Below are 458,950 nucleotides of genomic sequence, written 5' to 3' on the forward strand. Positions count from 1 at the left end.
AATTAGCCAAGATCATGCCACTGCAATCTAGCCTGGGTAACAAAGCGAGACTCCGTCTCCAAAAAATAATAATAATAATTTAGGATTTCTGGGCCGGGTGTGGTGACTCATGCTTGTAGTCCCAGCACTTTGGGAGGCTGAGACAGGTGGATCACTTGAGCTCAGGAGTTTGAGACCAGTGTGGCCAACATGGTGAAACCATTTCTGCTAAAAATACAAAAATTACCCAGGGATGGTGGCAAGCGCCTATAATCCCAGATACTAGGGAGGTTGAGGCACAAGAGTCATTTGCACCCAGGAGGTGGAGGTTGTAGTGAGTCGAGATCGCACTGCTGTACTCCAGCTTGGGTAACAGAGTGAGACTCGGTGTCAAAAAAAAAAAAAAAAAGAATTCAGGATTTCATCCCAAGAGCCATGAGGAGACTTCAAAGGTTTGCCAGAAGCGGGAGGGGTTGCGCAACCTGCACAGATTGTACTTTGTAAAAGCCACACTGACCACCGAGCAGTGAGTGAATGTAGGAGCTGGGGAGACCAGAGGGGCTGCTGCAGTGTTAGCTGGAACTGTGGCATGGATTCTAGTGATGGTGACAGGGGTGGGTAGAAGTTGGTAACTTGGGAGAGATTAAAAGGTCCAGCTGGCAGGACCAGGGGGGCAATTAGACCATCCTAGGATGGAGAGGATCAAGAAAGAGTCCCTGATACAAATGCCACAGGGCTATCCTATTTTTCACCATTGCTTTGGGTTGACTTTCCCCAGAAGCAAACCCTGAGGTGAGAAAAGTAAGGAACTCACCAGAAAGAGTGTGGTATCAATCAAGTTACCACTATGCAGGGGCCATAACTGGCAGCAGCTCACCTACATTGCCCCTGGGGTTCCGCCAGTAGCGCTGGTGCTCCCTCAGTGTGGGGACCCCCAAAACAGAGCACAATGACTACAACATGAGACAGCCCTGAGGCCTGCCCTCTGCCCTTCATTTCTTAGTGTTGTGAGATCATACACGGTGTGTGGGGGGGAAAGGGGTTTCAGGCTCACTAATTACTTTTGTCCTAAACCCTTTCTCTAGTTAAGCTAAACTATGGGGCTCAGGAAGGGATAATGTGGCAGAGTGAAAACCAGGGGGCCCTCTTGGCTTTCAGAATACAACTGGGGCCTACCACATAGACGACAAGCAGCCTCTTGGAAGTGGATCATCCAGGTTGAACCAAAATGTGAATCACCTCTTCACATCCTCTAGGTTGAGACAGCCTCTCCCATTGCAGACACTGCATTGGAAGTTTCCCTGTGTTCCTCCCTGACTGCTCTTGAGCTAGGACCCTCCCCTCTCTGAGCTCCGGTGAAGGACAGCACAGATTCTGGAACCAGGCTGCCTGGGTTTGAATCGTCACTAGGCCACATACTGGCTGTATGGCCTTGGGCAGGTCATTTCACTTATCTGGGCCTGTTTCCCTGGTGATAATAATAATGCCCCCCACGTTAAGGTGTTTGGAGGATTAATTGGGTTAGCATACATATATAGGCCCTGGCACATGGTAAAAACTTGATAGGCTTTTTAAAAAACGTCCATTCCAGGCTGGGCACAGTTGCTCACGCCTGTAATCACAGCACTTTCGGAGGCCAAGGCGGGAGGATCCTTGTGCCCAGGATTTCTGAGACCAATTTGGGCAACATAGTGAAACCCACCTCTACTAAAAACAGAAAAATTAGCAGGGCGTGGTGGTGCACGCCTGCAGTCCGAGCTACTCAGGAGGCTGAGGTGTGGATCGCTTGAACCCAGGAGGTCGAGGGTGCAGTGAGTGAGGACTGCACCACTTCATTCCAGCCGGGGCAAGAGACTTTGCCCAAAAAATAAAAATACAAAAAAAGAGACAGGTGATAAGGAACTGGCATTCCAGGTGGTGGAAACAGCCTGGGCAAAGACCAGGAGGTGAGACACAGTATGTTTGCAGACCTGGCTTACAGGATGACAGGGCTGGGGCTCAGCGTACGTGGAAAGAGGGGAGAGGAGGAGGCAAGGCCCTAAGAGTCTTGAAGAAAGGCTTTGAGCGCCAAATAAAGCAGCTGGACTTTATCCTGGGGAGACATGGGAGATTTTTCAGCAGAATCCCCCATTTGTTGAAGCCCTCCAGAGCATCCTGCACAGCCACGCCTTTCTGTTTTGTTTTGGAGCTCTGCCGCCCAGGCGGGAGTGCAGTGGACCGATCTCGGCTCTCTGCAGCCTCGAGCTCCTGGGTTCAAGTGACCCTCCCATCTCTGCCTGCCGAGTAGCTGGGACCACAGGCGCGCGCCACCACGCCCAGCTTATTTTAAAAATTTTATTGTAGAGATGGGGTCGCCATGTTGGCCAGGTTGGTCTCAGACTCCTGGGCTCAAGTGATCCGTCCGCCTCGGCCTTACAAAGTGCTGGGATTACCCGCCCGGCCACGCCTTTGCTGACTGCTTAAAAACTTTTTCGAATTGACTTCAGTCATTACAGCCTAGCTTTATCCGTGCTCCCGTTCCCTTCCTAGAGTTTTCTCCGTTCCCGGAGGAGGCGCCTCCACGCCCATCTCTAGCACCCTGGAGGCCCGACGCCACCCCAGCGCGCCCCCGCGCCAGCCGTCACCGGGACGTGACTCGCGGAACGTCTGCTCCGGGCGGCGGCGGCCGCGGCGGCAGGCTGGCTTGTACCCTTACAACGAGCGTCCGGCTTCTGCCTGACATTCCTATCTGGGTTCCGAGCTGGGGCCGGGTGCTCTCGGTCCCGCAATCTGAGTTTTCGCGGGTTTCAGAAGTTTCCTTAGGCATCCTGAGGGCTTTCCTCAGCGGAGCCTCCATTCAGGCACTTATTCAGCCACCCATTTCCCCTTTAGGGGTCCTCGCTGCTCTCCCAGCCGCTAATTAAGTGACGGACGCAGTAGCCTAGGAGACTGCCTGATTGACGGGCATAATTACCAACCGACTTCCGGAAACTCCAGTCAGGGCCTGCCCCGCGCGTGGCCGACGGCCCAATTAAAGAAGTGGAAGTGCCAAAGGGGGAGGTAACGGGGCGGCCTGGGTTGTGGCGGTTCCCTGGTGATTGCACGCTGGGGTTGAGGCGTCTCCCGATATTCGGACGATGCCGTGACGCGGCATGGCGACACTGTTGGCTGTGTGAGCACACCCTGTAGAGGGAGCCCTTCGGTCCTGGAGGCGGCGCGGCGTGGAGACAGGTTGCTGTTTGAGAGCGCTCTCTCGAAGCCCCTCAGCGAGTGGGGGAGGGGCGGCGGACGGCGAGCGGTCCCGGTCTGCGCTTGCGCTGGCGCCTCTGCCGACCCGGCCTGCACGCACGCGCATGCCTGTAGCGCGCGGAGCCGCGGTGGCCGGCAGCACTACGCTTGCGCGGTGAGGAACCCGCTAAGGAGCGGCGCTGGCGGACGTCGGGCTGGCGGCCCGTGACGTCGTGAGGAGAGCTTTAAAGTGCGGGCCGGGCCGGGCGTCCGAGGGTCTGGTCTGGAGTCGGGCTGCGTCTCCACAGCAGCCCCCCGCGGCATGAGGCGCTGCCGGCGCCCCTGCCCCCCGGGACGTGGAGAAGGTGGAGGAGGAAGAAGCCCCGTTGTCGTTGCATGACCCGCCGCCCCTGAGGCCCGACCCCACGCCCGGACCCTCGACGCCCCCCGCCGGGTCCCCAGCTCACGTATGGGAGTTGGGCGCTAAGGACCCCCTTTCCCTCCGGGGTCCCCGGGGCGCGTCCCCCTAGAGCCATGCCCGGCTGCCCCGCCCGCCCCGGAGGACCCTAGAGCAGCGTCGTGGGGGCCATGGCGGCCGCCAGCGGCTACACGGACCTGCGTGAGAAGCTCAAGTCCATGACGTCCCGGGACAACTACAAGGCCGGCAGCCGGGAGGCCGCCGCTGCAGCTGCCGCCGCCGTAGCCGCCGCAGCCGCGGCCGCCGCCGCCGCCGAACATTACCCGGTGTCCGGGGCCAAGCGCAAGTATCAGGAGGACTCGGACCCCGAGCGCAGCGACTACGAGGAGCAGCAGCTGCAGAAGGAGGAGGAGGCGCGCAAGGTGAAGAGCGGCATCCGCCAGATGCGCCTCTTCAGCCAGGACGAGTGCGCCAAGATCGAGGCCCGCATCGACGAGGTGGTGTCCCGCGCCGAGAAGGGCCTGTACAACGAGCACACGGTGGACCGGGCCCCACTGCGCAACAAGTACTTCTTTGGCGAAGGCTACACTTACGGCGCCCAGCTGCAGAAGCGCGGGCCCGGCCAGGAGCGCCTCTACCCGCCGGGCGACGTGGACGAGATCCCCGAGTGGGTGCACCAGCTGGTGATCCAAAAGCTGGTGGAGCACCGCGTCATCCCCGAGGGCTTCGTCAACAGCGCCGTCATCAACGACTACCAGCCCGGCGGCTGCATCGTGTCTCACGTGGACCCCATCCACATCTTCGAGCGCCCCATCGTGTCGGTGTCCTTCTTTAGCGATTCTGCGCTGTGCTTCGGCTGCAAGTTCCAGTTCAAGCCTATTCGGGTGTCGGAACCAGTGCTTTCCCTGCCGGTGCGCAGAGGGAGCGTGACTGTGCTCAGGTAACCCACCTGGGTGGAGGGGGCGGCCCTGCGCCTGCTGCCTTAACTACCCACCCTGGCCCAGAAAGCAGCAGCCCAGTAGGAGCAAGAGAAGGGTTCTGTGTTTAAATACCTATAGCAAGAAAATAGGGCTCAGGGAACTGATGTGGAAATCCTGTGCCCGAAGGCAGGTTTGACGGGATCACTGACTTGGCTGAGAATTCATTGAACGCCATCTTTTCAAAAGGCTAAGACGTTTCCCTTTGATTTTTCAGTTTTCCGTTCTGGCCTTCCATTTCCAAATTATACTTTTGAAAAATGTTTTTTGAATTTGCTATCTAAAAGTCTTTCCTGTTCTGTCATTTTTGGTGTTCTTAATAGAAAATGTTCATGGATTCCTTAACAGAGAAAATAGTCACAGGCAAAGGCCCCAGAGATTATTTAATTGAAGCACATTCTCCATTCCCAGGAGGGGGAGTGACTTCCCTGGAGTTGGACAAATTAGTGGTTGGGCTAGGAATAGAGCTAGCAGCACACACTCAGAATTCTTCCCACTTGGCTGCAAAAGAGCCCATCAGTTCTCTGTAAGAACGTGTTACCTGTAGTCAGGACTGAATACAACAGAATACAGCTGGTCTCTTGACCGTCTGTTTGGCCTTATAGTTGCATGAGCAGCAGAACTTAGGCTTTTGGCCTATATTTGGTCCCAGATCCTACTGAGAATTAGCTCAGTGCCCTAGCCCCCAGAGGAGGTTGCCAGTGGGAACACCTCTGCTGTTTATGTGAAGTGAAAATTTACTTGGAAGCTGCCTCCTCCAGTCCTGAAAAAGGTGAACCTAATAATGTAATTCAGTAATCCCCAAAACCTCTTAGGTCTAGCCTGCAGCTGTTTTCAGAGCAGCTTGGTTGACCACCACTAAATACAGGATGAGGGCCCAATGGGCTTTTGTCGTGAGCAGCTCAGGTTCTGAAGTGAGTCAGTAAGGCCAAAGTCATGAGGAGCAGCAGGATCCCTGGAACCTTCTTCATGTCATAAAGGCAGGTCATCTATCTCATTTGAGTCGAGCAGCTGAGGCTGCTTCCATGTTGGGGGTGGCAGCAGAGCCTTGTGCTAAGACCTCCTGTCAGTAGTAGCAGAAGCGATACTTTGGCTCCTTAGGCATCTGAAACCTGGAGGACAACCTACCTGTCAGATGCCTTCTTACCATGGGCTTTTGAGCTTCTCAGATCTGCATGGCATTCCCAGATGGATGTCTTGGCAGAATGCTTTAAGATTTTAAGGGATTTCCAAGACACACTCTCCCACAGTGCTCAATGTGTAAGGCAGGTTGGGGTCTGACTCCATTGAAGAGTTGTCAGTGCTAAAACGATCTCACACAGGGACCATTTGGTCTCTTAGTGGGATATTTTCTGTGTAGTCATTGGCCCTCAGGGTGGTTGTCAGGAGGTCTAGTAGTGGTCTGGTACTTAATGAGATCACAAGGCCTTTTTGGTTTTGGGACTCCTCCTCTTAATACATGCACACCCTGGATTGAAGAACAGAAGTTTTGAGTTCTTAGTATGCAGGTCTGTTTGTGATCAGCAACAGGATTGCATCATCAGGAAAAGAATTTTCCTCAGAATAGTCCTAAAGCTTTCTCAGTCCCTGTCAACCCCTTCTGGATTCAGACTTGGCTGTGGAGTTAATGTGGGAGGCTCAGCCGTGTCCTGAAAAGTGCTGCCCCAGGCTTTGAATCCAGCTTTTCTCTCTTTTGCTTTAGGATCTTGTAGGCGTTCTCTGAGCTGGCTTTCCCATCTGTAAGTGGGGATGATGCCAACTTCCGAAGCCTATTAGAATGAAATGTGGTTATTTGTTGTCTAAGATAGGGCCTGGCACAGGGTAGGTACTTAAATGGGTGATTGCTTTCATATACAACCACTCAGTGATCCCCCGCTCTCTCATTGGGGAAGGAACTAGGGATTTGGTGGAGCCTGAAACATGGTTATTTCCCTTCATGGAGTTCAAGCCCTGTGGAGGCTTCAGCAGGTGGGTAAGTTATGGCCCAGGAAGGTAACTACAGAAGCACACTGAAGTGGGGGGGGGAGGACATCTTTCCCACTTTGGAGTGATGGAAGTTTTGGGGAGGAAGTGAACTGGAATTTAAAAAGTGACTAGGAATGAGCCAAGCAGAGAAAGGTGGAGAAAGTATACAACAGCAGTGTCTTTGGCTGCAGTAGCAGGAGTAGCCATAGGTAAGAGTGGCTGGATGTTGATGGGAGGCAGATGGAGTTCATTAGTAGAGACAGAGATTGTGGTTGAAGATGCTCTGGTGAACTCTAGATCAGGGCTTCTCAACAATGCTATTGTTATTTGAGGCTCAATAATTCTTCATTGTGTGGGGCTGCTCAGGCATTGTAGACTGTAGCCGCATTCCTGGCCTCTATCTCTTAGGTGCCAATAGTGTTTTTTTATGACAACCAGAAAGTCTCCAGACACTGCCAAATGCTGGGGCGGGGAAGTGCAGAATCATCCTTAGTTGAGAGTCACTGCTCTAGAGTCTGGACCCTTCCCCTAATTAAATCTTCTCACAGCTGCTTACCTAGCTTACCTGGTTTGCAGGTGGATGAACACTTGCCTATTAGTAGTGCCCTTCATCAAATCCTGCATGTAAACTGGTAAGAAGTGATGCTTTCTCTCGTTTCCTGGTGCAGATCCTAGCTCAGAGGTGATGAGCAGTAAAGCTGCAGATTGGAAGGGAGGAGTGGAACAGTGGTGCTGGTGAAAACAGTGGTGCCGTGCAGATAGGGAGGGATTCCAGTAGTAAGCGTCTTAGTCAGACTTCAATTGGTGGTGGTGGCAATGGTGTCTGTACCCATCCAAGACAACATGGCAGGAGTACAATTTTATATTTAATAGTAATCAGCATGGATGTTGGTGCGTCGCAAACATTGACTCAGCAGTGTCTAAACCTGGGCATTTAGAGCAAGGCGTCATGGCATCTTCTGGAAGTGTTTCAAATTCCTTTCCAAACCTAGTTGGCATTTGTTTTTGTAACCTTCCCATGTTAGGCCTGGGTGGGTCCCCTCTTATTGCTGTCCTCTAGGGAAATATTTTTTACCTTCATATCACTTTATCTGTCATTCCTTCTCCTGTTCTCTGTTGGCTGAATGGGGCAGATTAAAACAGGCTCCGATTGGATTAATTAGAATAATTACCTCAAGGCTAATTGCTTGCTTGCTGGCTTCTTTAATCATTGCTACATGGTCTGTGGTGTGGTGGCCACATGCCCAGAGACCCAGGCCTAGGCCAGCCGTCTGGAAATGACTGTGTATCACCCAGCCACAGGGCATGCACTGGTGAGCTCAGCCTGTGACTTTTCCAGTTAACAGTTGGTATTGGATGGAATGGGCACCCCTGTCAGTTCTGGGATAAAGGCTGATCTTGTTCAGCTGGTTGAAAGCAAAATTTAGCATTCTGGCTTAAAATAGTTGGGAAAGTAGGGCAGATAGGTCCTAGGCCACATCTCTTGTGTGGACTCTTTCTGATTCCACTGGAGGGGGAGGAACCACAGGATGAAGTCAGGGCTGTGCACCGTCAGGAGGAGCTCTGGGCCTGGGGGTTGGCTGCCCTTGCTGCTGCCGAGGCCTAACAAGAAGGCAGAGGGCAGCAAAAGAAAGGAAGCTAGCAGTGAACCATGGTCTTAATCGTGAAGCTCAGAGCAAGCAGAGAATAAATAGGCCATAAAAATTTCAGAGCTGGCTGGCACGGAGGCTCAAGCCTGTAATCCCAGCACTTTGGGAAGCCAAGGCAGGCAGATCACGAGATCAGGAGTTTTAGCCTGGTCAATGTGGTGAAACCCCGTGTCTATCAAAAATACAGAAATTAGCCAGGTGTGGTGGTGTGCACCTGTAATAACAGCTACTCAGGAGGCTGAGGCAGGAGAATCACTTGAACCTAGGAGGCAAAGGTTACAGTGAGCTGAGATCAAGCCATTGCACTCCAGCCTGGGCACTAGAGTGAGATACCATCTCAAAAAAAAAAAAAAAAAAAAAAGCTGGCTGGCCAGTTGGTGGGTAGCCATAGCTGATACAGTGCTAGCTCTTTGGGGATATGGGCTCATCTTTGCAAATCTTTTCCTTGGGGCTAGTAGGTATGCATGTGCCTTTTGGTGAGGCCAGCAAGGCCCCCAGGGCAGGGTTGTTACCAGGAAACACAGATGGGCTTCCCACAACAGAGTCCAGAAAGTTTGATGGCAAATTTGGTTGGAGTTACAGCACCACCGTTTTAACTTTGACCTTGGGCAAAATTACTCAATCTTTTCGGGGGCCTCAATTTTCCTTATCTGCAAAACTGGTCTACTGATGCCATAGAGTTGTTATAAAAAGTTGAATCTTTGTCATGTTATTGAATGGTTGAAATTTAGCTAAAAGTGTCAGGAGATGGGCTGTCTTCTGTGTTTATAGTACTATCTATACCTTGGTGTAAACAGAATTGGGACTCAGCAGGTTGACCTCCTTCCCTCTAGCTTCAGAAAGCCCCAGGATTTCTCATAAAGTAAGGCCATGTGTCATCTTGGAGGCTTGGATCTGATAAATAATTGAACTGGAGCTCACAATTCTACCCCTGTGTCCAGGTGGTTGGCCTGCTGCCCCCAAAAGCTGACCTTCTTGGTCCTGTGGGCCTGTCAGTAAGGCAAGCAGCCCTAGCCAGAGAGAACCAGTCACCAGGCTGGGATCTTGGCCAATCCCTCCATCTCTGGTTCATCCTGGCGTAGGCATGGCATGGAGTAGATGGGAAATGGTGGCCATCTTGGAAATGTGTCATAACAACTCACTTTCCAAGACTGTCCCCTAAAGGAGAGATGTACAGTCTTGTATAGTCCATTATAAAGAGTTTTTCAGACACTTCATTTAATCTGCACCTAATCTTCTGAGGAGGGGCTTGCTGTGATCTTTGTTCTGCAGAGGCAGAAACAGGTTCTAAGTGGTAGTATAGTTCAGCTCAACACACATTTCATTTAATGTCCTCTGTGCAGGGATGAGCAAGGCCTTTGAAGAGCTTTGTCTTGAAGGGAAAACACAGTCTCCACAAGGCCAGATGGAGTAGCAAAGAAGCATGAGAGGGTGTGGTTGAGCAGTGTAGGGGAAACTCAGCCTGGGGGATCAGGGCAAGACTCCAGAAGAGGAGACAGACATCTCAGCTCCTTTGAGAGTCACTGTGGGTGACAGAGCTGGGCTCTGTTGCTCTTGACATTTGCAACATAGTCAGTGTTGTGGGGGCTTGGGGCTCATCCCAAGCAGGGAGCAGGTAAGCTGGACAGCATAAGGTATTTCCTCCTCTCCTTTCACTGTGAAAACAAAAGAGCAGCAGGTCCTGGAACTTTTCTTCATGCCAGCAGTAGGGCTGAACCCAGGGCATATTAAATTTCAAGCTGGCAGACTAAGACTTTCAGACAGTTTCTCTTGTAGCAAGTAGGTTCCTTAATAGTAAATAATGCCCTGTGGTCTCTGCTCGACACTTTGCGAGGTTGGCCAGGAGAGCTTCCCTTAATCAGGACTTTGAGCTCATGTTGCCAGAGCTGCCCAGTACTCTGAAGAAGGGTCAGTGGGCAGTGTCACAGCTGCTAGGAAGTTCTAGAAGGCCAGTACTAATGAGCCTTCCCGGTTGGGTCAGTGCCAAAGTCATTTTTGTGGACCCGTGCAGCCTTACCTATACACCAATTCTTCCAAGGCCTAGGCTCCATGGCAGGAACCTGACATGGCTTATTGTTTGTTCTAGAGCCCTTTGGAGGGGGTGGGGGCAGGGATCATGCAGGCAGTCAGGCTTTGACAAACATCTGGATTTTCTCCAGAACTGCGTGAAGAAAAGTGGTTCAGGCCAGGTGCGGTGGCACACGCCTGTAATCCCAGCACTTTGAGAGGCCAAGGTGGGTGGATCACCTGAGGTCAGGAGTTCGAGACCAGCCTGACCAATGTGGTGAAACCCCGTCTCTTGAAATTAAAAAAAAAGAAAAAAAAAAAAAAAAGGCCGGGCGCGGCGGCTCAAGCCTGTAATCCCAGCACTTTGGGAGGCCGAGGCGGGTGGATCACGAGGTCAAGAGATCGAGACCATCCTGGTCAACATGGTGAAACCCCGTCTCTACTAAAAATACAAAAAATTAGCTGGGCATGGTGGCACGTGCCTGTAATTCCAGCTACTCAGGAGGCTGAGGCAGGAGAATTGCCTGAACCCAGGAGGCGGAGGTTGCGGTGAGCCGAGATCGCGCCATTGCACTCCAGCCTGGGTAACAAGAGTGAAACTCCGTCTCAAAAAAAAAAAAAAAAAAAGGTGGTTCCTTGCTGCAGATGGGAAGTCAGGGCTCTTGGTTATGCATTTAGCCAAGTCAGACAGATTGATAACACTTGTTAAGGGCAAGGAAGGTTGCCTATAGCCAGCACTGCAGATTCAGGACTTAGAAATGTGCCTTTGGGGCCAAGCACATATAATCTGAGCACTTTGGGAGTCCGAGGTGGGTGGATCACATGAGGTCAGGAGTTTGAGACCAGACTGGCCAACATGGGGAAACCCTCTTCACTAAACATAAAAAAATGAGCTGGGTGTGATGGGTACACCTGAGGTAGGATAATCGCTGGAACCTGGGAAGTGGAGGTTACAGTGAGCCAAGATTGTGCCACTGCATTCCGGCTTGGCGACAGATCAAGACCCCCTGTATCCCAAAAGAAAAATGTGCCTTTGGGACATTTGACAGTCCTTTGGGAAAGTCCTGTATGTGTTTATGGGACTGTCTTGCAGTCTAAACCCCCATTCCCCCAGTGCAGAATGACAAAAGCATTCGATGAGAACTAGAGTTTCTAGCTCCGGAACTGGGGCCTAGGAGGCTCCCACTACTGGCAGGGGGAGCCTGGACCATGTCTGTTGTGGCAGATGCTGAATCCAGGGTTCTGGCTTGCCCCAGAATAGTCCAGGGCCCTCTGACTTTTGTTAGAGTGCTTAGTAAAAATTGTAGAGTGTCATGTACCCTGGATTATCTTACTTAATTCCTGCAGCAGCCCTGCAGGTACACCTCTCACCACCATCAACCATGTAGTCCTGTACTACTGTAATTCTGCCTGGAAGGTAGAAGGCCTTGTCCCACTTTGTAAAATCTTATAATCTTTAGTAGCAGTAAAAGAATAGTTAAGTTACCAGGCAGAACAAAATACCCAAGAACCTACTGTTCTCCTTATTATAGATGAAACTGTAAAACAGGTTTTTAGGTTCAGCATCTGATTTAACAAAGGTCACAAAGCTAGTAGGAGACAAAGCTCACCTTTGAACCCAAGTCTCTTCAGCTCCCTAACTCCTTTGTGTTACTTTTTGTTGTGGGCTGACAGATACTAACAGGTATTATTTGAGAGAAGGTTCTTTGTTTAGTGCTCAGTTAAACAAAGTCTGTGGGTCCTTTTGCTGTAGTAATTCTCATGTGCTTTACATATGTTAATGCTTTTTTTTTTTTTTTTTTTTTTTTTTTTGAGACGGAGTTTCGCTCTCGTACCCAGGCTGGAGTGCAATGGCGCGATCTCGGCTCACCGCAACCTCCGCCTCCTGGGTTCAGGCAATTCTCCAGCCTCAGCCTCCTGAGTAGCTGGGATTACAGGCACGTGCCACCATGCCCAGCTAATTTTTTGTATTTTTTTTAGTAGAGACGGGGTTTCACCATGTTGACCAGGATGGTCTCGATCTCTCGACCTCGTGATCCACCCGCCTCGGCCTCCCAAAGTGCTGGGATTACAGGCTTGAGCCACCGCGCCCGGCCAATGCTTTTTGAAACTAATTAGTATTTTACAAATTGATTTGACTAGACATTTGTCTACTGTCTTTTTTCTTTTTTTTTTTTTTTTGAGACGGAGTCTCACTCTGTCACCTACACTGGAGGGCAGTGGTGCGATCTCAGCTCACTGCAACTTCCATCTTCTGGGTTCAGCGATTCTCCTGCCTCAGCCTCCCCAGTAGCTGGTATTACAGGCACCTGCCATCATGCCCGGCTAATTTTTGTATTCTTGTAGAGACAGGGTTTGACTATGTTGGCCAGACTGGTCACAGACTCCTAACCTCAGGTGACTTGCCTACCTCGGCCTCCCAAAGTGCTGGGATTACAGACATGAGCCACCACTCTAATCTCAGCACTTTGAGACACTCTGTCCACTGTCTCTTATGGGACTGGTGTTCACGGAGAATGAAAAATTCTTGTCTAAGAGCAACTTGAGGGAAAGGGTGGAATCTATGAAATAAAGATTTGGACTAGGCACGGTGGCTCACACTTTGGGAGGCCGAGGCAGGCAAATCACAAGATCAGGAGTTCAAGACCAGCCTGGCCAATATAGTGAAACCCCGTCTCTACTAAAAGTACAAAAATTAGATGGATGTGGTGGTGTGTGCCTGTAGTCCCAGCTACTCGGGGGGCTGAGGTAGAAGAATCACTTGAAACTGGGAGGTGGAGGTTGCAGTAAGCCGAGATCATGCCACTGCACTCCAACCTGGGTGACAGAGTGAGACTCTGTCTCAAGTCAGATTTCCAAATCAGAGGTGCCTCCTTAAGGCTGAGCCTGAAGCAGTTTGGGTTTTTATCTCTTACTGGCTCTTGCATCCAGTTATTAGATCCGAGATTTGGCCAACCTGGTCATCTTTAGGGATCCCTCCTAAGTTTGTGTCTGTACAACTAGCCCTTGAAAAGGGAGCTGATCAGCAGCCATGAGAGAAGGATTTGTGGTCCCGGGGCTGGTAGGGAAACTAAGCCATACTCATCCCATTGGGCCTGTGGCTGAGTGAGTTTCTGGGTGTGTAGAACTGCTGCAGCTCAGTAGAGAAACTTGCAGTGGGTGTGGCTTATGGTTGCCATGCTCCCAGTGAGCATGTCAGAGGCTTAGGAAGCTCAGAGCTTGCTTCCAGAGTTTCAAATTGGAATGACGCTAACTGAGAAGGGGACAGTCATATACCCACATTAGTTGGTCTTCAAGCAGTTAAAAGTCATATAACTTGTTGAAAATAAATGGATATCTGAGTATGATGGACATCTTTTTTTTTTTTTTTTTTTTTTTTTTTTAATTGAGACAGAGTCTTGCTCTGTTGCCCAGGCTGCTGGACTGCAAAGGCAATATCTCAGCTCACTGCAGCCTCTGCCTCCTGGGTTCAAGTGATTCTCCTGCCTCAGCCTCCTGAGTAGCTGGGATTACAGGCGCCCGCCACCACACCTGGCTAATTTTTATATTTTTAGTAGAGATGGGGTTTCACCATGTTGGCCAGATTGGTCTCAAACTCCTGACTTCAGGTGACCACCCACCTTGGCCAGCCAAAGTGCTGGGGTTACAGGCATGAACCACCGCGTCCAGCCAGGAATTCTTAAAATGTTAAAACATTTTGGATCCCCCTAAATGGAGGCTTCAAGTCTCTTTTGAAATTAGGCAGTCCTAGTTCTCCCTGGTGACTCAGTGCTGTCTGTGGCCGCCTTGGCTTTCTCTACCTTCTAAAGGAAGGGAGAATGAGGAGAGGAGATGAAATGTACTCTCTGGAGTACCCTTTTAAGAAAGGGCTTCTGGCCTGTTCAGGGAGAGTCTTACTTCAGGCCTCTGCCTTAAGTGGCCAAAGGGGTCTCCTTTGCTTCATACCAGGTTTTTCCTTGAGTATTACAGTTTCTGGGCAAAAGCATCCTGGAGCTTAATATGATATTCCCTTCCATTTAGGTCCTTGAACCTCTCAAGTAATGAGTAGAGAGCAGCCATAAGACCTAGGTCACATTCTTGTCCTGTTATATCCCCCAGGCACTCCGGTTGTCTGTCTGCTCTTGATGGTAACATGTTCTGTGTTTCTTTTCAGTGGATATGCTGCTGATGAAATCACTCACTGCATACGGCCTCAGGACATCAAGGAGCGCCGAGCGGTCATCATCCTCAGGAAGTAAGTGCCTTGATGTCTTGACCTTCTGCCTCATCTGCAGGCCTGTCCGGAGATGTATCTCTGGGTCCACTTAGAACTCAGCTCTTATGTATCAATGGCATGGCAGAGTAGAGAGCAGAACTGTTAAGTTCTCTTACTTTTTATTTGAATCCTGTGAGGATAAAGTTGTTTTGTCTTTTTTTTTTGAGACGGAGTTTCGCTCTTGTTACCCAGGCTGGAGTGCAATGGCGCGATCTCGGCTCACCGCAACCTCCGCCTCCTGGGTTCAGGCAATTCTCCTGCCTCAGCCTCCTGAGTAGCTGGGATCACAGGCACGCGTCACCATGCCCAGCTAATTTTTTGTATTTTTAGTAGAGACGGGGTTTCACCATGTTGACCAGGATGGTCTCGATCTCTTGACCTCGTGATCCACCCACCTCGGCCTCCCAAAGTGCTGGGATTACAGGCTTGAGCCACCGCGCCCGGCCGTTTTGTCTTTTTATCAGAAAATTAAGTTGTCTGGCTATTTAGGGAGTTTAGGACTGAGCAAAAGCATATGATCCCACTATTTGTCACAAGATTTGGGCAGCATTCTTCCAAACCCCACCCCACCCTTTAACCTCTATTCCTTACCTCCTTGGTTCTTGTCACACGTACTCTTGGTGATTATTTTTAGACTGTGCTTTTAGCAGCCTGCTTTAAAAATGCCTGGGTTTTCACTGCTGAGAGGAACAGGGAGGAAAGAGAAGAGACAAGGGTGAAAGGTTAGGATGCAGTATTCAGCAGAGTCATGGCTTGTGCCTCTTCTGGAGAGGGAATCAGGGATGCACTAATTAACATCAACAAGCTTGGCTTCAGCAGCATTTCTTTCATGGGTTAAGTGGAAGAGGCCATAGCCCCACAGACATTGGATCAAGACAAGTATGCCCCCACACCCTTCATGATTTTTTTTTTTTTTTTTTTTTTAAGGTCTTACTCTTGCTCAGGCTGGAATGCATTGGTACCGTCGTCTTAGCTCACTGCATCCTTAAAATCCTGGACTCAAGCTATCTTCCTACTTCAGCTTCCCGAATAGCTGTGACTACAGGCGTGTGCCACCATATCTGGTTCAAGCCTGCCTTTTAAATAGAGTCCCAGAGAGGATAGATGATTACTCAGAGTCATAGAAGTCAGTGAGCAGAGCAAAACATGCATGTAGACTTAGGCTTGACCAGTATAACTTGCTGTCTGTCTTCTTTTTTCTTCCTCTTCCTTTCTTTTTATTAAACTTTATTGTTTTAGAATAGTGTTAGATAATTGCGATAGTACAGAGTTCCCATGTATTCTGCATCCCATTTCCTCTATTTGTTAATTTTTCATTGGTTTGATGTTTATTACAATCAAGAATCTAATATTGATATGTAATAAACTAAAGTTCATACTTTAGTTTTCCTTGTTTCTCCTAATGTCCTTTTTCTGTCCCAAGATCGCACATTACATTTAGTTTGACATCCATCTTAGGCCCCTCTTGGCTGTGATAGTTTTCCAGACATTGCCTTTTTTTTTTTTTTTTTTTTTTGAGACAGGGTCTCACTCTGTTGCCCAGGCCAGAGTGCAGTGGCACCATCTCAGCTCACTGCAACCATCACCTCCCAGGTTTAAGTGATTCTCGTGCCTCAGACTCCTGAGTAGCTGGGATTATATGCATGTGCCACAACACCCGGCTAATATTTTTCTGTAGAGATGGGGTTTCCCCATGTTGGTTTCTAACTTCTAACCTCTAGTCATCTGCCTGTCTTGGCCTCCCAGAGTGTGGGATTACAGGTATGAGCTGCACTGGGCCTGCTTTATTCTTGATGATATTGACTGGTTAGGTGTTGTGTCGAACATCCCTCAGGATTTGTCTCATGTTTTTATGGTAAAGTTTGTGCCGTTTTTACTATATACGGAGGATACATTATATCAGTATAACTTAACTGTTGATACTGATCACCTGGCTGATGCAGTGTTTGTCAGGTTTTCCACTGTAAAATTACTGTTTTTCCCTGTCCATACTGTACCCTTAGGAAGGAAGTCATCATTCATGCCCACAGTTAAAAGAGAGGGGGTAGGCTGGGTGCAGTGGCTTAAGCCTGTAATCCCAGCACTTTGGGAGGCTGAGGCAGGCGGATTACTTGAGGTCCAGAGTTCGAGAGCAGCCTGACCAACATGGTGAAACCCTGTCTCTTAAAAAAAAAAAAAAAAAGAGTTGGGGAGTTAGCACCATCTCCTTGAAGGGGAACATCCACGTGAATTATTTGGAATTCTTCTGCAGATGAGATTGGTCCACTCCTTCATTTATTCAATAATTTATATATAAATACGGACTCCTGGGAATTTATTTTATGCCCAAGTTGTTCCAGCTTTGGTCGTTGGGAGCTCTTTAAGTTTTTTCTGGCTCATCAACTTTAGTAAACAATAACTTTGGAATCCTGGCCTTTGGGCCCGTAACTCCAAAATAATGTAGTGATGAAGTCTCTTTGGTGTGGCTTTGCCACTTTGTCAGGTCAAAACTTTTAGTCTGTGTTTTAACTATTGTAGATGGGTATGATTCAGACCTGTAGGCCAGTTCTATGGTACAGGCAGAGCACTGGACACATACGGGAGCTCCAGAAACTTGGGTCACCTTGGTGGATGGCAGCCTCTTTTCTAGCCTAAGAATATTCCCATAATTGCCGGGCGCGGTGGCTCAAGCCTGTAATCCCAGCACTTTGGGAGGCCGAGGCGGGTGGATCACGAGGTCGACAGATCAAGACCATCCTGGTCAACATGGTGAAACCCCGTCTCTACTAAAAATACAAAAAATTAGCTGGGCATGGTGGCGTGTGCCTGTAATCCCAGCTACTCAGGAGGCTGAGGCAGGAGAATTGCCTGAACCCAGGAGACGGAGGTTGCGGTGAGCCGAGATCGCGCCATTGCACTCCAGCCTGGGTAGCAAGAGCGAAACTCTGTCTCAAAAAAAAAAAAAAGAATATTCCCATAATTGATCAGAGGAAGGGAATGGTTTTTATCTGCCTTATACTTTATTTTTCTGTGAGTCCCAGCATAGGCCAGAACTCAGAAATAATGGAGTCCAGACTGTAGCACTCTTCCAGCCTCTCCTCCCTGGTTATTTCTTCACAGGCTATACCTGGTGCCTCCAACTGCAGCCAGGGATGAATGGGCCTGCCCAGGCCCGGAACCTGGAGAGGAAATTCTAATGTTATATAGAACCGGAGCAGTAACTTCCCAAGTGTTCCTCTTAGCCTCTCAAAATAGCTTATTTTGGGGAAATCTTAGCTGGATGTGCAGGTGGTAGTGGCCATAGCTGGAGTGTCAGTCTTCCAGCTGCTGCTTTTTTTTTTTTTTTTTTTTTTTTTTTTTTTTTGAGATGGAGTTTCACTCTCGCCCAGACTGGAGTGCAATGGCACAATCTCAGCTCACTGCAACCTCTGACTCCCAGGTTCAGGTGATTCTCTTGCCTCAGCTTCCTGAGTAGCTGGGATTACAGGTGACTGCCACGATGTCCGGCTAATTTTTTTTTTTTTTTTTTTTTTTAATAGAGATGAGGTTTCTCCAGGTTGGCCACGCTGGTCTCAAACTCAGGCAATCTGCTCACCTCGACCTCCCATAGTGCTGGGATTACAGGTGTGAGCCACTGCACTCAGCCTACTTTTTTCTTGAATGGTGACTCCCATACCTGGCTGCCTAGTCCAGCTAAGTCAGATGTTCCTCAGCACAGTTAGGAGTCTGCACCATTAATCAGCTCCCTAGGAAGCTTTTTGACCAGTTGGGCCACTGGCAGTGGCCTGACCTTGGGAATGGCTGTTGTTGGGTGACTTAGGCTCTTCTACCTTCTGACTTGAGTGAGCCCAGCAGCCATTCACAGACTGGGCTGGCAGGCAGAAGCACAGAACTTTGGTGTAAGGGAACTGGAGAAGAGTGGGAGGATGTCCCAGCTTCCCCAGGCAGCTGAGCTGGGGAAGTGTATAGCTGTGGGGAGCTCTAAAGTATCTACACCTTCTATTATGGTTCATGGACTTTTGTCCTGGACTCTTGTGGCAGTGTGGCCTCCGTTGGGAGTACCTTCTCATCAAACAAGTTCATCTTCTGATTCATACTTCAACTTCCCAAATAACCTACATGATAACCAACTCCTCAAATAACCTAGTCATTCTTCATGGCTTAGGTTGACCATTTGACATGCAGAAAGCATCATATAACCCTTTTAGCACACACCCACACACATCCCTGTTTGGACTGTCACAGCTCATACACTTGTTTGCCATTGTGAATTTTTAAATCTGCATTCTGTAGGAGTAAGGAGATCCCAGTTCATCTGGGGCCTAGCATTGGGTGCAGCCCAGAGGAGGCATCAGCTAGTATGGAGAACAATTCAGGCCAGTGAGGAGCAGCTCCAGAGTAGCAGCTACACGGGCTTGTCTTGGGAAAGCACAGGTTGTGACAAGTTAAAAAGGGGGAGCATTGGCCAGGCCTGGTGACTGACACCTGTAATTCCAGCTCTTTGGGAGGCCGAGGCAAGTGGATCACAAGGTGAAGAGATTGAGATCATCCTGGCCAACATGGAAACTCCGTCCTTACTAAAAATACAAAAACTAGCTTGGTGTGGTGGCATGCGCCTGTAGTCCCAGCTACTTGGGACGCTAAGGCAGGAGAATCGCTTGAACCCAGGAGGTGGAGGTTATAGTGAGTTGTGATCATGCCACTGCACTCCAGCCTGGCGACAGAGCAAGACTCTGCCTCAAGAAAAAAAAGGGCTGAGTGAGCATCTTGGCCCAGACATTGCCCAAAGATAAGTAGGATGTAGCCTTGGAAGGTACCTGGCTGATGTGATGTCTTCTGGTGAGGTTGTGTTACAGTGGGTAGAATCTGGGCATTGAGCTTGGCCCTGCTTATGGTAAAGAAGTTAGAGCCAGTCCTGCCTTCTTATAAGTTCAGATAAAGATTGCACAGGCTGCTGGGAGAGACCCAGGGGGCTCTGTCACCAGCTCAGGTCAGTCAGAGCTGGCAAGGTCTTTCTGAGGGCCTCATGGATCAAAATGGATGGGCAGCTGCCAAGTGCTTTCTGGTTGGACAAAATGCAGCTCCTGTGAACATGGGTGGTGCCAAGTCTTCGTGCACATAATGTGTGCCCTTGTTTCTCACAGGGAGGCTGGAAGTGACTTTTTTTGAGACAGTCTCTCACTCTGTCACCCATGCGGGAGTGCAGTGACATGATCTTGGCTCACTGCAACCTCCACCTCCTGGGTTCAAGCAGTTCTCTGCCTCACCCTCCTGAGTAGCTGGGATTACAGGTGCCCACCACCACACCCGGTTAATTTGTTGTATTTTTAGTAGAGACAGGGTTTCACCATGTTGGCCAGGCTGAACTCCTGACCTCGTGATCCACCCGCTTCAGCCTCCCAGTGTGCTGGGATTATGGGATTACAGGTGTGAGCCATCATGCCTGCCAGAAGTGCCTTTTTTTTTTTTTTTTTTTTTTTGACAAAGTATTTCTCTGTCATCCAGGCTGGAGTGCAGTGGCATGATCTCGGCTAACTGCAACCTCTGCCTCATGGGTTTAAGCGATTCTCTTGCCTCGGCCTCCCCGGTAACTGGGATTACAGGTGCTCACCACAATGCCCAGCTAATTTTTGTAGTTTTAGTAAAGACTGGGTTTTACTGTGTTGGCCAGGCTGGTCCCAAACTCCTGACCTCATGGTCTGCCTGCCTCGGCTTCCCAAAATGCTGGGATTACAGGTGTGAGCCACTGCACCCGGGCAAGTGACCTTTTAAGAGCCTCCCTGGAAGTGGAATTCTCAGACTGTCCCTGATGTTATAATGTTTGGGTTCACAACTTAGCCAGTAAATGGCTAAGATCTGTAACCTGGGTCTTGTGGTCCCTTGGTGGTTTGCACAGTGGAGTACCCCATATCCCACCTTTTCCCCCAGTATGTCATTGGGATGTATGCTTTGAGTTAGTAAACTGGAGCTCCGATACAGAAGGGCTTTCTTGCCTCTTCTGTGCAAGTAGAGAGCTGTGCTAACTGGGGAAAGTGTTTTGAGTATCTAGGGAGCACTCTACAGAGAGGGGGGTGAGGCAGCAGCTACAAGTTGATGGGCTTCTTGAGGTGCCTCAGCACCCCCAAAACCCCTGAATGTTGCTGTCTCCCAGCTAACCGAGAGCAAGCTGCCCAACATGCAAGCCTTTTCTCTATAATCGTTGGTAACCCTGGTGGAAGAAGCTGGACCTAACCTGAATGTGAGATTCAGTGGATAGATGCACAGTGGAAGAAAATGGAGGGCTCACTGGACCTTGTTCCTCGGCAGTGGGGTGAGGGGTGGCTAGCTCTTGGATTCTCTGACCAGGCTTGGTGTTTCTCCTTTTGTCATGATTTGTGTCTCCTGTGGTTAAGTTTAGCTCACATTTGTTCCCTGGTTCAGTAAGTCTGTGTCCACATGCATACACCTTGTCCATTTGGCAGCCTGACTGTTCTGATGTGTCTGTTTCTTGCCCAAGGAATATGAGGGCAATGGGATCACCAGGGAGGTGACAGCCTTGGGCTTCTGTCCTGGTTCTGCCACTCTTCTCTGAATCCAGTCTTACCTGAGCACCTGTAAATTGGGGCACTGATGGTTAAACTTGTGAATAGTAGGTTGTCTTCTAAATTCTTCCTGGCGGGGTGCAGTGGTCACACTTGTAGTAATCTCAGCACGTGGGGAGGCCAAGGCAGGAGTATCACTTGAGGCCAGACAAAAAAGTGAAGCCCCGTCTTTACAAAATTAGGTCAGGTAGGGTGGCTCACGCATGTAATCCCAGCACTTTGGGAGGCCAAGGCCATCGGATTGCCTGAGCTAAGGAGTTTGAGCCCACCCTGGGCAACACAGTGAAAACCCATCTCTACTAAAATACAAAAAATTAGCCGGGCACAGTAGCACATGCCTGTGGTCCCAGCTACTCGGAAGACTGAGGCATGAGAATCGCTTGAGCCCAGGAGGCAGAGGTTGCAGTCAGCCAAGATCATGCGACTGCACTCCAGCTTGGGCTACAGAGTAAGACTCCGTCTCCCAAAAAAAAAAATTTTTTTAAATTAGAAAATTAACCAAGTGTTTCAAAAAGTAATTAAATAAATATATTGAGGCATTTCAAAAAATTTAAAAAATAAGTAAGTTGTGGTTAAACTTGTGAATACTGGATGGGCTTCTCCTAGCCTCTTCCTCATCATACCTTCTCTCTTTCTTCCCATATCTACCTTCTTCCTCACCATACCTCTTCTCTGATTTTTTTTTTTTTTTTTTTTTTTGAGACGGAGTTTCGCTCTTGTTACCCGGGCTGGAGTGCAATGGCACGATCTCGGCTCACCGCAGCCTCCGCCTCCTGGGTTCAGGCAATTCTCCTGCCTCAGCCTCCTGAGTAGCTGGGATTACAGGCACGCACCACTATGCCCAGCTCATTTTTTTTGTATTTTTAGTAGAGACGGGGTTTCACCATGTTGACCAGGATGGTCTCGATCTCTTGACCTTGTGATCCACCCACCTCGGCCTCTCAAAGTGCTGGGATTACAGGCTTCAGCCACCGCGCCCGGCTTTTTTTTTTTTTTTGAGGCGGAGTTTCGATCTTGTTACCCAGGCTGGAGTGCAATGGCGCGATCTCTGCTCACCGCAACCTCCACCTTCTGGGTTCGGGCAATTCTGCCTCAGCCTCCCGAGTAGCTGGGATTACAGGCACGCGCCACCATGCCCAGCTAATCTCTTCTCTGATCTTGATGGTAGAGGTTGAGGAAGGCTGTGCTCAGTGGAGGTATAGTGTCAGCAGAAGCACATGGAGTAGGAGGGAAGGGAAACCCAGAGGTGTGGTGTTCAGTGACCCAGGTAGGGGAAAGCAAACTTGGTGTCTGGCCTCCAAGATGGTAGGATGACATTGATACCTTTCCAGGCCTAAGCTGGGGAGATGTGATACTGGTCCTCTTGTTGGGCTGGCATGGAGCCCTGGCTCCTGGACCCTGGCGGGTATGCACTGAAGTTACGACATTGTGTTAACTAGTCTGAATGATTTAGAAATGCTCCACTTGGGACCTGGACACCATACACAGATCTTGCTGGCCCTTGTATGGGTGAGATCTTCTTAGAGCCCAGGAGCGTGTACATGGGGCTCCTCCTCTGTAGGTGATATACTTCATGTGCTTTTAGGCTCGTCTGGTCATAGCAAGCTGTTAACACCTTTCAGAACTGCTCTGTGGAGAGAGCAGGGTAGGGGTCTGATGTTGGCAGGAGGCTGGTGGAAGATGGATGGGGAGAGTCTCATGAGGAGAATGGGTACTATTGCAGGAGAGCCGGCGAGGTACAGGCCTGAGCTTTGTGGGAGTCTGATATTCGAAGGTGCTGAAGCTTAGATGTTAGCCCTAGGGGCCCAGGTTACTAATTTGGCCAGAGGGTGCTTGGATAGGCCCACAACATTGGTCTCTGTCTGCCTCCTCTCTTTATTGGAAAACCAGGCATTTAGCACAAGGGTGCTTGGTGAAGGTGGAGCCAGAAGTCAGAGAGTAGTTGGTAGCGGACTGGGGACTGCCCTCGCTCGAGGGTCATTGTGGCCTGAGTGCAGGCTGGTTTTCCGTCTTCCCAGAAATAGTGGTGCTACCACCTGCACAGTGCTCTGCTGCACTGAGGAGGGCCCACCTGCACTTTATTTTTTAATTATATATATATATATATATATATATATATATATATTTTTTTTTTTTTTTTTTTTTTTTTTTAAGTAGATACAAGGTCTTGCTTTGTTTGCCAGGCTGGTCTGAAACTCCTGGCTTCAAGTAATCCTTCTACCTTGGCCTCCCAAAGTGCTGGGATTACAGGTGTGAGCTACTATGCCTGGCCCTAGAAACCATCAGTAGGTAGTAGCTTTATGACTCAAGTTAGTGACTTGCTCTAGGATTTAGCTTTGCTCTCTAACCCCTACAGGGGGAGTAATTCACCCCAGCAGCTTTTTTCGAGGACGTAGGATAGGATCAACTCCCTCCCTTCCCTTTGGTTCACATATTAGTACTACAGCCATCCTTTGTTGTGACCTCCCTTATCCCTGCTTTGTTCTGACACTGTGGGTGACCTCTCTGGGTATCATGGTCAGCCCTCACCTCACATGTCTGAGGTGCCTTGCTCTGACCTTTGAATACTGACTGATCTGTAAGGCAGGTCTTCATTCCTATTGCCACCTTAGAAGGCTTGGGTCCAGACCTTACTACTAGAACTGGGCCTCTTGAATCCAGATTTGTGGCTCTCTCTGCTAAACCCTGAGGACCTGGTCTGTGCCATGGGAGTTGGTTGCCTTTTAACGGGGATATGTTCTGAAGTTAAGCTACTGGTGGTCACTGGGCCTGGAGTTAAGCTCTAGCCTGGCATCATGCAGCTTAGTGAGTTTTTAGAAGTGTAGGGAGGGCAGGAGATTCTCCAGCTGTTATGAGATGTACTTGTAACATCCCAGGGGATGTGTCAAGAGCTCTCATCTTAGTGGCTCTGCTTTTTTCTTACTATCCATTAAGCACCCGAAGAAACAACTCCAGAGTGCCCCCGCAGGGCTTCACTGGGGCTTTTGGGGCACACAGGGGCCTTCCTGCCCTGAACATGGGCTGCCTTGCACCTATAGGGTCTTAGCTTTAGGGGTACCAGAGGAGAGACTTTCTTCAGTGAGGCCCTTAGAGTCCTTTAAGTCAAGCACGGCTAGCATTTTATTTAGTCTTACCTCTGCCACCTGGACCTCTCAACTTGGTGGCACAAGGCCTGGTAAAATAAAGGTCATTGGGCCAGACATGATGGCTCATGCCTGTAAACTTAGCACTTTAAGAGGCTGGAGTGGGCAGATCACTTGAGCCCAAGTGTTAGAGACCAGCCTGGCCAACATGGTGAAATGCTGTCTCTACTGAAAATATAAAAATTAGCTGAGTGTGGCAGCATGTACCTGTAATCTGACCTACTCAGGAGACTCAAATGGGAATATCTCTTGAAGTTGCAGTGAGCCAAGATCATGCCGCTGCACTCCAGCCTAGGCGACAGAATGAGCCCCGTCTCAAAAAAAAAAATTAAAATAAAAAGCTCATCAGGAGCTGGGCTTCGTGGTTCATACCTGTAATCTCAACACTTTGGGAGGCTGAGGTGGGAGGATCGCTTAGAGGAGTTAGAGACCAGTCTAGGCAAAATAGTGGTACCCTGTCTCTCCAAAAAATAAAAACCATTAGCCCAGCATGGTGGCCCATGTCTGTAGTCCCAGCTTCTTGCAAGGCTTGGGCAGGGGGATCCCTTGAGTCTAAAAGTTCAAGGCTGCAGTGAATTGTAGTTGTTATCATAACCACTGTCCTCCGGACTGGGTGACAGAGCAAAACACTTTTTTTTTGAAAGAGCAATTCTATTTCACATCCTCATCCTTGGTAGTTGCCCAGTACCACCTCTACCCAGAGAATTCCAGCCTTGAAGGAGGCAACTTGCCTTCAATTCCTTAGACTCTCAGCTGAAAGAAGACAGAACCAGTCCCATTTCTGTCCTTTGCTTGTATGGGGAAACTGAGTCCTGAGGAAGGATTGTGACTACCCTGGACTCTGAGTAGTAGTGCCAAGACTAGATCTGCCTCCTCTTGGTGCTAGGTTCTGCATCCATGAGTCTGGAGCAGTCTGTAGTGGAGCCTGAGACTAGAGGGCCACTTGCTGCAGCTGGGCCTTCTGGCATCCCCCTCTACAAGGCCAAAGCACAGGGATAGGGATGCCTGTCCTACCTGCCTACTCACCAGTTTGGGCCTGAGGCATCAGAATATTGGTTCCCAGCTGGAAGGAAGGAGATGACCCTGCTTCCTTTAGGAGAGAGACATCCTGCCCAGGTTCGGAGTAACTATTGCCTTTCAGGCTTTAAGTCTCACTTTGGCTTTAAACTTTTCCCTGAGACTTGCAGGATACATGACTTACTGCCCTTCTGATCCTTCCCATCTATGTACGGCAGGCCAGCCAGTGGAAGGTGGGGAGGCAGCCATGAGGAATGGGGGGAACTGTGTGGACCAGATGTAGTTGTTACCAAGGATGTCAAGCAGCTTAGCCCAAGGCAATTCTTGGATTTCCCTCCTGCTTACTTTCCCTCAGGGTCCTTGTGAGTAGTATCCTTAGAGTCCTGCCCTGACCATAGCCTCTGCTAAGTTACTACTTTGTGTCTAACAGACCCTGAAAAAGATGCCTTCAGGGCCTCTGCTAGTTGTGGCCCAACACTTCCCGCCCAGTCTATTACATGGGTTCTTCTCCTGCCCTTTGCTCCGACCTGCCTGACTTGCCAGCCTTCTCCATACCACATAAGGAGACTAAGGGCTTTTTTGAGGTTTTCCAGGCCAGCTCCCTTTTGGTCTGGCTTCATGAAGGACTTGGGTCACTGCCCTGAGTTATCTCTACCCAGCTTCTCCATCTCTACCCAGCTTCTCCATCCTCTTCCTCATCTGTATTTGTATGCCTTCCCTTTACTAGGCAGTGCATTCCTTGAAGCCTTGTACCTGGTGCTGGGTGGGGACTGTGCCTTCAGAAGCCCTCTGGCCTCTACCTTGTCAGCATCTTGGAATTAGCAGAAACTGCCAGGTAGCTGTTTATGATTGTGTGGTGGACCTAGGTTCCCCACCCTGGCTCTGCCACTCAGTCTCAGCATCCCTGTCTGTAGCTGTCTGAAGATAGGGTAGCTTCAGTTCTCTTTCTCTCCAGCCCCTGTACAGGCCTGGACCGGGGATCCTTCCTGTGTTGGGACGTACCAGTGGGGCCCTTGGTCCTCTGGCAAGTGAAGTAAATGGCCCCAGAGAACCTTTGGGTCCAAGTGGAGTAAGTTGAGGCTGCTTTGTTCAGCTGAGACCGAGCCCTGGGATCTTTCCCCTAGGGTAGCACAGCCTATCATTGGGAGTCTCTAAACAGAAATGTTCTCATTCCTTACTCCTAAACGTGGACTTGAGGAGGGTCTTTGAAAGTCGATTAGACAATCTCTGGTTGAACCTCAAGGAAACTGAGGTACAGAGCAGAGAGTAACTGGCTTCCAGGTCCATATGGCTCCCACTTGGCCTAGCCAGAGAATTGGTTTGATGGTTCCCCACACCTTCACCAGAGAGGCCCTTTGGTGACCCCATGCATGTTTCCTTTGCAGGACGAGATTAGATGCACCCCGATTGGAAACAAAGTCCCTGAGCAGCTCCGTGTTACCACCCAGCTATGCTTCAGATCGCCTGTCAGGAAACAACAGGGACCCTGCTCTGAAACCCAAGCGGTCCCACCGCAAGGCAGACCCTGATGCTGCCCACAGGTACTCAGCTTAGGACCCTCAGCAAAGGCCAGCAAAGCAGCCCCATGACCTGGCTGCAGGGTGAGATGTGTGGAGAAGCCTGGGGCAGACTGTTTAGGAGACTTGGCTTGCTCACCCTTTCGAAAGCTTAATGGTTCCCCTGGGTTGGTGGCATTGGTGACATTCCCACCTAACCCTGGCCAACTGCCTGTACTCCAAGAGAGAAGGGGTCAGGCAGAGACTGTTAGAAATGGGAATATCATGATTTTCCCATGATTTTCCTTGTTCAGTCTCACCCAGACAGATGCCCTTGTAGAATTATACTTAGATGTTAGGAGGGAATCTTGGGACTTGGATGATAGTGAACTAGGGACTTACTGCAAAAAGAGTTGGATAAAAGGAATTTGAGGAGATAATTTAAAAAAAAAAAAAAATTTAAGTGTTAGGGAAGATTTCTGAAGAGGTAATCTTTAAGCAGATTTCAGAAGGATAAGAAAGACATGGAAGAGCATTCTAGGGAGGGAATACTGTATGGGCTAAACCCTGAGACAGAAAAGAGCTTTGTGGTTTCATGGGGTTGGTGAGTAGAAAAGGGGGTGTTGGGAGGCCCGTGAGAGGGAAAGTGGGTAGGGTTGGGAAGTAAAGATAGGTTGCAGAACCATGCAGGGTCTTGAGGCTGTTGTAGGGAAGACATCTGTCCAGGAGCCCTTGCAGTGTCCTGGGGCACCAGACTCCAAGCCAGGCACACCCCATAGGGTAATTGGGAAATGTCCCAAAGACTGGGGTGGTCACTGGCACTTAGTGGGCAAGAACCTCCAATACCAGGGCCTCTGCCAGGACTACCCTTCATTGAGGACCACTGAGCTGGAATGACCCATCCCAAGGATGAGACCAAGTACAGCAGTAAAGCCAGGCCCCTTCTGCTAGCCTCAGATAATGCCCTACCTCCCTTTCCTCGCAGGCCACGGATTCTGGAGATGGACAAGGAAGAGAACCGGCGCTCAGTGCTGCTGCCCACACACCGGCGGAGGGGTAGCTTCAGCTCTGAGAACTACTGGCGCAAGTCCTACGAGTCCGCAGAGGACTGCTCCGAGGCGGCAGGCAGCCCTGCCCGAAAGGTGAAGATGCGGCGGCACTGAGGTCTACCTGCCGCCCTCCTGAGAACTCTGGCTAATCCTATGTAGTTTCCCCTCCTTTTGTTTTGAGGGTTTTGTTTTTGTTTTGGGGGGGGTTGTTTTATTTTTTGATTCTATATATTTTTCCTTGGTTTTGTTTGCCTGTTAAGGCTGAAAAATAGAATTGGCCAGGACCTAGGTTCTCATATTCTTGGTATTCCTCCTGGATGTAAAGGCTGTTGGCATCTGTAGGGGACAGAGGCTGATGGTAGAGTGGCCAGTAGAGGTGGTGGAGCAGAGCAGCCATCTTTAAGTGAGGCTGTATCAGGCTGGGTTTATTTAAAAGCAACAAATGTTTTGGTTAAGAAAATTATTTTGCTTTCAATGTAAATTTTCGCAGTGTTCTAAACAAAGATCAGTCTTCTGCCCGCCCCTTTCCTCCACTGATGTCTGCACTTGGTTGAGGTCTGGAGCCTTACGGGCTCTACATTGCGCCTGCTGTTCTCCACTTCTCACCTGCCGTCCGCACCCTGCAAGCTCATGCAAACACCCTTTCTTCCTCCTGCGGCAGAGTTGTTCAGGTTGCCTGGGCAGGGGCTTAAACAGTGCCAGCCCCTGACATCCCAAAGCTATTTGTTAAGCCCCCCAGGCTTCCTCCACCCACACCCACTAGCCTGCTCTGTCCACATTTCCTTGGGCTGCCGAGGGGCTAATGCAGTGGTCCTGACCTCTCTTGTCAAGAGCACACTTGTTTGCTGGTTGCTCCTTTTGAGCATATGTGTGTGATTATTTGGAACAGTTAGACTTGCCACGTTGGGTCAGTTTTAGGAATTGTTTCTAGCTAGAGGGACTGGTGTCCTTCCGAGTCTAGCATTTTGGGTATGGAAAATTGTTGTGGTGTGTGGTAGGGTTTTTGTTTTGTTTTGAGTTCCCCTTCGCCCTTTGGTCTCCTGGCTTCTTCCTTTTCCTTTCCTTCTCCATTGGCCAGCTTGGACCTCCTCCTCATGTCATCCTTCTAGGAAGGTGCCTGCCTGCTCTGTCCGCCAGCAGCATGCATTTAAGGCCAGAGCTCAGGCCTGCAGACTGGGCTGGTGCCTCTTCTGCCTCAGGGCATGGGAGTTGGTGGAGGGGCTTTCAAAAAATAATAATCAGAAAAAATGTAAAGTCTTCGGTAGTTTCCACTCACTCAGATCCTGGAAGGCAGCAAGGTTTTGTGGATCTAGATTCATTAGGAATGTCTTCTTGTCAGCCAGGCCAGGACCCGGGTTTGCCAAGAGCAGAGGCCCTCCCAGCAGCCAGGCTACCACCACTTTGGGGCTTTGTGTACAGAGGTCCAGGCCTGAGACCTCATAGGCTGCAGAAATCTGGGGCAGCCACCATCAAGAAGCCCCTCTCAGGGGCCAGAACTCCTTTGCCAGCGTGGATTTCTTAAGTCGGGACTGCATAATTAAAGCAGTTGCAGTTTTATTTTTTTTACAGCTTTTTTCCCAAAAATGATTTGTAGTTGTGTGTGCAGCACTTTGCCCTGATATGTGTGCTCTACAATAAAAACCAAATCTAATATATTTTGAAACAGTTGTCTGATGTTGTTGTAAGAGGGGACTTGCCTTTGGTGCTTCCTTAATCCCTTTACTTTTTTAACTTGGAACAGGGGTTGGGGAGGCAGATGCTGGTTGCCCACCAGCGTCCCAGAGGAGTTGATTGGTCATGGACACTGGGCCTCCTGTATGCCCATCCTTGGGCTTGTGGCTGAAGGTGGATTTGCCCTCCACCCACTGTTCTTTCTCCCACTCCAAGGGGAATGAACTTCCTAGACTATGATGTCCAAGTGCCCAGGGACCACACCCTCCAGAATTCTGGAAGCCCGTCTTACAGAGGCGATCACTGAGAGGCTGGTTCTGGTGAACAGGGAAATGGCAGGTATAAAGGCAAGGGAGAATCTGGCTTTTGTATAAAATATGCAAGTGATTTTGCTCGTTAAACAAATACTTAGGCAGGCGCAGTGGCTCACGCCTGTCATCCCAGCACTTTGGGAGGCAGAGGTGGGTAGATCACGAGGTCAAGAGATCAAGACCATCATGGCCAACACAGTGAAACCCCGTTTCTACTAAAATATAAAAATTAGTTGAGTGTGGTGGCGTGCACCTGTAATCCCAGCTACTCAGGAGGCTGAGGCAGGAGAATTGCTTGAGCCTGGGAGGCGGAGGTTGCAGTGAGCTAAGATCACACCACTGCACTCCAGCCTGGCGACAGAACCAGACTGTCTCAAAAAAAAAGTTCCTAATGTATACCAGGCCACACTGGGACCCCAGTAGTGAGCAAAACTCTGGTCCCTCATTATGATAGATGCTCATGATAGAGTGTGGAATATAGGTACTGGCGTGAAGCAGATGTTTTTCAGTAGGTAAGGCTTGGGGCCCAGAGAGCTTTAGTTCCTCCAGACCTCAGATCTGGCTCCCTATGACTGGTAAAGGGCTTCCACCTAGAATCTCTCTTACTCTGTTCTGGTGCTCAGAGCCAGTGTTTGACCAAATTCTTTCTGTGGAAGCTTGGATAAGCTACTTACCTCCTCATTTACCAGAAAAGAGAGCCTCCTGTGTGGGTCAAGTAACTGGCCCAGGCTTAGTCTGAAAACTAGTGCAAGGGTATGAAGAGAGAAGGCCAGAGTCTCATTGTGGTCTTGTGGCTAGTTGGGCCTGGAGGGGTAGACCCTGGGCTAGGCAGAGTGGACCTTGAATCCCTGGAGAAGGAAACACTGGATCTGAGGGAAAGTGATTTGCAGAATGTCATCCAACTGTGTGTGTGTGTGTGTGTGTGTGTGTGTGTGTGTGTGTGTGTCCCTCTTTTTTCGTTGCCGTTAAAAAGTCAGACTCAGCTCACACTGTGGTCCCAGCATGGGCAACATGGCAAAACCCTGTCTCTACAAAAAAAAAACCCAGCTGTGGTTGTATGCACCTGTAGTCTCAGCTACTTCACTACTTCGGAAGCTGAGGTGGCAGGATCACTTGAGCCCAGGAGGTCAAGGCTATAGCAAGCCAAGATCATGCCACTGTACTCCAGCCTGGGTGACCCTATCTCAAAAAAGATTCATCCTCTTCCCAACCCTGGGTAAAAAAGGCCCTTGTAGTATGGAGAGTTAGGAGGGCTAGGGAAGGGGGCTTTGGCCCTAGCAGTTCCTGCCGTCTCTATACCTGCACAGTGGTACCCTATCTCTGTAACGTAGTCCTCTGAGTAGTCTCTAGAACCCCACATCTGACTCTGAATCTGTCTGTTCCCAGCCATCTCCTAGGGCCCCAGGCCAGGTGCTGAGTCCTGTCAACCCCTGTCTCCAGCCCAGTCTTGTTCACAGTAGGTGCTCTGATAGCTTGTACCATCCCTCACCCCACTAGGAGCCCATTCCATTCCTCCAACTCTCTTGTGTGGAAGGGGAAACAGCCCAGAGAAGTTGACTGGTCCAAGGTCACATTCATGCATTCAAAAAATAGTGTCCGACTAGGTGGCGGTGTGGCTCATGCCTGTATTCCCAGCACTTTGGGAGGCTGAGGCGGGCAGATTACTTGAGGTTAGGAGTTTGAGAGCAGCCTGGCCAACATGATGAAACCCCATCTCTACTAATAATACAAAAATTAGCTGAGTGTAGTGGTGCATGCCTGTAGTCCCAGATAACTCGGGAGGCTGAGGTGAAAGAATCGTTTGAACCTAGGAGGCAGTGGTTGCAGCGAGCCAAGATTGCACAGTGCTGGCGATAGAAGACAGACCTTGTATATGATGTCATAAATGCATAAAGTTATAAACTGTACTGACGTGAAGTATAGCATATAAATTATTAAAACATATAAATTCCATATAACCAATCTTTTGTCACAGAAAGCTGTTCTAGTTCTTTTTGCTGAATTACTGTATTTGTAGTCTGCCTGTGGTTGTGATTCAACCATGATGTGACAAAGGGACTTGCATCGTACCTGCTTGTATTAGTTTCCTGTGGCTGCCGCAAGTTACCACAACCCTGGTGGCTTAAAACAAATTGATTCTCTCAAATTCTGGAAAACTCAAAGTCACTATCACTGAGCTGAAATCAAGACTTGGCTGCCTAGTAGATTTTCCTCTGACAGCTTCTGGTGGCTGTTAACATTCCTTGACTTGGGAACAGGCAGATTCCAGTCTCTGCCTCCATGGTCACGTGGTCTTCGTGTACCACGTCTCCTGCCTTTTTTTTTTTTTTTTTTTTTTAGACAGAGTCTCACTGTCACCCAGGCTGGAATGCAATGTCAGCATCACAGATCACTGCAGCCTTGACCTGCCAGGTTCAAACCATCCTCCTGCCTTAGCCTCTCAAACTGCTGGATTACAGTTGTGAGCCACAATGCCTGGCCTCTGTCTCTCTCCTAATAGGAGATTCATGATTGGATTTAGGGCCCCTCTGTCACCCAGAGTGGAGTGCAGTGGCACAATCTCGACTCACTGCAGTCTTGAACTCCTCAAGATCAGCATGGGCAATTTGATCAGTATGGGCAAGATCAAGATCAGCATGGGCAATCCTCCCCACTCAGCCTCCCAACTAGCTGATACTACAGGTGTACGTGCACCACTACACCCTAATTTAAAAAAAAAAAAAAAAAAGGCCAACGCAGTGTGGCCCATCTTCTACAAAAAAAAAAGTTTAGCCCAGGCGCAGTGGCTCACGCCTGTAATCCCAGCACTTTGGGAGGCCGAGGCAGGTGGATCACAAGGTCAACAGAGCGGGACCATCCTGGCCAACATGGTGAAACCCCATCTCTAACAAAAATACAAAAATTAGATGGGCGTGGTGGTGTGCACCTATAGTCCCAGCTACTCAGGAGGCTGAGGCAAAAGAATTACTTGAACCCAGGAGGCGGAGGTTGCAGTGAGCCGAGATCACACCACTGCACTCCAGCCTGGTGCTTGGGGACAGAGAAGGACTCTGTTGCCCAACTTGCCAATCTTGGCTCACTGCAACCTCTGCCTCCGGGTTCAAACAATTCTCCTGCCTCAGCCTCCTGAGTAGCTGAGATTACAGGTATGTGCCACCATGCCCGGCCAATTCTTTTGTATTTTTAGTAGAGATGAGATTTCACCATATTGGCCAGGCGGATCTCAAACTCCTGACCTCATGATCCACCCACCTCGGCCTCCCAAAGTGCTGGGATTACAGGCATGAGCCACTGCGCCTGGGCTAAAAGTTTACCCTGGGCTAAACTTTTTTTTTGTAGAAGATGGGCCACACTGTGTTGCCCAGGCTAGTCTCAAACTCCCAGCATCAAGTGATCTTACTGCCTTGGTCTCCCAAAGCAGGACATTACAGGTGTGAGCCACTGTAGCCGGTCCCCTATGTAATGATCTTTAATGACATCTGAAAGACTCGTTTTCCAGGATGAGAGTGAGCGGAAAATAAAAAGAAAGCCCCGTTTTCCTTATGAGGTGACAATCACAAGTCCCAGGGATAAAGACCTGTTATTTGTGAAGGCCATGGATCAGCCCTTATTGCCCTTCTCCCAATAAAGTTATTGCCGTAAAATCTGATATATCAGCCAGGCGCAGTGGCTCACGCTTGTAATCCCAGCACTTTGGGAGGCCCAGATGGCCGGATATCGAGGTCAAGAGATCAAGACCATCTTGGCCAACATGGTGGAACCCCATCTCTATTAAAAATAGAAAAAGTAGCTCAGTGTCAACGTGCACCTATAGTCGCAGCTTCTCTGGAGGCTGAGGCAGGATAATCACTTGAACCTGGAAGGCAGAGGTTACAGTGAGCCGAGATCACGCCACTGCACTCCAGCCTAGCAACACAGTGAGACTGTCTCAAAAAAAAAAAAAAATCTGGCCGGGCGCGGTGGCTCAAGCCTGTAATCCCAGCACTTTGGGAGGCCGAGGCGGGTGGATCACGAGGTCGAGAGATCGAGACCATCCTGTTCAACATGGTGAAACCCCGTCTCTACTAAAAATACAAAAAATTAGCTGGGCATGATGGTGCGTGCCTGTAATCCCAGCTACTCAGGAGTCTGAGGCAGGAGAATTGCCTGAACCCAGGAGGCGGAGGTTGCGGTGAGCCGAGATTGCGCCAATGCACTCCAGCCTGGGTAACAAGGGCGAAACTCCGTCTCAAAAAAAGAAAAAAAAAAAAAAATCTGATATATCGATACATCACCTACTGCTTTCTCACCTCAAACGTTAGTTGGATTAAAATTTCTCAGCCTCAGTAGTACTTTTAAATTTAATCTCATTAATATTTTTCTTCCTCACTTTCTTTTCTTTTCTTTTTTTAAAGATGGGGTTTCACCATGATAGCCAGGATGGTCTTGAACTCCTGACCTCAGGTAATCCACCCACCTCAGCCTCCCAAAGTGCTAGGATTACAGGCGTGAGCCACCACACCCAGCTTCATCACTTTGTTAAATCTAGACCTGTGCTCTTCAATACAGGAGCCACTGATAACTATTGAGCACTTGAAATGTGGCTAGTTTGAATTGAAATGTGCTTTTAGTGTAAAATGCCAGAATTTGAAGAGTTAGTATGAAAAAACAATGTAAATCATTAAGAACTTTATATTGGGCTGGGCGCAGTGGCTCACGCCTGTAATCCCAACTCTTTGGGAGGACAAGGCGGGTGGATTACTTAAGATCAGGAGTTCGGCCGGGCGCGGTGGCTCAAGCCTGTAATCCCAGCACTTTGGGAGGCCGAGGCGGGTGGATCACAAGGTCGAGAGATCGAGACCAACCTGGTCAACATGGTGAAACCCCGTCTCTACTAAAAATACAAAAAATTAGCTGGGCATGGTGGCACGTGCCTGTAATCCCAGCTACTCAGGAGGCTGAGGCAGGAGAATTGCCTGAGCCCAGGAGGCGGAGGTTGCGGTGAGCCGAGATCGCGCCATTGCACTCCAGCCTGGGTAACAAGAGCGAAACTCCGTCTCAAAAAAAAAAAAAAAAGAAAAAGAAAGATCAGGAGTTCGAGACCAGCCTGGTCAACATGGTGAAACCTCGTCTCCGCTAAAAGTACAAAAATCAGCTAGTTGTGGTAGTGCTTATCTGTAAACCCAGCTACTCAAGAGGCTTGCACCCAGGAGGCAGAGATTGGAATGAGCCAAGATCACACTACTGCACTCCAGCCTGGGTGAGAGATTGAGACTTTATCTCAAAACAAAACAACAAAAGAAGATACTATTTTGGACATATGTTAAATTGGGACATAGCAGGTCAAATCAAATAGGATGGAGCAGGAGAATCTCTTAAACCCGGGAGGTACAGGTTGCAGTGAGCTGAGATAGCGCCATATCACTCCAGCCTTCGTGACAGAGCGAGACTCTGTCTCAAAAAAAAAAAAAAAAAAAAAAAGCTATTTAAATTAATTTCACCTGTTTTCTCTACTGTTAAATCTGGATACTCAAGAATTAAAGTTACATATGTGGCTTGCATTATATTTCTATTAATTGGTACTGGTCTAGAAAACAATAGAGCTGGACACAGCACTACACCCTGTATTCCCAACCACTCAGGAGGCTGAGCAGGAAGATTACTTGAGCCTAGGGGTTTGAGACTAGTTTGGGCTGGCTGAGCGCGGTGGCTTACGCCTGTAATCCCAGCACTTTAGGAGGCCAAGGCGGGTGGATCAGCTGAGGATGGAAGTTCAAGACCAGCCTGACCAACAAGGAGAAACTCCATCTCTACTAACAATACAAAATTAGCCAGGCATGATGGTGCATGCCTGTAATCCCAGCTACTTGGGAGGCTGAGGCAGGAGAATCACTTGAACCCAGGAGGCAGAGTTTATAGTGAGCTGAGGTTGAGCCACTGCACTCCAGCCTGGGTGACAGAATGAGACTTTGTCTTAAGAAAAGAGACTAGCCGGGCGCTGTGGCTCATGCCTATAATCCCAGCACTTTGGGAGGCCGAGGCGGGTGGATCACTAGGACAAGAGATCGAGACCATCCTGGTCAACAAGGTGAAACCCCATCTCTACTAAAAATACAAAAATTAGCTGGGCGTGGTGGCGCGTGCCTGTAGTCCCCGCTACTCGGGAGGCTGAGGCAGGAGAATTGCTTGAACCCAGGAGGTGGAGGTTGCGGTGAGCCAAGATCGTGCCATTGCACTCCAGCCTGGGTAACAAGAGTGAAACTCTGTCTCAAAAAAGAAAAGAAAAGAGACTAACTGGCCGGGCGCAGTGGCTCATGCCTGTAATCCCAGTACTTTGGGAGGCCGAGGCGGGAGGATCACCTGAGGTCAGGAGTTGGAGACCAGCCTGGCTAACATGGTGAAACCCCATCTCTACTAAAAATACAAAAATTAGCTGAATGTGGTGGCAGGCGCCTGTAATCCCAGTTACTTGGGAGGCTGAGGCAGGGGAATCCCTTGAACCTGGGAGGCAGAGGTTGCAGTGAGCTGAGATCATGCCACTGCACTCCAGCCTAGACGACAAGAGTGAAACTGTCTCAAAAAAAAAAAAAGAAGAAGAAAAGAGACGCCGGGTGCGGTGGCTCAAGCCTGTAATCCCAGCACTTTGGGAGGCTGAGGCGGGTGGATCACGAGGTCAAGAGATCGAGACCATCCTGGTCAACATGGTGAAACCCCGTCTCTACTAAAAATACAAAAAATTAGCTGGGCATGGTGGTGCGTGCCTGTAATCCCAGCTACTCAGGAGGCTGAGGCAGGAGAATTGCCTGAACCCAGGAGGCGGAGGTTGCAGTGAGCCGAGATCACGCCATTGCACTCCAGCCTGGGTAACAAGAGCAAAACTCCGTCTCAAAAAAAAAAAAAAAAGGAAAAAAAAGAAAAGAAAACCACTGTCGCCGGGCGCGGTGGCTCAAGCCTGTAATCCCAGCACTTTGGGAGGCCGAGGCGGGTGGATCACAAGGTCAAGAGATCGAGACCATCCTGGTCAACATGGTGAAACCCCGTCTCTACTAAAAATACAAAAAAAAAAATTAGCTGGGCATGGTGGCGTGTGCCTGTAATCCCAGCTACTCAGGAGGCTGAGACAGGAGAATTGCCTGAACCCAGGAGGCGGAGGTTGCGGTGAGCCGAGATCGCGCCATTGCACTCCAGCCTGGGTAACAAGAGTGAAACTCCGTCTCAAAAAAAAAAAAAAAAAAAAAAAAAAAGAAAACCACTGTCTTGGTGAAAGACTGAAAGCTAGGGGCTGGGGTGGTGTCAGGGCCTCTAGTTAGGTGTGAGGCGCTTGCTGCTGCAGTTCCCCCTGTGTCCACAGTGTGGCAGCAAAGCCTGAGTGATGGTGCTTCAGCGTGGTGGTGAGGGGCAAGGGCCAGCAGCTGTCCCTTGGTGTGGGTGGGAAACTGAGGTCCCCAGAGGCCCCCAAACCTGCCAGAGGTTACTCAGAGCCAATTAGGTTCCCCACTGCTTCTTCCCTGCTCTGCCAGGGCTCTCAGGGCCAGTAGGTGTGGAGGGGCACTGGGACCTGTGGGTCAAGCAGATACCATCAAGTCTACCCCCAGGCCACAAAGAACAGCACCCCCAGCCTGGGCCCCACACCACCACTCAGCCCAGCTCCCTGGAGAGCTCTAGACATCTTTGCAAGTGCCAGTACTCTGCCTCAGGCAGCTCTCCTCCAAGCTACCTTCTCTGGCCCCCTCCCAGGCTCTTCAGGGGTAGGGTTCCCCCACCCAGACCATGGCCTCCTTTGGCACCGCCCTTAGTGTACTGTATGATCCCAGTGCTTCTACACCAGGCTGAGAAACAGGACTTTCGCCCTCTCCTGGACTCTCACTGAGTGAGGCCCTTTACTTACTGTCTCACTTAATTCTCACTGCAACCTCTGAGACCTCATGTGGGGACTAGGTTTACATCCTGATTCTGCAGTGTACTAGCTGTGCAACTTTGGGCAAATTACTTAACCTCTCTGGCCTCAGTTTCTTCCTTTGTAAAATGGGCATAAGATTAAAGGAATAACTGGTGACTGGCACAGACTAAGTGCTGTGTCAATAAATGGTAGCAATTAATACTAGCCCACATTTCACAGATGAGAAAACAGGCTCAGAGAAGTAAAGTGGCAGAGGCAGGATTAGCACTTGGAGCACCAGAGTGGAATGAAACACAAGGCCCCACCTTCCAATAGGTCTGTGGCAATGTTCACATACCCAGCCCCTCAGACCTCAATCCTGGCAGTCCTTGCAGGGAGGAGGTGCACCCAGGTCACCAGTCCTGTAGCCCAGCATGAGCCAAGAAAAGCACACTCAGCCTCCAGGCTCCACAAGTGTCAGAGCTGAGAGTCCTACCTCCAGAGCAGGAGCACTCAGTTAGAGGTCCAGGGACCCATAAATTATTCACATGTCACCTTGGGCAGGTCACTTCTCTGAACCTCAGCTTCTTCCCTTGTATAAAATGAGGACAGCCAGGTGCAGTGGCTCAAGCCTGTAATCCCAGCACTTTGGGAGGCCGAGGCGGGTGGATCACGAGGTCAAGAGATTGAGACCATCCTGGTCAACATGGTGAAACCCCGTCTCTACTAAAAATACAAAAAATTAGCTGGGCATGGTGGCACATGTCTGTAATCCCAGCTACTCAGGAGGCTGAGGCAGAAGAATTGCCTGAACCCAGGAGGTAGAGGTTGCGGTGAGCCGAGATCACGCCATTGCACTCCAGCCTGGGTAACGAGCGAAATTCCATATATTAAAAAAAAAAAAAAAAATGAGGACATGCTGGGTCACTCCCCCTACCTGTCTGGCCTTTCTTTCACAGAGGCACACAATACTATTCACTCTCTGTAAGATGAGGAGGCCCTAAATCCACTGCTTCTTTCTGTCCGATCCTAAAGAGCACACGCCCTTATCTTCAGCTTCATTTTGCATACCACATGGGATGAGGTATTCACTCCTTACCCCTGGCTTGGGCTGGCCTGCTGACCCCTGTCCTGGAGTCTCAGTAAGCCCACCCTTTTTCCCACTCCATCTCTTTCCTTCCATCCTAGGCCCTGCCTAGCCCTGCCCCAGCCTAGACCACTCCAGGAATTTTTCAGCCTGCCAGATCTGCCCCCCCAGGAGCTACCAGGAAGAAGCTGAGTGTGTGGTTTGGGCAGCTTGACAGGGTCATAGCCTCAGCTGGGATCTGGGCCAGCTCCTGAAAGCCAGGGCCTGCTTTCTTCAGCAAGACTCCTGGTTCTCCTACTTCCTTACTGCCCCAATCTACCTCCCTTGGAGCTTTCCCACTTGTCACTGCCTGAGATCACCCTTTCTCTTTCCCTCTGCAAAGGAGTAACAAAGTCACTTCTCTACACTTTCCTTCCATTTACTGTCTATAAAATGGGGTTGTCAGGCCAGGCGAGGTGGTTCATGCCTGTAATCCCAGCACTTTGGGAGGCCGAGGCTGGTGAATCACGAGGTTCATCCTGGCCAAGATGGTGAAATGCCATCTCCACTAAAAATACAAAAATTAGGCCGGGTACAGTAGCTCACATCTGTAATCCTAGCACTTTGGGAGGCCAAGGTGTGTGGATCACAAGGTTAATAGATCAAGACCATTCTGGCCAACACGGTGAAACCCCATCTCTACTAAAAATACAAAAGTTAGCTGGGCATGGTGGCACATGCCTGTAGTCCCAGCTACTCGGGAGGCTAAGGCAGGAGAATTGTTTGAACCTGGGAGGCAGAGTTTGTAGTGAGCCGAGATTGCACCACTGCACTCCAGACTGGCGCCTGGCAACGAAGTGAAACTCTGTTTAAAAAAAAAAAAAATTGCTGGGCATGGTGGTGTGCGCCTGTAATCCCAGCTACTTGAGAGGCTGAGGCAGGAGAATCGCTTCAACCCAGGAGGCAGAGGTTGCAGTAAGGCTAGATCATGCCACTGTACTCCAGCCTGGTGACAAAGTGAGACTCTTTCTCAAAAAAAAACCCAAAACCACGGGGTTGTCCTTGTATCTAATGAGATAAAGCACTGACTGAGCATTTACTGGAGCATCTACATCTGAAGACACCTTCAATGCATGCCAGCCAGGCTCAGGGACTCTCCCGTTCACTCCTGTGGGTACCTGCCTACTCACATCACATCAACCACCAAACCGCTTCCTGTGGACTCAGCTCCTAAACAGTGTGGATTATTTGTTACTGTTTTTGTTGGTTTTGGTTTTGTTGTTTTTTTTTTTTGTGGTTTTTTTTTTTTACTATTACAAAAGTTTATTTAGCAAAACGTCTAATATGAAAATGTACATGACCTAATTTTTACATCATAGTAAAACAGGCCCTATGGAGAGAAGACATGGGTTTCTCCGCTCAGTAGCCATTATTTATACTCGTTCCAAGGCTTCTAACATGATGATACTATTTCCTTGTATTACCACCATTCCCATATTGTTCTGTTGTCCGCTAGTCGCCATCTCCACACATTCATCTATCACAAGATTCATAAAGGGATTACATCCCCGCAATATTCCTTGGACGTGTCTGCCACCATTTAATTTCTTTTTTTTTTTTTTTTTTTTTTTGAGACGGAGTTTCGCTCTTGTTACCCAGGCTGGAGTGCAATGGCGCGATCTCGGCTCACCGCAACCTCCGCCTCCTGGGTTCAGGCAATTCTCCTGCCTCAGCCTCCCGAGTAGCTGGGATTACAGGCACGCGCCACCATACCCAGCTGATTTTTTGCATTTTTAGTAGAGACGGGGTTTCACCATGTTGACCAGAATGGTCTCGATCTCCTGACCTCGTGATCCACCCGCCTCGGCCTCCCAAAGTGCTGGGATTACAGGCGTGAGCCACCGCGCCCGGCCCCTCCATTTAATTTCAATGATAACTTCTTGTCCATAAATTTTTTCAACTCGGGAGGGTGAGCTTTGCTCATGATAGCTACTCCGCGGGCACACAGAGGCCTTGGAACGGAATCGATTTTGTTTTTTAAGACAGAGTCTCCGTTGCCCAGGCTGGAGTACAATGGCACAATCTCGGCTCACTGTAATCTCTGCCTCCTGGGTTCAAGTGATTCTCCTGCCTCAACCTCCCGAGTAGCTGGGATTACAGGCACGCGCCACCATGGCCAGCTATTTTTGTATTTTTTGTAGAGATGGGGTTTTACCATGTTAGCCAGGCTGGTCTCAAACTCCTGACCTTGTGATCTGCCCCCCACCTCCACCGCCCTTCGGTCTTCCAAAGTGCTGGAATTACAGGCGTGAGCCACCCCACCCATGCTGCTTCAGATCTTTAGTCTATTTTTTTAAATGTCTTGAGCAGACTATGTGCCAGGCACTGTTCTACTCACTGGGGACACAGCAATGAACAATAGCATTAAAAACCCAGCCTTCAGAAAGCTCATTCTCAAGCTTAGGAGACAAGCAAAATACACATAAAGAAGCCAAATAAGCGGTGGCTCACGCCTGTAATCCCAGCACTTTGGGAGGCCGAGGCGGGTGGATCACGAGGTCAAGAGATTGAGACCATCCTGGTCAACATGGTGAAACCCCGTCTCTACTAAAAATACAAAAAAAATGAGCTGGGCATGGTGGCGCGTGCCTGTAATCCCAGCTACTCAGGAGGCTGAGGCAGGAGAATTGCCTGAACCCAGGAGGCGGAGGTTGCGGTGAGCCGAGATCGCGCCATTGCACTCCAGCCTGGGTGACAAGAGCGAAACTCCGTCTCAAAAAAAAAAAAAAAAAAAAAGAAGCCAAATAAATGGTGTGAGAAGTGGTAGAGAGTGCAACCAGGCAGGGTGAGCATTAGGAATGGGGAGAGATCTGCAATTTTATTTATTTATTTATTTATTTTAAAGACGGGGTTTCACCATGTTGGCCAGGCTGGTCTTGAACTCCTGACCTCAGGTGATCTGCCCGTCTCAGCCTCTCAAAGTGCTGAGATTACAGGCGTGAGCCACCACGCCCAGCTGGAGACCTGCAATTTTAAACAGAGATCAAGAAGGTTTTCTTAAGCAATTGTCACTTAAATTAAGGGGACCAGGAGTTTGACTAGGTGGAGACCTGGAAGTAAGAATGTCCTAGGCAGGCCGGCCCGGTGGCTCAAGCCTGTAATCCCAGCACTTTTTTTTTTTTTTTTTGAGACGGGGTTTCGCCCTTGTTACCCAGGCTGGAGTGCAATGGCGTGATCTCGGCTCACCGCAACCTCTGCCTCCTGGGCTCAGGCAATTCTCCTGCCTCAGCCTCCTGAGTAGCTGGGATTACAGGCACGTGCCACCATGCCCAGCTAATTTTTTGCACTTTTAGTAGAGACAGGGTTTCACCATGTTGACCAGGATGGTCTCGATCTCGTGATCCACCCGCCTCAGCAATCCCAGCACTTTGGGAGGCCGAGGTGGGTGGATCACGAGGTCAAGAGATCGAGACCATCCTGGTCAACAAGGTGAAACCCCGTCTCTACTAAAAATATAAAAAATTAGCTGGGCATGGTGGCGCATGCCTGTAATCCCAGATACTCAGGAGGCTGAGGCAGGAGAATTGCCTGAACCCAGGAGGCAGAGGTTGCGGTAAGCCGAGATCGCGCCATTGCACTCCAGCCTGGGTAACAAGAGCGAAACTCCATCTCAAAAAAAAAAAAAAGAACGTCCTAGGCAAAGACACAGCAAGTGCCAAGGCCCTGGGCAGGAACTTACTTGGTATGTTTGAGAACCAGGAGGCCAGCATGTCCTGGACTGAAAGTGTTTTTTTTGTTTTTTTTGTTGTTTTTTTTTTTTGAGACAGAGTTTTGCTCTTGTTATCCAGGCCGGAGTGCAATGGTGCGATCTTGGCTCGTCGAAACCTCCGCCTCCTGGGTTCAGGCAATTCTCCTGCCTCAGCCTCCTGAGTAGCTGGGATTATAGGCACGCGCCACCATGCCCAGCTAATTTTTTGTATTTTTAGTAGAGACGGGGTTTCACCATGTTGACCAGGTTGGTCTCGATCTCTCGACCTTGTGATCCACCCGCCTCGGCCTCTCAAAGTGCTGGGATTACAGGCTTGAGCCACCACGCCGGGCCTGAAAGTCTTAAAAACAGCTGGCTCACTAGGAACAGACCCTGCCAGGCCCTGTGCTCAACTCTTGTTTTGAATCATCTCATTTAGTCCTTACTGCATTTTACAGATGAGGAAACTGAGGCCCAGGGTGGACTTGTGGCTTAGCTGAGGTCACCCAAGGAGCAAGGGGATGACTTGGGATTTGAAGACAGACTCCAGAGCTGGGTGAGAGCCCTGAGGGAGCCTAGAAGGAGGTGGGAGGAGGGGGATGCCCCACCCAGGAAATGCTGAGAAGGCAGCAGCCCCTCCCTGGCCTGAGATTGACCTGAGGCTGGGAGGCTGAAGGAAAGACCAGCTTCCCTGCCAGTGCTGCTGACTCAGGAACCCTCCTGCCTCCCCCAGCTCCAAGGATGGGTAGGCAGCTGAGATGACCAGGGACCCTGTGTTCAGTTGTTTGGGCTCCCCTGACCCTCAGTTTCTTGCTTCAAGCAATGAGCTGACTTGACATGGCTGCCTGTGCCAGTCTTTGCCCCCTGGGGCTGCTGTGGTAATCATAGGCCTGGGCTGCCCTGACTTGCGGGGGAGGGGACAGACAAACAGTCATTAGTGCCCCAGACCCTCCCAGCCTGGGAGGTGGGGCCCTCTCCAGTGCCATTCCTGAACCCTGCCTGACAGTGTGGGTAGGCTTGGCCTACCTGCCCAGGCCTCAGTTTACCCATTTGTATCTGTGTACTCATTTGACCCCTCTTAACCTGATGAGATGAGGCCAAGCTAGGCCTCAGTGTCATTTGGGAAAGGGGCTGCTTTAAAATCCTGATTCTGTCCAGGTGTGGTGGCTCATGCCTGTAATCCCAGCACTTTGGGAGGCCAAGGCAGGTGGATCACTTGAGGTCAGGAGTTTGAGATCAGCCTGGCCAACATGGTGAAACCCTGTCTCTATTTTAAAAGATAAATAAATAAAATCCAGATTCTGGGGTACCACTCCCCTGTTACTCACATTTGGATGACCTGGAATCTTCATGTATATGTGTGTGTGTGTGTGTGTGTGTGTGTGTGTGGTGGGGTAGGGATATTGACACTTTGAGAATCCCTGTTTGCCATAAGACTCTTCCTTGCCTATCCCCTGCCTACTTCCACTAGGTACACTTCCTTACCCATTACAGCCCATGTGCACTGTCCTCTCCCAGCAGGACACCGACCGTGGGCCAGATGCTGCTTCTGGGCTCCCAGAGCCCCAGTGCATCCCCCATCATAGGATGGTGAGCTATGGGGTAGCTGTGGTCTCCACTCAGTTCTGTTGCCCTGTGCCCCAAAAAACTGTGAGCTAAGGGTTGGGAAAGGCATGGCTGCTTACTGCCTAATAACCAAGACCCATTTAAAAATAGAGACTGGGCCAGGCGCGGTGGCTCAAGCCTGTAATCCCAGCACTTTGGGAGGCCGAGGCAGGTGGATCCCAAGGTCAAGAGATCGAGACCATCCTGGTCAACAAGGTGAAACCCCGTCTCTACTAAAAATACAAAAAATTAGCTGGCCATGGTGGCACGTGCCTGTAATCCCAGCTACTCAGGAGGCTGAGGCAGGAGAATTGCCTGAACCCAGGAGGCGGAGGTTGCGGTGAGCCGAGATTGTGCCATTGCACTCCAGCCTGGGTAACAAGAGCGAAACTCCGTCTCAAAAAAAAAAAAAAATAGAGACTGCAGCCGGGCGCGGTGGCTCACATCTGTAATCCCAGCACTTTTGGAGGCCAAGTCTGATGGATCACAGGGTCAGGCGATTGAGACCATCCTAGCTAACATGGTGAAACCCCGTCTCTACTAAAAATACAAAAAATTTGCTGGGTGTGGTGGCATGGGCCTGCAGTCCCAGCTACTCGGGATACTGAGGCAGGAGAACTGCTTGAACCCGAGAGGCTAAGGTTGTACTGAGCCAAAATCGCACCACTGCACTCCAGCCTGGGCGAGAGAGCAAGACTCTATCTCGGGAAAAAAAAAAAAAAAAAAATGTAGACTAGGCCAGGCACGGTGGCTCACACCTGTAATCCCAGCACTTCGGAAGACCTAAGGGTGGGGAGGGGGGCAGATCACAAGGTCAGGAGTTTAAGACCAGCCTGGCCAACATGGAGAAACCCCATCTCTACTAAAAATACAAAATTAGCCAGGCGTGGTGGCGTGCACCTATAATCCCAGCTACTTGAATTGCTTGGAACCCAGGAGGTGGGCCAGGCATGGTAGCTCACACCTATAATCCCAGAACTTTGGGAGGCCAAGGCAGGCAGATCAACTGAGGTCAGGAGTTCGAAACCAACCAGGCCAACATGGTGAAACTCTATCTCTACTACGAATACAAAAATTAGCAGGGCGTGGTGGCAGGCGTCTGTAATCCCAGCTACTTGGGAGGCAGAGTCAGAAGAAATGCTTGAATCTGGGAGGCAGAGGTTGTAGTAAGCCGAGATTGCACCATTGTACTCCAGCCTGGGCAACAGAGCAAGACTCTATCTCAGAAAACAAAAAAATGAAGACTGGGGACTGGGCATGGTGGCTCACACCTGTAATCCCAGCACTTTGGGAGTCCAAGGCAGGCAGATCACCTGAGGTCAGGAGCAAGACCAGCCTGGTCAACATGGTGAAACCCTATCTCTACTAAAAACACAAAAATTGGCCGGGCGCGGTGGCTCAAGCCTGTAATCCCAGCACTTTGGGAGGCCGAGGCGGGTGGATCACAAGGTCGAGAGATCGAGACCAACCTGGTCAACATGGTGAAACCCCGTCTCTACTAAAAATACAAAAAATTAGGTGGGCATGGTGGTGCATGCCTGTAATCCCAGCTACTCAGGAGGCTGAGGCAGGAGAATCGCCTGAACCCAGGAGGCGGAGTTTGCAGTGAGCCGAGATCGCGCCATTGCACTCCAGCCTGAGTAACAAGAGCAAAACTCTGTCTCAAAAAAAAAAAAAAAAATACAAAAATTAACTGATGGTAGTGGTGCATGCCTGTAGTACCAGCTACTCAGGAGGCTGAGGCAGGAGAGTCACTTCGACCAGGGGGGCTTAGGTTACAGTGAGCCAAGATCATGCCACTACACTCCAGCCTGAGCAATAGAGTGATACTGTCTCAGAAAAAAAAAAAAAAAAAAAAAAAAAAGGCCAGGCTCGGTAGCTCATGCATGTAATCCCAGCACTTTGAGAGGCTGAGGCAGGTGGGTCACCTGAGGTCAGGAGTTTGACATTAGCCTGACCAACATGGTGAAACCTTGTCTCTATAAAAAATAAGAAAATTAGCCAGGTGTGGTGGCGGGCACCTGTAATCCCAGCTACTCGGCAGGCTGAGGCAGGAGAATCGCTTATACCTAGGATGCGGAGCTTGCAGTGAGCTGAGATTGCACCACTGCCCTCCAGCCTGGGGGACAGAGACAGACTTTGTCTCAAAAAAAAAAAAAAAAAAAATAGAGACCGGATTAGGGCAGGGACTTACCCAGGGTGATAGAGGCAAAGAACTCAAACAGCAATTAATGGAAATTAATGGAAACCATGATAACAGCAGCTAACACTCACCTGGCTCTTCCTAGCTGCTTAGCATGTGCTAAGGATTAATTCATTTGTTATAGGAAATGGGTCCGGATCCAGACCCCAAGAGAGAGTTCTTGTATCTCGAGCAAAAAAGAATTTAGAGCAAGTCCACAGTGCAAAGTAAAAGCAAATTTATTGTCTAGGTGCGGTGGCTCACGCCTGTAATCTCAGCACTTTGGGAGGCCGAGGCGGGTGGATCACTGAGGTCAGGAGTTCGAGACCAGCCTGTCCAACCCCGTCTCTACTAAAAATACAAAAATTATCAGGGTGTAGTGGCACAGGCATGTAATCCCAACTACTTGGGAGGCTGAGGCAGGAGAACTGCTTGAATCTGGGAGGCAGAGGTTGCAGAGTGGAGATCTGCACTCCAGACTGGGTAACAGAGCAAGACTCCGTCTAAAAAAAAAAGGCTACTCCATAGGCAGAGTTGCCCCCTTTTTTTTTTTTTTTTTTGAGACAGAGTTTCACTCTTGCTGCCCAGGCTGGAGTGCAATGGTGAAATCTCGGCTCACTGCAACCTCCGCCTCCCGAGTTCAAGCGATTATCCTGCCTCAGCCTCCTGAGTAGCTGGGATTACAGGCATGTGCTACCATGCTGGGCTAATTTTGTATTTTCAGTAGAGATGGGGTCTCTCCATGTTGGCCAGGCTGGTCTCGAACTCCTGACCGCAGGTGATACGCCCGCCTCGGCCTCCCAAAGTGCCGGGATTGCCAAGTTGCTCATTTTTATGGTTATTTCTTGATGATATGCTAAACAAGGCATGGATTATTCATACCTCCCCTTTTTAGACCATATAGAATAACTTCCTGATGTTGCCATGGCATTTGTAAACGGTCATGGCGCTAATGGGAGTGTAGCAGTGAGGATGACCTGAGATCACTCTCGTGACCATCTTGGTTTTGGTGAGTTTTGGCTGGCCTCTTTACTGCAATCTGTTTTATAAGCAAGATCTTTATGACCTGTGTTTTGCTCCAACCTCTTCCTATCTCATTCTGTGACTTAGAATGCCTTAACCAAGGCTGGGGGCAGTGGCTCACACCTGTAATCCCAGCACTTTGGGAGGCTGGGGCAGGCGGATCATGTGGTTAGGAGATCAAGACCATCCTGGCTAATACGGTGAAACCCCGTGTGTACTAAAATTACAAAAAAGTAGCTGGGCATGGTGGCATGTGCCTATAGTCCTAGCTACTCAGGAGGCTAATGCAGGAGAATCGCTTGAACCCAAGAGGCGGAGGTTGTAGTGAGCGGCGATCACACCACTGCACTCCAGCCTGGGCAACAGAGTGAGATTCCATCTCAAAAAGAAAAAAAAAATAATGTCTTAACTGTCTAGGAATGCAGCCCAGTAGGTCTCAGCCTCATTTTACCCACCTCCTATTTAAGATGGAGTTGCTCTGGTTCACATGCCTCTGACACTTTTAATCTCCACAACAACCCTTTTATCACCATTTTTACTGATGAGAAAACTGAGGCACAGCGACTTTGAGGTAATTTGTTCCAGGTCACACAGCTTCCAAATAATAAAGAGGGAACGTGAATCAATGTTTTCCTTTTTCTTTCTTTCTTTCTTTTCTTTTTTTTTTTTTGAGACAGAGTTTTGCTCTTGTTGCCCAGGCTAGAGTGCAATGTTCTTGACTCACTGCAAGCTCTGCCTCCCAGGTTTAAGGGATTCTCCTGACTCAGCCTCCTGAGTAGCTGGGATTACAGGCGCCCACCACCACGCCTGGATATTTTTTGTATCTTTAGTAGAGACAGGGTTTTGCCCTGCTCTGTGCCCAGGCTGGAGAGCAGTGGCACTATCACAGCTCAAGGCAGCCTTAACCTCCTGGGCTCAAGCTGTCCTCCTGCCTCAGCCTCTTGAGTAGCTGGAATTACAGCTGGGCCACCATGCCTGGCTAATTAAAAAGATATGCTGGGCCGGGCACGGTGGCTCAAGCCTGTAATCCCAGCACTTTGGGAGGCCGAGGCGGGTGGATCACGAGGTCAAGAGATCGAGACCATCCTGGTCAACATGGTGAAACCCCGTCTCTATTAAAAATACAAAAAATTAGCTGGGCATGGTGGTGCGTGCCTGTAATCCCAGCTACTCAGGAGGCTGAGGCAGGAGAATTGCCTGAACCCAGGACGCGGAGGTTGCGGTGAGCCGATGTCGCGCCATTGCACTCCAGCCTGGGTAACAAGAGAGAAACTCCGTCTCAAAAAAAAAAAAAAAAAGATATGCTGGGTCTTGCTCTGTTGCCCAGGTTGGAGTGCAATGGCGCGATCTCAGCTCCCTGCAACCTCTGCCTCTCAGGTTCAAGCGATTCTCCTGCCTCAACCTCCTGAGTAGCTGGGATTACAGGTGCGTGCCACCATGTCCAGTTAATTTTTGTATTTTTAGTAGAGACGGGGTTTCACCATGTTGATCAGGTTGGTCTGGAACTCCTGACCTAGTGATCCGCCTGCCTCAGCCTCCCAAAGTGTTGAGATTACTGGCGTGAGCCAACTCACTTGGCCAGCTAGCCAGGAACTTCTTACTTCCTGTGTGAGGCAGGGCAGGGACCAGAACCCAGACCTCTGAGCTGTCCCTGCTGCCTGTGCTGGATGTGGCGTGGCCAGTGGCCAAAAGAGTCTCATCCTCCTCCCTCCAGCCGCTCTGCCAACAGCTAACACCTCTCGGTTTTGGCTGATGGTCTCAGCTTCCTCATTTGGGATGGGTAATATTGTTGGCTCCCTCCTAGAGCTACTGGGGGCACTAAATCAGCTGAAACCATGAAGATCTTTGAACAGTGTCTGCCCTGCGGTAGGCACTTAGGGGCTTTGTTGTCGTCTAACGTCCTCTTGCCTCCCCACCCACTCCTGGCCCCTCTTTCAGATCCAGCCCCAGCTCTGGGGAAAAGCTGAACACAGCCGGCCAGGAGTGGGTGGAGGGGGACAGCCAGGCCCCAAGGCTTGGCAGCTGCCTCGGGGTCAGAGGTCAGCCCCTCCTCCCTTGACATAGTTGGTACGGTTAACTCCTGTCCTACCTGCCCCACCTAAGCTTTTGGGACCTCCCGCAGCCCCATCTCTTAGCCTGGCGGCCTATCCTCAGCCTGGAAGGAAAGGTTCAGCCTTGAGGCCATTGTCCAGATGAGAAAAGAAGGCCTGGGAGGTGGGTGGGGTGGGGGCAGGGCTAAGCTTTGTTTATAGGCTGTTCCCCGGCGGGGGAGGCCCTTCCCCCATTTCAGTGAAGCCCCAATTTAACCCCAGAACAGTTCCAAATGCCACCTCCTGGGGATTCCGTCTCTTTCTTCGGCTAAAGAGCCTTTTGCGTTGGGTTCTGAAAGATGTGTAGGAGTTCCCCAGGGGCTGGGGGTGAGGAAAGAATTTCTGACTGACTACAGAGCCAAGGCAAAAGCACAGCGATGGGAGGTGCTCTGTCACAGCGGGAAACAGACAAAATGGAGTTCCGTGAAATTGGTAAAATATAAACTTGGCAATCACTTGACCAATGGTGTAGATGGGAAAACTGAGGTGCAGCGGGGCCAGGGAGTTGTTCCAGTCAGAGCTCTCTTGACTTTCGGAACAGGGCTGCCCCATTACATGAGTGGGCAGGTCGCTCGCTCTCTAGGAGAAGGAAAAGTCTCCTTCAAGCCCGGGAACATGCACCAGTCCCCTCCAAAGCGCTTCCCCAGCCGCCCGCGCTGGAACCCCGGCTCAAGGACTACAAGTCCCGGCAGGCCCCGCGCCGCGGCGCATGCTCGGCGGGCGTCCCTTAGCGAGCCCGGCCGAGCTCGGGGGCCCAGTTCTCCATTGTCTGACCAACAGGGGCGGGGCGGGCGGCACGGCGGGCAAGCTCATTGGTCGGCCGGCCCGTCCGTCGCGCCCCGCGCCCACCCCCGTGCAGGCCCAGCCCCGCGCGCCCGCGCCAGGGCCGCCTGGCGCCCCGCCCGCGCCTCAGGACCGGCGGGGCCGCGCGGCGCATCCTGCGGGCGGCGGCGGCAGCGGCAGCAGGCGCGGCGCCGGCAGCCGGGCGCAAGATGATGAAGTTTCGGTTCCGGCGGCAGGGCGCCGACCCGCAGCGCGAGAAGCTCAAGCAGGAGCTCTTCGCCTTCAACAAGGTGCGGCAGCCGCCCGGGCTGGGGCGGGAGGGGACGGGCCGGGGGCCCGGGCTGGGACCCCGGGGTCGAAGCCACGTCGGGCCCGGGGGGCGGGAGCTGGCGCGCATCGCGGCGCGGGGCGGGGGTCGGGCCGCGCGCCCCCTCCGCGGGCCTCGCTCTCGTTCCGACTCTGGGTGAGTCTGGGTCTCCGGCCGACTTTCTGTGTCTGCTCCCTTAGTCTCTGCGGGCCCCCCTGGCCCTGGCTCTGCCCGTCTCTATGTCTGGGTCTCTCTGTCTCTGAGATTCTTTGCCTGTCTCTGGGTCTCTGTCCCTCTCTCTCCGTTGCTGACCGGCTCCCTCGCCCCAGTTGTGCCTGTATGTGTGGGGGTGTCTGTCTCTGACCCTGCGTATCTCTGCCTGTCTCCCTTTATCTCCTTGCCTCTCACGTCTCTTTCTGCCTCTTCGTCTCTGAGTTTTATTTGCCTGTCTCTCTGCGTGTCTCTCTGTCTCTCTGGAGTCTTTCGGCCTCTTACTCTGTCGCTCACTCTATGATTCCTTTATCCTTTTTCTTTGCGTTCCTGCTCGGCCCTTGGGACAGCCCTGGGCCCCGGTTTGTTTTGTGCTTTGGCACCCTGGAGGGCAAGAGGGTTAGTGGGGACAAGGCAGCTGTGGGGGGTGCGGCTAGGAAATCCCTTCAAGGAGCCTCTCCTTGCTTCCCCCACTGCTCCAGGCTCTGCCTTGCCCAGCTCTGCGCTGCCCTGCTCTGCTCGGGGCCCCCAGTTCAGGGGACATGGCTGGCTGTATACCACACTGCACTTCAAATCGTGGGGCCTCAGTTTGCCTAGCAGTGAAATGAGGCTACTTTTCTCCATACTGTGGGCCCTGGCTCCCTGTGCCACATGGGCCAGCTGTCCTGCTGCTGTGCACCAAGGTGGAGCGAGGTGGAGGCTTTTCTTTCCTTTTCCCTAGTGGGACACAAGGGGCCAGAGAAAGAGGCCGACCCAGCCCCCGCCTCCCTCTGCACTGATGTTAGAGCAGGGCCTCAGCCTGCTCCTGGCTCACTGCTCTGGGGGCGTTGGTTTTGTCCTCCGTCTTACCCCAGAGCCTCTCACTGCTCTTCGAAATTAGAGTTATCTTCAAAATACAGGTAAGAAAATTGAGGTTCCGAGAGGGGTGACGACTTGCCCAGAGTCACAGAGTGAGCTCAGCCAGTATCTTTCTTGAGTTCCTGTGTTGGGGGGCTTGGATTTTAACCTTGGAGGGCAGGGATTTTTTCCAAGGGGCTGCTGTGATCCTGGGCCAGTGTCGTGCCAGGCGCGCTGGGCTGCCCCTTGTCTTGGAGGAGGCTCTGGGATGGCTGGACCTGGAGTAGCAGAGGCTGTGGGAGGGCTCAGGGTTTCCCTGCTGAGGTCTGCAGTGGTTGCTGGTGAGAGCTGCCAGGACCTCACATGGTGGCTGAGAACCTGCTGGGAACCTGAGAGGGGCTCAGAGGGGAAGCTGGTGCTCCACGGTCCCCAGATGGCGCCTGTTTTCTGTGCCAGGGAGGCTATGAGGGTGAGGTGAAAGGAGAATGGCCCTTCAGGGGAAGGCGGGAACAGGCACAGGGTTAAATGTCACTTTTTTTCTTAGACAGGGTCTCTTGCCCCGGGTGGTTTACAGTGGCACAATCATGGCCCACTGCAGCCTCAACCTCCCTGGCTCAGGTGATCCACGTCAGCCTTCCACGTAGCTGGGACTATAGGCTTGTGTCACCATGCCTGGCTAGTTTTTGTAATTTTTGTAGAGCCATGTTTCCCAGACTGGTCTTGAACTCCTGGGCTCAAGAGATCCATCCATGTTGGCTTCCCAGAGTGCTAGGATTACAGGCATGAGCTACCGTGCCTGGCCTAAATGCCCTATCTTCAGCCAGTGAATTGGGGTGTGCAGTTGGGACTGGAGACAGCTGGGGGCGAAGCTCAGCCCACTCTGGCTAGCAGAAAGTTGGTTTTGTCCAAAGCAGAGGTTGGGGTGGCAGAAAGTAAGGGCCCTCCACTGAGAAGTGTGGGTAGCAGTGGCAGGAGGTGGGGTGGTCTTGGGGAAGGGACTTAGTCACCAAAGGGGGCAATAGGTGATTGCTAGGGAATAGGCCCCTGGTTCCTGAGTTTGCGGGGTAGAATACAGATCAGGAGTGAGCAGGGGCTTTGGACTCCAAGTCTTGGGTTCAAATCCCAGCCCAGCCCACATGTTGCCTGTGGAATCTGCCTTCTCTGTTAACTAATACTGAGCCCCACTATGTGTGAGGTCTCCAAGGTGCTGAGGACAACAGTAGTTACCAAAAAGGACAAATTCTCTTAACTCAGGGGGCTGATATACTTGTTCAGGAGACAGTGAAAAGCCAAAACAAAACAAGTAAAATAGGCAGTAGTTGGGATGGTAGCCAGTGTGGTGAATCAAATAAAGCAGGGCAAGGAGGTGGGAGGTGTGGCCAGGGCAGCTTAGGGAGGCCTCTCTGAGGAGGTGACTCCCAAGAGCCACAGGAAGTGCTGGGGGAAGTTCGTTCCAGGCAGAGGGGCAGTAGGTGCAAAGGCCCAGAGGCACAAGCCTCCCTTAGCTGGGATCCCCAGGAGGATCCTGAGCAGGGGAGGGACGACAATCTGGCTGTGGTTTCCATAGGATCTCTCTGGCCTCTGTGGGGGAAAAGACTGTGGTGAGCACCAATCCAGGCAGGTGATGGTGGGGCCTGGAGCAGGGTGGGGGGTGACTTCTGTGTTTTGAAACTGAGTTCATGGGGCTCAGAAATGGGCTGGATGTGGGATATGAGGGAAGCAGATGCTGGAAAGTGAAAAAGCTATGGGGGTTTGTGATGCGGTGTCCTGTCTCTGGACCCTGGTTATAGTGAGGGACTGGCTAGACAATGTCAGGTGCAGCAAGGGCATGGCATTATCGGTGGGAGAGAGAAGCCCCAGCCAAATGGCCAACTCTGTCCTTAGGTGGGCTTACTGTCCTCAGGGCCCAGATGGGAGACTGAGGCTTGGAGAGTACTGTGAATTGCCCAAGGCCAAACAGCTAGGCCATGACCAAACCAGCTGCCCAGAGGTCTCAGTCCCCACCTGGATGGGCAGAGGCAGGCAGGGAGAGAGGTTGGGGTTACAGGCTGGGAACTGGGGTTTCTTAAAATGTGCATCTGCCCAAGTCAGTGGGTCAGGAGTTATCAGTGGTAGAAGTAAAAAAAAAAAAAAAAAAAAAAAAAAAGAAGAAGGAAAGAAAAGAAATGAAAAAGGAGTTACCAGTGGCCAACGTGGGGTGTCCTGTACTGGTGTTCAGGATGGGGCTGGAGCTCAGCTGTGCAGGCTTCCTAGGGAGGGCACAGCCGGCTAAAGACAGGAAACTGATAGAGAAGGGGCTGCGCTGTGAAAGGGGCAGGGGAGTGGTTCTGGACCTGCCCATGGACACTCTAGGTACACAAACCCCCTTAACACCGTCTCCGCCACTGATGGGCATGGGAATCATGTTGCCCAGCTGTTGCCAGGTGGGGAGGTGAGATGATGCCTTCAGGGTCCAGGCAGAAAGCTACCTCTTTCTGGGCCTGTCTCCCTCTGTCTGGGAGGAGTCAAAAGCCTCTGCCTGGCTGATCCTGGGTGTTCTCCCTTGACCTGTGACCTCCACTCAGGCCTGTGTTTGGGGCTCGTCATGGACAACATATGGGACTCCTCCCCATGCTTTAGTCTGTGCCTTGAAGAATGGAGTGTAGAGCCCTTCATGGGGCAGGTGGGGCCTTGTCGGTGCTTGCACCTCTGTGAGCCTTCACCTGTTGGTTGCTAGAGCCTACATGCAGTGGAGTCCACATGAGCCCGTGTGCATTGAGGGACACAGGGGCTTGGCAAGGGGAGGGCCTCTGTGGGCCATGCACAGAGTAGAGTCATGGTGGAGTCCAGGGGCTTAGCCACCTCCCCACCAACTGGAGGCATGATAACCCATTTCACAGTTGAGGACGCTAAGGCACAGAGTGAGTAGACCTGGCTCTTATCCCCAGTATGTCAGCTGCAGACCCTGGAGGCTGCCTTGGGGTGGGCCTCAGGGTGGGCCAAGGCACAAGTACCTGGGAGTGCTTACCCCCAGCAGCCCTCCCCTCCTCACAGACTGTGGAGCATGGCTTCCCCAACCAGCCCAGCGCCCTGGCTTTCGACCCCGAACTTCGCATCATGGCCATTGGCACCAGGTCTGGCGCTGTCAAGATGTATCCTTTGCAGGATAGATGTTCAGGATCTGTTCAGGACCACCTGCCTGTAGTTCCCTGTGTTCTGGGGTCCCAGTCTTGGCAGTGTCCAGCTCAAGAGGAGGACAGAGGTGCTCTGATGGGCAGTAGCGGGGGCTTCTGTGGACACTACAGTAAGTGCTGGGATCTTGGTGGAGGCTGGCATGGCTTCTGTACCTGGGACGACTGTGCAGAGATGAGGCGTCTCAGGGGTCCTTTTGCTGAGAGATGGGTGATGGGGGCTTAGTTTTCAGTAGCCACAGCTGTCGCTTGCTACATGTCAGCCAGCCAGTTACCTAGGCGACCCTGCCATCATCCCAGCAACTGTGACTGGGGAGGCCAGGCCGGGGGGCTGGGCTGTGATACCCATGGAGGGTGGCAGGTGGGCTGGGGGCCCTGGTGAGCTGGTGCACATACGTGTATGAATGTGAAGACACATGTGTGCAGCCAAGGGGGCTGGGGGCAGTGCCAGGCTCGGCATGGTGAGCGCAGCACGGCCCCCACCTGGATCCTGGCTGCTGCACAATGGGCTGTGTGAGCTGCACAAAGCAGGCATTTTCCCTGCAGACGCCGGGTGGGGGTGGGGGGCAGACCGGCAGCTCAGTGCCTCCTTGCTGGCCCTGGAGAGTCCCACCCTAACTGCTCTTGGGGAAGCCAAGGTGCAGGGTCTGGCTGATGGCGACTTAGTGAGGGGTGCCGACCCCCACCCCTCCTGTGTGGCCCTCTGGGTTTCAATACCCTGGTTTCGGACATCACTTCCCAGAAAATGTGTCAATGCTGGGAAAGGGGAGGGTGTGGGAGGGGGGTCTTCTCACCCCAGGCTGGGGCACTGGACAGGAAGGGGCGGGACTCCTTGCCTACTCTAGGGAGTGCAGATGGGCTGAGATGTCCTCTCCTCTCCCATGGCCCCAGCAGCACCCGTAGGGTGAGTGGGGCAGTGCTCTGGGCCCACATGCCCTGCTGTGTGCCTGCTGCTTCCACCTCTGCCGGTGCTACGCTGCATCCACACGTGTCCCTGCAGCCTTCAGATGTTCCTCCTGCATTGGGGTCTCCTGTGCACTTGCTTGTTCCTCAGGCTCATAAAGATGAGGAGACTGAGCCTCAGAAAGGAGGCTGGAGCCCGGGGTCCTCTTCCCTTCCTTGCTTCCCCTGACCACCACTGCCTGGAGCCCCTCAGGTTGAGAAACTGAGGCTGGAGAGGGCCAGCCCTGGTCACTAGAAGTTGTCCCTCCCCCTGCCAGGCCAGCTCCATCTCCTTGACGACCCTGGTTCCCGCCCAGCTGCTCCTGTCCCCTCTTTTGTCCCTTCTTCAGAGTTCCTTGCCAGGCTCCTGTAGGAAATCCCAGCTCAAGCTCTAGGCAACGGCTCCTGTGTTGTCACTGGGGCAACGTTGCTGATTCCCCTGCATCCTCTGTCCTGGGGGCCCTCAGACCCGCCCTGCAGTCCGCTATCAGCCCTGGAATTGCTGGGACTCAGGCACTGACACTGGGCACTTCAAGCACATCACCCAACCCCTCCAAGTCTGTGCTCATCTGTTGAGTGGGCAGGCTGGGGTCTCTCCTCCCTCATGGTGGCGGTTGTTGGCTGCCTGCCTCGGAGGGAGGTGGGTTTTCTTACCCACAGCTGAAGTTTGGCCTGAAGCTATGGGAAAAGGCAGGCTGAACTCTCCTTCCCTCTGGCTTTCTTGTCCAGGCCTGGCCTTGCATCTCTGGCCTGCCTGGTCACATCTGGCGAGGCACAGCTCCCAGAGCCCATAGACACACCCGAGGCTGAAGTGAAGCGGAGCCCCAGCCTCTCACCAGGTTGAGGCCAAGGCTGCTGGGTGTGTTTATTCTCACTTGATCTGCAACAGCCCTCCAAAGTGAGAGTCACTGACTCAGTTTACAGAAAGTGAAGGTCCTATAGCAACACCCGACTTGCAGGAGTGAGTGGAGCCTGCACACTGAGTTGGGGGATACTGTGGAGGTGCAGAGTGAGAGCTTTAGGGAGGGGACCTCCATCCTTCAGGGATGACTCCTGGATGGTCACCCCATGGCGGGGCCCACTGGAATAGTCTGGGTGAAGGAGGAGCCTTGGGTGTCTCTTGTTGTGATTTCCTGGTCCATGCCTATTTCCACCTTGACCTGCCACCCTCAGCTATGGTGCACCTGGTGTGGAGTTCACAGGCCTGCACCGGGATGCAGCCACCGTCACACAGATGCACTTCTTGCCCGGCCAGGTGAGCCTCTGCATCCCACTGGCCAACTCCCTGTGGCCCCCATATCCACTTACCCCTCAAGGCCAGCCCAGTTTTCATCTCTGCTCATATACCAGGGCCGCCTCCTGACCCTGCTTGATGATAGCAGTCTGCATCTGTGGGAGATTGTCCACCATAATGGCTGTGCCCACCTGGAAGAGGCACTGAGCTTCCAGCTGCCCAGCCGGCTTGGCTTTGATGGTGCCAGGTACTGGAAAACTTGGCTGGGGCCAACCACCGGGTGGGGAGGATCCAGGGGAGGCTCTGAGAGCCTGCTGTGTAAAGGCAGCATGGGGACGGGCAGCTGCTAGCGGGGGCTGGGTTCAGGGAGCGGTGCCTTGAGCCAGGCCTGGGACCTGGGCTGCAGCTGTTGGACCCTGCTTTACTGAGGTGTGCTCTGCGAACTTTTCAGGTTAAATGGGAAGTTTGGGCTGAGTCAAGGTGAGCAGGTAATTAACGTTGTGAGCAGCAGGAGGTACATGCATTATATGCCAAACTCCTAGGACCTGAGGCCTGGCACTACACTTACTGCATTGATGGGGGTGTCTAGGGGTTTGGAGCAGGGCCTAAGCCAGTTAGTAACAGCAAGTGTCCCCTGGCCCCTCAGTTGTGGGTGGGAGACAGGCCTTTCTGTGCATAGATGAGAGGACAGGCTTGAGGGCAAGGAGGGTCCCATGGGCTGTGTTTGGTGAGGTGCTGGCAGCATGCCCCAGCTGGGTGAGAGTAGGGGGCATCTCTCTCCCCAGCCCTGCCCGAAATAGCTGGAACAAGGAAGTCCTAACCCAGGGATGGATTCCTGGTGCCTCCCAGCTTTTGCAGAGGCGGGTATTTGAGGCCCTCCTGTGAACTGAGGAGTTATCTGAGGGTTGGCAGTGGGTTTCCTAGGTGGGGCTCGGGGAGGAGCTCCTGGTCCTGGCTTGGGCAATGCCCTGGTTCCTGCTGTGCTCTCCTGGTGGGTGGGAGGAGCTGGGAGCTCGGTCTGCAAGACCTAGGGAGCCTATTTTTATCTGTCTCCCTGCTGACATCCTGATGAATAATTGAGCGGCCTGATTATGATGCATGTCTTCCTGGGGTGGCTCTGTAAGTAGGCCCTAGTGTATGCTGTGGAGCCAGCGATGAGTTATCAGCAGTGGCCCAGCCCTTCACACCCCACCTTAGCAGGTGGATGGGCTCGCACCCTCACTCCCTTCTCCTTGTTCCCTGCAGTGTACCGCCCAGCCTTACCCGAGTCACAGTGGTCCTGCTGGTGGCTGCCGGTGACATAGCAGCCCTGGGCACTGAGGGCAGCAGTGTCTTCTTCTTGGATGTTACCACCCTGACCCTGCTTGAGGGGCAGACGCTCACCCCAGGCGAGGTTCTATGCAGGTAAGAGGCCGGTGGGCTTCCTAGCACACACTCTGTGCCCGGGAGGTTCTACTGGCTCACCTGCCTTTCTTCACAGCGTGCCAGATGACTACCGCTGTGGAAAGGCGCTGGGCCCTGTGGAGTCGCTCCAGGGACACCTGCGGGACCCCACGAAGATTCTCATTGGCTACAGCCGGGGCCTGCTGGTCATCTGGAACCAGGTCTCACAGTGTGCGGACCACGTCTTCCTGGGGAACCAGGTTTGTGGGTGAGGCCTGTGTCCTCTCAGCCTGGGACCCTTGTGCACGCCCACCATAGCTCATGCCTGCCTGTTTGCCCTTGCTTGCCCACAGCAGCTGGAGAGCCTATGCTGGGGGCGTGACAGCAGCACTGTTGTCAGCTCGCACAGCGATGGCAGCTATGCTGTCTGGTCTGTGGATACCGGCAGCTCCCTAACGCTGCAGCCCACAGTGGCCACCACACCTTACGGTGAGTGCTGGGGAGGCCTCAGCCAGAGGGTGGTGACAAGAGGGGGCACCATTGAGCCAAGCCAAACTGGCTGAGGAGTGACTCCCCCGAGGGCCTGGTCTGGGGGCAGTGTGCCTTCCCCTCCGCCACGACTTTCCAGGGAGGCAGGAGGCAGCTGCAAGGTAGAGAGCAGTGGAGGGCAGGGCAGGAATGGCAGAAGTGCTAAGAACCACCAGCGAGTCTGGTCTGATGCTGTCCCACCCTCCAGGCCCCTTTCCCTGCAAGGCCATCAACAAGATTCTGTGGCGGAACTGTGAATCTGGGTAGGTCAAGGGAGCGGGTGTCCAATGTGAGTTGGGTCTGGCTAGGGGGCTGGAAGGGTGGGCTCCGCCTCGGACATGCAGTATGTGCTCCAGACCCAGGTGGCTTATGGCTCTCACACCTCCCTCCACACATAGGGGCCACTTTATCATCTTCAGTGGTGGCATGCCCCGTGCCAGCTATGGTGACCGCCACTGTGTGAGTGTGCTTCGAGCTGAGACATTGGTGACGCTGGACTTCACCTCCCGCATCATCGACTTCTTCACTGTGCACAGCATGCGGCCCGAGGATGGTGGGTGCCCTGCCCTGCCCTACCCTACCCTTTCCCAGCCCCACCTAGCACCCTTGCCACCTGTGGCTGCACTCACCCCATGGCCTCTCCATCCCACAGAATTTGATGACCCCCAGGCCCTGGCTGTGCTGCTGGAAGAGGAGCTGGTGGTGTTGGACCTGCAGACTCCTGGCTGGCCAGCCGTGCCTGCCCCATACCTGGCCCCACTGCACTCATCTGCAATCACCTGCTCAGCCCATGTGGCCAATGTCCCTGCCAAGCTGTGGGCCCGCATAGTGAGCGCTGGCGAGCAGCAGAGCCCCCAGCCTGTCTCCAGTGCCTTGGTGTGTTCGGGGGTCAGGGAGTCTTGCAGGGTGGAGTCTTGAGGAAGGGGGAGTGTTCCAGTTCTAGGCCTGGAGGTCAGAACATGCCATACTTGGGATGAGAGGGAGAAGATGTTTGTCCTAACCTTGTGTGCACATCTCTGCCACCCCCTCCCAGAGCTGGCCCATCACTGGGGGCCGGAACCTGGCCCAGGAGCCGTTGCAGCGAGGGCTGCTGCTGACTGGGTAGGTGTGCATGCTTAGGTGGGTGAGGGGCCCCTTGCTGTTGAGGGAGAGCCCATCCTGGGCCTCGTGGGTGCAGAGGTGCCAGGAGACTCAGGCCTGGCCCCTGGTGGGACCAGGTAGTTCCTCATTGCCTAGGGTGGCTTGGGATGAAACCTCCCTGGACCTTGGTTCAAGGTGCTGGCCGCCCTGCTCTGCCTTTTGGCCTGGAACTAAGCTCTACCAAACCTGAGGGCTCCACCCACCCAGCCTGCCTGCCCTGGGACTGGAAAATCTGGGCTGGCCCACGCTGAGGTGCCCAGGGAAGGTGCCAGAGAGCCCAACCTGGGCCTGGCGGGCACTGACGTGCCCGGTGACTCAGGCCTCAACTTCCTGCCCTGCCCCTACTCCCACCTGTGCTGGGACCCTCAGGCCTCTGGCTCTGGTGTGCCCTTCCCTGCTGAAGAGCTTGCTGTGGCTTTCAGGGTTGCTGGAGTGAGTCTCAGCCAGTCACACACCTTTTATGCCCTGGCTCTGGGCTCTCACCACTGCCTGGGGCCCTGCTTGGGCTCTGCAGCTGTGTCCTAAGGCTGTGCCCTAGATTTGTCTACTCCTTCCTCTGCCCCTCCCTGCTTCCTCCCAGCCTCTGCAGTCTTCCTGCTCTTCCGCCTACGTGGCTGTCTTGGGCCCCAGGCAGTTCCTCTCCCTGGGATGCCCCACACTCTGTTCTGTGACTGCTTTGCTCTTGATCACCTTTGATCAGTGCTCCAGTGCGGACAGAATCCCTGTAGTCCTCTGCTCTCTGCATGTCCCCCTCTGCCACTTCTTTTTAATCAGGGTGGTCATTTCTACCCCGTTTGGTTTAAAGGACCCAGGTGTATGTGTTTCATGTGGCCTGGCATATAGCAGGTGCACAGTATACCTGTGCTGTATACAGTAGGTGCCTATTGTTTGTCATAACAATAGGATTCTAGTCAGTGTTTGGTACATGCGGTAGGTGCTTAGTTGTCATCGAATAAGTGAATGCAGGGGTTGTATGGGCCTCCCAGGAACCCAGGGGTGGCCCTGACATCTGCCCTCCCTGCAGCCATGAGGACGGCACTGTGAGGTTCTGGGATGCCTCGGGTGTGGCGCTGCGGCCACTGTATAAGCTGAGCACAGCCGGCCTCTTCCAGACAGACTGTGAGCACGCTGACAGCCTGGCCCAGGCTGCCGAGGACGACTGGCCACCCTTCCGCAAGGTGGGCCCCTCCCCTGGTCCTGAGGAGCTGATCCCCACTCTGCCTGGACTCATCGTTCCTTCCCCTCCCTCCAGGTGGGCTGCTTCGATCCTTACAGTGATGATCCCCGGCTTGGTGTGCAGAAGGTTGCTCTCTGCAAGTACACAGCCCAGATGGTGGTGGCTGGCACTGCAGGCCAGGTAGGGCTGGGTGTGCCCTGGGTTGGAGATGTCAGGGAGGGCTTTCTGGAGGAGATGGGTCTTAACTGGAGGGTCTGGTGGAGGGGGAGACGGACTGGCACAGGCAAAAGCCAAGGTGGGAATAGGGCTCCTGGTGGGGCTGGTGGGGCTGGCTGGGGTGAGGACAGATGGGAAGTGGCCCGTTGCTGGGGACCTTGAATCAGGTTCTGGTGGGGGGGCAGGAAACACAGAGTGTTGAGGAGGGGGCGGGAACTCGTGCCCGTTCTTGCTCAGGTGCTCTCATGGCATACAGGAGGTGCTCACTGTGTCCTTATTGCTAACTGGGAGACAGAGGCTCAGGGTAAGAATGGGTACTTCGCCCTTGGAGGGCAGGGACTAGCGTGTCTTGGTCACCACTGTGTTCCTTGGTGCTCAGCGAGGGCCTTGGTATACAGTAGGCATTCAGTGAGTGCATATTTGGCTGATGAACTGAAGACAGTCCTAGAACCACCTGGCTGGTACCTGGGGCTGCTTCAGAGGCTACAGGCCGAGTGGGGCCCAGGGCAGCCCCTCCCCTGTGCTGACATTCCCCCTGCCTGGCTGTGGACTCAGGTGCTGGTACTGGAGCTCAGTGATGTGCCGGCGGAGCAGGCGGTCAGCGTGGCCATCGTGGACCTCCTCCAGGACCGTGAGGGCTTCACGTGGAAGGGCCATGAACGGCTAAGCCCACGCACGGGGCTGCTGCCCTGGCCTGCTGGCTTCCAGCCCCGTGTCCTGGTGCAGTGCCTGCCGCCAGCTGCTGTCACCGCTGTCACACTCCACACCGAGTGGAGCCTCGTGGCCTTTGGCACCAGTCATGGCTTTGGCCTCTTTGATTACCAGCGCAAGAGCCCTGTGCTGGCCAGGTGTGTGGGGTAGGGGCAGCTGGGCAGCTGGAGCCCCCAGCAAGATGGGGTCGGGGCTTCTGTTTCTGCCTTTAGTGTTTGGTTTGGCAAAGGTCCCACTAATCTCCATTGCCCTGTAAGAAATAACCTGGCAGCGGCCAGGCGTGGTGGCTCATGCCTGTAATCCAAGCACTTTGGAGGCCAAGATGGGCGGATCACCTGAGGTTGGGAATTTAAGACCAGCCTGACCAACATGGTGAAACCCCGTCTTAAAAAAAAAAAAAAGAAAAAAATTTAAAAAAGAAAAGAAATAACCTGGCAGCTCTAAGAAGGACATTCTCAGTGCCACCAGCAGCTGGGTCCACTGGACCATGCCAGAGGGGCTGTGACTCCCTGACCTAGGTGCCTCATCAGGCCAGCAGGAGTGTGGTGGCCGCTCCAGGAGACTGCTGTGTAGCACGACTGGATCCTGTCTGTCCCCAGGTGCACTCTTCACCCCAACGACTCCCTGGCCATGGAGGGGCCGCTCTCCCGGGTGAAGTCTCTGAAGAAGTCACTGCGCCAGTCTTTCCGGCGCATTCGCAAGAGCCGTGTCTCGGGCAAGAAGCGGGCTGCTAATGCCAGCAGCAAGGTGAGCTGGGGTAGGCTGCATGGGAGCTGTGCGTGCGTCTTGTGCCTTGGCCCTGGCCCTGGCCTGGGACCCCTGGGGCCTGCTTATCTCACAGTGCTCCTCCCTCTGCAGTCCCTGGGCCCTCCAGAGGGATGGATGAGCTGGGCAGGGTGGTGGGGGAATGGTAACAGAATGTAGGGAGGTTGCTGGAGTGCTAGGGAGACGGTGTTCAGGAGCCCCTGCCCTGCAGTTGCAGGAGGCCAATGCACAGCTGGCCGAGCAGGCCTGCCCGCACGATGTGGAGATGACGCCTGTGCAGCGCCGCATTGAGCCCCGCTCTGCCGATGACTCCCTGTCAGGTGTCGTGCGTTGCCTATACTTTGCTGACACATTCCTTCGAGATGGTAAGGCAGGGGCAGGGACAGGGCAAGGGTTGGGGAGGTTGGCCTCAGTTGGCCACCTGGGAGATGGGTGGTGGCAGGGGAGGTGGTGGGACTGCACCTTGCAAGAGGTTTGAAAGTTTTACTGAATATGGCCAGGCGCAGTGGCTCACACCTGCAATCCCAGCACTTCGGGAGGTCGAGGTGGGTGAATCACCTGATGTCAGGAGTTTGAGACGCACCAGGCCAACATGTTGAAACCCCATCTCTACTAAAAATAAAAAAAATTAGCCAGGTGTGGTGGTGGGCGCCTGTAATCCCAGCTACTTGGAAGGTTGAGGCAGGAGAATCACTTGAACTGGGAGGTGGAGGTTGCAGTGAGCTGAGATCTCTCCACTGTGCTCCAATTTGGATGACAGAGCAAGACCATCTCAGAAAAAAACCCCTTACCGTCCAGTGCCCCCAGGGGAGTGCAGTGGATTTTCCCACTGTCTGGATGTGGCAGATGGAGCTGGAGGTGGGAGGTTCTTTGGCTTTTTGGTTTTTTTCTGACCACAAAGACCCAGAAGAGGACAGACTGGGGCTTTTAACTTGTTCCACTTGTTGCCTGATCACCCACAGACACCCTGGGGGAGATGGATGGTAAGGGATTGTTGAGTGAGCTGGGTGAGCCTCTCAGATCTGAGCCAGGAGAAGGGAGGTTGAGGCCTGGAGGATGACAGTGAGGGGCACCGGCCCTTGCCCAGGCCCTGAGGCGGGCATATGTGTGGGTGCTTCCCAGCCACTTGGCTGGAGTGGAGCAGGTGGGGGTCAAGGAGTGTGGCTTAGGGAGGTACTGGTACTGGCCAGAGGCTAAGGATGTGGCTTGGACTCTTGGTGGCTTGGGAACTCTTGACTAGGTCCTGGATGTGTTGACTCATTCACTTTGTACAATGGGAGACTTTCAAACATACACAAAAATAGAGAGGTGCAAAGTTGTCCCACCTACCTTGCCTGCCTGCCACCGGTTGTGTGCCCCTGCAGAGACTTTCCCCCTCCCCCATACTCTTTACTGTTTATCTTGCCGGGGTATTTTTTTTTTTTTTTTTTGAGACGGAGTTTTGCTCTTGTTACCCAGGCTGGAGTGCAATGGCACGATCTCGGCTCACTGCAACCTCCGCCTCCTGGGTTCAGGCAATTCTTCTGCCTCAGCCTCCTGAGTAGCTGGGATTACAGGCACGCACAACCATGCCCAGCTAATTTTTTGTATTTTTAGTAGAGACGGGGTTTCACCTTGTTGACCAGGATGGTCTTGATCTCTTGACCTCGTGATCCACCCGCCTCGGCCTCCCAAAGTGCTGGGATTACAGGCTTGAGCCACCGCGCCCGGCCTTGCCGGGGTATTTTAAATGAAAACCCAGACACGAGTACTTCAGCATGGGCCTGACAGATGTCACTGACAGCCACTGTTCACATCATGCCCTGTAGAACCAACGTGAATTCCTGAGTGTCATCTGCTTGGTCGAGCTCTGCTTTCTGACGTCATTTATTTGTCGAGGGTCTTTGTGTAGTAGATTTTCCCACTGTCTGGATGTGGTGGATGGAGCTGGAGGTGGGGGGTTCTTTGGCTTTTGTTGTTTCTGACCACAAAGACCTGGAAGAGGACAGCCTGGGGTTTTTAACTTGTTCCACTATCCCAAGGAAGTTCATGTTCGTGGCCACCTGGGGCTCCTGTTGCGCATGTTTTGAGTTGTGCAGATACTGCCCCAGGATCCATCAGGTCATCAGGGTGCAGGTGGGTGAGCTTTCGAGTCTGCCCTGGCTTCTGCGGGGCTTAGCTCTGATTCTCCACTAAAGCTCATCCCCCAGAGGTTCAGTTCACACAGGCAGAGCAGGGTCGGTGGATGAGCGTCCTAGTTGTCCCCAGGCTTGGTGGCTTTTCCTGGCTGCCACGTGGGGAAGACACTGAAGGCAGGGTGAAGCAGGGGCTGAGACAAAACGCACATGTAGGGTGCATGGGGGCCTGGTTCCAGTCTGTTGGCAGGACTAGCAAGGGGATGTGAGGCTGGAGAGAGGAGTTGGGCTTGTAGTGCTTGGGGGTGAGTGATGCTAGGATGGAGCTGCATTCACTGATATGGGGGTTAAAGGTGCAGTGGGACGAAGCTGGAGGGCTCAGGGTCTGGTTTGGGCGCCCATTGGCATCCTGTGCAGATGTGTTCCAGCTGTTGGGGCCTCTGCAGGAGGGCTGCATCCTGGACTCTGACTGCAGTCAGCAGCATAGAGCTGGGGTCTCAGGCCTCAAGGCTGGAGGTCACCAGGGAGGCATGGGACAGGAGGGAACCAGCCCGGAGTCCCAGGGTGTCACAGTTAGGAAGGAGGGGTACAAGAGAGGCCGGGAAGTGCCTGCAGTCTGTGGGGAGACTGCAGGGGAGATGCCTGGCCTGCAGGGAGCACCCTCTTCACGAGCTCGTTTTCTGCAGGGGCCCACCATGGGCCTACCATGTGGGCTGGCACCAACTCGGGCTCTGTGTTCGCCTATGCGCTAGAGGTGCCGGCAGCAGCAGTGGGTGGTGAGAAGCGGCCTGAGCAAGCCGTGGAGGCCGTGCTGGGCAAGGAAGTGCAGCTGATGCACCGGGCGCCTGTGGTGGCCATCGCCGTGTTGGACGGGCGTGGCCGCCCGCTGCCTGAGCCCTACGAGGCCTCACGGGACCTGGCGCAGGCACCTGACATGCAGGGTGGTCATGCTGTGCTCATCGCGTCTGAGGAGCAGTTCAAGGTGAGCCACTGTGGGCTGTGGGGGACTCCCTTCCAGGCCTCACCATTGGATCCTCTAGAGCCCCTGCCTGCCTGTATCCCCCACTGTTGGGACCCTAAGACCCTTGCACCCCAGCTAAACACCTAGCCAGCAGAAAACTCCCCAAGAACCCTGATGCCCCCTCAGCCTGCTGAGTTCCCCTAAGACTGTCCTATCTCACTGTCCCCTGCAAGGCTCCTGTACTCTGCCAAGACCCCTGAGCCCAGTCCCCAGGGGCGCTGCCTAGAAATAACTCTAACATTCTGTGATTGATTTTGTCACAGATTGAAAGCGGGCCTGGGAGGTTTCTGGAGTACAGCATCAAGTCTGGAGTTTAGTGGGGCAGGGCCAGCAGGGCCAGCCAGGTGTACAGGCAGGGGAGGCCATGTGGCGTGGGGGCTGGTGGGTCAACAGCCATGAGGGTGAGAGGCCCTGGGGATGAGGACAGGGCCAGGCTCTGTGCTCACCGGCCACCTGCTGTCAGGTCTTCACACTGCCCAAGGTGAGCGCCAAGACCAAGTTCAAGTTGACGGCCCATGAGGGCTGTCGTGTGCGCAAGGTGGCATTGGCCACATTTGCCAGTGTGGCCTGTGAGGACTATGCTGAGACCTGCCTGGCCTGCCTAACCAACCTGGGCGATGTCCACGTCTTCTCGGTGCCTGGCCTGCGGCCCCAGGTGCACTACTCCTGCATTCGGAAGGAGGACATCAGCGGCATCGCCTCGTGCATCTTCACACGCCACGGCCAGGGTGAGGTGGGGCTGAGGCCAAGGAGGCCTTCCTTAGGCGAGCAAGCTGAGCAGGGCCAGTGCTGCTTGGGAAGGGCACTCCGGGTGGGCACAGGCCCTGCCCACAGAGGAGCTGTGGTTGGTGGCACCTCCTAACTGCAGTCCTCATTCTTTTGTCCACCCAGGCTTTTACCTGATATCCCCATCAGAATTTGAACGCTTCTCCCTAAGTGCCCGGAACATCACAGAACCGCTCTGCTCTCTGGACATTAACTGGCCCCGTGATGCCACCCAGGCCAGGTGTGTGGATGGAGGCAGCCCCTAGTCTGGGGGAGCTGTGACCAGGGCCAGGTCTCATCCCACCCCCAAGATCTGCCTTCCCTGGGCTTGGGACTGGGAGGGCAGAGATCTAATATGCCAACCTCAAGGCACCTATGGTCCCCACATGCCTATCTCTGCACTTACAGACTCCACGAGTCACCCAAGCTGAGCCAGGCTAACGGGACCCCAAGCATCCTGCTGGCCCCACAGAGCCTTGATGGAAGCCCTGACCTAGCCCACAGCAAGGGATCTGGTGAGGAGGGGCATGAAATGGGTCCCGGCCCTGGCCTCCCTGCCCTGAGGGAGGGAGTCAGGATTCACATAGCTCAGGGATCGGGCAGGATCTATAGGAGAGGGGTAGTTGTGTGCCCATGGGTGTCACCTCTCACCATTGGCTGCCTTTGGGCCTGTGTCCCCAGCCTCTAGGTGCAGAGGGTGCTAAGGGTTCTGGTAGGGGCTGATCACTTGCTCCCTGCAGACACCCCAGAGCCACCTGAGGCCGCACTCTCGCCCATGTCCATCGACTCTGCCACCAGTGCTGACACCACGCTGGACACAATAGGGGACGTCACAGTGGAAGATGTGAAAGATTTCCTGGGGTGAGGCTGGTGGGCAGGGCCACAGGAAGGGTTACCCTGTCCCCTCGGCCTCCCTCCCCAGGGCTGCCAGGGGCTCCCCCGCCCCCACCTCTGAATATAACCCCAATCTCGCAGCTCCTCCGAGGAGTCTGAGAAGAACCTGAGGAACCTGGCAGAAGATGAGGCCCGTGGCTGTGCCATCCTGATCAAATGAGGTGCTGCAGGGGTGGGGCCCTGGTCCTCACCATTGGCAGCATCCACCCCTCCAGCCCCTGTCTGAGCCCCACTTGGCCCTGGTCTCCCACTTGGACCCTAGCAGGCCCCTGTGATGGTGGCACTCTCTGAAGCCTGGCTCCCTTCCAAAGTGTGTCTCAACTGGGGACTTTTGGGGCTCACATAGACACAAATATATCATGGTTGGGTATTAGAAAAGTAAGGTCAGGCCAGGCGCGGTGGCTCACACCTGTAATCCCAGCACTTTGGGAGGCAGAGGCGGGTGGATCACAAGGTCAAGAGATCGAGACCATCCTGGTCAACATAGTGAAACCCCGTCTCTACTAAAAAAATACAAAAAATTAGCTGGGCATGGTGGTGCGTGCCTGTCCAGCTACTCAGGAGGCTGAGGCAGGAGAATTGCCTGAACCCAGGAGGCGGAGGTTGCGGTGAGCCGAGATCACACCATTGCACTCCAGCCTGGGTAACGAGCGAAACTCCGTCTCAAAAAAAAAAAAAAAAAAAAAGTAAGGCCAGCCCCTCAGCCCTTGCATGTGACAGGTGGTGGCTAGGACAAGACCAGATTAAACCACTTAGAGGTAGCAGTTTGGGGCCTGGGAGCTGGTTTGGCCAGCCCATTTCATAGATGAGATCACTGAGGTGTACAAGGTCAGGTCCTGCCAGTTGGGCCCAGCAAGTGGCTGATACCCCACCTGAGTCTCAGTGTGGATACTCACCTGGATCTGAGAACCATAACATATTTGCTGCCTCGTGCTCCCAGCCACCTGACTGTATGCCATGGCCCCACCCTGCACAGCACATGGACACCTTCCAGCTCTTTAGTAACCCTCCCTGCCCTCAGTGGGGCACATGTGGCCTGGCACCCACCTAGAGACTCAGCAAGCCCATCTCAGGCAGTCACTGAAGAGCCATGCCTGCCCTGCAGAGGAGACTGAGTGGTGGCACCTGTGTGGCCCGGGTACTGTGGCAGTCCACCTGTCCTCTTTGGCCCTCCCTCACCTTCTGCTGATACCTCTTCTCTCCCTCTCCCAGGAAAGCCAGAACTATCCCGACCTCCACCTGCCCTGCTCGGAGTTGGAGTGCTGCATCCCTGGCAACTTCCTGGCCCCTTAACATAGACCCACACCTGCTAACCTGTAGGCTCCACTGGACTGCTGTCCTGTCCCTCGTGACCCAGGACCCTGGAGCAGCACCAGCCCTAGGGTGTGGGCCTGGGACTTGGCCCAGAGCCTCTGGGGCCAGAACTGAGTCCTCCTGCAGGCATCTGGCTGCCCTGGGTGGGGCCTAGCACCTCATCCCACCTCCCACTCCACACACCATCCTTCCCCCTCACTTTGCAAAGAGTATTTTTCTAGCACCTGGGCTGGACAGTTGTTTCTAAAACTATTTTGGTACTTGCTCCTGGGCCAGTCCCCAGCCTGTCATGAGTGTGTGTTTGTGTGTGTGTGTGTGTGCGCGCGCGTGGATGTGACTGGGAGCTCTGCTGGGCACCCCAGTCATATGTGTGTGTAGGGGGGTGGGGGGCCAAGATGAGTTTCCCTGTAGATTATACCTTGGGGTTTTTTTCTGTCATTTTGTTAAAATTAGTGCCATTTTAATATTAAAAATACTGATTTTTAATATTGAAAATAAAAGCATTTAATATCTCTTAAAGGGCAGCTGCATCTGCTTTATCCCTGGCAGGGGAGTGAGGGGACGTCACACGTGTGCTCACACCGGAGGGAGTCGGATTTCCCAGACCCCTGAGGGCACACCCCCATTGGTGCTGCTTGAGGCTGCTGGGGACTGTGGCACTGGGTGTGGCTGGGGCAGGCGTTGTCACCTGAGTACATTCTCTGCTAGCAGAAAGTGGACAGGGCCCCTTCCTCTTCCTCACCCAGCCTGGGGCTGTGCCAGTCTGTCCTAGGCCAGGGCCTTGCGGAAGGCGCTCCAGGCATGGAAGCACCGGGTAAAGGCGTGCTGCTCATTGCCCTTGCGGACCAGGCGCAGGCGGCGAGGCCGCTCATGTTCCTTGGACCGCATATGCTGGATATACACCTGGCAAGGGAGAGCCAGCCGTGAGCGATGACCCTGCTCTGCCCACAGGCCCCGCCTTAGCCCTCCCGCCACCCAGCTCACCTGGCAGGCCTTCAGGCTCAGCTTGATCTCCACCTGGCTAGTCTGGGTCCCCACCCACATGTAGACCTGTGGGGGCAGCAAAGGAGATGGTCGCATGGGTGCCTGGGAACACCCCCCTGCTGCTGGCCCGAGAATTCCCATTTACAAGCCTATGGGCATCTCCTCGGATGGGCGGGGCCGGTGGCAGCACCTCACCTCTTGGCCGTTGTCTAGTAACATGATGTCGTCATCTGCCAGGTCATCTTGGCAAAAGTCAGAACATTTCTCAGTCACTGCGAAGTAGCCCTTCTCATTGGAGCACCTGGGAGTCAAGGGTCAAGGTGAGGCCAGAGGTCGTAAGCAGCAGTGGCAAGACTGAGGGGGAGGGGTCAGGGCCCTGGCCTCACCGGAAGAGCCGTGTGTGCTTCATGTACTCGGCGTCGTCGTCATAGGGCTTTTGGGCCCCAATGCCCACCCAGAAGAAGTTCTCGGGCTCCTCGCCTTCATTGATCACCTGTGGGAAAGGCTGGTCCAGCCCAGGGCCCCTGCCTGCCTTACCCCACCCCCCCACCGTGTGTGCCCACCTGCCTGCCCACCTCCTGACCTGCTTGCTGTAGGAGGCATCAAACATGGTGTTCAGAATGTCTTCTGCCAATTTGGCTTCGTCAGGGTCTGATGCCCGGCCGACCCAGGCATACACGATGCCCTGGTTGTCCTCACTCTCAAAGGGAACCTGGGGAGTGTGCAGGGGTGGGCGTTGGGGGCCGTGTTCCAGGCTGGCTGAGCCACCAAATGCCCCACCCTTTGGTCCATGGAGTCCTGCCTCAGACCCACAACCCCACCTTGAGGATGAAGCAGAACTCGGAGTTGAGGAGGCTGGAATCGGTGTTGATCTGGATGCACCTGTGGAAGGGATGGGGCGTCAGCAAGGAGTCAGGCCTGGCTCCCTGACCCCTGTTCACCACTGTGTCCTCCCCCAGCCAGGCACCGGGTGCAGAGGGCGCTGCCATTGGTGCGGATCTGGTAGAGGCTGGGCTGCACGGCGCCGTGAGCTGCCTTCCTCTTGCCCCGGTGGATAATGAACTTCCTCTTGAAATGGGACAGGAACTTGGGGTTCTCCTGCTGCTGCGTCATGCGTACCACCTGGGGATACGGAAGTGTTAGGGGCAGCTCCCTGCACCCTCACCTGCCCCTCGGTACCCAAACCTCCACTGGGTCTGGGCCCCACCACACCCCTCCGCCTGGCCTCGAGCTGCCGGGCACACCTCCAGCTTGCCAGGGAAGAGGCTCTCGAACTTCTTCTGCAGGCTGAAGGTAAAGGTGAGCCAACCCATGTTGGAGGCTTCGCGGCCCTGCCAGAAGTACACGATGCACTGGAAGTCCTCCTCTGGCTGCTTCTCCTCTGCCTCGCCTGTTGCCTCCTCGCCTTCTTTGCCCTCGGCCTTCTCTTCCCCCTTGCCTTCCTTCTTTTCTTCCTCCTCGTACTCCACGGGTACCCAGTACCTGCCGGATTGGAGGGTTGTGAGCAAGGTCGAGCCCTCAGCACCTGGGGAGGGCCTCGGGGAAGAGTGTGTTGAGGTGGCACCTGCAGAGGAAGACGTAGCAGTCCTGTGTGTAGAAGTGGCCGAACTCCTCCTCCGGCAGCCGTGCGAACTTCTTGCCCTCCAGCACGAAACCCTCCATGCCGTCCAGGTCTTCATTCCACTCCTCCATCAGCTGCTCTGCCTGCGGGTGGCAGAGCCCCGCCCACGGCAGGTCTGAGCAAGCTCTGTGCATTGGACCCGTCCCCGACCGCCCCCAGGCCCGCCCCACCTCCGCCAGCGACATGGGCGGCTGCCGCGGCAAGAAGAGCGCAGTGAGGTCAGCCTTCATCTGGTCTTTCTTCTCGGCGTCGCGTTTCACCTTCCCGGAGAGACCCGGGCTCTGCAGCACAGCCTCTGCGTTGCGCGTATAGTCCACCATCAACACGTCGTCCCAGTTCTTGAACTTGGCCTTGAACACCTGACAGGGAGGTCATCAACTTACTACGATCAAGGTTCGGGTTGGAGAAGTAGCCTGAGGCTTGAGAGGCGGGACCCCAGGGAGATCTAGGGCGGGGCTTGGGAGGTGGAGCCTCGGACACAGAGGTAGTAAGAGGGGCAGCTTGCAGAAGGGGAGGGGCCTGGGCAGGGTCAGCAAAGAAGAGGTGGGTTTGGGCCCAGCTCTGTAGAGAGGTAGTTGAACCACAGGGATCAGAGCACGTCAGGGTGCGAAGGATCCTGGGGAGGGGCCTCCGGAGCGGCAAGCGCACCTGAGCCTCGGTGCCCTCGAGGCTGCGGCTGACTGTGGCATGGCGTGGCCGGTGCAGCATCCCGCACAGCTCCTGACCCAGCTTGAGGGCGGCAGCGCGCACCAGGCGCGGGGACTTACGGCCGAGCCAGATGAACACGTCGGACCAACAGTCCAGGATGTACACGCAGCGCGTGTCCAGCAGACTCTGCAGCTGCAGACCAGGGGCCTGGAGGTCAAAGCCCAGCCAATGGGGAGTGATCCAGGCCCGCGCCCTCCTCCTGCGTCTCTTACCAGCCGCATTCGTGGCATCAGCTCCACCTTGGGACGCTGCTTATGTTCCACGGAGAGCTTATAGTTGATCTGTGGCAGCTCCAGGTAGCCCAAGCCCAAGCCCACCTGGCACGAAGGATGGGCATGGCAGGGAGGTGTTCTGGAGACAGGAACCTCACCCATAGCCCCCTGCTCTGGAACCAGCCCTGCTCTGCAGCATGGCTCACTGCCTGCTCCTGTTTCTCTCTCCCCATCCATCAAGGTCTTTTTAGGGATATCCTTTCAGAAGGGCTTTTAAATGGTACTTTCCCTGCCTGCCCTCTCCAGGCCCTTCATGCCATTCCCTTTTTTTTTTCTTTTTCTTTTTTTTTTTTTTTGAGACAGAGTTTTGCTCTGTTGCCAGGCTGGAGTGCAGTGGCGTGATCTCAGCTGACTGCAACCTTGCAACCTCCACCTCCTGGGTTCAAGCGATTCTCCTGCCTCAGCCTCCCGAGTAGCTAGGACTACAGATACATGCCACCATACCCAGCTAATTATTTTTAAAAATATATTTTTAGTAGAGATGGGGTTTCACCATGTTGGCCAAGATGGTCTTGATCTTTTGACCTCGTGATCTGCCTGCTTTCGTCTTCCAAAGTGGTGGGATTACAGGCGTGAGCCACCGCACCCAGCCTTCATGCTATTTCTAATTCTCTAACTTGTCCCATTCCTGTTCACAAGAATCTGGTGGCTTCCTGGCGCCTGGATAATTAAGCCAAGTTTCCAGACCGGGCACTGGGTGCTTCGGTCTCCCCTACAGCCCCACCATCCTGGAAACACTCCCTCATGCACTTCTCAAAACCAGCCTCTGGACCTTTGCTCAGACTGTTCCTTGTCCAGAAGGTGGCACCCTCTCCCCACCAACGTCGAGATGGAACCCACAGCCACCTGCAGTGGTGTGTAGCCCATTCCCCCAATCGGTAGCCCCAATCAGTAGCCCTGACTGGGGGAATGAGCTACACACCGTTGCAGGTGGCTGTGGGTCAGGCCAGCCCTGCACCCCAGCAGCAGGGCTCACCTTGTACAGCTTGGGCTGAGGTGGCCAGAAGTCATCAGGCACGTGCTTCTTGATCTCAGAGGGCTCCCCACCCAGTGCCTCCCAGAACTCCGGAACCTCCTGGCCCTGCACCAGCAGTGTGATCTCGGCCTTCCCTTTCCGCTCATTCTTGTTAATTTTCTCTGCAAAGAGCCTGAGAGCAGGACGCAGAGTCATCAGTGAGGCTCACACCCCTTTCCTTCACACAAAAGACCGCACAGTGTCCTCGTACCTGGCCTTGGTGGTGCTGCTCAGCGTGGCCTGGGCCCCCCGCCACACGTAGATGTCTAGCCCTCGGTCCAGCAGGAAAACAAACCTGGACAGGAAGGGGCAAGAAGGAGCTGTGATGGGGCAATGATCGCCCCACACTCCTGACCCCACCAAACAAATCCCCCATTATGGGGTTTTTGGGTGAGTCTCAGGGACCTCCCACCAAGGTCATGGGCAGGAGTTAAAGGGGCTGTTAGAGGGCCTCTTAGAAGAGGCCCACACCTACCCCCACTGGTGGGGAGGAGGCTGAGGGTAAAGCACCCCCACCTCACATCGTCGGGGCTCACCTTGGGTCCAGAGAGGCCCCCTTGAGGGGCACAGGCTCCAACTTGATGTTCTTTTTCCCATACACACGATACATCCTGGGCCCAAGGCAAGAGTGGCTCAGTGTGGGCACCAATGGCCTAACTTAGCCCCAATATCCTCCTCTCCACCCCTTTCCAGCCAACTCCAGCTCCATGCCCCCCACTGCCTACACGTCTCACCTGGTGATGTAGTGTGTGTCTTCCACAGTGTAGAAGCCACTGGCTGTTCCACCCTCAATGTAGGAGATGTCATTGTCAAACACCTGTGTGTGAGGGTGTGGTTCTTCATCACTGAGCTGCCCCTCCCCCACCAACCACCACCCGTCAGGTGTGGTACAGAGTTGCGTACAGGTGAATTGAGTGCTACAAATCTACGATGTTTTAAAAAAGCAGATCTGGCCAGGCACCGTGGCTCACACCTGTAATCTCAGCACTCTGGGAGGCCAAGGAGGAGCTCAGAGGGCTCCCCACCCAGTGCCTCCCAGAACTCCGGGAGCTCCTGGCCCTGCACCAGCAGTGTGATCTCGGCCTTCCCTTTCCGCTCATTCTTGTTAATTTTCTCTGCAAAGAGCCTGAGAGCAGGATGCAGAGTCATCAGTGAGGCTCACACCCCTTTCCTTCACACAGAAGACCCTACAGTGTCCTTGTACCTGGCCTTCGTGGTGCTGCTCAGATCACCTGAGGTCAGGAGTTTGAGACCAGCCTGACCAACATGGAGAAACCCCATCTCTACTAAAAATACAAAATTAGCCGGGCATGGTGGCACATGCCTGTAATACCAGCTACTCAGGAGTCTGAGGCAGGAGGTTGTGGTGAGCTGAGATTGTGCCATTGCATTCTAGCCTGGGCAACAAGAGCAAAACTCCACTAAAAAACACAAAAACAAAAAACAGATCTGGCTGGGCACTGGGCGGGGTGGCTCACACCTGTAATCCCAGCACTTTGTGAGGCCAAGGCGAGCAGATCACCTAAGGTCAGGAGTTTGAGACCAGCCTGGCCAACATGGCAAAAGTCCATCTCTACTAAAAAAAAATACAAAAATTAGCTAGGCGTGGTGGTGCATCCCTGTAATCCCAGCTACTCAGGAGGCTGAGGCAGGAGAATCGCTTGAACCCTGGAAGCGGAGGTTGCAGTGAGCAGAGATTGTGTTACTGCACTCCAGCCAGGGCGACAGAGTGAGAATCCATCTAACAAAACAAAACAAAAAAACAGATCTGTGCCTATAAACATACACACACTGGGGTGTTGGGATGTATGAAAATATGGATGTGTTCACCCACGCGTCTAAAGATACCCACAGCATGTTTAGATGCACGCATATCAGGGCACACAAGCAAGTGGGTTCATGGAAGAGTGGAAATCTGGGTCAGTATGGGTAAAAACTCAGGGTGGGGGTGTGTGTGTACATGAACTCCATGTGTGTGTACATGCAAACATATGTCTAGGTGTAACCAGCTGGTGGCTAACAGGGCTTAATAATTTATTCAAGACTGACTCTAGTCCTGCCCTTGGCCCCGCCTCCTTTTTACCCAGATGTGCCCCACCGCTAGTAACAGGTTTTGGCCCCGCCTCCTCACTGCTCTTGGAAACACCCCTTCCACGCTGCTCTCCGGCTCCCTCTGCTCTGAGCTCCCTTGTCATTTGGTCTAGCTCCGGTGCCCAGCCTGCACCCTTATCCTTGCCTGACTGAATTCTGCCCTGTGTTCCTGAACTCTTCTCCACTGACCCAGGCTTTGGCCACCCTAGACCTTACCGTGCCATCTGCCTTAGGTCTATAACACAGATCAGGATCTGGATCACAGCATTGCTGATCTAAAGGGGGCTGGCACCTGCAGGAACTCCTCGCTCTCGTCGCCCATCTCTTCCCGGACAGTGCGGCACTCGGCACCCAGGTAGTTGCGCAAGTTGACGGCGTGGATGGCAGAGCACGCTTTCTTGTCGAGTGTGGCCTCCCCACCAATCCAGTAGTAGATCTCCCAGTTGAGGGAGCCGCTGTCATCCAGAAAGGTCTGGGAGGCAATGCATCGGCCACGTCAGTCTTCACCCCGGCTTTCTGGTCATCCCAGAGAGGCCACTCTGAACAGCACGGGCTTCCCAGCCCCAGCGGTGTTGTACTACCCCACCGGCCTGGACCACCTCCACCGGCCTGCCCACCTCCCACCTGGCCTCCTTGAACAAAACTCTGGAGTTGGGGACTCAGCCATCTAGAGGAGGCCCCTAACAACATGGCCAGCGCTCACCTTGAGCACGATGTAGCAGTCGGCCTCGTAGAACTTGCCGTGGAAGGCTTCCTCCACCAGCACAGGCAAGAAATTCTCGATCTGCCAGATGGTCAAGCCGGGCAGCTGGCCCACATCCTCCGTGAAGAACTCGGAGTAGTCAAGGCGTGGCTTCTCCAGGCCTTGGTCCCAGCGCCGTACCTTCCCGCCGGGGGCCTGAGCATCTGTGCTCTCCTGGGGGCGGGGTCACAGAGCATGGCTTGACTCTGTGAAGCCACTCAGGCCGTCTTTACTTGCCCACAGGGCCTTTGCAAGGGCCTTTGCACAGCTAATCTCGCTGCCAGTGCCTCCCGGCCCTCTTGGCCAGGATCAAGGCCAGGGTCAGCCTTGAGTAAAAGCCAAGCCTCCCTGCCTTGTCCAGCCCTGGCCTGGCTCACCTCCTGCTTTTTGTTCTTCTCCTGGGCAACATCTGACATGCCCTTCAGCACCTGCTTGGCCTGGTCATCCTGGGCTGAGTCCTTGCGCCTCCGCAGCCGCATCTTGCGAGCCAGAGGGTCCTTGGGCCCACTCCCTGCTTAGGGGAGGGGCGAACAGCTGAGCCCTCACTGGGCCTGCCGCCCCCTTCGCCTGCAACCAACCAGGGGCAAACTCCATCCCCCAGGGTCCAGAGAGCCGTATCCCACCCAATTTACAGAGACATAATTTGAGGTCTGAGAGGAATCCCTGCTCCCAGGCGAGACCTTTCCTCACTCACCAGCTGCAGCCGCAGCCACTGTGGCAGGAGAGGCGCCTGCCAGCCGCAGCTGGTTCTGCAGCGAGAAGTCGATGTTGTACCATTCAGTGGCATGGTCCACGGGCTTGGGCGGCATGACCAGGTTGGGGTTCTCCCGCACGTCCAGAACCTGCCCCGCAGGATAAACAGAGCTGGCACTGAGCCTGCGCCCCACCTCCCAGACACATCAATCCAGTTTCTTGCGCTTGTCTGCAGCTGCCAGGGCTGAGACGCCAGGGGCCGGGTTCTTGTCCCACCCATCTCTGGGGCTGGTTGGGGGTTTAAATGAGACTGTGGAGTGTGCTCTGGATACAGGGAGGCAGCCCACCTTCTCCCCATGGGTGGCCTGGCACTGGCCGCCCCCCCAGGAGGCCTCTGCTGGGTCCCCCCTGCTCTAGGGCACATCCTTTCCTCATCTCTGCTGAGCCCTCCCAAACCCTCCATGCCGGCCCAGCATGCCTGACCTCGATCTCCGTCAGGAAATGGATGGCTTCTGGGAGGGTCACCAGGCGGTTCTTGTTAAGGACAAGTTTCCTCAGCTTTGGGCACCTGGAAGAGAGAGTGCCAGCCAGGGCCTCAGGGAAGTGACAGACAAGGGGAAGTGGTAAGAAAAACTCCAAGTCCCAGGGGAGGAAGGCAGGCAGGGTCAGAGGAACTGGTGGGGGTCTCTATCCTCTGCCTGAAGGACTTCTCAGAGCCAAGTGACCATGTTGCAGACCCTGTGACCCCCAGAATAGGGAAGCAACACTGCCTTCCAACCGTGTGTGGCCTTGTCCCTAACAGTGCCCTCCCAAGGGTGCTCTGAGGAACTGAACTTGGGAATGGCTGTCATGGGACTGTGGGCTTCATCCACAAAGGCAAATTAACTGGGCCAGGCACGGTGGCTCACGCCTGTAATCCCAGCACTTTGGGAGGCCGAGGCGGGCAGATCATTTGAGCACAGGAGTTCAAGACCAGCCTGGCCAACATGGTGAGACACCATCTCTACTAAAAATACAAAAATTAGCCAGGTGTGTTGGCATGCACCTGTAATCCCAGCTACTCAGGAGGCTGAGGCAGGAGAATCACTTGAACTGGGAGACGGAGGCTGGGCAATCGAGTGAGAGACTCCATCTCAAAAAAAAAAAAAGGTGAATGAACCCATCTCCATTTCATATGATGCACAAAGACCACAGGGTGGGCTCTGGCTGCAATCCTGGGGTTCTCTATGCTGGGAGTGGCCCTGCTAGCCCCAGCCCTGCCCGGCACCTGCAGAGACTTTCGGGGATCAGTTCCAAGTTGTTGTTGGCGGCCATGAACTCCTCCAGGTTGGTGAGCTTGCCAATGCCCGAGGGCAGCCCATCAAAGTCCAGCTTGTTGGAGTTCAGGTACAGCTTCTTCAGCTTGCCCAACTTGCAAATGGCTGACTGGAGGGGGAATGGGCAGGGGTGGGCAGTCAGGGCCAGGCTCACGGCCTCCCTCCCATCCCCCCACAGATGGCCTCAGACGCACGGGCAGTGAGGTAAGCTGATTTCGGGACAGGTTCAGAGTCTCCACATGCACCCACTGGTCTATGCACAGGGACAGCTCCGTGATCTGGTTGCTGCTGAGGTTGAGGCGGCACAGGCTGGGGAGGGTGTACAGGCACTCGGGCACCCGCGTCAGGTCATTGCAGGACAGGTCCACGTCTGGGGTGCAGAATGGGGTGCATCAGCCGGGGCCCATACAGCAGGTGCCAGGGCAGCCAGCCCTAGTGTGAACCCCAGCTCTGCCACCCCTGAGCTGCATGGCCTTAGGCAAGTGATGACCTCTGTGAGCCAAAGTTTCTCCATTTGGACAAACTCTCTCACGTGGGGATTGTGGGGTATCGAGGCATACATTCAGTGTTAAAGCGTTATCATAATGGCAGAAGTCACTGTAACATAATGACAGCCTTTTACCTCCAGGCAGTGGTCAAAGGACAAGGGTTCAAATCCCTTTATCTATAAGGAAGCAAGAGAGCCCACAGGGGGCCAGAGCTCAGGGGGGCTCCCGGGGCTGCCTGACCTGCGAGGTTGCTCAGGCCCTCCAGGCTGGTGGGGAGGTTGCTTTGGGTGCGCTGGGTGTTCCGCAGGTGCAGGGTCTGCAGGGCTGTCATCGCTGGGAGCTGCCTGCCAGGGTGACGTGAGTGGTCAGGGCCGGGGCCCACCCAGGGGGTGTCAAGGGTGGGGCTTGGCAGGGCAGGACCAAGAGCGCAGGGCCCAGAGGGTAGGTGTGCGGTCACATTTGCCTGAAGGGACAAGCCCAAGGGTGGCTGCAGGGCATGTAAGCGGGAAGACAGGACTTAGAGGTGAATGAGATACTTAGGGCTTTGGACACTGAGGGGTGCAGCCTGCACAGAGGGATGGCTGGGCCTAAAGGAGAAGGGCTGGGGCCCTGGGAAGTTAAGGGGCCAGGCCAGACTCCTCAGGGTGGCTTCTGCAGGAATGTCGCCCGAGGGGGTGCTCACCGGAGCTGTGCATGCAGCAGGGGGTTCCCATTGAGCACAAGCGTCTGCAGGTGCACCAGGCGGCGCATCTGCGGGGGCAGGCTCTCCAGGCGGTTCTCGCTGAGGTCCAGGTACAGCAGGTCGGTGAGGTTGATGAAGAGCTGGTTGGGGATGGTGTCGATGCTATGGGTGGGGAGCAGGAGCCACCTGAGTCAGCACCAGACACCCTCCAGGGCCCAGCCGCCCCCTGCCCTTGGCTGGCCTGGCACCTGTTGTGACTGAGGTTCAGCACCAGCATGTTCTTGGCGTTCTCCAGCTCCCGCGGGCACTCTGTCAGCTGGTTGTAGCTCAAGTCCTGGGTAGAAGGGGCAAGGCCCAGGTCAGGGAAGTCTCCACCCTGTCAGGCCTCTGCCAAATTTGGGGATCAGGCAGGGCACTGAGTTGGGTGTGGGGGTAGATGAGGGGGTTCCAGGGCCAAAGGGAAACAGCCAGGAACTTGGGAGGAAGAATGCCTGGGTTAGGGATCTGACTCCACAAGTGACCTCAGACAAGGTACTATCCACTCCTATCCACTCCAAGACTCAAGTTTCCCCATCTGCAAAATGGCATAACGACAGCCCCAGGAAGTTTTACAGTGAGTGGGGAATGAATGGTCCAGTTAGCATAGGGGCTAGGTGAGTGGGTAGCCACTGACCAAGACTGAGAGATCATCCAGCTTGAAGATGTCATCGGGGACTCCAGAATTCTTCAGACTATTGGCTCGGGCCACGATAGCCTGGGAATAAATCGTAAGAGTCTATGATTCCTGGCTTCCACTCCCAGCAAGGAACAAAGAGTCCAGAGAGGGACATATCCTCAGGAAGCTCACCAGAGGCCAGGCCTTGTACTCTCTCACCTCTGGCCTTTGATCAAATAGCCCCCTCTCCTGGAGGGCTCTTCCTATCCTCCCAGTTAGCTCCTATTCACATCCCAAAACCCAGCTCAACTGTGCCCCAGGGCCCAGCACAGGGCCAGAGAACGGTGCTGTGGCTGCCCGACACTTCTCCAGCCCGAATGCCTGCGCGGGGCCCTCTTACTGCTTCATGGGGCCACTACTGCCCCTCCCAACCACTGCACTTGCAGATGAGGCCCAGAAAGTAGAAGAGACTTGTCCAAGGTCATATTGCCAAGAAGTGGTAAAGCCCAGCTTTGAACTCAGAGTCCAAGTCAGAGGCTGTGCCCTAAACATCTCCAGGGCTCTGACTTCAGATGGCATGGCCCTTGTTGAGGCCTGCAGGATTTGGCCAAGGGCCTGATGTTCTGGGCTGTTCTGGGTAGAAGGTACACAGTGCTCCCAGCCAAACCCCACTCAACCCCAGCTTTACCACTGCCTGGCTCTGACCGGGGGCAAGTAATCTGCCTTGGTGGGCAAGTTTCTCTTCTGCAACATTAGTGGAGGGCCAGAGTACATGAAAAAATCTTAACAGAATAGTAGGAACGTGGCTCAGCCTATACTGGTTATTATTACTGTAGTTACTGTTCATAATTTCTTTTTTTTTTTTTTTTTTGAGACGGAGTTTCGCTCTTGTTACCCAGGCTGGAGTGCAATGGCGCGATCTCGCCTCACCGCAACCTCCGCCTCCTGGGTTCAGGCAATTCTCCTGCCTCAGCCTCCTGAGTAGCTGGGATTATAGGCATGCGCCACCATGCCCAGCTAATTTTTTGTATTTTTAGTAGAGACGGGGTTTCACCATGTTGACCAGGTTGGTCTCGATCTCTCGACCTTGTGATCCACCCGCCTTGGCCTCCCAAAGTGTTGGGATTACAGGCTTGAGCCACTGCGCCCGGCCTGGATTTCTTTTTTTTTCTTTATTTTTTTTGAGATGGAGTCTCGCTCTGTTGCCCAGGCTGGAGTGCAGTGGAACAATCTTGGCTCACTGCAACCTCCGCCTCCCAGGTTCAAGCGATTCTCCTGCCTCAGCCTCCTGAGTAGCTGGGATTACAGGCACGTACCACCATGCCAGGCTCATTTTTGTATTTTTAGTAGAGATGGGGTTTTATATTTTGGCCAGGCTGGTCTCAAATTACTGGCCTCAAGTGATCCACCTGCCTCAGTCTCCCAAAGTGCTGGAATTACAGGCGTGAGCCACCGAGCCCAGCCGTCAAGATTTTGGATTTCTTTACCTTATTCCCAGTAGAATTCTCTGATCCACATAGGTTACTTTATACAGGGCACTGCTGTAACCTCTAACAAGTGACACCTCTTGTAACACCTGCGCCTCTAAACCTGACATGGAGTGGGCAGAGATGCTGGCCCAGCTTGGTGTCTAGCCCAGGCTTCACATCCCTGGCCGGACACTGGCCCCCACCCCAAGCCCAGTGGCCTCCTGGCCAGCACTCACGCGCAGTGACGGCAGGCTGGACAGCTCCCCATGAAGCGTGGTCAGGTTGTTGTGGCTCACAGACAAGTGTTCCTGGGCCGGGATGGGAAGCACAGGCTCAGCAGGGTACGTGGGGTGTCCAGAGTCCCCGCCTACCTCCACAACTCTGCACCACCCAGGAAGGCCTCAGCCACACAGGCCCAATTTCCCCTGCAGCCTCCCTCCCTCACAGACCTGGTCTCTTTTTGCATACCTCCCTGGACAGGGTGCCCACTCCCTTTCTGCTGGCTTTGCTCATAGCTGTCAGTGTTCTTCCTCTCTCTGGAGAATTTGTCTGCCTTCTCCACAAACTCTGCCCATCTGGCTCATCCATAGGGACCCTCCCTGCCTGCCCAAAGCCCCTTACCAGCTTCTGCAGGGCAGCCAGCTCCTCGGGCAGGTAGCAGAGGCCAGTGCGGTTCAGCTTCAGCCATCGCAGGCTGGTCATGGCCTTGACATTCTCAGGGAAGTAGCCGCCCTGGGGGAAGGATGTGATGGTGAAGCTGGCCTGGGATACGGAGCCCCCGCTCACCACCTTCTATGGCTCCCACTGCCCACACGAGCCTCTGGGGAGTAACAGAACCAACTCCCACCAGCTGAGAGAACACAGGTCATTTCATCACTGTGCTTCAATTTCTTCACCCATAGAATGGGACTAATAAAAACCTCCCTTTCACTGTGACAAAAGTGTTGGCCTAAGATCTGTCTCTGCTACTGGACTCTGGGCCCCGGGAGGACCAGGACAAAACTGGCTTGTTTCAGGTGAGAACCCAGCACCTGGCTTTGTGGGCAGCTCAGCTCAAATTCCTCTACCCAGCATTCCACGCTCTGACTGGCTGCCTGGGGCGGACGCTCCCAGCTTCAAGCCTTTGTGAAGGCCCCACCTGTGCCCTCACCCTGCCATCAGCACACAGGCAATTCATGGTCAGGGTGAAACCCTTGTTTGGGGAGACCATGGCTCCCCAGCCCACATCACTGCACTCCCCCCATCCTGTTAACGCCCACTTCGGCATCTCCAGCCCTGTGGCACCAAGTCTGGGCAGCCTTCCGTGCCCGCGGCTGGTGTTCCTTTCCTCCCAGGGCCACATTCCCAGCTGGTGACTCAGACTCTCCCAGCTCAGTGAAGAGGAACGGAGACCCCAGGTAAGGGTGGTGGGGATGGGGACAGGGAAAAGCGGTGTGGCCAACTGTACTTAGGGTCAAAGGTGTGTACACAAGCAGGTAAACTCAGGAAAAACCTGCCTCCTTGGCCCCAGCCCCAGCCCAACAGCCCAGCCAGACCCTGCTGGTCACTCACCCTGAAGGTGAGGCTGACCCTCCAGCCAGCTCTCCCCTCCCCTCTTTCTCTGCTTCCCCTTCGGTTGGGCAATGCCCACTTCATTCGGAGCCCTGGAACCACCTCCCTCCCCACCCACTGGCTGCGGAGGGCTGGGCTGCCATCCCTTGTCTCTCTCAGTCAACTGCTCAGACAACTGCCACCCAGCACCTGGCACGCCGGCCTGTCACACTCTCCACACCAACAAATCTCCTAACACCCCTTGCGTCCAAGGAGGCGACTCTGAAGCCCCTTCGCCGGCTGAGAAGGCCCGGGCTCTGCGAGGGGAAGTGATCTGAGAGGCCCAGGATCACACAGGATGGCGGGTGGCGGTGGCGGGGAGAGGGCAGTGATGAGTCGGTTCCACACTCGCCCCTGGGCAGCCAGGCCGCCATCCCTGAGTCAGGGCCTGGCTTGGGCGTGTGACCTCAGCAGGGCGGGGAGCCTCGCCGACCCCTAGGCCACCGTCCAGCCCAGGCGGAGAACGCGGACGCGGGGTTGGGGCTCCCGGCCAGGTCCCCGGCGAGACTCCGAGCCCAAGCGTCCGTCCTGGGCCTGACGGGCCTCAGGCTCCCGGTACAGGCACCGGGAAGAGTCCTCGGAGGTCCATTAGCGACCAGGGGAGAGACCCACCCCGCCCCGGCCGCGGGCCCGGGGACGCGCAGGGCCCGAAGCCGGGCGGGACAGGAAGCGAGGGCCAGGCTGGCGGGGCGGAAGAGAAGGCCGGCAGGGAGGCCCGGCCCGCGCCCGGCCCGGCTTACCTTGAAGTCGTTGCCGCTGAGGTCCACACCGCGCACGAAAGGCAGCACCCCGGTGGCCTCCATGGCGCCGCTCTCGCTGCCTGGCCGGGCCGGGCTAGGGGGACGCCCGAGCGAGGAGCGAGGGGAGCCGCGGGCTGGGCCAGCGCCGGCCCCGCCCCTTTAACTCGCCCGCGCCCGCCGCAATCCGCCGGGAAGTGTAGGCTTTAGGCCTCTTAGGGCCTCCGTTTCTCCGTCTTTTCGGGCACTGCAGAGCCATCAAGGAGTCCCGGCGCCCCCTGTGCTGGAGCTGGAGGCTTCCGCAGTCTCCAGGCTTAAATTCCCAGAGTCCCAGGGCAGGGGCCTTCACGGCCGCTGGTCCAGGCATGGTCCCCTGCGCTGCTGTAGCAGACGAAGCTGGCCCTGACCTCAGAGAGATTCTTAACCCCTGCCCTGGGCGCAGAGACGCAGGAAGTGCCTGCACTTGGCTGACCGGTGGTAGTGAGACGCCTGGGTCCTCGGGTCCTAGCTCTCCTGCTCTGGACGTAGTTTCCTCATGTGTTGTTTTTATTTTGTTGACACAAGGTCTTGCCCTGCCGCCCAGGCTGGAGTGCAGTGGCGTGGTCATAGCTCACTACAGCCTCGAACTCCTGGGCTCAGCCTCTCGACTAGCTAGGAGAACACCACCACACCTGGCTAAATTTATTTTTATTTTTGGTAGAGATGGGGGTCTCATATTGCCCAGGCTGGTCTTGAACGCCTGGCCTCAAGTGATCCTCCGGTCCCAGCCTCTCAGACTGCTGGGATGACAGGCGTGAGCCACTGTGGCCGACCCAGTTTTCTCATTTGTAAAATGCTTCCTAAGTTTGTCGCCGTAAGCAAATGAACAAAGAATGCAAGTGTAGTTTGCAGCATACAGCAGGCGCTCAGTGAGTGACAGGTTGTTACTCCGTTTTGTTTTGTTTTATTTTGTGTGCCAGGTTATTATTCCCACTTAGTGTCAGCACCCTTATGCTCGTGTCCTCCAAAGGGAGGCTCTAGAAGAGAAGCATCCGTCTTGGTCCCTGCTGTTCACAGGGGCTCGCCCTGGCCGACACATAGCAGGCCCCCAAAACATGAGCCACAGCTGTTATACGACTAGCCACCCTTCGCAGGTGTGGAGAGGGTCTGGTCTCCCCATTTTACAGGAGAAAAACTGAGGCCCATGTGGAGAATGGCCCACACAAGGTCGCACGGAGCAGGTGGCAGGAGTAGGCGCTTTCGCCACACTGTGTGACCCGCGGGCCCACAGATTAAGAACGAAGCCACCAAGACACTCTCGCAGAGGTGATCTAAAAAGTTGGATGTGCCAGGCCTCTGGCCATGTGCAGCCTCTCTACTCAGCCCCCGGAAGTAACGGGGGCCCAGACAGCTTCCTCCACACCCGACGCTCACATTACAACGCACAGGCGTCCGAGAAGGCCGCCTGTCACAGCACCCTGCTGCGGGCTCGGAATGCAGCCCTGCACCTTTAAATCCAGACTGCGTCAGGGAGTCCCGCCCCGAGGGAGCGCGTCAGTCGGCTGGGAGGCGGGGCCTACCCTTCATTGGCTGAGCCGCACAGTATTTTGGAACCCGTGTGCTGGATTCCAGCGCTCCGATTGGAGATAGGGTCTGCTTGTCTGCGTCCTGCGGCTTCCGCGGCCGCCCCCGGGGCCCTGGACGTTGGGTTCCAGGGTCCTTCTCGTTCCATTCCCAGGAGGGTCCGAGCTCAGGGGCTGTTGTCCTGCTGCCTCCTCCGGTCGTTGTGAGAACGCTGCGACGCAGGTACGGCTGGAGGGCGGCGGGGCGGCCCCCAGAGTCAACGGGCCCGGGGCTTGGTGCGCTTCGGAACACAAGTCGGGGGCGTGGCCTGCGGTCGCGGCTGGGGAAGGCGGGGAGGGTTTGAGGACCAAGGCCCACGTTCGAATCCCAGCCCGGCCCCCTTCACCTCTCGGTCTCTTGGTTTCCCTGCGAACAGGGCGTCACCCACTCACCTAGGACTGCTGCGCGGCCTGCTCAGCCCAGGCCCAGTGCAGGCGGGTTTGGCGGAGGAGGAGGAAGGCCAGAGGGCCTCCAGGGCCCCGGTGCGCAAACTCGGGTTATTTTCAGCCACCGGTGCCCTCTCCCGCTTCTAGGAGCTGGAAGGCTGTGGGCTGAGGCCTGCGCGACCCCGCCAGTGGTGGGTCTGAGTCCCAATTTAGACATGTTGGGAATATTTAAAGCGCTTTACAGTTTGCAAAGTAGATTCCTGGTCTCTCTGGGGTCGGGTGGCAGTATTGATCCCCGTGTCACGGATGAGGAGGCTGAAACCGGCCCTGGGGCCGTAGCGGGTCACCCAGTTGGCCTGGGATTGCCCCAGAGACCGTTTTATTTTTAGTCTGGGGCGAATGGGCGGGTGTCTGGGGCTGAGTCACACAGCACTTAAGGCTTCAGCTACTGCAGGCATCTGGTCACCTGGCAACTGAGCTCCTGGCACCCACACTCTGGCAGGGCAGGTAGAAGTCCTTGGTACCCGGGCAGGCTGTGACCTCATGGTCATTTGCTCAGGCCTCTCTGGGAGAGTTCTGCCTGGCGTCTAAATCATGTCCTAAGGTCACAGCCCCACTCAGCTCTCAGGACCTGAGGGCAGTGTCCCGCTCGCAGAACGTGAGGCTGGGGGTTGGACTGGGCCGCAGGAGATCTTTGCCTCCACCTCCCAAGTGCAGGGCCCCACCCAGCCACACACTGCTGCCTGTGCTGTCTTACAGGTGAGCAGACAGGCTGGTACCCAGGCCCTAATCTTACCTTCTCTGTTGCTTGGCCTCCTAGCAGCTGAGAAGCATCACCCACCACCACCAAGACTGAGAGGCCCAAAGAGCCCACTGTACAGAGGTCCTGGGCAGCCCTTTTTCTAAGTCTTGATCTTTTAGGTCACCTTGCTTGCTGCCCTTCCGGAGGGGCCTCAGCCCTGACTTGCACGTCTTCATTGGCCTGCCTGGGCAGCTTGGGCCATCTCACTCTGCCTGTGCTCTGACTTGGTAGCTCTGCCTCTTGGGGCTACCCCATCAAGATTTGGAGGGTAACTGGTCCCAGAGGTCCCCCAAACTGGTGGGGGCCCCAAATTGTTGGTCTTCTCTGGACTTTGGGGTCTTCTCAAGAGGTATCATAGAGGGCTGCTGTGTCCTCTGGTTAGGAACCTTCAGATGAGGCTGCTTATGAGGACCTGGCCACCTGGCACAGGGAGGATCCGTCAGACTCTGGGGGTGGATGAGAGTCTGGAGGCCTTGTAGTTGTGGGTTGGTAGGCCTTACCACTCACTGTGCAATCTGGCAGCCTGGAGCTCTGTAAAATACAGGTGGTGATGATAAGACCTACCTTGAGGGTCTCTGGTGATGTCAGAGGTCCTGGAGGATAGGCCTCTTCCTCGGCACAAGCCTCAGGGCTGTTATGAGCTGCTTTCGAGGGGGTGGGTTGTTTGCAGCTTTGAGAGAAAGGGCTTGGCAGCTCCCTCATCTCGTGAGAGACAGGGACTTGGGGCCCCAAAACCCATGTTCATATCCCCGCCCTGCCCTTTCTCAGGTAATTTTTTTTTTTTCTTTGAGACGGAGTTTCACGCTTGTTGCCCAGGCTGGAGTGCAATGGCGCGATCTCGGCTCACCGCAACCTCCGCCTCCTGGGTTCAGGCAATTCTCCTGCCTCAGCCTCCTGAGTAGCTGGGATTACAGGCACACGTCACCATGCCCAGCTAATTTTTAGTATTTTTAGTAGAGACGGGGTTTCACCATGTTGACCAGGATGGTCTCGATCTCTTGACCTCGTGATCCACCCGCCTCGGCCTCCCAAAGTGCTGGGATTACAGGCTTGAGCCACTGCGCCCGGCATTCTCAGGTAATTTACATGGTTCCCAGGACCTTGGTGTCCTCCCCTGTGGATGGGTCCCTTTCTCATGAGAAATTCTCAGAAAGCCCCCCTTATGGGCTCAGCTCTGTTACCCAGCATAAGGACAGCCAGAGCACCTGTCCACAGCAGCCCCTCTACCAGCCTGGCCACCTGCACCCTGAGCTGTCCCTTCACCCCTGGCTCTCTTACAGGCAGACAATGGCAGAGTTCTCCCAGAAACGGGGGAAGCGGCGTGGTGATGAGGGGCTGGGCAGCGTGGTGGACTTCCTCCTGGCCAATGCCCGTCTGGTGCTGGGCGTGGGCGGGGCTGCCGTGCTGGGCATCGCCACCCTGGCTGTGAAGCGGGTAAGGCCAGGCTGGTCAGGTCATGCCTGAAGCTCCTAGAGGAGGACAGGGTTGGGCCTTGCAGAGGGCCCTGGGGAGGGTTGGGGACTGCCCAAGGCCTTCATGGGAGCCCGGGGCACCTGCTTCTCTACCCCAGCATCCTGGTCTGTTTTGTCCCTGGGCTTTGCTCTGGCTGCCCAGACTTCGTCTACTCTGTATGACTCTTGCCTGCAGTTCATTGACAGGGCCACTAGCCCGCGGGACGAGGATGACACCAAGGGAGACAGCTGGAAGGAACTGAGCCTGCTCAAGTCAACGCCACACCTGCAGCCCCGGCCTCCACCGGCTGCCCTCAGCCAGCCGGTGTTGCCCTTGATCCCCTCTCCTTCTGCCCCAGGTAAGTGGCACTCCTTCCCCTCTCACGTTGGTGGGTACCCTTTTGTTGTCACGTTTGAGAGACAAAGCCCAGGCTCTGCCCTGACTGTATGACCCTGCGCAAGTCCCTGCTTCTCTCTGGGTTGCGGGCTCCTCAGACGTTTGATGGGGTGGTGTTTCTTTGCCCTGCTCCTGCAGCAAGGTGGCAGTGTTGTGATGGTGGAGAGCTTTAGAGGGGGAAACTGAGGCCCAGAGGGGCATGACCTGCCTACTTCCTCTGCATGAAACTGTTTTAGCCATAGGGCCAGGGTGTTGGACTCTGGGGCAAGGAGAACTCGTCATCAAGCGCTCACTATATGTGAGGACCTGGACTGAGTGCCTTCCCAGGTGAGGACAGCGAGGCCCCGGGACATCACACAGCTAGTCGTTCGGTAGCGTTTTCTTAACTAATCACAGGCTGTTCCAGTGTGTTCCCCGCCCCTTCACTCTGCAGAGGAGCCTGCAGAAACTGATCTTCAGGTGACACCAGAGCTCAGCTCCCCAGCACCGCTGTGTCTGACGCTGCAGGAGAGGCTGCTGGCCTTTGAGCGGGACCGTGTGACCATCCCAGCAGCCCAGGTGGCTTTGGCCAAACAGCTGGCTGGCGACATTGCCCTGGAACTGCAGGCCTACTTTCGGAGCAAGTTTCCAGAACTGCCCTTTGGGGTGCTTGTGCCTGGGGGGCCACTCTACGATGGACTGCAGGCAGGGGCCGCTGACCATGTGCGTCTCCTGGTGCCACTGGTGCTGGAGCCGAGCCTATGGAGCTTGGTGCCTGGCGTGGACACTGTGGCGAGGGATCCTCGCTGCTGGGCTGTGCGCAGGACTCAGCTGGAGTTCTGCCCCAGAGGGAGCAGCCCCTGGGACCGCTTCCTGGTGGGGGGCTACCTCTCCTCCCGCGTCCTGCTGGAGCTGCTGCACAAGGCGCTGGCTGCCTCCGTCAACTGGCCAGCCATCGGCAGCCTGCTTGGGTGCCTGATCCTGCCCAACGTGGCCTCAGAGGAGCTGCTGCTGGAGGTGCGGCACGAGCGCCTGGAGCTCACTGTGGCTGTGCTTGTGGCAGTCCCTGGGGCCGAGGCTGATAATCACCTCCTCCTAGCCTGGCCCCTGGAGGGGCTGGCGGGGAACCTCTGGCTCCAGGACCTGTATCCAGTGGAGGCTGCCAGGCTGCGAGCCCTGGATGACAGTGATGCTGGGACCCGCCGGCGGCTGCTGCTGCTTCTGTGTGCTGTCTGCCGTGGCTGCCCAGCCCTAGGGCAGCTGGGCCGGGCCCACCTGACCCAGGTGGTCCTGCGTCTGGGGGAGGACAACGTGGACTGGACGGAGGAGGCCTTGGGCGAGCGCTTCCTGCAGGCCCTGGAGCTGCTCATCGGCAGCCTGGAGCAGGCCAGCCTGCCCTGCCACTTCAACCCCAGCGTGAACCTCTTGAGCAGCTTGCGGGAGGAAGAGATTGACGACCTTGGCTATGCACTGTACAGTGGCCTACAGGAGCCTGAGGGGCTGCTCTAGGTGGGTGGGAACAGGTGACTGGCATGTTTTCTGATGTTGGGGAGCTGCACTCACCTCCCTTGCAGGGATTTGAAGAGTGTTTTTTTTCTAGCTTTCAGCCAGAACAAGAGGGTAACTTACTTAAACCCAGGGCACTGGTATGTGCTTGGGCTATGGTGACTGTAAACCTTGAGCCCAGAGAGCTTGGGTCACTGTCACCTGAGTGTGGCTGGGCTGCCTCAGGCAGCTTGGAGTGCCAGCCATTCACGGAAGCACCTTTCAGCCCTGGGGGCCAACCGCAGGACCTTGGCTCTATCCATCACCAGCAATGAATCCACTGATAAAATGTGGTTTCTGCCATCCTGGGCGGGGATGAAGGCCAGCTTCCCATTTCTGCTGAGAGGTGGTAACTTCACGCCTTCTCCGGCCCCGGCTCCAGGTGTTTTGAGGCGTCCAGTGCCCAGTGGTAGGTATGGTATGTTCTGTCCCCCAGGGCTGGAGTCACCTGGTGCCCCTAAAGGACAATTTTTTGGCTGTTAAAGGATGGCGTTTTCCTGCTGTCTTCTGTGTGTGTAGTTTTCTTGCTGCGTTCTCGAGCCCTGGAGCAGGAGCTCAGGGTCACTTGCCACCCACCTGATAACTGAGGGCAAGGGCCCTTTTCCCTCCGACCAGGTGAGTGTTTTCTTCAGGCAGCCGAGGGCCCTGGGGGAGCCCCCTCCTTCCTGGGGGAGCTGAGGCTCTGAGCTGCGCTCCCTACCCCACAGCTGGGGCATCCCACTGGAGCTGTTCCAGGCCCCACTGGAGAGCAGGGGACCTGCCTCTCCGCCAGAGAGGTCCGGCCCACAGAGCCGGCCTCCCCAACGTGCCAAAATGAACTGCTCTCAGCTGATGTCTGTATTCTGACTTTGAAGCCTGTTAGAGGGAGCAGAGGATGCTAGAGGAGAGAGATTCCACCTCCCCTCCCAAGTGACCCTCCTCCTGCCTCTGGTATCTTTCCTGCTGACACGAAGCTCTGCTTCGAATATGTGAACAAGAATAAAAGGAAAACATTCTGATGTATGTGTAATTCAGGCTGGATAAGGGGGGGGGGGGGTCTTGGCGTTTTCATACTCAGCTGTTTGGGGTTTTCTCTAAGTCCTGTGGCTTGTCCTGGCACCTTGGCAAGAGCACTTGAGGTCAATTGGTAGTGGTAGAGTTTACTTTAAAAAGTAGCATCTTAGGCCAGGCATGGTGGCTTATGCCTGTAATCCCAGCACTTTGAGATGCCAAGGTGGGTGGATCACCTGAGGTGAGGAGTTTGAGACCAGCCTGACCAACATGGTGAAACCATGTCTCTACTAAAAATACAAAAATTAGCTGGGTGTGGTGGTGTGTGCACCTGTAATCCCAGCTACTTAGGAGGCTGAGGCAGGAGAATTGTTTGAACCCAGGAGTTGGAGGTTGCAGTGAGCCGAGATCGTGCCACTGCACTCCAGCCTGGGTGACAGATGGAGACTCTGTCTCAAAAAAAAAAAAAAAGTAGCATCTTAGTCTGTCTGGGCTGTGATAACAAAATGTCATAGACAGGATGGCACTATAAACATCAGAAATTTATGTCTGACTATTTTTGAGGCTGGAAATCCAAGAGTAAGACATAGATCCCATGTCTGGTGAGGGACCACATCCTGGTTCATAGGTGTCCCCATCTAGCTGTCCTCAGGTGGAGGAAGCGGGGACATTCTCTCCTAGGGTCTCTTGTAAAGGCACTGAACCTACCCATGGTGGGGGTCCACACTCATGATCCAATCACTTCCCAGAGGCCCCCATCTCCTGTTAGCAGTGCCTTGAGGGTTAGGATTTTAGCATACAAGTTTTAGGGGGACACAAACTTTTTTTTCTTTTTTTTTTGAGATGGAGTTTCACTCTGTTACCCAGGCTGGAGGTTTGATCTCGGCTCACTGCAACCTCCGCCTCCCAGGTTCAAGCGATTCTCCTGTCTCAGCTTCCAAGTAGCTGGGATTACAGGTGTCCGCCACCATGACTGGCTAATTTTTGTATTTTCAGTAGAGACATGGTTTCACTACGTTGGCCAGGCTGGTCTCAAACTCCTGACCTCATGATCCACCCACCTCAGCCTCCTAAAGTGCTGGGATTACAGGTGTGAGCCACTGCGCCCAGCTGGGGAACACAAACTTTCTGTCCATGACAAGTAGGGTACGTGGAAGGAAAATTTGAAAAGCTTGTTGCTTTAGTAATAGGAACCAGCCAGTTTGGGCTGTTTCTTCCCGAAAAGCTGAACCGCCAAATGCTGCACCCTATTTTCTGGAGTTGGTGGGCCGTTCATGGCCCTTCAGCCATGCCCATCATTTTTTAGAAACCTGTGTTCTCTACTTCCCTTGCTCCTCTCTGTGGCTCCACAAGTGGGGAGGAAACTTGCCCCGCCTTGTGCAGGTGAGAGGCCAGGGCATTTTAACTCCCACAACCCTCAAGAACCAAAGCCAAGGCTCACTTCCTATCACCAGATGACAGATGTGGCCCCGGGGAGGGCTCTGTGTCATGGTGCAGGGCTGCTTCCAGCCAAGCTGTGCCACTTGCATTCTGCTGGTCGTTCCCCCACTTGTGTCCTGAGAGGACTACCCCTTCCGGCTGTGACTACAGGACCCAAGGGAAGCAGGAGCATGCAGAGCAAGTGGGATGGTGGTGTAGGCCTCTGGGTGTTGGGTGCAGGGCAAGGGGCAGGTATGAGGGCTCCTTGCAGAGGATATATATATATTTTTTTGAGACGGAGTTTCACTCGTTACCCAGGCTGGAGTGCAATGGTGCAATCTTGGCTCACCGCAACCTCCGCCTCCTGGGTTCAGGCAATTCTCCTGCCTCAATCCTGAGTAGCTGGGATTACAGGCACGCGCCACCATGCCCAGCTAATTTTTTGTATTTTTAGTAGAGATGGGGTTTCACCATGTTGACCAGGATGGTCTCGATCTCTCGACCTCGTGATCCACCCACCTCGGCCTCCCAAAATGCTGGGATTACAGGCTTGAGCCACTGCGCCCAGCACAGAGGATATTATAAGGGTCCAAGGTGGGAGACACATGGCTGAGGTCCACTCCAATCACTTGATCCTGGAGAACTTTGAGCAGTTTCCCTGGTGGTGGAGGGAGAGCACAAGACCAGCCTGGGGCAGAGCCTGTGCCTCAGTCCTCTCGTCTCTTACATCTCTTAACTGGGTGGGGATCATGCAATACCAACTGCCAGGTGCTTGTGAGGATTAATGGGTGGGCAGTGCTAACAGTGCCTAGGAACAAGGACTGATGGGCCTAGCTGTGCCCCACCCTCCAGCTACATTCCAAGCCCCAGCATGGCAAGGCGTTCCCAGCTGCCAGGCCAGTCCCTGGTCGGAGTGCAGCTGTCCAGGAAGCAAGCTGTCTCGAGTCACTGTTAGACGACCAGACCACAACACAAGCCGGATGTGGGCCGATCTGTAGAGGCCACTTGCTTCAGGTAGCTCTAAATTTCCCTTCTCATACCATAGCTTTGTTTTGTTGTTTTTTTTTTTTTTAAAAAGAAAATGTCCAGGATAAGTTAAGAGGGAGAGAAATGTTCATGGTTTCATCACCTAGCTAGGGTGATGTCTGGGTCTTCTGTTTCTGGCCAGAGAACTGGAAACAAATGTCTTGCTAGGAGCTTTGCATGACCTCATGCCCTGGGCGCGAGGTGTGGGCTTGCCCAGGCTTTGGTGTCTTAACACTCAGAACCTTTGGTTGTGGTGACTCAAATTCCTGGTTATACCTTCACCAAGTGACCCAGAGCCAGGAGCCTTGTTGACTGGCAGTGACTACTCCTGCTTAGAATGCAAGGATTGCTAGGGAAGATTTTAGAAAAAAGACTCCAAAAATTGAGAATCTAAATGTATTTCTTTGAAAATGTCACCCATAGATCCTCTACCCCTAACAACAATAAATTTCACCAAATAGCGTTTCCTTTGTGTAAATCCACTCATGCCCACTTCTTTTCAGGAATACTTAGCTGTGGGATTGTCCTCAGCGGGGGACCATTTATTCCTGTAGAGCTGACATGTTCAGCTCATTTCCACCTCTGCTGCTAAATTTAAAAAAGCAAACAAAAAAATAGGCTGGGTATGGTGGCTCATGCTTATAATCCCAGCATTTTGGAGGTTGAAGTGGGAGGACTGCTTGAAGCCAAGGGTTCGAGACCAGCCTGGGCAACATGGCCAGACCTCCTCTCTACAAAAATGAATTAGCCAAGTGTGGTGTACACTTATGGGCTCAGCTACTCAGGAGGCTGAGGTGGGAGGATGGATTGAGTCCAGGAGGACGAGGCTGCAGTGAGCCATGATTATGCCTGGGATTACAGGCTGGTCTCAAACTCCTGGCAATCCTCCCAGCTCAGCCTCCCTAAGTACTGGGATTACAGGTGTGAGCCACTGTATCTAGTCAACATTTGCTTTTTTTTTTTTTTTGGAAATGGAGTCTTGCTCTGTCACTCAGGCTGGAGTACAGTGGCCCAATCTCTGTTCACTACAACCTCCGCCTCCCTGCTTCAAGCAATTCTGTCTCAGCCTCTTGAATGGCTGGGATTGCAGGTGTGCACCACCACGCTTGGCTAATTTTTGTATTTTTACTAGCGATGGTTTGACCTATGTTGCCTGGGCTGGTCTTGAACTCTTGACCTGAAATGATCTGCCCACCTCAGCCTTCCGAAGTGTTGGGATTATAGGTGTGAGCCACTGTGCCCGGTCAACATGTGTATTTAAATCTTAATTCCTTGAGAAAGCTAAAAAGCTGTAGTGGACAAAACCCACATGTGTTCCAAAGACAAACACCAGTGACTCAGGTGACCTGCACTGGGTCATCTCTGCACTACTTGCTGAATTCCTGAGACAATGACACCAGTTAGTTCAGTGGGCTGGGGCCTCTGGCAGGCAGGGAGGCCACTGGGCTTGCTTGCATGAATTTCAGAAGGAACCTTCCACGTTCAGACTGCAGGCCAGACCCTGACTATATTCACATTCTCCAGAGGGACAGAACCAATAGGCTGTATGGATATGTAGAAAGGAAGTTAACTGGGGAGAACTGCCTTATAGGATTACAAGGTGAAGTCCAGAATAGGCCGTCTGCAAGCTGTGGAGAGAAGCCAGTAGCATGGCTCAGTCTAAGTCCAAAAGCCTCAAAACCAGGAAAGCCCACAGTGCAGCCTTCAGTCTGTGGCTGAAGGCTCCAGGAAGCTGCTGGTGCAAATCCTCGAGTCCAAAGGCTGAAGAACCTGGAGTCTGATGTCCAACAGCAGGGAGGAGGAAACAAGCATCTGGCATAGGAAGACTCAGCAAGCTGCCCATTCCCCTTCCACCTGCTCTGTTCTAGCCATGCTGGCAGCTGATTGGATGGTGACCACCCACATTGAGGGTAGGTCTTCCTCAGTACACTAACTCATGTCAGTCTCCTCTGGCAACACACTTACACCCAGAAACAATATCAGCCATCTGGGTGTCCCTGTGTGAGAGCTGATAGGGAAGGGGTACACAGATCTGTGCCAGGTAGGGATGGTCAATAGGCAAGTGGCAACATCCTGGTGAACATAGTGAGCTGGGACCACGTGTCCCAGTCCAAGAAACTTGGAGTTCCAGCTGAATGTGAATATCCCAAGTCCTCGGCTAGATTCTAGAGGAGGCAGGTGAATTCATCCCAAAGGGCAGTGGGGTCTCTGCCCAATGACTCAAAAACCAGTGCCAATGCTGCTGTTTGTGTCCCCATAAGCCTGGCTTTCTGGGGGATGGGGGTATTGGATGGTGGTGACAGGGCTTTTTATTTTTTTGAGATAGTCTTCCTCTGTTGCCCAGGCTGGAGTGTACCTCACTGCAACCTCTGACTCCTGGGTTCAAGCGATTCTCTGCCTCAGCCTCCTGAGTAGCTGGGATTATAGGCACCCAGCTAATTTTTGTATTTCTAGTAGAGATGGGGGTTTCACCATATTGTCCAGGTTTGTCTCGAACTCCTGACCTTGTAATTCGCCTGCTTCAGCCTCCCAAAGTGCTGGCATTACAGGTGTGAGTCGCCATGCCTGGCCAACAGGGCTTATCTTTAATTCTGGATGCTCTTAAGTATTCGGGGCGGGATTGGGCAGACTCTTCAAACACTACCAGTTGTGTGGGCTGGTCTTGTTTCCTCTGCTCTCAGTGCAGTCTCCTGGGGAAGCACGTGCAGCATGTCAGCCAGGCTTCCTCACCAAGAGATGGCAGGAAAGCCTCCAGTTAACCCATGGGCTCTCAGCGTTGGTGTGGAGAGCAAGTAGGGCTTTTTACAAACTCTGATGGGGTTAGAGGGGACATGGCATCAGAGACTAGGTTTCAAGGCCAGGATAGCTGCTTGGTAGGGGAAGACACTTAACCCAGCAAAGCTATGGTTCCTGCACAAAACAGATAGTAGATACTGTCTTGCTGGCAGCCAGGAGGTTGAAACCACTGTGTGACATCCTGGCCAGTGCCTAGTCTCTGCTAGATCCAGCAAGGTGGGGGAAGGGGGGTCATCTTCTTCTCCTTGGTTTTGCATTGCACAGGCTGCCAATGTGGCTCAACACAGGGACAAACCCTTCCAATCAACGTCGATGGGGTGGGCTGTGCTGCCAACCTGCGTGGGCCATCAAGAGACCTGGAAATTCCAACAGGTTTGATTTGTGAAACGTTAATTTGCAGTCGTACCTGACTGTAAGCCTTCAGCAGAGAACCTCAATATGAACAAGGACACCCCATTAGGGATGAGGCAATTGGGGCTCCAGGGATGAGGGCACAGACCAAGGGTGGCAGAACAAGCCAGGAAGCAGGAGCTGAGCCTGGGTCTGATCTCAGATGCCTAGCCCAGTTCATGGTGCAGCCCAATCCTGCAGTTTGGTTTTGAGAAACACAGCAGTTGCCTGCAGAGACACAAAAACCACAAAGGCATCTGGTATCCAGAAACTGTGAAGAACTCCTACAACTCAACAAAGACAACCGATTTAAAAATGGGTGAAGACACTAGGCGCAGTGGCTCATGCCTGTAATCCCAGCACTTTGGGAGGACAAGGCAGGTGGATCACCTGAGGTCAGGAGTTCTAGACCAGCCTGGCCAACATGGTGAAACCCCATCTCTACTAAAAATACAAAACAAGGCTGGGTGCGGTGGCTCACGCCTGTAATCCCAGCACTTTGGGAGGTCGAGGCGGGTGGATCACGAGGTCAAGAGATCGAGACCATCTTGGTCAACATGGTGAAACCCCATTTCTACTAAAAATACAAAAATTAGCTGGGCATGGTGGCGCATACCTGTAGTCCCAGCTACTCGGGAGGCTGAGGCAGGAGAATTGCTTGAACCCAGGAGGCAGAGGTTGCGGTGAGCCGTGCCATTGCACTCCAGTCTGGGTAACAAGAGTGAAACTCCATCTCAAAAAAAACAAAAAACAAAAAACAAATTAGCTCAGTGTGGTGGTGGATGCCTGTAATCCCAACTACTTGAGAGGCTGATGCAAGAGACCTCTTGAACCCAGGAGGCAGAGGTTGCAGTGATCTGAGGTCGCGCTACTGCACTCCAGCCTGGGTAACAAGAGCAAAACTACATCTCAAAAAATTTAAAAAAATTTTGGGTGAAGAACTTAAATAAACATTCTCCACAAAGAATGTATACCAACAGCCAGTAAGTAAGCCTGTGGAAAGATGGTCAATGTCATTTTCCCAATGACTGGGAAAATGCAAATCAAAACCACAATGAGATGCCACTTCATACCCACTAGGATGGCTATAATACAAAAAAAAAAAAAAAAAAAAAAAAAAAAAAAAAAAAGCCGGGCGCGGTGGCTCAAGCCTGTAATCCCAGCACTTTGGGAGGCCGAGGCGGGTGGATCACGAGGTTGAGAGATCAAGACCATCCTGGTCAACCTGGTGAAACCCCGTCTCTACTAAAAACACAAAAAATTAGCTGGGCATGGTGGCACGTGCCTGTAATCCCAGCTACTCAGGAGGCTGAGGCAGGAGAATTGCCTGAACCCAGGAGGTGGAAGTTGCGGTGAGCCGAGATCGCGCCATTGCACTCCAGCCTGGGTAACAAGGGCGAAACTCCGTCTCAAAAAAAAAAAAAAAGTGTTCACAAGGATGTGGAGAAGCAGGAACTCTGATGCACTGTTTGGTGGGTGTAAAATGGTGCATCCACTGTGGAAAAGTTTGGCAGCTCCTCAAAAAGTTAAAACATGGTATGAACCTACAATTCCATTGCTAGGCATATGCCCCAAATAACTGAAAACAGGTCAGACACCCATACACCAACGTTCACACAGTGCTATTCACAATAGTCAAAAGGTGGAAACCACCCAAATGTCCGACAAATAGATAAATGTCTGGTATATTCATACAGCGAACTATCGGCCATAAACATCGAGGACTGACACATGCTACAATGTGGATGAGCCAAGTCAAACCAGACACAGGAGGTCATGTAAGGTTAAGATTCCTGGTTTTTTTTTGGCAGGGGGGTGGGGGGGGGTGGGCGAGATGGAGTCTTGCTTTGTTGCCCAGGCTGGAGTGCAATGGCATGATCTTGGCACACTGCAACCTCCGCCTCCCGGGTTCAAGCAATTCTCCTGCCTCAGCCTCCCGAGTAACTGGGATTACAGATGTGCACCGTCACGCCCAGCTAATTTTTTGTATTTTAGCAGAGACAGGGTTTCACTGTGTTTGCCCAGGCTGGTCTTAAACTCCTGAGCTGAGGCAATCTGAACACCTTGGCCTCCCAAAGTGCTGGGATGAGCCACCGCACCCAGCCTGGATTCTTTATTAAGGCAGTGAATTCTGGGTGTCCTGGCTTAACTGAGATAGACAATAAAGCTTCTTCTGCAGGATCAATGTTACCACAGCCACCTCCTTGCATTACACCATGCTCCTCAGAACATCTATGGAGAGAAGTCCGGGGCAGCCTGGATAGGGCCTGCTCCATGAGGGCTGGCTGCTCACTTGGGGCTTTCTGGAGGTGCAGGAAGCAGCCCTGGGAGCTTCTTAGTTGGCCACTCAGTGGGCTTCAGGTGGGACTGCACCAGTCCTCTGCTAACAGTGACCATCTTTGGGGGGTTTGAGGGAGCAAACTTCTGACTTTTCAGCAGTGGCTATGATCACTCCTAAGGCCTGGGCAGAGAGTCACTGTCCAGCAGAGCTGACCTGGAGAGTGGTCTGGATCTTGTGCTTCTTAACACAGGAAGGCCCAACTCCAAAGGCCAACAGTGTTCTCCAAGTTTCCAGGACACTGAATGGCCACTTGGGCCTGGTTAACTCATTTCCCAACACAAAGGGGACAGGTCTGAGAAAGTGGTTTGCTCTACCCTATCCTGCCCTCATCTGTTCTGAGGACAAAAGGGACGGGTGTGTCCAGGCTGGTGGCAAAGGCTGCATTTCCGGGGTTTCTTTGCTGTGGATCCCATGTCTGAGGAACTGGCCCGGGGCCTTTTGCTTCTGGCCTCCAACCCTAGGGTTCCTCCTCTGCCTCTTGTCCAGGGCAGGGCTCCAGAAGTCCCTGTGGGGAGAGTCAGGGGAGGGCTGAGGTTAGAACTGACATGCAAAAGTAGCAAGTCACGAACGTGGTGACTTGCGCCTATAATCCCAGCACTTTAGGAAGCCAAGGCAGGAGTACTGCTTGAGCCCAAAGTTCAAAACCAGCTTGGGCAACATGGCAAAATCCCATCTTTAAAAAAATATAAAAATCAGCCAGGTGGCTGGGTATGGTGGCTCACACCTGTAATCCCAGCACTTTGGGAGGCCAAGGCAGAGGTGGGTGGATCACCAGGTCAGGAGTTTGAGACCAGCCTGACCAATATGGTGAAACCCTGTCTCTATAAAAAATATAAAAGTTAGCTGGGTGTAGTGGCACACACCTATAATTAGCTACTCAGGAGGCTGAGGCAGGAGAATCACTTGAACCCGGAGGTGGAGGTTGCAGCGAGCAGAGATAGTGCCACTGCACTCTAGCCTGGGTGACAAAGCAAGACTAAAAATTAGCCAGGTGTGGTGGTGCATGCCTGTGGTCATAGCTACTCGGGAGACTGAGGTGGGAGGATGCCTAAACCTGGGAGGCTGCAGTGAACCGTGATCACACCACTGCACTCCAGCCTGAGCAACAGAGCGAGACCTTGTCTCAAAAAAAAAAAAAAAAAAAAAAAAAAGAGGCCGGGTGTGGTGGCTCATGGCTGTAATCCAAGCACTTTGGAGGCCAAGGTGGGCGGATCACCTGAGGTCAGGAGTTCAAGAGCAGCCTGACCAAAATGGTGAAACCCTGTCTTAAAAAAATAAAAGAAAGAAAAAGAAAAGTCGCAGCAGATAATATGGCTAAATTGACTTTTACACAGCCACGTATACCCCACCGGCCAGCCTCCCTTCATACTATGTCCAACTCTGTAAGGTCGAGGTGTGATGTGCCTGCCGCCTTATGTTACCTGACACCTCTCCCTCAAGAATCCTAAGCTCTTGGAGACATCATCCCACACTCACTTGGTAAGTGGACACTGGCATCACTTTGTGCCGGCCCTTACTATAGAGGCAGAAACCCAAGCAAGCTGGCCTGTGGTAGGGCAGGAAAGACAAGCAGTGTGTGACCAGTGACCAGCAACCTGTGACCCACCTCCATGCAGCAAAGTCCAGCTTTGGAGCCCTCCTGTCCCTCAACAGGCCTTTCCAGACCAGGTGCCCATTCACCCAGGCCAGTCTGTCAGCCAGCGTGGGGGTCAGACACCATGTCTTTCCAAGTGGGGAGATGAGGCCAGACTGCATCTCACTTCAAGTGTGGGTCTGTCACTCCAGTGACCATTTCTGGGCCCCACTGGCACTCATAGCCAGCTCCAAGTCCCAGTTTTTAGCAGGCTGCTGGGTTCTTTCTGTGCATGCCAGGCTAGTGACATGTACGTAAGATCATAGTCTGAGACTACACTCCTTTCTAAAACAGGAACTCTAAGAATGTAGGCAGGGACCATCTTGTTGAGCAAACTGAGGCAGAGAGGCTGGACTTTGCTGCATGGAGGTGGGTCACAGGTTGCTGGTCACTGGTCACACGCTGCTTGTCTTTCCTGCCCTACCACCAGATTCACACAACTCCAAAGCTCCCACTAGGCCTTTGGGTCATTCTCAGCTATATAATTAAGCTCTGCTGTACATTGAAGCAGGAGTACACTGAACCATCAAAGTGCTTCCACGTACACCATCCACCTTGAAGCAATGTCTAGGTGCCACTTCTAATGACACTCCGTCCTGGACACTGGGCCAAGCTGTGTCACCCTGGGCAGATTCCTAAATATCACCAGGGTTGGCATCTTCAGCTAAAGAAATGAGGCTGGCCGGGCGCGGTGGCTCAAGCCTGTAATCCCAGCACTTTGGGAGGCCGAGGCGGGTGGATCACGAGGTCGAGAGATCGAGACCATCCTGGTCAACATGGTGAAACCCCGTCTCTACTAAAAGTGCAAAAAATTAGCTGGGCATGGTGGCACGTGCCTGTAATCCCAGCTACTCAGGAGGCTGAGGCAGGAGAATTGCCTGAGCCCAGGAGGCGGAGGTTGCGGTGAGCCGAGATCGCGCCATTGCACTCCAGCCTGGGTAACAAGGGCAAAACTCCGTCTCAAAAAAAAAAAAAAAAAAAAAAAAAAAAGAAAGAAATGAGGCTGATGCTCATGGTCTGGCAAGGGTCATGACAGATGCAAGGGGCACACAGCTATGGGACTGGGAAGGCCCATGTCCTCATCCTGGGGTCTGCTGCTATGTGATCCTGAGCAATGCCCACTTCATGTGTCTGGGTCTCACCTTTCTCACTTGTAAGTAAAATTGTGATCACAATGCTTTCCTGATGAGGATGGAAGATGCATAGGAAGTATATTTAGCCTAGTATCAGGCACAGGGCAAGTGACACCGTTACTGCAAGTGACACCTGCAGAGGTAACTACCCTTCAATTTGGAAGAGGACTGTGCAATTATCACCTTGCTGAAAGTGATCAAATGAGGAAATGGAGGTGCAAGGCAGCCCAGGTGCCCCTCCCAATCCCACCATGACCCTGCCTTGCCTTATTTCTGCTTTCCTAGTCTGAGGTAGAGACACCCTGAAAACCCAAGGAAGTAAATCACATGCCCCTCCCTGCCTCACCTGGAGCCATGTTCTCATCGACCCACTGGAAGAAGCCACACTGTTGCTCTCTCGGCTTGGCACATGTGTGGAACTGGCGCCCCTTATTGGGCCCATCCTTCTGCACAGTCCGTTTGACGGTGGGCTGGCTACACAGGCAGGATATGCCATTACCACTGCCATCACCAGGGTTGCCAAACCCACCCAGGTGGGTCCCTGGACCTGGTGGGCGTCCCAGCGAGCCACCTAAGGGTCTATATGCTGAGGTGGGCGGCTCTCCTGCTCCCAGATTGGGGCTGTCTGCCCACAGGAAGAAGTTGCAGCTACCCGTGTTGCACTTAAAGAATTGCCGGCCCTGGTTGGGGCCCTCCTTACGGACAGTGAGCAGCACAGCCTCCTGGCCACAGTTGCAGGTCACTGAGTTGCTTTCACCGGCAGCCGTGGGTGGTGGGAGGGTCCAGGCCAGAGCCCTTGAGGGCCCAGTCTGTCTGCCGTCAGAAGGCTGGGGGTGGTGGCTGCTGTCCATCCTGTTCAGGGACTGGTTGGCCTGCAGGCGGCCAGAGGGCTGGCTAGCCCTTGGGGGGCCCCGTGAAAATCTTAGGTCCAGGATCTCCCTCAGGGTCTCATCACATCCTCCGATGCAGCAAACAAACTCCAGAGGCATGGTCGGGGGAAGGCTACCACGCTTAAACTTTAACTTCAACCTAGTAAGGCCAGAAGATGAGAAAAAAATTAATAACCAGGTGCCAGTTTCTTCTTAGTCCACTGAGGGCTACTTTAGCCCTAGGCCTCTCTCCACCACTCCTTATGTATCAGGAAGCCCACGCAGGGCCCTGTGAGGCCCTCCATCAGCCCACCACAAGGCCCCGCCAGTCATCACAGGAGTGGACAGTGGGAAGCAGTGCAGATGAAATCTAAGATAATTCACCAAAATAAAAACACCTCTGGAAAGTTCCATGTCTCTATACCAGCAGTTATCCAAGTGTGGTTCTGAGGTGCCTGAGCCCTTTCAAGGAGAGGGCCAAACTATTTTATAGTAATTCTAAGAGGTTATATCTATTTTGCTCTCATTCTTCTGTGTGTACACAATGGAGTTTTCCAGAGCTTCTAGAACACACAATGACTCAGCAGACTGACTGCAGAAGCAGATATGGGAATCCAGCTCTCTCCTATTAAGCCAGACATGTGAATTCCAAAATGTAAAAAACAGTGTCATCCATGTCATTATTATTATTTTGCTTTGGAAAACAGGTATTTTATCACCCTAAAAAACATGTTATTTACAGTAGTATGCAATGCATTTACTAGAAATAGATTAAATTTTTTTTTTTTTTTTTTTTTTTTTGAGACAGAGTTTCGCTCTTGTTACCCAGGCTGGAGTGCAATGGCGCGATCTCGGCTCACCGCAACCTCCGCCTCCTGGGCTCAGGCAATTCTCCTGCCTCAGCCTCCTGAGTAGCTGGGATTACAGGCACGCGCCAGCACGCCCAGCTAGTTTTTTCTATTTTTAGTAGAGACGGTGTTTCACCATGTTGACCAGGATGGTCTCGATCTTTCGACCTCGTGATCCACCCGCCTCGGCCTCCCAAAGTGCTGGGATTACAGGCTTGAGCCACCGCGCCCGGCATTTTTTTTTTTTTGAGACACAGTTTTGCTCTTGTTACCCAGGCTGGAGTGCAATGGCGTGATCTCGGCTCACCGCAACCTCCGCCTCCTGGGTTCAGGCAATTTTCATGCCTCAGCCTCCTCAGTAGCTGGGATTACAGGCATGCAGCACCATACCCAGCTAATCTTTTGTATTTTTAGTAGAGATGGGGTTTCACCATATTGACCAGGATGGTCTCGATCTCTTGACCTCATGATCCACCCGCCTCGGCCTCCCAAAGTGCTGGGATTACAGGTGTGAGCCACCACGCCCAGCCAATTAATATTTTAAAAGATGTTTTTACTTTAATTTCACATGTGGTATATACGGATAAACCACCCACAACAAAAGTTCTTTTGGCTCCACAACGATGCTTCAGAGTGTTAGGGGTCTAGTGACCAAGAAGTTTGAGAACCACTGTATTGCACTAGTGCTGTGGGCTTTCTGGAGGAACTTAAATAATATATTTCTTTGCCCATGGCCCACTCCCAACTGGGTCATACCTGCCAAAGCAGTGACAGCATGGAACACAACAGAACTGGACCAGGCCTGCTGACCTGACTGCTGCAGAACACAGCTACACCCCTGCAGAGCCTGAGTGGAATCCCTGACATTCCCCTCTGGGTTCTGGCAGGAGCAAGGGAAAAATGGGCACTGTAGTGTGCACACTCCAAAGGAGGTGCCTGACTCAGGCACCCAGCTCACCTGTACACAGGGTGTGGCTGACAAACTGGACACACACTGCCATCCCTGCTGGCCTCCAGCACCGAGTCAGGAAACCACATGGCTGAGCGACACTCTGGGAAACCCATGCAGCTGAGGTAGAACCTGGGGACAAGGTGCCATGTCAGGTGGTAGGAGTGCAGGAGGCACTCTCAGGCTCTCAGCCGTTGGCCATTGGCCGAGGCAGCTTTCCTCAGATGACCGAGGACAACATTCCCTTTTCTGGAGGACAGTTAACTGGAGACACAAGCACTGATTTGAGAAAAATGAGCCTTCTCACATCCCAAACGCACAAAGCAGCTATTGCTGACCCTGCTTTCTACTTAGAAAACCAACAACCAACCAAGGTGACACCAGGGGCCCTGTGCTGTGCACTCACACATTCTCACCTTTCTGCCTCATGCCAAGTCTGCGCAGTGTCTGGGGCACCCTCAGTTTGCATGTGAGTAAGCAGTGGCTTGGTGTGGGCTGGAAACTTGCCCAGAGATGCGCATGCATGGGGGGACGGGAGCTAGAAATGGAAACCCACCTGTTTGTGACAGAGCCTCACCTGCAACATCTACACCCCACCCACTGCCCATCCACCCAACCCCATCTCTCCTGGCCAGTGTTTTTCAACACCTTGCAGCCACGAAACATTACGGTTTGACTAGCCAATATGCATGTGATTTACCAATTCCTTTAAGTGTGCCTGGGTACACTACAAAGAAAAAAAAGCCCCAAACTCCAATCATTTAAATAAGAAATTTACAGTCTCAGAAATGGAAATTATTAGATAAACCCTGGAGTGGCAAATCCCACAAAATAATCTCCTGACCTTCTGGAGTAACTCAGAGAAGCATTACAAGAGAATAACAGAATAACAGAAGAATAATAGTAATTCTCCAATACAGTGCTAAAACAAAAGTAAGTATTCTCTCTCCTTATACTCCAATGAGTACTAATCCAAAAACCTGCCGGTGGCAAGGAAAACCCATCAACAGCATTTATTAAGTGCTTAAATATATGCCCACGTATTGGGCTAGGCCTATAGTGGCTCTGGCTTCTGTCTGTGAGTGACAAGAGCTCTGACACCTGCTTCCAAGTCTGGTCTATGGACCTCTTGTTTCTGAGAGCTGGTGGCTTTCTCTTCACTGGGGCCAGCTGGGTTACTGATGGCTGGAGGTTAGGAGGAGTGGAGAAACCTTTCTCATTTAGCAGCAAGGAGCACAGCAGCCCCAGGTGGGCCAGGCAGGATGGAGAAAGGCAGTGAAAACCTGGTTTCAAACTCTGCCTTTGCTGCCCACCAGGGCTGCTTGACTTCAAGCAGGCACCTCTGCCCTCTAAGCTGCATAGAAATCCCTGCCTTGCAGGGTAGGATTATGAGAATGGAATGAGGTTTAAAAAAAAAAAAAAAAGGCCGGGCGCGGTGGCTCAAGCCTGTAATCCCAGCACTTTGGGAGGCCGAGGCGGGTGGATCACGAGGTCGAGAGATCGAGACCATCCTGGTCAACATGGTGAAACCCCGTCTCTACTAAAGGTGCAAAAAAAATTAGCTGGGCATGGTGGCGTGTGCCTGTAATCCCAGCTACTTAGGAGGCTGAGGCAGGAGAATTGCCTGAGCCCAGGAGGCGGAGGCTGCAGTGAGCCGAGATCGCGCCATTGCACTCCAGCCTGGGTAACAAGAGCGAAACTCCGTCTCAAAAAAAAAAAAAAAAGAGGCCAGGCGCGGGGGCTCAAGCCTGTAATCCCAGCACTTTGGGAGGCCGAGGCGGGTGGATCACGAGGTCAAGAGATCATCCTGGTCAACAAGGTGAAACACCGTCTCTACTAAAAATACAAAAAATTAGCTGGGCATCGTGGCACATGCCTGTAATCCCAGCTACTCAGGGGGCTGAGGCAGGAGAATTGCCTGAACCCAGGAGGCGGAGGTTGCAGTGAGCCGAGATCGCGCCATTGCACTCCAGCCTGGGTAACAAGAGCAAAACTCCGTCTCAAAAAAAAAAAAAAAAAAAGAGAGAGAATGGGATGAGGTAATGCTTACAGAGCACTACCATGCATCATGCCAGTGAGGGACGGCACCTGACGAATGATGGCTGCCACCCCTCCAGCACATCTTTCCCCATGAACTTCCTCAGTGGCCAGCCACTGGCTTGAACAATCTGATCTGAGGCTAAATTGCCCATTCGGGTCTACTATACTTAAAGCAAAAGGGAGTTAAGATTTTTCAGGCCCAATTCAGAACTCTTCTTAGAGAAGAAAAGTAGAATCTGCTGTGTATCTACAACATGTCAGTCAATGCGGCATACAGTCCTGACCATTTTCACCAAATCCTCATCCTTAACACAGCCTTGTGAGTACTGACCTTATTTTATAAAAAAAGAAATTGGGGCTCAGAGTAGGCTAGGAACTTGCTTCAGGCCATACTACTTATATGTCGCAGAAGCGGCATTTGAACCCAGACCCACCTAGATCTGAAGCCCATGCTCCTCCATGTGTTACACATTGGGTATATGATGTCCTATCCACAGAGGACAAAAAAACCCCATAATCACTCAGTTCCCCGCCTGCTCTGAATTCCCACAACGCTTTACAACTCAAAGGCCTGATCCCACCCAGGTAACCTTCTAGGCCAACACCTTGCCTGCAGGTTGGCAACCACAGGCCTGCCTTGAAAGATTCCATGTAAGTGAGATGGCAGGGCCTTTTAGAGCTGCGACTAACACCGCAGGTGCTGGAGAGCAGAGGAGAAGGCAGAAGGCAGAGCACTGACCCGCCGTTCTTCTTGGTTTTGAGGACCATGTCCTTGTTGCACTGTGGGCACTTCCTGATAGGCTCTGGCATGGCTGGGTAGATCTCTTCCTGCTGGGCCACCTCTGTTCCATTCCCAAAGTACTGGGCCAAGGCCTCATCCAATCTGAAGAAAAGACAAAGGTAGATACCCATCAGCCGGCAATTGCTGCAAAGGCACCTACAACATATGTGCACACAACAGGCGTGACCATGGGAACCAGCTGGTCAGTGAGCTGCAGGCCTCCTGCACAGAACAGACGGCAGGCAGAGAAGACTGAGCTCATCATGGGCCCTGGTGCCTAACCAACTCTGAGGAGGAGAGTCCAGATTCAGGCAGATACTTCTGCCTTGTCACCAGCCCCACATTAAAAAGTAAAACTGGGGCTGGGTGCGGTGGCTCAAGCCTGTAATCCCAGCACTTTGGGAGGCCGAGGCGGGTGGATCATGAGGTCAAGAGATCGAGACCAACCTGGTGAACATGGTGAAACCCCGTCTCTACTAAAAATACAAAACATTAGCTGGGCATGGTGGCGCGTGCCTGTAATCCCAGCTACTCAGGAGGCTGAGGCAGGAGAATTGCCTGAACCCAGGAGGCGGAGGTTGCGGTGAGCCGAGATTGCGCCATCGCACTCCAGCCTGGGTAACAAGAGCGAAACTCTGTCTCAAAAAAAAAAAAAAAAAAAGTAAAACTGGGCTGGGTGTGGTGGCTAATGCCTGTATGCCTGTACTCCCAGCACTTTGGGAGGCTAAGGACAGCAGATCACCTGAGGTCAGGAGTTGGAGACCAGCTTGACCAAAACGGAGAAACCCCATCTCTACTAAAAATACAAAATTTAGCCGGGCATGGTGGGAACGCTTGTTCCAAGCTACTCGGGAGGCTGCAGCAGAATTGCATGAACCTGGGAGGCAGAGGTTGAGATGAGCCAAGATCCTGCCATTGCACTCCAGCCTGGGTAACAAGAGCGAAACTCCATCTCAAAAAAAAAAAAAAAAAAAAGAAAAACTAAAATTGCACAGGGTCCATGCGCAAACTCCAGGCGTATCTGTCTGCATTAAGTTTAAACTAGCTTGCCAGGTGTAGTAGCTGAAGCCTATAATCTCAGTACTTTGGGAGGCCGAGGTGGGAAGATCTCGAGGCCAGGAGTTCAAGACTAGCCTGGGCAACATAGCAAGTAAGTGAGACCCCATCTCCATTTCTTTCTTTTCTCTCTCTCTTTTTTTTTTTTTTTTTTAATAGAGGGAGTCTCGCTCTGTCATCCAGGCTGGAATAAAGTGGCACCATCTTGGCTCACTGCAACCTCCACCTCCCGGGTTCAAGCAATTCTCCTGCCTCAGCCTCCTGAGTAGCGAGGACTACAGGCACATGCCACCACACCTGGCTAATTTTTTTTTTTTTTTTTTTTTTGAGACAGAGTTTCACTCTTGTTACCCAGGCTGGAGTGCAATGGCGCGATCTCGGCTCACCGCAACCTCCGCCTCCTGGGTTCAGGCAATTCTCCTGCCTCAGCCTCCTGAGTAGCTGGGATTACAGGCACGTGCCACCATGCCCAGCTAATTTTTTGTATTTTTAGTAGAGACGGGGTTTCACCATGTTGACCAGGATGGTCTCGATCTCTTGACCTCGTGATCCACCCGCCTCGGCCTCCCAAAGTGCTGGGATTACAGGTTTGAGCCACCGCGCCTGGCATTTTTTGTATTTTTAGTAGAGACGGGGTTTCACTGTGTTAGTCAGTATGGTCTCGATCTCCTGACCTTGTGATCTGCCCACATCAGCCTCCCAAACTGCTAAAATTACAAGTATGAGCCACCATGCCTGGCCACCCATTTCTATTTCTTTTTTTTTTTTTTTTTTTTTTTTTTTTTTTTTTTTTGAGACTGAGTTTCGCTCTCGTTACCCAGGCTGGAGTGCAATGGCGCGATCTCGGCTCACCGCAACCTCCGCCTCCTGGGTTCAGGCAATTCTCCTGCCTCAGCCTCCTGAGTAGCTGGGATTACAGGCACGCGCCACCATGCCCAGCTAATTTTTTGTATTTTTAGTAGAGACGGGGTTTCACCATGTTGACCAGGATGGTCTCGATCTCTTGACCTTGTGATCCACCCGTCTCGGCCTCCCAAAGTGCTGGGATTACAGGCTTGAGCCACCGCGCCCGGCCCCATTTCTATTTCTTTTAAGCACTCACTTCTTTGCTTTAGCCACTGCTTCAATGAAAACCTGCTTGTATTTTTGCACTTGCTGCCTTAGAACCACAAATTTGTCCTTCTTGCCCTCACAGATCAGCTTCAGATCAGCTTCCAGTTCAGCCCGGAGGTCAGGCTTAGACATCTCATAGCCCATGGAATCATAACCTGCAGGGAAAGAGTCGTGCTCAGTAAGGACCCACCTGAGACCCTCGGGGACTTGGGTGACACCACCCATTACCCACTGCAAGCTCCCACCTCCCTTACCTTCCACAAGTCCCATGCCCAGGTGCCCAGGGAGGAATCGCTTGTCTGGGGTGAGCCCCACGTACATCCGGGCTTTGATGGTCTCGATGTGCTCTGCGTGAGTGGCATCTGTACCTGGAAGCCATTTTCTGGTTATTCTGAGGTAATACAGACAACAGCTGCACCCAGGTGGCCCATGGGCACCTTGCTCACCCCAGAACCCCTCCTTTGCCTGGACAGCCCGTATGCTCATTCAAGAAATCACAATGGCAACCTCAATTCTCTTGCTCCCTCACATCCCATTACTCATGATAGCTGTCAATTCTAGCTTGAAAGCTCCTTTTTTTTTTGAGATGGCGTTTCACTTTTGTTACCCAGGCTGGAGTGCAATGGCGTGATCTCGGCTCACTGCAACCTCCGCCTCCTGGGTTCAGGCAATTCTCCTGCCTCAGCCTCCTGAGTAGCTGGGATTACAGGCACGCACCACCATGCCCACCTAATTTTTTGTATTTTTAGTAGAGACGGGGTTTCACCATGTTGACCAGGATGGTCTCGATCTCTTGACCTCGTGATCCACCCGCCTCGGCCTCCCAAAGTGCTGGGATTACAGGCTTGAGCCACCGCACCCGGCCTGAAAGCTCCTTTTAAAAATCTTCCGCCGGGCGCGGTAGCTCAAGCCTGTAATCCCAGCACTTTGGGAGGCCGAGGCGGGTGGATCACGAGGTCAAGAGATCGAGACCATCCTGGTCAACATGGTGAAACCCCGTCTCTACTAAAAATACAAAAAATTAGGTGGGCATGGTGGTGCGTGCCTGTAATCCCAGCTACTCAGGAGGCTGAGGCAGGAGAATTGCCTGAACCCAGGAGGCGGAGGTTGCAGTGAGCCGAGATCGCGCCATTGCACTCCGGCCTGGGTAACAAGAACAAAACTCCGTCTCAAAAAAAAAAAAAAAAAAAAAAAAAAACAAAAAACTTCCTCCCCATGTGTCCAAGCCATAGTTGCAGCTTGTATCCCTATTTCTAGTCTCTTCCTTGACCCAAACCATTCTTTAAGCTGTGGCCAGAGGGACCTTTCAAAATGTAGCTCTGCCATGAAGGAAATGCAAATTAAAATCGCAGTGAAGGCTGGGCGCAGTGGCTCATGCCTGTAATCCCAACACTTTGGGAGGCCAAGGCAGGCGGTCACCTCAGGTCAGAATTCAAGACCAGCATGGTCAACAAGGCGAAACCCTGTCTCTATCAAAAATACAAAAATTAGCCGAGTGTGGCGGCGTGTGCCTGTAGTCTCAGCTACTCAGGAGGCTGAGGCAGGAGGACTGCTTGAACCTGGGAGGCAGAGGCTGCAGTGAGCTGAGATCACGCCACTACACTCCAGCCTGAGTGACCAAGTGAGACTTCATCTTAAAAAAAAAACAAAAACCACATACAGTGAAATAGCAGTTCATACCTACCAACAAAATAAAAAAAAGAGATGATACTAAGTGTTAGTAAGGATGTGGAGAAACTGGAATCCTATTGCTTTGCTGGTGGGAATGAAAAATGGTACAACTGCTTCAGGAAAGTTTGGTGGTTCCCAAAAATGTTAAATGTAGAGATACCATGTAAACCAGCAATCCCACTGCTAAGTCTACCTAAGAGAAATGAAAACACATATCCACACAAAACTTGTACAAAACTGTTCAGAGCAGCATTATTTATAGCCAAAGAGTGGAAACAACTCAAGTGTCCATCAACTAGAAAGTAGAAAAAGACAATGTCTATACATACAATGGAATATTATTTGGTAATACAAAGGAATGAAGTTCTGACACATGCTACAACATAGATGAAGCTTGAAGACATCGTCCTAAGCAAAAGTTAGTTACAAAAGGCCAAACATTATATGATTCTCTTTTCTTATTTATTTCTGAGACAGTCTTGCTCTCTTGCTGAGGCTAGGGTGCAATGGTATAATCTCAGCTCACTGCAACCTTCACCTTCTGGGTTCTCCTGCCTCAGCCTCTTGAGTAGCTGGGATTACAGGTGCCTGCCACCAAGCCCGGCTAATTTTTATAGTTTTCGTAGAGAGACGGTGTTTCACCAAGTTGGTGAAGCTGGTCTGGAACTCCTGACCTCAAGTGATCCACCCACCTTGGCCTTCCAAAGTGCTGGGATTACAGGCGTGAGCCACCATTCCTGGCACTTCATAGGAAATATCTAAAGTAGGCAAATCTGGCCAGGTGCACCAGCTCACTCCTGTAATTCCAACACTTTGAGAGGTTGAGGTAGGAGGATGGCTTGAGGCTGCAAGTTCAAGACCAGACTATGCAACATAGGAAGACCTTGTCCCTACATAAAACAAAGATGGCTTGGCTGGGCATGGTGGCTCATGCCTGTAATTCTTGCACTTTGGGAGGCCGAGGTGGGTGGATCATTTGAGGTCAGGAGTTCGAGATCAGCTTAGCTAACTGAAACCCCATCTCTACTAAAAATAAAAATATTAGCCGGTGACATGCACCTGTAGTCCCAGCTACTCAGGAGACTGGGGAAGGAGAATCGCTTGAACCTGGGAGGTGGAGGTTGCAGTGAACCAAGATTGTGCCACTGTACTCCAGCCTGGAAGACAGAGTGAGACTGTCTAAAAATAAAAGCCAACAAAAAAGTTAGCTGGGCATGGCAACACATGCCTGTAGTCCCAGCTACTGGGGAGGCTGAGGTGGAAGGATCCCTTGAAACCAGGAATTCACAGCTGTGACCTAGCCTGGGTGACAGAGTAAGATCCTGTCTCTCTAAAAAAAATTTAGGGGCCAGGTGCGGTAGCTTACGCCTGCAATCCTAGCACTTTGGGAGGCCGAGGTGGGCGGATCACCTCAGGTCAAGAATTTGAGACCAGTCTGACCAACGTGGAGAAACGCCATCTCTACTAAAAATACAAAATTAGCTGGCCTTGGTGGCACATGCCTGTAATCCCAGCTACTCAGGAGGCTGAGGCAGGAGAATCGCTTGAACGCATAAGCAGAGGATGTGGTGAACCAAGATTGTGTCATTGCACACAAAATTTTTTTTAGTTAAAAAAAGGGCAAATCGGCCGGGCGCGGTGGCTCAAGCCTGTAATCCCAGCACTTTGGGAGGCCGAGGCGGGTGGATCACGAGGTCGAGAGATCGAGACCATCCTGGTCAACAAGGTGAAACCCCGTTTCTACTAAAAATACAAAAAACTAGCTGGGCGTGGTGGCGCGTGCCTGTAATCCCAGCTACTCAGGAGGTTGAGGCAGGAGAATTGCCTGAGCCCAGGAGGCGGAGGTTGCGGTGAGCCGAGATCGCGCCATTGCACTCCAGCCTGGGTAACAAGAGCAAAACTCTGTCTCAAAAAAAAAAAAAAAAAAGGGCAAATCTATTAAGTCAGAAAAATGAGTGGTTGCCTAGGGCTGGGAGGATTAGTGGGAGGGGGAAATGGGGAGTGACTGCTAAAGGGTATGGGATTTCTTTCTGAGGTGGTGAAAATGTTCTAAAACTGACTGTGGTGACAGCTGCACAACTTTGTGAATATGCTAAAAAATGTGAATTATTCATTTGAAGCAGGTAAACTGGATGGTATGTGAATAAAGCTGTTAATAATCTTTCTTTCTTTCTTTTTGAGACAGAGTCTTACTCTGTCGCCCAAGCTGGGAGTGTAGTGGTACGATCTTGACTCACTGCAGCCTCCACCTCCTGGGTTCAAGTGATTCTCCTGCCTCAGCCTCCTGAGCAGCTGGGATTATAGGTGTCAGCCATCACACCCAGCTAATTTTAGTATTTTTAGTAGAAATGGGGTTTCACCATGTTGTCTAGGCTGGTTTTGAACTCCTGACCTCAAGTGATCCGCCCACCTCGGCCTCCCAAAGTGCTGGGATTATAGGTGTGAGATGCCACGCCCATCCTGTTAATAATCTTTTTAAAATATTATTTTGGTTTGTTTTAAGTGTACCTCTATATGGTTCCTTTACTTAGAAATCCTAGAAGTCTGGCTCATGCCTGTAATCCCAGCACTTTGGGAGGCCAAGGTGGGCGGACTGTCTGAACTCAGGAGTTTGAGGCCAGCCTGGGCAACACGGTGAAACCTCGTCTCTACTAAAATACAAAAAATTAGCCAGGCGTGGCAGCGTGATTCTGCAGTCCCAGCTACTCAGGAGGCTGAGGCAGGTGAACTGCAAGAACCCAGAAGGCGGAGGTTGCAGTGAGCTGAGATCTCGCCACTGCACTCCAGCCTGGGTGACAGAGCAAGAAAGAAATTCTAGAAGTCTCCCTGCTGGCCATGTACCAGCATCTAAGCCCCTCACCTGGACAAGCCAAGGCCCTGCAAAGTCAGGCCTGAATCACTTTTCCAGTTTCCCCTTCTATGGCCACCACCCCCACTCCAGCTATAGCAGGCTTTTGCTTTCCTGCTCCTGTGCCCTTCCTCAGACCTGCCCTACACTGGGCTGCCCTGCACTGATCCAGAAGTCTTACTACGTGTTTTTGGTGCCGCTGAAATGCCAGCCCACCCACGACATTTTCTTCCCTGCCTACTCCCTGCAGAACCCATTGCAGTGTATTCAATGTGCTGGTTTGGTTTGGTTCTTCTGTTAGATTGAGAACTCAAAAAATGAGGTTTTATTCATTTGTGTCCCTGGTGCCTAGTTTATGCTCCCACTCTTGTGAGCCTTTTACTTTTTCCTTTTTTTTTTTTTTTTGAGACAGGGTCTTGCTCTGTTGCCCAGGCTGGAGTGCAGTGGCACAATCTCAGTTTACCTCAGCCTCTGCCTCCTGGGCTCAAGTGACCCTCCTACCTCAGTCTCCCTACAGGCATGTACCTAATTTTTTGTAGGAATGGTTTTTTTTTTGAGATGGAATCCCACTCTGTTGCCCAGCCTGGAGTGCAGGGGCGTGATCTTGGCTCACTGCACCCTCCACCTTCAGGATTCATGTGATTCTCCTGCTTCAGCCTCCTGAGTAGCCAGGATTACAGGTGCCCACCACCATGCCTGGGTAATTTTTGTAGTTTTAGTAGGGACAGGGTTTTGCCATGTTGACCAGGCTGGTGGTCTCAAACTCCCTACCTCAAGTGATACACCCACTTTGACCTCCCAAAGTGCTGGGATTATAGGCGTCAGCCACCACACCCAGCAAGATGGGGTTTTGCCATATTGCCCAGGCTGGTCTTGAACTCCTGGGCTCAAGTGACTCATATGTGTTAGCTTCCTAAAGTGCTGGGGGGCCGGGCGCGGTGGCTCAAGCCTGTAATCCCAGCACTTAGGGAGGCCGAGGCGGGTGGATCACGAGGTCGAGAGATCGAGACCATCCTGGTCAACATGGTGAAACCCCGTCTCTACTAAAAGTACAAAAAATTAGCTGGGCATGGTGGCGCATGCCTGTAATCCCAGCTACTCAGGAGGCTGAGGCAGGAGAATTGCCTGAACCCAGGAAGCGGAGGTTGCGGTGAGCTGAGATCGCGCCATTGCAGTCCAGCCTGGGTAACAAGAGCGAAACTCCGTCTCAAAAAATAAAAAATAAAAAAATAAAGTGCTGGGATTATAGGTGTGAGCCACCGCACCTGACCTCGTATTTATTAAATAAACCATGATGGGTGACCTCCACCAATTTTACCTAAACCTGCAGGGTTTCTATATGTCCTAGCGATGGTCAAGGACTCCACAGTGGAACACTGCTTCCTAAGTCAGAGGACTAAGAAACACCCTTTGTGGATGAGGCAGCTGCTTATGTAACACATGCCCAGGGAGCTCTGCTTCCCCTCGACTGTGCTGTGGGTGTGTCTGGACTAGGTTTGCCAGAGAAAGCCCTTGAGAGCCTTGACAAAAACGAATGGAGGGGACAGCAGATTAGTCACAAGGACCTACCTGTAAAGATTGAGCCATGGGACTTAATGGGAATAACACAATTTTGGCTCAGTGTTTTAGTTTCTGATTCCTAAGCAATTATGGGAAATGCTTCAACAAAAAGCTAAGAATCCAGCCACCCATAGCTAACAGCAGTGTTCTGCCACGTACATGAGGCCACTGTGAGCAGCCTGAGTAGTATGGGAGCAGGCCTGCAGAGACAGCTGCCACCCTCACCCACTGCTCCACATAGGAAGGAGGCTCAGGGATGCCAGATATGACACTTTAAAATGAAGACAGATTTTATGATTAGTGTCCCAAGTTTTAACAGCTGGTACCTGACATTCTATTCTTACTCAAAGAACAATAAATCCCCATGTGGCCAAAGGGTTCTCCCAGCTGGGCCTAGAGTCAGGGGAAAAGCCTCTGTTGCTATGTGGATAGCAGAGTGCATGGTTTAAGAGCACTGACTATGGAATTATATCGACCAGGTTTTAATAACACACTTTGTGGCCGGGCGCGGTGGCTCGCACCTGTAATCCCAGCACTTTGGGAGGCCGAGGTGGGTGGATCACGAGGTCAAGAGATCGAGACCATCTTGGTCAACATGGTGAAACCCTGTCTCTACTAAAAATACAAAAAATTAGCTGGGCATGGTGGCGGGTGCCTGTAATCCCAGCTACTGAGGAGGCTGAGGCAGGAAAATTGCCTGAACCCAGGAGGCGGAGGTTGCGGTGAGCCGAGACCGCGCCATTGCACTCCAGCCTGGGTAACAAGAGCGATACTCCGTCTCAAAAAAAAAAAAAAAAAAAAAAACACCATACAGTTTGTGACCTTAGGTAAGTTTTTAACCTTAGCCTTATTTCAACTATAAAATGGGGATAAGGATATAGCACCTGCATTACAGAATTGTTTGAAGACGAGAGGAAATCTGTGCCTAGTACACAGTAAGTGCTCAAGAGATATGAGTTACCCAGAGGAGCCACTGACCAATGCCGTGCTTCTCCATGAGGGCAATGAGGTCGGCCTCGGTGAGCAGCTTGGGCGGGCTGGTCTCCCCATCCACCATCTCTACAGTGCTGGGCTGAAAGCGGAAGCCTTGCTCGTAGACAGGGAGGATCTACAGGGAGCGGCAGGTGCAGCAGTCAGGTGATTCCATCATCACACTCACGCAAAAGAAACCCTCATTTCAAGGAAGATGGTCCCGCTCCACTAGAGAGCTTGGGCTGGCAGCACAACTGTCCTCCCTCTCCCTGGGCCCACCTCTTTATCACCTTGTCACTCCAGTGATCATATGGATACACGTCCAGATAGTTTCGGGCCAGAATCATGAGTCCATGGGCCACAAAGCGTTCCTGAGCGATGTCGATCTCCACTGTGGTCTCCTGCCCCTGAGCGTCCTGGGAGCAGCAAGCCAGGAAATGGCGAACAATAAACTCATACAGTCGCTGTTCATCTCCCTAGGAAGAAAAGAGGAGACTGAAATTATCCCTAGAATATCACATCTCAAGGACAGGAACATCGCTGGTAGCCTTAGCCTAATGTTCTGCAGAGAACAGGCCACACTGCTTCTCAGGCTCTGCACTAACATGGAGTGCCAGGCAAACAATAAAAGAAGGAGAATAGAAAAAGACTAAGATTTCCCCAGCTTTGTGAGAAGCCTACAGATGTAAACAAGCCTAATGGCTCCTGTGCTAGCAGAGCCTGCCCCCAGCTGAGGAAACGACTGAGACTGACAAGCAGAGCTGAGTGGGACACTGCAGTGACGGGGGTGGCACAACTGGGGTGGCAGCAAAGTTTCAGGAGGCAATCAAAACTGAGTCAGTCTTGGGAAGACGGATAGAACTCTAGTTCCAGGGACTGGAAAGGCCACAACGCTCACGGGTCTGCACAGGGGTATGCAGAGGTGAGGCACCTAGGTTGCCTATGAAGTACCAGCAGGAAATCAGCAGGAGCTGATGGAGAGTAGGGACGTGGGCTGGATTAAAAAGGGGGCCCACGATGGTGAGGGATGAAGCGGTCTTTCATGAAAGCCAGGCAGAGGATAGTGAAATGAGAGAGATCTCAAAATCACTTGTTTCTATAATCAGAGCTCACAGAGTAAATTCAAGTCCTACTACTGACCCCCGGCACTTCCATCTGGGTTCCAGCAGGCAGCACATTCAGGGAAACCAACCTGTAAGCTGTTGGTGTATTTGGTTGGGTGAATGGGAGGGTGAGCTTGGTCAGACTTGTTCCCATTGCGTGGGGTGGGACCACCCCGCTCTAGAATGCTCTGGGCAAAGGCCCCCCACCGTGGATCGGGGGTCTGCTGTTCCACCAACACCGTCAGGTTTAAGTCTCTGGGAAAAATGTTTGTTTCTGTTCGGGGATAGCTGATGTACCTAAAACCAAGGCAAACAAACAGAAAAATAAATTGCTAGGCTCACTGACTGGTCTATAAACAACTGAAAGCACCCACTAACACCTGCAAACACCCATCTGATGTAGCCAGCTCTACTGAAGGCAGTCTAGGTTACCTGATCCAGGCAAGTTGAGATGAGACGCACCCCTTCATGGGGTGAAAAGCAGCTAGCTCTCCTGCTAGGACACTCAAAGAAGCCAAAGGAGAAACAAAAGGGACAGCATAGCACAGGATAAAGGCCAGCCGCCTCATAGCCTGGGGTTTCTCATCACTGGCCGCTCTGAGGGTCAGTCTGACAGACCAACCTGGATGTAGCACATGAGCTTCACTGCTCCTGACAAGTTCCACCAGCGTGTGCTTTGAGACTTTTCTTAGAGGATACAAAGAATAACACCGTCCGATAAAACTATACTGTGAACTCCATTTGTTTTTTCTTTTTCTTTTAAGACAATCTTGCTCTGGCGCCCAGGCTGGAGTATAGCGGCATGATCTTGGCTTACTGCGGCCTCCACCTCCCAAGCTCAGGTGATCCTCCTACCTCAGGCTCCTGAAGGGCTGAGACTACAGGTGTGTGGCACCATGTCTGGCTAATTTTCATTTTTTGTAGAGATAGGGTTTTGCCATGCTGCCCAGGTTGGTCTTGAATTCCTGAGCTCAAGCAATCCTCCCACCTAAGCCTCCCAAAGTGCTCGGATTTCAGGTGTGAGCCAGCATACCCAGCCTCTATTTGTAATTTTAAATTGTCAATTAGTCACTTAAGTTACTGAGATAGTTTATATTCTATATTCATAAAAGTCTTCAAAACTCAGTGTTTATTTTATATCTACAGCACAGTCCAATTTGGACAACTTGAATTTCAACTGTTCAGTACATGCAGGCTGGACAGCACAGTTAGAGGACCTCAGTGCTGGGGTATGCATGACTGGGGCGGGGAGGGTTTCACAGGCAAACAACTCTCAAAGGTGCCACTCACTGTCTGCCGCTCACCAGGGCCACAGGGAGACGGCTGGGGAGTCAAAAGTAGTATCTGAATTCACTCTCTGGGTTCTTATATAGAAACAGCTTTTCCATATCAGAAAAGAGAAGTCAAAGTCAAAATCCTGCCTCAGAGCTCAGGTGCTATCTACACAATCTGTTTTTCCCCATAAACTCTATGTCTAAAATATTTCATCCTGATAAAGATGGTTCAAATTCTACTCCCAAATCCATAATATTTACCCTTGAGTGTAGAGCTTCTCAGCAATCCTCATGGTTTCTTTAGCATTTATTCTCAACTTTCGAGAAGCCAGTTTCTCAAGCTCCTGTAAAATGGGTCAACAGCCATGTTAGGTGTACTGCATGGGTCAGGCAGCATAACTCAAATACACAACTCATCTTTAGTCAAGTCTGGCCCCTGTCACTCTAGGTACTTCTGTCAAACGGAGGGGAAAAGACTGCCTGAGAACAATTCCTGGGTCTGCCAGGCAGAGTCAGATCTTAGTCTGGTTCTTAGACTTTAATGTGTGCAGGATTCACCTGGGAAGCAGATAGATTAGGGTCCCTGACCACTGGGGAAGCTGACAGAGCAGGGCTGGGACATAAGCTTAAATCTGCAGAGAGAGAGAGAGAGAGAGAGAGAGAGAGCGAGCGAGCGCGCACGTGCGCGAACACATGCACATGAGGCTTCATGCTAGGGTCTTAGGGTCTTGCTATCTTCAGGCTGATCTTGAACTCCTGGCCTCAAGCAATCCTCACACCTTGGCCTCCCAAAGTGCTAGGATCACAAGCGTGAGCTACCATACCCAACCCCAAAATCCACATTTTTTTTTGAGACGGAGTCTTGCCCTGTGGCTCAGGCTAGAGTGCAGTGGCATGATCTCGATCCGCCACAACTTCCGCCTCCTGGGTTTAGGTGATTTTCTTGCCTCAGACTCCTGAGTAGTTGTGATTGCAGGTGCCCAAACCCATGCCTGGCTAATTTTTGTATTTTTAGTAGAGATGGGGTTTCACCATGTTGGCCTGGCTGGTCTTGAATTCCCGACCTCAGGTGATGTGCCCACCTCAGCCTCCAAGTATTGAGATTACAGGCATGAGCCACCATCCCTGGCCAGAAATCCACACTTTTTTTTTTTGAGACGGAATCTCACTCTGTCGCCCAGGCTGGAGTACAGTGGCATATGATCTCGGCTCAATGCAATCTCTGCCTCCTGGGTTCAAGCAATTCTCCTGTCTCAATCTCCCAAGTAACTGGGATTACAGGAATCCATCATGGCTAGCTAATTTTGTGTTTTTAGTGGAAAACGGGTTTCACCATGTTGGCCGGGCAGGTCTCAAATTCCTGACCTCAGGTGATCTGCCCACCTTGGCCTCCCAAAGTGCTGGGATTACAGGCGTGAGCCACCACATCTGGCCAATAAATATACTTTTTAAACAAGGAGTCTAATATACTGTTCTAACACAGATAGTCTGAGAATCGAACTTTGGGAATACCACCCAGTAAATTCTCTTGGAGGGTAAAAACCCCAGGAGGCCTCCTGGAGGATAACCAGCTGTCCTTTTCCCTAGGTGACAAGCTAACAATGCCAATGTCACACTAAAGCACACTTAACCAGTGAGGACTAAAACATATATGCCTACTATATAAAATCAATGCCTAACTTCCCCCATGCAGTCCCTTCACACACATACATATTTACTGTGGCTTACCCAAGACAAAGAACGCACTGTCCACCAGTCCCTGCATGCTTCTTAGCCTCCATAATTGCTAGCCTGAGTGTTCTGTATGTCCAGCCTTCCGAGTGAATTCTGATAGTAATTTTATTCCAAATTTTCCTGCTAAGTGGTAATTGGGAAGGCACACTCCTAATGCTATTTAGACTTGTGTTCTGTTGGGGTGGCTCTTCCTGGAGTCAAACAATTTGGGAAGCCCTGTTCTAAAGTTGGTTCATATAGCAGATTATTTAAAGTAATATTTACACAGATTATGCAGCAACATGAAAAAAATGGTTGAGTGCAAGCTCTCTATCTAATTACAATGCTGTAAAAATATGCATATTAAAAAACAGGAAGATACCAGTAATTATGTAAGGATAGCAAAGTAGTAAGTTGTCTTTCCCTTTTTTTGCTTCCCAAACCTCATACAAGGCAGTTATATTGCATTTGCTAACTTTTTACCAGTAATTATGTAAGGATAGCAAAGCAGTAAGCTGTCTTTCCTTTTTTCTGTTTCCCAAACCTCATATAAGGCAGTTATCTTGCATTTAACTTAAAAAAAAAAAAAAGCTAAACAGTGGTTGGGTGTGGTGGCCCATGCCTGTAATCTCAGTACTTCGGGAGGCAGAGGCTGGAGAATTACTTGAGACCAGGAGTTTGAGAACAGCCTGAGCAACATAGTGAGAATCCGTCTCTACAAAAAACTTTAAAAATATTTAGCTGGTCATGGTGGCACATGCCCTACAGTCCCAGTTACTTGGGAGGCTGAGGCGGGAGGATCACTTGAGCCCAGGAGTTTGAGTCTACAAAACAAACAAACAAAAATAGTGAGGCTAAATGTGTCTTTCTCAAGTGTTTTTCTTGTGTGGCCTGCTGATGGGTGATATTTCCTTCCACCAGGTCAGAGTCTAGGCAGTAGAACCATGGCCCCAAAACGAAAATAATTGATCCCTCAGTGCCTGAAACAGCCTGTCCAGAACATACCACAGTGTCCAAAGCTTGAGGCCGCCACTTGCTCTTGGGCTTAGATCTGACCTCTACCACAGTTGCCATGGGATCCTAGAAAGCCAGGAAAGCAAAGACCATGTTAATTGTTAGTGCATTATCTCCGAACTTCCTGCGGACAGCACATGCCCATCCTTCCAAATCACTGATCACAAGCTGAACCCACAGTGACAGTCCAAGGGAGTGACCATTTAATGTTGCTTGTAGCTGACAGTATGGTGGACACCATCACTACTGTCCAAATCAAACCAAGACTGTGAAGGGCAATTTCACAAGCCTTAAGGTGCTTCCTCCAGAGCCTATGAAAGCCAACAGCCTATGCATTGCCTGAATATAGTTCTCTATGTACACATGCACAGTGCTCTTTTTGTTGTTATGTTTAAAATATAGAGATGGGGTCTTGCTATGTTGCCCAGGCTGGCCCAGAAGTCCTGGGCTCAAGCAATATTCCTGTCTTAGCCTCCAGAAATGCTGGGATTACAAGCATGAGTCACCATGCTTGGCCCAGTGCTCCTTAAAAAAAAAAAAAAAAAAATACAGTTAGAAATAGGAGAAATTATACAATACAAGCTGGAGACCTTTAATCTTAAAACCAGCCTCATAATTTGTATCACCCATCATGTGTTCCTGCACCACATCCAAGTGAAGGAGAAACAGGGCAGGTCTTTTTATTATTTACTTATTTCATATTTTATTATTAAGTTGGTCCTTTTTTTTTTTTTGAGGCAGTGTCTCATTCTGTCACCCAGACTGAAGTACAGCAGCACAATCATGGCTCACTGCAGCCTCAACCTGCCGGGCTCAGGCAATGCTCTCACCTCAACCTCCCACGTAGATGAAACTATATGCAAGTGATACCACGTCCATCTATTTTGATTTTCTTTTTTGGAGAGATGGGGTTTCACCATGTAACCCAGGCTGGTGATCTTTTTATTTTTTGAGATGGAGTTTCACTCTTGTTGCCTGGGCTGGAGTGCAATGGTGCCATCTCAGCTCACAGCAACCTCCGCCTCCTGCCTTCTCCTGCCTCAGCCTCCGAAACAGCTGGGATTACAGGTGCTTGCCACCATGCCCGGCTAATTTTGTATTTCTAGTAGAGATGGGGTTTCTCCATGTTGGGCAGGTTGGTCTCAAACTCCCAAGCTCAGGTGATACACATACCTCATCCTCCCAAAGTGCTGGGATTACAGGCATGAGCCACCATGTCTGGCGGTGGTCTTTTTATTTAACAAACAATTGTGCAGTGTCACAGAGACTCCCAGTGGTCCAGGGTCAAAAGGTGGAGTGAGAGAGAGATGGGGAAGGCAGTATGGTCTGCAAAAGGGTCAGGGACACACTGGAATCCAGTTGTGCCATGCCATGTACAGTCTCACATGTCTGTGGGTAAGTCACTCTCTCTTTAGCTTCCTCTTCTGGAAAATGGGGATGCTATTACTGCCTTCACAGGCATTATCAGGATTAAACAAAACGACACATAATAAAGTGTGCCTGATCCATACCAGGTGCTGCACAGTTATCACTCCCCTTGCCTAATTAGTAACAAATCCGCCAGTGGGCTACAGCCAAGAAGCACACATGAATTAAGCATAGAGAGCTCAGAATTTTACTTAAGCATGACTCTGTGCGGCCTCTGGGTCAAACCAAGCTGTTATGTGCTGACTAATAGAAAGTAGACAACCAGCCCAAGGGCCAGGAAACATTAGGGTGAGTCCCAACTCTGCCACCGACCAGCCTATGGCCTGGGCCAGTCTTGCTCCCTTCTATGGCACATGGGTGTCCCACCTACTCCCCAACCCTCTCCTGAGTCATTCCAACCTCTGCTCAAATGTCACCCTGTCCCTCCAGCCTTTCTCTATCCCTTTATGTTGCTTTATTTTCTTCCTAGCTTTTATCAATATATAAAATTAACCCATTAATTTGTGACTTTCACCTCTCTAGATTTCCTCATGCAACCAATAAAGAGGGGGCTGAACCAAATGCTGTCCACTCTCTCCTAGCTCTTTAAGTCCATGATCTGGACTGGTCTAGTAGATCCTTGCTAATTTCTGGTGACAGTATATGCCACAAGGTGGGAGTTCAACTATACATTTCTCAAATTTTCTGATTTTATCTAAAAATAATGCAGATCCTTCCATTCTTTTAGTGCTGTTTTCATGGGGTTCTAGTCTTATTGGTCCCCAAAAAGTGATCCCCCCTGAGATGCAAACTTAAAGCTAAATTCCAATGGGAGAATGTGACAGGATCGCCTCTGCCAACAGATGGGGAGTGGCTTGGGAGGTGTGCAGAATGTTTCCTAGATGATCAGGGTCTGAAGGACATCTTACCTCCATACACAACTGATAGAGAACTAGGCACGCCGTGTGGTTAAAGAGTCGATGCCTTTTCCAGTTGAATTCTACGATACCATCTTTGTGGTCATGAGTTACTGTATTAAGGAGAGACAAACAGAAAGGCTGTATCTCAGAGAAGCCACATGATGTGACAGATAGAAGGTATATTATGGTGAAAGTCAAAGGAGTATTGAATAGAGAGGAGTTTCTGGATAAGAAAGGGAACTTTAAGTGGATTGTAATGGGCCCGGGAAGACGACAGCAAGACTAAAATAAATCACATCTTTATTATTGCTATTTTTTTTTCTTTTTTTTTTGAGACGGAGTTTCGCTCTTATTACCCAGGCAATGGAGTACCCAGTGCAATGGAGCGATCTCAGCTCACCACAACCTCCGCCTCCTGGGTTCAGGCGATTCTCCTGCCTCAACCTCCTGAGTAGCTGGGATTACAGGCATGCGTCATCATGCCCAGCTAATTTTTTGTATTTTTAGTAGATAGAGAGGGGGTTTCACCATGTTGACCAGGATGGTCTTGATCTCTTGACCTCGTGATCCACCCACCTCGGCCTCCCAAAGTGCTGAGATTACAGGCGTGAGCCACCGCGCCCGGCTGCTATTTTTTTTTTTTTTTTCCCGAGACGGAGTTTCACTCTTGTTACCCAGGCTGGAGTGCAATGGCGCGATCTCGGCTCACCGCAAACTCTGCCTCCTGGGTTCAGGCAGTTCTCCTGCCTCAGCCTCCTGAGTAGCTGGGATTATAGGCACGCGCCACCATGCCCAGCTAATCTTTTGTATTTTTAGTAGAGACGGGGTTTCACCACGTTGACCAGGTTGGTCTCGATCTCTCGACCTTGTGATCCACCCGCCTCAGCCTCCCAAAGTGCTGGGATTACAGGCTTGAGCCACCGCGCCCGGTCGCTATTTTTTTTTTTTTTACAGAGTTTTGCTCTGTCACCCAGGCTGGAGTGCAATGGTGCGATCTCAGCTCACTGCAACCTCCGCCTCCCAGGTTCAAGCAAATCTCCTGCCTCAGTCTCCTGAGTAGCTGAGATTATAGGCGCATGCTACCACGCCCAGCTAATTTTAGTATTTTTAGTAGAGATGGGGTTTCACCACGTTGTCCAGGCTGGTTTTGAACTCCTGACCTCAAGTGATCTGCCTGCCTCAGCCTCCCAAAGTGCTGGGATTACAGGTGTGAGTCACTGTGCTTGGCCTAGCATTGCTATTAATGCTCACAGTCCCCCACCTTAATATTGGGCCTATAGGTCCCAGGCCATAACCCTTACCCCAGGCCCTACCTTTAATCCTGTGGAAGATTTCTGGTACAAAAGCCTGAATGGCTTTGAACCGCTCCACCACAAAGCCAAGTGTGGGGAACTGGCAGCTGCCATAACTGATGAGCTGCTCTGCCAGCACCTCAGGAAAAATCTTCTGAAGCCGCAGGGTCTGGAACCTAGTAAAGGCAGCTCCTGAGAGTGAAGAAAGGAGACAATTACGGATGATGAGAGGCCAGGGCTGGCTGAACACATCTACATCGAGCCCAGTTTTAGTCCCAAAACACAACATTAACATGGTCATAAGAGGGGTCCGCCCAGCTCCTCACCGATCCTCAGGTCCAGCTCCTGCCTCACATCCACAGCATCGCTCACCCTCTGATCAGGCTCGGTCAGGTTTTCACAGGCTGTCCTGACAGCATGGGGTGTAATCTCAGAGAATCGGGCTCGCAACACCTGCAGACTGGGCTTTACTGCAGAACACAAGGCGTTACCAAGGTCAAAGTCAAATCACACTGCCCTCCATCATACAGGGCTCACTTTTCTTAAACTACCTTGAAATAAAGGTAAAGTAGCCGTGAGGTGCCCAATTTACCTATTAGGTTAAATCAATGGTGTACAGTGATAAGGAGGAAAAACACCATAACCTTTAAACTGAGTGTGTCGTCAGAAATAGTGATGGACTCACAGACCAGGAGGGAGAGTATCTGCAGAGGAACGCATCCATGGCCCACTTGCACAGACAAAGGAGAATACTCTATTTATGGAATTCTGAAGTAGAGAAAGTCAGCAGCAGCAGCACTTACCCGCCTTACATACGTGGATAATCTCAAAACCAATGTTTTCACCTTCTCTATCACAGTCAGTCCAGATCACCAAAGCCTGGCACTGGCGAGTCTCTCGCTCCAGAGTTTTCTGAAGTTCATAGTGGAATAAGTGGTGAGAACAGAATTGCAGAACAGTGATTTGACACCTCTATGCTAAGGGGATCTGACCTAGGTTAATGCTGTTCTTGGACTGTGCCAATTTGGCGAGGGAAAGAGATCAGAGAAAACCGCTCTCATTGGTGCTAATGATGACACAACTCCTCAGAACCGTAAATGAATTTCTAGAATAGAGGATTTAATATAATTTCCCCAATATGACAAAACTTAAAATTCAGCTCTAACACACACACACAGACACACACACCCCCTTGAGAGGTTTTGATTATGAAATGAATGAAAATGAATCTCAATTGAGTTTCATCCAATGGTTTCTCAGTTCTCAGTAAATTAACTATGCATGCCCTGACTGCTTGACAACCGGTAATTTACTGTCAAACAGGTATTTATACTTTGTAGCCTCTTCCATCTAACGAGGCGGGGGAGATGGTGGCTACACTAATAATTTACAATACTTATTCCTAGGATCATTTTTTGAGATGGGGTCTCACTTTCTTATCAGGCTGGAGTGTGGTGGTGCAATCACAGCCCACTGCAGCCTTGACCTCCTCCTGCCTCCTGGGCTCATGTAATCCTCTTTCATCAGCCTTACTAGAGATGGGACTATAGGCGTACATCACCATGCTTGGTTAATTTTTTTTTTTTGGGGGGGGGCGGGGGAGAGACAGGGTCTCACTATGTTGCCAAGGCTTGTCTCAAACTCCTGGGGTTCATGTGATCCTGGCTTGGCCCCACAAAGTGCTGGGATTACAGGTGTGAACCACCATGTCCAGCCCTTATACCTAGGATTTAAACAACTACTATTCATAAAAAAATGCTTACTTCAGTTCCTTGGCCACTTAGCCATATTTATACAATGAGTGCAAACTAGCTTTTTAAATAATGGTAGTGAGTTTGGTGGAAAACCTTATCTCCAAATGCCAATTTATTGAAAATACAGAAATCATTCCATTTGACTCTTTGCAGTTGTTCAGTGCCATATGTCTTCCAAAAGATCTTACCTTGATGTCAACAAAATTCTCTGGGCAGTACTTTTCAATTTCTGCTTCAAAGAGGACAAGAGGGTTGCAGCTCTGCCTAGAAATGAAAACAGAGTCCCAACTCAGTACATGATGGACAGCCCTCGAACCTAATGACAGCAAACTGTTTCAATGGGCTCATGGTGGATCCCCAATAAAAAAGGTCCCGGGGAATTGAAATAAGGCTATGACCCTCTACATGACACACTGTGAATAGGACTGAGAAGATGGCATTCTAGAGTCCTTTCACAGGTAAATGCAATCCAATGGCTGCATAAAAAAGGTCTGGTAATTTTGAGGAAACACCAAAAGTAACTGCTTAAAGATTTAATAAAAATTCACAATGGATCAGATAATGCTAGGTCATCTTAGTATTATAAATTACCAAGGCACAGTGGCTCACACATGTAATCCTAGCACTTTGGGAGGCCAAGGCAGGGTTTGAGACCAGCCTGGGCAACACAGTGAAACTCCATCTCTACTACAATAGAAAAAATTAGCTGGGTGTGGTGGCACACAGCTGTGGTACCAGTTACTTGGGAAACTGAGGCACAAGACTCACTTTTACACAGGAGACAGAGGCTGCAGTGAGACAAGATTGGGCCACTGCACTCTAGCCCATAGCCTGGGCAACAGAGCAAGACTCTGTCCCCACCCCTCCCCGACCAAAATTACCCAGTAAGATCAACATGCCTCAAAATTCCTGTGCAATTTCACAACTTACTATAATCTGAAAGTCCTTCCCTTGAGAATTGTACTGACCATTTTCGAAACTGCATCTGGAAATCATGAGCCAGTAAATGTCCAGAAACTGAAGTCATTACCATGGTAACATTCTGAATAATGACAAAATTCAAAATTCAGTTAGTCTTTTTGCAGTTATATTTTGCCAAGTCATTCAAATGAGAGGGAGGAACTTCTATTAAAGGCATTTAAAACACACAAACAAACATTGGGAAGGAACAAACATTAATACAGCTCTTCAAAGCCAAAAGCCATAGGAATACAGTCATCGTTCTAATTCTAGTACCATGATGCCTTTTGTATCACTTAAATTTTCCTCAAACTATTGTATATTAGCTTTTTTTTTTGGCAATAAAGAGCTGAGATGAGACCATATTTTACTAAAAAGAGACTTCCTCATAAATTATAAAGTGATCACCTATAACCAGTTATCTTTAAGTTAACAATTGTTATTCTTTTTTTTTTTTTTTTTTTTTTTTTTGAGACGGAGTTTCGCTCGTTACCCAGGCTGGAGTGCAATGGCGCAATCTCGGCTCACCGCAACCTCCGCCTCCTGGGTTCAGGCAATTCTCCTGCCTCAGCCTCTGGAGTAGCTGGGATTACAGGCACGCACCACCATGCCCAGCTAATTTTTTGCACCTTTAGTAGAGACGGGGTTTCACCATGTTGACCAGGATGGTCTCGATCTCTTGACCTCGTGATCCACCCGCCTCGGCCTCCCAAAGTGCTGGGATTACAGGCTTGAGCCACCGCGCCCGGCAACAATTGTTATTCTTAAGACAGTGACATATTATATATGACTATGCTACTTTCTCTTGCTTATGATAGAAATATTTTAGCACCTACCTGGCCGTACAGGTGATAATCAAATTCATAGATCTTGTTGAATTTTGAAAGTCCTTCTCTCTATAAAACAAAAATAAGTAAAAAACATAAATTACATATTTAAAATAATGGATTCCTCAGCATAAAGATTAAGCAAAACTCCAGTAAGTGGGGATATTAAAACTGTGATACTCTTTCCTATAGATAAAAACTAGGCAGCTTGACAAGGCAGCTCACGCCTGTAATCTCAGCACTTTGGGACACTGAGGCGAGGATCCTTTGAGGCTAAAAGTTCAAGACCACCCTAGGCAACATAGTGAGACCCCATTTCTGCAAAAATAAAAATAAAAGAACTGGAATCCAGTCTACAAAGCATTTTTTCAGCCATGATTATGGACGAACGAGACCCTCTCTGAGTAGATCCCTCCCACCAAGGCATTAAAAGCAGTAATGCCTGTGAGTTTTATATCAACACTAAATGGAAGACAAGAGAAGAGCTGAGTAGGAACTGGGGAAACACTGAAAAGCAAAGAAGGATGAGTACTGGAAGATTCTCCCTTAGCCGCAAAAAAACAATTTTCTTTTCTTTTCTTTTTTTTTTTTTAAGATGGAGTTTCACTCTTGTTATCCAGGCTGGAGTGCAATGGCGCGATCTTGGCTCACCGCAACCTCTGTCTCCTGGGTTCAAGCAATTCTCCCGCCTCAGCCTCCCGAGTAGCTGGGACTACAGGCGTGTACCACCATGCCCAGCTAATTTTTGTATTTTTAGTAGAGACGGGGTTTCACCATGTTGACCAGGATGGTCTCGATCTCCTGACCTCGTGATCCACCCGCCTCGGCCTCCCAAAGTGCTGGGATTACAGGCTTGAGCCACTGCGCCCAGCAAAAAAACAATTTTCATATGTGTAACACTAAATGAGGTCTTCGTTGAGGCATAATGGCAATGCCCTTTTTTTTCTGAGACAGAATCTCACTCTGTCACCCAGGCTGGAGTGTAATGATGCGATCCTGGTGCACCACAACCTCCATCTCCAGGGTTCAAGTGATTCTCCTGCTTCAGCCTCCCGAGTAGCTGGAATCACAGGTGCCTGCCACCGTACCCAGGTAATTTTTTTTTTGAGACAGAGTCTCACTCTGTCAACCAGGCTAGAGTGCAATGGCACGATCTTGGCTCGCTGCAACCTCTGCCTCCTGGGTTCAAGTGATTCTCCTGCCTCAGCCATCTCCTGAGTAGCTGGAACTACAGGCGCATACCACCACACCTTAAGTTTTTACATTTTTTAGTAGAGACGGGGTTTCGCCATGTTGGCCAGGATGGTCTCAATCTCCTGATCTTGTGATCCGCCCACCTCGGCCTCTCAAAGTGCTAGGATTACAGGCATGAGCCAACATGCCTGGCCCTAATTTTTGTATTTTTAGTAGAGATGTGGTTTTGCCATGTTGGCCAGGCTGGTCTCAAACTTCTGACCTCAAGTGACCTGCCTGCCTAGGCCTCCCAAAGTGCTGGGACTATAGGCGTGAGCCACCACGCCCAGGCGGTCATATGAAAATAATTTTTTTTTGAGATCCAGTCTCACACTGTTGTCCAGGCTATATCTTGGCTCACTGCAACCTCAGCCTACTAAGTTCAAGCAATTCTCCTGCCTTGGCCTCTCAAGTAGTTAGGATTACAGGCATTCGGCACCATGCCTAATTTTTTTTATATTTTTAGTAGAGACGGGGTTTCATTATGTTAGCCAGGCTGGTCCCAAGCTCTTGACCTTGTGATGTGCCCACCTTGACCTCCCAAAGTGCTGGGATTACAGGCGTGAGCCACCACACTGGGCCATGACAATTCTTAAGAAAGAAATCATTTTTGTTATCTGTCAATAAGAGTTCATCTTGTTCCAACAAAAGAAAATCCCCTCTACAAATTCCATTTGCTAGTTAAGCTTTTTCAGTAACAGAGAATAGAAAAATCATCTAATCTAATGGTTTCTGAATTCTTTTTAAGAAAGCACTGTAGCCTTCTGAAATTCTGATAAGGACTCTGATAAGTAACAAGATCAAAGTACTGTGGCTGCAACAAGGCTGATTTCTGCTAATCCAACCTCTCCCAGTCCAGCCCTAAGTGACTCTTGAGAACACAGTATGTTCCCAATGGTCCAACCCTCTCCGGATACTTGTCTAATAACTTGTCTGAGATCATAGGTCCAGGGCTCTCCCAAGACAGCCCGTTGTACTAATGGACAGTCTTGACAACTTAAAATGTTTTTCCTGGCCAGGCGCAGTGGCTCACACCTGTAATCTGAACACTTTGGGAGACCAAGTCGAGTGGATCACTCGAGCCCAGGAGTTCAAAACCAGCCTGGGTAATATGGTAAAACCTATCTCAAAATAAATAAATAAATAAATAATAGCTGGGTGTGGTGGCACGTGCCTATGATCCCAGCTACTAAGGAGGCATGAAACTGCGGAGGTTGAGGCTGCAGTGAGCCACAATCGTGCCACTGCACACTAGCCTGGGTGAGACTCTTGTCTCAAAAAATAAAATAAATCCCAGCACTTCGGAAGGCTGAGGGACCTGAGGTCAGAAGTTTGGGACCAGCCTGGCCAACATGGTGAAACCCTGTTTCTGAGAAAAATACAAAAATTAGCCAGGAATGGTTGTGGGCACCTGTAATCCCAGCTACTCGGGAGGCTGAGGCAGGAGAACTGCTTGAACCTGGGAGGTGGAGGCTGCAGTGAGCCAAGATTGTGCCACTGCACTCCAGCCTGGGCAATAGAGCAAGACTCAGTATTAAAAAAAAAAAAGAAAAAAAAATTCACTGAAAACTGAAAAATTCTCTGATGTAAAATAGATTCCTCCCAGAGAGTTCTGGGTAAATGGGTATTTCATCTGCCATTTGGGTTTCTCATGTCTAATAAGGGCTTTGCCTGAAACGGCTACCTCCATCCCTCCCATTCCCTGTCCCTGCGCTGGGCCCCATAGGGGAGACAAAAAAAAAAAAAATTAAAAATAAATAAAGACTATACTTTCAGGGATCGTTTCTATAGTTTGTTACTAGAGAAGTTTCTCTGAACGTGTACAGCACAGAACGGGAAAAAATTTTTGCAATCTACCCATCTGACAAATGGCTAATATCCAGAACCTACAAAGAACTAAAATAGATTTACAAGTTAAAAACAAGCCCATTCAAAACTGGGTGAAGGATATGAACAGACACTTTACAAAAGAAGACATGTATGAGTCCAACAAACATGAAAAAATGCTCATCATCATGGGTCATTAGAGAGATGCAAATTAAAACTACATTGAGGCTGGGCGTGGTGGCTCACGCCTGTAATCCTAGCACTTTGGGAGGCCGAGGTGGGTGGATCACCTGAGGTCAGGAGTTCAAGACCAGCCTGGCCATCATGGTGAAACCCCATCTTAAAAAAAAAAAAAAAAAAAAAAAAAAAAAAAAAAAAAAAAACTACATTGAGATACCATCTCATGCCAGTTAGAATGGTGATCATTAAAAAATCTGGAGTCAACAGAGGCTAGAGAGGATGTAGAGAAATAGGAGCACTTTTACAATGTTGGTGGGAGTGTAAATTAGTTCCACCATTGTGGAAGACAGTGTGGCGATTCCTCAAGGACCTAGAAATAGAAATTTCATTTGACCCAGCAATCCCATTACTGGGTATATATCCAAAGGATTATAAATCATTCTATTATAAGGACATATGCACAAGAATGTTCATTGCGGCACTGTTTATAATAGCAAAGATTTCGAACCAACCCAAATGCCCATCAATGATAGACTAGACAGGGAAAATGTGGCACATACATACCATGGAATACTATGCAGTCATAAAAAACGATGAGTTCATGTCCTTTGTAGGGACATGGATGAACCTGGAAACCGTCAATCTCAGCAAACTGACACAAGAACAGAAAATCAAACACTGCATGTTCTCACTCATAGGTGGGTGTTGAACAATGAGAACACATGGACACAGGGAGGGGAGCATCACACACTGGGGTCTGTTGTGGGTGGAACGAGGGGAAGGACAGAAGGGGGTGGGGAGTTAGGGAGGGATAACATGGGGAGAAATGTCAGATATAGGTGATGGGGAGGAAGACAACAAACCATATTGTCATATATGTACTTATGCAACAATCTTGCATGTTCTTCACTGTACCCCAAAACCTAAAATGCAATAAATATATATATAAAATACATACATACATAAGGCTGGGTGCAGCGGCTCATACCTGTAATCCCAGCACTTTGGGAGACCGAGGTTGGTGGATCACGAGGTCCAGAGATCTAGACCATCCTGGCTAACACAGTGAAACCTCGCCTCTACTACAAATACAAAAAATTAGCCAGGTGTGGTGTCACATCACAGCTACTCGGGACGCTAAGGCAGAGAATCGCTTGAATCCAGGAGGCAGAGACTGCAGTGAGCCAAGATCGCTCCACTGCACTCCTGCCTGGGCGACAGGGTGAGACATTGTCTCAAAAAAATAAATAGGCTGGGCGCAGTGGCTCACACCTGTAATCCCAGCACTTTGGGAGGCCAAGGTGGGCAGATCACAAGGTCAGGAGTTCAAGACCAGCCTGGTCAACAGAGCGAAACCCCGTCTCTACTAAAAATACAAAAATTAGACGGACATGATAGTGTATGTCTTTAGTCCCAGCTACTCGGGAGTCTGAGGCAGAAGAATGGCTTGAACCCAGGAGGCAGAGGTTGCTGTGAGCCAAGATTAAGCCACTGCACTCCAACCTGGGCAACAGAGTGAGACTTTGTCTCAAAAACAACAACAACCATAAATAAATAAATAAAATAAAATGTTTATCCTGATATTTCTTTCTTTCTTTTCTGAGACAAAGTTTTGCTCTTGTTGCCCACGCTAAAGTGCAGTGGTATGATCCTGGCACTACAACCTCTGCCCACGGGGTCCAAGCGATTCTCCTGCCTCAGCCTCCCATGTAGCTGGGATTACAGGTGCCCCTCACCACGCCTGGCTATTCTGTATTTTTTTGGCAGAGGCGGGGTTTCACTATGTTGGCCAGGCTGGTTTCAAACTCCCGACCTCAAGAGATCCACACGCCTCAGCCTCTCAAAGTACTGGGATTATAGTCATGAGCCACACATAGCACCCAGCCGCCTGGCTGACTTTTATATTTTTTTTCTAGAGGAGTCTCACTATGTTACCCAGGCTGGTCTCAAATTCGTGGGCTTAAGTGATCCTCCTGCTTTAGCCTCTGAAAGTGCTGGGACTACAGGAATAAACCACTGTGCCCAGCCTCTCTATATATTAGATCTCTAATAATTTTTTTTTTTTGAGACAGAGTTTCGCTCTTGTTACCCAGGCTGGAGTGCAATGGGACGATCTCGGCTCACCGCAACCTCCGCCTCCTGGGTTCAGGCAATTCTCCTGCCTCAGCCTCCCGAGTAGCTGGGATTACAGGCACATGCCACCATGCCCAGCTAATTTTTTTGTATTTTTAGTAGAGACGGGGTTCACCATGTTGACCAGGATGGTCTCGATCTCTTGACCTCATGATCCACCCGCCTCGGCCTCCTAAAGTGCTGGGATTACAGGCTTGAGCCACCGCGCCCGGCAGATCTCTAATAATTTATCATAAGGAAGTATAATTTACTTTACCATTCCATTACTAAATGCTTGTTATTTCCAATGTTTCACTGTCATAAAGTGGAAGGACCATCACTTGATTCTGATTTGTGTGCGTCTCTAAGCCCTAACTCCTCGATCAGAACTTAAGTCCCTTAAAGGCAGGGCAAGGTAGCTCATGCCTGTAATCCCAACACTTTGGAAGGCCCAGGCAGGTGGATCATCTGAGGTCAGGAGTTCAAGACTAGCCCGGCCAACATGGTGAAACCCTGTCTCAACTAAAAATGCAAAAAAATTAGCTGGGTGTGGTGGCGAGTGCCTGCAATCCCAGCTACTTGGGAGGCTGAGGCAGGAGAATCACTTGAACCCAGGATGCAGAGGTTGCACTGAGCTGAGATTGCACCACTGCACTCCAGCCTGAGCGACAAGAACAAAACTCAATTTAAAAAAAAAAAAAAAAAAAAAGAGGCCAGATTGTGTCATTCAATGCATATTTACCATGTGATTTCTATAGAGTAGACTGTTTCAGGGATAAACAAATCAATGATAAATAAATGCCTGGGGTGGTTCGCTTGAGACTAGGAGTTCCAGATCAATCTGTACAAGGGTGAAACCCTGTTTCTACAAAAAAAAAAAAAAAAAAAAAAAAAAAGCCTGGTGTGTGGTGACATGCGCCTGTAGTCCCAGCTACTCAGGAGGCTGAGATAGGAGGAGTGCTTGAGCCCTGGGAGATGGAGGTTACAGTGAGCTGAAATCATGCCACTGCACTCCAGCCTGAGTGACAGAGCAAGACCTTGTCTCAAAAATAAAATAGGCTGGGAGTGGTGGTTCACGCCTGTAATGCCAGCACTTTGGAAGGCCAAGGCAGAAAGATCACCTGAGGTCAGGAGGTCAAGACCAGCCTGACCAACTTGGTGAAACCCCATCTTTGCTAAAAATACAAAAATTAGCTGAGTGTGGTGGCATGTGCTTATAACACCAGTTACTCAGGAAGTTGAGGCACGAGAATGGCTTGAGTCCGGGAGACAGAGGCTGCAGTAAGCTAACATTGTGTCACTGCACTCCAGCCTGCGTGAAAAAGTAAAACTATCTCCAAGAAACCCACAGTATTCCAGGAATAAGTACCCAAATTGCAAAACCATAATGAGCTTTTACCTTTTAAACTGATTGCTTCTATCATTGCCTTCCTCTCCAATCCCTCTGCTCCTACTCAAACCTACTTGGAGTTTAAGGTCCTGATCTCTCACATGGAGAGCTGTATCTCTAGCCTTTCACTCTTCAAACTCTCTACTGCCAGACTGACTTTATGGAAATACAAATATGAGCCAGGTGTGGCTCACAACTGTAATCCCAGGATTACAAGGAGGCTGAGGTGGGCTAATCAGTTGAGGTCAGGGGTTTGAGACCAGCCTGGTCAACATGGTGAAACCCCATCTCTACTAAAAATACAAAAAATTAGCCAGGTGTGGCGGTGCATGCCTGTAATCTCAGCTACTCAGGAGGCTGAGCCAGGAGAATTGATTGAACCTGGGAGGCAGATGTTGCAGTGAGCCAAGATCATGCCATTGCACTTCAGCCTGGGTGACAGGGCAAGACTCCATGTCAAAAAAACAAAAACAAAAGCCACACACACACACACAAATGACCCCATTATGCCCTAACTTAAAAAACCTACATAGCTCATCTTGATGCAGAAAAAGCGTCTGACCAAAATTAAAAACGCTTCATGATAAAAACACAACAAACTAGGAATAAAAAGAAACTTCTTTGATGTGATAAAGGACATTTACTAAAAACCCATACCTAACATCACACTTGAGGGTGAAAGACTGAAAGCTTTTTCTTTAAGATCAGAAACAACACAGGAATACTTGTTTTTGCCCTTGCTATTTAACACTGTAGTAGAAGTTCTGGCCAGAACAATTAGTCGAGAAAAAGAAATAAAAAATGTTCAAGTTGGAAAGAAAGAATTAAAACTATCTCTATTCATAGAACATGATATTTTTTCTTTTTTTTTTGAGGTCTCGCTCTGTCATCCAGGCTGGAGTGAAGTGGCACAATCTCCGCCTCCAGGTTCAGGTGATTCTCCTGCCTCAGCCTTCTGAGTAGTAAGGAATACAGGCATGTGCCACCATACCCAGCTAATTTTTGTATTTTTAGTAGAGAAGGGGTTCCACCATGTTGGCCAGGCAATCTCAAACTCCTAACCTAAAGTGATCCTGCCCATCTCGGCCTCCCAGAGTGCTGGGATCACAGGCATGAGCCACCATATTCGGCAATTTTTTTTTTTTTTTTTTTTTTTTGAGACAAAGCCTTGCTCTGTTACCTAGGCTGGAGTGCAGTGGTGCAATCTCGGCTCACTGCAACCTCCGCCTCCTGGGTCTCAGTCTCTGGAGCAGCTAGGATTACAGGCATAAGCCAACATTTCTGGCTAATTTTTGTTATTTTAGTAGAGACAGGGCTTCACTATGTTGGCCAGGCTGGTCTCAAACTCCTGTCCTCAAGTGATCCACCCATCTCAGCCTCCCAAAGTACTGAGATTAAAGGCATGAACCACAGCGCCTGGCCATAAACATAATCTAATAAAAAACTGTTAGTGCTAATAAACAAATTTTTTTTGCCTAGCAAAGCAAAAAATCAGTAATATTTCTACATACTAGCAATGAACAATCTGAAAAGAAAATTAAATTACAATAACACCCAAAAGAATAAAATACTTAGAAATACATTTTTACCAAGTTTGTAAGACTTGTACACCGAAAACTATGACACACTGCCGAAAGAAATTACAGAACTAATTAAATGGAAAGACAACCCATGTTCATGAATTAGAAGACTTAATATTGTTGGCTGGGCGCAGCAGCTCACACTTGTAATCCCAGCACTTTGGGAGGCGGAGGTGGTTGCATCACCTGAGGTCAGGAGTTCAAGACCATCCTGGTCAACATGGTGAAACCCTGTCTTTACTAAAAATACAAAAATCAGTCAGACGTGGAGGCAGGTGCCTGTAGTCCCAGCTACTCAGGAGGCTGAGGCAGGACAATCATTTGAATCCAGGAAGCAGAGGTTGCAGTGAGCCAAGATTGTGCCACTGCACTCCAGCCTGGGCAACAGAGTGAGACACCATCTCAAAAAAAAAAAAAAAGTTTTGTTGCTATTCTGGGCCCACTGCCTATACGGTAGCCCAACTTCACAAGCAACAGTATCTATTATTAAAAAAAAAAAAAGACTTAATATTCCTAAAATGGTAGTACTACCCCCAAACAATCTGCAGGTTCGATGCGATCCTTATCAAAATCTCAAAGGCTTTTTCAGCAAAAACGGAAAAGCTGATCCTAAAATTCACATGAGATTGAAAGGAGCATCAAATGGCCAAAATGATTTCTAAAAAGAACAAAGTTGAGGCCAGGAGAAGTAACTCATACCTATCATACCTATAATCTCAGTATTTAGGGAGGTTGAGGCGAGCAGATTACTTGAGCCCAGGAATTTGAGACCAGCCTGGGCAACATGATGAAACCCCATCTCTACAAAACATGTAAGAATTAGCTGGGCATGGTGGCACACATCTTTGGTTCCAGCTACTTGGAAGCCTGAGGTGGAAGGTCAAGGCTGAGTGAGCCATGATCACACCACTGCATCCAGCTTGGGTGACAGAGTGAGACCATAACAACAACGACGACGACAACAACAACAGAACGAAACTGGAAGACTCCCACATCTCAATTTCAAATCTTACTGTAGCTCTACAGTAATCAAAACAACGTGGTATTGGCATAAGAATAGACATATAGATGACAGAATAAAACTGACTCTAAAAATAAATCCAAACATCTATGTTCCATTGATATATATTTTTTTCTTTGAGAGAGGGTCTTGCTCTGTTGCCCAGCCTGGAGTGCAGTGGCTATTCATAGGTACAATCGCAGAGTACTACAGCCTTGAACTCCTGGGCTCAAGCAATCCTTTTGCCTCAGCCTCCCAAGTGGCTGAAACTACAGGCATGTGCTACTGTGCCCAGCTATGGTCAACTGATTTTTGATGAAGGTGCCAAGTCCATCCAAAGGATAGTCTCTTCAACAAATGCTGCTGGGACAACTGAATATCCACATACAAAATAATGAAGTTGGACCCTTACCTTACACCAAATAGAAAAATTAACTCAATGTATCAAAGCCCTGCATGTAAGAGCTAAAACTAAAAACTCTTAGATGAAAACATATAGGAAAATCTTTCTGACCTTGAATTTGGCAATCATTTCTTGGTTATGATACCAAAAGTATAACCAACATTGCTCCAAAGAAAGTAAGAAATGGCCAACAAGCATATGAAAAGATATTCAATGTTATCAGTCATTACAAAAATGCAAATCAAAACCATGATGAGATACCACTCCACACCCATTAGGATAATAATTAAATAGAATTAAAAAAAAAACAGTAAAATAACAAGTATTGTTGAGGATATGAAGAAATTAGACATCATCAGTGGAAATGCAAAATGCTTTGGCCACTCTGGAAAAGTTTAGTGAGTTATCATTGTTACACCAATTCTCCTAGAAATTTACCCAAAAGAATTTAGGCCAGGCGCAGTGGCTCAAGCCTGTAATCCCAGCACTTTGGGAGGCCGAGGCGGGTGGATCACCAGGTCAAGAGATCCAGACCATCCTGGTCAACAGGGTGAAACCCCGTCTCTACTAAAAATACAAAAAATTAGCTGGGCGTGGTGGCGCGTGCCTGTAATCCCAGCTACTCAGGAGGCTGAGGCAGAACCCAGGAAGTGGAGGTTGCGGTGAGCCGAGATCGCGCCACTGCACTCCAGCCTGGGTAACAAGAGCGAAACTCTGTCTCCAAAAAAAAAAAAAAAAGAATTCAAAACACATTCAAACATACTTTGGAAGGCTGAGGCAGGTGGATCACTTGAGGTCAGCCGTTCGAGACCAGCCTAACATAATGAAACCCAGTCTCTACTAAAAATACAATTAGCTGGGTGTGGTGGTGCTTGCCTGTGATTCCAGCTACTTGGGAGGCTGAGGCAGGAGAATCTCGAGCCCAGGAAGTGTACATTGCACTGAGTAGAGATTGCACCACTGCATTCTAGCCTGGGTGACAGAGCCAGACTCCACCAAAAAACAAAAACAAAAACAAAAATAAAAACAAAACAAAACAAAAAAACCCCCACAATAACAAAAACAACCCACATTCAAACAAAAACTTGTACATGAATGTCTATAGAAGTTCTATTCACAACAGCCGAAACATAAAAACAACCCAAATGTCTATCAACTAATGGACAGTAAAATGAAATGTGATCTATTCATACGATAGAATATTATTCAGCCATAAAAAAGAATGAAGAGGCTGGTTACAGTGGCTCAAGACTGTAATCTCAGAACTTTGGGAAGCTGAAGTGGGCAGATCACGAGGTCAGGAGTTCGAGACCAGCCTGGCCAACATGGTGAAACCCTGTCTCTTCGAAAAATTCAAAAAATTCACCGGGCGTGGTAGTGGGTGCCTGTAATCCCAGCTACCCAGGATACTGAGGCAGGAGAATCACCTGAATCTGGGAGGCGGAGGTTGCAGTGAGCCAAGATCATGCCACTGCACTGCAGCCCAGATGACAGTGAGAGACTCCATCTCAAAAAGAAAAAGGAATGAAAAATTAGTATTAATACACATTACAACATGGATGGACTTCAAGATTATGTTAAGTGAAAGAAACCTGAGACAAAAGAGCATGTATGATATGGGTCCACTTATAGGAAATGCCCAGAACAGGCAGATTCATGGCTGTGAGGGGCTGAGCAGAGGGTAGGGGAGTGTCTGCTTAATGGATATGAGGTTTCCTCTTGGGTGCTAAAAAACCTTCTGGAACTAGATAATGATGACGGTGGCACATTTCATGTACTAAATTCCAATGAACTGTATACTTCAAAATGATTAAAATGGTCAATTTTCTGTGTATTTTACCACTCAACCTACATGACTCTCTAAGACCCTTATGATCTGTACTCAACCGCTGCTCCTGCTTAATTAACTCACCAGTGCCTCCTCCCACCACATGACACCTCTAACTTCTCACTGTTTTTGAACATGCCAAGCTGTTTCAAGCCACTAGGTTGTTCTTTACAGTTTCTACTGGATGGTAAAACTTTTTAGGCTCAGGCCGGGCGCAGTGGCCCACGCCTGTAATCCTAGTACTTTGGCAGGCCAAGGTGGGCGGATCACCTGAGGTTGGGAGGTCAAGACAAGCCTGATCAACATGAAGAAACCCTGTATCTACAAAAATAAAAAATAAAAAAAATAGCTGGGCGTGGTGGCATATGCCTGTAATCCTAGGTAATCAGGAGGCTTCAGGAGGCTGAGGCAGGAGAATCGCTTGAACCGGGGAGGCGGAGGTTGTGGTGAGCCGAGATCACGCCACTGCACTCCAGCCTGGGCAACAAGACTGAAATATCATCTCAAAAACAAAAAACAAAAAAACCCCCAAAACCCAAAAGCAAAAAACTTTCAGGCTCAGCTCAAACATGTATTCAACAAGTATTAATTTTTTTTGAGATGGAGTCTCACTCTGTTGCTCAGGCTGAAGTGCAGTGGCGCAATCCCGGCTTAATGCAATCTCCACCTCCCTGGTTCAAGTGATTCTCCTGCCTCAGCCTCCCGATTACCTGGGATTAGGGGTGCCTGCCACCACATCCAGCTAATTTTTTATTTTTAGTAGAGATGGGGTTTCGTCATGTTGGCCAGTCTGGTCTCAAACTCCATACCTCAGGTGATCTGTGTGCCTGGGCCTCCCAAAGTGCTGGGATTACAGGCATGAACCGCTGTGCCCAGCCCAACAAGTATTAATATTTATTCAAAGTTTCGGTTGGGCACATTAGCTCATGTCTGTAATCCCAGCACTCTGGGAGGCCAAAGCAGGTGGATCACTAGGTCAGGAGTTCGAGACCAGCCTGGCCAAGATGGCGAAACCCTGTCTCTACTAAAAATACCAAAATTAGCTGGGCACAGTGGCAGGCACCTATAATCCCAGCTACTTGGGAGGCTGTGGCAGGAGAATCACTTGAAACTGGGAGGCAGAGGTTGCAGTGAGCCGAGATAGCATCACTGCACTCTAGCCTGGGTGACAGAGCAAGACTCTGCCTCAAAAAAAAATAAAAAAGAAAAAAGTTTCCTGGCCGTGCACGGTGGTTCAACCTGTAATCCCAGCACTTTGGGAGGCTGAGGTGGGCAGATCACGATGTCAGGAGTTGGACACCAGCCTGGCCAACATGGTGAAACCTCATTTCTACTAAAGATACAAAAAATTAGCCAAGCATGGTGGCACGTGCCTATAATCCCAGCTACTTGGGAGGCTAAGGCAGGAGAATCTCTTGAACCTGGAAGGCAGAGGTGAGCTGAGACCGCACCATTGCACTCCAGCCTAGGTGACAGGGCAAGACTCCATCCCAAAAAAAGAAAAAAAAAAAGCAAGTTTCCTGCATTCCAGATACTATATTAGGCACTAGGACATAGCAATTAACAAAACATAATCATTGCCCTTTGGAGTGTAGGGTCCAAGGAGAGGCAGTGACAGAAATCAAATAAATGAGTGTACATCACATTATTTAACTGTAACTAGTAGGTGCCTTTCAAGTAGAAGAGTACTATGACAGCATATCAGAAAGGGTCTCTGACCTAGTGTGGAGGAAGAGGTAGTGAAGGAAGGATTCCTTGAAGATGAGACATTTAAGCAGCCTCTCTCCTCTAGCCGCCCAAGATGCTGAAAGGAAAGAAGGCCAAGGGGAAGGAGGTGGCCCTGTCCCATTGTTACGAAGCAGCAGGTCAGTAAGGTGGTAAATCCTATTTGAGAAAAGCCCTAAGAATTCTGGCATTGGATATCCAGCCTAAAAGGGACCTCACCCATTTTGTCAAATGGTCCCGCTATAACTGGCTGCAGTGGCAGAGCTGCTGTCCTGTAGAAGCAGGTGATGTGCCACCTGGGATTGACTAGTTCACCCAGGCCTCAGACTACCAAATTTAAGCTACTCAACTGTTTAAGCTGGTCCACAGTACAGACCAGCTATTCAATGGCTTCAGCTGGCCCTCAATACAGGTAAGAGACAAAACAAGGAAAGAGGCAGAAACTGTTGGCCCAGGCTGGGAAGAAAGCTGCTGGCAAAGGGGATGTCCTCACTAAGAGACCACCTACACTTTGAGCAGGGTTTGACACTGTCATCAACTTGGTAGAGAACATGAAGGGTCAGCTGGTGGTGGATACTACTGAGCTGGTTGTCTTCCTGCCTGCCCTGTGTCCTAAGATGGGGATTCTTTACTGCACTGTCAAGACCTGGGCATCTAGTTCCACAGGAGGACCTGCACCACTGTCCCCTTCACGCAGGTTAACTTTCTGGAAGACAAAGGAGAACTGGCTAAGCTGGTAAAAACTATCAGGACCAATTACAACAACATATGAGATCTGCTGTCACTGGGGAGGCAATGCCCTAGGTCCAAAATCTGTAGCTTACATTGCCAACCTAGAAAAGGCAGAGGCTAAAGAATTTGCCACTAAACTGGGTTAAATACACACTGTTGCATTTTCTCTATATAAAAATAAAAATTCTCCTTCCAAGAAAAGTCTTTTCTTTTGGCTGGAATAACCATCTTACAGTAATTTGCCAAAATGACGAACTCAAAGGAAAAGAAGACAAGGTATCTCATATATGTTTTCCTGGCCTTAGAGAAAACATAAAGGTCAAGCTGGGCGCAGTGGCTCACGCCTGTAATCCTAGCACTTTGGGAAGGCTGAGGCAGGTGGATCGCCGGAGGTCAGGAGTTTGAGACCAGCCTGGCCAACACAGTGAAACCCTGTCTTTAGTAAAAACATAAAACATTAGCTGGGCATGGTGGCAGGCCCCTGTAGTCCCAGCTACCAGGGCAGCTGAGGCAGAACTGCTTGAACCCAGGAGGTGGGATTGCAGTGAGCCAAGATTGCGCCATTGCTCTCCAGCCTAGGCAACAAGAGCAAAACTCCGTCTCAAAAAATAAAAAATGGAGTTCCTCTGGCCACACACACCAGAATCTACAGTGAAGGTGATATTGAGGACTTCGTGAGAATGGATACTGTTCAAAAAGGAGTGCCCCAGCTGGGCGCGGTGGCTCACGCCTGTAATCCCAGCACTTTGGGAGGCCGAGGCGGATGGATCACGAGGTCAAGAGATCGAGACCATCCTGGTCAACAGGGTGAAACCCCGTCTCTACTAAAAATACAAAAAATTAGCTGGGCATGGTGGTGCGTGCCTGTAATCCCAGCTACTCAGGAGGATGAGGCAGGAGAATTGCCTGAACCCAGGAGGCGGAAGTTGCGGTGAGCCGAGATTGCGCCATTGCACTCCAGCCTGGGTAACAAGAGCGAAACTCCGCCCCCATCACACCCCCCCCCCCAAAAAAAAGAACAAAAAAGAATGCCCCATAAATGTTACATGGCAGAACAAGAAAAGTCTATGTTACCCAGCATGCTGTTGGCACTGCTATGACCAAACAAGGGATAGATTCTTACATTAATTAAGAGAATTAATGTTCCTATTGAGCATATTAAGCACTATAAAAGCCAAGATCCTTCCTGAAATGTGTGAAGGAAAATGATCAAAAAAGAAGCAAGTCATGGATTAGTGTGATATCTTCCAGGAAGAAAAAGAAAAAAGGAACAAGACAAAGAGAAAGGGCTCAACTGAAGTGCCAGCCTGTTCCATTGAGGGAAGCATAATTTGTGAGAACCAATGGAAAGGAGGTTGAGCCACTGGAATCTATTTCCTATGGACTCATGGCATGATAGGTTAAAATAAATAAATAAACACAAAACCCCTGGATTTTAAAAAAAAAAGGCCAGGCGCAGTGGCTCAAACCTGTACTCCCAACACTTTAGGAGGCCTCAGTGGGCAAATTATGAGGTCAAGAGATCAAGACCATGCTGGCCAACATGGTGAAAGTCCCTCTCTACTAAAAATACAAAAAATTAGCTCGGCTGGCGACGGGCGCCTGTAGTCCCAGCTACCTGGGAGGCTAAGGCAGGAGAATCACTTGCACCTGGGAGGTGGAAGTTGCAGTGAGCCGAGATCGTGCCATTGTATTCCAGCCTAGCAACAGAGCAAGACTGTCTCGAAAAAAAAAAAAAAAAAGTAGCGGGGTGAGAATGAATTCGGCAAGTCGGCTCATGCTTGCAATCCCAGCACTTTGGGAGGCCAAGGTGGGTAGATCATGAGGTCAAGAGATCCATCCTGGCCAACATGATGAAACCCCAACTCTACTAAAAGCACAAAAATTAGGTGGGCATGGCGGTGTGCACCTGTAGTCCCAGCTACTTAGTCGGGAGGCTGAGGCAGGAGAATTGCTTGAACCCAGGAGGCGGAGGTTGCAGTGAGCTGAGATCGCGCCACTGCACTTCAGCTTGTTGATAGAGCAAGACTGTCTCAAAAAAAAAAAAAAAAAAAAGATCAAGAATGAATTCAGCAGAGCCTTTAAGGATAAGTTAGTTAGGTGTAGAAAGACCATTTTTCAAGAGGCCCAGAGCCCGTAGACAAACCTTGGGGGGGGTCAGCAGGACTTCTAGTACCGGAAAGAGGAAAAGCTCTCAGTCAGCATTCACACAACCCTGGCTCCACTCCGACTATCCTTGAACTGGAATCAAGTCTTAAGACCCTAGGAACTGTAAAAAAGAACAAGCACGGAACTTCCACCCACGTGCTTAGAAAAGTTCTCCAGAAAACCAGTTCGGGGTCTAATTTTGTCATCTGAGATATTTTCCTGGACAGCTCTTTATGTCTCCGTGTCACCTCCTTTATGAAACTTTTTCGTAACCTCCTTTGTGTTTGTGCCTCCCGTGTGGGCAGAACACATTCTTAACACTTATTCAGAATCAGTGCATTCGGGTAGGAACAGGGATGACTTCATCTCTAATCCCCAAACCTTAGCGTATTGCTGTCAGTACGCACTGCGAGGTTGGAAAGTCGCAAGGGCTGCAGGACGCAGCGGATGTGGCACAGGATGGGGAGGGCTAGGTTGGCTGGGGAACGATCGGGCAGGGCTTGAACGCCAAGTTAAGGGAATCTGGACAGTAGTTCCCAATTGAATTTCTGAATCTCGAGGGAAGAATATTAAAACACAGACTTCCCCAGCCTCACCCAAAATCCAAAGGGCAACCAGTGCCCGCGGCGGTTCCGAGAATCAGACAAGTTTGGGAACCTGCTGTGGGCAAAGAAAACAAAAGTTTTCCAAGCAAATGAGTGAAATACCTTCACTACGTCTTAAAATGCACTCCAGTCCCAGAGCAGACAGGAGGCCACTGCAATAGTCCAGACGAGGGGCGGTAAGGCCTGAGAAATGGGAGATAATCGCCTTCATCTCGATTCCCGGCGCCCACCACGCTGTCCCGCTCCTTGGGCCTCCATTAAGGCACGCGCTTTCTTACCCGCCTCATGCGACCGTTGGACAGCAGATCGGCAATCCCCTTGGCCGCGTCGTTCTTCTCGGCCACACAGAGGACTTTCCGCACCCCTCGGAGGGCCACCTCCATGGCGGCGCGGGAAAAGGCACGGCCTCCGGGCCGTCTCAGACACCAGAGCGCGTAGCGAGCGACAGGGAAGATCATCCTTAGGCTTCGCGCCCGCAGCCGCTTCCCAGGTGCCGGCGCATCCCGGGGAGGGCAAAGGCGAGGCCCACCTGGCACCCACAGGAAGGGAACTAGAGCCTCCGTTCGGTCACGTCCCACCAGCCTGCTGGCCTTTGGAGCTTCAGTCACTGAGCTTTTTCCGTGCCGCCGCCGCCTCAGCACCGAACCCAGTACCTTGGTTGGAGCTTCCGCCCGCCTTCTCCAGCCACTTCCTCCAGGCGCGCGCCTCACAACGACCTGGAACTACAACTCCTAGACTGGCCGGCGCTCCTGACCCCTAGTCCAAGCACGTTTCCCCCTAGCACGCCCCCACGTCACTCCGCCCCGCTTTCCCCTCCTTCCGGGCAGTTGTTGGTTCATCTGACTCTTTCTCCGGAGGAGACGCCGGACACGCCCATCTAAGGCCTTCTCTTTCTCACGACTTTTTTTTTTTTTCTCTTGCTCGGAAGTCTACGAGGACGCTTCCGGGTCACGGGGCGCCGAGTCCAGGAGTCATGTGATACCAAGATGGCGGCGCCGCAGTAGCTGGATCCGGGTTGTGGCGTCCTACGAGTCGCGACGGTTTCTGCCCTCCGGCAGTAGGGGACGGCAGCGCTTGGCTGACCCCTGCGGCGGCCCGTAGCCTCGCTTTAAGCCTCGTTCAAAGCCCGGGTTGTTGCTGTCGCGGTGGGTTCCAGGGAGTGCAGGTGACCTCGCTGCAGGTTTCTTGTGCTGGCCGCGCTCGCCGGAGGAAGAAAAGGGCAGTTGGGTTTGCGGCCTTGGCGTTCATGAGGCCTCCGAGAGCTCCGGAGGAGCTACAATTCTGAGGGGGCGGCTAGAGTTCGAGTCCTCGGGTGTGTGAGAAGCAGCCTAGGACCCTGGGTTGGGGGAGTCGCAAAGAAGGCCGCAAGGGCTCCGCTTCCTCTCCGTAGGCCCGCCTTCTGCGCGTCGATTAACACCGCATTCTTTCCCACTTCCTCTCAATGTTTTCTTCATATATCTGGAAATATGATCAGCGCCCCTGACGTAGTGGCCTTCACCAAAGAGGAAGAATATGAGGAAGAGCCTTACAATGAGCCGACCCTGCCTGAGGAGTACTCTGTGCCGCTCTTCCCGTTCGCCAGCCAGGGTGCTAACCCCTGGTCAAAACTGTCCGGGGCCAAGTTCTCGAGGGACTTCATTCTTATTTCCGAGTTCTCTGAGCAGGTGGGACCCCAACCCTTGCTGACCATCCCCAATGACACCAAAGTTTTTGGCACCTTTGATCTCAATTACTTCTCTCTGCGTATCATGTCTGTGGATTACCAGGCTTCCTTCGTGGGCCATCCTCCTGGATCTGCCTACCCCAAGCTGAACTTCGTGGAGGACTCCAAGGTGGTGCTGGGAGACTCCAAGGAGGGAGCCTTTGCATATGTGCACCACCTTACCCTATATGACTTGGAGGCCCGTGGCTTCGTGAGGCCCTTTTGCATGGCTTATATCTCTGCAGACCAGCATAAAATCATGCAGCAGTTCCAAGAGCTTTCCGCCGAATTTTCCAGAGCTTCTGAGTGCTTGAAGACTGGGAACAGGAAGGCATTTGCTGGGGAACTTGAAAAAAAGCTGAAAGACTTGGATTACACCAGGACAGTGCTGCACACAGAGACAGAGATCCAGAAGAAAGCCAATGACAAAGGCTTTTACTCATCTCAGGCAATTGAGAAAGCCAATGAACTGGCTAGTGTGGAGAAGTCCATCATTGAACATCAGGACCTGCTGAAGCAGATCCGCTCATACCCTCATCGGAAGTTGAAGGGGTCTGATTTGTGTCCTGGTGAGATGGAGCACACCCAGGATCAGGCCAGCCAGGCGTCCACTACCTCTAACCCTGATGAGTCTGCTGATACTGACCTTTACACCTGCAGACCAGCCTACACCCCAAAACTTATCAAAGCAAAGTCCACCAAGTGTTTTGACAAGAAGTTGAAGACCTTAGAGGAGCTCTGTGACACTGAATATTTCACCCAGACCTTGGCTCAGCTCAGCCACATTGAGCACATGTTCAGAGGTGACCTGTGTTACCTCCTTACCAGTCAGATTGATAGAGCACTTCTAAAACAACAGCACATAACAAACTTTCTCTTTGAAGACTTTGTGGAGGTTGATGACAGGATGGTGGAGAAACAAGAGAGCCTACCCTCTAGGCCCAGTCAAGACAGGCCGCCTTCCAGGTCTCTAGAAGAATGCCCAGTTCCTAAAGTGTTAATTAGTGTTGGTTCTTACAAGTCCAGTGTGGAGTCTGTGGTGATCAAGATGGAGCAGGAACTTGGAGATGAGGAATACAAGGAAGTGGAGGTCACAGAGTTGAGCAGTTTTGACCCCCAGGAAAACTTGGACTACCTGGATATGGATATGAAAGGGAGTATCAGCAGTGGTGAAAGCATTGAAGTCCTGGGCACGGAGAAATCCACCTCTGTGCTTTCAAAGTCTGACAGCCAGGCCAGCCTCACAGTACCATTGAGCCCCCAGGTGGTTCGGAGTAAAGCAGTCAGCCACAGGACCATCAGCGAGGACAGTATTGAAGTCCTCAGTACCTGCCCCTCTGAGGCGCTCATCCCTGATGACTTTAAGGCCAGTTACCCAAGTGCCATTAATGAAGAAGAATCATATGCAGAAGACAATGAGGGAGCCATCCACTTCGAGGCAAGCATGAGCCCTCCGGAGCTGGGTGAGACAGAGGAGGGCAGTGTGGAAAACGCTCCATCACAAATAGACTCCTCCTGCTGTATTGGGAAGGAGAATGACGGTCAGCTGGTGCTGCCCTCCACTCCAGCCCATACACACTCTGACGAGGATGGAGTCGTGAGCATCCCCCCACAGCGCCATAGGCAGAAGGACCAGGGGTTTCGTGTTGACTTTTCAGTGGAAAATGCCAACCTTTCTTCCCAAGACAATAGTTATGAAGGTTTTCCTGCTTATGAGCTGGACCCGAGCCATCTGCTGGCTAGCCGGGACATCAGTAAGACCAGCCTGGACAACTACTCAGACACCACCAGCTACGTGAGCAGTGTCGCCTCCACCAGCTCGGACAGGATCCCCTCTGTTCATCCTGCCGGCCTGTCTTCCGATAGGCATAAAAAGAGGGCTGGCCAGAATGCCTTAAAATTCATCCGCCAGTACCCCTTTGCCCACCCAGCCATCTACTCCCTGCTCAGCGGGAGGACACTCGTGGTCTTGGGGGAAGATGAGGCCATAGTCAGGAAGCTGGTGACTGCACTGGCCATCTTTGTCCCCAGCTATGGCTGCTACGCTAAGCCGGTGAAACACTGGGCCTCCTCCCCTTTGCACATTATGGATTTTCAGAAGTGGAAGCTTATTGGTTTGCAGAGGTAACTGGTTCCAGGTGGTGGGGAAGGGCCTTGGCCAAATACAGATGGGGCATATTGGTGTGGTGGAGCCAGAATCAGGAGGCCTGGCTTCTAGATGGGGCCCAGTCCTTACCACTGTGTTACTTTTGGCAAATCATTCCCTTCTCTGGTTTCCATTTCCTTGTCTGTCCTGTGAGGGGGTTGGAGTTCCTAGGTGGTTGCCAATCCCTGTCTGTCCCCCAGCTGTGTCAGAATTATTAGGGAAAGTTTTTAAAATCATGGATTCCTGAGTCACACCCCTCGAGGTTCTGATTCGGTTGGTGTGAGTTAGGACATGGAATTTATCTGTGGCCCTCGCCAGCCAGACTGCAGGAGGCATCCATCTGTAAAAGCAGAAGGCCCATCAGAAGGGACAGATGACACTGGGGGAAAGCATTAGGCTGCTCTCCCAGTAAGTGCTCCTTCACCCTTCAGAGCACGTGCAGATGTTGGGCACTGGGAGCATCTGCCTCCGGTGTCCTGCACAGGTATGAGGTGAGGTGGGCAGGGGTGGGGAGCCCTGTACCTTGGAGGGTTCACTGAGGGGCCAGAAGTGGAATGGGATGGGCTACAGCTCACCCAAAGAATTCCTGAGGGAGGTGAGCAGTAGATGCCACCTGCAGGTATCATAAGATGAAACTGTTGTGGGCTGTGGCAGTTAGTGGGAGCAATGGGTGGTCTGGGTCAGGTCCTGGTGCTGCCACCACTCGCTGTGTGCATTCGGACCAGCCATCTCCTCTCATTCATTCAGTCATCAAATCGTGTTGAACGCCTCTGAAGGGCTCGCGGGGCCATCGGAAGGGTCCACATTTAGTGCATGTCCAAAGACCACAGCCCAGTGCAGTGCTGGGCCCTGAAAAGCACTCGGAGGGCGGAACTGGCACTGACACAGGCAGGCAGACTGGGGCCCACCTGAGGCCTGCCTTTAAAAATCACAAGCAGGAGAGATGTCTTGGCTGGTTGTGACCTTCCTGTCCTTGAAGGTGTTGCGCTGCAGAGGCCCTGCACTCCGAGCACCACAGCCCAGAAGTGTCTCTCCTCACCCAGGCCCCTCCTCAGATGATGGACTAGCTCTCAAGAGCCTCACTTCAGACCACCAGGCTTGCTGGCCCTTGATTTTTTTCACTCTGCCTGGAAATTCTTGTAGTCAGCTCAGCTATCTGTGGGGACAAGAGATGCCTAAACAGCCAAGCTGGTCCCCTGTCATTTGTGGAGTTTTGTTTTGTGGGGTTTTTTTTGAGACAGAGTCTTGCTCTGTTGCCCAGATTGGAGTACAGTGATGCCATCTTGGCCCACTGCAGTCTCTGCCTCCTAGGCTCAGGTGATTTTTGTGCCTCAGCCTCTCCAGTAGCTGGCATCATAGGTATTTGCCACCATGGCAGGCTAATTTTTGTATTTTTAGTAGAAACAGGGTTTCACCATGTTGGCCAGGCAGGTCTCAAAGGATCTGCCCACCTCAGCCTCCCGAAATGCTGGGATTACAGGCGTGAGCCATCACACCTGGCCCCACTGTCATTTTAAGTGAACACCAGGGATCATCATATTGCTTACTAAGCAGCAGTCACAAGCCCAGACTGAAAAGCAGAGCTCGCTTCTGTCAGGAGAAAATGCTAGCCTAGCATGTGTCAGAGGACCTGGGTTGAGTCCTGGTTTGGCCACTTGCTAACTAGGTGACCTTGCAAAAGCCACCGCCTCATCCAGTCCTCTGTGTCCTTATCAGTGAAGAGGTGTCCACCTGTGGCAGGGGTGGGAAGTGCAGTGTGAAGCTGCAGTTGGGGTGCTGTGCACCTGGGGGCTGGAAGCCTGGGGCTTGTGTTTTCCCATGTCATCTGGCCTCCTGAGGAGGAGCTTTATGGAAACAAGTGGAGGAACAGTTAGAATAGCCAGCTTCTTTCAAAAGAAGTGTTGTTACCATTGGGGCAGGTGTCAGAGCTGCATCAAGGGATTCTGGGCCTGAGAGCAGGTGTCCCAGCAGTGATAGAGGCGCAAAAAGTGGGAGGTGAGCCTGGGTGCCCTGTGGCGGCAGCACCTGTGGAACTGGATATGCGGAGCTTGGGAGGTGTTTGACTCTGGACAGCCCCACTTTGGGGAAGTAAGAGTGAAGGCAGTAGAGAGCTGAGAAGGCCCCGGAACACAGGGGACCCCACAGCATGGGTTGAGGAGAGCGTCTCACTGCCATCGTGAGTTTTCTTAGATGTCAGCCACTTGTAGGCCCCAATTCTTCCACGCCTGTGGGATGCGTGCAGTCCATAACCCAGTGTTGCCACTATGGTCAGGATGCATGGCCTTTGTGTCTCAGCTGTCCCATTTCTGTGACCTGGCTTTTGCCATGGTCTCCTACACCCTCACTCCCTAGAGCCCACGCTGCTTCTAAGGGCCCGCTCTAAGGCAACCCCATGAACCCCCCAGATCTTCCCAACTACGGCCTCTCTCAGGGAGAACGAGACCACATCTCCCTTCACTTTGCTGTACTTGTGCACATTTCTTTTCTTCCTAATCAAACTGAGCTTGTGAAGGACAGGAGTTCCAGGTCATTCTTCATTACAGGGTTAGCTCCCAGAGCAATGCTGGGATGTTACAGGTGCTCAGTAAATGATTGTTAAATACACAAGAAGATAAAACCCAGGAAGGAAAAAGTACTAGATTACCTTGGTCCCAAGTCACCGTCAGTCCTTTTTACACAATACCTGTCTGACATAAGCCCCAAATATCCAGGCTCTAACAGGGCAGTCCCTGCTGCTCTGGGGAAGCTGCTCCGGGAGTGTATTTAAGGAACTGCTTCCCTCACTGAGTGAACACTGGCTTTTCCTGGCTCTGATATGCCAGGCATTGGGGGCATGAAATGACGCAGTCCTGGGACTCTAGAATCCAGGAGCTTCTTTGTCCAGTGGGAGAAGCCAGTGAACAAACAGCAGTCACCCCACTGGTCATTGCTAGGCTGAAAGTAGTGATGGTGATGACAGTGCCCACTGAGGGCCAGCACTATCATAAACACAACTCATTTTGTCTCCACAGCCACCCCATGAGGGGTGTGATAGTAGTAACTGGTCCATACAGTGACTCATGCCTGAAATCCCAAATCTTTGGGAGGCCAAGGCAGGAGGATCACTTGAGCCCAGAAGTTCAAGACCAGCCTGAGCAACACAGCAAGCTTCCGTCTCTACAGAAAATTATCTGGGTTTGGTGGCATACGCCTGTAGTCCCAACTACTTGGGAGGCCAAGGTGGGAGAATTGCTTGAGCTCGGGAGGTGAAGGCTGCAGTGAGTCATGATCATGCCACTGCACTCCAGCCTGGGCAACATAGCAAGACCCTATCTCTAAATAAATAAATAAATAAAAATAGTAGGAACTGTTATCTCCATCTCATAGGTGAGGCTCAGAATGGTTAAGGAACTTGGCCAAGGTCACAGCAGGAAATCAGAGAAGATCAGGGAAGGCTGAATATGGTTTAAGTTGAGCTAAGTACAAGAGGGAGCCGGTACTTCAGGCAGAACAAAGAGGTTTGTAATTTTAAGGGTCCACTGAAAGCTTGCCATGGCTCCAAAAGAGAGTCCATTCCACAGGAATTGGACAAAGGGCCTTGTGGGTCACTTTGGTCCCGAGAGTGGTGAGGAGCCCTTTGAAGACCATGATGATCAGATTTGCCTTCCAGGAAGAGCTGGTTCATGCTGGCTGGGTGGGTGCTGGCCTGGGGACAGGACGCCTCACCTCCCAAGCTTCTGCCTCCACTTTCCCGGCCCTTGCCTCTCCTCCTGACCTTGGCCTGTATGTTTCAGAGTGGCCTCACCTGCTGGTGCCGGTACCCTCCATGCCCTGAGCCGCTACAGCCGCTACACGAGCATCCTGGACCTTGACAACAAAACCCTGCGCTGCCCCCTCTACAGAGGCACCTTGGTGCCCCGCCTGGCAGACCACCGCACACAGATCAAACGAGGCAGCACCTACTACCTGCATGTCCAGAGCATGCTCACCCAGCTCTGCTCCAAGGCTTTCCTCTACACCTTCTGCCACCACCTGCACTTGCCTACCCATGACAAGGAAACAGAGGAGCTGGTAGCCAGCCGCCAGGCGAGCTTCCTAAAGCTGACCCTGGGTCTGGTGAATGAGGATGTCAGGGTGGTCCAGTACCTGGCTGAGCTGCTGAAGCTGCACTACATGCAGGAATCTCCAGGGACCAGCCACCCCATGCTCAGGTTTGACTATGTCCCCAGCTTTTTGTATAAAATCTGAGGTCGGTCCCAGCCACTGTGACCAAGACCTGTGACTCAGGGTGTGGGGAGGGGAGGGGTTGGTATGACCAGTTACCTGAGCTGGACTGTAGGTTTCTGGTGTCTGGCAGCATGGTTCCCACATGGTTCCTGGTAGCTTTCAAGTTGGACGTGGGCAGAAGTGGAGCCTGGCTCCCTCTAAAGGCATCTGGAGGGACGGTGATAGCTACATTCAGCTCCTTGGTGAAGAGCGGCCCCTGGATGTGGAGCGGGCCTTGGTTTTCTGAGGACTGGCAGCCAGAGCAGAAGGGAAGCCACCAGTCCCTTGGTGGGGCAGGGTGAGGGCAGGAAGGCCAAAGCCTGATGGGAGGAGCACACGGGCCGTATTCAGCATTACTGGACACTTGAGTGGCAAAATGAGTGAGGGTGGTAGCTGGGTAACTGTCGTAGTTTGGTGGAAAACAGGAGGGCAGAACACCCATCGCCACCTTCTGACCCAGGCGCAACCCTTTATTTGGCCTCCTGGAGCCCACTGTCCCAGGGGAGGCCCTGGACCAGCCAGTGGGAGGGAGAAAGACTGCCACTGTCTGGGTCATGGGAAACATGCAACCTTCTGGGCCTCAGGGCCACAGAGCATGAGCAGCACCCTGTCCCCTGTTCTTGCCACCTTACCAGGGTGAGAAATGCCTATGAGCGGGCCTTGGGACTCACTCCCCATGCTTATTCGTCAGGAATGAGCAGAGCGTTCAGTAGTCCCAGTGTGAAGCGGCCCAGCAGTTCCTGCCGGCCAGAGCACATGAGCACTGAGTATTCTCATCAGGAAGGTCTGCAGACCCGAGTGAACATGGCGGAGGCCATACTCCAGCTCCCACCCACGCAAACCTTTGCAACCACTTCACTACCTCTCACTGGGTCTCGTGGGCATGGGACAGCACAGTTCTGTTCAGTCAGCTGGTGCAGGTGGTTGGCCTGGCCAATGAGAACTCAGATGGCATGGATTTCCTGGACGAGCTCCCACGTGGTACTCTTCAGGTTCTGCCTCTGGGAGACTGTGTGCACCTCAGTCACCACAGCTCACGGCCGTCCCCAGTTGAGTCATCCTCCTGAAGACAATTGAGACTAGAAAGGAGACACCCCCTGGTTCCTCCAGCACCTGTCCCACTGATAGTGATCCCCTGCCCTTCTTGAGCCTCCTTAGGCAATGGCCACTGGTTTGTAGACAGAGGGTTTCTTGCAGCCTTGAAAATTTTATTTCCTAAGTGGGGATAGTTCTGGGTATTACTGCTTCTTTAATTTGTTCCACAAAAATTGTGCTGAAATGGACCTGAATCAGCCCTGGGTATGCATCTATTGGCGCCTGTAGAACACCCTCGAGGTCATCAGAGCCAGCCAGCTTCTCTTCTCATCAAAGAGGCAGAGACCCCTGGTGGAAGCTGAGAGTGACCAAAGAAGGCTTGTATCACGTCACTCCAGTGGTTGCCCCCTAGTTCAAGTCCTCGATGTAAGGGGATGGCCTGTTGGCTCCAGCCATTGGCTTCTGTTCAGGGTCCTTGCTCCCATCAGAGGTGTGTGATTTTGTTCTTGGGGCTGCCATGGAGAACCTTTTGTGGCAGACGGCGCTGCCTACATCTCATCAGTTCTCTGAACCTGTGCCCATTGTGCATGTTCACAGACGGGAGAGTCGCCAGCGATGCCTTGGCAGGCTTTAAATGTGAAACGTCTGTTACTAGCACTAGAGGCAGGCTGTGCAGGGAGCCTGCTTCTCATCGTGGACTCCCTTATCTGTTATGGCTCCCTCCCCTCCTGTTCTGGATGCTGATTTGTTTTCTTACTGGCTGGCTAACTGCTGTCTACTTATGCCTCCAAGGCCATAACTGTGCAACATTTTTTCTGAGCAAGAAGGTCAGTAAGTGATCATTGGCACCACCACTGTGGCATTCCTATCACACCATCACAGAAATTCACAGCTCATACTCTTCTCACCTAGGAAACTTGGGAAAGGCTGATGAGTTCGGGGCAGATCATGAATTGCAGCCACACTTGGACTTCTAGAAGCTGAAGCTTTGCACTCTAGCGGTCCTAAGTGAAGTCCACTTGGTGTATTTGGTGGCACACATCCTCAAGGGTGGCTCAGAAGGTCCTGAGACCTAAGGCAAGAGGCTGCTGGGGTGTGAACAGAACAGACTGTCTCAGGGACAGCCATAGAAGCAACAAGCAGGGCAATCTCCCTCAAGGTGGTTCTTCATTAAGTAAAGATGGCTTCATGACTAGTGTGTGAGCTCTCTGATTTATATTTGAGTTAAAAACAAACTTTTCAACAAGGCCGGGTGCGGTGGCTCAAGCCTGTAATCCCAGCACTTTGGGAGGCCGAGGCGGGTGGATCATGAGGTCAAGAGATCGAGACCATCCTGGTCAACATGGTAAAACTCCGTCTCCACTAAAAATAGAAAAAATTAGCTGGGCATGGTGGCACGTGCCTGTAATCCCAGCTACTCAGGAGGCTGAGGCAGGAGAATTGCCTGAACCCAGGAGGCGGAGGTTGCGGTGAGCCGAGATCGCGCCATTGCACTCCAGCCTGGGTAACGAGAGCGAAACTCTGTCTCAAAAAAAACCTAACTTTTCAATGTGGCAATTTCAAAGGATTACTTGATGCTAAGTATGTTTCCTTTCAAAGGGATCTTGAAGTGGTTCTAGGACTGTCACAGCTTGGGCAGAGGCAGTTAACACTGGGAAGCCCTGCCCATCCCTATGCCTGCTCCATTCCGGGGAACTGAAACCTGCTCTGAGTCTCACATCTCTAAACTTCGGTGGTGAGACCTATACAGTGAGACTAATCTCATCAACAATTTCATTTGAAGCTGGGCACAGTGGCTCACACCTGTAATCTTAGCACTTTGGGAGGCTCAGGCGGGTGGATCACCTGAGGTCAGGGAATTCAAGACCAGCCTGACCAACATGGTGAAACCCCGTCTCTACTAAAAATACAAAGAGAGTTAGCCAGGCCTGGTGGTGCATGCCTGTAATCCCAGTTACTTGGGAGGCTGAGGCTGGAGAATCACTTGAACCTCAGAGGCAGAGGTTGCAGTGAGCGGAGATCATGCCACTGTACTCCAGCCTGAGCAACAAGAGCAAAAAGTGCATCTCAAAAAAAAAAAGTTTTTTTCATTTGAGGTATTTTCCAGTAGAAGGTTAATAGGTTTTTGATAAAACCATTAAAAATAACACTTCCCAGAAAATAGATGACATCAGTGTCCCTGCTACTTCCTCAGTCCTCTCTTGCTTTGAGGGCCCAGGTACTGAACCTGGTTGTCTGAGTTGTGTCAGCTATTCCTCCATTCCATTATCCCACTCCCCATTTCTGAAGCAGTCTAGGTTAAGAAACTAGCCAGGCAGGTAGCTGTGGACTGGTGATTTTCAGAAGCCCCACTTTAGAGATCAGGCCACAGCTTTTTATATCGCAAAGAACACATCAGCCTGAGCTGTGGCCTTACGCCTGTTTCCCGAGGAACGTCACTCCTTTGGGATTTTAGAAATTGTGGCTTTTCCGTTTATCATTTACTCCAACAGTTGAAGTCACACACATTGCTCCCGAATGTGGAAATGGACCACAGTATCTTACCTTTCATTCCCCATCTGGCCTTTACCTTCTTTGCTTCAGTGGTTGAAAACAGTTGCTATATTCGAAGTACAGTAGATTTCAACCTTACACAAATGACAAGTCTATTTCACAATCCTAGGAAGGCCCACTGATTTCATCTCATGTGCTAGGGTGGCTGCAATTGGAGGCTGAGAGCAGCCCTCTGCTCACTGAATGTCTTGCATACGCTGACTGCTGCCCGCAGTGCCGAACATGCCCTGTGGCCCAGACCCGGTACTGCACATTGAGTCAGTGTGTGGTGCTGCTGTCCTGTCTTTGCACAGCCGGTAGCACTGTCTCAGCCAGGGGGGTTATCAGAAGGTGTGCAAGGCCTTTGGAGGAGCTAAGCCCCTATGGTGAGCAGTCTCCTTTACCTTCCCACCTTCTGGTAAAGTGCAGAAGACAGTGCCTGGGTTTGTGCTTTGAAGCAAACCAACCACCTTTCTGGTTTTGCCCCAATATTGTGATGGAACATAATAAAACTGGAGATACGGTTTTAACTCTGCAAAAAGGAAAAAGCAAGTTTCTACTTCTGGCTGGAAAGCAAAGCAAAACCAATCTCGGCTGACAGGGCTGGGCAAACCAAGTTTTCCTGAGCCCATTTTCCTTCGAGCCCTGAACTAGTCTGGCCTTAGGTAATTAAGGTTTGGTTAAAGTTGTGAAGAGGAGACAGCAGGAGGGGATGGGAGTGTGGAGATGGGGATGAGCACTCTGCAGCTGATTAATCTGTTGGTAGGGGTCCAGCTTCCTGGGAGTGCCTATTCTGCCGCCCTGGAGTGGAGGCTGCATACAGCCCTGGAGATGGCTTGTTTCCCGCTGCGGAGGGGTCAGGCCCCTAAATTGAAGATCACTTTGGCAGCAGAAATGTAGGGACTGGTATTTCACCCACAACTCACAGATTCTGCAGCAGCTGCTCCACCTACAATAAAGCAAACGCCAACAAGCTAGACCCCAGAGTGCAGGGGCTGCCACCTACAAGGTGGGACCACAGGGTGCCTCACCCATATTGTCTGTCACTAAATAGCTGGAGTCACAGATTGGATTGAGATAAATGCCACCTTCGAGGTTGCAGTGAAAAGCATAGTCCTATGTGATGAATTCATGTGTTATTTTTTAAAAAGCTATTTTATTACTGCATGTTCCTGTCCGTCTTGTGAATGTGAGTCCCCACCACCACGTGAGCGGCAGTCGTTTCAGTGGCTGGTGCAGGAGTGCGACTGACACGTGTGTGATAGCATCTCGTAGGTGTTGCACAAGTTAACCAGAGTCAATGCCAAACTCATAGTATGAGAAGTGTACTTTTTAAGAAATTAATTTATTTGAGTTCAAATATTTTTGAAATATAAAAATTGGTTGTATTTTTTAAAGCTATAATTCTTGTAGACATTCTGTGGTTAAAAATTTGATTGTGCTTATTAAAAATGGTCATCTATGTTTTGCACTTCAGCTATGTGAAAATAAAGTTTCTTTGGGAAGGTGACATTTGGCTTCCTGATTATGGGAGGGAGTTGGTAGCAGGAAAGCCTGGTTGATTCTCACACCAGGATGGAGGGAGGAGAATACCATTTCTACACCATTTTTTTTTTTTTTTGAATCCACTAGAAAACAATCTACAGCATATTTTGAGCTACTGACAGCAAAACCTTCCCGCCATACGGGGTGCACCTTGTGTACGCTTGGCTAACATAGACTTCTGATTTACGGTACACAGCAGAAGCTTCAGAGGCTGAATTAGCTCTCCTTTGGCATGCCTCTGGATAACAAGATAGTAAGTGTGGCAGTGTTTCCAAGCTGCGGACATGGGCATTTCTTCTCTGTTGCAGTAAGGAAGAGCAGAGCCCAGGGAGAGTACAACGCTAGATTCTTTGTAATAGCTTTGCCCTACACCATGGTCTAAGTGATTATGGTCAAGAGGCTACACAGTATTTTAGTTTTAGAGAATAATTACATCCAGCTGTGAGAAGGCCAGGTTCAAATTTAAATCCTTTAATTACCTGTCCCATAATTACTAACAATGAGACTTACACAAATTTTGATTTGTGAAGAAAACTTGAAAAAAGTCCACAAGAAACCCCCTCAAAGGGCACAAGTAGTCAGGTCAATGGGTCCCCTGTGGAGCAGCTCATCCATCTCTCAAGGTCGGGGGTGGTCCTCCAGCAGACAGCTTCCTCTGTGGCGCAGGCAGGTTCAGAGTGGGCCAGCGGCTTTAGAAGTCGGGCATGCCAGGCAGAGGGAAGAGAGAAGCGAAGCTCTCGACCTCCTCTCGGAGAGCCTGCACGGCCCCCTTGTATTTATCCCCTGCCAGTCTCTCCTTGAACTCCTTCAGGGTGGCTCTGACGCCAACGTCGCTCTGGATCTGCAGGGTTAGCTCTATCCCTGTGCCACAAGACACAAGTGAGTCACCCCGGGGTTACCCCACACTACACACCAGAGTGGGGCACAATGGCTGGGGGCCGAGGCACAGCTTTCATAATATCCCCCAGCTGGGGAGTGCGGCAAGGCACGAGGTTTCAATGTTCACCTCAGAAATTACTCTTGGATGTACCCACCCTTGGACAGATATCGTAGGCAGTCTAAATTTATAAACCTCTCAGACAAGGTGATTTACCTAAGTGGTTTTTGTTGTCTCCCGCCCCAGCACTCAGCCTCGGTGCAGAATTGTCTTTGGCTGGCAGGGTCTCAGCTACTCATCACAATCAGAAACTAAATATACACAATAAGATGTGGGAACTTTCAAAATTTTATTCTTACCTCTGTGAATAAAGTGGGCTACTTTTTGGAAGTCTTTTTCCAAAAGTCCACGGGACGTCAGTGCTGGGGTCCCCAGCCGCAGTCCACTGGGCCGTAGAGCACTTCTGTCACCTACAAGATAAATGGGGCTCTGTCCCTAAGCCACACTCACCACTGTGACAATAGTGCATTTTAAAGGGACATGTGGGCAAAAGAGAACTGGCCTGAGGATACTGGTTGTCTCTAGCAAGGACACTACAACTGATTCAGAAACTAAAGGTAGAACCCAAGGCACAAGAGGGCACAACCACATTTTGGCCAATCTTATTTATTTGTACACAAAGTAGTCTGATGTGTCTCTTGCTCCTAAACATGAGGTTAACATCTGTCTGGATCTGAAATGTGTCATCAATATTTTGTTAACCCACAGAGAAATGCAGCCTCTGGATTCCAGAGGCCCTCACCTCCCTCATCTAATTAATATATCATCTCCAAAGGCTCCACATCAGTCTTTTTGCTCCCTGGCAGGATCAGGGCCAAGTCCAAAGGCACAGCCAAGAGACGGCCAAGGTATGGTCCCCACCTCCACTCCAGTTGTTTTTTTTAGACTGTCTCATTCTGTTGCCCAGGCTGGAGTACAGTGGTGCATTCTCTACTCACTGCAACCTCTGCCTCCTGTCTTCACATTAATTCTCCTGCCTCAGCCTCCTGAGTAGCTGGGATTATGGGCGTGCAGCACCTTGCTCAGTTAATTTTTGTATTTTTTTTTTTTTTCTTTTTTTGAGACAGAGTTTTGCTCTGTCACCAGTCTGGAGTGCAGTGGCACGATCTCGGCTCATTGCAACCTCTGCCTCCTGGGTTCAAGTGATTCTCCTGTCCCAGCCTCCTGAGTAGCTGGGACTAAAGGCACACACCCCCACACTCAGCTAATTTTTCTATTTTTAGTAGAGACGGTACAATTCAAGATGAGATTTTAAAAATAAAAATAAAAAATAGTAGAGACGGGACTTCATCATGCCAGGATGGTCTCGATCTCTTCACCTCATAATCCGCCCACCTCATGATCTGCCCGCCTCGGCCTCCCAAAGTGTTGGGATTACAGGTATGAGCCACCGTGGCCGGACAATTTTTGTATTTTTAGTAGAGAGGGTTTCACCATTTTGGCCAGACTGGTCTCAAACTCCTGACCTCAAGTGATCGCCTGCCTTGGCCTCCCAAAGTGCTGGGATTATAGGCGTGAGCACCTTGCCCAGCCCCCGCTCCAGTTTTTATCGGAGGTCTGTATCCAGTGCCAATATCTTCATCAGCTACAACTTTGGCCAGAAGAAATGCAGATGGGAGTGGGATGAAGGAGAAGGCCAAGGATGATTCTCACCTGGGCAGGTGTTCTTGTTGCAGGCAATAGAACAGGCTTCCAGTACCTTCTCAGCCCTTCCACCATCTGTGCCTTTGGAACGGAGATCCACGAGGATCAAATGGTTGTCAGAACCACCTGGAAACAAAGTTGGACACATAGAAATGCAGGCTAATTCTATGCCATGAAGGAATCTCTCTGAGAAATGGAGGTGAGGGTGAAGGAGGCCAAAGCAGATGAGGTCAGGAAGGTGAGCACACTCACCACATAGCCTGGGATTCTAATCACCCATGAGAGATGCCCAGGCCTGAGAGTGTGAAAGGAAGGCCAGAGCACTTTTGAAAGGTGTAACTGATCATAGAGAAGAGGGCCTGACACTCCCCTGGGGAAGAGACAGCTTCCTCAGGCTGCTCCTGGCTTGTTTTCTCTAACAAGTTGCTTGGGCAATTCCCTAACATTGAAGGCTCCCTGAAGGCAGCATGAGTATTGGGCAGTGGTTCAATTTACTGTGTTGGCGGGGTAAGGCGCATGCTCACAGAGCACATTAGGTGCCAGACACTGTACTAGCCTGTGGTGGGTTTTACTACCAGGATCCTGTGAGGCTGATGATACTATCAAAATGGTAAGGTGACAACAGCAAGGCTAACAGTTTTCTGGACCTGACCCAAGGTCACACAGGAGGATTCTACCACTTTGAACCTTCATTAAGCCAGGGTATTGCCTTGTTTGCCGACAGTGCTCGGGCCTCTGCCTCTGAGCTTTATGCAGGATGCCTTTGAAGATGAGGGTGAGCTAGGGCTCCAGCTTGGCTCTGCAGCCCCACAGCTGTGCCCACCTGCTTGCAGTGTGGCTTTAGGCAGGCAGCTCAACATTGTGGAACCTCAGATCTCAGATGCTCATTTGTAACAAAAAGACCAATCATTCACAGGGCTGTCGTGAGGTTTAAGTCAGATACTGAATACAGCGTTTCTTACTTTGTCAGGCACAAAGGGGCATTCACAAGCATTATCTGCTTCAGCCGTGTGCATCAGGTCCTCAGAGGGCAGAATGACAATGACAAAGTCACCAGGGAGAGGGCAGGCCCATGCCATGAGATGCCCATGGTGTCAGAGACTATGGCCTAAACCCTCACAACTCCAAGGGTGGCTTCCAGACCAGCATCACCCAAGATGTGGTCAGAATCTGCATGACACCAGCAGGCCCAGGGGTGGTATGCACATCCAAGTTTGAGAAACAGGGACATGGCCAGGTGGGGTGGCTCACACCTGTAAGCCCAGAACTCTGGGAGGCCGAAGCGGGCAAATCACAAAGTCAGGTGTTCAAGACCAGCCTGATCAACATGGTGAAACCCCATCTCTACTAAAAATAGAAAAACTAGCCAGGCATGGTGGCACCTGCCTGTAATCCCAGCTACTCGGGAGGCTGACTCAGGAGAATTGCTTGAACCCTGGAGGCGGAGGTTGCAGTGAGCCAAGATGGTGCCACTGCACTCCAGCCTGGGCGACAGAGTGAGACTCTGTCTCAAAAAACAAAAGAGAAACAGGGACCCACAGTGGTTCCTGTTTTGGGCACCAGGAACTGGTTTTGTGAAAGACAGTTTTTCCATAGATGGCGTTGGGGGATGGTTTTAGGATGAAACTTCCACCTCAGATCATCAGGCATTAGATTCTCATAAGGATACAGGTATAATCAGAGGGGGAAAAAAGGATAGTTTCTCAAAAGAGACCCAACCTAGCCTCTAGAACTCCCTCACATGTGCAGTTCACAACAGCTCCTATGAGAACTGAATGCTGCCACTGATCTGCCAGGAGACAAAGCTCAAGCGGCAATGATCTCTCCGCCAGCTCACTTCCTGCTGTGCGGCTGGGTTCCTAACAGGCCACAAACCAGTACTCATCCGTGGCCTGGAGGTTGGGGACTCCTGAGCAAAAGCACCTGAAGGTCACAGTCCACACTAGGACTTCTTAGGCTTTATTATTTGAAGACATGGAGGATAATGGGAGAACAGAAAGTGAGGTAAAACATAAAAGCGGGTGTGGCCAGCACTACTGAGGAGACGGCGGCGGCCCGGCCTTCCCAGGACTGCTGCACACACAGGGTTCGGTGGGAGCCCCACTCCTTAGACCAGAGGGCCTGTAATCCCCATAAAGGTCAAAGGGCATGGTGCAGGGAGTGGGCGCTTGGGTAAACACACAGCAGGACCCATATTCCTGGACCACACCACTGTTAGCACAATCAGCAGCCTCGTGGGCCCAGGAATAAAGTTGCCCTTCCTCAGGAGGATCGAGTATACTGCCTGCCAAAAAAATGCCTTCTCCCCGTGGAAGCCTGCAGACTGTGAGGTGGATGGCACCCCAGCGTGGGGCCCTGACCTGAGAAGTCCATCTCATTCACAGTCCATTGGCTCCAGAATGTATAGATCCAAGCAAACATGGCTATATATAGCAAGCCAACTCCCCAGGAACATGCGGCAAACCAGGAGGCCCCACTCCCAGTGGGGAGAGCTGCACCCCCACGTAGTAAGCACAGTGCAAAGCATCACCACAGACCACAGAGTCCTGGCTCTGCCACCTACCAGGTGTGTGACCACTACAGCCCAGCCTCTCTCAGGTGAGCCTCAGGTAGTCCTGCAAAGCTGTTCTGAGGACATGCAGTCCTCAGGCTGGTGACCAATGGCAGCCACTATTCCCATCATCTGTGGCTCACCCAAAGGGGCAGCTGGCTGGCCTGAGGCAGGGGGAGGCTTTCCAGCTGGAGGTGAGGCTGACCTCCTCCCAAGGTGGTCTCCAGTCATTGCAGCTCCAGCAGCAGTGCCTGGGCCACATCCTGGGTGGAAAAACTGAGGAGCAAGCCTTAATGCAACCACAAGAACAGGGTGTCTGTACCTGTGACTATTTTGTAGCCTAGCTCCGTCAGTGCTTCAGACAGAGCCCTGCAGTTGGCCACCACCTGGTGCTGATAAACTTTAAATTCCAGGGTCATAGCTTGCTTCAGGGCCACAGCAACCCCTGGACAGGAAGAGAATGGGTCAGGAGGTTAGGATAGAATCATAGACAGACGATGAATCCAACAACATTCCTGTTTACCCTCAAGCTTCCTTGCTTTTCTTCAATGGCCCCCCTTGCTTTTGGGGTTAGGTTACATTTTCTTCCAAAATGAAACTTACTTATTTTATTTTGTTTTGTTGAGATGGAGTTTCACTCTTGTTCCCCAAGCTGGCATGATCTCTCCTCATTGCAACCTCCACCTCCCAGGTTCAAGTGATTCTTCTGCCTCAGCCTCCCAACTAGCTGGGACTACAGGTGCGTGCCACCACAGCCAGCTAATTTTTTTGGTATTTTTAGTAGAGACAGGGTTTCACCGTATTGGCAAGGCTGGTCTTTAACTCCTGACTACAAGTGATCTGCCTGCCTCAGCCTCCCAAAGTGCTGGGATTACAGGCATGAGCCACCATGCCCAGCCAAAAAATTTTATTATTTTTATATTTTTGAGACAGGGTCTCACTCTCATTGCCCAGGCTGGAGTGCAGTGGCACGATCACAGTTCACTGCAACCTTGACTTCCTGGGCTCAGATGATCCTCCCATCTGTCTCTGGAGTAGTTGGGACTACAGGTATGTTCTACTACACGTGGCTAAATTTTTTTTTTTTTTTTGAGACAGAGTCTTGCCCTGTCTCCCAGGCTGGAGTACAATGACACAATCTCAGCTCACTGCAGCCTCCACCTCCTGGAGTTCAGGTAATTCTCCTGCCTCAGCCTCCCGAGTAGCTGGGGTTACAGGTGCCTGCCACCGCACCCAGCTTATTTTTGTATTTTTTAATAGAGACGGGGTTTCGCCATGTTGGCCAGGCTGGTCTCGAACTCCCAACCTCAGCTGATTCGCCCATCGTGGCCTCCCAAAGTGCTGGGATTACAGGCGTGAACCACCACACTCAGCCAATTTTTTTTTTTTTTTTTGAGAGATGGAGTCTCACTCTGTTGCCCAGGCTGGAGTGCAGTGGTGTGATCTCGGCTCACTGCAACCTCCACCTCCCAGGTTCAAGCGATTCTCCTGCCTCAGCTTCCCAAGTAGTTGGGACTACAGGCATGCACTACCACATCCAGCTAATTTTTGAATTTTTTAGTAGAGACAGGGTTTCACTATATGTTGACCAGGCTGGTCTTGAACTGATCTCACATGATCTGCCTGCCTTGGGCTCCCAAAGTGCTGGAATTACAGGCGTGAGCCACAGTGCCCATCTATACCTGGCTAATTTTTTATATTTTTAGTAGAAATCAGGTTTCTCCATGTTGGCTGGGCTGATCTCGAACTCCTGGGCTCAAGTGACCCGCCTGCCTCAGCCTCCCAAAGTGCTGGGATTACAGGCATGAACCACCATTCCCGGCCAATATGCTTCTCTCTGAGGAACTGCTGTTGAGGTAACCTTTCCCTGAGCACGGAAGTTCTGTGCTAGCATTACCATAGCAAAGCTGTTAAGCAAGATAGATTTGAAATCCTTTTTAATCTTGGTGTGTGAAAACGATTGCTTGGCGGCCCTATGAGTTGCTGCTCTGATGTCAGATTATGCAGCTCTCTCAGATCAGAGCACAGGTAGGAGGGCAGCCTTCGTCCGACCCGCACCATTCAGACTCAGCTGGTACCTCATGTTCAGTCCTGAGGGCTGCTTCAAGGGACACAGAGAATGGAAGACAAGGAGAACCCCTGGGCCTGCATCCCGCACAGGGCCTCCAATCAGTACTTGTGAAAACAACCAGTAAGGGCAGCCGGGCACGGTGGCTCACACCTGTAATCCTAGCACTTTGGGAGGCTGAGGCAGGTGGATCATGAGGTCAAGAGATCGAGACCATCCTGGCCAACATGGTGAAACCCCATCTCTACTGAAAAAAAAAAAATACAAAAATTAGCTGGGCATGGTGGCACATGCCTGTAGTCCCAGCTAGTCGGGAGGCTGAGGCAGGAGAATTGCTTGAATCCAGGAGGCAGAGGTTGTAGTGAGCCAAGATCACGTCACTGCACTCCAGCCTGGTGCCTGGCGACACAAGGAGACTGTGTCTCAAAAACAAAACAAAAAAACCGGAAAGGGCATCCAGAACAGCTGGGCATGGGGTGATCTCTGCATCCCAGAGTTGAAGCAGCCGTGGGTGCTGAGTGTGCAGGTGTGACGGGCAAACATGAAAACACACCTGGGACTCCAACTCCTCCTACCCCTTTATGCCTAATATCTCCTGATTGCTGCTGTCCCCAGGTTCCTTAGTACTCGTGCGTCTCCTGACTGAGAAGCTCTACCTTCATCCTGAGCCCTTTAGCAGGAATGAGCTCTATCAATGTCCTTGTCCCACAAATGCAGTAGGACAACTCTGAGTCATCACAAATGTCCTAAGCTACTTGTCCAAACAAAAAAAGAACACGTCAATGAGAACCTGCTGGGCAGTCATGGAATCCGACTCAGGAGTCACTGACGTGGCACTGGTGCAGGGTGTGAGGATCACACACAGGAGCCTCCACCCCCACAGGCCGGGTCCATCAAGGGCAAAGGGGCTCATCCTGTAAGGTTTGCATCCCAATCTCTCTCACCTGTGCTTTGCCCTCTCCTAACTGTCATATTTCTTCCCTAAGAAGGCTTCACATACTTTACAAAACCTGGCCTGGCTCACAGTTTTGCCTCCAGGTGCCTGTATGCTTGGAGTGGATGCCATTCCCTCCAGTCCCTACCTTAGGCTAATCTCAACCATGCCCTATTCTTCTGTGTTAGTATCTCCTGGACAGAGACAGTCCTCCAGCTCTTCCCCCAGCATGGAAGGCCTGGTACATGATCTTGGAGGACAGGTGAGACGGGAATTAGGGGCCCCAGGATGAGCAGAAGCAGATGGTGTTTTACCAGCAATGGCATGGTTGTGGGGACCTCCCTGCAGGCCAGGGAACACAGCAGAGTTGATGAGAGACTCCAAGTTGTACAGAATCTCTTTGCCAGTCTTAGGATCCACACTTTGCACTCCTGGAGGAAGAAAAACACCAGAATGGGATCATATGGGCTGTCCCTCTGTTTGTTTTTTTTTTTTCTTTTTTTTTTTTTTTGAGACGGAGTTTCGCTCTTGTTACCCAGGCTGGAGTGCAATGGCACGAGCTCGGCTCACCGCAACCTCCGTCTCCTGGGTTCAGGCAATTCTCCTGCCTCAGCCTCCTGAGTAGCTGGGATTATAGGCACACACCACCATGCCCAGCTAATTTTTTTTTTGTATTTTTAGTAGAGACGGGGTTTCACCATGTTGACCAGGATGGTCTTGATCTCTTGACCTCGTGATCCACCCGCCTCAGCCTCCCAAAGTGCTGGGATTACAGGCTTGAGCCACCGCGCCCGGCTCCTCTGTTTTTTTTTTAAGGCTCAAACCCAGACTGGCCAGGGAAGTATCGAGCACAGGCCTGGCCTTTACTCCTGGCATGGAGAACTGGTTTGTAACACAGCAGAGCAAAGGGGACCCTTGCCACCTAAGGGCAGACCAGCATGCTTATTCTTTGGAAATGAAGACATCATGGATGACTCTGGCTGGAATGCTGGTTTCAGCACCTCAGCTGTCCACCTGCCTCCTCTGATGGCATCTCTTCTTAACAACACAACTATAACAAGGCTTTAAAAATGAAAGGACAGAAATTTCCCTCCACTAATGTTGTAACCAAGAATTAGGGCCGGGCGCGGTGGCTCAAGCCTGTAATCCCAGCACTTTGGGAGGCCGAGGCGGGTGGATCAAGAGGTCGAGAGATCGAGACCATCCTGGTCAACATGGTGAAACCCCGTCTCTACTAAAAATACAAAAAACTAGCTGGGCGTGGTGGCGCGTGCCTGTAATCCCCGCTACTTAGGAGGCTGAGGCAGGAGAATTGCCTGAGCCCAGGAGGCGGAGGTTGCGGTGAGCCGAGATGGCGCCATTGCACTCCAGCCTGGGTAACAAGAGCGAAACTCCGCCTCAAAAAAAAAAAAAAAAAGAATTTGCCCTGGACATACTTCCTTAAAGAAATGTTAATGTGAGGCTAGGCGCAGTGGCTCATGCCTATAATCCCAGCTCTTTGGGGGGCAGAGGTGGGCGGATCACGAGATCAAGAGAACGAGACCATCCTGACCAATACGCTGAAACCTTGTCTCTAATAAAAATGAAAAAATTAGCTGGGCGTGGTGGCACATGCCTGTAGTCCCAGCTACTCGGGAGGCTGAGGCAAAAAGAATCGCTTGAACCACTGGGCACAGTGGCTCACGCCTGTAATCCCAGCACTTTGGGAGGCTGAGGCAGGCGGATCACAAGGTCAGGAGACCAAGACCATCCTGGCTAATACGGTGAAACCCCGTCTCTACTAAAAATACAAAAAATTAGCTGGGCATGGTGACACATACCTGTAGTCCCAGCTACTTGGGAGTCTAAGGCAGGAGAATTGCTTTAACCTGCCAAGTGGAGGTTGCAGTGAGCCGGGATTGCACCACTGCACTCTAGCCTGGGCGACAGAGTGAGACTTCATCTCAAAAAAAGAGAAATGTCCATGTGGCCAGGTGCGGCAGCTCACACCTGTAATCCCAGCACTTTGTGAAGCTGAGGCAGGTGGATCAGCTGAGGTCAGGAGTTCAAGACCAGCCTGGCAACACGGTGAAACCCCATCTCTACTAATAATACAAAAATTAACTGGGCATGGTGGTGGGCACCTGTAATTCCAGCTACTTGGAAGGCTGAGGCAGGAGAATTGCTTGAACCTGGGAGGCGGAGGTTGCAGTGAGCAGAGATTGCACCATTGCACTCCACCCCAGGTGACGAGTGAAAAAAAAAAGAAAGAAAAAGAGAAAAAAGGAATGTCCATGTCATCCCAGCACTTTGGGAGGCAGAGGCAAGATCACTTGAACCCAGGAGATTGAGTCCAGCCTGAGCAACAAAGGGAGACCCCAAGTCCACAAAAAAAATATAAAAATAAGCAAGGCATGGAGGCACGCACCTATGGTCCTAGCTACATGGGAGGGTGAGGTGGAAGGATTGCTTGGGCCCAGGAAGCTGAAGCTGCAGAGGGCTTTGATTGTACCACTGCACTATAGCCTGAGTGATAGAGTGAGACCCTGTCCCCAAAAATAAAATTTAAAGCATCCCCAAGATGACTGCGTTGGAGACAATGCTCATCTGGCTACATATGGAGAATAAGGTTCCTTTCTGAGAAAAAGTTAACCATCAATAATAGCTACTATTCAGTAATAATCAGTAACAATTAACATCAATTTGGAGCTTTTAGTGAGCCAAGAACTGCTCTGATCACTTTACATAAATTCATTTAATCCTCAAAACAACAGTCCAAAGGGACAGGTACGATTATTACAGTCCTCACTCTGGTGAGGAAATGAGGCGCGGAGAGGCTGCACAACTAGCCCAAGGTCACACAGTGAGTGTGCGGCAGAGCCAGTATTTGCTCTGATAGGCTGGCTCCAGAGTCCCTCAGCACTGGGTGAAATGAATCACATCAACACACAGTAGGGGAAAAAACAAATGAAACAAATGTCTCCTGGGCAGGTGGGGAATGGCTACCTGCCTCAGAAACATCAGCACAGCTAAAAACGGTCCTCAGAGGAGCAGAGAGGCAACAGGGTGTTGAGAAGCTGTGGGGTCATGTGGCTGTGTCTCGTTCTAGCCAGGGGCTGGGCAAGGAAACCCTGCATCGGGTTAAGAGTAATGTAGTCACCAGAGGGCTGGTGTGTCTGCTGATGCAAGGTTGGCACGTCAGTTCTCACCACAGGCTAAATGATGACCTGACCACTAACAGGCTTTCCCGGGTATGGAAATTCGAAAATAAGGGGAATGCCTAGGGGCAAATTATAAGGTGATGGAAAGAAAAACCTTCACTAAAATGCTATTCATGTATACATCCATGTCTTCTAGTTTGACTACTGTGAGTCTTTCTCTTTGAGAAGCATGATGGACCACTGTAAGTTCACCGGAATAATGCAGCCTTGTGAGGCCTCCGAGTAGCCCCCGGCCAGCCATGTATCCTCCTTTCATTCAAATGCCTGCCTCTTGAGGGGAAGATTAGTTGAGCAAAAGGACATTGGCAACCGGCATCATCCTAACGCATGGTGGTTGCTGATCCCCTTCCTGTGCTCCTAAGACCTGGATGCATAAAGGTGAAGCAGGAGCTGTGGCTGAGGGCTTCCTTCTGGATCCTTTCTGCAAAGCCTGTCACCCCTCCTTCCTAAGCAGCTCTTTAAGGGACAGAGATCTTAAAATCTTCGAAGGATCCCGGACCAGAGTTTTTCCCAGCTCCCTCAACCGAATCTGAACCCCCACAGGAGAAATGTAAACCACGGTACCCGTCTGTACCCAACACTTGGGAGCACACCTTTCCTGTAGAAGATCATGCCAGCTCGGCAGCCTCGCAGGGTCTTGTGAGTGGTGGTGGTCACCACGTGGCAGTGTTCAAATGGGGAGGGCACCACGCCAGCCACCACCAGCCCGCTGATGTGTGCCATGTCTGCCATGAGATATGCCCCATTCTCATCTGCAATCTTGCGCAGGCGGGCATAGTCCAGGTTTCGGGAGTAGCAGCTGGTTCCTGAGACAGGAAAGGTGACACAGTTGCATCAGAGATGTCCATGGGCCAGCTGAGTCGGCTTCACAGAGTGGCCCCTAGATACATGGATCTGAAAGCCCAGATTTCTTCCCCTAAAATCTCAGAGCAAAAATGGAGAATGCCCTCAAAAAGCATCTCTGTTAAGCAAACACTCTGACTCTTCAACATCTTGGTGGTTGAGATGGCTCCAACTACTACTGCCAACCCAGTCAGGGCCTAACATTTCTAGATGCCTCTCTGAGAACAGTCTCAGATCTTAATCCACATAGCACAAAAAGCAGCAAACACACATCTGTATCCTGAAAGAAACTAATCTATGTGGACCCCAGAAACTCAGTTATTCAGGGCAGAAACTAGCAGTGGGCTCAACAGGATGGGAACATCTTTACATCCTCATTCTGTAAGAGGCACCAAGCTACTGGTGAACAAGGTCATTTTCCACGCCATGCGTCACCTGCGATGATCAGCTTCGGGTGGAAGAGGCGGGCGTTCTCCTCCAGCTGGTCATAGTTGATGTAGCCAGTGTCTGGGTTCACCTGCGGAATGTCAGGTAGACAGGTTCAGGCTGCTTCCTCCAGCCGCACCTGCCTCCTTCCTCTCGATTGAACTTGCTCCACCCGCCAAGACAAGAGGAACAATGTCCTATATGAGGACTTGAGGGTGAGACAGGATATTGATGTGTTCAGACTGCTCAACCAGGTACAGCTCACAGACCCAGGAGGCCCCGAGGAGTCCCAGGGTTTTAGTGAGCCCTGCTGCTGGGGCACTAACCCCTGAGAAGGAACCAAAAAGCACTCGAAGAATGAAACAGAAGCAAGAGGACCACACGATGCAGACCAAAACAGTTACCTTCAGGAACAAGGCCAAAATGCCTGCTCATATCACTTCTATTCCAAGTATAATGAGGCAAGAAAAAGAAACAAAAGGCGTAACAATTAGAAAAGAAGAAATTTTAAACCTGACATGACACACAGACAACACAGTGTACCTAGAAAATTAAGATGCTAGGGGTAAACTGTTAAAATAAGCAAATTTAGAAAGGTCACTGGATATAGCACTGAAAAAACAGTAAGTATATAAAAGCAAGGAAGACAGAAAATGAAATTTAAATAACATTATATTAGCATCAAAAACCGTAAAAGGAAAGACATACCAGACCTCTACATAAAACATCATTGCTTTGTGTATTTCTTTTTTTTTGAGATGGAGTCTCGCTCTGTCACCTAGGCTGGAGTGCAGAAGTGCAATCTTGGCTCATTGGAACCTCTCCCTCCGGGGTTCTCCTGCCTCAGCCTCCCAAGCAGCTGGGACTACAGGCGCTTGCCACCACACCTGGCTAATTTTTGTATTTTTAGTACAGACGGGGTTTCACTATGTTGGCCAAGCTGGTCTCAAACTCCTAACCTTGTGATCCGCCCACCTTGGCCCCCCCCAAAATGCTGGAATTACAGGTGTGAGCCACCGCGCCCAGATGCTTTGTATATTTTGTGTCATAAAATGCCTGGCAAATTATAATAATTAAGCAGCATGCATTTGTGGAAGGGCAGAGCATCTGGCTTAACAGAAGAGAGCCTAGAAGCAGAAGCACACATGACATAGGTCATCAGATCCATGCCAATGGTGATGCCGCAGTGCAGTGGGGAGAGGATGTCCTTTTCAATCAATGGCACTAGGTCAACTGGGCATCCATTTCAACAAAAATGTTATCTGGATGCCCACCTCACCCACATAAAGAAATCAATTCCAGATTCAGCAATCCCACTTCTAAATATATATCCTAAGAACCTGAAATCAGTATGTCAAAGAGACGTGTGCACTCCCATGTTCACTGCAGCACTATGCACAATAGCCAAGTTACGGAATAAACCCACGTCTATCAGCAGAAGAATGGACAAAGAAATGTGACACATACACACGTGTATACACACACATACACATATATATACACAAATACACAAGCTCGACTGCCTCCAGTAGGAAACTGTGTTTGGGATCAAACTCACCATATAGTGAGACTCACGCCTTTTAGGGGTCTCACACGGGAATGTTCCCCACATACACACACACATAAAATGTAATTAATCAGCCCGAAAAAAGAAATTCTGTCATTTGCAACAACACAAATGAACTTGGACGCTAAGTGAAATATGCCAGGCTCAGAAAGACAAATACTGCATGATCTCACTCCTTTTTTTTTTTTAAAGATGGGGTTTCGCCATGATGGCCAGGCTGGTCTTGAACTCCTGACCTCAGGTGATCCACCCACCTTGGCCTCCTAAAGTGCTAGGATTACAGGCGTGAGCCACCGTGCCCGGCCTGATCTCATTTCTTTTTTAAGAGAGTCTCACTCTGTTGCCCAGGCTGGAGTGCACTGGCACAATCTCGGCTCACTGCAACCTCCACCTGCTGGGCTCAAGAGATTCTCCTACTCAGGGGTAGCTGGGACCACAGGCAGTGACACCATGCCCAGATAATTTTTGTATTTTTTATAGAGACGGGGTTTTACTATGTTGGCCAGGCTGGTCTCGAACTCCTGACCTCAGCTGATTCATCCACCTCAGCCTCCCAAAGTGCTAGAATTACAGGCGTGAACCACCGCACCCAGCAGTTCGATTGTTTTAGATTTCACAGAGAAGTGAGATCACACTGTGGGGCATTGGCTCATGCCTGTAATCTCAGCACTTTGGGAAGCCAAGGTGGGAAGATCACTTGAGTACAGGAGTTCAAGACCAGCCTGGCCAACAGGGTGAAACCCCATTTCTACTAGAAAAAAAAATACAAAAAATTAGCTGGGCACTTGTAATCCCAGCTACTCAAGAGGCTGAGGCAGAATTGCTTGAACCCAGGAAGCAGAGGTTATAGTGAGCTGAGATTACACCACTGCACTCCAGCCTGGGTGACAGAGTGAGACTCTATCTCAAATAATAATAATAATAATAAATAAACAAATAAAACAATCAGACTCTCAGAAGCAGAATGTGGTTACCAGTCACTGGAGGATGGTGGACAATGGAAACATACTGAGCAAAGGGTACAAAGTTGCAGTTAGGAAGAAAAATAATAAATATTTAAGTAGTGGGATATTAATTGATTCAATAATCCCACACTGTGTGTGTGTGTATATATATATCATAATATCACTGTGCATCTAATAATGATATATAATTTGTTAAAAAAAAAAAAAGAGTTCGGGCACGGTGGCTCACACCTGTAATTCCAGCACTTTGGGAGGCCGAAGTGGGCGGATCACCTGAGATCAGGAGTTTAAGATCAGCCTGACCAACATAGTGAAACCCCATCTCTACTAAAAATACAAAAAATTAGCTGGTCATGGTGGCATGCACCTGTACTCCAGCTACTCAGGAGGCTGAGGCAGGAGAATTGCTTGAACCTGGAGGGCAGAAGTTGCAATGAGCTGAGATCATGCCACTGCACTCCAGCCTGGGCGACAGAGCAAGACTCCGTCTCAGAAAAAAAATCAATTCCAGATAGATTGTAGATCTCAACATAAAATTTAAAATACTTGATTTTTCTTTTTTGGCAACACAAATCTTAGGAAGTTCATTTTATTAAACGTCTATTAAAACATACGGGTTAGCCAGGCATGGTGGTTCATGTCTGTAATCCAGCACTTTGGGAGGCCTTGGGGGTGGATCACCTGAGATCAGTTGTCGGAGACCAGCCTGGCCAACATGGTGAAACCCCGCCTCTACTAAAAACACAAAATTAGGCTGGGCACAATGGCTCACATAATCCCAGCACTTTGCAAGGCCGAGGCAGGCAGATCACAAGATCAGGAGATCAAGACCATCCTAGCTAACACAGTGAAACCCCATCTCTACTAAAAATACAAAAAATTAGCCAGGCTTGGTGGCATGCACCTGTAATTCCAGCTACTCGGGAGTCTGAGGCAGGAGAATCACTTGAACACGGGAGGTGGAGGGTGCAGTGAACTGAGATCACACCACTGCACTCCAGCCTAGGTGACAGAGGGAGATTCCATCTCAAAAAAAGAAAAAAAAAAGCACTTACAATCCAACCCAACTACAGAAGCTTCCCACAAGGTTTCAGGAACCAAGACCTCATCTAGAAATTCAAGCTGAAAGATGATTTGTGGTTTTGCTTTCTGTGTTTTGCTTTAAGGGTGTGGTTCTTTCTCAGCCACCTGAACTTGGCAAAGAAACTGTTATCCTGATGACCTATCAACAGCTTCCAGGAGTGGCCAACTTGGGCAAAAAACAAAGAAAAAAAAAAAAAAGAAATATCAACAGCTGACCTCCAGTAAAAAATGGACATAATTCACTGGGTACGGTGGCTCGTGCCTATAATCCTAGCTCTTAGGGAGGCAGAGATGGGAGGAGAGCTTGAGTACAGGAGTTCAAGACCCACCTGGGCAATACAGCAAGAAGGCCCTGTTCTCCACAAAAAGGAAAAAAAAAAAAGAGATTTTTTTAAAAATGGACATAATTCTAAAAACTTTTGTGCAGCCACAATTACAAAAAAAAAAAAAAGAAAGAAAAAATCTGTGCTGCTTTCTCCTTTTTTAATTTAATGGGTTCCCAAATGTTTTTCTTTTTTTTTCTTTTGTTTCTCTCTCTTTTTTTTTCCCCACCGCGAGACGGAGTCTCGCTCTGTCACCCAGGCTGGAGTGCAATGGCACAATCTCTGTGCACTGCAACCTCTGCCTTCCAGGTTCAAGCGATTCTCCTGCCTCAGTCTCTGGAGTAGCTGGGATTACAGGCACCCACCACCAAGCCTGGCTAATTTTTTTTTTATTTTTAGTAGAGATGGGGTTTCATCATGTTGGCCAGGCTGGTCTCAAACTCCTGACCTTGTGATCCATCCACTTTGGCCTCCCAAAGTGCTGGGATTACAGGTCTGAGCCACCCCGCCCAGCCATTATTTTCATTTTTTTAATCTTGGAAATGAGACAACAGAACAACTCCTAGAAGAATTCACAGGCATTTATAATAAACTGCAGATGGGATGCACAGTGCACAGAGGATAAGGAAGGAGGCCCCAGCAGTCTCTTAGGACCAGGGACAGGGAGGAATTCTCTAGTCACCATGGAATGGGCCCAAAACACAAAATAGAAGGTTAGTGTTGCTGTTGCCCTAGCCTGGCCCTGCCTAAGGCTCTTGCCATGGAGGTGGGTAGGGGCCAAAGGTGGAGGCAGGTAGTCTAGGGAAGGCGGAGCAGGGCAGTGGCCCTAGTATACCCCTTGACCTCCCACCCTGCAGCCCGGTGGGGTGGAGGTGAGCTGCCTCTGGCTGCTGGTATATGCTGATGAGGTCTGTCTCCTCCTCTTGTCCACTGAGGGCAGGACTCAAAGCATCCCCCAGCGGGTGAGCTGCACCTCCTGCTACCCCAGCTGGCCAGGGTCCCAGGCCCCACCTCTCCATGGCCATCCTGAGGTGGGTCCCCTCACTGCACCAATAGGACTGCAGCCTGCACAATGCACATCAAAGACAGGTGGTGGCTGGAGGGAACTGGGCACAGGACCCAGATTCTTTTTTTTTTTTCTGGAGACAAAGTCTCACTGTGTCACCCAGGCTGGAGTGCACTGGTGCAATCTCAGCTCATGCAACCTCCACCTCCCAGGTCCAAGTGATTCTCCCAAGTGCTTCTCCTGCCCCAGCCTCCTGAGTAGCTGGGACTACAGGCATGTGCCACCACACCCAGCTAATTTTTGTATTTTTAGTAGAGACAGGGTTTCACCATGTTGGCCATGCTGGTCTCGAACTTGACCTTGAATGATCTGCCCAAGTGCTGGGCCTCCCAAAGTGCTGGTATTACAGGAGTGAGCCACTGCATCGGCTAGGACCCAGCTTATGGATACTCAGAATAGACTCTTCAGGAAAGAGCATGAGGCTACCCAAGCCATCCACTAAGGGCCTAGAAAAAAAGTCAGGAAATTCTCTCTGCCACAGTCTCAATAATAAAGCAGAGAAACCCACTTTTATGCTCTAAGTCCAAAGGCAAAGTGGTTTGTTTTTTTTCTGAGACGGTTTTTTGTTTTTTTGTTTTGGCACTAGTAACACCAGTTTAATCTGTTTTTAAACACTTTATTCACATTGAAAACTCCCTAAGTATAATTTCTTTCTCTCCACTGCTTCTAAAACAGCTCAAGAAACCTTTTGCTTGCTTTCTGAGGGTTGATTCTTTTCATTAAAATTAGTTTCAGTGTTTTTTCAAGCTAGTTTGTTTTTTTTTTTTAAACAGAAAAACACACACAAACACCTGTAACTTTAGAAATGCTGAGCTTTGGGCTGGGCTTGGTGGCTCACGCCCATAATCCCAGCACTCCGGGACATCGAGGCGGGCAGATCACCCGAGGTCAGGAGTTCAAGACTAGCCTCGTCTCTACCAAACATACAAAAACTAGCTGGGCGTGGTGATGGGTGTCTGCAGTCCCAGCCACCCGGGAGGCTGCGCAGGAGAACCACCCCATACCCAGGACAGGGGAGGACGCAGAGAGCTGAGATCGCACCACTGCACTCCAGCCTGGGTCACAGAGTGAAACTCCGTCCCAAAACAAAACAAAACAAAACAAAAAAAGAAATGCTGAGGTTTTTTTTTTGAGACAGTCTCTGCCACCCAGACTGGAGTACAGTGGTGCGATCTTGGCTCACTGCAACCTCCGCCTCCCGGGTTCAAGCAATCTCCTGCCTCAGCCTCCCAACGGGCTGGAACTACAGGTACGTGCCATTAACAGACAGGGTTTTGCCATGTTGGCCAGGCTGATCTCGAACTCCTGACCTCAGGTGATCCATCTGCCTTAGCCTCCCAAAGTGCTGGGATTACAGGCATGAGCCACCCTTCCCAGCCAAGACAAAGTATTTTATTACTATTGTGACATGTTTCAAAATCTGGCTTCAAGGCCAGCCTTGGCCAATAAGGAGCCCTGTGACTACAAACACCTAGGCATTCTGTAAAAAGAAATGACTGCAAAAAAGAGCACCTGTGCAATCACCAGCACTGAGACAAAGACTGAGTATACACAGAACTACGGACAGCACGCACCTAAGACCATGAAATGCCAGTCAAGCAGAAAGATGTGCTGCTACCTTTTTTCATGGTAACAAACATAAAACTAAGCAGGATTGGCACATTTAATAATAAAACATGAAAAGAAGGTTCCTGGACACTAGAAAGAATTCCCAACACTGGACACTAAAAGAATAAGCAAATTACCTCTCCTATCATCCTTCATCTTTATAGACAAATTACCATGCCTGAAGGAGCCTATGCATCTTACATATATTTTTGACCCAACTGTTTATATAGACAGGGTCCCCTGCAAAACAAATATTTGCCTGGGGCCCTGCACACCCTAGAGGCAGCCCGTGGCACTGGTTCTGATGGTGCTGGTTCTGGCGCTGCACTGGCGGTGTATCAGGTATGTACAGTGGGGTGGCAGTGTGGCAATGGGATGTATATCTGAGCTGTACAGGTGCTCCTCAATTTACATAACAGTCTTATGTTCCGATAAACTCATCACTAAGCTGAAAATATCATAAAGTCAAAAATGCACGTAATACATCTCACCTATGGAACATCACAACCTAGCCTGGCCTACCTTAAACATGCTCAGAACACTGGCGGTACCCTACACTGGGCAAAATAGTCAAACACAAAGCTTATTTTATAATACGGTGTTGACTATCTCATGCAATCCACTGAATACTGTACTGAAAGTGAAAAGCAGAATGGCTACATGGGGGCTTGAAGCTCAGCTGCGGAACTCACGCCACTTTTGCACTATCCCAAAGTTGAAAGTCCTAAACCAAACCACTGTCTGCTCCTCTGTAGCCATTACACACAGGCAGGGGCTGGTCCTAACGTGGCCAAGGAGGACTGTGGCTGTGGATGGCACGGAGCTGCTGGTGTTGGCTGGAGCTGAAGACGTTACCACGCCTGTAGTTACTGCATCCTTGTGCTGCTGCTGGCCCACGAGGGCTCCAAGCAGAGATGTCACCAGGCGAGGGCAGAGCTGTGGACGTGGTGGCTGTTGCTGGGTCCAGCTGTAGCTGACCTGGCTGCTGTTCCCCGGCGTTGTTCCCACAGCTCCAGCAGTTCCCAGCAGTTGTCACTGCCCTGCTGCATCTGAACTCTCCTCAGTAGTTGCCTCCCTCACTGGTTCCCCTGTGGCCTCAGCTCAGACCCTTGTTTCTCCATCCCAGCTGCCCCAGCAGGTCCTGAAAGCCTGAGGAGTCCCCACAGCAGGGAAATGAAAAATGGTGCAAGGTGGGGACTTCCTATGGTGCCACATAAACAGAACTTATCCCTACAGGCACAGCCAAGCATCACAGGTTTTCCAAGGAAAGGAAAGCTACGGACCTTACCTTATAGGGCATAGATTCAAAGAAGATGGACGTGGCGGAGATTTTCTTCTTGTCTGTCATGAACCCATGGGTCAGGTGGCCGCCATCCGGCAGGTCCAGGCCCATGATGCGCCCATGGGGTTCCACCAGGGCAGTGTACACGGCGAAGTTTGCAGGGGAGCCTGAAACAAGTGGACCAGAGGAGACATGATTATTTCTAACCTAGGGACCAAGTGGCATCCAGGACCTTGGCCACTAAGCCTTCACCCAGGAGTGGTGGGAACAGGCTTCGTGCCTTCCCTGAGCTCCAGGAGGTGCCCCTGCACCACCAGCCTTGAGAGGGGAAGTTCAGAGAGAGGACACTGCCTAGGAGCGGGTGCAGAGCTGGGAGTGGGAGGGCAATGCAGAGGGATGCATGTACCCAGGAGGGCTTGGCTTCTCTTTAATTTATGGTAGTCCTTCTTAGGACTCCTCTTGGTGCATGTGAGCCCTGGGGAATGCACATGAAGGGGCTGCACCAGCCCATCTTGATGAGACAGACAATCACCTGAGTAGGGCTGGACGTTGACCCCCCAGCATTGTGGGTCCAGCTTATAGGCCTGGAGGGCTCGCTTCTGACAGAGGGTCTCCAGCTCATCAATAAACTCAGTCCCGCCATAGTATCTGTGGGAGGAGAGCAGAAGACTTAGATCCACTCAGACCCAGAAACTCTGTGCTTCACAGAGGCCAAAGCAGCTTAGGGGTGGGACAGTGACACTAAAGTGGAGGGAAGTAATGAAAAGCGCTTGTTAACATGCAGATGCTGAAGCCAGCACGATCACGTGTTCTACCAATGCCCTTGGAATCTAGACTCAGGAGACAAAACCAGCTGTGCAACTTGGAGCAGTATCTCATCTATAAAAAGAGGGGGTTTTGGTCGGGCAAGGTGGCTCACACCTATAATCCCAGCACTTTGGGCAGCTAAGGCAGGAGCATGGCTTGAGCCCAGGAGTTTGAGACCAGCCTGGGCAACATAGTGATACCCACACCTCTACAAAAAATTTGAAAAATTCACCAGGTATGGTGGTGTGTGCCCATAGTCCCAGCTACTAAAGAGGCTGAGGAGGGAGGATTCACTTGGGCCCAGGAGGTAAAGGCTGCAGTGAGCTGTGATCACGCCACTGCACTCCAGCCTGGGTGATAGTCCAGGGTGAGACCCTGTTTCAAAGGAAAAAAAAAGGGAAAGAAATCCTATCATATGCTATTAATATAACAGGGATGAGCCTGAGGACATTACACTAAGTGAAACAAACCAGTCACCAAAAGACAAACCCTGTATGATTCAACTTTTATGAGGTCCCTAAAGGAGTCAAGTTCATAGAGGCAGAAAGTAGAATGGTGGCTGCCAGGGGATGGGGGACCAAGGACTGGAGAGTTTGTTTGGTTTTGACTTTTTGCATTTCTAAAGAAATTTTATTTTCCATTTAATGATTGTGTATCAAAGTTTATCATATATTTATGCTTTTTATTATCTATTATTATTTCTCATATTGATAATATCTGAAGTACTAAAAATTACTGGGTTCAAGCCAGTAATTTTTTTTTTTTTTTGAGACGGAGTTTCGCTCTTGTTACCCAGGCTGGAGTGCAATGGCACGATCTCGGCTCACCGCAACCTCCGCCTCCTGAGTTCAGGCAATTCTCCTGCCTCAGCCTCCTGAGTAGCTGGGATTACAGGCACGCGCCGCCATGCCCAGCTAATTTTTTCTATTTTTAGTAGAGACGGGGTTTCACCATGTTGACCAGGATGGTCTCGATCTCTTGACCTCGTGATCCACCCGCCTCGGCCTCCCAAAGTGCTGGGATTACAGGCTTGAGCCACTGCGCCCAGCCAAGCCAGTAATTTTTAACTCTTAGACCCTGTGATCACTTCCTGCCTAGGCTCCTGAGGAGTTGGGACTACAGACCCGTGTGTATCACACCCAACCTTTTTTTTTTTTTGAGATGGAGTCTTGCTGTCTCCCAGGCTGGAGTGCTGTGGCATGATCTCAGCTCACTGCAACCTCCGTCTCCCAGGTTGAAGATTCTTCTGCCTCAACCTCCCAAGTAGCTGGAATTATAGGTGCATGCCACCATGCCTGGCTAATTTTTTGTATTTTAGTAGAGACAGGGTTTCACCGTGTTAGCCAAGATGGTCTTCATCTCCTGACCTCCTGATCTGCTGGCCTCAGCCTCCCAAAGTGCTGGGATTACAGGCATGAGCCACCTTGCCCAGCCCACACCCAACTATATTTCACTTTTTTGCAGAGACAGGGTCTCCCTATGTTGTCCAGGCTGGTCTCGAACTCCTTACCTCAGTCTCCCAAAATGTTAGGATTACAGGTGTGAGCCATTGTAGGCTGTCACAAAAAGCTTAAAAATTAAAATGTAAATGTATTTTTTAATTGTAGTTAAAAAAAACAAACATAAAATTTCCCACCTTAACAATTTTTACACACAAAATTCAATAATGGTAAGTATTACTTAACTTACTTACAATGGAGTTATGTCCCAAAAAACTCATACTCATCCTAAGTTGAAAATATCCTAAGATGGAAACACACTTAACACACGTAACCTACTGAACACCATCCCGGCCTACCTTAAGTGTGCTCAGAACACTTAACATTCATCTACAGTTGGGAAAATCACCTAACACAAAGCCTATTTTAAAAAGTGTTAAATATCTTATGTAATTAATACCGTAGTGGAAGTAAAAAAAATAGGGCCAGGTGTGGTGGCTCACAGCTGCAATATTAGCACTTTGGGAGGCCAGGTGGGCGGATCACCTGAGGTTAGGAGTTTAAGACCAGTCTGGCCAACATGGCAAAACCCTGTGTCTGCTAAAAGTACAAAAATTAGCCGGGTGTGGTGGTGACTGCCTGTAATGCCAACAACTCAGGAGGCTCAGGAGGGAGAATTGCTTGAACCCAGCAGGTAGAGGTTGCAGTGAGCCAAGATTGTGTCACTGCACTCCAGCTTGGGCAACAGAGTGAGACTGTCTCAAAAAAAAAAAAAAAAAAAGTAAATAAATGAAAGTAAAAAGAAGAATGGTTGTACGTTTTCTATTGAATGTATATTGCTTTTGAACCACTAAAAAACTGAAAAAAAAAATCATACACATAAGTATCATAAATTGGGGATCATCTATATATGCAGATTGTTTTACAACAGATCTCCAGCACTTTTTCATTCTGAAACTCTAGCCAGGTGCGGTGGCTCATGCCTGTAATCCCAGCACTTTGGGAGGCAGAGGCAGACAGATCACCTGAGGTCAGGAGTTCGAGACCAGCCTGACCAACATGGAGATACCCTGTCTCTATTAAAAACACAAAAATTAGCCATGCGTGGTGGTACACACCTGTAATCCTAGCTACAGAGGAGGCTGAGGCAGGAGAATCACTTGAACCCGGGAGGTAGAGGTTGCAGTAAGCCGAGATCGCCTATGCTGGGGGCAATCTCAGCTCATTGCAGCCTCCACCTCCTGGGTTCAAGTGATTCTCTTGTCTCAGCCTCCCAAGCAGCTGAGACTACAGGTGCATGCCACAATGCCTGGCTAATTTTTTATATTTTTAGTAGAGATGGGGCTTCACCATGTTAGGTCTTGAACTCCTGAGCTAAGACAATATGCACACCTCGGCCTCCCAAAGTGCTAGGAATTCAGGCATGCGCCACCATGCCTGGCCCTAATGTGATATTTCAATATATGTATACACTGTGAGACGATCAAATCAAGCTAATTGACATATCCATCATGTCATATGATTTTTTTTCTGAGATGGAGTCTCCCTCTGTTGCCCAGGCTGGAGTGAAGTGGTGCAATCTTGGCTCACGCAATCTCCACCTCTTGAGTTTAAGCAATCTTCCCATCTCAGCCTCCCAAGTAGCTGGCATTACAGGTGTGCACCACGATGCCCAGTTAATTTTTGTATTTTTAGTGGAGACGGTGTTTCACTATGTTGACCAGACCTGTCTCAAGCTCCTGGTCTCAAGTGGTCTGCCCACTCGGCCTCCCAAAGTGCTGGGATTACAGGCTTAAGCCACTGTGCCTGGCCCTCATATATGTATTTTTATATATGAGAACATTTAAAAATCTGTTCTCAGAAAATTTCAAGTATATTATATAGTCACCATGATGTACACAATAGATCTCCAGGACTTGCTCATCTTGTCTAACTGAAACTTTGTACCCTCTGACCCACATCTCCCAATTCCCTGCCAGCGACTCCTGCCCCAGTACCTGGTAACCACCATTCTACTCTCTGCTTCTGAGTTCAACTTTTAAAATTCCACATAAGCGAGATCACGCACCATTTGTCTTTTCGTGTCTGGCTTATTTCACTTAGCACAATGTCCTCCAGGTTCATCTATGTTGTCACAAAATGACAAATTTTCCTTCTTTTTGAAGGCTGAATAGTATTCCATTGTACATATATGCCCCATGTTTACTTTACCCATTTATCCATCTGTGGACACTTAGTTTGATTCCATATCTTGGCTACTGTGAATAAGGCTGCATTGAACACAGGAATGCAGGTATCTCTTTGAAATACTGGCTTCGTTTCCTTTGGATATATACCCAGAAGTGGGATTGCAGGATGATATGGCAATTCAATTAATTTTCTGAGGAACTTCCATACTGTTTCTCATAATGGCTGTACTAATTAATTTACATTCCCACCAATGGTGTACAAGAGTTCCCTTTTCTCTACATCATCACCAACACAAGTGTGATGTGATATCTCATTGTGCTTTTAATTTGCATTTCCCTGATGACTACTGATGTTGAGCATTATCCATATGTCTATGAATGCCTTCTGAGAAAGGTCTATGCAGATCCTTTGCCCATTTTATAAGCCAGTTATTTGATTTCTTGCTATAGTTTTTTTTGTTTGGTTTTTGTTTTTCTGAGATGGAGTCTTGCTCTGTCGCCCAGGCTCAAGTGCAGTAGTGCGATCTCAGCTCACTGCAGCCTCTGCCTCCCAGGTTCAAGTAATTCTCCTGCCTCAGCCTCCCGAATAGCTGGGATTATGGGCACCTGCCACCACCCCCAGCTAATTTTTGTATTTTCAGTAGAGATGGGGTTTCACCATGTTGGCCAGTCTGGTCTTGAACTCCTGACTTCAGGTGATCCACCTGCCTCAGCCTCCCAGAGTGCTGGGATTACAGACGTGAGCTACTGCATCTGGCCATCTTGCTATAGTTTCTTGAGTTCCCTATATATTTTGGATATTAACCCTGTATCAGATGTATGATTTACAAATATTTTCTTCCTATTCTGTAGGTTATCTCTTCACTCTGGAGTTTCCTCTGCTATGAAGAAGGTTTTTAGTTTGATGTAATCCCACTTGTCTATTTTTACTTTTGGAGTCAACTTCTCAGAATTTCCTGCATTTTTTTTTAATACTGGCCATCCTAACAGAGAGGTGATATCACATTTTGATGTGCATTTCTCTATTGATTAGAGATGTTGAGCTTTTTTTTTTTTTTTTTTTTTTTGAGACAGAGTCTTGCTCTGTCGCCCAGGCTGGAGTGCAATGGTGCGATCTCAACTCACTGTGGCCTCCACCTCCTGAGTTCGAGAGATTCTCTTGCCTCAGCCTCCTGAGTAGCTGGGACTACAAGCATGCCCCCATGCCTGGCTAATTTTTGTATTTTTAGTAGAGACGAGATTTCTCCGTGTTGGCCAAAGTGCTAGGATTTGGGAGCCATTTTTTTTTTTTTTTTTTTTTTTTGAGACGGAGTTTCGCTCTTGTTACCCAGGCTGGAGTGCAATGGCGCGATCTCGGCTCACCGCAACCTCCGTCTCCTGGGTTCAAGCAATTCTCCTGCCTCAGCCTCCTGAGTTGCTGGGATTACAGGCACGCGCCACCATGCCCAGCTAATTTTTTGTATTTTTAGTAGAGACGGGGTTTCACCATGTTGACCGGGATGGTCTCGATCTCTTGACCTTGTGATCCACCCGCCTCGGCCTCCCAAAGTGCTGGGATTACAGGCGTGAGCCACCGCGCCCGGCCTGGGAGCCATTTTTAAATGTGCTAGGATTTGGCCAAAGTGCTCCCAAGTGCTAGGATTATAGGCATGAGCCACTGCACCTAGCCAAGCGGTTTTCATATGCTGATTAGCAGAAGTTATTATTTAATGGGTACAGTTTCATTTCTGCAAGATAAAAAAGTTCTGGAGATGGGTGGTGGTGATGGTTACACAAGAATGTGAATACACACGACGTCACTGAGCTATACACTTCAAAATAGTTAAAATGGGCTGGGCAGAGTGGTTCATGTCTGTAATACCAGCACTTTGGGGACCAAAGGTGGGAAGATCACTCGAACCCAACAGTTCCAGGCTGTGGTGAGCTATGACTGTCCTACTGCACTCTAGCTTGGGCAACAGAGCAAGACCCAGTCTCAAGAAAAAAAAGGTTGAGCCGGGCACGGTGGCTCAAGCCTGTAATCCCAACACTTTGGGAGGCCGAGGCGGGTGGATCACGAGGTCGAGAGATTGAGACCATCCTGGTCAACATGGTGAAACCCCATCTCTACTAAAAAATACAAAATTAGCTGGGCATGGTGGCGCATGCCTGTAATCCCAGCTACTCAGGAGGTTGAGGCAAGAGAATTGCATGAACCTAGGAGGCGGAGGTTGCGGTGAGCCGAGATCGCGCCATTGCACTCCAGCCTGGGCAACAAGAGTGAAACTCCATCTCAAAAAAAAAAAAAAAAAGAGTAGAAAACATCACCCCTTGCCCAATACATTGCTGTGAGAATCCAATGAAATGTTAGTTGTGAAAAAACCTGGTGTGAGCTGGGTACAGTGGCTCACAGCTCTAATCCCAGTACTCTAGGAGGCTGAGGCGGGTGGATCGATTGAGCTCAGGAGTTGGAGATAAGCCTGGGCAAAATGGTGAAATTACGTTTCTACAAAAAATTGGCTGAGTGTGGTGGTGTATGCCTATAGTCCCAGCTACTCAGGAGGCTGAGGTGGGAGGATGGCTTGAGTCCAGTAGGCCAAGGCTGCAGTGAACCTTGATCACACCACTGCACTTCAGCCTAGGCAGAAGACAGACCATGTCTCAAAACAAACAAACAACAAAAAAAGAAAGAAATAAAACACCTGATGTTAACAAAATACCTTAGCCTGGATTTGAAAGAAGAAAAAGAAAAAAAAAAGAAAAAGAGAGAATGAAAGAAAGAAAACACCTGGTGAATTCTTCAAGGCACAATGCAAAAGTTATTCACAGTAGGAGAACGACAATGCCTTCGACTGATTCCGTCTCCTATACAGAGCTTCAGGGGCATCTCAGGACAGAATGGCAATTCATTCTCCAAGGGTGACCTTTCTGTTTCCTTTGGGACAAAAATGCACAAATTTGCAAACACCATGTCTAATTCTGTAATTTATTTTATTTGCCTGAAGATGACTGTAAAAAACAAAAATGAATATAACACTGTAATTTTGAAGGTGAAAGAAACTGAAAGCCAGTGCATGTGTAAATCCAACATTTATAATGCAGAAACAGCTTCCAGTATTCCAGATTCAGCCTCCACCCTCCACACTATTTCTAATACAGACTGGATGACTCACATGACAACAGCCATCTTCTACAACATCCCTCGGATGACACTGACCTTTTCTAGACAGAGGCCACACGCCCTCCAGTGGCTCAGTCCTCCTTACAAACTGGCCTATTAGTCTAGAAAGCCCTCAAAGGACTGTGAAATGTGCCCCTGGGTACACTTGCACTGAGCTCTTCAGTGTTACCACATGCCGGGAATAAAACAGTTATGTCAGAGAGCAGGCGTGGAACAGAAATCCCACAGTTGGGAAAGTAGCTGTTGTCTGAAATTTCCAAATTGTTTAGATCCTAGGTGGATTCAGTACTCCCTATCGCTGTGTCAGAATCATGCCTCTGAAAAGATTCACATACCTCTGGCCCGGGTACCCCTCAGAGTATTTGTTATTTAAGCAAGAGCCTAGGGCTTCCAAAACTGCTCGGCTGGCAAAATTCTCTGAGGCAATCAGCTCCAATCCAACCCTCTGCCGGTTACTCTCCTTCTTAATGATGTTGTAAACCTTATGAGAAGAAAACATATGCTTGGTATTTGGAAATTTTAGTTAAAAATTTTGCTCTGATCCAAATTACAACCTCCTAAATGGAAAAGACACGCTTTCACATTAATACTGTACCCTCAGAAGCTGACCGTGACACAAATAACCACATTGAGGACTCTCATAACAATTAGGGAATAGAACGAATCCTCCTCAAAGGTTTTAGTATCTGGGAAATCACTAAACAATGAATGAAGAAAAACAAAATAATTTAAGAGAAAACTGTGTTTCAGTCTCCCACCTAAGTTTTAACACCACAGTCTTGTTATTTTTAACCCTACATTTCACCAAGTTTCTCCCTCCCTAAACCTTATTCCTCGTTCCTCTTCCTTAAAAGATGCTTCAGGCCAGGTGTGGTGGCTCACACCTGTAATCCCAGCACTTCAGGAGACTAAGGCAGGTTAATTGCCTGAGCCCAGGAGTTCAAGACCAGCCTGGGCAACATGGTGAAACCCCATCTCCACTAAAGCCACAAAAAATTAGCCAGGTGTGGTGGCATGCGCTTGTAGTCCCAGCAACTCAGGAGGCCGAGGTGGAAGGATCACTTGAGCCCAGGGGATGGAGGCAACAGTGAGCTGAGGCAAGATCACGCCACTGCACTCCAGCCTGAGGGACAGTGTGCGATCCTGTCTCAAAAAAAAGAAAAGAAAAGATGTTTCAGCAAATTCACGGAGACAGAAAGCAGATAAGTGGTTGACCAGGGTTGGGGAGCTTGGGGTGACTGCTAATGGGTTCAAGGTTTCTTTTTGGGGAGGATAAAAATGTTTCAAAATGTACTATGAATATTCTAAAACCCACTAAATTGTATGATAAATGAATGTTATCTCAATGAAGCTTTTATAAAAACAAATAGGGGCCGGGCACGGTGGCTCAAGCCTGTAATCCCAGCACTTTAGGAGGCCGAGGCGGGTGGATCACGAGGTCGAGAGATCGAGACCATCCTGGTCAACCTGGTGAAACCCCGTCTCTACTAAAAATAGAAAAAATTAGCTGGGCATGGTGGCACGTGCCTGTAATCCCAGCTACTCAGGAGGCTGAGGCAGGAGAATTGCCTGAACCCAGGAGGCGGAGGTTGCAGTGAGCCGAGATCGCGCCATTGCACTCCAGCCTGGGTAACAAGAGCGAAACTCCGTCTCAAAAAAAAAAAACAACAACAACAAATAGGACAGGCACAGTAGCTCAAGCCTGTAATCCTAGCACTTTGGGAGGCTGAGGCAGGCAGATCACCAGAGGTCAGGGGTTCAAGACCAGCCTGGCAAACATGGTGAAACCCTGTCTCTAATAAAAATACAAAAATTAGCTGGGCGTGATGGCATGCACCTGTAATCCCAGCTACTCAGGAGGCTTAGGCAGGAGAGTCTCTTGAACCCTGGAGGTGGAGGTTGCAGTGAGCTGAGATCACACCACTGCACTCCAGCCTGGGCGACAGAGCGAGACTCTACCTCAAAAAGAAAAAAATAAATAAATGAATAAATAAAATTAAAATTAAAAACAAATAAGGCTGGGTGTGGTAGCTCACGCCTGTAATCCCAGCATTTTGGGAGGCTGAGGCGGGTATATCACCTGAGGTCAGGAGTTCGAGACCAGCCTGGCCAACATGGCCAAACCCCATCTCTACTAAAAGTACAAAAATTAGCCAGACATGGTGGTGGGTGCCTGTAATCCCAGCTACTCGGAAGGCTGAAGCTGGAGAATACCTTGAACCCGGGAGGCGGAGGCTGCAGTCAGCCAAGATCACGCCATTGCACCACAGCCTGGGCAATAAGAGTGACACTCTGTCTCAAGAAAAAAACAAAAAACAAATAAAGGTGGTTCCAGATGTCTAGACGGATCTATATTCCCTGTGAACTGTAAGGAAAGGGTCAACTGTATGTGATCTCTCTTCTTCTCTTTCCTCCAGAGCACCCCGCACAGCGCTCCACACTTGGTAGAAGCCCAGCAATCTTTAAATTTACCCTCAAAGAATTTGTAGCCATTTTGTCTGCCACCACCTCTAAATCCAGCAGGATGATACTCATTCCAAAGCTGTCCCTGTTTAACTTGTAATTAGAAATAGAGATTTAAATGAAGGCCTCCAACATAAAAACATCTGTAAAGACCCCACAAATCTCACCTCAACATCACTGTCTTTGAGGGGTTGCGCCAGCATCTTGTCATGTGAGGACCACAGGTCAGCATCCTTGTGGGCCCCATTGACTGGCATTGCCATTGCACTGGTTTGAAGCTGCCTAAAAAATGGGAAAAACATTGGTAGCTTCCAGCATTAAATTTATTTATTTATTTATTTTTATTTTTTCGAGACAGAGTCGCACTCTGTCATCCGGATTGGAGTGCAATGGCGTGATCTTGGCTCACTGCAACCTCTGCCTCCTGAGTTCAAGCAATTCTCCTGCCTCACTCAGCCTCTGAGTAGCTGGGTGTACAGAGGTGCACGCCACTACACCCAGCTAATTTTTGTATTTTTCATAAAGACAGAGACGGAGTTTCACCATGTTGGTCAGGCTGGCCTCAAACTTCTGATCTGCCTGCCTCAGGCTCCCAAAATGCTGGGATTACAGGTGTGAGCCACCACGCCCAGCCACCATTAAATTTACTCAAAGTAGGCCGGGCGCGGTGGCTCATGCCTATAATCCCAGCACTGTGGGAGGCCGAGGCGGGTGTATCATGAGGTCACGAGATCGAGACCATCCTGGCCAACAAGGTGAAACCCCATCTCTACTAAAAATACAAAAATTAGCTGGGCATGGTGGCGCGCGCCTGTAGTCCTAGCTACTCGGGAGGCTGAGGTAGGAGAATTGCTTGAACTCAGGAGGCGGAGGTTGTGGTGAGCTGAAATCGTGCCATTGCACTCCAGCCTGGGTAACAAGAGCAAAACTCCATCTCAAAAAAAATAAAAATAAATAAAAAATAAATTTACTCAAAGCTCAACGCAACCTGTTAGTTCCATGGAGTTGCTAAACTAACATTTTTTTTTACCTTTCCCTCAAAATTGCTTGGTAAACACAAGCACACTCTATTGCAAAACCACTGGGTGGAACTTCTGGTTCCTTTCAGAACTGGTAACATCAGCTCCTCTCCCTCAGAAATGAGAACTGACTCTCCCCGCACCTGCAGGGAGCCCAACTCCCTCTCCTCTTAGCCATTCTCATGGGTACAGCTTATTTCCCACAACTAAACTAAATTCCTTGAAGGTAAGGACTGAGTGGTACTTTTTAAAAAATCTCCTGCAGTACCCAACACTGCTATACATAAAGAATATTTTCCAAATGACTGAACAGATGAATCCTTGACGTGGAACAATTCCACTGGCAGGCTCTCATAAAATAGTAAATATTCACTATTTAGCAACTTTTCAAAAGATTATTTGGGACACACAAGTTAATGATGAACAGGATACCCGCAGTTGGGATCATCTTTCCAGAATGACCAGCAGTAGTATTTTATAAATGATAATGTAAGTACAGCAAACAGCACCTATTCATTCTGTCTGGACCCATTTCTCCAGACTCCTGCAAAATGTAAATGGAAGTTTTGCTATAAGAAGGGCCTCTACTAGGCACGGAATATAGAAGCGACCTCATTTTAATCCTAGCAACACTTTAATGTGTTAATTTCTTTCATATTTCAAGTAATGAAAATGAGGCTCAGGGCCAAGCGTGCAACTCACACCTGTAGTCCCAGCACTTTGGGAGGCAATGTGGGAGGATGGCCAGAGGCCAAGATCAGCCTGGGCATTAAAGCAAGACCACATCAGCCGGGCGCGGGTGCTCACACGCCTGTAATCCCAGCACTTTGGGAGGCCGAGGTGGGTGGATCACGAGGTCAAGAGATCGAGACCATCCTGGTCAACATGGTGAAACCCCGTCTCTACTAAAAATACAAAAAATTAGCTGGGCATGGTGGCACGTGCCTGTAATCCCAGCTACTCAGGTGGCTGAGGTAGGAGAATTGCCTGAACCCAGGAGGCAGAGGTTGTGGTGAGCCAAGATCGCGCCATTGCAGTCCAGCCTGGGTAACAAGAGTGAAACTCTGTCTCCAGAAAAAAAAAAAAGCAAGACCACATCACTACAGAAAAAAAAAAAAAAAAAGCTGGGCATGGTGGGATGGGCCTATAGTTCTAGCTACTGAGGCTAGGATTCTTAAAAACAAAACAAGGCCGGGCACGCTGGCTCAAGCCTGTAATCCCAGCACTTTGGGAGGCCGAGGCGGGTGGATCACGAGGTCAAGAGATCGAGACCATCCTGGTCAACATGGTGAAACCCCATCTCTACTAAAAATACAAAAAAATTAGCTGGGCATGGTGGCCCGTGCCTGTAATCCTAGCTACTCAGGAGGCTGAGGCAGGAGAATTGCCTGAACCTAGAAGGCAGAGGTTGCGATGAGCTGAGAGCGCGCCATTGCACTCTAGCCTGGGTAGTAAGAGTGAAACTCCGTCTCAAAAAAAAAAAAAAAAAAAAAAAAGCAAGAAAACAGAAGAACAAAAGAAAAATAAACAAAATTAGAAAAGTAAAATATCTTAGCTCAGGGCTGCACAGCAAGTTAGCCACAGGTGTAGGACTCCGAACTCCAAAGCACATGCTCTAAGTACTTCACAGAGTTCCTGTGAAACTGCTAGTTAAAATAGCATTCGGAAGGCTGGGCACGGTGGCTCACGCCTGTAATCCCAGCACTTTGGGAGGCCAAGATAGGCAGGCCACCTGTGGTTGGGAATTCAAGACCAGACTGACCAATATAGGGAAACCCTATCTTTACTAAAAATACACAATTAGCCAGGCATGGTGGTGCATGCCTGTAATCCCGCTACTTGGGACACTGAGGCAGGAGAATCGCTTGAACCTGGGAGGTAGAGGTTACAGTGAGCCAGGATTGTGCTGTTACACTCCAGCCTGGGCAACAAGAGCAAAACTCCATCTAAAAAAAAAAGAAACACATGGGCCCTATGTGGTGGCTCATGCCTGTAATTCCAGCACTTTGAGAGGGTGAGGCGGGAGGATCACTTGAGCACAGGAGTGCAAGATCAGCCTGGGCAACATGGTGAAGCTCCATCTCTACAAAAAATACAAATTGGTGCCGGGCGCGGTGGCTCAAGCCTGTAATCCCAGCACTTTGGGAGGCCGAGGCGGGTGGATCACGACGTCGAGAGATCGAGACCATCCTGGTCAACATGGTGAAACCCCGTCTCTACTAAAAGTGCAAAAAATTAGCTGGGCATGGTGGCACGTGCCTGTAATCCCAGCTACTCAGGAGGCTGAGGCAGGAGAATTGCCTGAGCCCAGGAGGCGGAGGTTGCGGTGAGCCGAGATCGTGCCATTGCACTCCAGCCTGGGTAACAAGGGCGAAACTCTGTCTCAAAAAAAAAAAAAAAAAAAAAAAAACAAATTGGGGCTGGGCGCTGTGGCTCACTCCTGTTTTCCCAGCACTTTGGGAGGCTGAGGCCAGTGGATCATCTGAGGTCAGGAGTTCGAGACTACCCAGACCAACAAGGTGAAACTCTGTCTCTACTAAAAATACAAAAATTAGCCAGGCGTGGTGGCAGGCACCTGTAGTCCCAGCTATTCGGGAGGCTGACACATGAGAATTACTTGAACCGGGCAGGTGGAAGCTGCAGTGAGCTGAGATCGAGCTGTTAAACTCCAGCCTGGACGACAGAATGAGACTCCATCTCAAAAACAAACAAACAAACACAAACCAAATTATTAGCTGGGCTTGGTGGCATGCATCTGTAGTCCCAGCTATTCAGGAGGCTGAGGTGGGAGGATTACCTAAGCCTGAAAGCTAGGGATTGCAATGAGCCATAATTGTGGCACTGCACTCCAGCCTGGGTGACAGAGTAAGATCCTGTGTTGGGTTTTTTTTTTTTGTTTTTTTAAAAAGGCACTTGCTTGAATATACATCTTCCTAAAGAATTATAGGTTGGGCTGGGTGCAACTCACACCTGTAATCCCAGCACTTTGGGAGACCAAGGCAGGCGGGCAGATGACAAGATCAGGAGACCCCTGGCCAACATGGTGAAACCCTGTCTCTACTGAAAATACAAAAATTAGCTGGGCATGGTGGCACACGCCTGCAATCCCAACTACTGGGGAGGCTGAGGGAAGACAATCGCAGTAAGCCAAGATCGTGCCACTATACTCCAGCCTGGGTGACACAGCAAGGTTCCTTCTCAAAAAAAAAAAAAAAAAAAAAATTGCAGGTCATATTTGCCTGAGTATTTTTATGGAGTCATGCTCTGCAGCACAGGATAAAGCACAATGGTGCAATCCTGGCTCACTAGGGCCTCAGCTTCCTGGGTTCAAGTGACCTCTCACCTCAGCTCACAAGCAGTCTTGCTCTGTTGCCCAGGCTAGAGTGTAATGGCGAAATCTTGGCTCACTGCAGGAGGCTGAGGCAGGAGAATCACCTCCCAGGTTCAAGCAATTCTCCTGCCTCAGCCTCCTGAATAGCTGGGATAACAGGCACACACCATCAGGCCCAGCTAATTTTTTTTGTATTTTTAGTAGCGATGGGGTTTCACCATGTGGGCCAGGTTGGTCTTAAACTCCTGACCTCAGGTGATCCACTCGCCTTGGCCTCCCAAACAGTTGGGATTATAGGCAGAAGCCACCACGGCCCATCAATTTTTTTGTTTTTTGTAGAGATACGGTCTCATTATGTTATCCAGGCTGATCTCTAAACTCCTGGGCTCAAGCAATCCTCCTGCCTCAGCCTCCCAAAACGCTGGGATTACACACAGGAGCCACTGCACCCAGCTCATGGTTTTATTTCTATCACAAAACTACATCCCATCGCCGGGCGCAGTGGCTCAAGCCTGTAATCCCAGCACTTTGGGAGGCCGAGGCGGGTGGATCACAAGGTCAAGAGATCGAGACCATCCTGGTCAACATGGTGAAACCCCGTCTCTACTAAAAATACAAAAAATTAGCTGGGCATGGTGGCACGTGCCTGTAATCCCAGCTACTCAGGAGGCTGAGGCAGGAGAATTGCCTGAACCCAGGAGGCGGAGGTTGCGGTGAGCCTGAGATGGTGCCATTGCACTCCAGCCTGGGTAACAAGAGTGAAACTCCGTCTCAAAAAAAAAACAAAAAAAACCCTACATCCCATCAAAATACAGCTGACTGGTTGTCAGACATGGTGGCTCATACCGGTAAGCCCAGCACTTTGGGAGGCCAAGACAGGGACACCATCAGGAACCATCAGGCAGTGGTGCCACAAAACACAAGGCAGTGAGGCCTGGGCTACAGGCCCTGGAAGGCATCTACAGCCTTGGCTGGCCCATCTGCTCCTCCTGGGTGATAAAAGCTGCTCCCAGCCAGAGCCCCTGCACCCCAAAACCTCTGTCTCGGCAACAGCCATGCCCTGAGCAGTGGAGAAAGCAAGAAAGAAGCACGATGGCCAAAATAGGCCTGCTGGTCTTAGAACCCCACAGAGAAAAAAAACCTTCCCTAAACATCAGCTACTCAAGGTTAAAAGGACTTGAAGGTGGTCAGCAGTACAGGTGGAAGATTTCTGAACCAAGTAACTCAAGTCCATTTGGAAACCTCCTCTGAGAAGGGTCAGCTCCACAATGGCTCTGTGAAAGGCATTTCATTCAGCTCTCTGGAACAACCAAGTCTCTACCAATTTCACTTCAGCCTAACAACATGTGCTGTCTTGCCTTTACCACAAACCCTTCCTGGTCCTCAACATGAATTCCAAGCCATTACTTTCTAATCCCTGGTGAGAGAGACAGCCCCAGCCCTCAGCCCAGCAGTCCCGTCCCTGAGCTGCTACCCATCCATTTAGGATCAAGGAAGCCCTCAATCTGAGGACATACTTAGCATCTCCTCTCAAGTTTGGAGGTTGGCTGAAAAACATACACAGTACCTTGAATCTCTCACTTTTTTTTGCCTTTATATTGTGAGAAAAATACCTAACATAATATTTAGTTTTAACCATTTTTACATATACAGTGGTATTAAGTATTCACGTTTTACAACAATCATCATTATTTATCTCCAGAACTTTTTCTTTTCTTTTTTTTTTTTTTTTTTTTGAGACAGAGTTTCGCTCTTGTTACCCAGGCTGGAGTGCAATGGCGCGATCTCGGCTCACCGCAACCTCCGCCTCCTGGGTTCAGGCAATTCTCCTGCCTCGGCCTCCTGAGTAGCTGGGATTACAGGCACGCGCCACCATGCCCAGCTAATTTTTTGTATTTTTAGTAGAGACGGGGTTTCACCATGTTGACCAGGATGGTCTCGATCTCTCGACCTTGTGATCCACCCGCCTCGGCCTCCCAAAGTGCTGGGATTACAGGCTTGAGCCACCGCGCCCGGCCTAACTTTTTCAACATTCCAAACTGAAACTCTGTACCCATGAAACAGACGCCCTTTCCTCTCACTGCCCAGATCCCGGTAACTACTACTGTACTCTGTGTCTCTATGAATTTGACTACTCTAGCTACTTCATTTAAGTAGAATCATGCAGTATTTATCCTTTTGTGTCTGGCTTATTTCACTTACCATAGTTTTCAAGATTCATCCATGTTGTAGCATGTATCAGAATTTCTTTCCTTATTCTTCTTCTTTTTTTTTTTTTTTATTGGAGACGGACTCTCACTCTGTCACTCAGACTGGAGTGCAATGGCATGATCTCAACTCACTGCAACCTCCAACTCCCAGGTTCGGGCAATTCTCCTGCCTCAGCCTCTCAAGTAGCTGAGATTACAGGCACACGCCACTGTGCCGTTAATGTTTGTATTTTTAGTAGAGATGGGGTTTCACCATGTTGGCCAGGCTGGTCTTGAACTCCTGACCTCGTGATCCACCTGCCTCAGCCTCTCACAGCGCTGAGATTACAGGTGTGAGCAACTGTGCCAGGACTTTTTTTTTTTTTTTTTTTGGAAATGAAATCTCACTCTGTTGCCCAGGCTGGAGTGCAGTGGCGTGGTTTTGGCTCACTGCCACCTCTACCTCCCGGGTTGAAGCAATTCTCCTCCCTCAGCCTCCTGACTAGCTGGGATTACAGGTGACTACCACCATGCCTGGCTAATTTTTTGTGTTTTTAGTAGAGATGGGGTTTCACCATGTTGGCCAAGTTGGTCTCAAATTCCTGACCTCAAGTGATCCTCCCAACTCAACCTCCTACAGTTCTGGGATTACAGGATGAGACACTGAGCCTGGCCTCCTTTTCAGGGGTGAATAATATTTCATTGTATGTGTATGCCATATTTTATTTCTCCCTTCATTTGCTGATAGACATTTGGGTTGTTTCCACCTTGTGGTCATTGTGAATCATGCTGCTATGAATACAGGTATACAAATTTCTGTTCAAGTACTCCATGCTTTCCATTCTTCTGGGTATATATTCAGAAGTGGAATTACTGGGTCATAGCGTAATTCCATGTTTAATTCAAAATAAGGCCTGGGCTGGGCATGGTGGCTCACACCTGTAATCCTAGCACTTGGGAGGCCAAGGCAGGCAGATCACAGGGTCAGGAGTTCAAGACCAGCCTGGCCAACATAGTGAAACCCCATCTCTACTTAAAATACAAAAATTGGCTGGGCGCGGTGGCTCAAGCCTGTAATCCCAGCACTTTGGGAGGCCGAGGTGGGTGGATCACGAGGGCGAGAGATCGAGACCATCCTGGTCAACATGGTGAAACCCCGTCTCTACTAAAAATACAAAAAAAAACTAACTGGGCATGGTGGTGCGTGCCTGTAATCCCAGCTACTTAGGAGGCTGAGGCAGGAGAATTGCCTGAGCCCAGGAGGCGGAGGTTGCAGTGAGCCGAGATCGTGCCATTGCACTCCAGCCTGGGTAACAAGAGCGAAACTCCGTCTCAAAAAAAAAAAAAAAAAAAAAGAAAAAATTAGCCAGGTGTGGTGGCAGGTGCCTATAATTCCAGCTACTCAGGAGGCTGAGGCAGGAGAATTAGTTGAACCCAGGAGGTGGAGGTTGCAGTGAGCCAAGATCGAACCACTGCACTCCAGCCTGGGTGACAGAGCAAGACTCCATCTCAGGGCCTGGTGAGGTGGCTCACGCCTGTAATCCCAGCACTTTGGGAGGCCAAGGAGGGTGAATAACCTGAGGTCAGGAGTTCAGGAGTTCAAGACCAGCCTGGCCAACATGTCAAAACTCTGTCTCTACTAAAAAGACAAAAATTGGCTAGGTGCAGTGGCATGTGCCTGTAGTCTCAGCTACTCAGGAGGCTGAGGCAGAAGAATCACTTGAACCCAAGAGGAAGAGGTTGCAGTGAGCCAAGACTGAGCCACTGTACTCCAGCCTGGGTGACAGAGCAAGACTCCATCTTATAAAAAAATAAAATAAAAATTAGCTGGATGATATGGTGATGTATGCCTGTAGTCTCAGCTATTTAGGAGGCTGAGGTGAGAGGATTACTTGGGCCTGGGAGGTCAAGGCTGCCATAAACTATGATTTTGCCACTGCTCTCCAGCCTGGATGACAGAGTGAGACCGTGTCTCTCAAAAAGAAAAAAAACTCCAAAATAAATGTTTGGTATCTAAGAACCTCTACAATGAATTCATTCAATCAGCATTTATTGAACAATTCTTACATCCCAGGCACAGAGCTAGGCACTATGAATACAGAAGTTACTAAGATAGAGGTCCTGCTCTTATGAGAAACAAATTATAAACAATTAAAAAATACAGCTGGGCCTGGTGGCTCATGTCTGTAATCCCAGCGTTTTGGGAGGCTGAGGCAGGCAGATAATAAGGTCAGGAGTTCAAGACCAACCTGGCCAATATGGTGAAACCCTGACTATACTAAAAATACAAAAATTAGCCAGGCATGGTGGCGGGCACCTATAGTCCCAGCTACTTGGGAGGCTGAGGCAGGAGAATCTATTGAACCTGGGAGGCAGAGGTTGCAGTGAGCTGAGATCATGCCATTGCACTCCAGCCTGGGTGACAGCAGAGCAAGACTCTGTCTCAAAAAAAAAAAAAAAAAAGTGGATCACAACTTCAATCTCAGTACTGTGGGAGGCCATGTCGGGTGGATTACTTGAGGTCAGTAGTTTGAGACCAGCCTGGCCAACATGGTAAAACCCCATCTCTACTAAAAATGCAAAAATTACCCAGTTGTGGTGGTGGGTGCCTGTAATCCCAGCTACTTGGGAGGCTGAGGCAGGAGAATTGCTTGAACTGGCGAAGCAGAGGTTAGAGTGAGCAGGGAGATCATGCCATTGCACTCCAGCCTGGATGGACAGAGCAGTGTGCATCTCAAAAAAAAGGAAAAGAAATACACAAGCTCAGGCATGATGGCTCATGCCTGTAATCCCCAACTATGAAAGGCTGAGGCGAGAAGATCACTTGAACCCAGGAGTTCAAGACCAGACTAGGCAACATGGCAAAACCCTGTCTCTACCAAAAAAATATAAAAAATTTTTTTAAAAAATTACCTGAGCCTGGTGGCATGCACCTATATTCTCAGCTACTCTGGGTGGTTGAAGCAGGAGGATCGCTTGAGTCCCAGAGACTGAGGCTGCAGTAAGCCTAGATGATACCACTGTACTACAGCCTGGGCAACAGAGCAAGATCCTGTCTCAAAAGAGAAAGAAAGAAAGGAAAGAAAGGAAGAGCTACTTCAGACTGTGCCAGGGAACATCCCCGAGCTGAAATCTGAGCTGTGGAAAGGAGCCAAGCCTAAGATCTGGGATGAGAGCAATCTACGCAGAGTAAGCAAGCACAGAGCACCCCAAGTTCAAAGCTCAGAGAAAGGAGGAAGTGTGACTCGCTATGAGTCAGAAATCAGACTTACACCGGGTACGGTGGCTCATGCCTGTAATCCTAGCACTTTGGGAGGCTGAGGTGGGTGGATCACCTGAGGTCAGGAGTTCAAGACCAGCCTGGCCATCATGGTGAAACCCCATCTTAAAAAAAAAAAAAAAAAAAAAATCAGACTTACACACCTGAAGTCCTGAAGTCTGGGGAGTCACAGGACCACAGGAGTCAAGACCAGCCTGGGTAACATACTGACACCCCTGTCTCTCTAAAAAGAAAAAAAAAAAGGGCTGGGCACAGTGGCTCACACATGTAATCCCAGCACTTTGGGAGGTCAAGGTGGGCAGATCATTTGAGGTAAGGAGTTTGAGACCAGCCTGGTCAATATGGCAAAAACTCATCTCTACTAAAAATATAAAAATTAGCCAGTCTTGGTGGCATATGCCTGTAATCCCAGCTACTCAGGAAACTGAGGCAGGAGAATAACTTGAACCAGTGAGGTGGAGGTTTCAGTTAGCCGAGATCACGCCACTGCACTCTAGCCTGGACAACAGAGCAAGACTCTGTCCCAAAATAAAGAAAGAAAAGGAAGGCCAGGCGCTGTGGCTCACACCTGTAATCCCAGCACTTTGGGAGGCCGAGGCGGGTGGATCACGAGGTCAAGAGATCGAGACCATCCTGGTCAACATGGTGAAACCCCGTCTCTACTAAGAATACAAAAATTAGCTGGGCATGGTGGCACATGCCTGTAGTCCCAGCTACTAGGGAGGCTGAGGCAGGAGAATTGCCTGAACCCAGGAGGCGGAGGTTGCGGTGAGCCGAGATTGCGCCATTGCACTCCAGCCTGGGTCACAAGAGCGAAACTCCGTCTCAAAAAAAAAAAAAAAAAAAAAAGAAAGAAAGAAAAGGAAACTTAGGAATCTTAGGGACGTCTTCATTAACATTCAGTAACACCCGGTAAGCACCCCAGCTAACACAGAGCTCACTGCAGCATCAGTCATTACAGCATTAGATATTTCTGTAGAGGCACGGTCGCTCAGTGTGGCCAGATCCTCAACACCAGGGAAGGAGACTCAGTAAGTGAGGTCACCGGCAAAGTCACCAGCCTCTCCATGCCTCCAAATCTTACGTGGGCCTCTATCACACAAGTGGATCCAACCAGGGGTCTGCTAAGGGAACTACCTTGTTGAACATCTTCTATCTCACAAACAGATTTTTGTGTTCTCTTGTTTACAGAGGAGGAAATTGAGACCCAGAGAGCTAACTTGTCTAAAGTCATATAATAAAAGCCAGAATCTGAACTCTGGTTTCTCTTCACTTCCAAAGCCTTGTCCCAGGACATTGCAACACTGCACTGAATAAAAACACAATTACCAACCTCCATTCCAAGTTCCCCCAGGTAATAAATTGACGTTATTTCTTTCTTTCTTTTTTTTTTTTTTTGGGAGATGGAGTATACTCACTCTGTCCCTGGGGCTGGAGTGCATAGGCACCACCTCTGCTCACTGCAACCTCCACCTCCTGGGTTCATGCAATTCTCCTGCCTCAGCCTCCCGAATAGCTGGGATTACAGGTGTGTGTCACCATGGCCGGCTAATTTTTTTGTATTTTTAGTACAGGCGGGGTTTCACTGTGTTGGCCAGGCTGGTCTTGAACTCTTGACCTAAAGTAATCTGCACAGCTCCATCTCCCAAATTGCTAGGGATTACAGGCATGAGCCACCGCGCCTAGCCTACAATGTTATTTCTGTAAGAACCTCAACTGGTTTATCCAGTTTATTCCCTGGGATAACTGCCCGAGTTTGAAGGCCTGCATCTGTGCTGACCTCAGCTGGACCAAGGGTCACTTAACTCCCAGAATCTCAAAGCTGAGGCACCGGGCCAAGAACTTTACAGTGCAACATTTGTCTCCTACAACAGTGGGGTGGCAGACTGCCGGCAACAGGAAGAACTCATTCCCCAGAGGGATCTGGTGGGACAGGCCAAAAGTGGAGGGACCCTGCGCGTAGCGGTTAGGGGAGCAGGCTTTGAGACCCGGGGTTCGATTCCGAGCTCTGCCATTTAAGTTGTGTCCTTTCTCCGAGCCCCACCACCTTGCTCACCTGTAAAATGCGGGAAACGGTTAACACTCGACTTGCAGCTTTGTCGTTAAGGAACAAGGCGAGGAGCTGTGTTTAAATCGAAAATGCTCAACGAGAAAAGTGCTACTCATATTCGGGGTAAGCCTTCGCATTCCTGCCAAAGGCCACCGAGGCCACCCCATCGCGCCGAATGTGCCTGGAACCGGGGAGCCGCGGCTGGCGGCCGCCCAATCCCCAGCCCAGGCGCGACCCAAGCGCTCCCCTCCCGTCGTTCCGACTGCAGAGGGTGAGGTAAGGCAGGGGACAGCGAGGACGCCCGAGCACCCCAACCCCGGGATCCAGGACGCCGCGGCCCTCGGACCCGAAGCCGCCCACCTACCGGAACACGGCCACGCGCCAGTGCCTAGCGACGCCTCGGTCCCACGCCGCCGCCGGTGCCACCAGAGTCTCAGACCCGCTGCCCCAACGCCCCGCGCACCGCCGCGTTCCAACCACGTGACCTGCCGCGCCAACCCCAAACGCAACTTGGCGCTGGACAGCTCGCGCTCTGCTAGGTGCACCCCGCGCGCCAGGCTTCGGCCTGGCCCCGCCCCCAGAGACGCCCAATCAGAGCGCGCAGCCAAGCAGGGGCCGCCTCCAAACGCGCCTGCGCTATTGGCTGCGGCGGAGTGGCGGGCAGGGCTGGCTCCTCCAGGGCCGGCCGGGGGTCGCGTGGCGCAGCTGCGCACCTGGGGCAGGAGCCTGTAGGACTGACACGCTTTGGCTGCAAATATGCTGTGTGGACGGGGATTTCCGGGAAGACTGCACAGGGTCTTCCTCACTTAAGCCTGCCGCTTGGGCCGTGGGATTATGAGTGAATTTTGTTCATGGTACTTCTTAGTTAATAGGGTGGTCATTTCAATTAGGACGAATGTGGGACCAAAGTGCAGCATTATTACCCTGTAGGTGTGGAATCCAAGAGCAGTCAGTTTATTATTACTGTTTTTATATATTTATTTTTTGAGACAGGGTCTCACTCTGTGCCCAGGTTGGAGTAGAGATGGGGGTCTAACCACGTTGCCCAGACTGGCCTCGAATTCCTGGCCTCAAGTGATTCTTCGCATCACTAGATTGAAGACAACTATCTGTCTGGCACAGCTGTCAGGAGGATTAATAGACATACATATCTAAAACACTGAGGGGCCGGCTGGGTGGCACAAGCCTGTAATCCCAGCACTTTCAGAGGCCGACGCGGGTAGACCAATTGAGGTCAGGAGTTCAAGACCAGCCTGGCCAACATGGTGAAACCCCGTTTCCACTAAAAATACAAAAATTAGCAGGCGTGATGGCGCCTGCCTACAGTCCCAGCTTCTCCTGAGGCTGAGGCACGAGAATCACTTGCACCCCCGAGGCAGAGGTTGTGGTCAGTCGAGATTGCCACTGCACTCCAGTCTGGGGAACAGAGCAAGACTCCATCTCAAAAAATAAAATAAAACGCTTATTGGCACACAATAAGGACTCAGTGAACATTAGCTATTGTTAAGAATGATAAAAACCGGGGGCACATGTCAGGAGCTCCTGAGGCTGTGTCATAAATTTTATTATTATTTATTTGTCAAATAAAAATGATTATAATAATGATAAAAACTAGGCGCAGTGGGTCACGCCTGTAATCCCAGCACTTTGGGAGGCCAAAGTAGATCGCTTGAGCCTAGGACTTCAAGACCAGCCTGGGCAACACGGTAAAACCTTGTCTCTACAAATAATTTAAAAATTAGTTGGGTGTGATGGCAGGCGCCTGTAGTCCCAGCTACTTGAGAGGCTGAATGAAGTGGGAGGACCACTTAGGCCTGGGAGGCAGAGGTTACAGTAAGTTGCACTCCAGCCTGGGCAGCAGAGTGAGACCCTCATCCCAAAAATGAACAAACAAACAAAAAATACAAATAGAAAAAACCAATATTTTTAAAAAGTGATCAAAAACCAAGGGGCTACACTTGGGGAAAGAGCCAAGCGCATAATCTTTGGTAAATTGCCTTCTCTGAGTCTCATCTTCCCCATCTAGAGGATGGACTCATTTTTCAGTCCTCAGTACTTTGCTCCCCTCTCATTAGCCATCGATTTCCAAAATGTTGTAACATATGTGGCTAGTGTGACAGTTAATGCATGGATTCAAAACAGATTCAGAAAAGTGCAGGGAGAGCTAGTAACAGTGTAGGATTAGAAGTTGGAGAAGAGGCTGGGTGAGATGGTTCACGCCTGTAATCCCTGCACTTTGGGACGCTGAGGTGGGCAGATCACCTGAAGTCAGGAGTTTGAGACTAGCCTGACCAACATGGTAAAACCCTGTCTCTACTAAAAATACAAAAATTAGCTAGGCATGGTGGCAGGTGCCTGTAATCCCAGCTACTTGGGAGGCTTAGGCAGGAGAATCACTTGAACCCGGGAGGAGGAGGTTGCAGTGAGCTGATATGGTACCACTGCACTCCAGCCTGGGCATCAGAGTGAGGCTGTTTCAAAAAAAAAAAAAAATCTGGAGAGGAGGCAGTTCTTTCTAAAACAGTCATTAAAAACCACAGTACATATACTCTGAATGATTTTGTCAAATAGCTTTTTTGCCTAGTGACGTGCCACCCTCCATGGATTTTTGGAATTTAGAACATCAAGCAGGAAGTAGATTATAAGGACAAATACAAATTAAAGATACTAGGTTTGGCCGGGCATGGTGGCTCACACCTGTAATCCCAGCACTTTGGGAGGCTGAGGTGGGTGGATCATGAGGTCAGGAGTTCAAGACAAGCCTGGCCAACATGGTGAAATCCCGCCTCTACTAAAAATACAAAAATTAAGGCCAGGCATGGTGGCTCATGCCTATAATCTCAGTACTTTGGGAGGTCAAGCTGCGTCTCAAAAAAAAAAAAAAAAAAAAGCAAAAATTACCTGGGTATGATGGCACTTGCCTATAATCCCAGCTACTTGGAGGCTGAGTCAGGAGAATCACTTGAATCTGGGAGGCGGAGGTTGCAGTAAGCCGAGATTGTGCCACTGCATTCCAGCTTGTGCTGTGGAGTGTGTGGTTTCTTTGTTTCTCCTAACTGGATGGATTTTAGGGGAATTATGCTGCATGAAAAAAAGACAATGTCAGGCCGGGCGCGGTGGCTCACGCCTGTAATCCCAGCACTTTGGGAGGCCGAGGCAGGTGGATCACTTGAGGTCAGAAGTTTGAGACTAGCCCGGCCAACATGCTGAAACCCCATCTCTGTTAAAAATACAAAAATTATCCGGGTGTGGCGGCACAGGCCTGTAATCCCAGCTACTCGGGAGGCTGAGACAGGAGAATCGCTGGAACCCAGGAGGTGGATGTTACAGTGAGCTGAGATCACCTCACTACACTCCAACCTGGGCAACAGAGTAAGACTCCAGCTCAAAAAAAAAAAAAAGGCAATCTCAAAAGGTTACAGACTGTATGATTTGATTCCATTTATATGACATTCTCAAAATGGCATAATTATAGAAATGGAGAACAAATTCCTCATGTCGGGAATTAGGGATGGTATGGAGCAGGGTTATATCTATAAAGAGGTGAGGGCCTAGAGTGGTGACTCATGCCTACAATCCCAGTGCTTTGGAAGGCTGAGATGTGAAGCTCGCTTGAGGCCAGGACTTTGAGACCAGCCTGGGCAACATGGCAAGACCTTGTGTCTACAAAAACAGTTGAAAAAATTATCCAGGCATGGTGATGCGTGCATGCCTGTAGGCCCAGCTATTCTGGAGGCTGAGGTGGGAGGCTCACTTTAGTCCAGCAGTTCAAGGCTGCAGTGAGCTATGATTGTGCCACTGCACTCCAGCCTGGGCAGCAGAGTGAGACCCTGTCTCTCAAAATTAATAATAAAATAAATGAAGGCCAGGCCAGGCGCGGTGGCTCACTCCTGTAATCCCAGCACTTTGGGAGGCTGAGGCGGGTGGATCACGAGGTCAAGAGATTGAGAGCATCCTGGCCAACATGGTGAAACCCCATCTCTACTAAAAATACAAAAAATAGCTGGGCATGGTGGCACATACCTGTGGTCCCAGCTACTTGGGAGGCTGAGGCAGAAGAATCACTTGAAATCAGGAGGCGGAGGTTGCAGTGAGCTGAGATCGTGCCACTGCACTCCAGCTTGGCGACAGAGCAAGACTGTGTCTCAAAAAAATAAAAGTTTCCGGGCGCGGTGGCTCAAGCCTGTAATCCCAGCACTTTGGGAGGCCGAGGCGGGTGGATCACGAGGTCAAGAGATCGAGACCATCCTGGTCAACACGGTGAAACCCCATCTCTACTAAAGTTGCAAAAAATTAGCTAGGCATGGTGGCGCGTGCCTGTAATCCCAGCTACTCCGGAGGCTGAGGCAGGAGAATTGCCTGAACCCAGGAGGCGGAGGTTGCGATGAGCCGAGATCGCGCCATTGCACTCCAGCCTGGGTAACAAGAGCGAAACTCCGTCTCAAAAAAAAAAAAAGTTAAAATTAAAAAATAAAAATAAATAAAAACCAAATGAGATATTTATGGAACAGTTTTGTATCTTGATTGCAATGGTCAGTACATGAATCTACATGTGATAAAATGGCATAGAGCCATATACACATATTTCATTAGTGTAAATTTGATGACTTGATATTATACTTATAGCTATGGAAGATGTAGCCATGGGGGGAACTGAGTGAAGAGCACGTAGGACTTCTCTGTGCTGAATGCAATTTCCTGTAAGTGTAAAATTATTTTGAAATTAAAGGCTGTGTGCGGTGGCTTTGGCCAGGTGTGGTGGCTCACGCCTGTAATCCCAGCACTTTGGGAAGCCAAGGCAGGCAGATAACTTGAGGTCAGGAGTTCAAGACCAGCTTGACCAACATGGCAAAACCCCATCTCTACTAAAAATATAAAAATTAGCTAGGAACCGGGCGCGGTGGCTCAAGCCTGTAATCCCAGCACTTTGGGAGGCTGAGGCGGGTGGATCACGAGGTCAAGAGATCAAGACCATCCTGGTCAACATGGTGAAACCCCGTTTCTACTAAAAATACAAAACATTAGCTGGGCATGGTGGCGCGTGCCTGTAATCCCAGCTACTCGGGAGGCTGAGGCAGGAGAATTGCCTGAACCCAGGAGGCAGAGGTTGCGGTGAGCCGAGATAGCGCCATTGCACTCCAGCCTGGGTAACAAGAGCGAAACTCCGTCTCAAAGAGAAAAAAATTAGCCAGGCGTGGTGGTACATGGCTGTAATCCCAGCTCCTCAGGAGGCTGAGGCAGAAGAATCACTTGAACCCAGGAGGCCAAGGCTGCAGTGAGCCCAGATCATGCCACTGCACTCCAGCCTGGGTGATGAAGTGAAACTCTGTCAAAAAAACAATAACAAAAACAAAAACGGAAATTATTCTCACACAGTTCTGGAAGTTCAAAGTCAGGAATCAATCTGTTGACAGGGTCATTTGAAGCCTTAAATGGAGGATTCCTTCATTGACACCTCCAGTGTCTGGAGGCTACTGGCCATCCTGGTGTTATGAAAACACGAGGGTTTGGTCCAGAGCCTGCTGCTCACTTCACAGAAAGCCAATCACTGAGACAATGGTTATTGCCAAGGAAGAAGGCTTTACTCAGGTGCTGCGGCTGAGAGGAAGGGAGGGATTTATCCCAGGAATGCAAGGGGGTGGCTCAACATAAGAAAATCAATTAATGGCTGGTAGCGGTGGGTCAAGCCTGTAATCCCAACACTTTGGGAAGCCGAGCTGGGCGGATCACGAGGTCAGGAGATTGCAACCATCCTGGCCAACATGATGAAACACCGTCTCTACAAAAAATTTAAAAAAATAGCTAGAGGTGGTGTGCGCCTATAGTCCTAGCTACTGAGGCTGAGGAAAGGGAATCGACTTAACATGAGAGACGGAGATGGCAGTGAGCTGAGATTGAGTCACTGTGCTCCAGTTTGGCGATGGAGCGAGACTCAGTCTCTTTCGCCCAGGCCTGAGTGCAGTGGTGCAATCTCAGCTTACGGCAACCTCTGCCTCCTGGGTTCAAGTGATTCTCCTGCCTCAGCCTCTCAAGTAGCTGGGATTACAGGCTTGAGCCACCGTGCCTGGCTACTCCATCTCAAAAAAAAAAAAAAAAAAAAAAAAAAAGGAAACAGCTGACATAGGAAGAGCATCTAAAAAATTCTAACATTTCAGCCTGGCACGGTGGCTCATGCCTATAATCCCAGGACTCTGGCACTTTGGGAGGCCAAGCCAGGAGGATCATGAAGTCAGGAGATTGAGACCATCCTGGCTAACACAGTGAAACCTCATCTCTACTAGAAATACAAAAAATTAGCTGGATATGGTGGCATGCGCCTGTAGTCCCAGTTACTTGAGAGGCTGAGGCAGGAGAATTGCTTGAACCTGGGAGGCGGAGGTTGTGGTGAGCCAAGATTGCACCATTGCACTCCAGCCTGGCAACAGAGCAAGACTCTGTCTCAAAAAAAAGAAAAATAAAAGAATTTCTAACATTTCATGATTAAACATATAATAAAACTATGAAAAGTGGGAAATTGCCTCAACATTATAAAAGGTAATTGTGAAAAACCCACAATTGTCATCAAACTTAACGGTGAAAGGCTAAAAGCTTTCCCCAGAAGATCAGGAAGAAGACACAGAAGTTCACTTTTACCACTGCTACTCAGCATTTTACCACAAGTTGTAGCCGGACCATTTAGGTAAGGAAAAGCAGTAAGAGGAACCAACCCGGGAAAAAAGAAATAAAACTATTTCTTTTTTTTTTTTTTTTTTTTTTTTGAGACGGAGTTTCGCTCTTGTTACCCAGGCTGGAGTGCAATGGTGTGATCTCGGCTCACCGCAACCTCCGCCTCCTGGGTTCAGGCAATTCTCCTGCCTCAGCCTCCTGAGTAGCTCGGATTACAGGCACGTGCCACCATGCCCAGCTACTTTTTTGTATTTTTAGTAGAGACGGGGTTTCACCATGTTGACCAGGATGGTCTCGATCTCTCGACCTCGTGATCCACCCGCCTCGGCCTCCCAAAGTGCTGGGATTACAGGCTTGAGCCACCGCGCCCAGCCAATAAAACTATTTCTATAAATATAGAAAATCCAAAAGAATACACTCACAAAAATTACTAGAACTAATCAGCAAATTCAACAAAGTTTCAGGACACAAGATCAACTCACAAAAATCAGTTGTTTTGTTGTTGTATTTTGAGGAGTTTTGCTCTTGTTGCCCAGGCTGGAGTGCAATGACTCAATCTTGGCACACTGCAACATCCACCTCCTGGGTTCAAGTGATTCTCCTGCCTCAGCCTCCCAAGTAGCTGGATTACAGGTGCCCACCACCATGCCGGCTAATTTTTTGTATTTTTAGTAGAGACAGGCTTTCACCATATTGGCCAGGCTGGTCTCAAACTTCTGACCTCGGGTATTCTGCCCGCCTAGGCTTCCCAAAGTGCTGGGATTACAGGCGTGAGCCACTGCGCCCAGTTCAGTTGTGTTTTTATACACTAGCAAGGAACAATTCAAAAATGTAATTTAAGGAAACAGCTGGGCGTGGTGGCTCACGCCTGCAGTCTCACCACTTTGAGATGCCTAGGTGGGTGGATCCCTTGAGCCCAGGAGTTCAAGACCAGCCTAGACAATGTGGTGAAACCTCCTCTCTACAAAAGATACAAAAAATTAGCCAGGTGTGATGGCATGTGCCTGTAGTCCCAACTACAGGAGGCTGTATGTGGGAGGATCATCTGAGCCCTCCCTGGAGGTCAAGGCTGCAGTGAGCCGTCATGCATCATTGCACTTCTAGCCTAAAAAAGAAGTGAAATTCTGTAACATGTTACAACATGAATGAACCTTGAAAACATAATTTTAAGTGAAATGAGCCAGATTTTAAAAAAATGATATTGCACATTTCCACTTACAGAACTACCTACAAGAATCAAATTCATAGAGACAGAAAGTAGAATAGTGGTTAAAAGGGTCTGGGCAGAGGGAGGAAAAGAAAGTTTGTTTTATGGGTACAGAGTTCAGTTTGGGATGTTGAAAAAGTTCTGGAGATAAATAATGATGATGGTTACATACCATTGTTTGCATGAATGCACTTAATGCATTCACATAATTGTATATGTGAAAAATGGTTAAAATGGTACATTTTATGTCTATTTTATACCATCCCCCCTAGAAAAATTGTTACTAAGTCACAAGATCTCACTCTTGCTCCCACGCTGGGGTGCAGTGTGGCAATCAAAGCTCACTGCAGCTTCGAACTCAGCCAGTTTCCCTGGCTCAAGCTACCATCCCTCTTCAGCCTCCTGATTAGCTGGGACTACAGGCGGCGCCACCACGCCCAGTTCAGTTTTGATTCCCGCCCCCCCGGCCCGGTAGAGACGGGATCGCGCTATATTGCCTAGGCTGGTCTCAAACTCATAGAACAAAGGATCCTCCCGCCTGGGCCTCATTGTGGGCTCTCAGAACGCAGGGATTACCGGATTGCAGGCGGGTTCACCACACCAGGAGCAAACACGGTCCGTTTTAAAAATTCAGGTTGTGATTGGCTGTCAATCAGCATTATGCTAATTAAGCACGCCTTTTTTTTTTCAACTTTTTGAATTTAAGCAATTTTTTAAAAATTACATTTCCACTTAAACTTTAAAATGTGTTGTCAAGTGACTGACAGTATTTGAAAAGATGATATTGCCAATCTGTTTTTCTATTTATTTCCCAATGGAATCAGAAAGCGAATGTATTTCGCCATCAGTGCAAAGTGTGCGGTGGATGAAGTCTGGGTGGAGGCTGTAGAACGAAAGTTAAGACTATACTTTCAGGGATCATTTCTATAGTTTGTTACTAGAGAAGTTTCTCTGAACGTGTAGAGCACCGGAAACCACGAGGAAGAGACGTAGTGTCCTCTCCTGAGCGTGAAGCTGACTTTTGGTGTTGTTTTGGTGCAACAGCCATTTGTCATTGATGATCGTTCTTCTTTTTCTTTCGGGAAAGAAGAGGGAGAGGACACTGTCTGAGTGGATTCCTTTTATTCTATGGTTTAAAGAAAGTTAATCGATGAAAGTTTTGTTAGTTTGTTTCAGCTGTGCATGGATGTTTTCTCTCGGTGTTAGCCAGTCTGTTCTTGCGGGCACTTTATTTCATCGCTCTTGAGAGTTTTGTGGTATGTTCTCTCTCTGCTGTATGCAAAGTAGCTAAAAACATGCACGGCTCTCTATAAAAGCAAGAGGAAGCAGTTTATAACTTATAATTTTTCCAATCGCTTCTGCATGCTATACTTACTTTTTAATTCTTGGTTTTTTTTTTATTCTTTGAGAGGAGTTTTATTTCCCAGACTAGAATGTGGTGGCGCGATTTTGGCTCACTACAAGCTCCACCTCTGAGGCCTCAGCCTCCTCAGTAGGTGGGATTATAGGTGCCCACCACCATGCCTAGCTAATTTTTGTATTTTTAGTAGAGGTTAGGGTTCACCATGTTGGCCAGGCTTGTCTCGAACTGCACACCTTAGCTGATCTGCCCTCGATGGCGTCCCAAAGTGCTGAAATTACATCGCTCCCAACCCCAAAATGTGTATCTTTTTAAACGTTGCTAATCTGCCTCTACAAAAGTGTATCCCAGCACTTTGGGAGGCCCAGGCCGGCAGATCACTAGGTCGGGAATTCAAGACCAACCTGGCCAACATGTTGAAATCTAACCTCTACTAAAAATACAAAATTAGCTGGCCTGGTGGCCCATGCCTGTAATCCCAGTTAGAACCTGGGAGGCAGAGGTTGCAGTGAGCTCAGATTGCACCACTGCACTCCAGCCTGGGCAACAAGAGCAAAACTCCATCTCAAAAGGAAAAAGGTGCATGTCTATCTCTAGACCAACTGATAGCCAAGTTATTCATTTGAATAGGTGCTTAACGCTTTGTAATTTGTGTGTAACCATAATTTATTCATCTATACCTGTACAGATGGAAAATAATTATTACTTTACAGTTTTTACCACTAGAAATAATGCTTTGATAAAATACCTTGTGGCTGGGTGAGATGGCTCACACCTGTAATCCCAACACTTTGGGAGGATGAGGCGGATGGATCCCCTGCGGTCAGGAGTTTGAGACCAGCCTGAGCAACATGGAGAAACCCTGTCTCTACTAAAAATACAAAATTAGCTTGGCATGGTGGCACATGTCTGTAATCCCGGCTACTCCGGAGGCTGAGGCTGGAGAATTGCTTGAACCTGGGAGGCAGAGGTTGCAGTGAGCCAAGATCATGCCATTAATACTCCACACTTGGCCAGGCGCGGTGGCTCAAGCCTGTAATCCCAGCACTTTGGGAGGCCGAGGCGGGTGGATCACAAGGTCAAGAGATCGAGACCATCCTGGTCAACATGGTGAAACCCCGTCTCTACTAAAAATACAAAAAAGTAGCTGGGCATGGTGGCACGTGCCTGTAATCCAAGCTACTCGGGAGGCTGAGGCAGGAGAATTGCCTGAACCCAGGAGGCGGAGGTTGCGGTGAGCCGAGATTACGCCATTGCACTCCAGCCTGGGTAACAAGAGCGAAACTCCGTCTCAAAAAAAAAAAAAAAAAAAAAAATACTCCACACTCCAGCCTGGGCAAGAAGAGCAAACCTCCTTCTCAAAAAACCAAAACCAAAACCAAACAAACAAAAAAACTTGTAATATATCTTTACATAATGAGTTTTGCTTTTTTTTTTTTTTTTTCAGATGGAGTCTCCTGTCACCCAGGCAGGACTGCAGTGGCAAGATCTTGGCTCACTGCAATCTCCACCACATGGGTTCAAGTGATTCTCCTGCCTCAGCCTCCTTAGTAGCTGAGATTACAGGCATGCACTACCACACCCGGCTAATTTTTTTATGTTTAGTAGAGATAGGGTTTCACCATGTTGGCCAGGCTGATCTTGAACTCCTGATCTCAAGTGATCTGCCCTCCTTAGCCTCCCAAAGTGCTGGGATTACAGGCATGAGGCACCTCTGCCTGGCCAACATAATAACCTATTTTTTTTTCCTTCAAGATGGAGTCTTGCTTTGTCGCCCAGGCTGAAGTGCAGTGCTGTGACCACTACCTCCTTGGTTCAAGCGAGTTTCCCACCTCAGCCTCCCAGGTAACTGGGACTACAGGCATATGCCACCATTCCCTGCTAATTTTGTAGTTCTAGTAGAGATGAGGTTTCACTATATTGGTCAGGCCGGTCTCGAACTCTTGACCTCAGATGATCCGCTCACCTTGGCCTCTTAAAATTGTGGGATTACAGGCATGAGCCACCTCACCCAGCTTGTGCATTTTTAATATCCAAATTCTGGGCCTAGTTTTTTTTTTTTTTTTTTTTTTTGAGACGGATTTTCACTCTTGTTACCCAGGCTGGAGTGCAATGGCGTGATCTCGGCTCACCGCAACCTCTGCCTCCTGGGTTCAGGCAATTCTCCTGCCTCAGCCTCCTGAGTAGCTGGGATTACAGGCACGTGCCACCATGCCCAGCTAATTTTTTGTGTTTTTAGTAGAGACGGGGTTTCACCATGTTGACCAAGATGGTCTCGATCTCTCGACCTCGTGATCCACCCGCCTCAGCCTCCCAAAGTGCTGGGATTACAGGCTTGAGCCACCGCGCCCGGCCAGGATAACTCTTTTTGTAAAATTAATGGTTTCTTTCTTAACCAACCTGTTGGTCTCTACTAGTTAATGAAATGAGACTTGGTTTATACTCTTTAAATCTGAACACAAAATTGTAGTCGTCATCTACTTGTTAAATGACCTAAAATGAACAGCAGAATCAGAATGAAATCCATCTTAAAAGAAAGTATATCAAATGAAATATTAGCCTTTATCTCTTTTACTTAGACATAAAATGAATACTTATTTTATATATATATATATATATAATTATTTTTTTTTTTTTTTGAGATGAAGTCTTTCTCTGTCACCCAGGCTGGAGTGCAGTGGCACAATCTCAGCTCACTGCAACCTACGCCTCCTGGGTTCAAGTGATTCTCCTGTCACAAGTGATTCTCCTGTCTCAGCATCCTAAGTAGTTGGGATTACAGACATGTGCCACCACACCGGCTAATTATTATTATTATTATTTTTGTATTTTAGTAGAGACAGGGTTTCACTCACCATGTTAGTCAGGCTAGTCTCAAACCCCTGACCTGGTGATCTGCCCTCCTTGACCTCCCAAAGTGCTGGGATTACAGGGGTGAGCCACTGTGCCCAGCCTACTTACTGTTTTAGTAGACCCAATTACTTCAGGCTACAAACTTCATTCCTCAATTTCAACTTCAATTTTTATAGCCTCAGAGACGTGCTTTTGAAAATATTCTTGGCCAGGTGTGGTGGCTTAACACCTGTACTCTCAGCTACTCAGAAGGCTGAGGCATGGGAATCCCTTGAACCTGGGAGATGGAGGTTGCCGTGAGCTGAGATCATGCCACTGCCCTCCAGCCTGGGCAACAAAGGGAGACTCTGTCCCCATAATCATTCTTGAATAAAAACACAACACCTTTAATTCTATGCGATTGTCCTTTATATGTTAACTTGTAGAAAAAGAAAACATTTATACAATAAAATTTATTATTCTACTTTTGATTAATGTTTCCCTTACTTCTTTTTTTTTTTTTTTTTTTTTTGAGACGGAGTTTCACTCTTGTTGCCCAGGCTGGAGTGCAATGGCGCGATCTCGGCTCACCGCAACCTCCGCCTCCTGGGTTCAGGCAATTCTCCTGCCTCAGCCTCCTGAGTAGCTGGGATTACAGGCACGCACCACCATGCCCAGCTAATTTTTTGTATTTTTAGTAGAGACGGGGTTTCACCATGTTGACCAGGATGGTCTCGATGTCTTGACCTTGTGATCCACCCGCCTCGGCCTCCCAAAGTGCTGGGATTACAGGCTTGAGCCACCACGGCAATTTACTTCTTAATCTCCACAATCAACTGCATATTTCTTTACAGACATTAAATTTGAAGCAATTGTCTTTTAAGACATCCTTTTGTCAGTTTCACTTACTGACGGAAACTTTCTACTTTGAGTAACATGATTCATCTCTGTTGTCAGGCATTGGGGTCACTGAGGGAGGAAGTTGTGTGTGTGTGTCTGTGTGTGTTTTGTTTGCTGACTGCATCTGTACTGTTGGCTAGGAGAAGAACACGCACAGACATCTGTCCTGGCAGTAAAGGAGGTGGCAGCCCTCTGGGCTCCATGCACTCCAGCATGGACGACTGAGCCAGCCTTCATCACAGAAGAAAGAAAAGAAAAGAAGGAAATAGGAAAAAGGAAAGAGAGAAAGAAAGAGAGAGAGAAAGAAATGAAAGAAAAAGAAAGAAGAAAGAAAGAGACAGGCAGGCTGGTTTGTGTGATATTGCAAAGGCAGGGACTAAAACAGGCTCAGGTGAAGGGAGGGGTCAGGACATTCTGGCAGGTGGGTAGGGATGGCGCTAAGTCATGGAGCATCTAGGAGACCAGGAAGAGAAGTGTGGACAAAAGAATCATGGGAAGTTTCTGCAAGGTCTGCAGCAGGATCTGCTCAGTGCTTCAGAAGATTAACCAACACAGAGAAGCAGGGAAGACATAAGAAAGAGAGGAAGCAGCTTAAAGAGGTTTGCTGTGGCCTGGGTGACCAGGTGCTCTGGAAAAGGAGAAGGTGGCAGAGGTATGGGAGCAAAGACCAGCTCTGGTGACCACCCTGCTGGCCTTGCAGTCCTCTTCCTCTGCCAACTCCTCCTTCACATCCCTGCAAAACTCCTCCTTAATCACCAATTTCAAAATGCCTCTCTAATACTTATATGCCACTGTTTTCTGATGAATCCCCCTTAAAATGCAAGTCCAATCTGATTATACCAATACCCAAAAAGAAAAACAAAATCCCAGAAACTTAGCAGTTCTCCAGTGCTTTACCAAAATAAAGTACAAACCTCTTCCTTAACAGTGAGGACTATTTGCAATATGTTTCCAATCTGCCTTCCAGCTGGAATGTCCTAATCACCTGTCCCTCCACCTAACAAATACTGACAGACAGCCTACCATGCATATATATGGTAGGGTCAGTCCCTGGCCTCAGGAAGCTCAGTCTAGTCCAGACACAAGACACCAACCACTTTCCCTGAACTTCTACTTCTCTTTAGACTTCTTGATCCAACTAATAACCTCTCAAGTACTTTGCTTATTCAGTATTGTTTTTACAGACTCTAATTTCATTTTGCACACTAATTTCCAGTGTCCTCCTTTTAGACTTACTGATGGCAAGTACTATATCTTAATCATTTTCATTCAGGAAATATTTGTAGAAATAAATTGGCAAAGGGATAAAATGAAAGAATAAAAGATGATTGACCTGATGTTTTTCTCATTTCTTTCTGTTTGCTTGATACCTGATATCTGAGCTTGCTTTGCGATTTCAACTCCCTGGTGAAAGTGCTCAGCAGTCTCTTGTCCCTGAAGCCCACAGAAGGGGATCTCTGCTCGGTGACTCCAGCAAGGGACTCTGGCAGAGGTGGAGGTCTGGCTTCAGGGCCTTGGCCTTTTCCTTTAGAGGATCTATGGGAACAACCATATAATCACCCAATTCCCAAAGAAGAGGCTCTTAATTGCCATCATACTTCATTCTCAAGTACAATACAATTCTCTTTATATCCTCAAGTATACACATATATGTCATTTCTCAAGTAATGACAATGCAATGGGGACATGGATTCTCCAGGCAGGACCACTACCATCCTTTGTAGAATCTAGCACTAAAACAACCCTCATTCAAAAATTATTATTGATTTCAAGATGACGTCATCAGAACATTAAACCAAACATATGCCCTTCTAAGGGCCTTGTGCAGGTGCCTGTGAAGTCAGGCCTGTCCCCAGGTTAATGTCTTGTCTTTTTTTTTTTTTTTTTTTTTTTTTTTTGAGACAGAGTCTCACTCTGTGCCTAGGTGCCAGGCTAGAGTGCAGTGGCACAATTTCAGCTCACTCCAACCTCCACCTCGTGGTTTCAAGCAGTTCTCCTGCCTCAGCTTCCCAAGTAGCTAGGACTACAGGCATGCACCACCATGCCCAACTAATTTTTGTATTTTAGTAGAGACGGGATTTCCCCATGTTGGCCAGGATGGTCTCCATCTCTTGACCTTGTGATCCACCCACCTCGGCCTCCCAAGGTGCTGGGATTACAGGCGTGAGCCACCGCGCCCAGCCATGTCTTTTCTTTTTGACTGATGAACATCTGAGAGAAAGTGGCAGGAAAATGCCTCATGTGATGATCAGGTGACAGGCAGCAGCAGACAAAAAGCGGAGAACCAAAAATAACTATTTTACAAGAGAAAAGGCCATTCCAGCCACAGGTCCTGGCTCTCTAAAAGTAAGAATCATTCTTTCAAGACTCTTTTATGCTGTCATATTAGTCTGGGTCAAAAGAGGTAATAAAATGGACTGAATCCTCTTGATGATTGATTTTTTTAAGAGATGGGGGTCTCGCTATGTTGCCCAGGATGAATTTAGACTCGACCTCTTAGACTCAAGTGATCCTCCTACCTCAGCCTCCTGAGTAGCTGGGACTACAGATGCCTCCCACAACCCCTGACCAGATGATATTTTGTAAAGGACCATCAACGTATTGAACAGTGAGGTAGGAAGCCAGATTCAACTCCAGAAGCAGGGTTTAGACACCAGACCAAACTGAGGACTAGTTAAAATAGGGCAGAGCAATATTGGAAGAGATAATGGCCAAGAATTTTCCAAAACTGTTAAACTATTAGATTCAAGAAACAATATGAACTCCCAAGTCAGGCAGGTACAAAGAAAATCACTAGACACATTAGGTCAACACTGCTAGTAATGAAAGAGAAAACATCTTAAAAGCACTCAAAGGGAAAAAAGACATTTTAATGTCAAAGGAGCAAGAGCAAAACTGACACCTGCCTTCTCAAGAAAAATGATGGAAGCCAGAAGACAATGCAATAGCATCTGCAAAATGCTGAAAGAAAACGTCTGCTTTCTTACAGTGCTATACCTGGAGAAAATACCCTTCAAAGGTGAACACAAAAGAAAGATGCTTTCAGTCCAACAAAAATCCATTTTTTCACTAGCATACTTGTAATGAAAAGACTGTTAAAAGGAGTTCTACATGAACTCATTTCCTATTCTTCTTTTCCTCTGTGCTTCAGTTGAGATATTTATACCAACTTGTCTTTAGTTTTTTAAGCCTCTCTGAAAATTTAATGGATTCTTTTTTACAGATTGTGGTTTTCTGCTTATATTTGCCACCTTTCTCACTTACTTTTTGTCGGTACTGATCTCAGTTGTTTAAAAGTCTTGTATTTAATAATATCAGTCTCTGGGTCTCCTTTGTCTGTTTTTATTGCCTATTTTTCTCCTTTTTTCATTATTTATCTATCTGTATACTTAATATTTTGTAAATTGACTACATGACACTGTATTTTTTTAATGTGGCTATAATTCCTACACACCAACAAGGTAGATACCTACCTTGCTTAGAGTTCATATTGTTTCTTGAATCTAAGGCTTGGTTTTTTTTTTGTTGTTTTTTTTTTTTTAAGACGCGGTCTCACTATGTTGCCCCAATCAAGAATGCAATCCCCTTCACAATTACCACAGAAGGCATAAAATACCTAGGAATATAGCTAACCAGGGAGGTGAACGAACGCTACAAGGAGGGTTACAAAACACTTCTCAAAAAAAATCAGAGATGACACCACAAATGGAAAAGCAATCTATGCTCATGGTTAGAAAGAATTAATATTAAAATGGCCCTACTGCCCATTCTGGGTAACACAGTGAAATCCCGTCTCTACTAAAAACACAAAAAATTAGCCAGGCATGGTGGCTAATCCTGAAGAGATTGAAAAAGAACAGCAGGCTGCTGCTGAAAAGGCTGCGGCCAAGGAGGAATTTCAGGGCGAGTGGACCGCTCCAGCTCCTGAGTTCACTGCTACTCAGCCTGAGGCTGCTGACTGGTCTGAAGGCATGCAGGTGCCCTCTATGCTGATCCAGCAGTTCCCTACTGAAGACTGGAGCGCCCAGCCTGCCACGGAAGACTGGTCTGCAGCTCCCACTGCTCAGGCCATTGAATGGGTAGGAGCAACCACTGAATGGTCTTAAGCTGTTCTTGTGTGGGCTCTTAACATACAAGATTCATGGAAATTAAACATCGAGTTTCTAAAAATAAAAAACAAAAAACGAGAAAATCATCTAAATCCAAAGCTCATGTTTCCATGAGTTTTAAGACTGAACAAATAGAAGTCTTTTTAAAGATGTTAAGGAAGAATATTTTAAGAAACTAATAGCTAGAAAGACATTTTAAGCCAGGAAGCAAAACACTTAAACTCGTAAAGAAAAACACTGAACACAAAAAGGCAACATTTCTCTTCAGTAAAACAGAACTATAAACAAAGTTAAAAGATAACAAATATATAACGGCACTACATATGAAAAAAAGTTAAAAACTACAACATATGGGCCGGGCGCGGTGGCTCACGCCTGTAATCCCAGCACTTTGGGAGGCCGAGGCGGGTGGATCACGAGGTCGAGAGATCGAGACCATCTTGGTCAACATGGTGAAACCCCGTCTGTACTAAAAATACAAAAAATTAACTGGGCATGGTGGCACGTGCCTGTAATCCCAGCTACTCAGGAGGCTGAGGCAGGAGAATTGCTTGAACCCAGGAGGCGGAGGTTGCGGTGAGCCGAGATTGCGCCATTGCACTCCAGCCTGGGTAACAAGAGTGAAACTCCATCTCAAAAAAACAAAACAAAACAAAACAAAACAAAACAAAACAAAAAACTACAACATATGAAGATTTCTAATAAACAGGAAAAACACCTCAAAAGAAATACAAGCTAAATATATGCGTTTCCATACACACATACAAAAGATAAATGGGCTCTAAACACATGAAGAAGTGCTCAACCTTACTGATGAACAAAGCTATACAAATTACCATTGTTCATTTACCTAATCTTTAAGATTATTTATAGAGTGTGAAAATTCTGGGAAAACAGTGCCTTGCATACTGTGAATGGGAGGGTAAACTGAAGGACAATGTGTCTATCAAGTTTTCAAGGTGCCAGGACAGATCAAATACAATACGTTTTCTAGGACTCCATTTTCCTTTTCTAGGAATCAATTCGTGAAAGATCTTAGGACAGGCTCTCTTGACTCCATCCTCGTCTCTGTAGGATGACTTACTGAATCATAAGAGACTGTGAAGCTAAAGGGTGTATTTGTCAGTCCCTAAAGTTGGCTCATCAGGTGGCCTAGTGTCTGCCAAACAGGCCCCCTCTTAGAGGATCTGCAAAGTGCAAAAGAGTGTAAGACTGCCCGTCTACAGCTTCTCCTGTCAAGCATGGGAAGGCATTTGTTGTTCTGTGGCAGGGGAGCGGATGATCTGGGGTCTGTTTCTTTCATCATCTTCTGGTCAGTGTGAGGTGGACCCAGAGCCTGCTTTGCTGGCATGAACTGCATCTGTGGCCCTGTGGTCCGGAGGCTTATCCTAGATGTTGGCAGCAGTGGTGGTCCTGGGCATGCACTTACAGAAATACCTCCTGATTCTGGCAGAAACAGAAGCTCCTTTAATGGGCCAGCATTGAGATGCTCTGGGAATCCTTGAAAGCTCAGTGGAGACTACAGCCTTCTCCAGCCCTTAGTGCCAAATGCCCTGTATTAAATTCCTTTCTGCTTAACTACAGTAATCTCTGATATTTGCAAATAACTCCTGATATACCCTTATACAGAAATCGCCCTCTATTTAACGGTCAAAAATTTGTACAAGGATCGTCCCTGTATTGTTTTCGTAACAAGTTAAATCCAAAACAACTTAAATGTTTATCAGTAGAATAGCGGCTAAATCACCACATACTATGTAACCTTTAACAAAAAAAAAAAAAGAATCATTTCTCCAAATACTGAAATCTGAATATGTCTTGGACATACTTTTTCTTTTCTTTTTTTTTTTTTTTGAGACGGAGTTTCTCTCGTTACCCAGGCTGGAGTGCAATGGCGCAATCTCGGCTCACTGCAACCTCCGCCTCCTGGGTTCAGGCAATTCTCCTGCCTCAGCCTCCTGAGTAGCTGGGATTACAGGCACGTGCCACCATGCCCAGCTAATTTTTAGTATTTTTAGTAGAGACGGGGTTTCACCATGTTGACCAGGATGGTCTCGATCTCTTGACCTCGTGATCCACCCGCCTCGGCCTCCCAAAGTGCTGCGATTACAGGCATGAGCCACCGCGCCCGGCCGTGGACACACTTTTTCATTCATTCAACAAATATTTATTGAGCTTCTACTATGATGTGACCATGTGCCAGCCCTGTTACAGACAAGAGCTACAACAGCAAGCACAATAAACGAAAGTCTCTGCCTTCACAGACCTTACGTTTCAATGATAAAGTGAAATGGATGTCGGAATAATGTGTAGTGTAATCCAATTTACAAAACTCTCTCTCTCTCCCCCCACTTGCATCTACACTTACAAATATATGTAAAGAAAAACAACTGTTACCTTAATCTATTTTTCTTTAGCCTGTAAAAAAGGAAAAAAAAATAGAAATAAAGAAAAACAGAGGAATACACAACAAACCACAAGCACTGGTTATTTCTGAGGCTGATCTACCTGACTGCAGAGACAGCAGCTGCTGGTGAGGTCCTCACTGGTATCCCACTCTGGGGGCTTCTAAGGATCTTATGAACAGAAATATTCAGTCCAGCTCCACCTGCCAAGAAAAGAGATGGGAACATTTATATGTTGATCCAGTTCAAAATAGCAAATAATACTTCTTGATTTGTTGTTACATTTTTGGTAACTTAAGAAGTATCCCGTGATGGTTAGCGTAATATTTATTATCCTTTTCTCCTCTGGAATAGAGCTGAATTGGAGAAATGAGAGGGAAGGAGGAGTTAGATGAGTGGAGGTCAGTCCTAGATGTAGGATAACTGAGGAAAAAGAAAATGTTTAAATAATGAGGTGCCTAGTGGAGGAAAGAATAGGAAAGTTCTTGTACAAACTGTTACTGTTAATTAATTTCCCAACTTCACAGACTAACTCACCGGGCTTTCATGTCTTTCAATATGCATAGTCTAATCTTCATCTAATTTAGCTGTAAACTATTTAGGTACATACTAAGATTGACTTTTACAACAATCTTTCAATACAAGGGCATATTTGTTGCAGTCCAGGGAAGAAAGGCATTGTTACGGTAGAGAGGTGTACATTCTGTTTCTTCTATTTGCTATGTTTATGTGCACATATATGTATGATGTATAGACATGCATCTTTCTCATATACAAAGATAAGCATGACTAAAGGAAAACTGTGAGTCCATCAGACAATTCCAGGAAAAGCTGGGAACACACCAAGATCAGGAGTGACAGATTAGCACAGTGCTCACCTACAAGACCAGGTGGAAAAACCTCTAGCAGGTTGCAAGATGGGGATGATCAGGGGTACCTACAAGAGGGCCAGATGCACATATGTGATGTCTCATTTCCTAGGAGATGAAAGCTCTAGCTGACCTTCGTAATTCTCATGAGACGAGAAAAGGCAAATAGTAGTGACCTGAATTTAATGGCTGTGAGAGGCAGAAAACAAGAGTAGCAAGGCAGAAACTAAAGGGAAGGAAGAGGTAGAGGGGAAGAGGCTGCATCTGTGTTATTCATGAGTCAGGCTTTCCATCAGTGCCTCCCCAGAGCCCCAGACAGAGCCAGGCTCCTGCATGCAAGAGCTCCACGTGGTAAGACCTGGAAAGCGCCCCCTTGTGGTTGTTAACAACCAACATGGGGCCAGGGTGGAGTAGACATAGTCGACATACCAAATGTCAGGCCAAAGTTTGAATTTGGAGGTTTGCTTATAGAAAAAAAAAAAAAAAAAAAAAAAAAAAAAAAAAGATCAAATACCTGGGCACCCCAAGTCAACTGACAAGTGACTTAATGGTGGTTGTGGACTCTGCGGGCACTTGAGATGGTCTGTTAAAATCAGACACCAGGCCACTGGCCAGGAGCATTAACCTTAGAGGACTCTGGCGCTTCATCCACAGGTCTGCATGGCAAAGAGCAAATCAGATTGAAAAGGTGGAGGACGTTCCTATGGGGAAAAAAAGACACAGAAGAAAATAGAACTGACGTGGAGAAAATAAACAAAGCAGGAAGGAAAATCTAAATTTAACATCCTGTTTTCTCTATCAGCTTTCAATCATTAGGAAATAAGGTCAATATTGCTCTCAATTAAAAAAAAATTTTTTTAGCCGGGCGCGGTGGCTCAAGCCTGTAATCCCAGCACTTTGGGAGGCCGAGGCGGGTGGATCACGAGGTCGAGAGATCGAGACCATCCTGGTCAACATGGCCAAACCCCGTCTCTACTAAAAATACAAAAAATTAGCTGGGCGTGGTGGCGCGTGCCTGTAATCCCAGCTACTCAGGAGGCTGAGGCAGGAGAATTGCCTGAACCCCGGAGGCCGAGGTTGCGGTGAGCCGAGATCGCGCCATTGCACTCCAGCCTGGGTAACAAGAGCGAAACACCGTCTCAAAAAAAAAAAAAAAAAATTTTTTTTTAAAGCTGTTTTCTTCAGCAATGGGCAGAAATAGCATTTTAATCTGTGGAGTGACTTTACGTTACCTGTAAACAAAAAGTATGTGCAGCTATGCTGCAAATTGTGAAAAATGCAAATGTTATTGATCATAACATAAATATCTCACACACTGTCAATGGTGGTGGCAGGGCTTGTCAATAAGTGCTCCAAACCGCCTGTAACACACAAAGGTTGGAAAGATAAAATCTCGGAGCTCTCCCAGCACTGGGATTTTGGGTGTGAATTAAGTTCCACCAATCAGAAAGACTTGGCTAAGACCTGGAGTGGGACCTAGGTCAGGGCAAGAGAGACAGGGCACAGGGCATTCACTAAGTGGACAGAGACTGTAGCAGAGATGACGTGTTTCTGGTGCTGGTAATTGCAGTGGCAGGTTTCCAAGTGCTGTCCTGGCAGAGGGAACAGGTTCCCTGGTGGTCAAGTTATGTGTAGACTTTGGGAGCCTCTTCTCTTGGAAGCTCAGCCTTCTCAACAATTCTGCAAACCATTTAACACCTATCTGCCTAAGCCAACATGATGTGGGATCCATTATACATGACAGAAGCCTGACTCAGTTACTCTAAGCATAAATCTTCCGCCTTCTAAGCATAAGAATGGTAAACAGTACTCTATAAAATAACACTGCAATTCTGCATGAGGTGAAGTGTCTGTTCCACCCAAATTTCTCGTGTGTTCTTTGGAAAGTTTTTAAATTTAAGCACAGACTCTTAGAAAGTCTTGGGCTGGGTGTGGTAGCTCACGCCTATAATCCCAGCACTTTGGGAGGCTGAGGTGGGCGGATCACAAGGTTAGGAGATTGAAACCATCCTGGCCGACACAGTGAAACCCTTTCTCTACTAAAAATACAAAAAGTTGACCGGGCGTGGTGGTGACACCTGTAATCCCAGCTACTTGGGAGGCTGAGGTAGGAGAATCACTTGAACCTGGGAGGCAGAAGTTGTGATGAGCCGAGATGGTGCCATTGCACTCCAGCCTGGGCAACAAGAGCGAAACTCCATCTCAAAGAAAAAAAAAAAAGAAAGAAAGAAAAAAAGAAAGTCTTTCATAGCCAGGCACAGTGGCTCACGCCTGTAATCCCAACACTTTAGGAGGCTTAGGCTGGTGAATTACCTGAGGTCAGGAGTTCAAGACCAGCCTGGCCAACATGACAAAACCCTCTCTACTAAAAATACAGAAATTACCCAGGTGTGGTGGTGTGTGCCTATGATCCCAGCTACTTGGGAGGCTGAGGCAGGAGAATCACTTGACTCAGGAGAGGGAGGTTGCAGTGAGCTGAGATCACGCCACTGTACTCCAGCCTGGGTGACAGAGTGAGACTTCATCTCATAAAAAAGAAAGTCTTTTATAATATAATAGATCTCTGACCCAATCCCCAGTCCTCTCATGCCTGGCTTCCTCATCTCAGGGACTTCAGCATGTTATGGTATCTCCCTGTGAATGGGCCAAGACAGGGACTCCCAACCTTCTGACTGCTAAATCACTGCTCTCTTCATTATATCATATTTCCACAGCTGTTTTGCAAGATGACTAATTTATGAGAATAGTTCAAACAGAATGTTTCTGGAAGTACATTTTAATAAGGTCAGTGGAAGTTAAGATATTATTTACTGATCATTTTGAAGTCAATCTAGCTCCTCATAAGCTTCTGTGGTGGAATTTACGTGTAGTTTCCTGAGCTTTCTTCTGTTGCTCTGTAAACATGAATACATTTGACAGAAACAGAACTTAAAACAGTTACCCCACACTGCCTTACACTCGTGACTTCACGGCCCCTTCTTCTGAGTGAGAAAAAAAATCAGTAGACTAAATACTTCATTGAAAAAAATTACCAGGAACTTTGGAAATTGTAGGGCTGGGTTTTTAAGTAATTTTTTAAAGGTTTACTGAAAGGAACTGGTTTTCGTATTTTCCCCTTTATGTTATATAATAAAATTCATATGCTTAAATGGCAAGGTGAGGCACAGAAGTTAGACCCACACTCATACTCTACAGAATAAAATCAGGTGGTGAATATCCAGAAAGAGAATGAAATCAGGTTCGATCTGAGTAGAAAAACATCTCCTCTGTCTGTGCCAGCCATTCTCAGGAAGGTAATCAGCAAACAAAATGGGTCACCTTCTTGCCAGTCCATTTAAATGACTTGGTACCCAAGATGTCCAAGGACAATCATTTTAAATAATTCATTTTCATTTCCTTCTTTGATAATTTAACAAGAACAAAACAGAGAAGCCTACATTTTGCTGAGGTATTCCTTTCTGTTATCTAAGTTTCTCTGGAATTCAAAGTATCAAATGATAAACAGACTCATTTAGACTTCATACAAAAAAAACAAGTCCACATGAAATCGATCCCTGCCTTCTCACGTCCAGAGATGACATTTCAAACAGTCTTCTTGGCTAGAACAGAGTCAGTATGAGAAAACCCTGTGTTATTTAAGCAGATTAGAGAAATGCCCACTAAATACCCACCATCTTATGTAACAGTGATACTGTGTGTGTGTGTGTGTGTGTGTGTGTGTGTGTGTGTGTGTAGGGGGATTTACAAAACAAAGACTGAACTGAATAACTAAAAACAAAAGGTTATTAATAATGCTATTGGTTTCATTAGTATGTACTTTAATCATAAATTAGCTTGAAATTCCTTACAGAAGCCTTAGAATTGTTTGCAATCAACTAATAACAGCCCTAGCAATAAATGATTTCATTTCCTCTGTTCCAACGAAGAATAAAAACTCTGTATTCTATAAAGAATATTAAAAATTGGCCGGGCGCGGTGGCTCAAGCCTGTAATCCCAGCACTTTGGGAGGCTGAGGCGTGTGGATCACAAGGTCAAGAGATCGAGACCATCCTGGTCAACATGGTGAAACCCCGTCTCTACTAAAAATACAAAAAATTAGCTGGGCATGGTGGCGCGTGCCTGTAATCCCAGCTACTCAGCAGGCTGAGGCAGGAGAATTGCCTGAACCCAGGAGGCAGAAGTTGCGGTGAGCCGAGATCGCACCATTGCACTCCAGCTTGGGTAACAAGAGGGAAACTCCGTCTCAAACAATAAATAAATAAATAAATAAACTTTAAGTTAAATGCAGGGGCACACGCCTGTAGTGTACTTGGGATGCTGAGGCAGGAGGATCACTTGAGTTCAGTAGGTTGGGGCCACAGTGAGCTGTGATCATACCACTGCACTCCAGCCTGGGTGACAGAGTGAGATCCTGACTCTGAAAAATAAGTTTAAAAACGAGTTATTTATATCTTCTGGATATATGTCCTTTATCACATATATGTAGTGTGAATATCTATGTCTTTTGATATAGGCAGTTTAAAAAAACCTGAATGCATTTAATCCTTCCAAAGGCTCTACACTGTTTTGGGAGAATGAGAGGGCTTCAATCTGTCACACACAGACTTAGAGTGACATGTAACAGAATTACATCTAGGTAAGAAGCAATGTGATGCTGGGCTCCATGGCTCACGCCTGTAATCCCAGCACTTTGGGAGGCCAAGGAGGGCGGATCACCTGAGGTCAGGAGTTCGAGACGAGCCTGACCAACATTGAGAAACCCCGTCTCTACTAAAAATGCAAAATTAACTGGCGGTGGTGGGGCATGCCTGTAATCCCAGCTACTCAGGAGGCTGAGGCAGGAGAATGACTTGAACCCTGGCCTGGAGGTGGAGGTTGTGGTGAGCTGAGGTCACACCATTGCACTCCAGCCTGGGCAACAAGAGCAAAACTCACTCTCAAAAAAAAAAAAAAAAAAAAAAGAAAGAAAGAAAAAGAAAAGAAAAGAAAAAAAAATAGAAACATGACGCTGGGCACAGTGGCTCATGCCTGTAATTCCAGCACTTTGGGAGCCCAAGCTGGGCAGATCACCTGAGGCAGGCGTTCAAGACCAGCCTGGCCAACATGGCAAAATCCCATCTCTACTAAAAAATGTAAAAATTAGCCAGGTGTGGTGGTAGGCACCTGTAATTTCAGCTACTCGGGAGGCCGAGGCAGGGAGAACTGCTTGAACCTGGGAGGTGGAGGTTGCAATGAGCTGAGATCGTGCCACTGCACTCCAGCCTGGGTGACAGAGCAAGACTCTGTCTCAACAAAAAAAAAAAGAGAGAAGCAATGTGTTAGGTAACAGGTAGGTAGGTGTGTTTTTGAAAAAAGTGGCGTATTGACTAAATCTGCGCGAGTTAGTCCTCTGAGGGTGGCCGTTTGCAGGACCGTAACATCTAAGTGGGAGAGAGCCAGGTGTGTGAGTCATCTGTGTGAATTTTTTTTTTTTTTTCCTTTTTGAGACAAGGTCTGACTCTGCTGCCCAGGCTGGAGTGAAGTGCTGCAATCTCAGCTCACTGCAAGCTCTGCTTCCCAGGCTCCAGTCATCTTCCCCAAGCCATCCTCTTGGTCACTACTGGTGACACTGTGCTGAGTCACAGCAGCACCTCACCCACCAGGACTTGTTTTTCATTTCCATAACTGGAAAGTACAGAATCAGGGGCAGATAAGTAGTTGGGACTACAAGCATGCACCACCACGCCTGGCTAAGTTTTTGTATTTTTTGTAGAGATGGGGTTTTACCACATTGCCAGGGCTAGTCTCGAACTCAGGAGCTCAAGAGATCTGCCTGACTCAGCATCCCAAAGTGCTGGGATTACATGCATGAGCCACCACACCCAGTCATGTGTGGATATTGAGTCACACCTGTGTGAGAGACAGCTGGGTGTGTGTGTGATGTGTGAGTGTGTGTGATTCATGAATGTGCGTGCCATCCACATGGGGAACATTTGCGTGTGAGTGATGTCTGCATGTATGTGTGAGATGCCTGTGTGTCTGTGGGACATCAGAGTCATTCATTGGACATTGCAAAGGACCCTGGTGGGGTAAGGCCTCTTTCTTTCTTTTCTTTTTTATTTTTTTTTATTTATTTTATTTTTTATTATTTATTTATTTATTATTTTTATTTTTATTTATTATTTTTATTTTTTGAGACGGAGTTTCGCTCTTGTTACCCAGGCTGGAGTGCAATGGCGCGATCTCGGCTCACCGCAACCTCTGCCTCCTGGGTTCAGGCAATTCTCCTGCCTCAGCCTCCTGAGTAGCTGGGATTACAGGCACCAGCCACCATGCCCAGCTAATTTTTTTTGTGTTTTTAGTAGAGATGGGGTTTCACCTTGTTGACCAGGATGGTCTCGATCTCTCGACCTCGTGATCCACCCGCCTCGGCCTCCCAAAGTGCTGGGATTACAGGCTTGAGCCACCGCGCCCGGCCTCTTTTTTTTTTTTTTTTTAAGACGGAGTTTTCGCTCTTGTTACCCAGGCTGGAGTGCAATGGCACGATCTCGGCTCACCGCAACCTCCACCTCCTGGGTGCAAGCGATTTTCCTGCCTCAGCCACCTGAGTAACTGGAATCAGGCACCCCCAACCACAACCGGCTAATTTTTTTTTTTTCGTATTTTTAGTGGCGACCGGGTTTCACCATGTTGGTCAGTGTGGTCTCGAACTACTGACTTCGTGATCCGCCCGCTTACGGCCTCCCACAGTTCTGGGATTACAGGCCGTCAACCACTGCGCCTGTTCGTGTTATCTGATTTAATCCTCACAACAGTCTTATGGAGTGGGTGCTGCTGTCATCTTTGTTTTTCAGATGAGAAAACAAGCTCAGAATGGTGAAATGACTTGTCCAAGGTTACAGGCCAGTGGAGGTTTGAACCCAGTTATTTGTAATTCCAAATGTCATACTCTGTCCATACTCATTCCTTGTAACGAGCCTCGGCTGTCACAGCTGGTCTCGGGCCAGCAGCTCCCCGAGGGCCAGAACAGGCGTATCCCTGCCCACCACCCAGCCAATCGCGCCAGCCCGAGCCTAATCTTGTGGCTACGCCCACTGTTCCGCGCCTTCCCCTCGGGTGGGCCACGCCCACAGCCCGGAGCCAGGTGGCTCCGTCTTCCGGGCTCTGGCCCCGCCCCGCCCCGTCCCCGCCCCGCCCACCGGCCTCGCAGTCGCCGAGGACGCGGATCTTGTGCATGGAGTCGCCATTTTGCTCCTAGAGACGCTGCCAAGAGACCCTGCGCTTTCTTCCTTCTGCAGCCGAGGCTGCGGCTGGGCCGGGGCTGGGGTCGGGGCCAGGTAGGCGGGCGGGAGCCAGTGGCGAGTGGGGGCGAGGACTGGCTGGCTCCAGCATTGCGGGGCGCAGGTGCACCGGGCGGGGAGCCCGCGGCGCCGGCCGGCGGACGGGTCGGGGTCCTGGGGTGTTGGCTCTCTGAGGGCTCACGGGGTCGACCTCGCACTCGCGGCCCTTCCATCCATCCCTCCCTTCCTTCTCTCCCGTCAGGGGTCGGCGGGGGCCGGGGTCGGGCGTCCGGCGCCTGGGCTCTCTGGGCTCCCTGAGGCGCCGCTAGGGGGTCGAGTGATGATGGGACCTGTGGTGGCAGCTCTGAATGCAAGCCCACCCAGCCATTCTCCATCCTTAACCTGACACGGAGCCCCTGATTTGATTTACTTGGCTTTGTTAGTCACGGATATTTCTGTCACCCCCTAACGGATGATTTTATCCAACTCAGAACTAACCCCAGCAGAGGTTGAGGGGGAACCGTGATGAAATTTTTAAGTATTCTGCTTGATGATAATAATTTTTTTCTTATGTTAATATTGGCCCCATTTGGGTGTTTAGCTTTTGAAAGGGTTATGAAAATGCGGACTGGGGCTTTGGGGCATGACGAAGTGTGATCTCTAGTGTTTAAAAAATTTAATTGCACAGGCCGGGCGTGGTGGCTCACGCCTGTAATCCAAGCACTTTGGAGGCCAAGGCGGGCGGATCACCTGAGGTCGGGAGTTCTAGACCAGCCTGACCAACATGGTGAAACCCCGTCTTAAAAAAAAAAAAAATTAATTTCACAAATAGAAATAATTCACCCACCTTATTGGACTCCACAAAAGCAAACCCTTCTTGTCCATATTCCTTTCCTGCTGCCCTGGTGTGTACCATTATTAGTTGTGATTTGAGCTCTTTACACTTTTCGTAGGTTCTTGCATAGTGTTGAATATTTATTGAATTTCTATCCTGTGTTTTACTTAATTACTTTATTATGGAACCTTTATACCGGTCTGGTGTACTTGCTTTTTAAAAAGTCTTCTGTTAACCATTATCATTGAGCATGTAGCTTTTTCCTTATTTCCTTGGGATAATTACCAGATGTGGAAATACCGAATCCAACTTCTGTGTTCTTTCTTTGGTACTTTATATAATTTTCCAAACAAGGCATGTTTACAATAGACATTTTTCAAAATCTGGGTATTTGTCCGATTCTGCTTTCTGTATGCAGAACTCTCAGCAGGATGCCAAGTCATTTTCTTTGTGGGTGAGAGACAGGCTGTGCAGCCTACTGCTGTATACGACTAACTACTACAAATCATGCTGAGACAGAGCTATTTCTGCTGTTTAGAGGTTTTGCAGCCTTGAGTAAGTTTCTTCATCTGGAAACCTAGCTTCCCCTTTCTAAAATGGGTCTCATTCTAGTACTGGCTTCACTGGGTTGTCATAACCATTGTGAATACTTCAGATAATGTTAGGCATGAGTTAACATTCTGTTGGAGAAATAAGCAGAGCCTGGGATCACAGAGGAGCGGAAGAGTAATTCGATTTAAAATTTGCCCTTCAAATTCTCATCAATATTGAAATTAAAACAAATGTTCTTGGAGTGAGGCACATCACTAATAAACATAATACGTTTTTGTACTTTTTTTTTTTTTTTTTTTTTTGAGATGGAGTCTTGCTCTGTTGCTCAGACTGGAGTGCACTGGTGCGATCTTGGCTCACGGCAACCTCTGCCTCCCAGGTTCAAGTGATTCTCCTGCCTCAGCCTCCTGAGTAGCTGGGGTTATAGGTGCATACCGCCACACCCGGCTAATTTTTGTATTTTTTTTTTCAATTTTTTTTTTTTTTTTTTTTTTTTGAGACGGAGTTTCGCTCTTGTTACCCCAGGCTGGAGTGCAATGGCGCGATCTCGGCTCACTGCAACCTCCGCCTCCTGGGTTCAGGCAATTCTCCTGCCTCAGCCTCCTGAGTAGCTGGGATTACAGGCACACGCCACCACGCCCAGCTAATTTTTTGTATTTTTAGTAGAGACGGGGTTTCACCATGTTGACCGGGATGGTCTCGATCTCTTGACCTCGTGATCCACCCGCCTCGGCCTCCCAAAGTGCTGGGATTACAGGCTGAGCCACCGCGCCCGGCCAATTTTTGTGTTTTTTAGTAGAGATGGGGTTTCACCATGTTGTCCAGGCTGGTCTTGAACTCCTGACCTCAGGTGATCCGCCCACCTCGGCCTCCCAAAGTGCTGGGATTACAGGCATGAGCCACTGCGCCGAGCCAGTTTTTATACTTTATAATGCCTTTTAGTTTATCTTTCAATTTCATTTGTGAATCACCGTGACTCAATGGGGTCAGGCATTATTCAGCAATCATTTGTTTAGCCCCTATCATGTACCAGATGCTGTTGTGGACACAGGGTATACAGCAGAGAATATCATGGCAAAAAAAAAAAAACACACACACAAAAAACAAAAAAAGAACTCTGCTGCCTGGACCTTAAATTCTGGTAGGGAAAGCTTTTTTTTTTTTTTTTTTTTTTTTTTTGAGACGGATTTTCGCTCTTGTTACCCAGGCTGGAGTGCAATGGCGCGATCTCGGCTCACCGCAACCTCCGCCTCCTGGGTTCAGGCAATTCTCCTGTCAGCTTCCTGAGTAGCTCGGATTACTGGCATGTGCCACCATGCCCAGCTACTTTTTTTTTTTTGTATTTTTAATAGAGACGGGGTTTCACCATGTTGACCAGGATGGTCTCGATCTCTTGACCTCGTGATTCACCCGCCTCGGCCTCCCAAAGTGCTGGGATTACAGGCTTGAGCCACCGCGCCCGGCCCGGGAAAGCTTTTTACCGAGCTTATATCTCTGCTATCTGGAGGGTAATGGCTGAGACCCAGCAAGGACAAGTGATGTGCACAAAGCCTAGTAACTGGAAGGCAAACCCGACTCTTCACACTCATACTTCAGCCACCTTTAAGTAGAAGGTGTTTTACACAGCAGACGCTTTAGAGGGAAGACAACAAACTTCAATGTGAGCCTTCCTCATCTGAAATGTGAGTGAGTGGTTTTGAAATGACTGCTAGTCTGTCCAAAGGAAATGATCTCTCATTGTGGTTTCTTCATTCATGAGAATTAACAGATTCTCAAATCTAATTCAAAAGAGGAGTGTGATTTGCTCTTTACAAGGTGCTAAGATTCTCTGAAAACGGTGTTTTCATGCATGTTATAAATAATTCTCACACATTCTAGAGTAAATTTAGAATAAACATAAAGCAATTATAGCTCATGGGGAAAATAAGGGAGTGTTCACATTTCACACTAAAACCTTGTGCTAACAAGCCTCCTGCCAGCCCCATCTTGATGATTACCGTTTTTGAGGATAATTTTTTTTTTTTTTGAGACAGAGTTTCGCTCTTGTTACCCAGGCTGGAGTGCAATGGCGTGATCTCGGCTCACCGCAACCTCTGCCTCCTGGGTTCAGGCAATTCTCCTGCCTCAGCCTCCCGAGTAGCTGGGATTACAGGCATGCGCCACCATGCCCAGCTAATTTTTTGTATTTTTAGTAGAGACGGGGTTTCACCATGTTGACCAGGATGGTCTCGATCTCTTGACCTTGTGATCCACCCGCCTCGGCCTCCCAAAGTGCTGGGATTACAGGTGTGAGCCACTGCGCCCGGCCCTTGAGGATAATCTTTACACCTCTTTTCTTGAAGCTTGGTAAAGAACACAGCCTTGATTACCAACAGGAGAAAGGATAACTAAAACTAGAAACCGCCCTTATGTTTGAACAACTTGTGAAATGAATAGTCGCAAAACATGACTATATTGATAGTCATTTCCAACTGGATGCTCCTCAATCCACCCCACCAATGTTATGTTGAGGGTGATCTTAGGTTAGGATTCTGTATAGAGGTCTGATCTGAAGCCTGGAATGTCAGAGATCATATTCAGGGTGATGCAGGACATTTAACCCATGAGAGATAAGGAAAGACTTCAGGAAATATCCTGGAAAAAATACACAAAGGCAGGAGAGCTATCTTGAAATAGTTTGGAGGCTGTCCTATGGAAACGGAATTTGATGTTTCCCGCAAATCTCTAAGGAGAGGACAGGAACCAGTGGGCAGAGGCTGCAGGGACAGAAATCTCAGCTTTTCTTTTTTTTGAGACAGAGTCTTGCTCTGTCACCCAGGGTGGAATGCAGTGGTGCTATCTCCACTCACTGCAACCTCCACCTCCCGGGTTCAAGCGATTCTCCTGCCTCAGTCTCCCAAGTAGCTATACAGGCATGAGCCACCAGGACTGGCTCATTTTTGCATTTTTTTTTTTTTTTTTTTTTTTTTTTTGAGATGGAGTTTCGCTCTTGTTACCCAGGCTGGAGTGCAATGGCGCGATCTCGGCTCACCGCAACCTCCGCCTCCTGGGTTCAGGCAATTCTCCTGCCTCAGCCTCCTGAGTAGCTGGGATTACAGGCACGCGCCACCACGCCCAGCTAGTTTTTTGTATTTTTAGTAGAGACGGGGTTTCACCACCGTTGACCAGGATGGTCTCGATCTCTCGACCTTGTGATCCACCCGCCTCAGCCTCCCAAAGTGCTGGGATTACAGGCTTGAGCCACCGCGCCCGGCTCATTTTTGCATTTTTAGTAGAAATGGGGTTTCACCATGTTGGCCAGTCTGGTCTCGAATTTCTGACCTCAGATGATCTGCCAGACTCACCCTCCCAAAGTGCTGGGATTACAGGTGTAAACCACTGTGCCTGGCCATAACATGTTCTAAGAAAGAATTTGGAATGATGGGTCCTCAGCAGATGTGGGCATCAGACCCTGGGGCTGTTCAAGCTTCTGTTGAGTGGTTCCTTGGCAGGATTCCTGCAGATGGGCTTTGAACAAAAGATTAAGGAGGGATGGGCTGAATTATTTCTAGGATCTCTTCCTACCTCTAAAATACTTTCATTCTAAGTGTTTCAACTCCTCTCAAGTACGCTGCTGTACATTTTTTTTTTTTTAAGGTGGGATTTCACCATGATGGCCAGGCTGGTCTTCAACTCCTGACCTCAGGTGATCCACCCAACTCGGCCTCCCAGAGTGCTAGGATTACAGGTGTGAGCCACCGCACCCAGCCGAACACTGCTGTACTTTAAGGAGCTTCTTATTTGAGGGTTAGGGGCTGTAAAAACATGCCCCTTCCCCATGCCTATTACTGTATGGTAGATAATCAAGATATTAGAAGTCAATTCATAGGTAGCACGTCCGATATGCAGGGTACTGTGTTAAGTGCCTTGCAGAAATTGACCACCTATGGGGTTAGTTTTTGCAGTTGTGTGGATGATAAAACTGAGGCTACGAGATTTTAAGTATTAGATAATTTATGTAAGTCCTCACTGTGAATTTAGGGGAAGTAGTTCAAGTTGCAAACATGAGTTTGGCTCTAAATCCTGTGTTTACAACTACAAGAAAATTTGTTTTTGTTTCCTTTCCTGGACCTGTAGCACCCTATTTGTTTATTTATTTTTGAGACAAGATCTCACTTCTATCATCTAGGCAGGAGTGCAGTGCAGTAGTGCAATCATGGCTCATTGCAGTCCTGACTACTGGACTCAATGATCCTGCTGCTTCATTTTTTTATTTTTTTAACAGAGACTAGGTCTTACTGTGTAGCCAAGGGTAGTCTCAAACTCCTGGACTAGAGGAATTGGCCCACCTTGGCCTCGCAAAGTGCTGGGATTAGTGGTGTGAGGTGCTGTGTTGGCCATACCTTTTGTTCTTTTTTTTTTTTTTTTTTTTTGAGACGGAGTTTCGCTCTTGTTACCCAGGCTGGAGTGCAATGGCGCGATCTCAGCTCACCGCAACCTCCGCCTCCTGGGTTCAGGCAATTCTCCTGCCTCAGCCTCCTGAGTAGCTGGGATTACAGGCGCACGCCACCATGCCCAGCTAATTTTTTGTATTTTTAGTAGAGATGGGGTTTCACCATGTTTACCAGGATGGTCTCGATCTCTTGACCTCGTGATCCACCCACCTCGGCCTCCCAAAATGCTGGGATTACAGGCTTGAGCCACTGCGCTCGGCCCACCTTTTGTTCTTAAACACAGGTGTTTTGGGTTGAGAGATGGCTGAGAGATAGCTTTAGAAATCATTTAAGATCCCTTCCGGAATGTTGATAATTAAATGTATTATTTCTTTCATTTATACTTGTAGCCTTTGCGGATGCTACATTGTCCTGTAAAAGGTTTTAGCAAACTTTTCCTGTAAAGGATCAGATAATAAATATTTCAGGCTTTGTGGTTGATACTCAGTGCTACTGTTGTTATCTAGAAACAATTTGTGAACAAATGAGTGTGGCTGTGTTCCAACCTGTGTTACAGAAATAGGCTTTCAAGGGACCTGATTTGGCCTGTAGGCTGTAATTGGCTGATCCCTGCCCCAAAGCCACTTCCATGGTAGATGCCAGTGGTCCACCTTGGTCACTTTGGGGCTTTGGTTAGTTGTGTATACATTGCTGTTGTAACTCATAGGCAAATTTAAGGTAAATTGCATTGTAGTCTGCCATATTTCCCATTGCAGATTCCTGGATTGTGCCAGCTGGAATGCCTCTGCAGGAAGTGCTAGCGGGACTGTGAAATTGTACCACCTGTGGCCTGGCAGTCTCACTGTACTCGTGCACAGGGAGGCCCCTTCAGACCTGGCTAGAAGTGGCATATCTATGCTATGGAAGACTAGGCGGCAGTTAGAGCAAAATAGGTCTCTATTATAATACCTTCTTGTGTTTTGTTGTTGTCATTTGTTTGTTTGTTTGTTTGTTTTGGATACTGGGTCTCAGTCTGTCCCCTAGGCTGGAGTGCAGTGGTGTGAACACAGCTCTCTGCAGCTTTGGCCTCGTGGGCTCAAGTGATACTCCCACTTCAGCCTCCCAAGTAGGTGAGATTATAGGCATGCACTACCATGCTTGGCTAATTGTAAAATTTTTTATAGAGGTGGTAACATCTCACCACATTACCCAGGCTGGTGGCAAACTCCTGGGCTCAAGCGGTCCTCTGGCCTCCCACAGTGCTGGGATTACAGGCGTGAGCCACTGTGCCTGGCCAAGTCTGTATCTTCTAACCCAGATTGCCAAAAGAGACTGCCTAGTGAAAAGCAAATTATGGATACATTTATACAATGACATCTTTTTGGGTTTGAAATATTATATATACATATATATTTTTATATACACATATATTTTTAAAATTAATTTTAAAATTATTATTCTTTAAGAGACGGGGTCTTGCTATGTTGTCCAGACTGGAGTGCAGTAGCTATTCACAGGTGCGATCCCACTACTGATCAGCACGGGAGTTTTGACCTGCTCCGTTTCTGACCTGGGCCAGTTCACCCCTCCTTAGGCAACTTGGTGGTCCCCCACTCCCGGGAGGTCACCGTATTGATACCAAACTTAGTGCGGACACCCAATCGGCATAGCGCAGTACAGTCCAGAACTCCTGGGCTCAAGCGATCCTCCCACCTCAGCCTCCTGAGTAGCTGGTGCCACAGGACTACAGGCACACGCCACCGCGCCAGCAAATTAATTTTTTTTTCTGAGACAGAGTCTTACTCTGTCACCCAGGCTGGAGTGCAATGGCATGATCTTGGCTTAGTGCAACCTCTGATTCCTGAATTCAAGCGATTATCCTGTCTCATCCTCCCAAGTAGCTGGGATTACAGGCACGTGCCACTACACCTGGCTAATTTTTTGTATTTTTGGTAGAGACAGAGTTTCACCATGTTGGCCAGGCTGGTCTCAAACTCGTGACCTCAAGTGATCTAACCACCTTGACCTCCCAAAGTGCTGGGATTACAGGTGTGAGCCACTGCACCTGGCCATTTTTTTTTTTTTTTTTTTTTAAGATAGAGTTTTGCTTTTGTCGCCCAGGCTGGAGTGCAGTGGTGCCATCTTGGTTCACTGCAACCTCTGCCTCCCAGGTTCAAGTGATTCTCCTGCCTCATCCTCCTGAGTGGCTGGGATTACAGGAATGCGCATCATGCCTGGCTAACTTTTTTATATTTTTAGTAGAGATGGGATTTTGCCATGTTGGTCAGGCTGGTCTTGAACTCCTCTCAAGTGATCCGCCTGCCTCAGCCTCCCAAAGTGTTAGGATTACAGGCATGAGCCACTGTGGCTGGCCGTATATATTTTTTATGGAGGTCACATGTATAAATGCATAGAAAAGGTCTGATGTTGTCCGTACCAAACTGATAAGAACCCTCACTTCTGGAGAGGACCTGGGATCGAGGCTTGTTACTTTAGCCTTAACTATCATGTTTTAGGTTTTTATAGGGAGGATGTGTTTGTGTTTTACTTGTATAATTAAAATTTGAGAGTAATGAAAAAGATTAGGTTAGTTTCAGCCCATTGATGATCTCTACCAGCCTTTCCAGAGGTCCCAAGTGAATATACAACTGTGGAAATGCAGTGGGCTTGCTAAGAAAGGGTCCCTCTGCCCACAGCCTGCTGGATTGTTGCTGTTCCTCCCATCTAGCACCCCATTATGTGATGAGGACACTCAGCACTGATGACTTCTAAGGCAGGGTCCTTTTTATTTGTGGCCCACTACCTGTCATTTTGATGGTCACTTACGTTTCCTTCAAGGTGATTATCTATCAGCCTGTGTTCTACCTGAGTAAAATGAAGATGACTAGGTCAGTTTTAGACATGACACAGGGCAGCTGAAAGGCCGGGAAAGGTTTTATGGTAAACAAGGATTACAGGGAAAGCTGGGTGTAGATGGGTTATTTATTCTTTGTTTAAGGATTAATCAGTCCTTGTTCTTGCTAATGGCTCTGCCATTTTTCTGTGTGTTAATCCAGGAGGAATTTTGTTGTCAGAGAATAAAAGGAGGTTGTCCATAATTGACTTTAAGCAGCAATCAGTAAAACATTGAGCTCTTCAGCTCCACCTTTCTTGTAAGTTTATCATTTCTTCTCAGTGGTTGTGAGCATCATGTGATAACGTATTTCCATAAATTTGGAACCCTGAAATCCAAGTGAACTTTCTGTTTGTCCATATATATTTATTTCTAATATTTTAAAAACACTGTAAGGATGGAAACTAATTTCCTTCAGCTGAAGTCATTTCCTTTAAAAAAAAATCCATTCAGGTATATTTCATATCACATGACAGTTTTTATATGTATTATATCCTTCTAGGCTCTGAGAATTGGAATACCAAGAAGGTTTTGATGTTTTGTGTGACGCCACCTGAATTAGAAACCAAGATGAACATAACCAAAGGTGGTCTGGTGTTGTTTTCAGCAAACTCAAATTCATCATGTATGGAGCTCTCAAAGAAAATTGCAGAGTGAGTTATAATTATACCATTAAAATCTGTATTCATTCTGTGATGCTTGAAAATTGATGATCAGGTGAGCAGTGATTGCTAAACTTGAAAACAGATTATTTTATAGTTCTGTGTGTATCTTGTTTTTTCATCATGCAGTATATCTCATCTGCATATATTAAGAGCTATTTTTTTTTACAAACTATCCCATCTCTCTACATATTCTTTCAGCAGACATTTATTGAGTGCCTCATAAGTGCCAGGAATTTTGTTATGTGCTATATACGTATAAAATTATTTGAATATAAAGAACACTGACTTGTATACTATATGCAGTAACTTATAGCTTATAGTTTAGTATAATTTTAGATATTTATTAAACAAATATTATGCCCCTACTGTGTACCAGACTTTGATCTAGATATTAGGGATTAACAGTGAGTCAAGATCCATCCTTTTTATGAAATTTACATTTAACTATGGGAGCCAAACAGAAATCAAGTCAACAAAACAAACAAGGTAATTTCAGATGATGATCAATGCTATGAAGAAAACAATGTGAAAGTAATGGTGGGGCAGGTTGTTCTGCTTTAGCCTGTGTGCTAAAGTGCCTTTAAACTGAGGGGATGGTATGTGAGTTGAGAAACCTGAATGAGCCACCAAGTGAAGGTCTGGAGACAGAGCCCTCTAAGCAGAGGGGACAGCAGATTCCAAGGCCCTGCAACATGCAGGAGTCCTTGATGCGTCTCAGGAATGTGGGCTGGAGTACAGAGTGTCCAAAGAAGATGGCCAGTGAGGCAGGCACGGTGGGACTGCGTAGTCCTTCCCGGGGAGACATGGGGTTGGGGTGAGGGGGCTGGGTAATGGATTGACATAACAATTTAATATTGACTTTAAATTTATAAGAAGAATAACTTTATTTTCACTTGGTAAATAGTGTACATGTTTAATATAAAAAAAGAGAAAAAAATAACTTTATTTTAATTTTATCCGTTTACAAGTCTCCTTAAATAGTAAAGAAACTGGGTTTCTCCTATTACCTTTTCAGCTTTTTCCCCCTTTTTCTTCTCTAGGCGACTGGGGGTGGAGATGGGCAAAGTGCAGGTTTACCAGGAACCTAACAGAGGTGAGCTATCTTGGACATGTGGAACACTGACCTTTTTGTGGAATGTGGGTATTGGCTCAGTCCTTCATCCTTTACTATTGAAACGATTTGATTCAGTTGTACAGTTCTATTAGCAAGAAGTCAGGCAGGCAAGGTAGAATAGAGTGTTTTTTTTTAGCTCTCACTGATACCAGCTAGATATATAACCCTGGTGCAAGTCATTTCTGGGGCTTGAACTCCAGTTCTGAGACTCCATTCAGTAAAAACTGCATATGTATTTGAACCAGCTAGTCAACTGAATGAACATGAGCTCAACCGTTGCTTGAATTTATGTCACCTTAGGCAGGATGAGTAAATCCTGTCTCCTTAGACATGATGAGTAAATCCTGTGTGACCACAGTTTTAGTTATTCTTTACCTGCCCCTAAGCTGCCTTGGGTTAAACTTCATAAAATATTGTTAAATACTTTTTGCTAATTGATAGATGTCATTACATAATCATCCCAAGTTATATAAAAAAAAAGTGTGTCATTTAATCTTTTTAGGGCCAGGTATGGTGGCTCATGCCTCTAATCCCAGCACTTTGTGAGGCTGAGGCAGGCAGATTGCTTGAGCTCAGGAGTTTGAGACCAGCCTGGGCAACATGGCAAAACCCTGTCTCTACAAAAAATACAAAAATTAACCAGGAGTGGTGGTGTGTAGTTGTAGTCCCAGCTACTGGGGAGGCTGAGGTAGGAGGATTGATTGAGTCTAGGAGGTGGAGGCTGCAGTGAGCTGTGATCACACCACTGCACTCCAGCCTGGGTGAAAGAGGGAGACCCTGTTTCTAAATAAATAAATAAATAAATAGTAATCTTTATAATTTCTTTGGCAATGGTGGATATTTGAAATTATTTTAGCAGGAGCGATTTATAGCTTGCATGGGCTTGAGAGTTATACACCTTATCGTTGACAAGTTATTTAACCTTTCTTAACTATAAATAAACTATCAATTAGGGCCTTTTGAGGATTAAGTGGGATAATTTGTGTGCCTAACACAGTTTTTGGCACACAGTAAGTGCTTAATAAATACTTATTCCTGCTCCTTTTCCACTAGAAGATTAATTTTTTTTTTTTTTTGGTAGAGCCAGAGTATTATGTTGCCCAGACTGGTCTCAAACTCTTGGAGACAAGCAATTCTTTCATTTTAGCCATCCAAAGTGCTGAGATTACAGTTGTGAGCCACCAGGCCTGGCCCCTCTACAGGATTTTATCAAATATTTAAGTATTATAAAGCTTACAGGAGGCTTTGACAAAAAGAAAAGTTTTGCTTTTCCCATGTTTATCTCCATCACTGCCTCTTTCCTGTCTCCCAAGATCCCCCCATGTGGCATCAGTAGGGAAAAAGTGAAATTAAAAAAACTCTTCAAGGATAGTTTGGAGAAGATTCTTTCCCTAGAGGGAATTGAATGATGTTTCTTGTTTGGAGTCTGAGAGGGAAGGTGAAAGGGAGAAGCGGTGGCATACGACTCTGGGAGGTTTACTCTCCAGGTTTCTGAATAAAGGGAGGGAGAATACTTGGTGTTTATTGGGAAGGAAGTAACATTTGTGGATTTCCTTTTTTTTTCCTTTTTTGAGATGGAGTTTTGTTCTTGTTTCCCAGGCTAGAGTGCAATGGTGCAATCTCGGTTCACCACAACCTCCGCCTCCTGGGTTCAAGTGATTCTCCTGCCTCAGCCTCCCGAGTAGTTGGGACTACAGGCATGTGCCACCACACCTGGCTAATTTTGTATTTTTACTAGAGATGGAGTTTCTCCATGTTGGTCATGCTGGTCTTAAATTCCTGACCTCCGGTGATCTGCCCACCTTGGCTTCCCAAAGTACTGGGATTACAGATGTGAGCCACTGCACCTGACCAACAATTCTTTAATCATCTAATATCTGGCCTATATTCACATTTCCCTATTTGTCCTAAAGGGTCTTTTATTTTTTATTTTTTGAGATGGAGTCTGGCTTTGTTGCCCAGGCTGGAGTGCAGTGGCGCGATCTTGGCTTACTGCAACCTCTGCCACCCAGGTTCAAACAATTCTCCTGCCTCAGCCTCCTGAATAACTGGGATTACAGGTGTGTGCCACCATGCCCAGCTAATGTTTGTTTTAGTAGAGACAAGGTTTCACCATGTTGGCCAGACTAGTCTTGAACTCCTAACCTCAGATGATCCACCTGTCTGGGCCTCCCAAAGTGCTGGGATTACAGGTATGAGCCACTGCGACCAGCCTAAAGGGTCTTTTATAGTTGTTTCCATGCTCCCCACCAAACCCCAAACCAGGATTCTTAGTTCAAGGGATAGGATAGTTTTTAAAAATTTCGCTTCAGGGGGCCGGGTGCAGTGGCCCACACCTGTAATCACAGCACTTTGGGAGGCCAAGGCGGGCAGATCACTTGGGGTCGGGAGTTCAAGACCAGCCTGACAAACAAGGAGAAACCCTATCTCTACTAAAAATAGAAAATTAGCCAGGTATGGTCACGCATACCTATAATCCCACCTACTTGAGAGGCTGAGGCAGGAGAATTACTTGAACCTGGGAGGCGGAGGTTGCAGTGAGCCGGGATCACTCCTTTGCACTCCAGCCTGGGCAACAAGGGTGAAACTCTGTCTCAAAAAATTTTATTTTCTCTTTAGTCTCTTCTATTTTATAGCAGTCCCCTCACCTCTTTTTCTTCCTATGACAGTGACTTGTTGAAGAGGTTGTCTTGTAGAGTGTCCCACTATGAATTTGTCTAATTGTTTCCTTGTGGCTGATCACACATATTTTGAGAGTGGGGATATTGGGTCTTATTTATCTTTGCTCTGACAACATACAATGTTTTGTACCTAATACATTCTCAATTGATGCTGATTGAATGAGCATATAATTTTCTATAAAGATAATATGCTCAGAGTGGTACAGCACTCACTGTTTGTATATATAAGGAGTGAGAATTCTAAGTTTACTTATTTCAAGTCAGAAATTTAATTCCTTCTTAAAGCTGTCGTGTTTTAAAAAGTGTTATTAATGGCAGTATGTTTATTATCCCTTGTAACAGCTAAAGCCCTCTGAGTTTTATAACAGCTCCAGTTTCCATATTTTATTACATTAGGGAATGATGCAGATTTTTTGTGTATTTTGAAAAATTTGAACTATATGCCTTTCCCTCTCTTCTTTTTCCTTTTCCTGCCAGAAACTAGAGTACAAATTCAAGAGTCTGTGAGAGGAAAAGATGTTTTCATCATCCAAACCGTTTCAAAGTGAGTATCCAGCAGAAATGTTGCTTTCTGGGTTTCTGTTTAGGCATGAGTGTTTAAAATAATGATCAATGGCTAGCCAGGCATGAGTGTTTAAAATAATGATCGATGACTATCATGATAGTCTTAAAATTAGTTTATCTTACCAATTTAGAACTTAGAAAACTACGTTTTCTGATGTAACTGCTGATTTTTACATGTTCTTTCAGTGTTATGATTTTGTATTTTTTGTTTGTTTGTTATTGAGATGGAGTCTCGCTCTGTTATCCAGGATGTAGTGGCACGATCTCAGTTTATTGCAGCCTCCATCTCCTGGGTTCAAGCAATTCTCCTGTCTCAGCCTCCCAAGTAGCTGGGACTACAGGTGCACATGGCCATGTGTGGTTAATTTTTTGAATTTTAGCAGAGACAGGGTTTCACTGTCTTGCCCAGGCTGGTCTCGAACTCCTGAGCTCAGGCAATCCACCTGCCTTGACCTTCCAAAGTGGTGGGATTACAGGCATGAGCCACTGCCCCAGGCCCAGTGTTCTTAATGGGTGGAAATAACCAAGTATTGGAGTAGAGGTTCTTAATGATAATCGTTTCTGTTAAGTTTCCTAACAATTAATAGCCAGAATTTTGTAAAACTCGAAGGGAATCATTTCTAGTTCCCTCCTCTCCCCAAAAGAAACAGAGGCTAAGGGAGGAGAGGTTTCTTACTTGGGGTTCTTTAAGCTTTTATTGCATATAAAAGTGAGCATTACTTATTGTTTTGTTGCATAAATTAGCTGGAAGGATAAAAGACTGCACTGAAGGAATGTGTATTCCTGTCTAGTGTGACCTTTGACATGACTATGTTCTGGAAATTGTTTAGTTACATATGTGTAAGCTGGTGTGTAAGATTCAGTGCAGTGAAGCTGTCTCTGGCACTCTGGAAGGGAGGGTGATCTTTTTTTTTTCTTTTTATTTTTTTCTTAGACGTAGGATCCTGCTGTGTTGCCCAGGCTGGAGTGCAGTGGTGAGATCATAGCTCACAGCAGCCTCAAACTCCTGGACCCAAACTATCCTCCTGCTTCAGCCTTCCAAGTAGCTGGAGCTACAGGGATGCACCACCATGCTCACCTGATTTTTTCATTTTTTGTAGAGGTGGAGGTCTCACTATGTTGCCCAGCTGGTCTCAAACTTTTGGCCTCAAGTGATCCTCCTGCCTGGACCTCCTATATTGCTGGAATAGCAATATAGGAGGTGAGCCTATTGCACCTAGCCTTAAAGTCCCACTTTCCATTGTGCGTTTGTCCGCAGATGACCCCAAAAGCTTCTGTGTATGAAGTTCTTTGCTCAGACAATTTTTAATGTCTAGAAATCAGTTTGTCTAGTGCATTATTTTTTAGCTTAGAGAGTCTGAAAGTTGCTGCATGCTTTATTTGTGTATATGTATATATAATAAATACCAACAAAAGGGAAGAATAGGGAAATTTCAGCTTGGAACACACGTTTTTTTCACCTAAATGTTGAGCATTTTCTGTCCTGGTCTTTGGTTCATTGGGATGAAGTCATAAAACCCCCATCTCTCCTTGGAAGAGGAGTGGCAAGGAGACCTGTCCTTGCATCCCATTGAACTGGTAAACAGGTCTGCTCTGAAGGAGACAGGATGTGGGGTGCCTTTGCCACGGTGCCCTGGCTTCACCTTCTGCTGTGACACCTGGAATTCTCAGCAGAGCGAGAGGTGGGGGCACTGAGTGTTAACTGCCCCTGCTGCTGCTGCTCTCCTTTCCCAGGCCTGCCACCAAGCCAGGGTGCTAGTAGAGGACTCACCTGTGCCCACATCTTACCCTTCACCTCCAGTATTGAGGTAGGGAAGGTGCAGGCACAGAACAACTTACACTGCTTCTGGCTCCTTGGTGTCTGTGGTACTTTTTTTTTTTTTGAGACGGAGTTTTGCTCTTGTTGCCTAGGCTGGAGTGCAATGGTACGATCTTGGCTCACTGCAACCTCTGCCTCCTGGTTCAGGTGATTCTCCTGCCTCAGTCTCCTGAGTAGCTGGGATTACAGGCTTGTGCCAGCACGCCCAGCTAATTTTGTATTTGTAGTAGAGATGGGATTTCTTCACGTTAGTCAGGCTGGTCTCAAACTCACAACTTCAGGTGGTCTGCCTGCCTTGGCATCCCAATACAAAAAAATGGCCAGGCGTGGTGGCTCATGCCTGTAATCTCAGCACTTTGGGAGGCTGAGGTGGGTGGATCACAAGGTCAGGAGTTCAAGACCAGCCTGGCCAACATGGTGAAACCCCGTCTTTAATAAAGATACAGAAAATTAGCCGGATATGGTGGCATGCGCCTGTAATCTCAGCTACTCAGGAGGCTGAGGCAGGAGAATTGCTTGAACCTGTGTGGCAGATGTTGCAGTGAGCCAAGATTGCGTCACTGTACTCCTGCCTGGGCAACAGAGTAAGACTCTATCTCAAAAAAAAAAAAAAAAATTAGCTGGCCATGGTTTCGAGTGCCTATGGTCTCAGCTACTCAGGTGGCTAACGCATGAGAATTGCTTGAACTGGGGAGGCAGAGGTTGTAGTGAGCTGAGATTGTGCCACTGCATTCCAGCCTGGGTAACCTGGGTAACAGAGCAAGACTCCATCTTTTTAAAAAAAAAATGGCCAGGAGCAGTGGCTTATGCCTGTAATCCCAGCACTTTGGGAGGCCGAGGTGGGCAGATCACAAGGTCAGGAGTTGGAGACCAGCCTGGCCAACATGGCGAAACCCTGTCTCTACTGAAGATATAAAAATTAGCCAGGCGTGGTGGTGCGCTCCTGTAATCCCAGCTACTTGGGGGGCTGAGGTCTGAGAATCGCTTGAACCCACAAGGCAAAGGTTGCAGTGAGCTGAGGTCGCGCTACTGCACTCCAGCCTGGGTGACAGAGTAAGACTACATCTAAAAAAAAAAGATTTAATTAGCTGGGCATGGTGGCGCGTGCCTGTAATCCCAGCTACTCGGGAGGCTGAGGCAGGAGAATTGCCTGAACCCAGGAGGCGGAGGTTGCGGTGAGCCGAGATCGCGCCATTGCACTCCAGCCTGGGTAACAAGAGCGAAACTCTGTCTCAAAAAAAAAAAAAAAAAAAAAAAAAAAAAGATTTAGGGTTGTCAGATACATCTTATACTTCCTCTTACTCCAGATTAGTGGTAGTGCCAAAAATAAAAGGGAAATTTAGAATTAAGAAAATTCCAGGCCGGGCATGGTGGCTCAAGCCTGTAATCCCAGCACTTTGGGAAGCCGAGGCGGGTGGATCACAAGGTCGAGAGATCGAGACCATCCTGGTCAACATGGTGAAACCCCGTCTCTACTAAAAATACAAAACATTAGCTGGGCATGGTGGCGCGTGCCTGTAATCCCAGTTACTCAGGAGGCTGAGGCAGGAGAATTGGCTGAACCCAGGAGGCGGAGGTTGCGGTGAGCCGAGATCGCGCCATTGCACTCCAGCCTGGGTAACAAGAGCGGAACTCCGTCTCAAAAAAAAAAAAAAAAAAAAAAAAAGAAAATTCCATCCATTAACTGAAGTTTTCCTATAATTCAAACAAGGCTTTCCTTATTTGAGTTCAAGCTCACAGAACAATGGTGCCCCTGGGAGTGTGGTTTGGGAGTGTTGGGGTGACTTCATTTCTATGTCAGTTCCTCTACTCTTATCCTTCCCGTAGAATACTTTTCTGAAATTCTTTTTTTTCTAAGTGAATTAACACAGGATGAAAGTCTTAACTCATCAGATGTCAGACTTGTTGGATAGAGACAGAGAACCTACTTACTCAAATGTTCTGTGTTCCCATTCACTTCTTCATTCATTAACAAATATTTATTTTGAATGTCTGCAATATGGGAGTTACAGTTAGCAAGATACCTTTATGATTAAAACAGAGAAAGATCCTTGTCCTGGTAGAGTTTATATTCCAATGAAGGAGAACATACAGTGAGCATAATAAATAAATAATCTAGAAGGTGATGAGTACTTTGGAAAAAAAAATAAGACAGCATGGTGAGATGATGGTGGCGAAAGGGCAGAGAGAGGCAGACAGGGTAGGCCACAGAGAAGGTGAGGGAGAGAGCCAGGTGACTAGGTGGAGAGGAAAGCCTTGCAGGCAGTGGGAACACCTAGAGCAAGGCCCTCAGTAGTGTGAGCTGCCTGTAGGAGGACTGACCAGAGTCCAGTGTGGCCAGACAGGACAAGGGTGGGGGAGGCGGATCCTCAAGTTTGGACTGGAGTTGTAAATTTGAGAGTTGCCACCATCTATGAAGCTGCAAAATTAAATGAGAAGCCCGAAGGAAGAGAGGAAACAGGAGAGTAGACATGAGCAAGTCTTGGGATATGAGGTTGGGAAGAAGAGGAATCAGCAAAAGAAACCAAGGGTGAAAGGAGGAGATGAGAGAGGGACATTCTGGAAGCCAAGTGACCATGGATGTAGATGTGGCTGCGTGGAGGCCACTGATGACCTTTGTGAAAACAAAGCTTCACTTGACTATTTGGGAGGGAATGAGAGTAGGTAAATTGGAGATAGTGTGGACAGCTTTCTTGAGATGGACAACAAAGGGGAGCAGAGGGGAGAATGGTTATGAGCCATGTTAATGGAAGTAACAGAATGTTTGTGGCTGATGGGTAATCAGTGCTGGAGGCAGGAAAGGAGAGAGAATTGCTGACAGGTGTGCCATTTGGAGGGATTAATTTTAGGGTGACTGGCGTGGAAATTTTCTCTGATGACTGAAGGCAGGCCGACTCCTGGGGCACAGATGCACGTAGTGGGAGCTTGTGGACACGCTACTCTGATGGAGTACTTACGTAGGGTCGTCAGTTGAGAGCGGATGGTGGGGGACCTTATGGAGGCCTGAGAAAAGAGAAATTTGTTGGTTGTTTTTTTCTGCCTTGTACCTTAGGTTGTGTAAAGGCATAAGTAACACACTGCTGACATTTTCTGGAACAGAAAAATACTGTGTCGTAGATCCCTTGATGGGGGATCTACGGCCACACTGGACCCTGGTCAGTCCTCCTACAGGCAGCTCACACCACTGAGGGCCTTGCTCTAGGTGTTCCCACTGCCTGCAAGGCTTTCCTCTCCACCTAGTCACCTGGCTTTCTCCCTCACCTTCTCTGAGGCCTACCCTGTCTGCCTCTCTCTGCCCTTTCGCCACCATCATCTCACCATGCTGTCTTATTTTTTTTCCAAAGTACTCATCACCTTCTAGATCATTTATTTATTATGTCTTGTTTACAGGGATGTGAACACCACCATCATGGAGCTCCTGATCATGGTGTATGCATGTAAGACCTCTTGTGCCAAGAGCATCATTGGCGTGATACCCTACTTTCCTTACAGCAAGCAGTGCAAGATGAGAAAAAGAGGCTCCATTGTCTCTAAATTGCTGGCTTCCATGATGTGCAAAGCTGGTAAGAATGGCAGATGTTTCACAATTAATTGGGGGCCTGGGAGTTTTATTATTCTCTCGTTTTTTAAGACAGGGTCTTGCAGTGGAGTGATCATAGCTCACTGCAGCTTGAACTCCTGGGGTTAAGCGGTTCACCTCAGTCTCCCAAGTAGCTAGGACTGTAGGTGCGCACCACCCTGCCTGCTAATTTTTAATTTTTTTGTACAGATGAGGTCTCACTATGTTGTCCAGGCTGGTTTTGAATTGCTGGCCTTAAGGGATCCTTCTGTGACAGCCTCCCAAAGTGCTGAGATTATAGTCATGAACCACCATACCCTGCTGGAGTTTTATTTTTCCCTTAGAAATATCAAAGTAGTGGCTGGGCACTATGGCTCATGCCTGTAATTCCAGTGCTTTGAGAAGCTATGTGAGATGATCTTTGAACTCCTGGGCTCAAGTGATCCTCCTGAGTAGCTGGAAACTACGGGCATATACTACTGTGCCTGCCTAGATAGGCATGTTTTATAAAATACCTATATTATTCTGTGTCAGGCATTTTCAGATAACATCCTAAGTATTTTTCCTGTGTTTCTTTTTTTTAATTATTATTTATTTATTTATTTTTAAAGATGGGGTTTCACCATGTTGGTCAGGCTGGTATTGAACTCCCGACCTCAGGTGATCCACCCGCCTTGGCCTCCAAAGTGCTTGGATTACAGGCATGAGCCACTGCGCCCGGCCTTCTTCCTGTGTTGCTAAATAACCTTCATAGTAGTTATTGTGTATATGTGTTGATACGAATGTGTGTGCTTGTATAAGTGTATATGATTGTTTTAAATTTTATTTTATTTATTTATTTATTTTGAGACAGAGTCTTGCTCTGTTGTCCAGTCTGGAGTGCAGTGGTATCATCTCAGACCATTGCAACCTCTGCCTCCTGGGTTCAAGTGATTTTTGTGCCTCAGCTTCTCAAGTAGCTGGGACTTATAGGTACCTGCCACCACATCCAGCTAATTTTTGTATTTTTTTTTATTTTTTATTTTTTATTTTTTGAGATGGAGTTTCGCTCTTGTTACCCAGGCTGGAGTGCAATGGCGCGATCTCGGCTCACCGCAACCTCCGCCTCCTGGGTTCAGGCAATTCTCCTGCCTCAGCCTCCTGAGTAGCTGGGATTACAGGCACATGCCACCACACCCAAATAATTTTTTTTTTTTTTTTTCAGACAGAGTCTCACTTTGATGCCCAAGCTGGAATGCAGTGGCATGATCTTGGCTCACTGTAACCTCTGCTTCCTGGGTTCAAGCGATTCTTCTGCCTCAGCCTCCTGAGTAGCTGGGATTACAGGCACTCGCCACCACATCTGGCTAATTTTCATATTTTTAGTAGATATGTAATTTCACCATGTTGGCCAGGCTGGTCTCAAACTCCTGACCTCAGGTGATCCCACCTGCTTGGGCCTCCCAAAGTGCCAGAATTACAGGTGTGAGCCACTGTGCCCAGCCTGGAATAAACTTTCTAAGATAGTTTTTCAAGAAAGGCAAATGTAAAACAAAAATTTAAAAACTAGGCCAGGGACGGGCGCAGTGGCTCAAGCCTGTAATCCCAGCACTTTGGGAGGCCAAGGCGGGTGGATCACGAGGTCAAGAGATCGAGACCATCCTGGTCAACATGGTGAAACCCCGTCTCTACTAAAAATACAAAAAATTAGCTGGGCATGGTGGTGCATGCCTGTAATCCCAGCTACTCGGGAGGCTGAGACAGGAGAATTGCCTGAACCCAGGAGGCGGAGGTTGCGGTGAGCTGAGATCGCGCCATTGCACTCCAGCCTGGGTAACAAGAGCGAAACTCCATCTCATATAAATAAATAAATAAATAAATAAATAAAAATAAAAACTAGGCCAGGCGCAGTTGTTCATACCTGTAATCCCAGTACTTTGGGATGCTGAGTTGGGTGGATCACTTGAAGTCAGGAGTTCGAGACCAGCCTGACCAACATGAAGAAACCCTGTCTCTACTAAAAATACAAAACAACCGGGCGTGGTGGCACATGCCTGTAATCCTAGCTACTCAGGAGGCTGAGGCAGGAGAACTGCTTGAATCTGGGAGGTGGAGGTTATGGTGAGCCGAGATTGCACCATTGTATGCCAGCCTGGGCAACAAGAGCGAAACTCTGTCTCGGAAAAAAAAAATTTAAAAACTCAAACTGCAGCAGTCTCAGGAGCCTACCCCATTGCAAACACCATAACGGGCAGCTGGTGAGGTGAGCAGGCTTGTGTGTTGAATCTTCAGGAAAGGGCCCGGCTTGTTTTCCAGCCTTGCTTGGTGGGCCACCAGGCTTACTTTCATGTTCTTTTGGGCAAGTAATCCTTTAAACAATTTTTTTATGTTAAATTTTCTTTACACTTTTCTGGTGATCGTTACAATGGGGGTGAGGTTTTCTATTTTCTCCAATTTCCAATTTCCAGGCTGATGCAGTTATCTGGTGTTGTTTTGTTTTGTTTTTCTGTAGGTATCAGTCCTGTTGCCCAGACTGGAGTGTAGTGGTGTGATCACTGCTCACTGTAGCCTTGACCTCCTGGGTTCAAGCAATCCTCCCACCTCAGCCTCCAAAGTAACTGGAGAATACAGGCATGCACCACCATACCGGCCAATTTTTTGTATTTTTAGTAGAAATGGGATCTCACCATGTTACTCAGGCTGTTTCCAAACTCATGGGCTCAAGTGATACTCCTGCCTTGGCCTTCTAAAGTGCTGGGGTTACAGGCATGAGCCACAACACCTAAAGACTTTTCTATATTACTATTATCTTTGCTATGTCAAGACTATTTTTTATTTATTTTTTTGAGACAGTCTCACTCTGTTGCCCAAGCTGGAGTGCAGTGGCATGAGCTCAGCTTACTGCAACCTCTGCTTACCGGGTTCAAGTGATTGTCCTGCCTCAGCCTCCCTAGTAGCTGAGCTTACAGGCACATGCTACCACTCCCAGCTAATTTTTGTATTTTTAGTAGAGGTGGGGTTTTACTGTGTTGGGCCAGGCTGATCTCGAATTTCTGATCTCAGGTGATCTGCCTGCCTTGGTCTCCAAAGGGCGCATTATTGCACTTGGCCAAGACTTTAAATTGATGTGAAAATCATGCATTTCATGGTACTGAAAAAAAAAAATCTGAAAAATACAAGTGCTGAGTTTTTATGATGGTAGAACAATTTTTTTTTTTTTTGAGACCAAGTCTTAACCTTTTGCCCAGGCTGGTGGAGTGAAGTGGTACAATCTTGGCCCATTGCAACCTCTGTCCTCCAGGTTCAAGTGATTCTCCTGCCTCAGCATCTTGAGTAACTGGGATTACAGGCACACACCACCATGTCTGGCTAATTTTTGTATTTTTAGTAGAGATGGGGTTTCGCCATGTTGGCCAGGCTGGTCTCAAACTCCTGACCTCAGGTGATACACCTGCCTCAGCCTCCCAAAGTGCTAGGATTACGGGCATGACCCACCGTGCCCAACCAGCAATTTTTTATTTTTATTTTATTTATTTATTGAGATGGAGTTTCACTCTTGTTGGCCAGGCTGGAGTGCAATGGCATGATCTTGGCTCACTACAACCTCCACCTCCCAGGCTCAAGCAATTCTCCTGCTTCAGCCTCCTGAATAGTTGGGATTACAGGTGCCTGCCACCACATCTAATTCTTTGTATTTTTAGTAGAGATGAGGTTTCACCGTGTTGGCCAGGGTTGTCTCAAACTCCTGACTTCAGGTGATCCACCCACCTTGGCCTACCAAAGTGCTTGTATTATAGGCGTGAGCCACCTCACCTGGCCTTATTTTTTATTTTTTTGAGACAGAGTTCACTCTATCATCCACACTGGAATGCAGTGGCTCGATATCAGCTCATTTGCAGCCTTGACCTTCTGGGTTGAAGTGATTCTTCCACCCCAGCCTAGGAGAGTAGCTGGGACTATAGGCATGTGCCACCATTTTTTGGTAGCTTTTTTAGAGATGGGGTTTTGCCACTCCTGAGCTCAAGCAATCTGTCAGCTTTAACTTCCCAAAGTGCTGGAATTACAGATGTGAGCCACTGTGCCAGGCCATGAAAGCAATTTTTAAATAGTAACTTATTAAATTTAGTATTATGTGTAGTATCCATTTCATATAGTGCAACTTATTTTAAACTATTTATAGGCTGGGTGCAGAGGCTCATGCTTGTAATCCCAGCACTTAGGGAGGCTGAGGCAGGAGGATTACTTGAGGTCAGGAGTTCGAGACCAGCCTGGCCAACATAATGAAAACTTGTCTCTATTAAAAATGCAGAATTAGCCTGGCATGGTGGCGTGAACATGTATTCCCAGCTACTTTTGCGGCTGAGGTGAGAGGATCGCTTGAGCCTGGGAGTTCAAGGCTGCAGTTAACTATGGTCATGCCACTGCACTCCAGCCTCGATGACAGAGTAAGATCCCATCTCAAAAAAAAAAAAAAACAAAAACAAAGAAAACTATTTATGTCCTTGTGTCTGCTTTATTTTTAAAGGTCTAACTCATCTTATTACTATGGATTTACACCAGAAGGAAATTCAGGGCTTCTTCAACATTCCTGTTGATAATTTAAGAGCATCTCCCTTCTTATTACAGTATATTCAAGAAGAGGTGAGCTAGCTCAAACTTTTTTTATTTCAGTATTCTGATTAAGGTTGAAAGATGTATTTCCATTTCCTTAGGGTATCCCTAAAGGATTAAAACTTGATGTAGTATACTTTATAGATATAGTCCTATGTATTTTAGAATTCTGAATTTGCAATTTATTTCTTTAAAAAAAAGAAGCTCCGTAAGCTCTTAAAATTGCTTTTTCTTTTGGACCTCAAGTACCTAGAATTAGACTATATGATTGTAATGAGTAATTTATCCTTATTACTAGTCTATGCTTGGTCCTGGTCCTGTTTTACATATCCATCTATCCATCCTGTCTCTCTGTCCATCCAGTTATGATAGTCAGCATCCATGATCCCACCTCCCAGCAAGAAAACTAGAATCATCATGATGACTTAGAGCTGCTCATGGGCTCCGTCTCTGTCCTATCCCCTGCCTCCTTCCACCCTAGGGAACCATTGCCCTCAAACAACATTGAATTTGTCAAATGCTTTTTCTGTATCAGTGGAGATGATCATGTTGTTTTTACTTCATTCTATTAATGTGGTTTATTACATTGACTTTTCTCATGTTGAACCACCTTTGCATCCTGGGATAAATCAGACATTTAATTCTAATATAGTTACATTTGTTTTTCTTTGATATGAGTTAGCACTTTTGTGCCTTACTATTTAAGAAGGCTTTTAAAATTTTAATTTATATTGTACTTAGCTATTTTGCTGTTAACCGTTTTTCTTATATAAATTATTTCTCTCTTTAATAACTTTTCTAGAGAACTTTTTGCAGTACTATATTTAAAAGATGGCAGTTTATAGATTTCTGAGGAACTTTCTGTTAAGAATACAGGGCTTCCTCATTCTCCAGCGACTGAAATAAGCCCTTATAGAGAAAATGAATTTAAGTATTTTTGAAAGAGAAAAATGTAAAATATTCTGGTTTTTTTTTTTTTTTCCTTTAAAGTTATACACAGGAAACGTAAAAACTCTAGGCTGGGAGCAGTGGCTGACACCTATAATCCCAGCACTTTGGGAGTCTGAGGCGGGTGGATCACTTGAGGTCAGGCGTTCAGACCAGCCTGACTAACATGGTGAAACCCTGTCTCTACGAAAAATACAAACTAGCCAGGCGTGGTGGCATGCACCTGTAATCCCAGTTACTTTGGAGGCTGAGGCAGGAGAATTGCTGGAACCTGGGAGGTGGAGGTTACAGTGAGCCAGGATTGTGCCACTGCACTCCTGCCTGGGTGACAGAGCGAGACTCTGTCTCAAAAAAAAACAAAAAAGAAAACACAAATAGTCTAATAAATTCAGAAAATAATACAGACTTTAATTTTACCTGGAAAATTTTTCGTTGTTTTGAGACAGGTTCTTTATCTGTCACCCAGGCCAGAGCGCTGTGGTGCCATTATGACTCACTCAAACCTTGACTCCTGGGCTCAAGAGATTTCTCCCACCTTAGCTTCCTGAGTAGCTGAGACTAGAGGTGTGCCACCACACCTAGCTAATTTAAAAAAAAATATTTCTAGAGTTGCAATCTTGCTATGTTGCCCAAGCTGGTCTCAAACTCCTGACCTCAAGCGTTCCTCCCACTTCGGCTTCCCAAGGCAGTGTGATTACAGGTGTGAGCCACTGTGCCTGGCCTAATTTTACCTGAATATTATTCTCAGTTGAGAGAGAAGGTGAGATAAAATTGGCAACTGTCTTGGTAAGGAAGGATGAAGAGGTTTAGGCAGAGAGAGGGTGAGAAGGCGAGCATTGAATGTTGTTCGGTTAGCAACTAGCAACGTGGAGAAAACTGTCATTTTAGAAGAAATAGAGCAGTCACTATAGACTTATATGGGTTGCTGTCCACATCTTGTGGTTTTAGGGGATGTTTCCACTCAAGATAAAGGCATGTTGTGTGCCAGTGTCTCAAGGCACAAATGGCGATAGCACCTCTTGAGGGATGCCCTGTGGGTGATCCTAAAGAACGAAGGCTGGGGCTCCCTCATGCTGGTTGCAAGGGCAGGCTGGAAGCCTAACCCTAGTCATTGCCTATAGTGCTGGCTTCTTCCTTAGGATGACACTGCCTTCTACCTGAAAAAAAAATACTCATTTCAGGTTCATCGTTGAGAAGAAGTCAAGGCTGGATGTGGTGACCCACACTTATAATCCCAGCACTTTGAGAGACTGAGGAAGTTGGATTAGTTGAGCCCGGGAGTTCAAAACCATCCTTGGCAAGATGGTAAAACACTGTTTCTACAAAGAATACAAAAATTAGTCAGGTGTGGTGGTGCATGCCTGTAGTCCCAGCTACTAGGGAGGCTGAGAAGTGGGAGGATTGCTTCAGCCTGGGAGATTGAGGCTTCCCAGGAGATAGAGGCTGCAGTGAGCTGTGATCTGAGCAACAGAGTGAGACCTTGTCTCAAAAAAAAAAAAAAAAAAAAAAAGTCAGGAATGGCCTCTCTGTCAACATTTATGAATCAGCAAACTAGGGAAAGGTTTTATTTTTGATGTTGAGCTAACAGTGATGACATTTTAATGATAACATTTTAGTTTTAAAATTTTCTGTCCTTCTTTCAGAAAAAATTTATTTAAACTATAAAAATTAAATACTAGATTGAGCACGGTGGCTCACGCCTGTAATTCCAATACTTTGGGAGGCCGAGGCAGGCAGATCACAATGTCAGGAGTTTGAGATCAGCATGGCCAACATGGCGAAACCCTGACTCTACTAAAAATACAAAATTAGCTGGGCGTGGTGGTCTGTGCCTGTAATGCCAGCTACTTGGGAGGCCAAGATAGGAGAATCACTTATATTTGGAAGGTGGAGATTGCAGTGAACTGAGAGTGAGCCATTGCACTCTAGCCTGGGCAACATGGCAAGACTCCATCTCAAAAAATAAAATAAAATAAATACTCTATGGGAACTTACTGTTAAAAAGGAATTTTTGTTGTATTGCCCTTTTTTTTGGAGACAGAGTCTCACTCTGTCGCCCAGGCTGGAGTGCAGTGGTGTGATTTTGGTTTACTACAACCTCTGCCTCCTGAGTTCAAGCAAGCATGTCTGGCTATTTTGTATTTTTAGTAGAGGTGGGGTTTTACCTTGTTGGCCAGGCTCATTTGAACTTCTGAACTCCACTGATCTGCTTGCCTCAGCCTCCCAAAGTGCTGGGATTTCAGGCGTCAGCTACCACTCCTGGCCTGTATTGCCTTTTTATGGTATGCATATCTTGTCTCTTTTATTTTCTTGTGTTAGAGCTTCTTAAAGCAGCGGGGTAGATACTCATGTTTCACTCAATCTAAGGTGCTGTCAGTCCGGCCTTACATTATTTTATGTCACCAAGAAAGAAGAAAACACTGCTAATTATACTGTGGCCCTGTGCCTTCTTGTCACTTAGTGATCTTATTCTTCAGGTTTTGATGCTGGCACTTTCCTCTCTGATAACTCTTACTTTCTGTATCTCTTGTGTTTGTCACTGGAATTTAAGCACCTTCTGCCAGACTCGGAAAAATTCTAGTATTAGGATGCTTGTTGCCTTGAAACTTTTGCCATCTATTCTGAAAGCATCTGGCAGTGTCTGTTGCCTTCCACTGCATTGCCGGGCATGTGTCAGGCAGTCCTCTTCCGGTTCAGTCCTTTTCACAGTTTCACCTACTGGTAGGGATCTTCCTTTCCTAAGTTTCATACAGCATTTGATTGTTGCCTTGCAAGAAAATGTAGAATTGTATCATTTTTCCAGTGATGAATATTTGATTCGTAAATATCAAATTACACCCTAATGGTCTCTTCCTGTGTCTTTCTGCATACACGATAATTTTTTTTTCTTTTTTTGACATGGAATTTTGCTCTTGTTGCGCAGGCTGTGGTGCAATGGTGCAATCTCTGTTCACCACAACCTGTGCCCCTCGGATTCAAGTGATTCTCCTGCCTCAGCCTCCCAAGTAGCTGGGATTATGGGCATGTGCCACCATACCTGGCTAATTTTTTGTATTTTTTTTTGTAGAGATGGAGTTTCCCCATGTTGGTCAGGCTGGTTTCGACCTCAGGTGATCCATCTGCCTTGGCACCTCCCAAAGTGCTGGGATTACAGTCATGAGGCATCGTGCCCAGCCAGTTTTTCATTTTAATGAAAAGAATCATAGTGATTCTTTCTGGAGACATTATTATTATTATTATTATTGTACTTTGGACTCTGGGGTACATGTATGTGCACATCCTGCATCCTGCAGGATTGCTGCATAAGTACATACATGCCACATTCCCCGCTCTCCATCAACCCCGTTGCCTATGTCAGGCATTTCTCCCCGTGTTATCCATCCCCATTCACCCCACTCCCCGCTGTCCCTCCCCTCCCCTCCCCTCTACCTCCTCACCTAACCCAGTGAATGTTGTTCCCTTCCCTGTGCCCAAGTATCACCTGCCTATAAGTGAAAACATGAGGTGTTTGGTTTTCTGTTCTTGTTTCAGTTTGCTGAGAATGATGGTTTCTAGATTCATCCATGTCTCCAGAAAGGACACGAACTCATCATTTTTTATGGCTGCATAGTATTCCATGGTGTATATGTGCCACATTTTCTTTGTCCAGTCTATCATTGATGGGCATTTGGGTTGATTCCAGGTCTTTGCTATTGTAAACAGTGCTGCATCGAATGTACGTGTACATGTGTCTTTATAATAGAACGATTTATAATCCTTTGGGTATATACCCAGTAATGGGATTGCTGGGTCAAATGGAATTTCGCTTGACCTCCCGGGCGTAAGTGATTCTCCCTCCCCTGCCTCCCAAGTAGCTGGGACCACAGGCTACTGATTTCTCTGATTTCTAGTAAGATTGAGTATCTTATGTATTTCTTTGGGGGCAGGGGGCAAGATTTCCCAATGTAAAATAGTTTTATCTTTTTTGTCATGATTTTGAAGTTCACCATGACATGTCTGGATGGATCTTTTTTCCATTTATCTCATTAGATACTCAGTGGGTCCCATTCATTCTTTGGGATTTTTTTTTTTTTTTTTTAGATTGAGTCTCACTCTGTCGCCCAGGCTAGAGTGCAGTGACCATGATCTTGGCTCACTGCAGCCTCCACTGCTTGGGTTCAAGCAATTCTCCTGCCTCAGCCTGTGGAGTAGCTGGATTACAGGTGTGTGCCACTATGCCTGGCTAATTTCTTTTTTTTTTTTTTTTTTTTTTTGAGACGGAGTTTCGCTCTTGTTACCCAGGCTGGAGTGCAATGGCGCGATCTCGGCTCACCGCAACCTCCGCCTCCTGGGTTCAGGCAATTCTCCTGCCTCAGCCTCCCGAGTAGCTGGGATTACAGGCACGTGCCACCATGCCCAGCTAATTTTTTGTATTTTTAGTAGAGACGGGGTTTCACCATGTTGACCAGGATGGTCTTGATCTCTTGACCTCGTGATCCACCCGCCTTGGCCTCCCAAAGTGCTGAGATGACAGGCTTGAGCCATCACGTCCGGCCAGATGCCTGGCTGATTTCTTTTGCATTTTTAGTAGAGAAGGCGTTTTGCCATGCTGGCCAGGCTGGTCTTGGCTCAGGTGTTCTGCCCGCCTTGGCCTCCTGAAGTGCTGGGATTACAACAGGCGTGAGACACTGTGTCTAGCCATCTTTGGGAATTGTTTTTATCTGTTAAGTATTTCATCCCTTCTATTTCTTTTATTCTTTTCCTTTGGGAACTATTATGTTTTAAAATTTTGGGTCTAGTCTCTATAACTTTTAAAAACTTATTTTACTTTTCGCATACTTATATATAGCTTTATGGGGAACTTCCTTGGCTTGATCTTCCCAGGTTTGTTCTTAAAGTTGTGTTCATTCTGCTGTTCAGCCAACCAGCTACTGAGTTTCTTTAGAACATAATCACTTCCTCTTCTTTAATTTCTGTTTGGTTCTTTTTCATGATAACTTTTTCTTTGTTGATGTATATAACTTCCCATTTTAACCTCTGTAGAGGCAATAGATCTGTTTTTGTTAGAGTGCTTTCTTTTAGGCTCTTTAATTGTTTTATTAACTGTTTTCTTGGTTCTGTCTTTTCTTGTCTGGGTTTCGTAATGTTTGATGATGTTTGATGAGACAAGGAAGTACATGAAACAGTTCAGAAAAATTGCCAGCAAAAATAATGCAAGTGCCCAAATGGAAATATATTTTACTGCCTTACTTCCTGAGAGTGTTGGATAAATTAGGCCTTCCTGTAGATACAGCTGAACCATGTGATTATGCTGGATGCAACTGTAGTAGATTCTTCACATTAATCATTTTTTTTTTGTTCATTTGCTAAGCAGGTATTATTTAGTGCTTGTTTTGTCGTAGGCATTGTATTACACATGGTGCTAGATGCTATTAACTGCTTATAGTAAAATTCATTGGTGTAATTGTGAGAAAAAAGCAGTAAGAATATAGTTAATTTTTTTTTGAAATAGTGATGGGCTGATTATCCTTTAACAAATTGGTTTCTTCAGCGTGTTGTGACTGCGATACGTTAAATAGCCATTTGTTTGGACTGCACTAATTTCGACTTTGACAGTCAGCTTATATTCAGATTGAATTGGATATCCTTGCACTTTGAAATTACATGTAATTAGGATTCTTGTTGACTAGATATATAGAAACATCTTTACACTGCATTATTAGTATTTGCTGGCAGAGATATGAGCTAATCACCAATTATTCCTCCTTTTTTCTTAAAAGAAATCTTCGTAGCTCACACCTTAGTAATTTATTTTTTCTTTTCTTTTCTTTTCTTTTTTTTTTTTTTTTTCACATTTGTATTGGGAGCCGGGAGAGGGCCCGCCTTGGTCAGTGGAGGTGCTGACAGGTTCTTCAGCCACTCCAGGCTGGGCCCCTGGGGATCCTAGGGGTGGCTTGGTATGTCAAGCATGTTCCCATCATCGCCGACAGGCACTGGGTAGTTGTAGGGCGTGGCCTTGTTGATCATGACAGAGTACTTGAAGTAGGGGCTGAGTGGGGTCAGAATTATAGCGAGGGTCCCGATGAAGAAGGACACGACCAGTACTGGCTCCTTGGCCCAAGCATTCGTGAGGAAGGCGCCGAGTCTCGCGGCCATCTTGGTCTTGGTGGCGGCGACAGCCAGTAATATTTTTTCATAGGTAGGTTCCTTTCTTCATTTTCCATAGGAGAATTTTACTTTGAACGTTTTCTTTTTTTGGAAAACATTCAACTAACCAAGCATTTTTGGGTCTGTTGGAATTTACCGTTTCGTTGATTGTTGGAATAGCCTCTTGGAGACATGCAGTAATGTCTGACTTCCTGTCCGTCACAGATCCCGGATTACAGGAATGCTGTAATCGTGGCCAAGTCTCCAGCCTCGGCGAAGAGGTAGGTGGGAATCTCACAACCTCTTTTTGGATCCACTTCTAAGTATTGTGTCCCTGATGAGCTCCAGGCATTCTAAATTGAACTTCAGTGGTTCCCAGTGATACGTCTTATTTTTCTTCCATGGATGGGTATTTTAAGATCGTTTTATCAACTCCATTTATTAAGTAAATATTTTAGTTTTCTCTCTCTCTTTTTTCTAATCCATGATTGCCAGACATATTTTTTAAGTTATCTTCTACTTACATTTTCTTTTATTTCTTTGTATTTTATTATTTTTTTAATTTTATTTATTTATTTTTGAGATGGAGTTTCGCTCCTGTTGCCCAGGCTATAGTGCAGTGGCACAGTGTTGGCTCACTGCAACCTCCACGTCCTAGGTTCAAGGGATTCTCCTGCCTCAACCCTCCAAGTAGCTGGGATTACAGGTGTGCACCACCACATCTTGCTAATTATTGTATTTTTAGTAGAGATGGGGTTTCACCTTGTTGGTCAGGCTAGTTTCGAATTGCTGACCTCAGGTGATCCACCCGCATTGGCCTCCCAAAGTGCTGGGATGACAGGTGTGAGCCACAACGCCTGGCCTTATTTTTATTTTTAATAGTAGAAACAGAGTTTTGCCATATTGTTTAGGCCAGTCTTTAACTACTGAGGCTTAAGTGATCCACCTACCCAGTTTAGCCTCCCAAATTGTTGGGATTACAGGCATGAGCCACTATACCTGACCTCAATCATATTTCTTGACCAAAGCCATCCAGGTTTGGGGAATATGTTCTAGTGTTTACCCCAGACCCAGATTGACAATCACTTGTCAATCTTCAAGTCTAGTGTTTACAGTATTGGTGAATATTTACAGTACTGGTGAATATTTACAGTACTGGCAAACAACTTTGTAGGTGTTTGGTGCCTCTTTTGAGGAACTCAGAAATTGATTAACAGAATTTTATTCAGCTGACAGGCCAGTTATTTGTCTGTGTTAAAGGTGACACTTTATGAAACTGGCACAACCTGAAGCGTACAAAAGGGGCAGCCTTGAGAGTTAATAGAGTGACTTATATGTAACCTAGAGTAACCAATGTGTCTCTAATACATACTTAAAATTGTATGTTGGTTGAGAGGATTTTATATACCAGTGTTTTGTGGAGAAACTACCCCATGGTAGAGGGAAAGAATGAACTCACTTGTAGGAATAAAGCCTTTTTCCTAAAAAGCCCTTTTAAAATTGTTTTCCAGTTAAATACCTTTGCTCACTGGATTGTTGCTGAGTCCTGTGTTATGAAAGAAAGCGTAGTGTAGGATGCCTCCACTCTAGGCCCATGGGCTGGCAGTATTGAAGGAGGGAGGAGAACTTGCACACAATAAGCCATTGATTTAAAAAGTATTTCACATAGGTCATTGGACATTATAAATTAAGAATAGCACTTTAATATGTGGACTTAGTATATTAAATAAAATAAATTGGCATTTGAAATAAAACCATTACATGGCTGTGTTCTTGTGGCTTTCTCAACCCAGCCAGGCCTGTGTTCACCCAAGTAGCTGTATCCTTCAAGTAGCTCTATCGTCTGGTCTCCTCTTGTCCATTTGATTAGATTGTAAGAAACAGACTGAATTTTAGAATGTAAACTTTTCAAATAGCTTTTCCAAACATTTATTCAAGGCTGAATTAATTTTATTTAGTAATTTTTCTCTGATATACATGCTTTAAAAAAATTAAAGGTGAAGAATCACACGTGTACAAACAATCATTTTAAAGTATGGAATTCACTGACATTTAGTGCATTCAGTGTTGTGTAACCACCACCTGTGTCTATTTTCAGAACATTTTCATCGACCCAAAAGAGCACCTTGTACCCATTCAGCAATCATTCCCTATCCCTTCACCCTCTGTCCCTTGGCAGCCACTAATCTGATTTCTGTGTTTGTTCATTTACCCATTCTGGACATTTCATGTAAATGGAATCATATAGTTTGTGCTCCTTTGTATCTGGTTTCTTTCACTTAGCATGTTTTCTTTTTTTTCTTCTTTTTTTTTTTTTTTTTGAGACGGAGTTTCGCTCTTATTACCCAGGCTGGAGTGCAATGGCACGATCTCGGCTCACCACAACCTCCGCCTCCTGGGTTCAGGCAATTCTCCTGCCTCAGCCTCCTGAGTAGCTGGGATTACAGGCACACACCACCATGCCCAGCTAATTTTTTGTATTTTTAGTAGAGACGGGGTTTCACCATGTTGACCAGGATGGTCTTGTTCTCTTGACCTCGTGATCCACCCGCCTTGGCCTCCCAAAGTGCTGGGATTACAGGCTTGAGCCACCGCGCCCGGCCTCACTTAGCATGTTTTCAAGATTTATCTATGGTGTAGCATGCAGTATCTCAGTCCTTTTGATTGCTGAGTAATATTGCATTGTATGTCTATACTGCAGTTTATCCATTCATCTGTTGATGGACACTTATGTTGTTTTTACCTTCTGGCTATTATGAATAGTACTGCTGTGATTATTCATGTATTAGTTTCTGTGTAGACATAAGTTTTCGTTTCTTGTGGTTATCTATTAGGATTGGAATTGCTGGGTCATATAGCAGTTTTGTTTATGTTTTGAGGAACTACCAAGCTCTTTTCCACTGCAGCTGCCCATTCCCACCAGCAGGGTATGATGATTCCAGTTTCTCCACATCCTCACCAACATTTATTTTTTCATTATAGTCATCCTAGTGGGTGTGAAATGATACCTTATTGTGTGCGTGTGTGTGTGTGTGTGTGTGTGTGTGTGTGTGTGTGTGTGTTTTGAGACGGAGTTTCGCTTTTGTTACCCAGGCTGGAGTGCAATGGCGCGATCTCGGCTCACCGCACCCTCCGCCTCCCGGGTTCCGGCAATTCTCCTGCCTCAGCCTCCTGAGTAGCTGGGATTACAGGCACGCGCCACCATGCCCAGCTCATTTTTTGTATTTTTAGTAGAGACAGGGTTTCACCATGCTGACCAGGATGGTCTCGATCTCTTGACCTTGTGATCTACCCGCCTCGGCCTCCCAAAGTGCTGGGATTACAGGCTTGAGCCACCGTGTCTGACCCTTATTGTGGTTTTGATTTGTATTTCCCTAATGATTAATGACATTGATGTTGAGTGTCTTTTTTTTTTCTTTTCTTTTTTTTTTTTTAAATGAGATAAGGTCTTGCTATGTTGTCCAGGCTGGGCTCAAACTCCTGGGCTTAATCAATCCTTCAGCCTCAGTCTGCTGATCATATTTTTATGTGCCTTTTGGCCATTTGTGTATCTTTGGAAAAATGCCTGTTCACACCTTTTGCCCATTTAATAATTGGGTTGTCTTTTTGTTGAGTTGTAAGCACTCTTTATATATTCTACATACTAAACGCTTGTTAGATACATGATTTACAGATACTTTATATCTTCAGATTGTCTTTTCACTTGATAGTGTTCTCTAACACAAAATGGTTTTGATATTGATAAGGTTCAATTTATCTTTTTTGTTTGTTATTGCCTCTGCTTCTGATGTTACACCTAAGAATCCACTGGCCAGGTGCAGTGGCTCATTCCTGTAATCTCAGCACTTTGGGAGGCTGAGACAAGAGGATCACTTGACCCCAGAAGTTTGAGACCAGCCAGTGCAATATAGTGGACCTCGTTTCTAAAAAAAAAAAAAAAAATTAATTGGGTGTGGTGGCATGTGTCTGTGGTTCTGGCTACTTGGGAGGCTGAGGTGGGAGGATTGTTTAAGCCCAAGAGGTCAAGCCTGCAGTGAGCTGTGATTGCACCACTGCATACCAGTCTGGTTGGCAGAGCCAGATCCTATCTCAAAAAAAAAAAGAATCCATTGCCAAATTCAAGGTCATAAAGTTTACCTCTATATTTTCTCCTAATGCTCTTATATTTAGGTTTTTGGTCTTTTTTTTTTTTTTTCCTGAGATGGAGTCTTGCTCTGTTGCCCAGGCTGGAGTGCAGTGGCACAATCTTGGCTCACTGCAACCTCTGCCTCCTAGGTTCAAGCAAGTCTCTTGTCTCAGCCTCTTGAGTAGCTGGGATTACAGGCATGTGCCACCATGCCTGGCTAATTTTTGTATTTTTAGTAGAGATGGGTTTCACCATGTTGGTCAGGCTGGTCTCAAACTCCTGACCTCAAGTGATCCACCTACCTTGGTCTCCCAAAGTACTGAGATTATGGGCATGAGCCACTGCACTCTCTTTAATCATTTTGAGTTAATATGTGTATATGGAGTAAGACTGGCCTCCAGCTTCATTCTAAGCCTGTGGAGATGCAGTTATTTCAGCACCATTTGTTGAAAGACTATCTTTTCTCCATTATATTGCCTTTGCTCTTTCATCAAAGATCAGTTAACAATATTTATGTAGGTCTATTTCTGGGCTGTCTCTTTTGTTCCATTTATATATTTGTTTTTTCTTTCACCAATCCCACACTGTCTTGATTACTACAGCTTTTTTTTTTTTTTTGAGACGGAGTTTCGCTCTTGTTACCCAGGCTGGAGTGCAATGGCGCGGTTTCGGCTCACCGCAACCTCCGCCTCCTGGGTTCAGGCAATTCTCCTGCCTCAGCCTCCTGAGTAGCTGGGATTACAGGCACGTGCCACCATGTCCAGCTAATTTTTTGTATTTTTAGTAGAGACGAGGTTTCACCATGTTGACCTGCATGGTCTTGATCTCTTCACGTCGTGATCCACCTGCCTCGGCCTCCCAAAGTGCTGGGATTACAGGCTTGAGCCACTGCGCCCGGCAGCTTTTTTTTTTTTTTAGACTTAAGTCCCACGCTGTGTCACCTAGGCCAGAGTGCAGTGGCTTGATCTCAGCTCAGTGCAGCCTCTGCCTCCTAGGTTCGAGTGATTCTTGTGCCTCAGCCTCCCAAGTAGCTGGGCTTACAGGTTTGCACCACCACACCTGGCTAATTTTTGTGTTTTTAGTAGAGATGGGATTTTGCCATGTTGGCCAGGCTGGTCTCGAACACCTGACTTCAAGTTATCCTGAGCTCAAGTTATCCTCCCAAAGTATTAGGATTACAGGCATCAGCCACTGCACCCACTCACTACAGGTTTTTATTTTTATTTTTGGGGATGGAATTTTGCTCTTGTTGCCCAGGCTGCATGATCTTGGCTCACTGCAACCTCTGCCTGCCAGGTTCAAGCAACTCTCCTGCCTCAGCCTCACAAGTAGCTGGGATTACAGGTGTGCCCACTACGCCTCGCTAATTTTGTTAGTAGAGATGGGGTTTCACTATGTTGGTCAGGCTGGTCTCAAACTCTTGACCTCAGGTGATCCACCCACCTCAGCCTCCCAAAGTGCTGGGATTACAGGCATGAGCCACCATGCCTGGCCCTCTATAGCTTTTTTTTTTCTCGAGACGGAGTCTCATTCTGTTGCCCAGTACCCAGGCTGGAGTGCAGTGGTGCAGTCTTGGCTCACTGCAAACTCCCCCTCCCAGATTCAAGCAATTCTCTGCCTCAGCCTCCCGAGTAGCTGTGATTACAGGCACTCACCACCACACCCAGCTAATTTTTGTTTTTTAGAGACAGAGTCTTGTTCTGTTGCCAGGCACCAGGCTGGAGTGCAGTGGCGTCTTGGCTCACTGCAACCTCCACCTCCCAGGTTCAAGCAATTCTCCTGCCTTAGCCTCTCAAGTAGCTGGGACTAGAGGCACGCACTACCACGCCCAGCTAATTTTTGTATTTTTTAGTAGAGACGATGTTTCGCCGTGGTGGCCAGGATGGTCTCGATCTCTTGACCTCATGATCTGCCTGCCACAGCCTCCCAAAGTGCTGGGATTACAGGTGTGAGCTACCGCGCCTGGCCCAATTTTTGTATTTTTAGTAGAGACAGGGTTTCACCATCTTGGCCAGGCTGGTCTTGAACGTCTAACTTCGTGATTCACCCGCCTCAGCCTCCCAAAGTGCTGGGATTACAGGCATGAGCCACTCCACTGAGCCTTAATAGTCTTAAAGTTGGGTATTATCACTCTTTCTAACTTTGTTCTTCAAGATGTGTTGGCTATTCTGGGCCTTTTGCCTCTTCATATAAACCTCAGAATCAGTTTTTGAAATCCACAGGATAACTTGTTGGGATTTAGATTGGGATTTGCATTAAATCTGTCAATCAAATTGGGAGAACTGACATCTTGACAATATTGAGTCTTTCTATCCATAAACATGGGATATCTTTTTGTTGTTGTTGTTGTTTTTGAGATGGAGTTTTTGCTCCTATTGTCCAGGCTGGAGTACAGTGGCATAGTCTCAGCTTGCTGCAACTTCCACCTCATGGGTTCAAGTGATTTTCCTGCCTCAGCCTCCTGAGTAGCTGGGATTACAGGCCCACAGCACCATGCCCAACTAATTTTTTGTATTTTTTATAGAAATGGAGTTTCATCATGTTGGCCAGGCTGGTCTTGAACTCCTGACCTCAGGTGATCTACCTGCCTCGGCCTCCCAAAGTGCAGGGATTACAGGCGTGAGCCACCGTGCCTGACCTGGGTTACAATTTTTAAAAAATTCTTCTTTGATTTCTGTCTTCAGAGTTTTGTAGTTTTGCTCATATAGATTTGTACTTTTTTTTTTTTAAGAGACAAAGTCTTGCTCTGTTTACCCAGGCTGGAGTGCACTGGTGCCATCACAGCTCACTACAGCCCTGAATTCCTGGGCTCATGCAATTCTTTCATTTCAGCCTCCTAAGTAGCTAGGATTCTAGGTGTGCACTATCATGCCTGACTAATTAAAAAAAAATTTTTTTGTAGGGGGGAGGGTAGAGATGGGGTTCTGACTGTTGTCTAGGCTGGTCTCGAACTCCTGGGCTCAGTCTCCCAGTGTTGGGATTGCAGGCATGAGCCATCACATCCAGCCCATATTTTGTTATATTTATACATAAATATAACACTGGGCTTTTTCAGAGATCATTCTGACATTGGGCTTTTTCAGAGATCACTGCTTTTTTTCCTGTGTATGGGCCATGTTTTTCTTTTTTAAAATTAAAAAAAAAAAACTTCTTACCTTATTTTAATTTAATTTTTATTTTATGATGGGGTCTCACTGTGTTGCCCAGGCTGGAGTGCAGTGGTGTGATCTCAGCTCACTGCAACCTCTGCCTCCTGGGTTCCAGTGATTCTCCTGCCTCAGCCTCCCGAGTAGCTGGGATTACAGGCATGTGCCACCACAAATAAATTATTTGTATTTTTAGTAGAGATGGAATTTTACTGTGTTGGCCGGGCTGGTCTCAAACTCCTGACCTTAGGTGATCCACCTGTCTTGGCCTCCCAAAGTGCTGGGGTTACCGATGGCAGCTACCGTGCCTGGCCAAAACTTCTTACTTAAAAAAAAAAAATTCAGAAACAGGATCTTGCTATGTTTCTGGGCCAGTGACAAACTCCTGGCCTCAAGCAATCCTCCTGCCTTGGCCTCCCAAAGTTCTAGAATTACACGTGTGAGCCACCATGCCCAGCCCTCTATAGTGTTTTGAATATCTCATTATTAGCTGTTTTAATAGTTGTTCTAAGTATTTCATTACATATACAAAACATATTACAATATACTGATATCATTTTATCAGTTTGAATGAAATATAAAAACCATACCTCTTTCTCTTTGTGTCTCTTTACTCTCCCTATTTTTAATATATTTGTCTTAAATATTTCCTGTACATACACTTATAGCAGTGTCAGGCTGTTGGAATTTTTGCTTTTTTTTTTTTTTTTTTTTTTTTTTGAGACAGGGTCTCACTCTGTCACCAGGCTGGAGGGCAGTGGAGTGATCTCAACTCACTATAATCTGTGCCTCCCAGGTTCAAGCGATTCTCCTGCCTCAGCCTCCCAGGTAGCTAGGACTACAGGCGCACGCCACCACACCCAGCTAATATTTGTATTTTTAGTAGAGATGGGGTTTCACCATGTTGGCCAGTCTGATCTTGAACTCCTGACCCCAGGTGATCCACCTGCCTTGGCCTCCCAAAGTGCTGGGATTACAGGTGTGAGCCACTGTGCCCGGCCAGAATTTTTGCTTTTAAACATCAAACATAATTTAGAAAATCAAGAAATGAAGGAAAGCTTATTGTAGTTACTTATATTTTTGGTTCCTTCTTCTTTCCTAATATTCCAAAGTTTAGTTTATTGTTTCTGTTTAGAGCACTTCCTTTTGCCCCTATTAAATGTAGTTCTGTTGGTTTTGCTGATTTCCCTTCATTTGAGAATGTCTAGAGTTCCTTTTCATTCTTGAAGGATATTATTGTTGGGTGTAGTATTCTGGAGTAACAGTTGTTTTCTCTCGACACCTGAAAAGTATGTATGTCACTTTCTTATGGTCACTATGGTTTCTGATGAGAAGTTAGTTGTCATCTGAATTGTTTTTCAAGATTTTTTCTTTGTCCTTAGTTTTCAGAAGTTTAATTATGATGTATCTTGAGATTGCTTTGGGTTTATCTCGTTTGGGTTTATCTTGTCTGGTGTTTGCTGCACTTCTTGAAGCTGTGGGTTTATGTCTCTGACCAATCTGGGAAGTCTTTAGCCATGTCTTTTTGAGTACTTTTTTAATCCTACTGTCTTTCTCTTCTTTTTCTGGGACTCTAATGACATAAATGTCAGATCGTTTGTTTGTTTTTGAGACAGAGTTTCACTCTTGTTGCCTAGGCTAGAGTGCAATGGCGCAATCTCGGCTCACCACAACCTCTGCCTCCCGGCTACAAGCAATTCTCCTACCTCAGCCACCCCAGTAACCAGGATCACAGGCATGTGCCACCAGGCCCAGCTAATTTTGTGACAGGTTTCTCCATGTTGGTCAGGCTGGTCTCAAATTCCCGACCTCAGGTGATCTGCCCACCTCAGCCACCCAAAGTGCTAGGCTTACAGGCATGAACCATCATGCCAACTGATCTTTTGTTGCAGGTCCATGAGATTCTGTTCATTTTTATTTTCTAGTCTTTTATTTTTATTTTTTAGAGGGTCTCACTATGTTATTCCAGTTGGCCTTGAACTCCTGACTCAAGTGATCCTCCCACCTTAGTCTCCAGAGTAGCCGAGACTATAGGCACATGCCACCATGCCCTGCCTCAGCCATTTTTCTCTCTATTGTCCAAATTGGCTAATCTCTGTTGTCTGTCTTCCAGTTCACTGATTCTTTCCTTGGCCTCTATTTAATTATTTTTGCTATAACTTCCATTCTGCTGTTGAATATATACAACTGAGCTTTTTGTTTTTTTAGACAGTCTTGCTCTGTTGCCCAGGCTGGAGTGCAGTGGTATGATACTGGCTTGCTGCAGCCTCCGTCCCCCTGGGTTCAAGCGATCCTTGTGCATCAGCCTCCTGAGAACCTGGGATTACAGGCTGATTTTGTACTTTTAGTAGAGACGGGGTTTTGCCATGTTGGCCAGGCTGCTCTCAAACTGCTTGCCTCAAGTTTTCTGCCTCCCTTGACTCCCAAAGTCCTGGGATTACAGTCATGAGATACTACGCCTAGCCTTGGCTCTTTTTTTATACCTTCTCTTTTTTTGTTGATACTTTCATTGTTTAGACTTCCTGTTTTTTATTTGTTTCAAGTATGCTCATAATTGCTGCTTATAGCACTTTTCTGATGGCTGCTCTGAAATCTTTGTTACACAGTGTCAGCATGTCTGTCATCTTGGTGTTGGCATCTGTTAATTGTCCTTTTTCATTCATACTGAGCTTTCACTGGCCTTTAGTGTGGTGAGGGGCTTCTAATTGAAATCTGGACTTTTTGATATTGTGTGTGAGACTCTGGTTCTCATTTAGGCCTTCTGATTTTGCTGGCTTCTCAGGACTCTGGCAGTGAAAGTGGTGGTGTGGGGGCTCATTACTGCTAGGTAGGGGTAGAAATCTAGGTACCCCATTGGACCTATGTGGACCACCCAAGGTGGTCCTTGTTATCCATGGTGTAAGTGCTCCCTCCATGTTCTCCACTGACGCCAAAGTAGCCTCATTCCCATTGGGTGGTGGTGAAATTCTTGACTCTCCACCAGTCTGCCTCTGACACCTCTGCAATGGAGAGGGGAAGGGCACCTCTTTTCCTGCTGAGTTAGGGGTAGAAGTCTAGATTTCACTCTCTACTGACTCTAGCAGTTGCTTCTTACTGCTGAGTGAGGGTGAAAGTCCCAGCTCCCTATTTGGCCTTCTGTGAGTTTGACAACAGCCTGGGGAACATGGCTTTTGCCATGTCTTTACCAAAGAATACAAAAATTAGCCAGGTGCAGTGGTGTGTGCCTGTAGTCCCAGATACTCAGGAGGCTGAGGTGGGAGAATCACTTGAGTCTGAGGGGTGAAGGTTGCAGTGAGGGCAGATCACACCACTGCACTTCAGCCTGGGTGACAGAGTGAGACCCTGTCTCTAAAAAATAAAGAATAAAAAGATACTGTGAGCAAGAGCTCTGTTGACATGGCATCTGACACAGTAAAGTCAACTCTGGCTGTCTTGTCTCCCATAGCTATGTGGTGGTGATTTTCTTGTGTTCTGATGTCCTGATAAGCACATTACCCAGACTTTGAGCAGGAGATGGCACCTTCTGGCTCAGCCACATACCAATTTTTGATCTGATTATTTCTAGTTTCCTTCTCCAAGTTTTTCATTTGGCAGCTCACCTTAGAAAATAGCTATAATCAATTTAGAAGTCAGACTGGGGCTGGCTTACCAGTCAGGAAGACAGTTAAATTAGCAGTCAGAAGACAGGGGCTTCCAGTTGTGCCTTAGCCAATCTTTGTGAGAACCTTGGTCAAGGCTGTCTCTTCAAATCTCAGCTTCCTGGAGATAACACCTGCTTGGCTTATCTTACAGAGTTAATAAGCATCAAAGAACTTATTGAAGGACTTTATAAATTAAATACCATTATGTACAATGGTGGTGGTTAGTGCCTTTATTTTTTTGAGACAGGGTCTCCCTCTGTCACCCAGGCTGGAGTGCAGTGGTATGATCTTGGCTTGCTGTAACCTCTGCTTTCCCAGATTCAAGCAATTCTCTTGCCTCAGCCTCCTAAGTAGCTGGGATTACAGATGTGCACCACCACGCCCACCTAATTTTTGTATTTTTGGTAGAGATGGGGTTTCACTATGTTGGCCAGGCTAGTCTTGAACTCCTGACTTTAAGTGATCCGCCCCATGTCTGCCTCCCAAAGTGCTGGGATAACTGGCGTGAGCCACTGCATTTGGCAGTTAGTGCCTTTAGAATCCTGAAGTTATTAAAAACAAAAACAACACAAAGAATCCTGAAGTTATTGATGAAAAGGTCTGTTTAAATGTAGAGCTATTGTTTTGGAGTTGACAATGAATTGTTTTTACTAGAAGGGATCATCTGAGAAAGTGTTAGTTTAATAAGGAACAGAACTTGATTGAATGAGTTGTTTGAAATTGTTTTCTCAGAATAACTGAGCAAATAGGAAACCAAAGGATAGCTGAGGTCCTGTGTCTTGTTCTTTCTAACCCATGATGTAAATTAACTCCATTATCAAACAATCAGGATCAAGTTGCTTTGGAATTCGACTGTCGGTATATGAAATAAAATGGCATACAGAAAGCATCCTGATTCATTTTCGAATCAGATGGGAACGCAAGGTATCTGATTATGTGTTATATTGGAGTAACCAGAAATTCCCATTATTGTGCAGGTAATGATTTTATTTTTTATTTTACTTGTTTTTTTTTTTGAGATGGAGTCTTGCTGTTGTCACCTGGGCTAGAGAGCAATGGCGCAATGGCTCACTTCACTGCAACCTCCGCCTCCTGGGTTTCAGCAGTTCTTCTGCCTCAGCCTCTCAAATAGCTGAGATTATGGGACTTGAGTGTTGGCCACATATGATTGAAATTGGGCCAGGTGAGGTGGCTCACGCCTGTAATCCCAGCACTTTGAGATTTCAGGCATCGCCACCACGCCTGGCTAAATTTTTTGTATTTTTAGTAGAGATGGGGTTTCACAATGTTGGCCAGGCTGGTCTTGAACTCCTGACCTCAGGTGATCTACTCACCTCCCAAAGTGCTGGAATTACAGGTTTGAGCCACTGCGCCCAGCCATGATTTTATTTCTCTTAAGAACATTGTGTTTCGTAGAGGTTGGTAGAATTCAAACACTACTCTAGGAATTGGCAAACCTCCACAGATCCCAGATGAAAAGACTTCCTGAGAGGACAACTAATAGGTCAGTTCTTTGGCACCAATTTTGTTTGCAAAGCCAATCTTGAATTTCAAGGAGGAACTAATAATCTATGTGATGCCAACTCTTTTGAAGACTCTGCCATTATATTTATCTGAAACTTTTTTCTCTTGAAAGTTTTTTAAAAACTATTTTGATATTTTTATAAGGATGAATTTAAAGTTATGTGAATACTCTTGGGATATTTATCAAATGTTATTAAAATATTCTCTGTTTATGATATTCCCTCTTTTGTCTAAAGACAAATATTCTGTCTTACACACACACATAAATACATTTTACTGACTTTACTGTTTTTGACCTGGACAGTCCTGTTTCTGTGAAGGTTTATTATTTTTTCCTTGAAATATAAATTAAATTCCTTATAGATAGGACCAGACCAATAAATGTTTACTTACATGTGTCAGAGATTGTTTGTTTGTTTGTTTGTTTGAGACAGGGTCTTTCTCTATTGCCCAGGCAGGAGTGCAGTGGTGCAATTACAGCTCACTGCAGCCTTGACCTCCTGGGCCCAAGTGATTCTCCCACCTCAGCCTCCCAAGTAGCTGAGACCATAGGCTTGCACTACCATATCCAGCTAATTTTTTTATTTTTGTAGAGACAAGGTCTCCCTGTGTTGCCTAGGCTGGTCTTAAACTCCTGGGCTCAAGCCATTCTCCTGCCTGCGTCTCAAAGTGCTGTGATTACAGGTGTGAGCCATCACCCATCTTAAAAAAAAGTATCTTGAAACAGAATTATTTAAGCATGATTTTTTTTCCCCCAGTAGAGATGGGATTTCACCATACTGGCCAGGCTGGTCTTGAGCTCCTTGCTCCAAGTGATCTGCCCACCTCAGCCTCCCAAAGTGCTGGGATTACAGGCCTGAGCTGCCATGCCTACCCAAATTTAATTTTTTTGAAATAATTGTTAACACTCTCGCAAAGCTTTCCTTAGTTGTGTAGTGCACATAGGAAACCTGGTTGATGTGAGATTTCTAACAGCTCATAAGAGTCTACATAATAATACTATTTAATATTTTCTAGTGCTCTGCTCTTCATATGTTGTGTAAATGGCTTGGCTGTATCTAGTATAGATAGTACTAGTAGGATTCAGTATAATCCCTAATTTTTTTGTTTGTTTTAGCAATTCTTATGAGCAGTGAGATGACTCAGCATGGCCCCAGGAATCAGGTCTGGTATGAAGTGAGGGATGGGCATGGTCTGTGGCCAGGGACTTAATGAGATAAAGTATAAGGTGGTAAGGAGAAAGGAATAGATTAAAAGTTAAAAAATGGAAAAATGCTATACTGTGATAACATTAGTTCTTTAAAAAAAAATAAAAAGCTAGAGTGGCTGTATTAATATCAGAAAAATCAGAGCAAGTAATTTTGCAAGGGTTGAAAAAGGTCTTTTTCTAATGATAAAGGGGTCAGTTCTTCAAGAGGACAAAACAGTTCTAAACATTTATGAACTAAATGACAGAGTTTGAAAGTATATGAAGCAAACACTGATAACTGCAAGGAGAAATAGATATACCCATAATGATAGTCAGTGATTCCATTATCCTTCTCTTAGTAATTGATAGAATAAGGAGACAGAAAATCATTAAGGATGCAGGAGACTTGAACAACACCATCAGCCTGCTGGATCTGATTGACAGTCATAGAACACCATCTAGGGACAGCAGAACATATGCTGTTTTTTAGTACAAACACTTACAAAGATAGATCATATTCTTCTGAGCTATAAAATAAGCCTCCAACTTAAAATTATGCAAGCCATAATAAAATATGTTCTCTGACCACACTGGAATTAAGAATAATTCTAATAACAGAAGTATCTTTGGAAATGTCCTGAATATTTATATTTAGTAACTAATATATTTGTAGATAACCCTTCTAGGTCAAAGAAGAAGTTAAAAGTGAAATTAGAATGTATTTAGAACTGAATGAAAATGAAGACACAGGCCAGGCGCAGTGGCTCACGCCTGTATTCCCAGCACTTTGGGAGGCCAAGGCGGGTGGATTACTGAGGTCAGGAGTTCAAGACCAGCCTGGTCAACATGGTGAAACCCCGTCTCTACTAAAAATACAAATTTACTGGGTGTGGTGGCACACACCTATAGTCCCAGTAACTCAGCAGATCAAGACAGGAGTATCGCTTGATCCAGGAGGTGGAGACTGCAGTGAGTTGAGACTGTGCCACTGTACTCCAGCCTGGGTGAGACAGAATGAGACTCTGTCTCAAAAAGAAAAAAAAAAAGAAAAGAAAATGAAGGCACAACACATCAAGATTCATGATATCCCACTAAAACAATACTCAGGGAGAAATCTATAGGGCTAAGCACTTTTATATAAAAGAAGACCTCAAATCAGTAATCTCAGATTCCACCTTAGGACACTAGAAAAAGCAAAGCAAATTAAACCCAAAGTTAGCATAAGAAAGGTAATAATAAAGATGAAAGGCCAGGCTTGGTGACTCATGCCTGTAATTCCAGCACTTTGGGAGGCCAAAGCAGGCAGATCACTTGAGGTCGGGAGTTTGAGACCAGTCTGGCCAATATGGTGACACTCTGTCTCTCTGAAAAAGAAATTAACTGTGTGTAGTGGTGGTCGCCTATAATCCCAGCTTCTCGGAGGCTGAGGCATGAGAATCACGCAAGGCAGAGGTTGCAGTGAGCTGAGATCACCCCAGCCTGGGTTTATAAAATGAAACTCTGACTTAATTTAAAAAACAAAACAAAACAAAACAAAAACCTGGAATCCCAGCACTTTGGGAGGCCAAGGTGGGCAGATCACGAGGTCAAGAGATGGAGACCATCCTGGACAACATGGTGAAACCCTGTCTCTACTAAAAATACAATAATTAGCTGGGCCTGGTGGCATGCGCCTATAGCCCCAGCTACTTGGGAGGCTGAGGCAGGAGTTGCTTGAACCCTGGAGGCAGAGGTTGCAGTGAGCCCAGATTGCACCACTGCACTCCAGCCTGGTGCCTGGTGGCAGAGCAAGACTCTGTCTCAAAAAAAAGGACAGATGCGGAGGGAAAGAGCTCCGCCGAGATGCTGCGGCCAGTGACGACCCACACAGCTGAGCTGCTGCCAAGCACACTCATGAGGACCATGACACTTCTACTGAGAATGCAGATGAGTCCAACCATGACCCTCAGTTTGAGCCAATAGTTTCTCTTCCTGAGCAAGAAATTGAAACGCTGGAGGAAGATGAAGAGGAACTTTTAAAATTGCAAAACTGTTCTGATTTGTCTCAGAGAAGGATCTCCCAGAATTGAAGGAGCGAGACATCAGTGTCAAGCTCCTGAAGCACAAGGAGAAAGGGACCATCTACCTCCTCATGTAGAGGGACAAGACCTTGAAGATCTGTGCTAACCACTACTTCACACCAATGATGGACCCCAACCCAATGTGGGTGGTGACCGTGCCTGGGTCTGAAACACCCGTTCTAACATCACCATTGAGTGCCCCAAGCCATAGTTGCTGGTCATCCGCTTCCTGAATGGTGAGAATGCACAGAAATTCAAAACAAAGTTTGAAGAATGCAGGAAGGAGATCAGAGAGAGAGAAAATAAAGGATCAAGCAAAATGATCATGCTGAAAAAGTGGTAGAAAAGCTAGAAGCTCTTTGGGTGAAGGAGGAGACCAAGGAGGATGCTGAGGAGAAGCAATAAATCATCTTATTTTATTTCATTTTCCTTTATTTTCTTTCCTTTAAAAAAAATTTTTTTTTTATCCTGCCTCTCCTTTTTTGTTTGTTTTTATTCTGTTTCAGTTTTCTTTCTTTCTTTCTTTTTTTTTTGAGATGGAGCTCTGTTGCCAGGCTGGAGTGCAGTGGTATAATCCCAATTCACTGCAACCTCTGCCTCCCAGGTTTGAGCAATTCTCCTGCCTCAGCTTCCCAAGTAGCTGGAAGTAGTTCTCTTCCTGAGCAAGAAATTGAAACGCTGCTTGAACCCTACAGGCGCATGCCACCGCACCCAGCTAATTTTTGTATTTTTTAGTAGAGACGGGGTTTCACCATCTTGGCCAGGATGGTCTTGATCTCTTGGCCTTGTGATCTACCTGTCTCGGCCTCTCAAAGTGTTGGGATTACAGGCATGAGCCACCACACCCTGCCCTCTGTTTAGTTTTTACAAGGGATGTTGTATAAAGAACTGAATTCAGCATTCAAAAAAAAAAAAGAAGATTAAAGCATAAATCAATGAAATAGAAAACAAAAAACAGAAGAAAGCTAAAGAGCTGATTCTTTGAGAAAATCAACAAAATTGATAAACCTTTATTTAGACTGGTCAGGAGAAAACAAGACACAAATTACCATACTACCATCTCGAGTGTTGGTGAAGATGTGGAGGAACTAGATCTCCCATGCACTGCTCATGGGAGTATAATATGGTATAACCACTTTGGAAAACAGTGTGGCCTTTTTATAAAGAGTTAAATATACATCTACTATATGATCCAGCCATTCTGCTTTTAGGAATTTATCAGGAAATTAGAAAGCATGTGCCGGTGTATGAATGTTCATAGCAGTTTTGTGACAGCCAAAAACTCGAAACAACCCAAAATCTCAGCAGTACATAAATGAATAAACTATGCTGTATGTTCACACAGTGGACTATTACTCAGCAATGAAAGGCAGTGAACTATTGATACATGTTACTCAGTAGATGAATCTCCAAAACATAATGCTGTGTAAAATAAGACAAAATGGCCAGGCGCGCAGTGGGTCATGCCTGTAATCCCTTCACTTTGGGAGGTTGACGTGGGTGGATTACTTGAGGTCAGGAGTTCGAGACCAGCCTGGCCAACATGGTAAAACACACTGTCTTCCAAAGTGGTTATACCATATTACATTCCCAGGAGCAGTGCATGAGAGATGCAGTTCCTCCACATCTTCACCAATGCTTGGTATGGTAGTGTGATAATTTGTGTCTTTTGTCTCTACTAAAAATACAAAAAGCCAGGCACAGTGGCTTGCCTGTAGTCCCACTACTTGGGAGGCTGAGGTGGGAGGATTGCTTGAGCCCAAGAGTTCTGGGTTGTAGTGTGCTGTGCCAATTGGGTGTCCGCACTAAGTTCAGCATCAATATGTTGACCTCCCAGGAGCGGGAGACCACCAGGTTGTCTAAGGAGGGGTGAACCAGCCCAGGTCAGAAACGGAGCAGGTCAAAACTCCTGTGCTGATCAGTAGTGGGATCGCACCTGTGAAGAGCCACTGCACTCCAGCCTGGGCAACATAGTGAGACCCCATCTCTTAAAAAATAAATAAAAATTAAAAATACAAAAAGGCCAGATATGGTGGTGCATATCTGTAGTTCCAACTACTTGGGAGGCTGAGGCAGGAGAATCACCTGAACCCAGGAGGCAGAGGTTGCAGTGAGCCAAGATCGTGCCACCGCACTCCAGCCTGGGCAACAGAGCGAGATTCTGTCCCCCAAAAAAAGAAGTCAGACAAAAAAAGACAACATACTCTATGATTTCACTTATGTGAAACTCTAGATAAGGTGAAACTATGGTGACAGAAAGCAAATCAGCTGTTGCCCGGGCAAAAAGGAACAATCACAAAGGGGCATAAGGAGATGCTGTGGCGATAACATTCCTTCTCTTGATTGTGCTAATGCTTCCATGGGCACATTACAGCCATCAGAGCTCATGCAATTATATGCTTTAGATATGCACAGTTTCTTGTATCTCAGTTTTACCCCTGTAAAACTTAAGAAATTTGTGCTTAATACTTTGGTGAGTATTTTATATCCTTTGCCCCATGTAGTTGGTTCTTACTGGTAGGTAGGCAGGCAGGCAGGTAGAATTAGCAGCTTCAGGTGAGAAAGAGCTGAGCGGAGGTTCCCTCACTCACACAGGCTTGCACGGCCAGCAGCTTGCAGACCAGGCCAGGCTGCTGCCCTTCTTTGGTACTGCTGCCAAGGGAAGTGGGGTTTCTGCAGTTAGTCCTGCATGTGAGGTCTCTGCAGTTAGTCCTGGGTTCTAAGAGTCTGAGGCTGTTTTATTCTCTCTTTATTCCTTTGGGAAACATGTTCTCTTAATGTTTTGCCCCCAGGCATTAGCTGCATGACTTGAATTTATGTCTCATGTTTTCCCTCAGGGCACAGTCTTTTGCTGAGCGCCTGCGCCTGGGAATTGCAGTGATTCATGGAGAGGCGCAGGATGCTGAGTCGGACTTGGTGGATGGACGGCATTCCCCGCCTATGGTCAGAAGTGTGGCTGCCATCCACCCCAGCCTGGAGATCCCCAGTAAGTGTGCTGCTGCCTCTTTCCCACTTTCCTCTGATTTTAAGGCTGACTAAACGGGTGGGTAGGTGGGTGGGGGTGTGTGTGTGTGTTCCTCATTTTTTTTTTAGTTGGCAAAAACTGAATACCTTTCTTGGCCAGATAGTAGCGAATGCACTTCTGATTACCCTGTGAATTATAGGGCCCTTTAGAAGCAGTCCGTCCTTCTTTGTAAGACCTATAAAATATTTGGACTATTGAGACAGTTTACGGTGCTTCAGGGAAGTCCATTTATTCGTTCAGCAATATATCCTAGAGTATAGTTTAACATAAACCAAAAGCTTTTTTGTGCACAAAGTTATTGACTGTGGTGTTGTTTTTAACGTAAAATATTAGAAAGGTTTAAATGGTTTACCAGAGGTTAGGGCTTGGTAAATTATATTGTGTCAGTACAGCTAATGATGCAGCCCTTTGAAATAATCAAGACTATCTGTAAACAAGAAAATCTATGGAATATATCTGAACAAGGCAGAATACAAGATTGTATACCTATTTGTCTTAGTTCACGCTGCTATGACAAAATACCCAGCTGGAGTGTAGTGGTATGATAATGGCTCATTGCAGCCTCAACCTTCTGGGCTCAAGCAGTCCAACCACTTCAGCCTCCTGAGTAGCTGGAACTACAGGTGCTTGCCACCATGCCTGCATAATTTTTGTATTTTTTGTAGAGACAAAGTCTTTCCACATTGCCCAGGCTGGTCTTGAACTCCTGAGCTTGAGTGATCCAAACGCCTTGGCCTCCCAAAGTGCTGGGATTAGAGGTGTGAGCCACCACGCCTGGCCATCTGGCCTCTTTGTATCCATACTAATCTCCTTATCAAATGTTTGCTTGGCTACACCCTTCGGAGTTTTGCTTTTTTGGTTTTTTTTTAGGCAGAGTCTTCATCTGTTGCCCAGGCTGGAGTGCAGTGGTGTGATCAGAGCTCACTGCAGCCTTGACCTCCTGGGCCCAAGCTATTCTCTTACCTCAGCCTCCCAAGTAGCTGGGACTACAAGGGTGTGCCACCGGGCCTGGCTAATTTTTTTTTTTTGGTAGAGACCGCATCTCGCTACATTGCCTAGGCTGGTCTCAAACTCTTGGGCTCAAGCAGTTCTCCCTCTTTGGCCTCCCAAAGTGTTGGGATTATAGGCCTGAGTCATTGCATCCAGTCTTGCTTTTACCTTCTTTACAAGATGGCCAGGCTGATAATTTTGCAAATATCTAAATTCTACTTCTCCTTTGATGATAAATCTCATCTTTAATTCATCTTCTTGCATTTTAGTATAAGCAGTCAAGAGAAGCTATGCACCCTCTGTTGCTAAAGATTCTATTTCACTACTTTTTTTTTTTGGAACAAAGTCACCCAGGCTGGAGTGCAGAGGCACAATATCAGCTCCCCGTAACCTCTGGCTCCCAGGCTCAAGCAATTCTCATGCCTCGGCCTCCTGAGTAGCTGGGACTACAGGCGTGCACCACCACGCCCTGTTCATTTGTGTGTGTGTGTGTGTGTGTGTGTGTGTGTGTGTGTGTGTATTTGAGACAGAGTCTTGCTCTGTCACCAGGCTGTTTAATCGATTCTTCTGCCTCAGCCTCCCAAGTAGCTGCGACTACAGATGCATACCACCACACCTGACTAATTTTTTAAAATTTTATTAGAGACAGGGTTTCACCATGTTGCCCATGTTGGTTGCGAACTTCTGAGCTCAGGCAAAACACCTGCCTCAGCCTCCCAAAGTGCTGGATTACCAGTGTGAGCCACCGTGCCCAGCCCAAATTTTTAATATATATTTTGTTGGAGACAAATTACATCCAAACCATAGCAGAGCCCTCACCAGAGCTACCCTTTACCATCTTTACAAGCAATATAGTCTTTTGCTAGCCTTCTCTTCTTCCAGCCTCTGCCCATTACCCAGTTCCAAAGCCACTCCTGCATTGGTAGGTATTTGATACAGCAACAACTCACTTCTCAGTACCTGTTTCTGTCTGAGTTTGTTAAGGCTGCTATAACAAGATACCTTAGATTGGGTAATTTATAAACAACAGAAATTCATTGCTCACAGTTCTAGAGGCTGGAGTCCTGGATCAAGTCACCAGCAAATTGGTGTCTGGCGAGGGCTCACTCTGCTTCTGAGGTGGCACTTGTTGCTGTGTCCTCACATGGTGGAAGGAGCAAGGCAGCTCCCTTTGCCTCTCTGTAAGGGCACTCATCCTGTTCATGAAGGCAGGGGCCTTGTGGCTTTATCACTTCCCAAAGGCCCCACCTGTTAATACTGTCACATTGGGTATTAGGTTCCATCATAGCATTTTGAGAGGACACCATCTTCAGACCACAGCACTCTCTTTGTCTATCCAAGGACCACGAGGGAATATGAAGAATGAACGTAGTTGGGTTGGGGTGGTAGAGTTATACATGAATTTGTTTTTGTGTTTAAGAAACTTCCTCATGCCTTAATAATGTCCTCTTAATTTTTTTAAAAAATGCTGCCTTTGAGTTGTTGGGGAGGAACCCTAACTCCCAGCCCTCATAGGTTCAGTGTTTGGCGGTCTATGGACTAAACTGGCAAAAGACAGATGAGGAAGAGGAAAGACAGAGTTTAATCATTATATACAGATGTGTGTGATTAAACTCTTGTGTGAGTCACAAAAACGTGACTCAAAAGAAGTGGTTAAAATTTGGGGCTTATATAGCATCTTAATAGGGGAAGGGGAGGTTCAGAAAGGCCGGTGTGGGAAAACAGATGACTTGTTTTGTTTTGTTTTGAGATGCTCTTTTACCCAGGCTGGAGTGCAGTGGCATGATCTTGGCTCACTGCAGTCTCTGCCTCCCAGGTTCAAGCGATTCTCTTGCCTCAGCCTTAGCTGGGACTGCAGGTACATGCCTCCATGCCCAGGGAAATTTTGTATTTTTTTTTTTTAGTAGAGATGGGATTTTGCCATGTCAGCCAGGCTGGTTTCCTGACCTCAAGGGATATACCCGCCTCTGCCTCCCAAAGTGCTAGGATTACAGGTGTGAGCCACTGTGTCCGGCCCAGATGACTTTTTTTTTTTTTTTTTTTTTTTTTTTTTTTGAGATGGAGTTTCGCCCTTGTTACCCAGGCTGGAGTGCAATGGCACGATCTCGGCTCACTGCAACCTCCGCCTCCTGGGTTCAGGCAATTCTCCTGCCTCAGCCTCCTGAGTAGCTGGGATTACAGGCACGTGCCACCATGCCCAGCTAATTTTTTGTATCTTTAGTAGAGACGGGGTTTCACCATGTTGACCAGGATGGTCTCGACCTTGTGATCCACCCACCTCGGCATCCCAAAGTGCTGGGATTACAGGCTTGAGCCACCGTGCCCGGCCCCAGATGACTTCTTAATAGGGGAAGAGGAGGAAGGAGGGGCCTGATGGGAAGGAGGCTAGTTTTTGACAGTGTCTGTTTAGGTATGTTCTGGACTTATTCTAGTCTTAGGTGATAAGAGGTTGTCTTCCCCTGTGTTCCAGGGAGGATATTTATCACAGTTGAGTTCTTTTGTGAGGCTCTGCTTTTCAGCATGTAAGGGACTTCAGGAATTCAAACGCTTTCAGCTCAAAATGATTTTTAGATCACAGAGGCATATTCTGGACTGTTAGTTTTTTTTCCTGTGCCTAGGAGTTTGCTCATTTATAAATAGAGGGGAAAACAAAACAAAACAAAACAGAGAAGAAACTATTGTGACTGAGATAGTGTGCCATGAAGAAGCTGGGATTCTAGCTGTACTTTGTAGATCCCAGCTGAGGTGGAATTGGATGGCCATCCGGACAGGGTTGAAATCTCCTCATGGGTAGGAGACTGAGCTTAAGTTTGTATCTGGCCCCATCACTTATCAGCTGTGTGTCCTTGAGCCTGTTGTTTATCTGAAAAAGAGTGACAAGAGGCTGTCCTCAGAGTTGACAGGCCAAGACAGTGAAGAGCCCAGGACGAGCCCTCAGGACCTAGCGCTGCCTGCTTTATATAAGTGAGACAGGACTGCAGTGATGAGACATTCAGTGATGGGCCATGGTGTGGCCAGGAGGATATCAGCCTGACTACTAGGAGGCCCCTAACAGGAAGACATGGACTAATGTAGCATATATCTTCAGGAAGCCAGCCAAGGAGGACTTTGAATACCAGTAAATACACTCACGTCCTAGAAGGCAGCCAACAAAGGCTCTCGATCCGGAGCAGTTAAGTGTTCAGCAGGCCAGGCCTGCATCTGTGTTTGGGATAGGTTGCACAGAAGAGAAGCTGGAAGTGTGGAGGCCAGATCCAGGAGGCTGATGAAGTTGAGCAGGCACATGGGAGGGGAGCTTGATCTCTTGGGCTGTGCTGTCCAGCCTGGTGGCCACCGGCTATGTGTGGCTCCTGCACACTGGGAATGGAGGGGGAGCAATGGGAGTGTGAAGGACACACAACCCTAATCTGAAAACCTTAATGTGAATATCTCATTAATGAAGTTTTACTGATTCTGTGTAAAAATGGTAATATTTTGATATATTGAATCAAATCAAATGTTATTAAAATTAATTTTACCTATTTGTGCTTTTATAATGTGGTTACTAGAAAATCTAATATTGCATATGTGGCTTACTTTTGTCACTTTGTGTTTCTCTTGTGCATTGCTCTTCTAGGGGATGGTAGCATGGGAATGAAAGTGACAGAGCACACTGGAAATGTTAAAAAGACGATGGGAGGGAGGCCAGATTCCTTGGCTCACTCCTTTAATCCTAGCACTTTGGGAGGCTGAGGTGTAAGGATTGCTTGAGACCAGGAGTTTGAGACCAGCCTAGGCAACATAGCAAGACCTTGTTTATACAAAAAGTTTAAAAATTAGCCAGCCATGGTGATGTGCCTATAATCCCAGCTACTTGGGAGGCTGAGGTGAGAGAATCACTTGAACCCAGGAAGTCGACGCTGCAGTGAGTCATGATGGTGCCACTGCAATCCAGCCTGGGTGACAGAGTGAAACCCTGTCTCTAAAAAAGATGGCAGGAGGGAGTGAATATTTTTAATGCGTTAGTCTCCAGGACAGCCCTTTTAATGAAGTGATGATTTTCCATTTTATAGATAAACAGGGTCAGAAAGAGAAAGAGACTTCCCCACAGTCACATAGTGACAAGCTAGACTTGTCTGATGAAAACCTGAGCTTTTTCTTGGGTTCTTGGGTCTCTTGGACTTAGTGATGGGGTTTTAAGGAGGAGGAAGGTAGGAGATAGAGACAGGGTTCAGGTTTTGGGGCTGGGAACGTGTTAATAAAGTGTTTGGCTCAGGGCCGCAAAGCCTTTTTGCTTGTGTGTGCACTTCTCACAACCTCATGTGCCCAGGCTGTTGGTGCTGGGGGTAGGCCCGGGGCTGCCACTCCCTTTCCAAATCCTTGTCTGGCCACAGAGGGGCTTGTGTCTAGGAACCTCAGCAGAACCCTGCAAGGACTGGATGGGACCATTGGTGAGATGAGCCATGCCCGAGAGCATGGAAGAAATTATGTTCCTCTTCAGTCCTGCAAGTGCGTGGGCTGTGATGAGGAATGTGTTGGCAGTCTTTCAGTGAACCCTGCTCCTTTGGAACTTGCTGGCCGTTAGCTTTTGGTGTGGCCTTACGGAGTGGACTCTGGACTTCGGCACTGAACTACAGGTTTCCCATCTAGAAATGAGGTCATGGGACTGGATGATCTCTCTGTTCTTTCTAACATTTCTTTACTCATTTGATCTTTATGTTTCATCTATAATTTTAATTATGATGTTCCTATGTTTATGTTTTGACTCAAGTAGTGATTACTACAGGCCTTCTTTGGGAGTGCAGTAGAATTTTAGTTTTACAGAACCTAAATATTGGATTGTTTTTATACATTTGATGAGTTGGCACCCTATATATAATGCTTTTTTAAGGTACTAGCAAATAATATATGAAGGGAAAAAGCATTATTCTTGTAGCATCTCAAATAAAGATTTTGTTATTTAGTATTAGATTTTAAAAATTACTTTGTATCTTCTGATTTCTTATAGATGAAAATCTGACCACTAAAAGCCATGAAAATACTTTTTCAGGATATAAACAGTGTGTATATTATATCTGAAAACATTATAATGCATAAAAGTTAGAAGAAAATAATAATTACTGGTTGGTCCCCCTATTCAGACACACTACTTTAATTTGGTGAGCCTCCTTTTAGTTTTTCACCCTTATTTTCATAGAGCTTAATTATTTTCATGCTTAATACATAATTATGCATTTTGCTGCCTCCTTCTCCCAGCTTCCTGACATGTCATGTCACCCAGGCTGGAGTGCAGTGATGCAATCATGGCTCACTGCAGCCTTGACCTCCCAGGCTCAAGCGATTTGTCCGTCCACCTCAGCCTCTTGTAAACAGCGTTTTTATGGCTCATATCCCATTGTATGAATGTGGCTTCGACTGCTGAACCACACCCTGATTTGGGGTTTTTATGTTTTCTTCTGTTCTTTGCCCTTATAATGTGGCAATGACTATATGTGGATAAGACACTTTACATACTTTGGCTTATTTTATTTCAAGCTTCTAAAAGTGAGATTAATGAGTCAGAAGGTATGAATATAATGCTTTTTGTCAAATTGATTTCCTAAAGGGCTATTCATTATACTTTTTCACTGGCATTGAGATCAAGGGTCCTGGGAGTAGGAGTGTTGAAAGTGCAAAATGTCACTTTGGTTCTGGAATTGATCTGGCTTTCCTTTGTTTCGTTATACTTTTTGTGCTCTCCTGATGCTCACCTAGGGTCACACATTGCCTTTGTTTGTCATATGGCTTTAATCTCTTTCAATCTAGAGTAGTGGTTCTCAATTAGAGAGTGAATATTGTCTCCTAGAGGACATTTGAAAATGTCTGGAGATATTTTTGTCACAGTCAAGCGGGTAGCTACTGGCATCTAGTGAGTAGAGGCCAAGCATGCTGCTAAGCCTCTCAGGGTACACAGGACGGCCCCTGGCAGCATAAAACATGTCTGCCCCAAGATCTCAGCAGTTGAGAAACCCTGATCTAGAACAGTCCTTTCACTTTTTTTTAGTGACATTGCCTTAAAAGGAAATCGAAGTCAAAGTCACAAAGCGTAGAATTAACCATTTTAAAGTATAAAGTTTACTGGCTTTCAGTGTATTCAGTTTTGTGTAGTTACCATTTCTTTCTGGTTTCAAACTTCTCATGACCCCAGAAGAATGCCCCAAACCCATAGTTTCCCGATGCCCCTTCCCCCAGTCTCTGGCAGCCACTCATCTCCTTTCTGTTTCTGTGGATATTTGCCTACTCTGGACATTTCATAGAAACGGAATCGTATCATATGTGGGCTTTTGTATCTGGCTTCTTTCTCTGAGCATGTTTTTGAGGTTCATCTGTGTTTTAGCACGTGTCAGTAGTACATTGCTTTTGATGGCTGGATAATATTTCATTGTCAGCATTTATAGGAATTTGGGTTGTTTCCACTTTTGGCTGTGCTGCTCTGTATATTCATGTTTGAGTTTCTATGTGGATAGGTGATTCATTTCTCATGGTCTCTACCCAGGATTGGAATTGCTGGGTCATCTGGTGTATTTTTAACTTTTTGAGGAGCTGCCAGACTCTTTTCCAGAGCAACTGCACTATTTTATATTTTATATTCCTACTGGTAATGTACAAAGGTTCCAATTTCTCCACATCCTCATCAACACTTATTTTTTTTCTCTCTCTCTCTCTCTTTTTTTTATAGCCAGCCCAGTGGGCATGAAGTGGCATCTGATTGTGGTTTTGATAAACATTTCCCTACTGACTAATCCTTGACCTCTCAGGCTCAAGTGATCCTCTCACCTCAGTCCCCCTCCCTACTACAGGCATGCACCGCCATGCCTGGCTAATTTTTGTATTTTTTGTAGAGACAGTGTTTAACTATATTGCACGGGCTGGTCTTAAACTCCTGAGCTCTGGCAGGCAATCTGTCCACCTCAGCCTCCCAAAGTGTTGGGATTATAGGCATGAGCCATTGTGCCCAGCCTACTTTATGTATTTTGGATACTAGACTCTTACCAGATACGTGATATGCAAATATTTTCTGCCATTCTGTGGGTTATTTTTTTACTTTTTTATTTTTTATTGAGACAGGATCTCACTGTGTCACTCTGGCTGGAGTGCAGTAGCCTGATCATGGCTCAGTGCAGCCTCAACCTCCCAGGCTCAAGTGATCCTCTTGCCTCAGTCTTCTGAGAGCTGGGACTACAGGTGCATACCATCATGCCTGGCCAATTTTTAAAAAAATTTGTAGAGATGGGGTCTTGCTGTGTTGCCTAGGCTGGTCTTGAATTCCTGGGCTCAAGCAATCCTGTCTCCTCAGCCTTCCAAAGTGCTGGAATTATATGTGTGAGCCACCATGCCCGGCCACAAAATATTTTAATTTTGATGAAGTCCAATTTATATTTTTGTTGCTTGTCTTTGGTATAATATTTAAGAATTCTATTTTCTTTCTTTTCTTTTGTCCTTATTTTTTTGAGACAAGGTCTTGCTCTGTTGCCTAGGCTGGCATGCAGTGCATGATCTTGGCTCACTACAACCCCTGCCTTCCGGGCTCTAGTGATCCTCCCACCTCAGTCCTCCAAGTAGCTGGGACTGCAGGCATGTGCCACCACCAAATCTGGCTATTTTTGTATTTTTTTTGTAGAGATGGTATATCACTGTGTTGCCTAGGCTGGTTTCAAATTCCTGGGATCAAGAGATCCACCCAGCTCAGCCTCCCGAAGTACTTGGGATTACAGGAGTAAACCACTGCACCTGGTCCAGAATCCTGTTTTCTGTCATTTCTTTTCAATAATGATTTGTAGTTTTCACAAATCCTTGGTTAAATTTTTTCCTAGTATTTTATTTTTTTTGCCTCCTTTTGTTAATAGAATTGCTTTCTTAATTTCCTCTTTTGATTGCAATGCTAGTGTGTAGCAGCTGATTTTGTGTGTTGATTTTGTACTTGGCAACTTGGCTGAATTCATATATTAGCTTTGGTAGGTGTATTTGTGGATTCTTGGGGATTTTCAATATGTATGATCATGTCATCTGCTAATAGAGATAGTTTTACTTTTCCTTTCTGATCTGGATGCCTTTTATTTCTTTTTCTGGCCTAATTACCCTTGCTAGCATATCCAATATGATAGTGGAAGGCAGTGGCGCAGCGGGCATCCTTGTCTTGGTCCTCATGTCGGCTCACTGCAGCCTCCGCCTCTTGGGTTCAGGCAATTCTCCTGCCTCAGCTTCCTGAGTAGCTGGGATTACAGGCACGTGCCACCATGCCCAGCTAATTTTTTTTTGTATTTTTAGTAGAGACAGGGTTTCACAATGTTGACCAAGATGGTCTCGATCTCTTGACCTTATGATCCACCCGCCTTGGCCTCCCAGAGTGCTGGGATTACAGGCTTGAGCCACCGCTCCCCGCCAGTGTTGAATGTTTTTATCTTGAGATATTAACTTCTTTAAAGCTTTGTTTTACTTTTAATATAAAAACTTTGGTGTGTGTATTTTATTCCAACAGTGCTGATTCCTAAAGAAAAGCCCCCAATCACAGTTGTGGGTGATGTTGGAGGAAGGATTGCCATCATCGTGGTATGTAGACCTTTTTTATTATTAATTCTAGTATTTGCCATTGTTATTCTGTTGACTGATTGACTGACTGACTGATTTTGAGTCTTGCTCTGTTGCCCAGGCTGGCATGCAGTGGTACAATCTTGGCTCACTGCAACTTCTGCCTCCTGTGTTCAAACCATTCTCCTTCCTCAGCCTCTTAAGTAGCTGGGTTTAGAGGTACCTGCCATCATGACTGGCTAATTTTTGTATTTTTAGAAGAGATGGCATTTCACCATGTTGGCCAGGCTGGTCTCGAGCTCCTGACCTTAAGATATCTGCCCGCCTGGGCCTCCCAAAGTGTTGAGATTACAAGCATGAGCCACTGTGCCTGGCCAGTTCGTAAAGATAGCAGTGTGGCCAAATAATTATCATTTAAGTTGATGCCTGGTGGTAAATGTTTGCTTTGGCCCAGAAATTGGAAAATTCTATTGTTTAGTTTTAAATTGCTAACTAGTAGCCAGGCACAGTGGCTCAAGCCTGTAAACCCAGCACTCTGGGAGGCTAAGGTGGGCCGATAGCTTGGGCCCAGAAGTTCAAGACCGGCCTAGGCAACGTGGCAAAACCCTGTCTCTCTAAAAAATGCAAAAATTAGCCAGACTTGGTGGCACATACCTGTAGTCCCAGCTACTCAAGAGGCTGAGGCAAGAGGATTGCTTGAGCCTGGGGCACAGAGGTTGCAGTGGGCTGAGATCATGCCACTGCACTCCAACCTGGGCAACAGAGTGAGGCTGTGTCTTAAAAAAACAAACAAACAAACAAACAAACCTGTCATAACATGAGATACTGTTCTGTGATAAAGTACAGTCCAGGTGCGGTGACTCACACCTGTAATCCCAACACTTTGGGAGGCCGAGGCAAGCAGATCACCTGAGATCAGGAGCTCGAGACCAGCCTGGCCAACATGGTGAAACCCCTCTCTACTAAAAATACAAAAATTAGTTGAGCATAGTGGCACATGCCTGTAATACCAGCTGCTTGGGAGGCTGAGTCTAGAGAATTGACACATACCTGTAGTCCCAGCTACTCAAGAGGCAGAGGCAGGAGGATTGCTTGAGCCTGGGGTGCGGAGGTTACAGTGAGCTGAGATCATACAATCCAGCCTGGGCGACAGAGTGAGACTCCATCTTAAAAAGAAAAAAGTAAAGTACAAAGTTGATTATAACTGTTTAAAACATACATTCTTTCACACATCTTAAGACCAGTATACAAAAAGAGTGCACTTAATGCCTATGCCTATATAGTTTAAAGAATAGAATGAACACTGGGTACCCGCTAGCTCACTTGAAGCATGGAACATCACCAGGTACCTGGAAGCCTCCTCTGGGCTTACCTTGGTCTCTTTGCCTCAGAGGTTGTCACTGATGTGAAGCTGCCCATCTTTATCCTGATAGCCACGAGTACATGTGTCCTTAAATGCTGTCTGTTTTTCTTGTCTTTGATGTTTATGTAAATGATGTCTTTGTGTACTTTGGGACTTTTTTGCTCAACACTTGTATTGAAATTTATTTGTGTAGTGGCAGGAAGTTATACATTATTCTTTTTCACTGCTGTGTGATGTGTCTTTGGTATAACTGCTACACAACTGATTGAGGCAGTGGTACTGCTTTGAACATCCTTGTACCTATTTTCCAGTGTATCTGTGTGAGTTTGAAGGTGCCTGGGAGTGGAGTTGTTGGGTCTGAAGGCATATACATTTTTAACTTTACAAGATGCTGCCAAATTGTTTCCAAAGTGGTTGCATCCATTTCCCAAGCTCCATAGTGTGTGTCCCATGTTATCCCCAGTGCTTGACAATGTTGTGCACACCTTCTTCAGGATAGAAAATCTCTCATGTCGGCTGAGCGCAGTGGCTCACACCTGTAATCCCAGCACTTTGGAAGGCCGAGGCAGGCGAATCACCTGAGGCCAGGAATTCAAGACCAGCCTGGCCAACATAGTGAAACCCCATTTCTACTGAAAATACAGAAATTAGCCAGGCGTGGTGGTGTGCACCTGTAATCCCAGCTACTCAGGAGGCTGAGGCAGGAGAATCACTTGAACCCGGGAGGTGGAGGTTGCAGTGAGCCAAGATCACACCACTGCACTCCAGCCTGGGTGACAGAGGGAGACTCATCTCGGGGAAAAAAAAACATAAGAAAATCTCTCATGTCACCCTTTCGGGTTATAGCTGTCTATTAATTATTCCTTAGTTGGCAAGACTATAGTAACAAGATGCTGTGGATTCAGTAGCACTTTTTTCCCCCTTCTATTGCCACTGTATTATTTAGAAAACCTTTTTATTTTGAAGTAATTACAGAGCCACATGAAGTAGGGGGAAATATACAGGGACATCCTGCGTATTCTTTACCCAGCATCCTCCATTTTGCTTAACAATAGTACAGTAACACAGCCTGGAAATTCTCAGTGCTACTGCCACAGAGATCCTTCAGACAGCACCATTTGTGCATGTACTGTGTGTGTGTGTGTGTGTGTGTGTGTGTGTGTGTGTGTGTATGTATGTGTGTGTGGTCTTATCATGGGTGGCTTTGTAGAACCACCACCACAGCCAGGACACAGAATTGCTCCTTCACTGCAAGGTACCCTCATGTTTCCCTTCATAGCTACACTCACATCCTTCCCACCCAATCTGCAACCCCTGCTGTCTTTGTTCATTTTGTGCTCCTGTAACACCTGAGACTACATTGTTTATAAAGAATAGAAATGTATTCTCTCACAGTTCTAGAGGCTGGAAGTCCAAATCATGGCACCAGCATTTGGTCTGGTGAGGGCCTTCTTGCTGTGTCCTCACATGGCAGAAGGTAGAAGGACAAAAATGAATGAACTTTTCTGCGGACGGGCAGGAAGAAGGAGAACTCGCTCCCACAAGCCTTTTTATAGTGACATGAATCCATTCCTGATGGTGGAGCTCTCACAACCTAAACACTTCCCCAAACCCCACCTCCCAGCACCGTTGCACTGGGGAATATGTTTCCAGCACATGAACTTTGGAGAGACAAAAACATTCAAACCACAGCACTGGCAACCACTGATCTGTCCTCTTTCTTTCTTTCTTTCTTTAATTTTTATTATTTTTTTAAAATAAAGGCGAGGTTTCACCATGTTGATCAGGCTGGTCTTGAACTCCAGACCTCAGGTGATCCACCCACCTTGACCTCCAAAGTGCTTGGATTACAGGTGTGAGCCACCATGCCCGGCCCGTCCTCTGTCTTTCTAATTATTATTTCAAGAATGTCATACAAATAGAATCTATGGTATATAACCTTTTGAGGTTTTTTTAACCTACCATGATTCCCCTGAGATCCATCCAGGTTGTTTTGTATATTAACATTTTATTCCTTTTTATTGCTGAGCAGTATCCCATGGTATAGAGGTTCCAGTTTGGGGCTACTATACATAAAACTTGCTATGTACTTTCATGTATGGGTTTTTATGTAAACAGAGTTTTAATTTCTCTGGGATAATTGCACTTACAAATGAAGTTGTTTGCATGGTAGTTGCAAATATAGTCTTATAAGAGACTGTCAGACTATTTAGTGAAGTGGCTGTACCATTTTACTAGTAGCGCTTTTTAAGGTAGGGCTGTGTGTGTGTGTGTGTGTGTGTGTGTGTGTGTGTGTGTGTGTGCCAGCACAAGTTTTGTTTGTTTGTTTTCTGAGATAGAGTCTGGGTCTACTGCCCAGGTTGGAGTGCAGTGGCCTGATAACAGCTTACTGTAACTTCTACCTCCTGGGCTCAAGCAGTCTTCCTGCCTCAGCCTCCCAGGTAGCTAGGACTACAGTATACACCACTATTCCTGGCTAATTTTTGTTTTTGTAAAGACTGGGTTTTGCTATGTTGCTCAAGCTGGTCTTGAACTCCTGAGCTCAAGCAATCTGCCCACCTAGGCTTCCCAAAGTGCTGGGACTACAGGTATGAGCTACCACACCTGGCCTTTATATGTATATTTTTGATCATAGTAACTTCAGTATACAATTAAAGAGTAATATGTGGTGTGGAAAATAAATACATGAATATTTATTCAACTCTAGACAGTGTTTGATGCCATAATGGGTTTAAAGTAACTCTGGGAGCCTAGGAATCTAGTCTATAGATTAGAAACCACTGAACTGGGTAGTTTATTATTAAAAATAATAGTCATTATTTTTTCCATTGTAATAACATATCAATAACATATTTCCCATATGCCCAGTGGAGAAAATTTGGAAATAAGGAAAAGTAGCAAGAAGAAGCTGGGGGAAAGAGCCACTCATAATTCTATTACCCAGCATCAAAAACATCTTTTAACACTTTTTCTGTGCATTAAAAACAAACAAAATCATACCTCCGTCATTTCTGGTGCAACCTGCATTGTGACAGCACAGTGTTGGCCACTTATGGTACAGAAAGCAATGTTACCCTGGGAGCCTGGAGTGGTGGGAGATAGCCCCAGTAGTGGCAGGTGCTGTGCAGGAGGAGGCTCGTGTAAAAGTCCTGGAGGGATGCCATGGGACACAGTGATAGGGACATAGGGCTGTGCTGTCTGCACTAGGCCAAATGGAAGAGGAGATTTTTCACAATAAATGTGGGCAGACCCTTTTTTCCCCTGGTTGTCTAACCTATTATTGCAGAAGTGCTCATATACCTTCTTTTCCATTTGTACTTGGCAGGATGACATTATTGATGATGTTGACAGCTTTCTCGCTGCAGCAGAGACCCTGAAGGAAAGAGGTGCATATAAGATCTTTGTGATGGCAACTCATGGCTTGTTATCTTCTGATGCCCCCCGGCTGATTGAAGAGTCTGCCATTGATGAGGTAACAGGGTCTGGTTGTGTGTGGGTGCAGCTGCCTAGGCTTTTGGCACATCTTGATCTCAGAGAGTAGGTCTAAGACAGATCTTTTGTGGTTAAGAAGGGACTCAAGTCCTGGGCGTGGTGGTTCACACCTGTAATCCCAGCACTTTGGGAGGCTGATGCAGGCGGATTACCTGAGGTCAGGAGTTCAAGACCAGCCTGGCCAACATGGTAAAACCCTGTCTCTACTAAATACAAAAGTTAGTTGGGCGTGGCGGCGGGTGCCTGTAATCCCAGTTTCTTGGGAGGCTGAGGCAGGAGAATCGCTTGAACCCAGAAGGCAGAGGTTGCAGTGAGCCGAGATCACGCCATCGTACTCCAGCCTGGGCAACAAGAGTGGAACTCCTCTCAAAAAGTAAAAGGGATTCAAAGGTGGTTAAGGATTGTATTTCATTGAATATAAGCTCTAACTCTACCACTTCTTTTAAATGACAGCTTTATTGAAATATAATTTACATACCATACAATTCATCCATTTAAAGTATACAGTTCAGGGGCTGGGTACAGTGGCTCCTGCCTATAATCCCAGCACTAGGGGAGGCCACAGTGGGTAGATCACTTGAGATCAGGAGTTTGAGACCAGCCTGGCCAATATGGTGAAACCCCATCTCTACTAAAAATACAAAAATTAGCCAGGCGTGGTGGTGGGTGACTGTAATCCCAGCTATTTTGGAGGCTGAGGCAAGAGAATCTTGAACCCAGGAATCAGTGGCTGCAGTGAACCAAGACTGTGCCACTGCACTCCAGCCTGGGCAACAGAACGAGACTCTGTCTCAAAAAAAAAAAATAATAATGTGTACAACTCACTGGTTTTTAGAATGTTCACAGGGTGCAGTCATTACCATAGTTGATTTTAGAACATTTTCATCTCCCTAGAAAGGAACCCCCATATCCATTAGCTGTCACTTCACATTTTCTCGCAATGCTGTTAGTCCCTGGCAGCCACTAATTTGCTTTCTGTCTCTCTAGAGTTGCCTGTTCTGGACATTTCATATAAATGAGATCATACAGTGTGTGGTCTTTTGTGTCTGGCTTCCTTCACTCAACATAGTGTTTTCAAGGTTCATCCGTGTTGTAGCATGGAGTAATACTTCATTCCTTATGATCAAATAATAATTCTTTTGCCTGGATAGTCCACATTTTGTCTCTCTTCATATTTCATATGTTGATAGAAAATTTTTTTCTACCTTTTTTTTTTTTTTTTTTGAGACGGAGTTTCGCTCTTGTTACCCAGGCTGGAGTGCAATGGTGCGAACTCGGCTCACCGCAACCTCCGCCTCCTGGGCTCAGGCAATTCTCCTGCCTCAGCCTCCTAAGTAGCTGGGATTACAGGCACGCGCCACCACGCCCAGCTAATTTTTTGTATTTTTGGTAGAGACGGGGTTTCACCATGTTGACCAGGATGGTCTCGATCTCTCAACCTCGTGATCCACCCGCCTCGGCCTCCCAAAGTGCTGGGATTACAGGCTTGAGCCACCGCGCCCGGCTTTACCTTTTTTTTTTTTTTTTTTTTTTTTTTTTTTTTAAGACTGGGTTTCACCATGTTGATCAGGCTGGTCTTGAACTCCCAACCTCAGGTCATCTGCCCACCTTGGGCTCCAGTGTGCTTGGATTACAGGCATGAGCCACCACACCCGTCCTTTTCTACTTTTAAACTTATGATTAGTGCTGCAGTAAACATTTGTGTACAAGTTTTTGTGTGGACATGTGTGTTCCCTTCTCTTGGATACGTATCTAGGTTTAGAATTGCTGGGCATAAAGTAACTTCATGTTTAAACTTTTGAAAAGCTGCTAGACTGTTTTTCTTTCTTTTTTTTTTTCAAGTTTGAAGTTCCCAGTAAGTATTTCAAATCACAGGGGTTTGAGGGATGTTCACACAATGTGTCTGGCTCAGATTTTGGGCACTAGGACAAACTCCAGATTGCTCAGTCACTAGATTCACATGTTCAAGCAGACCAGAGTCACTGGCTTGCTTCTAACCTTTAACAAATGTAATCAGTGAGATAAGGGTGGTAGGAACTATTTCTCCTCCCAGGTTGGGCTTGCACTTTAGGAGGCCGAGGTGGGCAGATTTTGAGCTTAGGAGTTGAGACCAGCATGGACAAATAAACAAGACCAGGTCTCTACAAAAAGTTTGGGCATAGGAGTTTATGCCAGTAGTCCCAGCAACTAGGGAGGCTGAGGCGGGAAGATGGCCTGAGCCCAGGAGGCAGATGCAGTGAGCCGCTTGTGCCACTGCACTCCAAGCCTGGTAACCAAGCTGTCTCAAGTATTCTCTTCCCGTTCTTACCCTGTATTCCTCTATTCAATCTCAGCTGCCACAATTAGACAGACGGAAAGTGCAAGGACATGTTTTTCTTGCATCTGTGGTGGAGCTGCCAGACTGTTCTTCAAAGCAGCGGCACCATTTTACATCCCCACAGCAGTGAGTAGGGGTTCCAGTTTCTCTGCATCCCTCCAACACTTGTTATTATCTTTTTTGTCCTATCTGCCCTAGTGGGTGTGATGTTATCAATTTTTTTTTTTTTTTAAAGACAGGGTTTCACCACGTTGGTCAGGCTGGTCTTGAACTCCCGACCTCAGGTGATCCACCCGCCTTGGCCTCCAAAATGCTTGGATTACAGGTGTGATCCACCACGCCCGGCCCCTGATGTTATCAAATCTTAACCTAAGAAGCACAGGTAGCTTCACATTGACTTGAAATATTGACTTGAGACACAGACCCACTGTTTTCTTGTCATGGAGAGCCTCAGATTTGAGAAGGTAATCACATTTCCAGACCAAATCATGAAGCTACTTGGCTTTCTTATGCTCTGGGTTTTTCCTCTTGCTTCACAGGTGGTAGTCACCAATACAATTCCACATGAAGTCCAGAAGCTCCAGTGCCCCAAGATTAAAACTGTGGATATCAGCATGATCCTTTCAGAGGCGATCCGTAGGATCCACAATGGGGAGTCCATGTCCTACCTTTTCAGAAACATAGGCTTAGATGACTGAACAGCTTTCCTTTAGGAAAATTCCCAAGGGCCAAACTGGAAACATAAGAGTGACTGCTTGCTGGGATAGATTCACAGGAACCATTGTGTTTGTTCCCCCTCTCCTTGTAACCTCACTTCTTGATTCCTATGAAGATAGACCAACTTTTTATGTCAGTCTGGGTGTTTGTGAGTGAGTTTGGGAGCAATTTTTATAAAAGAAAACCTTTATTCTCGTCTTTTAAAAAGATAACATCTTGTTTTAGTTTAACTGTTTAAAAAAATGACACTTGGAATAAGATTTGTAAGCTCACAAAGTCTTTTTCCGAAGTTGCTTGGGCCAAGTGGTTAAAATGTTAATAAATTAAAATGATCTGTATGATACCTGCAGTTGAAAAGCCAAAAAGATTATACTGTCAAATCCAGTAAATGACATTTTTAGAGCTGCTTTTATAGACAACCATACGGAATATGTGATTGTATTTATTTTCTGCAACTAAAAAAGGAATAAAAACTTGTGTTTGTTTGTTTTTCTAAAACTTTGTGTTTTGGCAGTCGTTTTATAACTAAAATAAAATGAAAGCTGAATCTACACACTGTGAATGTTGAAATGTTCATCAGCTTGTTGTTTTCCCTTCTGCAGCTTTGCAGGGGGATGCTGTAGCCTCCCAGACATAGTGTTCTCTGTTCTGACAATTTGTCCAAGGCCTTGAAAGTGCCTGCTGTGTGGTCATTTGACTGAGGCGGGAGAGGAGTTGGGATCTCAGGGTGCAAGGCTGCAGGCAGCAGGGAACCATTGGGCACCAGCTGCCATTGGTCGGGTGTGGCTTTGCTCCCTCTTCCATGGCTGGCTGTTCTCTGCCATGCTCTAGGGCAGGCGTCCCCAAACTTTTTACACAGGGGGCCAGTTCACTGTCCCTCACAGCGTTGGAGGGCCGCCACATACTGTGCTCCTCTCACTGACCACCAGTGAAAGAGGTGCCCCTTCCTGAAGTGCGGCGGGGGGCCGGATAAATGGCCTCAGGGGGCGCAGTTTGGGGATGCCTGCTCTAGGGAGACGAGGTGCTGGGGGATGCATCCCAAAGAACAAGTGACATGACCCTTGTTGCTGTCAAGGGTCCAAGTATCATGTGTCTTTAGAGTTTAGGACCCTGAACTCCCCCACAGAGTCTATTGGACTGGCCTCACTTGGATCACTGGCACTGGGGTTTACACCCATCTATCCACCCACTCAGCCTGACTTACGGAGGAAAATGTAGACTTGCTCATTAAAACTAATTTTTCTTCCTTCTAAAACACTTTAAACCTTTGCTTTCTGCTTGTCTGTGTTAGAATCTGGAATAAAATAGTAGTTTATTTAGCACAAAATTGAGATCAGTCACCAGACACGCTGGCCTTCCCTGTGCTTCACAGAGAGCAGCGTGGCCCAAGGGCTTGCCCCAGTAGGCCAGGGCCTTGCGTGTGCAGGAGCACTGAGGGCTCTGCTTCTGGAAGCTGCCTGAGTGTTCCATGAACTCCTTCCTGCACACCCAGCAGTGCCGCCCCTCACCCCTACTTTACTTCTGAGGAAACCGCTTTGGGGAAAAGGTGTTCTCTCCCCATGTTTTCAAATCCAGTTAATGATAGAGCTGTTTACTTTGAAAAAGTGTCCTTGAGCCGGGCGCGGTGGCTCAAGCCTGTAATCCCAGCACTTTGGGAGGCCGAGGCGGGTGGATCACGAGGTCAAGAGATCGAGACCATCCTGGTCAACATGGTGAAACCCCGTCTCTACTAAAAATACAAAAAATTAGCTGGGCGTGGTGGCGCATGCCTGTAATCCCAGCTACTCAGGAGGCTGAGGCAGGAGAATTGCCTGAACCTAGGAGGTGGAGGTTGCGGTGAGCCGAGATCGTGCCATTGCACTCCAGCCTGGGTAACGAGCGAAACTCCGTCTCAAAAAAAAAAAAAAAAGAAAAAGTGTCCTTGAATTTTCTGAACCTGTCCCTAGATATTGGGTCTCTCGACCTTCAGAATGAATAGGTTTAGGGCACGGGATGGTAGCTGGCAGCAGCTTTGCCGGTGCAGTTCCATCAGTTGCAGGCTGGAGACCTCCAACCAGCTTCTACATTTGGAAGAAGAGCTGTGGGAGCAAGGTGTCACCACCCGTGAGAGTGGGGCCTGCCTGTGGTGCTGGGACCTCCCCCTGTTGCTGTGAAATGAGTTGAAGAGGCTTCAGTAAATCTCACACTCCGGCTTCTGCTGCGTTTGGGTTCCTCTGCTCTTTGGATGCTATTTGCTGCAATAGATAACGGTTGAAGTCGCCATGTGGTTTGGCTTTATAACAAGTGACAGGCACTTCCTGAATAGCCGTGAGTTGCCCCCCAGGGTGGCTGTGTGGCAGTGGCCCTCCCGTGGTTTGGGAATGAATGGCGGTGCAGCACTAGCAGGAGGACAGGTCCTGCTCTGGGTTCCTTGGAGATGCGGTGGACTTGCAAAGCTCCTTCAGTGGGAGGTTTCCTCCTGCCACCGTATCCAGTGAGCTTTGGCCGCCGTGGTTTTTCCTGGCATTCGTCGTTCATAAAGGAAAGTCACATTTATGGAAGTGAATGGAAACGTTTTATGGGAGTGTTTTCCTCTGGGTAATGAACTTGGCTAAAGCTAGGATCCATCACACCCACAGAGACTTCAAGGTCTGCCCTGAGTTGGCTCTGGAAGAACATGAAGATGAATGCCGAGAGGAGCCACGGGCAGTGCTTATGAGCTAGCAGAGAGCTGAGGCCCAGGAAAGACAATTGGCAGACGATGGTGGTGGAGAGTGGAGTGCCACATCCTGGCCCACTGGGGTGGGGCAGGAGGATGGAGGTCCTCAAGGGGCCGGTCACGTTCTGTGGTGTGGTGGGGAGAGCTGGGGGGCTCTGAGGGCTTCATGAATGCCCAGTAAGGACACCCAAGTCCCTCAGCCACCCTCTTCCCTGCCCGGAGGAGGCCCCAGATACAGTTTCTTCATATACTATAGGCTTTGGCCAGAGAAGCCATTTACCCTAAACTGTCTTTGCTAGAGACAGACAGTCTGGCCAGAGATAATGGGGAAGTGAACCCAGAAATTCTATGACAGAAAACAGACTGTTTCAGTTCTGACTGTGACATCATCACTTGACAGACACATGGTTAGAAAATGCTCTGGAGGCATCAAGAGCACAGGATGCCACCAAAGGGCCTGAGTGGATGGACAGATACCAGTTCCACCACACTGTGTGCCAGGGACATTAATCTTTAGGCTCTCACAGTTTATTACCTCTAAGACTGAGGAGGGAGGATTGCTTGAGTCTGGGAGGTGGAGGCTGCAGTGAGCTGAGATCATGCCACTGCACTCCAAGCTGGGCAACAGAGCAAGACCCCGTCTCAAAAAAAAAAAAAAAGTTGTAGAATTCAACACCTACTTTTAACAGATCAACCAGACAAAAGATAAGTAAGAGATCATGCTGGGTGGCAGAGTGAGATCTTGTCTCAAAAAAAAAAAAAAAAAAGCTGAAATGCTAAATTTTATGTTGTGTGTACTGTGCACTTTATAAAACATTATTGGAAGAAATTATAGAAGACCTAAACAGAAAGGCATCCCATGATCATGGATTGGAAGACTTAATATTGTTAAGATGCAATACTCCAGGCCGGGCGCGGTGGCTCAAGCCTGTAATCCCAGCACTTTGGGAGGCCGAGGCGGGTGGATCACAAGGTCGAGAGATCGAGACCAACCTGGTCAACATGGTGAAACCCCGTCTCTACTAAAAATACAAAAAATTAGCTGGGCATGGTGGCGCGTGCCTATAATCCCAGCTACTCAGGAGGCTGAGGCAGGAGAATTGCCTGAACCCAGGAGGCGGAGGTTGCGGTGAGCCGAGATCGCGCCATGGCACTCCAGCCTGGGTAACAAGAGCGAAACTCTGTCTCAAAAAAAAAAAAAAAAAAAAAAAAGGAAATAATCCTGAGAAGTGAGAGAAAGAAATCATGTTACCTAAAGATAAGCAAAGATAAAAAGTACATGTGACTCCTCAGAAATCATGCAAAAAGGAAGAGTGGAGTGAAATATTTGAATGTGGAGAGAAAAACTCTTCCAACCTAGAGTTCTGTACCCTGTGAAAATATCCTTTAAATATGAAGGAGAAATATTTTGTCAGAAAAACAAAAATTGAGAGAATTTATTGCCAGTAGACCTGCCCTGTAATAAATGTTAAAATAAATTTTTTTTTTTTTTTTTTTTTTTTTGAGACAAGGTCTTATTCTGTTTACCAGCCTGGAGTGTAGTGGCTTGATCTTAGCTCACTGCAGCTTCCGTGTCCTGGGCTCAAGAATCCTTCAACCTCAGCCTCCTGAATAGCTGAGACTACAGGTACTTGCCACCGCGTCTAGCTAATTTTTTTGTATTTTTTTGTGGAGACAAGGTTTCTCCACGTTGTGCAGGTTGGTCTCAAACTCCTGTGCTCAAGCAATCCACCCATCTTGGCTTCCCAGAGTGTTGGGATTATAGGTGTAAACCACTGTGCTTGGCCATTAATTCTTTAAAGGAAAGAAGGATTATAATATAGATCAGAAATTTGGATCTACATAAAGAAAGAAAGTTGGGAGGCCCAGGTGGGTGGATCATGAGGTCAGGAGTTCAAGACGACCCTGGCCAATATGGTGAAACCCCACCTCTACTAAAAATACAAGCATTAGCCAGGAGTGTTGAGGTGTGTCTGGAATCTCAGCTACTCAGGAGGCTGAAGCAGAAGAATGGCTTGAACCCAGGAGGCGGAGGTTGCAGTGAGCCAAGATCGCACCACTACACTCTAGCTTGGGGGACAGAGCAAGACTCTGTCACAAAAAAAAAAAATTAAAATTAAAATAAAAAAGGAAAGAAAGAACATTAAAGAAGGAATATGTTCACATGACTTGAGCTTATAACTATGTCTACTGCACAGATTGGGTAATGGAACACTAAACATTTATACTTGAAAATAACAGCCTAGGAGAATCACTTGAACCTGGGAGGTGGAGGTTCCAGTGAGCTGAGACTGTGCCTTTGCACTCCAGCCTGGGCAACAAAAACGAAGCTCTGTCTCAAAAAAAAAAAAAAAAAAAAAAACCCAACAACAAAACAACAACAAAGCACAACAGCCCAGAAATAGACCCGCCCACATATAGTCAACTGAATTCCTACAAAGCAGAAAAGGTAGGAGAAAAGAGTCTTTCTAACAAATGGTGCTGGAACAACTGGACAACCACATACCAAAAAAAAAAAGAAAAGAAAAAAAAAGATGAATCATAGACCTTACACTTTTCACAAAAATTAACTCAAAATGGACCTAAATGTAAAACACAAATTATAAAACTTTTGGAAGACAACATAGGAGAAAATCTTGATGAATCTGGATTTGGTGATGCTTTTCAGAAACAATATCAAAAGCACAATTGATAAAGGAAAGAATTGATAAGCTGAACCTCATAAAATTAAACATTTCTGCTTTGCAGCTGGGCGTGGTGGCTGATGCCTGTAATCCCAGCACTTTGGGAGGCCAAGGTGGTTGGATTGTCTGAGCTCAGGAGTTCGAGAAACAGGCAAAAAACACTCCAGCCTGGGTAACAAGAGCGAAACTCCGTCTCAAAAAAAAAAAAAAAAAAAAAAAATTGGCTGGGCGAGGTGGCTCAGCCCTGTAATTCCAGCACTGCGGGAGGCTAAGGTGGTGGAGCACTTTAGGCCAGAAGTTGGAGACCAGCCTGGCCAACATGGTGAAACCCTGTCTGTACCAAAAATACAGAATTTAGCCTGTAATCCCAGCCACTTGGGAGTCTGAGCCCAGGAGGTGGAGGTTGGTTGCTGTGAGCCGAGACTGTGCTCCAGCACTCCAGCCTAGGTGACAGAATGAGATTCTGTCTCAAAAATAAAACAAAACAAAAATAAATGTTTTCAGTTTGAAAAAAATGTGTAAAAAGGAAGCAGGGTCTCAAAGAGATACTTTCACCTCGATGTTCGTAGCAACTTTATTCACAGTAGTCAAAAGGTAGAAAAGACTCAGATGTCCAACCGATGACCGGATAAACGAACTATGGCATACACACACGGTTGACAATTACTCAGCGAGAAGACGGAACAAAGAGCTGACATGTGCTACGACATGGATGAACCCTGAAGACATCCTAAGTGGGATCCAGAGTAGTCCAAACATGACTGAGCAGGGACTCCCAGATGCAAAAGTCCACGTATTGTGTGACTGCACTTTATAACATAGCTGTTTTGGAAAAACTTCCAAACTGGGTTTTACCTTTGCTCTCACACTGCAACAAACACAGAAGACTTCTGTGACCAAATGTGGGGACCTCTCCCCACCAACAAACAGGCAATCAATTCTGCAGTAGACGCCAGCCAGTGCCCTCCAATTCAATCCAACACAATCTACCCAGGCGAGGCCTCAGCTCCCAAGGCTGACCCCTCCTTCCCACCAGCCCAGGCCTCTGGAACTTCTGACTCACAGGCTTTAAGGTGGGTTCCCACAACCCCCTCTTTGGGTTCAATTAATTGCTAGAGCGGCTCACAGAACTCAGGGAAACACTTGGGAGGCATACTGGTTTATTGTGAAGGGTCTTTTAATTTTTTTTTCCCAATTTTTTTTTTTTTTTTTTTTTTTTTTTTTTTTTTTGAGACGGTGTTTCGCTCTTGTTGCCCAGGCTGGAGTGCAATGGCGCGATCTCGGCTCAATGAAACCTCCGCCTCCTGGGTTCAGGCAATTCTCCTGCCTCAGCCTCCTGAGTAGCTGGGATTACAGGCACGTGCCACCACGCCCAGCTAATTTTTTGTATTTTTAGTAGAGACGGGGTTTCACCATGTTGACCAGGATGGTCTCGATCTCTTGACCTCTTGATCCACCCGTCTCGGCCTCCCAAAGTGCTGGGATTACAGGCCTGAGTCACCGCGCCTGGCCTGTGAAGGGTATATTTTAAAGGATACAAATAAATAGCCAGATGAAGAGATACACAGGGCGAGGTCTGGAGGGTCCTGAGTGCCGGAGCTTCTGTCTCTGCAGTTGGGGAGCGCCACCCTCCAGCACGAGGATGAGTTCTAGTTTACCTTCCCGTCTGCCTCCACTTGATTCGGCCACCTGGAAGCTCTCTGAACCCAGTCCTCTTTAGTTTTAATGATAGCTTCCTGAGATTAGCATTCCTTCCCCCAGGGTGTGGGGCAGGACCTTCTCTGGAATGAGGGTTATATGACCCACAATTAGAAAGGCAGGGGAAGATTAGAGGCTGCCTTGGGGCAGGTGAGAGGAGGGCAGGAGAAGGTCAGAGAGATTCTGTTTCCTGAGGCCTGACATGCCAGATGCTTTAACAATAGAACACAGCAAGGGCAGTGGAGTTATTCAGGAACCCTGGGTGAAAGCCTGTGGAAATACACACAACACCGCTAACACCAAAGCAGGCAACTTCTACACATCTATGATACCACAACACCACAGAAGGCAAATCACAAAGAGAGAGGGTAGATTGGTGGTTGCCAAAGGCTTGTGGGTAATGAAGAGTGATGACTTATTTTTTTTTTTTTAGAGACAGGGTTTCACCATGTTGGCCAGGCTGGTCTCGAATTCCTGACCTCAGGTGATCTACCCACCTCAGCCTCCCAGAGTGCTGGGATTACAAGCATGAGCCACTGCACCCGGCCTGAAGACTGATGCTTAATTGGTACAAAGTTTTATCTGGAGGGGATGAAAAATGTTGGAATAGGCTGGGAACAGTGGCTCATGCCTGTAATCCCAGCAATTTGGGAGTTTGAGGCGGGTGGATTACCTGAGGTCAGAAGTTCGAGACCAGCCTGGCCAACATGGTGCAACCCCATCTTTACTAAAAACACAAAAATTAGCTGAGTGTGATGGTGTGCACCTGTAATCCCAGCTACTTGGGAGGCTGAGGAGGGAGAATTGCTTGAACTCAGGGGGCAGAGGCTGCGGTGAGCCGCGATTGACCAGTGCACTCCAGCGTGGGTGACAAACTCCATCTCGGAAAAAAAAAAAAAAAAAAAGGAAAATGTTAGAATAAATAGTGGCGATGTATGTACAACACTGTGAAGGTGCTGGAAGCCACAGCCTTGTACCCTTTAAAGGGGCTAAAATGATGGATTTGACGTCAAGTGCATTCTCCCTTGATAATGATAAAAAAGAACAAGCTTCTGGGATGTAAGGGCCTCAGGACTCTCAGCAGCTGAAGATTCCTCAGTTGCCAGGGCTCCCCCGACCTCCTGCGGGGATGTGGTGACGGTAGACCCTGTGCCGGTCACTGGAGTATCGGGATGGTGGGAGGAGGGGGCAGATACTGTGTCGTGTGGTGGCAGAGCCACGAACCCAGCAGGGCACCCGACGCACAGAAGAGGGAGGAGCCGAGGAAGCCTTCACAGAGGCAGTGACGTCTCAGTACCGTCTGGAAGGAGGAGTAGAAGTTCACCAAGCAGACTGAGAGGTAGGGGGCTTGAGGACACCCAGGGAGGAGCTGGGGACAGCAGGAACGGGACACCCAGGGAGGAACCGGGGGCCGCAGGAACGGGACACCCAGGGAGGAACCGGGGGCCGCAGGAACGGGACACCCAGGGAGGAACCGGGGGCCTCAGGAACTGGACACCCAGGGAGGAACCGGGGGCCGCAGGAACGGGACACCCAGGGAGGAACCGGGGGCCGCAGGAACGGGACACCCAGGGAGGAACCGGGGGCTGCAGGAACTGAAGCTGGATAGCGCCAGGTCCCAGGGCCCCTGGTGCCAAACCCAAGGCCTTGCACTTGATCTCTGGAACAGTAAAGGCCATTGAAGGTAAGTTTTAAACAGGCGTGTCATGTTCAGGGTTAGGCTTTTAGGGTGTTCTGATATCCTGTTCTTGGTGGGTAGATTCAAAAGGATAAGCCTGGAGGCAGGGGCGCTCCGTGCTCACCTGTGCTCGGCGCCCGCGTCTGCATCGCTTCCATCACCTTCCAGCAGCCCTCCCGGCTGCCTTCACTTCCCTCCCACTCTGCCGCTCTGCCGGCTGAGCGCCGGGTTCTCCCATCCAGGTGCCCACTCGACCACTCCCCTGGAGGGCCTCAGGCTCGACAGTCCAACCTCCATCACCTCCCACCCAAACCCACCCTCTCCCAAGACTCGGTGGGCTTGGCTGGGACCCCAGGGGCTGCGGGGATGTCAGTCATTCCTACTGAATACCTGTCATGAGCCATGCTGGGTGGTGAAGTTTAATATTAAAAGGGCAGATTTGGCCGGTGCAGTGGCTCCTGCCTGTAATCCCAGCACTTCATTAGGCCGCTTGAGCCTAGGAGTTCGAGAACAGCCCGGGCAACATAATGAGACGCTACAGAAGGAGCAGAATTGCAAATAAAAAAAGAGAGAAAGAGACCCTGTCTCTACAAAGAAAACACAAAACTTTGCTGGCCGTGGTGGTGCATGCTTATAGTCCCAGCTATTCTGGAGGGGCTGAGGCGGGAGGATTACTTGAGCCCAGGAGGGTGAGACTGCAGTGAGCTGTGATTGTGCCACTGCACTCCAGCCTGGGCAACAGAGCCAGATCCTGCCTCAAAGAAAAGAAAAGAAAAGAAAGGGCTGGTACAGTGGCTCACGCCTGTAATCCCAGCACTTTGGGAAGCCAAGGATGGGCAAGTCACCTGATGTCAGGAGTTTGACACCAGCCTGGTCAACATGGTGAAACTCCGATTCTACTAAAAATACAAAAAATAGCTGGGCATGGTGGCGGGTGCCTATAAACCCAGCTACTCAGGAGGCTGAGGCAGGAGATTTGTTTGAACCCAGGAGGTGGAGGTTGCAGTCAGCTGAGATTGCATCATTGCACTCCAGCCTGGGTGATAGGGCAAGACTCTATCTCAAAAAAAAAAAAAAGAAGAAGAAACAAGTGATAATTCTCCTTTCCCCTCTCCTTTGCAGTTTGGTGTGTGTCCTTCAAAACACTGTGGCCATTCAGCCCCTTACATTATATGCAAGGAGGGGATAAGCGTAGATATATCTATATTCTGTATCTTGCTTTTTTCACTTACAAATGTATCATCCTTTCATGTCTGCCATTCTATAAAACCATCTCATCTTTTTTCTTTCTTTCTTTTTTTTTTTTTTTTTTTTTGAGACAGAGTCTCGCTCTGTCACCCAGGCTGGAGTGCAGTGGCGCTATTTTGGCTCACTGCAGCCTCTACCTCCTGGGTTCAAGAGATTCTTCTGCCTCAGCCTCCCATGTAGTTGGGACTACAGGCACACGCCACCATGCCTGACTAGTTTTTGTATTTTTAGTAGAGACAGGGTTTCACCAAATTGGCCAGGCTGGTCTTGAACTCCTGACCTTATGATCCGCCTGCCTTGATCTCCCAAAGTGCTGGGATTACAGGCGTGAGCTTCCACACCCAACCTTGTTTCTGGTTCTCATGAGTCTGAGGGACTTCTTCTACAGATTAAAGGGGTGTGGCAGAGATGACTTCTCAGCTAGGATGGTCTCCATCTTGGGGTGAGTGGAACAGGTGATCCCGCTGGGTTGGGTGGGGTGGGAATGTGGGTGTGACTGGGCTCTGGGTGGCACTTCGCCCCCGCAGATGTGACCCGGTTTGTTTGGTATTCCTCCCTCCGTGGCCTCCGCTGCCACCCTCCTCCTGTCCCCGTCCTTCAGGGCAGAACCAGCAAATCAGTCACTGCCCCTCAAGAGCACCTTCACTGGTGCTTTCTTTCCCTAGGATTTTTGTCTTTTTTCATTTTTTTTCCCCTTTAAACTCAGTGGCAAAAATCCCTAGGACTTTTGGTCCAACGGTGGCAGTTATCACTAAGTGGTTTATTTCCTTGAGACCAAGCCAAGGGTCTCAGAGCCGATGCTGCTGGTGGAACTCTTCTGTCTGAATGAGATAGATTGGATACGTTTGGATCCTTCCAGCTGCGTCCTTCTGATCAGTGCAAAGCAGACTTTTTTTTTTTTTTTTTTTTAATAACATTTTGAGCAATACCATCTGAGGCTGGCTGGCTGGAGGCATGGGGAGATGGCAGGCAGGCAGTGGAGCCTGGCTGAGGGTTTTCTCAGCAGTAACTTTCTTTTCCCCTTCCTTTGCCTGGTCCTGCGTGTGAGGGGATTAATTGTGGGGTTTTTTTTTTTTTTTTTTTTGTTTTTTTTAAGATGGAGTCTCCCTCTGTCACCCAGGCTGGATGACAGAACTGCCTCAGCCTTTCAAGTAGCTGGGATGGCAGGAGTGTGCCACCATATCTGGCTAATTTTTGTATTTTTAATAGAGATGGGGTTTTGCCATGTTGGCCAGGCTAGTCTCAAACTCCTGACCTCAGGGGATCCACCCACCTCAACCTCCCAAAGCCATGAACCTTCCAAAGGCGTGAGCCACCGCACCTGGCCGAGGAAATTAATTTTTACCTGCATCTCAGGGTTATCGAGTAACAGGCCGGCTGGGTTTATGGGCCAGCATGTTCCCGGTGGCAGCTGCTCACCCATTAACACTTCTGGAAGTGCTGTGTGTCTGGTTAAACTGTGAATGCTTTGCAAAGTCATGAGTCATGTCACTGAGCAGAGGTGAGACTGCCAGCAGCCCTGCTGTGTACACTGATAGAATGAGCGAGCGAGCTTCCCACCGATGGAATCCAAATGGAACTGTCACTGCGGTGGCGATGGTGGGGCCACTTCTGCATTGCGTCCTGCTCTACCCCTTCACTGGCTGTGTAATGGCAGATGGCCACTTCCTAGACTCGAATGAGACATTGCCTACTTGGTGTGGCTGCTGTGAGCGTGAAATGGGATCATGTGACAAACAGCCACGCATGGTCCTTGGTGTTTGACAGATCTTGGGTCCCTCTGTGGTCCCAGGCAGACCTTGGGGGTGGGACGCCGAACAGGTGGTCAAGTTGAGGGGCTTGGGACTGTTTCACTGGTCTGAAAAAGAGCAGAAACGTTGGCAGCAGGACTCTGTTGTCCAACATGGGGCTGTCTCTGAGCCTGGGCTGTCATGGCTGGAAGTGAGACATACGCAGGAGTCACCCTCCCAAGCCCTGCTCGGTCCACTCACAGACCAATGGCCAAGGGAGAACATGGCTGCCCTCCACAGCTGTGTCTTCAGTGGTGAGGCGTTCATCCCAATGCTCTATGCTTCTTATACAAATTAGATATAGGTGAAGCCACCCATGAAGCAACCCAGCCTTTCTGGGACTATTCAGGTTGCCTCTGGGTCCACTAAATGCAATTAATTTCCCCCAAGTCCCCTCCAAGTTCTAGGAGGAGGCTCCCTCCCCTCCTCCCCCCACTGACTTCTCCCAGCCTCCCTGACTCCTGTACTCTGCGATCTGCTCCCCACCACGGGGTGAGGAAGACGAGCTACACTGTGATGCAGCTGCCCTGCACGCAGCCACATTGTGGGCTGGAGATGCCACTGTCCTGCTCGGTTTAATGATCAATTAGTTCCCTGCCAGGAAGCCCTTTCTGACCTGGTTTGCCCCTCAGTCCCTCCGGCTCGGACCTGGTGCTTGCAGCAGGACAGCCATGGCCGCCAACGCCACCAGCGACCTCCACGCTCCCGGGACGCAGCTGAGCGTGTCTGACATCATCGTCATCACCGTGTATTTTGCTCTGAATGTGGCCGTGGGCATATGGGTAAGGGGAACTGTCAGGGCGGCCAACTGGGCTCTCAGGGTGGGTGCTTGTGGTGGGAACCCGGGTTCAGCGTGTCCCTGTGGTGTCAGCATTGGTCCCACTGTGGTCCTCCTCCCGGCCTGGGGTAGATTTGCTTGGAGACCTTGACCAAGCCCTTTCTTTCTTTGGGTAATGGCAAAGTGAGGAAGAGGAAGGTCTCTCTAACAAGTAACTGGACTTTTGCGCTGCTGCCCAGCTGGAGTCCCTGGGCTTGGCCCAGCAGCCTCCTGGTCCCAGTCTCCACGGTGTAAGTGTCTCCCGTCTGCCCGAGCAGTAGGCTCCCAGGGGTTCCCTGGCTGCATCTCAGAGCTTCTGGATCAGAATCTGGAGGCAGGGAGGACCCGGAGCTGGGGACCTTGATTTTTATTTTTTTTATTTTATTTTTATTTTTATTTATTTTATTTTATTTTATTTTTTTAAGAAAAAGAATAAAGAAGAGGAAGAAAGAGAAAGAGGAAGAGGGAGAGAGAATGGGGGTATTGCTTTATTGCCCGGGCTAGAATGCAGTCTAAATATGGGTATGCCTATAATTGTCCTTAATAATGGAGATATAAAAGAAAATGAGGGAAGAGAATAACAAACAAGGAGCCAACCAAGATTTCTTTTGAACTTCTAAGTTGATATGATGTGGTGCTGATAAGAGTGTATATTTTGTATATTTAAAGTGGAGAGTTCTATAAATGTTAATTACATTTACTCGTTCCAGATCTGAGTTTAAGTCCTGAATATCGTTGTTAATTTTCTGTCTCATTGATCTGTCTAATATTAATGTTGAAGTCTCCCACTATTATTATGTGGGAGTCTAAGTCTCTTTATAAGTCTTGTATGTCTGCGTATTCCTGTATTGGGTGCGTATATATTTAGGATCTTTAGCTCTTCTTGTTGTTGCATTGATCCTTTTATCATTATATAATGTCCTTCTTTGCTTCTTTTGATCTTTGTTGCTTAATTGTAACTTCTGCTTTTTATTTATTTATTTTAGCTCTCTGTTTGGTTGGTAAATCTTTCTCCATCCCTTGTTTGGAGTCTTTGTGTATCCTTGAATGTGAGATGGGTCTGGATGCAGCATACTGATGGGTTTTAGTTTTTTATTCAAATTGCCTGTCTTTGGATTGAGGGATTTAGTCAATTTAAATTTAGAATTAATAATAATATATGTGAGTTTAATACTGCCATTAGCTGGCTATTTTGTCCATTAGTTGATGTAAATTCTTCATTATATTGATGCTCTTTTTGATAATTTTTTTAGAAAGGCTGATACTGTTTGTTCCTTTCTATGTGTAGTGGTTCTTTCAGAAGCTCTTGTAAAGCAGGCCTGGTGGTGATGAAATCTCTGAGTGCTTGCTTATTCACAAAAAACTTTATTTTTCCTTCACTTGTGAAGCTTAGTTTGGCTGGATGTGAAATTCTGGGTTGAAAGTTCTTTTCTTTAAGGATGTTGAATATTGGCCCCCACTCTCTTCTGGCTTGTAGGGTTTCTGCTGAGAGATCTGCTGTAAGTCTGATAGGCTTCCCTTTGTGGGTAACCTGACCTTTCTCTCTGGCTGCCCTTAGTATTTTCTTCTTCATTTCAACCCTGGTGAATCTGACGATTACGTGCCTTGGAGTTGCTCTTCTTGAGGATTATCTCGGTGGTGTTCTCTGTATTACCTGGAGTTGTATATTATCCTGCCTTACTAGGCTGGGAAAATTTTTCTGAATAATGTCCTGAAGCGTATTTTCCAGCTTGGATTCATTCTCTTCGTCACATTCAGGTACACCTATCAAGCGTAGATTAGGTCTTTTCACATAGTCCCATATTTCTTGGAGACTTTGCTCGTTCCTTTTTATCCTTTTTTCTCTAATCTTGTCTTCTTGTTTTATTTCATTGAGTTGGTCTTCGGCCTCTGATATCCTTTCTTCTGCTTGATCAATTCGGCTGTTAAAACTTGTGCATACTTCACGAAGTTCTCCTATTGTGTTTTTCAGCTCCATCAATTCACTTATGTTCCTCTCTAAATTGTGTATTCTTGTTAACATTTCGTCAAATCTTTTTTCAAAGTTCTTAGTTACTTTAGATTGGGTTAAAACAAGTTCTTTTAATTCACAGAAGTTTCTCATTATCCACATTTTGAAGCCTGCTTCTGTAATTGGAACACACTCGTTCTCCATCAGGCCTTGTTCCGTTGCTGATGAGGAACTGGGATCCCCCGCTGAGGGAGAGGCGTTCTGATCTTGGGTATTCTCAGCCTTTTTTGGCCGTTTTCCTCCCTTCGTTATAAATTTATCCATCTGTGGTCTTCATATTTACCGTCTTTGTAATTGGGTTTCTGAGTGGACGTCCAACTTACTGATTCTCAGCGCCGAAATCTGAGCAACCCACTGCACCGACCAAATCAGCGGCGTTAAGATTGATGGTGCATTTCTGACTGCACCAAGAACCGTCGCTCCAAGGCGCCGGCAAAACCGCCTCGCCGGTCACAAGAGTCGCACTGGCGACCCGTGGGGCTCCTCCGCTGGGAATCTCCTGGTGCGTGAGCAACAAGAATTCATGTGAAGGTGTGGCGTCCTCTCCTTCTTTGCGCTTTCATTGGGAGCTACAATCCCGAGCTGCTAGTGATCAGCCATCTTGGATGGACCTTGATTTTTAACAAGTTCCCTGGGGATTCGTGTCCTGTGCCCTAGCCCTAGATCCTAAGCTGGTTCTTTCTCCCTTGATAAGACTGAGAAGTGAAAAGTGATCTGACCCCATGCACAGATTCCAGAGGCGACGGTGCCCCTGGGGACAGGCCGTCCTATGTGCAGATGGAGAAGCTGAGGCTGTGGCCCTGTGGTGAGGGGAGGGCTCTCCTTTGGTCGATCATGGAGGCCTTCTCGAGGGAAGGTGAACACAGCCTGGTCCAGGTCACTTGCTCCACGCTTAGCACTTGGGGAGGCTGGGCTATACTTCCTTGGCCCCAGAGGTCCCCAGGCCAGAGTCCCTGAGCGCTGACAATCTCCTGGGAAGAATGCGTGCCCCTTCTCATCTTCCATCACCCCTGGCCTAAGCCCAAAGGCCTGGCAAACAGGACACTGGTCACATCCCCTCAGCTTTCTGGGCCTTGGTGTTTTGATCTGTGACATGGAGACACCACCTACCTGGGGTGAGATCTCCTGTCAAGAGGCCCACCTGCATGGGACCAGGCCTTGCTGCCGCCATTAGTTCTATGGATGTAGCGGTGGTGGTGATGGTGGTGGCAGTGGTGATTATAATGGTAGCAGCCACAGTAGTTTACTTTTTTCTGTTTTTTTTTTGAGACGGAGTTTCGCTCTTGTGACCCAGGCTGGAGTGCAATGGCGCGATCTCGGCTCACCGCAACCTCCGCCTCCTGGGTTCAGGCAATTCTCCTGCCTCAGCCTCCTGAGTAGCTGGGATTACAGGCACACGCCACCATGCCCAGCTAATTTTTTGTATTTTTAGTAGAGATGGGGTTTCACCATGTCGACCAGGATGGTCTCGATCTCTCGACCTCGTGATCCACCCGCCTCGGCCTCCCAAAGTGCTGGGATTACAGGCTTGAGCCACCGCGCCCGGCCAGCCACAGTAGTTTAATTATTACAGGTTGAATTTCAAAAATCTGAAACCCAAAATCTGAAACATTTTGAACACCAGCATGATACTCCAAGGAAATGCTCACTGGAGCATCTCAGATTCAGGATTTTTGGATTGAGGATGCTCAACTGGCAGGTATTCTGCAAATATCCCCAGGTCTGAAAGAATCCGAAACCCAAAACGTTTCTGGTTCCAAGTATTTCGGATAAGGTCTCCTCAACCTGTATGTGAGTAAATATTAACTCACAAGTAACCCAGTGGTGGCTGCCAGTGAAGCTGACGTCTAGTCTTGGCTCTGCTCTGTGTACCTAAGTGAAGTCACTCAGCCTCTGTGGGCTTCGGTTTCTTCAAACACGCAATGCAGGTTTCTGTGCAGCCCGCGTCTCAGGGCTATTCCAAGGAGCAAGGGGCCAATGGAAGTGAAAGTCTGTTATAAACTGTAATGTGCTATATTCCTGTGAGAGTTGGTGGCTAGAATTCAGAGGAGGAGGCTCCCACATGGGACAGAACACGCAGTGGAGGGTTTCTGCATGAGAGGAGGTAAGAGCCAGACGAGCTCTGAAGAGGGAAAGAGGGGAGACAAAGCTGTCCTGGCCAGCACAGGGTGGGATTTAGTCGGAAGCGCACGTCTAAGAAAGATGCTCTGGGCCGGGGGTGGTGGCTCACACGTGTAATCCCAGCACTTTGAGAGGCCAAGGCTGGTGGATCACCTGGGGTCAGGAGTTTGAGACCAGCCTGGCCAACATGGTGAAACCCCATCTTTACTAAAACTACAAAAATTGACAAGGCGTGGTGGCGTGTGTGTGTAATCCCAGCTACTTGGGAGGCTGAGACAGGAGAATTGTTTGAGCCCGGGAGGTGGGGTTGCCGTGAGCTGAGATAGTGCCACTGCACTCCAGCTTGGACAATACTCTGTCTCAAAAGAAAAAGAAAAAAAGAAAAAGAAAGATGTTCTGGGCAGCTGAAGCCAGGCCCTTTGTAGCCCAGTAACTTGGGCCACCAGCCCTTGTTGCCCATGACCCACCTCTCCCAGCTCAGCCTTGCTGTTTGCAGGCCGATGCCCCGGGCAGTAGGGCTGTAGGAGTTCTGCCTTGTCCCTCCAAGCAGGCCAGGCTGGCCCAGCTGGGAGCAGCTGGCCAGAGAGCAGTGAGCACATCCAGAAACGATCAGAACCAGACAGGGAGGATGCTGGAGCTGCATCCCACAGGGTGAATCAGGCAGAGCAAGCCGGGCAGGTGCGTTAGACGGTAGGCCTGGGAGAGTCGAGGGGAGGGCCTTTTTTTTTTTTTTTTTTTTTTTTGAGACGGAGTTTCGCTCTTGTTACCCAGGCTGGAGTGCAATGGTGCGATCTCGGCTCACCGCAACCTCCGCCTCCTGGGCTCAGGCAATTCTCCTGCCTCAGCCTCCTGAGTAGCTGGGATTACAGGCATGCACCACCATGCCCAGCTACTTTTTTTGTGTTTTTAGTAGAGACGGGGTTTCACCATGTTGACCAGGGTGGTCTCGATCTCTCGACCTCGTGATCCACCCGCCTCGGCCTCCCAAAGTGCTGGGATTACAGGCTTGAGCCACCGCGCCCGGCAAGGGGAGGGCCTTTAAGGAAGAGATGTTCCTGGAGGAGGGCACTTTGAGCTGAGCCTTTGCGTTCATTAAGGTGCCTGTTAACAAGTGACAGAAAACCACTTCCAAATGAGCTCTAATACAGGAAATGAGGCCGGGTATGGTCGCTCAGGCCTGTAATCCCAGCACTTTGGGAGGCTGAGGTGGGTGGATCAGCTGAGGTCGAGAGTTGGAGACCAGCCTGGCCAACACGGAGAAACCCCGTCTCTACTAAAAATATAAAAATCAGCAGGGTGTCGTGGTACATGCCTGTAATCCCAGCCACTTGGAAGGCTGCAGGAGAATCGCTTGAACCCGGGAGGTGGAGGTTGAGGTTAGCCAAGATCACACCATTGCACTCCAGCCTGGGCAACAAGAGTGAAACTCTGTTTAAAAAAAAAAATACAGGAAATAAGCCAGGCACGGTGGCTCACGCCTGTAATCCCCACACTTTGGGAAGCTGAGGCAGGTGGATCACCTGAGGTCAGGCGTTCGAGACCAGCCTGGCCAATGTGGTGAAACCCCATCTCTACTAATACTACAAAAAATTAGCCAGGTGTGGTGGTGCACACCTCTAATCCCAGCATCTTGAGAGGCTGAGGCAGGAGAATCGCTTGAACCTGGGAGGTAGAGGTTGTAGTGAGCTGAGATGGTGCCATTGCACTTCAGCCTGGACAAGAGGGAAATTCCGTCTCCAAAGGAAAAAAAAAATGAACACAGGCAATGTAATTGTGTCCAGCAATAGAAAGGGCTTCAGGTACAGTATGATCCAGGGATTCACAGCATTATTTAGGATACAGCTACGCCTCACTGTGGTCCTCTCAGCTTCCATCCGTGTGTAGTCCTGTCCTAAGCCCAGTTCCTCGCATGTCCTGAGGTGAAATGACCAGCCCAGTGATTGAGGCTGAGTTAAAATCCAGGGTGTGTTTGGATTGCTAGATGGGTGTGTTTTCATCTCTGAGACCATCAGTTTCCTCACTGGTAACATGGCATCTGCTTCATAGAGAAGTTTTGAGGACTAAGAACTCCACACAGGTCAAGCAGTTGAAGCCAACTCTGGGATACGGGACCCTCAGGGAGCCTTAAGTGGGTATATGTGGCCCCTAGAAACTGCCAGCAGCCCCCAGAGCCCCACCTTTTTTGCTCACCCCCAAGGTGGCCAGAACACAATCCCAGCTGCGCTCTGACTGCACCCTCTTAAGTGAGTGGCTGTCCCTGAACCACAGCGAAGGAATGTGATAGACTCTGCAGCTTAGATGTCTTTGGGTCCCTGGAATCAGAGATTGTGTCAGGACCACACAGACCAATTTCTGGGAAAGGTGAGGCCCCTTTAGGAAGGGAAATGGACATAAGAAGGCAACTGGCAATGCCCAACAGGCTTGAAAGATGAGAAGGAAAAAGCACGGGCTGTAATCAGAGATGCTCTGGAGTTGTGCAGTGCACGGAGTACACATCTGAACATGGCCATCCCCTCCAAGACTGTGAACCTTCAGACTATGCTGCATTTAGCACAGCAAGATGACGGCACACAAAGAAAAGTGGTGGGAGCTGGAGCTGGAGAGAAACAGGCAGGAGCCACATCAGAAGTTCTGAAGCTGGGTGTGGTGTTGTTCATGTGGTTTCTGCTACTCAGGAGGCTGAGGCAGGGAGATCGCATGAGCCCAGGAGTTCAAGACCAGCCTGGACCACATAATGAGACCCTGTCTCAAAAATAATAATAATAATAATAATAATTAGGTAAATAAATCCATGAATGATGGGTCCATACAATTAAGTCTAATCATGTTGAGTATAGGGCAGGGCAATTAAAGTCGGGAAGAAAGAGACCTTCGTATTGGCGGATGTATTTTGTGATCCAGCCTTACGTATGTTCTGAAAAGAAATACAAAATCTATATCTAAATACCTGTCCTGTGCCCTTCTTTTCAAATTCTTCTGTTTTCTTTTCTTTTTCTTTTTCTTTTTTTTTTTGAGACAGAGTCTTGCTCTGCAGCCCAGGCTGGAGGGCAGTGGTGCCGTCTCAGCTCACTGCAGCCTAAACTTCCTGGGCTCAAGTGATCCTCCCACCTCAGCCTCTTGAGTAGCTGGGATTACAAGCATGCACCACCATGCCCAGCTAATTTTAAACTTTTTTCATTTTTAAAAGATTTGTGAATTTTATATTTTATGGCAAGAACTGCAATTATTTTTTTCATTTTTAAAATTTATTTATTTTAAATTTTATATTTTTAAAAAACTTTTTATAGAGACAGAGTCCCTCTATATTGCCCAGGCTGGTCCTGAATGCCTGGCTTCAAGCAACCCTCTTTCCTTGGCCTCCCAAAGCGTTGGGATTATAGGTATGAGCCACCACACCTGGCTGATTTTTTTTCTTTTTATTTATTTATTTATTTATAAAGACGAGGTTTCACCATGTTGGTCAGGCTGGTCTTGAACTCCCGACCTCAGGTGATCCACCCGCCTTGGCCTCCAAAGTGCTTGGATTACAGGCATGAGCCACCATGCCCGGCCACACCTGGCTGATTTAACCTCAATTTCTCCCAACCAAATAGCACTAAGGAGGGGCTTGAAAAATCCACATACTCATTGACCCTTACCAAACACTTACAAGATGCCAGGCAGCATTCTCAGCATGTTACACGTATTAGCTCATTAAAGCTCATAAAAGACCTGTGAGGGTTGGGAAGCCTAGGCAGGCAGATCACCTGAGGTCAGGAATTAGAGATCAGTCTGGCCAACACAGCTAAACCTGTCTCTACTAAAAACACAAAAAATTAGCCAGGTGTGGTGGCTTAGGCCTGTAATCCTAGCTACTCGAGAGGCTGAGGGAGGAGAATCGCTTGAACCCAGGAGGCGGAGGTTGCAGTGAGCTGAGATTCTGTCACTGCATTCCAGCCTGGGTGATGGCGTGAGTCTGTCTCAAAACACAAAACGAAGCAAAACTCATTGAGGCTGGTGGGCACGATGGCTCACACCTGTAATCCCAGCACTTTGGGAGGCTGAAGAGGACGGATCCCGAGGTCAGAAGATTGAGACCATCCTGGCTAACACAGTGAAACCCCTGTCTCTACTAAAAATACAAAAAATTAGCTGGGCGTAGGGGCATGCGCCTGTAATCCCAACTACTCGGGAGGCTGAGGCAGGAGAATTGCCCGAACCCAGGAGGCGGAGGTTGCGGTGAGCCGAGATCGCGCCACTGCACTCCAGCCTGGGCAACAGAGCGAGACTCCTTCTCAGAAAAAACAAAAAACAAACAAACAAACAAACCTCATGAGAGAAGAACTTCTTAGGACCACGTTACAGAGGAAGGAACCCAGGCGTATGCATTCAGTAACTTGCCTAAGGTAACACAGCCAGGAAGCAGAGAAGACAGGATTTTCCTCCAGACATGCCGATTGCAGATTTTTTGTTCATCTACCCGGAGGACAAAACTCTATCCTCCTCCTAAACAAAAGGCATGTGGGAATACATGGGTGAGGAACTGACTGCATCTGTTCTTTTTATAAAAATTGAGCCGGGCGCGGTGGCTCAAGCCTGTAATCCCAGCACTTTGGGAGGCCGAGGCGGGTGGATCACAAGGTCGAGAGATCGAGACCAACCTGGTCAACACGGTGAAACCCCGTCTCTACTAAAAATACAAAAAATTAGCTGGGCGTGGTGGCGCGTGCCTGTAATCCCAGCTACTCAGGAGGCTGAGGCAGGAGAATTGCCTGAACCCAGGAGGCGGAGGTTGCGGTGAGCCGATATTGCGCCATTGCACTCCAGCCTGGGTAACAAGAGGGAAACTCCGTCTCAAAAAAAAAAAAAAAAAAAAAAAAAAATGAGATAAAATTTACATACTATACAACTCACCATTTTAACCATTTTAAAGTGCACTTCAGGGCCTCTTGTACATTTGCGGTGCTGTGCAACCATTACCTGTAGCTAGCTCTGAAACATTTTCATCACTCCAAATGGATGCCTGTCCCCATCGGCAGTCTGGCGCTGCTCTTCCTGCTCCCCAGCCCCTGGCAACCACTCATCTGCTTCCTAGCTCTATCCATTTGCCTGTTCTGGACATTTCATATAAACAGAATCATACAAGTCGTCGCCTTTGGCGTTTGTCTCTGTTCATGAAGCATCATACTGTCAAGGTCCATCCAAGCTGGACATGCCTCAGAACTTCATTCCCAAGATACTCATTATTTTTTTTTGTGACAGGATTTCACTCTGTTGCCCAGGCTGGAGTGCAGTGGCACAATCACTGCTCACCACAGCGTCCACCTCCTGGGCTCAATCGATTCTCCCACCTCAGTCTCCTAAGTAGCTGGGACCACAGGCGTGTGCCACCACACCCTGCAAATTTTTGTCTTTTTTGTAGACATGGGGGTCTCACTATGTTGCCCAGGCTGGTCTTGAACTCCTAGGCTCAAGTGACCCGCTTGCCTCAGCCTCCCAAAGTGCTGGGATTACAGGCATGGGCTACTGCACCCAGCAGAACTCCATTTGTTTTGAAGACGGAATAATATTTCCTTAAATAGGCTATACCCCATTTTGTTTATTCATCAGTCAATAGGAACGTGAGTTGTTTTCCCTTTTGGCTATTATGAAAGATGCTGCTATGAATACATTCCTGTACCGGTTTTTGAGTGGATGTGCGTTCTCAGTTCTTTTGGATATATACCTAGGAGTGGAACTTCTGAGTCACATGGTGATTCTGTGCTTAACCTTTTGAGGAGCTGCTACGCCGTTTCTGCAGCAGCAGCCGCGTTCTGCATTCCCACCAGCAGTGCACGGCTTCCGACTCGTGCCTCTTCTCTCTGTCCTTGCAGTCCTCTTGTCGGGCCAGCAGGAACACGGTGAATGGATACTTCTTGGCAGGCCGGGACATGACATGGTGGCCGGTGAGTGTGCCCTGACTTCTCACACCCCCTCCTTTGTCCGTGAGGCTGTGTCTTACACCCAGGTTGGCTGGCACCTGCATCTCTGAGCCAGTCCTATTCAATGGAAAAGGCCAGAGGCTGGCAGGAGGTCCCCAAGTGAGGGGCGTGGGACTGAGCTGCTAGAAATAGTGTAAAGGACAGGGACTTTGGAGTCTGAAACTTATGTCAGCTCCTTGGCTGTGCAGCTAGTCATGGGTGGAACTCACACCCTGGGCTTCTTATCCGTGAAGTGGGGCTAGGACCCTGCTTAGGTTTGTGAGGATGGAGAAGCTGTTAGGCCCAGGGTGAGGCTGGCACAGTGAGCCTGTGCTGATGCGTTTCCCTTTCTCTCCTCCAGATCGGAGCCTCCCTCTTTGCCAGCAGCGAGGGCTCTGGCCTCTTCATTGGACTGGCAGGCTCAGGCGCTGCAGGAGGTGTGGCCGTGGCAGGCTTCGAGTGGCATGTGAGCCCTGGAGGACAGGCAGCCTGTGGGAGGGCTGGGGCACAGGGTTCGTGGTCACCGTGACCAGCTCTGGAGGGGGGCAGCTACCAGCGGCTGGTGTCAGCCAATGTCCATGTGGGCTCTATGCAGTGCTGTTCCTGGGCCAAATCGTGTCTTCAGAATACCAAGGTGCTGGATGGCACGACTGGCAGGGAGCTGTGGGCCTTATCCCAGGCCCAGAGAGGGGAAGGAGCCACCCAGGGTCTCATGGCAAGTCAGGAGGGGCTGAGGGAAGCCAGCCTCCAGATGGCTTGTCCCAGCCATGCCTGCTGTGTGTCTGCAGCAGAGCTGTAGGTGCCACACCTGCAGTCCGCACCTGCCTCTGTCCCCACAGGCCACGTACGTGCTGCTGGCGCTGGCGTGGGTGTTCGTACCCATCTACATCTCCTCGGAAGTGAGTCTACTCATGGGGCTTCCAGCCGGGGCACTGGGTCTGTATAAGTTGGTGGTAGTAATGGGCAGGATCACTGTGGCCTCACATCAGGAGTGGTGAACTCTCAGGCCTGGTCTTGCTATTAGCCCAACTAACATTTCTATAAACCTGTTAAGGTAGGTCCCCTTGGACCTCAGCCTGGGTGCCTTCTTGGCTGGTTTCCACTGCCCTGAGTGCTGCATCTCTGGAATAATGTCCCATCCAGCTGGGCACAGAGGCTGCACATTTGGGCCACACACCTGAGCCTCATACCTGGACTGCATACCTGGGCCACACACCTGGACTGCACACCTGGGCCTCACACCTGAGCCTCACACCTGGACTGCAGACTTGGGCCTCACACCTGGGCTGCACACTTGGGCCTCACACCTGGACTGCACACCTGGGCCTCACACCTGGACTGCACACCTGGGCTTCACACCTGGGCCATACACCTGGACTGCACACCTGGGCCTCACACCTGGACTGCACACCTGGGCCTCACACCTGGGCTGCATACCTGGGCCGCACACCTGGACTGCACACCTGGGCCTCACACCTGAGCCTCACACCTGGACTGCAGACTTGGGCCTCACACCTGGGCTGCACACTTGGGCCTCACACCTGGACTGCACACCTGGGCCTCACACCTGGACTGCACACCTGGGCTTCACACCTGGGCCACACACCTGGACTGCACACCTGGGCCTCACACCTGGACTGCACACCTGGGCTTCACACCTGGGCCACACACCTGGACTGCACACCTGGGCCTCACACCTGGACTGCACACCTGGGCCTCACACCTGGACTGCACACCTGGGCCGCACACCTGGGCCACACACCTGGACTGCACACCTGGGCTGCACACCTGGGCCTCACATCTGGACTGCACACTTGGGTCACACACCTGGACTGCACACCTGGGCCTTACACCTGGGCTGCACACCTGGACGGCACACCTGGGCTGCACACCTGACCTGGACTGCACACCTGGGCCTTACACCTGGGCCTCATACCTGGGCTGCACACTTGGGCCTCACACCTGGGCCACACACCTGGACTGCACACCTAGGCTTTACACCTGGGCCACACACCTGGACTGCATATCTGGACTGCACACCTGGGCCACACACCTGGACCGTACACCTTGCTGCACCATTCTTGACTCTGCCCACTTCTTCAGCCCTGGCCATGCAGACACTGTTCCAGTCACGGCCCCTCTAATCCATTCCTCGTCTCAGCCCTAAAGAGCCAGTCTTGGAATCTCAGCATGCCACTCCCCTGACACCCTCAGGACGCAGCGGAGCAACCTGGGATTCCAGGCCGGGTGCTGGGGCTGTCAGGGGTCAGTGCCTGGGCCTTGCCCTTGAGAGGCTTACAGCTGCTTTGCGGCAGGGGGAGAGGCAGAGCGATTGAGGCAGGCCCTGCCTGGAGCACTGGGCATTGTCTGGGGGATGTTTATCCCCTACCATGTGCCTCCCCAGATCGTCACCTTACCTGAGTACATTCAGAAGCGCTACGGAGGCCAGCGGATCCGCGTGTACCTGTCAGTCCTGTCGCTGCTAATGTCTGTCTTCACCAAGATATCGGTAAGCTGCCCCCTGCTTCCTGCCAGCACAGCATGGAAACATCCCCAGTCTGTGGGCCCCTCAAGCAGACCTGACATTTTCTCATCCATCTCTGCTTTGTTTAACAGCTGGGCAAACTGAGGCCCAGAGAGGGACAAGGACTTGCCCAGGGTCATGCAGCAACTCTGGCAGGTGGTCCAGGGTCCCCAGGGTGTAGGTTCAGCAGCCAGCCCTAGTCGGGGACAGAACACAACCCGGTAACCTCTGCTTTTCCTCTGGCTCTAGACACAGGGTATTAGGATAGTTCTCAGTCTGAGGTCAGTCCTGGGGCCGGCACTGCGGTGAGCCAGGACTTCCCACGAGGGGGCGCCAAAAGCCCACGTGGTCTTGGCCGTATGTGGTCTGCACTGAGCGCACCTGCCTCTCACACCAAGGCTGGTGGGCTCCATCACTGACACCTGTCCTTGGGGGCCTGGCATACCAACAGCAGGTCCCACTGGGATATTAAGAGCAGGCACACACCTCGAATGTCAGGGTCATGAGAAGCATAGAGCTTACCTTGTCTAAGCCGCTGACTTCACAGAGAGAGAGGCAAACCACGGCCCAGGCAGGGGAAGGAGCTTGTCCCAACCCTCCTCGTGACCTCATGGCAACACCAGGCCTTCTGCACTCACTCCAAGTCCCTGGGGGCAGCCAGCTTCGTCCAGCCCCAGGCTTCTGAAGGGGCTTGGGTCCTGGAGCTGCCTGAATCTGGCTGAGGGAGCCGACCGTATCCCCTGAGGCCCCCAGGTCTCCGTGCCCTTAAGGAGGGTGGCAGACCTCCTGTGAGGTTGGTGAGGGCTGCTGTGTCGATGGGAAGTGCCCGGTGAGGCCCGGCTTTCTCCTCAGAGGCAAATGCACCCTGGGGTCCCTCTTCATTCAGCTCTGGGACTAAGGACAACCCAGAAGAGGAGTCGATTCAGTGCAGGGAACGGAGGCACAGAGACCAGAGAGGTAGAGGCCTTGCTGGTCGTCCAGGAGCTGTGGGCAGGGCTACCTGGGAATGGGGTCCTGAGAATGTCCACCCAGAGCCCCCACTGGGCTCCGACGGGGGTCCCTTGCAGCATCCGACCCGTCCTCTCCTCTCCCTATAGGAGGTTTGCCTTCTCAGAGAGCCCTTTAGAGTCCGGAGGGGCGTGGTCTTGGCCTGCCCATCAGGCTGAGTTTAGAGTTTTTGCTCACACTGTTCCTTCCTCTCCTGCATCTCTTGGTCTCTACCCCACCCCCATGCCAGCCACCTCCTTGGAAGCCAGGATACAGAAATAAACAAGCCCCGGCCCCAGCCTGTCAGGGGCTCGCACTGTGGTGAGGAGTAGATGGATGCATGGAACAGACAGGCGTGAAGCTCCGAAGAGACACGGCGGGGTGCTGGGGTGCATTCGAGTTGGGCTCCGAGGGAGACGGGGATGTCGATGTGGTAGGGAGCAAATGACAAGGAGAGAGGTGGGAAGAGGCAGGATGCATCTGGGGGTGGGCATGTCTGGAGGACTAGACTTTGGCGGTCACTAAGTCAGACACTTCTGGGGCCCAGATAAAGAATAGTGTAGGGAGAAGCCAGGAGTGAGTCACAGGCAGTAGGCCGGGCGCGGTGGCTCACCCTGTAATCCCAGAACTTTGGGAGGCTGAGGTGGGTGGATCACCTGAGGTCAGGAGTTCGAGACCAGCCTGACCAACATGGAGAAACCCCATCTCTACTAAAAATACAAAATTAGCAGGGCATGGTGGCGCATGCCTGTAATCCCAGCTAACCGGGAGACTGAGGCAAGAGAATTACTAGAACCCAGGAAGCGGAGGTTGCGGTGAGCTGAGATTGTGCTACAGCCTGGGCAACAAGAGCAAAACTCTGTCTCAAAAACAAAACAAAAAAACAGGTAGTGGTGGGGACAAAAGCAAACCAGAGGCCGAGCCCCAGCATTCACACCCAACAGGCTCGGGTGCCGCGTTTGCCCGTCAGCTGCCAGCTTTCAGCCTCTGGCCTGCACTGAGAGATGAGACGAGGGAGGTCTGACTGTTAGAGGCTGAAGTGCCCAAGGGGCCCGGGTGGAGGGGGTGGTGTTTAAGCAGGAGAGCGACAGGGTCGTGCTTATACTTTGTGCTCTCTGGAAACTTCCAGAGGGTAGACTGGAGGGGAGAGCGACAGGAGGAGGCCAGGCCTGTGAGGAGGCCCCAGCAAGGTCTGCTGAGGGAGGGAGGCTGAGTCATGGGCACAGCGTTCTCAGCCTGCTTCCCCCTGCCAGCTTCTCTGCAGTAGCGTTATACTTCACACTCAGAGAGGGCGGAAAGTGGGTGTCTTGGGCGGGACTTCTGGAAAGGCAGAGGGGCCAGGTGCGGTGGCTCACGCCTATAACCCTAGCACCTGGGGAGGCCAAGATGGGTGGATTCCCTGAGCTCAGGAGTTCAAGACCAGTCTGCACAACACAGTGAAACTCCATCTCTACTAAAATACCAGAATATTAGAACGTGGTGGTGGACACCTGTAGTCCCAGCTACTTGGGAGGCTGAGGCAGGAGAATCGCTTAAACCCAGGAGGTGGAAGTTACAGTGAGCTGAGTCTCCGAAAAAAGAAAAGAAAGGCAGAGGAAAGAGCTCAGTGAGGTGGGAGGGCCTTGGGACAATCTTTTTTTTTTTGATTTTTTTTTTTTTTTTTTTTTTTTTGAGACGGAGTGTCGCTCTTGTTACCCAGGCTGGAGTGCAATGGCGCGATCTCGGCTCACCGCAACTTTCCGCCTCCTGGGTTCAGGCAATTCTCCTGCCTCAGCCTCCGGAGTAGCTGGGATTACAGGCACGCTCCACCATGCTCAGCTAATTTTTTGCACCATTAGTAGAGACGGGGTTTCACCATGTTGACCAGGATGGTCTCGATCTCTTGACCTCGTGATCCACCCGCCTCGGCCTCCCAAAGTGCTGGGATTACAGGCTTGAGCCACCGCGCCCGGCCGGCCTTGGGACAATCTTATCCAGCCTTCCGAGTTTACAGATGAGACCACCGAGGCCCAGGTCACAGCGAGCCAGGCCGACGCCACTGTCAGAACCAGGTCGTGGCCCTTCAAACTCCACTTTGTGATGGGGTGATTCAGCTCACCCAACTATAAAACAGGGAGCACCACTCACATCAAAGCTGGGCTTCAGAACCGACGCTGGGGCTGCCTGGGTGAAGCAGAGGGCGAAGCTCAAGGCACGCTCTTTGCTGGGCTTGGCTGCGAGAGGACTGGGGCTACCCCGGCCATTTGAAGTGCATGGGCCCTGCCAGTCCCCAGAGGCCCCGACCTCACTGGGCTGAGCCCCGGGAATGCCTCACGTGTCTGTGCGTTCAGTACCCGTCCCGGCCGCAGCCTGTGTGGACGGAGATCTTAGGGTGCCTGCTATCACCCCTCAGGCGGGGTACTGGCCCACAGGAGGACCTGAGACGACAGAGCAGGGAGAATCACCAACCCGACCCTCAGACCAGGGGACCCACGTCCAGCTCCATCATTGTGAGGCTCTAGTCGGTCATTGAACCTCTGGAAAATAGCAGGACTGGGCACGATGCCCCATGTCACTTGCAGTAAAGGTCCTCCACGGGGTTGCTCGCACTCTCACTGACCTCATCCCTCCTGCACCCCGTGCCACCACCCTCTCTAGCCACACTGGCCTCTTTGCGCTTCCGTGAACACACCAGGCATGGTCCTGCCTCAGGGCCTTTGCACTTGCTATGGCCTCTGCCTGGAACCTTCTGCCTCGATATCCACATGGCTCTCTCACATCCCTCAAGCCTTTCCACCCTCTCGCTCTTCACCCCCACTCCCATGGCCCCCCTTCCTCACTCTCCCACAGTGGACTCTGAACGCCTGGGGCATGTGCTCACTGGTGCATTCCCAGGGCTGCCTCGTGGGTCTAGGTGAGAGAATCTATGCCAGGGTTCAGCTCGTTTTTTCTGTGAAGGGTCAGAGAGTAAATCGTTTCAGCTTCACAGGCCACACGGTCTCTGTCCTCACTCCTCAACTCTGCTCCTGGGGCCCGAAAGTGGCTGCAGACAATCCCGGAAGGCAGAACTGGGCTTGGCCTGCGGGCTCTGGGCTGTCACTCTCTGCCTTACGCAAAGTGCCTACTTATTGCACACCTACTTTGTGCCAGGCCCTGGGTGAGCACCCCATACCCACAGATGCTTTCTAGACAGAAGAGGTAAGGAAACAGACCAAGGAAATCATAAAAAGTGGTAAACGTGTGATAAAAGCAGCAAACACGGGCGGGGTCAGAGAAGGAGAATGGAGAGACAGGAGCAGGGAGTAGGCTCACCGGGCACAGAGCGGCCTGGGGGGAAATGCCAGCCTCGCAGCGGCCCTCCCAGACAGTGCACACTGTTGGCAGCAGGCCTCTCCCCTCCTGGCACCATCTAGCCACCACTGGGGTCTGGCAGGGGCCGGAGCCCAGCACGCAGGGAGGGAGCAAGGCTGAGAGGACTCGTGGGCCATGTGGTGCAGAATCTGGTGGGCTCCCAAGCTTCCCACGTGCATGAAGGAGTCTCGCTCCCTCTCCCAGTCAACGGAAACTTCACTCCAGGGCGTGTCTGAGGCTGAAGGAGGTTGGGAACCGACCCTGGTGCTCCGGCTGCCCTGGCCTGGGCCTCTGCCCTGTCCCCACTGGACCACCTTCCCTCATGGAACTTGTATCTTCCATCCCCCCCCACCCACTTTTTTTTTTTTTTTTTGAGACAGAGTCTCGCTCTGTCACCCAGGCTGGAGTGCAATAGGGCAATCTCAGCTCATTGCAACCTCTGCCTCCCGAGTTTAAGCAATTCTCCTGTCTCAGCCTCCTGAGTAGCTGGGATTATAGGCACCTGCCACCACACCCGGCTAATTTTTGTATTTTTAGTAAAGACTGGGTTTCACCATATTGGCCAGGCTGGTCTTGAACTCCTGACCTTGTGATCCACCCACCTTGGCCTCCCAAAGTGCTGGGATGACAGGTGTGAGCCACCGTGCCTGGCTGTATCCTCCATCCTTCGTGGGCCAGCAGAGAAGCAGGGCCGAGCCTTACACTGACACTAGGCATTGACAGTGATTCTTCCCAAATCTTTTTGGTGCCCCAAAGCCTCACCTATTTCCATAGAGGTCATCACCATCCTCCAGGGCTCCCTTTCTTTGCCACACTCCCTGCCTCCGACCCACCGGCCGCTGCTCTGGATTCCCTCTCCAAAACACACACCCGCTCGCCGAAACCTCTGCTGCCCCGACCCTGGGCCCGATCCTCTTGCAAATCCCTCACTGGTCCTCCTGCATTCAGCTTGTGCAGAGGAAAATCTAGGGTTCTGCATTTCTGGGTTTTGTTTGTTTGAGGCGGAGTTTCACTCTTGTCACCCAGGCTGGAGTGCAAGGGCGCGATCTCAGCTCACTGCAACCTCCATGTCCTGAGTTCAAGCAATTCTCCTGCCTCAGCCTCCTAAGTAGCTGGGATTACAGGCTCACGCCACCACGCCCGGCTAATTTTTTGTATTTTTAGTAGAGACGGGGTTTCACCATGTTGGCCAGGCTGGTCTGGAACTCCTGACCTTAGGTGATCCACCCGCCTCGGCCTCCTAAAGTGTTGGGATTGCAAGCGTAAGCTTCTGCATTTCTACCGTTCCAGGAATAAGGCGCACCCCCGCCTGGCAGAGGCCCTGCATGGCCCCCACTACCCCTCTTCTCTCGGTCATTGCTACCCCCTCCACATCCCCATGCCCCAGCCCACCAGCTTCCAGCTCTGGACCTGCCAGGCCAGCCAGCAGGAAGCGTATGTCCTTGGAGCCTACTTCTTAGGACGGTGGGACTTTGACAAGGTCGTTTCACTTCTCCATGCCCAGATACTCCACGCTGTGGAGTGGAGTGGATTATCACACCCACCTGGTGGGGTGCCATGAGCACTGGGGGAGACCTGAAAGACATCAGGGCGGCATGTGGCACATAGGCACATTTGTCACCTGTTAAAGGTGGCAAGTCAGCAGAGCTTCCTGGGGGATGACCAGCGATGTGAAGGGCCAGAAGGGTGTCAGGGTACAAAATGAAGGGAGGAATCATGGGGGTCCTGCTTGGGGAGGGAGCAGTGAGGTGCAAAGGACAGTGTGTACAGGGTGAGTGTGGGGCCACATCACAGGAGCAGGCGGGAACGTCTGGACCACAGCCTGGATCAGGCTACTGAGTTGGGGGGTAGATCAGTTGCTCTGGCCTTGTGGGTGGAGGCCTGGACCGAGGCCCTGGTTCGGCCTGTGCCCCGGGAGTGGCCCATCCTGGGTGGGGGAGAGGGAGGCGTTCCTTGGTACAGTCTTACTGATTTTGTTGCCAGAGTTTTGCCTCCATGGGCAAGTTCCTCTGCTCTCTGGGCCTCAGCTTCCCCATTCGTGCCTTCTAGGAGTTGGAATAGACTCTGGGCCAGGTGCAGTGGCTCACGCCTGTAATGCCAGCACTTTGGGAGGCTGAGGCGAGCGGATCACCTGTTCGCCTCAGGAGTTCGAGACTAGTCTGGCGAACATGACAAAACCCCATCTCTACCAAAATACAAAATTAGCTGGGCATAGTGGCAGGCACCTGTAGTCCCAGCTACTCAGGAGGCTGCGGCAGGAGAATTGCTTGAACCTGGGAATGGAGGGTGCAGTGAGCCAAGATCGTGCCACTGCACTCCAGCCTGGGTGACAGGGCAAGGCTCTGTCTAAAAAAAAAAAAAAAAAGACTGTGCAGTTGCTCCCGAGTCACCGGGGAGGGAGGCAGAGAGGAGAGCTGGCCTCTCAGATGGTCCCAGGGAGCATCCGGTGCTGGGAGAGGCGGTAGAGGGGCTGTGGGGCCCGGGCAGAGACGGAGGGGCCAGTGGCTGGCTATGTGTGCTCCACACCCACTTCCCCACGACACAGATCAGGGCCACTGAGGTTCAGGGCGTGAAGCGGCTCAAAGCCACGTGACTGGGACACGGCATACCAGGGACACAGAGCCAAGGCCGTGTGGCTCTTGGCATCGTCAGGCTGAAGCCTGCCTGGGCCCACAGAAAAGAGAGCTTGGCCTGCAGGAGGGGTTGGATAGGGCTAGGTGATGTCTGAATTCTTCACCCAGGGCTTCCCGGGAGTTGCAGGCAGCCGCACACCTACTGGGCCAGTGAATGGCGCCATGTGTCAGTCAGTCTACAGGGGAGACAGCAGTTAAAGGCCTACCCCACACGCCTGCCAGTGCCATTCCTGCACCTGTGGGACTTCTCTTCAGTCTTTGGGGCCCACTGCCGGGGAAAGAAGGGCAGGCAGGAGGGAGGGCGCACCAGCAATGTACCCAAGGAGCAGAGGGACTGGCATGGCTGTTTTGAAAGATCAGAGGCAGAAACTGAGATGTTCCAGAACAGAGGGAATCTGGTGAGCTGGTGAACAGAGGCCTGGAGGAGCTAAGTGCTGGGCACCGGATGAAGGACCCGGTGTCTGGCATGGGCAGAGCCTGAGGCCAGGCACACAGGGCTGGGTTCTGCCCAAAGGCAGCCGGGGTCCAGCCAGAGTCCGGAGCGGTGACTGTGGGACAGAAGTTTCCGGGCTGCTGCTGTGGCCTTCTAGAAGCCTCCTGCCCCCTCTCGGCCTTCCCTCTCCTGACAATTCCAATCTGATACCTACCAGGTACCCGCTTTGGAGAAGTCCCTTCCCCCTACCCCACCTTCCCCTGAACTACCTGCCCTTCCTACACACACACACACACACACACACACACACACACACACACACACACAGAGTCAAAGCCAAGGACCAGAGCGAGGGGGCCAGGGTTCTCCAGTTTCCAAACTGGCTGGTCTCTCTAAAACAGGGTGGGAGAGGCACCCGGAGGGAGACTACAGGAAGCACAGGCTTTGCGGTCAGATCCCATCCCAGCCTGGCCGTTGTGCCTGGGACGGGGGAGGCAGGATCCCTGCAGCCGGGCTCACTGGGCTAGGCTCTGGGGAGCCGGAAAGGGCCTAGGGCCTGCGCTTCCTGGGCTGCGTACAGATGTGCCCCCAGTCAAGGAGGTGCAGGGCGCCAGCCTTCTCAGGAAGCTCTTGGTCCCAGAGGCTGTGTGGGGGTCATCTCCCATCTCCTGAGCCGAGGCAGAACAGTAGATTTAGGAACTCAGGGGTGGGGCAGGGTGGAGCCTGTTACTAGCCCACGTCCTGGAGGATGGGCTCCTGCCCTCCCTCTCTCTGGGCCCCCACTGCCAGGTGGAGGGTGGGGTTCTTGTTGTAAACCCCATGTCAAGCTGAGGCTGGCCTCCAGGCTAGCGTTCCTGCCTTTAGGAGGCGCAGCCCCAGGCTCTGGGAGGGCAGGGGCTGTGCGTGTCCAGTCCATCCAGAAACCAGCTTCAGCCTGGGATCCAGCCTGTGAGCCACTCCCAGGGGCTTACCGCCCCTCTGCTCCCCGGCCGCCCCAGCACACGCGTTTCCTGAGGACTGCTGGTCTTCAGACTCCTCACAAACTCCTCATCAAAGTCCCCCTGGGAACTGAGGGGACAGGGCTCCACCTTTTAATCCCTGGGGAAGGGGCCAGATTCAGTAACGACAAGGCTTTTGGGAAGGGCGCTGGCCACTTTGGACTTTATTAGTAACAGTAGCGTCCCTGACATCCACATACAGCCTGCAGCTTCTCCATGGCCAGTTCTTCCTCCAGCCTCACAATGGCCCCCCAGATGCAGGCAGGCGAGTGGGGTCTCATCCCCTTATCCACAAGCCACTGAGGCCCAGAGAGGGCCCTGCCTGAGGTCACCCAGGGAGTGGCTTGCTGGAGCCCTGGGTTTAACAGCTACGTCAGCTGTACACCAGGCCCTCTCCCTCCGCAGCTGGACCTGTACGCGGGGGCTCTGTTTGTGCACATCTGCCTGGGCTGGAACTTCTACCTCTCCACTGTCCTCACGCTCGCCATCACGGCCCTGTACACCATCGCAGGTATGGCACCCACGGCAGGGAAGTCTAGCCAGGAGACGCGTAAAGGGGACAGAAGACCACTTCCCCCTACAGGCCCAAGGGAGCAGCCCGGGGGGTGGCCCCAGCAGGAGCCCTGGAAGTCCCTCCTTGAGCCCTTCCTCCCTGGGCCCAGGGCCCCTCCAGCAACCTTGCTTCCACCTGCAGGGGGCCTGGCCGCTGTCATCTACACAGACGCCCTGCAGACACTCATCATGGTGGTGGGGGCTATCATCCTGACGGTCAAAGGTGAGGAGACGGTCTGTGGCCGTGGCGGGGCTGTCCCCACGGCCAGCCCTGTGGAGTCTGGCACTGCCCGGCACTCTGCAGGATTCCTGCTGTCGGGGCTCTGGGTGGCATTGCTGGGGGTGGGTAGGCTCAGGAGGTTGAGCCACTAGGCAGTCAGCCCCCTGCTGCCCCCCTAGGGACTGCCCTGGCTGGTAGAGGCTACCCACCCCACTGCCCCGCTGTTACCAGCTCTGGCCCTGGCAAGGAGCTGACTCAGGAACTCAGGGCCAGCCACACCTGCCCTGGCTCAGCGCTTGCCGGTGAGGTGGGGCTGGAGGCGGGTGTGAGACCCACAACCGGAGACCACAGAACTGCCTGGGCGGCTCCTCCAGCTGTTTAAAAGCATGGACAAAATCCCAAGGGCCGATGTTACTCCCTGCAGCACAAAGGCCAGGGAGGAAAGGAGAGAGCTCGGAGAGAGTGGTGATACTAGTCCGGAACAGGCAGGCAGCTCACAGGGCTGCCCGGAGAGTGAGCTCACCATCCCTGGAAGCATGTAAACAGCGCCAGGAGGAGCCCGCAGAGACTCGTCCAGACTCAGAGACCCTGTGGTTGGGCAGTTTCTAACCCTTGAATGGCACTTGTCATTTGCTCTGAGCCTCACATGAACTCTCGGTCTGAATACAGAGCCTGACCTGGGCTCTATGGGGACAGTGATGCCGGGACCCAGCATCCAAGCAGCAGGGCCACCTCTTCCATGTCCCACTTGGAAAAAGCCAGGGAGTGGGGCCTGGGGTGGGAACAGGGGTTTTCCCACATCCAGGCTTCTCCCTCTCAGACCAGGGGCTCTGGTGTCCCTGGAACCCACCGCCGAGAGGGATCCCAGCAGCCAGGCGCAGTCTGGAAGGGAGGCAAGTGACATCAACACAGACGGGCCAGGGCTTGGCCGTGCAGGGCCCTGACCCCGAGGTAGACAGGACAGTGAGGTGTTCTGGGCTTGACCCCGCCAGAAGGGCTGTGTGGCCTTGCTGGGAGGCCCCACCCCTCTGGACTTCTGTCTCCCTTCTCTGTGCCGCAGGGGGCTGGGGCCACGTCACCACCAGCCACTCTCAGCTCTGCCAAAATCACACCCTTCAGGTGCCCCGGGTCAGGATGAACACTTTAGAAGCCTCAGGAAGGTCCTCGAATGCCAAGAAAAACTACTTTTGCTTCCTTGAATCGACAATCGGAAACCTGGCTGAGAAGCTTTGCCCAAGGCCCGATGGGTGTCCAGAGGCCAGCAGGGACTCCTGCCGGGCTAGCAGGACCCTGGGGTGCCCATGTGCAAAATGCTCACTTAATAGTATTATTTTAAATACAAATAAAATAGTCATTCAAATTCACCTTTTTAAAGAAACCCTCTACCGTCACGCCTTTCCACACTGGAAACGGTGAGGTGGGAAAACTCAAGCTTGATGCATCTGGAAGTTTCTTGTGAGATGAAGGCAAAGGGAGTCCAGGGAGTCAGGGCCCAGGCACACGGGAGCCCAAACACCAAACCGTCCCTGTCCCATCCCGACCCCTCCAGCTTTTGACCAGATCGGCGGTTATGGGGAGCTGGAGGCAGCCTACGCCCGGGCCATTCCCTCCAGGACCATTGCCAACACCACCTGCCACCTGCCGCGTGCAGACGCCATGCACATGTTTCGAGACCCCCACACAGGGGACCTGCCATGGACCGGGATGACCTTCGGCCTGACCATCATGGCCACCTGGTACTGGTGCACCGACCAGGTGAGTGCCAACGTAGCCTGCCCATCCCACCTTCCTGCTGTCCCAGCGGTCTCTGGCAGGCCCAGGCGGCCCGTCTGCCCTCTGCACCATGAGTCTGGGCTGGGCCCTCAGAAGGTGTGGGTCCAGGCTGGGACAGGCTGCTAGGGGTCCTTGCGGTCCCGGGGGGCTTGAGCCCTCCGTTTAGAATCGGATGAGGCCCACTGGCTACCACCCGTCCTGGCCTTGAGGTGCTTCGACTGAGACAGTTTGGAATACGGGATTCCGAAGGGACTTGGATGCTCCTCAGTGGCCCTGCCATCGGTCAGGGGGCGGGCGTTTCGGGCCAGTCTTGGGCTGCCAGGATCTGGCAGCAGGCGGGGTCCCTGGCCTCCCTTGGCCTGCCAGTGGTGGGGGCCGGCCACGGCTGGGCCTGCGTTTCTGGTAGACCTCTGGACGCCATCAGCAGCAGAGTGGTATCTAGGGGGTCTTGGGAGGCCATCTTTATCCCTAGTCCCTGAGGCAGAGACCCTGTGATGGTGGAACTGCTGGCCCTAGGAGAGAGAGAGTGGAGAGTGAGGCTGAGCAAGAAGGGCCAACCCTGCCCCAACGCAAGACCCTGCCCAGCCACACGGGAGCCGGCGGACCTGGGTTCACCTCCCGGCTCTGCCGTTCATCATCCAGTGGGCCTAGACCAGTTGGTTTTTCTGTTTGTTGTTTGTTTGTCGCCATCTGGGCTCACTGCAACCTCCGCCTCCCAGGTTCAAGTGATTCCCCTGCCTCAGCCTCCTGAGTAGCTAGGACTACAGGCGCATGCCACCATGCCTGGCTAATTTTTTTGTGTTTTAGTAGAGACGGGATTTCACCATGTTGGCCAGGCTGGTCTTGAGCTCCTGACCTTGTGATCCACCTGTCTCAGCCTCCCAAAGTGTGGGATTACAGGCGTGAGCCACCACACTCGGCCAACCAGTTGGTTTATTCACTCTATGCTTCGGTTCCCCCGTCTGTAATATGGGAATAATCCTGCCCTTTGTGGGTGTAGCAAGGCAGCTCCCTTGCAGCCCACGCCCCTGGCCTCCTCTATCCCTACACAGGACTGGATGCGGTTGGAAACGGGCTGAATGGAGTTGTCAGAGGCAGTGCAGGGATTTCTGTTGAGTGCAGGAGGGTTACTCTGGCCTTGCCCCCAAGACCCTGTCACCAGCCCTCCAGGTGACCTCAGATGAGCTGCTTCCCGTCTCTGGGCAGAAGCAGATGGTGTCCTTGCTTTGCTTGTCCCAAAGGCCATGGGCAGCTCCAGGGAGCATGTGGGTGGGAAAAGGCCTGTGAAAAGGTGGGCACAGGCCCCACGACTATCCACGCCTCTGGCCCCAGCCCCAGGAGTCCACCATAGAACAAGGCAGTCACAGCCAGTCTCTGTGGAATGAATGATGACAGTGTTTACACAAGCCTTTCCCATGTGGCCTCCCCAGCCAGCCCCATTCATAGGCCAGAGCAGTGAGGCCAGAGACAGAGCTGGATCTGAGCCCAGAGTGGAGTGACCCCTGGCTCCCGACTTGGCTCTTCCTCTCCCAAGCAGCACGGGCTCGGTCAGTATCTGGCCAGAGATCCTCCCTGGGTTCCAGCAGAAGAACTGGCCCCAGCTGGGAGCATCAGAAGCTCTGGGAGGCTGGGCCTCAGTTTCCCCATCTATAACATGTGGTCCTCAAGCGGGGCTCATAAGCTGCCCACATCAGCCATGCCCCAGCTGGGGGCTTCCTAGGGAGCCTGTGGGCTCACAGCAGGCATCTGCCTAGCTCTTCTGGGAGGGCTGAGGGCCAGCCCCAGTGGGCCAGGGGCTGGTGAAAGGTCGGCCATGGAGGGCATACAAGGCATGTGGTACCCTGCCAGGCTGAGCCCCTTTACCCCGGCCACCTCCCACTTCCTCCCAATGCAGCATGGGCCTGGCCTGGCACAGGCGTCTCTGGGTGCAACATCAGTTAGGAGATTTTCCCATCAAGGCCAAACTAATCTGCACATGTCCTGGCCTTGGGGTCAGGGTTGGGCGGGCCCCACTGCACAGATGAGAAGCCCGAGGCCCAGAAAGGATCACACAGGGAGGTGGAGGAGGGACGCCACTGACCCCAGGTGGTCCAGGGCACTGACCAGCATCGGAGCCGCAGCCAGGCCTCTGCCCTGCTTCCCATCGTCCCCCTCCTCGGGCTGGGTCTGCCTGGCGGACGCCCAGTTTCGGTCCAGAAGCACAGGCACTAGTCCTGCTTCCGGTTCCTGGTCTCTGTGTGACGCTCACTAACACTGGGGTTTCTGGGGACACCTAGAGGTCTGACTCCACTTTGTTCTGTGGCCAAGGTAGCCCTCCAGGACCCCCACGGTCTAGTCAGAAGGGAGGAGCAGTTCCGTGTGCTGAGACCGTAGCAGGTTTTTCTTTTTTTCTTTTTTTTTTCTTTTTGAGACAGAGTCTGGCTCTGTCACCCAGGCTGGAGTGCAGTGGCATAATCTCGGCTCACTACAACCTCTGCCACCTGGGTTCAAGTGATTCCCGTCTCAGCCTCCCAGGTAGCTAGGACTACAGGCACATGCCACCACATCCGGCTAATTTTTGTATTTTTAGTAGAGACAAGGCTTCACCATGTTGGCCAGGCTGGTCTCAAACTCCTGACCTCAAGTAATCCGCCCGCCTTCCCAAAATGCTGGGATTCCAGGTGTGGGCCATTCTCTGTCTTCTGGCTCATCCATCTATCCATAAGTAGGTGGCATTTTTCTTTTTTTTTCTTTTTCTTTTTCTTTTTTTTTTGAGACGGCGTTTCGCCCTTGTTACCCAGGCTGGAGTGCAATGGCGCGATCTCGGCTCACCGCAACCTCCACCTCCTGGGCTCAGGCAATTCTCCTGCCTCAGCCTCCTGAGTAGCTGGGATTACAGGCACGCGCCACCATGCCCAGCTAATTTTTTGCACTTTTAGTAGAGACGGGGTTTCACCATGTTGACCAGGATGGTCTCGATCTCTCGACCTCGTGATCCACCCGCCTCGGCCTCCCAAAGTGCTGGGATTACAGGTGCGAGCCACCGCGCCCGGCAGTAGGTGGCATTTTTCTAACCAGAAACAAAACCAGTGACAAAGAGGCAGAGGGTCCAGCGGGCAGACCCCTGGCCTGGGCTCCCGTCTGGGCTCTGTCCCTGCCCCTCCCCGGGCCTTGGTGTACCTGTTTGTGAAACAGGGTGGTGCACAGACCAGAAGGCCCCCCGGGGTCCTGCCAGCTCTGTCACCTGCTGATGCTGCAGCTCCAGTCCAGGTGTCCTCCCTTAGTCAGCAGCAGCTGCCTCCGTCATACCAGCAACCACAGCTTTTGTGGGCAGCGTGCTGACTCCGACGGCCACACCCCAAAACTCACTCACTGATAAAGGGACCTCACACTCACCAGAGGCGCTGGACGAGCCAGGCAAGGCGTGGCTGGTTACACGAGCAGCCCCACTTAAGTCCTTTCAATAACACTCCTCATTTTGCAGATGAGGGGCCTGAGGTGAAATGGCCACTCAGGGAGTGGGTGCTGACCTCCTCGGGGAAGAGGGCCTGGCTGGGGCTGGACGCCAGTGCTTCGAGGTGGGGGTGAGCCATGGCCTGCTGACATCTGAGGGGAGAACGCAGCCCTGCTGTCTCACACTCGGGGGTGGGGAGAGCCTCTGACCTATTCAGGAGGACTGGCAGGCCTCATAGCTCACGGAAACTCAGCCTCAGCTTCTCCACCTGGGGTGACAGCAGCTGTCCCAGGCCCCGTTGCCATGAGCACAAGTTGAAATATGGAGGCAAATGTCCCACCAAAGGCAGAAAGACATACAGGGTCGTAGAGAAATGCTTCTCTCCCAAGCACCTAGATAGAACCACCATCTAACTCTCTCTTGCTCTCTTTTTTTTTTTTTTTTTTTTTTGAGACGGAGTCTCACTCTGCCACCCAGGCTGGAGTGCAGTGGCGCGATCTAAGCTCACTGCAACCTCTGCCTTCCGGGTTCAAGCGATTCTCTTGCTTCAGCCTCCCGAGTAGCTGGGATTACAGGCATCTGCCACCATGCCCAGCTAATTTTTTGTGTCATTAGTAGAGATGGAGTTTCATCATGTTGGCCAGGCTGGTCTCGAACTCCTGACCTTGTGACCCGCCTGCCTTGGCGGAATTACAGGCGGGAACCACTGTCCCCTAACTCTCTGAGGCAAGGACTTGTCCCACATCACCACAAGCTGGCAGAGAAGCAGGAAGGACAGCAGCTTGCCCTGCCCCCAGAAGCCGCAGCCCGCAGGCCCTCCCAGCCTCTGTAATCAATGTTTCCTCAACATCCACAGCTTAGGGGTAAATGCTGAGAGCTCTCCGATAAACCAGCATGCTTAGAAAATAAGTTAAAATCACAGAGGCTTCCTGCTTCTGAGCTGCAGGTGGTGACTTCAACCGTGGAACCACAAAGGGAAACTACCTGTGTTTCAGAGTCGTAGGTCGTAGAACTTTGTGGACACACTAAAAACCATGGGAGTGTACACTTCGGGTGGGTGAATTCTATGGTATGTGCATATCTCAATAAAGCTGCTTGAAAAGTAACTCTTTTGAAGTAGAATCTTAATATCAGAGCTGGGAGGATCTCAGATATTACGGATCCAAATGACTGCTCCCTCCTCCCATCCTACGAATCTGGAAAGCCCTTAGGATGTGCTGAAGGCTCCCAGAAGGGCCGGTGCCTTCAGGAAGCTTCTAGTCTCCCTCTGCTACTGAACGGCAAGCTTTCCCACCCCAGATCTTAAAGCTCCTGAACTCTGCCAGCCATGCACACAGTTGGCACCATTGTCTGCTCCTGGCGCCATGAATGTGCCAGCTGCTGTCATGAGGGTCCGGGAGATGAGAGTAGGGGTGTGGCATCCCCGAGACCACCCCACCCAGGGTCTCCTTTAGCCCTGACAATTGCCAGGGGTGGTGGGCTGGGCAGGATCACACCTTCCCTTTTGACAGGTACAGGGACTCCATCCATGGGAGCGAGTGTACCTTAGCCCCTGCTGCTTGGCCTGCCGGAGCGAGCTCTCCTGGTGGTTGCTGACAGAATCGGGGTTTGAGTGTGGCTGTCTTGGGCAGGTTGGGGGCTAATGGGACATCATCGTGCGTCATGCCCACTCCCTGAGGCCCACCAAGGACCGATTCTGACACAAGCGTCCCTCAGGCTCAGACTCACTCCCTCTCACACTCCGACCCCAGGTCATCGTGCAGCGGTCACTGTCGGCCCGGGACCTGAACCATGCCAAGGCGGGCTCCATCCTGGCCAGCTACCTCAAGATGCTCCCCATGGGCCTGATCATCATGCCAGGAATGATCAGCCGTGCGCTGTTCCCAGGTAGGATGGGCTCTGGGCACTGAGCCAGGCTGCAGGGCACCCAGGCTTCTGGGTCCTTGTCCTGCAAAGGTCACTAGGAGGAGAGGTGAAGGATAGATGTGAACTGCTTCCCAACCTGGGCAGTGGGGAGAGTGCGCCTTGGGGCCACAATCAAAGGGATTGGCATGGATGTGGACTGGCACAAGGTCGGGACAGGTATCACTTACTGCTGTGTGACCTCAGGCTTTAAATGAACATCCCTGTGCCCCGCCGTTTCCTCATCTGCAAACTAGGGACTGTGCCACCCACCTGGCAGGTGCCATTACGATCCTCTAACTACAGGCATTTGAGGCCTCGGGGAAACGTGCATTTCCTTAGGTTGCCTTTTCAGGCCTCTGGGACCGAGGGTCCCCAGTGTTAATGATGGCCTTCCATATGGCCCTGAGCGGTTCCAACCCTGCCTGTTATTCCGTTTCCCCATCCATAACAAGGGAATTGCAGTCATCGGCGCCCAGAAGACAGCAGCTCGGGCTCTTGGGTGGCTGGCGTGCGGGACCCGGGCCTACCTGTGTCTCCTGGTCTGTGGAGCGCTGGGCCTGCATCTTCCTCGGCGCGTCAGCTTCTTCTCTCCCCCGACTCTGGGCCCACGGGGAGCCACCCAGGGGTCCAGCAAAGGTCCCTCGGGTTATGTGGGGGGCACTCAGCTGCCGGCGTGGTGGCGGGATTGGCCCATTGGCCACCTGCTCCGAGTGGCGCCTCCGAAGAGGGGCTGAGGGCTCTCTCACCTCGAAGTACTCCTCTGACACTGACGAAGAGGCCACGGAGAGCCTCCGGGGCCCGGGGCCACGGCTGGAGCTGCCTGAGTGGCTGTCCTGGTCACTGAGGGTTACGTAGTCGTCGTCATCTTCCTCTTCCGCCCCATCCAGCCCATTGGGAAGCCCCACCCCGAGGCCGTCGGGGTCATCCTGGGTCACAGATAGCTGCTGCTGGAGCGGGGTGTGGCCTGGGCCTGCCGTCCTGGGTAGCCCGTGGTCTGTCCCATTCTGGGGAGCCTCCTCTTTGGGGGTCTCCAGCGCCCAGCCAATACCACTGCTGTCCTGGGCTAATACGTCCGCCACAGGGACTGTCCGGGGCTTGGGCACAGGGGGCAATGGCTCAGGGTCCCCCTGCGGGAGGCCATTCGCAGCTGGGATACTGTCCTGGGAGGCACCAGGCTCTTGGGGAGGGCGAGGCTCTGGATGGGGCCTGCTGTCCTGGCTCTGCTTCCACAGCTGGTGCTGGGCGCTGGCCTGGGAGGTGTCACGGATCTTGATGCGGTTCATCTGGCTGGGCTGGGGGTTCCAGATGTTGGGGTCAATGATATTGATGTAGCCCAGGATGTCGCTGCCAGGCTCCGGGTCCGGCTCCACCCACGTGGGCAGGTACTCAAACATGTTGGCCTTCTCCAGGTGGAGCAGCCCCGGGTGGATGGGTGGCGGCAGTTCGGGGAGATCCCCTGGGTGCTCGGCCAACACCGCGCCCTGCAGCCCTGGGGGCTTCTTGGCCTCCTGCTTCTCAGAGGAGATCTTGGCAATCTCGTCGACGCTCTTGGCCTTTACCAGCGCGTACTTGGGGTTGACAAACTTCTTGGCCACGGTGCCTGAGGGCACCAGGGGGACCACAGAGGGCAGCACAATAGGCTCTGGCTCCGGCTCCTTCTCCATGGGGATACCCTTGAGGCTGACGCTGTGTGACATGAGGTACAGCTCCTGGAACTGCCGGTCAAACACCTCCACCACCTGGCCAGACAGCACGGAGATCACATTCCGGTCCGTCCGTGAGGCTGACCACGTGAAGCTGCAACAGAGGGAGGAGCGCTGGTCAGGCAAAGGGCCCTGCTTCCTCCCCCGGCCCGTGCACCGCTGCTGCTGAGCCTCAGACCGTAGGGATCAAGAAGTGAATGGGGGCAGAGGGTAGGGACATGCTGTGGGGTCAGATTGAGGCTGGGATGTCAAGCAGGTCGGTCACACAGAGCCCATTCCTGCCTCTGGAAATGGCACGGCGCTGTGTTCCTCTCTGGCTGGTGCAGGATTTGCTAAGCAGCCTGGGAAGGCCCTGATCACCGTGCGTGGTGCCGCATGTGGTGGCCGCTGCTGCCAGGTGTCTAGGCTGCCACCAACCCCCATGTGACCGTGGGCAGCCCCCTCCCCATGCCCGGTGTGCTGGTCCCCACAGAGCTGGCCTCATCCCTGAGGACGGCTCTCAGAGCGACCCCCTAGGCTTGCAAAGACACGGCCTGGCCGAGCCACACCCCACCTCCAGGCTGGCGACATCTCCAAGCTGGAACAACAGCATCCTCAGACAAAGCCCTTCTCTGCCTGCATCCAGAGACAGATGGGCAGGCAGGGGTGCCCCAGGCCTGCGCATACCTCAGCAGCCTTGGGACCAATGAACTGGAGTAACCAGGGTGTCATAAATAAGTCAGGATGAAGGACACAAGCCAGCTGGGAACCAGAGGTACCACTCCCGCAACTTCCCTGAAAGGCGAGAGTCACCTGTAGGAGCCGCACACAGCCCGGTCTCCATCCACAAACATGAATTTCTGGGCCAGGGCACCCTTGAACTTGGTTGCCGACCGAGTGAAGAATTCGGTTCCCCCGCTGCTCCGCACCCTGAGATTCTGTGTTGGGAACAAAGAGACAGAATTACATGACCACAGCACTGACCACACAGGGCCAGGGGAGGACCGTGGCTGCCCGGGGCTCAGAGGGGGCTTCGGGGTAGTGAGGAGGGGAAGGAAGAGGCGGCGAGGCCTGGAGGAAGGGGCTGATGTGTCCACGACTGCAGGGCCCGGGGTAAGGAGGGACTCGGTGAGTCACGAAGCTGCAGAGGGGGCAGGCCCCGGTGACGATAAGACGGTGGGATAAGACGGTCTGGGCCGTGGCCCCAGAGGTGTCTGAAGAGCAGCACCAGGCAGGAGAGGCTTGCACAGCCGGCCAGCTTGGGAAGTGCGCCGTGATGCTGCCGTGGGTGGGGGATGCTGTGCTGGGGTCCTGAGCGGGAGGGTGACGTGTCTCGAGGATGGTGAGGGGGTGAGGTGCCAGGGGAGGGCAGGAAGAGGGGCCCGCCCTGAGGAATCTGGGCCTCACACTCCGATAGTCTGTGGCCCTCCAGGGTGAGTGGCCCGGCCCAGCCTCTCCCCGGTGCTTCTCCGTGCCCCTGTCTCTGCTGGGCTCTGCTCCAAGGGCAGGACTCACAGCAAACCTTTCTCCTTCTCCACGGCCAGGACACCACCCACACCCAGGCAGGCCCTGGAAATAGTCAAATTCAATTCCGTGCCGGTTTACACTGTCTGGCCCAGGAAGGTCCTCAGAGCCCATGCCACAGGGAGCTAAGACTAGGGAGAAGAAGGCTCCTGGGGCATGGGGAGCACAGCAGACCCCTCAACTGCCTTAGCTCTAAGGCCGGATTGTCACTGGCGTTTTCCCGGACCTGGCCACATAGGCCCCTCTGTCCGTGTGGAGTCTCTGGAGCTGCCGAGGGCCTGTGTGTTACATGAGCTCCAGGCGCTGCCTCCTCTCCCCCACCATCCTGGTGGGGGACTGTGGTGAGGGAGGAGCTGAGGGTAAAGGCTGGTGCTGAGCATGGCGGAACCCAGGCAGGGCAGGGCGAGCCTGGCTGAGACCCAGGTATCAAGGATGGCCGAGGGCATCCCGAAATAGAACCTCAGCTGTAACGAGGACCTGGCGCTCATCTGGCCTGTGTCCAGGGCCGTGTGTAAGACATGCAGGCTCCTGGGTGCCCTGAGGGTCTGACTCAGGAGGCCTGCAGTCAGGCGAGGAATCTCAGTTTTAACACAAACTCCGGGGATTCCTGACTGGTCTGCCTGCATGCCTCCTGTGACAGGAGTCTCACTCCCTCCCGAGGGGTTCTGTGCCGCCTTCTGGTTCTCGGTTATGACACGTTCTTAGTCAGACTGAGCTGTGACTTACTGGTCTGTCCCTCACCCACTCACTGGCCCCAGCTTATTCACCCCACTCATTCACACAATCAACAACCCCTGTCGAGGCGCCCAGCTGCAGACACAGAGATGCCCGTGACGAGGATCCCATGTTGGAGGTGCAGGGCAGGCAGGGAAGCAAATGAAAACAAACCCAGTGCCCAGGACCGAAGAGGAGTAACCCGACGTGGGAAGGGCTGGCCGGGAGGCTCCCTCGAAAGGATGACATGGCTCACAGTGGGAGGTAGGGAAGCATTCCAGGCAAGGGACTCAAAGGCCAGGCATGAGAGGCCTTTGTCCAAGAGCACCTGGGGGAGGAGGGGTGGGCGACAGAGCTGCAGAGTGGGCAGGGCCGGCTCCTCGTAAAAGACCCGGCATCTGCTGAACGGCCTGGGCTTGGCCCCAGGGCCACGGGAGGATTTAGAGCAAAATCGACAGGGTTGGGTATGCATCTCAGGAACAGTTCTGGCACCAGGGGTGGGTGTGTGAAGTGAATGTTATGGGAGAGGAGGGGGCCTGAGAGCACAGAACCGCCCGCCATGCCCTCCAGCCTCGTGCCTGCCTGTCCTTTCCAGGTCCCAGACCCCTGTGGCTGGGGTGGCCCCAAGCTGGCCACCAAAGAGGCAGGGGGTGTAGGCCCTGGGTGAGTCCCCATCTGATGTCCACTGTGGGATAAACAATCGCCTTGTCATGGGGCCCAGTGGAGCCAGATAAGCCTCTGCTCCCAGGGCCGCCCTGGCCAGCCCCCCGCCCCGCAGGCTGCAGGTCTGCACACGGCCGGCTCAGCAGGAAGCTGGCCTCGGCCCAGGACAATTAGTGCTCGTGACTTTGTACCCACCACGGAGCACGCTCGGGGTTGAGAAGTCAGACAAAGATCCTGGAGGTGGTACGAGGCCTTCCCTATCACTGAGCCCACCCAAGCCCAGCTCCACCGCCTCCTGGCCCGGCCCCTCCTTAGCCTGGAAAATCAGCCGCCAGCATCAGCACCCCTCTGGACAGTGTCTGCCCCCACCCATCCCAAACCTTGTCTTGATGAGGGCTCCAAAAGTCATCACTTCCATCTCAGAGTGACTCAGCCTCCGTGTGAGCCACAGGCCCCAGCCAGGCCGCTGTGCGACTCGAAGCAAGTCCCGGGCCCTTGCTGGGCCTCAGCCCCGCTTGGCACACAGCAGGGCGGGCCTCCAACTCTTTGGCCCGTCCTACCTGGGGCTCAGCAGCAGGTGGGCCCTGCAGTGGGCCCCCCACTCCCTGCCTCGTGGCCTGCTCCCCAGCTTGCGCCTGGGTGGGCCCCACCCCACGGGGCCTAGCCCCGATGAGGTAACGTCTCAGGACTCTGGGCTCGAGTGCTCACAGGTAGAGGATCCCACAAAGCTGCATTGTCTCTGAGCTCCTGGGACACCCCCAGCAGAGGACGGCAGATGGGTGGAGGGACGCCAATGCTGGCCCAAGAGGGGTGCCCTGGGCAAGTCTTTGGACCCTCTGGGACCTCAGTTTCTTCATACGTAAGAGAGGACGTCAAGGGCGAGTCAGGGCAGGGGAGGACGGCTGGGTGGTGCTTCATCCGCTCTCAGGGGGTGCCAGAGGCTGGCTTCTGCCCCAAGTGTGTATAGGCAACGGGGCTCCAGCGCTGGGGCAAGCTACAACACTCAAGCCCGGCAGGCCTCCAGGCCACATGTGCTCAAAGGACACGTGAGCCAACTGTACCAAGCCCGCTGGAGCCCAGGCCTGGGCTGGAGGGAGGAAGAGGGGGCTGAGCACGTGCCCCTGGGGCAGAGTGGGTCTAGGCACTCTTGAGCTCCAGTCCCAGCACCAAATGGACACCAACCAAGGCCTTTCGCCCCGTGCCTCAGTCTTCTCATGTGTGAAAGGGCCCACTCAGCCTGTGCTGCAGGGCCGCTGCAAGGACTCAACAGAGCCCCAGTGCAGGCGGGGCTCCCCCAGGAAAGGTGCCCAGCTCCCAGCAGGTACCCCATGAACTCAAAGTGGCCCAGTGGGCTGTGGAGGACCAACACAGAGGACCGCAAAACATCCAGGGTGGCATGGGTTCCCCAGGGAGCCAGGACTGTCCGCCGAACTGGGTGGGTGGGCAGCGGGCTCGGCGTTCGGAGAGTGACGTGCCCACTGTCTCCCAGGAGGCCTGCGCTGGGCCGGGACTGAGGACAGGGCTCCTACATCACCCACCTCCTCAGGGCCCAGCCAGCATCTCCTGGGCCGCATCCTGACCAGGTCTGAGCTGGGAACGGTGAGGCCAGGCCAGGCCTAGTGTGAGGAACGCAGGGAACAGAGCCGGACATGGCGGCTGGAGCCTGGCTGCCTCCTCTCTCTGCCCCCGGTGCTGGCCTTCAGCAGCCTCCACTCTCTACAGGGCCTGCCTCGCTCTGTGGAGGGAGGGCGGGGAGGGGCGGCCAACACTCACCATGGCCTTCCCCAGACTGCTGTGAAGTTGGGGTGGCAGGCCCTTTGTGAACCTGAAGCACGTGACAGCGTGTAGGGGAAGGGCCAGCCGAGCTCCAAGGCCCTCGTCTGAGGGGTCCTCTCTCCCCTAGGCCAGGGCTCAGGTCCCCTTTTGTGTGGGACCTGTCCCCAGCAATGCAGGGTGTTTAACAACATCCTTTGTCACTTGATGCAGGTAGTACCCCAAGGTGTGACAGTTACAAATGCCGGATGTCCCTCGGCAGATTGAATGTCACCTGTTTGAGAACCTCTGCCTTATACCCTGAATCCATCACAGGCCCAGGCCCGGGTAGAGACAGCAAGACCCAGGGATTCCCCTGGGCGGCAGAAGGGCTGGGTGGGGCTGGCCCACGTGAGGCCTCAGCAGCAGTGATCCTCGAGCCCTCACCACATGCCTCCCATGGCTGTCCCAGCTCATGTTTTTGTTCATCAGAAACGGGAAATGGGTCTGGCCTTTGCCCAGGGGCTGGCTGCTGGTTCTTCCAGCTGGGCTGCACAAAGTCAACTAGCTTTTCAGATGACCCAGGCATCTCAGGGCTCTCGCCTGTCCTAAGCTGGGAGCCTCAGGCCCGGCCTGCCTCCTGGTGGCCCAAAAACAGCCAAGACAAGCAGCCTGGCCCTGTGACCCTAGAGGGTAGGGTGAAAGGTCTGGCCCTCTTCCCAAGGCCAGCTCCCCATCTGTCATTTGGGGTGATTATTCCCATACTCCCACATGGAGGGCCATCAGGGGCCGGCCAGGCCGACCGGCTGGGGTACTCAGGAATCGGAGCCCCATACTTGGGGAGACACTGGTACATGCTGCTCCCACCTCGCCTGGGGACCAGGAATGGGCTCGGTCCAAGCAACAGGCCACGTTTCAAGGGTGTGCTGGTGTGGGCTCCACCTCAGGAGGAAGGAGCCGAGTGACGGTGAACTGCCGCCGGCCCTGGCGCGGAGGGAAAGAAAGCCGCTCAGCACTCAGACCAGAGCTGTGTCTCACAGGGGGCTGTGCCTGTCCCCAGCCAAAGACAGGATGGGAAGGGAGCTGGTGACAAAGGGCCCACCCCACACACAGCCTCCTCAGCCCCGACAAATCAATGACCACATCCACGTTTTGCAGACAAGACAACAGAGGCCTAGAAAGAGTCAGGGACTCCGCCCAAGGTGACCATGCAGGTGGCACAGCTGGGGCTCAGGACTGGCTCCTGGTGTCACCCTCAAATGGGCATCCGACACCTCAAGGTCATAAGGATGACACCCCCCAAAAAAACCCCTGTACCCTGGGCCCGTAGGAGCTGGGCAGGTCGGTGCAGAGCTGGGCAGGGGTGGCAGCAGCTGAGGCCAGGCCCAGGGATTACCGGCAAAGGAAATGTGCCCGGAACAGGTCTGAGCCCAGCTAGCCCGAGGGGAGGAAGGTAGGTGGGGAAGGCAGGCCCTCGAGAGGGTGACACTTGGCTGGGGCTGGGCTCTCAGGGCCTCTGGCCACCTGCCCAGGGCTTTGGAAGGGCAAGCTCAGAGGCGAGAAGGAGGAAGCCAGGTCACACTTTCCCATGGAGGTGTCCAGTTCCTGGATACGTCACCCTCCAGATCCTGCCACCTTCCTTCACTGGGGGAGAGAGGTGGCTGAGCAGGGCAGGCTGAGCCAGGGACCCCCAGTGCCAGCTGCCCTCCCTGCCTGGGTTGGTCACAGCCAGTGGAAGGGCTGGCTGTGGGACGGGCTCACATCCAAGCCCCTGACCCAGCCCAGGGCTTGGGGTTTATCATGTGTGGTTCTTCCCAGTAGCTGCATAACTTTCTCAGCACACAGAGCACTTTGCAACCACCATCTCCTTCAGTTTCACCCTCACACAACCCTGGGAGGCATCACAATGACCATGGGGCACTGGAGGCCCCGAGAGGTGGAGCCGCACACCCAGGTACCACGGCAGGTCAACGGCCAGTGAGCCGTGTGGGTAGCGCCAGGGCAGCCTGCGCTCGCAAGGTGGTTTTGCTTTTGGTTTTATAACGGAAGCCAGTGATGACTTCCCCGGCCCATGGTGGGATGGCCATTCCTAGGGTTAGTGAGAGTTGAGTAGCTGGTGTGAATGAGTGGGGTGGGAATCCTAGAAGATTGGCTGAGCCAATAAAAAGGAGAAGAGGCATTACAGAAGCGATCTGGTCCATCCTCTGATGCTCCACACCAGCATTATTTGTGGTTACTGTTTGTTACCACAAGCTGCTCGAGCACCAGGGATCTGCGGCCTCCTGTTGGAGCTGATTACTCACTACTGGCTTTTAGGCACCATCCCTAAATTGATGGGAATGGCTTTGGGCAAGGCATGGCCTCCCTCGGACCTCAGTTTCCCTATCTGTCTTGTGGGACCCTTGTCTGAATGACCTCAAGGCCCCTTCAGGCCCAGGCACTCCAGGCTCCTACCTGTCCCTTCCCTGCGGCTTCCTGGAAACTCAGAACCCTTCAAGTAAGAGGGGCAGCCAGGACTTCTCTGCTGAGAAGGGGCCTCGGGGCGCCAGGTGGAAGGTAAGGCCTTTGGAGTGGCTGGCCCCAGCTTAGGCTCCCTGCTCCAAACTGACAGGCTTGCTCCCTGCCTGCATCTGCACACTGGGGGCCAAGTGCAAAGCACTCACTGGGCCTGGGCAGGGGCACGGTGCTGGGGGGGCCCCACTGGGGTCTCTTCCTGGGCACTGGGCAGGGCCAGGGCTTCTGTGGTCAGGTTTCCGAAGCGGCCTTTCCACCCTGTGGCTCTCTTGGGCATGAGCTCTCTGCCACTGGAGTAGATTCCCAGCGCTAATGATACAGCGGGAGACGAGGCGGGCGTGGGGCTTGGGGCCAACACACCGGGCAGACCACATTAAAAATGTCCCCAGAGCTAGAGACTCAGCACCGAGTGCTCACAACCACTTGAAAGGACTCAGCCAGAGGCGTTGGGGTGGGGGTGGGGGTGCTTGACAAATGCTGACAAATCACAGGCGTGGAGCCCGGCCCCTTGTTAACCAGACTGGCAGTGCCCCTTCTCCTGGGACCACAATTCCCTATCCCACTAGGCTGTCGTGAGGATTAAATTAACCAACACAAAGTGCCTGCTACGGGGCCTGGTGCGCCCCCAATGCTAGGGAAGTATTCGCCGTCATCACGCATGCGATCTGCTCTCAGGGAAACGCTCTGCACACAGCAGGTGCCAAGCGATGGCTGGCAGAAGGAGGGCTCCAGACACCAAATGCCCAGGGTGTCTAGGCAGAAGAGCATTGGACCCGTGAGATCCTGTAGCCCAGAGAGGGGAGGTGACATGCCCAAGGACACACAGCAGAGCAGTGCCGACAACACAGCCCACCCTGACCCCCTCTGCAGCCTTCTCTGATCCACCTCTGTTCCGTGGTTTCCCCTCACCCAAAGGTTCTTTCTACTCTGCTCTTGTGCCTCAAAGCCATTTCAACTGTGCAACCATCAAGGAAGCCTTCCCTGGCCTCCGTCTGAGCCAGATCCTAAAACCAGTAAATGGACATTCTAAGGAGACAGCTTTTAGCTTAACCCAAGAAAGGACTTCCTGGAAGCTGAAGCTCTCCAGATAGGCCTCGAGCTAGCTGAGGAGGGAGTGAGCGCACTATCACCAGAGGTATGCAAGCACACAGATAACCAGTGTGGCATGGGCTGCTCTGAAATCACATGTGAGGCAGCACTTGGCATGAGCTCCAGCGCCTGGTCGGCAAGCACCTAATCGGTGTTTATCTTATCTCTGCCACGTTGGAGGTAGTGAGTATCCTGTCCCTTGGGGAATTCAAGCAGAGGTTATATGACTGGCTGGCAGGAGGCTCTAAGATTACTGGACTCTGAGTGCCTGGCAGAGGCCTCCTTCGAGCAGGCAAGTCCTCGACTGTTTGTTGACAGACCGAATGACCCCAGCCCTCTGGCCTGCTCACCTTGAGGTGCCCCAGGTGCATGCGGGCCCGCTCACACATGTGCAGGAAGTACTTGACGTTGCTCTCATCCACGATGATGTACACGGCCACTTTCCTCTTGAAGCCGGCGTCCAGCAGGTCCTTGAAGATGTCCACGTCGGTGAACATGTCCATGACCACAGCTATCACCTGGGGGCAAGAAGAGAGACAGGCCCGTCAGGCAGCGCAGCAGTGGGGCAGGTCTCAGCAGAACGCACAACCCTCCCGTGCCACCAGCCTCTCATAGGTGCCGGCTCTGGCCCCACAACTGGAGCTCAGGACCCAGACCAGGAAGGGAGGAGCCAGGGACCTTTCTTGGCCTGAAGTTCTAGCTTCGGTGCCTGCTCTGGGCTCACGCAGACCCTGTGTTGGCGCCTTCCCAGGCCAGAGCCGGCTACACTCTGCCTGCCTCGTAACACCTGGGGATGCTGAGATAAACCTGATGTGCCAATGCCCAGGGAGAAGGGTAGCAGCTGGCGAGGCGGCTCCCTGGGCCTCTCCTGCATCCCTAGCTAGTGTGGACTTCGGTCAGTGCCCAAACCCAGGTGCTCTTCCTGTCAGCTGACAACAGCTGTCCCTACAGCAGGTGACCTCCTGCTGGACCTGGCTCAGGGTGGAGCCCCAGTGGTCAGGGTACACCTACCTACCCCCAGTCCAGCCAGGCCCCACCAACAGGGCAGGGGGTCTGGGCGAGTGAAGGTGCCAGGCGGAGCAGGCAGAGGGACAGGTTGAGGTGGGGTGGGCCCGGCCCCCGTGGGGCTCAGGGAGTCAGGTCTCTCTCTCGCACCTGGTCCCCTCCCCGTCCCTGGGCACCAGTGGGAGGAGTCAGACCAGGGCCTGTGCCTGGTCACAGCCACCCACACAGCTAATACAGACACTTGTCCCACTCTCGGGTGGTTGGCCCCATCCCTCCCACCCTCTGAGGCTGGCACCATCGTCCCTGTCCCAGGTCTGAGAACCACATGGAGAAGAGGCCAGGGACCTGCCCTAGGGCACACAGCAAGCTGGGGACAGAGTCTGGCTACAGCCTACCCAGGTTTGCCAGGGAGCAGAACTCAGCTCCCACCCGCACCGTGAGACTGGACTTGCTGGGATGCGGAAATTCGGGGTGAGGGAGGCGGCCTGGAGCCTGCTGGGGATGTGTCTGCACACCCCACGGTGAGCTCACCAGGCTGGCCCCTGCAGGCCCATCTGGGCTCCTCCTGGGCCTCAGGCCCCTGCCGACACCCATCACTCATCTGACACCAAAGCCCAGACTCCAGCAGAGGGGAGGGCCCCACACCTGCTCTGCCTCAGACTCACTGTGTGACCCTGAGCGAGACACCTGGCTTCTCTGGACCCAGCTTTCTCATCGGTACATCAGGCTCCATCTCTCAGGAGAACCGAGCACACCGGAATGCCATAGCACCTGTGAAGAGCCCGGCCAGGAAGGGCTCCATGACGCCCGTTTGCTGCCTCTCTCCCAGAGTCCCCCACACGTTCCTGTTTACAGGGGGTCTTCTCGGCCTCACTCCTGCAGCTTCTCACAGGCACCATGGCGGTGAAAGCCCAGCACACAGCCAGATAAACTGAGGCTCAGTGAGGTTGTAAGGCTTGTTGGCTGTCACGAAGCAAGCTGGGCCAGGGCCTGGACCCACCTCCGGTCAGGTCAGGGTTGGTCTCCTGCCCTTTCCCTTGGACATTTAGTCTCAGAGGACCTGGGAGAAACGGCGGTCCACCCAGAGCGGAGCTGTGGGACCAGCCATGACTCCTGGAACTCTAAGGCCTGAGGGTCCTCTCTGTCCTCTGGGGAGGCGACTGCTTCCTATCTCTCAGTCTCTGAAGGGCTGTTTTGGGGCAGAGGGAGTAGCTGGTTGATGCAGGGGCTACGACTCGCAGGGGAGGTGGATGTAGGCACCAGACGGGGAAGCACTCGCTGTCCCCAGGGCTGCCCAAGGTTAGACAGGGATCTTGAGAGGAAGCTCACTCCCCAACCCAGGAGATGTTCAGGGACGGCCAGAGACTGCTTGGACAAGGGTGGATGAGAGGGCAGAGGACACACAACACAGACAGATCACCATGACCTTGGACTGAGCCACCAGTCGAGGGTGATGACCCCCTGGGTGGGGGCGTGTGGTGGCAGCAGCGAACTTCCTGCCTGGGATCTCCCAGACCCAAAGCTGCTCCAGCCCAGGGATACTCTTGGTTAAGCCACTCCTGAGCAGGCAAACAGCCTCACGTGCCACCCTGGAAAGGAGCCGAATGAGGGCGCAGCAGGCACGCTTCTCCCTGGAGGGCTCCGTGCCCTGCCTACCGTGGCAGATGGGGACTCGCCCTGGGCTTGGGCTGGGGGACGTGCCCCAGCAGGACCTGTGCCACATGTGCCATTCCCCACGTTGCCCTCAGCCAGGCAGCGTGCCTGATCCAAGGACCATCTGCTGTCAGGTTGGATTTGTTGGGGCCTGAACCCCAAAATGGATCCCCCCACAGTGCTGGCTCACCCCAGGCATTGGGCTCGGTGCCTGGGGTGGTCAAAGATGGGCTTGTAACAGGTGCAAGCTTAGGTAAGGGGTGCCTGATGCTCCCCAGGCAAGCCCCCCATAGCCTGGCCTGTTCATGGAGCCACAAAGGTCTCTTGGGGATCGTTGAGTCCTGTCATGCCCTTCCCCATTTTATAGATAGAAAAGCTGGTATCAGAATCCATGCTGAGGCTAGAACCCAGGGCCCCGCCCACCCGGAGCAGCTTCTGCACAGGAGACTGGACGTCAGTCCTGGGCCCAGCACTGCTTGATGGTTCATAAGGAGCCTTGACAATTGTTACCACATTCAGTCCTCACAAGCACACTGTGAGGCAGTGGTTCTTCCCATTTTACAGACTAAGAAACTGAGGCACAGAGCCATTCACTACCTTGCCTAATTCTGTTGGGAGGCCCAGGTCACTCGTGACACTGTGGGCTCAGCAAGGGCTGAGCCCAGAACGGGGCCTGGCTTAAGGCAGGTCTCGGGGAGCCTTCATCAACTGAGGAACGACTGCAGCGGTCAGGGCACCTGGGACCACAGCCCCTCCTGGGCCCTGGGTTTCCCCATCTGTCAAATGGGAGTGTGGGCCTGGCTTGCCCCTGTGGTTCTATCCAGTTCACCCATTGGCAGACCTGGCGCAAGTCAAGAAAAGCACCAGATGTCTCCGCAGCCCCAAGCACCAAGCACGTCCCCTCAGAGGTCCGGGGCTGGGCCAGGCCGTGGAAATGAGACAGGAGGCTGACTCCGGAGACCGGCTCTGCCTGCTGTATGTCACAGGCCACACTGGGCAGGAGGCAGGTGGCCTGGGTCCCAGCACTGAGCTTGTTCCACTCCTGAGGCTGGAACCAGCCATGCCCCTGTGAGCAGCTGGCACGGGGCAGGCATAGCAGGCGGTCACGTGCGTGTCCTGCACCCCATGCCCCGTTCCTGAAATCTGCGCCGGCCATGCAGCCCAGCTCCCAGGGGAAGGAGGGAGCCCAGTGGGCCCCGCCCATCTTACTGATGGACAGGCCTCTGCTGGGCGGCCTTGAGGCCTCGAAGATGCAGCTGCAGAACCCGGGAGGCCAATGCCCAAGACAACCATCTGGCTCCTGCCAGGGTGTGGGAGGAATGGCCCAAGATGGCAGGGTATGGAAGGATGGCCATGCCTAGGGGGCAGAGGCAGGCGGGCCGCAGCAGAGGGGGACATCAGCAGGGATGTGGATGGGCACCGGCTCAAGTGAGCCAACAGCGAGCCTACCCCTGCCCCAGCCCAGGCCTCTCCCTGGGGACTCCTGGTGCCTAAATGCCTCCTGCATGTCTGTCTGGGGTGTCCTTTGTGCAAGCGCTCTGGTGCCCTGCCCTCCCAGCCCCTTCTCCGGTGCTATGCCCTCGCCGCCCAGTGGATCCGCCGGCCTCTGCACCCTGCCTTCTGTGTCTCCAGTCCCCCGCCTCCCTTTGTCCCGGGATCGGCAGACATCTGCCTTTCTGTGAGAGATGCAGAAACTGCGGCTTAGGGGTAGGGCACTGGTCCGAGGTGGTGCTGCATGCAGATCCCTGGTGCCCAGCCAGGAGCACCTCCATCACCTGAGCTGCAGTGCAGAGGTGACACAAGGCAGTGCCCCACCTGTGGCCACTGCCCCCCGGCAAACACGGCCTGAAGCCCGATAACGCTGGCTGCTGGGTTGGGGGTGGGACAGGGTTTTAGGTCACAGAGGCAGGGAGCACAGGTGTGGGCCTCCTCAATCTCCCCAGCCCCAGCCAGAGTCCCCTGAGCAAGGGTGGAGTGGGCGGAGTGGGTCAAGCAACGGCGTCCGAGCTCTAGGCTGGGCTTTGGGTGAGCACACCTGCTTTCCACGTCTCAGTTCCTTCACCTGTCAAAAGGAGAAGGTGGACAAGATGTCTAAGACCCGGGATGGGCGCGGTGGCTCAAGCCTGTAATCCCAGCACTTTGGGAGGCCGAGGTGGATGGATCACGAGGTCAAGAGATCGAGACCATCCTGATCAACATGGTGAAACCCCATCTCTACTGAAAATACAAAAAATTAGCTGGGCATGGTGGCGCGTGCCTGTAATCCCAGCTACTCAGGAGGCTGAGGCAGGAGAATTGCCTGAACCCAGGAGGCGGAGGTTGCAGTGAGCCGAGATCGCGCGATTGCACTCCAGCCTGGGTAACAAGAGCGAAACTCCGTCTCAAAAAAAAAAAAAAAACAAAAATAAAAAATAAAAATAAAAAAATTAGCAGGTATGGTGGCGCACGCCTGTGACCCCAGCTACTCAGGAGGCTGGGGGGCGGGGGACAGAGTTTGCAGCTGAGCTGTGACCTGATGCCAAATGAGAACATTCCAGAGTTGGCAGGGGGATGAGATGGAGGGATGGCGGGGGAGAGCCAAGATTGCGCCACTGCACTCCAGCCTGGGCAACAGAGCAAGACTCTGTCTCAAAAAAAAAAAAAGACAAAATCTATGAAGCCACAGACAACAGCCTTCAGTCAGCACAGTGATCCCTGAAAAAGAGGAACAAACCAGCTGAGCCCTAGGATCGCCCCACAACTTCCAGGCTGTGGCACAGGAAGGGGAGCCTCCGTGGAGTCCTGTGGTCTCCCTGAGTTGACGGGACAGGGTTCACTCTGAGTGTGACATCTAGGATTCGCAGGACAGAGTGCCAAAGGGGAGACATCGCCACAGAGTGAACTCCAAAGACCTGCAGAGGGCCCCCGGGGGTCTTCAGCTGATGGCTGAGTGAGAAACTACTGGGGCTGAGCAGAGAACCACCGGAAAGGGGCAGCTGGAATAATCGCTGGTGCTCACACAGGATCAGGAATAGTTTATGTGCCCCCATCCAGAATAGAAACCCCTCCTAACACACAGGGCCTGCAGGGGGTCCTCAGAAGGACACTGCCTCAGCAGTGGACAAATAAATCCTAGACCAGGCACAAGCAAACTTCCTAAAGAACCAGAGTGTACATATGTTAGGTTTTGAGGGCATAGGTTCTCTGTCACAGCTACTCAAATCTGCTATTGTAACACAAAAGCAGCCAAACAAAGTACACAAATGAATGTCTGTCTATGCTCTATTGCTTATGAAAGCTGGAAACAGACTTCCTTTGGTCCGGGGTCCATAATTTGCAACTCCTACCCTAGACTGAAATCTACTGTAGTCCTGCCTAATAACGCTTGACAGTAAGCCACAAAAGCATTAAACTGTTTCCAAGTAATGTAACTGCATACCAGAACAAAGCTCCAAAATATTTAAAGGAGAAAACAAAACAAACAAAATCCACAAGCAGCCCACAACATAAAATCCAACATGCCTGGTATCCAATTAAAAATTACCAGAGACACAAAGAAACAGAAAAACATGATGCACATGAGAAAAAGAAAGCAATCAAAATCAACCAAAAACTGACACAGATGTTAGAATTGGCAGACAAAAACATGAAAACAGTTATAACTGTGTTCCATGTGTTTAAAAAGTTAGGTAGAGATGTGGAAATTTTTATTTTTTTAGCTAACAAATCGAAATTCAAGAGGTGAAAATGCAACATTTAAGATGAAAAATATACAAGGTAGAATTAACAGATTAGACTCTACAGAAGAAAAAAATAGTGAACTTGAAGACACATAAGTAGAAATTAGGCTGGGTGTGGTGACTGACGCCTGTAATCCAAGCACTTTGGAGGCCAAGGTGGGTGGATCACCTGAGGTTGGGAGTTGAAGACCAGCCTGACCAACATGGTGAAACCCCGTCTTAAAAAAAAAAAAAAAAAAGTAGAAATTATCCAAAATGACACACAGAAAGACTGAAAGAACATGATCAGAGCATCAGCAAACTGTGGGTCAACTTGAAGCCATCCAATATATGTGTATAATTGCAGTCACAGAAGGTGCAAGGGTTGGGAGTGAGGGAGAGATCAAAAGAAAAAAATCAGAAAAAATTGGCCAAAACACTTCCACCATTTGATTAAAGACTAAATCCAAGGGTGGGCACAATGGCTCAGCCCTGTAATCCCAGAACTTTGGGAGGCAGAGGAGGGTGGATCACTTGAGGTCAGGAGTTCAAGACCAGCCTGGCCAACATGGCGAAACCTCGTCTCTACTAAAAATACAAAATTTAACAGGGCCTGGTGGTGTGCAGCTATAATCCCAGCTATTCAGGAGGCTGAGGTAGGAGAATCGCTTGAACCCAGGAGGCGGAGTTTGCAATGAGCCAAGATCCCGCCACTGCCCTCCAACCTGGGCAACAGAGTGAGACTCTGTCTCAGTAAAAAAAAAAGAAAAAAGAAAAAAAAATCCACAGGTCCCAGAAGTTCAATGACGGCCAAGCAGAAGCAATATGAAGAACACTGTACCAATGCACATCACAATCAAATCGCTTCATCAGAAACAAAGAGAGAATCTTAAAAACAACCAGAGGAGAACAGGCAACTGCGTTATCGAGGAACAAAGTACGCGGACTTCTCATCAGAATCACCGCAAGCCACAGACAATGGGCGATATCTTTTAAAGTACCAAATGGAAAAAAAAGAATCAACTTAGAATTTTATACCCAGTAACAATATATTTCAAAACAAAAGGCAAACTAAAGACTTCTTCAGATATAAAAAAAGTGAGAGAATTCATTACCAGCAGACCTGCACTACAGGTAGAATTAACAGATTAGACACTACAGAAGAAATTACCACCTCCTTGTGGAGATGGAGAAACTGAGGCTCCAGGGAACTGCAGTTGCTTCCACTGCAGGGTTTAGGCCTCTCCTCCATACTGGGGGACTGGAATGGAGACAGGAAGAGTTGCTCACCTGTCCCTAACCCCCTCCTCCAGCAGCTGGGTTGGGACAGACCTGGCTGCAGCACCTCAAGTTTTCTATGCTCATGACGTGGCCCCACTCCCCCACCCCTCCCCCTCCCCTCCATGGGGCTGGCAGGATTAGTGAGATGCCATCTGAAGAGGCCCAAGAAAGTTCTCTGGGTTAGGAAGGACTCCTAGGATCTCTGGGTGATGCTCTCTGCCACCTCCTGGCACTCTCCTAACCAGTTTCCCCATACAGTGGCTCTGAAAGCCTGTCACCAAGAGGACGAGTTTAGGTAACAGTCTCATCTTGCCTCACAGGGTAAAGGGGGTCTGTGTACTTGGTGACAAATGCTGACCCCAGCCAGAGCAAGGATAATCAGGCGAACCAGCTGGCATGCATGGTGTCCCTTTTCTGGAGGCCAGAGAGGGTGGTCCCTTTTCTGGAGACCATAGGTGATGAGCACTCCCATTTTCCACTGTCCCAGGGCCACTCTGTCAACTAGCAGCAGAGGTCTCCTGCTCCTAGGCCTTTCTCCTCATGGGGGACCCTGTGTCCATTCCAAGCTCTGAACTAACCCACGGCCTCCCAGAGTCCACCTCAGCTCCTAAAACAAATACCTAACCCTCAGCACTGTCTGGAATGTCAATGCCGTTGGGCCTCCCTGGCTTTGCCCTGCCTTCCCTGGGTGGCCCACGGCGGGTCACTTCCCACTCTAAGCCTCAGTTTCTCTTCGTGGTAACACGGCGAATTAAATCGGATGAACTCTGAGGCCCTGTTCCCCTCCAACATGCATCAGCTCCGGAACACCTTCCCCACCCTCTGACTATTAAGACTGAAGCCTCATTAAGCCCAATTAAAGGAAGATCAGGCCTTCTGAGCACCAAATGGCTGCTGAGGGTCAGGTCAAGAAGCCCAGGCTGGTCATGCCCAGAGCGCTCTGACCAGGAGGCTCAGCCTAGCCCAGTGGCATGGCGGCACTACCCTGAGTCTCCTGCTTCCCCCAGATGGACATCAGCTTCCTTGCTGTGGCTCAGGAATACTGCGGAGACAAAGGGCTGCCAGAGTTTGGGGAATCCTGTAATCCTGTAATCCTGGTCATCAGGTGACCAGGACTAGTCCCTGTGGATGAGGCAAGAAGGCAAGATCCCTCCCACTTCCTGCTGGCCACAAGGAGCTTCAGAATCCTCAGTGCTCCCAGGCCTGCCGGCGCAAGATCCAGCCAACCAGACCATCCCGTGAGGACAGCAAATGGCACCAGCCGAGAATTTTCAAACAGGAAAATCTCCTAACTACGGATTCAAAAGCCTTTCAAACCTCAGCTTCTCCAGGGTCCAAGAGTGACAGATACTGGGGCCACCAAGCACCCTAATGCCCCAGAAAGCCTGGCTTGGAAAGGACTTGCCCAAGGTCACGAAGCACGCGAGGGCAGGGTTGAGGCTGCCAGGCCGCCTGGCGCCCACTTGCTCTCTACTGCATTCCACTGAGCCCCTGCTTGACTTTCTCCCTGGACAGGGAGCTCCCCACTTCCACCCCAGACTACTCCCAGAGAGAGGCTCTCAGGACAGGAGTAAGGAGTGAAGGCGGAGGAGGTGAGGGGAGAGGTCTGCCAGACACGGAGTGTTTTACACACCCTACCTTTTCTCCATTTACACGCCTCCCTGTTTTCCCACTTAAATCTCACTGACTTTATGAGGCAGGTGTTAGCACCACCGTGACACCGAGAAAGAAGGAACAGAAGGTCAGAGAGGACAAGCAACCATCTCAGGGCAGCCACGAAGGATAACACCAGAGCTGGGGCTCGTGCCTGGGTCCCAGTGATTCGGAAGCCTGTTCCTCCCACCACCCCACGTGGCACTTAACCTGGCAAGGCACTCGAGCCCAGGGGTCATTCAGACTCTTAAAGGGGACTAGGACAGCCCACCCAGGCCAAGGCCTGCCAGGCCGGGGCCAATGTGGGCCAGGGCACAGGGCGGGACCTCATCTTCCTCCCCAGCTGCTCGCAAGGCAGAGAGTAGCTCAGTGCTTTTAGACACTCATGTCTGTCACTGCTTCAAGACAAGGCCTGATCCCCATTTTACAGGTGAAGAAACTGAGGCCCAGGGTCCTGCAACATGCAAGTGGCTAAGTGGGACCGGCACCCTCTGCTGGCCCAGGGGCCAGGACCCTCAGCCTGCTGGCACCTGCCTGTAATCTCAGCTACTTGGGAGGGTGAGGCAGGAGTATTGCTTGAACCTGGGAGGCAGAGGTTGTGGTGAGCCGAGATCTCGCCATTGCACTCCAGCCTGGGCAACACGAGCGAAACTCCCATCTCAAAAAAAAAAAAAAAAACCCAAAAACCTGTTAATTAAGACACAAATGCTGTGGGGAAGGGAGACTGGGGTTACTTTATCAGATGGTTCCCCACCCTGACAGCAGCAGGCCCTGGGCATACAGGAGGTGACTCCCGACCTGTGGTGTCAGCTGGGCCACCTGTGTGGGGGGCTGTCCTGGCACTGCCCAACAATGAGTGCCCTTCCTCCTGGTCCCCAGGCCACAGAGCTGACCCCTGTTCTTGTGAGTCTCCGTCCCAGCCCTCTTCCAGAGAGCCCGGTATTTGGCTGCCAAGGAGCCTCGTGAAAACGCTTTTACTGTCCTGAGTCAACAGGGGCCAGCAGCGAGGCTCCGGTGCTCCCATGCGGGGTAGGTCTCGGAAGGACAGTCACACTGCTTCTCCAGGGCCTGGGGGTCCTCAGGACCCGCAGATTGGGGTTCTGGGCCAGGCCCTCCAGATGTCAATTCTGTGACCTCCGGCAAGCTCTCTGCCATCCCGAGCCCCACCAAGCCTCAGTTTCCTCATCTGCACAATGAGACAACACCTACTTTCCAGAGTCGTGGGGAGGATTACGCAGCAGGGTAAAGTGCCCGCTCAGCACCTGGCATTTAGGAAACGCCTCATTAAGCCGCTTCTATTCTCCTAGAGCCAAGCTGTGGGCCAGGACTCCAGCGTGTGAAGGCGGGGGCCTGACAGAAAAAATGTGGGGTGAATCAGGCATCGTGAAAGCTGGGTTCAACTTTCCTTCTCTGGGTCTGTTCCCAAGCCCTGGCCTGGCATGCAGAGATCAGCGTTCCGGCCCTGGCCACCGGGGCCTCACCCTCCCTCAGCTTCCTCAACTGTGAAGTAGAGAAGGTGTGATCCGTGCCCACTCCTGGGGCCTCACCCTGGGCCGTCGGGGGCTGATAAGGGATCCTGCTAGGGCCCCCACCCCACCGCGTCATGTTGGGGGGTTCAGCACCTGCTGGCGGAGCAACCAGCTGGAACATCTACTCCCGGTGCTGGCTGAGGGAGCTCGAACCCCGCCCAGCCTCATCCCTCTGCAGGCTGCAGCCAAGCGAGGCCGGGGCTGGTCCCTCCCAGGCGTGATCCTACAGGCCCCTGGTATGCGGCTGGAACCCCACAGGTTTTCCCCCAGATAAATCATGGCTCCTGGGGCTGTGGGAGGGCAGGCAGTGACCTTCCCCCTGGAGTTGGAGGCCACTAGGACTGGAGGGACACTCGAAGGGGACAAGCTGCTGGGGAGTGAGACCCAGCACCCACCTGCCTCTCGTCCCAGGGGAGTCCAGGATCAAAGGGCAGCAAGGCGTCACGGCCGAAGGGGCCCCTAACAGTCTTTAAGACCTGTACCCATTTTACAGATGGGATGGCCGGGGCCTGGAAAGGAGCTGGGGCTTGTTCTGGTCACAAGCCAGGAGAAGGCAGAGCACGGACGCTTGGCTCCTGGTCCGCGTACCCACTAGTTCCATTCCAGTCATTTGGGCACGGGAAGGCAGGTGGGGGTGGGGGGGGTGCTGGCAGCAGACTGCCGGGAACACAGCCGCTCCCCTGGGTGCCACGTCACTTCCCTGCCCCAGGGTCTGCCTGTTGTGCTGACGACAGGGCAGGTGAGTGAGGAGGCGGTGGGCTGGGCTGTCCTGACTCAGCCCCAGTAGCCCCAGCCTGAAGCCCCCGGTGGGAAGGGGCCAGTGTGCGGCCAGGCAGTCCAGGCAGAGGGATCCCCATCCAGGCGGGTGCAGGCAGAGTTCTCCCTACATGATACCAGGGTGAGAGAGAGCGGGAGCAGGGGCATGAGAGGTGATTCATGGGGAGAGATAAGGCCGGGAGCACTCCCGGCAAGCAGGCAGACGGGCAGGCCCGCAGACAAAGCGCCCCGTCAGCATCCGTCAGCGTCCTGGCCCTGCCCCTGTGAGCCTGGGAGGCAGACGGGGCAGGAGAGCTGGAGGATTGCAGTGGCCTGGATCAGCTGCCCCTCCCAGGCTCTGCCTGTCACTCTGTCCTGCCAGGCCAGGGCACGAGGGGTAGCCTAGAGTTTCACAGAAACACAGGCCTGGTCCCCACCCCTCTACCCGAGAACTAGCTAGGTGACCTTGAGCAGGGACTAACCAGTCGGGCCTCAGTTTCTACATCTGAAAAATGGGACAGATAACACTACCTGAGATTATAAAGTGCCTCGCACTCAATCAGCAGTTGCTATTGTTATTATACTCGCCCACACATGCCATGCTGGCCACAGGTCCCAGGACAGATGTGGCAAGGAAAGAAGTACCCAGAGCAGAAGGCAGGGGTTCGGCTCGCCCCAGTGCTGTGGAGTCATGAACAAATCCCTGTCCTTCTCTGGCCCGCAGCGTCCCTGTCAGATGAGGGGCCCAGCTTCTACTTCCTCTGAGGCCCCTCTGTGAGACCCTTGAGGACTCCCTGATGCCTGAGAGCCAGCGGAGGTGGGGCAGTCTCAGCAGTGAGTCCGCCATCCTGAGGCCTGGAAAAGCAGACGGCGGGACCCACTTGTCCGAGGCTGCAGGAGACCACTCACTGTGGCGCTGTGTAGACAGACTGGCACCCAAACTGGAGACCAGCGTCTTCCTGGCTATGTCACCTTAGACAGGTGACAGCAATAACCTTGTGAGAAGCAAAGGAACGCAATGTCACCTTAGGCAGGTGACACCAATAACCTCGTGGGGCTTTCGTGGGAAGCAAAGGAAGCTCTAGGTGGCCCATGGGACTGTAGGAGTGGCTGGGTCACAGCTGTAGCCACAGAAACTCTGGGAGGAAGCTGGGATCAGCAGGGGAAGCCCTGGCTGGGAAGCCCCCATCCGGCCCATCACTGGGCGGGGTGGGAAGGGGCCAGCGTGCAGCCAGGCGGCCCAGGTAGAGGGATTCCCGTCCCAGGCAGGGGGCAGGCACAGTCTCCCTTCCGGATATCAGGGTGAGAAGGGGAGGCGGCAGCAGGGGTACGAGAGGTGACTCATGGGGAGAGGTAAAGCAGGGGCGCTCCCTGCCTATCTCTGCACTTACTTCCTTGAGCTCCTGCTGCAGACCCTCTGGCTGAGCACTGTCCACCTGAATGTTGCCACTGAAAGGGACCTCAAGCCTTCTCTGGCCCTCCTCCTCTCCAACCCTGCCGGGCTGTGCAGTGCCCCAGCTGTGGGGGGCACTGCCTCCTTCCTGTCGCTGATGAGGAGGGGAGGCACAGAGGAGTGGGGACCTTGGCACGGCACGTCAAGTCCCCCTACCCAGGGCCTCAGTTTCCCTATTTTCAAGAAGGAAGTTGAGGCAGGGTCATGGGATCCCGGCAGGCTCTCTGGGGGGACAGGGTTATCTAGCCTCCAGCCAATCATGTCCATCAGGCACAGACGTCAGCAGCACTTCCTACACACCAGGGCAGGTGCAAACTATGCAGGTGCAAACTTCCTCCTCCCCCTTCTCCTCCTCTTCCTCCAACTCCTTCCTTACTTTTGTCACCGGAGATTCCATCTTCACAATAGCTAAAGATGCAGGTTTTATCCACACCACCTCTGTCTTATAGAACAGAAACCCGAAGCCTCACAGCTGCGCAGGGTCAGACTGTGAGTTGAGAGCAGGCAGGCCAGGGACCAGGCGCCCCCACCCAGCTAGCTCACCCAGCCGGTCCCCTTGTTGGGCAGGGACTCCACCTTCCTGGAAACTGGAGCCAGGGCCAGGGGCCACCGTGGCTACCTCGTCAGTTCTTGACCCACTTCTGGTTTCTCTGCCCATGAGCTTCCCTGAGGCCCTATCGGTTACCCAGGATGGTCCCTGAAGCCAGCATTCTGGTCTTGTGCAATTGGCTGCCCTGCTCTGGGATTGGAAGTATGAAGGGGTTAGACCCAGCTAGGAACATTCCACAACCTGAGGCCAGAACCGGCTTCAGAATCCTTCTCAACACAGCTCTCCAGGTAAGCTCTATCAAGTCAAGATGCGCTTCGGAACGGTGAGAAGGTGCTGACGTGCAGCAGACATTAGCACCTGCTCATGCCCACAGCTATCCAGCAGTGGCTTAGCTGTCTCTGTAAGTGGCAAGCACGCCTTCTCAGAATGTGTGACAGTGTGTCAGCCAAGAATGGCCCCCCACAGCTGGGGCACTGCACAGCCTGGCAGGGGTGGAGAATGGGAAGGCCAGAGAAGGCTTGAGGTTCCTTTCAGTGGCAAAATTCAGGTGGACAATGCTCAGCTGGACTCACTCCACTTCCACCAATGAGGACCACACCTCCCTCACCCGTGCACCCTGGCCTGGAAAGTTTCCACCATTGCAAAGCTCACAAAGAGACTCAGAGAGGGTGTGCACTCTGCTCGAAGTTGCTCAGCACAGCCAGGAAACAGGCAGTATTGAACCAGGACCTCCAGGCCAGTCTCAGACGGACTGGGGCTGCTTTTCAATCTCTCTATCTATCCCTCACCCCACAGTAAAAGCTCTCCCTACCGGAGAGCTCATGGTATGTGCGGCGTGCCCTCACAGTGAATGAGAGTCACTCTAAGGGAGAGTGAGAGGAAGCCCTGCGATTGCTCCTCACCCCGCTCCACCCCATTTCCCTGCCTTCTTCTGGGGAACCTGCTCACCAGGTCAGCAGAAACTAAAAACACCCCCCAACAACGCAGAGGCCCTCTGAGACTGGGCAGCCCACTGTCACCTGCTAGAGGGCCTGGGAACCCTACCCTGCAAAGAAAGTGCGATCCCCAAGAAGGTGAGGAGGAACATTCCACCCAGGAGGTCGCCAGGGAAGCAGCAGAGACCCCTAGGGGCCCATGCTGGGCTCCCGTGTTGCGCTCTGAGTGAGGCCATATTGAGGGGGTCCGGTGGCTGGTCAGGCTGCGGCTGCAGGAGTCCCCGCGCTGCCTCACCTTCTGCGCCTGGCTGATCATCTTCCGCACCACCTCTTTGATGTGGGCCTGCCCGTCTATGGGGGGCTGCATGTAGACGCTGGCCCGGGTCACGCCGCGGTAGGCGATGGTGTCGGGCCAGCCCAGGTCCAGCTGCGGGATGGAGCGGTCCGACTTCTGGGGCCAGTACTCCAGGGAGGGCAGCGGCTCGGCCTCGGTGGGGACCCCATCCGCCCCGCTGGCTTCCTCGCCGTCACAGACCCCGTTGTCCTCGGGCCCCTGGGAGGGGCCCGTGCCCCTAGGGTCCTCAGAGCCCGGGTCGTACACCTCGATGGTCTCCAGGATGTGCTGGAGCTCCAGCTCGGAGAGGAAGTCTCGGATGTTCTCCCGCTTGAGCACCTCGTAGAAGGCGTCCCGACCGCGGGCCACCAGGGCCTCCAGCGCCAGCCGCTGCTCCTCGCTGTAGAAGAACTCGGGCTTGGACTCGCTGGAGCGCCAGTTCACGTGGTTGTCGTCCAGACACTGCACCTGGGAGAAGGCCATGGTGCCGCCTGCCCGGGCACTGCTGCCGGGGGTGGGGGGGCAAGGTCCGGTTCCTAGCTCCGACCCGGCTGGGGCACCGCGCGCTCGGGGGCCTCTCCGCGGCCTCTGCTCCTCTGCCCATGAGCAACCTGCGGGAAAGACCTGATGAGCCCAGCTCAGCGCCGAGGGCGGGCCGCGCGGGGAGGGGCTGCTGAGGGCGGGGCCGGAGCCCACGGGGCGTGGGAAGGACGGGACCGGGACTGGGGCTGGAGCTGGGAGGATGAGGTGGGGGACGGGATTGGGATGGGGAGAAAGCAGGGGATCGGGACATCGGCGAGGAGCCGAGGGCCGCGTCCCAGGGCTCGGGGCGCCTCTGCGTGCAGAGGACAGGAAACCCACATCCCAGATTTCCGGAGCTGCCTGAAGTCCTAGCAACTTCTGAGGGGGAAATAGGGCAGCCGGAGATCTTCCCAGTAGCTTCTTAAGAGTGGGAGGCGGCCCCGGCACAGCGGCGCCCGGCAAGCCAAGGGCTTCCGGGTAAGGAGGGGGGGTTCTTAATATCCCCGGGTGCTGGCAACCCAGGAGGCCTGCCTGGAGGAGGCCGGGGCTCGGGGAAAGGTCCAGGAGACCCGGAAGCGCGGCTAGGGGGTGGCGGCGCCCCTTGAAACCCGGGATCCCGGGGGCGCGGCCGGTACTCGCTTACCGAGCGGATGCGGGCGGAGCGGGGCGCAATCGCGACGGCAGCAGCGGCGTGGGTCCGGGCGGGGTCGCGCGGGTGACTCAGGGCCGCCCCGCCCACCCCACCGCCGTCACCTGCGGTCACGTGCCGCCCGGGGCGGGGCCGGAAGCTGATTCACCCCTCTACTGGCAGACAGACCTGGGGCGGGCGCACTGCCCACGGTCCTCTGGTGTCCGAATTCCCAAAAGCTCAGGGGCCAAAACCCAAGAACTCCTGGAAAACGCAGCCCAGAGAGAGCCAGTGTTCTCCCTGAGGTCACACAGCGGGTCAACAACCTTGGCACCCCCAGGGCCCCCAGGGTCTGTTGGTGATCCTGGATCAACCCTGGCGGGGCCATCTCCTTGATGTGGCGGGAAGTCCGTGTGGCCCTATAGATACCCAGCTGTCCAGCAGTGGAAATAGGTCTAGGGTACTGTGCTGGGAGCCCCCAGGCAGGGCTAGGGCACTGACTGGCCCAAGCTCAGGGCTTTCCTGAGCAGGTACCCAGTTCTCAGTCCGGGGCCTTGATGCCTTCTGGACTGCGTCTGCGTGGTGGGCAGCACTTCACCTGAACCCCAGGACAGGGAGAGGCCAAGAGGGCCGCTGTGGGCTGGGGTCAGACCCAGCTCTCTGCTGAGCGTCCCTTGGGGTTGGGACCCTGGTTATGGGGAGCGTGGAGACCACATCTGAAGGCAGGTTGTGAGGGTGGGACAGCAAAGCCCATTAAACCTGGCCCAACAAACAGCCCCCACCCCACCGCGTGCCGCAGCCGGTCTGCCAGGCACCCAGCCCAGCCCTTCCTCCCATCCCCCATACTTGCTCTGGATCTGGATGGGGCTGGTTTGGGGCCCTTAAGGATACTGCTGCTGTCGGTCACTGGTGACATCTCTAGGCCTTATGCCCTCAAGCTCCCCCCCCCAACCCAAGACCTTCTCCACCATCCATTGTCGTCCATCAGGGTGATGAGTCCACTGCTCTGAGCAATGACTGGCCTCCTAGGTTCCCAGTCCCTCAAGCCTGAAGTCCTACACTCTGCCATACAGCCCCCAACCCAGCCCCAAGGGCTTTATGCTACTGAACACAGTGGCCCTGGGGAGACAGGCATCCTCCCCTTGCCCCAGGGCCAGATAGGGGAGGTAGTCCCAGAGGGAGAGGCCTGCCCTGAGGGTCCTGAAGCCCCATTTATAGCCTCTCTGCCACTGTGATCCCCTGCAAGACCCTCTCTGAGCTGCCTCGGCTTGTGGCTGTGTTGTTGCCAATGCACAGAGGCTGGGGAGTTCAGGAAGGGAGTCCAAAGCCTCACCCTCCCCTCCACCGCCCCCACACTTCTGCAGTTGATGAACAGGAAGGCTGCATGCACCCAGTTTTCCCCGGTAGCAATGATTTGCATAACGATAGCACAGTAATATCACAGCCAGAAATTGACACTGGTGCAATCCACAGAGCTCACTTAGATTTCACCAGGTTTTTTTTTTTGTTTTGTTTTGGGACAGGGTCTTGCTCTGTCACCTAGGCTGGAGTGCAGTGGTACAATCATTGCTCGATGCAGCTTTGAACTCCTGGGCTCGAGGGATATTTCTGCCTCAGCCTCCTGAGTAGCTGAGACCACAGGCACCATGCTCGGCTAATCTTTTCCTTTCTTTCTTTTTTTCCTTTTCTTTTCTTTTCTTTCTTTCTTTTTTTTTCTTTTTTTTTTTTTTTTTTGGTGGTGGTTGTAGAGACAGGGTCTTACTGTGTTGCTCAGACTGGTCTTGAACTCCTGGCCTCAAGTGTTTCTCCCACCTTAGCCTCCCAAAGTTCTGGGATTACAGGCGTGAGCCACTACATCTGCCAGATTTCGCCAGTTTTACATGCACTCATTTGTGTATGGGTATACAACCTCTCTACATGTATAGATCTGTGTAACCGCCATTACAGTCAAGAAACAGAGCCGTTCTGTCATTACAAAGATAGATCTCCCTCTCTGTAGCCATCCCCACCCCTTCCTCTGACCACCATTCCTAACTTCTGGCAACCCCTAATCCAGGCATCCCCAAACTTTTTACACAAGGTGCCAGTTCCCTGTCCCTCAGACCGTTGGAGGGCCGCCACATACTGTGCTCCTCTCACTGACCACCAGTGAAAGAGGTGCCGCTTCCTGAAGTGCGGCGGGGGGCTGGATAAATGGCCTCAGGGGGCCGCATTCGGCCCGTGGGCCACAGTTTGGGGACACCTGCCCTAATCTATTCTACAATTCGACAATTTTGCTATTTCAAGAATGCTATATAAATGGATGATATAGCATATAAACTTTTAGGATTGACCTTTTTTTCCACTTGGCATAATTCTCCAGCAAGTCATCCAGGCTGTTTCATACATCAATGGTTTGTGTTTTTCATTGCTGACTAGTATTCCACAGTATGGATATACCACAGTTTGCTTAACCACTTCAATGATTGACAGATATGTGGGGTTTCTAGCTTTTAATCATTACACATAGCCTTGCTATGAGCATTCATATATGTATGTATGTAAACATCAGGTTCCATTTCTCTGGCATCAATGCCCAAGAGTGTTATTCCTGGGCCCTGGTAGTTGCATGTTTGAAAACTGCCATGATTTTTCCAGAGTGGCTGCACCATTTTACAGTCTCACTGACAATGTGTGGTAGGTCATATCTTATTGTGGTTTATGTAGAAACAAACCTCTACATTTAACATTTTATTTGGGAAGACAGAATTGCAGTTTGGGTCATACACAAAGACTGGGTGGTCTCTGATGTGTCTGGAGAACACAGAGAAGGTTAGAGGTTCCTAAAAAGCAGACACGTTACTTAGTGCTCTTTGGGAAAGTTCCTTGGCACTAGTAAGGATTCGGGGAGCTGGAGAGTTCTGATTGGTAAGTGACGGTGGTGAGCAAAGTTAGTCCTAGATTCATAGCAAGTTTTCTCAGCAGCTATAGATAAAATTGATTTCAGGTTATAACAGGGAATTTCACCAGCCAAGCTGACAGGCAATTGCATTTTGGAACAATGTTATGTATGCTGAGTGCTTCCTCCCCACCCACCCCGCCTCTTAACTCTGACCCAATGTGTATAATCAACATTTACAGCCTAACCTTAGGGCCTAAAGATTTTTTCCTGTTGTTTTCCCTAAAAGTTTGATAGTTTTTTTTTTAACATTTTACATTTAAATTTGTGATTTATTGTGAGTTAATTTTCATATAAGGTGTGAAATTTAGATGGAGGATAGGTTTTTGGCCTATAGAGGTTCCCAGAAGAGTTTTTTTTTTTTTTTTTTTTTGAGACGGAGTTTCGCTCTTGTTACCCAGGCTGGAGTGCAATGGCGCGATCTCGGCTCACCGCAACCTCCGCCTCCTGGGTTCAGGCAATTCTCCTGCCTCAGCCTCCTGAGTAGCTGGGATTACAGGCACGCACCACCATGCCCAGCTAATTTTTAGTATTTTTAGTAGAGACGGGGTTTCACCATGTTGACCAGGATGGTCTCGATCTCTTGACCTCGTGATCCACCCGCCTCGGCCTCCCAAAGTACTGGGATTACAGGCTTGAGCCACCGCGCCCGGCCCCCCAGAAGAGTTTTTATACTCTTCTCTAAAGGAGAAGGAGACAGTCTCAGATAGCTTTTTTTTTTTTTTTTGGAGACCCAGTCTTGCTCTGTCTCCCAGGCTGGAGTGCAGTGGCTTGATCTCAGCTCACTGCAACCTCCATTGCCCCGGTTCAGAGATTTTCATGCCTTAACCACTCAAGCAGCTGGGACTACAGGTGCGCGCCACTGCACCTGGCTAATTTTTGTATTTTTTGGTAGAGACAAACTTTTGCTATCTTGCCCAGGCTGGTCTCAAACTCCTAGCCTCAAGCAATTCGCCCACCTCAGTTTCCCAAAGTGCTAAGATGATAGGCATGAGCCACTGTACCTGGCCAGCCGCTGAGATTTTTTTTTTTTTTTGAGAAGACAAAACAAGAGCTTTACTTTTGTCACCCAGGCTGAAGTGCAATGGCACAATCTCGGCTCACCACAACCTCCGCCTCCCTGGTGCAAACGATTCTCCTGCCTCAGCCTCCTAAGTAGCTGGGATTACAGGCATGCACCACCACACCGAGCTGATTTTGTATTTTTAGTAGAGACGGGGTTTCTCCACGTTGGTCAGGCTGGTCTTGAACTCCCAACCTCAGGTGATCTGCCTGCCTCAGCTTCCCAAAATGCAGGAATTACAGGCGGAACCACTGCGTCCAGCCGCCTCAGAGATGTTAATAATCAGTCAGGATCATATAGCAAGGGATTGAGAAAGCTGGGTTTGTTTTGTTCTTATTTGTTTGAGACAGGGTCTTGCTCTCACCTCAAGGTTGGAGTGCAGTGGTGCAATCACAGCTCAGAGCCTGGACCTCTCATACTCAAGCAATCCTCCCACCTCAGCCTTGAGTAGCTAAAGCTCAGGCACGAATCACCATGCTAATTTTTAAAATTTTTTGGTAGAAACGTTTTGTCAGGCTTTGTTTTTTAATCAAGATTGGTTCTCCCTATATTGGTAAGGTTGATCTTGAACTCCTGGCCCCAAACAACTTCTGTCTCAGCCTCCCAAAGTGTTGGGATTATAGACGTGAGCCACTCTGCCTGGCTGAGAACTGGAGCCTTTCTTTTCTTTTCTTTTCTTTTCTTTTTTTTTTTTTTTTTTTTGAGATGGAGTTTCGCTCTTGTTACCCAGGCTGGAGTGCAATGGCACGATCTCGGCTCACCGCAACCTCCGCCTCCTGGGTTCAAGCAATTCTCCTGCCTCAGCCTCCTGAGTAGCTGGGATTACAGGCACGTGCCACCATGCCCAGCTAATTTTTTGTATTTCTAGTAGAGACGGGGTTTCAGCATGTTGACCAGGATGGTCTCGATCTCTCGACCTTGTGATCCACCCGCCTCGGCCTCCCAAAGTGCTGGGATTACAGGCTTGAGCCACCGCGCCCGGCCCAAACTGGAGCCTTTCTCCTGCTCCCTTCTGCAGTGGCAGTGTCTGGACTGGCTCCTGGGGATGGGCCGGGCCTGGATAGGGAGCGGAGAGCAACTTGTTTTTTTAGTTATTTTTATTTTAGATCACTTTTTTACGTTTTTACTTTTTTTTTTTTTAATTCAGATGGAGTTTCGCTCTTGTTACCCAGGCTGGAGTCCAATGGCGCGATCTCTGCTCACCGAAACCTCCATCTCCTGGGTTCAGGCAATTCTCCTGCCTCAGCCTCCTGAGTAGCTGGGATTACAGGCACACGCCACCATGCCCAGCTAATTTTTTTTTGTATTTTTAGTAGAGACAGGGTTTCATCATGTTGACCAGGATGGTCTCAATCTCTTGACCTCGTGATCTGCCCACCTCAGCCTCCCAAAGTGCTGGGATTACAGGCTTGAGCCACCGTGCCTGGCCACTTTTTTACTTTTAAAATTTTAAATATTTTGGTTTCGTAACTCGGATACAAATCGAGGTTGCTGCGGGAGAGCAACTTGATTACTCCTCAAGGGATTATGTCCAGTGACCTCCTTGGGGGAGAATCATTCACTCATTTAACAGATACTGGCAGAGGCCATCATGTAATTGCTTGTGCTAAGCACTGTTGAGACCCAGACTTTTCCCTGAGGCCCCACAGTCATAGTCTGGCATTGGGGGGCTGGAGGCGGGACAGTCACAGGTCATAGAGTTATTGGTGCTGTGGAGGATATAGCCCCAAAGCCTGATGAGCACAGATGCCCATATGAATTGAGAGGAATGCGTATGAGTTCCCTGGGATAAACCCAGGGAAGGGTGGAAGCGGGGAAGGGTGTTCCAGGGAGAAGGAACAGCAAACATAGAGACACAGAGGTGTCCAGGAGAGCCTGGGGGGTGCTGGAAGTCTGGGTGAAATTAGTCAGGGAGAGGGTGGCTGAGCAAGGTGGCCACAGCAAGGGGCGTGGGAGGCCGTGATTAGAGCCTGTGATCCCCCCGCAGGGGCTGAGAGGAGGGAGGATCGTGGGCGGACTGGTGCTTTTAGAGGTTCCCTTGGCTTGCTTGCAGGGGGAGTAGATTAGGAGGCACAGCGAGGAGGGGCTGTAGCTCCCCCAGTAACCAAGCAGGACTGGACACTGGCCATGGGGAGGGAGATGGCGAGGAGGGGCAAGTGTCAGGTTCTGGTGTGGGCCTTGGCTGGATGGGGTGGGGCGGGGCAGGGTGCTGATGCAAACGTGGGGCCCAGTGGGAAGCTCCCAGGCCTGCAGAAGCCAGCACCCTGGCAAAGTCATAAACCCCTGCCAGCTCCCCAACTCTCACGCACCCCCCCCCCGCCCACCACGCCTCCCCGGGGCTGCTTACTCTGGAGTCGGCACCTGGGGGACTGTGTTTCAATGGTGACACCACCGCCACTGTTCTCATAAAGGAGAGGTTGTTCTTCCCTCTTGCTCAGCACAGACACTTGGTCAAACCAGTGGTACTCTGGGCGGTTTCCCATGCGGAGAGCTGGAACGGGCTGAAGAAACACAAAGAATCTCCTGACTCGGGCTTTCTGAGCCATTATATGGCTGCGATGCCTCACCTGTCTCTCCCAAAAGGGCTGGGTCCTCTGAATCCCATTCAGCCTCCCCAGGCTCAAAGCCCATCAGGAGTGGCCCATTACCTGTCCTCTGAATCCTGGACTCCAGTGCCCCCAGAATTCTGCCATGGGGCCCCCAGCTCTGTCTTGGATCTGACTATGTCCCCCAGGCAAGTTATGTCCTTTCTGGTCCTGCAAAACTAATGGAGGTGGAGGTGGAGGGGTTGGGCAGCTGGATCAAACAGTGCCTGAACTCTTCGTGGCTCTTTCTGGGATCACTTCTCCGATCCTCCTCTCCTCCTGTGCCTTTTCTCCCTCCTCCTCACTGTGCAGTCACTTATTCATTCATTCAACCAGTGTTGCCAGGAAGTCTCTTCTGGGTCGGGCCCTGGACGGGGGCAGGCGATACCCCCGTGTCTTGGAGATGATTCAAACCCAGTGTCTGCCCTAGGGGAGCTTCCATCCTGGTGGGGAAGGTAGACTATGTAAACAAACAACTGTGATTCAATCTTTCGCCTTAGGAGCCCTTGGGAGGAAGCTGCTACTGCCTGGGGGGTTGGGAGAGTCAGGGACGGCCTCAGAGGACAAGCCCTTTGCAATGGGCCTTGAAAAGGGAGGTAAACAAGGGTGGAGGTGGGTGTCAGACGGGCAGTGGTGCTCTGGGAGGAGGGACTGCATCTGCCAAGGCGGGAGGCGTCCAAGGGCTGGGCCTGCGTGAGAAAATACGGGCAGGTCAGGGCGGCTGGTGCGCGTGCTGGGAGGTTCTGGGACCAATTGTCAAGGGCCTCAAATGCCATAGAAAGGATTTTTTTCCCCCCAGGATGCCATAGGCTGAGAGGTGGGGGCAGGGAGGAGGGTCCTGAGAAATAAGTGATCTGCTGAGAGCTGTGATTCCCAAGTGTAGAGGGGATGGACAGGAGGCTGGGAGGAGCGTGGGACTGGGCAGGGCGGGCCCCAGAGGGGGTGGGGAGAAGCCATGGGCCCGGGGGGCTGATTGGAGGAGGCAGGGAAGTGCCTAGGGGGATGACTGGGACCAGGTGTCCAGGAAGCCTGTAGCTCAGACCAGCTGGGCTGGAGACTGGGACCTGGTCAAGGGTGCCAGAGTAGAGGACACTGCCCCAGCCCAGCTGGCCTGGAGGAAGGGGTCTGAGACCTGCCCTTCCCCATGGGCTGGGCATCTAAGAAGGGACATATCGGAAAGGGGCTTTGGAAGGGGCAGTCTGCACAAGGAGCCCCAAGTCACAGAAATGTCAATGCCGGCCGCCAGGCTGGGGCTGTGTGGTACCTCTGTGTGCCCCTCACAGGCCAACGCAGCGCGCCCGTCAGCTGTGTCTTGACTTCCCGTAATCATCATCACTTGCTTAGCTCTTAGCTCTGCACTCTGGGCCCTGCTGAAAACCCCTGGGGCAGGGGCCAAAGGTTTCTATAAAGACTTTTTTTTTTTTTTTTTGAGATAGAGTTTCACTCTTGTTCCCCAATCTGGAGTGCAATGGTATTATCTCGGCTCACTACAACCTCCACTTCCCAGGTTCAAGGGATTCTCCCGCCTCAGCCTCCCAAGTAGCTGTGATTACAGGCATGTGCCACCACACCTGGCTAACTTTGTATTTTCAGTAGAGATGGGGTTTCACCATGTTGGCCAGGATGGTCTCCATCTCCTGACCGCATGATCTACCCACCTCAGCCTCCCAAAGTGCTGGGATTACAGGCATGAGCCACCCCACCCAGCCCTAGAAAGTCTTTTACAGGAGGAAAAAGTGAATGTGGGTCAACTCCTTCCATCCTTACATATTGCTAGGCTAAAGTCTGCCTTAAGACTGCCAACACCAGCAAAATCTCACTGAGCAGAGCAGTGAGGGAGCCCCATACCTCAGGGCTGTGGATGCAGGTTGGGGTTCTGCCCCCACACAGGGCAGGAGGCCAAGGGATGCGTGGATTTAGGGTTCAGCCGGGATCTGGCCTGAGCCTGGGAAATTCATGAGTCCTTCATTCATTCAGCAGATGAGCCGTGTGCAGCACCCCAGCCATGGGGGAGACAGCACAAGGCAAATCTTATCCTCTCGGGACTCACCTGCCACAGGGAAGAGGCAAGAACTGAGTAAACATGTCCCTGGGATGACAAGGGAAGAGCGAAAGCAATGAAGAGGGGACAGATGGAGAGTGGGGCACGGAAGACAGACCCAAAGGCAGGAAGGAGGCAGTCGCTGGGGAGGCCTTAGGCAGGAGCGAGGACAGACGTGCGGGGAGGGCTAAGGGTCTGGGTCACCCAGGGTCTTGCAGACTGTGGAGAGGCTGAGTGACTGGAGAGTCCTGGGCATCGGCTCAGCTCGCTGCTGCAGGAAATAGCCTGGTGTAAAGCGTGGACCCCAGAGTCGGAGACAGGGGTATGGACGGGCTCTGACCCCTGTCCTACAGCCAGGAAGCTGGAGCGGCAGGCCTTGCCAGCACGTGGGCTTTCACCATGGTCCTGCTGCATGAGTCGAAGCCGGGCGACAGCACGCTCAAGCTGGCTGCCCCTGGACACAACTTGTCGACTGATCTCTGAGTGAACACAAAGCCCAGAGGACAGGTGGAGTGCCTGGGGCAGGGCCCATCCCGCTGGCCTCTCCCGTCTCTAGCCTCCATTTCCCCTTTGGGGAGAAAGGCTGGGGGCAAGTTGGGGAAGGGAGGCTCATGCCCAGATAGACTCTAATGGCAGACCTCACACAGCAGGACCAACACAGGTGAGCCCCCGGCCTGGGGAAGTGGGATCAGGGAGAAGGTTAGGATGGAGAGCCGCAGGTGGGAAAAGGGTTTTCAGAGGCCACGCCCTCCTCGTGGCTCAGATTGGGAAACTGAGGCCCAGGGCCAAGTGGTAACAGGCCAGAGGTATTGACAGAGCAGGTCTGGGCCCCAGCCCTGTCTTGCCCACCCAGGTGCCCATATCTATGGGGAGAGACACCAAGTGTCCCTCTCTCGCGCAGATGACGTGGGCTGCGTGGTGCCATCGGAGTGCCTGCGGGCCTGCGGGGCCGAGGTCGGCTGCTCCAACATCGCCTACCCCAAGCTCGTTATGGAACTGATGCCCATCGGTGAGGCGGTGTGGGCGTGGGTCTGGGTGGGGGCGTGGAGTGGAACCTGGGGCCCAATGAGAGTGGGGGCTGCAGAGGCCCCTCTGGATCCAGTGTGTTGCTGGGTGACGTCCAGGTGGGCTGTTCTTTTTTTTTTTTTTTTTTTTGAGACGGAGTTTCGCTCTTGTTACCCAGGCTGGAGTGCAATGGCGCGATCTCGGCTCACCGCAACCTCCGCCTCCTGGGTTCAGGCAATTTTCCTGCCTCAGCCTCCTGAGTAGCTGGGATTACAGGCACGCGCCACCATGCCCAGCTAATTTTTTGTATTTTTAATAGAGACGGGGTTTCACCATGTTGACCAGGATGGTCTCGATCTCTTGACCTCGTGATCCACCCGCCTCGGCCTCCCAAAGTGCTGGGATTACAGGCGTGAGCCACCCACCAGAACAGCCTGACTCAGGTGGGCTGTTCTGCTCCTAGCGGAGGAGACTGGACACACTCATAATAGAAAACACTAACACTCACTGTGTACTGCCACCATCCCCAGAGCTTCCCAGGTGATGCACTGGCTTCCTTTTCTCGAGAACCCCTAGTGCTGTTAGTATCATCCCCATTTTTTTTTTTTTTTAGATTGAGTTTTGCTCTTGTTGCCCAGGCTGTAGTGCAATGGTATGATCCTCGCTCATTGCACCCTCTGCCTCCTGGATTCAAGCTATTCTCCTGCCTCAGCCTCCCAAGTAGCTGGAATTACAGGCGTGCACCACCACACCTGGCTAATGTTTGTATTTTTCATAGAGACAGGGTTTCACCATGTTGACCAGGCTGGTCTCAAACTCCTGACCTCAGGTGATCCACCCACTTTGGCCTCCCAAAGTGCTGGGATTACAGGCGTGAGTCACTGCACCTGGCCTATATCATCCCCATTTTAAAGACAGGGAAACTGAGACCCAGAGAGGTTAAATGACCTAGCCCAGGTCACATGGCAAGTAAGCTGCGAAGCCGGATTCTAACCCGATGCATCTGCCTGCACATCCCAGCCTCCTATCTTGTGCAGTGCCATCTCTTGAGAAAGGCCACCCATTCTCTCTTCTTTTTTTTTTTTTGAGACGGAGTTTCGCTCTTGTTACCCAGGCTGGAGTGCAATGGCGCGATCTCGGCTCACCACAACCTCCGCCTCCTGGGTTCAGGCAATTCTCCTGCCTCAGCCTCCTGAGTAGCTGGGATTACAGGCACGTGCCACCATGCCCAGCTAATGTTTTGTATTTTTAGTAGAGACGGGGTTTCACCGTGTTGACCAGGATGGTCTCGATCTCTTGACCTCGTGATCCACCCGCCTCGGCCTCCCAAAGTGCTGGGATTATAGGCTTGAGCCACCGCGCCCGGCCGATTCTCTCTTCTTATATGCCTACTGGGTGCCAGGCACTTTACTAATAGTTTCTCATTAAGTGCTATGAGATAGGGTTATTGGCTCCATTTTACAGATGGGGAAACTGAGGCAGAGAGAGACAGTGACTTGTCTGAGGTTATATAGTGACTGCGACACAAACCCAAGACACAAACTGCTTACTCTGCTAGGATCAGGCACTCAGGAATGCCCACTCCCCTACATCTGCAGGCATCAGTGTCTATACTCTGCACCACCTCCCCACCCTGAAACACTGCAAGCCAACAGGGAGAGAACTAGGGGGCAAGTTTGGCTTTTTTCATGTTTCTCGTGGTGGTAGCATCCCTGCCATTCTAATGTGAAGTGATGAGTTCCCCATCACAGGAGGTATGCAAATAAAAGCAACATAGCAAGGGGTGTGAGAGGTCAGACCCTAAGCAAAAAGAGGAAAGTTTCCTGAGCCCTTGCAGCCTGAGCCTTTCCTCTACAGATTTTTAGGTGCTGGAGCTTTCCCTGGTCCCCTCTCGCTGACCCCCTCCCACTAATCCTCTCTTCCTGAAAGCTTTTGGTCCCTGAGGTGAGTCCCACCTGCTCTTTTCTCCTCCCTCCCTCCCTCCCAAAGAGCTCAGGCCCAAGGGAAGTGAGGGCACAGACCGGGGATCAGATCTTGGCTCTGCCACTCGCTGGCCAAGATATTTGGGGCATGCCACTTCCCTGCTTGGAGCCTGGGTGTCCTCATTTGTAAATTGGAGATAATGGCATCTAGCCACCCTCAGCGTTGTTGCTGGGATTAAACATAATGACATAAGGAGTATGCCTGGTGCAGGCTTGGCCACGCCATGGTTCCACCTTGGGGTTTCGCTCTGCTCTTCTGTTCTGAGCACGGGCACTCGCTAAGCCCCCAGGACTGACATGGAGCCATTGCTGGGCTGCAGTCCCTCTCTAGGCTTTGAATTCCTCTCGGAGAAGTGGATGGAATAAGCCCCAAGTTAATCCAACTCCATGAGCAACACAGGGGGGTGGAGCAACGTTTTGGGGAAAACCGTGGTTCCACTCACTTTCCTTTGGGCTCCATCCCAGTCAGCTTCTGACAAGTGAACAGAGGGCCCAGAGATGCCTGGAAGACACACAGCAAATCAGAGGCAGAACTGAGGCCAGTCGCAGAACCCAGCCAGGCAATAAATGGCTGTGCCTTCGGGGCAGGGGGGCCTGTGTCAGGCTTATCCTGGGACAGATGGGCAAAGTTTATGGAGGTCAAGGAAGTACTTAAAATTGCAAAGGTCCTTAGAGACGGACTTGGACTAATCCCCAGAGAGGGGAGGTGACCAGTCTGAAGCCACACAGCACGGAGTGGGTGGGCGGGCAACCTTCCACCTTCTTTAGGGCTCCCCACCCTCAGGCCTTCCTGAGGCCACAACGCCCAGAAGGCCATGCACAGCAATGCTCCCCGAACTGCCCAGGGGAGCCCTCACTCCCATTCTGGAGAACCACAGGGCCAAGGAGAGAGGGATCCACTATGCCTGCTGGGTCCTGCCATGCACGAGACTGGGCGGAAAATTCCAGAGCCTGGGCCACGGCATGCTGGGGTGAGCTGTGCATCTGGCCCAGGGGGTGACCTCCAAGCAGAAGTCCCGCCTTCGCCTTCCCCTCCCATCCCACTGCACCCCAAAGCCCTGCCGCCGGCCTCCTGCGAGTCCCTGGGCCATCTCTTCCCCTCTCCGAGCTTCCATTTCCTCATCTGTCAGGCGAGTTAATCATGCTTTCCCCGGACGAAGGCATGGGTGTGAAAGTGCTTTGTCAACGCCGGGCTCTGCAGAAAGGAGAGGCCTGATCGCAGCCTCAGCAATATGAGTCATTACGGTTCGGCCTGGGGTTGCCAGCGAGCCGTAGGCGCCAGCAGCCAGCTCTGAAGGCCCCACAGTTTGTCTTTGGCCTCCCCAGGCTCCTCTTTTGGGGTCTTGCTCACCACCACCCTCCTCAGCCTCTCTCCTTCCTGGCCCTCTGCCCGCAGGGGCACGTGAATGGTGGGGGAGCCTCAGACAGAAGAGCCCAGGTGGGAGGGGCTCCCGGCCCTTGGCAAGGCCGGGCAGGGTCACGCCTCCTCCGTCCCACCCCAGGTCTGCGGGGGCTGATGATCGCAGTGATGCTGGCCGCGCTGGTGTCCTCGCTGACCTCCATCTTCAACAGCAGCAGCACGCTCTTCACCATGGACATCTGGAGGCGGCTGCGGCCCCGCTCCGGGGAGAGGGAGCTTCTGCTGGTGGGCCGGTACGGGGTGACGCCGGTACTGACTTTGAGGGACAAGTGGGAGTTTGCCACTAAGAGAAAGGTGGATGCCAGGGCCGGGCGTGGTGGCTCACCCCTGTAATCCCAGCACTTTGGGAGACCGAGGCATGAAGATCATCAGGTCAAGAGATGGAGACCATCCTAGCCGACATGGTGAAACTCTGTCCCTACTAAAAATATAGAAATTAGCTGGGCATGGTGGCCACACCTGTAGTCCCAGCTACTTGGGAGGCTGAGGCAGGAGAATCGCTTGATCCCGGGAGGTGGAGGTTGCAGTGAGCCGAGATCACGCCACTGCACTCCAACCTGGTGACAGAGTGAGGCTTCTTCTCAAAAAAAAAGAGAGAAAGGTGGATGCCAGGAAGGAGGGAGGAGAAGGGCCCAGTGTACCCCATCCACACACCTCTCACATTGCTTTCCTGTCCACTTCTGTGTGACGGCAGCCTCATCTGGGATGTGTCTCTGCCCCGACTGAGATTCCCTCTGCAGGGCCAGCCCTCCCCTCCTCAGCCACGCTACAGATCGCTCTGTCTCCCACAAAACTGGGCCCCGAGCCCTCCTGATGGTTCCCCGCTGCCCCACAGAGGGCCCCCAGGCCAGCACTCAGGACAGGCCACACTTCGGCTGCCACATCCCTCAGCCTCCGTGGCCCTGGCCCCACTGAGCTCCGGTCTGTTTCCTCCCAGCCCGGCTTGTCCCCTCCCTTTTCACCTGGATGACTCATGCTGATCTGTCTACACTCTGCCTGTGTCACCCTTCTCCGTGCAGTCCTCCCTGAGACCCTCAAAGAGTGAGCCCTCTCCCCTCCATACCCCAGGGACTCTTGCCAGATTCTTCCCACTGTACATGTGGCCATTACAGGCCAGGAGGTCTCCCCAACACCCTTCTGCACATGTGTGAGTGCTTCAAGAGGACAGGGGCTGTGTCTGGGGAGCAGGTGGTGTTTGGTTACATGAATAAGTTCTTTGGTGGTGATTTCTGAGATTTTGGTGCACGCCCCGCCTGAGCAGTGTACACTGTACCCCATGTGTAGTCTTTTATTTTTTTGAGACTCAGTCTCCTCTGTCTCCCAGGATAGACTGCAGTAGCGCGATATTGGCTCACTGCAACCTCCACCTCCCGGGTTCAAGCAATTCCCTGCCTCAGCCTCCTGAGTAGTTGGGATTACAGGCGCCCAACACCACACCCAGGTAATTTTTGTATTTTTTTTTTTTTTAGTAGAGACAGGGTTTCACCATGTTGGCCAGACTGGTCTGGAACTCCTGACCTCAGGTGATCTGCCCACCTCAGCCTCCCAAAGTGCTGGGATTACAGGCGTGACCCACCACACCCAGCCCAATGTATTGTCTTTTTTTTTTTTTTTTTTTTTGAGACAGAGTTTCGCTCTTGTTACCCAGGCTGGAGTGCAATGGCGCGATCTCGGCTCATCGCAACCTCCACCTCCTGGGTTCAGGCAATTCTCCTGCCTCAGCCTCCTGAGTAGCTGGGATTACAGGCACGCGCCACCATGCCCAGCTAATTTTTGCATTTTAGTAGAGACGGGGTCTCACCATGTTAACCAGGATGGTCTCGATCTCTTGACCTCGTGATCCACCCACCTTGGCCTCCCAAAGTGCTGGGATTACAAGCATGAGCCACTGCGCCCAGCCTGTATTGTCTTTTATCCCTCACACCCTCCCACCCTTTCCCCTGAGTCTCCAAAGTCCATTGTATCATTCTTTTTTTTTTTCTTCTTGAGACAGAGTCTTGGTCTGTCGCGGAGGCTAGAGTACAGTGGCGTGATCTTGGCTCACTGTAACCTCTGCCTCCCAGGTTCAAGCGATTCTCATGCCACAGCCTCTTGAGTAGCTGGGGTGACAGGTGGGTGCCACCATGCCCAGGTGCTTTTTGTATTTTTAGTAAAAACAGAGTTTTACCATATTGGCCAGGCTGGTCTCAAACTCCTGACTTCAGGTGATCCGCCCACCTTGGCCTCCCGAAGTGCTCACAAGCGCGAGCTACCATCCCCAGCACATTCTGTCACTCATACCTTTACATCCTCGGAGATTAGCTCCCATGTGCATGTGTCTATTTGTGCCCTCCCCACGTCTCCAGTCCTGCCCTCCTGTTGTCCTCTGAGCAGTGTGGCCCACACTCTGTTGGTCAGGGGTCCAGCCTTCTGGCACTTAGCTTGACCAACAGTGCACCCCCTGGCCAGGAGCCCAGGGCACCCATCCTGGGGTGGGGTCTGCTCCAGAGCTCCAGGCAGCCATCCTGGGGATGCAAAACAGCCAGGCTTCTGTCGGAAGGGCCTTGTTGGGACATGCCAGAGGCAGGTGCGAGTGAGCTCATCCACAGGCTCATGGCTCCTTCAAAACAAGGAGCCTCCCACCTCTCACAGCGCAGGACACTTCCATGTCTTTGTGTCCTGCGCACTCAGACCCTTGACCACCTCTCCCCGTCTGGCTCCCCTGCCTCTCCTCAGTGGCTGTGTGGCCTGGAGAAGACCCTGCCCCTCCCTGACTGTGCATCTCCTCTGCAGCCAGACCTTGCTCCAAGCCCCTCCATGCTCCAGCATCCTGGGCACTGGGACCTGGATGCCCTTATGCCACTCAGCGTGTGCCTTGGCCCTGGGACACTGGTAGCCCCTGTACTTGCCCAGTGGCCCTTGGGACCCCCGCCAACTACTTCCTGGCCTCCTCACCCAGGCTCCCACCTGCAACCGAAGTCCTGACCTGGCCTCCTGCTGTGCCAGCTCACCTACCCAGACACCCATGCCCTTGACCCTCCTTCCCACCTCTTCTGCCAAGTCAACCCTCTACCCGCCAGCCCTGTGAGCTTGGCGTTCAGCCTCCCTGAGGAGCAGGGCACAAGGCTGTGTGCTGCAGGGCAGGTTGCTCACCCTCTCTGGACCCCAGTTCTCTCAGCTGCCAGCTGGGTAGAGCAGAAAGGGCCTCGTGCCAGGTGTCAGGCTGGCCAGCTCGACTTCCCCTCCCTCTTGCAGCACTGGAATATCCTCAACACCCCTATCCCCTCAAAGCCGTCTCAGCTCCCCCGGCCCTGAACACCACCATCAGAGCAGCATCTCCTAGGCCCTGTGGGTCGCGGATCTCTGGCAGGGTGAAATGGCCCCACAAGGGCCTCGGTCAGGGAGATGCAGGGCTTACAGAGAGAAGACCAACAGCCCAGAGGCCTGGAGAGGCCATCGAGGGCCGGGTGCAGGACCATACTGGTGACAGCGATGGTGCTGTCCAGCTGAGAGGAGTCTGGAGAGACATCACAGACTGGAGGCCAGCGATGACCCTGCCTCTGGGCCCACTGTTCCGTCACTGCCCTCTCCACTCTCCTGTTTGTGTTCTCAGTTGTTCATTGCACAAATGGGGCCCACAGCCTCCTGGAAACCCTGTGTGGGACTCAGAGAGATCTCAGACACCCCTCCGTGAGGGGTTCCACAGTAAGGGTGGCCGCAGCCCAGGGAGATGCTGGAGGGCACTGTCCACCCTGATGGTGGCGTGGGAGGGGGTGACATTCCAGGCAGAAGGAGCACCCTCTGGGTTTGGGGGTCCTCTGGCAGCCATGTAAGAAAGCAGGGTAAGAAGGTGAGGGCCTGGCTAGAGTGGCCCCGGCCTTGGCACAGAGATGCAGCATCTGGTGTTGGGTGGGGGAGCTGTGTGCGGAGGGCGGGGTGGGCAGGCGTTAATGGAGGCCCGCCTGGGCCTTTGATGAGGGCAGCGCCTGCCTGCCTGCCCGGCTAGGGTTTAATTAGCCTTAATCAAGGTGGCACCTCCTTCCTCCACCCTCTCCCTCAGGCCTAGAAGGGAAGAGAGGGAGGGAGGAAGGCAGACAGGAGAGGGGAGGACCCACCCTAGCTTCACACATAGCCTCTGTCACCCCTGCCACCACGGCCAGGGTTCCAGCGAGTCACTCACCACCCACCTTGGGGGTGAGGAATGCCAATTGTGACCCAGGATACAGAGATGAAGAGCAGATGGATGCCTTGCCCCAGCTTTGTCCCCTTAGCTGGGTCCCATGCCCCTCAAGGCTCTGGGGTGGCCCCTCCTCCTGGAAGCCCTCCTAGATTGATGTTTCCTCTGGGCTGCTCCAGCCCAGCCCTGAGTGTAGGTGACAGGCTCATCTGTTTTCTTCGCTGGGCTCTGAATGCCGGGCAGGCACCAGGTCCCACTCCACCCGGTTGGAGATCCTCGGGTAGTGTCCTACGCAGGGGCCACCTCACCAGTTGGATGAACAAGTGAAGCTCGTGCCTGCTGTGGAGGGGGCTCTGGGCCTTGGGGAGAAGCGGGCAGGAGCTAATGTGCAGGGGAGGGGAAGGGAGGGGAAGGGAGGGGAGGGGAGGGGAGGGGAAGGCAGGCAGTAAACAAGTAGATACCAGATAAATCTGCCTGTAGTGGTTGGGGCAAGTGCTTTGAAGGAGACAAGAGGGAGAGGCTGGGTGGCCAGCACGGAGCTCCAAGGGTTGGCTCCGCAGAGACCCCAGGGCAGGGAAGGAGCAGACAGCACTGAGGGTCAGGAGCTGCACCTGCAGGAGGCAGGGAGCTGCCCAAGGGTTTGGAGCAGGGCAGGACTGGCCAGCTCACTGGTGGCATGAACCAGAGGCCAGGGAGGAGGCTGGAGCTGGGGCAGCAGAGGAAAGATGAGAACACAGGTCTTAGTGCCAGGGGAGGTGGGAGAGGGCTGAGGAAGCGCCTCCCAGGCTGACCTCCGCCTGCCTTCCATCCACCCGCAGGCTGGTCATAGTGGCGCTGATCGGTGTGAGCGTGGCCTGGATCCCCGTCCTGCAGGGCTCCAACAGCGGGCAGCTCTTCATCTACATGCAGTCAGTGACCAGCTCCCTGGCCCCCCCACTGACTGCAGTCTTTGTCCTGGGCATCTTTTGGCCACGTGCCAACGAGCAGGTGGGTGGTGTCGGGGGACAGGTTTCCCTGGGGACGTGCTACAGTCTGTTCCAGTCCTCCTCTGCTGCCTCTAGGGGGAGCCTTGGTCCTCCTCCGGTAGCCCCACTTGCCCTGCCTCCCTCCTCCCCAGGGGGCCTTCTGGGGCCTGATAGCAGGGCTGGTGGTGGGGGCCGCGAGGCTGGTCCTGGAATTCCTGAACCCGGCCCCGCCCTGCGGAGAGCCAGACACGCGGCCGGCCATCCTGGGGAGCATGCACTACCTGCACTTTGCGGTCGCCCTCTTCACACTCAGTGGTGCTGTGGTGGTGGTCGGAAGCCTGCTGACCCCACCCCCACAGGGTGGTCAGGTGAGCCGGGCCTGACCCCTGACTCTGACCCCCAACAATTTCTTACTCTAGTCCCAGTCTGGTCCCTGACCCTCTCTGACTCCGAATTTTCTAGCCCTGGACTCCCTCACTCCACCTCTTTTTGAACTCAGCTGCCATCTTGCCATCCCCAACCTTTGATCCTGTGTGGGTCACCCCCACCCTGCCACCCCCCCCACCTCCATCCCTATCCCCACTCATTTCTTACAGATTGAGAACCTTACCTGGTGGACCCTGGCTCGGGACCTGCCGTTGGTAACCAAAGCAGGTAAGTGGGTGACCCTAGGCATTCCTCCACCTTGACACTGGGGCTGAAGGCAGGGGCACCAGGTGTGGCCTTGTGTCCCTCATCTGTCCCTCTCCTTCTGCAACCCCCTCCAGGTGATGGCCAAACGCCCCAGAAATACGCTTTCTGGGCCCGTGTCTGTGGCTTCAATGCCATCCTCCTCATGTGCGTCAACATCTTCTTCTACGCCTACTTTGCCTGATGCTGCCACCCTAGGCAGGAAGGCGGGAGCCCTGAATCCTCAGGTCCACCCTTTTCCTTCATGGGGACCCCAAGGCCCCGAGAGGGGCAGATTCTCCTCACAGCTGCACAACGGCTCAGTCCCCAAGAACCAGCCAAGCCAGCAGAGCAGGAGCCCTGAAAAATCAGGGGGAAAATGGGAAAAAAGAAAGTGACATTTCAAAAATAGCATCAAAGCAGTCATCATTGGAAAGAAAATTAGATTTCTGATGGACACCCTGATGTTGATTTTACTGCTTTCATTTTGAATACACAGGCCGGGTCAGGAGCAGTGAGATTTGCGAACACTCAGGGCTCTAAGGGTCTTGGGCCAGCTCTGGATGGAGGAAGAGCCCCACATGGCCAGAGCAAGGCCCTCCACCAAGGGACAGCAGCCTCCTCCAGGGAATCCTCCCTCCACTCACCTGCTCTCAAATGCCAGAGGGAGCCTCCTCACCCTCCCTCCCTGCCCACCGTCCCCTCCACCATCGGCCTGGTGTTCAAAGCCTTTCCAAGTCCCACCTGACTTTTCCCACTCCCAAAGCTGCCCAGGTTCTGGGCAGGCCCTGCATACCCCTGACAGTGGCACATTCTCTGGAGGACCCTCCCATTCTCAGGTAGGGGCCATGCCCCCCCTGGGCAGCTCCCCCATTCAGGATCCTTTAGAACCTCTAAAACCCAGCTCTGGCCCCAACTTTCTGTCTGGCCTGTAGGTTTCTCAGCCTCCTGAGAGCTTGTCCGGGCAGAACCTGGGCCCAGACGAACAAGAGGGAGGGCAGCCAGGGTCTCCACGTGGCTGGGCCCAAGGCTTGGCTCTAGGGTTCATCTGTCCAACAGAAGGGCGTGCCTCCACCATCCCCACTGCCCGCCCCCTCCTCGGGCTCTCAGGGCCTCTCCCCCTGCGGTGGGGCGGGGTGCTCAGTACCCCGAGCGGAGCTGAAATCATGAGGCTGTTGAGGAGTTGGTGTCCACCTGGAGTCAGCCCAGTGAGTTTAGGTCAACAGCTGTGCAGTGTGTCCTTCGAGGCTGTGCCACCTCCCAACAGCCCTCACAACTTGAAGGGCCTTTTGAGGGAGGGGCAGGCAGGCCCAGGCGGTGGTCAGCCCAAGGCGAACCCACCCACCACGCCCAGCGTTCCTCAGGTTGAGCCTCCAGTGGGTGAAACCTGGGAGTCCTCAGCCTTCCATGGACAGGAAGAGGTGGGTGGGGCCTCCACAGACTCCGCCCTGCGGTGTCAGACAGCTGGCAGCCAATGGGAAGCAACCAGCCGGGAAGCCCCGGAGCCACCCTTGCTAGGTACCCCTTGCTGGGGGACCTGGGCCATCCCAGTTTGTGTGAAGCGGCAGGAGGCAGTTAGGGGCCCACGTTCAATCCAAGGCCTTCCACTGAGCCCCTTGTGACTGTTTGAGCAGGCTGGGGGTGTCCATGTCCTCTCTGGACCTCAGTTCCTAGAAAATGGCCCATTGGCCAGATTAGCTGCCTGGCTGCTCACAGGTGCACAGGCTGCACATAACTCCGTGGGAAATAGCCAACGCGTCCGCAGGACCGGCCCTGCCACCAGTGGGGGTCTGGTCGCTCCAGGACCTCAATGATGTCACCACGGCGGAAGCTGAGCTGTGAGGGATCCTGGGCCAAGAAGTCAAACTGGGCCTGGGCAAAGCAGGCCCCAGGTGACTGCAAGAGGAGGAAGTGGTTAGTAGGGTGCCTTCAGAAGCCCTGCCACCTGCCCTCCCTTGGAGGTGCCCGAGAGAACTGATTTGCCACAGGCAGGGAGGGGTCTCAGGGCAGCACTGCAATTGAACTTTAAATCCAGATCAGTGGCTGTGCCACCCCTGGGCCTCCTGCTGTCCACACCCCTGCCTGTCTGCTGTGCAGATGCTGCATCTACATAGAACACAGCTTTCCCAGCCGCCCAGCTGGGACCATAGGGCTGGTGGGTCAGGGGACCTGAGTCCTGGTCCTTAGGGTGGGTTTTGGTTGGGTCCCTGCTTCTCTTGAGGTCTTATTTCCCTGACTCTGCAGAAGCCATGATAGCTTTAGACTCCAGGCCACAAAGCCATGAGAGTGGGCCTCATAAACTGTAAAGTGGTGGTGTGCTGCTAACAGCCACTGAGGGAGAGAACTGTCACTCTGAGCTCTCAGGCTGGGGTTCCGGTCCCATCTATGCCCCATGTGCCCCATGTGTAGGTCCCTGCCCTTTGTGGAACTCAGTTTCCCCACCTGTGCATAGCAACTAGACAGGAGCGCTCTGCAGCACGCCTGCCCGGCGCCGTGACTATTGCACCAAGCACCCTGGTGCTGCCTGCCCACCAGGATCTCAGCTCTGAACCTGCAGAATCTCATCCAGGACAAGTGATAGGATCAGCAGAGAGGCTGTAATTAGCAGCTCTCTGCCCAGGAAGGAGGAGGTGTCATGGGTCCCAGGGGACTGAGGCAGCTCTGGAGTCACGCCACAGGGTGCGGGACCCCAGGGCCCGGGCCAGAGCGAGGTGGTGGGTGCAGGGGAGTGCTCAGTCACCCCCACCCCAGCTCCATCCTGGCTCCCTCGCATTTTCTGAGCAGAGCTGGCCCAGGCGGTTAACAGGGAAGAGGACGGAGATCTGGCAGACAGGGGCCACTGGGGAGAAGAAGCGCCTGAGACTGGCAGCTCACAGCAACCTGGGCACTCAGGGTCGGGCAGGGAAGGCCAACAGAGGAGGGGCTACTAAGGGTCTTGCAAGGAAGGCACTGTTTGACTTTCCTGGCATATCATACCCCAGGGCTCATCCTATTAAACAGAGGGGAGGCCGGGCGCGGTGGCTCAAGCCTGTAATCCCAGCACTTTGGGAGGCCGAGGTGGGTGGATCACGAGGTCAAGAGATCGAGACCAGCCTGGTCAACATGGTGAAACCCCGTCTCTACTAAAAATACAAAAAATTTAGCTGGGCATGGTGGCACGTGCCTGTGATCCCAGCTACTCAGGAGGCTGAGGCAGGAGAATTGCCTGAACCCGGGAGGCGGAGGTTGCGGTGAGCCGAGATCGTGCACTCCAGCCCGGGTAACAAGAGCGAAACTCCGTCTCAAAAAAAATAAAAAAAATAAAAAAAATAAATAAACAGAGGGGAAACTGAGGGGATGAACTGGCCTCTGATCACGTGGAAAGGTGGCAGGGAGGTGCTGGGAACAGGACGTGGCTGGAGCTTCTCTGCCGTGATTATCAGCCTTCCACCAGGCCTTGATCACACTCCCCATATCCTCTGCAGAGCCCAAGTTCAAATGTCCCAGGGTCATGACCTCCAGCCCTAGGCCTTGCCAATATCCCTGCTCCTGAAGAAAACAGCCTATTGGGCTATTAACCCCAGTGGCTCTTGTCGGCATCCTAATCAGCTTAGGAGCTGGCCCTTGGGGCCATTTGATGAAAGGGCTGTCTGGCAAATTGCTGTTAATTGTGAGGTCCAGGGGTTGATGACCCCCACTCCTCACCCAGTGGCCAGCCGCCCACGAGCACTGAGCTGCCGCACACCCAAAGTCAACTCTTCTGGAAGCAGAAACCAGGACTAAGCTTACCAGGTAGGTGTCCTTGGATGAGTCATGCACTCTCTGAGCCTCAGTTTCCTCATCTGTACAATGGGCACGATGAGACTCCCAGACTACAGAGACTCACTCAGTGTGTGGTACCCAGTAGGTTCAGCAGGGGTCTGTGCCTTCCTTCACTCAATGAACATTTATTGAGCACCTACTGTGCGCCACACACTATTCTAGGAGCTGAGAACAAGCTAGACGGTTTGTCCCCATGGGATTTTCTTTCTGTCCTCTGCTTTTCTTTCCCTCTTCGTCTTTCCCACCCTTGCGACTCTCACCCCAGCCACCACCAGGATATACCTTCGAAGCCTGGGCCGGACCCCTCCTGTAATACCAGACTGCTGGAAAAGGGAGGCCAGGCCTGTGCTTGGCCTCGGCATCAGCGTCTCCCCTGCTCCAGAAGGCAGGAGATGCAGAGAGGCTCCGGCGGGCCAGCCCCCACCCGCCCCTACCTTAAGCAGGGGCTCCTCGTCTCGCAGGAAGATCTGCCGCTTCTTGGCGATGGTGGTGGTGCGGTAGAAGTCGACCAGCTCGTTGAGGGAGTTGAACTTCTCCTCCCATAGGAAGTACTTCCCCGAGGCCTCGCGCAGCACCTTGAAGTGCTGCACCTGGTCTCCATAGCTAGGGGAAAGGCCCCGGGGCCGCGTCAGACCGTGGCGGCCCAGCCCGGCTGGCCCAGGGGCTCTCCCGTCTCACTACCATCTTGACTCAGGGCGGGACCTGAAGTCAGATGAGGTGCAGGTGGGACAGGCCCCACCGAGCCAGCTCCACAGGAGGTCTGGGGCGCCCCATCTGACAGTGGAATACAGGGGTTAAGGGTGTGGCTCTGAACCAGGCCACCTTCTCACTATGTGACCTCATGCAAGTCTCTCGACTTCTCTGACCCTCCATTTCCTCACGATGACACCATCTCTGTGCTGGACAGGTGCACAGTGACTCCGGCATACTGGCAACGTGGAATGAGTGGCTCTGAGTGCGTGGGGATCAGAGAGCGTCTCCTTCGCATCTCTTCGCCGTTCCCCTCCACTTGGACATTCTCCCAGCTTCCCTGCTCCTCCCAGTCCCACAGTCCCTTGGGGAGCAGGTCCTAGACTCATCCTGACTCAGACCACAGCCTCCTGGTGTGAGAGGAGCTCAGACACATTGGATGTCTCATGTGCTCCCCCTCCCAAGAACCTTCTATGGCTTCTCCCTCGGCCTCAGGGTAAACTCCAACACCTCAGCCTCAAGATCTGGCTCACTTACATGTCCAGCTTCATTTCCTTTATATCCTCCCCGATGAAGCAAACAGGCTCCTTTCTCTCTCATTCCCAGTCTGTGCCCAGCCTTCCAGCCCACGGCCGCCAAATCACCCCAAGTATCTTCTAGCCCAGTGGAGGAGAGAGCGTGCTCTTCCAAACTGGCCAGGGCAGAGCCTGTCCTGGCTGGGACCAGGCAGAAGGACCTAACTGGAGCCTCTCACACTCGGCATGTCCCACCCAGGATGGGCCCTGTGGGGCTGTGACTGGACGCAGTGCGGCTGTGGGTCAAGACCTCGGCAGACATGACTCCGGCACCGGCCCGCTGTGCTGTGGGGGTGGCTGGCCTGCTCACTGCCCAGGAGGAGCATACTGGGCCCTGGGGTTTAGTCTCTCCACCGGTCATCCCTGGGGCAGCTTGCTGCCTTATTGATGTTTTAAGATTAAAGACAAAGAGACTGGTCACAGTGGCTCGCGCCTGTAATCCCAGCACTTTGAGAGGCCGAGGCGGGTGGATCACCTCAGGTTGGGAGTTCGAAACCATCCTGGCCAACATGGTGAAACCCCGTCTCTACTAAAAATACAAAAATTAGCTGGATATGGGGGTGACAAAGTGAGACTCCATCTCAAAAAAAAAAAAAAAAAAAGAGGCTGGGCGCGGTGGCTCACGCCTGTAATCCCAGCACTTTGGGAGGCCAAGGTGGGCAGATCACCTGAGGTCAGGAGTTCAAGACCAGAGCCTGACCAACTTGGAGAAACCCCATCTCTACTAAAAATACAAAATTAGCCGGGCGTGGTGGCGGGTGCCTGTAATCCCAGCTACTCGGGAGGCTGAGGCAGGAGAATCGCTTGAACCCAGGAGGCGGAGGTTGCAGTGAGTGGAGATAGTACCGTTGTACTCCAGCCTGGGCAACAAAAGCAAAACTCTGTCTCAAAAAAAAAAAAAAAGGTTTAAGATTTAAGATAAAGAAGCCTGGAGAGATGGCTCATGCCTTTAATCCTAGCATTTTGGGAAGCCAAGCTGGGCAAATCACAAGGTCAGGAGTTCAAGACCAGCCTGGCCAACATGGTGAAACCCCATCTCTACTAAAGATGCAAAAACTTGGCTTGGCATAGTGGCAGGCGCCTGTAATCCCAGCTACTAGGGAGATTGAGGCAGGAGAATTGCTTGAACCCAGGAGGCAGAGGTGACAGTGAGCCAAGATAGTGCCTGTAATCCCAGCTACTCGGGAGGCTGAGGCAGGAGAATTGCCTGAACCCAGGAGGCGGAGGTTGCGGTGAGCCGAGATCGCACCATTGCACTCCAGCCTGGGTAACAAGAGCGAAACTCCGTCTCAAAAAAAAAAACAAAAAACAAAAAACAAAAAACCAAAAAACTTTAAGATAAAGATGTGTTCAAGGTTCCCAGCCTCTGGTCTGGATGAGGGGTAGGGCAAAATGGGATTTCCCTTACTCCATTCCAGTCAAGGGGTCCAGACCACTTCTAAACCTACCTCCAGGCTTTTGCACAGAGTATGTCCTCCAGCTGGAAGGAATTGTTCCTTTTTTTTTCCTTTGAGATGGAGTCTCCCTCTGTCACCCAGGCTGGAGTGCAGTGGCACGATCGTGGCTCACTGCGACCTCCAAGCCTTCCAGGTTCAAGTGACTCTCCTGCCTCAGCCTCCTGAGTAGCTGGGACAACATGCATGCTCCACCATGCCCGGCTAATTTTTGTATTTTTAGTAGAGACGCGGTTTCACCAGGTTGGTCAGGCTGGCTTGAACTCCTGACCTCAGATGATCTGCTTGCCTCGGCTTCCCAAAGTGCTGGGATTATAGGCGTGAGCTACTGCACCCGGTCAGGAATTTTTCTTGAACTCCTACTCATGCCTCAGTGGGGAAACTGAGGCCCTGAGTGCAGCCGTGACCTGCCCAGAGCCACACAGAGAGAAAGGTCAGAGCTGGGGCCACATCTGACTTCACATATGTAAAATGTTGCCTAATGTGCTCACGATTGGTTATTATCACATAACAATAGCAATAATAATTATTCCAATTATGATATTACTATTGTCCCAGAGCTCATCATTCCAAGTTCATATCTGCTCTGCCGTGTTGCTACCAGCGCTGTGACCCCTGCAGGAGGCCCTCCTCCCTCCCTGCCCGCCCTCTCTGCCTAGCCAAACCTTAGCCACCCTCCCCAGCTCTACAGCCAGCCTTCCTGGACTTATACCCCAGCCCACCTCTCCAGGCCTCTGTGTCCTGGCCTGCCAAATGTGGACATTGGTGCACTCCTTGCAAGGGAGCTGAGAGGCCTGGAACCCAGGGGCTGTGCGGGTGCTGCCAACAGAGCTGCCCTGGGCCCACCTGGCTGGGCTGGGGGCTGTGGGGAGAACACGGAACAGCCCCAGCTCCCGACCAGAAAGAACACAGTTCAGGAGCCCAAGGGAGGGTATCTGTTCAGTGTCTGGCAGAGCTGAGAGCTGGGAAAGCCTGGGACCCTGTGAACGGGGTGAGTTAGAGCAGGGACACAGGACAGCCACTGGGAGGTAGTGCCCCTCAGCCTCCTGAGCCACAGGCTAGGGACCATTCTGTTCACATTTGGGCTAAATGAGATCCAATTACCAGTCCAAAGCACTTGATGGTGTGTGTGCGCGTGCGCACACACACACACACACACACCTCCTGGGCTGCAAATTAAAATCTGGTTAAACAATTTGGTTGTAATACATTTGCAAGCTGGGGTTCGCCCACAGCATGAGTTCTTTCAGGCCTGTGGTTCTCCTGAACAAGAGGGTGGTCTGTCACCCCAGCTGCTCAGATCTGCTGCTCCGTGTCCTTTCCCTGCCTGTGGTTTAGTTTCTCCATCTGTCACCCTTGGGGCGGCTTGCTGCCTTCTTGATGTTTTAAGATGAAAGATTTAAGATAAAGATGTGTTCGAGGTTCCCACTCTCTGATCTGGGTGAGGAGTGGGGCAAAATGGGATTCCCCCTACGCTATCCCGGTCACGGGGTCTTTTTTTTGAGACAGAGTTTCCCTTTTGTTTCCCAGACTGGAGTGCAATGGCTTGATCTTGGCTCACCGCAATCTCCGCCTCCTAGGTTCAAGCGATTACCTTGCCTCAGCCTCCTGACTAGCTGGGATTACAGGTGCTTACCACCATGCTCAGCTAATCTTTGCATTTTTAGTAGAGATGGGGTTTCAGCATGTTGTCCAGGCTGGTCTCAAAGTCCTGACCTCAGGTGATCTGCCCACCTCGGCCTCCCAAAGTGCTCGGATTACAGGCGTGAGCCACAGCTCCCGGCCCCAAATGACTTCTAAATACTCCTCCCGGCATTTGCACACAGTATGTCCTCCAGCTGGAAGGAATTTTTCTTGAACTCCTACTCATGCCTCAAGGCCCAGATAAAACAGCCCATCCTCTGAGAGCTGCGTCAGACCCCATCACTCAGAGTCAGAGCCTTCTTGTGTCCCTCAGCCCCTCTCACAGTCTTCTTGCAACTTTCTATTCGTAAGGACTTGCATATGAGATGCTAAAAAGGCAGGGAGGCAGGAGTGGACCCTGAAGGTCAGGTCTCGCTGGGACTCAGTGAATGGAGCATCACTGCCCAAGCCTCAGGACCTCACTGTGATGCTTTGTTCTTGAAACCCTCTGCTATTGGCTCTGAACTGGGATTGCAGCCTGCCAGGTGTTCTGACCCTGACCTTGGGGTTGCTGACCCATGGCTCTGAGATGCATCTGGTCCAGTTCTCCGCGTGAGAACAGAGGCTCTGGACAGGTGGAGCAATGGTCCCCAAACCTGAGACAAAGCTGCTCCCGTGCCGTCAGCGGGCCTCATTCCCAGTGACTCAGCCACTTGTGTTGCCAGCTCTGGGACCTGTGTCCATGTGCTCATGACGCCCAGGCGGGTATGCAGGAGGACAGGTGTCTCCCGCCCTGTCTGGGCTACTGAAGCCTCCCAGAGAGAGGCTTCCGAGAGGCAACCTCTGAGCCCCATGACTCCCCAGTACCACGTGCTAACCAGCCCAGGGTTTACTGGACTCTGGCCGTGGTGCACAGGGAGGAGCACTGCTCCAAGCAGCAGAGTGACAGCGACCCACAGCCGGGCAGGCCAGAAGCCTGGAGACAGGGGTCCCAATGGCTCCGCCTCTGGGGCACTGGGTTCCCAGGCAGAAGGCCCTGACTCCCTGTTGGCCCCGAGGAGGGGCCTGCATACAGGTGGCCCCACTCCCCTGGGTGAGGGAACAGAAAAGATGGGGTGGGTTTGAAAAGGATTTCAACCCCAAACAACAGCAACTTTGAATTTTATGGTACTTGAAGTTCATCTTTAGACACTTGACAGAAAGTTATCTGGAGCAGTTCTCTGACCATATAGGAGTCAGGGAGTGGAGGGCCGGAGATAAGGGAAAGGGAGCCAGGAGCCCAGGAATTCTAGGGCTTTCCAACTTGGGAATTGGAGAATTCTCAAATCTGGTAAACACACATGTGCCAGCCCCTGCCTAGTCTGTGTGTGGCACACACTAGGTGCTCAGGAAATGGGCAATCTCATCCCTTCTCCCACCTGGTCCAAATGTCCTGTTTGACAGCAGAGGACGCTGAGGCTTGGGTGCAGCCCCTCCTGCGAAGCCGGCCGCTGCCTGAGGCCACGTGGGGCTGCCTCCGTCTCCCACCTCCAGTGCTCAGTCACCCTCTCCCAGCCTGGCCTGTTTCTCCAGCCTCGCTGGGCTCTTGCTCATGGCCCTCACCAGGAATCATGCCTTTTCCCTTTTCTCTGTCTAGTCTTGGCCTTAACCATCCTTCAAGGCCCAGGCAGAGCCTCAAAGCACTTGAGAACGCCTCCGACTGGGGCTTCCCTCTGGAGCCTCTCCAGACTCCACTCCACTTCCCTTCCCAAGGCCTGTGGGAACTTCAGGGCTTGTGGGAGGAACTGCATCTGAGTCCGAATGGCCCCGGAACCCGGAGGGCTGGATCCAGGGCAGCCAGCGATGCTGCACGAGCCTCCCAGAGCCGGAGGAGGGAGGGGCGCTGGGGCTGTGGGCCTGTGCTGGGGCCAGGAGGGTGGCTGGAGCCGTTCGCTCCAGTGGGCAGTGCTTGGGGTGTGAGAGCGTCTCCACTGTGTCTGAGCGTGCGTTCCTGGCATGCTTGTGTGTTTGTGTCTGTGTGTGTCTCCCACTCTGGGGAGTCACTGTTATGTGCAAGTCTCTCACTGAGCAGTCATGGGTGTCTTTGTCTCTTTGTGCGATCTCTACATCCACCTACCCAGGGGGACAGGGGCTAGGCTGGCCCCTGGGCTGTCTGAAAAACCCCAAGGGACCAAGTCAGGCCTAATGCCGGCAGCAGCCAGTCCTGCCCAGCGAGTTTTTCTGGCCTGGTGGCAGTAGCAGGAGCAGCAGCAGCAGCAAAGGTAACAGTGTCCGCCCGGAGAGGAAAAACAAGACTGGGGAGGGGGCAGGAGCCCTAGGTACCCCCACTACCCCAACCGGGGCCTGTGGACCTGCAGAGCCACCTGGACGCTGAGTCCCTGCCAGGCGGTCTCCATCAGGCATGGTCCCTCTCTGGCCTCAGTTGGCCCAAAAGGAGGGGTGGACAGATTGTTCAGCAGCAGACAGGATCTAGAGGGAAGCTGGCCTTGGGAGGGTGCAGACAGACTCCTGCTGGGTTGTTGGAGCTCAGAGAGGACAGACCAGGTCTGTTAGGGCACAGAGGTCGGTGGGCACCAGCTCTAAGTTCCTTGCTGTGTGGCCATGGGGAGGCTGCTACGCCTCCTGCTTCCGTCTCCTTCCTGCAAGCAGGGCTCCTGGGGATCGTGCATGTTTCCTCACTTTCTCCCTGTCCCTGCCTGCAGTCAGCCCCTTCCTCGTAACATTGCACCCCCACCCTTTCCTGCTTCATTTTCTCCAAAGCCTTGGTCATTGTGTAAGCTTTTATATCATTTCCTAATCGCTTATTGTCTGTCACCCAGTAGCACTCAAGCACTTGAGGGACAGAGAGCTTTGTCCTATTTAGTTAGTGGCTGAATCCCAGCCCCCGAGATTCACAGCAGGAGCTCAGAGACCAGACGGGCAGGGCAAACACATGTGCATTGACTCCAGGGTACCTCTGGCTAGAAAAAGGCAAATACGTCACTTGGGAACAAACTGTCATTTATGGCGGAATTGTCCACAGTAGCTTAGGCAGGAGTGTGGCGCAAAAGTTAGGCAGCCCAGACACGGCACGCCAGCCTTGGTCCCTGGCCTGCTGTCCGCCAGCTCAGACATGCTCCCTGGAGGAGGAGGGAGACAGCCCTTTGTAAACTCGTAAAGGGCAGCGAGCTGTGGCCACGGTTGCTCTGGGAGGCAGCATGAGGCCCATAAACCCACCTCTGACAGCTTTACAGGGCTTGGCATGAATATGCTGGCGATGCCATTCGTACTGGCATCAGAGTTCCCAAGCGCCAATCAGCGAGGGCGGAAGAGCTCTTACAAATTGGCCAGGCTGTTGCTTTCCTAGATGGCCATCGGGTCACCTGGCTTCCCAGCGTCCGGGCTCCCTGCCTCCCTGCGCCGCTGCCTCTTCTCTAAGAGCCTTGGATTCATGGACAGGGGTGGGGGGCTGCTTTCCAGGCCAGAAGGGGCTCCCTAATCCCTCCCCAGCATGGTGTGTGGTCCTTGGGGGCTTAATATAATTATGATAACTGGAACTTATCATGTGCCAGTCATCATACAAAACATGCTACATAGCTGTCCATTTTACAGATGAAGAAACTGAGGCTCAGAGGACTAACTTGCCCAGGATGATACAGCCAGCCGCTAGCAGGTGTCAGAGCTGACTGCTGCTCAAAATGTCATGCTCTTAGCCACATGCCCCATGTGAGTCTCAGCTTCCTACTCTGACCCCTGCTTGGTGGCTGTCCAAGGACCACTGAAAGGCCCCATGACAGATGATGGACAGAGTGGGAGCAGGACCCAGGAGCCCAGGCCCAGGCAGGGAAAAACCAAGGATCAAGGGCACCACCTGTTGGTGCTGTGTGCAAACCGCAGCCAGCTGAGCCCAGGAAGCTCCTGACGGTTCTGACTTGGGCACACTTGGCCAGCATGCCTTGGTTTGGAAAGGGCTGGAGGGCACAGGATTTCTCTGAGGGACGCTTCCAGATCCTTTCCAAGGAAACATCGGTGCCGGCTCGCCTGCTCAAGAACTGCTCCCTAGGGCTGTCCATCTTCCCTCTTGGTCAGAAAACACATTGTTATCCAAACACACCCCTCGCTTCCCTCCTCTAGGTCTCTGCTCACGCTGTTCCCCGTGCCTGGCAAATCATCTACTCTCTTTGTGCACCAAACTTCTATTCATGCTTTAGAGCCCAACTAAGATGTCACCTCCTCCCTGGTGCCTTCACTAGATGGAATGTATCCACTGTCATTGAATTTCATTTATTCATTTGCTCATCATAGAGACCCCTGGCCCAGGCTGTGACCATTTCTCCTGTTCCAGTCCTGCCTTGTGGTTCTCACACAGCTGATGCTCAATAAATGTGTGCTGAACAAACTCACAAGCCCGGGGTGTTCAGGTCTGATCACGTGCGTGTGCACAGGTGGCTGCACTTACAGAAAGGAGCCTGAAGAGGGCAGCACACCGGGGCGCTAATGTAGAGGGCGAGGCCGCATGATTTGTTAGAGGGAGAAGGAGGGCTGAGGGCGGGCCGGCTCCTCCCCCTCAACTCCGGCCCCAGGTATGGTTTGAGTCCCCTGTGCCCCCACTTTGCTGGGTGACCTTGGGCTTTGGGGTTGGTTCCAGGAGCCACTCAGAGCCAGGCTAGGCCGCCTGGCAGACGCCATTCTTGGGAGATGACTAGGCCCTGGACAGCCAACATTTGGAAGAAGCTGCAGCTTCCCAGGGCTGCAGGGAAATGGGGGCTGGGCTGGGGGGTGGGGGTGGGCCCGAGGGGACTCCAGGCTCCAGGTGCCTACACTATCCTGGGGGTGGGCAGTCAGGGCCAGGAACGCACAGTAACCCTCCAGCGCGCGCGCACACGTACATATTTTTTTTTTTTTTTTTTTTGAGACGGAGTTTCGCTCTTGTTACCCAGGCTGGAGTGCAATGGCGCGATCTCGGCTCACCGCAACCTCTGCCTCCTGGGTTCAGGCAATTCTCTTGCCTCAGCCTCCTGAGTAGCTGGGATTACAGGCATGCGCCACCATGCCCAGCTAATTTTTTGTATTTTTAGTAGAGACGGGGTTTCACCATGTTGACCAGGATGGTCTCGATCTCTCGACCTCGTGATCCACCCGCCTCGGCCTCCCAAAGTGCTGGGATTACAGGCTTGAGCCACCGCGCCCGGCCTTAGTGCTTGAATTTTTAAGATAGAGAAATAGAGGCTCAGAGGGGGGCACAAGCCCTTCCTGACCCTCAGGATCACCAGTCTGCCCTGCCCCCAGGAGAAAAGGGAAGGGAACAAGGCTGATGGCTGGTTCCACCAACTGGGGGGGGCGAGGGGTGAGTGGGGGGCTGTGACCCCTCAGACGTCTGCCTCCCTGATATGGTTTGGATGTTTGTCCCCTTTAAATCTCACGTTGAAACCGGACTCCCAGTTAGAAGTGGGGCCCGGTGGGAGGTGTTTGGGTCATGGGACAGCCCCTCATCAGTGGCTCTTTGCAGTAATGAGTAAGGTCTGGTCGTTGAAAACAGGCTGGCACCTCCCTCCCCACTTGCCCCCTGACTCCCCCTGTGACATGCTGGCTCTCCTTCCCCATCCACCATGCGTAAAAGCTTCCTGCAGCCTCACCAGAGACAGATGCCGGTGCTGCGCTTCCTATATAGCCTGCAGAACACCAAGTCAACACCAAGTCAAATGAACACCTTTTCCTGATAAATTACCCAGCCTCAGGTGTTCCTTTTTTTTTTTTTTTTTTTTTTTTTGAGACGGAGTTTCGCTCTTGTTACCCAGGCTGGAGTGCAATGGCGCGATCTCGGCTCACCGCAACCTCCGCCTCCTGGGTTCAGGCAATTCTCCTGCCTCAGCGTCCTGAATAGCTGGGATTACAGGCGTGCACCACCATGCCCAGCTATTTTTTGTATTTTTAATAGAGACGGGGTTTCACCATGTTGACCAGGATGGTCTCGATCTCTTGACCTCATGATCCACCTGCCTCGGCCTCCCAAAGTGCTGGGATTACAGGCGTGAGCCACCATGCCCGGCCCTCCTTTTTTTTTTTTTTTTTAATGGAGTTTTGTGCTGGAGTGCAATGGCACAATCTCAGGTCACTGTAACCTCTGCCTCCCGGGTTCAAGCAATTCTCCCACCTCAGCCTCCTGAGTAGTTGGGATTACAGGCATGCGTTACCACACTTGGCAAATTTTGTATTTTAAGTAGAGACGGTGTTTCTCCATGTTGGTCAGGCTGGTCTTGAACTCCTGACCTCAGGTGATCTGCCTGCCTCAGCTTCCCAAAGTCCTGGGATTACAGGCATGAGCCACCGTGCCCGGCTAGGCGTTCCTTTATCACAACAATAAATGAGCCACCTTCCTGACCATAGTCTCCCTCGGTGCCTCCGGGTCCAGAGGAGCTCACCACCCTTCAGGGCCAGCATCGGATGTGCTGAGCCCACACAGTGAACAGCTTGTTACAAAATGGGCCGGATGAACACGGGGGAGCCACAGGGACCCCGAAGAGCCTGGAAGGCATCAGGTGGGGATGCTTTTCCCTCAGCAGGAGCCCTCATGGGCCATTACTGCCCAGCCTGTTTGAATCTGCCTTCATTTGCCTCTTTGGAATCCTCTGACCCCAAGCCCATCACGCTTCCTTCTCCACATCCAGACCCAGTGTTGGCTGTTGATGCGGGCCTGTATTGCTTTGTCCTTTACTTATTTTTATTTTTTGAGACAGAGTCTCACTCCATCACCCAGGCTGGAGTGCAGTGGCAAAATCTCAGCTCACTGCAGCCTCTGACTCCTGGGTTCAAGTGATTCTCATGTCTCAGCCTCCCGAGTAGCTGGAACTACAGGTGTACGCCACCACGCCCTGCTAGTTTTTGTATTTTTAGTAGAGACAGAGTTTCACCATGTTGGCCAGGCTGGTCTTGAACTCCTGACCTCAAGTGATCTGCCTGCCTCGGACTCCCGAAGTGCTGGGATTACAGGCATGAGCCACCTCACCTGGCCTTCTTCAACCTTTAGAAGATCATGAGAGGCCACGCTGCCCTTCTCTCAGGCCACCCTTTGCTTCATTCCTTCCTTCCGACCGGCCTCTTTGCCACCCCATCCTAACTCCAATGGTGACACTAAAAGCTGGCAGGGTGAGCACCTCCTCTGTTCCATGCTTTGTGCCCACAGCAGCCCTGAGAGTTGGCATTGCTGGTGGCCCCGCACATGCGTCCACGCTTGGGCCCAGCCACTTCTCTGTGTCCCTGCAGTCCCTACCTCTATAGTTCCAGAGGCCGTCACCTCCTGCCTGACTCCCCACTGGCCTCCCTGCAGCCACGCCCTCCCCCCGCAGCACCCTCCCGCCGCCCGGACACTTCTTTCTCCTCACAGCTGCCAGAGGCATCTGCTAAAAATGGAGTCCAGCTGTGCGCAGTGGCTCATGCCTATAATGAGGTCTTTGGGAGGCCGAGGCAGGTGGATCACCTGAGATCGGGAGCTGGAGACCAGCCTGGCCAACCTGGTGAAACCCTGTCTCTACTAAAAATATAAAAATTAGCATAGTGGGCGCCTGTAATTCCGGCTACTCTGGAGGCTGAGGCAGGAGAATCGCTTGAACCAGGGAGGCGGAGGTTGCAGTGAGCCAAAATCGCGCCACTGCACTCCAGCCTGGGCGACAAGAGCAAAACTCCATCTCAAAAAAAAAAAAAAGGAATCCAGTCACATCTCTCCCTTGCTCAAGACCCTCCATGGCTCCCTTTCACTCTGAGAGAAAACTGGCTTCCTTTTAGGCCCTCCGTGATGACTGGATGTGGCTGGAACTCAGCCCCTGCCCTTCACTGACTCCGCTCCAGCCACACCACCTCCTCTGGGTTCCTAAACGCCCCAAGCTCATTCCTACCTCAGGGTCTTTGCAAACGCTGTTCCCTTTGCCTGGAAGCCCCTCCTCCCAGGTCCTCCTCATCCTGGGCACCTGGGAAGCCTCCACCTCCTGGTTCAGATCTTTCGGCCATGCCACCTCCTCAGAGCCCTTTCCTGACCGCCTTGGTTCGTTCTGTCTTCACGTGCTTTCTTGTTCACTCACGAAGACTAAAACTCACAACAGCAGCAGCTACGTTTTTCCCCACGTGGTTTCCCCAACCGCGAGAGCATCCTGGCACATGGCACGTAGTCAATAAATACTCCTTAAACTAATGCGTCTGGATTCTACTCTTCCAGGCTGAGTAGGAAGGACAGAGATCAGTCAGGAGCTGACCATGGCTCTCCCCACCCCAATTCCTGCTGCTACCTTCCAGCCGGATTCCTCCATCACCCCTGTGTGGCCTTTGGGATGGGGTTCCGTGCTGCCCATGGCTGAGGACCCCCCTAATCCAGTGCCAGATGTTCCCCAGCACAGCCACCCTGCCTCCCTGCCAGGAACTATTCTAATTGCTTTAAATATACCAAGTCATTTATTCCATACAATAGCCTATTTTACGTGTGAGGAAACAGGCACAGAGAAGGTAAGTGACTCGCCCAAGCTTACACAGCCAGGAAGTGGCAGAAGCAGCATTCGAACCCAGGCAGCCTGGCCTTAGGGTACATCTTCCCAACTACATCACAGAGGGTGAGACCCTGTCCCAAGCACATCCTGGACATGCCCTGGGCACTTCAGCGCTCTCCTGCCCCCGGTATCTATCCACATCACCCTGGACATCGCCCCTTCCTGATAAAGAATCTAGGATGCTCCTATGCTCGTCGAATAAAGCCTAGACCCTGAGGCCTTGCACAGCTGGCCTGAGCCTGCCTTCCCAACACACCCCACTGCTCTGGGCTGCACCCCGGGGTGCCCAGACCACCGCCTGTCTCCAGGCCTCTGCCCGGGCTTCTCCCTCTGCAGGGATGCCATCCCTCTGCCCTCATTCCAGGAGACCATCCCAGGCTTCAAGGCTCAACTCATATGCTGCCCCTCCACCCGCCCACCCTCCTCTGCACACCCCCTCAAGGGCCAGAACTCACTTCACAGAGACGGAGAACTCCCCTGGGGAACTCTCGCTCTCCCGGATCAGGAAGGCTCCCAGATGGTTCCGCTTCATCAGAATCTCTTCGGCCAGCTGCCGGGAAATCCTGCCCGAGTACCACCTGTGGAGAGAGGGAGCCAGTGAAGGCTGTGGGAAACCAGGCTCTCAGCCAGCCTCTCACCATGTGCCAGGCGTTCAACGTCTGAGACAAGGGAGAGGTGACTGCACCCATTTTACAGATGGGAAAACTGAGGCACAGAGAGGCGACACAATATACCCAAAATCACACAGCAGAAGCAGGCAGGAGCTGGAACACAATCTCAGCATTTAGCTCCTGAGACCAGCCTATCCTACCAGCAAACACACACCCTTATGGAAACAGAAAAGTCATACTCCAGTGAGCCACAACCCAGCCAAGCTCAGTCTCACTTTCCCTTTGAGATGGCAGATTCTTTTTTTTTTTTTTTCTTTTTTTTTTTTTTTGAGACGGAGTTTCGCTCTTGTTACCCAGGCTGGAGTGGCGCGATCTCGGCTCACCGCAACCTCCGCCTCCTGGGTTCAGGCAATTCTCCTGCCTCAGCCTCCTGAGTAGCTGGGATTACAGGCACGCGCCACCATGCCCAGCTAATTTTTTTGTATTTTTAGTAGAGACGGGGTTTCACCATGTTGAGCAGGATGGTCTCGATCTCTTGACCTCGTGATCCACCCGCCTCGGCCTCCCAAAGTGCTGGGATTACAGGCTTGAGCCACCGCACCCGGCTGAGATGGCAGATTCTTTAAAGCCAAAAAATAAATCAGGCTCGGTGCTACGTGACTGTAGTCCAGCTACTTGGGAGGCTGAGATGGGAGGATCACTTGAGGCCAAGAATTTGAGCCCAGCCTGGGGAATACAGTGAGACACCCCCCCCACCCCCATTCCTAAAAAACACAAGTCAAAAAATATAAAAACAGATGACAAAAATCATAGTAGCTTTGATCTAGTGAGGAAATACCTCTCTCTGTACCCGTTGCACAGACTCGTGCCACCTAGATTTTTCCACATGTCCAGGCTCCTTTTCCTGCTGAGTAAACAGAACTGGGCATGCAGAAGGTGCCTGGCAAATGCTTAGACTCTTGCAAGACCCCCAGGGTTTGGCAGTGAAACTCCTCTTCCAGTCCTGCTGATCTTGCTGTGTGGCTCCTGGTGGCCTCTTCAGGAATTAGCCACTGCTATAGGCTGACTCTGTGTCCCCCAGAAATTCAAATATTGAAACCTAATCCCCCATGTGACAGTAGTTAGAGGTGGGGCCGTGATTAGAGGTTGGGCGGTGATTTGGAGCCCCCGTGAATGGGATTGGTGCCCTTATGAGAGACCCCAGAGAGCTCACTTGCCTCTCTGCCCTGAGGACACAGCTAAAAGACACAGCCTCACCAGACCCGAATCAGCTGGCGCCTTGATCTTGAACTTCAACCTCCAGAACAGTAAGCAGCAAACGTCTGGGTTCACAAGCCACCCAGTGGATGGCGTTCCGCGACAGCAGCCTGCAGGACTAAAATACCCCCATCGGAGGGGCTGGCTGGTCTCTAACTGGCTTTCCTAGCTCCAGTGTGTTAGTCCAGCTTTGGCTCTGACCCCTTTATTGTTCAGATGGGGAAACTGAGGCCCAGAGCAGCCGGAAGCCTCACGGTGGGATTATGACAGACTGTTTCCCCACACTGCTTCCACAAATGCTCCCTGAGTCAGGCTGAGCTTGGCGCAGGTGGTGGAAGCCGGGCGGGGCTTTTCCTGTTGTCTCCGAGGCTGATGAGCCCTCGGGCTGAGTGCAGAAGGCTGCGGTGCCGCTAGTGTCCTGGCCGTGTCCCTGGGCGGCCTCGGCAGGATGAAGGCTACTCAGCACAGACCTCAGGGCTTTTGTTCTGCTGACAGACATACTTGGCCTGGATTCAGGGCAGGCTGAGGCCCCCAGGAACAGTCTGACTCCAAGTGGTGACTGATGGGGCATCGGGGTAGGCACCCCAGCAGCCGGCCCTCCTGAGGGATGACTCTGAGCTGCACGTTCTGTGCTGTCTCCAGCTGGCGCCGATCGCCAGCCGGATGGAGCTCCAGTTGTCCCCAGCAGCGATGACGCCGGCAGCACACCCCCCTGGCTTCCCCACTTCACCGTCCTCTTCCCCACGGCTAAATAAATTCCTTGTTCTCAGGCTCCTGTCTCAGCGATGGTTTCCGGAGAAGCCCGATCCCCTGGACATGAGCTTCTAGACCACTGCTGCCCGCAAACGAACGGGCCCCTCGGCCCTGTCACGGTGACTTTCCTCCTGGGAGGGGACGTGGGGAAGGTAGCTGCTGGGTATGGGGCTCAGGGCAACCATCCGGAGAGCCAGCCTGGGTCTTCTGGGGTTTGGAAACCTGAAGGCAGGTGCCCAGTCAACCTGGGTGTCTCAAGGCCGGAGGTGAATGCCACAGGCTGCAGCAGGAGGGGGGCACAGGGGGCCCAGGGTTGGGGTGACCAGGGAGGGGAGCGGCCGAGAGCTCCTCCACCAGGAAGCCCCCAGCTCCGTTCTGGAACAGTGCCCAGTGTGGCCCAGGGCGGGAGTTTCCTGAGGGGCCACGTTTCTTCGAAGAACCCACAAAACCCCACAGGTGGCATCAGTACGTGGGTGGCTGCTTCCCTCAGAGAGTGTCGAAATCACACCCTCTCAGAAGTCTCCCACATCCCCTGCCAGGCCCGCCCCCACCATGGCTTGACAGCTGGAGGCAGGAAGAGGAAAGTACTTCCTGAAACCCCCAGGGCCCGGCTCCTTCCCCCCACCAGTGTCACTACATCTGTGGCCACCTGGAATCTTCCCTGTCTTACTGATGTGGAAACTGAGGCCCAGATAGGGGCAGAGATGCCCCCACACCCCATGAGATTGCATAGCAAGTGCATGGCCTGGGACCCTCCCCATCCCCACGGTTGTTTTTTCTTTTCTTTCTTTCTTTCTTTTTTTTTTTTTAAGACGGAGTTTTGCTCTTGTTGCCCAGGCTAGAGTGCAATGGAGCAATCTCAGCTCACCACAACCTCTGTCTCCTGGGTTCAGCAATTCTCCCCCCTCAGCCTCCCAAGTGGCTGGGATTACACCATTGCACACGCATGCACCACCACGCTCAGCTAATTATTGGTATTTTTAGTAGATACAGGGTTTCTCCATGTTGGTCAGGCTGGTCCCAAACTCCTGACCTCAGGTGACCCGCCGGCCTTGGCCCCACAAAGTGCTGGGATTACAGACATGAGCCATGGTGCCTGGCCCCCCCACAGCTGTTCTTATGAGCTTCCCCAGTGCCCTCCAGGGCATCCCAGCCCAGGGCCATGCCACACAGCTACAATCCTGCTCTATCTCGTGCCAGCTGTGAGATCCTGGAGAGTCGCTTAACCTCTCTGTGCCTCTATCTGCTTATCTGAAAGATGGCGATGGTGGTGCCCAGCTCATAGGGCCTTGGGAGAATGAATGGGCTGCTGCTCGAGGGTGTTGCTGCTCCTCCCACACATGCCCTGCCAGGCTTGTCTCTGCCTGCCCTGCAGACTTCTACTGGAACTCCCAGGCCCAGCAGGCCACAGCCTTCCTCTAGGAAGCCATCCCTGACACCCACAGGCCGTGAGGCTGGGGCAGGTGCCACTGTGGCCCCTGCTGATGGGGCTGGCTCTGGAGCACTTGGTGTAGATTGTGCCTCCCCCAGGGGCTCCTGGGGTTGACAGGGGGTGCTCAGGGAAGGAGAGGGCCTGGCCTAGGCACGAGGCCTACCTCGGAACTTCTGAGGCCCCAGCCCTTCCTCTGCCCCTGCATCCTGGGACCTTTGTGAGCTGAGTCAGGTGCGGAGCTGGAGTTTCCCCGTAGCTATTTTGGGAGCAGAGCAGGTGCTGAGGTTAGCCGAGGACACACCTGGGCACCGTTTCAGGCAGGTTAGTCAGGGCCTGACCCCATCCCTGTTCTGTCCCAGACACAAGTGGCCAGAGATGACCCCAGAGGCACAGGAGGCTAGAACCTTCCATGGCTCCCAACTGCCCTGCTAGAGTCTTGCTTCGACCACTGGCGTCCCCGCAACAGGCCTGGTGGTGCACTGCCATCTTTTCTCATCTTGCCTCCCCTGCCTGAGCAAATGCGACCCTCTCAGCAGCTGCGGGCCGAACAGCCTTCCTTCCAGCCAATGCCAGGCCATTTCTTCTACCTGAAGGCCCTTCCCTGACAGCTCGGTCCAGGAGACTGCTCCCTGCCGTGCTCTCTGGTCTGTCTGGATGTGCCCTTGGCTTCCAGGGGCCTGGGGCCTGGCTCCAACTTGTGGCCCTGGGTGGGATTCTCTCCGTCTCTCTCCCTCTTTACACACTCCCCTCCTCCTCCCCTTTAATTGACAGAAAGACCCCAAAAACCTGCCCAGTGTCACATAGCCATGAGGGACATAGCAGGGCCTGGAACCCAGGAGCTGCAGCCTCGGTGGGGGAAGCTGGGAGTGCCTGGGGCCCTGACGACCTGGGTGGGAGGGGCCTCGCCCAGCACAGGAAGCTGGAGGTGGTGGCAGCTTTGGAACTAACTTAAAAAGAGATAAAGAGGAAATACCTTTCAGGCCCCACCCTGGCCCTGAACCTCCTTCCCCTCCCACCCCACAGCCACACACACATCTCAGCTCCCAAACTGTCCCTCCAGCCTGCCTGGCCCTGTCACCTGTCTCCACATCTGATTGAATCTTACCCTAACACCTCCACGGCTCCCCACATGGCTTGGCATTTGAGATCCTCCTGCCAGTGCCACATGCCACAGGTTCTCTCTCATTGCTTTCCCTTTGCTCATCCTGACCCTCTCCCAGGGACACCTTTCTCTTTTTCTACTTAACCAACTCCTACACATCCTTCAAAACCTCACTCATTGCCACCTCTTCTGAGAAGCCTTCCCTGGGAAATCACCTTAATGCTCGCTGTCTTCCCAGGTAGTATGTCCTTTATGTTGTCTTTCTCCCCCAGAATACGGCTGCTCTGACCCCTTGTGCCTCCAGCATCACCCAGGCTGGGCCCCCTGGAGCTGTGGCCAGCGTTTAGTGAATGACTAAGTGGCTGTGTCTCTGGGCTGCCTCAGCCGTCATTTAAAGTGTATCCGATTAGTTCGCATAGATTTCTCGGGCCCCATGCCTGTTCTGGAGCCATTCTCGGGGCAGCAGTGTTGACTGCCACCCGCCCAGAGCCCAACCTGGGACGTCCCTAGGCCGGCAGGTCCCAGGCCCCAGGATAGCTGGGCCACAGCCCCAACTCCTGCTCCACCCTAGTCCTATCTTTTTTTATACCCCCTCTCCCTCCACCCTGGTCCCAGACTCTGCTCCGCCGATGTGAGTCCCCCGACACCCTACAGGCAGCGCCTACAGGATCTGCTTCCTGGCCCGCCCCCTACCCAGCCCCCCGCCAGGGCCAGACTAGCTCTCAACAAGAGCTCTAGAACCTTCCACAGTCTGAACAGATTGGAGTGTCGGCCCTCCTGGGGTTACAGATAGGGAAACTGAGGAACAGAGAGCAGGGACCTGCCTGAGGCCGCACAGCAGCCAGTGGCCCAACCAGCTGAAAGTCCAGGGCCTTGTCCTCTCTCGGGGACCTCCTGGCATCCTCTGGTGCTCAGGTCCTCAGGTGGAGGCCTGGGCTTGCCCTGACTCTGCCCCCACTCCGGGCAAGTCCTCAGAACTTAGTATCCTGTGCCTGCCCAGGCTGGAGGCGTCTGTGGAGCCTGGGGGCTTCAGACAGATGGACAGAGGCCCCGGCGTGAGAGGGTCCCATGGCAAGAGAGAGCGAGCCTCGGGACGGGGTGGGGGGGTCCACTCACGGGTGGGGCTTGACTCGGATGTAGTTCTTGGGAATAAACCCCTCGACGCCCCGGAGCTCGGCCTTGTACCAGTTCTGGTCATCCTCCATGTTCAGGATCTGTGGGCAGGAGACACAAGCCCGCACCGTCACCGGAAAGAACCACCGTCACCCACGGCGATCCCACTGCACGCCAGGCCCCGGGTGGGCTTCACCTGCACCGGCTTCTGCACCTACTCACAGAGAAGGGCTGGGGGCCTGGGCTGGGACCTGCCCATAGTCACAAGGGCTGAGTTAGGCTCTGGTCCCGCAGCCCGGCCCACTCCCAGCCCCAGGGCAGCCCCCCCTCAGGCCATCTGCTGACTCCAAGGGAGGCGCGTCGGGGACTCGGGACTCATCAGAGGTTTGGGGTGGCTGGACCAGACTCTCAGGAGCTGCCACCGGGAGCCCTGCAGACCACGGGGTTTGGGGGAACAGAAGTGGGGACCTGACTCCCTTCCTGGACTGTGCCCCTGAGTCTGGGAGGCCCGCCGCACCTGGATGCCATGCACCGAGCCTTGGGGTGAAGGTCGCGGGGTCCAGCCTGAGCACTGCCACCAGCGGTCACCTAGGGTCCCTCGCGTTTAAACAGCTCAGGGGTGACAATTCAGTGGGGGGATTTCAGGCTCTGGGAAGCAGACAAGGGGGTGCTTTGGTCTGAGACACGCTGCTTCTCAGCCCTGGCATGGCCTGCTTGGTCACACGGGCTGCTCTTCAGAGCCCCCGTCATCCCACAGCTGGGCCCAGAGGAACTGAAATAGCAGGAGCGGGGGTGGCAGTCCCTGAGGGGAAGCAACCAAGCGACTGAGGTGGGGCCGGGCCGGGCCCGGGAGGGAGGGGCATGGCACGAGGTGGGGCTCCTTCCTCCATTCCCTGAGCACGCCTTCCGTGTGTCCCTCGGATTCTCATACAGACCCCCAAGGTCAACATCATCAAATGCTATTTTACAGTTGATGAAACTAAGGCCCAGAGAGGGGAAGTGACTTGGCCAAGGCCACACAGCAGGAGAGAGGCAGATCCAGTTTGGTCAGCCAGGACTCTGAGGCCGGGGGTCATTGGCTCACTGGGGGGGTCCCGTCCCACCAATTTTCACCTCCAGTCCTCTCTGTCTCTGGACCCCAGCTTGAGGGGACATCTCTCCTGTCAGTTCTGGAGCAGGCTCCATCTCAGCTCCATCCTTTGGGGGGTACTTGTTGAGATAAAAAATTGGGTATGGGGCGCCAAAAGCTCAGGGCAGGCCAGGACCGGCATCCGCTCCAGCAGTGAGATTCTCCCAAGAGGAGCTGGGTTGGCGTCCTAGGGCCAGGCCTGAGGCCCCACCCTCACAGGTGGCCGCCGCAACCCCATCCCTGCCCCTGCTGTGTCCGCCAGGCCAGGCTGGCTCAGCCCCTTCCTTCCTGCCCCTGCAGCCTGGGCCAGGTCAGCAGCCCCAGGGGTGAACGGAAGCAGGTGGCTGACTCAGGGAAACTTTCACTCAACGCAAAACAAAACAGGCCATGCTCACGACTGTAATCCAGGACTTTGGGAGGCCGAGGGGGACGGACCACCTGAGGTCAGGAATTTGAGACTAGCCTTGCCAACATGGTGAAACCCTGTCTACTAAAAATACAAAAAATTAGCCAGGTATAGTAGAGGAGCCTATAATCTCAGCTTCTCAGGAGGCTGAGGCAGGAGAATCATTTGAACCCAGCAGGTGGAGGCTGTGAGCTGACATCACGCCACTGCACTCCAGCCTGGGCAACAGAGTGAGACTCTATCTTGACAAAACCAAACAAAACGAAACAACTCCCCCAGTCTAAGGAGAAAATGAGGGCCGGTAGGCCACACGCCACAGCCATGGATTCCAGGAGGATGCCCGGGAGCCTGGGGCTCCAGAACATTCTGTCTGCTTCTGACTCTGTGCCTTGGCCTCAGTGTTCTCATCTATGCAATGGGCGCATTTATGGCCTGGCCTGCGTGTGGCGGTGTAGACATGGGATGGAATATACCTCATGCGATCCCTGCTTCGTTTTATCTCCTTGTCATCTGCACTCAGAGGACCCAGGAATGTCCTGTTGGCTACATTAGCTGATTTCTTTTTTCTTTTTTTTTTTTTTTTGAGATGGAGTCTCACTTTGTCGCCAGGCTGGAGTGCAGTAGTGTGACCTCAACTCACTGCAACCTCTGCCTCCCGGGTTCAAGCGATTCTCCCATTGCAGCCTCCCAAGTAACTGGGACTACAGGCACATGCCACCATGCCCGGCTAATTTTTGTATTTTTAGTAGAGACAGGGTTTTACCATGCTGGCCAGGCTGGTCTCGATCTCTTGACCTCACATGAGCTGATTTCTTACTGTGAACATTGTTCAGAAGCCCCAGACCCTCTGAGACCCGGGAATTCTCACAGGGGAGGGAGGCCAACTCTGAAGGAGCGCCACTGCTCAAGGTGAAAGGCAGCCCTTGACCTGCCCCGAGCCTTGGCCCTGCGGTCCCACTTCACTGTCCCAGCCTGATGCAGTTTCTGCTTGACAGCACCCACTGTGTGCCAGGCACCCCATGACAGAGCAGGGAACAAGGAGCTCACATTCCAGCGGGCAGAGACAGACCACAGACAAGGGAAGATAAAGATAGGCCAGGCAGTTCAATGTAGCCGTGAGTGCTGTGAGAAACAGACATCAGGTGACAGATGGAGAATGTCTGGCTGGGTGGGAGCAGGGACAGTGTCCACACGGGATGGGCGGGGTGGTCCAGAAAGGCCTCTCTGAAGAGGTGACACGGGAGCTGAGACCCAAATTACAAGGAACCAGTGGTAAGAAAATGTCAGGAACGGCTGGGTGCGGTGGTTCATGCCTATGATCCCAGCATTTTGGGAGGCTGAGGAGGGCAGATCACGAGATCAGGAGATTGAGACCATCCTGGCCAACATGATGAAACCCCATCTCCACAAAAATACAAAAAAACTAGCCATGCGTGGTGGCGGGCGCCTGTAGTCCCAGCTACTTGGGAGGCTGAGGCAGGAGAATCGCTTGAACCCAGGAGGTGGAGGTTGCGGTGAGCCGAGATCACACCACTGCACTCCAGCCTGGCAACAGAGTAAGCCTCTGAGAAAGAAAGAGAGAAAGAGAGAGACAGAGAGAAAAGGAAGGAAAGAAGGAAGGAAGGAAGGAGAGAGAGAAAGGAAAAGAAAAAGAAAAGAAAGAAAGAAAAAGAAAGAAAAGAAAGAAAGAAAGAAAAAGCAAGCAAGCAAGCATAGGGAACAGTGTCCCTGGCAGAGGGAAAAACCAGTGCCAAGGCCATGAAGTGGGGACAAGCTGTGTCCCTGAAACAAAAAGGAGGCCAGGGTGTCTGGAGCTGAGGGAGGGAGGGGCAGGTGTCATGAGAGGGACAGGGGAGGGCCAGGCTTTGAGTCATGGCCCTGCTCAAGGCCAGGGGAGTGCCGATGGAGGCCTGGGCAGGAAGAGGGGCTTCAGGTTTCGAACAAGACAATGAGGAGCAGCAGAAAGCAGATGCGGGAGCCCCGGCTGGCTGAGCTGGGTCTGGGCCGTCGCCCTTTCCCATGGAGATGTCAAGGTGACAAGGGCTTCCTGAGTCTGGGTCTCGGCGTCCAGGCTGCTAGTGGGGAGATGGCAGTGAAGCCACCACCCACATGCTCCTCCAGCTGGCCACGGCAGGGGCATGCCGTGCACCCAGACAAGCCTGGCCCATCAGGGAGGGGGCTTTTGTTCCAGGGAGGTGACGTTTGGGGTCATTTGTCCAGAGTGAGTCTATGAGCCACTGAGTTTTCAACCAAGACCAAGGTTGAGATTTGAAGAACGGGCTTCGCTGCCCACTCCTCCAGGCTGGACTTGCTCTGCAGGCAGGCGGGGCAGCGGCGGGAGATGACCCACAGGGAGCGCTGGACAAGAAGACAGGATGGTCACGGAGCTCAGCCTTCAACCCAGCCACCTGATCCCTCCAAGCCCGGCTCCGTGCCCGCTGCGCGCCCTGCTCCCTCCCAACACCAAACCTGGGTCTGAAGACCTTGAGGTGCTCTCAGATGAGAAACCAAGACTTGGACCCCTGCAGAGGGCCATGCCTGTGCTCGCAGCCCCGGTGCTCAGCCTGCGCCTGTCCCCATCTGGCCACATGTCCACGAGGTCCACAGCCAGTACTGCAGTGACCCCAGGTGCCAGCACCCCAACATAGAGAAGGAGGAGTTGCTCCTTCTCCTCTGGACCCCAACCCCCAGCCAAGCGCAGACCAAGAGCAGGTTCTAGTCAAAGGCACACAGCTTCAAAACCGAATCCATACCAAGCAGTTCATGTCGCCTCCCTGTGCCTCAGTTTAGTCACCTGTGCAATGGGGTGCCAGTCCCCATTGCTTAAATGGGACATGGGACGTGCTGCTGAGTTCAGGGCCTGGCTATAGCGGGGTGATGTGCTTGAAGCTTGTGGCCAAGAGCAGCGCCCTGGGCTCAGCGTGGAGGGGCATCCAGTCTGACGCCTGTTGCTCCAGCGGGGAGACTGAGGCCCAGGGAAAGGCAGTGACTTCCTTAGTGTGGTTTCGTGGTGGCTCCAGTGCACAAGGCTTGGCATGGCCAGTCGCAGAATCCTGGGCCTGGCTTTCACATGCAAACCTTAAGCAAGGACATTTCCAGAGACAGATTCCACAGGCCCATCTGTCTAGACTGTCCTGGAAGGCTGCAATATCTGTCAAAAGCGGCCCAGCCAGGGAGAAATGAACTACAGTATGACTCTATTTTCCCTTTTCTCCACACTACTGGGAAGCTCATCCTTGACACTTTCATCATAGCTATTTTAGCCCTACTAGGTGAGCGTGTGTACTTCTTTCTTTCCTAAGACCTCTCTTCCCTCTTGCTCCCTCTGTCCTTCATTCCCATATTCTGTCTGCCTCTCTCTCTAGCTGTCATTCTCTCCCCTTCTCAATAATTTTCATTTCAAACATTTTCCTGGGAAGCTGAGGGTTGAACTAACTCCGGCCAGACACTGTGGTAATATCTCATTGAATCCTCACAGTAGCCCCAAAGGAGGGCCATTAGTTATCTCCCCATTTCCCAGATGGAGAAACTGAGGCTCCAAGGGAGGAGGTGGCTTGTCCAGAGTCACACAGCCAATAACTGGAGAGGCTGGGCCTGTCTCTCAGTGGCCACTGTCTGCTTAGGATGGTCCCAGGCCCCTACCCCATGTGGGGCCAACTCAGCTGGTTCCAGCCCCCCTACCTTGAGTGTGTCTCCCTTGTTGAAGGCCAGCTCGTCGCTCTCTGTGGCCTGAAAGCTGTACAGGGCCACGGACTCCATGCTGCTGCTCCAGGCTGCAGCAGCCGGGCTCGGAGCTGGGCCGACAGCTTCCTGCTTCCTCTGCAGTCAAGGACCGTCTTCCTTTGTTCTGAGTGCGTGTTTGTTCTTTTGAAGTTGAGACTGAAACTGCCCCTGATGGGGGAGAAACAGGAAACAGAGACATGTCACAGAACAGAGAGGGCTTGTGAGCCAGCTCGGTACCTACCTCAGCCCCCAGGTATCAGGAATGGCGCCGGGGGAGTCTCCCTGAAGCTCTGGGAGTGGGGCCCCCTTGTGCCCACGTTCCGTCATCTGTAAAGTGGAGGTGTCTGGAGGAGTGGCAAAGCTGTCCTGCTGGCTCGGGCTCTGAGTCTCACGGCACCGGATACTGGCCCCCAATTCACCAATTTGCCAGAAACCCTCCATCTTTTCCTAAACCCTGGTGCCTCTTGTAATGCCCTAGTCCCTGGCACTCAGGCCCGTGCGAACCACCACCTCCATCTGCCCCTACAAACAGCCCCCATTCTCAGCCTTTGTCATCTCCTTCGCTCTAAACAAACCCTGGGCTTCAGCCACCGCAAGGGGCCACACCACACTCTCATTTCAACCCTGGACTTTTCTACATGCGGTTCCTCTACCTGGTGGTCTCCTCTTTCTGCACCCAGGAGACTCCTATTCATCCACCAAAGCCCAGCTCAAAATGTACCTTTTCTGGTTTAAACACTGGGCACCTTAGGTGAGGCTTAAATCCTAAGGTCAAGAAGAATTGTAGGCCGGGTACGATGGTTCATACCTATAATCCCAGCACTTTGGGAGGCCGAGCCAGGGGGAATCACTGGAAGTCAGGAGTTCAAGACCAGCCTGGCCAACATGGTGAAGCCCCATCTCTACTAAAAATACAAAAAACTGCTGGGCACAGTGGCACGTGCCCGTAGTCCCAGCTACTTGGGAGGCTGAGGTGGGAGGATCGCTTGAGCCCAGGAGTTCTGGGCTGTAGTGTGCTATGCCGATCGGGTGTCCACACTAAGTTCAGCATCAATATGGTGACCTTCCAGGAGTGGGGGGCCGCCAGGGTGCCTAAGGAGGGGTGAACCAGCACAGGTTGGAAATGGAGCAGGTCAAAACTCCCATGCTGATCAGTAGTGGGATCGTGCCTATGAATAGCCACTGCACTCCAGCCTCGGCAACATAGTGAGACCTCGTCTCTAAAATAAATAAATAAATAAAATAGAAAAAATTAGCCAGGCGTGGTGATGCGTGTCTGTAATCCCAGCTACTCAGGAGGCTGAGGCATGAGAATCGCTTGAACCCAGGAGACAGAGATTGCAGTGAGCCAAGATTGTGTCATTGCTCTCCAGCCTGGATGACAGAGGCAGACTCCTTAAGAAAGAAAGAAAAATAAATAAATAAATAAATAAATAAATAATAAATCTCTACCTTTCCGTAGTGGGTTTGTTATGGGCAGTGGCGTCCGTGTGGCAATTCTGAAACTGTTTTGCAACTGTTGAAGGATACAGCACAAGTGAATGGGCACAGCTCCACCGTTTGGAACCAGGGTTCGCCCTGGGGAAGAAGGGAGACTCCGATGGGGAAGGAAACCAGGGCAAGCCCTGTGCTGTTGCATGGACATTGCGTCAATCTGTGTGAAGTCACATTTTTTTCTGTAAAGAAGTTTTTCTTCCTTCGTTTATATCAATATGGACTCACAGCTTCATAGTTTAGCCAGTGGATTGCAATCCAATACTATCACATTGATTTTGGTGCTAAAAATGCCCCTAAAATGCCCCTAAATAGGCCGGAAGGGTCTCCTTCAAGCTGGCTGCTCATCCATTCCACACTCCCATGTCATTCTATGAACACGGTCTGACCTTCTGGCCAATGCTATGTTCAAGACTCACCTGGAATGTTTCCTGCTCCATCCCTGGAATCAGTCATCTCTCCGAGGAGGGAGAGGATGGGATTTGTAGCATCAGATGGGATTCTGGAACTCGGATTGATCAGGGTGTGAGGTGAGCTCACTACTACTGCCGTGCCGTGGCTTCCAGCCCCTCTCGCAGACGGAGCTGGGAAGAAATGTTATACGTATGTAGGTATGTGTGTGTATGTTTAAATACATGTATATAACATGAGGTCTTAGAAATATATTTTCTTTCTTTTTTTTTTTTTTTTGAGACGAAGTCTCGCTCTGTTACCAGGCTAGAGTGCAGTGGCACGATCTTGCTCACTGCAACCTCTGCCTCCTGGGTTCAAGTGATTCCCCTGCTTCAGTCTCTCTAGTAGTTGGGATTACCGGTACCAGCCACCACGTCCAGCTAACTTTTGTATTTTTAGTAGAGATGGGGTTTCACCATGTTGGCCAGGATGGTCTCGATCTCCTGACCTTGTGATCCGCCTGCCTCGGCCTCCTAAAGTGCTGGGATTACAGGCATGAGCCACCGTGCCTGGCCAGAAATATGTTTTCTAGTGGACAGAGCATCTTCACATTTCTATATTCATGTTCATGTCTCTATGTAGATATCAATAATAGATTAAGAACTATGAATGAATCAAATGTGAAGTGCTGGGCAAAACCCCATTTCTACCAAAAACAAAACCAAAAATTAGCCAGGTGTGGTGGTGTGCACCTGTAGTCCCAGCTACTCAGGAGGCTAAGACGGGAGATCACTTGAACCCAGGAAGTGGAGGCTACAGTGAGCTGAGATAGCACCACTGCACTCCAGCCTGGGCAACAGAATAAGACCATGTCTCCAAAAAAAAAAAAAAAAAAAAAAATCAAACGTGAACTGTTGAATGCAGGTGAAGGGAATATCTGAAGGTTTGAATTTTTTCTATACGGAAAGTCAAGAAGATGGTGTGGTGGCTCATGCCTGTAGTCGAGGGGAAAAAAGGAGAGATGACAGCTGCACACCCGTCACCCCGGCGCTTTCGGAGGCCGGGCACGGTGGCTCATGCCTGTAATCCCAGCACACTGGGAGGCCGGGGCAGGCAGATCACTTGAAGTCAGGAGCTGGAGACCAGCTTGGCCAACATGGCTAAAACCCTGTCTCTACTAAAAATACAAAAAATTAGCTGGTGGTGGGCACCTGTAATACCAGCTACTTGGGGGGCTGAGATGTGAGAGCGCTTGAATCCAGGAGGCAGAGGTGGCAGTGAGCCAGGCTCATACCACTGCACTCCAGCCTGGATGACAGAGCAAGACTGTGTCTCAAAAAAAAAAAAAAAAAAAAGAGTGGAGAAGATATACGTGAACCTCCAGTTATCTTGAAACAAAAGGTTTAGAAAATAAAGTTGAGGCCGGGCACAGTGGCTCACCTCTGTAATCCTAGCACTTTGGGAGGCCGAGGTGGGTGGATCACTTGAGGTCAGGAGTTTAAGACCAGCCTGGCCAACATGGTGAAACCCCATCTCTACTGAAAATAAAAATTAGCTGGGCATGATGGTGTGCACCTCTAATCCCAGCTACTCGGGAGGCTAAAGCAGGAGAATTGCTTGAACCTGGGAGATGGAGGTTGTAGTGAGCCGAGATCACGCCATTGCACTCCAGCCTGGACGACAAAGTAAGACTCTGTCTCAGGGAAAAAAAAAAAAGAAAAAGGCCAGGCACAGTGGCTCATGCCTGTCTGTAATCCCAGCACTTTGGGAGGCCAAGGCAGACAGATTGCCTGAGATCAGGAGTTTGAGACCAGCCTGGGCAACACGGTGAAATCCTGTCTCTTTAAAAAAAAAAGTTGAGGGGAAAGAAGGGAGGCTGACAGCTGCCTCCCGCTTCTCTGGAGTCCCTGAGCCAACCAGGCAGGATGGAGCTGGCCCTGACCTCACTCAGCCTCATTCCAGGGCTCCTCCATGCTGCCCTATACTCAGAGACCCCTGCCTCTGGCTGCCCCCAACCCCAAGGGCGACAGGATGTTATGAGGCAGCTCTTTCTGGCTCCGATGCAGCTGAGGTTTCAAAGCCTCAGAATGATGCAGTGGAGGGGTGGGGATCTGCCCCCTGAGGTGCTTCCAGTCACATGAGGGGAGGAGGACTTCCCCTTATGAAGCTGAATGTGTGTCCCCTGGGGCTGGTGGGACAGACAGCTAGTTTATTTTTACGTGTTTTAGAAGTATTCTCACACATGAGGCCAACAAACATATGAAAAAATGCTCATCATCACGGGTCATTAGAGAAATGCAAATCAAAACTACATTAAGATACCATCTCACGCCAGTTAGAATGGCGATCATTAAAAAATCTGGAGACAGCCGGGCGCAGTGGCTCAAGCCTGTAATCCCAACACTTTGGGAGGCTGAGGCGAGTGGATCATGAGGTCAAGAGATCGAGACCATCCCGGTCAACATAGTGAAACCCCGTCTCTACTAAAAATACAAAAAATTAGCTGGGCATGGTGGCGCGTGCCTGTAATCCCAGCTACTCAGGAGGCTGAGGCAGGAGAATTGCCTGAACCCAGGGGCAGAGGTTGCGGTGAGCCGAGATCGTGCCATTGCACTCCAGTCTGGGTAACAAGAGCGAAACTCTGTCTCAAAAAAAAAAAAAAATCTGGAGACAACAGATGCTGGAGAGGATGTGGAGAAATAGGAACACTTTTACACTGTTGGTGGGAGTGTAAATTAGTTCAACCATTGTGGAAGACAGTGTGGCGATTCCTCAAGGACCTAGAAATAGAAATTTCATTTGACCCAGCAATTCCATTACTGGGTATATATCCAAAGGATTATAAACCGTTCTACTATAAGGACACGTGCACACGAATGTTCATTGCAGCACTGTTTACAATAGCAAAGACCTGGAACCAACCCAAATGCCCATTGATGATAGACTGGACAGGGAAAATGTGGCACACATACACCATGGAATACTATGCAGCCATCAAAAACGATGAGTTCGTGTCCTTTGTAGGGACATGGATGAACCTGGAAACCATCATTCTCAGCAAACTGACACAAGAACAGAAAATTAACCACATATTCTCACTTATAGGTGGGTGTTGAACAATGAGAACACATGGACACAGGGAGGGGAGCATCACACACTGAGGTCTGTTGGGGGGAAAGAGGGGAGGGACAGCGGGGGGTGGGGAGTTGGGGAGGGATAGCATGGGGAGAAATGCCAGATATGGGTGAGGGGGAGGAAGGCAGCAAATCACGCTGCCATGTGTGTACCTAGGCAACAATCTTGCATGTTCTTCACATGTACCCCAAAACCTAAAATGCAATAAAATAAAAAAAGTATTTGTTCTCGGCCAAGTTCTTTACAAAGAGGTAAGTGACCAACAGTTGGTAGATGTCAGAGCTGGGGTTCAAATCTAGACAGGCCTGAGGGCCAAACCATGCCTGCAACTCCTTCACCGCATGGCTTCAACCCGGAGGACTCACACACAGCGTGGCTCAGGCCAGAGTGGGGAGCCTGGGCTGTCTACTGGACGGTGAGCTCAGGGAATGGAGTGAGGTGAGCAGCAAAGCTTTGTTAGAGGATAAATCAGCCCCAATTCTGCAAGACCAGAGATGACCCCACAAATGGGACTTGACCGAGAGTACCCTTGAGGACTGCAGCACCCCAAAGGAGGCAGACGCTGGGGCCTGGAATGAGGAGCTATCAGCAGCTGGAGGCTTGAGCCAGGCATGGTGGCTCATGCTGTAATCCCAGCACTTTGGGATACAAAATACAAAAGTTAGCCGGTGGTGGGTGCTTGTAATTCCAGCTACTTAGGAGGCCGAGGCAGGAGAATCACTTGACCCTGGGAGGCGGAAGTTGTAGTGAGCCAATATCGCACAACTGTACTCCAGCCCAGGTGACAAGAAAACTCCATCTCAAAAAAAAAAAAAAAAAAGAAATTAGCTGGGCATGCTGGTGCATGTGTGTGATCCCAGCTGAGGCAGGAGAATCACTTGAACCCAGGAGGCAGAGGTTGCAGTGAGCCGAGATTGTGCCATTGCACTGCCTCCTGGGCAACAAGAGCAAAACTCTGTCTCAAAAAAAAATAAATCAAGGCCAGGCGCGGTGGCTCACACCTATAATCCCAGCACTTTGGGAGACCGAGGCGGGTGGATCACAAAGTCAAGAGATCGAGACCATCCTGGTCAACATGGTGAAACCCCACCTCTACTAAAAATACAAAAATTAGCTGGGCATGGTGGCATGTGCCTGTAATCCCAGCTACTCGGGAGGCTGAGGCAGGAGAATTGCCTGAACCCAGGAGGCGGAGGTTGCGGTGAGCCGAGATCGCGCCATTGCACTCCAGCCTGGGTAACAAGAGCGAAATTCCGTCTCAAAAAAAAAATCAATCAATCAATCAATCAATCAATCAATAAGGAGTTGTGGAGACCAAGGTTTTATTGTGCAGATGAAGCCTCCAGGTAGCTGGCTTCAGAGAGAATAGAGTGTAAATGTTTCTTATCAGACGTAAAGAGTCTGCTGTATCAGTAATTCCAAGAGTGAGGAGGTTACAATGAGGCATGTCCAGCTCCCCCTTCCCATCATGTCCTGAACTCATTTTCAGGCTGACTTTGGAATGCCCTTGCTGAGAGAAGAAACCCATTCAGATGGTTGAGAGGCTTGGATTTTGGTTTTGGTTTAAACAGGTCCCTTGAAAGTTGCTCACAGGAGGAAAAACCAGCTCTGGCCACTGGCCACACGAGCCAGGGCAGACCCAACCACTGCCTCGGTGTTGAAACCCTAACCCCCTGTGACCAGCTGAGTAATGGGCCCAAAGACATCCAGGTCCTGATCCCGAGAACTTGGAATGTTTTCTTATATGACAAAAGGGACTTCGCAGGTATGTCTGTGTTAAGTCTTGAGATGGGACGGAAACCACAGTTTCAATGCAGTCTGAGTTCTGTAATTATTAGGCTGGACTAATTGCTAGACCCTGGGACACTCCAGAAAGGCTGGCTGGAGTTTTTTCATCATCAGAGATTGGCTGAAGCACCTGAGGGAACTCCCTGAATTTTTTTTTTTTTTTTTTTTTTGAGACGGAGTTTTGTTGTTGTCACCTGGACTGGAGTGGAGTGGTGTGAGACCAGCCTGGCCAACATGGTGAAACCCTGTCTCTACAAAAAATACAAAAATCAGCTGGGCATGGTGGTGAGCGCCTGTAATCCCAGCTACTCGGGAGGATGAGGTGGGAGAATTGCTTGAACTCAGGAGGCGGAGGCGATCCTACCTGACCAACATGGAAACCAGCCTGGACAACATGGAGAAACCCCGTCTCTTCTAAAAATGCAAAATCAGCTGGGCACGGTGGCACAAGCCTGTAATTCCAGCTACTCAGGAGGCTGAGGCAGGAGAATTGCTTAAACCCCAGAGGCGGAGGTTACAGTGAGCTAAGATCATGCCATTGCACTCCAGCCTGGGCAACAAGAGCAAAACTGTCTCAAAAAAAAAAAAAAAAGAAAGAAAGAAAAGAAAAGAAAAAGAAGAGAAAATTTGCATAGCTTAACAGCTGGGTATGGTCAGGGAAAAAGAAAGAAAGCCCTTCCAAAACCACTGTCACCCCAGGGTGACTGCAGGCACACCCCAGGCACGCCCTGAGAACAGCAGCAGAAGAGGAGCGTTGTAGGGAAGAAATAGACTTCACTAAAATAATTCAGCCAGTCACTAAACAAATAAACAAGAAAATAATAACAAGCCCAGGTCAGGGGAAACTCATATGCAGAATTGCTACATATATTATTTAAAATGTCCAGCTTCCTATGAAAAAAATGAAGCATGCAAAAAACAAACAACAGCAACAAACAGGAAAGCATGACCCACGTGTCAGGGGAAATCCAGGCGAAGGAAACTGCCTGTGAGAGACCACGTGTTGGATTCATTAGAAAAAGACTTTATTCTCCTGATGGTGGTTTTAAAAAGAAAAAAAAAGAAAAGAAAAAGTCTTTACAGTAGCCATTATACACATGTTCACAGAACTAAAGGAAACCGTGACTAAATAAAGAAAGGAATGCATGATGACAGTGTTTCATCATCGGAATACCAGTAAAAAGACTGAAATTATAAAAAAAGAACCAAATGTAAATTATGGAGTTGAAATAGCCGGGCGCAGTGGCTCACCCCGGTAATCCCAGCACTTTGGGAGGCTGAGGCAGGTGGATCACCTGAGGTCAGGAGTTCAAGACCAGCTTGACCAACACGGTGAAACCATATCATCTCTACTAAAAATACAAAATTAGCCAGGCATGGTGGCAGGCGCCTGTAATCCCAGCTACTTGGGAGGCTGAGGCAGAAGAATCACTTGAACCTTGGAGGTGGAGGTTGCAGTGAGCCGAGATTGTGCCATTGCACTCCAGCTTGGGCAACAAGAGTGAAACTTCATGTAAGAAAGGAAGGAAGAAAGGAAGGAAGGAGGGAAGGAAGGAAAAAAGGAAGGAAGGAGGGAGGAAGGGAGAGAGAGAGAGAGAGAGAAAGAAAGAAAAAGAAAGGAAGGAAGGAAGGAAAAGAAAGAAAGGGGAGGGAGGGAGGGAGGGAGGAGAAAGGGAGGGAGGGAGGGAGGGAGGGAGGGAAGAAGAAAGGAAGAAAAATAGAGTAACTGAAAGAAAACATTCACCAACAGGATTAGCCAGCTGATTTCAAAATTCATATGGAATTGCAAAGGATCTAGAATGGATAAAGAATAAAAATTGGCTGAGTGTGGCGGCTCATGCCTGTAATCCCAGCACTTTGGAAAGCCCAGGCAGGAGAATCACTTGAGTCCATGATGTCAAGACTGCAGTGAACCGAGACTGCACCACTACACTCCAGGCTGGGCAACAGAGCAAGACCCCCTCTCAAAGAATAAAAACCAGAAACAACAAACAAACAAATAATAATAATTAAATAAAAATAAGAAACGGGTACATTTTCATGTCTTGTATTTGGCAATGGAACCTTAGATATGATACTCAAAACACAAGTAAGAAAAAAAAAGATAAGTGTGTTTTATCAAAATTAAAACTTTTGTTCATCAAAGGACACTTTCAAGAAAGTGAAAAGGCAGGCTGGGCACCGTGGCTCATGCCTGTAATCCCAACACTTTGGGAGGCCGAGGCGGGTGGATCACAAGGTCAAGAGATCAAGATCATCCTGGCCAACATGGTGAAACCCAGTCTCTACTGAAAACGCAAAATTTAGCTGGGTGTGGTGGTGTGTGCCTGTAATCCCAGCTACTTGGGAGGCTGAGGCAGGAGAATTGCTTGAACCCGGGAAGCAGAGTTTGCAGTTAACTGAGATCACGCCATTGCACTCCAGACTGGTGACAGAGCAAGACTATATTCAAAAAAAAAAAAGAAAGAAAGAAAGAAAAGGAAAGAAAGTGAAAAGACAACCTATAGAATAGAAGAAAATATTTGCAAATCAAAAATCTGGTGAGAGTCTCATATCCAGAATATACAAGAACTCATAGAATTCAATAGCAGAACACAAACAACCCTATTTAAAAACGGGCAAAGGGGCCGGGCGTGGTGGCTCACGCCTGTAATCCTAGCACTTTGGGAGGCTGAGGTGGGCGGATCACCTAAGGTCAGGAGTTCAAGTCTCTACTGAAATACAAAAATTAGCTGGGCATGATGACCAGTGCCTGTAATACCAGCCACTCAGGAGGCTGAGATGGGAGAACTGCTTGAACCCAGGAGACAGTGGTTGCAGCGAGTGGAGATTGCACCACTGCACTCCAGCTGGGCAGCTGAGCAAGACTATGTCTCAAAAAAAAAAAAAAAAAAAAAAAAAAAAAAAAAAAATGGCAAAGGATGCTAAAAGACTTTTCCCCACATAAGGTCTACAGACAGCTCCCAGCTCATGAAAGATGCTCAGCCGCATTTGTCATTAGGGAAATGCAAGTTGAAGCCACAGTGAGAGCCCCTTCCCCTCCCTAGGATAGCTAGGAAGTCATGCCTGCTGTCTTGATGACCCTGGGCCCCTGTCTGCTGCCTGCCCATGCTGGTCCCTGAGCTCCATTGAGTGGACTCATTGCTGGCTCCTGGCCCTACCAAGTTGTACTCTGGAACACCTCGGTGTTCCTAGAGTGAAAAGACTCATTCATTATGGTCAGTCAGGTCCTTCCAGGGCTAAGAGACCCTCCAGAGTGGCCCCAGGGTGGCCCCCGTCTGTCCCTAACTTTGGATCCTGAAAAGGAAGCCCTGAGTTCTGCCCAGTTTGGTCCTTTGAGGGTGAGCAGGAGATCCCACTATTACCCAAGCCTGGCTTTTCCGGGCATGTAAGTTGGGGGACAGTGGGGATCACAGCTCAGGAACCGCTCCTGCAGCCCCAAGAGCCTCTCCCACCCCACAAGTCCACCCTTGACCTCTTCTCCGAGCACCAAATGCCTCTTGGGCGCCACCCCCTGGACATTCTTCAGATGTACAACGGCCCCCATACAACTCATCATTTCATTGATCCTCCTCCCATGTCCCCTACTCGGCTTCCTCCACCTCCTCTCCTGATGGGTCCCTCACCTGCCGAGTTGCTCATGTAGAATCCTGGACTCCCCTGCAAAAAGTACCCCCCACTCCACCCCCATTCCTACAATCCCTACATCGAATAGTCACTCGGCCTGAAGCCACACTTCACTGAGCGTGATTGAGATTTGTGTTCTCAGCACCGCAGTCCCCCTTCCTTCCAGTCCGTTCCCATCTTGAGGCTGAGAGCTAGAGGGTGGGCTCTCCTGCCTGATATTTGAGTCTGTGCAGGGGCTTACGAGAGTGACCTAGAAGGGAGGGGCAGACGTCAGGGCCTTAGGGGCACAGCAGGAGGAGCCAGGACAGAGAGGAAAGCTTCCCGTGCTAGGGGCAGGCCAGGGTCTGGGGTCCTCCTCAGGGCTCAAGATGTGGAAAAAAGCCCTCCCTCCCCGTGCAGTGGAAGGGAAGGGAATGGCAGGGCCCTCCCAAGGTTCAAGACCAGCCTGACCATCAGGGTGAAATCCCATCTTATAAAAATAATAATAATAATAATAAATTAATAAATAAATAAAATTAGCCAGGCTTGGTGGCATATGCTTGTAGTCTCAACTACTTGGAACTTGGAAGGTTGAGGGAGAAAGATCTCTTGTGCACAAGAGTTCAAGGTTAGAGTGAACTATGATTGGGCCACTGTACTCCAGTCTGGGAGACAGAGCAAGACTCTGTCTCTTAAAAAACCAGAAAGGGGCCGGGCGAGGTGGCTCACGTCTGTAATCCCAGCACTTTGGGAGGTCGAGGCGGGTGAATCACAAGGTCAAGAGATCGAGACCATCCTGGTCAACATGGTGAAACCCCGTCTCTACCAAAAATACAAAAAAAAAAAATAGCGGGGCATGGTGGCACGTGCCTGTAATCCCAGCTACTCAGGAGGCTGAGGCAAAAGAATTGCTTGAACCCAGGAGGCGGAGGTTGCGGTGAGCCGAGATAGGGCCATTGCACTCCAGCCTGGGTAACAAGAGCAAAACTCTGTCTCAAAAAAAAAAAAAAAAAAAAAAAAAAGCCACCAGAAAGGGCTGGGAGCTGTGGCTCATGCCTGGAATCACACTTTGGGAGGCCGAGGCAGGTGGCTTGCCTGAGCCCAGGAGTTCGAGACCAGCCTGGGCAACATAGTGAGACTTCGTGTCTACAGAAAAATTTAAAATTAGCCAGCCATGGTGGCACATGCCTTTTGTCCCAGATACTCAAGAGACTAAAGTGGGAGGATCACTTGAGTGTGTGAAGTCGAGGCTGCAGTGAGCCATGATTGCACCACAGCACTCAGATCAAGACCGTGTCTCAAAGAAGAGACCTGAGAACAAACTCTTGGACTCCCTCCTTCTTTCTCTCCTTCCCTCCCTCCCTCCCCACGGTGTGAGCACACATCCACAAGCCGAGAGAGGGGCAGCAGAATGAAACCTCCCTCACCCGCACCTTGAATGGTCTTGCACTTTCAGCCTCCAGAACTGTGAGAAATAAATGTCTTTCTTTCTTTTTTTTTTTTTTTTTTGAGACAGGGTCGGGCCTTGTCACCCAGGCTGGAATGCAGTGGCACCATCATGGCTTACTGTAGCTGCAGCCTCAACCTCTCAGGCTCAAGCAATCCTCCCACCTCAGCCTACAGAGTAGTTTGGACTATAGGTGCCCACCACCATGCTTGGCTAACTTTTTGTATTTTTAGTAGAGATGGGTTTTTGCCATGTTTGCCAAGGCTGATCTTGAACTCCTAGACTCAAGCAATCCTCCTGCCTGGGCCTCCCAAAGTGCTGGGATTATAGGTATGAGCTATCTTGCCCAACTAAGAACTATAAGAAATAAATTTCTGTTATTCAAGCCACAAAGTCTGTGGTATTTTATTATGGAGCCCAAGCAAAGACAAGCAGCTTCTTCTAAAACTAAACATAGTCTCACCATATGATCAGCACTCATGCTTCTTGGTGTCTACCCAAATGAGTTGAAAACGTATGTACACGCAAAAACCTGCACATATATGCTTATAGCAGCTTTTTTTTTTTTTTTTTTTTTTTTTTTTTTTTAAGCAGAGTTTCGCTCTTGTTACCCAGGCTGGAGTGCAATGGTGCGATCTCGGCTCACCGCAACCTCCGCCTCCTGGGTTCAGGCAATTCTCCTGCCTCAGCCTCCTCAGTAGCTGGGATTACAGGCACGTGCCACCATGCCCAGCTAATTTTTTGTATTTTTAGTAGAGACGGGGTTTCACCATGTTGACCAGGATGGTCTTGATCTCTCAACCTCGTGATCCACCCGCCTCGGCCTCCCAAAGTGCTGGGATTACAGGCTTGAGCCACCGCGCCCGGCCACTTATAGCAGCTTTATCCATAATTGCTGAAACTTGGAACTAAGACATTCCTAAATAGAGCCAGGGATGGTGGCTTGTGCCTGAAATGCCTGCTACTTGTGCAGCTGACACAGGCAGTCACTTGAGATCAGGAGTTTGAGACCAGCCTGAGCAACAGAGGGGTAACCCATTTCTATAAACAATACTTTTAGGGCTGGGTGCTGTGGCTCACGCCTGTAATCCCAGCACTTTGGGAGGCTGAGGCAGGCAGATCACGAGGTCAAGAGATTGAGATCATCCTGGCCAACATGGTGAAACCCCGTCTCTACTAAAAAATACAAAATTTAGCTGGGCGTGGTGGCACGCACCTGTGGTCCCCAGCTATTCAGGAGGCTGAGGCAGGAGAATTGCTTGAACCTAGGAGGCGGAGATTGCAGTGAGCCGAGATTACACCACTGCACTCCAGCCTGGCACCTGGAGGAGACAGAGCGAGACTCTGTCTCAAAAAAAAAAAAGAAAAGAAAAGAAAACCAAAACAAAACAAAACCAAAAAACCCAACAACTTTTAGGGCCAGGTTCGGTGGCTCATGCCTGTAATCCCAGCAATTTGGGAGGCCGAGGCGGGTGGATCACAAGGTCAAGAGATCGAGACCATCCTGGTCAACATGGTGAAACCCCGTCTCTACTAAAAATACAAAAAAACAAAAATTAGCTGGGCGTGGTGGCGCGTGCCTGTAATCCCAGCTACTGAGGAGGCTGAGGCAGGAGAATTGCCTGAACCCAGGAGGCGGAGGTTGTGGTGAGCCGAGATCGTGCCATTGCACTCCAGCCCGGGTAAGAAGAGTGAAACTCCGTCTCATAAAAAAAAAAAAAGCGATTTAACAGACCACCGAAAAATAAACACAAGTAAAACACTCGCCGTCCACACAGATACACTTCTTTTTAAAGCAAACCATCGATCTACCATTAAACAAACTAATAAAGGAAACCACTCAGACTGCGTTTTCTCCCTCTCACCCTCCACAAAGAAGGAGAAGAACGATCATCAACGGTAATCGGCAGTCGGCACAAAGCAACGCCGAGAACCAACTTCACGCTCAGGAGAAAACGCTGTACCTCCTCCGCGTGGTTTCCGGTGCTCTACACGTTCAGAGAAACTTCTCTAGTAACAAACTATAGAAATGATCCCTGAAAGTATAGTCTTACCGTCAGCTTGCGGCCTCCGCTGGGCCTACATTCCCCGCACACTTTTCACTGATGGCGAGATACTTTCGCTAGTTCTGGTTCCATTAGGAAATAAATAGACCGATTGTCAGCAACATCTTTTCGAATACTATCACTAACAACATATGTTAACGTTTTCGGTGGAAACATAATTTTTAAAAATGGTTTTAATTTAAAAAGTTGAAAAACAGGCTAATTAGCATAATAGTGAATGACAGCCAATCACAATCTGAATTTTGACAGCAGGCCGTGTTTGCTCCCGGTGCGGCGCGCCTGCCAGTGATCCGGTAATCCCACGCGGAAGACGGGGCAGGAGCATCCTTTGTTCTGTGAGTTTGAGACCAGGCTAGGCAACATAGTGCGATCTCGTCTCTACCAAGTGGGGAAAAAAAGCAAAACTGAGCTGGGCGTGGTGGCACCGCCTGTAGTCCCAGCTAAACTGGATAATCGCTTGAGCCAGGAAAGCTGGCTGAGTTTGAAGCTGTAGTAAGCTTTGATCGCCCCATTGCACCCCAGCCTGGGAGACAGAGTGAAATCTTGACTCTTAAAAACATTTTTTAAAGGGAGGATGGTATAAAATCGACATAAAACAGGCCGGGCGCGGTGGCTCAAGCCTGTAATCCCAGCACTTTGGGAGGCCGAGGCGGGTGGATCACGAGGTCAAGAGATCGAGACCATCCTGGTCAACATGGTGAAACCCCGTCTCTACTAAAAATACAAAAAACTAGCTGGGCATGGTGGCGCGTGCCTGTAATCCCAGCTACTCAGGAGGCTGAGGCAGGAGAATTGCCTGAGCCCAGGAGGCGGAGGTTGCGGTGAGCCGAGATCGCGCCATTGCACTCCAGCCTGGGTAACAAGAGCAAAACTCCGTCTCAAAAAAAAAAAAAAAAAAAAAAAAAAAAAAACAAACCAAAAAATTAGCTGGGCATGGTGGTGCGTGCCTGTAATCCCAGCTACTCAGGAGGCTGAGGCGGGAGAATTGCCTGAACCCAGGAGGCGGAGGTTGCGGTGAGCCAAGATCGCGCCATTGCACTCCAACCTGGGTAACGAGCGAAACTCTGTCTCCCAAAAAAAAAAAAAAAAAAAAAAAAAAATCGACATAAAATGTACCATTTTAACCATTTTTCATATGTACTATTCAGTGCCATTAAATACATTCATGTAACCAATGGTACGTAACCGTCACTTTTATCTCCAGAACTTTTTCAGCATCCCAAACTGAAACTCTATACCCATAAAACAAAATTCCTTTTCCTCCCTCTGCCCAGACCCTTTTAACCACTATTCTACTCTCTGTCTCCATGAATTTGATTCTTGTAGGTACTTCTATAAGTGGAAACATGCAATATTGTCCTTTTGAATCTGGCTTATTTCACTTAGAATTATGTTTTCAAGGTTCATTCATGTTGTAACATGTTACAGAATTTCACTTCTTTCTCAGGCTGGAGTGCAATGATGCATGACCGCTCACTGCAGCCTTGACCTCCAGGGCTCAGGTGATTCTCCCACGTCAGCCTCCTGAATAGCTGGGACTACAGGCACATGCCATCACACCCAGCTAATTTTTGTATCTTTTGTAGGGAGAGGGTTTTACCGCATTGCCCAGGCTGGTCTTGAACTCCTAAGCTCAAGGGATCCACCTGCCTAGGCATCTCAAAGTGGTGAGACTACAGGCATGAGCCACCACGCCCAGCTCTTTTCTTAATTACATTTTTGAATTGGCCCTTGCTAGTGTATAAAAGCAGACCAGGCACAGTGGCTGTAATCTCAGCTCCTCCAGAGGCTGAAGCGGGAGAATCACTTGAACCCAGGAGGTAGAGGTTACGGTGAGCGAAGATTGTGCCATTGCGCTCCAGCCTGGGCAACAAGAGAGAAACTCCCCAGCAAAACAAAACACACACACACACGCACACACACAGAACTGGTTTTTGTGGGTTGATCTTGTGTCCTGAAACTCTGCTGAATTTGCTGATTAGCTCTAGTAATTTTTGTGGGTATATTCTTTGGGATTTTCTGTATTTATAGGGATAGTTTTATTTCTTCTTTCCCAATTTGGTGCCTACTATTGCTTTTCCTTACCTAAACGCTCTGGCTACAGCTTCTAGTAAAATGTTGACTAGGCTGGGCGTAGTAATCCCAGCACTTTGGGAGGCCAAGGCGGATGGATCGCGAGGTCAGATGATCAAGACCACCATGGCGGGGCGCGGTGGCTCATGCCTGTAATCCAAACACTTTGGAGGCCAAGGTGGGCGGATCACCTGAGGTCGGGAGTTCAAGACCAGCCTGATCAACATGGTGAAACCCTGTCTCTACTAAAGATATAAAAATTATCTGGGCGTGGCAGTTTGCGCTAGGTCCCAGCTACTCTGGAGGCTGGGGCAGGAGAATTGCTTGAGTAGCAGTGGTAAAAGTGAACCTCTGTGTCTTGTTCCTGATCTTAGAGCGAAAACTTTTAGCCTTTCACCACTAAGTATGATGATAACTGTGGGTTTTTCACAAATACCTTTTCTAATGTTGAGGCAATTCCCTACTTTTCATAGTTTTATGTGTGTTTCAATCACAAAATGTTAGAATTTCTTAGATGCTTTTCCTGTGTCAGCTGGAATAATCGTTCTTTTCCCTTTGTTCTGCTAATGTGGTATTTGACATTAATTGATTTTCTTATGTTGAGCCACCCCCTTGCATTCCTGGGATAAATCCCTTCCTTTTTCTCAGCCACAGCACCTGAGTAAAGCCTTCTTCCTTGGCAATAACCATTGTCTCAGTGATTGCCTTTCTGTGAAGTGAGCAGCAGGCCCTGGACCAAACCCCTAGTGTTTTCATAATACCAGGATGGCGAGTAGCCTCCAGATGCTGGAGGACTCAAGAAGGAATCCTCCATTCGAGGCTTCAAATGACCCTGTCAACAGATTGATTCCTGACTTTGAACTTCCAGAACTGTGAGAGAATAATTTCCGAGTTTGCCTTTTCTTTTCTTTTTTTTTTTTTTTGATGGAGTCTCACTTTGTCACCCAGGTTGGAGTGTAGCATCTTGATCTGGACTCACTGCAATCTCAGTCTCCTGGGTTCAAGTGATTCTTGTGCCTCAGCCTCCTGAGTAACTGGGATTATAGCCACACGTGACCACGCCTGGCTAATTTTTGTGGTGGTGTTTTTTTTTGTTTTTTTTTTTTTTTTAAGATGAGGTTTCACCCTATTGGTCAGGCTGGTCTCGAACTCCTGACCTCAGGTGATCTGCCTGCCTCAGCCTCCCAAAGAGCTAGGATTACAGGTGTGAGCCACTGTGCCCAGCTTAATTTTTGTATTTTTATTTGAGACGGGTTTTTGCCACGTTGGCCAGGCTGGTCTTGAACTCCTGACCTCGAGGCATTTGCCTGCCTTGGCCTCCCAAAGTACTGGGATTATAGGCACAAGCCACCATGCCCAGCCTAATTTCTGTGTGTGTGTGTTTTTTTTCAGACGGGTTTGCTCCTGTTGCCCAGGCTGGAGTGCAGCTCTTGGTGTCTACCCAAATGAATAGAAAACGTACGTCCCCACAGAAACCTGCACACATATGTTTATAGCAGCTTTATCCATAATTGCCAAAACTTGGAACTAAGATGTTTCTAAATAGAGCCGGGGGCAGTGGCTAGTGTCTGTAATCCCTGCTACTTGGGCAGCTGAGGCAGGCAGTCACTTGAGATCAGGAGTTTGAGAGCAGCCTGAGCAACAGAGGGGGAACCCATCTCTATACAAACTGCTTTTAGGGCTGGGTGCAGTGGCTCATGCCCATAATCCCAGCACTTTGGGTGGCCAAGGCAGGTGGATCACCTGAGGTCAGGAGTTCGAGACCAGCCTGGCCAACATGACGAAACCCGTCTCTACTAAAAATACAAAAAATTAGCCGGGCATGGTGGCAGGTGCCTGTAATTCCATATAACTGGAAGACTGAGGCAGGAGAATCACTTGAACCCAGGAGGCAGAGGTTGCAGTGAGCCAAGATTGCGCCATTGCACTCCAGCCTGGCTGACAAGAGTGAAACACCTACTCAAAAAAAAAAAAAAAAAAAAAAAAAAACCTTAAAAAAAAAATAGGCCAAGTGCAGTGGCGCACGCCCATAATCCCAGTACTTTGGGAGGCTGAGGTGGTGGAGGTCAGGGGATCAAGATCATCCTGTTCAACATGGTGTGAAACTCCATCTTTACTAAAAATACAAAAATTAGCCAATATGGTGAAACTCCGTCTCTACTAAAAAAATTTTAAAAATTAGACAGGCGTGGTGGCACACACCTGTAGTCCCAGCTACTCAGGAGGCTGAGGCAGGAGAATCACTGGAACCCAGGAGGCAGAGGTTGCAGTGAGCCAGACCCTATCTCAAAAAAAAACCAAAAAACTTACCTGTACATCGCTCATTCATCCTATAAAGGTAGACTGAGGCTGTGTGGAGAGAATTCTATGATAATATTCATGAAATATAAAATCCCACAGATAGTGGGAGATTTATTGTTTTTTTTCAGTATACTTTCTAAGTGGCTTGGATTTTTTACTGTTGAGTGTGTTTATAAAACAAGTACTTTAAATTTTTAAAAAATTTAATGAAGTAATGTGACATTTCTTGCACCTTTGAGTTTGTGGGCAAATATTCATGAATTTATATTTGGATGTATGAGTTTGTTGTGAGAAAAAGACCACAAATCCATGTATGAAAACCCAAAAACCCAATGTGGTTATTATGAAGGGTAGGATTATAGGTAAGTAGGTTGGTTGGTTGTTGAGACAGGGTCTTGCTCTGTCACCCAGGCTGGAGTGCAGTGGTGTGATCACTGCCGACTGCAGCCTCAAACTCCTGGGCTCAAGTGATCCTCCCACCTCAGCCTCCCAAGTAGTTGAGACCATAGGAACTCGCCACCATGCCTGACTTTTTTTTTTTTTTTTTTGAGATGGAGTTTCGCTCTTGTTAACCCAGGCTGGAGTGCAATGGCACGATCTCGGCTCACCGCAACCTCCGCCTCCTGGGTTCAGGCAATTCTCCTGCCTCAGCCTCCTGAGTAGCTGGGATTACAGGCACACGCCACCATGCCCAGCTAATTTTTTGTATTTTTAGTAGAGACGGGGTTTCACCATGTTGACCAGGCTGGTCTCGATCTCTTGACCTCGTGATCCACCCGCCTCGGCCTCCCAAAGTGCTGGGATTACAGGCTTGAGCCACCGCGCCCGGCGCCTGACTTATTTTTTAATTTATGTACTGTAAAAACAGGATTTCGCTGTGTTGCACAGGCTGGTCTTGGTCTCTTAGCTTCAAGTAACAGTTCCACTTCAGCACCCAGAAGTGCTGGAATTACAGGTGTGAGCCACCATGTCTGGCCCTAGATTTTTTTTTTCAGGTGCATTTTTTCATATTCTTTTTCCTCTTCCCCCTCCTCTTCCACTCCCCCTCCTCCTTTTCCTTCTATTTCATTTTCTTTTTTTTTTTTTTTACTTTTTTTTTTTTTTTTTTTGAGACGGAGTGTCGCTCTCGTTACCCAGGCTGGAGTGCAATGGTACAATCTCGGCTCACCGCAACCTCCGCCTCCTGGGCTCAGGCAATTCTCCTGCCTCAGCCTCCTGAGTAGCTGGGATTACAGGCACGTGCCACCATGTCCAGCTAATTCTTTGTATTTTTAGTAGAGACGGGGTTTCACCATGTTGACCAGGATGATCTCGATCTCTCAACCTCGTGATCCACCCACCTCGGCCTCCCAAAGTGCTGGGATTACAGGCTTGAGCCACCATGCCCAGCCCTATTTCATTTTCTAATCCTGTCATTCCCTCACTCACCACTCTCAGTACTAGGCACTAGAGAAATAAAAATTCCTTAAATTAGGCCGGGCGCGGTGGCTCAAGCCTGTAATCCCAGCACTTTGGGAGGCCGAGGCGGGTGGATCACGAGGTCAAGAGATCGAGACCATCCTGGTCAACATGGTGAAACCCCGTCTCTACTAAAAATACAAAAAAATTAGCTGGGCATGGTGGTGCACGACTGTAATCCCAGCTATTCAGGAGGCTGAGGCAGGAGAATTGCCTGAACCCAGGAGGCCGAGGTTGCGGTGAGCCGAGATCGCGCCATGGCACTCCAGCCTGGGTAACAAGAGCGAAACTCCGTCTCAAAAAAAAAAAAAAAAAAAAAAAAAAAATTCCTTAAATTGTGTGGCTTATTAAATGGCCCCGGCCTCTGCGCACAGTTTCCCAACCAGTCTGGGGAAAAATAGATTCACAAACGAGGTACCTTATATTCACATTATTTAATCCTTACAGTAACCCATTTTACGGGTGGCCAGATTAAGAGCCTTAGCCTAGCAATGGAGGAGCTCGGATTCAAACCTGCATCGGGGGCGCCGGGAGCGCGGTTCCTCCCAGGGCTGCTGGGTTTCTTGGTCGCATCCCAAGGTAGCCCCATCGGCCAGCGCCTCAACCTATGGCTGCCTCTGCCCCCTTGCGGCGGCTCCCAGAACTACAGGTCGCCTTCCGGTCCCAGAAGTGAGTAAGGGGTCCCCGGGGGCTGTGCTAAAGAGGGTCTGGCAGGGCCACTCCACAGCCCACAGTACCCAGGCCACACAGACATGGAACGCAAGAGAGAGAATGGCCTACCCACGCATCGGTACCCACAGACGCAGAGACCGAGGCAGAAATAACGAGATCTGCCGCAGCCCGGCCTGGAGCCGGAACAGACAGCCGCTCCGCAGACTGTAATGGGACTGGGGTGAGGCCAATTTTTTTTTTTTTCTCTCTCTCTCTTTTTTTTTTTTTTTTTTTTTTTTTTTTTTTTTGAGACGGAGTTTCGCTCTCGTTACCCAGGCTGGAGTGCAATGGCGCGATCTCGGCTCAGCGCAACCTCCGCCTCCTGGGTTCAGGCAATTCTCCTGCCTCAGCCTCCTGAGTAGCTGGGATTACAGGCACACGCCACCATGCCCAGCTAATTTTTTGTATTTTTAGTAGAGACGGGGTTTCACCATGTTGACCAGGTTGGTCTCGATCTCTCGACCTCGTGATCCACCCGCCTCGGCCTCCCAAAGTGCTGGGATTACAGGCTTGAGCCACTGCGCCCGGCATTTTTTTTTTTTTTTTTTTTTTTTTTTGAGACGGAGTTTCGCTCTTGTTACCCAGGCTGGAGTGCAATGGCGCGATCTCAGCTCACCGCAACCTCTGCCTCCTGGGTTCAGGCAATTCTCCTGCCTCAGCCTCCTGAGTAGCTGGGATTACAGGCACATGCCACCATGCCCAGCTAATTTTTTGTATTTTTAGTAGAGACGGGGTTTCACCATGTTGACCAGGATGGTCTTGATCTCTCAACCTCGTGATCCACCCGCCTCGGCCTCCCAAAGTGCTGGGATTACAGGCTTGAGCCACTGCGCCCGGCTTTTTTCTTTTTTTTTTTTTTGAGAGAAAGTCTTTATGCATCGCCCAGGCTGGACTGCAGTGGCTCAATCTCGGCTCACTGCAACCTCCTCTTCCCGGGTTCAAGTGATTCTCTTGCCTGTCAGCCTCCTGAGTAGCTGGGATTACAGGCATGCACCACCATGCCCACACCTGGCCATTTTTTTTGGGGGGGGGAGCGGTATTTTTTTTTAGTAGAGGCGGGTTTCATCATGTTGATCAGGCTGCTCTCAAACTCCTGACCTTGTGATCTGCCCACCTCAGCCTCCCGAAGTGCTGGGATTACAGGCATGAGCCACCACAGGACCACTCTTGTGATTTTACTACACGCTCCTTCAACTATAACCACTAAATAAAACTTAAAATTGTTATATAAATAGATGAGGGGGTTGTGTGTTTGTTTGTTTGTTTGTTGAGAGAAGGTCTCGCTCTGTCTCCCAGGCAGGAATGCAGTGGTGCAATCTGGGCTCACTGCAACCTCCACCTTCTGAGCTCAAGTGACCCTCCCACCTCAGCCTCCCGAGTAGCTGGGACTACAGGCACGTGCCACCATGCCCAGCTAAATACCGCATTTTTTTGCAGAGACGGGTCTTGCCTTGTTGTCGAGGCTGGTCTTAAACTTCTGGGGTCAAGCCATCCTCCTGCCTCAGCCTCCCAAAGTTGCTGGGATATAGGCATGAGCCACACCACCTGGTCAGTACATGTACTTAAAGGGAACCTTATCTGTTGCTACTCTTAAGTGGAAACTTTGTGTCACTTTCATAGATAATAATACTGAAAATGAATAGGATAAAAACAAAACAATGTTGCTAAATTAAAAGTGAGTTTTAGCAAAGTATGAGGACAGTTTTGCAAACATGTTTCATATTCCCACTCAGTAGACACAAATTTTCACAAAATAACATTCTTTCTTTTCTGATATTTTCTGTCATTCCATCTGTTTCATTGTATTTTTTTTTTTTTTTTTTTTTGAGACGGAGTTTCGCTCTTGTTACCCAGGCTGGAGTGCAATGGCGCGATCTCGGCTCACCGCAACCTCCGCCTCCTGGGCTCAGGCAATTCTCCTGCCTCAGCCTCCTGAGTAGCTGGGATTACAGGCACGTGCCACCATGCCCAGCTAATTTTTTGTATCTTTAGTAGAGACGGGGTTTCACCATGTTGACCAGGATGGTCTCGATCTGTCGACCTCGTGATCCACCCGCCTCAGCCTCCCAAAGTGCTGGGATTACAGGCTTGAGCCACCGCGCCCGGCCATTGTATTTTTTAAAGCACATTAAAGCACTCAGTGGGTAGAGGCAATAAGCATAAAAACAGGTCGGGGTTGAGGCTGAGTGGTGGTAGTGGGAGGCTCATACCTTTCACGTTTGTACATGTTCAGATTTAATTCGCAAATTAAAAAGAGGTTAAAAAAACTAGTTTGGATTCAGTATTACATCTCACTAAGTCGTCACACCCCATAACTGGAAAAACCATGTGCTAACACTGTGCAGAGATTTTACCTGGCATAATCAACAGACTGAAAGCAAATTAAGAAGGAAATTGCCTCCTCACTGTAGTTGATTATCTACTGAGTGGCCACCAAGAATGTCTCGCTGCCCTGCATAGTCTGCCACCCCCACTGTGTAGTCCGCCACCCCCACATCCAGAGGTGAAGCCTATTCCCCGGACCCTTGCATCTGGCTTGGCCCTGTGGCTGTTTTCACTGCTAGAATGCACCACCCCTAGAATGCACCAGAAACAATGTTCTGGGACTTCCGAGTTAAGACCTCAAGAGGACTAGCAGCTTCTGATTGCTATCATTTGGGATGCTCCTTCTGGAAATGAGCCACCATATTGTGAGGAAGCCCAAGAAGAACTGAGGCCCTGGGCTAACAACCCCAGCTAAGCTTCTAGCTGGCAGCCAGCAGCAACTGCCAGCCACATACTTCCAATCCATGCCTATGGCTTCCCACTGCAAAAACACAGGATGCCCAGTTAAAATTGAATTTTGGAAAAACAGTGAAAAATTATTCAGTATAAGTGTGTCCCAGTTAACATGGGACATTCTCATACAAAAAAAAAAAAATCATTTATTGTTTTAGAATTTAACTGGGAGTCCTGTATTTTTATTTGATATACTCAACAACCCTACAGACTGTATCTGGCTTGAAGAGAATGCTCAGCTCGGGCGAAGAGCAAAGGAACAATAAGGACAAGCGCCAGCCTCTCCAGCCCTGCTTGGGACACTTCTGAGCCATGCTGGCCCAGGGGAACTGAGCCTCTGCCACCTGCAGTGGTGACTCGCTCCTTCCTGGCTTTCACCCCTTCCTCTCACTTCCCCACACCCCTGCTGGTGCTTCCCAGGGTCATCGCCCAGAGAAACTCCCAGTAGCCAAAGTCTTGTCTCAGGGTCTTTCTTAGGAGAACTCTAACCAAGACAGGAAGAGCTCTGTAAATGCTCACTTTAATGATGGCCGTTATTCCAATTATTCACTCCAATTTCCTCTCACCATACAGGAAAGTAAACAGGAAGGTAATAATCACAGCTAACATGAATTAAGCACTTACTGAACATGATACATGTTCCAGATGTACTACCTCGCTTCTCACCAATAATCCTCTAAAATATCTTTTTATTTATTTTTTGAGATGGAGTCCTGCTCTGTCAGCAGGCTGGAGTGCAGTGGCACCATCTCGGCTCACTGCAACCTCCACCTCCCAGGTTCGAGCAATTATCTTGCCTCAGCCTCCTCGAGTTACTAGGACTACAGGCACAGCCATCACGCCCAACTAATACGTTGTATTTTTAGTAGAGATGGGGTTTCACTGTATTAGCCGGGATGGTGTGGGTCGCCTGACCTCATGATCTGCCCTCCTCGGCCTCCCAGAGTGCTGGGATTACAGGCGTGAGCCACCATTCCCGGCCCCGGCTTCACTTCTTTAAGCACTCACCCTGTGCTAGAGAACTGACATTCCACGCTGTGTGTATTGTTTACTGCCTGTCCCCTCTGCGTCAGCTTCCTGAGCCGGTGACTTTCCTCATCCTGGTCCCTGCTGTGTCCCTGGTGCCCAGCTCAGTATCTAGCCCACGGTAAGTACTCAGGAAAGAGTTGTGGAATAAATGGATACATTTTGTGGAAGGGGAAACTGAGTCTCAGAGCGGAAGATGATTTGCTCGAAACCACAGGAAAATGAGAAGGCAGGTCAGGGATATGAGCAGGGTCTGTGGCTCCGAGACTGAGGCTCCTCTCCAGGTGAGTCTTCCCGGGATTCTAGCCTTATTTGGAACTCCAGGGCTCCTGACCTGAGCCTGGGGCAGAGCTGACACCCAGGCGGGCGGAGGCTGCGCTGCTAGCTGAGAGTCGCCAGCAGAGGGCACTGTCTACATGTATCCAGGCGCAAGGAGACTCCGATAGGGCAGAATCCTGGGAAGAGGGAGCGGCGGATGGGGGTGGGGGCAACAGGATGAGGAGACTGAGGCAGGGGGGCTGTGAGAACTTGCAGGAGAACCTTTACCAGCTGGATGAAGGCAGGTTTCCCAGGAGTTTAACTGTATCCTGAAAAATAAATGGGAGGTGTAGTTTGAGAAAGCGAAGTGTGTTCCAGGTGGAGGGAACAGCATGTGCAAAGGCCCAGAGCCACCTCCGGATCTTTTCAGTATGCATCTTGGTCAGAGGACAATGGTCGGGCCGGGCCGCCTGCATGGCCCCTGGTAGTCTTCAGGAAAGATGGAGGGGTGAACGAAGGTGCTCCTGCTGAAACTTGATTAGGCCCAGGCATGGTGTCCCAGCACCTTGGGAGGCCAAGGTGGGAGGAAGGAGCTGAGCGGCCTCCCACAGGCCTGTCCAGCCGCTGGGGCCGTGCAGCACAGCACTTCCCAGGTGCATCAGCATTGAGTGTTTCCTGAATGCTGCTGCCGCCTATCCTCATTTAGGAAGGCAACAAGAGACCCGCAAGGGCTGGGGCCAGCCCATGGTCTCCCTTGCTCACAGCCCTGGGCTGGAGTCTTTGCACAGAGCTAGCTCCTGGTCGGCCAGAAAAGGCTCCCCGGAGGAGGAGGGTAGGTCAGGCCCCTTCCCAGCCTCAGAACAGGACATGGGTGGGGGACGTTGATGTCTCCCGCCGGGGGGCCTGCCCACCTTCCTCCCCACGTTTCTCCACGCTGCTCTGAGCGCTGTGCAAAGGGCCCTGGACTATGGGGCTCATCCTTTCCCAGGGACCTTTCCAGGGACCACACAGCCCACTCCCCGAATCCACTCAGTACCTTAATGATACAGAATCACCAGCAACTGTTAACCTGCTGGAGTCGGAACCTGGAGTCTTGGAAGGTCAGAGGTCAAGCTGAGGGGGTTGAGGGGATGGCCTGCACTGGCCACAGCAGTGCAAGAGAAGCTGAGGTGACCTCAGTCTGAGAGAATGGAGGCCAGGGCCGGGTGAGGGTGGATGAGGACCGTGTGGATGGGTACTGAGTGAATGGGGATTGGGTGGATGGCTATTGAATAGATTCGTACTGGGTGGATGGGTACTGAGTGGATAGAGACTGGATGGATAGGGACTGGATAAATGGGGACTGGGTAGATGGATACTGGGTGTGGGGACTGGTGGATGGGGACTGGGTGAATGGGGACTGGGTGATAAGTACTAGGTGGATGCATACTTGGTGGATGGGTACTGAGGATGGGGACTGGTAGATGGGAACTGGATGGATGGGGACTAGGTAGATGGATACTGGGTGAATGGGAACTGTGGATGGGGACTGAGTGAATGGGGACTGGGTGGATGGGGACTGGGTAGATGGATACTGGGTGGATGCGGACTGGGTGGATGGATACTGGGTGGATGGGGACTGGGTAGATGGATACTGGGTGGATGGGGACTGTGGATGGGGACTGAGTGAATGGGGACTGGGTGGATGGGGACTGGGTGGATGGATACTGGGTGGATGGGGACTGGGTGGATGGATACTGGGTGGATGGGGACTGGGTAGATGGATACTGGGTGAATGCGGACTGGGTAGATGGATACTGGGTGGATTGGAACTGGTGGATGGGGACTGGGTAGATGGAAGGAGGGCAGGGGGCCAGGTGGGGTCAGGCAGACTGGCCGTTCTACTGAGTGTCCTGGACCCAGCAGTGGCCCTCCCAGGCCTCAGTCTCATCACCTGTAGAATGGAGTTTCCAGAGATGGTCTGAGGCCCCTTGCAGCTACCTGCAAAGTGCTGGGTCCCAGGTCCGCAGGAAGGACTAGGGTCTTCCTTCCCAGCAAAATGTCTCTCCTACTTCCTGCTGTGAAAGCTTCCAAGGATAATATTGTTAATAACAATAATCAATAGTAGTATTGTCCCCCTCCTCCTCTGCCTCTTCTTGTGTTTCTATATTCCAGGAACTTTCCTAAATTACTCATTTATTTATCAAATCATTTAATCTCCCACAATCCCATTAGTAAGAGACATTTACTGATCCTTTTTTTTTTTTTTAGATGAAGTTTTGCTCTTGTTGCCCAGTCTGAAGTGCTCACTGCAACCTCCACCTCTCAGGTTCAAGCAATTCTGCCTCAGCCTCCCGAGTAGCTGGGGTTACAGGCATGCACTAGCATGCCCAACTAATTTTTTATTTTTACTAGAAATGGGGTTTCTTCATGTTGGTCAGGCTGGTCTTGAGCTCCTGACCTCAGGTGATCTGCCCACCTTAGCCTCCCAAAGTGTTGGGATTACAGGCATGAGCCACCACACCCAGCTTCCCAATCCCTTTTTATAGGTGAGGAAACAGACTCAGGGAGGGGAGGTGACGAGCTAGAGCCACACAGCTGGGAAAGGGCAATCTGGTTCCTGTACCTCCACGTCCCTGAGGTCACTTTAGTGCCCCCACCGAATGCCAAGTTTAAAGAGACCCAAGACCTTACCTCCACTCACAGAGACCTATATAGTTGCCTGTGTCACCCCAGGCAGAGGGACCTGGAGGGCCCAGGGAGGGGCCTCTTTTCAGCTTGGGGACTGCCAAGCTCTGGAATCTAGTTGGGTATGGGCAGTCAGCCTGGGTTGGGGGATGGTGCCTGGCTGCCAGGGTGCTGGCCCCAGCATGGCAGGCATGGGCTAAAATCCCAGCTGTCGGCTGGGCGAGGTGGCTCACGCCTGTAATCCCAGAACTTTGGGAGGCCAAGGCGGGTGGATCACGAGGTCAAGAGATCGATACCATCCTGGCCAACATGGTGAAACCCCGTCTCTACTAAAAACACAAAAATTAACTGAGCGTAGTAGTGCATGCCTGTAGTCCCAGCTACTTGGGAGGCTGAGGCAGGAGAATCACTTGAACCCAGGAGGCGGAGGTTGCAGTGAGCCGAGATCACACCACTGCACTCCAGCCTGGTGACAGAGCGAGGCTCCTTCTCAGTCATCATCATCATCATCATCATCATCATCATCATCATCCCAGCTGTGCCACTTTCTGCTGTGTGATTCCAGGCACATGACCTTGCGGCTTTGTGCCTCAGTTTCCCCTTCTGTGGAACGGGGATAATAGCAACACCTCTTTTATAAGGCAGTTGTGAGGATCCAATGAAGCAATACAGGGAAAGCACTTGGCTGTGTGGTCCCGGGGGCTCTCCATGAGTTCCCTGTCCTTCCAGTCATGGAAATTCAGCTCCTGGTCAGCAGAGCTCATCATGGGATAGCAGCTGAGCCCTTCTGCAGTGCCCCAAGGCCACGAGTCTCCAAGCTCAGATGGAGTCACCTGTCCCCCCCAGCGCCACTGGCCAGGGTGAGGACAACCTAGGGCCCACTTGGAAGCCAAGGGACCTGGGGCACCTCCCTGCCTCCGAGGACTCCTCTTTCCTCTCCCTCTGCCATGATGCCCAGAAGTCTGGCCTTAGGAAAGCCTTTGTTTGGCACCCATGAGGCTGCAAATCCTCTAGGGGTCAGTCCTCCATTCAGCCAGACAGGGGAATAAGTTCCCAGGAGGCCCTGTTTCCCAGAAGCCGATCACCTCCCTGTCCGGGGTGGAGGCAGTGAGCCCACCCAGGCTGCAGGGTTTGGTTGCAGAGCCTGAGGCCGTTAAGGCACTTGGGTCACCTTCTCTGAAGCTCTGTCTGCTCATCTGTCAAATAAGGGTCATAATCTGCCCCCTGATTGCTTCACAGCATGAGGCCCACACAAGGTAATACTAGCAGTGATAAGAAAATGAATGCCAGTTTTTCTTTTTTAAAATTTTTTGTTTTGGAACAGAGTCTCGCTCTGTCGCCCAGTCTGGAATGCGTGGCGCGATCTCGGCTCACTGCAACCTCTGCCTCCCTGGTTCAAGTGATCCTCCAGCCTTAGCCTCCTGAGTAGCTGGGATCACAAACACCCGCCACCATGGCTGGCTATTTTTTTGTATTTTTTTGGTAGAGACAGAATTTCACCACGTTGGCCAGGCTGGTCTCGAACTCCTGACCTCAAGTGATCCACCCACCTCAGCCTCCCAAAGTGCTAGGATTACAGGCCTGAGCCACCATGCCTGGCTGTTTATTTTTTGAGACAGGGTCTCACTCTGTCACCCAGGCTAGAGTGCAGTGGTGCTATTGTAGCTCATTGCATCCTCAACTTCCTGGGCTCAAGTGATCCTCCCACTTCAGCTGCCTGAGTAGCTGGGACTACAGGTGCACACTACCATACCTGGCCAGTTTTTTATTTTGTAAAAAACTAGCCAGGGGTTTCAACATGTTATCATGGTCTTGAACTCCTAAGCTCAAGTGATCCACTCACCTCAGCCTCCCAAAGTGCTGGAATTACAGGCCTGAGCAAGAATTACATGACCAGCCGGAATGGCTGCTTTTTTTTTTTTTTTTTTGAGATGGAGTCTTGCTCTGTTGCCCAGGCTGGAGTGCAATGGTGCGATCTCAGCTCACTGCAACCTTGCCTTCCGTGTTCAAGTGATTCTCCAGCCTCAGCCTCTCAAGTAGTTGGCACTACAGGCATGCACCACCATGCCCAGCTAATTTTTTGTATTTTTAGTGGAGACGGGGTTTCATCGTGTTAGTGGGGATGGTCTCTACCTTCTGACCTCGTGATCCACCTGCCTCGGCCTCCCAAAGTGCTGGGATTAGAGGTGTGAGCCATCGTGCTGGGCCTTTTTTTTTTTTTTTTTTTTTTTTTTTTTTTTGAGATGGAGTCTTGCTCTTGATGCCCAGGCTGGAGGGCAGTGGCATGATCTCAACTCACTGCAACCTCTGCCTCCTGGGTTCAAGTAATTCTCCTGCCTCAGCCTCCTGAGTAGTTGGGATTACAGGCACGTGCCACCACGCCCCGCTAATTTTTGTATTTCTTAGTAGAGACGGGGTTTCACCATGTTGGCCAGGCTGATCTCCAACTCCTGACCACAGGTGATCCATCCACCTCGGCCCCCCAAAGTGCTGGGATTATAGATAGGCGTGAGCCACCGCGCCAGGCCAAACGGCCGCTTTTGATGGAACACTTACTATGTGTCACCAAACCTGGTCTCCAAGACTGGGTGAATTGAATCTTCCCATTGGTCTTCTCAGGTTGGTGTTATTATCAGTCCCGCACTACAAAGGAGAAAACTGAGGCTGAGAGGGGTCCTTTTAATGAAGAGAGGTTCCTCTGTGAGCCTCAGTTTCCTCCTCTGTAGTGCGGGACTTGCTCTTGGACTCACTGCTGGTCTTGGGGAGCACAGAGAGAACCCAGGTCTTTGTGATTCTGAAGTCCAGATTCTTCCATCTGCAATTGCAGTTTCCAGAGTTGGTGCCACCGCAGGGCGACTGGCCAGGTGATGGAAGATCCGGCTCCGGGGCTGTGAAAAGGGAATGGGAAGTCCGGATGCCCTGCCTGGTCCCACGCTGATCCACGCGGGGTGCCCATCTGAGAAACAGGGGTGGGAACCAGACTGGACGATGCAAATGGCATGTGCCATTGACCACTGGTCCCTCACCCTGGCCATGGCCTCCAGGTGCGCAGAGTGCACTCCCTGTCTCTGGACTCTGGGCTCAGCCATGTAACTTGCTTTGGTCAATGGGATGGGCAATGGATATAACAAGACCCACAGTGGAGCTGCCTTCTTGTGCTTCTCCTATGAGAAGATCGTCCCCCTGCACAGCTGCTGGCCCTTCAGCCTCGCCCCACCAAGAGACATCTGGGGTCGCCAGAGCCCAGCCTAAAGCATGCATCCCAGCCTCACCTGAGGCAAAGCCGCCCAGCCAAGACCAGCTGACCCTCAACTAACCTGCAGATGCATGGGGGGAATTAAATGATTGTTCTAAGCCACTGAGTTTTGGGGTTGTTCGGTATGTGGCATTATTGCAGTGATAGCTAACACAAACCTGATATCACTCCACAACTCTTGGACTCTGAGCTGCATTTACGTCCTGAATCCATCACTTACTGAGAATTAGCTCTTTATTATTATTGTTAATCTTACTCCATCAAGTTCAAGTTTTCCATACGAGACACAGATAACGTAAAGGTCAAAGATTTGGGGTGACCAAACAGAGATAACTACAAATTCTCTGGCAAACAGCAGTTGCTACCTTTGCACCAAGCTGAGCTCTGAGCTTCCTGACAGCCATGGCAAGGAGAGGAAGAAGATGCACTACTCATATGCTGGGGAGCAGTGAAGTCCCACAGGCTGGCAACCTTCCCCTGGGACTCTCTTCACATCACTGTGGAATCTCAGCATAATCTCCCTGGCTTTCCTCCTTCCAGACCCTGCCACAGTGCCACCCCAACTTGAAACCTTCCTGGTTGTTAGACTTTCTCATGGCAGATTGCCTCAGTCACTCATTAATTCATCCCACATCTGCTGGCATCAACCTATGTTGCGCTTAGAAAAGATGTATTGGCCGGGCGCGGTGGCTCAAGCCTGTAATCCCAGCACTTTGGGAGGCCGAGGCGGGTGGATCACAAGGTCGAGAGATCGAGACCAACCTGGTCAACATGGTGAAACCCCGTCTCTACTAAAAATACAAAAAAATTAGCTGGGCATGGTGGCGTGTGCCTATAATCCCACCTACTTGGGAGGCTGAGGCAGGAGAATTGCCTGAACCCAGGAGGCGGAGGTTGCGGTGAGCCGAGATCGCGCCATTGCACTCCAGCCTGGGTAACAAGAGCGAAACTCCGTCTCAAAAAAAAAAAAAAAAAAAAAAAAAAAAAAAAAAAAAAAGAAAAGATGTATTGGCCGGGCGCGGTGGCTCAAGCCTGTAATCCCAGCACTTTGGGAGGCCGAGGCGGGTGGATCACAAGGTCGAGAGATCGAGACCAACCTGGTCAACATGGTGAAACCCCATCTCTACTAAAAATACAAAAAATTAGCTGGGTATGGTGGCGCGTGCCTATAATCCCAGCTACTCAGGAGGCTGAGGCAGGAGAATTGCCTGAACCCAGGAGGCGGAGGTTGCGGTGAGCTGAGATCGCGCCATTGCACTCCAGCCTGGGTAACAAGAGTGAAACTCCGTCTCAAAAAAAAAAAAGAGAAAAGAAAAGATGTATCAAGGCTAGGTGCGGTGGCTCACGCCTATAATCCCAGCACTTTGGGAGGCTGAAGCAGGCAGATCACTTGAGGTCGGGAGTTCAAGACTAGCCCGACCAACATGGAGAAACCCCATCTCTACTAAACATACCAAAAAAAAAAAAAAATTAGCTGGGCATGGTGGCATATGCCTGTAATCCCAACTACTCGGGAGGCTGAGGCAGGAGAATCACTTGAACCCAGGAGGCAGAGGTTGTGGTTAGCTGAGATCGCACCACTGCACTCCAGCCTGGGCAACAGGAGTGAAACCCCATCTAAAAAAAAAAGAAAAGAAAAGACTTATTGAGTGAATAAATGAGTGAATTTGGAAATGAATTTACAGATAGGGAAGTGAATTAATGAAGTTAAAAGCAAGTACATGGAAGAAAAATGTTTGTTTACCTGAGTCTGAAGAGCAGAGTTACTTGGGGGAAGGAACCCTGAGTGGAGGCTTTTGAGGTGATCTGGCCTATACATTTGTAAAGAATGCTGGAGAGGTTTCTTGAGGGGTTCTGGGAGCTGAGGACCACGTCGGAATTCTAGCTGAGAAAATGTGTCAGCTGACGCAATGCAGACTGTGGTGTCTGAACTCTCCACCTAGGTCAGAAACATTAGCTAAGGCACTTCAGGGAGGTTGTCTTGTTTTGTTTTGTTTTTAATTTTTAAATTTTAAAAATTTTTTAAAGACAGGGTCTCACTCTGTCACCCAGGCTGACTGCTGTGGTGTGATCTTGGCTCACTGCAGCCTGGAACTCCTGGGTTCAAGGGATTCTGCCACCTCAGCCTCCTGAGTAGCTGGGATTACAGGCTTGCACCACAATGCCCGGCTAATTTTTTGATTTTTTCAAAGAGAAGGGGGTCTCCCTTTGTTGCCCAGGCTGCTCTCAAACCCCTGGCCTCAAGTGGTCCTTCCACCTCAGTCTCCCAAAGTGCTTGGATTACAGGCGTGAGCCACTGCGCCCAGCTAGGGAGTATTTTTATGTCGCCAAAATGCAGGATCTGCCTCCAGTTGATTTATCTATCGTGAATAAGGATGAAAATGCCATCTCCTTCCTGGAAAATTCTCTTGGCCTTCAACCAAAAATGGTTAAAACAGATCTTGAAGAAGAGCTAGCTGAGTGGGCCAGAACGGGAGCCAGTGGTCCTGTAGCCGGGCAGCGTCCTTGGGTTGATGAGAGTATTGTAGGCCTAGGGTAGGGCTGTAGGAGCCAAGGAGGAAGAATAGCCCCAGCGAATGTGCTGACTGTTAATCTGCATCTTCTACTGTTATCCAGTCTACTGTTGTCCAGGCTGGAATGCAGTGGCATAACCACAGCCCACTGCAGCCTCAACTTCCCAGCTCAGGTGATCATCCCATCTTAGCCTCCCAGGTAGCTGGGACTGTAGGCACACACCACCATGCCAGACTAATTTTTATATTTTTTTTGTAGAGATGGGGTCTTGCCATGATGCACAGGCTGGTCTCAAACTCCTTGGCCTTAAGTGATTTCCCCTCGTCAGCCTCCCAAGTTGCTAGGATTTACAGATGGGAGCCACTGTGCCCGGTCCAGTTATTTATTTATTTATTTTGAGACAGAGTCTTGCTCTGTCGCCTAGGCTGGAGTGCAATGGTATGATCTCAGCTCACTGCAGCCTCTGCCTCCTGGGTTCAAGCGATTCTCCTGCCTCATCCTCCTGAGTAGCTGGGATTACAGGCACACGCCATCACACCTGGCTAATTTTTGTATTTTTCGTACAGATGAGGTTTCACCAAGTTGGTCAGGATGAGGATGATCTTGAACTCCTGACCTCAGCCTCCCAAAGTGCTGGGATTACAGGCGTGAGCCACCGTGCCCAGCCAGTCCAGTTATTTTTTAAGCCTATGCCAAATGGTATAAAATTATTCTAGAAGCCAAAACTTTCTCTTTTGATTATATTATTGGTCGCAGCTACAGCTCCACAGAGTTAACATTGAGGAAAGTGGGGATTATAAAGCCAAGAGCAGGGAAGAAACCTTAAGAATAAAGGATATTGGCCAGGTGTGGTGGCTCAGGTCTATAATCTCAGCACTTTAGGAGGCTAAAGTGGGTGGATTACCTGAGGTCAGGAGTTGAAGATCACCCTGGCGAACCTGGTGAAACCCTGCCTCTACTAAAAATGCAAAAATTAGCCAGGTGTGTTGGCACACGCCTGTAATCCCAGCTACTCAGGAGGCTGAGGCAAGAGGATTGCTTGAACCTGGGAGGCAAAGGTTGCAGTGAGCAAAGATTACTCCATTGCACTATACGCTGGGCAACAGAGCAAGACTCTGTCTCAAAAAAAAGAATAAAATATATCAGATGGGTGTGGCAGCTCATACCTGTTTTTGCAGCACTTTGCAAGGCCAAGGTGGGCAGATCACTTGAGGTCAGGAATTCCAGACCAACCTGGTCAATATGGTGAAACCCTGTCTCTATGAAAAACACAAAAAATTAGCTGGGGTGTGGTGGTGTGTGTCTGTAATCCCAGCTACTCAGGAAGCTGGGGCACAAGAATGGCTTGAACCCAGGAGGGGGAGACTGCAGCGAGTTAAGATCGTTCCACTGCACTTCAGCCTGGGTAATAGAGCAAGACTCTATCTCAGAAAATAAATAAATAAATAAATAAATAAGGATATCCCGGAAGCTTGAAAGGAGGAGACTTGATTACAGCAATCCTGTTCAATGGGCTGCATTGTTATAGTGGACAGCTCCAATACCCTTGTTATCACAAAAGCTGGACAAGCAAAGGGACATTTTGCTGGCTTTGATCTAGCACGTAGTTGGAAATGCTGAACTCCACTTACATGACTGAAGAGTGGATTTTGCCGGATGGTGTTCCCACACTATTTAAATGCAGTAGCAGGAGGTCTTGCAGGTGCTTTGTCCGTGAAAAGCATGTCCATATGATGAAAGCTGTGCCGGTGGGGTGGTTTGGCTGTGAACTCAGCACCAGATTTGAGATGGATAACCGACTGCAGTTAATCCCTGAGATCAGTGGATTCCAAATTTCAAATCCTCTTGTTTTGTGGGTCTGTTCCTTACACGCTGGTTTAGAGATCTTTAGGCAGGCAACGATGAAAGCATTGTGGAGAAAATCTATTTTGCCAACTAGTTATCTGGAATACCTGGACAAGTATTGCTATGGCAAAAACAAAGCAGAATCTAAGAAGCTAATTGTGAATACCATTACTTCATCCCGTATGGAGGATCAGGGCTGCCAGCTGACACCAACATTTTCTGTTCCAAAGAAAGATGTTTCCCAAGAGGTAGAAAAAAGAGGAGTAAAGGCCGGGCGCGGTGGCTCAAGCCTGTAATCCCAGCACTTTGGGAGGCCGAGGCGGGTGGATCACGAGGTCAAGAGATTGAGACCATCCTGGTCAACTTGGTGAAACTCCGTCTCTACTAAAAATACAAAACATTAGCTGGGCATGGTGGCGCGTGCCTGTAATCCCAGCTACTCAGGAGGCTGAGGCAGAAGAATTGCCTGAACCCAGGAGGCGGAGGTTGTGGTGAGCCGAGATGGTGCCATTGCACTCCAGCCTGGGTAACAAGAGCGAAACTCCGTCTCAAAAGAAAAAAAAAAGAAAGAAAGAAAAAAAAGAAAAAAGAGGAGTAGCCGGGCACAGTGGCTCACGCCCATAATCCCAGCACTTTGGAAGGTTGAGGTGGGCAGATTACCTGAGGTCAGGAGTTCGAGACCAGCCTGACCAATATGGTGAAACCCCACCTTTAAAAAAAAAAAAAAGAGAAGAAAAGAAAAAAGATGAGTGATTTATGACAAGTGGAATCCAAGTGGCATTCAAGTGACTCCAGTTCCTCTCTATCATTCTTTCCATGATGTTTATTAATTTACCAATCTGGGCCAGGTGTGGTGGCTCACACATGTAATCCCAGCACTTTGGGAGGCCGAGGCCAGAGGATCAATTAAGCCTAGGAGTTTGAGAGCAGCCTGGGCAACATAGTGAGACCCTGTCTCTTCTTTTTTTTTTTTTTTTGAGACAGAGTTTCGCTCTTGTTACCCAGGCTGGAGTGCAATGGCGTGATCTCGGCCCACCGCAACCTCCGCCTCCTGGGTTCAGGCAATTCTCCTGCCTCAGCCTCTTGAGTAGCTGGGATTACAGGCACGCACCACCATGCCCAGCTAATTTTTTGTATTTTAAGTAGAGACAGGGTTTCACCATGTTGACCAGGATGGTCTCGATCTCTTGACCTCGTGATCCACCCGCCTCGGCCTCCCAAAGTGCTGGGATTACAGGCGTGAGCCACGGCGCCCAACCCCTGTCTCTTGAAAAACATTTTTTTTTGGCTAGAACAACTTAAGTAAACTATACTGAAAGCTGATCTGGTTATTTTTTTTAACCTTTATCCAATTTTTAGTGATTGAAGGTATTTTACAATTGATTGAATGGAAATTGCTTTCATTTTATATAGGTTTATTGAAAACCTCCTGTACTTGTCTCTGAGAGAGGATGCAGATATGACCACTGCTTATGAGAAGCATGGGTCTGATGGGCAAGGCAGATCCAAACCCAGCCAATCATGGCTGAAGGTGATCAGTGCTGCAACAAAGGAGTCCCAGGGACTGAGGGGCCCAGGAAAGCCCCAGCCCAGGCGGGGTCAGGGAACGCTCCCTGGGGTTGGAAACAAATGGGTTGTATGGGAATTCGCCAGGGGAAGAGGTGGGAGAAGATAGAGCAACATGAGCAAAGGGTGAGGAATGAGAAGAACTAAGCAAATGTGAAGCTTCTAGAAATGTAACACATGGTAACGTATTAAAAAACTCAACGGAGAGTTTAAATGGCAGTTTAGACACAGCTGGATAGAGAATTCTTGATCTGGAAGATGGATTTGAAGAAATAATCCAGAATTCAACACAGAAAGAAAAATAGATGGAGAATAGGTGGAGAGGGAAAGAGGAATTCAACTTGAGAAAGCTGAAGACGGAGAAGGAGGAGGGAGGAGGAGAGGGAGGGGGAGGAGGGAGAGGAGATTTTCTCATAATAACAGATTATTGAGCATAGGATGTGCCAGGCACAGCGCTTTATATTGATCAACACGTTTTAAAAAATATTTTGTAGAGCCCGGCGCGGTGGCTCACTCCTGTAATCCCAACACTTTAGGAGGCCGAGGCGGGTGAATCACGAGGTCAGGAGTTTGAGACTAGTCTGGCCAACATAGTGAAACCTCGTCTCTACTAAAAATACAAAAAATTAGCTGGGCGTGGCGGTGTGTGCCTGTAATCCCAGCTACTCGGGAGGCTGAGGCAAGAGAATCGTGTGAACCCAGGAGGTGAAGATTGCTGAGATCGCACCATTGTACTCCTGCATGGGCGACAGTGCAAGACTCGGTCTTAAAATTATGCATATATATTTTGTAGAGACGGGGCTAGGGTGGTGAGAGGTCTCATAATATTGACTAGGCTAGTCTCAAACTCCTAGCTTCAAGCCATCCTCCGGCCCGGGCCTCCCAAAGTGCTGGGATTAAGGCCTGAGCCACCGCGCCCAGCAGAACGCATTTAGTTCTCGCTGCAACTTTCTGAGGCAGGCTCTGCTGTCATCCCCACCAGAGGGAACCGCGCTTAGAGAAGAAAAGCGCCAGCCAGCAGGTGGTGAGGCAGGATTTGAACTCAAGCCCAGGGAGTCCACCCAGCCCACATGGACTCCGACTCCTCAGTCAGCACTGGAGGGAGCGAGTCGGCTGGTTAACAGTGAGTGTCTCAGGGTCCCGCGGGGGTCCTTGCGTGGCCGCGTCCGCCTCCCGGGGAGCCGAGGCAGGGGAGGACCGCCCGGGGCTCAGCGGCCCGCACTGCGCTCCCTGCGGGCCGGGGCTGCGCGCTGGGCGATCTGCGTGCGGCTCCACCCGGCCCCGCCTCGCCTTCCCGCCCCGTCTCCACGTCCTCCGCCCTGGCCCTGCCATAGGGAGCCCGGCCCGGGGCCTCGGCCACCGGCGGGGATCGGGGGGCGTCGCGGGTGCCGCAGCCCGGGCAAGGGCCGGGGACTTGGAGGGAGCGGCCGGCGCCGGCGCAGCGGTAGAACTGTGCCCCCGGGGGCCCTCTCTGAGCCTCGGTTTCTTCCTCCCTGGAATGGGGCTGAGCAGCGCCTACTCGACGGGGAAGACGGCTCGCAGAGACCGCGCGCCGGAGAGCCCAGGGCAGCGCGGGGAGGGCGCGCGCGGGTCCCTCCCAGGCCCATCCCACCGCCGTTCCGCCCAGCAGAGGCCCGGAGCATTTCCTGCAGGGCCTCCGGAAACACCGGGCCGCCGCCCCGCGCCCCGCGCCCCGCGCCGCCCCCCTGCAGCTCCCCGGCCGCCCCTCCCCCGCCTCCTTCCGGCCGGGCCCCTGCTCGCATCTTGGCCTGCCGGGGCTGTGAGTCTTGGCCCGGCCTGCTAGAATCCCCGCCGCCTCCCCCAGCCTTCTAGATGTATCCGCGCCGCCTCCTCCCTGCCTCCCTCCCCTTTCTTCCAGCCCTTTATTTCCTCGCAGCCGGCAGCAGACAGGCCCAGCGCAAACCTGGGGGGAAGATAGGTTCAGGGAGTGGGTTCGATAACTGGGCAGCCACACCCAGTAGGCCAGGCAGCTGCAGGGAACAGGCTAAAGGAGTTGGAAGAAATTCTGGGAAGCCAGAAGAGGAATCAGGGAAGGCTGCCTGGAGGAGGCGACATTTAAGTCTGGACTGGAAGAGCAAGGCGGGTCAGACAGTAATTTATGTATTTACTAAGCATTTATTGAGTACTTACTGTGTTCAAGACCCTGGGGTTGGGGCAGGAGGCAAGATAAGTTTGTGTTCTCATGGGATTTGTAGTAGGGAAAAGAGTGGAGGCAACTGTCTCACAAACTGCTGGAGCCAAGGCCACCAGAGGGGACAATAGAATGTTAGTTCCATCTGATCAACGAGACCAGAGAGGGCCGGGGTGAAATGACTTGCCCACAGTCACAAGTGGTAGAACTGGGATTCAAACCTGTGCTACTGGAACATAAGCCCCCTAAGCACAGGAGTCTCTGTGGCTTTTCAAAGCAGACACGCTGCTGCACACAGGAGCAGCTGCCAGCCTGCCCTGCAATAGCCATGACCAGGCTGCAGGGCCCACCGGGGGCAGGTGCTGGCAGAAGGGACAGCCAGCCATTGGGGGGAGCCCTTGCCCTGGGGAGAGGCAGTGGCGGAAATTGTTGTGGGATGGTGGAGGCTGTGGTGGCCATGATGTGGTTACGTCAGGGCCCCTGTGGTTCCAACCGGGGCACGGTGCCTGCCTCCTGTGGCTTTCTTCACCCACAGAGAACCCTCAGTGGGGCCATGTCCTACTTCCTGGAGCTGAGATTGAGCCCAGTGGAACTCTTCTCACTCTCTGGGGACCTCCCACCTTTTATCTCCTGGGAGGCTGGGCTAGCATTCCTGCTTTATAGAAGAGGAAACCCAGGTCAGAGGAATGCTTTATAGAAGAGGAAAGGCCACACAGCAGCAGGGCTGTGTCTGCCGAATGACTGAAGATATGGGACTCTTTTCTTGATACTCCATTCATTCATTCATTCATTCATTCACTGTAACACATGCACGTATCCCCTGGGTACTCATTATTCCCTTGCACAGTAACCTGAAGGCTTCCAGCTAAGCTTGAGCACCCGAGAACCAACGACTCTGCCTGGGGGCTTCACCCAGCAGCTGCAGCCTGCTGGCCCCCGCCCCAGGTGGCCGTAGTGCTAGAGTAGGCTGTAACGTGCTATCCCCAGTAGCCTTGCTCTGTGACTGACCTGGTGAAAGTTAGTGATCACAGTTCTGCATCATCGCCCAAGGTTCCCCAGCTGTCCATATTTTTATGCGCTCACTCCCACGCTCTTTATTGGCTCCTTCCCTCTCCTGTCTCGTTTCCCTGACAACCTAAAGGTGATTCTTGGGATCCCATTCAAACCAATTTTGAATTTTTGTTCCAGACTGGGCTGCTGAGGGTGGCAAATGAAGACATTCATTTATCCAGCAGTCTTCCTTTTTTTTTTTTTTTTTTTCTTTGACCGAGTCTCACTCTGTTGCTTAGGCTGGAGTGCAGTGGTGTGATCTCACTCACTGCAACCTCTGCCTCCCAGGTTCAAGCAATCCTCCTGCCTCAGCCTCCTGAGTAGCTGGAATTACAGGCATGCGCCACTACGCCCGGGTAATTTTTGTATTTTTAGTAGAGACAGGGTTTCACCATGTTGGCCAGGCTGGTCTCGAACTGCTGACCTAATGATCCACCCTCCTTGGCCTCCCAAAGTGCTGGGATTATAGGTGTGAGCCACTGTGCTCAGCCTATTCAGTCTTCAAACACTATTGACCTAACCTGAGCCTGCCCCATGCTGGGCTCTGGGGATGTGGGCATGATTCATAGGCATTTTCTGGCTCCAGAGCCACTTGCTTGTTGGGAGAGGCAGGAAGAGCTTCTGATGATTCTAACCCAGTGTGGTTGATGATGTAACTACATCATCTCCAGGGAGAGCGACCCCTTCTGCCTGGGAGGTCAAGCGGCTCCTCCAAAGATGTTCCCTCAGCGACCCCTTCTGCCTGGGAGGTCAAGCAGCTCCTCCAAAGATGTTCCCCTCCAACTTTGCTTGGAAGGATGAGTAGGCGTTCCCCCGCGGGACCAGGGGGTTGGGGAAGTGGTATTTTTTTTTTTTTTTTTTTTAAAGACGGGGTTTCACCATGATGGCCAGGCTGGCCTTGAACTCCTGACCTCAGGTGATCCACCCACCTCGGCCTCCCAAAGTGTTGGGATTACAGGCGTGAGCCACCACGCCCAGCTGGAAGTGGCATTCTTGAAAGAGAACAGCATGTGCAGATCTGGAGCAGCAGCAAGGAGGGTCTGACAGATGCTGGCACGAGGGGTGCTGGCATGGTCAGACCATGCCAGCCTTGAAGGCCAGAGGAGATCCTGAGACTGTGGTGTGGTCATGGGAAACCACCACTGAAAGTTTTGGAGCAAGGGCAGGATTTGGTTTTAGGAAATGCACTTTCCCTGGAAAGACCTACAAGTTTAATAATCCTTCCTTCCTCCTTGTGACTCCCACAAGTCAAGGAAGACCACCCTGGGGTGGCTGAGCAGCAGGAGCATGATACGGATACGTGGAGCTCTTATTAACACTTCATTCATTTGGTCTTCACACCCTTGAGTAAGGCATCCTTTTTAGTAACCTATTTTTATAAGTGGGGAAACGGAGGTGTGGTACAGGAACTCAATCAAGGTCCCATAGCTAGGAAGTGGGGCATTAGGATTAGAACACATGTTTCTTGGCCAGGCATGGTGGCTCACACCTGTAATCCCAGCACTTTGGGAGGCCGAGGTGGGGCTACCACCTGAAGTCAAGAGTTCAAGACTGGCCTGGCCAACATGGCAAAACCCTATCTCTACTAAAAATACAAAAATTAGCCAGGTGTGGTGGCACACACCTGTAATCCAAGCTACTCGGGAGGCTGAGGCAGGGAAATTGTTTGAACTCAGGAGGCGGAGGTTGTAGTGAGCCGAGATTGTGCCACTGCACTCCAGCCTGGGTGAAAAGCGAGATTCCGTTTCAAAAAAAAGTGATGTTTCTTTGGCTTTAAGCCCAACCTCTGCATTGCCCCACTGCCTGCTTATCCTGCTTCTCAGAGGAGGGCTTCAGGAACCACCTTCTCTCCCCAGCACATCCCTGGGGGTGGGTGAGTGGGCAGAGAAGGGACAAGCAGCCCAAGTCACAGGCAGGGATGGAGTCAGCATGGCTTCTTTTGGAGAAATGAAGAAGCAGGAGTGCTATTTTGGGCCCAGATGGGAAATGGGTTGGAATCTTGGCTCCTATGCTCACTAGCCATGTGGTCTGTGGCAAGCCACATCCTCTCTCTGTCTTGACTTACCCGTCTGTAAAATGGCTCCTCATAACCCCTACCTCATAGGTCTGTTGTGAAGATTGCATGTACTGAAGACTGTCAAATTCTTAGCACACTGCCAGGCACATAGCAAGGACTCTTAGAGTGTTATTTTATAGCCCTATGTGGGAGGGCATGGCCAGGAGCACAGACTCTGGGCTCCAATCCCCAAACTGCCATCTGCCAGTCCATTTGAGACCAGGCTGGTAAATTCACCTTCCTGTGCCTCAGTTTCCTCCTCAGTAAAATGGGATAATGATGGTGCCTTCCTAGTTGTGAAGGTCAAATGAGATGGCACATGGAAGTGCAGGGAGAAGGGCTGCTGTGGGGGTCTCTGTGTGGGTGCTGCTGTTATTGGGCACCTACTGCATGCTGTGTCCCTGCACACGGAAGTCAACCTTTGAGACCTGCTTGTTCATGTCTGTTTCATGGATGCGGAAGTGGAGGCTCAGCAGGGTTGGAGGTTCCCAGAGTCTCCCAGCTGGTAAGGGCGGTGTCGTGACTGGAACCCTAGCCAGGCTGACTCAGACATCCCTGGGGCCTGTGGCTGGCCGGGCAGCTGTGACTCAAGTTTGCAGAAAGAGGGGGAAGAGGGTGGGGTAAGTGGGTGCTTGAGGGAAGCCACAACCTCTATTTCCTCAGAAATAGAAATGCTTGGTGAGGTTAGGGGTGTCTGAGCTGAAGAGCAGCCAGTGACAGGCCTGGGATCATCTGACACAGCCCAAGTGACAAGGCCTTGGAAACTTTTGGTCTCTGCAGCAGCAACCGGATTTCAGCCTGGGCCTCCGACATCTTGGGCTGGGTACAGATGTGACTTGGGTGCAGTCCTTCCCTGGCAGCGGAGGGGATGCCAAGCTGGCACAGGAGTCTCGGGTTCTCTCTGGCTCTACCCCAATCTTCTATGTGATTTCAATCCCAGGCAGAGACCCCTCTGGGCTCTGTTGCTGGAGAAAAGGCAAGTGGCTGGGACAGGCACTGGAGGTCTGAGAGTCGGAGGACTCAGAATTTGGAGGGCTCTGGGGTGAAGCCAGAGCCAGGCCCAGGGAGATCCTAGGCACCTGGGCTCATGTCTGGGGAACAGGGTATCCTCCAGCCAAAGCAGGGGCAAGAAAAGGCACATACCCCAAATAGAAGCTGGGGGCTGACCGCCTCCCCCAGCCCTGCACACCTTGAGCACATGGCCTGAGCCCATCTGCCCTGTGGGTGGACGCTTTCCAGCCCTGGGTCTGGACTCCACTGACCAGCAGGAACCTGGACTCCTGAGGGGAGCAGCCTGGACAGGAGGTCAGAGAATTGGGTTCCTGAGCACTTCTCTGGCTCATTCATCTCTCCATTGGCTTCCCAAATCTGGACTGAGCACATACCGCATGCCAGGCCTGAGCTAGATTCTGGGGATGCTACTGTCAACAAGACAGATGAAGATTCCTACCCTCAGGCAGGGCGCGGTGGCTCACGCCTGTAATCCCAGCACTTTGAGAGGCTGAGGCGGGTGGATCACGAGATCAGAAGATCAAGATCAGCCTGGCCAACACGGTGAAACCCCGTCTCTACTAAAAATACAAAAAATTAGCCGGGCATAGTGATGGTGTGTGCCTGTAGTTCCAGTTACTCAGGAGGCTGAGGCAGGAGAATCGCTTGAACCTGGGAGGTGAAGGTTTCAGTGAGCTGAGATTGTGCCACTGCACTCCAGCCTGGGTGACAGACCAAAACTCTGTCTCAAAGAAAAAAAAAAAAAATCATTAAAAAAAAAAAAAAAGGCCGGGCGTGGTGGCTCAAGCCTGTAATCCCAGCACTTTGGGAGGCCGAGGCGGGTGGATCACGAGGTCAAGAGATCGAGACCAACCTGGTCAACATGGTGAAACCCCGTCTCTACTAAAAATACAAAAAATTAGCTGGGCATGGTGGTGCGTGCCTGTAATCCCAGCTACTCAGGAGGCTGAGGCAGGATAATTGCCTGAACCCAGGAGGCGGAGGTTGTGGTGAGCCGAGATCGCGCCATTGCACTCCAGCCTGGGTAACAAGAGCGAAACTCCATCTCAAAAAAAAAAAAAAAAAAGAAGGTACCTGTCCTCATAGAGGGGAGGGAAACAATAAGTAAAGAAATAAATGCATGATGGTATGTCAGCCAGGGAGCGATGCCGCAAAGCAGGGCGGGGGTGGGGAGTGATGCTGGCTGGGGTTGGGGAGGCACTGCTGTAGTGGTCAGGGAGACTGCTCCGAGAGGCAGACTCAGGGAAGGAGGATGGACATCTAGATGTCTGAGTGAAGGGCCATTTGGACAGAGGGAACAGCAGTAACAGCACAGGGCTCCGTGTGTGTGGGGATTGGGGCACTCAGTGTACAAGGGTGAGAATGGGGAAGGCAGGCAGGCTTCGAGTGAACAGGGATATAGACTTCATTCTCACTGCAACACAAAGGCCTTGCAGGGTTTGGGAGACGGACATGATCTCATTTGGTCTTCCCAGCACCCCCCTGCGGGGAAGAGACAGGGCCCCAAATTGCAGTGAGGTAGCTGAGGCTCAGAGGACACCCCAGCACACGTCTGGGTGTTGTACCATGGGAGGAGCTGGAACTCAAACCTAGCTCTGGATCCTGTTCTGTGTCCTCGCTGGGAGATAACTTGTATGAGGTGCCAGCTCCCAGCTCCTCCCTGCTCAGCCACACTCTGTTAGCCTGTGGTCTACAGACTTCCTTGCTCTAGGACCTGTATTTTCAACCACTGCCTATGCCTCTGGGAGGAGCAGCTTATAGTCGTGTTCACACAAAGAGGAAAACATCCAAATGGGAAGGCTGGAGAATTCAAGCAATTTCCCCACATGTCAGACAGTCCTGTTTCCCTCTTGCTTCAAAAAAAGTCCTGGATTCTCTCTCTCTTTTTTTTTTTTTTTTGTTTTGAGACGGAGTTTCGCTCTTGTTACCCAGGCTGGAGTGCAATGGCGCGGTCTCGGCTCACCGCAACCTCCGCCTCCTGGGCTCAGGCAATTCTCCTGCCTCAGCCTCCTGAGTAGCTGGGATTACAGGCACGCACCACCATGCCCAGCTAGTTTTTTTTGTATTTTTAGTAGAGACGGGGTTTCACCATGTTGACCAGGATGGTCTCGATCTCTGGACCTCGTGATCCACCCGCCTCGGCCTCCCAAAGTGCTGGGATTACAGGCTTGAGCCACCGCGCCCGGCCTCTCTCTCTCTTTTTTAATTTCCTTCGGTTTTTCTTTCCTTTCCTTTTCTTTTTTTTTTTTTTTTGAGACGGAGTTTTGCTCTTGTTACCCAGGCTGGAGTGCAATGGCGTGATCTCGGCTCACCGCAACCTCCGCCTCCTGGGTTCAGGCAATTCTCCTGCCTCAGCCTCCTGAGTAGCTGGGATTACAGGCAGGCATCACCATGGCCAGCTGATTTTTTTGTATTTTTACTAGAGACGGGGTTTCACCATGTTGACCAGGATGGTCTCGATCTCTTGACCTTGTGATCGATCCACCTGCCTCGGCCTCCCAAAGTGCTGGGATTACAGGCGTGAGCCACCTCGCCCGACTTCTTTTCTTTTTTTTGAGCCAGGGTCTCACTCTGTTACCCAGCCTGGAGTGCAGTGATGTGATCACAGCTCACTGCAGTCTTGATAGCCCTGTGTACTTGGCCTCAGGTGATCCTCCTGCTTGAGCCTCCCAAGTAGCTGAGAATACAGGTGTGTGCCATGCCATCATGCCTGACTAATTATTCCACTTTTCATAAATACAGGGTTTTTTTTGGCATGTTACTCAGGCTGATCTTGAACTCCTGGGCTCCAGTGATACACCGGCTCCCACAGTGTTGGGATTACAGGCATGAGCCACTGCACCTGGCCTGACATCTCAGTCTTGACTTGCACTTTTTTTTTTTTTTTTTTTTTGGAGACGGAGTTTCGCTCTTGTTACCCAGGCTGGAGTGCAATGGCGCGATCTCGGCTCACCGCAACCTCCGCCTCCTGGGTTCAGGCAATTCTCCTGCCTCAGCCTCCTGAGTAGCTGGGATTATAGGCACACACCACCATGCCCAGCTAATTTTTTGTATTTTTAGTAGAGACGGGGTTTCACCTTGTTGACCAGGATGGTCTCGATCTCTTGACCTCGTGATCCACCCGCCTCGGCCTCCCAAAGTGCTGGGATTACAGGTGTAAGCCACCATGCCTAGCTGTTTTTTTTAAAGCAGAGACGGGGGTTTTACCATTTTGGCCAGGCTGGTCTCAAACTCCTGACCTCAGGTGATCCGCCCACCTCCGCCTCCCAAAGTGCTAGGATTACAGGCGTGAGCCGCAGTGCCCAGCCTTCTTCTTCTTTTTTTTTTTTTTAATTTTTATTTATTTATTTATTTTTAGAGATGGTGTCTCCCTATGTTGGCCAGGCGGGAGTGCAGTGGCTATTCACAGGTGCGATCCCACTACCAATCAGCACAGGAGTTTTGACCTGCTCCCTTTCCGACCTGGGCTGGTTCATCCCTCCTTAGGCAACCTAGTGGTCCCCCACTTCCGGGAGGTCACCATATCGATGCTGAATTTAGCGTGGACACCTGATTGGCATAGCACACTAAAGCCCAGAACTCCTGGACTCAAGCGATCCTCCCACCTCAGGCTCCCCCGAGTAGCTGGGACCACAGGCATGCGCCACCGCGACCACTTCCTTCCTTCCTTTCTTTCTTTCTTTTTTTTTTTTTTTTGAGACAAAGTTTTGCTCTTGTTGCCCAGGCTGGAGTGCAAAGGCATGATCTTGGCTCACCGCGGCCTCCGCCTGCCGGGTTCAAGCAATTCTCCTGTCTCAGCCTCCCGAGTACCTGGAACTACAGGTGTGTGCCACCACATCCGGTTAATTTTGTGTTTTTAGTAGCGATGGGGTTTCGCCATTTTGGCCATGATGGTCTTGACCTCCTGACCTCAGGTGATTCATTCGCTCACCTCAGCCTCCCATAGTGCTGGGATTACAGGCATGAGCCACTGCGCCTGGCCGCTAGAAGCTTCTTTTCTCAATAGTTTCTGTAGAAGTTCTGGGCTTGGCTTGAGACTCATTGGTCTACTGTGAGTCCATTCCTGAACCAGTCACTGACCAAGGCGAGAAAGCTCTGATTAACTCAGGCTCAGAGGTGGAAGGGAAGAGGAATCAATCACTCCCTTTAGCCTATTCAAATTCCTCCCAACAATTTAGTTTTAGGCAGGGTGGCTCATCCCTGTAATCTCAGCACTTTGGGTGGGTGGCTGAGGCGGGAGGATCAGCTCCAGGAGTTTGAGACCAGCCTGGGCAACATTATGTGACCCTGTCTCTACAAAAAATTATAAAAAATAGCCAGGTGTGGTGTAATCCCAGTTCCTCGGGAATAGGGAGATTGTTGGAGCCTAGGAAATTGAGGCTGCAGTGAGCCATGATTGTGCCACTGCACTCTAGCCTGGGTGACAGAACAAGACCTTGTCTCAAAAAAAAAAAAAAAAAAAAAAATGGCAGGGATGGTGGCTCACTCCTGTAATCTCAGCACTTTAGGAGGCCGAGGGACAGGTCACCTGCGGTCAGGTGTTCAAGACCAGCCTGGCCACCATGGTGAAACCCTGTCTCTATTTAAACAAATAAAAGGGGATGAGTGTGGTGGCTCATGCCTGTAATCCCAGTACTTTGGGAGGCCAAGGTGGGCGGATTGCCTGGGTTTGGGAGTTCGGGACCAGCCTGACCAACATGGTGAAACCCCATCTCTAGTAAAAATTCAAAATTAGTCAGGCATGGTGGTGCATGCCTGTAATCCCAGCTACTTGGGAGGCTGAGGCAGGAGAATCGCTTGAACCTGGGAGGCGGAGATTGCAGTGAGCTTAGATCACGCCACTGCACTCTAGCCTGGGCAATGAGAGCAAAACGCCATCTCAAAAAAAAAAAAACAAAAAACAAAAAACAAAAAACAAAGTAGTTTAGCTTTGGTGTTTAGGCTTGGGTTTTCCAGGGTTACTGCTTTTCAGCTGTGTGATCTTGGGCAAATAATGGAAGCTTCCTGAGCCTCATTTGTAAAACCCTCAACCTCTTAGGGCAGGTGTCCCCAAACTACGGCCGGCCCTCGGGCCGCATGCGGCCCCCTGAGGCCATTTATCCGGCCCCCCACTGCACTTCAGGAAGGGGCACCTCTTTCATTGGTGGTCAGTGAGAGGAGCACAGTATGTGGCGGCCCTACAACGGTCTGAGGGACAGTGAACTGGCCCCCTGTGTAAAAAGTTTGGGGACGCCTGTCTTAGGGTTTTATGAGGAGGAAATGAGATACTCTGTGCAAAGCATCTGCACAATGCTTACTACTTTGTTGTCATTGCTGTTATTACCATTTCCTCCTCCAGCGCCTGTACCTCCAGGATGTGTGCACAGATCCTTCCTTCCCCGTAAGCTAGAAGGAAACCTCCTCCTGTGAGAGCTCCCATAGCTTTCTCTTGATTGTCAATGCAGCATTTGGTTCCTGCTCATATTCATGCTGTTCAAGCTCATAACTCTTCTGTCCTTCTAGACTTCCAGCCTGTAGAGGGGAAAGGATGGCTCCATTCATTTCAATGTCCTTAACAAGGGAACCACTGCCAACACCCATCCAGTGCATTTACAGTTTCCAAAGCATTTCCTCCTCTGCCTTTTCACCTGAGCCAGAATGCAATTCTAGGGCACGGGAGGGGTTATTATTCCCACTTCACAGATGGAGAAACTGAGGCCCAGTGACGTGGTCAAGGTCAAGTAGTAAGTCAGCGGATAAAAAGTTAGGTGTTGGGCCGGGCGCGGTGGTTCACGCCTGTAATCCCAGCACTTTGGGAGGCTGAGGTGGGTGGATCACGAGGTTGAGAGATCGAGACCATCCTGGTCAACATGGTGAAACCCCGTCTCTACTAAAATACAAAAAATTAGCTCGGCATGGTGGCGCGTGCCTGTAATCCCAGCTACTCAGGAGGCTGAGGCAGGAGAATTGCCTGAACCCAGGAGGTGGAGGTTGTGGTGAGCCAAGATCGCGCCATTGCACTCCAGCCTGGGTAACAAGAGTGAAACTCCCTCTCAAAAAAAAAAAAAAAAAAAAAAAAAAAAAGTTAGGTGTTTCTGGATTCGCAACACAAGGTTCTTTTTGTGGGACGAATGGTTTTGAATACAGAGTTCAAACCTTTGGTGAAGACCTCTGGGAACCTGTTCTGCACCTGTGCTAAGTGATTTTTTCACTCAGATGCCGTCTCTCCCTGTCTGCTGCCTGCCATTCTTTCCCTCAAAGTCCCTTCCTGCTTGAAGCCCTCCCTTCCCTAACCCTGGAC

The 458,950-nt window shown here is 50.5% G+C and overlaps 11 protein-coding genes, 2 non-coding genes and 4 pseudogenes across 42 annotated transcripts; 9 read left to right on the forward strand and 8 right to left on the reverse strand.

The window, feature by feature from the left end:
* The first annotated feature begins 2,998 nt into the window (after positions 1-2,998).
* ALKBH5 (alkB homolog 5, RNA demethylase) lies at positions 2,999-29,385 on the forward strand. The gene is made up of 4 exons (XM_039476209.2): positions 2,999-4,544; positions 14,356-14,436; positions 26,563-26,718; positions 27,659-29,385. Exons 1-4 carry the CDS (start codon positions 3,775-3,777, stop codon positions 27,834-27,836), a joined length of 1,185 nt encoding a protein of 394 aa, XP_039332143.1. The 5' UTR covers positions 2,999-3,774; the 3' UTR covers positions 27,837-29,385.
* Positions 29,386-39,901: 10,516 nt separating this feature from the next.
* Positions 39,902-40,232, reverse strand: LOC120366912 (small nuclear ribonucleoprotein G pseudogene; annotated as a pseudogene).
* A 9,945-nt stretch (positions 40,233-50,177) lies between these two features.
* Positions 50,178-69,306, forward strand: LLGL1 (LLGL scribble cell polarity complex component 1). Of its 3 annotated transcripts, none has more exons than XM_039475781.2 (23): positions 50,178-50,349; positions 54,447-54,544; positions 56,699-56,780; positions 56,876-57,006; positions 58,005-58,163; positions 58,240-58,402; positions 58,496-58,631; positions 58,879-58,933; positions 59,069-59,223; positions 59,323-59,546; positions 59,704-59,771; positions 60,835-60,988; positions 61,063-61,167; positions 61,759-62,051; positions 62,514-62,661; positions 62,891-63,044; positions 65,480-65,775; positions 66,278-66,542; positions 66,706-66,820; positions 66,988-67,094; positions 67,320-67,440; positions 67,555-67,634; positions 68,686-69,306. In XM_039475781.2, the coding sequence occupies exons 1-22, from the start codon at positions 50,269-50,271 to the stop codon at positions 67,631-67,633; spliced, it is 3,189 nt and encodes a 1,062-aa protein (XP_039331715.1). In that variant the 5' UTR covers positions 50,178-50,268; the 3' UTR covers position 67,634; positions 68,686-69,306. The 3 variants fall into 3 exon arrangements, with proteins under 3 accessions (XP_039331715.1, XP_039331717.1, XP_039331716.1); XM_039475783.2 differs by having other exon boundaries at positions 65,546-65,775; XM_039475782.2 differs by having other exon boundaries at positions 58,499-58,631.
* Positions 69,267-84,011, reverse strand: FLII (FLII actin remodeling protein). Of its 2 annotated transcripts, none has more exons than XM_039475780.2 (30): positions 83,854-84,011; positions 82,145-82,255; positions 81,760-81,831; positions 80,073-80,153; positions 79,648-79,733; positions 79,400-79,561; positions 78,958-79,061; positions 78,424-78,599; positions 78,181-78,338; positions 77,397-77,481; positions 76,915-77,062; positions 76,598-76,731; positions 76,182-76,394; positions 75,771-75,950; positions 74,122-74,204; positions 73,924-73,998; positions 73,599-73,682; positions 73,349-73,520; positions 72,313-72,417; positions 72,041-72,232; positions 71,563-71,751; positions 71,336-71,475; positions 71,016-71,253; positions 70,739-70,893; positions 70,593-70,653; positions 70,355-70,483; positions 70,158-70,264; positions 69,967-70,072; positions 69,772-69,837; positions 69,267-69,690 (listed from the first exon to the last, which is right to left on the reverse strand). In XM_039475780.2, the coding sequence occupies exons 1-30, from the start codon at positions 83,914-83,916 to the stop codon at positions 69,556-69,558; spliced, it is 3,810 nt and encodes a 1,269-aa protein (XP_039331714.1). In that variant the 5' UTR covers positions 83,917-84,011; the 3' UTR covers positions 69,267-69,555. The 2 variants fall into 2 exon arrangements, with proteins under 2 accessions (XP_039331714.1, XP_039331713.1); XM_039475779.2 differs by having other exon boundaries at positions 76,598-76,734; positions 83,854-83,992.
* Positions 84,012-85,461: 1,450 nt separating this feature from the next.
* MIEF2 (mitochondrial elongation factor 2) lies at positions 85,462-91,010 on the forward strand. Of its 2 annotated transcripts, none has more exons than XM_003929274.4 (4): positions 85,462-85,635; positions 87,921-88,074; positions 88,288-88,450; positions 88,922-91,010. In XM_003929274.4, the coding sequence occupies exons 2-4, from the start codon at positions 87,928-87,930 to the stop codon at positions 89,974-89,976; spliced, it is 1,365 nt and encodes a 454-aa protein (XP_003929323.2). In that variant the 5' UTR covers positions 85,462-85,635; positions 87,921-87,927; the 3' UTR covers positions 89,977-91,010. The 2 variants fall into 2 exon arrangements, with proteins under 2 accessions (XP_003929323.2, XP_010338198.2); XM_010339896.3 differs by having other exon boundaries at positions 85,463-87,717.
* A 2,819-nt stretch (positions 91,011-93,829) lies between these two features.
* On the reverse strand, positions 93,830-146,462 carry TOP3A (DNA topoisomerase III alpha). Of its 8 annotated transcripts, none has more exons than XM_074388244.1 (20): positions 145,753-146,462; positions 128,721-128,780; positions 127,893-127,966; positions 127,113-127,188; positions 125,974-126,082; positions 125,497-125,640; positions 125,192-125,362; positions 123,888-123,988; positions 121,543-121,617; positions 119,086-119,168; positions 117,640-117,847; positions 116,738-116,923; positions 116,454-116,583; positions 109,651-109,758; positions 109,386-109,551; positions 107,186-107,329; positions 104,416-104,538; positions 102,087-102,769; positions 97,250-97,366; positions 93,830-96,861 (listed from the first exon to the last, which is right to left on the reverse strand). In XM_074388244.1, the coding sequence occupies exons 1-20, from the start codon at positions 145,930-145,932 to the stop codon at positions 96,677-96,679; spliced, it is 3,123 nt and encodes a 1,040-aa protein (XP_074244345.1). In that variant the 5' UTR covers positions 145,933-146,462; the 3' UTR covers positions 93,830-96,676. The 8 variants fall into 8 exon arrangements, with proteins under 8 accessions (XP_074244345.1, XP_074244344.1, XP_074244346.1 ...); XM_074388243.1 differs by having other exon boundaries at positions 109,651-109,764; XM_074388245.1 differs by lacking the exon at positions 97,250-97,366 and having other exon boundaries at positions 109,651-109,764.
* LOC120366929 (small nucleolar RNA U3) lies at positions 131,705-131,809 on the forward strand (annotated as a pseudogene).
* On the forward strand, positions 146,431-158,644 carry SMCR8 (SMCR8-C9orf72 complex subunit). Its single transcript, XM_003929277.4, has 2 exons — positions 146,431-149,300; positions 153,096-158,644. The coding sequence occupies exons 1-2, from the start codon at positions 146,941-146,943 to the stop codon at positions 153,547-153,549; spliced, it is 2,814 nt and encodes a 937-aa protein (XP_003929326.1). The 5' UTR covers positions 146,431-146,940; the 3' UTR covers positions 153,550-158,644.
* Positions 158,645-159,134: 490 nt separating this feature from the next.
* Positions 159,135-201,661, reverse strand: SHMT1 (serine hydroxymethyltransferase 1). The gene is made up of 12 exons (XM_003929276.4): positions 201,468-201,661; positions 189,402-189,516; positions 187,107-187,252; positions 179,709-179,824; positions 179,183-179,343; positions 171,292-171,373; positions 170,607-170,819; positions 167,128-167,244; positions 164,134-164,256; positions 161,270-161,386; positions 159,916-160,026; positions 159,135-159,540 (listed from the first exon to the last, which is right to left on the reverse strand). The coding sequence occupies exons 2-12, from the start codon at positions 189,495-189,497 to the stop codon at positions 159,371-159,373; spliced, it is 1,452 nt and encodes a 483-aa protein (XP_003929325.1). The 5' UTR covers positions 189,498-189,516; positions 201,468-201,661; the 3' UTR covers positions 159,135-159,370.
* An 8,214-nt stretch (positions 201,662-209,875) lies between these two features.
* On the forward strand, positions 209,876-210,091 carry LOC120367102 (small nucleolar RNA U3). Its single transcript, XR_005581585.1, has one exon. It is a non-coding gene; the product is annotated as a small nucleolar RNA U3 (small nucleolar RNA).
* Positions 210,092-228,621: 18,530 nt separating this feature from the next.
* Positions 228,622-296,157, forward strand: PRPSAP2 (phosphoribosyl pyrophosphate synthetase associated protein 2). Of its 9 annotated transcripts, none has more exons than XM_039476450.2 (13): positions 228,622-228,768; positions 235,287-235,463; positions 237,567-237,662; positions 237,906-238,056; positions 239,109-239,161; positions 242,341-242,407; positions 247,637-247,809; positions 252,310-252,425; positions 259,695-259,750; positions 277,993-278,141; positions 287,668-287,738; positions 292,406-292,552; positions 295,429-296,157. In XM_039476450.2, exons 4-13 carry the CDS (start codon positions 237,938-237,940, stop codon positions 295,585-295,587), a joined length of 1,110 nt encoding a protein of 369 aa, XP_039332384.1. In that variant the 5' UTR covers positions 228,622-228,768; positions 235,287-235,463; positions 237,567-237,662; positions 237,906-237,937; the 3' UTR covers positions 295,588-296,157. The 9 variants fall into 9 exon arrangements, with proteins under 9 accessions (XP_039332384.1, XP_074244351.1, XP_074244353.1 ...); XM_074388250.1 differs by lacking the exon at positions 235,287-235,463 and adding an exon at positions 235,543-235,640; XM_074388252.1 differs by lacking the exon at positions 235,287-235,463 and adding an exon at positions 235,543-235,636.
* Positions 259,266-259,491, reverse strand: LOC120366848 (NADH dehydrogenase [ubiquinone] 1 alpha subcomplex subunit 3 pseudogene; annotated as a pseudogene).
* LOC120366763 (ran-specific GTPase-activating protein pseudogene) lies at positions 273,054-277,986 on the forward strand (annotated as a pseudogene).
* Positions 296,158-307,423: 11,266 nt separating the features above from the next.
* Positions 307,424-382,042, forward strand: SLC5A10 (solute carrier family 5 member 10). 9 transcript variants are annotated; one of them, XM_039476268.2, is made up of 15 exons: positions 307,501-308,184; positions 318,204-318,275; positions 318,652-318,756; positions 319,130-319,189; positions 320,695-320,799; positions 329,601-329,706; positions 329,890-329,970; positions 331,517-331,722; positions 336,925-337,060; positions 372,542-372,649; positions 376,130-376,280; positions 381,022-381,190; positions 381,321-381,536; positions 381,765-381,822; positions 381,936-382,042. In XM_039476268.2, the coding sequence occupies exons 1-15, from the start codon at positions 308,074-308,076 to the stop codon at positions 382,040-382,042; spliced, it is 1,791 nt and encodes a 596-aa protein (XP_039332202.2). In that variant the 5' UTR covers positions 307,501-308,073. The 9 variants fall into 9 exon arrangements, with proteins under 9 accessions (XP_074244359.1, XP_074244358.1, XP_074244362.1 ...); XM_039476263.2 differs by having other exon boundaries at positions 307,461-308,184; positions 329,601-329,970; XM_039476269.2 differs by lacking the exon at positions 372,542-372,649 and having other exon boundaries at positions 307,488-308,184.
* On the reverse strand, positions 329,330-363,128 carry FAM83G (family with sequence similarity 83 member G). Of its 2 annotated transcripts, none has more exons than XM_003929278.4 (6): positions 363,029-363,128; positions 361,825-362,474; positions 347,367-347,534; positions 339,574-339,698; positions 337,606-338,875; positions 329,330-332,252 (listed from the first exon to the last, which is right to left on the reverse strand). In XM_003929278.4, exons 2-6 carry the CDS (start codon positions 362,344-362,346, stop codon positions 331,863-331,865), a joined length of 2,475 nt encoding a protein of 824 aa, XP_003929327.1. In that variant the 5' UTR covers positions 362,347-362,474; positions 363,029-363,128; the 3' UTR covers positions 329,330-331,862. The 2 variants fall into 2 exon arrangements, with proteins under 2 accessions (XP_003929327.1, XP_010338200.1); XM_010339898.3 differs by lacking the exon at positions 363,029-363,128 and adding an exon at positions 362,725-362,834.
* Positions 382,043-383,547: 1,505 nt separating the features above from the next.
* Positions 383,548-410,319, reverse strand: GRAP (GRB2 related adaptor protein). 2 transcript variants are annotated; one of them, XM_003929280.4, is made up of 5 exons: positions 409,978-410,319; positions 404,765-404,862; positions 398,949-399,071; positions 386,073-386,241; positions 383,548-383,733 (listed from the first exon to the last, which is right to left on the reverse strand). In XM_003929280.4, the coding sequence occupies exons 1-5, from the start codon at positions 410,053-410,055 to the stop codon at positions 383,548-383,550; spliced, it is 654 nt and encodes a 217-aa protein (XP_003929329.1). In that variant the 5' UTR covers positions 410,056-410,319. The 2 variants fall into 2 exon arrangements, with proteins under 2 accessions (XP_003929329.1, XP_074244364.1); XM_074388263.1 differs by lacking the exon at positions 409,978-410,319 and adding an exon at positions 405,279-409,967.
* A 13,398-nt stretch (positions 410,320-423,717) lies between these two features.
* On the reverse strand, positions 423,718-423,934 carry LOC120367104 (small nucleolar RNA U3). The gene has a single exon (XR_005581587.1). It is a non-coding gene; the product is annotated as a small nucleolar RNA U3 (small nucleolar RNA).
* Positions 423,935-458,950: the final 35,016 nt, after the last annotated feature.

This window comes from Saimiri boliviensis, chromosome 17 (genome assembly GCF_048565385.1).
Source record: "Saimiri boliviensis isolate mSaiBol1 chromosome 17, mSaiBol1.pri, whole genome shotgun sequence".
Taxonomy (NCBI): Eukaryota; Metazoa; Chordata; class Mammalia; order Primates; family Cebidae; genus Saimiri; species Saimiri boliviensis.

What these genes read in the sequence shown, in the direction of transcription:
- ALKBH5 (XM_039476209.2), top strand. Translation starts at nt 3,775, where the DNA reads ATGGCGGCCGCCAGCGGCTACACGGACCTGCGTGAGAAGCTCAAGTCC. An exon ending in GGGAGCGTGACTGTGCTCAG is followed by an intron (nt 4,545 to 14,355) that starts GTAACCCACCTG and finishes GTTTCTTTTCAG; the next exon opens with TGGATATGCTGCTGATGAAA. An exon ending in GACCCTGATGCTGCCCACAG is followed by an intron (nt 26,719 to 27,658) that starts GTACTCAGCTTA and finishes CTTTCCTCGCAG; the next exon opens with GCCACGGATTCTGGAGATGG.
- LLGL1 (XM_039475781.2), top strand. Translation starts at nt 50,269, where the DNA reads ATGATGAAGTTTCGGTTCCGGCGGCAGGGCGCCGACCCGCAGCGCGAG. An exon ending in AGTGGCCACCACACCTTACG is followed by an intron (nt 58,632 to 58,878) that starts GTGAGTGCTGGG and finishes CCCACCCTCCAG; the next exon opens with GCCCCTTTCCCTGCAAGGCC. An exon ending in CAGCATGCGGCCCGAGGATG is followed by an intron (nt 59,224 to 59,322) that starts GTGGGTGCCCTG and finishes TCCATCCCACAG; the next exon opens with AATTTGATGACCCCCAGGCC.
- FLII (XM_039475779.2), bottom strand. Translation starts at nt 83,916, where the DNA reads ATGGAGGCCACCGGGGTGCTGCCTTTCGTGCGCGGTGTGGACCTCAGC. An exon ending in TCAGCGGCAACGACTTCAAG is followed by an intron (nt 82,256 to 83,853) that starts GTAAGCCGGGCC and finishes TCCTTCCCCCAG; the next exon opens with GGCGGCTACTTCCCTGAGAA. An exon ending in AGAGCGAGGAGTTCCTGCAG is followed by an intron (nt 74,205 to 75,770) that starts GTGCCAGCCCCC and finishes CCTCACACACAG; the next exon opens with GTGTTTGACAATGACATCTC.
- MIEF2 (XM_003929274.4), top strand. Translation starts at nt 87,928, where the DNA reads ATGGCAGAGTTCTCCCAGAAACGGGGGAAGCGGCGTGGTGATGAGGGG. An exon ending in CCACCCTGGCTGTGAAGCGG is followed by an intron (nt 88,075 to 88,287) that starts GTAAGGCCAGGC and finishes TCTTGCCTGCAG; the next exon opens with TTCATTGACAGGGCCACTAG. An exon ending in CCCCTCTCCTTCTGCCCCAG is followed by an intron (nt 88,451 to 88,921) that starts GTAAGTGGCACT and finishes TTCACTCTGCAG; the next exon opens with AGGAGCCTGCAGAAACTGAT.
- TOP3A (XM_074388243.1), bottom strand. Translation starts at nt 145,932, where the DNA reads ATGATCTTCCCTGTCGCTCGCTACGCGCTCTGGTGTCTGAGACGGCCC. An exon ending in CAGATGCAGTTTCGAAAATG is followed by an intron (nt 127,189 to 127,892) that starts GTCAGTACAATT and finishes TTTCATTTCTAG; the next exon opens with GCAGAGCTGCAACCCTCTTG. An exon ending in CGATGAGAACATGGCTCCAG is followed by an intron (nt 97,367 to 102,086) that starts GTGAGGCAGGGA and finishes GTTTTTTTTGAG; the next exon opens with ATGGAGTTTCACTCTTGTTA.
- SMCR8 (XM_003929277.4), top strand. Translation starts at nt 146,941, where the DNA reads ATGATCAGCGCCCCTGACGTAGTGGCCTTCACCAAAGAGGAAGAATAT. An exon ending in AAGCTTATTGGTTTGCAGAG is followed by an intron (nt 149,301 to 153,095) that starts GTAACTGGTTCC and finishes TGTATGTTTCAG; the next exon opens with AGTGGCCTCACCTGCTGGTG.
- SHMT1 (XM_003929276.4), bottom strand. Translation starts at nt 189,497, where the DNA reads ATGGCAATGCCAGTCAATGGGGCCCACAAGGATGCTGACCTGTGGTCC. An exon ending in CAACGTCCAGCCCTACTCAG is followed by an intron (nt 179,344 to 179,708) that starts GTGATTGTCTGT and finishes CACTTGTTTCAG; the next exon opens with GCTCCCCTGCAAACTTCGCC. An exon ending in CCCGAAGCTGATCATCGCAG is followed by an intron (nt 170,820 to 171,291) that starts GTGACGCATGGC and finishes TTCCTGTCTCAG; the next exon opens with GAACCAGCTGCTACTCCCGA.
- PRPSAP2 (XM_039476450.2), top strand. Translation starts at nt 237,938, where the DNA reads ATGTTTTGTGTGACGCCACCTGAATTAGAAACCAAGATGAACATAACC. An exon ending in CTCTCAAAGAAAATTGCAGA is followed by an intron (nt 238,057 to 239,108) that starts GTGAGTTATAAT and finishes TTTCTTCTCTAG; the next exon opens with GCGACTGGGGGTGGAGATGG. An exon ending in AAGAGTCTGCCATTGATGAG is followed by an intron (nt 292,553 to 295,428) that starts GTAACAGGGTCT and finishes CTTGCTTCACAG; the next exon opens with GTGGTAGTCACCAATACAAT.
- SLC5A10 (XM_074388257.1), top strand. Translation starts at nt 308,074, where the DNA reads ATGGCCGCCAACGCCACCAGCGACCTCCACGCTCCCGGGACGCAGCTG. An exon ending in GGGACATGACATGGTGGCCG is followed by an intron (nt 318,276 to 318,651) that starts GTGAGTGTGCCC and finishes TCTCTCCTCCAG; the next exon opens with ATCGGAGCCTCCCTCTTTGC. An exon ending in CTGTCTTCACCAAGATATCG is followed by an intron (nt 320,800 to 329,600) that starts GTAAGCTGCCCC and finishes CTCCCTCCGCAG; the next exon opens with CTGGACCTGTACGCGGGGGC.
- FAM83G (XM_003929278.4), bottom strand. Translation starts at nt 362,346, where the DNA reads ATGGCCTTCTCCCAGGTGCAGTGTCTGGACGACAACCACGTGAACTGG. An exon ending in TGATCAGCCAGGCGCAGAAG is followed by an intron (nt 347,535 to 361,824) that starts GTGAGGCAGCGC and finishes TCTTGCCCCCAG; the next exon opens with GTGATAGCTGTGGTCATGGA. An exon ending in TGCACCTGGGGCACCTCAAG is followed by an intron (nt 339,699 to 347,366) that starts GTGAGCAGGCCA and finishes TTCCCAACACAG; the next exon opens with AATCTCAGGGTGCGGAGCAG.
- GRAP (XM_003929280.4), bottom strand. Translation starts at nt 410,055, where the DNA reads ATGGAGTCCGTGGCCCTGTACAGCTTTCAGGCCACAGAGAGCGACGAG. An exon ending in ACAAGGGAGACACACTCAAG is followed by an intron (nt 404,863 to 409,977) that starts GTAGGGGGGCTG and finishes TCCTGCCCACAG; the next exon opens with ATCCTGAACATGGAGGATGA. An exon ending in ACGAGGAGCCCCTGCTTAAG is followed by an intron (nt 383,734 to 386,072) that starts GTAGGGGCGGGT and finishes CTCCTCTTGCAG; the next exon opens with TCACCTGGGGCCTGCTTTGC.